The sequence below is a fragment of the Puma concolor genome, chromosome B4 (genome assembly GCF_028749965.1).
Source record: "Puma concolor isolate L17-30 chromosome B4, mPumCon1.1.hap2, whole genome shotgun sequence".
Lineage (NCBI taxonomy): Eukaryota > Metazoa > Chordata > Mammalia > Carnivora > Felidae > Puma > Puma concolor.
In genome coordinates, this window is record NC_141673.1 from 113,421,199 (window position 1) to 113,983,957 (window position 562,759).

A 562,759-nucleotide genomic window follows, 5' to 3' on the forward strand; every position below is an offset into this window, starting at 1 on the left:
ATGATGGCGGTAAAATAGAATTTGAAAAAATATACGCAAAAATAAAGAATATAGTAGAAAAAAATAAAGAAAAATATTTTTAATTAAAATTAAAAATATGATTTTTTCTTTTTCTGTATTTAAGAAGAAAGAAAAGAAATGAAAAAGGAAAAGGATTAAAAAAAGAAAAAAGAAATCATTTGAAAATTTGAAAAAGTGAATACACTATAGTACACTAAAATAAAATGATTGAAGTAAAATAGAATTTGAAAAAATTTACATAAAAGCAAATAACATAGTAATAAAAATTCAATAAAATACTTTAAATAGAAATTTAAAGTAAAAATGAAGTGTTTCTCTTTCTGCATTCAACAAAAGAAACAAAAAGAGAAAAAAGAAAAAGAAGGGAAAAAAAGGAAATTGTTTGAAAATTTGAAAAGATGAATACACTGAAGTAGACTAAAATAAAATGATGGAAGTAAAATAGAATTTTTAAAAAATATACAGAAGTAAAAAATATAGAAAAGAAATAAAGAAAAATATTTTTAATAAAAATTGAAAATAAAAATGAATTTTTCCCTTCTGTGTTCAAGAATAGAAAATAATCGTAAAAGAGAAAAAGAAAAAAAAAGAAATTTGAATAGAATAACCTGCTAACAGATTGAAGTAGGTCTGAAATTGTTTCATTTTCCCCTAGAAGTCAGTGTATGTAGCTCTTTATAGTCCATAAGTTAAGCCTGCAGTGAGACTTGTGTTCTTGAAGAGCAAAGTTGGCCCAGTTGGGCGGGGCTCAGTGTAACAGCTCTGCTCTCCACTAGATGGCACTGCTAGCCTACTGGGGTGGATTGTTGCAGCACTCATAGGTGCATATGCACATGCGTGGGAGCAGTGAAAATGGCGCCACCCAGTGCCACCCAGTCTGTTCTCCCAGATCAGTAATTGTGCACCCGTCCTCTGTCTTCAGCTCTTGTCCACTCCCTGATTTTTCACTCTCTGTGACCAGGCCCCAGGCAGTACCTCTTTCCTGTTTTGTCTCAGATGCGGCTGTTTTCCCTGGCCCCTTACTTCCAAAGGACTGCGGTTTTGACCTGTTCAGCCCCTCTGCAGAGGGTCTCACTGAGCAATGGCCGAATGAGCAATGGCTGAATGAGCAATGGCCAAATATCGGCTACACCCAGGAATGCACTCTGGACCCTGCTGCTGCCAGTGCCCGGAGACTGCAGCCAGGTAGCAGACTGCCTTGAAAAAGTTTAGGAGACAGTGAAGCAGCAGCATGTCAGGGATTATGGAAAATCACAACACACATCTGGCACCAGGATTCACCCTTAGCGACCTTGCCCCAGCACCAGCAAATATGGCCGCCTTCCAGGGTCTGCTGGGACCAGGTGGCTTCAACAATCTGTACCAAATGTCCTTCCAGCAGTGGAACCACTTTTTCCCGTGTGGCCCAAGAACCTCCTGGACCCACTCTGTTCCTGGGGATTCATCCTTTCCACCAGAGCACTGCCAGGTATCGAGCTGTGGAGTTGCAGCCTTTATGCTCCCCTTGTTTACAGTCTTAGTGGAATTTAAACCATCTCCTTTCTCCTTTTTTAGCTCAGTCCCTGTGGCTATTTCCAATTTTCCACTTTCTCTCCAGCTGCTTTGGGGAGGGGTGCTAAGTAGTTCCCTACCTTTTGCGGCTTCTTGCTCCCCAAATTCACCTCTCTGCACCATGTACCTGCTGAATTCTGTGGTTCAGGTTGTGAAGATTGTTGTATTAATCCTCCAATCAGTTTTCTAGGTGTGTAGGATGGTTTAGTGTTGGCCTGGCTGTATTTCATGGATGCGAGACACACACAAAATTTCCATGCTGTTCTGCCATCTTCGCTCCTCCTCTCAAAAATTTTTTAATGTTTATTTACTTTTGAGAGAGAGAGGGAGACACAGAATTGGAAGCAGGCTCCAGGCTCTGAGCTATGAGCTCAGAGCCCTACTCAGGGCTCAAACTCACAGAATGCAAGATCATGACCTGAGCCAAGGTTGAATGCTTAACTGATTGAGTCACCCAGGAGCCCCATATTATTGAAACTTTTTAATATGTAATTTTATCTAGTGTTGCTTCCCAAGCTTTATCCTCTTTTTGTACTCAATTATTTGATACTGAAGTATGTAAGTTCTTTTCAGGATAAATCTAGAATCATGGTCATAAAATGTCATCAATAACAAAAACAACAAATTACTACTGGCATTTTGACTGGAAATAAATTGTTTACAAGTAAGTTTTAGAAGCCTTTCTTTTAGGAGCTTTTAATGCTTCATTATTAATTCATCATAAGAGATCAGCATATTTCCTGATATTTATTTATTATCAGTTATTTTATTATGTCTTTACTTGTTTTAATGCTGTAGTATATAGGAATGTTGTTTCCTGTAACAAATTTTTTTTAGTCAGTTTGCTAAACTTTTCTGTATTGATATTTCAATTTTTATTTGATTATTTTAGGTTTTAAAGGTAGAAATATAATAATCTGTAAATAGCATTCATGTTATATTATCTCTTTCAATATTTATAACAGATTACTTTTCTTATTACATGGGTTAGGCATTTTATAACAATGTTTTATTTAGCAGTAATAGACAGCAATTTTTTAATTGGATATTTTATTTCACCATTAAATATGCCATTGGGATATTGGTTAGAAATAGATTTTCTTCATCATATTAAAAAAGAATTATTTATTTTGTAATTTTTTAAAAACAGCTATAGATCTATAAAAATGAAATTTTTATAAAAATAAATAGGAAAACACATAACTGACATTGTTTTCATCACTTTATCAACACTTCTTGTTACTTAAACATCTGAAACTGAGGAACATACTGTCTTCTATATAATAATCATGGTAATATCAAGTACATGCTGTATACATACAGTAGTTCCCCCTTATCAATGGGGAATATGTTCCAAGACCCCTAGTGGATGTGTGAAATCACAGATAATACCAAACCCTAGGTATACTATGTTTTTTTCTGTACATACGTATCTATGACAAAGTGTAATTTATAAATTAGGTACAGAAGAAATTAACAACAATAAGAATAAAATAGGACAATTGTAACAATATACTGTAATAAAAAGTGAATATGGTTGCTCTCTCAAAATATCTTACTGTACTGTACCCACCTTCTTCTTGTGGTGCTATAATATGACAAAATGCTACATGATGAGATGAAGTGAGGTGAATGATTTAGGTACTGTAACAAGTGTTAGGCAACTACTGACATTCTGTTTAAATTTCAGATGGATGATCACCTAATTTTAGATTGTAGTTTACCTTGGGTAACTGAAACCATGAAAAGTGAAACCCCAAATAATGGGATACTACTGTGATCAATTTTAAGAAATTCTGATAGTAACAGAGAAATTATAGCAAAAGAGAAAGGAAGAACAAAAGAAGGGTTTGCATGAGAGGTTAGAGGAAACAGTTTGTATTACTTTTAAAGAGTACAATCAGATACTTCCAAAATTTTCTCTAGTTCTCTTGGGGTCATAGCAGAGTAAATAGCTAGATTATATGGGTTTGAAGTCCATATTTAATTATGAGTTTTAGGCAAGTTACACCATGTCTTACTGTCCTCATTTCTTAAATGGTAATAATGGTAGTACTTCCCTCATAAAGTTTCTTACATGCATTACTTATTAACTGTTTGATATTAAATGTTTAATAAGTAACAAAATGTTTTCCATTATAAGTCCACATGTAAAAATCATAATTTGTTAGTTTTGTATTTGTAATTACATCCCAAATTAACTTTTCTGAATGTGACTATTTATGCAATTTAAAGTTATTTGTATTAATTTTTATTTTAAGTTATTTTTGATATTGTATACACTAAACACTTCCACTTGGACAATTGTATGTTTCTTAATTTGAGGATGATCTTTTGATTTTGAGTCTACTAGATCTGATATCTGAGACATCTTTACATATACAAAATAGATGTTTGAAATACTTTAAAGAGAAACATACATCTACACACATTTACTCTGAAAGGGTGTTGAAACACAATGATGTATTTATTTTCTCATTTTGTTAAGTTGGTGATTTTCTATATTAAATTGCACAGCTAAATAACCATCAGTTAAATAAACTCTTGTAATTTCTAAGAAAATTAGCATTTGTGAGTAAGTCAGTGAACTAAACACAATTCCTGAGTTTTTACATATATATGTATGTATGTATGTATGGGGAATAAGCTTAGGAATTCCCTGAGTTTGCACCAATGGGTTAACAAGGCATAAAGAATCAGAAAGCCATAGGATGTTCACACCCCAGTTTCGGTAAACAAGATTAGGTAAATAATTAGGGTGGGGCAAAGGCTCCAGTATAGAACAAAGGTATAAGAGGTAAACAAGATTAGGTATTCAGGGTGGAAATGCACTCCCCCCCAACTTAGTACGATAGCAGAAAGCTGCTTTCACAGGAAGGAAGGACCAAATTAGGTAAACAAATAAATAGGGCTATAGACTGCTTTGGGGTGAAGTTGCCCAGAGTGGAGCTAATTAGCAAAAGAAAGGTGCCTTGTTGACCCTGAGGTAGCATGTTCTGTCTTTCTTGTCCCCTAGACCAGTTTAGGTAAACAGAGGTGGTGTCTCACAACCTTCTGCCCAGTGCCAGGATTTTATATTAACCCAAACCCCTAACACCGCATATTTTCAAAACCCCCTTTCCCTCATGCCCATGAGTTAATGTTCACAGTTTTATTGTCTCTTTGTGCACATCCATCACCATGTTTATAAGCCTTCTGATTCTAATAAAAACAGAGCAAGAACCCTTAATCAGGGCTCTTGTCTTCTCCTGGACAGTAGCCATCTCTCACATTTTAATCCTGAATCCCGCTCTCTTGCTGGACAAGACAGAACTTCAGACCTAGAGTCTACAACATGTATGTATGTATCTATTTGTATGTTTGTGTGTGTGTGTGTGTGTGTATATATATATATATATATATATATATATATATATGGTTAAGAACTGGGGCCTGAGATAAAGGTAGATAAAAAATGTGCCAACTCTTTAGGGAAAGTGCAGATATTAAAATACTACAGATTCATATGACTAAAAATATTTAATGCCATTGATACATATTTTGAGGGTCTTTTTAGAGGTTTTAAAAATTTTTTAATGTTTTTACTTATTTATTTTAAGAGAGAAAGAGTGAGAGAGAGAGAGCATGATTGGGGAAGGGGCAGAGAGAGAGAGAGAAGGAGGAAGAGAATCCCAAGCAGGCTCCACACTGCCAGTGCAGAGCCTTATGCAAGGCTCATTCCCACAAACCATGAAATCATGACCTGAGCTGAAATCAAGAGTTGGACACTCAACTGACTGAGCCACTCAGGCATCCCTATTTGGAGGTTTTTAAAAATTGTTAAACATTCCTACTAATAATATTGAGTGGCAAAACAGCTTCATAATCTATTTCTATATTTTGCCCATTTTTATATTAGATTGCTTATTCTTTTTATATATTTACATATTAACTTTTGATATTGTATTATAGTCACACTAAAAGGGAGGGCCTGAGAGACAATGGTAAAGAGAAATCCTTCTGTGGGCAGAACTTGGGCAGTATAGCTAGGGCTTCACTAATGTAGAACTAAAGATTGTCTGAGATTTAGATGTACATTAATTTGGGGATAGAAGATAATGGATTTGGCCAGGTAGTCAGGGACTTGGAAAAACAGAGATTGAAAAAATGATGAGAGTCTTGGCGACATTTATGTCCATGACTCCTTAGAATAGGATTCGAATGCATAAAGATATAAATATCTTTATTTTGTAAATGTGCACAAGGGTATTTATTAAAGTGTAAGTTCTTAGCTTAATGGTCTGCCCTATGAATGGCAGTTAGCCTTACTCCTCTGCTACACTGGTGCTTATCTCATGGCCCTAAAGTACCAAGAAGAAAGCTATGATAGCCATAATGAAGCATCTGCAAAGACTTAATAATAGAGTTTTTCTCACTAAGAATGATCAGGATTCTGGGACTGCTGAGTGCTCAACTTGTCAAGAGCATAGGACAAAACTGAACTCATCAATATAACATCATTTTCCAGAGGGAATATGAAACCATCCAGTGGCAGATTGATTACACTAAAATTTCTATCATAGAGAGGGCAGTGATTTGCCCTTAATGGATTAGATATATATTTGATGTACTTATTTGCTTTCCCTGCCTATATAATTTCTACTAGTATCATTGTTTATTAACTTGCTTTTCCACTGTCATAGTATCATATACAATATCATCTCCAACAAGGGACATGTTTTATGGAAAATGATGTGCCACAATGGGTTTTACCAATGGAATTCACTGGTATTAATAGAAACTCCACCATTTAGAAGCAGCAACTTTTATGAAAGAGTAAAATGGCTGGGTGACATCTCACTTACTATGATATATATGACAACACCCTGAGAGACTGCAGTGTTGATATACATGATGCACTTAGACCAGACTTAGAATAGATGCCAATATCCACCCCATAGCCTAACCCCATATCCCAAACACCTATTAACTCATTTAAATAATTTTCACATCATTTCCCAATGTTCTTCATTAAATGGATTACAGAGGTCCTTGTGCCCAAGGGAAAGAAATCTCCCACTAAAGAAACAGTCATGTGTCCAATTAACTACAAGCTGTGATTGTCATCTTGACATTTGAGGTTCTTATGCCATTAAATGAACAGGTAGACAAAGAGATTACGTACTGGTCACAGGATTGATACCAGTAATCAACACGGAATTGAGTTGGTCCTAATTCGTGAAGGCAAGAAAAACTATATTCAAAACCCAGGGTATTCACTGGGTCACCTTATAATACTCCCTTGCACAAAAGTCATGATCATGGAAAAATGCAGCAGCTTAATAAAAATAAAAACATCAAAGAATCAACTATTATAAGAGTAAAGTTTTGGGTTACCTCACCAGATAAGTCCTGTCTAGCAGGTAGTGGCAAAGATGAGAATATCGAAATGAAATGTGAGAAAGCAGCTATGGTAACTAAGCATCTTCATAGCTAGTTATAGAAGTGGCAACTAAGCACCTTCACAGCTAGTTATAGAAGTGGCAACTGTAGTTATAGAAGTGGCAACATGAGAATGTTTATGCTCATTAATTGTTTTACAACAACACCCCCTTTTTCTCCTCTGCCACTTTATATACAGAATATTGGTGGTGAACAATGTTTTAGGTTACATATGGGAGTAAGACCATATTGATACTATTCTTTAATTAAGTGGATTCTATTTTTTTCTTTCTTCAAATTTTTAAGGTTCTAGTTAGTTAACATACCATGTAATATTAGTTATAGGTATACAATTTAGTGATTCATCATTTATATAACACTCAGTGCTCATCACAAGTGCCCTCCTTAATACCCATCACCTATTTAACCCATATCCCTGCCCACATCCCCTCCAGTAACCCTCAGTTTGTTCTATATAGTTTCTGTTTTTAATTTTATTTATTTTGAGAGAGAGAGAGCGAGCACGTGTAAGCGGGGGAGGGGCAGAGAGAGAGAGAATCTCAAGCTCCACGCTTAGCATGGTCTGACATGGGGCTCAATCTCACAACTGTGAGATCATGACCTGAACTGAAATCAAGAGTTGGATACTTAACCAACTGAGCAACGTAGGTGCCCTATGTTCTCTGTACTTAAGAGTCTGTTTCCTGGTTTGGCTTTCTCTTTTTTTTCCCTGCTATGTTCACTTGTTTTATTTCCTAAATTCCACATATGAGTGGAATCATATAGATTCTAATAGGACCTAATGTCCCTTAAATTGGATACACAAATTTGTCTGGATGAAGAATAAAATGGGGATATTGAGGGGTAAAAGAGGTAGACCAAGAAGACATCTTTAATTTCACGTTTACAATCATTCTTCAACTTTCTCTAGTTAGCTATATGTCCCCCAAATTTAACATACATGGAGTACATCAATTGGTTCCCTTGCACTTTGGCTTCCAGTTGAATCCAGCCAATAAAACCATAACAGGAGATCAGAGGAAGAAAAGACAATGAGTCCAAGGGATGTATTTCCATGGCCTGCATGGTCACAGTAACCTGGCATGTACCTCCCCCGTCTTAGGTCTTGCCAGGCTAACCTCTCCATATAGCTCCAGTAACTATTATTTCTCATTTCCTCCTCAGAACTAGAGGTAGTTAACATTGTCCCACTTTTTTCTACATCTGAGTTGCTACACTTTTTCTTATGATTCCTTAGATATTCCTTCCTCCCTTGTAGACAGTCCTTTTTATTAAAATTGCAAATTACTCAATTTGTGCCATCTCATTTCCAGAGACTTTGACTTATACACCCACCAGTAGCAGACTGGATAAAAGGTAGTACATTCATACAACAGATTGTTTAACAATTAAAATAAACAAAATGTGAGCTACACATGAAAACATAGCATTAAATTTTAAAAAGATAAGAAAGTATATTTAGAGAATTATTTATTTATAAACTTCAAAAACTTTGTGATTTATGGATACATATTAAAACAGCAAAGCTGTTAGGTTTAACCATAAAAACTCGCCATTGTTGTAGGTCAAAAATGGTTGAATATTAGCAATTGCATATAGTTTGATCTAAAATAAAGGGAAATAGGAAAATGATTGCCCAAAAATCTAAATAGTTATTGCCACTGTGGGAGGGAAGAGAATTGTGAAAGATATACTGAAGATTTTATGTGACATCAGTACTCTATTTCTTTACCTCAGGACTGGTTATCCTATTTTTGTTTATATAATTGTTAAAATTTACACACAAGTCTTATGAAATATCCCATAATATAGTTCACAATAAAAGTTGTTTAGAAATAAGTTAAAGATATTTTCAGTATTATTGCTCTTGAATATCTTTTGGCATCTTTATCAGTACTTCGTTCAATTTCTGAACTATAAGAGATTTTAAGTCACTTAAAAACTATATATTAAAAAACTATATATTGATACTACACAGCAATATTTCCTCTTGGTTTTATAATGTAATGAGTATAGGACCACAGTACAGTAGCAGTGAATTACTATAGACTCTGGTTAAAGCATATACATATAAACAGTACTTTTTCTGAGTGCATGTGTGAAAATCTTATTATTTCATAACTATACTTAGTTATTAAACACATTTGAATTTACTATTCAATTTTATTATGGTATACATATTTTAGGGAAAAGTTTAAATTCTTAAATGGTTGAAAAAAATGGAAAGATGAAAAACGTTATCAATCTAAAAGAATGAAAGAAAGAAGAGAAATCAGTGGAGAGTTAAGATGGCAGAGTAGTAGGGGGACCCTAGGCTTGGTTTGTCCCTTGAACACAGCTAGATTAACATCAAATCATTTTGATCACCGAGGAATCATTCTGAGGATTAAGAGAACAATCTCCACATGTAGAATGGGAGAAGGTGGCAGGTATGAGATGTAGAGACATGAATTGGGAGAGAGAAAAGCCATGGTGAAGCAAAGGGGAGGGAGACCTTTTCACAGAGAGAGGAAAGAAAATGAGCCAGAGGGAGAAAATAGCACATCAGGTTTGCACAAGACAAACACTTTCCCAAGGCCACTGACTGGGGAATCAAGAGGAATTAATTATTGCAAGTTTTTATAAGCAGTAGAGCTCAAATACTGAGGTTTTAGAAGTACCCACCATTTGCCAGGGTAAAGCCAGGTGGGACAGTGATGTTCCTGGGAAGAATGAGGGTGGAGGCCTGGGAGGAGACAATGTGGTATGGGGATCCCCTGGGTTGCACTGGGAGAGAACATTCTCCTTCCTGGATTACATTTGAAAGAGGGTATATTGCTTCTCCAGGGACAAAAGATCCATTCATCAGCAAAGGACAGAAGCAGATACAGAGAAGGCAGATAACCTGATCACAGCATTTTGCTGTGCTTCACCATAAAGTCCAAGCAAATGTGTGGCTGTGCCACTGCTTTTCTGGGGCAAAATGGCACTACATACAGCACAGCAAGATGCTCCTCTGGAGCAGGAAGCAGAGGCATTACATGGTGGTTCCATTAAGATTTGGAATTTTGAATTCCAGGCATGCACCAGAAATAAAACACAGAACTGTAGCACCGGGCATGCCATTGGCCTGGACACAGACAGGGTGAGTGCAGGGATCTGATGGAAGCCTGGGACAAAAGAGGGAGATTGTTTGCTTTTCTGTGAGGGCCTCCTGAACAGCGGCAGGCATGAGCTCCCCTCTCTGGGAAGGAGAGAGAGAGGTGACACCATCTCCACCCCCCCACCACCCCCGTACCCCCACCTCCACCCCACCCCCGCCACCAGTATGGTTGGACTTCAGTAAGCAACACAGCACCCCCAGTGGAGGATGGAGCTGCTCACACCAAATCCCACCCCCTGTACCCTGCAAGTATAACTTTACTAGGGAGGTCTGACTATGAGCCAGCACAGCGGGCCTCTTTCCCAGAAGACCAGCATAGGCCCCCCATGTGTACCAAGTCTACTGATCATAGAGTACTTTAAAGCCTCAGTTCAGGGATCAGGTTCCCTGACCTCCCCCCCCCCCAATTTGGAATCAGACTTATAGTTTTTCTTTGTGTGTGTGTGTGTGTGTGTGTGTGTGTTCCTTTATATCTTTGTTCCATTTCCTCTCCCTCTTTCTCTCTCTCTCTCTCTCTCTCTCTCTCTCTCTCTCTGGATAAGGATTTTTTTTTTAATCAGGCTTACTTTAACAAACAATCAAAGCACACCTAGTTAAAGGTCCAAATACTCCCCACTACAAGCAAGAAGGAACCCTGGAAACATTTCCTGAAGTACCAGTCCCGGGAAAGTGTATGACCTTTTTTTAACATAGCATTATTCACAGGAGCAGGAAACATAATAAGCTTTCATAACTCTCAAAAGACTGACCTAGACAAAATGAAGAAGACAGAGGAATTTTCCCCCAAAAGAAAGGTCAAGAAGAAATCACAGCCAGGGATTTATTTAACAGATGTAAGCAATATATTTGAACAATAACTAAAAACAACAGCATTAGACTACTAGCAGGGCTTGAAAGAAGTGCAGAGGACTCCAGAGAAATTCTTACTGCATACAAAAAAAACCATAAAAACTAGTAAGGCTGCGATAAAAAAAAATGCTAATGCTGAGATGCAAAACCAACTGGCTGTAATCACAAAGAGGATGGAAGAAGCAGAGCAATGAATAGGTGATATAGAAGATAAAATTCTGGAAAATAATGAAGTCAAAAAAGAAGAGGGAAAGAAATCTATCAGATCACAAGAGAATTAGGGAACTCCAAGAACCCATGAAGTACAATAATATACCTATCATAGGAGTTCCAGAAGAAGAGTGGAAGAAAGGGGCAGAAGGTTTATTTGAACAAATTTTAGTTGAGAACTTCACTAATCTGGGGAAGGAAATAGGCATTCGAGTCCAAGAGGCACAGAGAACTCCCCTAAAAAAAAAACAAAAAACAAAAAACAGGGCAACACCAAGGCATAGCATAGTGAAATTTGCAAAAAACAAACAAACAAACAAACAAAAACACAAAGATAAAGAGAAAATTCTGAAAGCTGCTAGGGACAAAAGGTCCTTAACCTACAAGAACAGACATGTAAGGTTAACAGACCTGTCAACAGAAACTTTGCAGACTAGAAGGGAGTGGTATGAGATATTCAATGTGCTAAATGGGAAAAACATGCAGCCAAAATACTTTATCCATCAAGGTTGTCATTCAGAATAGAAACAGAAATAAAGAGTTTCCAAGACAAACAAAAACTAAAGGAGTTTGTGAACACTAGGCCAAGTCTACAAGAAATATTAAAGGGTACACTTTGAGTGGGAAAGAAAGCAACAAAGACTAGAAGAGAACAGAGATAATCTACAGGAACAGTGACTTTACAGGTAATTAAATGGCACAAAATTCATATCTATCAATAATTATTCTGAATGTAAATGGACTAAATGCTCCAATCAAAAGAGTGTATCAGAATGGATAAAAAACAAGATCCATTGATATGCTGCTTACAAGAGATTCATTTTAGAACCAAAGACACCTCCAGATTTAAAGTGAGGGTATGGAGAATGATTTATCATGCTAATGGACATCAAAATAAAGCTAGAGTAGCCATACTTATTTGAGACAAACTAGATTTTAAATCAAAGACTGTAATAAGAGAGGAAAAAAGGCACTATATCATGAAAAAGGGGTCTCTCCAACAAGAAGATCTAATAATTGTAAGTATTTATGACCCCAAGTTGGAGGAAGCCAAATATAAAAATCAATTAATAAAAAAACCTAAAGAAACACATCAATAATAATACAATAATATTAGGGGACTTTAACATCCCAGTTACAACAATGGACAGATCATCTAAGCAGATTAACTAGGAAACAATTGCACATGGGAAATTCTACAGAATAGATATATTTAGGTCACAAATAAGGCCTCAACAAATAAAAAAATTGAAATCATACCATGCACCTTTTCTGACCACAACGCTATGTAACTAGAGGTCATCAACCAGAAAAAATTTGGAAATAGCACCAATACATGGAGGTTAAACAACATATTACTAAAAAGGAATGGGTCAACCAGGAAATCAAAGAAATTTTAAAAATACATGGGAAAAAATGAAAATGAGGGCACAAGTTTTCAAAATCTTTGGGTTGCAGTAAAAGCGGTTCTAAGAGGGAAGTATACAGCAATACAGGCCAATCTTAAGAAACAAGTCAACTAAACAACATAACCTTATACCTAAAAGAGCTAGAAAATAAACAACAAATGAAGCCTAAAGCCAGCAGAAGGAAGGAAATAATAAAGATTAGAGCAGAAATAACTGATGTGGAAACAAACAAACAAAAAGTAGAACAGATCAATGAAAGCAGGAGCTTGTTCTGTGAAAAAATTAAAAATACTGATAAATCTCTAGCCAGACTTATCAAAAATAAAACAGAAAGAACCCAAATAAAAACACAAATGAGAGAAGAGAAATAACAACCAACAGCACAGATACACAAAAAAACGTAAAAGACATTATAAAAAAAAAAACCATATGCTGGGTAGCCTGGGTGGCTTAGTTGGTTAAGTGATTGACTTGATTTCAGCTCAGGTTATGATCTCACAGTCATGGGATTGAGCCCTGCAACAGGCTCCTCACGGAGTGTAGAGCCTGCTTTGGATTTTCTCTCTTTGCCCCACCTCTGCTTGCACACACATTCTCTCACTCAAAATAAATAAATAAACTTAAAAAAAAAGCTATATGCCAACATATTGGATAACCTAGAGAAATGGATAAATTCCTAGAAACATATAAACTATCAAACTGAAACAGGAAAAAATAGAAAATGTGACCATGCCTATAGTCAGCAAAGAAATTGAATCACTAACAAATTACCAGAAAGCTCCCAAAAAACAAAAGTCCAAGGCCATATGACTCTACAGGCAAATTCTGTCAAACATTTAAACCAGAGTTAGGGTTGTATGGTTCTTATTCTTTCTTTTATTAATGTGGTGTATCACACTGATTGATTTGTGAATATTGAACCAGCCCTGCAGCCCAGGAATGAATCCCACTTGACATGGTGAATACTTTTTTTAATGCACCATTGAATTCTATTTGCTAGTACCTTGTTGAGAATTTTAGCATCCAGGTTCATCAGGAATATTAGTCTGTAATTCTTCTTATAGTGGGGTCTTTGTCTACTTTTGGAATTGAGGTAATGCTAGCTTCATATGAGTTTGGAAGCTTCCCTTCTGTTTCTATTTTTTGGAACAATTTGAGAAGAATAGGTATTAACTCTGCTTTAATTTTTTTTAATGTTTTTATTTATTTTTGAGACAGAGAGAGACAGAGCATGAGCAGCGGAGGGACAGAGAGAGAGGGAGACACAGAATCTGAAGCAGTCTCCAGGCTCTGAGCTGTCAGCACAGAGCCCGACACAGGGCTCGAACTCACGGACTGTGAGATCATGACCTGAGCTAAAGTCAGACATTTAACCAACTGAGTCACCCAGGCGCCCCAACTCTGCTTTAAATGTCTGGTAGAATTCCCCTGGGAAGTCATCTGGCCCATGACTCTTACTTGTTGGGACATTTTTGATAATTGATTAAATTTCTTTGCTGGTTATGGGCCTGTTCAAATTTTCTTTTTCTTCCTATTTGAGGTTTGGTTGTGTGTGTCTTGGAATTTGTCCATTTCTTCCATATTGTCTAGTTTGTTGGCATATAATTTTTCATACTATTCTCTGATAATCATTTGTATTTCTGTGGTGTTGGCTGTGATCTCTCCTCTTTCATTCATGATTGTATCTATTTGGGTCTGCTCTCTTTTCTTTTTGAGAAGTTTGGCTAGGGATTTATCAATTTTGTTTATTCTTTCCAAAAACCAGCTCTTAGCTTCATTGATATGTTCTGCGGGTTTTTTTTTTTTAATATTCTATGCAGTTTATTTCTGTTCTAATCTTTATTATTTCTTTTCTTCTGCTGGCTCTGGCCTTTTTTTCTGCTTTTTTTCTAGCTCCTTTAGGTATAAGGTTAGGTTGTATATTTGGGAACTTTCTTGCTTCTTGAGATAGGCCTGAATTGCAATGTATTTTCCTCTTAGGGCTGCCTTTGCTGCATCCCAAAGGGTTTGTTTTCATTATCCTAAATCTATAAAGAATTTACTGAAGAAATGGCAGAAGACATGAATAGAAACTTTTCCAAAGAAAACATCCAGATGGCTAACACACACATGAAAAGATGCTCAACATCACTCATAATCAGAGAAATACAAATCAAAACCACAAAGAGATACTACCTAACACCTGTCAGAATGGCTAAAATTAACAACCTAGGAAACAACAAGTGTTGGTGAGGATGCGGAGAAAGGGAAACACTTTTGCACTGTTGGTGGGGATGCAAACTGGTGCTGCCACTCTAGAAAACAGTATGGAGGTTCCTCAAACATTAAAAACAGAACTACCCTACAACCCAGCAATTGCACTACAAGGAATTACAAAGGATACAAAAATGCTTGACTATCAACAATAGGCAAATTATGGAAAGAGCCTAAATGTCCATCAACCGATGAATGGAGAAAGAAGATGTGGGTAATATACATATATATATATATATATATATATATATATATATATATATATACACACACATATATATACACACATATATACATATATATGTATGTATATGTATGTGTATATGTATGTATATATGTATACATACATATATACATACATATACATATATATACATACATACATACATACATACAGGAATGAAAAAGAATGAAATCTTACCATTTGCAACAGTGTGGATGGAACTGGAGGGTATTATGCTAAGCAAAATAAATCAAAGAAAGACTGGTATCATATGACTTAAATCATATGTGGAATTTGAGAAACTCAACAAATGAACATAGGGGAAGGGAAGGAAATATAAAATAAAAACAGAATGGGAGGCAAATCATAAGAGAGTTAAATACAGAGAACAAACTGAGGGCTGGTGGAGGGTTAGGGGGATGTGTTAAATGGGTGAAGGGCATTAAGGAGGGCATTTTTCAGGATGAGCACTGGGTGTCATAAGAGATGAATCACTGGGTTCTACCCTGAAGTCAAGACTACACTGTATGTTAACTAACTTGAATTTAAATTAAAACAAAAAATAAAGAAGAGTCAATACCTATTCTTTTCAAACTATTCCAAAACAATAGAAGAGGAAGAAAAACTTCCAAACTGATATATGAGGCCAGAATTACCTTAATACCAAAACCAGATAAAGATTCCACTAAAAAACAGTACAGGCTCAGTCGGTTGAGTGTCTGACTTCGGCTCAGGTCAGATCTCACAGTTGTGAGTCTGAGCCCCGCTTCAGGCTTTGTGCTAACAGCTCAGAGCCTGGAGCCTGCTTCAGATTCTGTGTCTCCCTCTCTCTCTGCCCCTCCCCCACTCACATTCTGTTTCTGTCTCTGTCTTTCTCTCAAAAATAAATGAACATTTTAAAAAAAGAGCAGAGGCCAATAACCCTAATGAACATGGATGCAAAAATTCTTAATAAAATACTAGCAAACCAAATCCAACAGTACATTAACAGAATCATTCACCATGATTAAATGGGATTTATTCCTGGGCTGCAAGCATGGTTCAATGTTTACAAATCAATCAGTGTGATACACCACATTAACAAAAGAAAGGATAAGAACCATATGATCCTTTCAATAGATGCAGAAAAATCATCTGACAAAGTACAACATCCATTCATGTTAAAAACCCTCAACAAAGTAGGGTTGGAGGGAACCTATCTCAATATAAAAAAGGCCATATATAAAAGACCCACAGCTAACATCATCCTCAATGGGGAAAAACTGAGAGCTTTTCTCCTAAGATCAGGAACAATACTGGGATGTCTACTCTTACCACTGCTATTCAACATAGTACTGGAAATGCTAGCCTCAGCAATCTGACAACAATAACAAATAAAATGTATCCAAAACAGCAAGGAAGAAGAATTTCCCTATTTGCTGATGACATGATACTTTATGTAAAAAGTCTGAAAGACTCCACTAAAAAACTTAGAACTGATACATGAATCATTAAAATCATAAGATTCAAATCAATATACAGAAATCTGTTGAATTTCTATACACCAATATTGAAGAACCAGAAAGAGAAATTAATTATTGAATCCCATTTTCAATTGCACCAAAACATAAGATTATCTAGGAATAAACATAATCAAAGAGGTGATAGACCTGTACTCTGAAAACTATAGAACACTGATGAAAGAAATTGAAGATGACACAAAGAAATTGAAAAACTTTGTATGTTCATGGATTGAAACAACAAATATTGGTTTTTGGAATAACAAATATTGTTCAAATGTCTATATTACAGACAAGCAAAGCTGGAAGCATAACAATTCTAGGCTTCAAGTTATACTACAAAGCTGTAGTGACTAAGTATGGTACAGGCACAGAAACAGACACATAGATCAATGGAACAGAATAGAAAATCTAGAAATGAACCCACAACTCTATGGGGCATTAATCTTTGATAAGCAAGAAAGAATATCCAACGGAAAAAAGAGTCTCTTCAACAAATGGTGATGGGAAAACTGGACAGCAACATACAGGATAATGAAACTGGACCACTTTCTTACACCACACACAAAAATAAATTCAAAATGGATGAAAGACCTAAATGTGAGACATGAAACTATAAAAATCCAGGAGGAACACAGGCACTAATATCCTTGACATTGGCCATAGCAACTTTTTACTAGATATGTGTCCTGAGACAAGGAAACAAAAGCAAAAATAAACTTTGGGACTTCTTCAAAATAAAAAGTTTCTCTACGGTGAAAGTAACAATCAATAAAACTAAAAGGCAACCTACCAAATGGGAGAAGATATTTGCAAATGACATATCTGATAAAGGGTTAGTATCCAAAATCTGTAAAGAATTTATCAAACTCAGCACGCTAAAATTATAATCTGATTAAAAATTGGGCAGAAGACATGAATAGACATTTTTCCAGAGATGACATTCAGATGGCCAACAGATACATGAAAAGGTGCTCAACAGCACTGATCATCAGGGAGACACAAAACTACAATGAGATATCACCTCATACCAGTAAAAATGGCTAAAATTATCAACACAGGAAACAATAGGTGTTGGCAAGGGTGCAGAGAAAGAGGAACCCTCTTACACTGTTTTTGTAATGCAAACTGGTGATGCCTTTTTATATACAATACCAAAAGCACAATCCATGAAAAAAATAAAAATGATAAGTTAAATTAAAAGGAAAACAAACTTCTGATCTCTGAAAGGCACTGTTAAGAGAATAATAATACAAGACACAGACGGAAGAAAATATTTGCAGAACATATATCTGATAAAGAACTGTTATTCATAGTATTTAAGGAATGCTTTAAATCTCAACAATTAGAAAACAAATAACCCAATCACAATATTGGCAAATGATCTGAACAGATACCTTAACAAATAAATCATATAGATGGCACATAAGCATCTGAAAAGAAATTCTACATATGTGTCATCAGGGAATTATAAATTAAAACAATGAGATACTATTACACACCTATTAAAATGGCTAAAATCCAAAACACTGAAAACCACAAATGATGCCAGGGATGTAAATCAATGGGAACTCCAATTCACTGCTGGTTGGAATGCAAAATTCTAGAGGCACTTTGCAGATGGTTTGGCAGTTTCTTATAAAGTTAAATACAGTCTTGCCATATGAGCCAGCAATCACACTGCTAGGTATTTGCCCAAGTTTACTGATAATTTATGTTCCCACAAAAGTTATGTAGATCCCAACAGGTCCTAATTTGGTTTGACACAACCAATTAATAAATATATTGTTGGGTTTTTCTTGTGGGTTAGGATGATTATAAGAAAATACTAAGATGCTATAGGCACCATTAACTTCTGTCTAAAATCTTAAGAAAAAACTGTAAATACTTATCACAAGAAGGCATATAGCTATATTACCAAGAGACAAAATAAACATTAAGGCACAAAAATATTCCTAGAAAGAAAGATTATACTTTTAAAGAGACAAAGGCTCAGTTTATCAGATATAAATAACAAGTACAAATTTGCACACATTTAATAACCGAGTTTCCAAATACATAAAACAAACCGGCAAAACTACCAGGAAACACAGAGAAGTCTGTAACCACAGTGGGAGAATTTAACATAACATCTCTTAGTAATATAGAATAGACAGAACTTCAATTAAAGAAGAATTGAACAACACAATAAATACATTTGAGGTAACAGATGCATACAAAATACATGATTGATTATAAGGACAAAGTTTTGCTGCTTTCTTTAATTAAAAATAAATCAATGATATTGAAAATTGTCATACTTACTACTTAGCGTTTTCATTTTCACAGGTATAAATTTCTTACTTTGAGACTGGCTTATTGACAATGTAACTTTATGCTTGAGTAAAAGATTTTCATCTAACATATCTACTTTCTGAGCTATAAGAAGGATGCTTTTAACCCATTAAGAAGACAATTGTATTCATTAATTTGTAATTCAAATACATACCAATTATCGAGGAATATTTCCTTTCATGTTCTGAAACATAATCAAATACCATATTGTTGAAATAGTGATGTCTACACATTGTTGAGATAGTGATTTACAGAGTGACTATGTGAATTACAGAAATAATGGGAGTACTTTTCAAGAGAATAGTTTTATAAGGTATTCACAATTTAGGATTAAATTCAATATTTTTGTAACAGATAATCGGTGAGGGAATAAAGAAATGGTAAAGAATACATTCAAAATAAATTTAAAAGAATATCAAAAACACATCAGATAAGAAAGACAAAATACAAATCATTTACCCTCAACATATCAATACTTCCATTAAATGTAAATCTATTAAACGTTCCATTTAAAACACAAAGACTGGGGGAGGTCGGAAGATGACGGCATAGGAGGACGCTGGGCTCACCTCACGTCCTGCTGATCACTTAGATTCCACCTACACCTGCCTAAATAATCCAGAAAACCGCCAGAGGATTAGCAGAACGGAGTCTCCAGAGCCAAGCGCAACAAGAGGCCCACGGAAGAGGATAGGAAGGGCAGCGAGGCGGTGCCCGCTCCACGGACTGGCAGGAGGGAGCCGGGCGGAGGGGCGGCTTGCCGGCCAAGCAGAGCCCCCAAGTCTGGCTGGCAAAGCGGAAGGGGCTGGACGGAGTGTGTTCTGACAGCAAGCGCGACTTAGCGTCTGGGAGGTCATAAGTTAACAGCTCTGCTCAGAAAGCGGGAAGGCTGGAGGACAAAGGGAGGGAGAGCTGCTGAGCCCCAGACGACAGAGCTCAGTTTGGTGGGGAACAAAGGCGCTCGCCAGCGCCATCTCCCTCGCCCATCCCCCAGCCAAAATCCCAAAGCGAACCAGTTCCTGCCAGGGAACTTGCTCGCTCCGTGCAAACACCCAACTCTGTGCTTCTGCGGAGCCAAACCTCTGGCAGCAGATCTGACTGCCTCCCGCTGCCACAGGGCCCCTCATGAGGTGGATCACCTAAGGAGAAGCGAGCTAAGCCTGCCCCTCCTGCCCCTGTGCACCTTGCCTACCCACCCCAGCTAATACGCCAGATCCCCAGCATCACAAGCCTGGCAGTGTGCAAGTAGCCCAGACGGCCCCGCCACCCCACAGTGAATCCCGCCCCTAGGAGAGGGGAAGAGAAGGCACACACCAGTCTGACTGTGGCCCCAGCTGTGGGCTGGAGGCAGACATCAGGTCTGAATGCGGCCCCACCCACCAACTCCAGTTATACACCACAGCACAGGGGAAGTGCCCTGCAGGTCCTCACCACTCCAGGGACTATCCAAAATGACCAAACGGAAGAATTCCCCTCAGAAGAATCTCCAGGAAATAACAACAGCTAATGAACTGATCAAAAGGATTTAAATAATATAACAGAAAGTGAATTTAGAATAATAGTCATAAAATTAATCGCTGGGCTTGAAAACAGTATAGAGGACAGCAGACAATCTCTTGCTACAGAGATCAAGGGACTAAGGAACAGTCACGAGGAGCTGAAAAACGCTTTAAACGAAATGCAAAACAAAATGGAAACGACGACAGCTCGGATTGAAGAGGCAGAGGAGAGAATAGGTGAACTAGAGGATAAAGTTATGGAAAAAGAGGAAGCTGAGAGAAAGAGAGATAAAAAAATCCAGGAGTATGAGGGGAAAATTAGAGAACTAAGTGATACACTAAAAAGAAATAATATACGCATAATTGGTATCCCAGAGAAGGAAGAGAGAGGGAAAGGTGCTGAAGGGGTACTTGAAGAAATTATAGCTGAGAACTTCCCTGAACTGGGGAAGGAAAAAGGCATTGAAATCCAAGAGGCACAGAGAACTCCCTTCAGACGTAACTTGAATCGATCTTCTGCACGACATATCATAGTCAAACTGGCAAAATACAAGAATAAAGAGAAAATTCTGAAAGCAGCAAGGGGTAAACGTGCCCTCACATATAAAGGGAGACCTATAAGACTTGTGACGGATCTCTCTTTTGAAACTTGGCAGGCCAGAAAGGATTGGCACGAGATTTTCAGTGTGCTAGACAGAAAAAATATGCAGCCGAGAATCCTTTATCCAGCAAGTCTGTCATTTAGAATAGAAGGAGAGATAAAGGTCTTCCCAAACAAACAAAAACTGAAGGAATTTGTCACCACTAAACCAGCCCTACAAGAGATCCTAAGGGGGATCCTGTGAGACAAAGTACCAGAGACATCACTACAAGCATAAAACATACAGACATCACAATGACTCTAAACCCGTATCTTTCCATAATAACACTGAATATAAATGGATTAAATGCGCCAACCAAAAGACATAGGGTATCAGAATGGATAAAAAAACAAGACCCATCTATTTGCTGTCTACAAGAGACTCATTTTAGACCTGAGGACACCTTTAGATTGAGAGTGAGGGGATGGAGAACTATTTATCATGCTACTGGAAGCCAAAAGAAAGCTGGAGTAGCCATACTTATATCAGACAAACTAGACTTTAAATTAAAGGCTGTAACAAGAGATGAAGAAGGACATTATATAACAATTACAGGGTCTATCCATCAGGAAGAGCTAACAATTATAAATGTCTATGCGCCAAATACAGGAGCCCCCAAACATATAAAACAATTATTCACAAACATAAGCAACCTTATTGATAAGAATGTGGTAATTGCAGAGGACTTTAACACTCCCCTTACAGAAATGGATAGATCATCTAGACACATGGTCAATAAAGAAACAAGGGCCCTGAATGATACATTGCATCAGATGGACTTGACAGATATATTTAGAACTCTGCACCCCAAAGCAACAGAATATACTTTCTTCTCGAGTGCACATGGAACATTCTCCAAGATAGATCATATACTGGGTCACAAAACAGCCCTTCATAATTTTACAAGAATTGAAATTATACCATGCATACTTTCAGACCACAATGCTATGAAGCTTGAAATCAACCACAGGAGAAAGTCTGGAAAACCTCCAAAAGCATGGAGGTTAAAGAACACCCTACTAAAGAATGAGTGGGTCAATCAGGCAATTAGAGAAGAAATTAAAAAATACATAGAAACAAATGAAAATGAAAATACAACAATCCAGACCCTTTGGGACGCAGCGAAGGCAGTCCTGAGAGGAAAATACATTGCAATCCAGGCCTATCTCAAGAAACAAGAAAAATCCCAAATACAAAATCTAACAGCACACCTAAAGGAACTAGAAGCAGAACAGCAAAGGCAGCCTAAACCCAGCAGAAGAAGAGAAATAATAAAGATCAGAGCAGAAATAAACAATATAGAATCTAAAAAAACCGTAGAGCAGATCGATGAAACCAAGAGTTGGTTTTTTGAAAAAATAAATAAAATAGATAAAGCTCTAGCCAGCCTTCTCAAAAAGAAACGGGAGATGACCCAAATAGATAAAATCATGAATGAAAATGGAATTATTACAACCAATACCTCAGAGATACAAACAATTATCAGGGAATACTATGAAAAATTATATGCCAACAAATTGGACAACCTGGAAGAAATGGACAAATTCCTAAACACCCACACGCTTCCAAAACTCAATCAGGAGGAAATAGAAAGCTTGAACAGACCCATAACCAGCGAAGAAACTGAATCGGTTATCAAAAATCTCCCAACAAATAAGAGTCCAGGACCAGATGGCTTCGCAGGGGAGTTCTACCAGACGTTTAAAACAGAGATAATACCTATCCTGCTCAAGCTATTCCAAGAAATAGAAAGGGAAGGAAAACTTCCAGACTCATTCTATGAAGCCAGTATTACTTTGATTCCTAAACCAGACAGAGACCCAGTAAAAAAAGAGAACTACAAGCCAATATCCCTGATGAATATGGATGCAAAAATTCTCAATAAGATACTAGCAAATCGAATTCAACAGCATATAAAAATAATTATTCACCGTGATCAAGTGGGATTCATTACTGGGATGCAGGGCTGGTTCAACATCCGCAAATCAATCAACGTGATACATCACATTAATAAAAAAAAAAGAGAAGAACCATATGATCCTGTCAATCGATGCAGAAAAGGCCTTTGACAAAATCCAGCACCCTTTCTTAATAAAAACCCTTGAGAAAGTCAGGATAGAAGGAACATACTTACACATAATAAAAGCCATTTATGAAAAGCCCACAGCTAACATCATCCTCAATGGGGAAAAACTGAGAGCTTTTTCCCTGAAATCAGGAACACGACAGGGATGCCCACTCTCACCGCTGTTGTTTAACATAGTGCTGGAAGTTCTAGCATCAGCAATCAGACAACAAAAGGAAATCAAAGGCAGCAAAATTGGCAAAGATGAAGTCGAGCTTTCGCTTTTTGCAGAAGACATGATATTATACATGGAAAATCCTATAGACTCCACCAAAAGTCTGCTAGAACTGATGCATGAATTCAGCAAAGTTGCAGGATACAAAATCAATGTACAGAAATCAGTTGCATTCTTATACACTAACAATGAAGCAACAGAAAGACAAATAAAGAAACTGATCCCATTCACAATTGCACCAAGAAGCATAAAATACCTAGGGACAAATCTAACCAAAGATGTAAAAGATCTGTATGCTGAAAACTATAGAAAGCTTATGAAGGAAACTGAAGAAGATACAAAGAAATGGAGAGACATTCCCTGCTCATGGAGTGGAAGAATAAATATTGTCAACATGTCAATACTACCCAAAGCTATCTACACATTCAATGCAATCCCAATCAAAATTGCACCAGCATTCTTCTCGAAACTAGAACAAGCAATCCTAAAATTCATATGGAACCACAAAAGGCCCCAAATAGCCAAAGTAATTTTGAAGAAGAAGACCAAAGCAGGAGGCATCACAATCCCAGACTTTAGCCTCTACTACAAAGCTGTAATCATCCAGACAGCATAGTATTGGCACAAAAACAGACACATAGACCAATGGAATAGAATAGAAACCCCAGAACTAGACCCACAAACGTATGGCCAACTCATCTTTGACAAAGCAGGAAAGAACATCCAATGGAAAAAAAAAGACAGTCTCTTTAACAAATGGTGCTGGGAGAACTGGACAGCAACATGCAGAAGGTTGAAACTAGACCACTTTCTCACACCATTCACAAAAATAAATTCAAAATGGATAAAGGACCTGAATGTGAGACAGGAAACCATCAAAACCTTAGAGGACAACGCAGGAAAAGACCTCTCTGACCTCAGCCGTAGCAATCTCTTACTCGACACATCCCCAAAGGCAAGGGAATTAAAAGCAAAAATGAATTACTGGGACCTTATGAAGATAAAAAGCTTCTGCACAGCAAAGGAAACAACCAACAAAACTAAAAGGCAACCAACGGAATGGGACAAGATATTTGCAAATGACATATCAGACAAAGGGCTAGTATCCAAAATCTATAAAGAGCTCACCAAACTCCACACCCGAAAAGCAAATAACCCAGTGAAGAAATGGGCAGAAAACATGAATAGACACTTCTCTAAAGAAGACATCCGGATGGCCAACAGGCACATGAAAAGATGCTCAATGTCGCTCCTCATCAGGGAAATACAAATCAAAACCACACTCAGATATCACCTCATGCCAGTCAGAGTGGGCAAAATGAACAAATCAGGAGACTATAGATGCTGGCGAGGATGTGGAGAAACGGGAACCCTTTTGCACTGTTGGTGGGAATGCAAATTGGTGCAGCCGCTCTGGAAAGCAGTGTGGAGGTTCCTCAGAAAATTAAAAATAGACCTACCCTATGACCCAGCAATAGCACTGCTAGGAATGTACCCAAGGGATACAGGAGTACTGATGCATAGGGGCACTTGTACCCCAATGTTTAGAGCAGCACTCTCAACAATAGCCAAATTATGGAAAGAGCCTAAATGTCCATCAACTGATGAATGGATAAAGAAATTGTGGTTTATATACACAATGGAATACTACGTGGCAATGAGAAAAAATGAAATATGGCCTTTTGTAGCAACGTGGATGGAACTGGAGAGTGTGATGCTAAGTGAAATAAGCCATACAGAGAAAGACAGATACCATATGGTTTCACTCTTATGTGGATCTTGAGAAACTTAACAGAAACCCATGGGGGAGGGGAAGGAAAAAAAAAAAAGAGGTTAGAGTGGGGGAGAGCCAAAGCATAAGAGACTGTTAAAAACTGAGAACAAACTGAGGGTTGATGGGGGGTAGGAGGGAGGGGAGGGTGGGTTGATGGGTATTGAGGAGGGCACCTTTTGGGATGAGCACTGGGTGTTGTATGGAAACCAATTTCACAATAAATTTCATATATTGAAAAAAATAAAATAAAATTGTATAAAAAATTATTTAAAAATAAATAAATAAATAAATAAATAAATAAATAAATAAATAAAACACAAAGACTGTTACATTGGATTAAAAAATAACCAACCACAATGCCTTTTGTTTTAAAGTTACACAAATAATTCATAGCAATATGAAAAGATTGAAAGTAAAATGATGAAAAAATTATTCTATGCAAATAATTACATTAAGATACTATGTAAATATTAGGTAAAATGAACTAAAAGCACACCAAAAAGTTATTACAAAATGTTCATCATTAAGAATGAAATTTCAGTTCACTAAGAATATATAACATTTTAAAATTTGTGTATTACATACATATGTATATATCTGCATATAATTTATATTTATTATATACAGTAAATAGCCTTAGAAAAATAAAACAAAAATTGGCAGAACTACAAAGAGTAATAGAGAAATAAACAATCACAGGAGTTGAATTTTATATACTTTCCTCACAAATAATAAGGTTAGAATCTCAATGAAATTAAGAAAGCACCAACAACATAATTAATCAACTTGACCAAATGGATAACATACATGCTCACACATTACAGATGTAGCATATATATATGTATATAGCATGCATTTATGATTGAATATATATATTCATGAACTGAAGAAAGAAATATATTAAATATCTTTTAATAATTTTTTTTATTTTAAATAATATTTTTAATAATTATACTTACTAGTAAGTCCCACTTTTCTGGTAGCTCCAAGTGTCTTAATTTGAGATGAGCCTTTTGAGATTAAAACTTCATTATCTTCAGATGAAAGATTTTTACCTGCTTTTTCATCCATTTTCTCAGCTACAAAAATAGAGACTTTTAACTCAATAAAAAGTAAAAGTTAACTCTCTTTATTTTTAATAAAGAACCACTTACAGTTTCTTTCCAGTTTTATAAAATTTAAGCAAATGAACACAATTTAAACAAATGATCAAACACTTCCCCCCCACACACACACAAAACCAAACAAAACCAAAACAAAACAAAACAAAACAAAACAAAATTCTGGTGAATTTTCAAAACAGACTATAAAATTAAATATAAAAATCATCACAGTGCTTTCCTGAAAGTATGTGAAGGTACTTTTGTTACTTTATACACACATTTAGAAAATTATAATTAGACTTTATTGTACTAAGGGCATTTACATTTTTTAAATACTTAAAAATTTTAAAACGTATAGGATTGATGTAAAAGTTAGACTGATTAGAAAGTAATAATTCCAAAATAAGGAAATGAAATAGAAAGAAAGCTAGGTCAGGTAGGAAGAATACAGAGCACTCCAAAATAGAAATAATTAAATCGAAATGTATCAATAAGTACCATAATTATAAATGGATTATATGTTATAGGGATAGACAAAGACAGTCATACTAGATTTATAAATAATTTAATTATAGGTTATTTATAAGTGACACTACTAAATAATAATAATACAGAAAATTGGAAACTAAGTAGGTGAAAAAATGTCATATGTCATGTAAATGTAACCAAAATAAATACGCAATAGTTATGTTACTGTCAGACAAAATAGGATTTTGGTCAAAAGACCTTAATGGAGACAGAATAAAATGGCACCTTTCAGAAAAAGAAATCATTGAATTCATAAGAAATTATCTAACATTTGTATTTTTATGCACCTAACAACAGACAGTATAAGGAAAATTGGCAATATAATGAAAATAGTACTGGAGGAATAAATAGATAATTCCACAATCATAATGCGAAAATTCAATATGCATCTCTCCATAATTGGTAGGACAAACAAAATTCAAGAAAATCAAGAAATAGGAAATTTAAATAACACAATAAAAATCTGACTTAATAGATGTATGTAAGCTTGTAGCAGAATATACATTCATAAACAAAATTCTGTTCAAATCAATTGAAATTTTAAATAATTTAATAATCATAATTATCATATTCACTACTGAGTCTTTTCTTTCTAACAGTTTTAAGTGTCAGGCAAAAGATTTTCATCTGATATCTCATCCATTTTCTGGGCCTCAAGAAGAAAGTCATAAAAGCAGTAAATAGAGAACCGGATCTGTGGTAGAACTTTTGGATTTACAATATATGTTATTTATCCAACAATATGTTATGTCATTTTTTAATGATATAAGCAAATCCTGTCTAGTTGAAATATAAATATCATGTGAATATACTTTCACTTGTGTGTATGTAAGCAGTCTTGCTACTTTTACAGAAGCATTAAATATATTTAATTTAGAAATATTATTATAAACATTATTATATATACTTACATATTTAAAATGATCTTTAGTTTTTTTAGAGTATTCACATTTTAGAATAAAGTCTAAAAATTTTTAATCAGATATGGGTAAGGAAAAACATATAAGGGTAAAAAATACAGAGACTGAAAAAGTGAAAGAAAAGTAGGAAAAATTACCCAAGAAATGGGGTAATTAGAAGTAGAAATAACTAGATTATATATGATTGAGAACTACTTAAAAGACAACGAGCTGCATTTTAAGATATTTACACTTATAAGTTTCTTGCAAGAGATACAGCAAAATCACAAAGATACAAGAAACAGGATAGAAAAAAATGTATGATGCAAATACCAACCAGAGGTTTATGGAGCTACATTAATAGTAGATAAAGTAGTTTTGGGAGAAAATAAATAAAAACTTCCTAATTAAGACAAAATGTTCTGTCCTTGAAAGATATTATAAATCTTAACTTTATATACCATAAATAATAGATTGTCATAAGATATAAATCATAAGCTGCCACAACTGCAAGAAAAAATAAATCCCAAAGTAAGATTTAACACATCTAATTCAGTAATTTTAAAACAAAGAGATAAATTATTAATAAGTATCTAAAGTGTGATGGGAATCATTACCAAAGAGCATATGGTTGAAGACATATTCATAAATCCAAAAGTGTTCTCCTGAATTTAATTAAAAATAATTCATAAGATTTACATTTAATTATTTGCTATCAAGATTCATATTTCTAGTAGTTTCAAGTTTTTTACTTTGAACTTGGTTTCTTAAAAATAAAACTTTCTCCTCAGGAAATTGATTTTCCTGTGACATCATTTCATTGTTTTGCTTTCCAAGAGGAAATGCTAAGGAAAAAAAAAAACATAAATGTTTGAAATGTCTGGATATGCCAAAAAATCATCAAATTTGCTTCCCATGGAAGAAAAAAATCATGTGAATAATTTTCATTAGTGTGCATGGAAGCCATTTACTTAATAATTACTGACCTTGCAAATACTAACCAAACAGTATTATTAATTTTGCTTTTGTATCTATCTTAGGGTATACATGCCTTATCTATTTTTTAATATTTACTTATTTTTTGAGAGAGAGAGAAAGAGAGAGAGTGTGTAAGCATGGACAGGCGAGGGGCAGAGAGAGAGGGAGACACAGAATCTGAAGCAGGTTCCAGGCTCTGAGCTGTCAGCACAGAGCCCGATTCAGAGCTTGAACCCAGGAACCGTGAGATCTGACCAGAGCTGAAGTCAAACACTCAGCTGACTGAGCCACCCAGGTGCCCCAGGATATTCACACTTTAGATCTGAGTGTAAGGTTTCTATAAAATATATGCCCAAAAAACATATTCATGAACCAAATGAAATCTGATGAGGTTAATTTTAAAAAGTTTCCTATAATTTCTATACTTACTTTTACGCCTTTCCTTTCTGGAAGTTATTTTTTTCTTTACTTGCACTTGGGATTTTGATGCTGAATCTTGACTCGCAAACATAAGATTTTCATCAGGTATGCCAAAATAAGCTATAGAAAAAGATAGATTTAGTCTACTAACTGGAAAAACAGATCTATTGTGAAATCCCTAGATTTCAAATTTATAACAAATGCACAGTAGCATTTTCCTTCATTTTTATAAGGTCATAAGTGAATTATTATAATGCTAGAACTGTTATGAAAATGGCTGATTTCAAAACTGTCTCATTATTTCATAAATAAACCTAAGTAACATATACATTTTATGTTGGTCTTCAGGTATCATGGGTGATTTATACTTAGGCTAATACACAATAATAGACCAAGCAATGAAAACTCATATGCACAAGAGTATTCATTACAGCCTTTTTTGTAATTCCAAAATACTTAAAACCATTTAAATGTTAAAGCATGGAGATTGGCCAAATAAACTGATACATATATCTCAACTACAGAACTGGTATAATATGAATACTTCTATAATGGTAGATAATTGTACATATGTATGTATGTATATATGTATATGTAAGATATTCTTTACCCATCTGCACTGATACATTTGATGCCTGTCTGATGTCATTTTATGAAACACTGGTTGAAATACTGGTGGGCTGGTGCCCTTTTATATTTAGACTCTTGTTTATATTATCACAAGTGAATAAAGGCTTAATTGTGACTTTCAAATTAGTTTATTGTCTGAATTAACCAACTTCATAGCTAGCAGCTCTCTCTCAGTAACAAATGATGACAGTGTGGCCCAATTAAACCTCTCACGTTTCTCAATTGGACCTTATGTCAGAATGACACTACTACAGGTCAGAAGTGCCCAATTGTCAAAATCTCCCAAGAACTGTAATCTCACAGATTCAGCTAAAAGATACTTTGAGGTATTACTGGAGGGTTATTGGTGGGCGTTGGTGGATACTTAATGTGTGTCCTATGACTGTGAAATAGTCTTATGATTTCAAATTCCAGCATGAGGGTATTAATGCTTTTACTTTTGTTTTCTAGTTATCTTTGCATATTCACAATTTAGGTTAGAGTGTAAAGTTTCTATAAAACATATGCTCAAAAGTGTCCTCATGAACCAAAGAAAAAAATCTTCTGATGGGTTTAAAATAATTTAAACTTATCCATAATTATTATACTTATTATGGCACCTTTTCTTTCTGTAAGTTATTTGTTTCTCTACTTGCATTTGGGGTTGTGACACTGAATCTTCATTCACAAGCATTAAATTTTCATCTGGTACTCCAAAATGAGCTAAATAAAGAGATGCATTTAGTTCACTAAATGGAAAAGCAGATCTATGAAAACTCCAGATTTAAATTTATAACAAGTGTACAATAGCATTTTCTTTTTATAGCTATAAATAAATTGTCCTAATGGTTGATCTGACATGGAAATGATAAGAAAAGTTTTAATTGATACTACTGAGGCTGTCTCATTATGTCCTAAATATTCTGAGGCAACAAATACATTTCATAACAGTCTCCACTTTTGGGTTATTTATATAGTAGGTTAATTGATAACAATAAACCAACCAACAAAAATGCATATGTACAAGGTCTATTCATTACAATATTGTTTGCAATTGCAAAATATTTAAAACCATCTAAATGTTTAAGAATAGGATATTGGTTGAATAAACTAAGGTATATGTTATAAATTATAGTATAGTATAATCTATGGCATATTACATGGTATAAACTGCTTTATGTATTTGCATAAAATTAATAAATATTTCTATAAACTGACAAAAAGAGCTAATGTTTAAGTGGAAAAACTCTTTAAAAAAGTGTATCTAGTACGCTAATTTTTGGGTCAGAAAGAAGTAATCAGAAACAAATAGAGAAATAGATATTAAATTCACAAAATAGAGGAAAAATAAACATGAAAATAATACAGTTACTTACTTATAAGAAGATGGGATGGGAGAGAAGTCTAAGGAATGCAAAGAGAAGGACATATATCTTTTGCATAATATTTGCTTTTTGAAGCAGGTTAATGCTCTCTATACATTCCAAAAATAAAATTAAATCAACAAGAATAAGAAGAGGAAACTAACACTGAATGCAAGTGAAATGACTCTAGTGAAGGGATAAAAATAACAATACTAATCCAAATAAGTCATCAATACAGTGTTTGAAAAATACCCTCAATCTTAGGCAAGAATATAGGGGGCAGATTGCAAGAAAAATCACTAAATCATTTGAGTAGACTTATTTTTGTACTGGTATGTGCTGAGCAGTTCCTTAATGAAGTTGAAGCATTATAGGATTGAGCAACTACATGCTCAGGCTCTTAGCTCCAATAAAGATTCAAGATTAACACTGGAAGAAAGAATATACACATATGAAATGGAGGAAAGCAAGAATGAGACATGAGAGATTAGAATTGAAGGTGTCCAAGAGTCCTCATGATTTCTAAAACATGTATATGCACAATATGCATGTATATGTTCACATGCACATGTATGCATGAATGTGTGTGTGTGTGTGTCTCAATATATATTAGTATAAGTGTATAAATTATGGAGTGCAGATCCAAGTTAAAATCCTATGTGTAATCTTTCAGGTTCAACCCATAGAAAATTACAAAGTTTTTACCTGGCAGTTATCATATGAAAAAGCTTCCTACTCCACACTAGGCCTAAAACACAGCTGGTGTGCTGATCTTTGCAAGGAAGTACAATCATGTATTCAGGCCTCTCCAGGTCAGCATTCCCTAGACCAGCTGTTCCATTCATAGACTTCAAATGAGGCACTGTACTGTTCAGGTGACTCTGCTTGGGCTACCTTCCTGGGGAAGCCTTGAGGACAACTTTCTCCTTTCTGACTTAGTTTTCAGTACTTTTCCACTCCTAGCCCTCCCCAAGTCCCTCCATATCCTGGCGCCATAAAATGGCAAGAGCCTTTTGTTTGAGGATCCTTCAGCAGTGAGAGACAATCTTCCTCTGCATTTGTGATGAACATCTAACACTCCCCTGGTTCCTTTAATGGGGAAAAATGGAACATTGTTAAAGTTGGCCCTTTCCTGTTTTGACTCTTGCTTATAAAATATCATAGTAATTAGATAAAGTAATTAAATTACTTTCAGTTTGGCTTATTAATTGACCAACTCAACAACTGTCAGGCTTTCTCTGACAAATTGGTGAACTGAGCAGAATGGTTAATAGAGTACACTGACTTTCTATCTAGAAGGCAAACACCCTCAACTTCCCATAGGGCACTTTTGAGAGGTATTAGAGAAATCCATCAGACACTCTCCAGTGACGTTAGTGGGTCATTTTCAAGAGTCTGAGAGTTCCATGGGTACTTCATCAGCCATGCCAATAGAACTCAGAAAATACTAGTGGATCCTGGGGGTGTTTTGGGTAGTGGTAGCAACTGGTTACATAACTTTTTCAGGTATTAGGGGGATCGCTGGTGCTTCCCTTTAGCCTCTAATTCCTTGGTCAAACTCATATGGTGGTCCAAAATACAGATCCAAAAGAGAGACTCTAGGAAAGCTAGAGAAGTAATTCCCTAACTACTGATACAGTCCTTCAGTGATGACAAGAAAATTCATCAGAGACTCTGAATGCTGAGTTGTACCCAGTTACCATTGTTAGGTGTAAATATGGTTCTGGCACCAAAAGACAGCCTACAACACAGCAAGTTTTTGTTAAGATTCATACCTGAAATAAAAAAAGAACAAAGATCTCTTTGGGATCACTTTGTTTAGTAATCTGACGCTCTTAGAGACTTGGATAGTTTGCCTCCTTAATGAAGGGGGTAATCTTGTTAAACTTAGTGAGAGTGGCACCTCGAGGGTATGACATTAAAGACCCCCACTTCCAGAGTACAATAACAGCAGCCACTTTGACTAAGGAAAAACAGGAGGATGGCACTGCGTTGGAAGAATGCAAGCACTCAACACCATCTACATTCTCAGCTGGATAGTATATTGACTCAGAGATTTGGCCCACACATGATGAGGTCTTTGGCACTGAACAACATGGATGAATCATCCTTCCATGGATATAGTTTCCTGTGAGCCACCCTACTGGTCTCTTAGATGTACAAATGAGGTTTGTTCATCCAGTTCTTATGGGTTATTGAACTCAATTAAACCTCCTTAAAGGTCATGTTGATCAGTTTGAGACATAATCCAGATCTTCACTGACAATTATTGAGTTTGTAAAACATGGCTCCTGCCCAGATAGCAAAGACTGACCAGAAGAAAGAGTGATGTAAAAATGGTAAGCCTGTGTCCTCCCCTAGACCATTTAGGGTAGGGTATCCCAAAGAAATCTCTAGATCTGGTTACTCAACAGTAGGTTCCTAAAGAGGAGACTGATAAGCTTTGTTACCAAGGGACTCATGGTCAAGTAGTGGGTGGCCTGTGGCTCCAGCAGGCTGCTCAATTAGAGTCTTCAGGATGATCCTCTTATGATTAATACATGTGCTATTCTTTCTGTGCCTCCCAGAGAATCTAGGGCTGAACTATGGAGCCCTGTCAACTTTAAACAGATGTCTCAGCTTTCAAAAATATGCAAGACTAGGGGTTGGGCCAAGGTCCCAGAATCCCTAGTAGAAAATAATGGTCCTGTACCAAGTTCAGAACTCAATTTATTAGGCCTTCTGGATATTGGTGCATAATTAGCTGTGATCTCCACAATCCTTCACACTATAATGAAGGGGTTATGGGGTAAAACTGTGCCCACTCCTGCCAAAAAGTATAGAATTCCTATCCCCGATTACTTCAGAATGTGACGTTATTTGGAAATAGGGTATTTAAAAAGGTAATCCAGTTAAAATGAGGTCATTATACTAGGCCTTAATCTGATAGAAATGGTATCTTTATAAAAACAAGAAACTTGAGCACAGAGACAGACACATATATAGGGAGAACACCATATGAAGATGAAGGCACAGATCAGGGTGATGCATCTATAAGAGAAGAAATGTCAAATATTGCCAGAAAACCACCAGAAGGTAGGAAAGAGGCATGAAATAGATTTTCAATCAAGGTCTCAGAAGAAAACATCATGACCAACATCTGATTCTGGATTTTTACTTGCTGACTGTATGACAATAGTTTTTTTGTTCTTTAAGCCACTCAGTTTATGGTATTTTGTTATGCCAGTTTAAGCAAACTAACACAGATTTTTGGATCAGGAAGTGGGCTACTGCTGTAACAAGTACAAAAAATGTTGAAATGTCTTTGGAATTGGGTAATGGGTAGGAAACTACAAGAGTTTTGAACAGCATGATAAAAACAAAAAAACTAGGGGTGCCTGGGTGGCTCAGTCAGTTAAGTGTCTGACTCAGTTTCAGCTCAGGTCAGGATCTTAGTTTTGTGAGTCTGAGCCCAACATCAGGGATTCTCTTTGTCTCCCTCTCTCTCCTGCCTTTCCCCAATTTATGTTACCTCTGTCTCTCTCAAATAAATAAACTTAAAAAAAAAACCTAGATTACCTTAAAAAGATTGTTGGAAAAATGGACATTAAAGGTGATTCTGGTGAGGGTTAAGAAAGAAAGGGGGAGAGCTTTACAAAAAGGTTTTATTATCTTAGGCAATACATATATCACCATGAAGAGAATGTTGTTAGAAATACGAATGATAAAAGAAGTTCTAATAACATTAAAAGGGTTATTTACCATATTCAAGTGGCATTTATTCAAGGATGGATCAACATCTGCAAATCAAGCAATGTGACACATCACATTAACAAAATGAAGGATAAAAATCATATGATTACCTCAATAGATGCAGAAAAATCTTTTGACAAAATTCAACATCCATTCATGATAAAAACTGTCAACAGAATGCTTATAGAGGGAATGTATTTCAACATAATAAAGACCATATATGATAATCCCACAGCTAATAAGATCAACAGTGGAAACCTGAAAGGTTTTTCTCTAAGATTAGAAACAAGACAAGGATCTGTACTCCTACAACTCTATCAGAAAGAAAAATTAAGAAAATTCCATTTACAATAGCATTCAAAATAATAAAATACCTTGGAATAAATTTTACTAAGGAGTCAAAAGACCCATACCCTAAAAACTATAAGACATTGATGAAAGAAATTGAAGACAAAAATAAATGGAAAGATATTCCATGCTCATGGATTGAGAGAATTAATATTGTGAAAATATTCACAGGAGCAAAGGGCACTGCAGGTGAGGAGACGGGAGAGAAAAAGCCTATCACACTGGGGAGCCCAAATGGCAAAGACAAATCCCTATAACATTTGGCTCTGAAAACCAGGCGGGCTGAATTTTGTGAGTTCTTGTAAACAGTGGGACTTAAGACGTGAAACTTTAAAAAGTATTGGGCTTGGCTCTCTGGGAGCTGGGAGGGTGAAAGGAAACTGAATCCCTGCCCTAAAAGAGACAGCACAGCACACAGCCCTGCAGAAATACAGCATAGAAACAGCAGTTTGGAAAACACCTGGGCCATTAAGTAGGAATATTTGTTTACTTATCCCAAAGCATGTGCTGGAGGGGCAGAGATCCTTGGGAGACTCTCCAGGAACAAAGGACCTACCCACAGCCATTTCTTTTCCCACCCTCTAGCCTAAACACATGGTCACCTTTGTGAACCAGCACTACCCTAACACTTGATTCCTAAATTGCTAACACCATACATCCTGTCCACAGGCTTCTGCAGATCTTCCGCCTCCAATATACTGTTGACCAGAGCCCATCCAAAGTGATGTCATAAGACTTTAATACATAAGCAGCCCTGATTGGGGCCAGCACCACTCCAGTGACTCTTCTCCCTGAGGAGAGAACAGTACAATCCTGGCAGTGGGTGGGGTAGTCCGCACCCACCAATGAAAGCTTCACAGGAGACAACACAGGGAACACACCCTGAAGTTCAATGATACTGCATCTCTGATAAATGCCAGGTCTAACTCAACTCAAGCCTAAGGCAGCCCCAGACTGGATCACTAACACTACAGGGACCAGACACTGGCCACAACAGGTAAAAATTCATGTAACTTCTCAGCCACAATAGCAGAGCACATGCAACACACATAGGAGATAGCTCTGAAGTGCCAGGTTCAGGTGAACAGAGGACACTGCCCTGCAGGGCACTATAGAAACCCTTCTTCATAAGGCCACTACTTTCAAGTGTAGGAGATATAACTGACTTTCCTAGCACAGAGAAACAGACAAAATGAGGAGACAGAGGAATATGTCTCACATAAAAGAACAGGACAAAATAGGTGAAGATTAAGAGTACACTTATCTTGAGAAGCACTGGTTGATCTATAGAATTATTAAATCACTATATTGTACACCTGAAACAAATATAACAATGTATGCTAACATTACTGAAATCAAAATTCAAATATTTTTTTAAATTCCTATGGCATTTTCATAGAAATAGAACAAATGATCCTAAAATTAAATGGAGCCACAAAAGATCCCAAACATTCAAAGTAATCTTGAGAAAGAACAAAGCTTGAAGCATCACACTTGCATATTTCAAACTATATTACAAAGCTATAGCAATCAAAACAATATAGTATTGTCATAAAAACTGACACATATCAATGGGACAGAATTGGGAGCCCAGAAATAAGCCTGCACATATACAGTCAATTAAACTATGAACAGAGCCAAGAATATACAATGGGGAAACACAGTCTCTTTTTATTTTTAATTAAAATTTTAGTTAATATACAGTGCAATATTGGTCTCAGGAATATAATTCCATATTCACCACTTACATACAACATCCAGTGCTTATCACAAAAAGTGCCTTCCCTGATACCTATTCACCCATCTAGCCCATCTCCCACCACCTTCCCTCCATCAACCCTCAGTTTTGTTCTCTATCGTTAAGAGTCTCTTATGGTTTGTTTCCCTCTCTTCTCCCCCACCCTTCCCATATGTTCACCTGTTTTCTTTCTTAAATTTCACATATAAATAGAAACATATTGTATTTGTCTTTCTTATTTCACTTAGCATAATACATTCTAGCATCATCCACATCATTGGAAATGGCAAGATATCATTCTTTTTGATGACTGAGTATATACACATACATACATATACACTACATCTTCTTTACCCATTCATCAGTAGATAAACATCTGGGCACTCTCCATATTTTGGCTATTGCTGATAGCGCTGCTAAAACATTGGAGTGCATGTACTCTTTCAAATCTGTATTTTTGTACCCTTGGGGAAATACCTAGTAGTGCAACTGCTGGGTTGTAGGGTAGTTCTATTTTTAGTTTTCTGAGGAACCTCCATACTGCTCTCCAGAGTGGCTGCAACAGTTTGCATTCCCACCAACAGTGCAAAAGGTTTCCCCTTTTTCTGCATCCTCACCAACACCTGTTGTTAATTTTAGCCATTCTGACAGGTATGAGGTGGTATCTCATCATGGTTTTGATTTTTATTTCTCAAATGATGATTGATTTTGAGCATTTTTTCATGTGTCTGTTAGCCAGCTGGATGTCTTCTTTGGAAAAGGGTCTATTCATGTCTTCTGTACATTTTTTAACTGGGTTGTTTGATTTTTGTGTGTTGAGGTTGATGTTTTTTATACATTTTAGATACTAACCTTTTATCTGATGTCACTTGCAAATTTCTTCTCCTATTCCGTTGGGAGTTTTGTTGATTGTTTCCTTTAATGTGCAGAAGATTTTTTATCTTGATGAAGTTCTAGTAGTTTATGTTTGCTTTCATTTCCCTTGCCTCAGGTGACCAGTCCAGAAAGAGGTTGCTCCAGATGAGGTCAAAGAGGTTACTGCCTGTGTTCTCCTCTAGGATTTTGATGGTTTTCTGTCTCACATTCAGGTCTTTCATTTATAATTTATTTTTTGGTTGGTGCAAAAAAGTGGTCCAGTTTCATTATTTCGCATGTTGCTTTCCAGTTTTCCCAGTACCATTTGTTTAAGAGACTGTCTTTTTTTCCATTGGATATTCTTTTCTGCTTTGTTGAAGATTAGTTGACCATATAGTTGTGGGCCTATTTCTGGGTTTTCTATTCCATTCGACAAGTCCATTTTTGCCAGTATCATACCTTCTTGATGATTATAGCATTGTAATGTAGCTTGAAATCCAAAATCTTGATACCTCTAGTTTTATCTTTGTCAGGATTGCTTTGGTTATTTGGGGTATTTTGTGGTTCCATACAAATTTTAGGATTGTTTATTCTAGCTCTGTGAAGAATTGTGGTGTTATTTTGATAGGGATTTCATTAAATGTGTAGATTACTTTGGGTAGTATAGACATTTTAACAATATTTTTCTTCCAATCCATGAACATGTAATGTTTTCCCATTTCTTTGTGTCCTCCACTTACTTTCACAAATCTTCTATAGTTTTCAAAGTACAGATCTTTTATCTCTTTAGTTAGGTTTATTCCTAGGTATTTTATTGGTTTTCATGCAATTATAAATTCCTTGATTTCTTTTTCTGCTGCTTCATTATTGGTATATAGAACTGCAACAGATTTCTTCACATTGATTTTATATCCTGAGTCTTTGCTGAATTCATGTATTAGTTCTAGAAATTTTTTGGTGGAGCCTTTCTGGTTTTCTACATAGAGTATCACATCATCTACAAATAGTGAAATTCTGATTTCTTCCTTGCTGATTTGTATGCCCTTTATTTCTTTTTGTTGTCTGATTGCTGAGGCTAAGACTTCTAGGACTATGTAAAATAGCAATGGGGAGAGTGGGCACCCTTTTCTTGTTCCTGACCATGGGGGATAGTCTCTCAGGTTTTCCCCACTGAGGATAATATTAGTTGTGAATATTTCATACATGATCTTTATGATGTTATGTTCCATTTTTCCCTATTTTGTTAAGGGTTTTTTTTTTATCACTAATGGATTCTGACAATGGATTTTGACAATAATGTCAAATGTTTCTTCTGCATGTTGACAGGATCATATGGTTCTTGTCCTTTCTTCTATTAATGTGGTGCCTCATGTTCATTGATTTGTGAATATTGAACCAGCCCTGCAGCCCAGGAAAAGTACCGCTTGATTATGGTGAATAATTTTTTTTTTTTTTTTTTTTTTTTATATATATGAAATTTATTGTCAAATTGGTTTCCATACAACACCCAGTGCTCATCCCAAAAGGTGCCCTCCTCAGTACCCATCACCCACCCTCTCCTCCCTCCCACCCCCCATCAACCCTTAGTTTGTTCTCAGTTCTCAACAGTCTCTTATGCTTTGGCTCTCTCCCACTCTAACCTCTTTTTTTTTTTTTTTTGTTCCCCTCCCCCATGGGTTTCTCTTAAGTTTCTCAGGATCCACACAAGAGTGAAACCATATGGTATCTGTCTTTCTCTGTATGGCTTATTTCACTTAGCATCACACTCTCCAGTTCCATCCACGTTGCTACAAAAGGCCATATTTCATTTTTTCTCATTGCCACGTAGTACTCCATTGTGTATATAAACCACAATTTCTTTATCCATTCATCAGTTGATGGACATTTAGGCTCTTTCCATAATTTGGCTATTGTTGAGAGTGCTGCTATGAACATTGGGGTACAAGTGCCCCTATGCATCAGTACTCCTGTGTCCCTTGGATAAATTCCTAGCAGTGCTATTGCTGGGTCATAGGGTAGGTCTATTTTTAATTTTCTGAGGAACCTCCACACTGCTTTCCAGAGCGGCTGCACCAATTTGCATTCCCACCAACAGTGCAAGAGGGTTCCCGTTTCTCCACATCCTCTCCAGCATCTATAGTCTCCTGATTTGTTCATTTTGGCCACTCTGACTGGCGTGAGGTGATACCTGAGTGTGGTTTTGATTTGTATTTCCCTGATAAGGAGCGACGCTGAACATCTTTTCATGTGCCTGTTGGCCATCCAGATGTCTTCTTTAGAGAAGTGTCTATTCATGTTTTCTGCCCATTTCTTCACTGGATTATTTGTTTTTCGGGTGTGGAGTTTGGTGAGCTCTTTATAGATTTTGGATATTAGCCCTTTGTCCGATATGTCATTTGCAAATATCTTTTCCCATTCCGTTGGTTGCCTTTTAGTTTTGTTGGTTGTTTCCTTTGCTGTGCAGAAGCTTTTTATCTTCATAAGGTCCCAGCAATTCACTTTTGCTTTTAATTCCCTTGCCTTTGGGGATGTGTCGAGTAAGAGATTGCTACGGCTGAGGTCAGAGAGGTCTTTTCCTGCTTTCTCCTCTAAGGTTTTGATGGTTTCCTGTCTCACATTCAGGTCCTTTATCCATTTGGAGTTTATTTTTGTGAATGGTGTGAGAAAGTGGTCTAGTTTCAACCTTCTGCATGTTGCTGTCCAGTTCTCCCAGCACCATTTGTTAAAGAGACTGTCTTTTTTCCATTGGATGTTCTTTCCTGCTTTGTCAAAGATGAGTTGGCCATACGTTTGTGGGTCTAGTTCTGGGGTTTCTATTCTATTCCATTGGTCTATGTGTCTGTTTTTCTGCCAATACCATGCTGTCTTGATGATGACAGCTTTGTAGTAGAGGCTAAAGTCTGGGATTGTGATGCCTCCTGCTTTGGTCTTCTTCTTCAAAATTACTTTGGCTATTCGGGGCCTTTTGTGGTTCCATATGAATTTTAGGATTGCTTGTTCTAGTTTTGAGAAGAATGCTGGTGCAATTTTGATTGGGATTGCATTGAATGTGTAGATAGCTTTGGGTAGTATTGACATTTTGATAATATTTATTCTTCCAATCCATGAGCAGGGAATGTCTTTCCATTTCTTTAAATCTTCTTCAATTACCTTCATAAGCTTTCTATAGTTTTCAGCATACAGATCCTTTACATCTTTGGTTAGATTTATTCCTAGGTATTTTATGCTTCTTGGTGCAATTGTGAATGGGATCAGTTTCTTTATTTGTCTTTCTGTTGCTTCATTGTTAGTGTATAAGAATGCAACTGATTTCTGTACATTGATTTTGTATCCTGCAACTTTGCTGAATTCATGTATCAGTTCTAGCAGACTTTTGGTGGAGTCTATCGGATTTTCCATGTATAATATCATGTCATCTGCAAAAAGCGAAAGCTTGACTTCATCTTTGCCAATTTTGACGCCTTTGATTTCCTTTTGTTGTCTGATTGCTGTTGCTAGAACTTCCAGCACTATGTTAAATAACAGCGGTGAGAGTGGGCATCCCTGTCGTGTTCCTGATCTCAGGGAAAAAGCTCTCAGTTTTTCCCCGTTGAGGATGATGTTAGCTGTGGGCTTTTCATAAATGGCTTTTATGATCTTTAAGTATGTTCCTTCTATCCCGACTTTCTCAAGAGTTTTTATTAAGAAAGGGTGCTGGATTTTGTCGAAGGCCTTTTCTGCATCAATTGACAGGATCATATGGTTTTTCTCCTTTTTTTTGTTAATGTGATGTATCACGTTGATTGATTTGCGAATGTTGAACCAGCCCTGCATCCCAGGAATGAATCCCACTTGATCATGGTGAATAATTCTTTTTATATGCCGTTGAATTCGATTTGCTAGTATCTTATTGAGAATTTTTGCATCCATATTCATCAGGGATATTGGCCTGTAGTTCTCTTTTTTTACTGGGTCTCTGTCTGCTTTAGGAATCAAAGTAATACTGGCTTCATAGAATGAGTCTGGAAGTTTTCCTTCCCTTTCTATTTCTTGGAATAGCTTGAGAAGGATAGGTATTATCTCTGCTTTAAACGTCTGGTAGAACTCCCCTGGGAAGCCATCTGGTCCTGGACTCTTATTTGTTGGGAGATTTTTGATAACCGATTCAATTTCTTCGCTGGTGATGGGTCTGTTCAAGCTTTCTATTTCCTCCTGATTGAGTTTTGGAAGAGTGTGGGTGTTCAGGAATTTGTCCATTTCTTCCAGGTTGTCCAATTTGTTGGCATATAATTTTTCATAGTATTCCCTGATAATTGTTTGTATCTCTGAGGGATTGGTTGTAATAATTCCATTTTCATTCATGATTTTATTTATTTGGGTCATCTCCCTTTTCTTTTTGAGAAGCCTGGCTAGAGGTTTGTCAATTTTGTTTATTTTTTCAAAAAACCAACTCTTGGTTTCGTTGATCTGCTCTACAGTTTTTTTAGATTCTATATTGTTTATTTCTGCTCTGATCTTTATTATTTCTCTTCTTCTGCTGGGTTTAGGCTGCCTTTGCTGTTCTGCTTCTATTTCCTTTAGGTGTGCTGTTAGATTTTGTATTTGGGATTTTTCTTGTTTCTTGAGATAGGCCTGGATTGCAATGTATTTTCCTCTCAGGACTGCCTTCGCTGCATCCCAAAGCGTTTGGATTGTTGTATTTTCATTTTCGTTTGTTTCCATATATTTTTTAATTTCTTCTCTAATTGCCTGGTTGACCCACTCATTCGTTAGTAGGGTGTTCTTTAACCTCCATGCTTTTGGAGGTTTTCCAGACTTTTTTCTGTGGTTGATTTCAAGCTTCATAGCATTGTGGTCTGAAAGGATGCATGGTATGATTTCAATTCTTGTAAACTTATGAAGGGCTGTTTTGTGACCCAGTATATGATCTATCTTGGAGAATGTTCCATGTGCACTCGAGAAGAAAGTATATTCTGTTGCTTTGGGATGCAGAGTTCTAAATATATCTGTCAAGTCCATCTGATCCAATGTCTCATTCAGGGCCCTTGTTTCTTTATTGACCGTGTGTCTAGTTGATCTATCCATTTCTGTAAGTGGGGTGTTAAAGTCCCCTGCAATTACCACATTCTTATCAATAAGGTTGCTTATGTTTATGAGTAATTGTTTTATATATTTGGGCGCTCCGGTATTCGGTGCATAGACATTTATAATTGTTAGCTCTTCCTGATGGATAGACCCTGTCACTATTATATAATGTCCTTCTTCATCTCTTGTTACAGCCTTTAATTTAAAGTCTAGTTTGTCTGATATAAGGATGGCTACTCCAGCTTTCTTTTGGCTTCCAGTAGCATGATAAATAGATCTCCATCCCCTCACTCTCAATCTAAAGGTGTCCTCAGGTCTAAAATGAGTCTCTTGTAGACAGCAAATAGATGGGTCTTGTTTTTTTATCCATTCTGATACCCTAAGTCTTTTGGTTGGCGCATTTAATCCATTTACATTCAGTGTTATTATAGAAAGGTATGGGTTTAGAGTCATTGTGATGTCTGTATGTTTTATGCTTGTAGTGATGTCTCTGGTACTTTGTCTCACAGGGTCCCCCTTAGGATCTCTTGTAGGGCTGGTTTAGTGGTGACAAATTCCTTCAGTTTTTGTTTGTTTGGGAAGACCTTTATCTCTCCTTCGATTCTAAATGACAGACTTGCTGGATAAAGGATTCTCGGCTGCATATTTTTTCTGTCTAGCACACTGAAAATCTCGTGCCAATTCTTTCTGGCCTGCCAAGTTTCAAAAGAGAGATCAGTCACGAGTCTTATAGGTCTCCCTTTATATGTGAGGGCACGTTTACCCCTTGCTGCTTTCAGAATTTTCTCTTTATCCTTGTATTTTGCCAGTTTCACTATGATATGTCGTGCAGAAGATCGATTCAAGTTACGTCTGAAGGGAGTTCTCTGTGCCTCTTGGATTTCAATGCCTTTTTCCTTCCCCAGTTCAGGGAAGTTCTCAGCTATTATTTCTTCAAGTACCCCTTCAGCACCTTTCCCTCTCTCTTCCTCCTCTGGGATACCAATAATGCGTATATTATTTCTTTTTAGTGTATCACTTAGTTCTCTAATTTTCCCCTCGTACTCCTGGATTTTTTTATCTCTCTTTTTCTCAGCTTCCTCTTTTTCCATAACTTTATCTTCTAGTTCACCTATTCTCTCCTCTGCCTCTTCAATCCGAGCTGTGGTGGTTTCCATTTTGTTATGCATTTCGTTTAAAGCGTTTTTCAGCTCCTCGTGACTGTTCCTTAGTCCCTTGATCTCTGTAGCAAGAGATTCTCTGCTGTCAGCTATACTGTTTTCAAGCCCAGCGATTAATTTTATGACTATTATTCTAAATTCACTTTCTGTTATATTATTTAAATCCTTTTTGATCAGCTCATTAGCTGTTGTTATTTCCTGGAGATTCTTCTGAGGGGAATTCTTCCGCTTGGTCATTTTGGATAGTCCCTGGCGTGGTGAGGACCTGCAGGGCACTTCCCCTGTGCTGTGGTGTATAACTGGAGTTCGTGGGCGGAGCTGCAGTCAGACCTGATGTCTGCCCCCAGCCCACCGCTGTGTCCACAGTCAGACTGGTGCGTGCCTTCTCTTCCCCTCTCCTATGGGCGGGATTCACTGTGGGGTGGGGTGGCCTGTCTGGGCTACTTGCAGACTGCCAGGCTTGTGATGCTGGGGATCTGGCGTCTTAGCTGGGGTGGGTAGGCAAGGTGCACAGGGGCAGGAGGGGCAGGCTTAGCTTGCTTCTCCTTAGGTGATCCTCTTCAGGAGGGGCCCTGTGGCAGCAGGAGGGAGTCAGATCCGCTGCCGGAGGTTTGGCTCCGCAGAAGCGCAGAGTTGGGTGTTTGCGCGGAGCGAGCAAGTTCCCTGGCAGGAACTGGTTCTCTTTGGGATTTTGGCTGGGGGATGGGCGGGGGAGATGGCGCTGGCGAGCGCCTTTGTTCCCCACCAAACTGAGCTCTGTCGTCCGGGGGCTCAGCAGCTCTCCTTCCCTTTGTCCTCCAGCCTTCCCGCTTTCTGAGCAGAGCTGTTAACTTATGACCTCCCAGACGCTAAGTCGCGCTTGCTGTCGGAACACAGTCCGTCAGGCCCCTCCGCTTTTTGCAAGCCAGACTCGGGGGCTCTGCTTGGCCGGCGAGCCGCCCCTCCGCCCCGGCTCCCTCCCGCCAGTCCGTGGAGCGCGCACCGCCTCGCCGCCCTTCCTACCCTCTTCCGTGGGCCTCTCGTCTGCGCTTGGCTCCGGCGACTCCGTTCTGCTAATCCTCTGGTGGTTTTCTGGGTTATTTAGGCAGGTGTAGGTGGAATCTAAGTGATCAGCAGGACGCGCGGTGAGCCCAGCGTCCTCCTACGCCGCCATCTTCCCTCTCTCCTCTGAATAATTTTTTAAGGTGTTGTTGAATTTGATTTGCTAGTATCTTATTGAGAATTTCTGCATCCAGTTTCATCAGAGATATTGGTAATTCTTTTTAGTAGGGCCTCTGGCTTTAGAATTAAGGTAACACTAGGTTCATAGAATGAGTTTGGAAGCTTTTATTCCATTTCTATTTTTGGAACAGTTTGAAAAGAATAGGTAATAACTCTTCTCAAAATGTCTGTTAGAATTCTCCTGGGAGGTCATCTGGCCCAGGACTCTCGTTTGTTTGGAGATTGTTGATTACTGATCCAATCTCTTTGCTTGCTATGGGTCTGTTCAAGTTTTTTATTTCTTCTATTTCTTCCTGCTTCAGTTTTGGTGGTTTGTATGTTTTTAGGAATTTGTCCATTTCATCCAGACTGCCCAGTTTGTTGGCATATAATTTTCATAGTATTTTCTTATAATTGTTTGTATTTCTGTAGTGTTGGTTGCGATCTTTCCTCTTTCATTTGTGATTTTATCTATTTGGGTTCCTTTTTTTTATAATGTGGCTAGTTTTATCAATTTTATTCTTTCAGTGAATCAGTTTCATTGATCTTTTCTTCTGCTGATCTCTGCAACAGGGTTCCTCTGGAGTCTTCTGTGTTTCTTTCAAGCCCAGCTAGTATTCTTATGACTGTTGTCATAAATTCTTTTTCAGTTATCTGATCTCAAAACAGCTGTGTTTGAGGGACCAGGAATCTTTAAGGTCCCCCTACTTTTCCACCATCATAAGTCCTTTGTCTCTTTAAAAAACAGTGTTGCACCGCCCCCCCCACCAAATTGCTTCATGACAATGAAGAACATGTAGTTGAAAACTGGAGGAGAGTTAATCCTTGTATAAAGTAGTAGAGAACTTGACTGAACTGTGTTCTGTTGGGTAGAAAGTAGAACTTGTAAGCAATAAATGTGGATATTTAGTTGAATTTTCTAAGCAATGTGTTTAAGGCACAGTTTGATTTCTTTGTTGTTATAGGAAAATGCCAAAGGAAAGAGATAAATTGAAGAAAATATTTTAAGCAAAAAGAACCAGAACATGAAGATTTAGAAAATTCTCAGCCTATTTATATTTAAAGCAAAAAGAAAGAAAGCATGCTTTGAAGTCACAACCCAATTTTCTGGCTATACAACTGTTTTTATAAAGAAATTTTGGATGTGAGTTGTGGATCTAATCAACTATTACAGCAGAAACACTGCCAGCCTGGACCAAAGGGAACAGAGATAGAATAAAATGAAGGAAGGCTGTCAGACTTCTGTAAGACTTTTTAGAGAAAAAAGTGAATTGATAAAGCCATTCTATGATGAAATATGCTATCTACAAGAAAAGGGAAGAATAACTCCAAAGGGTAGTTCAAACATCACTGGAGCTACCACTGCTACCAGAGGCCGAGGGCAAAGGCCAAAAGGTTAGGCTGTTGTCTCTTCTGTTCCAAGGAGTGGGGCTGCCACCCATAGCTAAAGTAGGGCCAAACTCCAGATTTCTAAGGGAATAGTGCATGAAGCTAATAGGAATTATTCTCAAGCCTTAAAATCTAACCTAATCTAATTCTCAAGATTTGAAAACTGGCTTAAGATCTATGGCCTCTTTTTTCCTTCTAATTTCTTCTTTTGGGAATAGAAATGCCTGTTCTATGCCTGTCCCACTATTGTATTATTGGGAGAATATAATTTGATGTTTAGTTTTACAGGTTCTCAGATGGAGAAGAATTTTGCCTCAGGATTAAACATACTCCAAGTATTACCCATAACTGGATGACTTAGATGATGATATTTGGGACTTTGAGTTGATGATATTTAGGTGAGATGCTGGAGTTAAAACTGGGGACCTAGGAATGAGGTGAGTATATTTTGCATGTGGGAAGGACATGGATATTTAGAAGCCAGAGAATAGATTGTTATGGGTTGAACTGTGTTCTCCTCCAACACCAAAAATATGTAGAATTCCTAACCACAAGCAACTCAGAATAAATACCTTGTCTTTATAAAGATAATCAAGTTAAAGTGAGGTCATTAGAGTGGTCCTTAATCCAATATGAATGGTGTCATCAAAACAGGATATTTGGAAAAGGGACATGCACATGGGGAGAACACGATGTGAGGATGAAAGCAGAAATAAGAGCCTCTATAAGGCAAGGAAAACAAAATATTACCAGCAAACTATCAACAGCTAGAACAAAAACATTAAACAGACTCTCAGTAACAATCCCTCAGATGGGACCATCACTGATGACACCTTGATATCCAAATTCCAACCTCTAGAACTTTAAGACAGTAATATTCTGTTGTTTAAGTTATCCAGTTTGTGGTCCTTGGTTATGGAAGCCCTGGGAATCTAATACAAAGGAGAAACAGATAACACTTTCTGTTTTGGTGTCTGAGTCCAAGACCACCAGCACCTTTACCAGATACAACTGTGTGTGAGTCACATTGGACCATTACAGACCTCCATTGTTATGACCTCCACTAATGAATATATATTGGTATAGATGCTTTGTCTAAGGGTATCTCTGACTGAATTCACTCCTAAGCCATCAAGGAAATTACTGCAGTTAGAGCCATTTTATGGGGCATGTGAGGACCATGAACCTATTCTGCTAACAGTGCCTAGAGTGCTAGTGTCTACCCCCAAAAAATCAATTAACTAGGGGAGAAAAGATATAAATACCTTCATTTATGAGCTTCATGAACCCAAAATTTTCTGTGAGACTAGTTCTCCATTCAATAGTTCCGTCTGGCCTGTGTACATGGTCCCAGGTACACAGAGAGTCAATTGATTGTGGCTCAGTGACATAGTACAGCCCTGTGCACTAATAAGTAACTGATGATGGGACTGTCACAGAGGGTATTGCCCAAGATAAAGGAAATCAGTGTACAATAATTGACTTCTCAGACTCCTTTTTAATCCTCACCATCCATATAGATGATCAGAATCATTTTACACTTCTATGGAATGAATCACAATGTACAACTAAAGTCCATAAGTCTACCTATTCCCCCGCTGTCATCAATGGATAGGGCATAACCTAGAAAAAATCCCACTCCTAGAGGGAGCATAAATTTCTACTATGTTGATGATGACATTTTCCTGGTGGGTCCAGACAAGGGCAACATAAAATGACTGCTTCCTTGTTGGCCTACAAGTAGCAACACAACTAGGCCATTACTACAAACAAGGTAGAAAGACTTAAAATCCAGGATATGATCTAGAAAGAGGCACCACATCTTATTCCAGAGGAGGAAATTGCCAAGCCTTTGGTCCACTATATCTCAACATATACAAAGAGTCCCAATGATTTTGGAACTACTCAGCTACTGGTTTATTCATATTTTCCAAACAGGGATCTAATGGCATCCATCTTGGGTTACCAGTAAGGCCACTATTTTTGATTAGTCCCCTAACCAACAGAATGCCTATTTTGACTAGGGAACTCCCAATGAGTAAGTGAGAATAATAGGTGATAAGACTGCTGACCAGAATCATATTTCTAGATTCACTTTTGTTGGTCATGTTGATTATCAGTCTCAATCAAACCTTCTCATAAGATCATGTCAATCCATCTACAACACAATCCATAGCTTAACTGACACATTTCAGGACATGGTAAAAGTGTCTATTGCCTAGAGAAAAAACATTGACCAATGGAGAGAATGTCATGAAAATAGCAACTCTGATGAAAAATCCAGGCAATGGCCTTACAGAAGTCATCTTTGAATCTAGTTGCCAAACAATGGGGTCTCTCAAAGGAACAAATTGGTGGGCTCTCTACCAACAACTCATGGCTAGGTTGTGAGTCATGAGGTTCCCACATAGTAATGGCTACTATGACTAATACAAGTGCTATTCCTTCCAAATATCCCAGTGAACCTTGAGACTTGTGTAGTTTACTTCCTTGATGAAGGGGGTCATCTTTTAAAACTTAGTGAGGGTGACACTTTGTGGGGTCCATCAATACAAACCCTTCCTCCTTTTACCCAGACCTCTAAGCTTTCAGAAATGAACATGACCAGAAGTTAGACGTACTCAAGGCCATTATGTTTCTAGTGGGGACCTGAGGACCTATGCTAAGGTCAGAGTACAAAGTAGAGGTGGTAAAAAATTACATTTCTTGGGCCTTTTGGATACTGGTGAACAAATTACTGTGACTCCACAATCTCTGACACAAGGATGAGGAGGAAACATAATTCTGAGTGGTCTGAGGCCACCAACACCAGGCCTCTTTTCTAGACCCAAGTATGGATGAATTCCTTTGGGCCACCCCCATTATTATGGCTTTTACTGCCTAATACATCATTGGTACTTTCTATACCAACCAGTGCTTGCATTTACCCCTAACCTCTGATCAGATTTTCTGAAGGTAGGTTATTTTAGTGGGGTATATGTAAGATCATCACCTACCAAACTACCGGCACCTAGGACCACTGTCTTCCAAACACAATGCCAAAAGCCTAGAGAAGCCTAAAAAAAGGATAACTTCCCTCACTGTTAAACTTTAAAAAGCCAACCAAATATGCAAATCATTTCTCTATCCAATGGTTCCACTTGGCCTATGTGCAAAACCTCTGAAGTCTAGGCTTTAAATTGATTAGGGCTATGCAATGTGTCAGTGCTGCCTTTGGCACCAGTTGTGACAGTTATAGAGGCTATTGCCCAAAGTGGAGGAACTTACTATACTACAATTAACATCACAAATGCCCTTTTCAGCATTCCCTCTCCACGCAGATGGTCAGGATTAATTTGTTGTATATAGAATGGATTGCATTATACCACAAATGTCCTTCCACAACACTCCCTAAATTCCCTAGTTATCTGTAACCAATGCTTGAAAAAGTCCCTGGAAAAAGTCCCACTCCTGGAGGGAGTGCTAGATTTCCAATCTATTGATCAAATCATCTCAGTAGGCCATTATTATCAACAAAGTACAAGGACCTAAAACCAAAGAAAAATGTCTGGGCATCCCAGAGAAGCCAATTGTCGTGCTTTGGGTCCACTGTTCCCTCCAAATAAAAAATAATCTGATCATTTGTTAGACTATTCAGATACTGCTACACTCTCACAGGGATAAGAGCACCCATCTGTCGGGTTACCATAAAGACCTTTGGCTGGGACTCTACTGGACAGGATCCCCTTGGAGATCCTTCAACTGACTATCTTAGCTTCCCATTTTCTGGGCTCCTCTGATTTCCATTTGCTGTTTCAGTTACAGATCTCAGCAACATCTAATTTTGCCTGCTAGAGCCTATGGAAGAAGTCACAACAGGTCACAGGCACCCCCTTGGACTTTGGGTCTACAAGCTGCCAAAAAAGTGCATATCCTTTATGTGACAATTATTGGTTTTGGTAAAAACTAAGAACATGACTTTGGTTATGTAATAATCTTCTGATAAGAAATTCGAACCAAAACACATTAATATATTTCCTTTTGTTCTCTAGTTATATTAGGGTATTCACACTTTAGGCAAAGTTTAAAGTTTCTATAAAATACATGCTCAAATACATATTAACAAACCAAAGAAAGTTCTCATGCATTTAATTTAAACCAATATAGGGGTGCCTGGGAGGCTCAGTTGGTTAAGCATATGACTTCGGCTTAGGTCATGATCTCAGCTCAGGTCATGATCTCGGAGTTTGTGAGTTTGAGCCCCACATCAGGCTCTGCATCGGGCTCTGTGCTGACAGCTCAGAGCCTAGAGCCTGCCTCGAATTCTGTGTCTTCCCCTCTCTTTGCTCCTCCCCTGGTTGCACTCTGTGTCTCTCTGTCTCTCTCAAAAATAAATAAACATTAAAAAAATTTTTTTAAACAATATAAAGTTACCTGTAATTATTATACTTACTACTGATTCTTTCCTCCGTGGATTTTTTTTGTTTTTTAAATTGTACTTGGGTTTTTGACTCTGAGTCTTGATGTTTAAGGTTAAGATTTTCATCTAGCACTTCATTAAGAGCTACATAAAGAGAAATTAATAAGAAAACATAAAAGAGAAATTAATAATTAATAATAATTAATAAGAAATTAATAAGATCTACTGTAAAATCTCTAGATTTCAAATTTATAACAAGAGAACAGTAACATTTTCTCCCATTTTTATAAATTAATAAATAAATTATCCTAATACTAGATCTAATAGGAAAATTCTGAGAACATTTTTAATGGATGTGTATTGAAGATATTTCTTTATTTTATAAATATTCCAGACACCAAGTATGCTTATATTAGACTCTAATTTTCTTAGGTTATTTATACTTTAGGTTAAAACATTCAGACACCAACCAATAAAAATGCATATGCACAAGATTAGTCAATATGGCCTTATTTGTAATTGCAAAATATTCAAAACCATCTAAGTGTTCAAACAGATTTGTTGAACAAACTGATATATATACCATAAACAATAGTATATGTAAATCAAACTATTATGCTATATACCTTAAACTTATACAATGATGTATGTCAGTTATTTCTCATTAAACTGGAAAATTCATATAGTACCAATTATGATACATTATGGTGTGCATATATGTTTGCATATAAATATATAATATATATGGTATATAGGGAATGTAATGTGGTGCAAATAACTGTACATATAGTGATATATCCCCTTCCCATCTAAGCTAATATATCCAATCCTTGCCTGATATCATTTCATGGGGAAATGAAATATTGGCTGACACACTAGTAGAGCCAGTGCCCTTTTATGTTTAGATTTCTGCTTATATTTTATAATAAGTGAATAAAGCCTTAATTTTTACTTTCAATTTGGCTTGTTGTCTTAAGTTACTTCCTTCACATCTGGCAGCTCTCTCTTCGTGACAAATGGTGACAAGCAAGGTGGCTCAATTAAGCACAGTCTTTCTGGAAAAGTAAAAAGCATGAAGATACTCCAGGACGTTTTGAGATGTTAGAGAAGTCTATGAGATTTCTTGGAGAGTACCAGCTGATTATTTTCTAGAATCTGAGGGTCCAACAATGTACTTTGCCAGCCATATCAACGAATCACGGAATGCTATGGGCCACTCTTGGAGAGCACTAGTAGATTGATTATACACAATTTTTATGTTTGAGAGGTAACAGTGGTGCTTTACTTCAGCTCCAAACTCCATGGCCAAAATGCCTGATGGGCCAAATTAGAGATTCAACAGAGGGGCTCTGGGAAATCTAGGGAATCAATTCCTTTGCTAATGTTACTGTCCGATGATAAGATGAAAAATTGTTACACACTTTAAAAGTTTTAATTTATTTTTAATTATTTTGAGAGAGAGAGAGAGAGAGAGAGAGAGAGAGAGAGAGAGAACACACACACAAGCAAGGGAGGGGCAGATCAAAAGAGGGAGACAAAGAATCCCAAGCAGGTTCTGTGCTGTCAGCGCTAAGCCTGACTCAGGGCTCAAATTCACAAACCATGAGATCATGACCCGAACCAAATCAAGAGTCACATGCTTAACTGACTGAGCTACCCAGGTGCCCCAAGAAGGTAATCTTCTTTAACTTAGGAAGGGACAGTGGCACTTTGTGGGGTTCACCACTATAGTACCCTCCTTCAGAATAGTCTTACCACAGAAAACTTGATAGAGACTGACCCAAGTTGTTTTTCTTCCTCAGCTGGAGCTGTTTGGGCTCTGACAGCTTTGGTCCACTCATGATGGGTTCCCTATGACTAAAATACATGTTTGGACCACAACTGCAGAGGCACTAGCAGCTCTGCAAACTACTGGCGGTCCCTTAGTTCTACAATGAGAGAGTAAGATTAGTGGATGATAAGATTGTTAGCAAGATTCTAAGTTCATTAATGCTACTCCTGCTGGTTATCAAGGTGAATTAAACCTCCTCATAAGGCCAGGTCAATTAGTGAGTGACATAACCCAGATCATAAATGACAAATTTTTGGACAGGGAAAAAGCAACTACTGCCAAAATAACAAGGAGCGACCATCAGATAGAGTGACATAGAAATAAATAATCAGGCATATACTTCTAGAAGATTTGGGTAAGAACTTTCTCAGAGATCTCTGGGTCTTGTTACTAAACAATGGGAGTCAAAAGAAAAGATAAATGGACTCTCCACTGAGAAACTCTTGGTCAAGTAGTGTTCTAATAGGAGACAAACAGCAGTCTCCCTAGAGACTGCCCAGTGATGGTACCTCTGCTAATACAAGTGTCCTTCTCCCGGTGAATTATAAAATGAATCAAAAAGCCCTATAAATTTTTACCCAAACTTTTTGGCTTAAAAAAAAAGACTATAAAATGACAATTTCCTTATGTCCACAGTGAGAAATGGAGGCTGTATGCCAAAGTCAAATTTCAAAGTAGACTGGGGAGAATCACATTTCTTGAGGCTTTTGGATAGTGGTACACAGGTAGGTGACTGTAACCCCCAGAATCCCTGGCATAAAAATGAAGGGGAAATTGATAATACTCACCAGTTTTCTGTCTGAAGCCACCACCACCAATACCCTCACCCAGACTTGACTATGGGCATGGATCCTTTGGGGCTACCACATATCACCATTGTGATGGTGCCCACTCCTGAATGGATTCTTGTTATAGATGTATTGTATTGTTTATGTGCACCCCTGAATGCATTCACACTAAACCCTGAAGGGAATTGCTGCAGTTAGCATCATTTTAATGGGGCATATAGAAGACTATAAACTTACCAGACTACCAGCATCTAGTGCTTTTGTCTCTTAAAAACGATATCAATGGTCTTAGGGATAAAAGGAAATAATTGCTCTTATTGTTGTGCATAAGGAAGCCAAGGTTCACTATCTGGTTTTTGAAAAAGGCCTTGGGTGCCTGAACATAATCAATTATTGGTGGCTCAACTGTGTAGTACAGCCTTTGGCACTGGCACTACCTGACATTATAACTGTCATAGAGGTTAATGCCCCAAGCTGAAGGAAATAAGTATGAGGTATTTTATATTACAAATGTCCTTTTTAGCATCCCTGTCCATACAGATCAGTTTGTCTTATGTGCAATGGGTTGCAATTCACCTTTAAGGCCATTCCACAAGACCATGAGCTGGAAAAAGTCCTATTCTTAGATGGAGCATTACTCTTCCACTATACTGATGACATATTCCTAGTTGGCCCAGGCAAAGGCATAATCCAACAAGGACTGCATATCATGTTGACCACATAGAACAACATGCATGGGTCATTAATACAAATCAAAACCACACTCAGATATCACCTCACGCCAGTCAGAGTGGCCAAAATGAACAAATCAGGAGACAATAGATGCTGGAGAGGATGTGGAGAAACGGGAACCCTCTTGCACTGTTGGTGCGAATGCAAATTGGTGCAGCCACTCTGGAAAGCAGTGTGGAGGTTCCTCAGAAAATTAAAAATAGACCTACCCTATGACCCAGCAATAGCACTGCTAGGAATTTACCCAAGGGATACAGGAGTACTGATGCATAGGGGCACTTGTACCCCAATGTTTAGAGCAGCACTCTCAACAATAGCCAAATTGTGGAAAGAGCCTAAATGTCCATCAACTGATGAATGGATAAAGAAATTGTGGTTTATATACACAATGGAGTACTATGTGGCAATGAGAAAGAATGAAATATGGCCTTTTGTAGCAACGTGGATGGAACTGGAGAGTGTGATGTTAAGTGAAATAAGCCATACAGAGAAAGACAGATACCATATGGTTTCACTCTTATGTGGATCTTGAGAAACTTAACAGAAACCCATGGGGGAGGGGAAGGAAAAAAAAAAGAGGTTAGAGTGGGAGAGAGCTAAAGCATAAGAGACTGTTAAAAACTGAGAACAGGGGCGCCTGGGTGGCGCAGTCGGTTCAGCGTCCGACTTCAGCCAGGTCACGATCTCGCGGTCCGTGAGTTCGAGCCCCGCGTCGGGCTCTGGGCTGATGGCTCGGAGCCTGGAGCCTGTTTCCGATTCTGTGTCTCCCTCTCTCTCTGCCCCTCCCCCGTTCATGCTCTGTCTCTCTCTGTCCCAAAAATAAATAAAAACGTTGAAAAAAAAATTTAAAAAAAAAAACAAAACAAAACAAAAACTGAGAACAAACTGAGGGTTGATGGGGGGTGGGAGGGAGGGGAGGGTGGGTGATGGGTATTGAGGAGGGCACCTTTTGGGATGAGCACTGGGTGTTGTATGGAAACCAATTTGACAATAAATTTCATATATTGAAAAAAAATAAAAATAAAAAATTTAAAGTTGTAGGGGCATCTGGGTGGCACAGTCCATGGAATATCTGACTTTGGCTCAAGTCATGATCTCACAGTTCATGGGTTCAGGTCCCACACTGGGCTCGCTGCTGTCAGCAAAGAGCCTGCTTCAGATACTCTGTCTCCTCTCTCTGACCCTCCCCTGCTTGTACTCTCTCAAAAATAAATAAACATTATTAAAAAATTTAAAGTTATATATAATTATCATACTTTTTATAATTATTATAATCTATAATTATTTAAACAGAGTTGTTTCTGTACTTGCATTTGAAGTTTTGACACTGAATCTTGATGCTTAAGCTTAAGACTTTTGTCTGGTACATCATCATGAGCTACATAAAGAGATTAATTTAGTCTCTTAATAGTAAAAGAAAAAAATAAATCTACTGTGAAATCTCTAGATTTAAAATTTGGAACAAATACAGGTCATTTTAATAACATTATAAGCAAATTACCATAAGACAGATGTGACATGAAAATTGTGAGAATACTTTTATTGGGTATGTGTTGAAGCTGTATCACTAACATCTCCATTATAATGTTTTAAATATAATGTTATACTATATATAGTCTCTAGTTTTCTTGGGTTATTTATACTTTAAATTAATACATACTCATATAACTAAAAGAAACTGTATATGTACATGGTTATTCACTACAGAACACTTGCAATTTGCAAATATTCACAACCACACAAATTTACAAGCAGATTGGTTAAACTAAGGTATACACTACACTCTAATGTATCAATTATGGTAAATAATGTGGTACAAAAACTGTACATACAGCTATAATATGAATGAAACAGATCTCTATAAACTGATTCCACTCAAGTGGATTTCTAGGAATAATGTTATATTAAAAAAACTGAAAAGGGAAAAACTTATGTGCTACCTTGGGTATGGAAGAAGGAAACATAGTAAATATATCTGAAAACAAGGTAATGGTTACCTACAAAATAGCAGGGGAACTGGCATTTGTTTGAGCATACCTTTTGTATATTTTTAACTTCTGAAGTAGGTTTAATGTTCTACATATTTCAACATGAAATGAAATCAATAAGGGTAAGAAGGTGAAATGTAAACTGAAAGCAAATTAAGTCAGATTAAACTGCTGAAGGAAAAATAAAAGCACCAATTCATCAATACAATATTTAACACAAACCCTTACTCTTGTACATGAGATTTGGGATAGGGAGGGGAAAGTCGACCACAAACAAATCATGAAATATTTTTGGCTGGTTTATTTTTCCATTGGTATATGCTAAGCTATTCTGAGACCATTTGAAAAGCATTGCAAGATTGAACAAATGAGTAAATGTGTTGATATTGTTCAGATATCAGCTACCCCAGCCCAGGGATCCATAAAATGGTAGGAGAAATTAGGTTGGGGTTTCTTCAGCTGTGAGACCATCCCCCATCTCAGTATGCACTAATGCATTTGACCCTTCTCTGGTGCTCTTCCATGGCATAAAACAGAACTTTAGTGGAGCTGGTGCTCTCCCTTGTCTAGACTATAGCCATGGCATATGGTAGTAGGTGAATAAAGGTTAATTGTTACTGTAATCTTGTTATCGTAATAGGTCAATTCAAAAACTGCATCTCTGTGTAGCAAATTGCCACAATGAATGTGTGGTCAGTGAAGCAAAATACCTTCCTGGAAGGAACACTTTAGGAGGTGCTATGAGTCTGAAGGATATGATAAGGGGAAGGGTACTACTGGATTATTTGCAAGAGAGCTATGCCAGGACAGCTAGGCAAATGTGTCTCACAAAGTATAAGAAGATACCATGGGGTTCTCTAGAGTGCTACTGTATTGTTCACACAAGCTTTTCAGTTCTGTAGGAGAACAACTGTTTTTTTCTTTAGCCTCTGATTCAGCTACCAAGATGCCCAATGATTCCAATGAGAGACACAGCAGATAGGCTCTAAGAAAACTAAAGAAGCAGTTTTGTGGCTACACATGGGTAAAAAAATATTGGAGACACGGCATACTGAGTTACATTCAGGGATTACTGTTAGCTCTAGAATGCCCCCAGATATAATGGACAACCTAAGATGCAGTGAGTTACAGAGACTCATATATTCATGAAAAAGAATGTAGAGTACAAGGATTGCTTTGCCCAGCAACTTAAAGAGATCTGGAAATTTGGGTAGTTTGCATTCATGAAGAAGAAGGTAAATCTTGTTAAACTTCATGAGGGAGAGGGGCACACTGTAGGGCTTGATATTGTAGAACCCCTTCTTCAGAGAGCCTTAACAATAGTGCCCATATTGCCCAAAGAGAGGAAAAGGGGATTAAAGACATGAACATCTGACACCATTCTCTTTCCTTAGCTGGGTACTATTCTGACATACCATTATGAGTTCCCTGCCACTGAAAAACATATTTGGATCATTTCTTACAGAGGCTCTAATGGCTTTGTGAGGCCCCCTAGTGGTATCTAGGGTAGCAGATGGAGTGAGGACAGTAATGATACGATTTTCAACTAGACTGCAATTTCTAGTTTGGTCCAGGCCATCTTCACTAGTTACCTACTTCAATTAAACTTCCTTAGAAGGCTATGTCATTTGGTTCATGGCACAATCCAGATCTTAACTAACGAGTTTTCAAAAATGGAAAAAGTAGCTACAAACAAGATTTTACTGTTGAGCCAGTGAACAGAGAGACCTAAAAATGGAAATTGGGTACCCACTCCTGAACCATCTGGTAAGGGTTTTTTCTAAAGAAATCCCTAGGTCTAGTTACTCAATAATGGGGTCTCAAGGAAAACACTGATGGACTCTCCACCAAAGATTTCTAGACCAGGTAGTAGGCCATGGCTCCCAATGCACCTCACCACTAAAGTCTAAATTATGATGACCCTTGACCAATACAAGTGTTCTTCCCTTTGCTTCTCCAAGTGATATTGAGAAGAATCAAAGAACTATGTACCACTTTTACTCAGACCTCTTAGCTTTCAAAAAAACAGAAATTAGGGAAGTGTTGGGTGAATATTCTTATGTCACCAGTGGTGATCTGAGGATGTATGCCAAGGTCAGAATTCAAAAGGGGGGTTGGGGAGAAAATTCATGTCTAGGGCCATTAGGATACTGGTATGTAGATGACCATGATCTCCATAACCTCTGAAACCAGAAACTAGGGGAAACAGATAATATTCTCTGATTTCTCATCTGAGGCTATCACCAAGGTGACACTTGGTCAAACACTACTATGAATGTATCCCTTCAGTCTACCATAAAACTGCATTTTTATAGCCCCCACTACTAAATTTATAATACAACAAAAGTATTTTCTATGTGCAACCCCATTCACATTCATCCCCAAGCCCTGATAGGAACTGCTATATTTAGGGCCATTTGAGTGGGGCATGTAGAAGACTGCAAACCTCCAAACTAAATATCACCTAGTACCTGTGTCTCCAAAAATAAACTCCTGGGAAGAAAAAGAAATACTCTCATTCCTGAGCCTAATGAAGCAAAAATTCCCCCATAAGACTATTTCCAATTTTAATAGCTAAGTTGCCCTTTCACATGGCTTTGGGTGCATAGTGACTTGATTAATTTTTTCAGGTAAGTACTATAGTACAGCCCTGAGTACTGGGGGTACCTGAAATTGTAACTGTCATACAGTCTTTTCCAAACTGAAGGAATTTGATATGCAACTAATGACATATCCAATGGCCTCAGCTGTATCCTGCTTCATGCAAATGATCAGTGTCAATTTAACCTTATGTGGAATGAGTTGCAATATACCATTAATGTCCTTCACATGACTACCAAATTGCTCCAATTTCTGTAACCAATGAATAGGTCATGACTTCTTTTTTTTTCAATATATGAAGTTTATTGTCAAATTGGTTTCCATACAACACCCAGTGCTCATCCCAAAAGGTGCCCTCCTTAATACCCATCACCCACCCACCCCTCCTTCCCACCCCCCATCAACCCTCAGTTTGTTCTCAGTTTTTAAGAGTCTCATGCTTTGGCTCTCTCCCACTCTAACCTCTTTTTTTTTTTCCCTTCCCCTCCCCCATGGGTTTCTGTTAAGTTTCTCAGGATCCACATAAGAGTGAAACCATATGGTATCTGTCTTTCTCTGTATGGCTTATTTCACTTAGCATAACACTCTCCAGTTCCATCCACGTTGCTACAAAGGGCCATATTTCCTTCTTTCTCATTGCCACATAGTACTCCATTGTGTATATAAATAGGTCATGACTTGTAAATGTCCTGCTCCAGAGGGAAGACTAGTGTTTTTTAAAATATATTTATTTATTTATGAGAAATAGAGAGAGCACAAGCGCAAGAGAGAGAAGAAGACACAAAATCCAAAGCAGGCTCCAGGCTCCAAGCACAGACCCTGATGCGGGGCTCAAACTCACAAACCGTGAGATCATGACCTGAGCCAAAATCGGAAGCTGAACCGACTGAGCCACCCAGGTGCCCTAAGAGGGAGGACTAGTTTTTAGTTGAATGGCCCCAGATAAGGACGCCACCCAAGAAGTACTAGATGCCCTCTTGACCCACTCGTAGCTCTTGGCTAGACTATTAGTACAGAAAAGGTACATTTACCTGGCACCCTAGTGAAATCCCGGACATGATTTCTAAAGGACATGATCTCTCATTCCTGAGGAAAAGATTGCCAAGTTTTGGCTCACTCAACTCCAATAAATAAAAAGAGGCCCAGCAACTAGTGGGACTCATGACTATTACATTCTCATTTTCCCTGTGTGAAATCCTTGATGATACCATCTTTGAGATTACCAGAAATGTTACTTATTTTTAGTGAGAATACAACAATAGGATGTCCTAAAGGCCCTCCAACAGACCTCCTGGCTCCCCACCCCCAATGCTCTTTTGATCTCTATTTCGTATTTGAATTATAGATCTCAGAAATATCTGTATGCCAATTGGACCCTATGGCAGAAGGCCACTGCTACAGGTCAGAGGCATCCATTGGGCTTTTGTATCCGTAATTACCTGGAGTTGGCTGAAAGGCACATTACTTTGAAGAAATAATTATTCACCTGTTTTGGGGCCCTGGTAAATTATGAGTGCTAGTCTTATGGCTATAAAATGATCGTAAGACTATAGATTCCAACCAAAGGGTATCAATATTTTCACTTTTTTTCTCTAGTTATCTTAGGGTATTCATATTTTAGTCAAAGTGTAACATTTCTATAAAATATATGTCCAAGTATAAATTCATGAGCCAAAATAAAAAGATGTTATAATGAGGTTATTTATTTTTATTGAGAGAGAGGGAGAGGGAGAGGGAGAGGGGGAGAGAGAGAGAGAGAGAGAGAGAGAGAGAGAGAGAGAGAGAGAGGAGAGCGCAAATGCACAAACAGGAGAGGGTCAGAGGGAGACTGAGAGAAAAACTTCAAGCAGGCTCCATGGTCAGTACAGAGCCCAGTGCAGGGCTTGATTCCATGACCCTGGGATCATGACCCAAGCTGAAAATCAAGAATCAGCTGCTTAATCACTGAGCCATCCTGGTGCCCCATCTAATGAGTTTAATTTAAAACAAGATTATTTGTAATATTATACTTACTACTAGGTCTTTCTCCTTTGTGGCTTCTTTGTTTCTCCACTTCAATTTCTGATTCTGACATTGAGTCTTGATGCTCAGGTAAATTATTTTCATCTGGTACTTCATCCTGAACTACATAAAGAATCATTTAGTCAACTAAATGAAAAAAAAGATACAATGTGAAATCCCTAGGTTTTAAATTTATAACAAGTGTGCATCAGCATTATTTCTCATTTTTAGAAAGTTATAATTAAATTTCCATAATGCTAGATTTTAAATGAAAACTGTGCTGTTGAACTGGTTCAATATTCACAAATCAATCAACATGATAAACCACATTAATAAAAGAAAGGATAGGAGCTCCTGGGTGGCTCAGTCGGTTGAGCATCCAACTTCAGCTCAGGTCATGATCTCACAGCTCGTGAGTTTGAGACCTGCGTCAGGCTGTGCTGACAGCTCAGAGCCTGGAGCCTGCTTCAGTTTCTGTGTCTCCCTCTCTCTCTGTCCCTAACCCCCTCACGTTCTGTCTCTGTCTCTCTCAAAAATAAGTAAACATTACAAAAAATTTTTTAAAGAAGGGATAAGAAATATATGAGCCACTCAGTAGATGCAGAAAAAGCATTTGACAAAATACAGCATCCTTTCTGGATAAAAACCCTCAAGAAAGTAGGGATAGAGGGAACATACCTCAACATCATAAAGCTGTATTCCAAAGACCCACAGCAAATATCATCCTCAATGCGGAAAAACTGAGAGCTTTCCCCCTGAGGTCAGGAACATGAGAGGGATGTCCACTCTCACCACTGTTGTTCAACATACTATTTGAAGTCCTAGACTCAGCAATCAGACAACAAAAAGAAATGAAAGGCATACATTGGCAAGCAAGAAGTCAGACTTTCACTCCTGTCAGATGCCATGATACTCTACATGGAAAACCATAAAGACTCCACCAAGAAACTGCTAGAACTGATACATGAATTCAGCAAAGTCAAAGGATATAAAATCAATGTACAGAAATTGATTACATTTCTATATACTGATAATGAAGCAGCAGAAAGAGAAATCAAGGAATCAATCCCATTTACAATTGCACCAAAAACTGTAAGATACCTAGGAATAAACCTAACCAAGATGTAAAAGATATATACTCTGAAAACTATAAAAACTTATGAAAGAAATTGAAGAAGACACAAAAAAATGGAAAAACATTCCATGCTTATGGATTGGAAAAACAAACATTGTTAAAATTTTTATTCTATGCAAATCAATATACACATTCAATGTAATTCCTATCAAAGTAATGACAGCATTCTTCACAGAGCTAGAATAAACAATTCTAAAATTTGTATGAAACTATAAAAGACCCTGAATAGCCAAAGTAATGTCAAAAAAGAAAACTAAAGCTGGAGGCATCACAATTCCTGACTTCAAGTTGTGTCACAAAGCTGTATCATCAATACAGTATGGCACTGACACAAAAACAGACACAAAAATAGATCAGTGGAACAGGATATAAAACCCACAACTGGACACACAGATGTATGGTCAACTAATATTTCCAAAGCAAGAAAGACTATCCAATGGAAAAAAGAAAGTCTCTTCAGCAAATGTTACTGGGAAAACTGGACAGCGACATGCAAAAAGAATGAAAACTGGAACAATTTCTTACACCATAACAAAAATAATTCAAAATGGATTCAAAATGGATGAAAGATCTAAATGTGATATAGGAAACCATCAAAATCTTACAGGAGAAAACAGGTGGTAACCTCTTTGACCTCGGCCACAGCAACTTCTTCCCAGATATGTCTCCGGAGGCAAGGAAAACAAAAGCAAAAATGAACTATTGGGACCTCATCAAGTTAAAAATCTTGTTCACAGCAAAGGAAACAACCAACAAAACTAAAAGGCAACCAACAGAATGTGACAAGATATTGAAAATGACATATTGGATAAAGATTTAGTATCCAAAGTCTAGTCTGTAAAGAACTTATCAAACTGAACACACAAAAAGCAAATAACCCAGTTAAGAAATGTGCAAAAGACATGAATAGACAATTTTCCAAAAAAGACATCCAGATACCTAACGGACACATGAAAAGATATTCAGCATCCCTCAACATCAGGGAAATACAAATCAAAACCACACTGAGGTATCACCTCACACCTGTCAGAATGGCTAAAATTAACAACTCAGGAAACAACAGATGTTGGTGAGGATACGGAGAAAGGGGAACCCTCTTGCACTGTTGGTGGGAATGAAAATTGGTGCAGCCATTCCAGAAAACAGTATAAAGATTCCTCAAAAAATTAAAAAGAGAACTATCCTATGACCCAGTAATTGCACTACTAGGAATTTATTCAAAGGATACAAAATGCTAATTCGAAGGGACAGATACACCCCAATGTTTACAGCAATGCTATCAACAATAGAAGCAATTTTGAAGCAAAATTGAAAATTAAGAAGCAAACGAGTAAATGTGTTATGTTATTCAGAGTCAAGATTTACAAAGCAGAAGAAAGGACACACACATGAAATGGAGGAAGGCAAGACAAAGCCCTGAGGGGATAGATTAGAATTGAAGGTTTCCAAGATTCATCATGAATTCTAAATATGTTTATGCAGGTTTACATGCACATGTATATGTATATAGGCATATGAGTATGAATATATACATGTACATATAAGTATATGTGAATACACCCAAGGAATCTAATTCTAGGCCAGATCTTATGTGTGATGTTTCAGACACAAACATAGATAGTTATAAAGGCATGGGAAAAAGAAGCTTCTCAATCCACAAAAGACTTGATACACAACTAGTCATGGTCTCAACCCCTTCTTCTCCCATGCTCTTGTCAATACATAGTGCATTCTTACTCTAGTGGCTTCTAATTGGAGGCTTCCTTATGGTGCTGGGGAAGAGGGGCTTGACTGAAGTATTGTTTAGGCACTCCCTCTGTGTACACCACCTCACTGAGGGGCACTTGAAGAAATTTTTCTCAGTTCCACTTTAGTCAGGACTTTTCTACTCCTACCCCTGCCACCACTACCTCCCAAGAACACAGGATCCATAAAATAGCAAGAGACTTTTGTTTGGGGATCCTTCAGCTGTGCGTTGATCCTCCCCTATATCTCATAGCAGTTGGACTGATGCATCTAATATTCATCCACTGCTGCTCCAAGAGAGGAAACAGAACACCGGTGTAGCTGGGGCCCTTTCCTGTTTAGACTCTTCTTGATACTATTGCATTAAGTGAATAAAGCCTTTTTATTTGTTACTTTTAATTGTTACTTTCATTTTACTTTTTATTTTAATGGGCCAACTCAAAAACTGGCATATCTCTCAGACAAACTGTAGTGCAGGCAAGGTCAATGAAATCCAATGCCTTTAAGGAAGGCACACTTTGGAAGATGCTAGTGAATTTGTGGGACGTTCTGGGGTGGGGTAGTGGGGTTCTATGAGGTCATTAGAAGAGTCTGAGAGCTGCCTGGGGCATTTTGGCAGTCAGGTCAGTATGTTTTGGACAGTCCTAGCAAACCATGTGGGGTGCTCTAGGAGAATGTGATTTTGGTTTTCACATAAGCTTTACAGTTTTGAGGGGGAACAAAGTTCTCTATTTTTAGACCTTGATTCATTGGCCAAGACACCTGCTGGATAAAATTAGAGATTCACCAGGCAACCTTTTAGAGAACTATGGAAGCAATTTGTGGCTACTGCTTATGATTCACCAATGATGGGACCTAAAGTTACTGGAGACCCTGCATTCTAAGTTGCACCCAATAACTATTGTTAGCTCTAAGCATGCTCCTGGAACAGCATACCACATAGTGAATGATTAAGACTTGTGCTTTAATGAAAAAGAATAAGCGCCATGGTATCACTTTCTCCAGTAACAAAAAAGATCTTAGAGACCTGCTTTCTTTGCCTCCATAGTAAAGGAAATAATCTTGTTAAACTTAGCGAAGGAAAAGGGCATATTTGGGCATCTCACTACAGAATACCATCTTCAGAAAGCCTTGACGGTAGCTGTATTGACTGAAGAGGTGACACTAAATGGAGGATGAAAAGAGAAAACATCTGAGACTAGTTACTGTTTTGGTTCTCAAAGGATGGCCCACCTGTGATGAGCTCCCTGCCACCAAAACAATGTTTGGATCACCATTACATAAGTGACAGTGTCCCTTTAAGCCACACTAGTGGTCCTAATGAAGTGAAGACAGTACATGATAATATTTTTATTTTTTTAATTTTTTAAATTTTTATTTTTTTTGAAGCCGTACTATTTTATATATTTTTTATTATGAAATTTATTGTTAAATTGGTTTCCATACAACACCCAGTGCTCATCCCAAAAGGTGCCCTCCTCAATGACCATCACCCACTTTCCCCTCCCTCCCACCCTCCCCCCCCCCAACCCTCAGTTTATTCTCAGTTTTTAAGAGTCTCTTGTGGTTTGGGTCCCTCTCTCTCTCTTTTTTTTTTCCTTCCCCTCCCCCATGGTCTTCTGTTAAGTTTCTCAAGATCCACATAAGAGTGAAAACATATGGTATCTGTCTTTCTCTCTATGACTTATTTCACTTAGCATAACACTCTCCAGTTCCATCTATGTTGCTACAAAAGGACATATTTCATTCTTTCTCATTGCCACATAGTATTCCATTGTATATATAAACCACAATTTCTTTATCCATTCATAAGTTGATGGACATTTAGGCTCTTTCCATAATTTGGCCATTGTTGAAAGTGCTGCTATAAACATTGGGGTACAAGGTCCCCTATGCATCAGCACTCCTGCATCCCTTGGGTAAATTCCTAGCAGTGCTATTGCTGGGTCATAGGGTAGATCTATTTTTAATTTGGGGGGGGAACCTCCACACTGTTTTCCAGAGTGGCCGTACCAGATTGCATTCCCACCAACAGTGCAAGAGGGTTCACATTTCTCCACATCCTCGGCAGCATCTATAGTCTCCTGATTTGTTCATTTTAGCCACTCTGACTGGCGTGAGGTGATATCTGAATGTGGTTTTGATTTGTATTTCCCTGATGAGGAGTAACGTTGAGCATCTTTTCATTTGCCTGTTGGCCATATGGATGTCTTCTTTAGAGAAGTGTCTATTCATGTCTTCTGCCCATTTCTTCACTGGATTATTTGTTTTTCGGGTGTGGAGTTTGGTGAGTTCTTTATAGATTTTGGATATTAGCCCTTTGTATGATATGTCATTTGCAAATATCTTTTCCCATTCCATCAGTTGCCTTTTAGTTCTGTTGATGGTTTCCTTTTCAGTGCAGAAGCTTTTTACTTTCATGAGGTACCAATAGTTCATTTTTGCTTTTAATTCCCTTGCCTTTGGAAATGTGTCAAGTAAGAAATTGCTGCAGCTGAGGTCAGAGAGATTTTTTTCCCGCTTTTTCCTTTAGGGATTTGATGGTTTTCTGTTTCACATTCAGGTCCTTTATCCATTTTGAGTTTATTTTTGTGAATGGTGTAAGAAAGTGGTCATTCTAGGTTCATTCTTCTGCATGTGCTGTCCAGTCCTCCCAGCAACATTTTTTAAAGACTGTCTTTTTTCCATTGGATATTCTTTCCTGCTTTGTCAAAGATTAGTTGGCCATAATTTTGTGGTTCCAATTCTGGAGTCTCTATTATTCCATTGGTCCATGTGTCTGTTTTTGTGCCAATACCATGCTGTCTTGATGATCACAGCTTTGTAGTAGAGGCTAAAGTCTGGGATTGTGATGTGTCCCACTTTGGTCCCCGCTATTTGGGGTCTTTTGTGGTTCCATATGAATTTTAGGATTGCTTGCTCTAGCTTTGAGAAGAATGTTGGTGCAGTTTTGACTGGGATTGCATTAAATGTGTAGATTGCTTTGGGTAGTATTGACATTTTAACAATATTTATTCTTCCAATCCATGAGCATGAAATGTTTTTCCATTTCTTTGTATCTTCTTCAATTTCCTTCATAAGCTTTCTACAGTTTTCAGCATACAGATCTTTTACATCTTTGGTTAGGTTTATTCCTAGGTATTTTATAATTCTTGATGTAATTGTGAGTGGGATCAGTTTCATTGTCTTCCTGTTGCTACATTATTAGTTTATAAGAATGCAACTGATTTCTGTACTTTAATTTTGTATCCTGTGACTTTGCTGAATTCATGTATCAGTTCTAGCAGACTTTTGGTGGAGTCTATCGGGTTTTCCATGTATAATAACATGGTAAGATTTTTAAATAGACCCAGATTTCTTAATTAACTCATGCCACCCTCACAAAATAGCAAGCTCTATTAAATTTCTTCATAAGATCAGGTCATTGGGTACCATATAATCTGAATATTAAGTGACAAATTATTACATAAAAATAGCAGCTACTGCTAAGGTAGCAATGATTGACCAATAGTGAAAACAATATAAAATGGTAATCAGTCACCCATTTCTGGACAATCCAGGTCAAGTCCTTCTCAAAGAGATCTATGAGTGGATATCCAATAATGGAGTGTCAAGAAAGTAAGTTGATGGATTCTGTACCAAGGCACTAATGGCCTGATACTAGGCAGTGATGTACCCAAAAGGCAAGTGAATTAGGGTCCATATGCTGATGGCCCCTATGACTAATACAAGTTCTACTGCTCAGCTCTTTCCACTGAATCTTGATATGAATCTGAGAGCCTATCAACCTTTATCAAGAACCCTTTGTTTTTAGAAATGAACAAGACTATGCATTAGACCAGGTCCCTCCACCATCAGTGGAAGACCTATGCTATGGTCAGAATTTAATGGGAAGGTAGGAAAGAATGGTGTTTCTTGGGCCTTTGGATACTGATGTTTTTGACTATGATCTTCACAACTCCTGATACCAAGATGTAGGGAAAACACACAATGTTCACTGGGTAAGGGTAAGAGATGTGGGTAACAATACCATTGGGTTTGAGGTCATTGTCAATGGGACCCTTACCTAGATCCAACTATGGATATTTCCCTTTAGATCACTGCAAACTTCCATTGTAATGGTCCAATTAGTATACATATTACTTATAGATGAATTGTCAATGTGAAGTCCCGCTTTGTACCAATTCCTCAGCCCTGATGGAAATTGTTGCAGTTAAGTCCATTTTAGTTAGCATGTGGAAGACTGAACCTATCCAATTACCAGTTTCTAGTGCCTTTGTCTCCCAAAACACCTGCCTGAGGATGAAAAAAAAATATAGCTGCCCTAATTGCTGAGCTGAATGAAATGAAAATTCTCCATGAGACTATTTAACTATCTAATAATTCAGTCAATCTGTGCTCACAACTTTGGGTGTATAGAGACTCAACTGATTTATGCAGAACAACTATGGTATTTACATTGTGACAGTGCTACAGTCTATGTCCAAATTTGAGGGAACTTGGATGCAGCAATTGCTATTATGAATGCCCTTTTTAGCATCCCTTTATTGTGGAAGATCATAATCAGTAGCCTTTGGGGATTGGGTTGTCATATGCCACTACTGTACTTCCAAAAGGCTGTCAAAATTCTCTGAATATCTGCCATCAACACACAAATGATGACATGAAAAAGTCCCACTCTCAGAGAAATCAATAGACTTCCACTCTATTGATGACATCTACCAACACGGACACAACTAAACAAATACTGATTGTCCTGCAGATCCACATATGGCAACTCAGTGAGGTTAGTATTACAGGCAAGGTAAAGTTACCTGGTACCCTAATAGAATTCCTCAACATGCTCTGTAAGGGACATGACATCTCATTTCAGAGAACAGTGCCCAGCTTTGCCCCTCTCTACTTTAACAAATGAAAGCCCAGCAATTGATGGGTCAATTCAGTTACTTACACTCTCATATTCCACATTTAGGGTCTGTGATGGCCTATCTGTGGGATAAGTAGAAGGGCCAGTTCCTTTCAGTAGGGCCATGACCAAGAACATGCCCCAGAGTCCCTCCAACAGGTCACAAGGCTGCCTTTCCACTGAGCCCCTCTAATCTCTATTGGCTCATTGACTTACAGAACTCAGGAAAATCTCTTCTCCCTGAAAGAAGGTAAGGCAGGAGGCCACTGCCATAGGTCAGAAGTACCCCTTTGGTCTTTCAAACTCATATCTCCAGGAGACAGATGAAAGGTACACATTCTTTAAGAGATATTATTGGCCAGTTACAGGGCCTTTGCAGACACTGAGTGGTTGCCTTTGACAAGAAATAACCATAGGACAGGAAATACCAACTGGGGCGCCTGGGTGGCGCAGTCGGTTAAGCGTCCGACTTCAGCCAGGTCACGATCTCGCGGTCCGTGAGTTCGAGCCCCGCGTCAGGCTCTGGGCTGATGGCTCAGAGCCTGGAGCCTGCTTCCGATTCTGTGTCTCCCTCTCTCTGCCCCTCCCCCGTTCATGCTCTGTCTCTCTCTGTCCCAAAAATAAATAAACGTTGAAAAAAAAATTAAAAAAAAATTAAGAACAAAGAATATCAATACTTCTCCCTTTGTTCTATAGTTATCTTAGGGTACTTAACTTTAGTCAATCTTTGATTTCTATAAAAAAAATATGCTGAAACAAATATTCATAAACCAAAGAAAAATTATCTTCCAATGAATTTCATTTAAAGCTATCTATAATTACCATACTTACCATAGAATCTTTCCCCTTTGGAAGCTCTTTGTTTTTTTACTTGCAGTTGAGTTTTTGACATTGAGTCTTTAGGATCATGATTTCCAGGTACTTTATCATGAGCTACATAAAGAGAGGCATTTAGTCCAGTAAATGGAAAAACAAAAATATTGTGAGATTCCAGGCTTTCAAAATATTGACAAATGCACAGCAAAGTTTTCTCTCATTTTTAAAAAGTTATAAGTAAATTATAATTATAGGTCCAATATGAAAATGGTGAGAAGAGTTTTTAATGGATGTATTAAAACTGTCTCATTATTCCATTAACATTCATAGTTCTCAAATATGTCTCAATTGAGTTTTTATTTCTGTTAATACTTTAAATTAAAACATAATTATTGATGAAGGAATGAAAATATATATGCACAATATTATTCATTACAGCATATTTGTTATTGCAAAATATTCAAAACCACATAAATATGCAAACATAGGAGATTGGTTCAAAAACTAAGGTATATACTAGAAACTATAGTAATATCAATTATGGTACATAGTACGATCCAAACAACTGTACATGCAACTCTAAAAGAAATGAAGAAAAGATCCCATCAAACTGATGGAGGAATGTCCAGGATATAATGTTAAGTGGAATAAAAAAACTGGTAGAAAGGGTATCTAGTACATTATCTTTTAGGAAATAACAGAAAGGAAATTTAAAAATAGATATTTACCTTTACAAAATTAAACATGAAAGATAAATCAGGAAAAAAAAGTAGTTTTTTAGTTTTTTCCAAAGTCACTGTGGACGATGTTTGTTGAATTTTACTAAATAACTTTTGATAGTGCTAGGCATGTCCCTCTCACTGAGGAACAGCCTATATTGTAGTATATATTTGAGACTCATTTTAATGAACAAGTATACAAAACCTTCAACATTGCTTTGCTAGTGAGCTGAGGAGAGCATAGAGTATGAGGTAGTTTGCCTCCATCATTAAGGAAGTAACTCATGAAATTTAGTGAGGGGATGCATCACAGCAGACTCACTCATTCAGAGTGCCCTCACAGTGGCCACTTGACCAAGAAAGACAAGGAAAGTGGGGAAGGCAATAATGTAAACCCTAGACACACTTGGTCCTCAGCTCCTTTCTCAGGTTTGGCCCACCAATATTGAGTGTCCTTAGACCAGAAAGGCTGTTTGGATCACTTTTATAGCCACCTGAAAGATGAGCACAATGAGCCACTCTGATGGTCCTTTTGTTGAACAATGGGGGGCAAGCACAGTAAACAGATTAGGAGATTGTTAACTAGACTCAGATTTCCAGGGTCATTTGTACCACCTTTACTGGTTTCTAGCTCAATTAAACCTCCTTATAAGGTGATGTCAATTGGTTCACAAGACAACCTGAATCCTCTTAACTGACAGATTTCAGGGCAAGGAAAAACCAGCTAATGTGAAATAACGATGTTTGACTAGTGAATGGAGTAACATAAAAATGTTAAGCAGGAACCCACTTCTGAACAATCTGATTAAGTGTTTCCCCAAGGAAAGTTCTGAGTCTGGTTACTCGACAATGGGGCCTCAGGGATGACATTAATGGACTCTCCAACAAGGATTCATGGCCAGATAGTGATCCATAGGTCACCCAACACACAGCCCCACTAGAAGCCAAATGGTGATGACATCTAAGACTAACACAAGTGCTCTTCTTTCTGCACTTCTTAGTTTATCTTGGGATAACCAGAGACCTCTCCTCCCCCACGACCTACTTTTACCCAAACTTTGAGCTTTCAGTATAAACAACAATGAGAATTAGGTCAAGATTCCTATATCTCCATCTGGGGATGAGGGTGTATGCCAAGGTCATGGTTCAATGGGAAGATGGGTGAGAATTGCATTTCTAGGCCTCTTGGATACTGGTGCATATATGAATGTGATCCCTATAATTACTGACACTAGGATGAGGGGAAAAGAGATAAGGTCCAATTGTTTTGGGGCTGAGCGTACTAAATGGGACCTTTATCCAAACTCAACTATGGGTGTGTCCTTACAGGCCACTAAAAATCTCCACTGTTATGGCTTCCATTACTGAATGCATTATTTGTTTAAATGTATTTTCTATGTACATCTCACTCACTTTCCTCCCCAAGCCCTACTGGCAACTGATGTAGTTTAGGGCCATTTTAATTTGGTATATGGAAAACTATAAGCCTACCAAACTACCAGTGCCTAGCGCCTTTGCCATCCAAGAACACTACCTAGGGAAAAAAAAAATTGCCTTCATTGCTGAGCTTAATAAAACAAAGTTGTCCATGACATTTTTTTCTCTATTCATAAACCCTTTCAGTCTGTGTGTAAGGCCTTGGGTAGCTAGAGACTCAATTTATTATCATCACTCAACACCATAGTACAGAAATGGATGCTGGTGTCACTTGGAATTGTGACCTTCATAGAAGTTTACTGCCCAAGGTGAGTGAAATAGGTATGCACCAACTGGTATCATAAATGCCCTTTCTAGCATCCCTGTTCAACACCGGTAATTAGGATCATAAGTTTACCTTATGTGTAATGGGTTATAATATACCCTTGATGTCCTTCCATAAGCCCATAACCTGGAAAAAAGCCCTGCCCCCAGATCAAGTACTAACCTTCCACTATATTTATGGCATTCTCCACTGGACCCTGACAAGAGTATTACCCAACAAGGACTGCATACTGTAATAACCCACATGCAGCAACACAGCTATACCATTAATATAAACAAGGCACAAGAACCTAATACTCATACAAAATATGGGGGCAAAATGGAAAGGATTACATTGTCTCACTCCAAGTTCTAAGGGGTAAAGCTTTTTTTTCTCTCTCTACCCAAAAAATACAAAGGAGACCCAGTAATTGGTGGGATTATTTAGCTTCTGGAACTTTCATATTACCTATGCAGACATCTCAATGATACCCATCTATAATATTACCAAAAAGGCCTCTACCTTCAAGTGGGTCCCAGCCAAATGGATGCCTTATGGATCCTCCAACAGGCCTCTCAGGCAACCCTTCTAGTTTGTTCCTTTGATCCACATTTGCCTTTTGAGTTACAGATCTCAACACCTTATCTACCAATTTGAGTTCTATGACAGAAGGACAATGCCACAAGTCAGAGGTGACTGGTGGGTTACTGAACCCAAAATCTTCCTAAAATGTATACACCCCTTGAGATACTACTGGTCGGTCATTGGATCTTAGTGGATACTGAGCACATGACTTGTGGATGTGAAATTGTCTTACAAGCAGAAACCAACAAAAGTTATGAATACTTTGACTTTCTTCTCCAATTAGGATATTCAGATTCAAAATCAAACTATAAATTTTCTACAAAATATATGTTCATCTACATATTCATGAACCAAAGTAAAACAATCTTCTGATATGATTAATTTAAAATATTTATGTATAATTATTATACTTACTAGTGACTCTTTCCTCTTTAGCAATTTTTTGTTTGTTTACTTGAAGTTGGGTTTTTGACATTGACTCTTGAGGCTCAAGCACAGGGTTTTCATCTGTTATGTTGTCATGAGCTACATAAAGAGAGGCTTTTAAATCACCATTTAACAAAACAGAACTATTGTGAAATTCCTAAGTTTCAAACTTAGGAATAGTCTGTAGCAGCATTTTCCTTCACATAAACAATTATAAATACATCACTATAATGTGAAATCTGACATGAATAAGGTGATAAGGGTTTTAATGGGTAATTGTTGGAGCTATCTCCTTAATTCAAGAACATATTTTGCATTAAATATTTATATTAGCCTCTAATTTTCTTGTGTTATTTATACTTTATGTTAATGCATATTAATAAAATAAAAGTGAAAATATATATACATTATCTCTACATTATTTTTCATTGAAAAATATTGAAAATTACATAAATGTTCAAGTATGGGTGACTGAATAAGATATAATTCTATGAACTATGGCATGGTATAAATTCTCATAAGTAATGTGATAAAGATCTTTATAAGCTGACTTATAAGAATTTCCTGGAGATAATAATAAGTGGAAAAAAGAAACCAGAAATGGGGATAATGATTTTAAAAGAAGGAAAATAAAAAAAGAGAGAGCAAAATAGATACCTTTAAAACAGAAAACACAGGAAGCATGTAAGAAAAAATACAAATAATCGACTATAAGATGTGAGGGGAATAATGAGGAAGGAATGGTAATCTCTAAGTATACCTTTTTACTTATTTTCTAATTTAGAAGCACGATCACATTATGCATATTCCAACAATTGAAATAAGGTCAAGTATAAGACAACTAAAATGGAAAGAAACCTTAGACAGAAAAAGTACTAATCTAAGGAATTCAGCAATGTATTATTTAACATAAACCCTCATTCTTCAACAAGAGAGTAGGGGGCAGACTACAAACATATAACAGAATCTTTCAATAGGTTTATTTTTCTAGTAGAATATACTAAGCAATTCTGAAATAATTTCAGAAACGTTGTAGGGATAAGCAAATTAATATGGTTGTTCAGAGTCAGGTTCACACTATAAAAGAACATCTGCATATGAAAAAAAGGAAGGGAAGAACAAGTACTGAGGGGATGGACTGAAATTTAAGATGTCCATGAGAACTCATGATTTCTAAATTAATTTAGAAATTAGTTGCTACTTTCAATTTGGCTTGCTATCTAAATATTTCTCTGCATTTGTATATGCATGTATATGTGCACATATGTGTATGTGTGTATAAATATGTGTATGTGTATATATACATATGTATATATGGGAGTCCAACTCCAGGCCAAAATCCTACATTTGACATTTTGACATTGACTTTGTGATACCCATCTGTCTATAGGCCCAATCATAGACAATTACAAAGTTTCTACCTGGCAGTACTCACAGTGGGGAAAGGGGTTGGAATTTACCACCCACACCAAGTTTAATGTACAGCCTGTGAACGCCAGACACTTGAGGTAGTTGCAGTCAAAGACTAAGACCCATCTTATGCATTCTGTTTCCATGCCAGGTGCCTGCATTAGAGGCCTTCTTGTGAAAAAGTGAGGAGTCAGCTAATACACTGTACTTTTTAGGCACTTCTCAATAGGCCACTTTACTAGGGATATTTAAAGATACCTTTCTCATTTCAACTCAGTATTTAGGACTTCTGTACTCCTAGTCATCCTACATCAATATTTGCAAGGCTCTTGGATTCAAAAACAGACCAGAACCTTTTGTTTGGGGCTTCTTCAGCTATGAGATTATCTTCCCCCAAACTTCACTCCCATCTGTACTGATACATCTGACCCTTTGCTGGTTTGGTTCTGTGGAGTAAATGAAAGACGTTTTCCTATTTAGACTCTTGTTTATACTATTGTAGTAAGTGAATAAAAGCTTAACTGTTACTTTCAGTTGGGTTTGCTATCTAAATTGACGAAGTCAAAATTGGCAGCTTTTTCTCTGACAAATTGGCATAGTCAACAATAAAGTAAAATTCTGGAAGGAGAACTTTGGGAGGTGCTAGTGAGTCTACAAGACTCTTTTGAGGGATACAACTGGATCATTCACAAAAGTCATAGGGTCCTACAGGGCACAGCATCAGACAAGACAATGTATCTCCAGAAGTGCTAGTGGACACTGACGGGGGCTCTCCAGGAGAGTACTATTGTATTATTTACATATACTTTACTTTTAAATTCTGAGCATGAACAATGGTCCTTCTATTTACCTCTCAATTTACTTGCCAAAACACACAGTGAGTGGTCAAATTAGATATTCAACAGATGAACTCTAAGCTAGGGAAGCAATACCTTGGCTACTGCCTTTGGTCCTCTGGTGATAGGACCTAAAGTTATCAGAGATCTAGCATGCTGAGTTGCACTCAATGCTCTTAATTTTAAGAACCCCTCCTTGTCATAGTTAGCCTATGACTCATTAATTTATTGAGATATGTTCTTTAAGGAAAAAAGAATGTAGGGTCTTAGGGTCACTTGATCCAGTGACCTGAAGAGACCTTAGAGACTGGGTAGTTCCCCTCAATAATACAGGAGATAATCTTTTTAAACTTATTGAGGGAGACTAGCATCTGTGGGGCTTGTAAATACAAAACTCCTTGGAGAGACTGGACAACAGCCATGTTGCCCACAGAAGTGGGCATGGAATAGTTCTGTCAAGGTAGCAACTATTGACCAGCAGAAAAAGTGATATAAAATGGTAATTGGGCAGCTAAACCTGGACAAGATAAGCAAAGGTTTTCTAGACGAGATATATAAGTTCAGTTGCCCATCAGTGGGTTCTCAAATGAAGAGACTGAAGGACTCTTTACCAAGGTACTCATGGACAGGTAGTATTCAGGAGCACTCAAGGGTCTGTACCACTGTGGTATACATGGTGACAGTTACTGTGACAAAAACAAGTGTTATCACTCTACTCCTTACAATGTTTTTTTCTCTTCCAAATTTTTATTTAAATTACAGTTAGTTAACATACAGTTAATATCAGTTTCATGTATAGGATTTAGTGATTATCACTTACTTACATACAATACCAAGTGCTCATCACAAATACCCTTAATCATTCATTTAACCCATCTCCCAGCCCACCTCCCCTCCAGCAACCCTAAGTTTGTTCTCTATAGTTAAGAGTCTGATTTATTGTTTGCCCCTCCTTTTTTTTTACATGTTTATCTGTTTCTTAAATTCCACATATGAGTGAAATCATATGGTATTTGTCTTTCTCTGAATAACTTATCTCACTTAGTATAATACTCTCTAGCTCCATTCACAACATCTCAAATGGCAAGATTTCATTCTTTTTTATGGCTGAGTAATATTTCAGTGTGTGTGTGTGTGTGTGTGTGTGTGTGTGTGTGTGTGTGTGTGTATGTGTGTGTTACATTTTTATTCATTCACTAGTCAAGCTGTAGTGATCAAGACAGTATAGGCACTGGTGCAAAAACAAACACATAGATCAATGGAACAGAATAGAAAACTCAGAAATGAACCCACAACTATAAGGTCAATTAATCTTCAACTAAGCAGGAAACAATATCCAATCAGGAAAATAGTCTCTTCAACAAATGGTATTGGGAAAACTGTAGAGCAACATGAAAAAGAGTGAAACTGAACCATTTTCTTACAACACACATAAAAAAATTCAAAATGTATTAAAGATCTAAATGTGAGACATGAAACCATCAAAATCTCAGAGGAGAACACAGGTAGGAACCTCTTTGACATTGGTCATATAAGCTTTCTACTAGATACATCTCCTGAGGCAAGGAAACAAAAGCAAAAATGAACATCAAAATAAAACGTCTCTGCACAGTGAAGGAAACAATTAACAAAGCTAAAAGGAAATCTACAGAATGAGAGAAGATAATTAAAAGTGACATATCCTATAAAGGGTTGGTATCCAAAATATATAAATAAATTATAAATGACAACACCCAAAAATGAAAATCCAGTTAAAAAATGGCCAGAAAACATGAATAGACATTTTCCCAAAGAAGACATCTAGATGGCTAACACATGAAAATATTCTCAACATCATTCATCATCAGGGAAATATAAATCAAAACTACAATGAGATATTGCCTCACCCCATCAGAATGGCTACAATTAACAACACAGGAGACAAAGATGTTGGTAAGTATGCAGAGAAAAAGGAACTCTCTTACACTGCTAGTGGGAATGCAAACTGGTGTAGCCACTCTGAAAAACAGTATGGAGGTTCCCCAAAAAGTTAAAAATAGAACTAACTACTGCTAGGTATTTACCCAAAGAAATAAAAAATACTGATCTGAAGGGATACATACACTTCAGTGTATATAGCAGCATTATCAACAATAGCCAAATTATGTAAAGAGCCCAAATGTCCTCCCAGTGAATCTTGACAGGAGTCAGAAAGCCCAGCCAATTTTTACTCTGAACTTTTGCCTTTCAAAAATGAAAAATACAAGGGTATAGGCCACATCCCAATATACCCAGTGGACACATGAAGACCTCTGCTAAGGAAGAAATTAACTGGGAAATGGTGGACAAGTGCATTTTTAATGTCTTTTGAATAGTGGTACATAAGTGGCTGTAATCACAACTCTTGACATCAGGATGACAGGAACACAAATAATGCTGTCTGGTTTGGGGTCTGAGGCCAACACCAATGGAACTCTTATCCAGACCAGACTATGGATGGGTCCTCTTGGGTCAACAAAAAATTCCATTGTTATGGCCCCAGAAAATAAATGTATTAGAGATATGTGTTAGAGATATATTGTGTATAAGAAACTGCACTCACATTCTTCCAAGCCCTGATGGAAATTGTTGCAGTTAGAGCCATTTTAAGGGAGCATAAGAAAACAGTTAACCTACCTAATTGCCAGCACCTAGCAGCACCTTTGTCTCCCAAAAATATTCCTGGGAAATAAGATGAATAATTTCCCTCTTTGCTGATCTTAAGACAGCAAAATCTCCTGGAAACTATGTCCCCATTCAATAAATCAATTGACTTGTGCATCTGGCCTTGAGTTCATACTAAATTGATTTTGGTCATTCAATACAAAGGACAGCCCTTGGTACTAGCAGTATCTGACACTGACTGATGTAGAAACTATTGTCCACAGTGTGGGAACTTGTTATGCAACAATTGATATTGCAACCCTTTTCAGTATCCCTCTGCCTGGGAATTATTAGTATCAGTTCATTCTTGGGTAGAATGGGTATAACTCATCACTCATATCCTTCCACAAATCTATCTAAATGTTTGATCGGTCACCAATGCATAGATCATAACCTGGAAAATATCCTACTACCAGAGGGAGGAATAGCTTTCTATGTTATTGATAATACCATTATATTGGTTCCAGACAAGGAACTAACCAAAACCAAGGGCTAGACCTTGCTGATGCACAGGTGGTAACTTGATGGACCATTATTACAAAGTTCAAGAACCTAGTACCCAAATGAAATTCCTGGGCATTATTTACAAGAGGTATGGTGTCTCATCCCATTAGAGGAAACTGGCTTTGGCCCTCTATGCTACAACAATTATAAAGGATACCTGATAATTGATGGAACTATTCACTTACTTGCATGCTCAATGCCCCCTATCACTGGGATTATAAGAAAGGTCATTTACTTTTAATGGATCCACAACCAGAAGAATGACCTGGAAGCCCTCACACTGAGGCAACCCTTCCCCTAGGCTCCTCTGATCCATTTTGCTTTTCGAGTTACAGATCTCAACAATGTCTCTCTTTGCCAGTTGGAACTTTAGGAAGAAAAACACTGCTACAGATAAGAGACATCTGTTGGACCTTTGAATCCGTAATCTCTAGCAGTAGCTAGGTGAAAAATATACACCCTTTAAGAAATAATTAGTGGTCTATTATTGAGCTTCAGTGGATACTGACATATGACTCATGACTGTGAAATAGTCTCAATACAAGCAATTCCAACCAGAAGTTATCAATACTTTTGTTTTTGTTCTTTAACTATCTTAGGGTATTCTTACTTTAAATCAAAGTGTAAAAATCTCTTTAAAATATATGTTCAAATACATATTCATGAACCAAAGTAAAGAGATTTGATGAATATAACTTAAAATAATTTAGATTTATCTATAATTATTCTACTTACTAATGAATGACTCACCTTGGGAAGTTTTTTGTTTCTTTACTTGCATTTCTGTTTCTGACTTTGAGTCTTGATGCTTAAGCATAAGGTTTTTATCTGGTACATCATCATTAGCTACATAAAGAGATACATTTAATTCATTAAACAGAAAAACAGTTCTATTTGAAATCTCTAGAGATCAAACTTATAACAAGTATATAGCATTATTTTCTCTCATTTTTATTACCATAATGCTAGACCCAGGATTTTATGATGAGAAGAATTTTAGTATGTGTGTGTTGAAGTAGTCTCATTATTTCATAAACATTTCTTGTCATAAAAATATATTTTATATTAGTTCCTACTTGCTTTGGATTATTTATAGTTTAGGTTAATATATATAGTCATAGCCCAAACAATTCAAATGCACGCATACAAGATTATTCATTACACCATATTTGTAGTTATAAGATACTCAAAAGCACCCAAATATATAAGCATATGAGATTGGTTAAATAACAAAGTAATATCAACTCTGATGTATAATGTGGTACAAAGAGTTACATATGTGGCTCTAAAGTAATTTTAAAAATTACTATATCCCAACTTTAAGGGATTGCTAAGAGGTAAGTTTATTTGGGAAAAAATGCAAATGGAAGCTATCAAGTATGCTTTTAGGAAAAAAAGAATGGGAAATAAAAAGAAAATATATACTTACCTTTAGAAAAAGAAACACAGGAAAGACAAACCAGAAAATAAAGTAGTTTGTCATCAAAAGTTGTGTAGACCCTTCATGTAGATTGCACACAATGACTACTAGATCTAAGCATGTCTCTGGTGCTGATGACAACCTATAATGCAGTGAATTTTTCTCATGTTTAATGAAAAAGAATGTAGGACCCTCAGGATTACTTTGCCCCGGGACCCAAAGAAACCATGAATAATTTGCCTCCAGCATAAAGGAAGTAATCTTATTAAATGTAGTTAGGGACAGTGGCACTTTGTGAAGTGTGTCACTACAGACTCCCTCATTCAGGAAGTCTTTCAGTGGCCACTTTGCCTAAGAAAGATGAAGAAGGGGTCAAGTGGAAGAAACAACATTAATACCTGAGACGCTCTCCTTCCTTAGTTAGCTACTATTTGGTCTTGAACTGGTTTGGTCCAAATAAGGTGAGTTCTCTACAAAAAAAAAAAAAAAATGGACCACTTTTACAACCACCTACAAGGTGCTCTGCAAGCCACCTGATAGTTCCTTGGTTCAACAATTAGGAGCGAGTATAGTAAATGATGAGATTGTTTACCAGACTCCGATCTGATTTCATTCTTGCAACTCTCACTGGTTACCTAGCTCAATTAAACCTCCTTACAAGGTGATGTCAGCTGGTTCATGGAACAATCCAGATCTCAACTTAAAAACTTCCAAGCAAAGAAAAAGCAGCTACTAGCAAGATACCAACTTTTCACTAGCAGCCAGAATGATGTACAAATGATAAGTGAGTACTTACTCCCGGACCACCTGGTTAAAGTCTTTCCCAAAGACATCTATGGGTTTTGTTACTCGACAATGGGTCTCCAGGAAGAGATTAAAAAGCTATCAGATACTTGTGACCAGATAATGGTCACTGGGGCATAACACAGAGCCCCACTAAAGTCCACATAGTGATAACTCCTATGACTATTCCCTCCAGGCCTCCCAGTGAATCTTAAGATGAATCAGAGAACAGCCTCCTACTTTTACTCAGATCTCTCAACTTTAAAAAATAAACAAGACTATGTGTTAGGCCAAGGTCCCTATGACCCCATTGGTAACATGGAGGCATTTGGCAAAGTCACAGTTCATTGGGGAGGTTAGGAGGAATTGTATTTCTTGGGCCTTTTGGACCAAGATGAAGGAGTAACAGATAATACTCTCTGGTGTTGGATTTGAGGCAACCAACTATAGGTATATCCCTTCAGCCACCACCACCCCAAACCCTATTGTTATGGACTCCACTACTGAATGCGTTGTTGATATATATGTTTATATATCTGTGCATGCCCAGCCCCTCTCCTTTATCCCTAAGCTATGACAGGAAATCCTGCAATTGTGACCATTTCAGAGACCTAATGTAGAAAACTCCGAGCCTAACAGATTACTACTGCCTAGCGCCTTTAACTACCAAAGCAACTATTTGGAAGAGAAAAAGAGACAGCTTCCTTATTCTGAGCTTAATGAAGCACAAGTTTTCCATGAGACTATTTCTCCATTCAGTAGCCCTATCTAGCCTGTGGATTAAGCCCCTTGTGTCTGGAGATTCAACTGACTATTAGAGATGCAATGCAATCATGGAGCCCTGTGCAATGATGTTATTCAATATCATTACTGTCATGCAGGTCATTGCGTAAGCAGAGGGAAATATGTATAAAGTAATTGATATTTCAAATGTCCCTTTCAACATTTTTATCCACATGGATGCTCAAGATCAGTTTGCCATATGTGTAGTGAGTTGCAATACACAGGTAATGTCTTTCCACAGGCCATGACCTGGAAAAAGTCCCACTCCCACATGGAACACTAGCTTTCCACTATACACTGATACCCTATACAAATACTGATACCCTCCTTTGAACCTAAACAAGGGTACTATCCAACAAAGACAGAAGGCACATGAATTCACATGTGGTAACAAGACTGGGACATTAATACAAAAAAAAAAAAAAAAAAAAAAGCACAAGGACCTGGTAACCAAGTAAAATCTCTGGGGTTAAACTGGGAAGGGGCAGTGTGTTTCATTCTATAAGAGATAATTGCTAAGCTTTTAGTATCTCTAAGCCCCAATAAATACAAAGGAGGCCCAACAATTGGTAGGACTTTTCAGCTATTAGTGCTTTGGCATTCATCATGTGATCATCTTGATGGAATTCATATATCAGGATACCACAAAGGTCTCTATCCTTGAGTAGGACGTAATCATAGAATGACTCAGAGGCCCTCCAACACACCACTCACTCTGTACCCAGAGTGAGTCTTTGACTCACATTTGTGTTTGGGTTATAGTTCTCAGTAACCTCTCAGTTCAGTGTTTAGAGCCTATGGCAGAAGGATACTGCTAGAAGCCAGAGGTGCCCATTGGCCTTTGGTACCATAATCTTCTGGAGTCAGCTGAAAGGTATAATTCCTTTTTTTTTTAATTCTCAAGTTAGTTAACATATGTGTAGTCTTGACTTCAGGATTAGAATCCAGTGATTTATCACTTACATGTAATACCCCATGCTCATCCCAACAAGTGACCTCCTTAATGCCCGTCACTCATTTTCCCCACTCCCATCAACCCTCAGTTTGTTCTATGTACTTAAGAGTCTTTTTTTTTAATTTTTTTAACGTTTATTTATTTTTGAGACAGAGAGAGACAGAGCATGAACAGGGGAGGGTCAGAGAGAGGGAGACACAGAATCTGAAACAGGCTCCAGGCTCTGAGCTGTCAGCACAAAGCCTGACATGGGGCTCGAACTCATGGATTGCGAGATCGTGACCTGAGCTGAAGTCAGCCGCTCAACCGACTGAGCCACCCAGGCTCCCCATGTACTTAAGAGTCTTATGGTTTCCTCCCTCTCTGTTTTTATCTTATCTTAACTTCCCTTCTCCTATGAAAGGTGCAATACTTTTAAGAGACTATTATTGGCCTGTTATATGGTTTGGCAAATACTGAGTGTATAACCCATGGATATGAAATAGTCTTAAGACTAGAGAAAAAAAACAAAAGTTATTAATAATTTGTCTTTTATTCTGTAGCTATTTTGGAGTACTCACAATTTAGGTTAAAATGTAAAATTGCTATAAAATATAAGCTCAAATACTGATTCATGAATAAAAGAAAACATCTTTTGATGAGTTTAATTTAAAATGATTTAGAGGGTGACATCAGCAAGATGGCAGACTAAGAAGTCTCTGCCCTGAACTCCACTTAACACTGATTTAACAACCATCTATGGATAAAATACATTTATGAGAGCTCCAGAGTTTGGTTGAGAGGTTCCACCACACCAGTGAAGCATAGCATCCTAAAACAGCCATATTAAAAAGGGTAAGAGGAGCACCTGGGTGGCTCAGTTGGCTACGCATTCAACTCTTGATTTTGGCTCAGGTCATGATCTCACAGTTTTGTGAGTTTGACCACAACATTGGGATCTGTGCTGACAGTGCAGAGTCAACTTCAGATTCTCCCTCCCTCCCTCTCTCTCTCTCTCTCTCTGCCCATCTATGTTCATACTCTGTCTCTCTCAAAATAAATAAAGTTAAAAAATAATTTTAAAAAGGGCAAGAAAAATGACTTCACTTTATCTGTATCACTCCTCTACCAAGCCATCACAGCTCTGCACTGAAAGAGATGCCTTCATTCACAATTTCTCCCATGAGGAAAAGAGAGAAGTGAGTTTCAGGCTTCAAAATCCTTTCATGATGATCCCTGAGGCCCACTTCTATCTTTCCTTATCTAGAACACTGAAGGAATCAGCATGGCTTGATTATTTGAAGGCAGCTAAAAGATCAAGCTCTCAAATAAAAACACCTAGCTTTATACTTGGAAGAACTGGAAAGAGAAAAACAAATTATGATCAAAGTTAGCAGACGGAAAGGAATAATAAAAGTTAGGGCATAAATAAATAAAAATAGAAAAACAATAAAAAAATCACTAAACTAAGTGTTGGATTTTTGAAAAGATAAACAAAATTGACAACCAATAACTAGGCTAAGAAAAAAGAGAGGACTCAAATAAATAAAATCACAAATGAGGACTATTACCTCTGATGTCACAGAAATTTTTTAAAAATTATAATGGAATATTATGAACGATTAAACATCAACAAATTGGGCCAGCCTAGAAGAAGTGGGTGAATTCCTAGCAATATACAAAATACTAAGGCTGAATCAAGAAGAAATACAAAGCTTAAATGGGTAAGTAACAAATAAATGTATTGAGAGTTATCAAAAGGCACTCAACAAAGAAAATTCTAGGATCAGATGACTTCATAGGTGAATTTTACCAAAAATGTGTAGAAAAATTAATACCAACCCTTCTTAAACACACACACATAGTGAGAGAGGCAAGCGGTGTGTGTGTGTGTGTGTGTGTGTGTGTGTGTGTGTGTGTGTGTGTAAAGGGAACATTTCTTTTTAAATCCATTTGGGCTGATATAACAAAATACCATGGACTGTGTAGCTTGTAAACAAGATAAATTTATTTCTCATAGTTAAGGAAGCTGGGAGTCTAAGATCAAAGATGCAGCAGGGTTATGTTCTGGTGAGAACTCATTCCTGACTCAGCTTACACCTTCTCACTATTCCTTACATGACAGAAGAGATGAAGGATCTCTGTGGGTCTCTTTTATAAGAACACTAATCCCATTCATGAGGGCGTTACCCCCATGACCCAAGCAATTCTCAAAGCCCTCACTTCTAATGCCATCACATTGGTGATTAGGAGTTCAACTTATAAACACAATTCACTCATAGCAAATTCTGAAATCTCTTTTTATGAGGCCAGCATTACCCTGATACCAAAGCCAAAGACCCCACAAAAAACCCCACAAAACAATAGGCCAATATCCCTGGTGAACATAGATGCAAAAATCTATAGAAAACAGAATTCAATAGCACATTAAAAAGATCATGCATCATGACCAAATGGCATTTATTTTAGGGAGGTAGGGATAGTTCAACATATGCAAATCATTCACTATGATATGCCACATTAAAGAGCAAAGGATAAAAAAAATCACATGATAATCTAAACATGCAGAAAAAGCATTTGACAAAATTTCAACTTTTCATAACAGATTCTCAATAAATTAAGTATAAAAAGAATTCACCTCAACACAACAAAGGCCGTATATAAGAAAAGCTCACAGCTAACATCATACTCAATGATGAAAAGCTGAAAGCTTTTTCTCTAAGATCAGGAACAAGATAAGGACATCCACTCTCACCACTTTTATATAATGTGGTATTGGAAGTCTTAGCCAAAACAATTAAATAAGAAAAAATATACAAAGCATCCAAAACTGGAAAGAAAGAAATAACACTGTTTCTATTTGTAGATAATGTGATATTATATATGGAAAAGCCTGAAGCCTCCACCAAAAATAGTTAAAACTAATAAATTCAATAAAGTAGCAAGATATAAAAACGATATACGAAGTCAGTTGCATTTACACATATTAACAATAGAGTAGCAGAAAGAAGTGAAATTAGGAAAACAATGTCTTTTACAATAGCATCCAAAGGAATAAAGTTCCTAGGAAGAAATGTAACCAAGGGGGTGAAATACCAGTACACTGAAAATTATAAGACATTTATTAAAGAAATAGAACACATAAATAAATGGAATTACAGTCCATGCTCATGGATTATATGAATTAATATTGTTAAAATGCCTATACTACCAAAAGCAATGTAGAGATTGAATGCAATCCTTATCAAACTTCCAATGGTATTTTCACAGAAACAGAACAATCCTAAGATTTATATGGAACCACAAAACCTCAAATATCCAAAGCAATCTCGAGAAAGAACAAAGGTAGAAGCACCACACTTCCTGATTCAAACTATATACAAAGTTATAGTAATCAAAACACTAGTGCTATAAGGACAGACACATAAATCAATGGATCAGAATAGAGTTCCCAGAAATAAACCCATGCAAACATGGTAAATTAATGTATGATGAAGGAACCAAAAATATTCGATGTAGTCTATTCAAAAAATGGTGCTGGGGCGCCTGGGTGGCACAGTCGGTTAAGTGTCCGACTTCAGCCAGGTCACGATCTCGCGGTCCGTGAGTTCGAGCCCCGCGTCAGGCTCTGGGCTGATGGCTCAGAGCCTGGAGCCTGTTTCTGATTCTGTGTCTCCCTCTCTCTCTGCCCCTCCCCCGTTCATGCTCTGTCTCTCTCTGTACCAAAAATAAATAAACGTTGAAAAAAAAAAATGGTGCTGGGAAAACTGGACAGTCATATGCAAAAGAATGAAACTGTGCCACTGTCTTTCACCATACACAAAAATAAAGTCAAAGTGTGTTAAAGACTTGAGTGTAAGACCTGAAACCATAAAACTACTAGAAGTAACCATAGGTGGAAAGCTCCTTGACACAATTCTTGGTGATGATTTTTGAATTTGACACAAAAAGTAAAGGTAACCAAAGGAAAAATGAACAAGTGGGACTAAATCAAGCTCAAAAACTTCTGCTTAACAAAGGAAACCATCAACAAAATGAAAAGGCAATGTATAGAATGGGGAAAAATATTTGTAAGTCATATATCATATGAAGGGTTAATTTCAAAAATACAAAGAACTCATACAACTTAATAGCAAACAATCAAACAACCCAATTAAGAAATGGGCAGAAGATCTGAATAGATATTTTTTTTCCAATAGAAGTAATACAGATGGCCAACAGGTACATAAAAAGGTAATCATCAGGTGAATGCAAATCAAAACTACAAAGAGATATCACTTCACATGTTTTAGAATGGCTATTATAAAAAAGACATGAAATAAGTGTTGGTAAGGATGTGGAGAAAAGGGAACCCTTGCATACTGTTTTGTTTTTTGTTGTTTGTTTTTTGCTTTTTTGTTTGTTTGTCTTTCTGTTCTCAAGTTAGCTAACATACAGTGTAGTCTTGGCTTCAGGCGTAGTTTCCAGTGATTCATCACTTACATATAACACCCAGTGCTCATCTGAACAAGTGCCCTCCTTAATGCCCATAACCCATTTTCCCCACCTTGGACCCCTATCAACCCTAAGTTTGTTCTCTGTATTTAAGAGTCTTTTATAGTTTGCCTCCCTCTCTGTTTTTATCTTATTTTTCCTACCCTTCCCCTATGATCATCTGTTAACTTTCTAAAATTCCACATATGAGTACAATCATATGATATATGTCTTTCTCTGACTGACTTATTTGGCTTAGCACAATACTCTCCAGTTCATCCACATTGGTGCAAATGGCAAGATGTCATTCTTTTTCAAGATGAGTAGTATTCCATTGAATATGTATGCCAATTCTTAATCCATTCATCAGTTGATGGGTATTTGGGTTCTTTTCATGCTTTGGCTATTGTTGATAGTGCTGCTATAAACACTGGGGTAAATGTACCCCTTTGAATCAGCACTCCTGTATCCTTTGGATAAATTCCTAGTAGTACAATTCCTAGTAGTGCAAATCCTAATAGTGAAATTGATGGGTCACAGGGTAATTCTATTTTTAATGTTTTGATACTCCATACTGTTTTCTGGAGTGGCTGCACCAGTTTGCATTCCCACCAACAGTGCAAGAGTATTCCCCTTTCTCCACATCCTCACCAACATCTGTTGTTGCCCGAGCTGTTAATTTTAGCCATTTTGACAGGTGTGAGGTGGTATCTCACTGTGGTTTTGATCTCTATTTCCTTGATGATGAGTGATGTTGAGCATCTTTTCATGTGTCTGTTTGCCATCTAAATGTCTTATTTGGAAAAGTGTTCATTCATTGTTTTTGCCCATTTCTTCACTGGATTATCTGTTTTTTGGGGTGTTGAGTTTGGTAAATTCTTTATAGATGTTTGATACTAACCCTTTATCTCATATGTCATTTACAAATATTTTCTCCCATTCCACCAGTCGCCTTTTAGTTTTGTTGATTGTTTCCTTTGCTTTGCAGAATATTTTTACCTTAATGATGTCCCAATAGTTCATTTTTGCTTTTATTTTCCTTGCCTTCTGAGACATGTCTAGTAAGAAGTTGCTGCAGCCAAGGTCAGAGACGTTGTTGCTTGTTTTCTCCTGTAGTACTTCGGTGGATTCCTGTCTCACATTTAGGTCTTTCATCCATTTTGGACTTATTTTTATGTATGGTGTAAGAAAGTGGTCTAGGTTCATTCTTCCACATGTTGCTGTCCATTTCTCCCAACACCATTTGCTGAAGAGACTATATTTTTCCATTGGATACTCTTTCCTGCTTTGTCAAAGATTAGTTGGCCATATATTTGTGGATCCATTTATGGGTTCTCTATTCTACTCTATTAGTCTATTTGTCTGTTTTTGTGCCAGTACCATACTGCCTTGATGAGTACAGCTTTGTAATACAGGCTAAAGTCCAAGATTGTGATGCCTCCAGCTTTGGTTTTCTTTCTCAACATTACTGTGGTGAATTAGGGTTTTTTTGTGATTCCATACAAATTTTCGGATTGTTTGTTCTAGCTCTGTGAAGAATGCTGCTGCTATTTTGATTGGGATTTCATTAAATGTGTAGATTCCTTAGGGTAGTATGGACATTTTAACAAAATTTGTTCTTCCAATCCATGAGCCTTAAATGTTTTTCCATTTCTTTGTGTCTTCAATTTCTTTCATACGCTTTCTATAGTTTTCATCATACATATCTTTTACCAGTTTAGTTAGGTTAATTCCTAGGTATTGTATGGTTTTTGATGCAATTGTAAATGGGATCAATTTCAAGATATGTCTTTCTCTTGTTTCACTTTTGGTGTATAGCAATGCGACCAATTTCTGTACATTGATTTAATATCCTGCAACTTTGCTGAATTCTTATAACAGCTCTAGAAGTTTTTGGTGGAGTGTTTCAGGTTTTCCATGTAGAATATCATGCTAAGAGTCAAAGTTTGACTCTTTCTTTGCCATTTTGAATGCCCTTTATTTCGTTTTGTTGTATGATTGCTGATGCTAGGACTTAAAATAATGTTAAACAATAATGGTGAGAGTAGATATCCCTCTCGTGTTCCTGATCTCAGGGGGAAAGCTCTCAGTTTTTTCCCATTTGGGATGATATTAGCTGTAGGCCTTTCATATATGGCTTTTAGGATAAAGTATGTTCCTTCTATCCCAACTTCTGAGGGTTTTTATTAAGAAAAGATGCTGTATTTTGTCAAATTCTTTTTCTGCATCTATTGACAGCATCATATGGTTCTTATCCTTTATTCTATCAAAGTGATGTATCATGTTGATTGATTTGTGAAAATTGAAACAACCCTACAGCCCAGAAATTAATCCCACTTGATCATGGTGAATAATTCTTTTAATATACTGTTGAATTCGATTTGCTAGTATCTTGTGGAGAATTTTTGCATCCGTGTTCCTCAGGGACCTTAGCCTGTAATTCTTTTTAGTGGGGTCTTTGTTTTTGGAATCAAGGTAATGCTGGCTTCATAGAATGATGGGGTGCCTGGGTGGCTCAGTCAGTTAAGCATCCAACTTTGGCTCAGGTCATGATCTCATGGTCCGTGAGTTTGAGCCCTGTGTCGGGCTCTGTGCTAACAGCTTAGAGCCTGGAGCCTGCTTCAGATTCTGTGTCTCCCTCTCTCTCTGCCCCTCCCCTGCTTGCACTCTGTCTCTGTCTCTCTCAAGAATAAATATTTTAAAAATTAAAAAAAAAAGAATGAGACTGGAAGCTTTACTTCTGTTTCTGTTTCTATTTTTTTTTTTTTTTGCAACAATTTGAGAATAGGTATTAACTCTGCTTTAAATGTCTTGTAGAATTCCCCTGGGAAGTCATCTGGCCCAGGACTCTTATGTGTTGGGAGATTTTTGATAACTGATTTAATTTCTTTGCTGGGTATGGGTCTGTTCAAACTTTTCCTTTCTTCCTCTTTGAGTTTTGGTAGTGTGTGAATGTTTAGAAATTTGCCCATTTCTTCCAGATTTTCTAGTTTGTTCGCATATAATTTTTCATAGTATTCTCTAATAATTGTATTTCTGTGTTGTTGGCTGTAATCTCTCCTCTATCATGATTTTATCTATTTGGGTCCTCTGTCTTTTCTTTTTGAGAAGTCTGGCTGAGGGTTTATCAATTTTGTTTATTCTTTCAAAAATCAGATCTTAGATGCATTGATCTGTTCTACTATATCTGTTCTAGTATATTCTACTATATTGTTTATTTCTGTTCTAATCTTTATTATTTCTATTCTGCTGGGTTTGTTTGGGCTTTATTTGCAGCTGTCTTTCTAGCTCCTTTAGGTGTAAGCTTAGGTTGTGTATTTGGTACCTTTATTGCTTCTTGAGATAGACCTGAATTGCAATGTATTTTCCTCTTAGGACTGCCTTTGCTACATCCCAAAGGGTTTGCACTATCGTGTTTTCATTTTCATTTGTTTCCATATATTTTAAATTTCTTCTTTAATTTCCCAGTAGACCCATTCCTTCTTAAGTAGGAAGCTCTTTAACCTCCATGTATTTGGGGACTTTCCAAATTTTTTCTTGTGACTGATTTCAAGTTTCATAGTGTTGTTCAGTGTTGTGATCTGAAAATATGCATGGTATGATCTCAATCTTTTTACACTTTCTGAGGGCTGTTTTGTGACCTAATATGTGATCTATTTTGGAGAATGTTCCATGTGCACTAAAGAAGAATGTGTATTCTGTTGCTTTAGAATGAAAATTTCTGAATATATCTATTAAGTCCATCTGGCCCAATGTGTCATTCAGAGCCATTGTTCCCTTACTCTCTGCCTAGATGATCTGTCCATTGTTGTAAGTGGAATATTAAAGTCCCCTATAATCATGATATTATTATCTATACATTTAGTTATGTTTGTGATTGATTTATATATTTTGGTGTTTATGTTGGGGCATAAATTTTTACAATTGTTGGCTCTTCTTGATGAATAGACCCCTTAATTATGATAGAATGCCCTTTTTCATCTCTTGTTAGACTCTTTGTTTTAAAATCTAGTTTGTCTGGGGGCACCTGGGTGGCTCAGTTGGTTAAGTGTCTGACTTCAGCTCAGGTCATGATCTCATAGCTTGTGAGTTTGAGCCCCGCGTCAGGCTCTATGCTGACAGCTCGGAGCCTAGAGCCTGCTTCGGATTCTATCTCTGTCTCTCTGCTCTCCCCAACTTGCTCTCTGTCTCTGTCTCTCTCAAAAACAAATAAAACATTTAAAAATAAATAAAATAAAATCTAGTTTGTCTAATAGAAGCATGGCTACTCCATCTTTCTTTTGATATCTGTTAGCATGACAGATGGTTTTCCATCCCCTCACTTTGAATCTGCAGGTGTCCTGAGGTCTAAAATGAATCTCCTGTAGGCAGCATATAGATGGATCTTGTATTTTTTATTCATTCTGATACCCCATGTCTTTTATTGGGCATTTAGTACATTTACATTCAGAATGATTATTGAAAGATACAGATTTAGTGCCACTGTTATCTGTGGGCTTTGTGTTTGTGGAGATGTCTCTGGTCCTTTGTAGTCTTTGCTGCTTTCCACTCACAGAATCCCCCTTAGAATCTCCTGCAGGGCTGGTTTAGTGGCCATGAACTTCTTTAGCTTTTGTTTATCTGGGAAAGCCATTATTTCTCCTATTCTGAATGACCACCTTGCTGGATGAAGGATTCTTGGATGCATATTTTTCTTATTTAGCACATTGAATATTTCCTGCCACTCCCTTCTGGCCTGCCAAGTTTCAGTGGAGAGGTCTGCTATTCCCCCTTATGTGTCTATCCTTGCAAGTTAAGCCCATTTGTCCCTAGCTACTTTCAGAATTCTCTCTTTATCTTTGTATTTTGCCAGTTTCACTATATGTCATGGTGTTGACCTGTTTTTGCCGATTTTAAAGGGAGTTTTCTGTACCTCTTGGACTTGAACGCCTGATTCCTTCCCCAGATTAGGGAAGTTCTCAGCTATAATTTGTTCAAATAAACCTTCTGCCCCTTTCACTGTCTCTTCTTCTGTAACTCCTATGATACAGATACTATTTCATTTCATGGAATCACTTAGCTCTCTAATTCTCCCTTCATAATCTAGTAATTTCCTTTCCCTCTTTTTTTTCAGCTTCATCATTTTCCATAATTTTATCATCTAGTTCATCTATTCTTTCCTTTGCTTCTTCCATCCTGTCACTGTATCTAGTTTATTTTGTATCTCATTTATAGCATTTCTTAATTCATTGTGGCTATTTCTTAGGTCTTTGATATCTTCAGCAATAGATTCTCTGCTATCTTCTATGCCTTTTTCAAGCCCAGCTATTAGTCTTATGACTGTTATTCTAAGTTCTTAGATATATTGTTTATACCTGTTATGAGCACTTCTCTGGCTGTCATTTCTTCCTGGATTTTCTTTTGAAGAGAATTCTTCCTTTTTGCCATTTTGGATAGGTTTCTGTCTTTTATATATTTTAATAGCTTGTTATGAATCCTGTGCCTGCAAGTACTACTGTATTAAAAAGGGGCTATACACTGTCCATGGCCTGGCACTTCAGGAAGTGTTTTTTGAGTGTGTTGCATGCACTCTGTTGTTACTTTTTGGCTGCTATCTCCCACTTGTCAGTCCTCTGCAAAGCTCCTCTTTGCTTGTAGTGGTGGAGTGTTTGTACCTTCCACCAGGTGTGTTTTGAAGTAAAAGAGGGGGGGAAGCTTGATCACATACAAAGAGAAAAATGAAAGTGGAAAAAAAGAGACCAAGCAGGCAGTAAAACAAACAAACAAACAAACAAACAAACAAATCAGGCTTAAACCAGAGAGAGAGAAAAGAAAATAAAGGAGATACAGAAAAGGTATAAAAAGAATAAAGTAAAAATGACTAATTAAAAAAAAAACAGAAAAAAATATATATGATAAAAATTGATCAAAACCAAATCAGAAACTATAAGCCTGGGGGCGCCTGGGTGGCGCAGTTGGTTAAGCGTCCGACTTCAGCCAGGTCACGATCTCGCGGTCCGTGAGTTCGAGCCCCGCGTCAGGCTCTGGACTGATGGCTCAGAGCCTGGAGCCTGTTTCCGATTCTGAGTCTCCCTCTCTCTCTGCCCCTCTCCCGTTCATGCTCTGTCTCTCTCTGTCCCAAAAATAAATAAACGTTGAAAAAAAAATTAAAATAAAAAAAAAAAGAAAGAAACTATAAGCCTGATTCCAACAGAAAAAAGAAGAAGAGGGTAGAAGGAAAATGAAAAGGAAAGGGAAAGAAGGGAAGGGAGGAAAGGAAAGGAAAGGAAAGGAAAGGAAAGGAAAGGAAAAAGAACAAGAAAAGGAAAGGAAAGAAAACAACAAAAAGAAAGGAAATGAAAGGAAAAGATAAGAAGAAGACAGACTAACAGACAAAAACCAAAACCAATTATCTGTTGCTAACTGGGTCCTGTGGCTGTGCTGGCTGGTGCAGTCTTCCTCCAGTAGATAAACAGTTGCCAGGCACAGAGGAGGGGGGTTTGGTGTAAGTTGGTCCCGCCTCCACTGGGGCCCACTTGTGCTGCTCCCTGAAGTCTCACTGTGTTCCTGTTGAGGAGAAAAATAGCAACACCACAATCTCTCTGCCCCAGACCAGATGTCTCAAACCACACTGTTCAGGCAGCCCTTACAGAGTAGCGCAGGCAGTGGGTTTACCCTGCTCCAACAGTCTCCGTGCCTGCTAAGTCCTCAGTTGGGATTCTAAACCTGATGTCTTAAAGGGCCCTGCACTATGTAGATCCTGTTCTGGTGGTGTAGTGCCCCCCTCTTAGTCCCGCCAATAAAAGGCCTTTGGCTGGCGCCTGCATTGTCTTTTCTCCTTGGGGAGGCAATAAACCTCTTCCCACAGTACTAGAGGAAGGGAACTGTTCTCTCCCCGTGCACTCCTGAGATGGCTGCTGTCTCCCAAGGTTGGCATCCTCCCATCAGGCACAAGCACACGCAGTGGCTTCAGTCTGGAGAGTCATACACTTTTGTCAACTCTGATCTTCAGCTCCTGAGGCTCTTTGCAAAATAGAAACTAGTACTCTCTGATTTCTTCTTCTCTAGTCGATGGTCCAGAGAAGTTTTCCTTACACTAACTCAAAACAGCAATTCCACAACCTCTCTACCTTTGCCTTTGTCTCTCCACAGAATGAGTTTCCTCCCCTCTGTGCCTATTCCATTTTCTCCCCCAATTCACATACATGCACCTCGATCCCACCAAGCTATCTCCCTCCACCTGTGGAGATCCTTCTGCCACCCTGCAGATTGATTTCCTGGGTGTTTCCAAGTGATGTGACCTCAATACAGCTGTGTTTGAGGGATGAGAGAAATCCCATCTCCAGATTCTCCACCATCTTAACTCCTCTCCTTGTATACTGTTCATAGAAATGTAAATTGGTACAACTACTATAGAAAACTTAATGGAGGTTCTTCAAAAAATCAAAAATAGAACTAGCATATGTTCCAACAATTCCACTTCTAGGTATTTTTCCAAAGGAAACAAAATAGTAACTCAAAAAGATATCTGAATTCCCTTGTTCACTGTAGCATTAATTACAATAGTTAAGACATGGAAACAATCTAAGTGGCCATCAATAGGTGAATGGATTTTAAAACTGTGACTTACACATATATAGGAATATTATCCACACATAAAAAGAAGAAAATCCTGCCTTTTGCGACAACCTGCATGCAATAAGGGGTTATGCTAAGTGAAGTAAGTCAGAGAAAAAGACAAATACTATATGATTTCACTTATAGGTAAAGCTAAAAAAAAAAAAAAGAGGAGGAGGAGGAGGAGGGGGAAGAAGAAGAAGAAGGAGAAGAAGGAGAATAAGAAGAAGGAGGAGGAGGAAGAGGAGGAGGAGGAGGAGGAGGAGAAGAAGAAGAAGAAGAGCACCACCACCACCACACAGAACAGACTAGTGGTTGCCAGAACCGGAACAAGGGCAAATGGGTGAAAATGGTCAAAAGGTAAACATGTCCAGTTATAAAATAAATAAGTCCTGGGGATATAATGTACCACATGGTGATTATAGTTAATGATACTATATTATATACAAGAAAGTTGCTAAGAGAGTAGACCTTAAAAGTTCTCAGCATAAGAAATAAATTGTATCTATGTGTGGTGATAGATGTTAATTCTGCATACTGTGGTGATCATTTCACAATATACAGCTAACCCTTCAACAATGTGGGGGTTAGGGGCTCTGACCCCCCCATACAGTCAAAAATCAATGTATAATTTTTGACTCCCCTAAACCTGAACTACTAACACCCTACTGTTTACCAGAAGCCTTGTTGATAGCTAATACAGTTGATTAACAGATACCTTGTATTTTATATGTACTTTCTACTGTACTCTTAAAAAGTATGACAAAGAAAAATGTTATTAAGGAAATCATAAGGTACATTTATAGTACTATATTTGAAAAAAATCTTCATATAAGTGGACCTGCATGAACATAGACCCTTATGTTGTTCAAGAATCAACTGTACACATACATTGAATCATTATGTTGTACTCTTGAAATTAATATAATATCACATGTCAATTATATCTCAATAAAAAGAACCCTAAATCATAAAAGATAAGAATGGGAATTAAAACTGGAACTAAATATAAGTAAATAAACCTACTGGCATAAGTAAGAAAACAATAATGCAAGTAAATCAATAAAGTGTTTGAAATATACACTTACTCCTGCACAAAACAGTGGAGGGGTAAAGTGTAAACAAATCACAAATCTTGTTTAGTAAGCTTATTTTTCTAGTGTTTTCTCTAGTGCTCTGCATTCTGAAACAATTTAAGAAGCACTAAAATATAGATCAAATGATTAAATATATTGATGTTGTGTAGATTGATTCACACTTCAGAAGGCAGGACATACACAAGCGAAATAGAGAAAGGAAAGAACAGGTCTTGAAGGGATAGATTGGACTTGAATATTTCTGTGAGAAATAATGATTTATAAATATTTCTATGAATATGCATATTCATGTATATGTTCACATGTATATGTACGTAAGCATAGGTGAGTATGGCTATGCCTATATATAATATATGTACATGTATGTTGATATGCATATGTGTTTACACTGAAGCATTTTTTAACAGCCAAATTCCCATGTGTGATCTTTTAGGCCCAACCTTAGACAATTGCAAAGGCCTTATCTGGCAGTTGTCATGGGGGGAATCTTCAGATTCCACGCTAGACTTGATTCACAGCCAGTGAAGTGTAGACATTGGCAGTGGTTGCAGTCAAGGACTAAGGCCCATAAAACTGGAAATATCTGCATTACTAATCCATGTGCCTCAATTTTGAGGCATTTTTATGCATGGAGGATTCAGCTAAGATACTGTACTGTTCATATGCTTCTACATAGTTTGGTTTTTCATTATCATTTCATTGTAGACATTTTTATTAGTTTTGATAGCTTTCACTTCTTTTATTCCTTGCCCTCCCACCACTAACTCACTTCAGCCTCCAAGTCTATACAACAGGAAGAGCTTTTTGTTTGAAACTTCTTTGGTTGTAAGATGATCTTCTCACAACCTACCCCTGCCAGCACTGATATTCTGACTCTCCAATGCTGTTCTATGGAGGAAAACGGAAAGCTGATGTAACTGGAAACTTTTCTTGTTTAGACTCTTTCTAATAAATTACAGTAACAGAATAAATGCTTAATTTCACTTTCAATTTGGCTTGCTATCTTAACTAACCAACTTAAAAACAGGTAGCTCTCTCCTTACAAATTAGTGCAGCCAGCAATGTGGTCAATTAAGCACAATTCCCTTCTAGAAGGAACATTAGTGAATCCTCAGGGCTCCATAAAGTGATACTATTGGGTCATGTGCAAGAGTCAGAGGGTCCCATAGGGCACATGACAGTTCAGGTCAGGGTGTCTCAGGATGGGCTAGCGGACTCTGGAGCATGCTTTAAGAGAGTGCTATTTTATTATTTACTTTTAATTTCTGAGAGGGAACAATGGTTCTTCTATTTATTTCCTTTTTTTTTTTTTTTTGGCTAAGATACTCAGTGGGTAGGTAGAATTAAACATCCAATAGAGGAATTTTGATAAAGCTGGAGAAGCAAGACCTTAGCTATTACTTATAGTTTTACCAGCTATGGAACCAAAAATTGAAGACCCTGCATGCTGGTTGTACCCAATGACTATTATTAGTTCTACGGTAGTGTAGTGGGAACTGATGGGCAGTTTATGATGCAGAGATTTACTGAGATTCATGCTTTAAGAAAAGAATGTAGAGTCCTGAGAACCACTTTGTCTGGTGACCTGAAGAAACTTAAGACTTGGATAAATCATCTTCATGTTTAAAGAAGTAATATTTTTAAAGAAGTAATCATGTGGTACTCATTTTTCTCTGACTTATTTTGCTTAGCAAAATGGCAAGATTTCATTCTTTTTGATGGTTGAGTAATATTCCATTGTATGTGTGTATATACATATATATAAATATACATATATATGTATATATATGTGTATAAATTTGTGTATGTGTGTGTACACACACACACACACACACACCATTTTCTTTTCCCATTCATTAGTCTATGGACATTTGAGCTCTTTCTATAGTTTGGCTATTGTTGATAATACTGCTACAATCATCGGGGTGCATGTGCCCCTTTGAATCTATTTTTGTATCCTTTGGGTAATACTTAGTAGTGCAATTGCTGGGTTATAGGGTAGTTTTATTTTTTACTTTTTGAGAAATTTCCATATTATTTTCCAGGTTGTCTACACCAGTTTGCATTCATATGTGGAATTTAAGAAAGAAAACAGATGAACATATGGGACTGGAAAAAAAGAGAAAGGGAAGCAAACCATAAGAGACTCTTAACTATAGAGAGCAAAATGAGGGTTGTAGAGGGAGGTGGGTGGAGGATGGGCTAAATGGGTGATGGGTATTAAGGAGAGCACTTGTTATGATGAGCACTGGATGTTATTGTAAGTGATGAATCACTAAATTCTACTCCTGAAACCAATATTACACTATATATTAACTAACTAGAATTTAAATAAAATTTTGAAAAAAAATAAAGTAGTCAAGTAATATTGTTGGTTTCCTAATACAAAAAAACCCTTTCTCAGAGAGTTTTGACAATGGATACATTGCACAAGGAGATGGAAGAAAGGGGTATGAAAAAAACACAGACGTTCAAGACTCTCTCCTTCCTCAGCTGGGTACTGTTTTGGATTTGACAGATGACTCATTCTTGCCCTTGTAAAACATGTTTTAACTATAACTGAAGAGGCTGTAGTGATTTCATGAACCGCCCATTGTACTTAGGATATACAATAAAGGTATGAGGATAGTAGATGATATTACTTTTTACCAGACTCAAAATTCTGGGTTCATTTGTGCTGCTATTGCTGGACATTAAGCTCAGTTAAACAAAGTTTCAAGGTCAGGGCAATTAGTCTATGATATTATCTGGATCTTAACTGGAAAATTTCTGGACAATAGTGGATACTGCCAAGACAGCAATGATTGACCATAAGAGAGAGTGATATAAAAATGGTAATCTAGGGGCGCCTGGGTGGCGCAGTCGGTTAAGCGTCCGACTTCAGCCAGGTCACGATTTCGCGGTCCGTGAGTTCGAGCCCCGCGTCGGGCTCTGGGCTGATGGCTCAGAGCCTGGAGCCTGTTTCCGATTCTGTGTCTCCCTCTCTCTCTGCCCCTCCCCTGTTCATGCTCTGTCTCTCTCTGTCCCAAAAAATAAATAAATGTTGAAAAAAAAAATTAAAAAAAAAATGGTAATCTAGTAAACACTCCTGGACCATCGAGGCAAAGGTTTTAAAGAGATCAAAGAGTGTGTTTATCCAAAAACAGGCTTAGACTCAATAAGTAGACTAATGGGCTCTTTTCCTAGAACATTATGGCCAGGTAGTGGGATAAGTAGCTCAACAGACCCACTACTTATGGTAATGGATCCTTTGATTAATACAGGTGCTATGCTTCTGTTTTTCCCGGTGATCCTTGCCAAGAATCAGAGTGCTCCACCAACTATTACCAAGACATTATGGCTTTCAAAAATAAATAAGACAATGGGTTTTTTCAGGCCTCATGTACCCACAGTGGGGGAGGCAGGGAGGGAATGTGAAGACTTCTGCTCTCATCATAGTTCAGTGGAGATGTGCAGGAAACTTTCATTTCTGGGCCTTTGAGATACTGGTGCATAGAAAACAATGATCTCCACAACGTTTGACACCAAGATGAGGTGGAAACCAATAATGTTCATTGGCTTGGGGTCCAAAGCCACCACTAATGGGAAACTTACTCAAAATTCCACGATGATGTGTCCACTCAGGCCACCTCAAAACTCTACCCCCACTACTAAATGTATTGTCAGTATAGAAGTATTATCTACATGAATGTCTACTTGATTTCACCCTAACCCTTGGTAGAAATTGCCACTTTAGCAAGACAGGTGGAAGACTGTGAAACTACCCAACTATTAGCATCTAGTACCTTGTTTCTCAAAAACATCCACCAGGGGAAACAAAATAAATAACTGCCCTTATTGATGAGCTTAATGAAGCAAAAATTCTTCCTGTGACTGCTTATCCATTAAATAACTCAATATACCTTAGGTATATGTCCTTGTGTGCATAGAGACTCCAGTGATTATTCATAGCTTGGTGATGTAGTACTGAGGCACTAGTTGCATCCAATATTATGACTGTCATGGAAGTTAATATCCATAGTGAAGGAATTTGGTGTTCTGTAATAGACAGTACAGATACCCTATCCAGAAACTTTGTACACATAGATGATCAAGATAAATTTGTCATATGTGGCTTGGATTGCAACCCACCACTAATATTCTTTCACAAGGCTCCATAAATCCTCCAACTATCTGTGTCAATAAACAGTTATGACCTAGAAATGTTCTAAACTCAGAGAGACCACTAGGCTTCCATTCTATTAATACATCCAAGTGGACCCAGACAAGGGCACAACTTAACAAGGACCAGACATCCTATAGACCTACATGTGGCAACATAGCTGGACCATTAAAACAAACAAGGCACAGTTACCAAGTACCTAATAGAAATTCCTGGGCATAATCTGTAAGCAGCACAATGTCTCAACCCAGAGAACAAGACTACCAATCTTTGGCCCATTCTGCTTCAACGAATGAAAATGAGGCATAACTACTGGCAGAAATATTTGGCTACTTGCACTCTCATATTCTCCATGTGGGGGTTTTGATGACATTCATCTATTAGGTTACCTCAAAGGTCCCTCCTTTTAGTGGGGCCACAGCCAAGAGAATGTATTTGAAGCCTTCCAACAGGACTCATAGGGTGCCTTTCCTCTAGGCTCCTCTGATCATTTGCTATGTGACTCACAGTTCTCAGTAACATCTCTGTTTACCAATTAGAGTTGTGGTAGAAGGCCTCTACCACAGGTCAGAAACATCTACCACATCCTGCTGAAAGGCTTGCATCTTTGCAAGAAAATTACTGGCCCATAATTGGCCTTGGTGTCTGAGTGTAGAACTTGTGATTGTGAAATAATATTACAACCAGAAATACCAATGAAAGTTATGAAAAATTTGACTTTTGTTCTCTAATTATCTTAGGGTATTTACAATTAAGGTCAAAGGAACTACAAATGTCCCATAAAATATGATCTCAAACATATACTCATGAACCAAAGGGAAAAAATATTCTACTGAATTTAATTAAAATAATTTAAAGTTATCTTTAATTGTACTTACTAATGTTTCTTTCCTCTTTGGATGTTCTCTGTTTCTTTACTTGCATTTGTGTTTTTGATATTGAATCTTGGTTTTCATCAAGCACAAGATTTCCATCTGGTACTTCAAACTGAGCTACATAAAGAGACACATTTAGTTGAATAAATATAGAAACAGATCTGTTGTGAAACCCCTAACTTTCAAGTTTATAACAAGTATAAAGCAGAATTTATCCTCATTTCTATAAAGTTATAAATAAATTGCCATAATGTCAGATCTGACATGAAAATAGGAGAATTTTAATATATATGTATTAAAACTATCTCATAACTTCATTAATAATCCTTGGCATCAAATGTACTTTATGTTAATCTCTGTTAGGCATTTTATGCTTAAGTTAAAATTTAATCATAGGACAAGACATCAGCAAGATGGAGGACTAGTAAGGTCCAGGCCTTCATTCCCCGCCAAAAACACTGAGTTAGCAACAGTGTACAAACCAAAACACCTTTTAGAGAACTATAAAAACCAGTTTGAAGCTGCTTTGCCCAAGTGAATTACTTACCAAGAAAAACTACACCAAAAAGAATAACGAGGATTATGGCATTTTGCCCACTTTAGATGCACCCTTTCCCTGGTGCGGCATGCCACAATCACAGGGAAGCCTCCCAATTTCCAGCTTCTCTCTTGGGATGAAAAGAAAAAGGTGGAACTTGTACCTAACTTTGTGGAAAATCTGGGAGCACCTGAGTTACTGGTTTCTATCTTGCCTGACTTGAAACACTGATGGAAACAGCTGCATAGATAAATACCAGGTTGGAAGCTGCTGAAAACAAAGGTGAGTACCATGGCACATTAGAGGTATAGGATGTATGTAATTCTGCACATGACAGAGGAGCAAGAGATTACAGGAAGAAAAATACTACAGGAACCAAAACCAAAAACTCCTGAGAAGAAATAGGGGAGACCCTCTTAGGGAAATTATGAGAGTTAAAAGCAGCCATGAATAAAAGAGCATACATGAGCCCAGAGAATACACATTCCCCAGAAAAGGTTTGAGAAGTCTCAGAACCTCTCTGCAAGGCTGATTTGTCAAAGTATTTCCCTGCATGAAGCCAGTTTGTAAATGCTGAGAGAGATGCTGTGCTTTCAAAATCATAAATCTCAACAAAAAATGACAAGACATACCACAACAAACAAACAACAACAAAAACATGCCTTAATGAAATAAGGAATATGATGCCTGAATAAAATTTAAATAGCAGCATTATCAACAACAGCCAAATTACAGAAAGAGCCCAAATGTCCATCGACTGATGAATGGATAAAGATTATGTGGTATGTGTATATATAATATTCCGTCATATATATATATATATATATATATATATATATATATATTATAATATATATAACATATATATGGAATACACATGTATTATAATGGAATAATAATGGAATATATATGCATATATATAATGCATATATGCATATATATGCATATATATAATGGAATATTACTCAACCATAAAAAAGAATGAAATCTTGCCATTTCAATGACATGGATGGAGGCTAGAGAATATTATGCTAAATGAAATAAGTCAGTCAAAGAAAGACAAATACCATATGATTTCAGTCATATGTAAAATTTAAGAAACACAAAAAATACACATAGGGAATAAAAGAGAGGAAAATCAAGAAACAGAGTCTTAACCATAGAGAACAAACCAGAGGGTTACCAGAGGGGAAGTGAGTAGGGGGAAGATGTATTAAATAGATGATGGGGATTAAGAAGTATATTTGTTGTGATGAGCACCAGGTGTTGTATGTAAATGTTGAATCACTAAATCTACACATAAAACTAATATTACATTTAATGTTAACTAACTAGAATTTAAACAAAAACTTGGAAAAAATATCAACAAAGGTATAGAAACTGTTTTTTAAAATTCTGGAGCTGAGCAATACAGTAACTGAATTGAAAAATTCACTAAAGGTGTTCAATAACAAATTTTCTCAGGAAGAAAAAGAATAGAAACCTGGAAGACAAGTCACTTGAAATTTCTGGAGTAAGGAGAAAAAAAAGGTGAAGAAACCATAGAGGATTTACCAGACACTATCAAGTTGACCAAGATACACAATATAGAAATCCCAGAGTGGAAGAGAGGGAATAAGGAGCAGAGACTTTATTTGAAGAAATAATGACCAAAAAAATCCCAAATTTGAGAAAAGAAATGTATGTACAAATTCAACCAGCTGAATGAACTCTAACTAGGAAAAACCCAAAAGACCAACACTGAAACACATTACAAACTGTTAAAAGACAAACACATGAAAAGATGCTCAACGTCATGCATCATCAGGGAAATACAAATCAAAACCACACTCAGATACCACCTCACGCCAGTCAGAATGACTAAAATGAACAAATCAGGAGACTATAGATGCTGGAGAGGATGTGGAGAAATGGGAACCGTCTTGCACTGTTGGTGGGAATGCAAACTGGTGCAGCCACTCTGGAAAACAGTGTGGAGGTTCCTCAAAAAATTAAAAATAGATCTACCCTATGACCCAGCAATAGCACTGCTAGGAATTTACCCAAGGGATGCAGGAGTGCTGATGCATAGGGGCACTTGTACCCCAATGTTTATAGCAGCACTGTCAACAATGGCCAAATTATGAAAAGAGCCTAAATGTCCATCAACTGATGAATGGATAAAGAAATTGTGGTTTATATACACAATGGAATACTATATGGCAATGAGAAAGAATGAAATATGTAGCAACGTGGATGGAACTGGAGAGTGTTATGCTAAGTGAAATAGGTCATACAGAGAAAGACAGATACCATATGTTTTCACTCTTATGTGGATCCTGAGAAACTTAACAGAATACCATGGGGGAGGGAAAGGAAAAAAAAAGTTAGAGAAGGAGGGAGCCAAAACATAAGAGACTCTTAAAAACTGAGAACAAACTGAGCGTTGATGGGGGATGGGGGATGGGTACTGAGGAGGGCACCTGTTGGGATGAGCACTGGGTGTTGTATGGAAACAAATTTGACATAAATTTCATATAAAAAAAGACAAACACCAAGAGAGAATCTTAAAAGCAGCCAAAGAAAAACAATTTGCTACATACAAGGAAGCCTCTATAACTTTACACCAGTAGATTTCTCAGCAAGAACCTTGTAGGCCAGAAGACATTGGGATAACATATTAAAAGTGCCAAAAGAAAATACTGTCAACCAAGCATACTATATTTGGCAAAACTGTCCTTCAAAAATGAAGGGAAAATTAAGACTTACCCAGATAGCAAAAGCTGAGGAAGTTCCTAGCGCTAGACCTACCCAAACAGAAATGCTAAAGGGAAGTATTTCAAGTTTAAATGAGAGGACATTAAATGGCACCACAAAGGTATATAATAATATATTTTTGTGTTTAAGGTAAATGTATGGACAAATGAAGACACCTATGTTATTTAAATTTGGATGCATAACTTTTAATTCTTATATAGAATTTAGAAAAAAGCATAAAAATAACTATAAATCTATGCTAATGGGCACACAATATTTAAAGATGTTATTTGTGGGGCGCCTGGGTGGCGCAGTCGGTTAAGCATCCGACTTCAGCCAGGTCACGATCTCGCTGTCCGTGAGTTCGAGCCCCGTCAGGCTCTGGGCTGATGGCTCAGAGCCTGGAGCCTGTTTCTGATTCTGTGTCTCCCTCTCTCTCTGCCCCTCCCCTGTTCATGCTCTGTCTCTCTCGGTCCCAAAAATAAATAAACGTTGAAAAAAAAATAAAAAAAAAAAAAGATGTAATTTGTGATATCAATAAATAAAGTCAGGGGAGGAACATTAAAGGAGAACAGTTGTATGACTGAAGTATGTATGTGATTAAAATAAATTGTTTTAACTTTATGATGTTCAATGTAATCCATGGTAACCACAAATAAAACATTTATAGAATATACATGTTATATAATGAATGTTCATATCCTCCCAAACTCAGTGTTGAAGCCCTAACCCCAATGTGATGCTTTGTAGATAGGGCTTAGGAAAGTAATTAAGGTTAGTGATAAGTCAAAGGTAAAGTCTTCATCTAACAGCATTAACATCTTAATACGAAAAGACACCAGAGAGTGTGCACATATGCATGCTTGTGCCCTCTCACTCTTTCCATGTGTGCACAAAGAAAAGATTATATGAGTACACAGAAAATGGTGGACACTCCTGAGCCAAGAGAAGAGGTGAATAAAATCTATCTTACCAGCACCTTGATCTTGGACTTCCTCCTCCAGAACAGTAAGAAATAAGTCACTTTTTTAAGTGACCCTGTCTATGGTATTTAGTTATGGCAGCCTGAACAGACTCATACAGTACACAAAAGGAAATTAGAAAGAAAGCAAAGCCTGTCATTACAAAAAAAAAGTTAATCAGATACAAAGGAAGACAGTAAGATAGGAAAAGAGAAGCAAAAATATGCATGATACAGAAAACAGTTAACAAAATGGCAATAGTGTCTTTCCCTATCCAATTGTATACCATCTAACTGAATAGCCTAAAATAAATGAATTTTTAGAAAAACACAACCTACCAAAGTAAATGGGTTAAACTTCCAAATCGAAAGATACAGAGTAGATGAATGTATAAAAACAAACTAAAACAAACCAAGACTCACATATATGGTGTCCATAAAAGGCTGTAGATCTAAGAGTGAAAGTGAAAGCATGGAAACAGATATTCCATGTAAATGGTAACCAAAAGAGAGCAGAGGTGGCTATACTATTAACAGGCAAATGAGACTTTTAGTCAAAAACTATTACAAAAGAGAGGTGCCTGGGTGGCTCCGTCGGTTGGGCATCCAGGATCAGGATCAGGTCATGATCTCACAGTTCATGGGTTCAAGCCCTGCGTCGGGCTCTGTGCTAACAACTCAGAGCCTGGAGCCTGCTTCAGATTCTGTGTCTCCCTCTCTCTCTGCCCCTCTGCCACTCATTCTCTGTCTGTCTCTCTCTCTCTCAAAAATAAACATTAAAAAAAAACTATTACAAAAGACAAATTAAGACATCTGATAATAAAAAGTTAATTCTTCAAGAATAATAACAATAATAAATATCTATGCACAATACATGAAACTTCTAAATGTATGAAGCAAACATTAATCAGAATGTATAAAAAATAGGAAATAAAACGAAAATTGTAGTACACTTCAATACCCCACTTTCAAATAATGGAAAGAACAATAAGGAAATCAGAGTACTTGAAAAACACTACAGACAAGTTGGACATTACAGATATATGTAGAAATCTCCAACAATAGCAGAATACACACTTTTCTCAAGTGTACAGGGAACATTCTCCAGGATAGACCACGTTGGCCACAGGTAAGTCTTAACAAAATTTGAAAGACTGAAATCATGCAAAGTAACTTTTCTGATCACAATGAAAAGAAACTAAAAATCAACAGTAGCAGAAACACTGAGAAATCCACACATATATTGAAAATTTTAAATACATTCTTAAAAAACCAAGGGGTCAAAAAAAACAAAAACAAAAACAAAAACAAAAAACCAAGGGGTCAAAGCAGAAATCATAAGGAAAATTAGAAAATACCTTGAGATAAATGAAAATGAAAACCTAACATCCAAAATGTATGCAATGTAGTGGAAGTAGTTTCAAAGGCAAATTTATAACTGTGAACACTTACATTAAAAAGTAAGAGGGGAGCCTGGGTAGGTCAGTCAGTTAAGTGTCCAACTCTTGGTGTCACCTCAGGTCATGATCTATCACAGGTGGTGAGTTTGAGCCCCACATCCAGCCCCACATCCAGCCTCGCATCCAGCCCCACATCAGGCTCCTCACTTGTCAGTGCCTGGGATTCTCTCTCTACCTCTCTCTCTGCCTCTCCCCTGCTAGCTCTCTCTGTCTCTCAAAATAAATAAATAAACTTAAAAAAAGGAAGAAACATCCCCGCCAAAAAAACAATCTAGCTTCACACCTCAATGAACTAGCAAAAGAAGAAAAAAACAATCCAGAGCTATCAGAATAAAGGAAATAATAAATATTGGAGCAGAGATAATGAAATGGAGAATAGGAAAACAATAAAGAAAATCAATGAAACCAAGAATTGGTTCGTTGAAAAAATAAAAAAAAAATTGAAACATATAGCTAGATTAGCTAGGATGAAAAGGAACAAGATTCAAATAATTATATAAAAAATGAAAGAAGGTATATTACAACTGATACCACAAGAATAAAAAGGATTATAAGAGAACATTACAAACAATTCCATGCCAAGAACTACACAACATACCATCTGAATCATGAATAAACAGAAAATCCAAAACAAGTAGTATAAGTAGTAAACAGATTAAATCAGTAATCAAAAACCTCCCAACAAATTAAAGACCAGGATCAGATAGCTCCACTGGAGAATTCTACCACGTATTTAAAGATAATTTAGCACCTATCCTCCTCAAACTGATCCAAATAACTGAATGAAAGACAACACTTCCAAACTCATGTTATTAGGCTAGCACTATCTTATACCAAAGTCAGACAAACACACTACATGAAAAGAAACTTACAGGCCAGTATCCCTGATAAACATACATAAAAAATCCTTAACAATATACTAGCAAACAGAATTCAAGAGCTTGTGGAAAGGATTAAACTCAGAGCTAAGTGGGACTTTTTTCCTGAAATGCAAGGATGAATCAATATATGAAAATCAATTAATGTCATGTGCTAATATTAACAGCATTAAAACACACAAACACATGCACACACACACGACCATCTCAACTGAAGCAGAAACAGCATGTGAAAAAATTCAACATCCTCTCATTATTAAAGTAAAAGACCAAACATTTTTCCTCTGAGATAAGAAAAAAGGAAAGATGAACATTCACTATTTCTATTCAACAGTACTAGAAGTCCTAACCATAGAAGTTGAGTGAGTGAGTGAATAAATAAATAAATAAATACATACATACATACATACATAAATAAATAAATAAAATTTATACAGAAAGAAGTAAAATTATTTCTGTTCACAGATAACAGGATCTTTATACATAGAAAATCCTAAAGGGTTATATAAAATGTATTAGAATTAATGAATGAATTCAACAAAAGTTCAGGATACAAAATCACGGTACAAAAACTGTACATTTCTATACCTTATCAATGTAAAATATGAAAAGTAAACTAAAAAGAAAAATAAGCCCATCAACAATAATAAAATAAGTAGGAATAAATTTAACCAAGGAGGCAAAATATATGTACACTGAAAACTATAAAACACTACTGAAAAAATTAAAGACAACACAAATAAATGGAAGACATCTTATGTTTATGGATTAGATAAATTAATATTGTTAAAACATTAGTACTGCCTAAGGCAATCTATAGATACAGTGTAATCCCTAAAAAAATTTTATGTGCATTTTTTGTCGAGATAGAAATTTAAAAATTCATCCTAAAATTTATACAGAATCGCAAAGAAATAATAACAAACTTAGAGGTCTAACATTTCCTAATTTTAAAACTTATTACAAAGCAAAAGTAATCAAAATAGTTTGCTCGTGGCATAAAGATACATAGACAAATAGAATAGAGACAGGAAAATTGTAGCAGAGTAGGAGGACCCTAGGCTCACCTCATCCCATAAATACAACTAGGAAATTATGAAATCATCCTAAGTGCCACATAAATTGGCCTAAGACTAACAGAACAAACTCCAAAACTAGAGGGGTAGAAGAAGCCACATGAAAAGGTAGGAAGTGCAGACATGTGATCTAAGGGCAAAATGGTTCCTAGGGGCTGCTGCAGAAGAGAGATAGCCATGCTTACAGAGAAGGGTTGAGAGAGAGAGAGAGAAGCACACAGGGAAATGCACAAAGAGAACCTGTCCCCATGGCCATTGGGTTGGAAAACAAAAGGCTGAATTTCATGAGTTCTTGCCATCAGGAAGGTTTAAAGTCTGGAGTATTAAAGGTCAGTGGGTTTGCCTGGGATAGACCCTGGAGAGCACTGTGCTGCTCTTAGAGAGAAGGCAGGCAAAAACTGGAAGGCATACAGCATGGATATAGAGATTTGAAGAGTGCCTGGGAGTACCCAGTAGGGAGATTATTTGCTCCTCTCAAAGCATGTCCCTGAGAGGCAGAATTCGCAGAGATACCACTCTAGGAACAAAGGAGCTATGCTGTGCCATTTCCCTCCCCACCGCTCTGGATAAACACAGAGCCACCTGCAGGAAGCAGTGCAATGCAGACAAAATCTGCCTAACTTCCTTACAATAAGCACCATCCTACCACACTTCATTGTAATTGCCCTCTCAGTCATGCTTACCTCAGTCCCCAACAAGACCAGCACAAACCCCTGCCCACTCCATTTCTCCCAACTGCAGAGTTTCACAGGGCCTCAGTTCCAGTGGAGGTAATGACAGGTCTCATTTCACAAACAGACAAGAGCATGCCTGGTTAAAACTCACCACTTTCAGGCCAGGTGCCAAACACTGCCCACAGCAGGCAAGGAGAACCTCTGCAGATAACTTGCCTGAAGGATAGAGCAGCCAAAACACAACACCAGAGAACACACAACATGCACTGTAGGCACTCCCTGAAGTGTGAGGCCCTGGGCACTACATGACCTCTTCTTCATAAGGCCAGTATTTTCAGGAGCAGAAGATATAACTGGCTTTTCCAACACAGAGAACAGGCATAAATTTAGATAAAAATTTAGAGAAAATGAGAAGACATGGGAATTTATACTAAATGAAAGAACAAGATAAGGCCACGTCCAGAGATCTAAGTAAAACAGATATAATAACATGTCTAATGCAGATTTTAGAGCAATTATCATAAAGGGGACACTTGGCTGGCTCAGGCAGTAAAGTATGTGAATCTGATCTCAGGATCATGAGTTTGAATCCCATGTGGAGGGTAGAGATCACTTTAAAAATAAAAAATAGGAGGAGGAGGGGCCAACATGGCAGAGAAGTAGGAGGATCCAAAGTCCCTCCTCTCTAAAAGTAGAGTTGAGGCCAAAGGACTATGAACTCCAAGAGTCTGGGTGGCAAAGTGATGGAGATGCTTCTAGGGACCCACCAGGACAATCTGATGGGCCATAGGTTCATGATTGCAAACTGGGAGGGATAAAATGAACAAAGGGGAGGGATCCCCTTCTGTGGAGAGACAAAGGGGAGATAAAGAGAGGCTGGGGAAATGTAGGATGGTATCTGGACAAGAGAAAAACATGGACTGGGACAGAGAAAGATCCAATCTCTAACTGCAAGGCTCTCTTTGGACTGGGGCTGGCTGTCCTGTTCTCGCACGTGGGGAGAAGGGGCGCCAGCCCCAGGCTCTGTAACTAGTTCAGAGATTCAGTCTGCAGTGGGAGAAAGCAATCCCCTCCCTGGAGTATTGTGGGAAGAAGGCATATATCCACTCAAAGGAGCAGCACTTCCCCAAAACATGGGCAGATAGAGTAAGAACCTTAAAGACATCAGGGTTTAAGTCACAGCCGAGCACCAGGGAGGTGCAGGAGATGGTGGAAAGGGACAATTGCATGCAGGCCACTGTGAGCCAGCAGAATAGCTCTTCCCTGGAACTAGGACAAATGGAGCAGGAATCTTTAAGACATCGGGGATTAAATCCCAGCCAAGTTCCAGGGAGGCATGGGAGTCATGGAGTGGGACAAACCACCTCGTTTGTGACTGTTGCACAGTGAAGATGGCTTGTACAGAGTGGTTGAGGACACCTGGTCCACGGAGAAGAGACTGGAGCATCACCATTTTTCTCCCCATCACCAACAAGGCTGGGCTTCAGGAAATGGATAGGGGGCCCACAGGAGAGGCAGGACCTGCCTACACCAAATCACTCTGCCCCATGCCTGATGACTGTTTATCTACAAGAGCGAGATTGACACTGACAAACCAGATATCCCCTAGTCCAGACCAGCACTGTTGCACTGCCTTATTTAATCCTCAGACAATTCTTATTATATATATGTAGTCAACCCTCCGTTTCTTGTTCTTATCTCTTCTTTCCTCTAGACTGGTTACACTGGTTGTTTGTTTAAGCAGACATATGTAATCTATTCTCTTGATACATGTTCTACACCTCCTTCCTTATTTTCCTTTCTCTCTTTCTGGATTAAGCCCTATAGTTTCTCTGTCTGGTAAATTTTATTTTCTTTTCTTTTCCCCAGCCCCTGTCATTTCTCTCTTTGTATAGGATAAGGCCTCTTCCAGCAGCACTTCCTGAACCCTGTTGTTTACTTGTAGCTGGTGTTTCTGGTTTTTGTTTTGTTTTGTTTTGTTTTTTGTTTATTTGTGCAATTGCTTGTTTTTGTTTTCTGTTTGTTTTTTGTTGTTTGTTTTCCTTTCCAGGGCTTTCAATGAAAAAATCAAAGCACACCTGGGGGAGGGTCCAAAACATGGTAGGGAGATAAAGTAATCAAAGTCACAACAATAGAGAGCAAGTAACACTCTCCAAAAACCACCTCCTGAAGGGCTAGGCCCTGGACAGTGTATCACCTCTCTTTAATATACTAGTGCTCATAGGTGCAGGGCACATAACAAGATTTTAAAACAAATAAGGGACAGAAAACTAGCCAAAATGATGACACAGAAGAATTCTCCTCAAAAGAAATTCCAGAAAGAAATGAGAGATAAAGAATTGATCAAAACACATGTAAACAATATAACTGAAGGAGAATTTAGAATAATAGTCATAAGATTAATCATTGGGCTTGAAAACAGTATAGAAGACAGCAGAGAATCTATTGCTGCAGAGATCAAGGAACTAAATAATAGACATGATGAATTTAAAATGCTGTAAATGAGGTGTAAAATAAACTAGAGGCAGTGACAGTAAGGATTGGGGAGGCAGAGGGGAAATTAAGTGAATGGAAAAAGATGAAGTTAAGAAAAAGAGAGAGAAAAAACACTGAACCACGAGGGGAGAATTAGAGAGCTAAGTGACTCAATGAAACGGGACAATATCCATATCATAGGAGTTCCTGAAGAAGAACAGAAAAGGGCTGAAGGGGTACTTGCACAAATCACATCTGAAACAGACATTGAAATCCAGGAGGCACAGAGAACTCCCTTCAGACATAATTTAAATTGATAGTCTGCACTACATATCATAGTGAAACTGGCAAAATACAAGGGTAAAGAGAGAATTCTGAAAGCAGCTGGGGATAAACAGGACTTAACCTACAAGGGTAGACACGTAAGGGTAGTAGCAGACCCATATACTGAAACTTGGCAGCCCAGAAAGGAGTGACAAAAATTTTCAATGTGCTGAATAAGAAAAACATGCAGCCAAGAATCCTTTATCCAGCAAGCCTGTCATTCAGAATAAAAGGAGAGATAAAGGCTTTCCCCCAAAAAACATAAAAAAAAAAATTAAAAAAAAAACCTGAATGAATTCATTACCACTAAACCAGTCCTACAAGAGATCCTAAAGGGGACTCTGTGAGTGGAATGTTGCAAGGACCACGAAGTAGCAGAGACATCACTACAAGCACGAAACCTACAGACAACACAATGATGCTAAACGCATATCTTTCAATAATAACACTGAATGAAAATGGACTAAATCCTCCATCAAAAGACATAAGGTATCAGAATGGATAAAAAAACAAGACCTATTTGCTGTCTACAAGAGACTCATTTCAGGCCTGAGGACACCTTCAGATTGAAAGTGAGGGGATGGAGAACTATCTATCATGCTACTGGAAGTCAAAAGAAAGCTTGGACTAGCCATACTTATATCAAACAAACTAGACTTTACATTAAAGGCTGTAACAAGAGATGAGGAAGGGCATTATATAATAATTACAGGGTCTACCCATCAGGAAGAGCTAACAATTATAAATGTCTATGTGCTGAATATTGGAGCCCCCAAATATATAAAACAATTAATCACAAACATAAGCAACCTTATTGATAAGAATGTGGTAATTGCAGGGAACATTAATACTCCACTTACCACAATGTACAGATCATCTACACAGAAAATCAATACAGAAACAATGGCCATGAATGATACACTGGACCAGATGGACTTGACAGATATACTAGAACTTTTCATCCAAAAGCAGCAGAATATACATTCTTCTCAAGTGCACACAGAACATTCTCCAAGACAGATCACATACTGGTTCACAAAATAGTCCTCAATAAATACAAAAGAATTGAGATCACACCATGCACACTTTCAGATCTCAATGCTAAGAAACTTAAAATCAACCACAGGAAAAAGTTTGGAAAACCTCTAAATGCATGGAGGTTAAAGAACATCTTAGTAAATAACGAGCTGGTCAACTAGGCAATTAAAAAGAAAAGTCAAAAATATATGCAAACAAATGAAAATGAAACACAACAATCCAACCTTTTGGGATGCAGCAAAGCAGTCCTAAGAGGAAAATACACTTCAATCCAGGCCTGTCTCAAGAAACAAGAAAATCCCAAATACAAAATCTAACAGCACACCTAAAGGAATTAGAAGTAGAATAACAAAGAAACCCCAAACCCAGCAGAAGAAGAGAAATAACGAAGATCAGAGCAGAAATAAACAATATCGAATCCAAGAAAAAGAAAAGATCAATGAAACTAAGAGTTGTTTTTTTGAAAAATTAAACAAAATTGATAAACTCCTACCCCAACTTCTCAAAAAGAGAGAGGACCCAAACAGATAAAATCATGAAAATGGATTTATCACAATCAATCCCTCAGAAATACAAGGAATTACCAGAGAATACTATGAAAAATTATATGCCAACAAACAGGACAATCTGGAAGAAATGCACAAATTCCTAGACACCCACACACTACCAAAACTCAAACAGGAAGAAATAGAAAATTTGAACACACCCATAATTAGTGAAGAAATTGAATCTGTTATCAAAAATCTCCCTACAAACAAGAGTCGTGGACTAGATGGCATCCCTGGGAAATTCTACCAGACATTTAAAGCGGAGTTAATACCTATGCTTCTCAAGCGATTCCAAAAATAGAAATGGAAGAAAAGTTTCTGGACTCATTCTATGAAGCCAGCATACCTTGATTCCCAAACCAGACAGAGACACCACAAAAAAAGGAGAATTATAGGCCAATATCTCTGATGAACATGGATGCAAAAATTCTCTACAGGATACTAGCAAATCGAATACGACAGTATATTAAAAGAATTATTCACCATGATCAAATGGGATTCATTACTGGGCTGTAGGGCTGGTTCAATATTTGCAATTCAATCAATTCATACATCAAATTAATAGAAGAAAGGATAAGAACTATATGATCTGTCAATAGATGCAGAAAAAGCATTTGACAAAATACAGCATCCTTTCTTAATAAAAACCCTCAAGAAAGTTGGGATAGAAGGAACATACCTTAACATCATAAAAGCCATATATCAAAAGCCCACAGCTAATATCATCCTCAATGGGAAAAATCTGAGAACTTTCCCCCTGAGATCAGGAACACAACAGGGATGTTCACTCTCACCACTGTTGTTTAACATAGTGTTGGATGTCCTAACTTCAGCAATAAGACAACAAAATGAAATCAAAGGCAGCAAAATTGGAAAATAAGAAGTAAACTTTTCACTTTTCACAGATGGCATGATAGTCTACATGGAAAATCAAAAAGACTCCACCAAAAGACTCCTAGAACTGATACATGAATTCAGCAAAGTCACAGGGTACAAAATCAATGTACAGAAATAGGTTGCATTTCTACACACCAGTAATGAAGCATTAGAAAGAGAAATAAAGAAACTGATCCATTTACAATTGCACCAGGAACCATAAAATACCTGGGAATAAACCTAACCAAAGAAGTAAAGGCTCTGTATGCTGAAAAACTATAAAAAACTTATGAAGGAAACTGAAGAAAACACAAATAAATGAAAAAAACATTCCATGCTCATGGATTGGAAGAATCAGTATTGTTAAAATGTCAATACTATCCAAAGCAATCTACACATTCCATGCAATCTCAATCAAAATTGCACTGGCATTCTTCTTAAAGGTAGAACAAACAATGCTAAAATTTGTATGGAACCACAAAATACCCCAAACAGCCAAAGTAATATTGAAGAAAACCAAAGCAGGAGGCATCACAATCCCAGACTTCATCATCTACTACAAAGCTGTAATCATCAAGACAGTATGGTGTTGACACAAAAGTATACACATAGATCAATGGAATAGAATAGAGAACCCAGAATTGGATCCACAAATGTATGGCCAATCTTTGTCAATCTTTGAAAAAGCAGGAAATAGCATTCAATGGAAAAAAAGACAGTCTCTTAAGCAAATTGTGCTGGGAGAACTGGACAGCAACATGTAGAAGAATGAACCTAGACCACTTTTTTACACCATACACAAAAATAAATTCAAAATGGATGAAAGACCTAAATGTAAGACAGGAAACCATCAAAACCCAAGAGGAGAAAGCAGGCAAAAACATCTTTGACCTTAGCCACAGCAATTTCTTGCTTGACACATCTCCAAAGGCAAGGCAATTAAAAGCAAAAATGAACTATTGGGACCTCATCAAGATAAAAAACTTCTGAGAGGAGAAGCCAAGATGGCGAATAGCATGAAGGGTTTTTTTGTGTCTCACATCCATGAAATACAGCCAGATCACTGCTAAACCATTCTGCACACCTAGAAAACTAATTCGAGGATTAACGCAACATATATGCACAACCTGAACCACAGAACTCAGCAGGTACATGGTACAGAGAGGTGAACTAGGGGAAAGAAAAGCCACAGAGGGCAGGGAGCTGTTTTTGTGTGAGGAGAGAGAAGGGAGATGGGGTGGGGGGAGAATACAGGAAATGCTCCTCCCTCCCCCAAAAACAGCTAGAGAGAAAGTAGAAAAGTGGTAACAGCCACAGGGACTGAACTAAAAAGGGAGAAAGGAGAAATAAGAGGGTTTCAATTCTATTAAGACTCTATAAACAGGGTGGGGGCGCACAGAATCTGAAATCTGCAGCTTGATATCTGGCAGTGCTCTGGTGAGAAGGGCAAATCCCCAGGAGCAGAGTGAAGTCTGGGGGTCTTCAAGCCACATGAGGAGAGGCAGTTCCCCTGCGGGGAGGACATCTGGTAGAGTCTATGTGGCTTCCTCAAAGGCAAAGGCCCAAGTGGACCCAGGAGAACAACCACATTCACTGATGCTGAACAAGGTCTTTGGGGGTGAAGGCTTGTGCCAGATATGTGTTGTGATTTGCCATAATGCCTGAAACGCTGCTGCTACATGATCCTGTGAACTTTTTCTGGTGTGGGCTGGCACCCAGCCACAGTCTCCAGGCATCAGCAGCAGTATGGTCTGGCAAACATTCCTGGGTTCAGCCAGCACCTGGCCATTGCTCCTTGAGACTCTCCCACAGAGGGGAAAAAGGAATCAAAGCCACAGTCCCTCAGATATAAGGTTTTGGGGAAAACAGCCACACCTGAGATAAAACTCAGCAGGGAGGTGCTGCCTGGGGTTTGGTCACAGACAGTGTCAAAGAGGGGAGTAGAAGCCAAAGACAAAGGACAGGTGCATGGTTGCAGATTGGGGAAAACAGAGTTCCAATACTAGAGACTGGGTAGCTGAGTGATGCCATTTTCAACCCTCCCGCATATGTGTATACACACCTATAAGCGCCACAATTCATACCAGTAAGCTAAGCAGTGCCATCTAGTGCAGAATGGAACCATTACATTAAGCCCAGCCCAACTGGGCCAGCCTCACTCTTCAGGAACACGTCTCTGCAAATGCTTAGTTTATGGACTATAAAGAGCTTCATAGTTTGACTTCTAGGGGAAAACAAAGTAATTTCAAATGTATTTCAGTCTGTTCGCTGGTCCATTTATTCAATTTTTTTTCTTTTTTTCTCTTTTTAATTTCTTTTTTGTTGAATACAGAAAGAGAAAAAAAATATTTTTATTTTCAATTTTTGTTAAAAATATTTTTCATTTTTTCTACTATAATTTTACTTTTTGTAAATTTATTCAAATTCTATTTAACTTCCATCATTTCATTTTATTCTATTTCAGTTTATTCATTTCTTCAAATTTTCAAATGATTTCTTTTTCTTTTCTTTCCCCTTTTTTCTCTAATCAAGCCTCTTTCAACACCCAGACAAAAACACACCTAGGATCTAGCATCATCTTTTTGATTTTTGCGTGTGTGTGTGGTTTTTAATTTTTTTTTTAAATTTTTTTTTCAACGTTTATTTATTTTTGGGACAGAGAGAGACAGAGCATGAACGGGGGAGGAGCAGAGAGAGAGGGAGACACAGAATCGGAAACAGGCTCCAGGCTCTGAGCCATCAGCCCAGAGCCTGATGCGGGGCTCGAACTCACGGACCGCGAGATCGTGACCTGGCTGAAGTCGGACGCTTAACCGACTGCGCCACCCAGGAGCCCCTTTTAATTTTTTAATTTAAAATTTTTTTAATTTTAATTTTTTTTAATTTTTTACCTCCTTAATTCCTTTTCTCCCTTCAAAATGATGAAACGAAGGAATTCACCCCAAAAGAAAGAGCAGGAAGAAACAACAGCCAGGGAATTACCCAACACAGATACAAACAAGATGTCTGAAACAGAATTTAGAATCACGACAATAAGAATATTAGCTGGAGTTGAAAATAGATTAGAATCACTTTCTGCAGAGATAAAAGAAGTAAAAGCTAGTAAGGATGAAATAAAAATGCTATAACTGAGCTGCAATCTCGAAAGGATGCCACAGTGGCAAGGATGGATGAAGCAGAGTGATACAGAGGAAAAACTTATGGAGAACAATGAAGCAGAAAAAAGAGGGAGACTAAGGCAAAAGAGCACGATTTAAGAATTAGAGAAATCAGTGACTCATTAAAAAGGAACAACATCAGAATCATAGGGGTCCCAGAAGATAAAGAGAGAGAGAAAGGGATAGAAGGGTTGTGTGGACAAATCATAGTGGAAAACATTTCTAACCTGGGGAAAGACATAGACATCAAATTCCAGGAAGCACAGAGGACTCCCATTAGGTTCAACAAAATCCAACTATCAACAAGGCATATCATAGTCAAATTCACAAAATACTCAGGCAAGGAGAGAATCATGAAAGCAACAAGGGGAAAAAGTCATTAACCTACAAGGGAAGATACATCCAGTTTGCATCAGATTTATGCACAGAAACTTGGCAGGCCAGAAAAGAGTGGCAGGATATATTCAATGTGTTAAGTCAGAAAAACATGCAGCCAAGAATTCCATATCCAGCAAAGCTGTCATTCAAAATAGAGGGAGAGATTAAATTTTCCCAGACAAAAATTAAAGGAGTTTGTGACCACTAAACCAGCCCTGCAAGAAATTTTAATGGGGACTCTCTGAGGGGAGAAAACATGAAAACAAACAACAAACAAACAAACACCAAAAGCAACAAAGACTAGAAAGGACTAGAGAATACCACCAGAAGCTCCAACTCTACAAGCATCATAATGGCAATAAATTCATATCTTTAATTACTCACTCTAAATGTCAATGGACTAAATGCTCCAATAAAAATACATAGGGTAACAGAATGGATAAGAAAACAAGATCCATCTATATGCTGTTTACAAGAGACCCACTTTAGACCTAAAGACACCTTCAGATTGTAAGTAATGGGGTAGAGAACCATCTATCATGCTAATGTTCAACAAAAGAAAGCCAGGGTAGCCATACTTATCTCAGATAATTTAGACTTTAAAGTAAAGACTGTATCAAGAGATGAAGAAGGGCATTATATCATAATTACAGGGTCTATCCATCAAGAAGACCTAACAATTATAAACATTTATGCTCTGAATGTGGAATAACCAAATATATCAATCAATTAATCACAAACAAAAAGAAACTAATTGATATTAATACTATAATAGTAGGGGACTTCAACACCCCATGTAAAACAATGGACAGATCATCTAATCAGAAAATCAACAAGGAGACAATGGCTTTGAATGACACATTGGACCAGATGGGCCTAACAGATATATTCAGAACATTTCATCCTAAAGCAGCAGAATATACATTCTTCTCCAGTGCACATGGAATGTTCTCCAGAATAACCCACATACTGGGACACAAATCAACCCTCAACAAGTACAAAAAGATCAAGATCATACCATGCCTATTTTCAGACCACAACCCAATGAAAGTCAAAATCAACCAGAAGAAAAAATTTGGAAAGTTAACAAATTCTTGGAGACTAAAGAACATCCTACTAAAGAATGAATGGGCTAACCAGGAAGTTAAAGATGAAATTAAAAAGTACGTGGAAGCCAATTAAAATGATAATACCACAACCCAAAACCTCTGGGACGCAGCAAAGGTTGTCATAAGAAGAAAGTATATAACAATCTAGGACTTCCTAAAGAAGGAAGGTCTCAGATACACAACCTAACCTTACACATTAAAGAGCTGGAAAAAAACAGCAAATAAAACCCAAAACCAGAAGAAGACAGTAAATAACAAAGATTAGAGCAGAAATTAATGCTATTGAAAACAAAACAACAATAACAACAACAACAAAAAAAAAAACACAGTAGAACAGATCAATGAAACCAGGAGCTGGTTCTTTGAAAGAATTAACAAAATTGATAAACCACTAGCCACTTTGATCAAAAAGAAAAAGGAAAGGACCCAAATAAATAAAATCAAGAAGGAAAGTGGAGAAATCACAACCAACACAGCAGAAATAAAAACAATAATAGGAGAATAGTATCAGCAATTATATGCCAATAAAATGGGCAATCTGGAAGAAATGGACAAATTCCCAGAAACATATACAGTACCAAAACTGAAACAGGAAGAAATAGAAAATTTGAACAGACCCATAACCAGTAAAGAAATCGAATTAGAAATTAAAAATTTCCCAAAAAACAAGAGTCCAGAGCCAGATGGCTTTCCAGGGGAATTCTATAACACATTTAAGGAAGACTTAACACCTATTCTCTTAAAGCTGTTCCAAAAAATAGAAATGGAAGGGAAACTTCCAAACTCTTTCTATGAAGCCAGCATTACCTTGATTCCAAAACCAGACAGAGACCACACTAAAAAGGAGAACTATAGGCCAATTTCCCTGATGAACATGAATGCAAAAATCCTCAACAAGATATTAGCCAACTGGATCCAACAATACATTAAAAAAATTATTCACCACGACCAAGTGGGATTTATAACTGGGATGCAGGGCTGGTTCAATATCCATAAAACAATTAACGAGATTCATCACATCAATAAAAGAAAGGACAAGAACCATATGATCCTCTAGATAGACACAGAGAAAGCATTTGACAAAAGACAGCATCCTTTTTTGATAAAAAACCCTCAAGAAAGTAGGGAGAGAAGGATCATACCTTGAGATCATAAAAGCCATATATGAACGACCCCATGCTAATATCATCCTCAATGGGGAAAACATGAGAGCTTTCCCCCTAAGGTCAGGAACAAGACAGGGATGTCCACTCTCACCACTGTTATTCAATATAGTATTGGAAGTCTTAGCCTCTGCAGTCAGACAACACAAAGAAATAAATGACATCCAAATTGGCCAGGAGGAGGTCAAACTTTCACTCTTCACAGATGACATGATACTCTATATGGAAAACCCAAAACATTCCACAAAAAAAACTGATAGAATTGATTCATGAATTCAGCAAAGTTGCAGGATATAAAATAAACTCACAGAAATTGGTTGCATTTCTATACACCAACAATGAAGCGACAGAATGGGAAATCAAGGAATCGATTCCATTCACAGTGGCACAGAAAACCATAAAATACCTAGGAATAAATCTAACCAAAAAACTATAGAAAAAACCATAGAAAGCTTATGAAAGAAATTGAAGAAGACACAAAGAAATGGAAAAAGATTCCATGCTCCTGGAGAGGAAGAACAAATATTGTTAAAATGCCAATACTAACCAAAGCAATCTACATATTTGATGCAATCCCTATCAAAGTAACACCAGCATTCTTCACAGAGCTAGAACAAACAATCCTAAAATTTGTATGGAACCAGAAAAGACCCTGAATAGCCAAAGCATCTTGAAAAAGAAAACCAAAGCAGGAGGCATCACAATCCCAGACTTCAAGATATACTACAAAGCTGTAATCATCAAGCCAGTATGGTACTGCCACAAGAGCAGAAACTCAGGTCAATGGAACAGAATAGAGAACCCAGAAATGGACCCACACATGTATGGCCAACTAATCTTTGACAAAGCAGGAAAGAATATCCAATGGATTAAAGACAGCCTCTTCAGCAAGTGGTGATGGATAGCGTCATGCAGAAGAATGAACCCGGACCATTTTCTTACACCATACACAAAAATAAACTCAAAATGGATGAAAGACCTCAATGTAAGACAGGAAGCCATCAAAATCCTTGAGGAGAAAGCAGGCAAAAACCTCTTTGATCTTGGCCACAGCAACTTCTTAAACACATCTCTGGAGGCAAGGGAAACAAAAGCAAAAATGAACTACTGGGACCTCATAAAAATAAAAATCTTCTGCACAGTGAAGGAAACAATCAACAAAACTAAAAGGCAACTGACATAATGGGAGAAGATATTTGCAAATGACATATCACATAAAGGGTTAGTATCCAAAATCTATAAAGAACTTCTCAAACTCAATACCCACAAAACAAATAATCCAGTGAAGAAACAGGCAAAAGACATGAATAGACACTTCTCCAAAGAAGACATCCAGATGCCAACTGACACATGAAAAAATGCTCCACATCAGGAAAATCAGGGAAATGCAAATCAAAACCACAATGAGATACCACCTTATACCTGTCAAAATGGTTGTGTGTGTGTACACACACACACACACACACACACACACACACACACACACACAATGGAGCATTACTTGGCAACCAAAAGAATGAAATCTTGCCATTTGAAACTACATGGATGATGGGGCGCCTGGGTGGCACAGTCGGTTAAGCGTCCGACTTCAGCCAGGTCACGATCTCGCGGTCCGTGAGTTCGAGCCCCGCGTCAGGCTCTGGGCTGATGGCTCAGAGCCTGGAGCCTGTTTCCGATTCTGTGTCTCCCTCTCTCTCTGCCCCTCCCCCGTTCATGCTCTGTCTCTCTCTGTCCCAAAAATAAATAAACGTTGAAAAAAAAAAAAAAAAAAAAGAAACTACATGGATGGAACTGGAGGGTATTATGCTAAGTGAAATTAGTAAGTCAGAGAAAGACAAAAATCATATGACTTCATTCATATGAGGACTTTAAGAGACAAAACAGATGAACATAAGGGAAAGGAAACAAAAATAATACAAAAACAGGGATGGGGACAAAACAGAAGAGACTCATAAATATGGAGAACAAACTGAGGGTTATGGGAGGGGTTGTGGGGGGGGGTGGGTTAAATGGGTAAGGGGCATTAAGGAATCTACTCCTGAAATCAGTGTTGCACTATATGCTAACTAATTTGGATGTAAATTCAAAAATTAAAAGGAAAGGGAAAAAAAGATAAAATCTTCTGCATCTCAAAGGAAAGAATCAACAATACTAAAAGGCAACTGATGGAATGGGAAAAGATATTAGCAAAGGACATATTGTATGAAGGCTTAGTATCCAAAATCTATAGAGAACTTACCAAACTCAACACCCGAAAAACAAAACTCCAGTGAAGAATTGGGCAGAAGACATGAATAGACACTTTTCCAAAGAAGACATCCAGATGGCCAACCAACAGATGATACATTGCTCAACATCACTCATCATCAGGGAAATAAAAATCAAATCCACATGGAGATACTACCTAACACTGGTCAGAATGGCTAAAATTAACAACTCAGGAAACTACAGGTGCTGGTGAGGATGTGGAGAAATGAAACCCTTTTGTACTATTGGTGGGAATGCAAACTGGTGCAGCTGCTCTGGAAAACTGTGGAGTTTCCTCAAAAAATTAAAAATAGAACTACCCTATGACTCAGAAATAGCACTGCTAGGAATTTATCCAAAGGATTCAGGAGTTCTGATTCATAGGGGCACATGTACTCCAATGTTTATAGCAGCACTTTCAACAATAGCTAAATTATGGAAAGAGCCTAAATGTCCATCAATTTATGAATGGATAAAGAAGATGTGGTTTATATATACAATGAAATACTACTTGGCAATGAGAAAGAATGAAATCATGCCATTTGAAGCAATATGGATGGAACTGGAAGGTATTATGCTGAGTGAAATAACTCAGTCAGAAAAGGACAGATATCATGTTTTCAGTCATATGTGGATCTTGAGAAACTTAACAGAAGACCATGGGGGGAAGGAAGGGGAACAAAATAGTTACAAACAGGGAGGGAGGGAGGCAAATCATAAGAGTCTCTTAAATACAGAGAAAAAACTGAGGGTGGATAGGAGGGTGGGGGAGAGGGGAAAATGAGTGATGGGCATTGAGGAGGGCACTTGCTGGGATGAGCACTGGGTGTTGTATATAAGTGATGAACCATGGGAATCTACCCCAAAAACCAAGAGCACACTTTACACACTGTATGTTAGCCAATTTGACAATAATTCACATTTAAAAAAATAAAAATAAGAAATTAATAAAATCTAAAACAATTGATCTTAATGATATTCACTGATGCTTGAGAAAAGACTGGAAGACATCAGTGAGTCCCTTATCACAGAGATGAAAGACTTAAAAAAAAAAAAGAATTGATCAGAGATGAAGAATGCAATAAATGAGATTGGGAACATGCTTGTTGCAATGAACAGCAGGCTGGAAGAAGCAGAGGAATGAATTAATGACCTAGAAAACAAAGCAACGATAAGCAATGAAGCTGAACAAAAGAGAGAAAGAAGAATTGTGTAATACAAGAATAGACTTAGAGAACCCAATGATCCCATCAAACATAATAACATTTATATTATAAGAGTCCCAGAAGAAAATGGAGAGAAAAGAGGTAAGTATATTTATTTGAAGAAATAATAGTTGAAAACTTCCCTAATCTGAGGAAGGAAGCACAGGAGGCACAGATCCAGGAGGCAGAGAGAACTCCGATCAAATCAACAAAAGCAGGGCAACACCAAGACATATTGTAATTAAATTTGCAAAATATAGTGATAAAGAAAAAAATCTTAAAAGCATCAAGACCAAAGAAGTCATTAACTTGCAAGAAAAAAAACTCATAAGGCTAGCAGGAGATTTTTCAACAGAAATTTGGCAAGCCAGAAGGGAGTGGCATGATATATTCAATGTGATGAATGGGAAAAATCTGAAGGCAAGAATACTCTATCCAGCAAGGGTATCATTCAGAATACATAGATAAAGAATTCCCCAGACAAACAAAAAGTAAAGGAGTTCATGACCACTAAACAAGCCCTCCAAGAAATATTAAAGGGGATTCTTTGAGTAGAAAGGATAGACCAAAGTGATAGTATAAACATAGGAAACACAAAAGCAAGTAAAATGAATATTTCTGTAAACAATCTGTGAAAGAACTCACCAAAAAAGGATATAAAATATTTCCAAAATGTACAGAGCAGAGGAGAAAAGAAGGGGTTTAAACATAAATGACCACCAAATTAATATAGACTGCTATTTGTAGGAGGTTATATACAAACCTACTAGTAACCATATGGAAAACCTCTAATAAATATATAAGAATAAGGAGAAAGAAATCCAAATATATCATTAAAGAAAATCAGCAAAACATGAAAGAGAAAAACAAGAAAGGATCAGAGAAATTCTTCAGAAACAACCACAAATCAAGTAACAAAATGGTAATAAATACATATTTATCAATAATTACATTAAATGTAAATGGACTAATCATTCCAATCAAAAAACATAGGGTGTCAGAATGGATTAATAAAAACAAGACCCCTCTATATGCTGCCTACAAGAGACTCATTTGAAACCTAAAGACAGCTACAGATTGAAAGTGAGGGGAAGAGAAACATTTATCATGCAAATGGATGTCAAAAGATAGCCAGAGTAGCAAGACTTATATTGGACAAACTGGATTTTAAAATAGACTCTATACTATCAGACCCAAATATTCTTAGTCTCTCTGAAATAAAAATTAAAAAATCACAAACCCAAATTCAGTAATTAATGCTTTAGCATTTTATCTCATTTGGAAAAGTGCTAGATGTCCAACAAATTCAATCCCATTTATCACGCAAGCAAAACTTTAGTTTCTGGTTACCAAAGACTTTGAAAGCTATCTTAGTTACTCCTGAAAACTTACAGACAGAATTAAGCATCATTTTAAGCCATCTTTTTGCTAACAAATTGTAACAGATAACATGAGCTTATTTGACCTTCAGCAAACCTAGATAGAATAAGTTTCATATTTGGTGCATGATAAGACATGTCTATCTTAATTAAATGGTAAACATGCTTTGTACTTTATAACTTTCTGAGGTTTTTAAACAAACTTCCCCAAGATTTAAATTATAAATGAAGTCCTTTTGATTAATTAGGCTTGTTTGTTTGGTATGTTAAGTTACTCTGGAAGCACCATTAAACAAATAGTAAGTCTTAGGTTACATTTGGGTAAATGCTTTACTCTAGAGATTATATGCAATTCTTAAAGTTTCAATATTTTCTGCTATAAGGCCATCACTTGATATCCTAATTATTGAAGTGTTATGTGCCACAGAAATAACTGGATTTCCTTGCCAGCTATACTGTAATCTCTTATCAGACCCTTAACTGTGTCCATTTTTGAGTCTTTGTGTCATAGTTTTTGTGACTCTTATTGGAAAAATTGCTGGTCCTCTAATATTTGCTTTTATAGATTAAGGAAACTTCCTCTTAAGAGGTCTGTAATATACAAAAATGTGATAAAGTTTTCACCTATAAAAAAACCAAAGTGTTTAACTTTTTTCTCTACCCAAACCCTCTGAAATTCACAAGCTCAGTGAGGGTTCTTTCTTCCATGGCAATCATACTTATTTGCATAAGTTCAATAAGAATCTTCTTCTTGTACCAGGACACTACTGGAAACATTGGTTATTTTGCCAAGGCTTTGACTGGAATGTCATATTTGAGAGATATGCATAGAATCAGATATGACCATACAGCTTTAAGGAACTAAGGTTGACTTTATGAAGCATGTAGCCAATAAAGTCCCTTGGAAATATTGGCCTGATACCTTACTTACAGAGTTCCCAGCAGCCTTACCAGGTGAAAGAATGTCACTTTCTGGCAGATGCAGGAAGATCAAGATATTTGGGGGACATTGTGAAGAGGAATTTGCCCAAATCAACAGGTATTGCAAGCATATCTGATGGCAAATACTTGGCTTAGCTTCTGGCCTGGAGAGGCTACTAAAAGTTCAATCTAGATTCCTTAGAAAAAGTTCCAGCAAAGCAAATTTTAAAGATCTATATGACCAATCACTATTTTTGCTATGCTTATGTGATTAGGCCAATTATGTTAAAACTGGGTTTGTTTTACAAACAAATTGGTCTTTTTTTTTTAATTTTTTAATGTTTATTTTTGAGAAAGAGAGACAGAGTGCAAGCTGGGGAGGGGCAGAGAGAGGGAGACGCAGAATCTGAACAGGCTTCAGGCTCTGAGCTGTTAGCACAGAGCCCAACATGGGGCTCGAACTCACAAACTGTGAGATCATGACCTGAGCTGAAGTCAAACCTTTAACTGACTGAGCCACCCAGGCACACCAAAAATGAATTAGTCTAGGGGCACCTGGGTGGCTCAGTTGGTTAAGCATCTGACTTCAGCTCAGGTCATGATCTCACAGTTTGTGAGTTTGAGCCCCATGTCGGCCTCTGTGCTGACAGCTCAGAGTCTGGAGACTGTTTTGGATTCTGTGTCTCCCTCTCTCTCTGACCCTCCCCCACTCACACTCTATCTGTCTGTCTGTCTCTCTCTCTCAAAAATAAATAAACATTAAAAAAAAATTTTTTTAAGTGAATTAGTCTTGACTTGACTATCTGGAAATGAGGGTAATTGGAAAAACTATGTTTCAATGACACAATTTTATGGATGTTAAATTCTGGTTCTGATTGTCTTTAGATATTTGTTGTTTGCTTAAACTAGACAACTTGAGATAAACTTCAGAAAACATTGTCAAAATAGCATAGGTATGGACAATCTTCTTGCTTGTTATTCTGTGGGGAAAATAACAGAATCTCATGGGCAGTGACTATTTAAACAATTGGAAAATGGGATCAATTCCTCCAACAATTGTATATAAAAATCCTTTTCTCATTGAAGACCTATCAATAGAAAAAGACTACAGTGCTTTATTAAATTCTTCACTTGAGGCTGGGTTCATTCATAAATCTCTAAATGTTCAAATCATATCCTCCCTAAACCTGATCTAGCAGGTACTAGAAACCTACCCCATATAAACCCAGTAGACCTGGTTTATTTAAAGGATTGGAAGTCTAATATATATCAGGGGATTTAATTAAAAGGTGGAAGGGCCCCTACTGGGTCATATTATGTACTCCCACTGAAGTAAAGTTAAAGGGGCACTCTTAATGGGCTCATATATCTAGAATAAAACCTATACCTCCTTTACAGTGGTGAGGGAGCATGGGGCAAGCTGAGGGCAAAGTACATACCAGCTAATAGTGCACGCGCGTGCACACACACACACACACACACACACACTCCTGCCCACATGGGATATGTGTGATATTCCTTGGACACTCCTCGCTACCCACAAACAAAGGAAAGGGGTTTAAGTGCTTGCTACATTGACATGGAAAGCTAAGGCAAATGAAAAATTAAATTCCCTTACTGCCTACAGCCCATTGACAGTCCTTGAAACAGGCAAAGTGGCCTCCCTCTAGGATCTCAGCTGCCTCGATAATGACACTTTGCCAGGGGCAAAAGGGTACCTTGGCTTAACATTATCCAGACCTCCCAGGGTCCTTTGAGTCTACTTTAGCATATGAAAATTCCTTCAAAACTTCCTTTATCTCAACACCCCAAGATATATGCTGGCAATCATACTCCAAGCTTATGGCCCTATGATATACATCTGCAGGGTCTCATGACTGAGGTTTTCCTAAATGGTAATAAATGTCATTTATCTTACACAGCTAGCTCCTCAAGGTTCTGGAAATATTGCTTCCAAAATACCTTAGAGACTTACTCTATCCCTAACCCCCTCCCAACCTGAGTGTACATAATCAGTTACCTGTCACAACCCCAGTGCAGCTCTTTCTGACCACGGGTCCTGTCCTGTGCTTTAATAAAATCACCTTTTTGCAAGAAAGATGTCTTCAAGAATTCTTTCTTGGCCATCAGCTCCAAACCCCCCATCACCCCAAAACCCAATCAACAGTAAATTAATGAGCAAACTAATGTGCATTCTTATTCCTGTGAACCTGTGGAAGACCTCAAATTCCTCTTCAAATCACAATAAAGGACTGGAGGAAAATTTTAGTTAACTAACACATATTTCTAAATATATCTGTGCATGTATATATACATATACATATATACACACACACTATATATACATATATATACATATTTATTTATATTTATATACACATTATATAAATATATATTGATATGCCTCATAAGAGAAAGCTGCCTTCTCTACATCTGATAGCCAGTGCATTGCAGTCTCTGAAAGGAGTTATTGTCAAGGATTCATGTCCTTCTGGGCTATCCATGTTCTTACATATTTCTGCATTCCTATCCTAGACACCTGCATTCAGAGGGCTACTTATGAGAGGTGAATGGCTTTAGTGGAGACACTTTTCAAGTACCTCTGCCAAAACTGACCTATTAGGGGACCTTGAAGATATTATTTATCCATTCTAATTCAGTATTTGGTTTTTCCCTCCTAGACTTTCTACCTCCTTTCCCTGGTCCCAAGATCCAGAGAACAACAGGACCTTTATATTTGGAACCCCTTCAAAAGTGAAATGATCTCCCTTTCTACACTGATACAACTGTCCCTTTCTTGGTGCCATTCTATGGAAAGAAATGAACACTAGGGAGCCAGTTCCCTTTCCTATTTAATCTTTTAATCTAATCACAGTAAGTGAATAAAGCCTTAATTGTTACATTGAATTTGGCTTATTGTCTTATGTAACTACACAGACATCTGGGAACTCTATCTATGACAAGTTGGCACAGAAAACAGGATAGTCAATTAAGTGCAATGTTATTCTGGAAAAACAAAAATCCAGAAGATTCCATGGAGCCACTTTTGGAAGATAATAGAGAAGTCCACAGACTTCTGGTTTGCAAGACTTTGGAAGTCTGGAGGTACACTTCATCAGCCATGCCACTGGGTCCAATGCAGTTTGGTCTGCAATGCAGTTTGGTCTTGGAAAGTAGTAGCAAATACTTTCTGTAAGCATTTCAGTTCTGAGGGGTACCAACTGTCCTTCTCTTTAGCCCCTGTCTACATGGCCAAGATGCCATGTAGTAGTCAAATTAGAGATTCAACAGAGGTGGCTCTGAGAAAGCTAGGGAAGCAATTTTGGGGCTATAACTTATGATTATCCACTGATGAGATTAAAAGTCATCAGAGTCTGTGAGCAGAGTTGTAGATGCTCTAAGCAAGTCCCTGGCACCAACGAATACCCATGATGCAGCTAGTTATAGAGACTAGTTTTTTAATGAAAAAGAATACAGAACCCTTCAGTACTGCTTTTCCCAGGTGTCTGAAGAGACTTTAGAGGCTGAGTAGCTTGCCTTCACAATGAAGGAGGTAAATCTTATTAAAGGAAGTAAGGGAAAGTGGTACCTTTTGGAGTACCTAACTATAGCATCCCACCTTCAGAATGCCCTGACAGGGACCACTTTGCCCAAGGAAGTAGAAGAAAGGGAATAAATGAGAGGCAAACACCAAAGACCCTCTCTACTCTCAAATGGGTACTATTTAGGTTCCGAAAGATTTGACCCACCTGTAATGAGCTCCCTGTGACTAAAATATGTTTGGACCACTCTTGCAGAGTGCTTTAGCAGTCCCACAAACCATATTGGTGTCACCTTGGTTCTACAAAGAGAGAATGAGAAAAGTCCATGATAAGATTATTAACTATACTCAGACTTCTAGGTCCATTCATGCAACTGTTGCTGATTATCAAGCTCAATTAAACCTCCCTATAAGTTCAGGTCAATTTGTCTATACACAATTTGGATCATAACTAACAAATCTGGGGGCATGTAAAAAACTACTGACAAAATACTAGATATAGACCATCAGAGAGAGTGACATAAAAAGGGTAATCATATACATACTCCTAGACACCCCAAACAATGGTCTTCCTGGAGTGATCTTTGGATCTTGCTACTTAACAATGTTTTCTTAGTTGAGAAGTAGATGGGATGTCTACCAAGGAGCTCAGGACCATAGCATGCCTTTGAGGGTGCAAAATGAAGCCCCTAAAGTCTTCATGGTGATAGCTCTATGATTAATATTAAGTGCTATTTCCTTTGCCTTCCCCAGTAAATCTTGATATGAATGAAAAATCCTGCAAACCTTAAACCAGAACTTTCAGTTTTTAAACATAAACAAAACTATGTATCAGGCCAAAGGCTCTATGTCCTCACCAGGGAAAGAAGGCCCTATACCAAAGTCAGAGTTCAATGGGGACATGGAGAAGAACTGCACTGGGGGTGACCTTTTGGATACTGGCACAAAGGTGTTTCTGATATACACAACCTATGACACCAGAATGAAGGGAAAATAGATAATCCTTTCTGGCTTAGAGTATGAAGCCACTGTCACCAGGACTCCTATCCTGATTTGACTATGGGTAGGACCAGTGGGCCACCACAGACCTCCACTGTTATGGTGCCCACTACATTATATGTATAAATGCATTGTATAAATGCAATGTACAAATGCATTGTCTATGTGAACCTCTGCTTTCCTTGAAAGGAACTGTTTCAGTTAAGACTACTTTAGTGGGATATGTTGAAGGCTGTGTGCCTAACTCACCTACCAGCCCCTAATGCTTTTGTCGCTCAAAAACAAATTCCTGAGGGAAAAAAATACCTGCCCTCATTGTGTGCTTCAGGAAGACAAAGTTTCACCAAATGACCTATGCATGAGATTTGGGGTTTCTGGAATCTCAATTAATTATAGGTAGTTCAACTTGCCTTCGGTGACATGTCTAGTAAAAAGTTGCTTTGGCCAAAGTCAGAGTTTGCTGCCTGTGTTCTTCGGTAGGATTTTGATGGTTTTCTGTCTCACATTTAGGTCTTTAATCCATTTTGAATTTATTTTTGTGCACAGTGAAGAAAGTAGTCCAGTTTTATCCTTCTGCATGTCGCAGTCCAATTTTCCCAACCCCATTTGCTGAATGAGACTGTCTTTTTTCCATTGGATATTCTTTCCTCCTTTGTTAAAGGTTAGTTGGCCATATAGTTGTGGGTCCATTTCTGGGTTTTATATTCTGTTTCATTGATCTATGTGTCTATTTTTGCCAATACTATACTATCTTGATGACTACAGTTTTGTAATATAGCCTGAAGTCTGGAATCATAATGCCTCCAGTTTTGTTTCTAGCGGGATTCCTTTGACTATTTGGGGTCTTTTGTGGTTCCATACAAATTTTAGGATTGCCCTAGCTCTGTGAAGAATGCTAGTGGTATTTGATAGCAACTGTGTTAAATGTGCTAATTGCTTTGGGTAGTATAGACATTTTAACAGTATTTGTTCATTCAGTCCATGACCATGGAATGTTTTTCCTCTTCACTTTCTTTCATAAGTCTTCTATAGTTTTCAGATCTTTTACCTCTTTAGTTAGGTTTATTCCTAAGTATCTCATCGTTTTTGGTGCAATTGTAAATGGGATTTATTCCTTGTTATGCTGCTTCACTATTGGTATATAGTAAATGCATTCTGCATGTTAATTTTATATCCTGTGACTCTCCTGAATTTGTGTATTAGTTCCAGCAATTTTTTGGTGGAGTCTTTTGGGTTTTCTACATACAGTGTTTGGTCATCTGAAAACAGTGAAAAGTTTGACTTCTTCCTTGCTGATTTGTACACCTTTTATTTCTTTTTGTTGTCTGATTGTTGAGGCTGAGTACTATGTTAAATAGTAATGGTAAGAGTGGGCATCCTTGTCTTGTTCCTGACCATAGGGGAAAGGCTCTCACATTTTTCCCAATGAGGATGATGTTAGCTGTGGGTCTTTTGTATATGACCTTTATGTTGTTGAGGTATCTTCCATCTATCCCTACTTTGTTGAGAGTTTTTATCAAGAATGGATGCTGCTTTTTGTCAAATGCTTTACCTGCATCTATTGACAGAATCATATGGTTCTTATCTTTTCTTTTACTAATGAGGTGTATCACATTGATTGATTTGGGTATATTTAACCAGTCCTATAGCTCAGGAATAAATCCCACTTGATCATGGTAAATAATTGTTTTAATATAATGTTGTATTTGATTTGCTAGTATCTTGTTGAGAATTTTTGCATTCATGCTCATCAGGGATATTGGCCTGTAATTTTCCTTTTTAGTGGGATCTTTGTCTGGTTTTGGGATCAAGGTAATGCTGGCCTAAATAGAATGAATCTGGAAGCTTTCCTTCTGTTTCTATTTTTGGAACAATTTGAGAAGAATATGTATTAACTCTGCTTTAAATGTCTGGTAGAATTCCCCTGGGAAGCCATCTGGTCCAGGAATCTTGTTTATTGGGATATTTTTGATTACTGATTCAATTTCTTTGCTGGCTATGAGCCTGTTCAAATTTTCTATGTCTTCCTGTTTCAGTTTTGGTTGTTTGTGAGTTTCTAGGAATTTGCTCATTTCTCCCAGATTGTCTAGTTTGTTGGCATATAATTTCTCATAGTATTCTCTTTTTTAGGTTTGTTTTCTAAAATTTATTTTATTCATTTTGAGAGAGAGAGAGAGAGAGCATGCAGGGGAGGAGCAGAGAGAGAGAGAGAGAGAGAGAGAGAGAGAGAATTCCAAGCAGGCTCCATGCTGTCACTGTGAAGTCCAATGCAGGGCTTGATCTCATGAACTGTGAGATCATGACCTAAGCCAAAATCAAGAGTCAGATGCCTAACTGACTGCTATAAAAGGAATGCAAAAGATCTCTACAAAATGAATTGGGAGGATTTCTAGAAGCTAATGTTAGGTGGAAAAAAACTGTGAAATAGAGAATACCTAGCATGCTACCTTTTGTAAAAGAAAGAAGGTAACATAGAAATAAAGAGAAGGGGAAGACAGGGTTTTTTTAATGAAATATTAAAGAACAAACTAGAAAACAATTTAATTGGATAACTATAAGAGAAGGATGAGGACTGAGTAATGTAAGGAAAGGAAAATACTTTATATATCTCTTTTTGCATATTTATCATTTTTGAAAGTTCATTTTTACATATTCCAAAAAATAACTTTTAAAGATGAGAAGGAAGACTAAAATTGAAAGCAAACTTAATGAACCTAATGATGGAAAAAACAAGGACGTACCCAAGTAATCAATCACCAGTATTTGACATACACCTTCAGTCTTAGGCAAGAGAGTGGGGTATGTAAACATCCACAAAATTTTTAGTAGTTTCGCCTCTTTCTAGTAGCTTTTCTAGCAGCTGTGAAACAATTTTAGAAGTATTATAGGACAAAGCAAAAGTATAAATGTGTTCATGCTGCTCAAAGTTAGAATTCACACTGTGACTACATATATGAAATGGAGGAAGGCAATAATAAGTCCTGAATGAAGTAACTGGAATTGAAAATGTCTGTAAGAACTCGTGATTTCTAAATATGTCTATGTATGTATATGTATATGCATATGTGGTCATTTGTGTTTGTATGTAGGTCTCTTTGTTTATGAATACACACACGTCTGTGTGTATATACCAGTGTTCCAATTCCAGGTCAAAATCCTATATGTGATCTTTCAGCCTTTATCATAGGCAATTACAAAGACTTTACCTGGAAGTCATTATGGGGTAAAGTTTCCTACCTCGCACTCATTGGATGCACAGCAAGTGCACTGAAGGCACTAGAGGTAGTTGCAGTCAATGACTGAAGCTAACACTACCTCCACTTCTGGCTGACCATGATCTTACACATGAGAGATCTACATTCTCACCCAGGCACCTCCATTCAGAGCCTCCTTATAAAGGAGTAATCCTTAGCTGTGACACTGTACTGTTCATGTGTCTATACGCAGACTACCTTAGCAGGTAGACCTGGGGGACACTTTTCTCTGACTCAGTATAACATACTTACTTACTCCAAACTCTGATCCTTCTAACTTTCCGTGGGCCCATGGTCCTTAAAACATCAGGGACCTTTCTGCATCAGGGGATGCAGAGAAATGTTTCCTTTCTCCCTTCCTGTCTATGATGAGATACCTGACCCTTACCCAGTACTGTTCTGTGGGAAATATGAAAGGTTGGTAGAGACTCAGCTCTTTTCTGTTTAGACTCTTGCTTATACTATCACAGTAAGTGGATTGTTATCTTAATTGACCAACCTGACAACTGGCAGCTCTCTCTCACAAATTCGCACAACTGAGCAAAGTGGTCAATGAAACATAATGCCTTTCTGAAAAAGCAAAATTGGCAAAGCACTTTTGGGAGTGTTAAGAAAGACATGGGTCACTCTTGGACCTTGCAAATAGATCATTGAAACGTCTGAGGATCCAATCAAGCACGTTGCCAGGCATACCAATGAGTTTCAGAAAGTGCTGGTAGATGCCACAGAACACTCTCAGAAAGTTCTAATGGATTGCAAAATAATACTTTCAGTTTGAGGGGAACATTTGTCTTTCACTTTAGCCTCCAAAATTCTGGCTAAGTTACCCTGGTGAGTTAAATTAGAGATCTAACAGAGAGACTTTAAAAAAGCTAGAAAAGCAATTCCGTAGCTAATGATTATAAGACCAAAAGTCATCAGACCCTGCAAGCTGAGTTGTACTCTATGGCTATTGTGAACTATGTCCTAACACTGATAGCACAAATCACAGCAAGTTTTTAAGACTCACACCTTTACTGAAAAAGAATGTAAAGGTCTTTGGAATAACTTTGTTCAGTGATCTGACGAGATCTTACAGACTTAAGTAGTTTGCCTGCATAATGAAGGAGGCAATCTTATTAAATATAATAAGTGATAAAGGCATCCTGTGAGGTGCATTACTCCCTACAGACCACCTATTTCAGAGTGTGCTGACAGTAGCCACTTTGCCTAGGGATAAGGAAAAAAATGGAAAGAAATATAAAATGATGCAAAAAACTGAAATCATCTCCATCATCATCTGGGTAGTAGTAATAGACTTATTACTTGTTTGGGTCCACAAGTAATGAGTTTCCATAATGAAAAACATGGATAACTGTCTTCCAGAAAGCCAAGTAGCCTCTTAGGTACATAAAAGAGTGAGAAGAATATATGATCAGATTGTTGACTAGTTTCGTGTTTCTAGATTCGCTTCCTTCAATACTATTGGTCATGGAGAACAAACCTACTCATAATGTGTGTCAATCAGTTGTGACACTCAGATCTTTAATTGACACATTTTGAAAATGCAAAATTTGGCTGTTGCCAAGACAAAGAGTGATGTAAAAATGGTAATAATGCACCGTCTACTGGATGATATAGGCAATGTCCTTGCTTAAGATCATTGGGTCTGATTACCATACAGTGGGGTCTCAAAGGAATAGATTGATTGTCTCTCTACCAGGGTACTCATGGTAAGATTATGGACCATGAAGGATATAACATGTAAACTCACTAGTGTCTACATAATGCCACTATGAATACAAGTGTTATTTCCTCTACTATCACTACAGTGAATCTTGAAATGAAGCAGAGAACCCCATATACATTCACCCTGATCTCAGCTTTCAAAAATAAATAAAACTAGGAGTTATATCAAAGCGTCTATATTCCCAATAGAGATATAAAGTCCTATTCCAAGGACAAAGTTCAATAGACAGGTGGGGCAGGATGACAATTCCATTTCTTGGGTCTTTTGAATATTGCTGTACTGGTAACCATGATCCCCACAAACCCTGGTATCAACATGAGAAAGAAATAGATAATGCTCCCTGGTTTGGAGCTACCCAACACTAAAAACCTTTTCTAGGCCAGACTATGGTGGATTCCATTATTATTGCCTCTACTAATGAATGTATTATTGGTATACATAGATACATTATCTATGTGATCCACCACTCATATTCACTCCCAGGTACTGACAGAATTTTCTGCAGTTAGGGCATTTTAATGGAGCTTATGGAAGATCCTGAGCCACAGAACTACCAGAACCTAGTGCCAATATCTACCAAAAACAGGGCACCTGGGTGGCTTGCTTGATTAAGCATCTGACTTTGGCTCAGGTCATGATCTCACCGTTTGTGGGTTCAAGCTCCGCGTCAGGCTCTGCGCTGACAGCTCAGAGCCTGGAGCCTGCTTTGGATTCTGTGTCTCCCTCTCTCTCTTCCCCTCCCCCACTCATGCTCTGTCTCTCTCTCTCTCTCTCTCTCTCTCTCTCTCTCTAAAAAAATAAACATTAAAAAAAATTTAATATCTACCAAAAACAATACTGACAGCCTGGGTATAAAAAAAAAATAACTGCCCTTGTTACTGAGTTTAAGGAGGCAAACAAATTTTGTAGACTGTTTCTCAATTAAATTGCCTCAGCTAGCCTGTGCACAAAACTTTTGGGTGCCTAGAGACTGATTAAGGCTCTACAAAGCATTTGTACCACTGACATTGTGGTGCTGACACTGGCACAGTCATAGAAGCTATTACTGAAGATGAAGGAACTTGGTATACAGCAACCAACATCTTGAACTCCTTTTATAACATCCTTCTTCATGCTAATGACCAGGATCAATTTACCCTTGTAAAATTGGTTGAAATATGCCACTAATGTCCTTCCACAATCTCCTTAAATTCCCCATCTGTCTGTCACCAATGTATAGGGCAAGATCTGGAAAAAGTCCCATTTGCAGAGGGAATACTAGCCGTTCACTATATTGATGACATCCTTCTGGTGGGCGCAAACAAGGACACTATCCATCAAGGACTGCATATCGTGCTGATCCATATGGGGCAATATGGCTGGGTCATTAATATAAAAAACGTACAAGGACCTAGTATCCAAGTGAAATTCCAGGGAAGGATCTGTATGAGATAAGACATCTTATTCCAAAGAAGATGTTTGTGAATCTTTTGGCCTTCTCTTCCCCAAATTATAACAAGAGTTTGAATATTGGTGGGACTACTTTGACTACTGATACTTTCTACCCAAAGAGGTTTCATAGCACATATTTATGGGGCTAGCAGAAGGGCTGTTACCTTTGATGGAGACCCAGCCAACAAGATGTTATAGAGTACCTCCAATAGGCCACTCAAGCTGCTTTTCCTTGAACTTCTCTGATCCCCATTTGGTTTCTGAGTTACTGATCTCAATAATATATCTGTACACCCACTGAAACCTATTGCAAAAAGACACTGACACAGGTCTGAAGAACCCATTGACCTTTTGGACCGGTAATCTCCCAGGTTTGGCTGAAAGGTACATACCCTTTGTGAGGCAATTATTGGCCTACTATTGCCCTTGGTGGGTACTGAGTACATGACGCATTGCTGTGAAATAGTCTTAATCAGAAATTCCAATCAATAATCTTGTTTTTGATCTCTAATTATCTTAGGGTATTCACACTTTTTAATTAATTAATTGATTAATTCATTCATTCATTCATTCATTTTGAGAGAGAGAGAACATGTGCAAGTATATGAGCGGGGGAGGGGCAGAGAAAGAGGGAGAGAGAAAATTCCAAGCAGGCTCTGCACTGACAGCATGGAGCCTGACATGGGGCTCAATCCCACAAAACTGAGCTGAAATCAAGAGTCAGATGCTTAACTGACTGAGCCACCCAGGCACTCCAGGGAATTCACACTTTATATCAACATGTAACATTTCTACAAAACACATGCTGACCTATATTTTCATGAACCAACGGAAAAAAACCCTCTGATGAGTTTAATTGAAATTAATATGCAGGGTTTTTTTAATACTTACTAGTGAATCTTTTCTTCCAGGAGTTTTTTGTTTCTCTACTTGCATTTGGGTTTTTGGCACTAAATCTTGATGCTCAAGCACAAGCTCTTCATTTGGTAATTCATCATAACCTACAAAAGAAATGCATTTAGGCCATTAAATAGAAAAAAAAAACCATCAGATCCATTATGAAGTACCTAAACTTCAAATTTATACAAGTGTACAGCAGAATTTTCCCTCATTTTGATAAAGCCAAAAATACCATAATGCAAGATATGATATGAAAATGGTGAGAAAAGTTTTGATGAGTATTTTTATACTCTTATTATTTCATAAACATTTATAGAAATTAAACACATCAGTTCCAGTTTCTTAAGCTAATATAAACTTAGCCTAAGATAAAGAGATACCAAACAATAAAACACATACACACAGGTTACTTATAGCTTCACTTGTATCTGCATAATATTCAAAACCACCTAAGTGTTCAAGCATAGATTACTGTTTGAATAACTGAAGGTATATACTATAAACTATGGTATGACATAAACAATGATATATAATATGATACAAACAGCTGTACATACAACTGTATAATGAATAGAAAATTTCTCTAGAATATGACAGGAGAATTTCTTGGAGAGAATGTTAAATGAAAAATAAAGTAAAAAAAAGTAGATATCTAGTTTTTTACCTATCCATGTGAGAAAGAAGAGGAAATAAGGGGAAAAATATAGAGACACTTACTTTTACAAAATGAAACACAAGAATGATAAACCAGAAAACAACTTACTTAAAACAGAAGGGATAAATTGGGGGATGCAAGGGTGTGGTTTCAGGAAAAAAATCTCTCCTTCTTAAATATTTTCATTATTGGAAGTAGGCTAATATTTCTGTATATTCCTAAAACAAATTGTATTAACAAAAATAAGAATAGGGTACTAAAAATGAAGGCAACTTAAGAAATTAGTCAACTTTGGGGTGCCTGGATGGCTCAGTTGGTTAAACGTCCGACTTCGGCTCAGGTCATGATCTCACTGATTTCGAGCCCAGCGTCGGGCTCTGTGCTGACATCTCAGAGCCTGGAGCCTGTTTCAGATTCTGTGTCTCCCTCTCTCTCTAACCCTCCTCCATTCATGTTCTCTCTGTCTCAAAAATAAACGTTAAAAAAAAAACTAAAAAAGAAATTAGTCAACTTGGCGTGCCTGCATGGTTCAGTTGGTTAAGCATCCAACTTTTGCTCAGGTCATGATCTTGCAGTTCATGGATTGGAGCCCAATGCTGTGCACTGATGGTGTGGAGCCTACCTGGGATTCTCCCTCTGTCCCACTCTCTCTGCCCCTCCCCTTTCTCTCTCTCTCTCAAAATAAATAAACTTAAAAAAAAATTTTTTTTTAATGAGCCAACTCAAGAAGGGGAAAAAGGGACTAATTTAGGTACTCATGATATAGTAATATATCCTCAGTCTTGGGTAAGAGAAATAAAATCATAAAATCTTTGGTTTGGTTTGTTTTTCTACTGGTATCAGCTACATAATTCTAAAACAATTTTAGGGTCTTCTAAAATTGAGCAAATGAGTAAATACATTGATGCTATATTTATACACACATATACCTACATATACATGTTCATACATATGTATACATATTCACACACACATATAATTACATACCATAAATGTATAGATAGAAATACAGATATGCACAAACACAGACACACACACACACACACACACACACACACACACACATACATACACCCCAGCACCAATGGACACCATTAGTTTTCAAATGTTGGTTTCTAGTAACATTTCCCATTTAAAAAAAAAAAAACAATCTACTAGGAAAAATGGCTGATTCTACCTATGTGCAGGAAATGTTCAAGATTGGCACATCTTGTCATACTAAATATCAAGGAATTTCTCAATGTCTAGTGTAATAAGTTTATAGTACTTAACTTGAATAAAATCCCACTAGCCAATGCCATAACAATTTTAGAGCTAAAAAAGAATAGTATAAGCTATGAAACCATTGGAAGAATGAGAATCCATGATCTCATTCTAATAATTTTTAAAAAGGGGAAAAAATATGAGTGAGGATAAGCCCTTACTTTCAAGAATGTCAGGTACCAATTGGATAAACATGGATATGGTATTAGAGTTGGGAAATAATCATTTTGGAACCTTCAAACTAGAGACTAGTTCAGCAATGTATTATGAATACATCTTAAATCTAGGAAATTATGATAGAGAAGAGGATATTTGCATGATCTGAATGTATCTTCCTACAGATTACTTATTATCTGCTAAGGAGAAAATAGTAAGATGGAGGAAAACAGTTTGACCCATTTATCATTATTAAAATCACAAATTAATGATAGATGTACACAGTGTAGCTCTGGATGTGATACCCTAAGAACATCAGAAATATCCAAAATGAGGAAACTTTCTTTAAAGATACATTATTCTTCAAAGAATATAATGTCATAAAAGACAAAGAAAACCTAAGGAAATATCCTAGTTTAAAGAAGGATAGCAACATAACAACTACATGAAATACCTAATACTAAACTGGATTCTGCATGAAAGGGGAAAATGTTATAAAGAATAATATTGGGTTAAATGACAAATATTGGATTGTGAATGGTAGATTAGGAGAAAACTAGTATACTGATCTTAAGTTTACTGAAGGTATGAACTGTATTGTCACTACACAGACAACATGCTTAAACGTAGGAAATATATGTTTAAAGGGCTATGACATACCCAACTTACTCTTAAATAGTTCAGAAATAGTCCAACATATGCCTTATAAAAGAGAGCAAAAGATAAAGACAAAAAAGCAAACAAGAAAAATGTTAACAATAGATGATTCTACATGAAGAATATATAGGTGTTCTTTGTACTGTTTTTTAACCTCTTTTTAAATTTAAAATTATTTACAAATTGAAACCTTTTTAAAGTCATTTTTTAAATAATGAAGAAAGATAAAATGAATGTGAGAAAAAGTAACAGATATTAAAAACAGACAAACATATGGATAATAAGAGTCGCTGAAGATAAATCAGGCCCTTGCACCAGGGAGCTCACATGGGGAAGACTAATGCCCTTAAAGTTTGACTTTAAAAACCAGAGGGGTGGAAGAGTGGGAAGATGGCGGTGTAGGAGGACGCTGAGCTTACCAAGTCCTGCGGCTCACTAAGATTCCACCCACACCTGCCTAAATAACCCAGAAAACTGCCAGAGACTAGCAGAATGGATTCTCCAGAGCCAAGCATAGACGAGAGGTCCACAGAAGAGGGTAGGAGGGGCGGAGAGGCAGTGTGCTACACAGACTGACAGGAGGGAGCCGAGGTGGAGGGGCGGCCCGCTGGGCAAGCAGAGCCCCCAAGTCTGGCTTGCAAAAGCTGAGGGGCCAGACAGAGTGTGTTCGGACAGCAAGCGGGACTTAACATCTGGAAGGTTATAAGCTAACAGCTCTGCTCGGAGAGCAGGACGGCTGGATGACAATGGGAGGGAGAGTTGTTGAGCCCCTGACGACAGAGCACAGCTTGGCGGGGAACAAAGGCGCTCGTGGTTGCCATCTCCCTCGCCCATCCCACAGCCAAAATCCCAAAGGGAACCAGTTCCTGCCAGGGAACTTGCTTGCACTGCGCAAACACCAAACGCTGTGCTTCTGCGGATCCATCCCTTCAGTGGGTCTGACTCCCTCACAGTGCCTCAGGGCCCCTCCTGAAGAGGAACTCCCAAGGAAAAGCGAACTGAGCCTGCCCGTCCCACCCCTATGCACCTTGCTGATCCACCCCAGCTAATACGCCAGATCCCCAGCACCACAAGCTTGGCACTGTGCAAGTAGCCCAGATGGGCCTCCCCACCCCACAGTAAATCCCACCCCTAGGAGAGGGAAAGAAGGCACACACCAGTCTGACTGTGGCCACAGCTCTGGGCTTGGGGCAGACATCAGGTCTGACTGTGGCCCCGCCCACCAATGCAAGTTATTCAAGACAGCACAGGGGAAGTGCACCGCAGTTCCACACCACTCCAGTGACTATCCAAAATGACAAAACAGGAGAATTCCCCTCAAAAAAAACGTCCAGGAAATAAAGACAACTAGCGAACTGATAAAAAACGATTTAAACAACATAACAGAAAGTGAATTTAGAATAATAGCCATAAAATTAATAGCTGGGCTTGAAAATTGTATAAAGGACAGCAGAGAATCTATTGCTACAGAGATCAAGGGACTAAGGAACAGCCAGGAGGAGCTAAAAAATGCTATTAATCAGCTGCAAAATAAAATGGAAAAAACCACGGCTCGGATTGAAGAGGCAGAGGAGAGAATAGGTGAACTAGAAGATAAAATTATGGAAAAAGAGGAAGCTGAGAAAAAGAGAGATTAAAAAAATCCAGGAGTATGAGGGGGAAAATTAGAGAACTAAGTGATGCACTAAAGAGAAATAATCTACCCATAATTGGTATTCCAGAGGAGGAAGAGAGAGGGAAAGGTGCTGAAGGGGTACTTGAAGAAATAATAGCTGAGAACTTCCCTGAACTGGGGAAGGAAAAGGCATTGAAATCCAAGAGGCACAGAGAACTACCTTCAGACGTAACTTGAATCGATCTTCTGCACGACATATCATAGTGAAACTGGCAAAATACAAGGATAAAGAGAAAATTCTGAAAGCAGCTAGAGATAAACGTGCTCTAACATATAAAGGGAGACCTATAAGACTCGTGACTGATCTCTCTACTGAAACTTGGCAGGCCAGAAAGGAATGGCAGGAGATCTTCAATGTCATGAAGAGAAAAAATATGCAGCTGAGAATCCTTTATCCAGCAAATCTGTCATTTAGAATAGAAGGAGAGATAAAAGTCTTGCCAAACAAACAAAAACTGAAGGAATTCGTCACCACTAAACGAGCCCTACAAGAGATCCTAAGAGGGATCCTGTGAGACAAAGTACCAGACACATCACTACAAGCATAAAACCTACAGACATCACAATGACTCTAAACCCATATCTTTCTTTTTTTTTTAAATAAAATTACATTTATTTATAAATTTATTTATCAAACAGCAGTCTATTTCAGAATCCATGCCTTTTGCATTTATTTTTTTTTATTTATATATGAAATTTATTGTCAAATTGGTTTCCATACAATACCCAGTGCTCATCCCAAAAGGTGCCCTCCTCAATACCCATCACCCACCCTCTCCTCCCTCCCACCCCCAATCAACCCTTAGTTTGTTCTCAGTTCTCAACAGTCTCTTATGTTTTGGCTCTCTCCCACTCTAACCTCTTTTTTTTTTTTTTTCATTCCCCTCCCCCATGGGTTCCTGTTAAGTTTCTCAGGATCCACATAAGAGTGAAACCATATGGTATCTGTCTTTCTCTGTATGGCTTATTTCACTTAGCATCACACTCTCCAGTTCCATCCACGTTGCTACAAAAGGCCATATTTCATTTTTTCTCATTGCCACGTAGTATTCCATTGTGTATATGAACCACAATTTCTTTATCCATTCATCAGTTGATGGACATTTAGGCTCTTTCCATAATTTGGCTATTGTTGAGAGTGCTGCTATGAACATTGGGGTACAAGTGCCCCTATGCATCAGTACTCCTGTGTCCCTTGGATAAATTCCTAGCAGTGCTATTGCTGGGTCATAGGGTAGGTCTATTTTTAATTTTCTGAGGAACCTCCACACTGCTTTCCAGAGCGGCTGCACCAATTTGCATTCCCACCAACAGTGCAAGAGGGTTCCCGTTTCTCCACATCCTCGCCAGCATCTATAGTCTCCTGATTTGTTCATTTTGGCCACTCTGACTGGCGTGAGGTGATACCTGAGTGTGGTTTTGATTTGTATTTCCCTGATAAGGAGCGACGCTGAACATCTTTTCATGTGCCTGTTGGCCATCCGGATGTCTTCTTTAGAGAAGTGTCTGTTCATGTTTTCTGCCCATTTCTTCACTGGGTTACTTGCTTTTCAGGTGTGGAGTTTGGTGAGCTCTTTATAGATTTTGGATACTGGCCCTTTGTCCGATATGTCATTTGCAAATATCTTTTCCCTTTCCATTGGTTGCCTTTTAGTTTTGTTGGTTGTTTCCTTTGCTGTGCAGAAGCTTTTTATCTTCATGACGTCCCAGTAGTTCATTTTTGCTTTTAATTCCCTTGCCTTTGGGGATGTGTCGAGTAAGAGATTGCTATGGCTGAGGTCAGAGAGGTCTTTTCCTGCTTTCTCCTCTAAGGTTTTGATGGTTTCCTGTCTCACATTCAGGTCCTTTATCCATTTTGAGTTTATTTTTGTGAATGGTGTGAGAAAGTGGTCTAGTTTCAACCTTCTGCATGTTGCTGTCCAGTTCTCCCAGCACCATTTGTTAAAGAGACTGTCTTTTTTCCATTGGATGTTCTTTCCTGCTTTGTCAAAGATGAGTTGGCCATATGTTTGTGGGTCTAGTTCTGGGGTTTCTATTCTATTCCATTGGTCTATGTGTCTGTTTTTGTGCCAATACCATGCTGTCTTGATGACAGCTTTGTAGTAGAGGCTAAAGTCTGGGATTGTGATGCCTCCTGCTTTGGTCTTCTTCTTCAAAATTACTTTGGCTATTCGGGGCCTTTTGTGGTTCCATATGAATTTTAGGATTGCTTGTTCTAGTTTCGAGAAGCATGCTGGTGCAATTTTGATTGGGATTGCATTGAATGTGTAGATAGCTTTGGGTAGTATTGACATTTTGACAATATTTATTCTTCCAACCCATGAGCACGGAATGTCTTTCCATTTCTTTAAATCTTCTTCAATTACCTTCATAAGCTTTCTATAGTTTTCAGCATACAGATCTTTTACATCTTTGGTTAGATTTATTCCTAGGTATTTTATGCTTCTTGGTGCAATTGTGAATGGGATCAGTTTCTTTATTTGTCTTTCTGTTGCTTCATTGTTAGTGTATAAGAATGCAACTGATTTCTGTACATTGATTTTGTATCCTGCAACTTTGCTGAATTCATGTATCAGTTCTAGCAGACTTTTGGTGGAGTCTATCGGATTTTCCATGTATAATATCATGTCATCTGCAAAAAGCGAAAGCTTGACTTCATCTTTGCCAATTTTGCTGCCTTTGATTTCCTTTTGTTGTCTGATTGCTGATGCTAGAACTTCCAGCACTATGTTAAACAACAGAGGTGAGAGTGGGCATCCCTGTCGTGTTCCTGATCTCAGGGAAAAAGCTCTCAGTTTTTCCCCGTTGAGGATGATGTTAGCTGTGGGCTTTTCATAAATGGCTTTTATGATGTTTAAGTATGTTCCTTCTATCCCGACTTTCTCAAGGGTTTTGATTAAGAAAGGGTGCTGGATTTTGTCAAAGGCCTTTTCTGCATCGATTGACAGGATCATATGGTTTTTCGTTTTTTTTTTTGTTAATGTGATGTATCACGTTGATTGATTTGCGAATGTTGAACCAGCCCTGCATCCCAGGAATGAATCCCACTTGATCATGGTGAATAATTCTTTTTATATGCCATTGAATTCGATTTGCTAGTATCTTATTGAGAATTTTTGCATCCATATTCATCAGGGATATTGGCCTGTAGTTCTCTTTTTTTACTGGGTCTCTGTCTGGTTTAGGAATCAAAGTAATATTGGCTTCATAGAATGAGTCTGGAAGTTTTCCTTCCCTTTCTATTTCTTGGAATAGCTTGAGAAGGATAGGTATTATCTCTGCTTTAAACGTCTGGTAGAACTCCCCTGGGAAGCCATCTGGTCCTGGACTCTTATTTGTTGGGAGATTTTTGATAACCGATTCAATTTCTTCGCTGGTTATGGGTCTGTTCAAGCTTTCTATTTCCTCCTGATTGAGTTTTGGAACAGTGTGGGTGTTCAGGAATTTGTCCATTTCTTCCAGGTTGTCCTATTTGTTGGCATATAATTTTTCATAGTATTCCCTGATAATTGTTTGTATCTCTGAGGGATTGGTTGTAATCATTCCATTTTCATTCATGATTTTATCTATTTGGGTCATCTCCCTTTTCTTTTTGAGAAGCCTGGCTAGAGGTTTGTCAATTTTGTTTATTTTTTCAAAAAACCAACTCTTGGTTTCGTTGATCTGCTCTACAGTTTTTTTAGATTCTATATTGTTTATTTCTGCTCTGATCTTTATTATTTCTCTTCTTCTGCTGGGTTTAGGCTGCCTTTGCTGTTCTGCTTCTATTTCCTTTAGGTGTGCTGTTAGATTTTGTATTTGGGATTTTTCTTGTTTCTTGAGATAGGCCTGGATTGCAATGTATTTTCCTCTCAGGACTGCCTTTGCTGCGTCCCAAAGCGTTTGGATTGTTGTATTTTCATTTTCGTTTGTTTCCATATTTTTTTAATTTCTTCTCTAATTGCCTGGTTGACCCACTCATTCGTTAGTAGGGTGTTCTTTAACCTCCATGCTTTTGGGGGTTTTCCAGACTTTTTTCTGTGGTTGATTTCAAGCTTCATAGCATTGTGGTCTGAAAGTATGCATGGTATGATTTCAATTCTTGTAAACTTATGAAGGGCTGTTTTGTGAACCAGTATATGATCTATCTTGGAGAATGTTCCATGTGCACTCGAGAAGAAAGTATATTCTGTTGCTTTGGGATGCAGAGTTCTAAATATATCTGTCAAGTCCATCTGATCCAATGTCTCATTCAGGGCCCTTGTTTCTTTATTGACTGTGTGTCTAGATGATCTATCCATTTCTGTAAGTGGGGTGTTAAAGTCCCTTGCAATTACCACATTCTTATCAATAAGGTTGCTTATGTTTATGAGTAATTGTTTTATATATTTGGGCGCTCCGGTATTCGGCGCATAGACATTTATAATTGTTAGCTCTTCCTGATGGATAGACCCTGTCACTATTATATAATGTCCTTCTTCATCTCTTGTTACAGCCTTTAATTTAAAGTCTAGTTTGTCTAATATAAGTATGGCTACTCCAGCTTTCTTTTGGCTTCCAGTAGCATGATAAATAGTTCTCCGTCCCCTCACTCTCAATCTAAAGGTGTCCTCAGGTCTAAAATGAGTCTCTTGTAGACAGCAAATAGATGGGTCTTGTTTTTTTATCCATTCTGATACCCTATGTCTTTTGGTTGGCACATTTAATCCATTTACATTCAGTGTTATTATAGAAAGATACGGGCTTAGAGTCATTGTGATGTCTGTATGTTTTATGCTTGTAGTGATGTCTCTGGTACTTTGTCTCACAGGGTCCCCCTTAGGATCTCTTGGAGGGCTGGTTTAGTGGTGACAAATTCCTTCAGTTTTTGTTTGTTTGGGAAGACCTTTATCTCTCCTTCTATTCTAAATGACAGACTTGCTGGATAAAGGATTCTCGGCTGCATATTTTTTCTGTCTAGCACACTGAAAATCTCGTGCCAATTCTTTCTGGCCTGCCAAGTTTCAAAAGAGAGATCCGTCACGAGTCTTATAGGTCTCCCTTTATATGTGAGGGCACGTTTACCCCTTGCTGCTTTCAGAATTTTCTCTTTATCCTTGTGTTTTGCCAGTTTGACTATGATATGTCGTGCAGAAGATCGATTCAAGTTACGTCTGAAGGGAGTTCTCTGTGCCTCTTGGATTTCAATGCCTTTTTCCTTCCCCAGTTCAGGGAAGTTCTCAGCTATTATTTCTTCAGGTACCCCTTCAGCACCTTTCCCTCTCTCTTCCTCCTCTGGGATACCAATTATGCGTATATTGTTTCTTTTTAGTGTATCACTTAGTTCTCTAATTTTCCCCTCATACTCCTGGATTTTTTTATCTCTCTTTTTCTCAGCTTCCTCTTTTTCCATAACTTTATCTTCTAGTTCACCTATTCTCTCCTCTGCCTCTTCAATCCGAGCCGTGGTGGTTTCCATTTTGTTATGCATTTCGTTTAAAGTGTTTTTCAGCTCCTCGTGACTGTTCCTTAGTCCCTTGATCTCTGTAGCAAGAGATTCTCTGCTGTCAGCTATACTCTTTTCAAGCCCAGCGATTAATTTTATGACTATTATTCTAAATTCACTTTCTGTTATATTATTTAAATCCTTTTTGATCAGCTCATTAGCTGTTGTTATTTCCTGGAGATTCTTCTGAGGGGAATTCTTCCGCTTGGTCATTTTGGATAGTCCCTGGCATGGTGAGGACCTGCAGGGCACTTCCCCTGTGCTGTGGTGTATAACTGGAGTTGGTGGGCGGAGCCGCAGTCAGACCTGATGTCTGCCCCCAGCCCACTGCTGTGTCCACAGTCAGACTGGTGTGTGCCTTCTCTTCCCCTCTCCTAGGGGCAGGATTCACTGTGGGGTGGGGTGGCCTGTCTGGGCTACTTGCACACTGCCAGGCTTGTGATGCTGGGGATCTGGCGTCTTAGCTGGGGTGGGTAGGCAAGGTGCACGGGGGCAGGAGGGGCAGGCTTAGCTTGCTTCTCCTTAGGTGATCCACTTCAGGAGGGGCCCTGTGGCAGCAGGAGGGAGTCAGATCCGCTGCCGGAGGTTTAGCTCCGCAGAAGCGCAGAGTTGGGTGTTTGCCCGGAGTGAGCAAGTTCCCTGGCAGGAACTGGTTCTCTTTGGGATTTTGGCTGGGGGATGGGCGGGGGAGATGGTGCTGGTGAGCGCCTTTGTTCCCCACCAAACTTAGCTCTGTCGTCAGGGGGCTCAGCAGCTCTCCTTCCCTTTGTCCTCCAGCCTTCCCGCTTTCTGAGAAGAGCTGTTAACTTATGACCTCCCAGACGCTAAGTCGCCCTTCTGTCGGAACACAGTCCGTCAGGCCCCTCCGCTTTTTGCAAGCCAGACTCAGGGGCTCTGCTTGGCCGGTGAGCCGCCTCTCCACCCCGGCTCCCTCCCGCCAGTCCGTGGAGCGCGCACCGCCTCGCTGCCCTTCCTACCCTCTTCTGTGGGCCTCTCGTCTGAGCTTGGCTCCCGCGACTCCATTCTGCTAATCCTCTGGCGGTTTTCTGGGTTATTTAGGCAGGTGTAGGTGGAATCTAAGTGATCAGCAGGACGCGCGGTGAGCCCAGCGTCCTCCTACGCCACCATCTTCCCTCTCCCAAGGCAGTATTACCTTGATTCCTAAGCCAGACAGAGACCCAGTAAAAAAAGAGAACTACAGGCCAATATCCCTGATGAATATGGATGCAAAAATTCTCAATAAGATACTAGCAAATCGAATTCAATGGCATATAAAAAGAAATATTCACCATGATCAAGTGGGATTCATTCCTGGGATGCAGGGCTGGTTCAACATTCGCAAATCAATCAACGTGATACATCACATTAATAAAAGAAAAGACAAGAACCATATGATCCTGTCAATCGATGCAGAAAAGGCATTTGACAAAATTCAGCAACTTTCTTAATAAAAACCCTTGAGAAAGTCGGGATAGAAGGAACATACTTAAACGTCATAAAAGCCATTTATGAAAAGCCCACAGCTAACATCATCCTCAACGGGGAAAAACTGAGAGCTTTTTCCCTGAGATCAGGAACACGACAGGGATGCCCACTCTCACCGCTGTTGTTTAACATAGTGCTGGAAGTGCTAGCATCAGCAATCAGACAACAAAAGGAAATCAAAGGCAGCAAAATTGGCAAAGATGAAGTCGAGCTTTCGCTTTTTGCAGAAGACATGATATTATACATGGAAAATCCGATAGACTCCACCAAAAGTCTGCTAGAACTGATACATGAATTTAGCAACGTTGCAGGATACAAAATCAATGTACAGAAATCAGTTGCATTCTTATACACTAACAATGAAGCAACAGAAAGACAAATAAAGAAACTGATCCCATTCACAATTGCACCAAGAAGCATAAAATACCTAGGTATAAATCTAACCAAAGATGTAAAAGATCTGTATGCTGAAAACTATAGAAAGCTTATGAAGGAAACTGAAGAAGATATAAAGAAATGGAAAAACATTCCGTGCTCATGGGTTGGAAGAATAAATATTGTCAAAATGTCAATACTACCCAAAGCTATCTACACATTCAATGCAATCCCAATCAAAATTGCACCAGCATTCTTCTCAAAACTAGAACAAGCAATCCTAAAATTCATATGGAACCACAAAAGACTCCGAATAGCCAAAGTAATTTTGAAGAAGACGACCAAAGCAGGAGGCATCACAATCCCAGACTTTAGCCTCTACTACAAAGCTGTCATCAAGACAGCATGGTATTGGCACAAAAACAGACACATAGACCAATGGAATAGAATAGAAATCCCAGAACTAGACCCACAAACGTATGGCCAACTCATCTTTGACAAAGCAGGAAAGAACATCCAAAGGAAAAAAGGCAGTCTCTTTAACAAATGGTGCTGGGAGAACTAGACAGCAAAATGCAGAAGATTGAAATAGACCACTTTCTCACACCATTCACAAAAATAAACTCAAAATGGATAAAGGACCTGAATGTGAGACAGGAAACCATCAAAACCTTAGAGGAGAAAGCAGGAAAAGACCTCTCTGACCTCAGCCGTAGCAATTTCTTACTTGACACATCCCCAAAGGCAAGGGAATTAAAAGCAAAAATGAACTACTGGGACGTCATGAAGATAAAAAGCTTCTGCACAGCAAAGGAAACAACCAACAAAACTAAAAGGCAACCAACGGAATGGGACAAGATATTTGCAAATGACATATCGGACAAAGGGCTAGTATCCAAAATCTATAGAAAGCTCACCAAACTCCACACCCGAAGAACAAATAACCCAGTGAAGAAATGGGCAGAAAACATGAATAGACACTTCTCTAAAGAAGACATCTGGGTGGCCAACAGGCACATGAAAAGATGTTCAACGTCGCTCCTCATCAGGGAAATACAAATCAAATCCACACTCAGGTATCACTTCACGCCAGTCAGAGTGGCCAAAATGAACAAATCAGGAGACTATAGATGCTGGCGAGGATGTGGAGAAACGGGAACCCTCTTGCACTGTTGGTGGGAATGCAAATTGGTGCAGCCACTCTGGAAAGCAGTGTGGAGGTTCCTCAAAAAATTAAAAATAGACCTACCCTATGACCCAGCAATAGCACTGCTAGGAATTTACCCAGGGGATACAGGAGTACTGATGCATAGGGGCACTTGTACCCCAATGTTTATAGCAGCACTCTCAACAATAGCCAAATTATGGAAAGAGCCTAAATGTCCATCAACTGATGAATGGATAAAGAAATTGTGGTTTATATACACGATGGAATACTACGTGGCAATGAGAAAGAATGAAATATGGCCCTTTGTAGCAATGTGGATGGAAATGGAGAGCATGATTCTAAGTGAAATAAGCCATACAGAGAAAGACAGATACCATATGGTTTCACTCTTGTGTGGATCCTGAGAAACTTAACAGGAACCCATGGGGGAGGGGAAGGATAAAAAAAGAGGTTAGAGTGGGAGAGAGCCAAAGCATAAGAGATTCTTAAAACCTGAGAACAAACTGAGGGTTGATGGGGAGTGGGAGGGAGGGGAGGGTGGGTGATGGGTATTGAGGACGGCACCTTTTGGGATGAGCACTGGGTGTTGTATGGAAACCAATTTGACAATAAATTTCATATATTGAAATATATATATATAAACATTAAAATAAAAAATAAATACATAAATAAATAAACATTAAAAAAAATAAAAAAAAAAAATTAAAACCAGAGGGGCTGGGACACCTGTGTGGCTCAGTCAGTTAAGCATCCATTCAGCTCAGGTCATTATCTCACAGTTGGCGAGTTCAAGACCTTCATTGCGCTCTGTGCTAACAGCTTAGAGCCTGGAGCCTGCTTTGGCTGGGTCTCCCTCTCTGTCTGCCCCTCCCTGACTCACACACTGTCTCTGTCTCTGTCTCTCTCTCTGTCTGTCTCTCTCAACTAAATAAACATTAAAAAAAAATTTTTTTAAACCAGAGAGGCTGAATTCTGTGAAAAACCAGTCATACATCAAGCCTAGAGCTTTCAAACCTGGATGTATCAGCATTGGGCAAGTGGGGAGGGTGAGCGATGGCTCAGTCACAACACTGAAAGAGACAGAAATCTTCATGGAGAGGCAACATAAAAACAGCAGTTTACACAATGTGGGTGCATGGTGGGGAGCAAGTGAGAGCTAGGTCTCCTCGTACTGATTTCAGAGTATGTTGGGGGACTTCTCCAAAAATGAGGGAGTTAGAAGGCACCATTTTCCTCCCCCAGTACCCAACCCCCAGTATGAAAACACAGCCATCTTAGAGAAGCAGGGCTGCACAGACACCTGCTACTGAATCTACTAGTGGTGTGCTATGCCCATGAGTTCTCCTGAGAACTAGCCCACTCCAAAGCCTGCTAGCCCTGCAGAGTACCTTGCATGTACACTACACATAGCCCTTTGCCTATAGCTACCATTATGTGCCTCACTTAGCTGCACCACTAGCATCATGCACCACGCCTAACTGCCAGGTCACAGCTGCTGCTGTGTGCCATGCCCAGCTGCCAGGCCAGGCCCAGCCACCACACCATGCCCAGCCCTGTGCCCCAGCTACTGATACATGCCAGACCCAGGCACATCCAGCCATTGTTGCACATCATACCCATCCTCAAGCCTCTGGCAGCCCCAGTACACAGCCCCCAAATGCAGGAAAACTTTAGGAGATCCGGCAAAGGACTAGTGACCCAGCACAGATTTTGCTAATACCACCACTCCATTCCAAGTTCCCTGGCAGGCACATCCCCTCAGAGCTGGCCTGCTTGGGGTTCCCCTAACATCACAGAAAGAAAGCACAGCCCAAAACAGGCAGAGAGTCAGAGAGACAATTGCACTAAAAGGAAAAGTGACTCAGACACAACATCAGGGCATAAGCAACACACATAGGATACTATCCTAAGTGCCAGGTTCTGATGAAGGGGAGACATTGCACTGCTGGGCACTCCAGGGCCACTTCGTCATAAAGTCATTACTTTCAAAAGCGGGAGACACAGTTGACTATCTTAACACATAAACAGGCACAGAGAGGCAGACAAAATGAGGAAACAGATAAATTTATCCCAAATGAAAGAACAAGACAGTCTATATTAAGTTGATGATAACAATTAAGTTTGAACCCACTCTTTATCCCCCCCACACATATATTAGGTTTAGGGTGTCATAACTTACATTACTTTATTTCCAGAATCCTTTCACTAATATTTATACATATACTTAATTTTAATGTTTTTTAATTCTACTTTTCTTATTCCTATTTATGGTCTCTCCTTTCCACTCAAAGAGTCCCTTTTAACATTTCCTGTACAGCTTGTTAAGTGGTGATTGATTGCTTTAACTTTTGTTTGTCTAGGAAATTCTTTACCTCTCCTTCTATTCTTAATGATAGTCTTGCTAGATAGAGTATTCTTTCTGCAGATTTTTCTCAGTCAGCACTTTGAATATATCATACCACTCCCTTCTAGCTTGTCAAGTTTCTGTTGAAAAATCTATCTACTGCTGTTCTTAAGGGTTTTCATTGTAAGTTACTGATTTGTGTTGTCTCTATCTCTGTATTTTGCAAATGTAATTACAATATGTCTTGGTGTTGGTGTGTTTTTGTTGATTTTGATCAGAGTTCTCTGGGCCTCCTGGATCAGGATGTTTGTCTCCTTCCCCAGATAAGGGAAGTTTTCAGCTGTTCTTTTCTCAAATAAATTTTCTATCCCCTTTTCTCTCTTCTTCTTCTTCTAGTACTCCTATAAAGAAATGTTATTAGGTTCAGTGGAGTTACTGAGTTGTCTATGTCAATTCTTGGTTCCATAATTATTTCTCCCTTTTGTTCAGCTTCCTTATTTTCTAACATTTTATCCTCTGTTGTCACTAATTCATTACTCTGCTTCTTCCAGCCTCCAGTTCATTGCATCAAGCCTCTTTCTGATATTGTTTTTTATGAATATAATTTATTGTCGAATTGGCTTACATACAACACCCAGTGCTCATCCCAACAATTGCCCTCCTCAATCCCCATCACCCACTTTCCTTCTCTCCCACCCCCATCCACCTTTAGTTTGTTCTCTGTATTTAAGAGTCTCTTGTGGTTGGCCTCCCTCCATCTCTGTTTATATCTATTTTTCCCCTTCCTTTTCCCCATGGTCTTCTGTTCAGTTTCATTCTGAACTGAAACTTCTGTTCAGTTTCATTCAGTTTCTGAGTGAAAACATATATGTTTTCCTTCTCTGACTGACTTATTTCACTCAGCATAATACCTTCCAGTTCTATCCACTTTGCTGCAAATGACAGGATTTCATTCTTTCTCATTGCCAAGTGGTATTCCATTGAATATATAAACCACATCTTCTTTATCCATTCATGTGTTGATGGACATTTATGCTCTTTGCATAATTTGGCTATTGTTGAAAGCACTGCTATAAACATTGGGGTACATGTGCCCCTATGCATCAGCACTTCTGTATCCTTTGGATAAATTCTTAGCAGTGTTATTACTGGGTCTTAGGGTAGCTCTATTTTTAATTTTTTTAGGAACATCCACACTGTTTTCCAGAGTGGCTGCACCAGTTTGCATTCCCATCACCAGTTTCTCCACATCCTTATCAGTATCTGTAGTTTCCTGAGTTGTTCATCTTAGCCACTCTGACTGGTGGGAGGTGACATCTCAGTGTGGCTTTGATTTTTATTTCCCTGATTGTGAGTGACATCGAGCATCTTTTCATGTGTCTGTTGGCATCTGGATGTCTTTTTTGGAAAAGTGTCTATTCATGTCTTCTGCCCATTTCTTCACTGTATTATTTGTTTTTTGAGTGTTGATTTTGGTAAGTTCTTAATAGATTTTGGACACTAACCCTTTATCTGACATATGTCATTTGCAAATATCTTGTCCCATTCCGTTGGTTGCCTTTCAGTTTTGTTGATTGTTTCCTTTGACTTGCAGAAGCCTTTTATCTTAATGAGGTACCAATAGCTCACTTGTGCTTTTAATTCCTTTGCCTTTGGAGACATGTCAAGCAAGAAATTGCTGTGGCTGAGGTCAAAGAGGGTGTTGCCTGATTTCTCCTCTTGGGTTTTGATGGTTTTCTATCTAACATTTAGGTCTTTAAGCTATTTTTTTTTAATTTTTTTTTAACATTTATTTATTTTTGAGACAGAGAGAGACAGAGCATGAACGGGGGAGGGTCAGAGAGAGAGGGAGACACAGAATCCGAAACAGGCTCCAGGCTCTGAGCAGTCAGCACAGAGCCCGACGCGGGGCTCGAACCCATGGACAGTGAGATCGTGACCTGAACCGAAGTCGGACGCCCAACCAACTGAGCCACCCAGGCGCCCCAGGTCTTTAATCTATTTTGAGTTTATTTTTGTGTATGCTGTAAGAAAGTGGTCTAGGTTCATTCTTCTGCATGTTGCTGCCCAGTTCTCCCAGCACCATTTGCTAAAAAGACTGTCTTTTTTCCATTGGATGCTCTTTCCTGCTTTGTCAAAGATTAGCTGGTCATACATTTGTGGGTCCAATTCTACATTCTCTATTCTATTCCATTGATCTATGTGTCTGTTTTTGTGCCAATACCATTCTGTCTTGATGATTACAGTTTTATTATATAGGCTGAAGTCTAGGATTGTGTTGCCTCCCACTTTAGTTTTCTTCTTCAATATTACTTTGGATATTTGGGGTCGTTTGTGGTTCCATACAAATTTTAGGATTGTTTGTTCTAGCTTTGAGAAGAATGCTAGTGCAATTTTGATTGGTATTGCATGGACTGTGTAGATTGCTTTGGGTGATATTGAAATTTTAACAATATTTATTCTTCCAATCCATGACTATGAAACGTTTTTCCATTTCTTTGTGTCTTCTTTAATTTCCTTCATAAACTTTCTATAGTTTTCAGCAGACATGTCTTTTACATCTTTGGTTAGGTTTATTTCTAGGTATTTTATGGTTCTTGGTGCAATTGTAAATGGGATAAGATTCTTTATTTCTCTTTCTGTTGCTTCATTATTGGTGTATAAAAATGCAACCTATTTCTGTATATTGATTTTGTACCCCGTGACTCTGCTGAATTCATGTATCAGTTCTAGGAGTCTTTTGGTGGAGTTGTTCAGGTTTTCCACATAGAGTATCATGTCGTCTGCGAAAAGTGAAAGGTTGACTTCTTTGCCAATTTTGCTGCCTTTGATTTTATTTTCTTGTCTTATTGCTGAGGGTAGGAATTCCAACACATGTTAAACAACAGTGGTGAGAGTGAACATCTCTGTCATGTCCCTATCTCAGGGGGAAAGCTCTCAGTTTTCCCCACTGAGGATAATATTAGCTTTGGGATTTTGATGTATGGCTTTACGATGTTTAAGTATGTTCCTTCTGTCCTAACTTTCTTGAGCGTTTTTATTAAGAAACGATGTTGTATTTTGTCAAATGCTTTTTCTGCATCTATTGATAGGGTCATATGGTTCTCATCCTTTATTAATGTGATGTATCACATTGATTCATTTGTGAATACTGAACCAGCCCTGCAGCCCAGTAATGAATCCCACTTGATCATGGTGAATAATTCTTTTTATATGCTGTTGAATTTGATTTGCTAGTATCCTGTAGAGAATTTTTTCATCTATGTTTATCAGAGATATTGGCCTGTAGTTCTCCTTTTTTGTGGGGTTGGTTTATTAATCAAGGTAATGCTGCCTTCATAGAATGAGTCCAGAAACTTTCCTTCCATTTCTATTTTTTGGAACAGCTTGAGAAGAATAGGTATTAATTCTGCTTTAAATGTCCGGTAGAATTCCCCAGGTAGAATTCCCCATCTAGTCTATGACTCTTGTTTGTAGGGAGATTTTTGATAACTGATTCAATTTCTTCACTAATTATGGGTGTGTTCAAATTTTCTATTTCTTCCTGTTTGAGTTTTGGTAGTGTGTGGTTGTTTAGGAATTTGTCCATTTCTTCCAGGTTGTCCTGTTTGTTGGCATGTAATTTTTCATAATATTCTCTGATAATTGCTTGTATTTCTGAAGGATTTGTTGTGATAAATCCACTTTCATTCATTATTTTATCTATTTGGGTCCTCTCTCTCTTTTCTTTTTGAGAAGTTAGGCTAGGGGGTAATCAATTTTAATTTTTCAAAAAACCAAGTCTTAGTTTCATTGATCTGTTCTACTGTGGGTTTTTTTGGATCCTATATTGTTTATTTCTGCTCTGATCTTTATTCTTTCTTTACTTCTGCTGGTTTTGGGGTGTGTTTGTTGTTCTGCTTCTATTTCCTTTAGGTGTGCTGTTAGATTTTGTATATGGAATTTTTCTTATTTCTTGAGATAGGCCTGGATTGCAATGTATTTTCTTCTTAGGACTGCCTTTGCTGCATCCCAAAAAGTTGGATTGTTGTGTTTTCATCATTTGTTTCCATATATTTTTTAATTTTCCCTTTAATTGCCTGTTGACCAAATCATTCTTTAGATGTTTTTTAAACTCCATGCATTTGGAGGTTTTCCAAACTTTTACTTTTTGATTTTTAAGTTTCATAGCATTGAGGTGTGAAAGTGTGCATGGTATGATCTTAAATCTTTTGTATTCACTGAGGGCTATTTTGTGAACCAGTATGTGATCTATCTAGGAGAATGTTCCATGTGCACTCAAGAAGAATATATATTCTGCTGCTTTTGCATGAAAAGTTCTAAATATACCCGTCAAGTCCATCTGGTCCAGTGTATCATTCAGGGCCATTGTTTATTTATTGATTTTCTGTCTAGATGATTGTTACAAGCGGAGTATTAAAGTCCCCTGCAATTATCACATGCTTACCAATAAGGTTGCTTATGTTTGTGATTGTTTTATATATTTGGGTGCTTCTAAATTCAGTGCATAAACCTTTATAATTGTTAGCTCTTCTTGTTGGATAGACCCCGTAATTATTATATAATGCTCTTCTTAATCTCTTGTTATAGTCTTTAGTTTAAAATCTAGTTTGTCTGATATAAGTATGGCCTCTCCAGCTTTCTTTTGACTCTCAATAGCATGATAGATGTTTCTCCTTCCCCTCACTTTCAATCTGAAAGTGTCCTCAGATCTAAAATGTGTCTCTTGTAGACAGATGGGTCTGGTCTTTTTATCCATCCTGATCCCCTATGTCTTTTGATTGGAGCACTTAGTCTGTTTACATTCAGTGTTATTATTGAAAGATATGGATTTAGAGTCTCTGTGTTATCTGTAGGTTTCATGCTTGTACTGATGTCTCTGGTCCTTTGTGGTCTTCACAATACTCACAGAGTCCCCCTTTGAATCTCTTGTAGGGCTTGTTTAGTGGTGATGAATTCCTTCAGTTTTTTGTTTGTTTGTTTGTTTTTCTGGGAAAGCCTTTATCTCTCCTTCTATTCTGAATGAGAGGTTTGTTGAATAAAGGATTCTTGGCTGTTTATTTTTCCTATTCAGCACATTGAAATTTTTCTGCAACTCCTTTCTGGCCTGCCAAGTGTCAGTATATAGGGTGCTACTAAACTTATGTATCTACCCTTGTAGGTTTAGTCCCATTTATCCCTGGCTGTTTTCAGAATTCTCTCTTTATCCTTGTATTTTGCCAGTTTCACTATGATATGTCATGCAGAAGATTGATTTAAGTCTGAAGGGAGTTCTCTGTGCCTCCTAGATTTCAATGTCTGTTTGTTTCCTTCCCCAGATTGGCGAGGTTCTCAGCTATGATTTGTTCAAGTACACCTTCGACCCCTTTCTCTCTTCTTCTTCTGGAACTCTTGTGATACGGATATTGTTCTGATTCATTGAGACACTTAGTTCTCTAATTCTCCCCTCATGGTCCAGAATTTTTTTATCTTTTTCTCAGCTTCATCTTTTCCCATACTTTTATATTCTATTTCACCTATTCTCCCCTCTACCACTTCAATTCTGGCTGTCACCACCTCTAGTTTATTTTGCACCTCATTTACAGCATTTTTAAATTCATCCTGACTATTTTTAATTCCTTGATCTCTGCAGCAATAGATTCTTTGCTATCTTCTATGCCTTTTATAAGCCCAGCAATTAATCTTATGAGTATTATTCTAAATTATCATTCAGTTATATTTTTTATATCTGTTTGGAGCAATTCTTTAGCTGTCATTTCTTCCAGGAATTTCTTTTGAGGAAAATCTTCTGTATCATCATTTTTGCTAGTTTTCTGTCCCTTATGTGTTTTAAAAGCTTGTTATGTGTCCTGCACCTGTGAGCACTACTGTATTAAAGAAGGGTCATACATTGTCCAGGACCTGGCCCTTCAGGAGGTGCTTTTTAGAGAGTTACTTGCTCTCTGTTGTTGTGACTGTGATTTTTTTTATCTCCTTACTGGTAGTGATGTTTCAGACCCTCCACCAGGTGTCTTTTGATTTGTTCATTGAAGTAGCCCTGGAAAGGAAAACAAACAAACAAAAACAAACAGAAAATAAACACACACACACACACACACACACACACACACAACCAGAAACAGCAGCTACAAGTAAACAACAGGGTGGAGGCTGTGTTGATGAAAGCGGCCTTATCCCATACAAAGAGAGATGGGGGGGGGGGCAGGAGGAAAAAAAGGATAAAAATTGACCAGAGAAACTATATGGCTTAGTCCAGAGAGAGAGAGAAAGGAAAATAAAGAAAGAGGCTGGGAAAAATAAAAGAATATAAAGTTATCCAGACAGAGAAACTATAAGGCTTAATCCAGAGAGAGAGAAAGGAAAATAAAGAAGGAGGTATGGAACATGTATCAAGAGAATGGATTAAATATGTCTGCTTAAACAAAACAACAACCAGAGTAACCTGACTAGAGGAGGGAAGAGATAAGGAGAAAAGGAAGGAAGACTATATCTATATAATAAGAATTGTCCAAGAATTAAACCAGTCAATGCAACAGCACTGGTCTGGAGGAGGGGCTGGCTGGTTCATCATCATCAATCCCACTCCAGTAGATAAGCCATTACCAAGTGGGGAGGGGTATGGTTTGGTGCAGGCGGGTCCTGCCTCTACTGTGGGCCCTTGCTATCCCTTCGCTGAAGTCCCACCTTGTTGGTGATGGGGGAAAAAAATGGTGACACCCCAGTCCCTCCTCCTCAGACCAGGTATCCCAAACCACTCTGTTCGAGCTATCCTCCCTGTGCCATGGGTGCAAATGAGGCAGTTTGTCCCGCTCCGCCAACTCCCATGCCCTGGCGCTTGGCTGAGATTCAAACTCCCACTCAGTGCACCCCAGTACTGGGGAGTAGATCTCCACACTGCCCTCTGGCATGTGCTGCATGCACTCTGCTGTTCTGTTCTGACTGCTCTATCCTTCAGGCAAGCCTTCTTCAGAGGTTCTCCTTGCTTGCTAATGGGCAGTTTTTGGTCCCTGGCCTGAATGTGGTGAGTTTCAACTAGATGTGTTCTGGTCTTCTTGTGAAATGAGACCCGTCACTACCTCCACTGGCACTGAAGCCCTGTAAAATTCTCTGGTCAGGAGACATGGTGTGGGCAGGTGTTTGTGCTGGTCTTGTGGAGGAGAGGCCTGCCACACTGAGATTGAGGTAAGCATGACTGAGGAGCTCCACCAGAGTGCAGGGGAGAGGCTTGGTGTAAGCAAGTTAGGCAGCCAGTGCCTTTACTGTACTGCTTCCCACAGGTGCCTCTGTATTTATGCAGAAGGGTGGGGGAGGGAAGTGGTGCAGGCCAGCTCCTTTGTTGCCAGAGAGATGTCTCTGTGACCTGCCTTTTAGAAACATGCTCTGAGAAAACAATCCTCTTTCTGTGTGCCCCAGGCACTCTTAGACCAGGGTTTCCAAACTGTATGCCCTGCAGTTGTTTGCCTACCTTCTCTCCAGGAGCAGCACAGTGCCCTCCAGGCTCTATTTCTGCTAAACCTACTGACCTTAACAACTCCAGGCTTTAAGCCCTACTGGTTTCAATAATTCAACAAAATTCAGCCCCTCTCATTATCCAAGCCAATGGCTATGGGGAAATATTCCCCTCGTGCATTCTCCAGTGTGCTCTCTCTCTCACCCTTTTCTGCAACCATGGATCCCTCCCCTTCACAGCAGCCAGGATCTGTTTCTCCTCTAAACCATATCTTCGCATTTTCTACTTTCTTTAATGTGGCCCCTTCTTTCTCTTTAGTTGTGGTGTTTATTCTGTCAATCTTCAGGACAGTTTCTTGGGTTTTTAGGATGAGTTGATAGTCATCTAGTTGTAGTAATGGAACAAGGTAAGCCTCGGGTCCTCCTACTCCACCACCATCTTCCTGTCTCCCCATTTTGGCCTATATGGCATTTTAATGATACTAAAATTTCCAACCCATAAACATGAAATATCTGTTTGTTCATGTCCTCTTCAATATCTTTCACCAATGTGGATTTCTGTTTGTTTGTTTTTTGGTTCTTGGTTTTTTGTTTTTGTCTCGGGTGTTTGAGTACAGGTCTTTCACCTCTTTGTTAAGTTTACTTTTAGATATTTTATTATTTTTGGTGCAATTGTAAGTTGTGTTTTCTTAATTTCTCATTCTACTACTTTGTTATTGGTGTATAGAAATGCTGCCAGTTTCTAAGTATTAATTTTGTATCTTGCAACTTTACTGAATTCATAAATCAGTTCTAGTAGATTTTGGTGGAGGCTTTAGAGTTTTCTATGTATACTATGTCATCTGCAAATAGTGAGAGTTTAAATTCTTCTTTACCAATAGGGATGTTTTGCATTTCCTTTCCTTATCTGATTGCTGTGGCTATTTCCAGTACAATGCTGCATAAAAGCTGGAGTGCACATCCTTGTCTTATTCCTGATCTTAGCAGAAAAGCTCTGCTTCTCACCATTATGATATGAGCTTTTTTTCATATATGGCCTTTGTTATGCTAACCAGTGTTCCCTCTAAACTCCCTTTGTTCAGAGCTTTTATCATGAAAGCAGGTTAAATTCTGTCCATTTTTTTCTGCATCTGAGATGATCATATAATTTTTATCTTTCATTTGGTTTGCAAATACTGAACCATCTTTGTATCCCAGAATAAATCCCATTTGGTTGTGGTGAATGAGCTTTTTAATGTGTTATTGTATGTGGTTTGCTAATATTTTGCTGACAATTCTTGCATCTATGTTCATGAGAGATATTGGCCTATAGTTTTTTTTTATGGTCGTAGGCTTTGGTATCATTATAATGCTAGTGTTGTAGAATATATTCGGAAGCTTTCTTTCCTCTTTTATTTTCTGGAATAGTTTGAGAATATGTATTAACTCTCCTTTAAATATTTGTAGAATCCACCTGTCAATCCATCTATCTGGTCTTGGACTTTAATTTTTTGGAATTTTTTTTTATTATGAATTCAATTTCATTACTTGTAATCAGTCTGTTCAGATTTTCTATTTTTTCCTGATTCAGTTTTGGAAGACTGTATATTTCTAGGAATTTATCCATTTCTTCTATGCTGTAAAATTTGTTGGCATATAAGTTTTATAATAATCTCTTGCAATTCTTCCTATTTCTGCGATACCAGTTGTTAATTTCCTCTCTCAGTTCTGATTTTATTTACTTGGGCCTTTTCTCTTTATTTTCTTAATGAGTCTGGCTAAGGGTTTATCAACTTTTTTAATCTTTTCAAAGAGCCAGCTCTTAGTTTTATTGATATTTTTCTGATTGTTTTAGTCTCTATGTCACCTATTTTTACTCTGATATTCACATTTCTTTCTTCTACTTGTTTTGGGTTTTGTTTGTTTCTTTTATAGCTCCTTTAGGTGTAAAGTTAAATTGTTTATTTGAGTTTCAGGGATGACATGATATTTAGAACAATATATTAATTGATTATAAAAGTCTTATGAAAATCTCAGTTGATCTGCAAAGAAAATATTTTTTTCATTCTTAATGAGTAATGAATAAAAGGAAATTTGCATTGGGCAAATATTAAAATCAATATGAAACATTATAAGTATTCCCATTAAAGTTGAAAACAAATAATAGTTCCTCCCCACTAACTATTTATTTAACATTATCCAAGAGATCTTAAGTGATGCAAAATGACCAAAAAAAATGAGGAAATAATATAAGGAGACTAATGATAATTATTTACAATTGATAAGATTTTCCATCTAAATTTTTGAAGATAATCAAATATTAGAATTGATAGAGTTCAGTACAGTAGCAGGATCAGACAAGTAGTCAAATGTCAATTATTCTTCAGATCTGTAATATCCATTTAGAAAATATGATAGAAAATATTACCTTCAAATCACAATAGTGTTTTAAAAACAAGCAATTAGAACTAAAATTACAAAAGTCAAGGCAAAGATTTTTTAAATATAAACTAGAATGATAAATCAATAAAAGTAGTTAAAATCACAATACATTGTTTGGTGGCACTTAAGCTAATTTAAGTTTATTCAAAAGAGTAAATGCACAACGGACAAGAAAAAATAGAAACCTAGGTAAAATTAAGATCAAGGTATTCTACTGACACCAAATTTACCAGAAGTCTCAAATTTGTCCTTTTTGAACCAGGACAAGAATATACAAGTAGGTCAATGTAACTGAATAGTGAATCATGAAATAAATCTACAGATCTATTAAATCAGTTTCCTTTTGTGTCAGTTAAGAAAGTATTCAATAAAGGGTATTAAAATAGTCGGCTAACTATACAGAAGAAGTTAATAATAAATCTTCATCTTACACTATATGAGAATACATGCATAATCCATTACTACTCTCTCCTTTAGTAACAAAGTCCTGATTTTTAGCTTGAGTATATGACAGCCAGCTAAACTAACATATTTCTCAGCCTCCTTTACCCAAAAATATCCACATGACTAATTTTTAATTTAGAAAATGAAATGTAGTTGGAAGTGTATGTAGGAAATTCAAGAACTCTCATTAAAAAAAAACCCACAGTATTCTTTTTAAGTCACTTTTCTCTACCTTGCTAGAATGCAGATATGAGGCAGATGATAAGGTAGAAAAAGTAACAAAATATAGCTTGGCTCCTTATTTACTGTGAAACTACCAAACCTTTGACTACATTGTTTTAGAATTGTTTATGTGGGAAAGAAATTTCCAAATTGTTAAAGCCAGTATTACAAGAATATTTCCTGTTAAATGTAACCAAAACTAACAATAACTGATACAACACACACACACACACACACACACACACACACACACACACACAAGGAATGTAAATAAAGTTTAAAAAAAAACAAATTCTATAAAGAAAAAAGCTCTTAGGGCAACAACAAATTTTAGGATAATTATAATTTGTATACATATGTTTATATATATATATAATCTTGAGTTTGAGATAGCATTTCTAAGTCTATCATGAAACCAAGAAGACAAAAAGAAAAATTAATACACATTCTTCAAAGACAGCATAAAAATAAAAATTTAAATAATAAACTGGGAAAAATTATTTATAACATATACAGAAAGCACAAAGGTCAATATCTACAACAAATAATTAAAAAATAAAAGTTAGTATACATAAATGTTCAAGGACATGAACAAATATGACCCACAAAAATATGTATATATAATCAGTAACTGTACAGTGTTAAGTCCACACTCAGTACCTGACACAAAGTTGTACCCAATATTTCTTAAATATATAGAACTCATTCATGTTTTTCAAGGATAAGTAAAGCAACAAAATTAAATTTGGCTCAAATTTGACAGAAATATTAAAGGTTTATATTATTCAGTGTGGAGAACAGGGATAGAAAAGGGAAAATTAATACATACTAGAGGGGAGGGTCACCTGGGTAGCTCAGTCAGTTAAGTGTCCCACTCTTGACTTTGGCTCAGGTCATGATTTCATGATCCCTGAGATCTAGCCCTGCATTGGGATGTGTGCTGATAGTGTGGAGCCTGCTTGGGATTATCTCTCTCTCTCTCTCAAAATAAATAAATAAACTTTAAAAAATACACGTTTGAGGGGAAAATAAATTGATAAAACCTTTCAGAGGACAACTTGGCGATTTCTATCACTTTTTAATGTGTATACATTAAGACCTAACAATCTTACAAAATCCTACAATACCACTAAGACCAAAAAACAATTAAATATTCACAAGGAACATATATTAATCATTGTTTGTAGTAAGGAAGAAGTAAAACCTATCTATACTTAAAAAAATGAAGTTGATAAATAAATGTCCATTGAAAACCATGATCTATATGTTGTAATGAAATGAAGGGCACAATATTTTGTTAAGCAGAAGAAAAAAGAGTCCCATTTTTTGATTGGGGAAAAAAGCTGTGAGATTGAATGGAGTTTGTATGCAAAAAAAAACACAACAAAACACTTTATGATAGGATACACATTCAATTATCAACATGGGTAATCACTTTGATATGAGTGGGGGGAAAGTAAAGAGAAGAAAGTCTCATTTTTCTTATACATTTTTGTATTGTTTGACTCTATTAGTGAACAAATATTACTATTAAAATTAAACAAAAATATTTTTATTTAAAAATTTGTATCTTTGGGGGTACCTGGGTGGCTCAGTGGATTAAGTGACTCTTGATTTCGGCTCAGGTCATGATCTCAAGGTAAGTGGGATCAAGCTCCATGTCAGGCTCTGCACCGACAGCATGGAGCCTGCTTGGGATTCTCTCCCTCTCTCTCTCTGGCTCTCTCTCTCTCTCTTTCTCAAATAAAGAAACTTTAAAAAAATGTATGTTTATAATCTCTGGAAGGAAGGAAAAATCAAAACAAGTAAGCATTATCCATATAACTACAAGGAATTCTTGAACAGAAAGCAGAAATAATATATATCAACCCTATTTATTTTAATAAACAAATAGCTTAAATACCCTTTTCATAGACAAGTGAACAAAAATATTTAAGAAGGGCACTTGTGATGAAAACTGGGTGCTATATGTAAGTGATGAATCACTAAATTCTACACCTGAAACTCATATTGCACTAGCTGAAATTTAAATACAAACATGGGAGGAAATTTCATATTGGTTTCAAAAGTAAAATCAAACTACATATTGCTTAAGAGAAATGACTCATTGCTTAAGCAAAATGACTGGAGATTTAAAAACATACACAGGAAAATATTTAAAAGGTAACTAGAAATTTTAAAATGATGATAATATTCAGGTCATCCAAAGCAACACTCAAAAAAAAAAACTAAATTCAATGACACATTGATGAAAGCCAAAAATCTACTTTTTAAAATTAATGAGAATACTGGTCAAATAAATCATCACCATCAACACTTTCAGAACTATAAGTTTTATTTTTTTTTAACCTGGGCTTAATATCTTATTTATTTATTTATTTATTTATTTATTTATTTATTTATTTATTTATTTTTATTTAAACTCAAGTTAGTTAACATATAGTGTTGTATTGGTTTCAGGTATAGAATTTAGTGATTCATAACTTACATATAATACCCAGTGTTCATCCCAACAAGTGCCCTCCCACCCTCCTTAATGCCCTTCACCCATTTAGCCTATCCTCCCATACAACTCCTGTTCAGCACCCCAGTTTCATCTCTGTATTTAAGAGTCACTTATGGTTTGCCTGCATCTCTGTTTTTACCTTATTTTTCCTTCCCTTCTCTTATGTTCATCTATCGTGCTTTTTAAATTCAACACGAATGAAATCATATAGGATTTGTCTTTCTCTGATTGACTTACTTTGCTTAGCATTATAAACTCTAGTTCTATCCATGTGGTTGAAAATGGCAAGATTTCATTCTTTTTTATGGCTGAGTAATATTCCATTATAGATGTATACCACATATTCTTCATCCAGTCGTCAGTCAATGGACATTTGGGTTCTTTCCATAATTTGGGTATTGTTGATATCACTGCCATTAAAAACAGGATGCATGTGCCCCACTGAATCAGCATTTTGGTATCCTCTGGACAAACACTTAGTAGTGCAATTGCTGAGATGTAAGGTAGGCTCTATTTTTAATTTTTTGCAGAATCTCCATACTGTTTTCCAGAGCAGCTGCGCCAGTTTGCAATCCCACCACCAGTGCAAGAGTGTTCCCCTTTCTCTGCAGCCTCGTCAACATCTGTTGTTTCCTGAGTTGTTAATTTTAGCCATTCTGATGGGTGTGATGTGATATCTCACTGTGGTTTTGATTTCTATTTCCCTGATGATGAGTGATGTTAAGCACCTTTTCGTGTATCTGGATGTCTTCTTTGGAAAAGTGTCTATTCATGTTTCCTGCCCATTTCTTCACTGGATTATTTAGTTTTTGGTTATTGAGTTTGATAAGGTCTTACAGATTTTGGATACTAATCCTTTATCTGATATGTCATTTGGAAATATCTTCTCCCATTCCATCTGTTGCCTTCTAGTTTTGTTGATTGTTTCCTTCATTGAGGAGAAGCTTTTTATCTTGATGAGTCCCCAATAGTTCATTTTTGCTTTTGTTTCCCTTGCCTCCAGAGACATGTCTAGTAAGAAGTTGCTGTGGCTGAGGTCAAAGAGACTGCTGCCTGTCTTCTCCTCTAGAATATTGATGGTTTCCTGTTTTACCTTTAGGTCTTTCATCCATTTTGAATTTATTTTTGTGGATAATGTAAGAAAGTGGTCCAGGTTCATTCTCCTGCATGCTGCTTTCCAGTTTTCCCAATGCCATTCGCTGAAGAGACATTTTTTTTCCATTGGATACTCTCTCCTGCTTTGTCAATGATTAGTTGGCCATACATTTGTGGGTCCATTTCTGAGTTTTCTATTCTGTTCCATTGATCTATGTGTCTGTTTTTGTGCCAGTACCATACTTTCTTGTTAACTACAGCTTTGTAATACAGTTTGAAGCCTGGAATTGTGATGCTTCCAGCTTTTCTTTCTTTCTTTTTTTTTTTAATGTTTATTTATTTTTCAGAGAGAGAGAGAACGAGAGAGCACAAGTGGGGAAAGGGCAGAGAAAGAGTGAGACACAAAATCTGAAAAAGATTCTAGGTTCCAAGCCATCAGCACAGAGCCTCACATAGGGTCAAACTGTGAGATCAGGACCTGAACTGAAGTCAGATGCTCGACTGATTGAGCCACCCAGATGCCCCCTGGTTTTCTTTTTTGAACATTACTTTGGCTATTCAGGCTCTTTTGTGGTTTCATACAAATTTTAAAATTGTTTGTTCTAGCTCTGTGAAAAATACTGGTGTTATTTTTATAAGGGATTGCATTGAATGTGTCAATTGGTTTGGGTAGTATAGACATTTTAACTATATTGGCTCTTCCAATCCATGAGTATGGAATGTTTTTCTATTTCTTTATATCTTCTTCAATTTCTTTCATAACCTTTGTAAAATTGTCAGCATACTGATCTTTTACCTCTTTGATTAAGTTTCATCCTAGGTGTCTTATGGTTTTTTGTGAAATTGTAAATGGGTTCAATTCCTTGATTTCTCTTTCTGTTGCTTCATTATTGGTGTATAGAAATGCAACTGATTTCTGTACATTGATTTTGTATCTTGCAATTTTGGTGAATTCGTGTATCAGTTCTAGAAGGTTTTTTTGGTGGAGATTTTTGGGTTTTCCACATAGAGTATCATGTCTTCTGCATAGAGTGAAAGAAAGACTCCTTGCAGACTTCTTCCTACCAATTTATATGCATTTTATTTTTTTTGTTTTCTGATTGTTGAGGCTAGGACTTCCAGTAGGAAGCTGATCAATAGTGGTGAGAGTGGACATCCCTGTCGTGTTCCTGACCTTATGGGGAAAGCTCTCAGTTTTTCCTCACTGAGGATGATATTAGCTGTGGGTCTTTCATATATGGCCTCTATGATGTTGAGGTTTCATATATTTCTTCTATCCCTACTTTTTGAGGGATTTTATCAAGAAAAGGTTTTGTATTTTGTCCAATGCTTTTTCTGCATCTATTGAAAGGATCATAGGGTTCTAATCCTTTCTTTTATTAATGTGCTGTATCATAATGATTGATTTGCAAATATTGTACCAGCCCTGTACCCCAGGTGAAGAATTCCTTTAATGTGCTATTTAATTTGATTTGCTAGTATCTTGTTGAGAATTTTTGCATCCAGATTCATCAGGCATATTAGCCTGTAATTCTCCTCTTTAGTGGGCCTTTGCCTGGTTTTGGATTCATAGTAATGCTGGCTTTATAGGATGAGTTTGGAAGCTTTCCTTTCATTTCTATTTTTTGGAACAGTTTGACAAAAATAGGTATTAACTCTTCTTTAAATGTCTGGTAGAATTCCCCTGGGAAGCCATCTGTCCCAGTACTCTTGTTTGCTGGGAGATTTTTGATTACTGATTCAATTTCTTTGCTGGTTTGCATCTGTTCAAATTTTCTATTTATTCATGTTCCAGTGTTTGTCATTTGTATGTTTCCAGGAATTTGACCATTTCTTCCAGATTGCCCAATTTGTTCGCATATAAATTCTCACAGTATTTTCTTACAATTGTTTGTACTTCTGTAGTGTTGGTTTTGACTTCTCTTTCACTTATGATTTTATCTATTTGGGTACTTTCCGTTTTCTTTTTTAAAAATTTTTTTTCAACGTTTTTTTATTTATTTTTGGGACAGAGAGAGACAGAGCATGAACGGGGGAGGGGCAGAGAGAGAGGGAGACACAGAATCGGAAACAGGCTCCAGGCTCTGAACCATCAGCCCAGAGCCTGACACGGGGCTCGAACTCACAGACCGCGAGATCGTGACCTGGCTGAAGTCGGACGCTTAACCGACTGCACCACCCAGGCGCCCCGGTACTTTCCCTTTTCTGATAAGTCTGGCTAGGGGGTTACCAATTTTGTTAATACTTTCAAAGAACCAGCTCTTAGTTTTGGTGATCTGTTCTACTGCTTTTTTTGTTTCTACATCATTTATTTCTGCTCTGGTATTTTTCATTTCCTTTCTTCTGTCTACTTTAGAACTTACATGTTTGGGACCTATCTTGCTTCTGGAGATAGGCCTGAACTGCAATATACTTCCTTCTTAGGACTGCATTTGCTTCATTCCAAAAGGTTTGGACTGTCATGTTTTCATTTTCATTTGTTTCTACGTATCTTTTTTATTTCTTCTTTAATTTTCTGGTTAACTCATTCATTCTTTAGGAGGATGTTCTTTAATCTTCATAAATTTTTTGCCTTTCCAAATTTTTTCTTGTGGTTGACTTCAAGTTTCAGAGCATTGTGATACGAAAATATACATGCTATGATCTCAATCTTCTTGTAAGTGTTGAGGACTGATTTGTGACCAAGTATGTGTCTATTCTGGAGAATGTTCCTTGCGCACTCGAGGAAAATGTGTTCCACTGTTAAGGTGAAATGTTCTGAATATATCTGTTAAGTCCATGTAGTCCAGTGTGTCATTCAAAGCCATTGTTTCCCTGTTGATTTTCTGCTTACATGATCTGTCCATTGTTATAAATGGGGCATTAAAGCCCCTTACTGTTATTTTATTATTATCAATGAGTTTCTTGATGTTTGTTTTAATTGATTTATATGTTTAGGTGCTCCAAGTTGGGGACATAAATATTTACAACTGTTAGATCTTCTTAAAGGATAGGTCCCTTAATTATGATATAATGCCTTTCTTCATCTCTTGTTATGGTCTTTGTTTTAAAATCAGTTTGCCTGATATAATATGGCTACTCTGATTTTCTTTACACATCCATTAACATGATAGATGGTTCTCCATCCCCTCACTTGCAATTTTTAGGTGTCTTTAGATCTAATATGAGTCTTGTATGTAGCATGTAGACAAGCAGAATCTTGTTTGTTATCCATTCTGACACACTGTGCCTTTCGATTGGAGCATTTAGTCCATTTACATTCAGAGTGATTACTGAAGATATGAATTTAGTGCCATTGTGTTACTTGTAGAGTTGGTGATTCTGGTGATGTTCTCTGGTCCTTTGTAGTCTTTGTTGCTTCGGTCTTCCTAGTTTTTCTCTACTCAGAGAGTACCCCTTAACATTTCAGGGCTGGTTTAGTGATCACAAACCCCTTTTTGTGTGTTTTTGTTTGTCTGGTAAACTATTTATCTCTTCTTCTATTCTGAATGCCTTGCTGGATAAAGAATTCTTGGCTGCATATTTTTTCCATTCAGCACATTGAATATTTCCTGCCACTCTCTTCTGGTCTGAAAAGTTTCAGTGGACATTGCTGCTAACCTTCTGTGTCTACCCTTGTAGATTAATGACCTTTGTCCCCTAGCTGCTTTCAGAATTCTCTTTTTACCTTTGTATTTTTGCAAGTTTCACTATGATAGGTCATGATTTTTACCTGTTTTGTTGATTTTGAGGGTAATCTCTGTGCTTCTTGGACTTGAATGCCTGTTTCTTTCCCCAGATTAGCAAGTTCTCAGCTATAATTTGTTCAAATAAACCTTCTTTAAGTTTGTAAGTTGTTTTTTTTTACCACTCTTCTGGCATTCCTATGATATGGGTATTGTTTCATTTTATGGAATCACTAAGTTCCTTAAGTTTCCCCTTGTAATCTAGTAGTTTCCTTTCCCTCTTCTTTTCAGCTTCATTATTTTTGTGTAATTTTATCTTCTGTATCACCTATTCTCTCCTCTGCTTCCTCAATCTTTGTTGTGACTGTATCCAGCCAGTTTTTCATCCCAGTTATAACAATTTTTATTTCAGCCTGACTAGGTTTTAGGTCTTTGATCTCTGCAGCAGAGTTTCTCTGGTGTCTTATATGCTTTTTACAGGACCAGCTATTAGTCTTATGACTGTTGCTCTAAATTCTGTTCAGATATATTGCTTATATCTGTTTTGAGCAAGTCCCTGCCTATGCTTTCTACTTGACCCTTCTTTTGGGGAGAAATCCTCTGTCTTGTCATTTTGGCTAAGTTTCTGTCTTTTGTGTGTTTTAAAAGCTTGTCAGTTTCTCTGCACTGAGAATAATGCTATATTAAAAAGGGGTTATACACCACCCAGGATCTGGCACTTCAGAAAGTGTTTCTGGTGCAGAAAAGTTCCTTGCTTGCAGTCGGGAGTGTTTGGACTTTTAACTAGGTGTGCTTTCATTTGTTTGTCCATAAGCCTGGACCTATTTCCACCAGAAATGCAGGTGTCATTTTGAAGCATTTGATTTTCAGTACAGTTAGTGCACACAAGGTCCTTCCACTGCTGGTCCTCTGGAGGAGAGATCCATGGCATTAGCTCAGAGTCAGTCTTGCCCCAGTAAATAAGTAATAGCCAGGCACAGGGGGACAGGTTTGGTGTAAGTGGGCCCTGCCTCCACTGGGGGCTGCTGTGCTGTTCTCTGAAGTCCCACCATATTGGTGTTGGGGGAAAAATGTCACAACCCCAATCTCTCATCCCCAGACAGGGGATCTCACATCCCCTGCTGTTCAAGCAGCCCTCACAGAGTAGTGAGGGCAGTCAGCTAGCCCTGTGCCACAACTCTCCACTTAGATTCAAAACATAAAGTCTTAAAGGACGTGACACGGTGCTAACTTGACCCCCTCCTCTAGAGTAGAGCCTTTCCACACTGTGTCTGAAGTCCTTTGTCCCAGTAAAACAGTCCCATGCCTACACAGTGCACATAATCTATTGTGCAGCACTGCTAAAAGTAGCAACAATGTTATATTCCCTCTAGGTGCACTTCTATCCCCTGCTGATGAAATACCTCTCACTAGTGCCTAAAGGGTCTTTTGTCCTTGGGCAGGCAATGTATCCTTTTCCAAAAGTACTCCAGGAAGGGGAATGTGCACTTGATACACATGTATATGCACTTGTGGAGTGTATGTAAGGTTGTATTGATATACAGTGATGAACAAAATTCCACTTAATTAAAAACTAATTAAATTAATTAAAAATAATTTTATAATATTAATAATTATAGTTACTACTGAGCCTTTCTAGCAGCTCTAATTGTTAAGCGAAATATTAACTGATATTTCATCAATCCTCTGGCTACAAAAAGAAAAAATTTGGGGGGCGCCTGTGTGGTTCAGTTGGTTAAACATCCAACTTCAGCTTAGGTCATGAGCTGAACCAGGAGGTTGGTGAGTTAGAGCCCCATGTCAGGCTCTGTGCTGAAAGCTCAGAGCCTGGAGCCTACTTCAGATTCTGTGTCTCCCTCTTTCTCTGCTCCTCCCACCCATCCTCCTTCCCTCTGTATCTCTCTCTCAAAAATAAATAAACATTAAAAAAATAAGAAGAAAGATTTTTAAATGCACTAAATAGAAAACCAGATCTGTGGGGGCGCCTGGGTGGCTCAGTTGGTTAAGCGTCCGACTTCGGCTCAGGTCATGGGTCCGTGAGTTTGAGCACCGCCTTGGGCTCTGTGCTGACAGCTCAGAGCCTGGAGCCTGTTTCAGATTCTGTGTCTCCCTCTCTCTCTGACCCTCCCCCGTTCATGCTCTGTCTCTGTCTCAAAAATAAATAAACGTTAAAAAAAAAACATCTCTGATGTGAGGACTAGATTTGTAATATATGTTAATTACCCAACAATATTTTGTCTCATTTGCAACAAATGAGATAATGGTATAAGCAAATCACACTCTGTGTAATAAACTATTGAAAGACACTATTGAAGTATAAACCTATCTGACTAGATCTTTCACTATGCAAGCAGAATCAGTCCTGTCACTTTTCAGATACTCAGATATCAATAACTTTAATAATTTTCATTTAATATTAATATTAATAATTTAAAATATTTTCTAGTTTTCTTGGCAAATACATACTTTAGAATAAAGTTAAAATACTGGATATCAGATATATCTAAGGAAAAATACAATAATATTATAAAAATATAGAGCAAAACAGAGTAAAAGAAACTTATCAGGCATGGGCACCTCAGTAGCTCAGTTTGTTGAGCATCTGACTTCGGCTCAGGTCATGATCCTGCGGTTCATGAGTTCAAGCCCCACAACAGGCTCTCTGCTGTCAGCCCGTCAGTGCAGAGCCTACTTTGGATCATCTGTCCCCCTCTTTCTGCCCCCCAATTGTGTTCTTCCAAAAATACATAAATCTTAAAAAAAAAAGAAACTTATCATGCAGGAAAATAGGAAGCACAAAGAAAATGAAATAATTTAATCTCAAAATATCAAAATTGGACCGAGTGTGATTATGAGTGCTAATGAAAATACATAGATATCAGAATGAATTTGAAAAATATACAACAATAAGTTTCATACAAGAGATAAAGAAAAATAAAGATACAGGAAAGTTAAAACAAAAAAATAGAAAAATAATCTATCATGCATATACCAACCAGAAGATGATGGGAACTACATTAATAGCAAACATGGTAGCTTTTAAGGCAAACAGGAAAACCGAAACCATAAAAATTATAAAATCAGTCCCTTCATTAAAACAAAGGGGTCTGTCCTCTAGGGATATTATAACTTTTAAATTTATATATATATTAATAAAATGTTATAATTTATGAAGCAAAACCTGACACAACATAAGAAATAGAGAAATCCATAATCGTAAAGGGAAATTTAGCACATGTGACTCAGTAATTATGGAATAAATAGAAATTACTAATAAAGACCTGAGAATATGAGTAAAATAATTGTAGATATATTCATGAACTATGGGGGGGAAAACCTTTTGAATTTATTTGAAAATAATTACAATGTTTTAAATTAATTACTATCAGAGTTTTCACTTCTGGTAGGTTTATGACTCTTGAGATAGTCTTTTTAAAATTAAAGCCATATCTTCAGGCAATTGATTTGCAATAGATAATATATCGTTTTGCTGAGTTATAAGAAATGTTAAAAAAAATTAACAAACAGATCTATTATAAAAATTCTGGATATGCCAACTAATCAGCAAAATTTCTTCTCATTTGTGGAAAGGGAAGAGGAATGCAAAACTATAGCAATAAACTTTATTTATTTAAATAACAGTCTTGTTACATAGTAATCATTGACCCACACAAATACCAAGCAAAAGGTATCAAAGCTTTTACTACAGTTGCCTAGTTATCTTAGGGTATTCACACATATCAAAGTGTAAAATATATGTAAAGTATATGCTGTAACAAATACTAGCCTTAAAGCAAATAAAAATGATCTTTTTAAGTGTTTAACTTAAAATAATTTAAAGATATCTGTAATTATACTTTCCATTGTGTCTATTAAGTCTAGAAGTTCTTTGTTTCAACATTTGTATGGGGGTGTTTGACACTGCACCATTCCCAAGCATAATATTTTCATCTGGTCTTGATCATGAGCTACATAAAGAAATGCATTTAGTCTACTAAATGGAAAAACGATTGTAAAATATCTAAATTTCAAGTTTAAAACAAATGAACAGTAGCATTTTCTCTCATTTTTATAAAGTTGTAAGTAAAATATCAAAATGCTAGATCTTAAATAAAAATTGTAATAACAGCTTTAATGAAGCTGTGTTTTAAGCTGTTTCATTATTTCCAGGACATAATGTTAAGGGGGGGGGTGGAGCAGGATGAGAAAAAGGATCTTCAGTATGCTCCCTATTGAGTGAGAACAGAGGGGAAATTACAAAAAAAAAAAAAAAAAGAGAGAAATAAAGAAACACTTTTACAAAATGAAAAACAAGAAAGGTTATTCAGTAAACTATATATTCAGTTACCTTCAAGGGAGTGGATGGTGGCCTGGGCATGCAAAGGGAAGAGATACAGGAGAAATGAAACTTCTGTAAGTATGCTTTTTGCTATTTATACTTTAAGAAGTATATAGGGGCGCCTGGGTGGCGCAGTCGGTTAAGCATCCGGCTTCAGCCAGGTCACGATCTCGCGGTCCGTGAGTTCGAGCCCCGCGTCGGGCTCTGAGCTGATGGCTCGGAGCCTGGAGCCTGTTTCGGATTCTGTGTCTCCCTCTCTCTCTGTCCCTCCCCCATTCATGCTCTGTCTCTCTCTGTCCCAAAAATAAATAAAAACGTTGAAAAAAAAATTTAAAAAAAAAAAAGAAGTATATATTACCCCGCAAAATTAAATGAACATGATAAGGAAAAGAAAATAAAACTAAAAATAAACAAATGAAATTTCTGAAGTAAAAAATAAAGAATTAATCTAAGTAACCTAAGAATACAACTGTGCATATACCCTCAGTCTTAGTGAAGAGAATAAGATGCAAATAAAATCATGAAATCTTTTAGTATACTTGTTTCTAGTGGTATGTGCTAAGCAGTTTCTCAAACAAATGTAAAGCATTAAGGATATATCAAATGAATATAAGTATTGATATACTTCAATCAAGTTTCAAACTGTAAAAGAAAAAATTACACATACAAAACAAAGGAAGTAAAGAATAAAACTTGAGGGAATGGATTGTAACTAAAGACGTCCATGAGGACTTATGGTTTCCAAAGAAGTCTATGTATGTGTATATGCATGTGTGGATGTAAAAGTATATATGTGTATGAATATGTGCCTAGGTGTATGTATATACATTCAGGAGTCCAGTTTCAGGCCAAAATTCTGTGCATTATATTTCATGCCCAACCATAGACGGACAATTACAGATAGATATTTCAATAACAATAAGCACTTCAATACCCCAATTTGAATAATAAAGCACTAAGCACTAGATCAAAAAAGAAATACAGTAATTGAACAACACTGTGAACTAACTAGACCTCTGTAAAAGCTTGCAGATATCTATAGCATACTCTACCCAACAAAAGCTGAATTCATGTTCTTCTCAAATGCATTTAGAACGTTATCCAAGATAAACAATATGCTATACCATAAATCAAGCCTCAATAAACTTAATAGGATTGGCATCATACAAAGTACATCCTCTAACTCCTATGAAATGTACATTAGAAATCAATAACAGAAGGAGATCAAAGAAATTCACAAATGAGTTAAATTTAAACACACTCCTAAATGACCAATGATCCAAAGAAGAAATCACAAGAAAAACCAGAGAATACTCTGAGATACGGAAAAAACAAAGACATACCATGCTAAAATTTATTGGATGCAGTTAAAATGATGCTTAGAGGAAAATTTATAGTTTCCAACAACTACTTGGAAAAAGAGAGACCATAATTAGTGAACAAACTAAATGCAAAGCAAGTAGAAGAAAGCAAATAATAGAGACTAGAGCAGAAATAAAAAAAATAGAGGGGGAAAAGAAAAGAAATTCAATGATCCCTGAAATGCTTGGTTGGTTTCATAAGCAAAAATGAGTCACTCAATGTACTGAGCCATATTATTAGAATAAAAGACAATATGTGATGGGGTTTCTGGCTAGGGCAATTTGGGCAAGAAAAAGAAATAAAAATCAATATTAGAAATAAATAAATAAAACTATCTCTTCTTGCATGTGTACATAAAATATCCATACACACACACACAACCCAAAACCTATTAGAATAAATGAATTCAGCAAAAGTTTTAGGTTACAAGATAAATACACAAAATTCAATTGTATTCTAATACACTAGCAATGAACAATGATAAAATGAAATTAAGAAAATAATTCCATTTATAATGGTATAAAAATAAAATATTCAAGAATGAATTTAACAAAATAAGTTAAGACTTGCACACTCATTTGCTTTGTTTCTTACATTCCACATATGGATGAAGTCATATGGTATTGGTCTTTCTCTGGCTAACTTATCTTGCTTAACATTATACTTTTTAGCTCCCTCCATGTCATTGCAAATGGCAAGATTTCATTCTTTTTATGGCTGAATAATATTCCAGTGTGTGTGTGTGTGTGTGTGTGTGTGTGTGTGTGTGTACATATCTTTACTCATAAACTGTATGTGAAAAGGGAGAAAAACAGAGAGAGAAACCAAGAAACAGACTCTTAATTATAGAAAACTGATGGTTATCAGAAGGGAGAGGGTGGAGGGATGGGTTAAATAGTGATGGGGATTAAGGAGTGCACCTGTTGTGATGAGCACTGGGTGATGTATGGAATTGTTGAGTCACTATATTGTATACTTGAAAACTAATATAACACTGTACGTTAACAGAACTGGAATTAAAATTAAAATGTAAACTAATATCTAAAACTAAGACTTGTACACTGGAAGTATAAAACATCACTGAAAGTAATTAAACAAGGTACAACAAATTGGAAAGCCATCCCCTGGTAGTGGAGTTTTAGACTTAATATTGTTAAAATCACAATATACTACAAATGATCTACAGATTCAGTTTAATCCCTATAAAAACCTCAGATGCCTATTTTATGTAAATTGATAAGGTAGTACTAAAATCCATATGGAAATGTAAGGAACCTATAATATCCTTAAAAAAGTCTTAAGAAGAAAAAAGTTAGAGAACTCCCATTTTCTGCTTTAAAAACTTACTACAATCATAAAGATAATGTAATATTAATAATAAGCACAGGCATACAGATAAATAAAATATAGAGTTCAGAAATAAACCTTACATTTATGATGAATTGATTATTTTATTATTTAAGTATAGTTTACATAAAATGTTACATTAGTTTCTGGTGTACAATGTAGTAATTCAACTTCTCTATATATTAGGTTATGCTCTCCACAGGTATAGCTATTATCTGTCACCAAACAATGCTATTACAGTATCATTGACTATATTTCCTATTCGATGCATTTTATTTCCATGGCTTATTCACTCCATAACTGGAAGCCTGTATCTCCCACTCTTCTTCACTCATTTTGCCCATCCTCCTACCCTTCTCCCCTCTGGTAACCATCACTTCGTTCTCTATTTATAGGTTGCAACAACCTGGGTGGACCTAGAGGGTATTATGTTACATCAAATAAGCCAAACTGAGAAGGACAAAAACCATATGATTTTACTTCCATGTGAACTAGAGGTTTCATCACTCACATGTCTGCCTTAGCTGGGACAGTTGATGGTTTGGGCTTCTTGAGACTGAGCATTCCAAAAGAGCCAGGCAAAAGCCATAGAGCATCACTTACAACTTATTCTACTCATGGAAGCATTGACAAGCCAGCCAGTCCAACAGGAAGGTACATAGACCACCCTCTTGATTAGAAGTGTCAAAGAATTTGGGATTATATTTTTATACTGCCACAATAATATATAAATTATAAAAGTTTATTTAAATTTAAGGTCATTCTGGATCAACATTGAATATCACACATTTGAGATTTAAATACAAGCTGTAATAATATTCATTACATGTGCAGTGACAAAAATTACATTCATCTTATTAAAAGTACTCTATTTGTTTTATATTAATTATATAGGAAGAAGCACAACTTATGAACAAAATTTTAAAGGTGTATATTATAATAGACTTTGATTCAAATGTATACCAAAGTGCAGATTGAAATTTAATAATATAATGTTGGATTAAAAAGATAATTTTGCTTTATGTACTGATATTTCAAGTTCTTTTAAGTGAACATAACAACACCAGATTATTTTTCAATGTTTATGTTTCATTTGTAAATAATGAGGTAAGTGAGTACATTTTATATTGCTATTTTAAAACATTTCTCTTCAACATTCAAAGAATATAAGCTAAGACAGAAACTTAGCCAAAATGACAAGACAGAGGATTTCTCCCCAAAAGAAGGATCAAGTAGAAAGCATAGGCAGGGACTTGCTCAAAACAGATATAATCAATATATCTGAACAGAATTTAGAGCAACAGTCATAAGACTAATAGCTGGTCCTGTAAAAAGCATATAAGACACCAGAGAAACTCTGCTGCAGAGATCAAAGACCTAAAACCTAGTCAGGCTGAAATAAAAATTGTTATAACTGAGATGAAAAACTGGCTGGATACAGTCACAACAAAGATTGAGGAAGCAGAGGAGAGAATAGGTGATACAGAAGATAAAATTACACAAAAATAATGAAGCTGAAAAGAAGAGGGAAAGGAAACTACTAGATTACAAGGGGAAACTTAAAGAACTTAGTGATTCCATAAAGTGAAACAATACCCATAATCTGGATACAAATTTCATTATTCTTCCCCACTCAAACCTTGGTATTTATGTACTAAATAAACTTACAATAAGAAAATTAGCAAAATTACTTTATACCCCACATAGTTTATTGTATAACAGTACTTCCAATTCTTACATTTAACTAAAAGCTATACTGAGAATACAAATCTAACTATGTACAATTGAGAAGAAAAGGACATTTAAGGCTGAAAAATGGGGAAGTGATATCAGTGAGATAGTGGAACAGGAGGTCCTAGTCCTTGTGCCCCACAAAAACAATAATTTAACAGCTATTTGTGACAAAAATTATCACTGGGAGAACTCTAGAGGGCAATTAAGAAGTTGCAGCAGCCCAGTGGATGACAAAAAACAAAGATGGCCACATAGAAAAGTATAGAAAGCATTTTACTTTCATCACCCTATCCCCAGGCTGACATAGCTCAGAGTCCATAGGAATACCCTCAGCTATTATTTTGCCTGTCCCCCACAACTGGGAAAAAGGCAAGAACAACCCTAGCAGCATTCACCACATAGGACCCCAACAACACTTGCCAACACCATCGACCCCCTCACACCCTGTGCTGATGAAGACCCCAGCTGACAGAATTACATAAAGCACAAGCTGCCGCGTTCCCCAATAGCCAGAGCCAATGCTGTAAATCCCATCAGAACCCATACCACTGTGCAAAATTCAGACCAGCACCACTACAAGTCCCCTTAGACTCAGTATTGCCACATAGCCCTTAGATAATTAGATAAAAGAAATCAAAAGCATCCAAATTGAACAGAAAGTAATGTTGGCAGATGACATAATCATATATGTAGAAAACCCTACATATTCAACAAAAAAAAAAACTGTTAGAAATAAAGAACTCAGTAATTTGCAGGATATAAAATCAGCATCAAAAATCAATGGCATTTCTACACACAACCCTGAAAAGGAAATTTAAAAAATATTCCAACTCACAAAACAACAAAAAGAATAAAGTCACTGAAAACTACAAGATATTGACAAAGAAAAATTTCAAAGAAAAAGATAAATGGAAAGATATTTGATGTTCGTAGAAGAATTACTATTATAAAAATATCCATACTACCCAAAATGACTTACAGCCTCAAAGGAAATTCTTCCCAAAACCAAATGGCACCCTTTACAGAAGTAGAAAAATGATCCTAAGATTCACATGAAACCACGAAAGACCCAAATAACCAAAGCAATTTTGAACATGAAGAACAAAGCTAGAGACACCTTCCTCGTGATTTCAAAATATACTATTTTGAAACTAAAGTATTAAAACAGTATGGTACTGGCATAAAAACAGATATATAGGCAAAAGAAATAGAACAGAGAGCCCAAAAATAATCTACACATGTATGGCAAACTGATCTTTGACAAGGGTACCAGGAACACACAATGAGGAAAAGATCAGTCTCTTCAATAAATGCTGTTGGAAATGGATACCTACATGCAGAGGAATGAAATTGGGCCCTATTTGACACTATATACAAAAATCATTTGAAAAGGATTAAATATTTAAATGCAAGACCACAAATCATAAAAATACTAGAAGAAACAAAGAAAAAGTTTCTTGACATTGATCTGGGCAATGATTTAATGGATAGGATGCCAAAAGCACAAGCAACAAAGCAAAAATAGACAAATGAAATTGCATGGAAAAAAAAAACTATTGCACAGCAATGAAAACAACATAGTGAAAGGGCAACCTAAAGAATTGGAGAAAATATTTGCAAACCACACATCTGATAAGTTGTTAATATCTAAAATATGTTATTAGAGGAGCCAAGATGGTGGAACAGCATGGAAGCTTTCTGCGTGTCTCCCATCCATAAAATACAACCAGACCAACACTGAATCATCCTACACACCTAGAAAACTGATTGGAGGATTAATACAACAATCTGCACAACCTGAACTACAGAATTCAGCAGGTACATGGCACGGAGAGCTGAACTTGGGGAGCAAGAAGCCCCAAAAGGTAGGGAACCACTTTTGCAGGCAGAGAGAGGATGGAGACTGGGAAGGGGTGGAGAATACAGGAAAATCATCCCTCCCCAAAAGCAGCTGGAGAGAAAGTGGAAAATTAGAAACAGCCACAGAGAGGGGTGCCTGGGTGGCTCAGTCGGTTGGGCGGCCGACTTCGGCTCAGGTCATGATCTGGCGGTCCGTGAGTTCGAGCCCCGCTTCGGGCTCTGTGCTGACAGCTCAGAGCCTGGAGCCTGTTTCAGATTCTGTGTCTCCCTCTCTCTGACCCTCCCCGTTCATGCTCTGTCTCTCTCTGTCTCAAAAATAAATAAACGTAAAAAAAAAAATTAAAAAAAAGAAACAGCCACAGGCACTAAACTAAAAAGGGAGAAAGGAAAAAGGAGAGGGTTTAAATTCCATTAAGACTATAAACAAGGGAGTGCAAAGGCTGCAATTCCGCAGCTCGATACCTGGTGGTGCTCTGGTGGGAAGGGAGAATCCCCAGGAACAGAGTGGGCTCTGGGAGGTTCTCGGGCCACATGGGGAAAAGCAGTTTCACTGCTGGAAGGACATTTGGTACAGACTGTTGAAGCCAGCTGGTCCCAGAAGACCCTGGAAGGTGGCCACATTCACTGGTGCTGGGGCAAGGTCACTATGGGTGAAGCCTGGTGCCAGATGTGTGTTGTGATTTTCCATAATCCCTGAGATGCTGCTGCTACACTGTCTCACGAACATTCTCTGGGATGGGCTGGCACCCAGCCGCAGTCTCAGGGCACTGGCAGCAGCAGGGTCCATTGGGCATACCTGGGTGCAGCCGATATTTGGCCATTGCTCGGTGAGACCCTCCTGCAGAGGGTCAGAACGGGTCAAAGCTGCAGTCCTTTGGAAGTAGAGGGCTGGGGAAAACAGCCACATCTGATACAAGGCTTGGGAGAGAGGTGCTGCCTGGGGCCTGGTCATGGAGAGTAAAAAAGTGGGGAGTGGATGAGAGCTGAAGACAGAGGATGGGTGCATGACTGCTGATCTAGGAAAATAGACTGGGTAGCTAGGTGGTGTCATTTTCACTGCTCCCGCGCATGTGCATATGCACCTATGAGCCCCCACAACATCCACCCCAGTAGGCTAGCAGCACCACCTAGTGGAGAGCAGAGCTCTTACACTGAGCCTCACCCAACTGGGCCAGCTTTGCTCTTCAAGAACATAAGTCTCACAGCTGACTTAATTCATGGACTATAAAGAGCTACATAGACTGACTTTGAGGGGAAAACGAAGCAATTTCAGTCCTACTTCAATCTGTTAGCAGGTTCATCTATTCAATTTTCTATTCAACTTTTTTTTCTTTTTCCTTTTTCTCTTTTACAATTCTTTTCTTTTTCTTGAATATAGAAAGAGAAAAAATCATTTTTATTTTCAACTTTTATTAAAAATATCTTTAATTTTTATTACTATACTTTTTACTTTTGTGTAAGTTTTTTCAAATTCTATTTTACTTCCATCATTTTATTTTAGTCTACTACAGTATATTCACTTTTTCAAATTTTCAAACGATTTTTTTCTTTTTTTATCTATTTCTCTTTTTCATTTTTTATTTTTTCTTACAGAAAATGAAAAAATTCATATTTATTTTTAATTTTTATTAAAAATATTTTCTTTAATTTTTTCTACTATATTCTTTACTTTTGTGTACATTTTTTCAAATTCTATTTTACCCCCATCCTCTCATTTTACTCCAGTGTATTCATTTTTTCAAATTCTCAAACGATCTCCTTCCCCGCCCCTTTTTTTTTTCTCTAATCGTCACCACTTTCAACACCCAGACCAAAACACATCTAGGATCTAGCATCATCTATTCGATTTTTGTGTGTGTGGTTTTAATTTTTAATTTCAATATTTCTTATTCTTAATTTTTTTATTTCAATTTTACACTTCATTAATTCCTTTTCTCCCTTCAAAATGAGAAAATGAAGGAATTCACCACAAAACAAAGAGCACGAAGAAACAACAGCCAGGGATTTAACCAACACAGATACAAGCAAGATGTCTGAATCAGAATTTAGAATCACAATAATAAGAATACTAACTGGAGTCAAAAATAGATTATAATCCCTTTATGCAGAGATAAAATAAGTAAAAAATATCCAGAATGAAATTGAAAATGCTATAACTGAGTGCAATCATGGATGGATGCAGTGGCGGCAAGGATGGACGAGGCAGAACAGAGAATCAGTGATATAGAGGACAAACTTATGGAGAATAAATATAGCAGAAAAAAAGAGGGAGATTAAGGCAAAAGAACATGATTTAAGAATTAGAGAAATCAGTGACTCATTAAAAGGAACAACATCAGAATAATAGGGGTCCAAGAAAACGAAGACAGAGAAATAGGGGTAGAAGGGTTATGTGAGCAAATCATAGAGGAAAACTTTCCTAACCTGGGGAAAGATACAGACATCAAAATCCAGGAAGCACAGAGGACACCCATTAGATTCGACAAAAACTGACCATCAACAAGGAATATCATAGTCAAATTCACAAAATACTCAGGCAAGGAGAGAATCATGAAAGCAGCACGGGGAAAAAAGTCCCTAACATACAAGGGGAGGTAGATCAGGTTTGTAGCAGACCTATCCACAGAAACTTGGTAGGCCAGAAAAGAGTGGTGGGATATATTCAGTGTGCTGAATCAAAAAAATATGCAGCCAATAATTCTTTATCCAGCAAGGCTGTCATTCAAAATAGAAGGAGAGATAAAAAGTTTCCCAGACAAACAAAAATTAAAGGACTCTGTGACCACTGCAAGAAATGACCCTGCAAGAAATTATATATATATATGAATATATATATGAATATATATGAATATATATATATATATATATATATATATATATATGAATAAATACCAAAAGCAACAAAGATTAGAAAGGACCAGAGAACACCACCAGAATCTCCAACTCTACAAGCATCATGATGGCAATAAATACATATCTTTCAGTACTCACTCTAAACGTCAATGGACTCAGTTCTCCAATCAAGGCATAGGGTAACAGAATGGATAAGAAAACAAGATCCATCTATATGCTGTTTACAAGAGACCCACTTTAGACCTAAAGACACCTTCAGATTGAAAATAAGGGGATGGAGAACCATCTATCATGCTAATGGTCAACAAAAGAAAGCCAGAGTAGCCATACTTATATCAGACAATCTAGACTTTAAAATAAAGACTGTATCAAGGGATGCAGAGGGCATTATATCATAATCAAGGTGTCTATGGACCAAGAAGACCTAACAATTGTAAACATTTATGCGCCTAATGTAATAGCACACAAATATATAAATCCATTAAACACAAACATAAAGAAACTCATCAATAGTAATACCATAATAGTAGGAGACTTCAACACCCCACTCACAGCAATGGACGGATCATCTAATCAAAAACTCAACAAGGAAACAATGGCTTTGAATGACACACTGGACCAGATGGATGTAACAGATATATTCAGAACATTTCATCCTAAAGCAGCAAATACACATTCTTCTCCAATGTACATGGAATGTTCTCCAGAATAGACCATATACTGGGACACAAATCAGCCCTAAGTAAGTACAAAAAGATCGAGATCATACTGTGCATATTTTCAGACCACAACACTATGAAACTCAAAATCAACGACAAGAAAAAATTTGGAAAGGTAACAAATACTTGGAGACTGAATAACATCCTACTAAAGAATAAATGGGCTAACCAATCTGTTAAAGAGGAAATTAAAAAGTATATGGAAGTCAATGAAAATGATAACACCACAGCCCAAAACCTCTGGGATGCAGCAAAGGTGGTCATAAGAGGAAAGTATATAGCAATCCAGGCCTTCCTAAAGAAGGAAGAAAGATCTCAGATACACAACCTAACCTTACACCTTAAGGAGAATGAAAAAGAACAGCAAATAAAACTCAAAACCAGCAGAAGACAGGAAATAATAAAGATCAGAGCAGAAATTAATACTATCAAAACCAAAAAAAAAAAAAACAGTAGAACAGATCAGTGAAACCAGAAGCTTGTTCTTTGAAAGAATTAACAAAATCGATAAACCACTAGCCAGTTTGATCAAGAAGAAAAAGGAAAGAACCCAAATAAATAAAATCAAGAATGAAAGAGGAGAGATCATAACCAACACAACAGAAATAAAAACAATAATAATATTATGAGCAATTATATGCCAATAAAATGGGCAATCTGGAAGAAATGGACAAATTCCTAGAAACATATAGATTACCAAAACTGAAACAGGAAGAAATAGAAAATTTGAACAAACCCATAAGCAGTAAGGAAATCAAATTAGTAACCAAAAATCTGCCAAAAAACAAGAGTCCAAGGCCAGATGGCTTTCCAGGGGAATTCTACCAAACATTTAAGGAAGAGAAAACAACTATTCTCTTGAAACTGTTCCAAAAAATAGAAATTGAAGGAAAACTTCCAAACTCTTTTTATGAAGTCAACATTACCTTGATTCCAAAACCAGACAGAGACCCCACTAAAAAGGAGAACTATAGGCCAATTTCCCTGATGAACATGAATGAAAAAATCCTCAAAAAGATATTAGCCAACTGGATCCAACAATACATTAAAAAAATTATTCACCACGACCAAGTGGGATTTATAACTGGGATGCAGGGCTGGTTCAATATCCACAAAAAAATGAACAAGATTCATCACATCAATAAAAGAAAGGACAAGAACCATATGATTCTCTCAATAGATGCAGAGAAAGCATTTGACAAAAGACAGCATCCTTTTTTGATAAAAACCCTCAAGTAAGTAGGGAGAGAAGGATCATACCTCGAGATCATAAGAGCCATATATGAACGACCCCATGCTAATATCATCCTCAATGGGGAAAACCTGAGAGCTTTCCCCCTACGGTCAGGAACAAGACAGGGATGTCCACTCTCACCACTATTATTCAACATAGTATTAGAAGTCTTAGCCTCTGCAATCAGACAACACAAAGAAATAAAAGGCATCCAAATTGGCCAGGAGGAGGTCAACTTTCACTCTTCACAGATGACATGATACTCTATATGGTAAACCCAAAACATTCCATCAAAAAACTGCTAGAACTGATTCATGAATTCAGCAAGGTCACAGGATATAAAATCAACACACAGAAATCTGCTGCATTTCTATACACCAACAATGAAGCGACAGAAAGAGAAATCAAGGAACAGATCCCATTTACAGTTGCACAAAAAAAACATAAAATACCTAGGAATAAATCTAACCAAAGAGGTGAAAAATCTATACACTGAAAACTATAGAAAGCTTATGAAAGAAATTGAAGAAGACACAAAAAAATGGAAAAAGATTCCATGCTCCTGGGTAGGAAAAACAAATATTGTTAAAATGCCGATACTATCCAAAGCAATCTACATATTCAATGCAATCCCTATCAAAGTAACACCAGCATTCTTCACAGAGCTAGAAAAAACAGTCCTAAAATTTGTATGGAACCAGAAAAGACCCTGATAGCCAAAGCAATCTTGAAAAAGAAAACCAAAGTAGGAGGCATCACAATCCCAGACTTAAAGCTATAGTACAAAGTTGTAATCATCAAGACAGTATGGTACTGCCACAAGAGAACATCAATGGAACAGAATAACGAACCCAGAAATGGACCCACAAACATATGGCCAACTAATCATTGACAAAGCAGGAAAGAATATCCAATGTAATAAAGACAGTCTCTTCACCAAGTGGTGCTGGGAAAACTGGATAGTGACATGCAGAAAAATGAACCTGGACCACTTTCTTACACCACACACAAAAATAAACTCAAAATGGATGAAAGACCTCAATGTAAGACAGGAAGCCATCAAAATCCTTGAGGAGAAAGCAGGCAAAAACCTCTTTGATCTTGGTCACAGCAACTTCTTATTCAACACATCTCTGGAGGCAAGGGAAACAAAAGCAAAAATGAACTACTGGGACCTCATAAAAATAAAAAGCTTCTGCACAGTGAAGGAAACAATCAACAAAACTAAAAGGCAACCAAGAGAATGGGAGAAGATATTTGCAAATGACATATCAGATAAAGGGTTAGTATCCAAAATCTATAAAGAACTTACCAAACTCAACACCCCAAAAACAAGTAATCAGTGAAGAAATAGGCAAAAGACATGAATAGACACTTCTCCAAAGAAGATATCCAGATGCCAACCAACACATGAAAAAATGCTCTACATCACTCATCATCAGGAAAATACAAATCAAAACCACAATGAGATATCACCTCACACCTGTCAGAATGGCTAACATTAACAACTCAGACAACAACAGATGTTGGCGAGATGTGGAGAAAGAGGATCTCTTTTGCCTTATTGGTGGGAATGCAAGCTGGTGCAGCCACTCTGGAAAATAGTATTGAGGTTCCTCAAAAAACTAAAAATAGAACTACCCTATGACCCAGCAATTGCACTACTAGGCATTTATCTAAGGGATACAGGTATGCTGTTTCGAAGGGACACATGCACCCCCAGGTTTATCGCAGCAGTATCAACAATAGCCAAAGTATGGGGGCGCCTGGGTGGCGCAGTCAGTTAAGCATCCGACTTCAGCCAGGTCACGATCTTGCGGTCCGTGAGTTCGAGCCCCGCGTCAGGCTCTGGGCTGATGGCTCGGAGCCTGGAGCCTGTTTCCGATTCTGTGTCTCCCTCTCTCTCTGCCCCTCCCCCGTTCATGCTCTGTCTCTCTCTGTCCCAAAAATAAATAAAAAACGTTGAAAAAAAAATTAAAAAAAAAAACAATAGCCAAAGTATGGAAAGAGCCCAAATGTCCATCGATGGATAAATGGATAAAGAAGATGTGGTATATGTATACAATGGAGTATTACACAGCAATCAAAAAGAATGAAATCTTGCCATTTGCAACTAAATGGATGGAACTGGAGGGTATTATGCTAAGTGAAACTAGTCAGAGAAAGACAAAAATCATATGACTTCCCTCATATGAGGACTTTAAGAGACAAAACAGATGAACATAAGGGAAGGGAAACAAAAATATATAAAAACAGGGAGGGGGACAAAACAGAAGAGACTCATAAATATGGAGAACAAACTTAGGAGGGGTTGTTGGAGGGAAGATGGGCTAAATGGGTAAGGGGAATTAAGGAATCTACTCCTGAAATCAGGGAAATACATCAGGGAAATGCAAATCAAACCACAATGAGATGTCACCTTACACTTTTTAGGTTGGTTATTATTAAAAAAGAATGACAAGTGTTGGTGAAAATGTGGAGGAAAAAAATGGAACATTGTTCACTGTCAGTGAGAATGAAAAATGGTAAGGCCATTATGGAAAACAATATGAATGTTCCTCAAAAAAATTAAAAATAAAACTACCACACAATCTGGCAATCCCACTCCTGGTTATTTATCCAACAGAATTCAACTCAGGATATGAAAAAGATATTTACAGTCCATTGTCACTGCAGCATTATCAACAATAACCAAGATGTAAAAGCAACATTAATGCCCATCAACAGTGAATGGATAAAGAAAATACAAGACACACACACAAAATTGAATGTTATTTTGTCTTTCAAAAGTAAGACATACTATCACTTGCAACAGTGTGGATGACTCTTGAGGGCATCAGGCAAAGTGAAATAAGCCAGTCACAGAAGGACAAATACTCCATGATTCCACTTATATGACGTATCTAAAGTAGTCAAGGTCATAGAAGCAGAAAGTAGATTGTTGGTTGTCATGACTGAGGTTGAGGAAAAAGGTAAGTCTCTGTTCATTAGATATAAAATTTCAAGTTTACAACATAAAAATGTTCTCGAGATCTATTGTACAACGTTTTGCTTGTAGTTAACAATACAGTACTAAACACTTATGAATTTGTTAACAGGATGCATCTCATGTGTGGTTTTTAGCCACAATAAAAAGTCACTGAAGTTCAATTCCAAACATTCAGAAGGTGGAGAGACATAAATATTTGGAGAACAGCACTAATGATATTACATTAATATAAGTGCAAAAATCTAAAATAAATACAATAAAATTAAGTAGTATTTAAAGATGCATCATGTTCAAATAAAATTTAGTACTGATGCATAAATAGCTCCATATTAGTTCACTATATTAGTAATTATTTAAGGAGAAAAATCAGATAAGAATCTGAATCCTAAAAGAGAATTTGATTTTTTCAATCTTAGTGAATAAGGAATAAAAAAGAAACTTGAAAAAGTCTTCCTAAAGTAAATATTACACTTAATATAAAGCAGTAGAATCATTCTCATTAAAGTCAGGAAAAAATAGGAGACACTTCCATAACTGTTATTATTTAATAACTGTTAATATTATTTAATAACTCTTCCATAACTGTTATCATTTAATTATTTGCCTTTCTCTAAAAATTATAGAGAGGTGAACAACAAGTAAATGGAAATATGCTCAACATCAGTAATCATTAGAGAAATTCAAATCAATATCACAATGAGATATCACACCATACCCATTAGAATGATTACTATTCAAAAACATAATAAAAAAATAAGTGCTGATGAGGATGTGGAAAAATTGGAACCCTACCACACTGTTGTGGGAAATGTAAAAGAGTGGAAATGTAAAACTGCTAGAAAACAGTATGGACATTGTTCAAAATATTAAAAAAAGAACTCCCATATATACAGCAATCCTACTTCTGTGTATAGATCCAAAAGAACTGAAAGCAGTGTCTCATAGAGATATTTGCAAACCCATATTCATTGCAGCATGATTCACAAAGGTTGGAAGCAAACCAAATGTCCATCAATGGATGGATAAATGATATGTGGCATATACATACAATGAAATATTACTCTGAATTAAAAATAAAGGAAATAATATCACTACAACACTGATGAACCTTGAGGACATTATACTAAGTGAAATAATATAGTCACAGAAAGATAAACTCTGTATGATTCACTCATATGAGGTATCTAACATAGTCAAATTCACAGAAACAAAAATTAAATGGTGGTTACTATCAGCTGTGGAGAGGAGCAATGGGGAATTATTGTTTAATGGACTTAGAATTTCAGTTTTGAAAGAGAAGAAAGTTCTAGAAATCTGTTACACAGCAAGTTGTACATACTTAAAAACTAACTGTCCACATATGGTAGTAACTGCACACGTAGTTAAATGGTCAATTACATGCTACATGTTTTGCCACAATTAAAAATTAAAAGATTCAGGGTGCCTGGGTGGCTCAGTCAGTTGAGTGTCCAACTTTGGCTCAGGTCATGAACTCACGGATTGTGGGTTTGAGCCCCGCATTGGGCTCTGTGCTGACAGCTCAGAGCCTGGAGCCTGCTTCAGATTCTGTGTCTCTGTCTCTCTGCCCCACTCCAGCTCAACTCTCTCTCTCTCTCTCAAAAGTAAATAAATATTTAAAACAAATTAAAAGATTCAAAAATTAAAAGAGTTTAGCAAAGTACTGGCTAGTTTGCTATGAGAAGTTAAAAGGAGCATAAGATCCCAGATATTCCTGTACTTCTGAGGTTGAAAATGTGGCTATTTATTATCAGATCAAATAAACTGACATTAAAACACACTTCAAGACAGGGGCGCCTGGGTGGCTCAGTCAGTTAAGTGTCTGACTTTGGATCAGGTCATGATCTGTGGTTTGTGAGTTAGAAATTACTTTAGTATTACACTTCTTTACAGTGTGTTCTTTATGGTAGCTTGTGGATTTGGTGTCTGTCTCAAAGTGTATTTTAATGTCTCTTATTTGGTGCAATAATAAACAGCTTCATATTCAACCTCACAAATAAATTAGAACATCCAAGGTCTTTATGTTCCTTTTAACTTCTGATTGTAAACTAGTCAGACTCAGAAAGACAAATCCCATATGATCTGACCCATTTGTGGAATCTAGAAAAAAAATAATGATGAAATAAATTTAAGAAGACAAAAATAAGTGGAAAGCTATCCTTAGTTCTTGGATTGGAAGACTTAATATGATGAAATGTTCATTATCAAACAAAGAAATCTACAGATTCAATGTAAACCTAATCAAAATTCCAGCAGCATTTTTCACAGAAAAAAGAAAAATTGCCCTAGAATTTGATTGGAACCCTAGAATGCCCCCACATAGCCAAAGCAATCTTGAGAAAAAAGAAAAAATTTATAAGCATTACATTTCCTGATTTCAAACAATACTATACCATAGTATAGTATTATACTATACTAAGTAGTTCTACATCAAAATGAAGACCCCTGCTCATTAAAAAAAGACAAATAATCCATGTTAACAAATAGGCAAAGGAGCTGAACAGATATTTTTCCAAATACACACACACACACACACACACACACACACACACACACACACCACAAACGCATAAAGGTAATTGGAGAAGAGGAGAAAGACGGCAACAAAAGGATCCTAAACTCATCTCAAACCCACAAACCCAACTGGATAAATATCAACTACTTCTAAATACCCCAGAAATCAACCTGAAAATGTACAAACACCACAACAAAATGGAGAGAAGAGGCCACATCGAAGAAAGTAGGAAGTGCAGAGACATGGTTTAGGAGAGAAATGGATCAACAGTGCTGTGGAGCCATGGTTGTGGAGAAGGGTGACAGAGAGAGGAGAGAGACAGGAGCACACAGGGGAATGCACAAGAACATTTACCTGAAGCCACTGTCCTGGAAATGAGAGGGGTAGAATTTCATGAGTTCTTGCAACCAGAGGGGCTTAAAGCCTAACAATTTAAAGGTCAGCAGGCTTGGCTGGATAGAGCCCAGAGGACACTGCCCGGTTCCTGGTGAGAAGGCAGGCAAACAACTTGGGGGCAGATATCCTGAAAACAGTAATCTGTGTGTCTGGGGCATACAGGGGAGATTATTCCCTCTTCTCAGAGTGCATCCTGAGAGGCAGCATTCACAGATATGCCTCTCTGAGAGCAAACAAGGAGGTTGGTGCCATGTCCTTCCCCACCATTCAGTATAAACAGAGAACCACCTGTAGGGAGCAGCACAGTGCAAGTATTCATTGCCTAATATGCTTACACAAAGTCCCACCTCCCTTCACTCTAGCAAGACTGCCACTCTCAGTCAAGCCTGCTTCAATCCCAATGCAGTGGGCCCCTCCACCACAAAACTAGCACAAAACCCTGCCCATATCACATCTCCCAACCAGAGAGTTCTGCAGGATCTGAGTTCTCATGGAAGTGGCATCAACCCCATTTCACAAGCACACCAGAGCACACTTAGTTAAAACACCACATTCAGGCCAGAGACCAAAAGCAGCCCATAGCAGGAAAGAAGAGCCTCTGCAGATGACTGGACTAAAGGATAGGGCAGCCAAATCTTGCCTCTCTGATGGGCAGAGAGCATGCAGCACACACCAGAGACACTCTTGAAGTGCCAGGCCCTGGACACTATATTACTTCTTCTTCATAAGCCATTACTTTTAGGAATAGGAGACATGACTGACTTTTCTAACACACAGAGGAAGGCAGATACTTAGACACAATAGAAATACAGAGGAATTTATCCCAGATGAAAGAATAAGACCATGGCCAGAATCTAAGCAAAACAGAAAAAATAACAAGCCAGATGGAGAATTTAAAGCAACAATCATAAGGATGCTCACTGGACTTAAGAAAATAAATAGAAGACATCAGTTAGACCCTTACCACAGAGATAAAAGAGTTAAAAAAGAAACAATCGAGTTGAAAAAAGCAATGAATGAGATTGGAAACAGGCTTGAGGCAATGAATAGCAGGTTGGAAGAAGTACAGGAACAAATTAGTAACATTATAAGATAAAATACTGGAAAATAATGAAGCTGAAAAAAAGAGAGTAAAAAGAATTATGGGATCCAAGAATAGACTTAGGGAACTCAGTGACTCCATCAAACATAGTAACATTCATTACAGGAGTCCCAAAAGAATAGAAAAGGGGGCAGAAAATTTATGTGAGGAAATAATAGTTGAAAACTTCCCTAATCTGGGGAAGGAAACAGACATCCAGATCCAGGAGGCATAGAGAAGTACCATCAAAATTGAAAAAGTCAGGCCAATACCAGGACATATTATAATTAAATTTACAAAATATAGCAATAAAGAAAAAAAATCTTAAAATCAGCAAAAAGGACAAAAGAAGTCCTTACTTACAAGGGAAGACCCATTAGGCTAGCTGCAGATCCCTCAAGAGAAACATGGCAAGCCAGAAGGGAGTGGCATGATATATTCAACATGCTGAGGGGGAAAAATCTGCAACCAAGAATACTTTATCCAGCAAGGCTATCATTCAGAATAAAAGGAGAGATAAAGTTTCCCAGACAAAGAAAAACTAAAGAAGTTCAATGACCCAAAACCAGCCCTTCAAGAAATATCAAAGGGGACATTTTGTGTGGAAAGGAGAGACCAAAAGTGACAAAGACAAGAAAGGATTAGAGACATTTATTAGAGACAAACATTTATAAAACATGTAATAAAATGGCAATAAATACATAACTATCAATAATTACTTAGAATGTAAGAATCAGTACAGCACACCCCTCTGCCAGAAGACCAGGACAAACCTGTTACATGCACCAAATATAATGACCATAGAGTGCTGCAGAGCTTTAGCTCCTGAATAAATTGGAACTTCTCTTTCTTTCTTTCTTTCTTTCTTTCTTTCTTTCTTTCTTTCTTTCTTTCTTTCTTTCTTTCTTTCTTTCTTTCTTCTTCCTTCCTTCCTTCCTTCCTTCCTTCCTTCCTTCCTTCCTTCCTTCCTTCCTTCCTTCTTTTGGACCTCTTCATAATGTAGCCATTACTCTCAGGAACAGGAATATAACAGGATTTACTAACAATCACCCCCCCACACACACACAAACAAACACACACACACAAAACAGTGATCTAGACAAAATGACAAGATGGAGGAATTCACCCCAAAAGAAAGAACAGGAGGAAGTAAAAGACAGGGATTTAATCAATACAGATATTAGTAAAATGTCTGAACCAGAATTTGAAACAATTACAAGGATATTAGCTGGGCTTAAGAAAAGAATAGAAAACACTAGAGACTCCCTTGATGCAGAGATTAAAGAACTAAAAACTAGTTAGACTAAATTAAAAAGGCTATAACTGAAATGCAAACTTGAATGGATGCCATGACAACAAGAATGAACAAAGCAGCAGAGTGAATCAGTGATATAAAAGATAAAATTATGGAAAATAATGAAGCTGAAAGAGGGAAAGAAAGGTGTTTGATCACGAATATATAATTAAGGGAAATCAGTGACTCCATAAAGAGTAATAACATTCGTATCATAGGAATACCAGAAGATGAAGAGTGAGAAAAGGGGGTAGAAGGTTTATTTCAGCAAATTATAGCTGAAAACTTCCCTAATTGGGGGAAGGAAACAGACACTGAAATCCAAGAAGGACAGAGAACTCCCATTAAATTCAACAAAAGCTTACTGTAGTAGGACATATCATGGTCAATTTCACAAAAAATAAATAGATAAGGTAAGATTCCTGAAAGCAGCAAGGGAAAAAACTCCTTAATATACTTGGGAAGACAGATCAGGCTTGTAGCAGATCTGTCCACAGAAACTTGGCAGGCCAGAAGGGAGTGGCATTGATATATTTAACATGCTGAATGGGAAAAATAAGTAGCCAAGAATTCTTTATCCACCAGGGCTGTCATTCAGAATAAAAGGAGAAATAAAGAGTTTCCCAGACAAACAAAAACTAAAGGAGTTTGTTACTACCAAACCAGCCCTGAAGAAATATTAAAAGGGACTCTTTGAATGAGAAAAAAGGCCAAAAGCAACAGACTACAAAGGAACAGAGAAACGTCACATGAAACACCAACTTTACAGGTAACACAATGGCACTAAATTTATATCTACCAATAACAACTCTGAATGTAAATGGGCTAAATGATCTAATCAAAAGACATAGGGTATCCTAATGGATAAAAAAAACAAAACAAGACCTATCTGTACGCTGCCTACAAGAGACTCATTTTAACCTAAAGACACCTGCATATTGAAAGTGAAGATATGGAGAACCATCCTTCATAAAAATGGACAACAAGAGAGCCAGAATAACCATACTTAAATCAGACAAACTAGATTTTAAACTAAAGATGGTAATAAGAGATGAAGAAGGGCATCACATCATTATTAAGGGGTCTATCCATCAAGAAGATCTAACAATTATAAATATTTATGCCCCCAGCTTAGAAGACCCTATATACATAAATCAATTAACAAAAAATATGAAGGAGCTCATTAATACAATAATAGTAGGGGACTTGGAACACCCCACTTATAATAATGGATAGGTCATAGCAGAAAATCAACAAGGAAATAATGACTTTGAATGACTTTGAATGGCTTGGAATGGACTTAACAGATAATTCAGAACATTTTATCCTAAAGTAGCAGAACACATTTCAAGTGCACAAAGAACATTCTCCAAAACAGATCTAATACTGGTTCACAAATAAGCCCTCAACAAGTACAACAAAATATGGATTATACCATGCGTATTTTCAGACCACAATGCTAAGAAACTTTAAGTCAACCACAAGAAAAAATTTGAAAACACCAAAAATACATGAGGGTTAAAGAACATACTACTACTACTACTACTACTACTACTACTAAATAAGGAAATTAAAGAAGAAAAATATACATGGAAGAAAATGAAAATGAAAACACGACAGTCAAAACTTTTGGGATGAAGTAAAGGCCATCCTAAGAGGGAAGTATTTTGCAATACTGGCTTATCTCAATAAGCAAGAAAAGTCTCATACACTTAAACCTAAAGGAGCTATAAAAGGAAAAGCAAATAAAGCCTAAAGACAGCAAGAGAAGGGAAATAATAAAGACCAGAGCAGAAATAAATGATATAGGAACAAAAAGCCAGTAGAACAAATCAGTGAAACTAAGAGCTGGTTCTATGAAACAATAAAACTGATAGCTTCCTAACAAGACTTATCAAAAAGAAAAAAAAAAGATAGAAATGAATAAATTCATGAAGGAAAGAGAAGAAATCATAGCCAACATCACAGAAATACAAACAATCATAAGAAAACATATGAAAAAAATATATGCCAACAAACTGGGCAATCCGGAAGAAATGGAAAAATTCCTAGAAACATACAAACCACCAAACCTGAAACACGAAGAAATAGAAAATTTGAACAGATCCATAGCTAGCAAAGAAATTGAGTTAGTAATCAAAACCCTCCCAACAAATAAAGCCCAGGGCGAGATGGCTTCCCAGGGGAATTCTACCTGACATTTAAGAATAGTTTTACCTATTCTTAAATTGCTCCAAAAAATAGAAATGGAAGGAAAACTTCCAAACTCCTTCTATAAGGCCAGCATTACCTTGATTCCAAAACCAGACAAAGACCCCACTAAAACGGGGAATTACAAGCCAATATCCCTAAAGAACATGGATGCAAAAATTCTCACCATGGTACTAGAAAATTGAATCTAACAGTACATTAAAAGAATTATTAACCATGATCAAGAGGGACTTATTCCTGGGCTGTAGGGTTGGTTCAATATTCACAGATCAATCAGTGTGATACACCACTTAATAAAAGAAAGGATAAGACCCATATGATCCTCTCAATAGATGCAGAAAAATCATTTGATGACATAGGGCATCTATTTTTGATAAAAAAACAAAACCTTTAACAAAGTAGGGATAGATGGAACAGACCTCAACATCTTAAAGGCCATATACAAAAGACCCACAGCTAATATCCCCAATGGAGAAATTCTGAGAGCTTTACTCTATGGTCAGGAATAAGACAGGGATGTCCACTGTAACCATTACTATTTAACATAATACTGGAAGCCTTAGCCTTAGTAATCAGACAGCAAAAAATAAAAATAAAAATATAAACAAACAAATAAATAAATAATAATAAAATAAAAGGTATCCAAACTAGCAAGGAAGAAGTCAAACACTCACTATTTGCAGATGACATGATACTCTATGTAGGAAACCCAAAAGGCTCCACCAAAGAATTGCTACAATACATGAATTCAGCAAAGTCTCAAGATATAATATCAATGAACAGAAATCTGTTGCATTTCTATACACCAATAACGAAGCAGCCAAAAAGGAATTAAGGAATCAATCCCATTTGCAATTGCACCAAATACAATAAGATGCATAGGGATAGATCTAATCAAAACTCTGTACTCTGAAAATTATAGAACACCAAAGAAAGAAATTGAGGAGGACACAAAGAAATGGAAAAACATTCCATGGCCATGAATCAGAACATTGTTAAAATGTCTATACTACCCAAAGCAATCTACACATTTAATGCAATCCCTATTAAAATACCAACAACATTTTTCACAGAGCTAGAACAAGCAATCCTAAAATTTGTATGGAACCACAACGGAATCCAAATAGCTAAATCAATCCCGAGAAAGAAAAGCACAGCTGGAGGCATCACAATTCCAGACCTCAAGCTATATTACAAAGCTGTAGTCATCAAGACAGTATGGTACTGGCACAAAAACAGTATAGGCCGAATATAGTGGAATTATTTTGATTACTTAAGATTTGTGGTATAGGTTTAAGTTTCTATTTTAATTCTAGTTACATAACCTATAGTGTTATATTAGCTTCAGGTGTACAATATAGTGATTCAACACTTCCATACGTCAACGTGTGCTCACATGACAAGTGCACCCCTTAATCCCCATCATCTATTTAACTCATCCTCCCTCCCACCTCCCTCTGAGATTAGACAGACATATAGATAGAGACACACACACACACACACACACACACACACACACACACACACACACCCCACTTATCCATTCATCAATTGATGGATATGTTGGCTGATTCCTATCTGGGCTACTGTAAATAATGCTGCTATAAATAAAGGGGTGCATGTACCCCCTTTGAATTAATGTTCTTGTATTCTTTGGTCAAATACTCAATACTGCAATTGCTGGGTTGTAGATTACTATATTTTTAACTTTTGAAGACAGTTCTACTTTTAACTTTGTTTTGAACTTTTATTTATTTATTTTGAGAGAGAGAGAGAGAGAGAGAGAGAGAGAGAAAGAGATGGAGTGCACCTGAGCAGGGGAGGGCCATAGAGAGAGGGAGAGAGAAAGAATCCCAAGCAGGCTGCACACTGTCAGCCTAGAGCCTGAGGTTCAAACTCACAAACCGTGACATCATGACCTGACCTGAAATCAAGAGTTGGACACTCAACTGAGCCACCCAAGTGCCCCAACTTTCTACATTTTCTATTTTTAACTTTTGTTTTCCAGAGTGGCTGCACCAGTTTGTATTCCCACCAACAGTGCACAATTGTCCTTTTTCTCCACATCCTCACCAACACCTGTTGTTTCTTTTGTTCATTTTAGTCATTCTGGCAGGGGTGAGGTGATATCTTATACTTTTGATTTGCATTTCCCTGATAAGTGATGATTAGCATCTTTTCGTGTGTCTGTTACCCATCTGGATGTCTTCTTTGGATAAATGTATGTTCATGTCTTTTGCCCATTTTTTAATTGGATTATTTGTTTCTTGGGTGTTGAATTGTATAAGTTCTTTATATATTTTAGATACTAATCCTTTATCAAATGTGCCATTTGCAAATACCTTATCCAATGACATAGGTTTTGTCTTTTAGTTTTAATTGATTCCCTCACTGTGCATAGACTTTTTATTTTGATATAGTACCAATAGTTTATTTTTGCTTTTGTTTCTCTTGCCTCAGGAGATGTGTCTAGTAAGAAGTTACTATAGCCAATGCCAAACAGATTACTGCCTATGTTCTCCTCTAGGATTTTGATGGTTTTATGTCTCACATTTAGGTCTTTAATCCATTTTTAATTTATTTTTGTGTATGCTGTACAAAAGTGGTCCAGTTTAAATCTTTGCATTTTACTGTACAGTTTTCACAATACAATTTTTTGAAAAGACTGTCTTTTTTTTTTTTCCATTGGATATTCTTTCTTGCTTTGTCAAAGATTAACTGACCATACAAGTGTGGGTTCACTTATGGGTTTTCTATACTGTTCCATTGATCTATGTGTCTGTTTTTGTCCCAGTACCACATTGTTTTGATCACTACAGCTTTGTAATTTAATTTGAAGTCTAGAATTGCTATGCCTCTAGCTTTCCTTTTCTTTTTCAAGATTGCTTTGGCTATTTGGGGTCTTTTGTGGTTCCATACAAATTTTAGGATTGTTTGTTTTAGTTCTGTGAAAAAAATGCTATAGGTATTTGGATAGATATTGCATTAAATGCATATGTTTGGGGCAGTATAGACTTTTTAACAATATTCGTTCTTCCAACCCACGAGCATGAAATGTCTTTCCATTTCTTGGTGTCAACTTCAGTTTCTTTCACCAGTGTTTTATAGTATTCAGAATACACATCTTTCACCTCTTCAGTTAGGTTTATTCCTAATTATCTTATTATATTTTGATGCAATTATAAATAGGATTGCTTTCTTAATTTCTCTTTCTGCTGTTTAATTATTGCTGTGTAAAAATTCAGTGATTTTTGTATCGTGTGGCTTTACTTAATCCGTGTCTCAGTTCTAGCAATTTTATTGGTGGAGTCTTTCAAGTTTTCTCTATATAGTGTCATGTCATCTGCAAACAGTGAAAGTTTTACTTCCTCCTTATTGATCTAGATGCCTTTCATTTCTTTTTGTTGTCTGATTGCTGTGGCTAGGACTTCCAGTACTGTGTTGAATAAAGTGTTTAGAGTGGACATCCTTGTCTTGTTCTTAACCTTAGGGGAAAAGATCTCAGTTTTTCCCCATTGGGTATAATGTTAGCTGTGTGTTTTTCATATATAGTATTTATTATTTTTAAGTATGTTCCCTCTAAACCTCCCTTTTCGAGGGTTTTTATCATGAACGCCTACTGTACTTTGTCAAATACTTTTTCTGCATCTAATGAAATGATCACATTGTTCTTATCTTCTCTCTTATTCACATCAATGCATCATGCTGATTGATTCACAAATATTGAACCACACTTGTAACCCAAGAATATAACCCACTTGATCATGCTGATTTTTAAATGTATTTTTGAATTCTGTTTGCTAGTATGTTGTTGAGAATTTTTGCATCTGTGTTCATCAGGGATATTTGCCTGTAGCTCTCTTTTTCAATGGTGTCGTTATCTGGTTTAGGTATCAGAGTAATGTTGTCCTCATAAAACGAATTTGGAAGTTTTACTTCCTCTTCTATATTTTGGAATAGTTTGAGAATGGGTATTAACTCTTCTTTAAATATTTGGTAGAATTTGCCTATGAAGCCAGCTGTTTCTGGACTTCTGTTTGTTGTGAGTTTTTTTATTATTGATTCAATTTCTTGGCCGGTTATTGATCTGTTCAAGTTTTCTATTTTGTGTGTGTGTGTGTGTTTCAGTTTTGATAGTTTGTTTCTAGGAATTTATCCATTTCTTCTAGGTTGTCCAATTTTTTGACATATAGTTTTTTTTATATATTTGCTTATGATCATTTGTATTTCTGTGGTGTTGATTATTATATCTTTTTCTGTCATTTGTGATTTTACTTACTGAATCCTCTCTCTTTTATCTTGTTAAGTTTCTCTAGAGTTTTATCAATATTGTTGATTTATTCAAAGAACCAGCTGCTGGTTTCATTGATCTGTTCTAAGGTGTTTGTTTGTTTGTTTGTTTGTTTGTTTGTTTGTTTTTAGTTCTACTTCATTTATTTCTGCTCAAATCTTTATTTCCTTCTTTCTACTGGCTTTAGGCTCCATTCTTTGTTCTTTTTCTAGCTCCTTTAGGTGTAATATTAGGTTAAGATTTTTCTTTCTTCCTGATGTAGGCCTGTATTGTGATATACTTCCTTCCTAGAACCACTTTTGCTGTATCCCAAATGTTTTATTTAGACTGTTTTTTTTTTCATTTTCACTTGATTCCATGTAATTTTTATTCCTTGTTTTATTTGATGGTTCACCCATTTATGGCTCAGTAGCATATTATTTAGTCTCCACATATTTGTGGTCTTTCCAGATTTTTTCTTACAGTTGACTTCTATTTTCATAGCCTTATACTCAACATACACATGGTAGGATTTTGATTTTCTTGAATTTATTGAGATTTGTTTTGTGGGCTAATATGTGAACTATTATGGAGAATATTCCATGTGCAATTGAAAAGAATTCTGATGTTTTAGGGTGGAATGTTCTGAATACATTTGTTAAATCCATCTGTTCAACTGTGTCATTCAAAGCCAATGTTTCGGGGCGCCTGGGTGGCTCAGTCTGTTAAGGGTCTGACTTCAGCTCAGGTCATGACCTCACAGTTCATGGGTTCGTGCCCTGCATCAGGCTCTGTGCTGACCGCTTGCTTAGAAGCTGGAGCCTGCTTCAGATTCTGTGTCTCCTTCTCTCTCTGCCCCTCTCCAGCTCACGCTTTGTCTCACTCTGTTTCTCAAAAATAAATAAATGTAAAAAAAATTAATAAAAAATTTATAAAGCCAATGATTCCTTTTTTATTTTCTGTTTAGATGATCTGTCCGTTGATGTAACTGGGGTGTTAAAGTCCCCTACTATTATTGTGTTATTATCAATATGTTCCTTTATGTTTGTTATTAGCTGTTTTGTGTACTTGGGTTGTTGGATTGTCCCTTTTATGATAATCTAGTATCTGTCTTCTCTCTTGTTACAGTCTTTGTTTTAAAGTGTAGTTTGTCCAACTTCACTTCATGTCACAATCTCATGGTTGGTGGGTTCAAGCCTTGCATCAGGCTCTGGGCTGGCAGCTGAGAGCCTGGAGACTGCTTTAGATTCTGTCTCACTCTCTCTTTGCCCTACCCCTGCTCATGCTCAGTCTCTCTCTCTCTCTCTCTGTCTTTCAAAAATAAATAGACATTTAAAATTTTTCATAAAAAAATAAAGTCTAGTTTGTCCAATATAAGTATTCTTACTCTAGCTTTCTTTTAACATTCATTTGCATGGTAGATGTTTCCCCATCCCCTCACTTTCAATCTGCAGGTGTCTTTAGGTCTAATATTGGTCTCTTTAGGTAGCATATAAACGAGTCTCTTTTTTTATCCATTATGACACCCTATATCTTTTTATTGGAGCATTTAGTCTGTTTACATTCAGAGTAATTATTGATAGATATGTATTTATTGTCATTTTATTACCTGTTTGTGATTTTATTTTCTGAAGATTTTCCCTGATGCTTTCTTGTCTTTCTCACCTTCATGTTTTGCTGATTTTCTTTAGGGATATATTTGGATTTCTTTTTATTCTTTGCATGTTTAGTTTTTTTATATATGGTTACCATTAGGTTTGTATATAAACTTTTTTGCATATAACAGTCTATATTAAGTTGATGGCTGTTTAAGTTTGAACTCATTATTTTCTCCTCTCCTCCCCACATTTTAGTTATGTATTATTATATTTTATACCCTTTTTGGTGTGAGTTCTTTGACTTATTTTTATAGAAATATTCATTTTTACTGCTTTTTTGTTTCCCAACTTTATACTGTCCCTTTTTATCTCTTCTTTCCAGAGTCCCCTTTAATATTTCTTGCAGGAATGGTTTAGTGGTCATGAGCTCCTTTAGATTTTGCTTGTCTGAGAAACTCTTTGTCTTTCCTTCTATTCTGAGTGATAGCCTTGCTGGGAATAGTAGTTGTGGCTGCAGATATTTTCCATGTGGCTTCTTGAATATATCATGCCTTCTGTCTCCCTTCTGACTTGCCAAGATTCTATTGAAAAATTTCCTGCTGAATTTGCAGGAAGATGGCGGCGTAGGAGGACGCTGGACTCACCGCGCGTCCTGCTGATCACTTAGATTCCACCTACACCTGCCTAAATAACCCAGAAAACCACCAGAGGATTAGCAGAACGGAGTCGCCGGAGCCAAGCGCAGACGAGAGGCCCACGGAAGAGGGTAGGAAGGGCGGCGAGGCGGTGCGCGCTCCACGGACTGGCGGGAGGGAGCCGGGGCGGAGGGGCGGCTCGCCGGCCAAGCAGAGCCCCCGAGTCTGGCTTGCAAAAAGCGGAGGGGCCTGACGGACTGTGTTCCGACAGCAAGCGCGACTTAGCGTCTGGGAGGTCATAAGTTAACAGCTCTGCTCAGAAAGCGGGAAGGCTGGAGGACAAAGGGAAGGAGAGCTGCTGAGCCCCCGGACGACAGAGCTCGGTTTGGTGGGGAACAAAGGCGCTCGCCAGCGCCATCTCCCCCGCCCATCCCCCAGCCAAAATCCCAAAGAGAACCAGTTCCTGCCAGGGAACTTGCTTGCTCCTCGCGCAAACACCCAACTCTGCGCTTGTGCGGAGCCAAACCTCCGGCAGCGGATCTGACTCCCTCCTGCTGCCACAGGGCCCCTCCTGAAGAGGATCACCTAAGGAGAAGCAAGCTAAGCCTGCCCCTCCTGCCCCTGTGCACCTTGCCTACCCACCCCAGCTAAGACGCCAGATCCCCAGCATCACAAGCCTGGCAGTCTGCAAGTAGCCCAGACAGGCCACCCCACCCCACAGTGAATCCCGCCCATAGGAGAGGGGAAGAGAAGGCACGCACCAGTCTGACTGTGGCCCCAGCGGTGGGCTGGGGGCAGACATCAGGTCTGACTGCGGCTCCGCCCACGAACTCCAGTTATACACCACAGCACAGGGGAAGTGCCCTGCAGGTCCTCACCACGCCAGGGACTATCCAAAATGACCAAGCGGAAGAATTCCCCTCAGAAGAATCTCCAGGAAATAACAACAGCTAATGAGCTGATCAAAAAGGATTTAAATAATATAACAGAAAGTGAATTTAGAATAATAGTCATAAAATTAATCGCTGGGCTTGAAAACAGTATAGCGGACAGCAGAGAATCTCTTGCTACAGAGATCAAGGGACTAAGGAACAGTCACGAGGAGCTGAAAAACGCTTTAAACGAAATGCATAACAAAATGGAAACCACCACAGCTCGGATTGAAGAGGCAGAGGAGAGAATAGGTGAACTAGAAGATAAAGTTATGGAAAAAGAGGAAGCTGAGAAAAAGAGAGATAAAAAAATCCAGGAGTACGAGGGGAAAATTAGAGAACTAAGTGATACACTAAAAAGAAATAATATACGCATTATTGGTATCCCAGAGGAGGAAGAGAGAGGGAAAGGTGCTGAAGGGGTACTTGAAGAAATAATAGCTGAGAACTTCCCTGAACTGGGGAAGGAAAAAGGCATTGAGATCCAAGAGGCACAGAGAACTCCCTTCAGACGTAACTTGAATCGATCTTCTGCACGACATATCATAGTGAAACTGGCAAAATACAAGGATAAAGAGAAAATTCTGAAAGCAGCAAGGGGTAAAAGTGCCCTCACATATAAAGGGAGACCTATAACACTCGTGACTGATCTCTCTTTTGAAACTTGGCAGGCCAGAAAGAATTGGCACGAGATTTTCAGTGTGCTAGACAGAAAAAATATGCAGCCGAGAATCCTTTATCCAGCAAGTCTGTCATTTAGAATAGAAGGAGAGATAAAGGTCTTCCCAAACAAACAAAAACTGAAGGAATTTGTCACCACTAAACCAGCCCTACAAGAGATCCTAAGGGGGACCCTGTGAGACAAAGTACCAGAGACATCACTACAAGCATAAAACATACAGACATCACAATGACTCTAAACCCATACCTTTCTATAATAACACTGAATGTAAATGGATTAAATGCGCCAACCAAAAGACATAGGGTATCAGAATGGATAAAAAAACAAGACCCATCTATTTGCTGTCTACAAGAGACTCATTTTAGACCTGAGGACACCTTGAGATTGAGAGTGAGGGGATGGAGATCTATTTATCATGCTACTGGAAGCCAAAAGAAAGCTGGAGTAGCCATCCTTATATCAGACAAACTAGACTTTAAATTAAAGGCTGTAACAAGAGATGAAGAAGGACATTATATAATAGTGACAGGGTCTATCCATCAGGAAGAGCTAACAATTATAAATGTCTATGCACCGAATACCGGAGCGCCGAAATATATAAAACAATTACTCATAAACATAAGCAACCTTATTGATAAGAATGTGGTAATTGCAGGCGACTTTAACACCCCACTTACAGAAATGGATAGATCAACTAGACACACGGTCAATAAAGAAACAAGGGCCTTAATGAGACATTGGATCAGATGGACTTGACAGATATATTTAGAACTCTGCATCCCAAAGCAACAGAATATACTTTCTTCTCGAGTGCACATGGAACATTCTCCAAGATAGATCATATACTGGGTCACAAAACAGCCCTTCATAAGTTTACAAGAATTGAAATCATACCATGCATACTTTCAGACCACAATGCTATGAAGCTTGAAATCAACCACAGAAAAAAGTCTGGAAAACCTCCAAAAGCATGGAGGTTAAAGAACACCCTACTAACGAATGAGTGGGTCAACCAGGCAATTAGAGAAGAAATTAAAAAATATATGGAAACAAACGAAAATGAAAATACAACAATCCAAACGCTTTGGGATGCAGCGAAGGCAGTCCTGAGAGGAAAATACATTGCAATCCAGGCCTATCTCAAGAAACAAGAAAAATCCCAAATACAAAATCTAACAGCACACCTAAAGGAAATAGAAGCAGAACAGCAAAGGCAGCCTAAACCCAGCAGAAGAAGAGAAATAATAAAGATCAGAGCAGAAATAAACAATATAGAATCTAAAAAAACTGTAGAGCAGATCAACGAAACCAAGAGTTGGTTTTTTGAAAAAATAAACAAAATTGACAAACCTCTAGCCAGGCTTCTCAAAAAGAAAAGGGAGATGACCCAAATAGATAAAATCATGAATGAAAATGGAATGATTACAACCAATCCCTCAGAGATACAAACAATTATCAGGGAATACTATGAAAAATTATATGCCAACAAATTGGACAACCTGGAAGAAATGGACAAATTCCTGAACACCCACACTCTTCCAAAACTCAATCAGGAGGAAATAGAAAGCTTGAACAGACCCATCACCAGCGAAGAAATTGAATCGGTTATCAAAAATCTCCCAACAAATAAGAGTCCAGGACCAGATGGCTTCCCAGGGGAGTTCTACCAGACGTTTAAAGCAGAGATAATACCTATCCTTCTCAAGCTATTCCAAGAAATAGAAAGGGAAGGAAAACTTCCAGACTCATTCTATGAAGCCAGTATTACTTTGATTCCTAAACCAGACAGAGACCCAGTAAAAAAAGAGAACTACAGGCCAATATCCCTGATGAATATGGATGCAAAAATTCTCAATAAGATACTAGCAAATCGAATTCAACGGCATATAAAAAGAATTATTCACCATGATCAAGTGGGATTCATTCCAGGGATGCAGGGCTGGTTCAACATTCGCAAATCAATCAACGTGATACATCACATTAACAAAAAAAAGGAGAAAAACCATTTGATCCTGTCAATCGATGCAGAAAAGGCCTTCGACAAAATCCAGCACCCTTTCTTAATAAAAACTCTTGAGAAAGTCGGGATAGAAGGAACATACTTAAAGATCATAAAAGCCATTTATGAAAAGCCCACAGCTAACATCATCCTCAACGGGGAAAAACTGAGAGCTTTTTCCCTGAGATCAGGAACACGACAGGGATGCCCACTCTCACCGCTGTTATTTAACATAGTGCTGGAAGTTCTAGCAACAGCAATCAGACAACAAAAGGAAATCAAAGGCGTCAAAATTGGCAAAGATGAAGTCAAGCTTTCGCTCTTTGCAGATGACATGACATTATACATGGAAAATCCGATAGACTCCACCAAAAGTCTGCTAGAACTGATACATGAATTCAGCAAAGTTGCAGGATACAAAATCAATGTACAGAAATCAGTCGCATTCTTATACACTAACAATGAAGCAACAGAAAGACAAATAAAGAAACTGATCCCATTCACAATTGCACCAAGAAGCATAAAATACCTAGGAATAAATCTAACCAAAGATGTAAAGGATCTGTATGCTGAAAACTATAGAAAGCTTATGAAGGTAATTGAAGAAGATTTAAAGAAATGGAAAGACATTCCCTGCTCATGGATTGGAAGAATAAATATTGTCAAAATGTCAATACTACCCAAAGCTATCTACACATTCAATGCAATCCCAATCAAAATTGCACCAGCATTCTTCTCGAAACTAGAACAAGCAATCCTAAAATTCATATGGAACCACAAAAGGCCCCGAATAGCCAAAGTAATTTTGAAGAAGAAGACCAAAGCAGGAGGCATCACAATCCCAGACTTTAGCCTCTACTACAAAGCTGTCATCATCAAGACAGCATGGTATTGGCACAAAAACAGACACATAGACCAATGGAATAGAATAGAAACCCCAGAACTAGACCCACAAACGTATGGCCAACTCATCTTTGACAAAGCAGGAAAGAACATCCAATGGAAAAAAGACAGTCTCTTTAACAAATGGTGCTGGGAGAACTGGACAGCAACATGCAGAAGGTTGAAACTAGACCACTTTCTCACACCATTCACAAAAATAAACTCAAAATGGATAAAGGACCTGAATGTGAGACAGGAAACCATCAAAACCTTAGAGGAGAAAGCAGGAAAAGACCTCTCTGACCTCAGCCGTAGCAATCTCTTACTCGACACATCCCCAAAGGCAAGGGAATTAAAAGCAAAAGTGAATTGCTGGGACCTTATGAAGATAAAAAGCTTCTGCACAGCAAAGGAAACAACCAACAAAACTAAAAGGCAACCAACGGAATGGGAAAAGATATTTGCAAATGACATATCGGACAAAGGGCTAGTATCCAAAATCTATAAAGAGCTCAGCAAACTCCACACCCGAAAAGCAAATAACCCAGTGAAGAAATGGGCAGAAAACATGAATAGACACTTCTCTAAAGAAGACATCCGGATGGCCAACAGGCACATGAAAAGATGTTCAGCGTCGCTCCTTATCAGGGAAATACAAATCAAAACCACACTCAGATATCACCTCACGCCAGTCAGAGTGGCCAAAATGAACAAATCAGGAGACTATAGATGCTGGAGAGGATGTGGAGAAACGGGAACCCTCTTGCACTGTTGGTGGGAATGCAAATTGGTGCAGCCGCTCTGGAAAGCAGTGTGGAGGTTCCTCAGAAAATTAAAAATAGACCTACCCTATGACCCAGCAATAGCACTGCTAGGAATTTATCCAAGGGACACAGGAATACTGATGCATAGGGGCACTTGTACCCCAATGTTCATAGCAGCACTCTCAACAATAGCCAAATTATGGAAAGAGCCTAAATGTCCATCAACTGATGAATGGATAAAGAAATTGTGGTTTATATACACAATGGAGTACTACGTGGCAATGAGAAAAAATGAAATATGGCCTTTTGTAGCAACGTGGATGGAACTGGAGAGTGTGATGCTAAGTGAAATAAGCCATACAGAGAAAGACAGATACCATATGGTTTCACTCTTATGTGGATCCTGAGAAACTTAAGAGAAACCCATGGGGGAGGGGAACAAAAAAAAAAAAAAAAAAAAAAAAGAGGTTAGAGTGGGAGAGAGCCAAAGCATAAGAGACTGTTGAGAACTGAGAACAAACTAAGGGTTGATGGGGGGTGGGAGGGAGGAGAGGGTGGGTGATGGGTACTGAGGAGGGCACCTTTTGGGATGAGCACTGGGTGTTGTATGGAAACCAATTTGACAATAAATTTCATATATAAAAAAAAATAAATAAAATAAAAAAAAAAAAAAAAAAAAAAAAGAAAAATTTCCTGCTATCCTTATGTGTTTTCCCTTGTAAGTTACTGACTTCTTTTGTCTTGTTGCTTTTAAGATTTTTTTCTTTATCTCTGTATTTTGCAAACGTAATTATAATATGTCATGGTGTATTATGCTTTTGTTTATGAGTCCTTTGTGCCTCTTGGATCTGGATATCTGTTTCCTTCCCCAGATTAGGGAAGTTTTTAGCTAGTATTTCTTCAAATAAATTTTCTGCTCCCTTTTCTCTCTTCTTCTGGGACTCCTATATTGCAAATGTTATTATGTTTTAGGGAGTCACTGAGTTTCCTAAGTTTATTCTCATTTGTGTAATTGTCTTTTCTCTCTTCTGTTCAAGTTGAATACTTTCCATTACTCTATCTTCTTGGTCACTAATTCATTTCTCTTCTTCTTCTCTCATCTTGTTCATTCCATCAAGTGTGTTCTTCATTTCATGTATTGAGTCCTTTATCTCTACTATGTTATTCCTTATCTCTGTGTTAAGGGTCTCACTCATGTCTTCCATTCTTTTCTCAAGTCTAGGGAGTATCATTGTGATCATTGTTTTATATTCTCTATTAGCCATGTTACTTATATTTGTTTCACTTAGAACTCTAACTGTGGCTTTGTCCTGTTCTTTAACTTGGGATAAATTTCCCTGTCTCTTCATTTTGTCTACATCTCTAGGTCTGTTTATGTGTGGTAAGTCAGCTGTGACTTCTTCTCTTGAAAGTAATGACTTTATGAATAGGATGTCCTGGAATGCCCTCCAGTACAATGTCCCCAGTTCACCAGAAACTGACACTTCAGGAGACCGTCCTATGTGTGTGGCTTTTTCCCTGTCGCTATGTCTGAGTCACTGTTCTTTTTGATGCAGTCCTCTGCACTGATCCTCTGCCTGTGGGCTGTGCTTGCTCTCTATGTTCTTAGTGGGAATCCAGGCAAGCCAGCTCTGAGGAGCATGCCCACCAAGGAACTTAAGAGCAGGGCAGAAGTGTTAGCAAATTTTGTGTTGGGCCACTAGTCCTATGCCAGATCCCCCAAAGTGCTATGGTGGTTGGGGGATGTGTGCCAGGGCTGCCAGGAATGCATGGCTGGTTGTGGTGTGTAATGATGGCTTGAAGTGGCTTGAGCCAGCATACGATGATGGCTGGGAACATGCTGCATCTGATGTAGCAGCTGGGCCAGTCACATTGCAGCAGCTCTGCACCTGGAAGTTGTCTGGGTGCACACACAGATTTAACAAGATTTGCCCTGAGTCCTGGGTGAAGGCAAAAATATCTGTGCAGTCCCAAATACTACAGGTGGCTCTGTGTTTATGCTGAGGGGTGGGAAGAAAAATGGTGCCTGACAGCACCCTCATTTTCAGTGAAGTCCCCCAACACACTCCAAAATCTGTATGAACAGATCTGTCTCCTGTTTGCCCCCTGATGTTGTGTAAAGTGCTGTTTTTATGTAACCTCTCTGTGTGCAGGCTGCTTGTCTCTTCAAAGACACTGACACAGCTGTCACTTTCCCTCCCATCTCCCAATGCTGATTCAGGTTTTAAAGTTTCAGACTCCAAGTCCCACTTGTTTTACAACAAAAGTTCAGCCCCTCTGGGGCTGGAAGAATAGACTTCCCCATGTGTGCTCCCTGGTGTCAGGGCCCATTTCCCTGCCCTCTCTGCATGTGCAGCTCCCTCTCTCCTGCAGGCAACCTCTCCCTGCTTTTCTGAATTTCCTAACCTTTCAGATGCAGTTTCTTCCCTATATTTAGTTGTGAAGTTTGTTCTGATAGCCTTTGGATCACTCCCTGGTTTTACTAACTTGGATGTGGATGATATGTAATTGTAAATCTGGTACAAGGTGAGGTCAGGGTCCTCCTACTCTGCCATCTTTGTAATTATGGAGGCTGAGAAGTCCCATGGTCTGCCATCTGCAAACTAGGAAACCAAGAAATACAGGGGTGTAATTCAGTTTGAGTCTGAAGGCTTGAGAATTAGAAGGCCAGTGGTATAAATCTCAGTCTGAGTCAGAAGGCCAGAAAACTAGGAGCACCTATGTCAGAAAGATGGATGTCTCAGCTCAAGGAAAGACTTTGTAGTATAGTTTAAAATTAGAAAGCATAATGCCTCTGGCTTTGTTCTTGCTCAAGATTGTTTTGGCCATTAAGGGTCATTTTTGTTTCCTTGAAAAATTTAGAATTATTTGTTCTAGTTCTGTGGAAAATGACATTGAATTTTGATAGGTATTGCATTGAATCTGTAGAATTCTTTGGGTAGTATGGACATTTTAACAATATTGATTCTTAACAATTCATGAGCACAGAATATCTACCCAGTTATTTGTTTCTTCAATTTATTTCCTCAACTTCTTACAGATTTCAGTGTAGAAATCTTTTATCTATTGGTTAAATTTATTCCTAGGTATGTTATTTTTTCTGATGCAATTGTACATAATATTGTATGCTTTTTTCATTTTTTTAATGTTTATTTTTAATTCTGAGAGAGAAAGAAACAGCTTGAGCAAGGGAGGGGCAGAGAGAGAGGAAGACACAGAATTTGAAGAAGGCTCCAGGCTCTAAGCTTTCAGCACCAGAGTCTGACATGGGGCTTGAACTTATGAACCACGAGCTCATGACCTGAGCCAAAGTTGGACACTTAACAGACTGAGCCACCGAGGCACCCCAATAATATCACTTCTTGATTAGTCTTCCTGATATTTCATTATAAGTACAGAGAAACACAACAGATTTCTGTATATTAATTTTGTATCTTGCAAATTTAATAAATTCATTTGTTAGTTCTAATAGTTTTTGGTGGAGTCTTTAGGATTTTCTATACGCAGTATGTCACCTACAAATAGTGACAGTTACTTCTTCCTAATTGGGATGATTTTTATTTATTTTTCTTGCTTAATTGCTATGGCTAAGTCTTCCAATACTATGTTGAATAAAAGTAGGGAGAATGGACATCCTTATCTTGATCCTTACTGATTTTCTGTCTGGATAATCTATTCATTGACATAGTGGAGTGTTCCCTACTATTATTATATTGCTGTCAATTTGTCCCTTTAGGTCTATTTATATTTGCTCTATATATTTTGATGTTTCTGTATTAAATGCATATATATTTATAAATGTTATGCCTTCTTGCTGGATTGGCCCTTTTATTATCATGTATGTCCTCTCTTTGTCTTTTATTACAGCCTTTGTTTTAAAACCTTTTTTGTCTGTTATAGGTACAGTTACAGCATCTTTCTTTGTTTTTCCATCTCTTCATTTTCTGTATGTGTGTGTTTTTACTTCTGAGAAGAGTCTCTTGTAGGCAGTATACAAATGTGTCTCTTTTTTCCCCTATTCATTAACCCTATGTCTTTTATTTGAGAAATTCAGTTAATTTACATTTATAGCAATTATTGACAGGTATGTACTTATTAAGTATGGCTCCTAATCATAGCAACAGTCCACAATAGGATGTAGATGGGATCAGATTCAGTAATTCACAAAACTCCCATTGTCATGCTTCAACACAGCTCAAGTTTTTCTGTGATTTGTTATTACTTCAAATATTAGGACACTAAAATTCTGCAAACCATGTTTATAATTTTGAAAGTTACACAATATCTTATTTAATTTGCACTGCTAAAAGTAGTAATAACAGTGGCTGTAGGCCTCTCCGTCTAAATCATACATGGAAAATTCTCTTCCTGGTATATACAAGACTTTTTTTTTCTCAACCATTTTTAAACAATTTAATTGTATGCACTTAACATGTACAATGTGATCATTCGATATACATATATATTGAAGAATGATTACCAAGATCAAGATAATTATTTTGATCATATCATATACATACTAATGGCAATTCTGGGTTTTTGCTTTTTGTTGGTTTTGATGAGAATGCTTAAGATCTACTCTTAACAACTTCAAGTTTATAATGCCATATTACTGACTATAGTCCCCATTTTGTACATCAGATCCTCAGAACATATTCTTCTTCTAACTGAAATATTGGGCCTTTTGACCTATATCAACCGATTTCTCTCTTCCCCAAGCCCATGTTAACTACAATTCTGTTTCTGTGAAGTTGAGATTTTTGTATTTATTTTTTATATTCCACATAAAAGTGATATTATACAGTGTTTTTTCTCTTTCTGGTTTACTTCACTTAGCACAATGATCTCCAGATTCATCCATGTAGTCATAAATGGAAGAATTTCTTTTTTATGGAAGAATTATATTTCATTGTATATATCTTTATCACATTCTCTTTATCCACTCATCCATGGAAGAATATTTACATTGTTTCCATATCTTGGATATTCTGATTAATGCTGCAATGGACATGAAGGTACAACTTCTTGGGTGTGAAGTACTGATTTAATTTCTTCAGATATATAACCAGGAGGGGGATTGCTGGATCATATCATAAAAATTTAATTTTTAATTTTTTGAGGAGCTTCCGTACTGTTTTCCATAATGGCTGTACTATTTGATATTCCCACCAGTGGTATATAAGGGTTCCCTTGTCTTCACCTCCTTGCCAACATTTGTGATCTCTTTTCTATTTTTTTAATTTTTTTAATGCTTATTTCTGAGAAAGAGAGAGCACACAGTGAGTGAGCAGGGGAGGGGCAGAGAAAGAGAGAGAGAGAGGGAGACAGAATCTGAAGCAGGCTCCAGGCTCTAGCTGTCAGCACAGAGCCTGATGAGGGGCTCAAACTCACAAACTGTGAGATCATGACCTAAGCCGAGGTTGGATGCCCAACTGACTGTGCCACCCAGGTGCCTGTATCTCTTTTCTTTTTTACCATAACCATCCTAACAGGTATGAGGTGACATCTCATCATGGTTTTTCATTTGCATTTCCCTGATGATTAGTGATGTTAAGTACCTTTTCATACCCCTATTGGATATTTGTACATCTCTTTGAGAAATACCTATTCAAATTCATTGCCCGTTTTTAATTTATGTTTTTTTTTACTATTCAGTTATATGAGTTCTTCATAATTTTGAATATTGGCCCTTTATCAGATGTATGGTTTCTGAATATCTTCCCCCATTCTGTAAGCTGTCTTTTCAATTGATTGATTATTTTCCTGTGCACCAAACTTTTAATGTAGTCCTGCTTGTTTATTTTAGAATTTTGTTGCCTGTTCTTTTGATATCATTATGAAAGCCAATATCAAGGTTCTTTTCCCTTAGTTTTCTTCTATAAGTTCTATGGTAAGGTCTTATGTTTAAGTCTTCGATCCATTTCAAGTTAATTTTTGTGAATAATGTAAGATAGGGTCTAGTTTCATGCATTTGCAATATGGATATTCAGTTGTACCAACATCATTATTAAAGAGACTATACTTTCCCCCATTGTGAGTTCTTGGCACCCTTGTCAAAAATTAGTTGGCCATTTTCACATGGGTTTATGTCTGGGCTCTCTATTGTATTCAACTGATCTATGTGCCTGCTTTCATACCAGTACCATGCTGGTTTTATTAATATAGATTTATAATAAAGCTTGAAATATGGTAGTGTGATACTCTCAGCTTTATTCTTTTTCAGGGTTGCTTTGGTCTTGGGGGGGTCTTTGGTGATTATATATAAATTTTAGAAAAATTTTTTCTATTTATATAGATAATGTCATTGGAATATTAATTGGAATTGATTTGAATCTGTAGATCATTTTGGGTAGTATGAATATTTTCATAATATTAATTCTTCAGGTACAATAACATGTGATATCGTGCAACAAGTTTGTGTCTTGCTCATTCTCTTTCACCACTGTCTTACAGTTTTTAGTGTATAGGTCTTTCATCTCCTTGTCAATGTTATTCCTAAGTATTTTTAATGCTATGATAAATGACATTTCTTTCTTAATTTCTCTTTCAGATAACTCATTTCATTGTTGCTGTATAAAAATACCACTCTTCTATATATTGATTTTGTATTCTATAACATTACCAAAGTCATTTATGAGTTCTAACAGTTTCTTGGTGGAGTCTTTAGGGATTTTCTATATGTAAGATCATATAATTTGCAAACAGATAATTTTACTTCTTGCTTTCCAAAACGGATGCCTTTGATTTCTTTTTCTTACAAATTGGTATGGTTATAACTTCCATCACTATGTTCAATAGAAATGGTGAGAGTGGGCATCTGCATCTTATTCTTTTTTTTCTTTTTTTTTTTTTTTTTCAACTTTTTTTTATTTTATTTTTGGGACAGAGAGAGACAGAGCATGAACGGGGGAGGGGCAGAGAGAGAGGGAGACACAGAATCGGAAACAGGCTCCAGGCTCCGAGCCATCAGCCCAGAGCCTGACGCGGGGCTCGAACTCACGGACCGCGAGATCGTGACCTGGCTGAAGTCGGACGCTTAACCGACTGCGCCACCCAGGCGCCCCTCTTATTCTTGATCTTAGAAGAAAGGCTTTTAACTTTTCACCATTGGGTATGACATTAGCTGTGAGCTTGTCATATATAGCTTTTATTACACTGAGGAACATTCCTTCTATACTCAACTCCTTGAGTGCTTTTTATCATGAAAGAATGTTGCATTTTGCCAAATGATTTTTTTTAATCTATTGAGATGATCACATTTTTTTCATTCTATTAATGTGGTGTATCCATTGTTGATTAATCTTTGCATCTTAGGCAGAAAAACCCACTAGATCATAATGAATGATCCTTTTACTGTGCTGTTGAATGTGGTTTGCTAATATTTTCTTGAGAAACTTTATATCTATATCTATCAGGGATTCAGGTCTGTATATTTCTTTGCTTGCAGTGTTTTTGTCTATCTCTGATGTCCAGGTAATGCTGGCCTCCTAAAATGAACTTGGAAGTGTTAACTACTTTTCAATTTTTAAAATGATTTTAAAGTGGATTTGGTTAATTTTTCTTTCTTTATTTTTTTTTTAAAATTTTTTTTCAACGTTTATTTACTTTTGGGACAGAGAGAGACAGAGCATGAATGGGGGAGGGGCAGAGAGAGAGGGAGACACAGAATCGGAAACAGGCTCCAGGCTCCGAGCCATCAACCCAGAGCCTGACGCGGGGCTCGAACCCACGGACCGCGAGATCGTGACCTGGCTGAAGTCTGACGCTTAACCGACTGCGCCACCCAGGTGCCCCGGTTAATTTTTCTTTAAATGTGTAATAGTGAAGCCCTCTGTTCTTACATTTTTCTTAGTTTCAGGATTTATGATTACTTCAGTCTTACTCATTGTTGATTCATTCAGATTTTTTTTTATGATTCATTCTAGATAGTTCCTTATTCGTAGTGTGTCTCTATTTCTACTTTCTGATCAGTTGGTATTTGGTTTATATATTTAGTTGCTCTTATGTTAGGTGCATAAATATTTGAAAATGTTACATCATCTTGATGCAATGACCCCTTTTTATTATATAATGACCTTCTTTGTCTCTTGTCACATTCTTTGGCTTAGGCCTATTTTGTTTAATGTAAATATAGCCACTTCTCTGTTTTGGTTCATATTTCTATGGACTATCTTTTTCCATTGCTTCTCTTTCAAGCCATCTGTTTTATGAAAGCTGAAACAAATCTCTCATAGGAAGCATATACTGGGGTTTTGTTTGTTAGTTTTTACCATTCAGCCATGCATTTTACCATTCAGCCATGCATTACTAGCCATGCAAGGAAAACAAATAACAGGGAACACATTACAAAACACAAATTATAAAAAAGATAGTAACAGACTTCTATGAACAATTATACACCAATAAATTGGATAACCCAGAAGAAATGGATAAATTCCTATAAACATACAACTTTCCAAGAATGATTCATGAAGAAATAGAAAATATGATGAGGGGCGCCTGGGTGGCGCAGTCGGTTAAGCGTCCGACTTCAGCCAGGTCACGATCTCGCGGTCCGTGAGTTCGAGCCCCGCGTCGGGCTCTGGGCTGATGGCTCCGAGTCTGGAGCCTGTTTCCGATTCTGTGTCTCCCTCTCTCTCTGCCCCACCCCCGTTCATGCTCTGTCTCTCTCTGTCCCAAAAATAAATAAACGTTGAAAAAAAAATTAAAAAAAAAAAAAAGAAAATATGATGAGATGAATTACTAGTAAGGAGATGAATTAGTAATCAAAAAACTGCCAAAAAAAGAAAAGTCCAATATCATATGGCTTTACTGGCAAGTTCTACCAAATATTTTAAAAAGAATTTATAGTAATCCTTTTCAAACTCTTTTCAAAAAATGAAGAGAAAGGAATACGTCCAAACTCATTTTTCCAATGCCAACATTACTCTGCTACAAAAACCAGAAAAGGACACTACAAGAAAAGAACATTACATGCCAACATCTCTGATAAACCTAGGTGTGGAAATATTCAAAATATATTCACCAAAGTTAACATTACATTAAAAGGTCATACACCATCACCAAGGGGGATTTAGTCCTAGGATGTTCAACATATGCAAATCAATAAATGTGATATACATTAACAAAATGAAGGATAAAAACCATATGATCCTATCAGTAGATGCATAAAAACATCTGACAAAATTCAATGTTCTTTCATGGTAAAAACTTGCCAACAAAATGACCATACAGGGAATATATACCAACATAATAAAAACTATAAATGACAAGTCCAATGCTAACAGCGTATTTGCCAAAGAGAGCTGAAAGATTTTCCTCTAAGATCAAGAACAAGAAAAGGATGCACATATTTTCTACTTTTATTCAGCTTAGTATTGGAAATTATTGCCATAGCAATTAGGCAAGAAAAAATAAATAAGAGGCATATACATTGGAAAAGAAGAAAAACTGTTACTGTTTGAAGATGATATGATCTTATGTACAGAAAATCCTAGGGACACCTGGGTGGCTCAGTCGGTTAAGCAGCCAACTTCAGCTCAGGTCATGATCTCACCAGTGGTGAATTCGAGCTCCATGTTAGGCACTGTGCTGACAGCTTAGAGCATGGATCCTGCTTCAGATTCTGTGTTTCTCTCTCTCTCTGCCTCTCTCCTGCTCATGCTCTGTCTCCCTCTGTCTCTCAAAACTGAATAAATGGTAAAAAAATTTTAAATAAAAAAAGAAAATCCTAAAGACTCCAACAACAAACTGTTAGAACTAATATAAAAATTCAGTAAAATTTGAGGATACAAACTCAATATACAAAAATCCCAGCATTTCTACGCAAAAAAATGAACTATCTGAAGAAGTATAAATAGCACTGCCATTTCCAGTAGCATCAAAAAGAATAAAATACTTAAGAATAAATTTAACCAAGGAGGGTAAAATCTGTACACTGAAACTACTAAACTTTGATGAAAGAAATTGAAGAACACAAAACATTATTAAAATATTCAATGATTGTTTATTGAGAAAAATCAATATTTTTAAAATGTCTATTGTGACCAAAGTGATCCTCAGTTAATGCATCCCTATCAAAATTCCAATGGTGTTTTTCACAGAAATAGAAACAACAATCCTAGTATTTGTATGGAACCACAAAAGAGCTAGACTAGCCATAGAAATGTTGAGAAAAAAGAATAGAGCTGGAGACATCACACTTCTTGAATTCAAACTACAGATTACACTAGTCCAAACAGTATTATATTGGTATTGAAGTGACACACTGATGAATGGAACAGAACAGAGAGCCCAGAAATAAACCCATGCAATATTATCAATTAATTTTTAACAAAGTGGCCAAGAATATACAATGGACATACAAAGGACAGTCTTCAATAAGTGATGCTTATTAAATATTAAATAACCACAAATTTAAGCATGAAGCCAGGCCCCTATCTTACACCATAAACATTGAATTCAAAATAGATTAAAGGTTTGGATATCAATAACTCAAACTGCAAAACTCAGGAGAAAATGTAGGAGGTTATCTACCTGACATTGGATTTACTTATATTTTGGTTTTGATTTTACACCAAAAGTCAAAATTATAAAAAATAAACAAGTGGGACTGCCCCAAACAAAAAGCTTCTGCACAGTTAAGAAAGTCCACAAAATGAAAAGGCAACAGCATGGGTGAAAGTATTTCCACACACCACTTATCACAGAAGATATTAATATCCAAATATAAAAAAAGTCATGCAATTCAACAACAAAATAATAAATAATACAATTTTTAAAAGGTAAAATAACAGAAATAAACATTTTTCAAAAAAAAAGACATACAAATAACAAACAGGTACAAGAAAAGGTACTCAACATCATCAGAGAAATACAAATCAAATCACAATGAAATATCACCTTGAGAATGCATATTATCAAAAGGATAAGATATAAGTGTTGGCAAAAATGTGGAAAAACAGAACACTTTTACACCACTGGTAGGAATATAAACTGTTATATCCATTATGGAGAATAGTATGCAAGTTCCTCAAAAAATTAAAAATAGAACTACCATGTGGCCTAGCATTCCTACTTCTGGGCATATATCCAAAGGAATAGAAATTAGTATCTCAAAAAGACATTTTCACACCCATATTCACTCCAGCATAGTCACAATAGCCAAGACATGGAAACAATCTCAAGTGTCTATCAGTGGATAAAACAGATGTATTCAGTCATTGGAAAGAAGGATATCTTGTCACTTGTGACAACTTGGATTATTTGGAGTCATAAGTGAAATAAGCCAGACAGATAAATACTGTATGGTTTCACTTACATGTAGACCTTTTAAAAAAAGTCAAACTCATAGGGGTGCCTGGGTGGCTCAGTTGGTTGAGCGTCTGACTTCGATTCAAGTAATGATCTCATAGTTGACTAGTTCAAGCCCCACCTTGGGCTCTTTCCTGACCACTCAGAGCCTAGAGCCTGTATCAGACTCTGTGTCTCCCTCTCTCTCTGCCCCTCCCTGCCCATGCTCTGTCTGTCTCTGTCTCAAAAATTAAAAAAAAAAAAAATAGTCAAACTCATAGAAACAGAGAAGGGAATAGAAGAAAAGATAATGTAGTTACCAGAGGGTGAGGGTGAAACACTTGGGTATCTCAGGTGTGTGGGACACTGCCAAAGAGAATAATAAGTTCTCTCTCACAGCATCCACAGTACTGAAGAAGGAGCTTCATGAAGAGAAGGAAGAGATCACAAGAGTGGCAGAAAGAATTCTGAGAGCACATAAAAGAGATTCAATCCCCACTGGTGCATCATAAATTCCACCTGATAATCCACACATGAGCTTCTGGAAAGCCTCAACTGTGGACCATGAGCACTGCTGGTGACCTGTGTACCTCACCAATACCTTCTCCCACTCTATAGCTGGATTCCCTATGTATGAACCCAAAGGCAGCCATGAAAGCAAGCTTTAGTGGTTGTATAGGATACAATGGCAAAAAGCAGACTAGGGTCTGTAGGTCAGAAAGAAAACACAACATTGGGGGTGCCACCACCATTGAAAAAACAAGAGAAAGTTGTTGGCCTGCTGTGCTGTAGGAGTGAAGACATACAAGCTTAAGAATTATGCCACAAGAGGGAGCAAGAAGCATGAAGCAAGTGTACCCATTCAAGGTCTGAGAAAGCCTCAAATCTCTAGCAGGGCTGACAAAAGTTATTTGTCCCCTGAAAGCAGTTAGTAAAATTGGATGAAGGGGCAGCTACTTCTTATGCAAGTACAGCCATGCAAAACTCCAAGGGACATGAAAATTCAAGGAAACAAGACAGCACCAAAGTATCACAATAATCATCCCTTAACTGAACCTAAAGACTTCAAGATCTATAATCTATCTGATAAAGAAATCAAAATAGTTGTTTTAAGGAAATTCAATGACTTAAAAGAAGACACAAAAAGACAATTAACAAAATCATGAAACAATATTCAAATGACAAATTTAACAAGAGATAGAAATTTAAAAAAAATCTGAAGTTGAAAAATTCAATGAATGAAATGAGACATGCTATAGAGAGCATCAAGATCAGAATAGACCAAACACACAAACAAAAAAAATCCATGTATTAAAAGACAGGAACTTTGAAATTAACCAGTCAGAGAGCAACAACAACAACAAAAAGAATGAAATGGAGTGAAAAAAATCTAATGATCTAGAAGACTCCATCAAAAGAACCAATAGGCAAACTGTGGATCCAGAGGATTAAAAAGAGCATAGGAAGCAGAAAGTTTATTTAAAGAAACAATGGTGGAGGACCTCCCTAATCTGAGTGGAAATGTGGACATCCAAGTTCATGAAAATCACAGGACAACAAACAAAATAACTTAAAGAGATTCTCTCTGGCAAAAATTATAATAAAAGTGTCAAAAATCAAAGAAGAAGAATATTAAAACCAGCAAGAGAAAAGAAGATTGTGACCTACAAGGGTACTCCCATGAGGCTATCAGTTAAATTTCTCTTGGAAACAGGCCAGGAGAGAGTGAAATAAATTCAAAGTGCTAAAAGAAAAAGAAAAAAAGCAAACCAAGAATACTCTATTTGGTAAATATCCTTCATAAATGAAGGATAAATACTTTCCCAGACAAAAAATAGCTGAGAGAATTCATTACCTCTAGACCTGCCTTTCAGGAAATGCTGAAATGAGTTCCTCAAGCTGATAAAAACATTTTAATCAGTAACATGAAAACATATGAACATATGGAACACAGTTGAATGACTATGTTGTACACCTGCAATTAAAATTACACTGTATGTTAACTGAAATTCATATAAAAACTTAAAAAATAAATGTAAGTGACTAAAGTAAATATATATATTATCAAATTCAGAATACTCTAATACTGTAATATGTAATGTAATATTTAATTATAGTAAAAAGGTTAAAAGATAAAAAGAAAAATAACTATAGCTACTATAAGTTGCTAAAGAGTACACAATACAAAAAGAATAAATTGTGACATTAAAAATATAAAAGGAGGTAAAAGGGTAGTCTTTGTATGCAATTAAAGTTGTTATCAGCCTAAAATAGACTGTTATACCTATAAGATATTTTATGTAAGCTTCCTGGTGTTCTAATACAAAAACCAATGGTATATTCACAAAAACTGAAGAGAAGGGAATCAAAGCATGCCTCTATAGATATAACAAATTCACAAAGGAAATCAAAGAAAAGAAGAACAAAGGAGAGACAAAACAACCAGAAAAAATTATGATGAAATTACTAAGTCCTTACTTATGAATAATTACTCTAAGTGTTAATAAATTAAATTATCCAATCAAAAGGCAAGGAGTTGCTGGAGAAATAATAAAACAAGACCCAACACTGCTGCCTAGAAGAGAATCACTTCATCTTTAAAAACATACATAGGCTTTAAGGGAAAAGATGGAAAAAATATTCCATCAGGTGGAAACTATAAGAGAGCATGGGTAGCTATACTCACAACAGAAAAAAAAATAGACTTTATGCCATAATGGTAACAAGAGACAAAGAGGCCACTATATAAAGATTCAGGGGACAATTCATCAAGAATATAAAACAATCATAAATATATACACACACAAAATCAGAGCATTTAATATATTAAGCAAATACGAAGTACTAAGGGAAGAAATTGACAACATAATGATAGGGGACTACAATACTTTCAACAATGGAGAAATCATCCAGATAAAAATCATTTAAGAAATGTTGAAATTCAATTGTATTTTGAAACAAATGGATCTAATAGACATATATAAAACATTTCATCCAAAAGCAGAAAAATACATATTCTTCTCAAGCACACAGAACATTCTGCAAGGTGGATCATATGATATGTCATACAAATAGTCTTAGCAGATTTAAGGAAATTTAAATCACACCATGTATCTTTTCCAACAACAATGGTGTGATACCAGAAATCAATAAGAGAAGGAAAATTGGAAAATTCATGTATAAGAGGAAATTCAATCACAGACTTCTCAAAAACCATGCATCAAAGAAGAAACCAATAGGGAAAAATAACATCTTTAAACAAATGAAAATATAAACACAACAAATCAAATTCTAAAGTAGTTCTAAAAGGAATGTTGATAGCAATAAATACCCATATTAAGACTTATATAAGAGATTAAACTTCCAGGGAAGTGGCAGAAAAGGAGGACCCCAAACTTACTTTATCCCATGGATACAACTAGGTAGCACTCACATCAGTACAAACTACCCAGAAAACTACCCAAAGACTGGTCAAACTCCACAGCTAAATGTTCAGAAGAAGCCACACCAAATGGGTAGGGTGAGGACAAGGTGGGAATCTAAACCCAGGGTGTCTGACTGCTGGAGTGAGGGAACTGTGGGTGTGGAAAGGGGTGAGAAAGAAACTATCCCACTGAGGAGACTACAAGGGGAAGAGGAATCCACATAACATTTGACTTTGAAAATCAGAGGGGCTGAATGTCATGAACTACTACAACTAGTGAAACTTAAAAGCCTGGAATTTTAAAAATCATCAGGCTGAGCTCTGGGAGAGCCTGGAATGCAACAGGAAGCTGAGTTCCCACCTTTAAATAGATAGTACAGCAAATAGCCCATGGAGATACAGCTCGGCGTCAGTAGTTTGGAAGGTGCATGAGCTTACAGGAGAATTAGTTACTGATCTCAAAGTTTCCTGAGGGACTACCCAGAAACAAAGGAGCTGGCAGGTGTCAGTTCCCCCATCTCCCACCCCCAGCATAAACACATAGCCACCTGTGGAAACCAGCACAATGGGCATTCAGTACCTAACTAGTTTACACCAAGCCCCACCCCCTCCAACGAGGCCTGCCTCAATCCTGGGGCTGCAGATACCCTCTCCCAGAAGACCTACACAAATCGTGCCAACACTCCATTTCCTGACCTCCCACAGAGGATGCACACACCCTTTTAAAACTGCACACACCCCCTCCTGCATGCTTAGTGGAGCTACCCTCACTAGACCAGTCTCCACTGCAGCTATGCACATCCCCTATAGAGAAGGACACAGGAACACAGCTTGTAGCACTGTAACTCATTTGTGCACTCTTTGCAGAGCAGCCCTAGTTAGCCCCAGTCTCCACAGCAGCTTATATACCCTTTGGAGGAGGACTGGGGTGCCCACCTTATGGCACTGCTCTCCCACCCATGCCCATGTTGTGGAGTGGCCCCTGCTGGCCCAGTCTCTAACATGGCTGCATGTTCCTGTGGAAGGGAACCTGCACCATCTAGTTAAAAATATATGTTCTACTCACTACTTTCAATAACAAGAAATAGCTGACTTTTCTAAGACACAGAAACAGACACAGAGAGGCAAAATGAGGAGAGAGAAGAATAGATCACAAATGAAAGAACAGGACAAAACCACAGCAAGAGACGTATGCAAAACAGATATAAGTCACATGCCTCATAGAGAATTTAAAATAATGATCTTATAATCACTGAACTTGAGAAAAGAGTGGAGGATATCAGTGAGACCCCTAACACAGAGATGAAAAAGAACCAATCAGGGATGCAGAATACAATAAATGAAATTCAGAATACACTTGATGGAGTAAAAAGCAGACTGGAAGAAGCAGAAGAAGGAATGAATGAAATAGGAGACAAAGTAATGGAAAGTAATCAAGCTGAACAAATGAGAGAAAAAAGAATTATGCAAAGTAAAAATAGACTGAGGAAACTCAGTGACTACATCAAGCATAGTAACAGTGTTTTTCTATCAGTACTGCCTCCACCTTGTTCTTTACTTGTAGCTGGTGTTTCTGGTTTTTTGCTTTTGGATTGTGTGTGCGTGTGTGTGTGTGTGTGTGTGTGTGTTGTCTGTTTGTTTTATTTCTCTGTGTGTTTGCATGTCTTTGTTTCCTTTTTGTCTGTTTGTTTTTCTTTCCAGGGCTACTTCAAGGAACAAACCAAGCACACCTCATGGAGGGTCCAAAACATAACTACAAGAAATAAAATAACCAAAGTCACAACAACAGAGAGCAAGTAACACTCTCTAAAAATCACTTCCTGAAGGGCCAGGCCCTGGACAGTGTATGACCCCCCTTCCCCCTTTATAGCATTGCTCGCAGATGCAGAGTACAGAACAAGCTTTTAAAAATCATAAGGGACAGAAAACTAGCCAAAATGATGAAATGGAAGAATTCTCCTCAAAAGAAATTGCAGGAAGAAGTGACAGCTAAAGAATTGATCAAAACAGATATAAACAATATAACTGAACAAGAATTTAGAATACTAGACATAAGATTAATCTCTGAGCTTGAAAAATTCATAGAAGACAGCAGAGAATATATTACTGCAGAGATCAAGGAACCAACAAATAGTCATGATGAATTAAAAAATGCTATAAATGAGGTGCAAAATAAAATGGAGGTGGCCACATTGAGGATTGAAGAGGCGGAGGGAGAATAGTTGAATTAGAAGATAAAATTATGAAAAAGAGGAAGCTAAGAGAAAGAGAGAGTAAAAAAAAATCCAGGATCAAGAGGGGAGAATTAGAGAACTAAGTGATGCAATCAAACGAAACAATATCCATATCATAGGAATTCCAGAAGAAGACAAAGAGGGGCTGAAGGTGTACTTGAACAAACCATAGCTGAGAACTTCCCCAATATGGGGAAGGAAACAGACATTGAAATCCAAGAGGCACAGAGAACTCTCTTCAGACGTAACTTGAATCAATCTTCTGCACGATATATCATAGTGAAACTGGCAAAATACAAAGATAAAGAGAGGTGCCTGGGTGGCTCAGTTGGCTAAGTGTTCGACTTCAGCTCAGGTCAATCTCTCAGTTTGTGAGTTCAAGCCCTACATCGAGCTCTGTGCTGAGAGCTCAGAGCCTGGATATCCTGCTTCAGATTCTGTGTCTCCCTCTCTCTCTGCTCCTCCCCTACTCATGCTCTCTCTCTCTCAAAAATAAATAAACATAAAAAAAAACAAGGATAGAGACAGAATTCTGAAAGCAGCTAGGGATAAACCAGACTTAACATACAAAGGTAGAAGCATAAGGGTTGTAGCAGACCTATCTACTGAAACTTGGCAGGTCAGAAAGGAATGGCAGGAAATCTTCAATGTGATGAACAGAAAAAATATTCAGCCAAGAATCCTTTATCCAGCAAGCCTGTCATTCAAAATAGGAGAGATAAAGGCTTTTCAAAAAAAACTGAATGAATTCATCAACACTAAACCAGCCCTACAAGAGATCCTAACAGGGACTCTGAGTGTAATGTTGCAAGGACCACAAAGTACCAGAGACATCACTACAGGCATGAAACCTACAGATAACACAATGATGCTAAACCCATATCTTTCAATAACACTGAATGAAAATGGACTAAATGCTCCAATCAAAAGACATAAGGTATCAGAATGGATTAAAAAAAAAAAAAAAAAACAAGATCTGTCTATTTGCTGTCTAGAAGAGACTCATTTCAGACCTGAGGATACCTTCAGATTGAAAGTGAGGGGATGGAGATCTATCATGCTACTAGAAGTCAAAAGAGAGCTTGGACTAGCCATACTTATATCAGACAAACTAGAGTTTAAATTAAAGGCTGTATCAAGAGATGAATAAGGGCATTATATAATAATTACAGGGTCTATTCATCAGGAAGAGCTAACAATTATCAATGTCTATGGACCGAATATGAAAGCCCCCAAATATATAAAACAATTAATCGCAAACATAAGCAACCTTCTTATTGATAAGAATGTGGTAATTGTAGGGGACTCTAATACTCCACTTACAACAATGGATAGATGATCTAGATAGAGAATCAGTAAAGAAACAATGGCCCTGAACAATATACTGGACCAGATGGACTTGACAGATATATTTAGAACTCTGCACCCCAAAGCAGCAGAATATACTTTCTTCTTGAGTGCACATGGAACATTCTTCAAGATAGATCACATACTGGGTAGCAAAACAGCCCTCAATAAATATAAAAGAATTGAGATCATCCATGCACACTTTTAGACCACAATGCTATGAAACTTGAAATCAACCACAGGAAAAGTCTGGAAAACCTCCAAAAGCATGGAGGTTAAAGGACATCTACTAAAGAACGAATTGGTCAACCAGGATTCTTTAATATTCTGCATATTTTAAATTAAAAGAAAACACTAATAGATATGCAAAGAATAAAGAGAAAGGAATCTAAGTATATCACTAAAGTAAACCAACAAACCATGAAAGAGAGAAAGAGAAGAAAGGATCAGAGAAAAACTATATAAACAACCACAAAATAAGCAACAAAATGGCAATAAATACAAATCTATCAATAATGAGGTTGAATGTAAATGGACTAAATGTCCCAATCAAAAGACCCCCAGTGACAGAATGGATAAAAAATAAATAAAAAAGAAAAATGAAAACAAGACCCATCTATACACTGCCTACAAGAGACTCATTTTAGACCTAAAGATACTTGCAGATTGAAAGTGAAGGGATGGGTAAAAAATCTATCATGCAAAGGGATGTCAAAAGAAAGCTGGAGTTGCAATATTTGTATCAGACCAAATAGGATTTAAAACAAAGTCTGTAACAAGAGACAAAGAAGGACACTATGTAATCATAAAGGGGACAATCTGACAAGAAGACATAACAACTTATGTTTCCAACATGGAGGCACTAAAATATATAAAACAATAGCAATCATAAAAGAACAAATCAATAATAATACAATAATAGTAGGGGATTTTAAGCCTCCACTTACATCAATGGACAGATGATATAAACATAAAATCAAAAGGAAACAATGTATTTAACAGATAGCAGCATTTTCTACAATAGCCAAACTATGGAAATAGCCCAAGCGTCCATCAACTGATGAGTAGATAAAGAAAATGAAGCATACATACAATGGAATATTACTTAGCCATAAAAAAGAATGAGATCTTGCTATTTGTGATGACATGGATGGAGCTAGTATTTTTTTAAAAAATATTTATATTTGAGAGAGAGAGGGAGATGAGGAGAGAGAGAGACACAGACTGCAAGCAGGAGAGGGGCAGAGAGAGAGGGAGACACAGAATCTGAAGGAGGCTCCAGGCTCTGAAATGTCAGCACAGGGCTTGACGTGGGGCTCAAACTCACAAGCCATGAAATCATGACCTGACCTGAAGTCAGACACTTAACCAACTGAGTCACCCAGGTGCCCCAGACAGTATTATGCTAAGCAACATAAGTCAGAAAAAGATAAATATCATGATTTCATTCGCATGTGGAATTTAAGAAAGAAAATAAACAAGCAAGGGGAAAAAGAGCGAGAGGAAAACCAAGAAACAGATTTTTAACTATAAAGAACAAACTGATAGTAACCAGAAACTGGGGGGTGGGCAGGTGAGTGAAATAGGGATTAAGGAGAGCACTTGCTGTGATGAGCACTGGATGCTATATGGAAGTGTTGAATCACTATATATATCACCTGAAACTAATACTACACTGCATGTTAACTAATTGGAATTTAAATAAAAACTTTTTTAAAATCATAAGGAAAATGCACTTATGGCACTGTATTGTATTTCTTGAAAGAAAAATCTGCATATAAGTGGACCCATGTAGTTCAAACCTGTGTTGTTCAAGGGCCAACGGTTTAAGAAATTAGAAAGATAGCAAATAAATGATCTAATTTTACACCTCAAAGAACTAGAAAAGAAGAACAAATTAAGCCCAAACATAGCTGAAGTAAGGAAATAATAAAGACAAGAATGAAAAGAGATTAAATAGAGCCCAGAAAAATGATAGAAAAAATCAACAAGTGTAGGGTTTTTTTTCCAAAAGATAAACAAAATTGACAAAGGTTTAGCAAGACTAAGAAAAAAAAAGAATGATAAATAAAACCAGAATGAAAGAGGAGAAATTACTGACAGGACAGAAATTCATAGGATCCTAAGACACTACTATGAACAAATATAAGCCAAGAAATTAGATAATCAGGAGAAAATGAATAAGTTCCTAGAATTATACAACCTACCAGGACTGAAGCAGGAAGATACAGAAAGTCTGAAAGACCAATAACAAGTAAGGATATTATCATGTAATCAAAACCCTCTCAGCATAGAAAACTCCACAACAGGATTGCTTAACTGGTGAATTCTACAAAACATTCAAAGAAAAACTAACGCCAATCATTCTCACACTCTTCCCAAAATTTGAGGAGGAAGGAACACTTCCAAACTCATTGCATGAGTCTAGTATTACCTGATTCCAAATGCCAGATATGGACAATACAAGAAAAGAAAACTACAGGATCATACACTATAACCAAGTGCAACTTAACCTCGGGATACAGGGATATTTCATCATACATAAATCAATAATTGTGATATATCACAATTCATTTAATAGAATGAAAAATAAAAATCATATTATCACTTTAATAGATGTAGAAAAAGCATTTGGCAAAATATAACCTTCATGATAAAAACCCTCAACAGCTTAGGTGTATAAGGTATGTAAGTCAACAGAAGAAAGGCCATATATGACAAACACATAGCTAATATTATACTCAGTGAAGAAAAATGTAAAGCTTTTCCTCTAAGATCAGGCACAAGACAAGTGTACCCATTGTCACCACTCCTATTCAATACAGTACTAGAAGTTCTAGCTGGAACAATCAGGCAAGACAAAGAAATAACAGGTATCTAAATAGGAAAAAAAGAATTAATTTTGTTATATGCAGATGATAAGATTTTGCACAGTTGATTTTTTTTTATATATATGAAATTTATTGTCAAATTGGTTTCCATACAACACCCAGTGCTCATCCCAAAAGGTGCCCTCCTCAATACCCATCACCCACCCTCTCCTCCCTCCCACCCCCCATCAACCCTTAGTTTGTTCTCAGTTCTCAACAGTCTCTTATGCTTTGGCTCTCTCCCACTCTAACCTCTTTTTTTTTTTTTTCCTTCCCCTCCCCCATGGGTTCCTGTTAAGTTTCTCAGGATCCACATAAGAGTGAAACCATATGGTATCTGTCTTTCTCTGTATGGCTTATTTCACTTAGCATCACACTCTCCAGTTCCATCCACGTTGCTACAAAAGGCCATATTTCATTTTTTCTCATTGCCACTTAGTATTCCATTGTGTATATAAACCACAATTTCTTTATCCATTCCTCAGTTGATGGACATTTAGGCTCTTTCCATAATTTGGCTATTGTTGAGAGTGCTGCTATGAACATTGGGGTACAAGTGCCCCTATGCATCAGTACTCCTGTGTCCCTTGGATAAATTCCTAGCAGTGCTATTGCTGGGTCATAGGGTAGGTCTATTTTTAATTTTCTGAGGAACCTCCACACTGCTTTCCAGAGCGGCTGCACCAATTTGCATTCCCACCAACAGTGCAAGAGGGTTCCCGTTTCTCCACATCCTCTCCAGCATCTATAGTCTCCTGATTTGTTCATTTTGGCCACTCTGACTGGCGTGAGGTGATACCTGAGTGTGGTTTTGATTTGTATTTCCCTGATAAGGAGCGACGCTGAACATCTTTTCATGTGCCTGTTGGCCATCCGGATGTCTTCTTTAGAGAAGTGTCTATTCATGTTTTCTGCCCATTTCTTCACTGGGTTATTTGCTTTTCGGGTGTGGAGTTTGGTGAGCTCTTTATAGATTTTGGATACTAGCCCTTTGTCCGATATGTCATTTGCAAATATCGTTTCCCATTCCGTTGGTTGCCTTTTAGTTTTGTTGGTTGTTTCCTTTGCTGTGCAGAAGCTTTTTATCTTCATAAGGTCCCAGTAATTCACTTTTGCTTTTAATTCCCTTGCCTTTGGGGATGTGTCGAGTAAGAGATTGCTACGGCTGAGGTCAGAGAGGTCTTTTCCTGCTTTCTCCTCTAAGGTTTTGATGGTTTCCTGTCTCACATTCAGGTCCTTTATCCATTTTGAGTTTATTTTTCTGAATGGTGTGAAAAAGTGGTCTAGTTTCAACCTTCTGCATGTTGCTGTCCAGTTCTCCCAGCACCATTTGTTAAAGAGACTGTCTTTTTTCCATTGGATGTTCTTTCCTGCTTTGTCAAAGATGAGTTGGCCATACGTTTGTGGGTCTAGTTCTGGGGTTTCTATTCTATTCCATTGGTCTATGTGTCTGTTTTTGTGCCAATACCATGCTGTCTTGATGATGACAGCTTTGTAGTAGAGGCTAAAGTCTGGGATTGTGATGCCTCCTGCTTTGGTCTTCTTCTTCAAAATTACTTTGGCTATTCGGGGCCTTTTGTGGTTCCATATGAATTTTAGGATTGCTTGTTCTAGTTTCGAGAAGAATGCTGGTGCAATTTTGATTGGGATTGCATTGAATGTGTAGATAGCTTTGGGTAGTATTGACATTTTGACAATATTTATTCTTCCAACCCATGAGCACGGAATGTCTTTCCATTTCTTTAAATCTTCTTCAATTACCTTCATAAGCTTTCTATAGTTTTCAGCATACAGATCTTTTACATCTTTGGTTAGATTTGTCCCTAGGTATTTTATGCTTCTTGGTGCAATTGTGAATGGGATCAGTTTCTTTATTTGTCTTTCTGTTGCTTCATTGTTAGTGTATAAGAATGCAACTGATTTCTGTACATTGATTTTGTATCCTGCAACTTCGCTGAATTCATGTATCAGGTCTAGCAGACTTTTGGTGGAGTCTATCGGATTTTCCATGTATAATATCATGTCATCTGCAAAAAGCGAAAGCTTGACTTCATCTTTGCCAATTTTGCTGCCTTTGATTTCCTTTTGTTGTCTGATTGCTGATGCTAGAACTTCCAGCACTATGTTAAACAACAGCGGTGAGAGTGGGCATCCCTGTCGTGTTCCTGATCTCAGGGAAAAAGCTCTCAGTTTTTCCCCATTGAGGATGATGTTAGCTGTGGGCTTTTCATAAATGGCTTTTATAATCTTTAAGTATGTTCCTTCTATCCCGACTTTCTCAAGGGTTTTGATTAAGAAAGGGTGCTGGATTTTGTCAAAGGCCTTTTCTGCATCGATTGACAGGATCATATGGTTTTTCTCTTTTTTTTTGTTAATGTGATGTATCACGTTGATTGATTTGCGAATGTTGAACCAGCCCTGCATCCCAGGAATGAATCCCACTTGATCATGGTGAATAATTCTTTTTATATGCCGTTGAATTCCATTTGCTAGTATCTTATTGAGAATTTTTGCATCCATATTCATCAGGGATATTGGCCTGTAGTTCTCTTTTTTTACTGGGTCTCTGTCTGGTTTAGGAATCAAAGTAATACTGGCTTCATAGAATGAGTCTGGAAGTTTTCCTTCCCTTTCTATTTCTTGGAATAGCTTGAGAAGGATAGGTATTATCTCTGCTCTAAACGTCTGGTAGAACTCCCCTGGGAAGCCATCTGGTCCTGGACTCTTATTTGTTGGGAGATTTTTGATAACCGATTCAATTTCTTCGCTGGTTATGGGTCTGTTCAAGCTTTCTATTTCCTCCTGATTGAGTTTTGGAAGAGTGTGGGTGTTCAGGAATTTGTCCATTTCTTCCAGGTTGTCCAATTTGTTGGCATATAATTTTTCATAGTATTTCCTGATAATTGTTTGTATCTCTGAGGGATTGGTTGTAATCATTCCATTTTCATTCATGATTTTATCTATTTGGGTCATCTCCCTTTTCTTTTTGAGAAGCCTGGCTAGAGGTTTGTCAATTTTGTTTATTTTTTCAAAAAACCAACTCTTGGTTTCGTTGATCTGCTCTACAGTGTTTTTAGATTCTATATTGTTTATTTCTGCTCTGATCTTTATTATTTCTCTTCTTCTGCTGGGTTTAGGCTGCCTTTGCTGTTCTGCTTCTATTTCCTTTAGGTGTGCTGTTAGATTTTGTATTTGGGATTTTGCTTGTTTCTTGAGATAGGCCTGGATTGCAATGTATTTTCCTCTCAGGACTGCCTTCACTGCGTCCCAAAGCGTTTGGATTGTTGTATTTTCATTTTCGTTTGTTTCCATATATTTTTTAATTTCTTCTCTAATTGCCTGGTTGACCCACTCATTCGTTAGTAGGGTGTTCTTTAACCTCCATGCTTTTGGAGGTTTTCCAGACTTTTTTCTGTGGTTGATTTCAAGCTTCATAGCATTGTGGTCTGAAAGGATGCATGGTATGATTTCAATTCTTGTAAACTTATGAAGGGCTGTTTTGTGAACCAGTATATGATCTATCTTGGAGAATGTTCCATGTGCACTCGAGAAGAAAGTATATTCTGTTGCTTTGGGATGCAGAGTTCTAAATATATCTGTCAAGTCCATCTCATCCAATGTCTCATTCAGGGCCCTTGTTTCTTTATTGACCGTGTGTCTAGATGATATGTCCATTTCTGTAAGTGGGGTGTTAAAGTCCCCTGCAATTACCACATTCTTATCAATAAGGTTGCTTATGTTTATGAGTAATTGTTTTATATATTTGGGGGCTCTGGTATTCGGCGCATAGACATTTATAATTGTTAGCTCTTCCTGATGGATAGACCCTGTCACTATTATATAATGTCCTTCTTCATCTCTTGTTACAGCCTTTAATTTAAAGTCTAGTTTGTCTGATATAAGTATGGCTACTCCAGCTTTCTTTTGGCTTCCAGTAGCATGATAAATAGTTCTCCATCCCCTCACTCTCAATCTAAAGGTGTCCTCAGGTCTAAAATGAGTCTCTTGTAGACAGCAAATAGATGGGTCTTGTTTTTTTATCCATTCTGATACCCTATGTCTTTTGGTTGGCACATTTAATCCATTTACATTCAGTGTTATTATAGAAAGATGTGGGTTTAGAGTCATTGTGATGTCTGTATGTTTTATGCTTGTAGTGATGTCTCTGGTACTTTGTCTCACAGGGTCCCCCTTAGGATCTCTTGTAGGGTTGGTTTAGTGGTGACAAATTCCTTCAGTTTTTGTTTGTTTGGGAAGACCTTTATCTCTCCTTCTATTCTAAATGACAGACTTGCTGGATAAAGGATTCTCGGCTGCATATTTTTTCTGTCTAGCACACTGAAAATCTCGTGCCAATTCTTTCTGGCCTGCCAAGTTTCAAAAGAGAGATCAGTCACGAGTGTTATAGGTCTCCCTTTATATGTGAGGGCACGTTTACCCCTTGCTGCTTTCAGAATTTTCTCTTTATCCTTGTATTTTGCCAGTTTCACTATGATATGTCGTGCAGAAGATCGATTCAAGTTCCGTCTGAAGGGAGTTCTCTGTGCCTCTTGGATTTCAATGCCTTTTTCCTTCCCCAGTTCAGGGAAGTTCTCAGCTATAATTTCTTCAAGTACCCCTTCAGCACCTTTCCCTCTCTCTTCCTCCTCTGGGATACCAATGATGCGTATATTATTTCTTTTTAGTGTACCACTTAGTTCTCTAATTTTCCCCTCATACTCCTGGATTTTTTTATCTCTCTTTTTCTCAGCTTCCTCTTTTTCCATAACTTTATCTTCTAGTTCACCTATTCTCTCCTCTGCCTCTTCAAATTGAGCCGTGGTGGTTTCCATTTTGTTATGCATTTCGTTTAAAGCGTTTTTCAGCTCCTCGTGACTGTTCCTTAGTCCCTTGATCTCTGTAGCAAGAGATTCTCTGCTGTCAGCTATACTGTTTTCAAGCCCAGCGATTAATTTTATGACTATTATTCTAAATTCACTTTCTGTTATATTATTTAAATCCTTTTTGATCAGCTCATTAGCTGTTGTTATTTCCTGGAGATTCTTCTGAGGGGAATTCTTCCGCTTGGTCATTTTGGATAGTCCCTGGCATGGTGAGGACCTGCAGGGCACTTCCCCTGTGCTGTGGTGTATAACTGGAGTTGGTGGGCGGAGCCGCAGTCAGACCTGATGTCTGCCCCCAGCCCACCGCTGTGTCCACAATCAGACTGGTGTGTGCCTTCTCTTCCCCTCTCCTAGGGGCGGGATTCACTGTGGGGTGGGGTGGCCTGTCTGGGCTACTTGCACACTGCCAGGCTTGTGATGCTGGGGATCTGGAGTCTTAGCTGGGGTGGGTAGGCAAGGTGCACGGGGGCAGGAGGGGCAGGCTTAGCTTGCTTCTCCTTAGGTGATCCACTTCAGGAGGGGCCCTGTGGCAGCAGGAGGGAGTCAGATCCGCTGCTGGAGGTTTGGCTCCGCAGAAGCACAGAGTTGGGTGTTTGGGAGGAGCTAGCAAGTTCCCTGGCAGGAACTCGTTCTCTTTGGGATTTTGGCTGGGGGATGGGCGGGGGAGATGGCGCTGGTGAGCGCCTTTGCTCCCCACCAAACTGAGCTCTGTCGTCAGGGGGCTCAGCAGCTCTCCTTCCCTTTGTCCTCCAGCCTTCCCGCTTTCTGAGAAGAGCTGTTAACTTATGACCTCCCAGACGCTAAGTCGCGCTTGCTGTCGGAACACAGTCTGTCAGGCCCCTCCGCTTTTTGCAAGCCAGACTCGGGGGCTCTGCTTGGCGGGCCAGCCGCCCCTCAGCCCCGGCTCCCTCCCGCCAGTCCGTGGAGTGCGCACCGCCTGGCGGCCCTTCCTACCCTCTTCTGTGGGCCTCTCGTCTGCGCTTGGCTCCGGCGACTCCGTTCTGCTAATCCTCTGGCGGGTTTCTGGGTTATTTAGGCAGGTGTAGGTGGAATCTAAGTGATCAGCAGGACGCGCGGTGAGTCCAGCGTCCTCCTACGCCGCCATCTTCCCTCTCCCCTCTGCACAGTTGATTCTTGAACAACATGGGTTTGAACTGCATGGGTCCAGTTATATGCAGATTCATTTTGAGAAATGCAGTACAGTACTGTAAATGTAGTTTATCTTTTATGATTTTCTTAACATTTTTTCTCTAGCTCACTTTATTGTAAGAATACAGTACCTAATACATATAACATTTAAAATATGTGTTAATTGTTACATATTATTGGTAAGGTTCTGGTCAACAGTAGGCTATTAATAGTTAAGTTTGGGGGAAGATAAAAGCTATACACATATTTTTGACTGCACAGGGGATGAGCACCCCATCTCTGCATTATTCAAGGGTCACCTGTCTATTGAAAATCCCCAAGACTAAAACCTGTGGAATATGAGCAATGAGTTTAGTAAAAGCTACAGGATGTAAAATCAATACACAGTTTCTCAAAAAGCTAAAATTAGAATTATCATATGATCCAGATATTACACTCCTACCAAAAATATTTGAAAACAGAGACTTAAACAGCTACTGTACACCATGTTCATTGAAGCATTATTCACAATAGCCAAAAGATGGAAGCAACCCAAATGTTTATCAGCAGGTACATGGATAAACAAAAGGTGATATATCCATGCAATGAAATATTATTCAGCCATAAAAAAGGAATAAAGTTCTGATACATGCTATAATATGAAGTTTGAAAACATTATGCTAAGTGAAATAGGCCAAACACAAAAGGACAAATATTATATGATTCCACTTATATGAAATATAATAGGCATGTTCATACAGATAGAAAGTAAATTAGAGGCTACCTGGGGCTCAACAGAGGCAGGAATGGGAGTTATTGCTTAGTGAGTTTCTTTTTGTGGTGATGAAAAGTTGTGGAAATCGATGTAGCAATGGTTGCACAACATCACGAATGTCATTAATGCCACTGAATTGTACACTTAAAGATAATTAATATGGCAAATTTTATGTTATGTATGTTTTACCACAATAAAAAAATTTAGCAGATTGATTAAACTCAGGCCAACAACTGGTTAAAATTTGTAATAAAATTTTATTATTTTATTATTGAAAAAAGAAAACATCATGATCATGAGAATATTTATCTCAGATAACCTGGTAACATAGGTGAAACAGTAGAGATACTCTCATCTCAAAGCACAATAGAAGAGTAACTCTCCTGCCTGCCACATCACAACCATTTAATTTTGTTTTGAAAGTTCAAGCTAATCCAGTAAGATATGGGTCAATTATTAAAGTTATATATGTTGGTTAGGAATAACAAATTTATCATTGTTTTAAAATATATAAAATATATTATATAAAACACCTAAAGAATCTGGCTAAAATATTAATTATTTATACCACAAATCATCTTTTTCTCTGCTATCCCTTGATGAATTTTTGACCTGATATTTTATGTTAAAAATTCGTAATGCCAAATACTGTTATTTGGTTGAGGCAAAGCTATCAGTTCTCTTTTACATAGATCTTAGTTGAAATAAACTCTTTGGGTAATATAATGTTAACTCACCAAATTAATTTTTACAGATTGGTCAATTTATTTATGTATTATGTGATGACTCTCCAAGGAGTTATTTCTATATTTAATAATGTTCTATATTTAAAAATGTCCCTCCATTTATTTATAATTATATCATGGGAAACACAATAAAAAACTCACGAAACAGAAAATCTTTTTACCTTGAAATTCTCATTTCTTGGTAAGTTTGTTTTTCAGTCTTACTTTATAATTTCTCTTCTACAACAGCAACCTTAGTAATAAAAGTTATAATAAGTGATTTCAAATTATATATCTTGGAACTCTGATTACCATCTTCCAGAGCAACAATTTTTACTCATATCTACAATGTTATTGCAGCAATGTTTTACTTTTATATCCTGAATGTAAACATAAAAAACATGAGAACATTAATGGATCTGAAAGGCATTTGAGAACATGTGTGTGGAGGGAACCCAAACTATATTGTGATTCTCATCATAAATAATTCCAAATAAATCATGTTAATAATGATCATGATTCTAGTTTAGTTTTCTATTTTAGTCTGATTCAATCTCTACACTAACTCAACTGGCTTATGAAATTATTTTTAAGGCCACTCTAATAATTTCTATGATAAAAATATACTGTAAATAAATTCATATTGAATATATATAAATAACCCTTTTTATCATTTCTACCCAGGATTTTTGCTCTAAGATTTTCCTAATCAAATACTGTTTTAACAAAAGCAAGTCTAATAATGTTCTAGGGCTTGTTTAAGGTATATAAAATCATTTCAAAACAACTATGCTTTCACAATTACCTTATTGTATAAAAATATTTTTTCTAGATGAAACTGAAATGAAAATTTCCCTGTCTCAGTTAGGAATTGTATATCTTTTATCATTTTAACTCTAAGCCACAACTTCTTTATCGACACACCTTAGAATTTTTTGTTAAAATATTACTATGATTCTCAAATATTAAACATCCTAAATATAAAACAGATTGGGTTAAAAAGGCATACTTTTTATTCCCTTTAAATAAGAACATATTAATGAGTTTTAATTAACATTTACTTAAAATATTAAAGAAGTCTAGCAATTCAAAGTAAACAGCTTTCAAATCATTGTACCTTTCAAATCATCTTACCTTTGAGATGTCACTACCCATCGGCTTCCTTTTAGTCACAGGGGGTTAAATGAATGATTCTGTCACTGTTTCCTTCCCTTGAAGTGATGTACTGACAGACAGTAAATCTTCTATCTCTTTGATAGTAATCTTGTTAATGATTTATCATGGGTCTTTAATGGAGGTATATGGGATAGGTCTTTATCAGCTGAAACTTCATTTGAACTCCTTACAAAGTCTGACCCATCTTGAGAATTTAGGATCTGTGAAAGATCTGAAATAGCAGAGCTAGCTCTTTTCTTCTCTGAGCTTTAGAATTACAAAACATCTGGTATTAGATAATGTGAAGAACATTTTTTATTTGTAATTGAAGAATCATTTTCATAATCTATATGAATATTAAATAAGCAATCCTAATAATTAATTAATGGTAATGCAAATATGAAGTCGCTGCTAGATAGCTAGTTGAAGGTAATATATTTTCTGGGATTTAAAACAGAAGTTACACTTAAAATACTTAACATAAGAGCTATTCGAGGTCATAACAGGCCACAGAACAAAAAATATTTGGTCAAAGTTAAGCACAAGACATTTTGGAGGATGCCCTTAAGTACATTTATTTCAAAGTTGTTTTTCCACAATTTCATTTCAGAATGAAAATAAAAATAAAAATTTCTCTATAGCAGTTTTAATATTAAAAGATCACTGTCTTCCACAAGAGTCAATTTCCAAGCTCTGAGTTAGTTTTCTTCCAGGTAATAATCATTTATTCTTCACCATTTGGCAGGATCAGCTTATTAAGATTCCAGAACTAGGGTAACCATATGCCATCGTTTGCCTGTACAGTCTCAGTTTATGCCTGCCCTAGCTTTCCAGGTTAGATGATAATTTCAATGGTCAAACTACCTGTGTTCTATAGAATTTAACATAGCTTTTCTATCCCTACCAAATACAACAGAGTTTGATGGCTCTTCATTTTATACAGCTATTACTCCAGTTAATATGATTTGCCTAAGATGGATTGCAATGTCTAAAAATAATTTACATTTTAGTCACACAGATGCAAAACTTTACAATGTTAACTATTGCTGCCCATCTTAATCTGTTCACTTAGGATGAATTTCAAACACCAGAGTTTGGATTATAAAAAAGACAGGTATGGAGGACAATTCTGAGACCAAAACGGTAAGATAATTAATGATTAAAAAGAAATATAATAGAGGCGCCTGGGTGGCTCAGTCAGTTAAGCATCTGACTTCGGCTCAGGTCATGATCTCATGGTCTGTGAGTTCGAGCTCCGCATCGGGCTCTGTGCTGACAGCTCAGAGCCTGGAGCCTGCTTCGGATTCTGTGTCTCCCTCTCTCTCTCTGACCCTCCCCCATTCATGCTGTCTCTCTCTGTCTCAAAAATAAATAAACATTAAAAATTTTTTTTAAAGAAATATAATCTGACAAACAGATTTTTGTGTTATTTTTTAAATTTTTTTTGTGAGTGTGTTATAAAATGAATTCCAATATTGAAGTAAAGAGAATAGGTGGCTGCCTGTCCTAAATTAAGGGTGATATCTCAAACTCAAACATGATTTAATACTTTTATTAGGTATTGCATTTTAAATGACTGGTTAGAAAATAGTCTAACACTCTTCTGGAAACTATTTTTGAAGATATGTCCTATAGGACTGTTGTCATTAGGCCACTGAAGCATAACAATTGTTCAAGCACATGATATAAATTGATGTTTTACAAACATACTGAAGCTATACACAAATCACTACTCCTGTCACTAATATTACCACACAGCTATAAGCAGAAAGCAAAATATTTTTAAAGATTTTGAAATGTTTATTAGGGGATATCATTAGTCACTTGATTCTACACAGATAAATGATCCTATTATAACAATAGAGACAAAGTGTGGCAATCTCAAGAACAAGGCCTTAAATACAATACAAAGAATATAATACAAAGTTTATTTATAACCATACTTCCACATACAAGCATTCCCCACTTATACTGGCTCCCAAAATCATAAAGAACTATTGAATAACACCATAATAATTCTGCTGAGGGGAAACAAGAATGAAAAATACTATAAAGGCATGTAAGCAGTACTGTGTTCAAGCTCACATCAGCCAAACAGATAGCTCTAAGAAGTGGAGACAGGCATACCTTCAAGCCCTGATGTTTGTTTGGATTATAAAAGAAAAGAAGAGGAAAGGGAAGAAGAAGAGGAGGAGGAGGAGGGGAAAAGAAGAGGAGAAGAAAGGAGGAAGAGGATAGATAGTCTATGGAAGGCAGCCTATATTCACATAGAATATAATAATGATTTGCCCTATCCCTGTTCTTTGGTAAATTATCAAAAAAATATATATTATGTCTTGCTAATTTTGCATAATTAAGATTTTTTCTAGTTATTATCACTCCATGATAAAACACTACAATATAATAGTATATGTATGAGCATGTATTTCAACAGATATGATGTAAGCAGGTTGACAGTATTCTGCATTACAGTCTTCAACATTACTGAAGTAATATAAAGAATAAAACTCTTGGGGCACCTGGGTGGCTCAGTCAGTTGAACGTCTGACTCTTGATTTTGGCTTAGGTCACGATCTCACGATTCGTGAGATTGAGCCCCACATCCGGCTCTGCACTGACAGCAGGGAGCCTGCTTCAGGTTCTGTCTCTCTCTTTGCCCCTTCCCTGCTTTCCCTCTCTCTTTCTCTCTCTCAAAATAAATAAACATTTAAAGAAAAGAATAAATCTCCTCTTGCTTGCTAAAACATCTGTTAATTCTGAAGATCTGAGCATTGCATCCTTTTCTCACCAAGCAAATAGATGTATAAAATCATAATCTGTTATGCATGTCATCATAGACACCCTTTTAACACACTGTCATCCAGGCAAAATTAAAGATTTCCATTGAATTACTGCCCAAGTAAGATATTTTGTCTGTTTCTGTTCCAAGTCCTTCTTTTTTTCAGCTTTCCTTATTAACTCCATCCATTTTCTAAACTGTCAACACAATCCCCAAGGCATTTCCCTCCTTCCTTAGGAAAAAAAAAATTCTCTTGTAAGTATTGATATATACACTGAACTTTTAATTATCAATGGAAATATAGAGGAGGATGCATTTGATATTTTTATCTTCAATAACAGAAGATGTGGAATGCATTCCTATATCCAAGGAAAACAAAAGATCTAGGATTCAAAGTATGTAGTACAATCTTAAATGATTCTAAAAATTAACTTTATAGGAAAATTTCAATATAGCAAATGTAAAATTAACATTCAAAAATTATCAAATTTTTATAAAAAATTATAATTATCATTGGTCAAATTCTTCATTGTAATTAGGTTCAGCTAGAAGGAACTAGAAAGGAACTCAAAAATTAGAAAAGATTCAGTAAAAACAAATAATTAAATACCTGGAAAAATTAAATGTTAAAATACTAGAATTATTTCACCTGGAGAAAATAAGGCTGGTGGACTACTTAGAAATAGTTAGTAAATGCGTAAATATACCTTACACTGAAAATGTTGACTAGCTACAAATAACAACTATTGTTAATACTGAAATAATTAAAAATAGGACTTAAACTATAAAATAAGGAAATTATATGAAACAAAAAAGGGAAACTATTCTAACACTAGAAAAAACAAATGGTTGGCTAATAAGGATGATAAACATATTTTCTTTTGCATGGCCCTGGTAGATATTTCCCTTTCCCTAGTTGGTAACTTGGCAGAGATTCTCAAAATCTTTCACTGATACCTATAATGTTGGACGGTGAACTCCCTCCAGATGCTCTTTTATTGACATGTCTACTTTCCCTTCCTCAGGGAGTTTCATAGTTACAGAATCATCTATTTTTCTCTGCACCCCTCTCAACTTCTCTATAAATATATAAACTAGAATGTGAATAGGATCCTTTCCCTAGAGTACTCTTATCTGTCAAGTTATCTCTAGCCCAAACATTCCTTGTGAAAAATGAGTTTGGAATATTGCATGTATTCTGCTTCTACTCTGCTTGTAAAGTTTTTTTTTTCTGATAAATACTATTATATTGTAAAAACATACATTGTGTACTAAGTTGTATATGACTTATCTGGATATTATAGCTTTTGAAAACAGAAATAGTTTGATTGGGCCACCACTGAGGTGGGAAATAAACTCACTGGAAGCCTTACATCAAACTGTTGAGTTAGAATGGCCAATATCTCAGTGGCCATATTATATATAGTCACTAAAGCCTCAGAGAGGAAAATTACTTTGCCAAACTAGAATGGCTAGAGCCCACATAGCCACAGAGATATGAGACACCATAACCTTGAAGTAGGTAGGACAGCCACATAGTCCATAGACTACTGAAGCCCAGAAATGGGGGAAGATTTCTTAGAAATCCTGGAGCCAATTTGCTATAAAAGAAAAATCTGGAGCAATAAACTTAGAAGTAGGTGGCTACAGCACCTTCTTTACTAAGGTAAAATCAAAGAGGCTAGGTCAACAAAGCCAATACTGAAAGTTAACAGGCCAATACTAAAGCCTGAAAGGGACTTACAAAAATTGGATGGATAAGCTACTTTGTTGTTGGCCTCTCTTGAAACTGAAGGGAGAAAAACTATCGGGCTGATACAAAATTTGGAATGAACAGTTAACACATATAGGACAAACTGAGATGGTGCCCTGACCTTTCTGGCTCTCCAGAGAGTGAGTCTCAAGCATTCCTAAACTGGCTATATACTGAATCTTACATGTTGTGTAGAAAGGAATTAACATAGCAGGGCTGAGACTTTTATCCTTAAATAGGCCTATTTATAAGATTGGCTCATGGCTGGCATCTAGGAAGTTGCCAGGGTTCCCACTATTCCCAGTACTGATAAGAGTGGCTTACTGTGCCCAAACTGTACAAAACAATGTGCTTTATCCTGAACACCTGCTTTCCTTCTGGGAGTATGTATTTCTAGTATATTGTAGGCACAGGGTATCTATATGGCAAGCTACCAGTAAAAAAAACCTGGGTACTGAGTCTCTAATGAGCTTACCTGGTAGACAACATTTCATGTGTCACAATTTGTTGCTGGAGTAATTAAGCATGTCCTATGTGACTCCACTAAGAGAGGACTTTTGGATGCTTATACCTGGTATCTTCCAAACTTTGCCCCATATACCTTTTATACATACATATTTATATATATTTAAATATAATATTCAAATATTATATTTTATATATAAACATATTTGTTATATATAAATAATATATTAAAATATATATAGATAATTTATTGTCAAGTTAGCTAACATACAGTGTATACAGTGTGCTCTTGGCTTCGTGATTCATCACTTACATAAAACATCCAGTGCTCATCCCAACAAGTACCCTCCTCAATGCCCATCACCCACTTACCCCACTCCCCTTCCCAACCCCATTCCTTTCCATCCTCAGTTTGTTGTCTGCATTTAAAAGCCCCATATACTTTTCACCTTTGATGATTTTGCTTTGTATCCTTTTGCTATAATATCATGATAATGACTATCTGCTGAGCCATGTAAGTCCCCCTAGTAAATCACTGTACCTAGGGATGGTCTTGTAGACCCCCAACACAGTTGGTATTAGGAGTGGTATTCACTAGAATGGCCTGCAGATGCACTAAAATACGAAGAAAGCATTGTTTGGGAAAAGAAATTATGAAAGGTTGGGATGGAATATGATTAATTTTAGGTGGCTATGAAGTCATCTATGGTATGAAGTAGCAGCTGAGAGGTAAAAGTTTACCTGCAGAATTTGAAAATAATACATCCAACTCCAGGAGAATTGGCTTGCTGGACCCCCTGGCTACTTTTCTGGTGAAATTAAGGGAAAAGATGCAGCCTGGGTGAAGTCTTTGGTGTTTGTTCTCTCCACCAAGTGGGAGGATAAAGGGCCTAAACATACCCAAAGGTGGGCTTTGGATATGCCAAGGGCTGTAAAAACCAATTTGTAGTCACTTTTTCCTTCAGATGGAAGAGAAAAAGTTTAAATCAGCTCCTAGTGCTGAAGCAAAGCTTTAAAAAGACCAAAGGGGAAAAAAGTGGAGGTGGGGGATAGGGTTGGGGTGGGGGGGTGGTCTCTAGTCTTTTCTTCAACCCAACACTGTTAGTGCTGTAGCATTATGCCCTTCCCCTTGCATTCCAGCTTAGATCTCTAATGTTAGCCCTGTAAATGCTAAATGTATTGCTAGTATACATTTGAAATGAGTAAAAAGGACAATATTTTAAAATGTTTATGTATTTATTTTTGGGAGAGAGAGAGAGTGGGGGAGGGGCAGAGAGAGAGATGGAGGGGGACAGAGAATCCCAAGCAGACTTCGTGCTGTCAGGGCAGAGCCTGATGGGGGGGTGGGGGTGGGGGTGGGGACTCGGACTCATGACCTGAGATCATGTGAGATCATGACCTGAGCTGAAATCAAGAGTTAGATGCTTAACCGAATGAGCCACCCAGATGCCCCCAAAAAGGAGAATATTTTAATGGCTTTGTATTTTGTAACTACTGCATTGGTATATGATAAAAATTGATGTGAAATGCTATATTTTTTAATTTCATAAATGCTAGAAGAATCATCCTGATGAGGGAAATCTGCAAAGAAAATGTACTAATGAAATTCTGTTGCCAAGGGTAGCTTGGAATTTAAATTATTTAGATATTGAATATAGGTTAATATTCCATAATTCATGATTTTTGCCAATTGAAAGCTCTGGAAAAGGAAAGGCAACAGGGGCAAGAGAGGCAATCCCTAAATGAAAATACACTTTTGGAGTTTTAAATGGAAGCTTCTGGTTGCCAATAGGGTCTTGTAAAATCAGACATTTGACTCTTAAAGCATGATAATTTTCTGACCTGATGTGCATATTTTTGAGTGAGTCAGTTTGGGTTGTAAGACTGACAAGGAAGGTTTGGTAATGCCTTGATTGCCATTTGGACTTGTAATAGGGCTCTCTGTCTCTATAGCATCTCAGCTTTGCTACTAATAAAAATAAAAATTAATTAAAGAAAAAAAGCTAGGGGCGCCTGGGTGGCGCAGTCGGTTAAGCGTCCGACTTCAGCCAGGTCACGATCTCGCGGTCCGTGAGTTCGAGCCCCGCGTCGGGCTCTGGGCTGATGGCTCAGAGCCTGGAGCCTGTTTCCGATTCTGTGTCTCCCTCTCTCTCTGCCCCTCCCCCGTTCATGCTCTGTCTCTCTCTGTCCCAAAAATAAATAAACGTTGAAAAAAAAATTTAAAAAAAAAGAAAAAAAGCTAATTTGAAGATCCTGATTGCCTGGACCTGAAACCTGATACTGTCTGCTATAGGCTGTTCCAGCCTCAGCATGGGTTGTTCTAAAGAATGAAAAGCATACATGGGCTTAATCAGACTCTGGGACACTTACAGATTTAGGACACCTGTCTTTTGAGTTCCTAAACTCTCAAAACATCATGTATGTAGACTGGACCATCTGGATCACATACAAATATCCACAGAAAAGAGCTTGTTCTCTGATGAAACCATCTTAAATTCAGCTGCTTATCTACTCTGTGTACAGAGACTAACTGCCTCCCTTACTTTCCCTGCTGAAAGTTGCAAGTTGGGAGAGGTACATCTCAAAGGACTGTGGCCACTGCATGCTCTTAATAGATCAAACTGTCACCTCCCTCTATCAATGTTGATTATTGTGTTTGACTTGCTAGATTAGTTGCAGTTTGCAACAATGGACTGATACTCTGACTCCACTTCTCTCACCTGTCTCCTCACCTGTGGTATACACACCTTAGTAAGTTGGTTTGACTATTGAAACAGTTGTTAACACCGAGGGATTGATTGTTTTTTCTAGGCTGCTCACTGGATAAGTGATCAGAACATCAGAGATGGGAGGTTATAGCAAATCCATTTTGAAATTTTTGAAAATTCAGAATTTGCCCTAATTTCCAAACATGTTGTATCTTTCTGGTTAGCACACATAAAAATGCTTTTCTGAAAAAATGCTTTTGTCCTTCTTGAATACAACTCTCCTTATCAAAAAATATGGATGAAAGTAGAACATGATTTGGGGAAAAATGTAAAGTTTTGATTACTAAATGAAAACACTGATTTTTGTAACACCTGACAAAAAACAAAACCCCAGCATCTTAGGAGGCACTAGAGAGGGGGAGGGTACTAATAACCTTTGTTTTTCAGAACTATTCCAGAAGTTTTCCCCTCTTTCTGAAGGAAAATGCCCCGTGCTACCTTTCCACAGTGCTGAGAGCACTCTGAATTCAAACTGACTGCTGAGACCTAAGATCACACTTGACAGTGCTGATTATGAGATAGCAGGGGGTGGCCCAAATTCTGCACTTCCCATGCAGAACAGCTTCAAGTGTCATCTACACCTTCTAGGTAGATTAACTGGTGTCATTCACAAGAAAGAGTGTTTGGAACGGACTGCTTTTGAGCAGTCCTTTTAAAACAGAAGGACTCAACTAAATCAATCCTAAGGTGGGAAGCCACCTGGGAGCCCTGTTCACCTCTACTGCCTAAACTAATGTACGTGCATTTGGGGTGCTCTAACAATTATCAAGTCTTTGTTTCCAGAGGTACCATGTGTCTGGGATTTTATATTTCTTGTATGAGTGCCCTGACTGTCATGATAAAGTCTCAGTCCCAGAAAGCCTTCTTTCTTTCTGTCAGCTTCAACTTACTGGCCAGAGTTGGACAGTTCCTGAATTAGTGCTATAGGTAAGGTGAAGAAAAGATCAATATAGAAAATGCCACTTGGCATTCTAAGATGGGATTTGTTTTACTAACAGAGGCCAGGACTCCTAAAGGTTATAACTGAGACTAATAATACAGGCTAGTCTCACCCTAGAGGATGGGAACTCACTGATAACAATTTTACTGTAAAAATGTGTTGGCCACAGGGGTGTACTGCACAAAAAAAAGAGTGAGCCCAGCAGGATTAAGACTACTTAGAATTACCTGATTTCAAGGTTGAGTCTTGGCCAGCGTTTAGGAACTTGGATTTGGTGAGGGTTCCTACAATTCCAAGAACTGATAAGAGTGGCTCACTGTGTCAGACCTGTTTGTACAAATATTGTGATTCATGAGAATACCTGCTTTCCTTCTGATAGCCTGGAATTTTAGTAACTGGCAGGTGGAGGGTGCTACATGATTAGCCTCAATAAAAACCCTGGGCACCGAGTCTCTAATGAGCTTGACATTTCATATGTATTGCCATAATTCATTGCTAAAAGAATTAGGAGCATCCTGTGTGACTCTGCTGGAAGAGGCCTCTTGGAAGTTTGCACCTGGTTTATTCCAGATTTTCTCTCATGAAACTTTTTCCTTTACTGATTTTGCTTTGCAACCTTTTGCTATAACAAATTATAGCCATGATAATGACTCTAGATTGAGTCCTATGAGTTCTGCCCCTGATGGGAATGCCCCTGACACACAGGGCTACTATTTTTGTACTGTATATTACAAACAATTTTGCTGCTTCTCTTAGATTATATAACTGACATGGAAGTTCTGAAATACTAAACCGAGAATAGATACACAGCCATGCTGTTTGGATAACTACCCTCTTGGTCAAGTACCTGAACTTGGGATGAACTGTGCAAACCTACCATTCAATAATATTCCATATAAAAAAAGTAAGCATAAATTACTCTCAAAACAAAATTTGACGCATGCAGGGATGCTATGGAATGCCAATATGTCTGGTTAAAAAAACATTGGGTACCATAGTTGACTATTGAAGCTTCAACAATGAAAAAAACAACTGTACCCCCTACTCAAGTCTTTGTCATTACACCAGCTACTGAATACATTGCCACCACTACAGATACATGTTGTAGCAAAACATGCAACATACCTTTACTATTCCTTCTTGGGAATATTTGAATTCCTGACATACATTTTTAATAGCTGGAATAAAACTAGCACAATGCTAACTGGTAGCAATTTCAAGACATTCTATTACATAGAGGACAGTGGCCCAACACTAAAGAAGTACTGCTTGTTTTCTAGGCATATCTGATTAAAGATAATTTTAAATGAAAACACAAGCCAGGTCCTGTCATTCAAATGAATTTTGGGGAGGGGATCATTATTTGGACAGTACCAAGAAGACAAATTTATTGGCCCTGCAGCCCCCAGCCACAAAGGACTTTCTTCTTTAGGTACTGATCACATCACATTCTACACGTAGTAACTCTTCAAAGTATCTGTATCACAGTAACTAATTTTAAATGGAAGCTCCCACATTAAGAAGTTATGGAAGAGTTTCAGGCATCACAAAAACAAGTTTTAACTTTATATATGCCATATTCTTCAGACTCATGGGATTACAGATACATGACGTAAGCTAACTTTTACTGACCGGAGCTTTTGGCAACAATACTTCAAATTATTTGTCAGCTCCTGGGTCTCTGAACTCAATTACTTCTTCCCACTGCTAAATATCACATGCCTTTGGCCTATTACTGGGCCTTAATGTGGCACATTTTCTCACTTTTCAACCAAACATTCCTATTCCATGATGGATCTTCTCTAAAATCTCATAAGGTGGTACAAGTCTGGGAAAATTCTATTAAAAAGGCAACTGACTTAGCACATTCAATCAAGGGCCAATCCTAGTCCTTAAGACCTTGGCCAAATTAACAAAATATGTCCACACACTCACTAGACACAGAGATACTCCCCTGCTGTTTTAACCAAATCACTGACTTAGACCTCTGCTTACAAGATTTGCCACCAGACAAGAAAATGATTCACTGATCCAACAGCCTCTCTCAAAGATCCTAAAATCTAATGAAGTGCTGCATTTGTCCACCACAATAACGGTAAGTTGTTAAAATCCCATGGAATTGTACATTCTTCAAAACTAGGTGAATTTCAGGCATCGTTCATAGCCACGGAGTACACTCTTAGATTGAATTATACTTTCATTGCTAATGGTCTAGTTGCATGGGTCATTAGGCCACCCAGGACAAAACTATTAAATACACATACTTTCCCTACATTTTCCCTGAGACATTCCCTACACAAGGAAATAGGTAGAACAACTTAAGTAACAAACCCAATCCTTATTTTTTATGTGTACATTGCCCACGAGAAGGAACTAAATCTAAAGGAAAATATCTGAAATGAAAAAGCCAATCAAGAATGTATGACCATCATGTCTACTATGGACTTGGGGCCATCTTCAAATCTATACTGCCATGAAGGAATAAGATGTTTAATAGGGAATTTATCTAGAAGACAGAGAAGCCACTGTTGCCCATCAACCCCATTCTATTTGCCATCTAACTCACTTTCTTTAAAAACAACCTCTGTAGCACTTGTCAATCCAGCTTCCCCTTGTTTACAAGTTATAGGTTGCCATACCCTGTAAGGGCCTCTCTGCAATGGTTGAACTCCACTGCACTTTGGAAATAAAGAGTGAAAGAAAATATTGTTTCAAGATAAATAATATATTCCCCTTCTTTTTTTCACTCTTGCTATGATCTCAGTGGAATGGACAAAGCACACTGTTCATTTAAAAGATGGACATTGTGTTTGCATCATATTCTTCTGCAAGCATCCTCTTTTAACCCTGCAGGTGACTTCTGAGGGAAAATAGTAACTTTGGGGTCCCTGCTGAATTTATCATTGCATAACAATGACAACCTCATCTCTAGGAAGGAATAACAGATCTCAGTTTGTCAGGTGTGAACATACCTGACCTTGGGAAATGGTTGGAGAGGGGATATCAAGGGAGATAATGAATAAATTTCTCTCTTACTGCAGATATTATATAGATATTCCAAAAGGGCCATTTTTGACCATTCAGGAAGTAAAGCTTATAATGACTCTGTGTGTTTGTGTGTGTGTATGTGTGTACACATGTGTGCATGTATGTGTTTATGCATCCATGCTGGTTTTGCACCCAAACCTAACCCACCGTGGACCTTACTGGCATCTTTCTCCCAAGCAATACTGTGGAAATCGTTGTAAGAACCCGGTGTCAGCCAGACCTAATGAAAAGACGTATTAGTAAGACCCCAAGACCAAGAAGCGGACAGAGGAAAGACAAATCTCTGTTAGGGGATGGCCCTGGCGGCTCTCTCCATTCTCCCTTTTGGTTGTTTGGCAGAACTGGCTCACCAGGACTGTTGAATGGAAAAACAACTCTCACTGATACCAGTTATGTTAATATACAAATGCTTACTCCTCCAGGAGTTACCTTTTTCTAACAAGACCATTGCCCTAAGCAGTCCTAAACACTGTAACACGATTGACTAGATGTTCTCTATCCCCTCCCAACTCCTCTATAGTTTTGTAGTGTTATGTGAGGAGGAAATCCCTCTCAGGAGCACTTCCTATGGAGAATTCAATGTGCTTTTCCAGGGAATAATGATAGTTTAGGAGATATTGTACCCCTCACTATTTCTTCATTTGTAAGATTTCCTCTATAAAATCTACCTTACACCTACAATTGGGGCCACTAGTAATATGTTTCTTGCACAACCATTAACTGAGGAAATTATAAAGTCTCCTTTAGAGTTTTTAAAAAGGTAAAAAGGGAGGTAAAAAAAGGTAAAAGGTAAAAAGGTAAAAAAGGTCTCTATTTTTAGTTTATTCTGGTAAAAATTGGAAAGGGGCAAAATATTTATTTCTTAATTAGATAATCTCTTTTCTTGATGCATAATACCTTCCTTGATCACCCAATCTAAATTATCCTCCCTTGTGACTCTATCAGAAAGGGAGTTTTATTATCTTCATTTATTATTCTTTAAAGTTATCTTGTTCATGTATTTCCACTTGTTTATTGCCTCTCTTTCCCACTATAATGTAAACATCACAAGAGAAGAGAGCTTATTTGTGTTATTTATCCGTAAAATCCAATGTTCAAAAGAGTACCTGACATATGAAGGTGACAAAAATATTTGTTGAATGATTAAGTTTAGTGAATAAATGAATGAGTAAATTTAATAGCTACTCATCTAATCTATGAAGGAAAAAATGGACACATATTAATACCCTTTCTCTTTTGTATTTATGTTTTTGTGTGTAATAATAAATTTAATTAGTATTGGGGAAGAAAGTTGTAAAAAAACATTTAGAAAAAAGTTGGATGTGTAACTCTTAAAAATAAAACACCAAGAAATAGTTAACATTTTCATATCCAAAAAGTGTAAATTTCAATGCCATAAAACATTTAAGAAAAGCTAACACCACATATGATATGAAACATAATTACTAACATCTATTGTGTTGATTAAACATTTGCCATTAACTCATTCTCTAAACCAAAATGAACGGCTCAATGCTGTAAAGTGCAAAAAAAAAATGTACTTTTTATTGTAATCAATACCATATGTCTGTTCAGGTGGGATCTCCTTGCTTCACTCGCATCCACTCTCTGAAGGTTTGGGAGACTTTTCCAAAGAATTTCAGAAATTCTATTAGGATCTAAGAAGTAACCCAAAATGAAGTTTGATGAATAATATTATGTCATGGGCTTAACAGTTTGAATTTTTATTATATTTAGCAATATTCAACCTACAGCTGTTAAGGGAAATACTATAAAACCTATCAAGCTAAAGCAACCTATTTCATGTCCTATCTCCCATTTTCTACTCAGTTTAAACTTAAAAAAAAAATTACTGGTCTTTCCCTGGCACACTGTATAGATTCTAAACACCCTTGTCTTTGCTTCAACTGTTCAGTCCACACATAACACCTTTTCTTCATATTTCCCTGTTAAAATCTAACCCAGCTATCTTTCTTAAATTAAATGCTGTTACTCTCAATACAGCCAGAAACAACTTTTTCTTCTTTTTGGTGCATCTCTTGGTAACTTTTTATTGAAGGCATCTTCTGCATTATAATGTACTTATTTATGTACATGTCTTGTCTGTCTTACTAGAATATTAATGCATTGAGGGCAAAGATGATACAGTTGTCATCTTTGTATTATATATATACAGAATACCTAGCTCAGTGCTTTGCACAGCATGGACACTCAGTCCACATTTCCCTGTTTGAACTAAATTTAATGGAAATAATCTTCCTCATGAAGTTAGGGAATACTGTATGAATTAACATTAATAGGGGAAAAAGCCATTTAAAAGGAATTTTTTGATATTCATTCTATGGCCTTTTTCTGTTCTTAATGTCCTATATTCCCTATCATCCTCAGTCCACTATTCCCCATACAACCCTTCTTTCATTCTTCCACTTCATATTACTCTTAATTGTGACTTATTGGCCAATAAGTCTGGGCTGGCCAGAATAGTAACTCAAAGTAACACTATCATAACCCTTCTTCAAGATTTTTCCAAAAGCTCATACACAGTATCTGAGACTGCCTTTACTATGCCTTCATAGAAAGTAGAAATTCTATTTAAAATGATTTCATTTAAGCCAATATTTCTACATTCTGAGATTCACCAAATGTATAGTCTATCAAATTCAGCAACAGCAACTAAACATTCAATATTAAAAAAAAAACTTACATGAAAAGTTATCACTTCATGTTCTTCAGGGTGACAAATTATTAGCTTTCCAACATTTTCAAATCCTATACTTCACCATGTGTCCACAGAAAAACTACAGTAGTATGCCATACTCTACCATAATCTTAACATAAATATAAGAGTATCATGCTTTATTTGTTTCTATTCCTACAGTTCATAAGCTGGTTAAGTTCCAATTAAAGTTGAAGACAATTATTAATAATTTTTCTTATACCTTATCACATAGTCATAATACTGACCATGTATAATCATAATGTGAAGTAATAAATGACAAGAACTCTACCCATAAGTTTATAAAGCAACAAATAAATGTATAATCTTCTCCTGAGGTATCAAAAAAATACTTTTAAAATTTAGTCACTTCAGACATTAAACTGGACCTTTTCAAAACTTCTGGCCATTAATCATTAAATTTATTACCTAATTCTTGCTAATTCATCTGGGTCTGTAATCTAGAAACATTAAAAATAGTAATGAAGCAGAGAAATGCACACTACTAGATAATACTTTCCTCTTTTCTGTATGGCAGCCAAGGTCAAAATTAATAATTCAAGTCAATGACTGAAAAGAAATATTGACATAGTTTATTCTCATTGAATAGCTACCTAACTTATTGACAGAATTTGCTGTTTCACTAATCTATGTGGTTCAGGATTTCTGTTTCTTGACTGGTTTGTGAATAGGTCTGTGAATCATAACATATTAATCAAACAGACTCACTCACTAGTGAAAACTGTAAGATTAATTGGATACATCAACCAACTCAATTATTTATGTGCATGCAATAATGAATGATTAAGCAAAAATGAAATGCAAAAAAAAATTTTAAGTGAGTTGTTTCATGTACAGAGGTCATGATTCTGAATGAGGTAAGTAATCCCACTCATAAGTGTTTTTCCCAAGATAAAAAAAAATGTTTTTACACAAAAAATCATTTTTTTAAAAAGGGTCATGTTCAGTTTCTATATGAAAATTTAATTGTTGTTGGGGAAGGGGCATGAGGGAAAATGGCTTTGTACATCAGATCTGGTCCTTAGTGTACACTTTTCACTTAAAAATTTGTATTTTCACAGTATCCAAAATTGTCAATCTTTGACAACATCTACAGTTTAGACATTAGTTTCAAAGAGTACAATATTGTAAGCAAAGATATAAATCAATGAGTTTTATGATACTGAATTTAGAATGGATATTTTGCCATTTAGGCACATAAACTGGCAAAGATTAAAGAATATTTTTAAATGTTTTACCTTTTGTCAGCTGGGCTTCCATTTGTGAAAATTGAGATCTGTAATAAAGAATACTAAACTTAAATACACTAAATATGCACAGCAAATGTTTACATTAAATTATTCAGAAAAATATCATTCAAAGCAGGTTTTAAAATATGACAATTTGTAAGATTAACGTGTCAAAAAAGCTAAGAAATTACCATAGTTGGCATTGGAAGAAATATTTTAGAAGATGAACTACTACCAAAATTATATTTCTAAATGAAAGCAAAGAGGGCTTTATATTTATAGTAAATAAAAACTATTTAAACATATCCATTACATAATTAAATATATCCATCACATAATTGTTCAATCTTTTTAATATTCTTTTGAAATATTTATACTTCAAATGCCAATAGTATACTAACATGGTGGTACTAACACATAGTATACTAATATGATAGTGCTTTTTTATAATTTAAAAAATTTGTAGGGGTACCAGGATGGCTCAGTTGGTTAAGCAACCAACTCTTAGTTTTGGCTCAAGTCATGATCTCACAGTTCATTCCTGAGATGGAGCCCTGCACTGGGCTCTGTGATGACAGTACAGAGCCTGCTCTCTCTTCCTCTCTTTCTCTGTCCTACTCCCCCCACCCCCCACCAAAATAAACGAATAAACTTTCAAAAAGTAAATAACTTGTAAAAGTATATTGAGAATCCATGCTCAAATCTGGATGGAACTGGAGAGTGTGATGCTAAGTGAAATAAGTCATACAGAGAAAGACAGATACCATATGTTTTCACGCTTATGTGGATCCTGAGAAACTTAGCAGAAATCCATGGGGGAGGGGAAGGAGAAAAAAAAAAGAGGTTAGAGTGTGAGAGAGCCAAAGCATAAGAGACTCTTAAAAACTGAGAACAATCTGAGGGTTGATGGGGGGTGGGAGGGAGGGGAGAGTGGGTGATGGGTATTGAGGAGGGCACCTTTTGGGATGAGCACTGGGTGTTGTATGGAAACCAATTTGACAATAAATTTCATATATTGAAAAAAAAATGAAGTCTAAGACAAAAAAAAAGAAAAAAAAAGAGAATCCATGCTCAAAATATGCTTATCAAGGTGTTTGATCAAAAATGTAGGAATCTAGGACCTCAAGAGTGTGATTTTATTAATAGATTACCTCTTGGGAAGAGAACATGTTTTCCTGTAGCATAATGGGGATACTAGATTTTATCCCAGGCCTGAATTTTACCTAACTCAGTTTCTTTCATACAGAGATTAGCTAGCTTTATCCTTACCCACCTGTGGCAAAGAGTTCTGGTGTTCAACAAACTAATTTTCTTTTCTTAAGGCACATTACTAGTCTACATTTCTAAGTCCCTCCTGCAATTAAAGGTGGTAAATTAATTATGAGAGAAAATGATGTGCACCCCCTTCCAGCCTGGTCAGTGTAAATGACTCATGTCTGGTCTTTCATCTTCTTTTCTAGTAGCTGGATGTCTATGCCCAATATGGCCCAGCAAGCCAATGTAAGATGTCAAAACCTCCATATACCAGGATACCTGAATCAACCTATAGAGCACGACTCCCTAACACAAACACACCTGAACTTCCCAGAAGTATTTACATGAGGAAATAAGTTTCTATTGTATGTGAGTCATTGCCTATATGTGACAAGAGTTGGCCTATATACTAAGTAATATACCACCGTGGGTTTTCATATGGCCTATGTAGATAACTAGACGGAAATAAATGATAATAAAGGCTAACATTCACATAGTCCTTCATGATATACAAAAGCATTTCATAAACATTATCCCATTTTATGCTAACATTCTTATACAGTATTATCATCCTCCAGCAACTAAGAGTTTTATAGAAAAATATGTTTTGGGGCGCCTGGGTGGCTCAGTCGGTTAAGCATCCGACTTCAGCTCAGGTCACGATCTCACGGTCCATGAGTTGGAGCCCTGCATCGGGCTCTGGGCTGATGGCTCAGAGCCTGGAGCCTGCTTCGGATTCTGTGTCTCCCTCTCTCTCTGCCCCTCCCCCGTTCATGCTGTCTCTTTCTGTCTCAAAAATAAATAAACAAAAAAAAATTTTTTTTAAAAAGAAAAATATGTTTATATCCTGATACATAGAAATGATAATAGGTCTTACCCTAACCTCTGCTTTAAAAAAGACTACTACTGGGGCGCCTGGGTGGCGCAGTCGGTTAAGCGTCCGACTTCAGCCAGGTCAAGATCTCACGGTCCGTGAGTTCGAGCCCCGCGTCAGGCTCTGGGCTGATGGCTCGGAGCCTGGAGCCTGTTTCCGATTCTGTGTCTCCCTCTCTCTCTGCCCCTCCCCCGTTCATGCTCTGTCTCTGTCTGTCCCATAAATAAATAAAAACGTTGAAAAAAAAATTAAAAAAAAAAAGACTACTACTACAATAAGCAGCTTTAAAAATAGTTATGAAAACAAAGAGGAACTACTTCTGACATATATCATTAAGATGTAAATATGACAGGCCTTTTATGTATGTAATCTAATGTTCAGTAGTAGGAGTTCTAAATATTTTTCTTTCACTCCTTTTAGATTTTAAGTTTCTGTCACTAGTGGCACAGAGTGATAGGCTGGGAGATTCTGGCACACATACACATAAACTCTCATTTTGAAAACAACAAGGAAGAACACTAAAGAATATGAAATACTATTAAAGAAATGAGAGACCTGACAATAGCTATACTGCCACAACAAGGACAAGCAAAATTGTCTTCTCTACAACTTTGCTTTCTTTTCTTGAACTCTTCCCATTATTTACCAATAAAGTTGCTTCTGTGTAGACTGTTTTACTCTTCTAAGGCATGAATCTATTCTGAATCTATTATATTGATAAATCTATTGATCTACTATGAATCCACTACACAGCAGAAGCAAAAATAAATTCTTCTTCAAGAGTTTTTTCTCCACAGATAATAGCTGTACTTGCAGTGAGCAAAGCATAACACATCTACTTAACAAATCATTATGTTGTATACATGAAACTAATACATTGTGTGTCAACTGTACTTCAGTAAAAAGATAAATGTGAAGAGAGCTTTTCCCCATAGTTTTGCATTTATATTTAATTTTATTAACTTATAGCAAATTCTCTTTAGTCTATGAACTCCTATTTTTTTCTGGCTCTCAAATCACAGGTGTTTATTAAATGATCATTCAAAACTAATACATATCTAATTTATAAATTTGTATTCGAGATAATGAATTGTGATAACCAAATGTAAAAGGCAAAAAGTCCAAGCCAAAACAAACAAACAAAAAAACAGGGCACAGGATTTTTGTAAAAAACATATACAAATGGAGTAAACAAAAATATAAAAGACAAACTTCTTACAGCACATATTACCATTTTTCTTTCTTGTACTGTTTCCTCTATTTTGGTAAATTCCTTACCTGTGAATGTTCTTGGATTTTTGCATTTGTCTTTTGTCTACCTGAAGCTGTAACTAATGCTTCCCTTGTCTCTTTTTCCAATGGTATATGTTTTGAATCTTCAACTTTTATTTTGCTAATACCCATTTCTATTGTTGTCTCCGTCTTCTCTTCACTATTAAGTAATTCTTTCTCTTGATTTAGGAAATAGTCAAGTTGATGCTTAGCGCTTTCAGCTTCCTGTTTGTAAAAAAGTAACCATTTATCAAGCATTTATTTGTGACATTTTTCTGACAATATTACAACTTTCAATAATCTCACTATATTCACGTCCACATTATTTTTCAACTTTATTTGTACTAAGCTGGAGGAAGCTAAATTAAACCATGGCTATAATCCACAGTTTAATCCATAATTAAAATTAAAAACTGTGAAAACATCTTCCACTTTGAGGACTATTATTTTTTTTAAATACCTATTATTTTTTTAAAGCTCTAATTATTACAGAGGCATAATAAAGAATAAAAGGTATATATTATAAAATGTGATAGACTGTAACCAGGATAATTAATACCTATAATATCAAATAAAAGAAAATGTGGAAAATAATTTTTTCTAGAATATAATTTTTCTTTAAAAATGCCACTTTTAATAATTTTTTAGTTACTTAGATCAACAAAAATAAAGTTCACAAATAATCTCACCATAAACAGAAAACTCACTGTTAACATTTGATATATCTTTTTCCATTGTTTCTAAATGTAACTAATACATATATGTATTTTTAAAATTTTTATCTATACTGGATTCTACTATACATATACAATATGTTTTCTATTAAATAATGTTATAGATATGTTTCAATGACAATAAATAAACATCTAAATTAGAATAGCTAATGAAAGTACATTTAATAGTATACTTTTATTTAGCAATATTTTTTATGAGTGGACACAGTGGTAAATTTTTGCTCACAAAATTTTTTATATTATACTTACTTAAACAAAATCACTTTACACTCTTTTCTTCTTTATGATAAATTTTTATAAGTGCAATGATTCAATGAAAGGCCTATGTCATCCTCAAACTTTTGCTGTGTATTTTTTTACAGAAAAGTATTAATTCATAATAATAGAGTAACATAAAAGATTACTCATTTCAACATACATCCACAAATACTAGACATTTCTGTTCCTAAGATTTTTACCGAAATGGTAGATAAAAAAATTCTACCCACTATTATTTTAATTTTCATTTATTTGATAACTAGTGAGGTTGAATATATTCATATGCATTTACTACCCTTTTGTGTTTCTAAATTACCACCTGCCTAATTGTGTCCTTTGTCTATGTAGGGGAAGGGCTACTCATAATTTTCATATATTTGTAAAAGATATTCATATAAAACATTTTCTAAAGAATTGCATTTCTCTTTATATCTCCTGATTTTTTACCATATAAAAGTTTTAAATTTATAGTAGCCAAATACACTAACATATTCCTTTGTTAGTAACATAATGCTTAGAAAACCTTGCTCTAGCCAAGACCATCTAACTGCTTCCCAGTATTCCTTCTAAGATCTTCATACATCATTTATTAATTTTGATTCTTAAATCAATCTACAATTTATTTTGGTGTATCTCATGATACATGAGAATTATTTTTTCATAGTGGTTTACTTTTTGTGACTATTTTACCTTTCTATGAAAAATTTTCTTTTTATTTTTTTAATATGAAATTTATTGTCAAATTGGTTTCCATAAATACCCAGTGCTCATCTCAACAGGTGCCCTCCTCAATGCCCATCACCGACCCTCTGCCACTTCCACCTCCCATCAACCCTCAGTTTGTTCTCAGTTTTTAACAGTCTCTTATGCTTTGGCTCTCTCCCTAACATTTTTTTCCTTCCCCTCCCCCATGGTCTTCTGTTAAGTTTCTCAGGATCCACATAAGAGTGAAAACATATGGTATCTGTCTTTCTCTGTATGACTTATTTCACTTAGCATCACACTCTCCAGTTCCATCCACGTTGCTACAAAAGGCCAGATTTCATTCTTTCTCATTGCCACGTAGTACTCCATTGTGTATATAAACCAAAATTTCTTTATCCATTCATCAGTTGATGGACATTTAGGCTCTTTCCATAATTTGGCTATTGTTGAAAGTGCTGCTAAAAACATTGGGGTATATATGCCCCTATACATCAGCAGTCCTGTATCCCTTGGGTAAATTCCTAGCAGTGCTATTGCTGGGTCATAGGGTAGGTCTATTTTTAACTTTTTGAGGAATCTCCACACTGTTTTCCAGAGCGGCTGCACCAATTTGCATTCCCACCAACAGTGCAAGAGGGTTCCCATTTCTCCACATCCTCTCCAGTATCTACGGTCTCCTGATTTGTTCACTTTAGTCACTCTGACTGGTGGGAGGTGGTATCCCAGTGTGGTTTTGATTTGTATTTCCCTGATAAGGAGTGACGTTGAACATCTTTTCATGTGCCTGTTGACCATCTGGATGTCTTCTTTAGAGAAGTGTCTATTCATGTCTTCTGCCCATTTCTTCACTGGATTATTTGTTTTTCAGGTGTGGAGTTTGGTGACTTCTTTATAGATTTTGGATACTAGCCTTTTGTCTGATATGTCATTTGCAAATATCTTTTCCCATTCCGTTGGTTGCCTATTAGTTTTGTTGATTGTTTCCTTTGCAGTGCAGAAGCTTTTTATCTTCATGAGGTCCCAATAGTTCATTTTTGCTTTTAATTCCTTTGCCTTTGGGGATGTGTCAAGTAGGGAATTGCTACAGCTGAGGTCAGAGAGGTTTTCTTTCCTGCTTTCTCCTCTAGGGTATTGATGGTTTCCTGTCTCACACTCAGGTCCTTTATCCATTTTGAGTTTGTTTTTGTGAATGGTGTAAGAAAGTGGTCTAATTTCATTATTCTGCATGTTGCTGTCCAGTTCTCCCAGCAACATTTGTTAAAGATTGTCTTTTTTCCATTGGATATTCTTTCCTGCTTTGTCAAAGATTAGTTGGCCATAATTTTGTGGGTCTTATTCTGGAGTCTCTATTCTATTCCATTGGTCTATGTGTCTGTTTTTGTGCCTATGCCATGCTGTCTTGATGCTTACAGCTTTGTACTAGAGGCTAAAGTCTGGGATTGTGATGTTTCTCGCTTTGGTCTTCTTCAATATTACTTTGGCTATTCAGGGTCTTTTGTGGTTCCATAAATTTTAGGATTGCTTGTTCTAGCTTCAAGAAGAATGCTGGTGCAATTTTGATTGGGATTGCATTGAATGTGTAGATTGCTTTGGGTAGTATTGATATTTTAACAATATTTATTCTTCCAACCCATGAGCACGGAATGTTTTTCCATTTCTTTGTATCTTCTTCAATTTCCTTCATAAGCTTTCTATAGTTTTCAGCATGCAGATCATTTACATCTTTGGTTAGGTTTATTCCTAGGTATTTTATGATTCTTGGTGCAATTATGAACGGGATCGGTTTATTTGTCTTTCTGTTGCTTCATTATTAGTGTATAAGAATGTAACTGATTTCTGTACATTGATTTTGTATCCTGCAACTTTGCTGAATTCATGTATCAGTTCTAGCAGACTGTCAGGTTTTCCATGTATAATATCATGTCATCTGCAAAAAGTGAAAGCTTAACTTCATATTTGCCAATTTTGATGCCTTTGATTTCCTTTTGTTGTCTGATTGCTGATGCTAGGACTTCCAACACTATATTAAACAACAGTGGTGAGAGTGGATATCCCTGTAGTATTCCTGATCAGGGGGAAAGCTCTCAGTTTTTCCCCATTGAGGATGATATTAGCTGTGGGATTTTCATAAATAGCTTATAATGTTTAAGTATGTTCCTTCTATCCCGACTTTCTCAAGGGTTTTTTATTAACAAAGAATCCTGAATTTTGTCAAATGGTTTTCCTGCATTGATTGACAGGATCATATGGTTTCTTTTCTTTTCTTTTCTTTTCTTTTTTTTCTTTTCTTTTCTTTTCTTTTCTTTTCTTTTCTTTTCTTTTCTTTTCTTTTCTTTTCTTTTCTTTTCTTTTCTTTTCTTTTCTTTTCTTTTCTTTTCTTTTCTTTTCTTTTCTTTTCTTTTCAATGTGATGTATCACATTGATTGATTTGCAAATGTTGAACCAGTCCTGCAGCTCAGGAATAAATCCTACTTGATCATGGTGAATAATTCTTTTTATATGCTGTTGTATACGATTTGCTAGTATCTTGTTGAGAATTTTTGCTTCCATATTCATCAGAGATATTGGCCTGTAGTTCTCTTTTTTTGCCGGGTCTCTGTCTGGTTTAAGAATCAAAGTAATACTGGCTTCATACAATGAGTCTGGAAGTTTTCCTTCCCTTTATATTTTTTGGAACAGCTTGGGAAGGATAGGTATTATCTCTGCTTTAAATGTGTGGTAGAATTCCCCAGGGAAGCCATCTGGTCCTGGACTCCTATTTTTTGGGAGATTTTTGATAACTGATTGAATTTCTTCGCTGGCTATGGGTCTGTTCAAGTTTTCTATTTCTTCCTGTTTGAGTTTTGGAAGTGTATGGGTGCATAGGAATTTCTCCATTTCTTCCAGGTTGTCCAGGTTATTGGCATATAATTTTTCATAGTATTCCCTGATAATTGCTTGTATTTCTGAGGGATTGGTTGTAATAATTCCATTTTCATTTGCGATTTTATCTATTTGGGTCCTCTCTCTTTTCTTTTTGAGAAGTCTGGCTAGACTTCAACTTTGTTTATTTTTTCAAAAAACCAACTCTTGGTTTCAATAATCTGCTCTACTGTTTTTTTAGATTCTATATTATTTATTTCTGCCCTGATCTTTATTATTTCTCTTCTTCTTCTGGGTTTGGGGTTTCTTTGCTGTTATGCTTCTATATCCTTTAGGTGTTCTGTTAGATTTTGTATTTGGGATTTTTCTTGTTTCTTGAGATAGGCCTGGATTGCAATGTATTTTCCTGTCAGGACTGCCTTTGCTGCATCCCAAAGCATTTGGATTGTTGTATTTTCATTTTCGTTTGTTTCCATATATTTTTTAATTTCTTCTCTAATTGCCTGGTTGACCCATTCATTCTTTAATAGGGTGTTCTTTAACCTCCATGCTTTTGGAGGTTTTCCAGACTTTTTCCTGTGGTTGATTTCAAGCTTCATAGCATTGTGGTCTGAAGTGTGCATGGTATGATCTCAATTCTTGTATACTTATGAAGGGCTGTTTTGTGACCCAGTATGTGATCTATCTTGGAGAATGTTCCATGTGCACTCAAGAAGAAAGTATATTCTGTTGCTTTGGGATGCAGAGTTCTAAATATATTCTGTCAAGTCCATCTGATCCAGTGTATCATTCAGGACCCATGTTTCTTTATTGATCCTGTGTCCAGATGATCTACCCATTGTTGTAAGTGTGGTATTAAAGTCCCCTGCAATTACCACATTCTTATCAATAAGGTTGCTTATGTTTCTGATTGTTTTATATATTTGGGGGCTCCCGTATTCGGTGCATAGACATTGATAATTGTTAGCTCTTCCTAATGGATAGTCCCTGTAATTATTATATAATACCTTTCCTCATCTCTTGTTACAACCTTTAATTTAAAGTCTAGTTGGTCTGATATAAGTATGGCTACTCCAGCTTTCTTTTGACTTCCAGTAGCATGATAGATAGTTCTCCATCCCCTCACTTTCAATCTGAAGGTGTCCTCAGGTCTGAAATGAGTCTCTTGTAGATAGCAAATAGATGAGTCTTGTTTTTTATCCATTCTGATACCCTATGTCTTTTGATTGGAGCATTTAGTCCATTTACATTCAGTGGTATTATCGAACGATATGGGTTTAGGGTTTCTGTGTTATCTGTAGGTTTCATGCTTGTAGTGATGTCTCTGGTACTTTGTGGTCCTTGCAACATTCCACTCAGAGTCCCCCTTAGGACCTCTCGTAGGGCTGGTTTAGTGGTGATGAATTCCTTCAGTTTTTGTTTGTTTGAAGACCTTTATCTCTCCTTCTATTCTGAATGACAGACTTCCTGGATAAAGGATTCTCAGCTGCATATTTTTTCTGTTCATCACATTGAAGATAATCTGCCATTCCTTTCTGACCTGTCAAGTTTCAGTAGATCGGTCTGCCACTACTCTTATGTGTCTACCTTTGTAAGTTAGAGCCTGTTTATCCCTAGCTTCTTTCAGAATTTTCTCTTTATTCTTGTATTTTGCCAGTTTCACTATGATATGTCGTGCAGAAGATCGATTCAAGTTATGTCTGAAGGGAGTTCTCTGTGCCTCTAGGATTTCTTAAATTTTTTTTTTTCAACATTTATTTATTTTTGGGACAGAGAGAGACAGAGCATGAACAGGGGAGGGGCAGAGAGAGAGAGGGAGACACAGAATCGGAAACAGGCTCCAGGCTCTGAGCCATCAGCCCAGAGCCTGATGCGGGGCTCGAACTCACGGACCGCGAGATCGTGACCTGGCTGAAGTCGGACGCTTAACCGACTGCGCCACCCAGGCGCCCTGCCTCTAGGATTTCAATGCCTTTTTCCTTCCCCAGATCAAGGAAGTTCTCAGCTATGATTTATTCAAGTATACCTTCAGCCCCTTTCTCTCTCTCTTCTTCTTCTTCTGGAATTCCTATGACATGGATATTTTCCTGTTTGATTGCATCACTTAGTTCTCTAATTCTCCCCTCATACTCTTGGATTTATTTCTTTCTCAGCTTCCTCTTTTTCCATAATTTTATCTTCTAATTCACCTATTCTCTCCTCTGCCTCTTCAACCCGTGCTATGGCCACCTCCATTTTATTTTGCACCTCATTTATAGCATTTTTTAGCTCCTCATGACTATTTCTTAGTCCCTTGATCTCTGTAACAATAGATTCTCTGCTGACCTCTATGCTTTTTTCAAACCCAGCGATGAATTTTATGAATATTGTTCTAAATTCTTGTTCCATTATACTGCTTAAATTGTTTTTGATCAATTCGTTAGCTGTCACTACTTCTTGGAGTTTCTTTTGAGGAGAATTCTTCCGTTTCATCATTTTGTGTAGTCCCTGGGGTGGCTCCAAACTGCAGGGCACTTCCCCTGTGCTGCCCGGAGTAACTCGTGTTGGTGGGCAGGGCTGCAGTCAGACCCGTTGTCTGCCCCTAGCTCACTGGTGGGGCCACAGTCAGACTGGTGTGTACCTTATCTTCCTTTCTCCCAGGAACAGGACTCACTGTGGAGTGGTGTGGCCCCTGTCTGGGCTACTTGTACACTGCCAGGCTTGTGGTGCTGCTTTGATGGGATCTGGTGGATTAACCAAGGTGGATCTATAAGATGCACAGGGGCAGGAAGGGCAGGCTTAGCTCTCTTTGTGGTCTGTGGTCCCCTGTGGGAGGGGCCCTGCAGCACCGGGAGGGAGGCAGACTGTTGGAGGGATGGATCCCCCAGAAGCACAGTGTTGAGCATTTGCATGGTGCCAGCAAGTTTCGGTGATGGGAACTGGTTCCCTTTGGAAATTCAGCTGGGGAATGGGAGAGGGAAATGGCACTTTCCAGCACCTTGGCTTCCCCGCCAAGCTGAGCTCTGTCTTCTGGGATACCTATCTGGTGTCCTCTTGCCATCCCCGCTCTCTGAGAGCAGAGCTGCTGACTTTTAATATTCCAGACGTTAAGTCCGGCTGGCTGTCAGAACTCACAGAGTCAGGCCCCTCTGCCTTTGCAAGCCAGACTTTGGGGGGCTCTGCCTTTCCAGGTGGGCTGCCCCTCCACCACCCCGGCTCCCTCCCACCAGTCTGTGTAGCACACACCGCCTCTCCACCCTTCCTTCCCTCTTCCATGTTCCTCTTGTCTATGCTTGGCTCTGCAGAGTCCGTTCTGCTAGTCTTCTGGCAGTTTTCTGGGTTATTTAAGCAGATGTGGGTGGAATCTAAGCAATGAGCAGGATGAGGTGAGACCAGCGTCTTCCTACACCACCATCTTCCCCTCTGAGTCTCAAGTCAGAGCTATAAAAAAATTTTTTCAAGGGCACCTGGTGGCTCAGTCAGTTGAGTCTGTGACTTGACTTAAACTCGGGTCATGATCCTGGGGTCATGGGATCCAGCCCTGCATTGGACTCCCCACTAAGCATGTAGCCTGCTTGGGATTCTGTCTGTCTGTCTCTCTCTCCCTCTGCCCCTCTGCCTCTCTCTCTAACTTAGAAAAACTTTAACTAAAATTATAAAATAATAAATTATTACATTCATTTGAATCTGTTTCTGGATTTTTCATTCAGTACCAAATCCAGTACCACATTGACTTAGTTATAGTGTTACATTACATATTGATTTTTGAATAACTAAATTCTTATTATTCTTTTGTATAATCACCAGTTTCATTTCTCAATATATCCTATAATAATTCTGTTAAGCTCAAAAATAATTCCACTTATACCTAGAAATAAATTGCTTTAAATATATATATCACTTTGGAAAAAATGGAACATTGAAATATTTATAATATTGAACCTTCGAAACCAAATATAAATTTCTATTTCTTCACTGTTCATCTATATCTCTCAGTAAAGTATATTTTTCTTCATATAAAACTGTATTTTTGTTAAATATGCTACTGTAATATTATAAATAGAATTATCTCTATTATAGTCTCTAAATGGTTGTTTTGGATAAAAATAAAAATCTATTTTTTTTCTTTTGCTTTCTTTAGATTTTAATTCCAGTGTAGTTAATGTACAGTATTATAATAGTTTCAGGCATATAAAATGGTGATTCAGCAGTTCCACGTATAACTCAGTGCTCATCCAGATTAGTGTACTCTTGATCCCCTCCAATATTTCACCCATCCTTCCACCTACCTCCTTCTGGTAACCATCCGTTTGTTCTCTATAGTTAAGAGCCTGTTTTTTGGTTTGTCTCCCTCTTTTTTTTTTTCTTTGTTTTGTCTCTTAAATTCCACATATAAGTGAAATCATATGGTAACTGTCTTTCTCTTATTTTACTTAGCATCATACTTTAGCTCTATCCATGCTGTTGCAAATGACAAGATTTCATTCTTTTTTATGGTTGAGTAATATTGCATTATATATACACACGTATGTGTGTTATATTTAACATCTTTATCCATTAATCTATCAATAGACATTTGAGGTGCTTTCATAGTTTGGCTATTGTAAATAATGCTGCAGTAAACATAGAGATGCATATATGCCTTTGAATTGTTTTTCTTTTAATTTAGTGTTTTGTATTCTTTGGGTAAAATACCCAGTGTACTAGATCATAAAGTAGTTCTATTTTTAATATTTTGAGGAACCACCATACTGTCTTCCACAGTGGCTGCACCAGTTTGTATTCCCAGCTACAGTGTCCTAGGGTTCCTTTTTCTACACATCTTCACTGACACTTGATGTGTCTTGAGGATTTGATTTTAACCAATCTGACAGGGATGAGGTAATATCTCACTGTGGTTTTGATTTGCACTTCCCTGATGATGAGTGATGTTGAGTATATTTTCATGCATCTGTTAGCAATCTAGAAGTCTTATTTTGAGAAATGTCTGTTCATATATTCTGCCCATTTTTTAATTGGATAATGTGTTTTTTGAGTGCTGAGTTGTGTCAGTTCTTTATATATCTTTCATACTAACCCTTTATCAGATATGTCATTTGCAAATATCTTCTCCCATTCATAGGCAGCCTCTTAGTTTTGTTGTTTCTTCAATGTGTAAATGCTTCTTATTCTGATGTAGTCCCAATAGACTATTTTTGCTTTTGTTTCCCTTGCCACAGGAGACCTATCTAGAAACATGTTGCCATGGCAGATGTCAGAGAAATTATTGCCTTTGCACTCTCTTCTAGGATTTTTATGATGTCAGGTCTCACATTTAAATCTTTAATCCATTTTGAACTTACTTTTGTGTATGCTATGAGAAAATAGTTCAGTTTCATTTTTTTGCACGCAGCTGTCCAGTTTTCTCAGCACTATTTGTTGAAGAAACTTTTCCCCATTGCATATTCTCTCCTCCTTTTTCAAAGTTTAATTGACAATATAATTGTGGGTTTACTTCTGGGTTTTGTATTCTGTGCCATTGATCTAGGTGTCTATTTTTGTGCCAATACCATACTGTTTTTATTACTACAACTCTAAAATATAACTTGAAGTCGGGAACTGTGATACCTCCAGTTTTGTTTTTCTCTTCAAGATTTCTTTGGCTATTCAGGGTCTATTATGGTTCCCTACAAATATGTTTGCTGTACCTGTGAAAATGCTATCGGTATTTTGATAGAGATTGCATTAAATCTGTAGATTGCTTTGGGTAGTACAGAAATTTTAAAAATATTTGTTCTTCCAATACATGAGCACGGAATGTCTTTCCATGTCTTTGTGTCATCATCAATTTCTTTCATCAATGTTTTATACTTTTCACTGTACAACTGTTTCCCTTCTTCGGTTAGGTTTATTCCTAGGTATTTTATTATTTTTGGCACAATTCTAAATGGGATTATTTTCTTAATAGTTTTTTCTGCTGCTTCATTATTGGTGTATAGAAATGCAACAGATTTTTGTACATCAATTTTGTATACTGTGACTTTATTGAATTCATTTATCAGTTCTAGCAGGGTTTTTTTTTTTTTTTTTTGGTGGAATCTTCCATGTTTTCAGTATCATGTCATCTGTAAACAGTGAAAGTTTTACTTTTTCCTTGAAATTTTGGATGCCTTTTATTTCTTTTTGTCCTCTGATTGCTGTGGCTAGGACTTCCACTACTATGTTGAATAAAAGTGGTGAGAGTGGACATCCTTGTCTTGTCCTGACCATAGAGGAAAAGCTCTCAGTTTTTCCCTATTTAGGATATAAAGTGTGGGTTTTTCATATAAAACTTGGTTCCTTGTTGATTTTCTGTTTATATGATCTATTCATTGATGTAAGTAGGGTGTTAAAGTTCCCTACTATTATTGTATTACTATCAACTAGTTCCTTTATGTTTGTTATTTTATGTATTTAGGTACTCCCATGCCAGGTGCATAAATACTTAAAATTGTTGTATCTTCTTGTTGGATTTCCCTCTTTATTATTATATAGTGTCTTTCTTTGTCTCTTAATACAGTCTTTGTTTTAAGGTCTATTTTGTCTGATATAAGTATTGCTCCTCTGGCTTTTTTTTTTTTTTTTTTGACATACATTTGCATGATAAATATTTCTCCATCCACTTATTTTCAAACTGCAGGTGTCTTTAGGTCTAAATGGGTCTCTGGTAGGCAGCATATAGATGCATCTTGTTTTTATACCCATTCTAACATCCTATATCTTTGATTGGAGTGCTTAATCCATTTACATTCAAATTAGTCCATTTACATTCAAAGTAATTATTGATGGCTATGTATTTATGCAATTTTATTACTTATTTTGTAGTTGTTTCTGAAGACTTTTCTCTGATTCTTTCTTGTCTTTCTTTCATGGTTTCCTGATTTTCTTTAGTGGTATATTTGGATTTCTTTTCTTTATTCTTTGCATGTTTATTAGTGTTTTTTGATATGTGGTAACCTTTAGGTTTGTATATAACCTCTCCTGCAAATAGCAGTCTATATTAAGTTGATGTTTAATTTCAAACCCATTCTTTTCTCCTTTCCTCCCCACATTTCAGGTATATGTGTTATATTTTAGATTCTTTTTCTGTGAATTACTTGACTGATTTCTTATAGAAATATTCATTTTTACTCTTTTTTATGTTTTCTGTCTTTATACTATCACTTGTGGTCCCTCCTTTCCACTCAACAACTCCCCTTTAATACTTCTTGCAGAGCTGGTTTAGTGGTCACACACTCCTTTAGTTTTTACTTGCCTGGAAAACTCTATTTCTCCTTCTATTCTGAATTATAGCCTTGCTAGATAGAGTATTCTTGGCTGCATATTTTACCCTTCAGCACTTTGAATATATCATGCCACTCCCTTCTGGTCTGCCAAGTTTCTGTTGAAAAATCTATTAGCCTAGTTGGTTTTCCTTTGTTGGTTAATGACTTCTTTCTTATCACTACTTTTAAGATATTTTTCTTTATCACTATATTTTGCAAATTTAATTACAATATGTCTTGGGGTAAGCCTGCTTTTGTTGATTCTGATGGGAGTTCCCTATGCCTCCTGGATCTGGATGTCTGTTTCCTTCCCTAGATTAGGGAAGATTTAGCAATGCCCCCCTTCCTCTCTCTTCTTCTGGGACTCCTATAATATGAATATTATTACCTTTGATGGAGTCAGTAAGTTCCCTAAGTCTATTATCACTTTGTATAATTCTTTCACTCTTTTGTTCAGCTTCATAGCTTTCTATTATTTTGTCTTCTAGGTCATTAATTCATTCTTCTGCTTCTTTCAGCCTGCTGTTCATTGCATCAAGTATCTTTCTAATCTCACTTATTGTACTTTTCACCTCTGATTGATACTTCAACTGTCTTATTTCTGTGGTAAGGATCTCACTGATTGATGTCTTCCATTCTTTTCTCAAGCCCAGTGAGTATCTTTATCATTGTTGCTTTAAATTCTCCATCAGGCATGTTACTTATATCTGTTTCACTTAGATCTCTAACCATGGACTTATCTTCTTTTGTTTGGGATAAATTCCTCCATCTCTGCATTTGGTCTAAGTCTCTACCTTCTTCTGTGTGCTAGAAAAGCCACTTATGTCTCCAGCTCTTGAAAGTATTGGCTTTATGAAGAAGAGGTCATGTAGTGTCCAGGGCCTCATGCTTCAGGGAGGGTCTCTGGTGTGTGCTGCACGCACTCTGCTGTTCTGTTCTGGCTGCTCTATCCTTCAGGCAAGTCATCTACAGAGGCTCTCCTTGCTTGCTACAGGCAGTGTTTGATCCTTGACCTGAATGTGGTGAGTTTTAATTAAGTGTGCTCTGGTTTCCTTGTGAAATGAGAACTGTCTCCACCTCACTGGAACTGAGAAACCTGTTTGGTTGAGAGACGTGATGTGGGCAGGAATTTGTGCTGGTCTTCTGGGAGAGGGGCCAACTGTAATGGGACTGAGGTAAGTGTGACTGGGAAGGGCAGTTGCACTGGAATACAGGGGAATGGGGCTTAAGGTAAGCAAATTTAGATTTCTAGTGTCCACACTGCACTACTTCCCATGGGTAGCTCTGTGTTTATGCTAAGGGGTAGGTCAGAGAAATGATGGCTAGCTCCTTTGTCCCACAGAGAGGTGTCTCTATGAATGCTTCCTCTCATTATTGCTCTAAGAAGAGCAATAATCTTCCCACTGTGTACCCCAGGTGCTCTTTAGATCACTGGTTCCACACTGTATGTCTCCAATTTGTTTGTCTGCCTTCTCTCCAGGAACAGTACACTGCCCTCTGGGCTCTATCCCAGCTAAGCCTGCTAACTTTTAAAACTCCAGGCTTTAAGCTCTGCTCATTGTAAGAATTCATTAAATTCAGCCCCTCTTGTTTTCCAAGCCACTGGGCTTTGGGGAGACATTCTTCTGTGCATTTCCTTGCATATCCTTCTCTCCCTCACCCTTCTTCATGACCACAGCTACTTCCCTTCTACTACAGTCAGGATCTGTTTCTCCCCTAAACCACATTTTTGCACTTTCTATTATCTTTGATGTAGCTTCTATCTTTAGTTGTGGAGTTTGTTCTGTCAGTTTTCAGGTCAATTTCTGGGGCATTTAAGAGTGATTCCATAGTTATCTAGCTACATTTTTGAGACAAAGTGAGTCTAGGGTCCTCCTGTTCTGCCACGATCTCCCTGTCTCCTCTCTTGCTGCTTTAAAAAAATGTTTCTGTATCACTACTTTTTGCCATTTTGATTACCATGTGTTCAATCCAGATCCAGGAGAATCTAGATATCTATTTCCTTCCTCAGATTAGGGAAGTTTTCAGCTATTATTTTTTCAAATAAATTTTCTGCCCCCTTTTGTCTCTCCTTCTTCTTGGATCCCATACTGAAAATATTATGCTTGATCAAGTCACTGAATTCCTTAACTCTATTCTCATTTTGCATAATTTCTTTTTCTCTTAACTTGCTCAGCTTGATTGCTTTCCATTACTCCATGACTCTTCCAGGTCATTAATTTGTTCCTCTGCTTCCTCTAGTCTGCTATTTTGTCCATCATGAGGTTTTTTTCTTTTTTTTTTTTTGTAATGTTTATTTATTTTTGAGAGAGAGAGAGAAGGAGGGAGGGAGCAAGGGAAGGACAGAGAGAAGGGGAGACACAGAATCCAAAGCAGGCGCCAGGCTCTGAGCTATCCGCACAGAGCCCAACATGAGGCTCAAATCCACAAACCATGAGATCATGACCTGGGCCAAAGTCAGCCACTTAACTGACTGAGCCACTCAGGCACCCCGCCATGTGTATTTTTAATTTCAATTAGCATGCTCTTGGGTCTCTGCTTGGTTCTTTTTTATCTCTTTCTTAAGAGTCTCACTCATGTCTTCTACTCTTTTCTCAAGTCGAATGAGTATCATTATAATCATTACTTTAAGTTCTCTATCAGGCATAACACTTATATCTGTCTCACTTAGGTCTCCTGCTATGATTTTTGTCCTATTCTTTCATTTGGGATATATTCCTCTGTCTCCTCATTTCACCTAACTCTGTGTGTCTGCTTCTGTATTTTAGGAAAGTCAGCTACATCTCCTGCTCTGAAAAGTGGCCTTATGAAGAAGAGGTCCTGTAGTGCCCCAATGTAGTGTCCCCTGTCCCAAGAAACTGGTTCTCAGGGGGTATCTCCTATGTGTGTTGTATATACCTTCCTGTTGTGTCCTAGCCACTTTTTCCTTCACTCCAGTTATCTGCAGAGGTTCCCTTTGCCTGCTGTTGGCAGTGTTTGGTCCCTGGCCATGGAGGAGCACATTTTACAAGATGCACAGCAGTCTGCTTGTGAAATAAGACCTGCCAGCATTGCCAGGACCAGTGCTGTATGGGTGGGGTGCACAATTTTAACAAGGTTACACCTTGGGCTTCCACAGACCTGCCACCACTGCCAGGACCAATGCCCCACAAAACAAGCAGGCCAAGAGACAAGGTGTTGGTGATGGTTGCATGAGTCTTCTGGGGAAAGGGACCCACAGCACCAGGACTGAGGTAAATGTGATGACGAAGGTTGAGTCTGGTGAAGGGTGAGGGGTTGAGGCTTGGTGTAAGCAAGTTAGATAGTGAATGTTGGCACCATACTGGTTCCAGCAGGTGGCTCTGTGTTTATGCTGGAGGGTAAATAACTCTCCTTCCCATGTACTCCAGGCATTTTTCAAACTGTGCTCTTTCTACAGGTTATTTGTTGTGCTGTCTCTTTAAGGGCAGGACTCAGCTTCCTAATGCCCTCTGGGTTCTCCCAGAGCCAGCCCGCTAATTTTTAAATTTCTAGGCCATAAGTCCTGCTACTTGTAAGAACTCATGAAATTTGGAGCCTCTTGTTTTCAAAACCAAATGTTATAAAAATTCATCTTTCCCATGTGGACTCCCCAGTGTGACAATCTGTTTCTCTTCCTTCTCTTCATCCATTGCATCCCTCCCTTCTGGGGACATGTCCTCACTCTTACCCTCTTCGATGTGGCCTCTGTTCTACCTTTACTCATGGAGTTTGTTCTGCCAGGCTTCACATTGTTTTCTGGATTATTTATGCTGATATAAGTGTTATCTAGCTGTATCTGGAGTGAAGTATGCTTACAGTCCTCCTATTCCACCATTTTCCCAGCCTTCTTCTATTGCTTTTTTATATCTATTTTGCCCTCAGCCAGCTTTTTGAATTATATCATTAATAAATTTGTGTATTATCTTGCATTTTTCCAAAGGAAAATTAATATACAAATAATTATACTTTTGTCTATCCACTTATGAAAATGTTTGTAGCTTTTTCCTTTCTTTGATCGTTTAACACAAATTTCAAAGAGTGGTAAAAAACCAGCATCCTAGTTTAATTGAGTTTAGTTGGAATGCCTGCAGGATTTCACATATAACAGTGTCTCAGCTTGAAATAGATTTATTTGATTAAGCAAGTTTACTTTTCTTTCTATCTAGTTTACCATTTTTAATAAGAATGAGTATTAAATTTTATTAATATATCCTAGTACATAAAATGAATATACTTTAACCTGGCAAAAAAGTACAACACATAAACCTATTCATTTTCAAGGTCAAAATCATTCATTTAGAAGTTGTTTACAGATATTTCCTTCATTTGTTAACAATTTTAAAAGAACCTATATCATTTACCTGTAAAGCCTGTTTCAATTGTTCCTGAAGGACTTTGTTCTCAACTTCCAGAGCAAATGCTACTTTCTGTGATATAATATAAAGGAAAAATATATTCATTTCAGTAGCTCTGTTTCTATAAATTAATTGTTACAATTATCATCTGTCTATAATCCACAGATAGCCAAGATGATGATTTGAGCATACACATTTATTCACATATTTCTGTGGCATAATGGTGTATAATTTCTGCAGCTGTAGCTTCCTATTGATTTTGTATAGGAAAAATGACCTTGAATCTGGTAAATTATAACTACAATAAGCTAAATATTTCATATCTCTGCTTCTCTAGACCTGATATATTTAAATATAAACATTCAAATTTTATGAAAAAAAGCAACTCTACTCTTAACAGAAAATAAACACAGTTCTGAGTTTGTGTGAATGAATGGACTCTGTTACACATGAAATGTATCAAGAATTCTCCATGAGATGGGAGACAGTTTGAGGAACCATATCTAAGATCCCCTGTTCTGCTTCTGGTACAGCAGAGAAAGTTGCTAGTGAACAGACCCTGCCACACATAAAAACTACAAACTCAAAACAAAAACAAATATGAACACTGAAGAGAAACCAAAAATAAGTAGATTCTTGAGAGAAGGTAACACTTGGAAGAAGAAAAGAGTCCTAGGTAAAATTCTTATTTCCTGGCTTGTAATCTGAAGTCAAGCGCTACATGAGCCAGACAGGGCACCTAATAGCTGATAGAAAACAATTTTTTAGACCTTATAAACCAAAGGAAGGAAATCACTGCAAAACTTAGGGCAAGTCATACAAAGAAGAGAGCTTGATTGAGATAAGGAGCCCCAAACTCTGTATAAACCCTGCCCAAATCTCACTCAAGCCCAAATCACATATGCATAGGGAAGACTCTAAGAAGCCTATCAAAAGCTAAAAGAACTGAATGCAATTTGAGCTCCTCCTAAACACAGAATTTTCGTTTTGCATCCAAAAACATTATTTATATATTAAAACAAGACAAAAGTAGGACTAACCGTACTAGAAGAATATAGTAGAATCCAGAGCTTAAAGATGATATTCCCAATATTCAATAATTTATAATTACTTGACATTTGAAGAAACAGCAAAATGAGACTTACTCAAAAGATAAAAATAATCTACAGAGAGTGATCCCAAGACAGATTCTACTTTAAAGTTAGTGTAGAAGAATTTTAAATCAACTATTATTACAAAACCCAAAATAAGAGAAAATATGTTCATAATGAATGAAATAATAAAAATCTTAGTAGATTAATACAAACTATAAAAATATCCAATGTAAATTAAAGTAGAGAAAAATACAGCAACTGAATTTTTTAAAAATGTAATTGATGAGCCTAGGTAGGAGCAAATAGGATAAGACAGTGAGGAAAGTCAGGCCATTTGAAGATACATCAGTAGAAAATACCTATCTAAAGACAAAGAGAACAAAGATTTTTAAAATGAAGAGGGACTGAGGAACATAAGGGATACTATCAAAAATATAACATGTAATTTTATTCCCATAAGGAAAAGAGAGAAAGTGATAGAAAAAGTAATGAAATAATACCTGAAATTTTCCCAAATTTTCATCAGAGTGAAATGCTGAAAACCAAGTAAAATGAGAAAAATCTTAAAAGTAGACAAAGACAATGCCAAATTACACACAGAGAAATGATTATTTGAATGACTGTCTCTCATCAGAAAAATATGATCTCCAAATGAAAACAGAAAACCATCTTTAAAATAGAGAACAAGGGGCGCCTGGGTGGCGCAGTCGGTTAAGCGTCCGACTTCAGCCAGGTCACGATCTCGCGGTCCGTGAGTTCGAGCCCGCGTCGGGCTCTGGGCTGACGGCTCGGAGCCTGGAGCCTGTTTCCGATTCTGTGTCTCCCTCTCTCTCTGCCCCTCGCCCGTTCATGCTCTGTCTCTCTCTGTCCCAAAAATAAATAAATGTTGAAAAAAAAATTTTAAAATAGAGAACAAATGTTTCTCTTCTGAAAAAATTATTTTTAGAAACTAAAAAATGTTTAAAAAAATTTTTTTTCAACGTTTATTTTTGGGACAGAGAGAGACAGAGCATGAACAGGGGAGGGGCAGAGAGAGAGAGAGACACAGAATCGGAAACAGGCTCCAGGCTCTGAGCTATCAGCCCAGAGCCTGACACGAGGCTCGAACTCACGGACCGCGAGATCGTGACCTGGCTGAAGTCGGATGCTTAACCGACTGCGCCACCCAGGCGCCCCCTAAAAAATGTTTTAAATCTACATTTTTATTCTCATTGAAATCTAAGAGGACACAGTATCTATAAAAATAGAAACAGTAATAATGAAGACAAAACAACTCTTCTAGCTACTGCTCAAGAGCTCTCTACATATGATTTATGTGTTGAAAAACTCACATTCATAAACAGGCATAGAAATATAATAAGCCATCTAATGGGAGTAAGCAACTTCAGAGAGGGAGACCAAGCTGAACAATCCAAGGAGGCATCTCCATTAAGGCAGCTCTAAAGGGACAGACAGAAAATAACTACAAAAAAAAATTAGAACTCAGAGAGCTCTGATGGATGCAATTATTTTTTTAAACATGTTTTTAACTTAAAATGTCAAGAGGAAAGACTCTGTTGGGCTTCCTGGGAAGATGACAGAGTAGGAGGACCCTAAACTTACCTCATCCCACAGATACAACTAGATAACACACCAGTGCAAATAACCCAGACAAAGACCCAAAGACTAGAAGCAAAAATCCACAACTAAATGTAGACAAAAGGCTAGTACATCAAAGAGGGTAGAAAGGGCAGAGATGCTGTAAGGGCCTAAATGGACAGCAGACCACCCATGGGAGGGAAGGATCTGTGGGTGCATAGAGTGGTAAGAAACAGACTGTCAACACAGAGAGCCTGAATGGGGAAGTTGAATTCCCGTAGCATTTGGCCTTGAAAATCAGAGGAGCCTGGGGCACCCAGATGGCTCAGTGGTTTGAGTGTCGGACTTCAGCTCAGGTCATGATCTCACAGTGCATGAGTTCAAGCCCTACATACGGTTCCTGCTGTCAGCACAGAGCCACTTCAGATCCTCTGTTGCCCTCTCTCTCTGCCCCTCTCCAGCTGGTGCTATCTCTCTCAAAATCAATAAATAATTTTTTAAAAAAAAATATGAAAATCAGGGGGGCTGGATTTCATGAGTTCTTACAACCATCAGGACTTAAACCCTAGAACTTTCAAAAATCAGTACTTCCACTCTGGCAGAGTCTGGAGGGCATGCATTAGGAAACTGAGTCCCCAGTCTTAAAGAGACAGTGAAACATCTGGGAAGATATACAGCTTAGAAGCAGCAGTTGCAAAAATACCTGGGGCATGTAGGAGGGAGAGTTAGTAATCTCAGAGTTCACTGATGGACTTCTCCAGGAAAAAAAGGAGCTGGCAGGTGATATTTCCCTCCCTCTCCCACAGTATAGTCACACAGCCACCTGCAGGAACCAGCCAGGCACTGGCATTCACTACCTAACCTCCCTATACCATGCTTTGCCCCCTCCAGCTGAGTCTACCTCATTCCTAAAACTACAGGTCCCCTCCCCAGAAAACTGGTGCAAACCTTGTCAATTGCATCTCCCAACCTCGCACAGAGGATGAATGCACCTCATTAAAACGGTAGCTCCTGAGCAGCCTTGGCTGGCACAGTCTCAGAAGGGGCTGCAAACCCCTTGTGGAAGGTGACAGAGACAGCCTTGTTAAAACAGTGTCCCACCACTACTTTCAAGAGGAAGAGTTGTAGCTGAGTTTCCTAAAACACAGAAACAGACACACAGAGGTAGGCAAAATGAGGAGACAGAAGAATATGTCCCAAATGAAAGAACAGGTCAAAATTACAGCAAGAGACCTAAGTAAAAAAGGTGTAACTATTATGCCTGATAGAGAATTAAAAATAATGATTATAAGGATACCCACCGGACTTGAGAAGAAGAGTGGAAGACATCAGTAAGACCCTTAACAAAGAGATAAAAAAAGAACCAAGCAGAGACCCCAGAACACACTATTTAAAATTAAAAATAGGGATCCTGAGGGGAAGATGGCGGCGTAGGAGGACGCTGGGCTCACCGCGCGTCCTGCTGATCACTTAGATTCCACCTACACCTGCCTAAATAACCCAGAAAACCGCCAGAGGATTAGCAGAATGGAGTCTCTGGAGACAAGCGCAGACGAGAGGCCCACGGAAGAGGGTAGGAAGGGCGGCGAGGCGGTGCGCGCTCCACGGACTGGCGGGAGGGAGCCGGGGCGGAGGGGCGGCTGGCCCGCCAAGCAGAGCCCCCGAGTCTGGCTTGCAAAAGTGAAGGGGCCTGACGGACTGTGTTCCGACAGCAAGCACGACTTAGCATCTGGGAGGTCATAAGTTAACAGCTCTGCTCGGAAAGCAGGAAGGCTGGAGGACAAAGGGAGGGAGAGCTGCTGAGCCCCCGGACGACAGAGCTCAGTTTGGTGGGGAACAAAGGCACTCGCCAGCGCCATCTCCCCCGCCCATCCCCCAGCCAAAATCCCAAAGAGAACCAGTTCCTGTCAGGGAACTTGCTCGCTCCGCACAAACACCCAACTCTGTGCTTCTGCAGAGCCAAACCTCCAGCAGCGGATCTGACTCCCTCCTACTGCCACAGGGCCCCTCCTGAAGTGGATCACCTAAGGAGAAGCGAGCTAAGCCTGCCCCTCCTGCCCCCGTACACCTTGCCTACCCACCCCAGCTAATACGCCAGATCCCCAGCATCACAAGCCTGGCAGTGTGCAAGTAGCCCAGACGGGCCACGCCACCCCACAGTGAATCCTGCCCCTAGGAGAGGGGAAGAGAAGGCACACACCAGTCTGACTGTGGCCCCAGCGGTGGGCTGGGGGCAGACATCAGGTCTGACTGCGGCCCCACCCACCAACTCCAGTTATACACCACAGCACAGGGGAAGTGCCCTGCAGGTCCTCACCACGCCAGGGACTATCCAAAATGACCAAGCAGAAGAATTCCCCTCAGAAGAATCTCCAGGAAATAACAACAGCTAATGAACTGATCAAAAAGGATTTAAATAATATAACAGAAAGTGAATTTAGAATAAAAGTCATAAAATTAATCGCTGGGGTTGAAAACAGTATAGAGGACAGCAGAGAATCTCTTGCTACAGAGATCAAGGGACTAAGGAACAGTCATGAGGAGCTGAAAAGCGCTTTAAACGAAATACAAAACAAAATGGAAACGACGACAGCTCGGATTGAAGAGGCAGAGGAGAGAATAGGTGAACTAGAAGATAAAGTTATGGAAAAAGAGGAAGCTGAGAGAAAGAGAGATAAAAAAAATCCAGGAGTATGAGGGGAAAATTAGAGAACTAAGTGATACACTAAAAAGAAATAATATACGCATCATTGGTATCCCAGAGGAGGAAGAGAGAGGGAAAGGTGCTGAAGGGGTACTTGAAGAAATTATAGCTGAGAACTTCCCTGAACTGGGGAAGGAAAAAGGCATTGAAATCCAAGAGGCACAGAGAACTCCCTTCAGACGGAACTTGAATCGATCTTCTGCACGACATATCATAGTGAAACTGGCAAAATACAAGGATAAAGAGAAAATTATGAAAGCAGCAAGGGGTAAACGTGCCCTCACATATAAAGGGAGACCTATAACACTCGTGACTGATCTCTCTTTTGAAACTTGGCAGGCCAGAAAGAATTGGCACGAGATTTTCAGTGTGCTAGACAGAAAAAATATGCAGCCGAGAATCCTTTATCCAGCAAGTCTGTCATTTAGAATAGAAGGAGAGATAAAGGTCTTCCCAAACAAACAAAAACTGAAGGAATTTGTCACCACTAAACCAGCCCTACAAGAGATCCTAAGGGGGACCCTGTGAGACAAAGTACCAGAGACATCACTACAAGCATAAAACATACAGACATCACAATGACTCTAAACCCACATCTTTCTATAATAACACTGAATGTAAATGGATTAAATGCGCCAACCAAAAGACATAGGGTATCAGAATGGATAAAAAACCAAGACCCATCTAATTGCTATCTACAAGAGACTCATTTTAGACCTGAGGACACCTTTAGATTGAGAGTGAGGGGAGGGAGAACTATTTATCATGCTACTGGAAGCCAAAAGAAAGCTGGAGTAGCCATACTTATATCAGACAAACTAGACTTTAAATTAAAGGCTGTAACAAGAGATGAAGAAGGGCATTATATAATAATTACAGGGTCTATCCATCAGGAAGAGCTAACAATTATAAATGTCTATGTGCCGAATACCGGACCCCCCAAATATATAAAACAATTACTCATAAACATAAGCAACTTTACTGATAAGAATGTGGTAATTGCAGGGGACTTTAACACCCCACTTACAGAAATGGACATATCATCTAGACACACGGTCAATAAAGAAACAAGGGCCCTGAATGAGACATTGGATCAGATGGACTTGACAGATATATTTAGAACTCTGCACCCCAAAGCAACAGAATATACTTTCTTCTCGAGTGCACATGGAACATTCTCCAAGATAGATCATATACTGGGTCACAAAACAGCCCTTCATAAGTTTACAAGAATTGAAATTATACCATGCATACTTTCAGACCACAATGCTATGAAGCTTGAAATCAACCACAGGAAAAAGTCTGGAAAACCTCCAAAAGCATGGAGGTTAAAGAACACCCTACTAAAGAATGATTGGGTCAACCAGGCAATTAGAGAAGAAATTAAAAAATATATGGAAACAAACGAAAATGAACATACAACAATCCAAACGCTTTGGGATGCAGCGAAGGCAGTCCTGAGAGGAAAATACATTGCAATCCAGGCCTATCTCAAGAAACAAGCAAAATCCCAAATACAAAATCTAACAGCACACCTAAAGGAAATAGAAGCAGAACAGCAAAGGCAGCCTAAACCCAGCAGAAGAAGAGAAATAATAAAGATCAGAGCAGAAATAAACAATATAGAATCTAAAAACACTGTAGAGCAGATCAACGAAACCAAGAGTTGGTTTTTTGAAAAAATAAACAAAATTGACAAACCTCTAGCCAGGCTTCTCAAAAAGAAAAGGGAGATGACCCAAATAGATAAAATCATGAATGAAAATGGAATGATTACAACCAATCCCTCAGAGATACAAACAATTATCAGGGAATACTATGAAAATTATATGCCAACAAATTGGACAACCTGGAAGAAATGGACAAATTCCTAAACACACACACGCTTCCAAAACTCAATCAGGAGGAAATAGAAAGCTTGAACAGACCCATAACCAGCGAAGAAATTGAATCGGTTATCAAAAACCTCCCAACAAATAAGAGTCCAGGACCAGATGGCTTCCCAGGGGAGTTCTACCAGACGTTTAAAGCAGAGATAATACCTATCCTTCTCAAGCTATTCCAAGAAATAGAAAGGGAAGGAAAACTTCCAGACACATTCTATGAAGCCAGTATTACTTTGATTCCTAAACCAGACAGAGACCCAGTAAAAAAAGAGAAGTACAGGCCAATATCCCTGATGAATATGGATGCAAAAATTCTCAATAAGATACTAGTAAATCGAATTCAACGGCATATAAAAAGAATTATTCACCATGATCAAGTGGGATTCATTCCTGGGATGCAGGGCTGGTTCAACATTCGCAAATCAATCAACGTGATACATCACATTAACAAAAAAAAAGAGAAGAACCATATGATCCTGTCAATCGATGCAGAAAAGGCCTTTGACAAAATCCAGCACCCTTTCTTAATAAAAACCCTTGAGAAAGTCGGGATAGAAGGAACATACTTAAAGATCATAAAAGCCATTTATGAAAAGCCCACAGCTAACATCATCCTCAACGGGGAAAAACTGAGAGCTTTTTCCCTGAGATCAGGAACACGACAGGGATGCCCACTCTCACCGCTGTTGTTTAACATAGTGCTGGAAGTGCTAGCATCAGCAATCAGACAACAAAAGGAAATCAAAGGCAGCAAAATTGGCAAAGATGAAGTCAAGCTTTCGCTTTTTGTATATGACATGATATTATACATGGAAAATCCGATAGACTCCACCAAAAGTCTGCTAGAACTGATACATGAATTCAGCAAAGTTGCAGGATACAAAATCAATGTACAGAAATCAGTTGCATTCTTATACACTAACAATGAAGCAACAGAAAGACAAATAAAGAAACTGATCCCATTCACAATTGCACCAAGAAGCATAAAATACCTAGGAATAAATCTAACCAAAGATGTAAAAGATCTGTATGCTGAAAACTATAGAAAGCTTATGAAGGTAATTGAAGAAGATTTAAAGAAATGGAAAGACATTCCCTGCTCATGGATTGGAAGAATGAATATTGTCAAAACGTCAATACTACCCAAAGCTATCTACACATTCAGTGCAATCCCAATCAAAATTGCACCAGCATTCTTCTCGAAACTAGAACAAGCAATCCTAAAATTCATATGGAACCACAAAAGGCTCCGAATAGCCAGAGTAATTTTGAAGAAGAAGACCAAAGCAGGAGGCATCACAATCTTAGACTTTAGCCTCTACTACAAAGCTGTCATCATCAAGACAGCATGGTATTGGCACAAAAACAGACACATAGACCAATGGAATAGAATAGAAACCCCAGAACTAGACCCACAAACGTATGGCCAACTCATCTTTGACAAAGCAGGAAAGAACATCCAATGGAAAAAAGACAGTCTCTTTAACAAATGGTGCTGGGAGAACTGGACAGCAACATGCAGAAGGTTGAAACTAGACCACTTTTTCACACCATTCAGAAAAATAAACTCAAAATGGATAAAGGACCTGAATGTGAGACAGGAAACCATCAAAACCTTAGAGGAGAAAGCAGGAAAAGACCTCTCTGACCTCAGCCGTAGCAATCTCTTACTCGACACATCCCCAAAGGCAAGGGAATTAAAAGCAAAAGTGAATTACTGGGACCTTATGAAGATAAAAAGCTTCTGCACAGCAAAGGAAACAACCAACAAAACTAAAAGGCAACCAACGGAATGGGAAACGATATTTGCAAATGACATATCGGACAAAGGGCTAGTATCCAAAATCTATAAAGAGCTCACCAAACTCCACACCCGAAAAGCAAATAACCCAGTGAAGAAATGGGCAGAAAACATGAATAGACACTTCTCTAAAGAAGACATCCGGATGGCCAACAGGCACATGGAAAGATGTTCAACGTCGCTCCTTATCAGGGAAATACAAATCAAAACCACACTCAGGTATCACCTCATGCCAGTCAGAGTGGCCAAAATGAACAAATCAGGAGACTATAGATGCTGGAGAGGATGTGGAGAAGTGGGAACCCTCTTGCACTGTTGGTGGGAATGCAAATTGGTGCAGCCGCTCTGGAAAGCAGTGTGGAGGTTCCTCAGAAAATTAAAAATAGACCTACCCTATGACCCAGCAGTAGCACTGCTAGGAATTTATCCAAGGGATACAGGAGTACTGATGCATAGGGGCACTTGTACCCCAATGTTTATAGCAGCACTTTGAACAATAGCCAAATTATGGAAAGAGCCAAATGTCCATCAACTGATGAATGGATAAAGAAATTGTGGTTTATATACACAATGGAATACAACGTGGCAATGAGAAAGAATGAAATATGGCCTTTTGTAGCAACGTGGATGGAACTGGAGAGTGTGATGCTAAGTGAAATAAGCCATACAGAGAAAGACAGATACCATATGGTTTCACTCTTATGTGGATCCTGAGAAACTTAACAGAAACCCATGGGGGAGGGGAAGGAAAAAAAAAAGGGAGAGGTTAGAGTGGGAGAGAGCCAAAGCATAAGAGACTGTTAAAAACTGAGAACAAACTGAGGGTTGATGGGGGGTGGGAGGGAGGGGATGGTGGGTGATGGGTATTGAGGAGGGCACCTTTTGGGATGAGCACTGGGTTTTGTATGGAAACCAATTTGACAATAAATTTCATATATTAAAAAAAAATAAAAAATAAAATTAAAAATAGACATGATGGAATAAATAGCAGGCTAGAGGAAGCAGAGGAACAAATTAATGGCCTAGAAGACAGAGTAATGGAAAGTAATCAACTTAAGCAAGTGAGAGAAAAAAATAAACAAAATGAGAATAGATTTAGGAAACTCAATGACTTCATCAAGCACAATATTTGCAGTATAGGGATCCCAGAAGAAATAGAGACAAAAGGGGGCAGAAAATTTGTTTGAAGAAATTATAGCTGAAAACTTCCCTAATCTGGGGAATGAAACAGATATCTAAATCCAGAAGGGACAGAAATGCCTCAACAAAATCAACCCAAGGAGGTCCACACCAAGACACATGCTAATCAAACTGTTGTGACAAAGAAAAAAAAAATTTTAAAGCAACAAGAAAAAAGAAGACAGTTACATGCAAGGGAAACCCTGGAAGGCTATCAGCAGGTTTTTCAGCAGAAACTTCACAGGACAGAAAGGAGTAGCGTGATATATTAAAAGTGCTAAAGGGAGAAATCCACAGCCAATAATTCCCTATTCAGTAAGGCTATGATTTAGAATAGAAGGAGAGTTAGTGAGTTTCTCAGACAAATAAAAACTAAAGGAGTTCATGCCCACTAGAACAGCTCTAAGAAATATTAAAGGGGACTCTTAGAGTGGAAAGGAAAGACCGTAAGTAAGAATATGAATAGTGAAAAACACAAAAGAAGTAAAAATAAGTATATATCTGTTCAAGGGATATATTTGTTCAAGGGATTCACAAAATAATTTAAAATATGACATTACACACCTTAAATGGGGGTGGAAGAGTAAAGAATGGGTTCCAATTTAAGTGACCATCAACATAATACAGACTGTTACATGCAGAAGATGTTATACACAAACGTAATAGTAATCACAAACCAAAAATGAGTAATAAATATGCAAGGAATAAAAAGAATGGAATCCAAGTACATCACTAAAGAAAGACAGCAAATGATTAAAAACAGCAAGGGATAAAAGAATCAGAGAAAACCTGCAGAAACAACCACAAAACATGTAACAAAATGGTTGAGTGTAAATGGACTAAATGCTTGAATCAAATGACACAGAGACAGAGAGAACTAAAAAACCAAGATTCATTCATATGCTTCCTACAAGACACTAATTTCAGACCTAAAGACACCAGTAGATTGAAAGTGAAGGAATGGAGAAACATCATGCAAATGGATGTAAAAAGAAAGCTTAAGTAGCAATATTTATGTCAGACAAAATAGACTTCAAAAAAGAGTTTAACAAGAGATAAAGAATAATACTATATAAATAATAAAAGTGGACAATCCAACAGAAGATACAACAATTTTGTGTATATTGTACAATGTTGTAAATATTTATGCACTTAACATGGAAGCACTGAAATATGCAAAAGTTAATAACAAAAATAAAGGAACTAATCAGTAGTAATATAATAATAGAAGAGGGCTTTAACATCCCACTTACATTTATGAACAGATCATCCAAACATAAAATCCACAAGGGAAACAATGGCTTTGAATGACATGTTGGACCAGATGGACCTGACAGATATATTCAGAACACTCCATCATATAACAGTAGAATACACATTCTTTTCAAGTAAACATGGAAAATTCTCCATAGTTGATTACATATTAGGCCACAAACAAATTCAAGAAATTCCAAGATATCATGGTCATACCATGCAACTTTTCTGACCACAATGCTATGAAACTAGAAATCAACCACAAGAAAAATATGGAAACACCACTAATATATGGAGGTTAAATAACATGCTACTAAACAATTAATGGGTCAGCCATGAAATCAAAGAAAACATTAAAAATTACATGAGACAAATGAAATGAAAATATAATAGTACAAAATTTTGGGATCCAGCAAAGGTAGTTCTAACAGAAAAGTTTATAGCAAAATATACCTACCTCAAAAAGAAAGAAAAATCTCAAACAACCTAACCTTACACCTAAAGGAGTTAAAAAAGAAGAACAAACAAAACCCCAAAACAGCAGAAGGAAGAAAATAATAAAGATTAGAGCAGAAATAAATGATATAGAATCTAAAAAATAAGAGAACAAATCAATGAAACCAGGAGCTGGCTCTTTGAAGAGAGGGACAAAATTGGTAAACCTGTAGACAGACTCATAAAAAAAGAGGCGGTACTCTAATAAAACTTTAAATCACAATCGAAAGAGAAGAAACAACAATCAGCACCACAGTAATACAAAAAATATAAGGTAATATTATGAAAAATTATATTCCAACAAATTGGACAACATGGAAGAAATGGATAAATTCCTAGAAACATATAACCTACCAAAACTGAATCAAGAAGAAAGAGCAAATTTGAACAGACTGATTACCAACAAAGAAATTGAATCACTAATCAAAAAAATCACAACAAAGAAAAGTCCAGGACCAGAGGGCTTCACAGGTTAATTCTACAAAACATCTAAAGAAGAGTTAATACATATTTTTCTCAACAAATAAAAGACAAAGAAAAACTTCCAAATTCATAAGGCCAGCATTACCACAAAAAAGAGAACTATCATCCTAATATCTCTGATGAACACAAATGCAAAAATCCTCAACAAAACACTAGCAAACCAAATCCAACAATACATTAAAAACATCATTCACCACAATCAAGTGGGATTTATTACTGTGATGCAAGGTTGGTTCAATATTCACATGCTATATAACATCAATAAGAGAAAGGATAAAAACCATATGATCATTTCAATAAATGCAAAAAAAGCATTTGATAAAGTATAACATCCATTCATGATAAAAGCCCTAAACCAAGTAGTTTAGCAGGAACATACCTCAAGTTAATAAAGACCTTATATGAAAAATCCACAGCAAACATCATACTCAATGGTGAATAACTGAGAGCTTTTCCCCTAAAGTCAGAAACAACACCAGGATGTCCACTCACATCACTTTTGTTCAATATAATACTGGAAGTCCTAGCCACAGCAATCAGACAACAAAAAGAAATGAAAGGCATCCAAATTTGTAAGGAAGAAGTAAAACTTTCACTATTTGCAGATGACATGATGACATAGAAAATCTGAAAGACTCCACAAAAAACAACCAGAACTGATTGATTTAGTAAAGTCATGGAATACTAAATATACAAAAATCTGTTTAATTTCTATACACTAATAATGCAGTAGCAGAAAGAGAATTTCAGAAAATAATCCCATTTATAATTGTATCAAAATCAAAAGATACCTAGGAATAAACTTAACCAAAGAGGTGAAAGACCTGTACTCTGAAAAGTATAAAACATTTATGAAAGAAATTGACAATGACACAAAGAAATGGGAAGACATAGCACACTCAAGGTTTGGAGGAACAAATATTGTTTAATGTCTATAGTACATAAAGCAACCTACACATTTAATGCAATCCCTATCAAAATACTAACAGTATTTTTCACAAAACTATAACAATCCTAAAATTTGCATGGAACCACAAAAGACCTAAAATAGCCAAAGAAATATTGAAATTGAAAAGGCAAAGCTGGAGGTATCACAATTCCAGACTTCATGTTCCATTACAAAGCCACAGTAATCAACACAGTAAGGTACTGACACAAAAACAGACAAATAGATCAATGGAACAGAATAGAAGACACAGAAACACAATTATAATGGTCAATTAAACCTTGACAAAGGAAGAAACAATATGCAAAGAAAGACACATTTTCTCCAAAAAATAGGGTGAGAAAACTAGACAGCAACATAAAAAAGAATGAAATTGGACCACTTTCTCATAGCATACACAAAAATAAACTCACAATGGATTAAACACCTAAGTATGAGACAAGACCATAAAAATCCCAGAAGAGAGCACAGGGTTTAATTTCTCTGACATTGGCGATAGCAATGTGTTTCTAGATATGTCTCCCAAGGCAAGGGAAACAAAAGCAAAAATAAACTATTGGGACTTCATCAAAATAAAAATCCTCTTCACAGTGAAGGAAACAATCAACAAAAGTAAAATGCAACCTATGGAATGGGAGAAGACATTTGCAAATAACATATCTGATAAAGCGTTGGTATCCAACATAAATAAAGACCTGATACAACTCAACACCCAAAAACCAAATAATCCAATTTAAAAATGGAGAAAAGATATGAACAGATATTTCTCCAAAGAAGATATCCAGATGGCCACCAGATACATGAAAAGATGCTCAACACCACTCATCATGAGGGAAATGCAAATTAAAGCTACATTGAGGTATCACCTCACACCTGTCAGAATGACTAAAATCAATAACACAAGAAACAACAGGTGCTGTCAAGGATGGGGAGAAAAAGAAACCCTGGTGTACTTTTGGTGGGAATGCAAACTGGTGCAGCCCTTGTGGAAAAAAGCATGGAGGTTCTTCAAAAAGTTAAAATTAGAACTATCTTATGATCCAATAATCCCACTACTGGGTATTTATCAAAAACTACAAAAACACTAATTCAAAGAGATACATGCACCTCTATGTGTATTTCAGCATCATTTACAATAGCCACATTATTGAAGCAGCTCAAATGTCCATCAATAGGTGAATGGATTTAGAAGATGTGTATATATATATGATGGTATATTATTCAGCCATAAAAAAAGAACAGAATCTTGCCATTTGTAACAACATGGATGGTTCTAGAGAGTATAATGCTAAGCGTAGTAAGTCAGTCAGAGAATGACAAATACCATATGATTTCACTTATGCGTAGAGTGTAAGAAAAAAAAACCAAATGAATAAATGTGAAAAGAAAGAGCAAGAGAGGCAAATCAAGAAACAGACTCAACTACAGAGAACTATAGGTGGAGTCGGGTGAGGTGATGTGTAAAATAGGTGATGAGGTTTAAAGAGTACACTTACCATGATAAGCATTAAGTTATGTATAGAATTGTTCAGTCACTATATTGTACACCTAAAACTAATATAACACTGTGTGATAACTATATTAGAATTAAAATTAATAGCAATTTTAAAAAGTCAAGAAGAAATAAAAAGGAGAAAGGCTACTTTTGAAAATTGATTTAAAACTATGGAAAGAAAACAAAATAAATATTTCATAGCACACACCTATACACACAAACATACGAATAGAAGCCAAGACCAAAAATATAGAAAACCTAAAGATTAGATCCAGGAATCATAATATTTAAATATTAGTCTCATAAGGGTAAAATAAAAAATATCAATAATAATGAAATAAGTATGACAATAAAACTTCCTTGATTAAATAAAAAAATTTAAGATCTGGTGAAATTTCTATACTTCAATGAGAAATAAAGGCAAGAAGAAGACTGGGTCCCAAACAACATGCAACTACTATACCTACCTGAAACTCTTTACCCAAACCTTCCATGAGAAAAAATAATATTCTATCATGTTTAAGATATTGAATTGTATGGGGTCTCTTTATATAGCAGCCTAATATATTTACTAATAAAGATACAGAGAGTTATATAACATAAATCTAGATACCATTGAATTTTATAGAGAGAGAAAGGGTGGGAAGAGAAAGGGAAAGAAAACATGTACTCCATATGGTAGAATACAATGGCCATAAATTGTAGTAGCTCCCCTCAAAAGATGGAGTCTATTTTTTCAACTCCTTAAAAGTGGGCTGGCCTGTGACTTGCATCGGCCAATAGGATACAATGCAAAAGACAGTATCTGAGGTTTTTTAGATACTGGCCAAAAGAAGTCTTTCCAGCTTTGTTGTGCTCTTACTATTGGAAATCCTTCTGTAAACCACCCAGGGCTAGCCTTTTAGAGGATATGAGACTAGGAAGAGGTCCCATCTGTCACAGATGTCCCACCTGGGACTGCATACATGTGGATAAAGCTAAAACCATCCAACCCAAGCCAAGCCTTCCCAGAGAACACTTAACCAGTCACTCTGAGAAATAATGACGATCTACTGTATTTCTTTTATTCTCGAGTTAGTTAACATACAGTGTAGTCTTGGCTTCAGCAGTAGAATCCAGTGTTCATCTCAACAAGTGTCCTCCTCAATGCCCATCACCCGTTTTCTCCACCCCCATCAACCCTCAGTTTGTTCTCTGTTTAGAGTCTCTTATGGTTTGCTCCCCTTGCTGTTTTTATCTTATTTTTCCTTCCCTTCCCCTACGTTCATCTGTTGAGTTTCTCAAATTCCACATTTGAGTGAAATCATGTTATATATGTGTTTCTCTGATGGACTTATTTCACTTACCATAGTACCCTCCAGTTCCATCCATGTTGGCGCAAATGGTAAGATTGCATTCTTTTTCATCACTGAGTAGTATTCCAGTGTGTGTGTGTGTGTGTGTGTGTGTGTGTGTGTGTGTGTGTGTGTGTGTGACATATATTCTTTATCCATTCATCAGTTGATGTACATTTGGGCTCTTTGCATAATTTGGCTATTGTTGATAGTGCTTTTAAACATTGGGGTACATGTGCCACTATGAATTGGCACTCCTGTATCCTTTGGATAAATTCCTAGTAGTGCTATTCCTGGGTAATAAGGTAAATGGGCATCTGGGTGGCTCAGTCATTAAGCATCTGACTTTGGCTCAGGTCATGATCTCACCGTTCATGAGTTTGAGTCCCACATCGGGTGAGCTTGAGCCCTGCTTCCAGTGATTCCTGCCTCTCTTTCTCTCGTTCCTTCTGCCCCTCCTGGATTCCCTCTCTCTCTCTCTCTCTCTGTCCCTTGCTCACTTATACCCATTCTCTGAATTAATTAAAATAATTAAAAAATATATATACCACATCTTCTTAACCCATTCATCAGTGGATGGACATTTAGGCTCTTTCCATAATTTGGCTATTGTTGATTTAGCACTGTGATAAACATTGGGGTATATGTGCCCCTATGAATCAGCATTCCTGTATTCCTTGGATAAATTCCTAGTAGTGTAATTGATGGGTCACAGGGTAATTCTAATTTTTTTAAGGAACCTCCACATTGTTTTCCAGAGTGGCTGCACTAGTTTGCATTCCCACCAGCAGTGCAAAAGAGATCCTCTTTCTCCACATCCTCACCAACATCTGTTGTTTCCTGAGTTGTTAAGTTTAGCCACTCTATTATGAGGTGGTATCTCATTGTGGTTTTGATTTGTATTTCCCTGAAGATGAGTGATGCTGAGCACCTCTTCACATGTCTGTTAGCCATCTGGATGTCTTCTTTGGAAAAGTGTCTATTCATGTCTTCTTCCCATTTCTTCAGTAGATTATTTGTTTTTTAAGTGCTGAGTTGGGTAAATTCTTTATAGATTTTTGATACTAAAACTTTATTCAATATGTCATTTACAAATATCGTCTCCCATTCCATCAGTTGCCTTTTAGTTTTGTTGATTGTTTCCTTTGCTCTGAAGAACCTTTTTATCTTGGTGAGGTCCCAATAGTTCATTTTTGCTTTTATTTCGCTTGTTTTCAGAGACATGTCAAGTAAGATGCTGCTTGGCCAAGGTCAAAGAGATTGCTGCCTATTTTCTCCTCGAGGATTTTGATGGTTTCCTGTCACATTTAGGTCTTTCATCCATTTTGAAATCATTTTTGTGGATGGTGTAAGAAAGTGGTCCATTTCTCCCAGCACTGTTTGCTGAAGAGACTGTCTTTTTTCCATTGGATACTGTTTCCTGATTTGTCAAAGATTAGTTGGCCATATATCTGTGGGTCCATTCCTGGGTTCTGTGTTCTCTTCCCTTGATCTATGTGTCTGTTTTTGTGCCAGTAGCATACTGTCTTGATGGTTACAGCTTTGTAATACACGTAAAAGTCTGGGATTGTGATTTCTCCAGGATTGATTTTCTTTTTCAACATTACTTTGGATATTCAGGGTCTTTTGTGGTTCCATATACAATTTAAGATTACTTGTTCCAGGTCCATGAAGAATGTTGGTGTGATTTTGATTGGGATTGCATTGGTTTTCTGCCTATATGATCTGTCCATTGTTGTAAGTGGAGTATTAAAACCCCTAAATCCCAGTATTATCTATACATTTATATATGTTTGTGATTAATTGATTTATATATTTGGGGATTTCCACATTTGGGAACAATTTCCACAATTTTTAGCTCTTCTTAATGGATAGACCCCTTAATTATGATATAATGCCCTTCTTCATCTCTTGTTACAGCCTTTGTTTTAAAATCTAATTTGTCTGATAGAAGTATGGCTATTCCAGCTTTGTTTTGAATTCCAGTAGCATGATGGTTCTCCATCCCCTCACTTTCAATCTGCAGGTGTCCTCAGGTCTAAAATGAGTCTCTTGTAGGCAGCATATAGATGGATCTTATTTTTTCAATCCATTCTGATACCCTATGTCTTTTGATTGGGACATTTAGTCCATTTACATTCAGAGTGATTACTGAAAGATATGGATTTAGTGCCATTGTGTTATCTGTAGGTTTTGTGATAGCTCTGGTCCTTTGTAGTCTGCTACTTTCCACTCACAGAATCCCCCTTCAGATCTCCTGCAGGACTAGTTTAGTGGTCATGAACTCCTTTAGTTTTTATTTGGGAAAGCTTTCTGTCTCCCTTCTATTCTGAATGACAGGCTTGCTGGATAAAGGATTCTTGGCTGCTTATTTTTCCTATTAAGCACATTGAATATTTCCTGCCACTCCCTTTTGGCCTGCCAAGTTTCAGTGGATAGGTCTGCTACTACCCTTATGTGTCTACCCTTGTAGATTAAGGCCCATTTGTCCCTAGCTGCTTTCAGCATTCTCTCTTTATCTTTGTATTTTGCCAGTTTCACTATGTCATGGTGTTGACCTGTTTTTGTTGATTTTGAAGGGAGTTCTCTGTGCCTCTTGGCCCTGGGTGCCTGTTCCCTCCCCTAGATTAGGGAAGTTCTCAGCTATAATTTGTTCAAATAAACCTTCTGCCCCTTTCTCTCTCTTCTTCTTCTTCTGGAACTTCTATGAAATGGATATTGTTTCATTTCATGGAATCATTTAGCTAATTCTCCCTTTGTGGTCTAGTAATTAAATTTCACCCCCCCTTTTTTTTTAGCTTCATCATTTTCCATAATTTTATCATCTATTTCACCTATTCTTCCCTCTGCTTCTTCCATCCTCACTCTCACTGTATCTAGTTTATTTTGCATCTCATTTACAACATTTCTTAATTCATTGTGACTACTTCTTAGGTTTTTGACCTCAGCAACAATAGATTCTCTGTTGTTTTCTATGCTTTTTCAAGCTATTACTCTTATGACTGTGATTCTAAGTTCTTGTTCAGATATATTGTTTATATCTGTTGTGAGAAATTATCTGGCTATCATTTCTTCCTGAATTTTCTTTTGAGGAGAGTTCTTCCATCATTTTGGCTGGTTTCTGTCTTTTGTATGTTTTAGTAGCTTGTTATGTGTCCTGCACCTGCAAGTACTACTATATTAAAAAGGGGTCATACACTGTCCAGGACTGGCACTTCAGGAAGTATTTTTGGAGTGTGGTGCATGCACTCTGTTGTGCTTTGGCTGCTCTATTCTACTAGTCAATCCTCTGTAAAGCTCATCCTTGCTTGTAGTGATTTGGACTTTGAGTGTTTGGACTTTCAACCAGGTGTGCTTTGATTTGTTCACTCAAGTAACCATGGAAAAAAAGGAAAAGGTGGGGAATCCTTATCCCATATAAAGAGAAAAATGAAAGGGAAAAAGAAAAAAAAATCAGAGGGTCAAAAGAACTATAAGACTTAATCCAGAGAGAAAGTAAAATAAAAAGAAGTTATAAGAATTGATCAAAAAAAAAAAAAATCAGAAACTATGAGCCTGATTCCAAAAGAAAAAAAGAAGAGGGTAGAAATAAAAAGAAAAGGGAAGAACAAACAAATAGAAGATAGAAACAAAAGCCAGTTGTTTGTTGGTGCCTGAGACCAGTGGGTGTATTAGTCTGGAGGAGAGGCTGGCTCTGTTGGCTCAGTCTTCCCCCAGTTGATAAGCAGTTGCCAGTCACAGAGGAGGGGGGCTTAGTGTTAGTGGGTCCTTCCTTTACTGGAGACTGCTGTGCTGCTCCCTGAAGCTCCACTGTGGTGGTATTCGGTAGAAAAATGGCAACACCCAATTTCTCCTCCCCAGACCAGGTATCTCATACCACACTGTTCAGGCAGCCCTCACAGAATAGCATGCGCAGTTGGCTTGCCCTGCTCCAGTTTCCCATGCCCTCTAGGTGCGTGGCTGGAATTCTGATGTCTTAAAGGGCCCTGCACCACATGGGACCATGTGCCCCTCAGCCCTGCTGATAAAGGGCCTTTCATCCTTGGGGAGTCAATAAATCCTCTTCCCACAGTACTTGAGAAAGGGGACTGTTCTCTCCCAGTGTGCCCCTGAGATCGCTACAGCACCCTGGAGCTGGCTCCTTCCCTCTCAGGTGCGCCCACACAGCCAGTTCTGGTCCAGAGAAAGTCACACACTTTCGTACCTTCAAGTTTTAGCTCCTAAGGCTGTTTGCAAAATAGAAACTGGCACTCTCCATTTTTCTCATTCCTGAGTCCATGGTCCAGAGAGGTTTTCCTCTTGTGCTAACAAGATAGTAAAGCCCTCTCATTTTCTCTCCCTTTTGTCTCTCCACAGAAGAGGTTCCTTCCCCTCCATGCCTATGCCATTTTATCTCCCCCAATTCATATGCACGTACCTCATACCTCGATCCTGCCAAACTGTCTCCCTCCACCTGTGGAGATCCTTCTGCCACGCTACAGATTGATTTCCTGGATGTTCCAAGTGATCTGTCCTCCATGCAGCTGTGTTTGAGGGATGAGGGAAATCCTGGTCCCCCTACTTCCCCACCATCTTTACTCCTCCCTGAATAACTATTGTTTTAAATCACCAAGTTTTGGAGTACTTTTGTCATTTAAGAAAAGTTCACAAGCATACTTTGCAATAGAAAATATGCATTATTTTATGTCATTAGAACATTTACAAAAATTTGATACTGTGTTTGATTATTTCCATAATTGGCTACCAACAATTTCTCCTACTCTATGCCTTGTGAATATTGACTAGCCTTATGAATTCCTTACAGAATGTGATGGAAAACTACAAAAGCTTTCAATTCCAGTCTCTAACAAGCCTTATGGGTTTTGCTCTTGCCAATCTGGAAAATTGATATTGGAAGCTGAAAAATAGGGGAGAGGCTCTGTTATATAGTTATAGAACAATAAACAAAATTCAGGCTTAGAGTAACTTGCAGGGTTAAAACCATACCCAATAAACTTGTGGATCTGGCTAAGGAAATTTCCAGCCAGAATACTTAAAACACTATTTGGCTTATACTGCTGATATGCAATAAATTTATTGCAAGAGAAATAAACTAAAGAAAGAACTGTTCAATTTTAAAGCAGAAATCAGAAAACATATAGAGAATCTGGGACTGCCCACAAAAGAAATTCTCAAAGTAAGAAATCACTAGGGCAAAGATCAAAGCCATAGTACTGACAGTAAAATGTAGTTTCAGAATCAAAGTCAAATCAAGGGTGTGACTATAAGGCTCCCTGTTAAGACCTCAGAAAAACTTAAATATTCTTTGTGGATCCTAGTAAGACAAAAGTGCTTTAATAATTAAAGGTATTGTCCTGCAGAAGGCTGGCATACTTTAAGTAAGACGTTTATTATGGATGTAGCTTTGGGGTAAAAGAAGGAATCACATTAACATACAAAGAAAACAAAGTTTTAAGAGAAACATCATCATATTACACTTAAAATGACAGACATTTCAAAATGAAAAGAGATCTCTAGGTCCCCAATAAGTTATGAGAAGGAAGCATGCTGAGTGAGCTATTCAGTTACAAACATGAGCCATTTCTTATGGAAAAGGAATGATGATTCAGAGAGGAAAATCTACATGCCACACTGCAAAATAAGGACTACTTTATTTTTGGATTAGGGAATCATTCCTGGGGAGCAAAACTAGACTTCAATCAAAGTACATACCCTACCCTGAAAGTCAGGAGAACTGGTGACGTGTGTCTGCTTGGATTTCATAGCAGATTTCTCAACTATGTGCTTTCTGTTTCCCCCCTATTTGAATAATAGTTTCTATTGCAATTATCCTATCCTTTTCTCAGTAGTATGTGTTAAGTATGTGTTGGGAGGAGTGGGGTACAGATAACTCAACTTTTTAGATAACAGATTTCCAGATTAAAAACAGCTGTGCCAAGAACCCACATCTAGACCTGGTACAGATGATAAGATTTCCCTCCCTTTAAGTCTTGGCTGGCCCCTAACCAATAAAATGTAATGGGAATTATGTTCTCAGGTTTCTGAGCCCAGGTCATAAGAGGACTTGCAGCTACTACTTTTGACCTATTAGATTCCAGCTGTCATGTAAGGATGCTTAGGTTTTACTACTAAATGATGAGTAATGACATGAGAGAGAAAAATTCAGCCCTTAGTCATTGCACCAACCACCAGACTTCTGAGGAAGCCATCTTGAACAGTCCACAGCTGAATGAAGCCACATGAGTAACACAGCTGATAAAACATGAAGCATAGGAATCATCCCACTGGGCCCAGCCAACCCCAAAATCAATTAGAAATAATTATTGATGTATTAAGCCTCTAAATGTTGGTGTAGCTTGCTACAGAATAATAGAAAAATGAAGCAAAAATATGCATTTGACCACAAAAAAAAACCTTTAAAACATCCAGAAAGTAGAGAATTTGTACATCTTATTGTCTGCTGTTAATTTTATAAAAAGGTAAACCAACAATAAAAAAGTAAACTACACTTTTTGAAACAAAGGAAACTTAGAACACCTATAGAATTCAATATTCAGTGAAAAATGTATAGCTTGAATAGTGTTTATTGTCATAAAATGAGTGCAAAAATAAATAAATTACATATAACAACTAATGCAGATTTGAAAATGAATTAAAAATAAAGAAAAAAGATCAAATAAATTAACAAAGATGAAGATTAAAGTAATTAAATAGAAAACATTAACAGCAACAAGAAATAAAATAGTAAAACAGTTAAATGGAACATAAAATCAGTTAGTTGAAAGCACTTATAATATACAATCTCCTAGCAAATCTGATTGAAAGGAAAAGAAACAAAAAGAGATACTTTTATAAATGAAAAATAAATGGGAAAAGATGTAGAAACAGACATGCAAAAAAACAATAAAAAGAACACTAAGCATAATGTAAAATTATAAGCAATTTAAAAACCATTAAAAATGGATGAATCTATATTAAAATATAAACTACCCAAATACACACACCAATAATCTAAAAAGGAATTGGAAAAGTGGTCAAAGAAGTACCATTTTTGTTTAAAAAGGCTCCTAGATGATTTTGTAGTTAAGTTCTATATAATCTTCCAATTATGTCTCCCTTATTAAAAAAAAAAAAAGTCCTTTTTAAATTCTGATTAGAAATGCATTATTACCTTTGTTATATTAATTTGAAAGGATCAATATTTTTATAAATTTAAATCTTTCCATTTGGCAACACTGAAGTTTACATTACAATATCATTTACAACTCCATCTTAATAAATTCATATAGCATAATTAACTAGTTTATCACTGAGTTAAATTACTCCCAAAATTCTCTAATTATTCTTCCTGACTGCAAAATCCAATCTCTATCCCAAAATTCATCTTTCATAAAACTGGAAGAGTAATCTTAATTAAAAATACCAAATGGGGGGGCGCCTGGGTGGCTCAGTTGGTTAGGCGACCGACTTCGGCTCAGGTCATGATCTTGCAGTTTGTGAGTTCAAGCCCCACGTCTGGCTCTGTGCTGACAGCTCAGAACCTGGAGCCTGCTTCAGATTTTGTGTCTCTGCTTCTCTCTACCCCTCCCCTGCTCACGCTCTGTGTCTCTCTGTATCTCAATAGTAAATAAACGTTTAAAAAATTAAAAAAAAAATTAAAAATACCAAATGGATCATTCTTAATATTCTTCAATAAGTCCCCATTTCTTATTCAAAATACAAATTATTATGCCATTTATAAATGGCCTCTATCAGGCATCCTACTACTCTTCTCCTCAATCCAAAAATCCTATCATACTCAAGAACTGGAATTTCTCTGAATAGTCTTTGTTCCCTCAAGCCTTTGTCTCTACACATTCTATAGAGATCTTTCCTGTTTTCTAACCCCATATTCTCAATTACTATATCATAATTCCCATTTTATAGTACATTATTGTTGGAATAGGGACATTATGTCTCAACTATGTGTTAAAAATTTCAGCTTTGAAATTAATGTTATATGTCAATTATATCTCAATTTCTTAACAAAAAATTAGAAGCCTTAGATTTAAAAAAAATTCAATATTTTTTGTCAAGTCTGTCCCTCCTACATTACATTATATTATGATATATGCAAGAAATTTATTCAATTTATTCAAGTACAGATGGAATGTAATTATAATTAGTGTTTATATTTGTATTAAGGACTTAATATCCTTAATACTTAAAAGTATGTAATTTTAACAGAAAGAATTCATGACACTATACATAGAAAAAACTAAGTGAAGTTTCTATAAATTTTAAGAGTTGATGATCCTTGAAAAGAAACAGTAAATGGGAGATCACACTTGAATTTACACTTTTTAGCCCCACTGACAGGATCACTGGGCTATCCAGTCCAACCAGAGTGCATCTTAGAACTCTGCAAATCTGGTCAAGTTATTTAATATCTCAGCGTTTCCTTTTCTAAAAATTGAATACAGTAGTCTCCCCTTATCCACAGTTTTGCTTTCTTCAGTCTCAGTTACCTATGGTCAACCATACTCTTGACTATAGTCACAAGATCAATAGTAGCCTACTATGTTACAATGCCTACGTAATTTCACCTCACTTTATTTCATCATGTGTGCATTTTATCATCTCATCACAAAAACGATGAGTACAGTACAATAAGATTTTGAGAGAAATCACATTCATATAACTTTTACTGCAGTAATTGTTGTAATTGTTTTCTTTTATTAGTAGTAATTGTTGTTAATCTCTTACTTCACCTAAGTTATAAATTAAGCTTTATCATAGATATGTATGCATGTACAAGAAAAAATATAGGATATACAGGATTTGGTATCATCCATGGTTTCAGGCATCCCCTGACAGTCTTGGAATGTATCCCTCTGGATAAGGGAGGACTACTGTAATAATTACTGCTAAGCATAACAAAATATGCTGTATGTGATTTGACTCACAAAACATTCAAATATGTAAAATATTTCTATTTTCTAAAAAATATGTTTGTCCTCATCCATATGATTAACCTGCCAATTGCCCACTTAGTAGATAGTTGCCTAGAGTAAATACAATCTATTTTTCTAACAAATAAAATGAAAATCACGTTAATAGAATAACAAAATATTTTTATCACTTCATCTAAACATGATTTTTTTTTAAGTACAACTCTGGCTACTGACTGCTAGTCTATATGATGTCTTTGATGAAAAAGGACCCTTTGTTCAGGCAAATGCAACTATTCAAGGGTATGCACTTGGCAAACCATGGGTTAGATTTCAACACCCACTTGTACCTTAACCCACTCCCTTGTTTAAGGCATAATTTGTACAAAGTAAGGGCAACCTTGGGTCCAAATGGATTATTTTATCTACGTCCTTGAAATACGTTAGAATAATTATTGGAATAATGATCCTCTAAAAGGTACACAACAAACAACAAAAAGCTAGCTCACTTAAAAACTAAAAGTTTTATATGACTTGTAAAACACTTTAAAAGCATTATAATTACTTGAACAGATGGATAATAATACCAACTGATTCTATTATCCATGCTGCCTGAGGAAGCAAAACCAAATGTATTTTCACTAACTGCAAATGCCAAGTAGGGTTCAGAGAGCCATATTTGCAGTTCAGATTTCACTACTAATTTATTCTCTAACCCCAAGTTAGTCACTTTTTAGCTTCTATTGATCTCTGTAAAATGGCCTAGATCAGTGATAGTACAGAAAGGCATTTTGGAGAAAGAAGATAAATTCCTTTAAAATTCTCATTAAATCCATAGACCTTATCCAGAAAAAAAAATACACTTACATAGAAAATTTTGACCTTAAATTCAGAAAAGAATAATTTTAAATGACATTAGCTGCTACAGACTAAATGTTTGTGTCCCCCCGCAAAATTCATGTGTTATAACCTAATCTCCAATGTGATGGCATTTGGAAGTAGGGCCTTTGGGAAGTGATTAAGGCATGAAGGTAATACCCTCATGAATGGTTTAGTGGCCTTATAAAAGAGGCTCCAGACACCTCCCTTGCCCTTTCTGCCATGTGAAGACACAGCAAGAAAATGGCCTTCTATGAACCAGGAATTGGGCTCTCACCAGACAACAAGTCTGCTGGTGCTTTGATCTTAGACTTCCCAGCCTCCAGAACTGTGTGAAATAAATGTTTGTTATTTAAGTCACCCATTCTTTGTTATAGAAGCCTAGTATGGTCTGAATTTTTGTGTCTCGCTTCCCTCCTCCCCCAACCTGCAAATTCACATGTTGAAATCCTAATGCCCAATGTGCTGGTATTAGGATGGGGGCCCTCATGAATGAGATTAATGTCCATACAAAGGAGGACTGAGAGAATGCCTTTGCCTTTCCTGTCATATGAGAAAGAACATGAAGTCTGCAGCCCAGAAGAGAGCCCTCACCCCACCATGCTGACACCCTGATCTTGAACTTCCAGACCCAAGAACTGAGAAACAAATTTCTGTTTTTTATAAACTACCCATTCCCTGATATTTTGTTAAAGCAGTCCAAATGGAATAAAACACAACCCAAATGAACTAAAACACTAACTTAAAAACTTCAAATATTAACTATATAATGGGATTATAATAATTTTAAATACACAAATAAATATACTGTTAAATATACTGTTCCGTATAAAATAAAATGTTAAGTATGGTAGGCAGAATTCTAATATGGCCAGCATGATCTCCATACTTGTGGTTATGCTCTGAATAATCCACTCCTTTTGACTATGGGTGGGACCTGTGACTTGTTTCTAGCCAATAGAATATAGCAAAGTGATGAGATACCACTCCTTTTATTAGACTGCATTATATAGCTAACATGACAAGATATCATTCTCATGATCATGTTACATTATATAAGACTGTCAGCAAAATAGAGAAACCGGCCTTGAGGAAAAAGCAAGCTGCTGTGATGTCAACTGCCTATGGAAAGGTCTCATGGCTGAGTGCCTCAGTCCTAGGAAGGAAATGAAGTTTGCCACATCCAGTTGAGCTTGGAAGAGTAACTCAACTTACAGAATAGAATAGACCCTAGCCATTACCTTGATTGCAGTTTAGTGAGACCTTGAGCATAACCCTAGCCATTACCTTGATTGCAGTTTAGTGAGACCTTGAGCATAAGACACAGCTAAGCCTGCTCAGCCTCCTAACCCATTCAAACTGTGAGATAATACAAGTTATTTTAATAACTGAAAAATTTATGGTAACTTGTTATGCAGGAATAGAAAACAAATACCATAAAGTTGAACATTTTATATTCAACATCTCAAGTGGCTCTCTCATTTTCTTCCCAAATTTATGTTACTTGATTCTTGAACTATTCACATACACTTGTGGGACACAACTCCAGCCACTCACTAAAATGAGTGGTGTGATCCTCTGACAGTTATTATAAAAAATAAAAAAAAAAGTGAACTTGTAGCAAAAAAAAAAAAAAAAAAAAAAGTATTCCAAAGCCAAGATGAAATAAAGGTTACTTACCTTTCATTCGATCACATAAAAAAGAGTGGACTCTATAAGTCACAATTACTGAAGAGCTTTTTCTTATTTGATTCTTACACCTCATATGCCTTTTTAAGATAAACAGATACCGTTTGACCCATTTTAGTAATCAAAAATATAAAGCTCAAGTAGGTTAAATGAACTTCCATTGTCACAGAACTAGTAAATCACTGTTATGACTCTCAAGATGACCTTTCCTCCATGATATTGTCTATAATTGAATAAACCATGGTAATTTTCATAACCTTGACTTGACAGTAAACATGCTTGGATTTACCATTTTATTTTCTGAAAAAAACTTACTGAGAAAGTCAACCAACAAGAAATATCTTAGAAATAACGTTAATACAAACATACACACAAATGTACACACAAACACATATATCCCCATGTTCACATACATACTAATGTTATCTACATATATAATTATCAGAGTGACTATTAATTAAATTTAGATGCATAGAGTATGTGTGTTACCTGAACTTGAAGCAAATCTTCTTTTACTTTAAGCTCTTTTACTAGAAACTTCTTCCTGTTATTAAAAAAGGTTTTTAAATTTATCATAATATTTTAAATTGCATGACTACTTTGCTTTCTTATTAGTACTTAAACCATTTTTAAAGAAATAAAATTTCTCAAAACAGTCATATTTTTAAGAGACATAAAATCCATATAAGTGATAAATAATTGAAAAACATTTCTCAAGCTAACTTCACATTGGTATGATTAAAATATGCAAGGGAGATGAGGCAAGGATTGTCAAAGTACACTGGTTATTTTTTTCCCCTCTGGTCATCTTTTCTTAAGTTTTTATTTAAAGTCCAGTTAGTTGGGGCACCTGGGTGGCTCAGTCGGTTAAGCAGCTGACTTCAGGTCAACAGGATCTCACGGTTAGTGGGTCCGAGCCCCGCATGGGACTCTCCTGACAGCTCAGACCCTGGAGCTTGCTTTGGGTTCTATGTTTCCCTCTCTCCCTCCCCCTCCCCTGCTTACATTCTGTCTCTCTCTCTCACATATAAATTAACATTAAAATTTTTTTAATACATAAAGTCCAGTTAGTTAACATAGAGTTATATTAGTTTCAGACGTACAATACAGTGATTCAATACTTCCATATAACACCCAGTGCTCATCACAAATGTACTCCTTAATCCCCATCGCTTATTTAACCCATCCCCCCACCCACCTCCCCTCTGGTAACCACCAGTTTGTTCTCGATAGTTAAGAGTCTGTTTCTTGCTTTGCCAACAACACAAGAAACAACACATGTTGGCAAGGATGTGGAGAAAGGGGAACCCTCTTGCACTGTTGATGGGAATGCATACTGGTACAGCCATTCTGGAAAACAGTATAATGGTCCCTCAAAAAGTTAAAAATAGAACTACCCTATGATCTAGCAATGGCATTACTAGGTATTTACAATGAGAGTACAGAAATACTAATCCAAAGGGATACATGGATTATCTACAATAGCTAAATTATAGAAACAGCCCGAGTGTCCATCAACTGATGAGTGGATAAAGATGATGTGATACCCCACCACCACCACATACACACATACACACACACTGGAATAATACCCAGCCATTTAAAGAATGAAATCTTTGGGAATACAAGCTGGTGCAGCCACTCTAGAAAATAATATGGACGTTCCTCAAAAAATTGAAAATAGAACTACCCTACAACCCAGCAATTGCACTACTAGGTATTTATCCAGGGGATACCGGTATGCTGTTATAGAAGGGACACATGCACCCCAATGATTATAGCATCACTATCAACAATAGCCAAAGTATGGAAAGAGCCCAAATGTCCATCGATGGATGAATGGATAAAGAAGATGTGGTGTGTGTGTGTGTGTGTGTGTGTGTGTGTATAAAATGGAGTATTACTCGGCAACCAAAAAGAATGAAATCTTGCCATTTGCAACTATGTGGATGGAACTGGAGGATATTATGCTAAGTGAAGTTAGTCAGAGAAGGACAAAAATCATACGACTTCACTCATATGAGAACTTTAAGAGACAAAACAGATGAACATAAGGGAAGGGAAACAAAAATAATATAAAAACAGGGAGGGGGGCAAAGCATAAGAGACTTATAAATATGCAGAACAAACAGAAGGATACTAGAGGGGGTGTGGGAGGAGCGTTGGGCATTAAGGTAAGGAGCATTAAAGAATCTACTCCTGAAATCATTATTACACTATATGCTAACTAATTTGGATGTAAAGTTTAAAAAATAATATTAAGTATTAGGTTAAAAAAAAACCTGATAGTGGCACCAGGAGATAACCAGAAAACTAGAGGATCAAACATCTCAGAGGAATACAGCAGAGAGAGAGCTCAATCTATAACATGACACCTGTTTTCAATGCCATGATATTAGACAAGTACCTGTACATTTAGATGCAATCAAGGAAGGATGGAGGTAGGGCTGGGGAAATCTTAAATTGATGGGATTTAAATTAGAAACAACCAGGAAAATCTTGAAACATATCCATTTCAAATCTTGTAATGTCTAATTCTATGGAATTAGCTAGATTAGATTTTTTGGAGGTTACAAATAGAAACAAAGAGGTTATAATTTTGTATTCATGAGTCAGAGGATTGGAAATGCTATATCTTTGTTCCCACAACTTTTTCTAAATAGACTCAACATGTTGATTTTCCACGAGAAGTTAGCTTTAGGGGCTGGCTAGCCTGGACCATAACTGCAACCTGACAATTGCCTTTGGGAAATTATTTTTTTTAATGTTTATTTATTTTTGAGAGAGAGAGAGTGTGTGAGCAGGGGAGGGGATGAGAGAGAGAGGGAGACAAAGGATCCAAAGCAGGCTCTGTGCTGACAGCGGGGCTCAAATTCACAAAGTAGTTTGAGACCATGACTTGAGCTGAAGTTGATTGCCTAACCGACTGAGCCACCCAGGCACCCTGCCTTTTGGGAATTTAAACCGGACCTCAGAGTATCAAGAGGGGATTTTTCCTTTTTGATATGGAAAGTTAGTCATTAAAATCATGGCAATGTTCTATTGTTTAAGAAGATGAAAAAAGTGATATTTTGGTAACTAATATATCCCAGCACCTACAGCAGTGCTTCCACAAAACAAGCTCTCAATAAATCTATGTTGAATAAATTAAAAAAAAAAAAAGGAATGAAATCTTGCCATTTGCAACAATGTGGGTGGAGCTTAGTATAATGCTAAGTGAACTAAGCCATTCAGAGAAAGACAAATACCATATGATTTTACTCATATGTGGAATTAAAGAAACAAAACAAATGAGCAAAAGAAAAAAAAGAAAGAAAGTAGTCATCTTTTCCTCTCTGAGACAAAGGTCAAGGTTACTTATCCAATGAATTTCTTTTCAGAATTTATAGAACTCTATAAAGATTGAATTCACAGTTTCTTTTAAAATTATGTATTTATATTAGGGGTTTTTAAATGTTTATTTATTTTTGAGAGAGAAAGAGAGACAGAGCATGAGTGAGGGAGGGGCAGAGAGAGAGGGAGACACCAAATATGAAGCAGGCTCCAGGCTCTCAGTTGTCAACACAGAATTCGATGCAGAGCTCAAACTCATGAACCGTGAGATCATGACCTGAGCGGAAGTGGGACACTTAACCAACTGAGCCACCCAGGCACCCCGTATTAGGGTTTGACTAAAGCAAATTCAAAATGCAAAAAAAAATTTATATTACTAAAGAGATATTCACTTAAAAAGGCCACTTTACAATAATCCACATGCATAAAAAATAGATGATTCCTTTCACAAAATAAGTATAATCAAAAAAAAAAAAAAAAAAGAATAGCCCAGACTGAGGAGTTAATATACAAATCACAAATCACTAGCTAAACCATCAAGGAAATAATGTAAATCCTCTGTCCCTAAAATGATTTACAGATTTAATTCTGTTTACTTATTCCTGACTATTTGGTTCATTCTCCTAACCTACTTTTATTCTTTGTTCTTCCTTTCCCAGCTCTCTTCCTCCATCATATCCTGGTCTGCTTATAAAACTATGGTATTACGTAGTGTTACATTTTTTAGAAACCTGTTAAAAGTTATGTTTATATGATCTCAAATTGTTTGTATAAAATGAAAATGTAAATTAACAAGGAAAAAATATAAACATGTAGCTTTATATCTTACTCTTCTGTATCCTCAGATTTTCTTTTGTCTTTTTTCTTCTCCATTTTTATAGTTTTCTTTGTTCGATCATATGTAGACTTTGCTTTCTGTGCAATTTTATATAAGCCAGAAACAAACAGTTAATGAGACAATAATTAGAGGGAAGTAAAAGATAATATGCATTACTAAGATTTCCATTTTACTTTGAGAATCACTATACTATGTTTCAAGAAAAATTATCTAAAAAGAAGCACAACAAAATTAAGGATACAATCAGAATGCTTGTTATGGTACTCTACTGAATGTAAGTTATATATAAGTTAATACATATCAAAAGAAGTAAATTCCCCTGACAAATTACAGCCAGGTCTTCTCTAATATATACATATCTTCCTGAAAATCATCTATGAAAACTCATGCACTAAAAACTGCAGGATATATGAGAGAAATGAGGTAAGGTGCCCAGCATGCAACAAACATTGTCAATGATACATTTTTTAAAAATAGAAACCTAATAAAAACAGTTCCATTTTACAAAGTTAGATGATTTGAGAAACACATAGTATGAGAAATATAGTTCTTTATTTTGAGAAAGACATGAGGTGTGTTTGTGGAAGTGATCATCGAATAGGTTGCAAATTGTTATCGTGTAGTTTGGGAAGAAGGATTATCTGAAATCACATAAAAAGTTGTAGTGACAGATGTGGACTGGTGTGGTACACTACAAACATGGTTAACGAATACAGTGTGCAGAGTCTGCTTTCTCCTTTTACCTAGTACTTTTAGCAGATGAATTTGTGCATAAACACATGTAAAATTCATATTATGTTCAAATTGTTTGTTAGAACAAATTTGCATTTCAAAACAAATATTACAGCAGAACCAACCACATATTTTAAAGTATTATTGAATGACTATGTAGTACTAGATTATTTTATACAAGAAAGTTGAGAAAAAAATTAACAATTAGATTACTGAAATTTGTAGATGAGCTTAATAATAGAGACCTATTAAGGCATTAGGTGTTTATTTCCTGTTTTATACAACAACTCCCAAAAGATACAACTTCACTATAGTGGCAAAGTTCTCACAAGTTAAACACAAAGTGTAATAATCCTCATAAAATATGAAAAAACCAGTATAATAATGAATTGCAATGGAATTCTTAAGGTCTCCAGGTAACTTTCTAGTTTAAATATGAGTTTTGGGATGTATTTCTTATACAGAAAAATCTAATATACATTGGCCATCAAAAATACTTTAAAAATGAAAGGAAAAAAGACTAAAAGTAATGAACAGATCATCAGTTAGTTGTGAGAAAACTTCAAGTGGACAAATATACTTGTAATTTCAGTACATAATGGAGAGAAGAAGTGAGCAAAGAAAATAAATATTTGAAGAAACAATGGACAAATTTGACTTTCAAATTTGACAAAACTTTATGCTCACAAACCCACAAAAAATATAAGGAAAACTAGTTCTAAGACATATGATAATAAAATTATAAGCAATGATGAGGATAAAATCTTAAAAGCAGAGGAGGAAAGTAGATTCTATATAAAATAAAGTGGACAGCAGACTTTTCAGAAACAATGCAAGCCAGAAGATAAAAAAGAAACTCTTTAAAGTACTAGAAGAAAAGAACCAGCCAACCTAGAATTCTTTGTCCAGAGAAAATATGTTTTAAAACTGAATAAAAAAAAAAAAAGTTTTTTCAGAAATCAAAAAGTTGAAAGAATGAATCAGCTGCAGACCTGAACAACAATAACAAAAATTATGAAGAATCCTTTAAGCACAAGAAAAATGACACTAGACAGAAATAAGGAAATATACAAATTAAAGACCAACATAAATGATAATTAAATGAGTAAATAAATATAAAGACTGTTTTCCTTATTATTTAAATCTCTTTAAAAGGTAATAGTTTACAGCTAAACTAATAACAATGTGTTGTGCAGCTTATACCATAGATAGTAAAATGTATGAAAATAGTGGTACTCAGGCTGGAAAAGGACAAAGCACATTATCTTAAGGTTCTTAAGTACAGTCTTAAAGGTTCTTAAGTAAAGTTTTAAAACAAGACTGTAAACCCTTTACTATAAAGCAAGCAATTGAGCAGCAAATTAAAAAGTAATAAAGATTTTGTTACCTGGAAGTGTGGTGCTATTGTAACATATAACTAAAAATGTAGAAGTGGTTTCAGAATTGGGAAGTAGGCAGAGGCTGAAAGAATTTTATAGAGCATGAAAAAAATATTTAGCAAATTATGAAAAGAAGAAAAATATTTTAACCTGATAAACAATATTGAAAGAGAAAGAAAGAGCAGGCTGAATGACCATAGAAACAAGAATATTTCCTTTTAAAATCAGGAACAAATGGAAAAATACCTACTCTCATCATGTCTATTCAATATCATTCTAGAGGTCTTTGCTAGTTTAGCCAGGCAAGAAAAAGAAACAGTATTACAATTGGAAAGCAAGAAAATTTAGGCTATTATTAGTCACATATACTTTGGATACAAAATTAAGTAAACAAAATTTATTACACTTCTCTAATGACAGTTTAAAAATATTTTTTAATGGATAGCAATTAAAATAGCATAAAAATCTGAAACATTTATACTTTATACAGCAAGGCTGTCATTCAGAATAAAAGGAGAGATAAAGATTTTCCAAGACAAGCAAAAACTAAAGGAGTTTTGTGAACGCTAAACCAGCTCTACATGAAATGTTAAAAGGGACTCTTTGAGTAGGAAAGAGAGACCAAAAGCAACAAAGACTAGAAAGGAACAGAGACAATCTATAGGAATACTGACTTTACAATGGCACTAAATTCATACCTACCAATAATGACTGAATGCAAATGGACTAAATGCTCCAATCAAAGACATAAGGTATAAGAATGGATACAAAAATAATACCTATCAATATGCTGCTTACAAGAGACTCATTTTAGAACCAAAGACATTTCCAGATTGAAAGTGAGGGTACAGAGAACCATTTTTCTTGCTAATGGATTTCAAAAGAAAGGTGGAGTAGCCATACTTATATCAAACTCAATTTTAAACCAAAGACTGTAATAAGAGATGAAGAAGGGCACTACATTATAATAAAGGAGTCTATCCAACAAAAAGATATACCAATTTTAAATATTTATGCTCCCAACTTGAAATCAGCCAAGTATATTAGTAAAAAAACACTTAAAGAAACTCATTGATAATAATACAAGAATAGTAGGGGACTTTAACAACACACCTACAACAATAGACAGATCATGTAAGCAGAATACCAACAAGGAAACAATGGCTTTGAATGGCATACTGGACAAGATAGACTTAAAAGATATATTCAGAGTATTTCATCCTAAAGCAGAAGAATACAAATTCTTTTAAAGTGTACACAGAACATTCTCCAGAATTGATCACATACTGGGTCACATGTCAGCCCTCAACCAGTAGAAAATTTTGAGATCCTACCATGGGTATCTTCAGACTGCACAATGCTATGAAACTTGATATCAACCACAGGAAAAATTTTGGAAAGACCACAAACACATGGAGGTTGAAGAACATTCTACTAAAGAATGAATGGGCTAACCAGGAAATTAAAGAAGAAATAGGGGTGCCAGGAGGCTCAGTCAGTTAAGCACCCAACTTCAGCTCAGGACATGATCTTATGGTTCATGAGTTTGAGACCTACATCAGGCTCTCTGCTGTCAGTCAGCACAGAGCCCACTTCAAATATTCTGCCCCATCTCTCTCTGCCCCTCCCCTGCTCCAGCTCGCTCACTACCTCCCTATCTATCTCTCTCTCAAATAAAAAAATAAAACATTAAAGAAGAAATTAAAAAATGCATGGAAGGGGCGCCTGGGTGGCGCAGTCGGTTAAGCGTCCGACTTCAGCCAGGTCACGATCTCGCGGTCCGTGAGTTCAAGCCCCGCGTCAGGCTTTGGGCTGATGGCTCGGAGCCTGGAGCCTGTTTCCGATTCTGTGTCTCCCTCTCTCTCTGCCCCTCCCCCGTTCATGCTCTGTCTCTCTCTGTCCCAAAAATAAATAAACATTGAAAAAAAAAATTAAAAAAAAAAAATGCATGGAAGCAATGGAAATGAAAACACAACAGTCCAAAACCTCCAGGATGCAGCAAAGGTGGTCATTAACAGGGGAGAATATAGCAATACAGCTCTTACCCAAAAAGCAAGAAAAGTCTCAAATACACAATCTAACCTTACACCTAAAGGAGCTGGAAAAAGAGCAGCAAATAAAGCCTAAAACAAACAGAAAAAGGTAAATAATAAAGATTAGAGCAGAAATAAATGAAATAGAAATTAAAAAAAAAAACATTAGAACAGATCAACAAAACTGGGAGCTAGTTCTTTGAAAGAATTAACAAAATCAATAAATCCCTAGGCAGACTTATTAAAAAGCGAGAGAGAGAGAGAGGGAGGGGGGGAGAAAGGACCCAAATAAATAAAACCTCAAAAGAAAGAGACATCATGACCAAACACCACAGAAGTACAAACAATTAAAAGAGATTATGAAAAATTATATGCCAACAAATTAGGCAATCTGGAAGAAAATGGATAAAATTCCTAGAAACATATAAACTACCAAAACTGAAACAGGAAGAAATATAAAATTTGAAAAGACCCATAACAAGCAAAGAAATTGAATTAGTAATCAAAAATCTCCCAATGAACAAGAGTCCAGGGCCAGATGGCTTCCCAGGGGAATTCTATCAAACAGTTAAAGAGTTAATGCCTATTTTTCTCAAACTGTTCCAAAAAATAGAAACGGAAGGCAAACTTCCAAACTCATTATATTAGGCAGGCACTACCTTCATTCCAAAACCATGCAAAGACCCCACTGAAAAGGAGAATTACAGGCCAATATCCCTGCTGAACACAGATGCAAAAATTCTCAAAAAGATACTAGTAAATCAAATACAACAGCACATACAAAGCATCATTCACCATGATCAAGTGGGATTTATTCCAGGGCTGCAGGGCTGGTTCAATATTTGTAAATCACTCAACATGATACATCACATTAATAACAGAAAGGATAAGAACCATATAATCTTCTCAATAGATGCAGAAAAAGCATTTGACAAAATAAAGAATCTATTCTTGATAAAAGCCCTCAAGAAAGTAGGGATAGAAGGAACATACTTCAACATCATAAAGGCCATATATGAAAGACCCACCACTAATATCATCTCAATGGGGAAAAACTGAGAGATTTCCCCCTAAGTTCAGTAACATGACAGGGATGTCCACTCTCAACACTGTTCAACATAGTACTGGATGTCCTCGCCTCATTTTCATAAAGAAGAAAAGACATCCGAATTGGCTAGGAAGAAGTCAAACTTCCACTCTTAGCAGATGACACGATACTCTATGCAGAAAACCTGAAAGACTCCACCAAAAAATTGCTAGAACTAATACATGAATTCAGCAAAGTTGCAGGATACAAAATCAATGTACAGAAATCAGTTGCATTTCTGTACACCAGTAATGAAGCAACAGAAACAGAAATCGAGAAATTGATCCCATTTACAATTGCACCAAAACCCATAAGATACCCATTAATAAACCTAAGCAAAGAAGCAAAAGATCTGTACTCTGAAAATTAAGGAACACTTGTGAAAGAAACTGAAGACACAAAGAAATGAAAAAATATTCCATGCTCATGCACTGGAAGAACAAACATTGTTAAAATGTCCATACTATCCAAAGCAATCTACACATTTAATGCAATCCCTATCAAAGTACCAACAACATTTTTCACAGTGCTAAAACAAACAATTCTAAAACTTGTATGGAACCGCAAAAGACCCCAACCATCCAAAGTAATGTTGCAAAGAGAAAAAAAAGAAAAGAAAGAAAGAAAAAGCAAAGTGGGAGGCATCACAATTCCAGACTTAAAGCTGTACTACAAAGCTGTAATCATCAAGACATTATGGTACTGGCACAAAAACAGACACATAGGTCAATGGAACAGAATAGAAAACCCACAATGGACCCACAACTGTATGGTCAACTAATCTTTGACAAAGCAGAAAAGAATAATCAATGGGAAAAAAGATAGTCTCTTCAGCAAATGGTGCTGTAAGAATGGACCACTTTCTAACACCATACACAAAAATAAATTGAAAATGGATGAAAGACCTAAATGTGAGACAGGAAACCATTAAAATCCTAGAGGAGAAAACAAATGGTGTTGGGAAAACTGGACAGTGACATGCAGAAGAATGAAACTGGATCACATTCTTACACTATACACAAAAATTCAAAATGGATGAAAGATCTAAATATGAGAAAGGAAACAAAGTCTTGGAGGAGACACAAGCAGGACCCTCCTTGACCTCACCCGTAGCAAGGTCTTAGTACACACATCACCTGAGACAACAGAAACAAAAACAAAAATAAACTACTGGGCCTTCATCAAGATAAAAAGCTTCTGCACAGTGATGGAGACAATCAACAAAACTAAAAGGCAATTTACAGAATGGAACAAAATATTTGCAAATGATATACCTGATAAAGGCTTAGTAGCCAAAATGTATAAAGAACTTATAAAACTCAATAGCCAAAATAAATAATCCAGTTAAAATATGGGCAGAAGACATAGACATTTTCCAAAGAAGACATCCAGATGGCCAGCAGACACATGAAAAGATGCTCAACATCCCTCATCATCAGGGAAATAGAAATCAAAATTACAATGAGGTACCACCTCATATCTGTCAGAATGGCTAAAATTAACAACATAAGAAACAACAGGTGTTGGTGAGGATGCAGAGAAAGGAGAACCCTCTTGCATTGTTGGTGGGAATGCAAACTGGTGCAGCCACTCTGGAAAACAGCATGGAGGTTCCTCAAAAGTTAAAAATAAAACTACCCTATGATCCACTATTTACACTACTAGATATTTATCCAGAGAATATGAAAATAGGAATTCAAAGGGATACATGCACCTCTATCATCAACCAAGAGCCAAATTATGGAAAGAGCCCAAATGTCCACTGACTGATGAATGAATAAGGAAGATATGGGGTGTGTGTGTGTGTGTGTGTGTGTGCATATATATATATATATATATATATATATATATACACATATATATACATATACATATGCATACACATATATATACATATATATATACACACACACCCCATATCTATATATAGCATATCTATATGTATATGTATATCTATATCTAGATAGATATAGATATAGATGATGATATAGATGATGATATAGATATAGATAGATATAGATATATAGATATAGATATAGATATAGATATAGATATAGAGATATAGATATATAGATATATACAGTGCAATATTACTCAGCCATTAAAAAAGAATGAATTCTTGCCATTTGCAACAAGACAGTATTATGCTAAGCAAAATAAGTCAGTCAGAGAAAGAAAAATACCATAGGATTTCACTCATATGTGGAACTTAAGAAACAAAACAAAGGATCATGGGTTAAAACAGAGAGAGGAAAACTAAGAAACAGACTCTTAACTATAAAGAACAAATTGATGGTTACCAAAGAGGAGGTGCGTACAGGACAAGTTAAATAGGTGATGAGGACTGAGCGCACTTGTGATCAGCACCAGGTGTTGCATGTAAGGGTTAAATCACTAAATTGTACATCTTAACTAATATACTTTATGTTAAATAACTAGAATTTTTAAAAACCTTTAAAAAATAAAATATATTTGAAAAATCTAATTTGTTGATATTTTAATAAATAAATATTTGGCCTAGAAATGTCTTGTGGAATGTTTAAATTTTATGTCTGTTTTTCATAGTATCTGGTTTTAATAGCTAATATGGTAATTTAGAAAATAGCGTTATTTTACTTTCACAGCATAGCTATTATCTATAATTAATATCAAAAATGTGTTATAAAACATTTAAATATATCTTTGACGTCTGTCCTACAATAATAAGGCTTTTTAGGTATTCTTCCATTTTCAGACACTAAAATTGAACTAACCTCTGTAGTCTTCAACTTTTGTAGTTCATTTTCCAGCACCAATTTCTCCTCTAATAACACTTGGAAATTACTTTGCATTTCTTTGTATTTCTAAAAACAAAGAATATAATTTTAGTAATAATGAAAATCATACAGGGGCACCTGGGTGGCTCAGTAGGTTGAGTGCCAGACTTCAGCTCAGGTCATGATCTCACTGTTCCTGAGTTCGAGCCCCATGTTGGACTCTGTGCTGACAATGCAGAGCCTGCTTTGGACTCTCTGTCTCTCTCTCTCTCTCCAAATGACAATGACTCTCTCTCTCTCTCCCCCTCCCTCTCAAAAATAAATAAATATTTTTTAAAAAGAAAATCATATGTTTCATCACAGAGAAGCTATTTGGGCACTTAATTATTAAAGTAAGAAAGTCTCCATGAACTCATGAAATAATGAACCATTGGGGCGCCTGGGTGGCGCAGTCGGTTAAGCGTCCGACTTCAGCCAGGTCACGATCTCGAGGTCCGTGAGTTCGAGCCCCGCGTCAGGCTCTGGGCTGATGGCTCGGAGCCTGAAGCCTGTTTCCGATTCTGTGTCTCCCTCTCTCTCTGCCCCTCCCCCGTTCATGCTCTGTCTCTCTCTGTCCCAAAAATAAATAAACGTTGAAAAAAAAAATTTTAAGAAAAAAAAATAATGAACCATTGATATTAATCTGCATAATGAACTACAATTGGGGCTGAAAGAGGCAAAGGAGCTAGAAGTAACAATAAATGGAAATGTAGAAGAACATGGGGTATTATAGTTCAATATTTTAGAAGTGAAGTGTTTTTGAGTGACAATAAAGTCTAGTAAAATAAAAAAAGACAAAGCTTTCCAGCTCACATATACATAGAAATTTCTTGAATAAACTTAGGAAGCACTAAACCTTTATTGAAGATTATGCATCCTGACAATTTCTAGACTCTACTAATATTTTCACAGGCAGAGTGCAATTTCAAACTGAGAGTGCTATACTTACATCCTCTAACAAACCTTGATCATTCACAGCTCTGAAAAACAAACCAAAAATATCTGTAATGTATTATCATTTTATATTCATATTTTTATTTATGTAACATACTTATATATTTTCTTTGAAAAAATTTAAAATAATGTAAATAATGTTAGAATACACTTTGACCATTATTCCAAAAATCCAGTGCTCTCTCTAGAGATATTATTAGATTGCTGTGTATCTTTTCAGAACCTGTTCAATACATTTATATAATACTACATATATCTATTTGATTCTATAATTTTTGTTAGTAGGTTGGGTGACTGCCTTGTTTTCTTTTTCATGTAAATTACAGCAATGTATATATTGTCCTAAACTTATTATTTTCACTTCACACAATGTCTGAGATCTATTTATATTGGTAAACATAGATGTATCTCACTCCTTCTAAGTACCACTTCTTATTCCATAGCAGGATTTAGCAAACTTTTTCTATAAAGAGCCAGATAGTAAATATTTTAGACTTTACAGGCCAGATGAACTGTCACCACTGCCCAACTCTGCAAAACCAGGCATAAATGATAGGTAAATGAAAGGACTTGGCTAGATTTGACTCATGGGCTGAAGTTTGCCAAAAACTGTTCCAAGGTATGGGTAAACTATAGATTTTTATTTTGGACAAATGAGTTACTTATTATAATCCAAATTTTTTAAAGCTTTAAGATATAATTAACATAACATACAATTCACTCATTTAAAGTATACAACTCAATGGTTTTTCATATATTCACCAAGTTGAGCAACTATTACCACTATTTAATTTTAGAACATTTTGATTACCTCAAAAAGAAACCCTGTACCAATTAGCAGTCACTCCCTATTCTTCCCAACACTGTCCCCAAACCTGGCAGGCACTAATCTAATTTCCTATATCTATAGATTTGTCTATTCTGGATATTTCATACAAATAAAATTATATGTGGTCTTTTGAAACTGGTTTATTACACTTACTGTACTGTTTTCAAGATTCATCCATGTTGTAGCATATATCAGTACTATGTTCCTTGGTATTGCCAAATATTATTCCATTGTACACATTTGATTTATCCATAATCCATATAGGCATTTAGATTATTTCCACTTTGGGGCTATTATGAATAATGCTACTATGAACATCCATGTACAAGTTTTTGCTTGTACATATGTTTTCCATCTCTCAGGTATAAACCTAGGAACAGAATTGCTGGGTCATATATTGACATTGTATTTAACATTTTAAGGAACTGACAAACTGGTTTCCATAGCAGACACACCACTTCAATTCCCACCAGCAACGTATAAGGGTCCCAATTTCTCTAAATCCTTGCCAACAATTGTTATTGTCATCTTTTTTTATTACAGCCATCCTAATCGATGTGAAGTGGTATATCATTGTAATTTTTATTTGAAATTCCCTAAAGGCTAATGATGTTCAGCATCACTTCATGTGCTTATCAGCCATTAGTATATCTTGCTTCATAAAATGTCTTTTCAGATTATTTGTCCATTTTTAAATTGTGTTATTTATCTTCTTATTATGCAGGTATAAGAATTCTTTATATACTCTGGATACAAGTTCCTTATCAAATATATGATTTGCGAATAGTTTTCACATTCTAGGTGTTGTCTTTTCATATGCTTAATGTATCATTTGCAGTACAAAGGTTTTTAATTTTATGAAAGTCAACTTACCTATTTTCTTCTCATTTTTTGGTTGTACTTTTGGTGTCCTATTTAAAAAACCATTACATTACTCAACGTCACAAAGATTTATTCCTGTGTTTCTTCTAAAAGGCTCTTTTGCATATAGATATCCAGTTGCCCAAGTACCAATTATTAAAAAGACTATCCTTTCCACAAATGATATATCCAATAAAGGATTAATATTCAAAACATATAAAGAACTTATACAAGTCAACACCAAAAAATATATAATCTGATTTTAAAATGGGCAAAGTACATGAATGACATTTTTCCAAAGACATAAGCATAGAAAACTGACACATGAAAAGATGTTCAACATCACTAATCATCAGGGAAATGGAAATCAAAACCACGATTAGATATCACCTCACATCTGTTAGAATGGCTAAAATCAAAACCACAAGAAATAACAAGTGCTGATGAGGATGTAGAGAAAAAAAAAACCCTTGTGTACTTTTGGTGGAATGCAAGCTGATGTAGCCACTGTGGAAAACAGTATGGAGATTCCTCAAAAAATTAAAAATAGAGCTATCTTACAATCCAGTAATTACACTACTGGGTATTTAACCAAAGAATACACAAATACTAATTTGAATAGTAGATGCACCCCTATATTTATTGCAGCATTATTTACAATAGCCAAACTATGAAAGTAGCAAAGTCTCTATCAATAGATAAATTGATAAAGAAGACATTTGTATATGTACATATACACACATACAGTGGATTATTCAGCCATATAAAGAATGAAATCCTGCCATTTGCAACAACATGGATCTAGAAGGTACAGTGTTAAGTGAAAGTCAAAGACAGATACCATATGATTTTACTCATGTGGAATTTAAGAAACAAAATAAATAAACAAAGGGAAAAAAGAGAAAGAAACAAACCAAGAAACAAACCCCTAAATATAGAGAATAAACTGGTGGTTACCAGAGAGGAGGTGGGTGGGTAAATGGCTGAAATAAAGGGGATTAAGAGTACCCCGAGTAATGTATAGAATTACTGAATCATTATATTGTACACCTGAAACTAATATAACACTGTATTTTTATTATACTTGAATAAAAAAATAAAATTAAAATATTTTTAAAAGACTATTAAAAAATTAATTGACCATAAATGTAAGGGTTTATTTCTGGACATTCAAGTTTATTCCATTGATGTATGTAGATATAACTTTATGCCAGTACCACATTGTCTTGATTACTACAGCCCTGTATTAAGTTTTAAAATTAGTTAAATGTGAATCCTTCAACTTTGTTCTTCTTAAGATTTCTTTGGTTCTTCTGGATTCCTTGTATTTCCACATGAATTTTAGGATCAGCTTGTCAGTTCATGCAATAAGAAAGCTGGCATTTTGAAAGAGATTGCATTGAATCTCTAGATCAGTTTGGGGAACACTGCCATTTTAAGATTATTAAGTCTAACAGTCCATGAAAATGGAATGTCTATCCATTTAACTAGGTCTTCTTTAAGTTCTTTCAATGATGTTTTGTAGTTTTCAGTGCACAAGTCTTACACTTCTTTTGTTAAATTCAGTCTTGTTGTCTTTGGTGGTATTTTAAATGGATTTTTTTTTAATTTCACTTTTGGAATGTTCATCTTTAGTGTATTACATTGATTCCTGGGGCTGCTGTAACAAAGTATCACAATCTGGGTAACTTAAAACTACAAATATTTTATGCTCTCACAGTTCTGGAGACTACAAATCTAAAATTCAGTTCTTAGGGCCATGCTCCTTCTAGAACCTCTAGAGGAGAATCCTTGTTTGCCTCTTTCAACTCCTAGTAGTGCCTGGTATTCTCCGGATCGTAGTAGCACAAATCCAATCTCTGCCTCCGTAACTTCTTCCCTCTTTCTATACTGTCTTCTCCAATTATTACAAGGATACCAGTCATATTGGATTAAGGGCCCATCCTACCCCAGTATGACCTCATCTTAACTAATTATGTCTACAATGACCCTATTTAAAAATAAGTTCAGGGGTACCCTGGTGGCTCAGTCAGTTGAGCATCCTACTCTTGGTTTCAGCTCAGGTCATGATCTCACAGTTGGTGAGTTTCAACTCCACGTCAGGTTCTGTGCTGATAGTGTGGAGCCTGCTTGGGATTCTCTCTCTCCCTCTCTCTGACCCTCCCCTGCTAACTCTCTCTGTCTCTCTCTCAAAACTAAATAAACTTTAAAAATTAATTAATTAATTAATTAAATCAATATGAGGTGCTGGGAGTTAGAGCTTCAACATAATTTTGGCGGGGGGAGCAATTCAACCCATAACAGTTAGTATATAGATATACAATTGATTTTTATTTATGAATCTGGTGTAATGCAAAAGATGAATTCATTTGTTTCTTCAAATCGTTTTTAGCAGATCCCTTAAGATTTTCTATACACAAGATCATGACATCTACAAAAAGGAGTTTTACTTCTTCCTTCCCGATATGAACACCTTTCACTCCTTGTCTTCTCTAATTGCCCTGGATAGAACTTGTACTACAATGATGAATAGATGTGGTGAGATGTCCTGTCTTGTTCCTGATCTTAGAATTTATTAAGTTCTTCACCATTAAGTATAGTGTTAGCTATGGGTTTTGGTAGTAGTTAGCCTAGATCAGATTAAGGAAGCACTCTTCTGTTCCTAGTTTGTGAAGTATTCCTATCATGAAATGCTTGGATTTTGTCAAATGCTTTTACTTTGTCTAGTAAGCTGATCATGTGATCTTTTTTCTCCTTCATCCAATCAGTATTCGGTATTACATTAATTGATATTGGCATTTAAAACCAACTTTACATTCCTGGGATAAATTCTACTTGCTTGTGGTGTGTAATCCATTTTATATAATACTGGATTCAATTTGCTAGTGTTTTGCTGAGAACTTTGGCATTCATATTCACAACATATTGGTCTACAGTTTTATTTTCTTGTGATAGTATTGTCTGATTTTGATGTTACAGTAATACTCTAGTAATTAGAATATAATAACATTCTTGTCTCACAAAATAAGTTAAGTGTTAACTCCTCTTCTACTTTTTGGAAAAGCTTGTGAAGGGATGGTATTAATTCTTCTTTAAATATTTGCTAGTATTCACCACTGAAGCCCTTTGGCTTGAGCATTTCTTGGTGGAAACTAAATTAAGTACTAATTAATTCTTTTCACTTGTTAAAGTTCCATTCAGATTTTCAAGTTCTTCTTGAATCAATTTAGTTTGTGTCCTTCTAGAAATTTGTCCATATCATGTAAGTTATTTAATTTGTTGTCATACAGTTGTTTATAGTATTCTCATATAATCCTTTTATCATAGATTATTGGGCCATACTCCTACTAACAAAAATTGGAATTCTATTTTTTTGCTATTGTCACAAGCATATGATAAGTTCCTTTTTACATATGTCTCCTTGAACATATTCCTTTATCTAAGATAGATTTAAAACTCTATTTTTTAAGTAAATTTTGCTAAATTGTCCTGGAAAATGGGCAATTCCTATTGTACTGATTTTTTAAAAGTATTCATTGTACTACATCTCCATCAAGATTTGCTATAGGAAAATGTTTACTTGTTGTTAAACCAATGGCAAAAAAAATACATCACTGCTGTTTTGCTTTGTATTTCATTAATCACAAGTCAGACTGAGTATCCCCTAAAACATTTATTGGCCACTTTTTTTTTGTTTGTTTCTTCCTTAAATTATCTATAAGCTTTGCCTATTTTTTTTAAGGTTATTTATTTTGAGAGAAAGAGAGAGACACCATGAGTGGGGGAGGGGCAGAGACACAGGGAGAGAGAGAAAATCCCAAGCAAGTTCCACACCATCAACACAGAGTCCAATGTGGGGCTCGAACCCATGAAACCATGAGCAGAAACCAGAGTCCAAGGCTTAACGACTGAGCCACCCCAGGTGCCCCTGCTTTGCCTATTTTTTAGGGTTTTTTGCCTTTTTTAAGAATTATATATTCCTATTATCACTCCACTCTATTGTACATGCACAAATATTTTCTCACAGTTCACTGCTTATCTTTTAACTTTGATTCCTTTTGAATAAGATGTTTTTAATTTTGATAGAGTAAAATGCCTTCCCTATATGTACGGTTTTGTTTTCTTACATTTAGGGCTGTAATCAACATTAGATTCAGTTTTTTGAAGGTGTGAAGAAAAAAGCTGTCATTATGTTTGGGCCAAATGGATACTTTTACCTTGCCAGTGCTCTGCCTGGACACTATGACTCCTCCTCCTTTGATATAACTACAACTACCTGTGATACATGTACGGGGCTACAGCTTGAAAAGCAAGACAGGCTACTACCCTTACTTCTGACCCCTATGTCTCATTAGAAAGAAAACCTCATGATGGATTTCTTAATGGGCCTATTTGCCTTCAGGACCACACATGATCTTGGCGATGGGCAATGTTCTCACCAATGTTGACATCCGCAACACTGGACACCAGCTCTCAGCACTCTGTTCACCAAAGAGGTATTATGCCTTCACAAACCGTCCTATTATCCAATCTCTAATTGGAATCCCAATTTTTCCCATAATTGAAGAAAGAACTTTTCAAGGTCCACTGGGTCTATGCTTGCTTTTCCCCTTCCCAATATCCACAGACCAACACCTAGATAGTGAAGTGACCAGACCCTGAAGAATAAGTCTATTAGCTTCCCAAAAGACCAGGATAATTGCCCTGTCATGCTAGTGTATAATTCACACACAATAATGAAGTACACTCCTTTTTCCTATGTTATCCTATATTAACATGCTCATCACTGAGCACCTCAGTAGCCCCCGCCTCTGTTTTCTGGGAACTACCAGAATCAATATACCCCTCTGAATCAATATAATTTCTGAGAGAGCTCATAGGACCATAAGTCTTTAGCTACAGTTGATTGGTCAGTTCAGAAATAGGAACCTGTCTCCAAGTTGCACCAATGATTTTCTCACCTAGGACTTTTAGATTTGGAAAATCCAAATACTATCTTTCAGAGTGACTGAAAGACTAAACCTTAGGAATTGCCAGCAATCATGGATTCCCACCTATAGGCAAAAAATAAACAAAAAAGAAAATAGAAAGAAACAAGAGATATGCACTAGAAGAAAATGAAGCTCATGTTAAGAGGAAAAAACAGTATCTTCAAAGTGTTCACGGTCTGGTTTATAACTGTTTCTGAGATTGAGCCATAGTGCTGTTGTGAGGTTCAGTAAGTCTTTTGCTCTGAGTAGGGATTTTGTCCCAAGCACTCAGTCACATGGTAGAAGTTCAACAGAGAATGTTCTAAAAGTTTTAGTATAGTTTTAGCTTCAATGATCTCAGAAATATAAATGCTACAGACTTACAAAAAAAATTAAACCTTTGAAAGTTTAATTATTTCCATTTCTTTAATATACTTAGTTTTGTGAACTTTGAACAATAAATTAATTTGTTGCAGTCCCTCTGAATATGGAAAATGCGGACCTAAACAAAAAAATTTAACTGAAAAAAAAAGTTTATTATTCAGAATTTTTAAATAAGTGTGAAAGAAACATATATAATCAAATTTCAAAATGTTTTTTGAACAATTGTATCATTATAGTTCTGAAGTTATTAAAATTTAAAACTATGCTAAGACTTTTGCCACACCCTATATTTAACAGAATTTTCAAGGATGTGACTGTAACAAGTTGTTAAAGGAAGCATTTACAGAGATCCTAAACTCCCAGTAATAGTAATAGGTGAGGCAGATGACCATTTGCACTTTAAAAAAGTTGGCAGCCAAGAAAGTACACTAAAACCTTTCACTGATGTAGACAATATAAAAGGGTTAGGAAAGAAGATTTAGAAAGGGTATTTCTCTGCAGGTAGCTATTGGGTGTCTTGAGCCATATCCAAACCCTTGAGAGGAGAATATGTTTGCCCTGATCTCAAGCCTAGTGAGAGGCACTATAAGAAGAATGCTTAGAAAATTTGGTATGTGTTATCTGTAATTATGGCAAAAGAAGGCAGTGACAGTCAAGTAAGACTTTTCCTGTATACGTTACCTTTATTTCCTCTCTTCCCAAACACATGGAGAACAGAAACTGTAATTAGTTAGTCAGAAAGGAGGTAATGAAAAAGAAAAGCTAATCATAACCTCAAGGAGGCACCAGCTGGGATACTGGGTGAGGGGAAAGGGAGAAAAGTCTTAACTTTGAATAAAAATTAAAATATTGACTGTAATATTTGACATAGAATTTTAATTTCCCAATTTGTACAGTGTTTCTAAATTAAATTTAAATTAATTATTAGTTAAAAGTGATCAAAAAAGTCATGGTCCTACCTCAGTTTTTGTCCTGGAGCAGGAGGAAAATGAGCCCCAATTAGCAAATATAAATGAACCCAAAGTGTCCAAATAAAAATTCCTTTGTGGGGCGCCTGGGTGGCGCAGTCGGTTAAGCGTCCGTGAGTTCGAGCCCCGTGTCGGGCTCTGGGCTGATGGCTCAGAGCCTGGAGCCTGTTTGGATTCTGTGTCTCCCTCTCTCTCTGCCCCTCCCCCGTTCATGCTCTGTCTCTCTCTGTCCCAAAAAATAAATAAAGGTTGAAAAAAAAAATTCCTTTGTGATTTCATTCTACAAGACATGCTTTTTCAACATACCAATTTTGTAACTAATATAATCTTAGCCACCTGAAAGAACTATAGGTAATCCACAGTGACTATTCCTGGTTCCTCATATACGTGAAATCATGTAACTTTGCCTTGTTGTGACTGGGTTATTTTACTAAGTATAATGTCCTCAAGGTTCATTCATGTACCATATGTCAGAATTTCTTTCTTTTTAAGACTAAAAAATATCCCATTGTATGTATATATCACATTTTATTTATCTATTTACCTGTTGGACACTTGGGTTGCTTCCACCCTTTGCTATTGTAAATAATGCTACAGTAAACATGGGTGTATAAATATCTTTGAGACCCTGATTTCAATTTTGCAGGGCATATATCTAGAAATGAAATTACTGGATCATAGGGTAATTGTACTTTAATTTTTTTTTAGAAACTGACATACTGTTTTCTATTGTGGCTATACAATTTGAAATTCTACATGATTATAATTAAAAATTTTTAAATTATACATATCATAAAAGTTTATATAAGAACACCAAACTTTTTTAACAATCTTGTTTCCAATTTTTTAAAATAAATGTATACTCATTTTCATAATTAGGAAAAGGAGTTATTTTAAAAGCTTACCTCTCCAACATATGTGACTGTTTTTCAAACATTTTCAACATGACATTCAATCGGTTAGTCAGTGAACAAGCAGTTTCTATTGTGAAAAAAAGGGAAAACATTCAAAGGTATTACAAATGGCTGAATTTATACCTCTACGCTGATATAAATCACTGCTATATGTGTGAGAACTAGACAAACATGAAGACACAGCAAAGTCACAAGTGTATCCAAAGAACAAAATGCTTATGATAAAAATAGTTTCCATTTTATTAAATACCCAATATGTCACTTTGCTACTTTACATTCTTTTAATCTTCAAAATAACCAAAAAAGAAGATATTCTTACCATTTTCAAATAAATAAATTGAGCCTCAGAGAGGTTAAAGCTATGATCAAAACTATGCATCTATTAAGTGACAAAATTGGATTGAGGTCAATGTGTGTGTGAACTCCTTATAACATTGCATATAAGAGGACTCTAAGATTCTAAGAAAAAACTGCTTTGGATGATGCCACTAAATCAATAAGGTCTATGGGAAGACCCTAACAAGCTTGTTAAGTTTTCCACCTGAATCAAATAACTGAAAAGTTTAACTAAAATGCTACTTAAAAAGAAACCAGCATAATGAGAATCCATATAATCAATGAACTCTCAGGGTAATAATACAAGATTCTTCAATCTTGTGACAAAAAGCATATGAGAGAGGACAGTCCCTTCATTAAGTGTGCTGCTAGATAAACCAAACATAAAATAAATATACACGGATAATGTTAAATAATATGGAAGCATTCCACAGTTCCTAAGTATCAGTTATATTTATTTCTATTCCACACGTCAAAATAGTGGTATAGAGAAATATAATAAATGTTTAGGAGCTGAGAAGAGAAAGGAGAAGGATAGAGATCAGCTGAGTCTTAAGGAAGGGACAGACCTTAATTAGTAGGAAGACAAGCAAACATCAGAAGTAAAGATAGGAAAGGTAGAAATGTGCAACATATATCATGGGAACCAACTAAGTCAAATATACAAAGAAAACAAGTAAATCAGAAACTGCTTTAGGAGGATCAATACTCCTTAAATATTCAAAGGGTATACTGAAAGAAGTTAACTTTTGAAGAATCAAATTTAGAATTTTTTATAGGCAAGGGAGAATAACATAAAATGTTTCCATAAAATATTATACCATATCACCTTTTTTAACTTTATTTGAGAGAGACAGCGTGCAAGCAGGGGAAGAGCAGAGAGAAAGGGAGAGAGAATCCCAAGCAGGCTCCACACTGTCAGCACAGAGCTCGACACGGGACTGAAACCCATGAACTGTGAGATCATGACCTGAGCCAAAATCAAGAGTTGGATGCTCAACTGACTGAGCCACACAGGTGCCCCTACCATATGACTTTTTAAGGTTAATTTGCTAATAGCATAGGGTGTGATGTAAAATTATGCCCTGGATATAGTAAAGGATTATAAAGAACACAAACTGTTATTTCCATCACACTTCACAAGAGGGAGAATAGGCCCTGCTATGGGCCAATATTCATCTGTTCAAACTCTAATCTCCAATATGATGACACTTGGAGGTGGGGCCTCTGAGAGGTAATTAAATCAGTAGGCATATGAGATATAAGAGACAACAGAGTCTGCTTACTTTCTCTACTTTTCCATCATTTGAGGATACAGCAAGAAAAGAGCCATCTGCAAACCAGGAAGAAGGCTTTCACCAGAACTCAACCATACTGGAACACTGATCTCAGACTTCTCAGCCTTCAGAATCGTGAGAAATAAATTTCTGTTGTTTATTCCACTCAATCTGTAGTATTTTGTTAGAGCAGTCCAAACTAAGACAGGCCCCCATCTATGACTCTACTAATTTCTACCCAGGAATTTCTACCCAGTATCATAGAATCTATGGATGGTAATAGTATGTTTCCATTACCAGGTGGAATAGCTTGAGTAATCAACCAATTGTTATTCTTCAAGTTCTTATTATGAATAATTTGAAAACCAAAAAAAAAAAAAAAAATCAGGAAACCCATTTCTTTTATTTTTTAGATTTTTTTTATTTTTAATAATAATAATCTCTACACCCAAATGTGGGGCTTAGACTCACAACCCCAAGATCAGGAGTTGCATGCTCTACTGACTAAGCCAGCCAGTCACCTCCATTTCTAAGTCTTACTGACATGTTCCAGTGAAGATCCTCTTCCTGAGAAGAGTACCCTGGTTAACAAGGTGGCCTGTGAGGTAAGTTTGAGGTAGTTAAAATGGTAACAGGAGATTTAGCTGCATATTGTGGAGGAAGGGGGACTCCTTTTATCTCTTTTATAAAAGCTGTTGTATCTTATTAATGAATTGATAAAAATTATTAATATTTAATGAATATCACTTATCAATGGATAGTTTTTTTCCTCTTTGGACGAGTTCTAAGAGATAGCATCTAGGATTCATATACATAGCTGGATTATAAAAATGGGGTAAAATATAAATTAAAATGCTTTTATCTTGTATCCCCTTAAATCTCAAGGAAAATGTCTCTAAGAGTTTATGTAAAGCTATTCTTTTTAAATGCTATTCTATTTTTTAAAGTTTTAAAAAATATTTATTTTTAAAAAAGTTTTTCTATTTAAAAGCCATTGCTATGAATGGACCATAATTCATTTAGCCAGTCCTAAAAATGCATGTTGTTTCCATGTTTATGTTTATACAAATATGCTAACAGGAGTTACTCCCCATAGAAACAGAAATATAGGAATTACCTATATGAACATCTATGGGAGAATTATAAATTAATACATAACCATAAAATAGAATGCTATAGTGCTGGTGGGAAAGCAAACTGGTGCAGCCACTGTGGAAAACAGCATAGAGCTTCCTCAAAAAGTTAAAAATAGATCTACCCTATGACCTAGCAATTGCACTACTATGTATTTATCCTAAGGATACAAAATTTCTGATGTAAGGGGCACATGCACCCCAATGTTTATAGCAGCACTATTGGCAATAGACAAAGTATGGAAAGAACCTAAATGTCCATCAACTGATGAATGGATAAAGAAATTGTGGTTTATATACACAATGGAGTACTGCTTGGCCATGAGAAGAATGAAATATGGCCTTTTGTAGCAATGTGGATGGAACTGGAGACTGTTATGCTAAGTGAAATAAGTCATACAGAGAAAGACAGATACCATATGTTTTCACTCCTATGTGGATCCTGAGAAACTTAACAGAAGACCATGGGGGAGGGGAAGGAAAAAAAAAAAGAGGTTAGAGAGGGAGGGAACAAAAACATAAGAGACTCTTAAAAACTGAGAACAAACTGAGGGTTGGTGGGGGGTGGGAGGGGGGGGTGGGTGATGGGTATTGAGGAGAGCACCTGTTGGGATGAGCACTGGGTGTTGTATGGAAATCAATTTGACAATAAATTTCATATTTAAAAAAAAGAAATTAATCCCCTTAGTATTATTTTATATTTTATAATCATGCTTACTGAATCATACATAAAAATATATTTACATTTTAATGAATAATTACAAAGCAAGCATCCACCAAACCACCACTCAAGATCAACAACTGGATACCTGGGATTGCCAATATCCTAGAAGCTCTTTATGTGTCCCTCCCTATTCACAACGCTTTCCTTCAACTTACTATCCTGTTTTTTTTTTTTTTCATCTTTATATCTTTTCTATATTTTTTAATATCCTTAACCAACATATTTTCCCAGATTTTAATTTATAACAAATGAAAGCACTCCCTGTGTTTATGACTTGCTTCTTTCAATCAATATCACATTTCAAAAGTTAATGGTATTCTGAGTAGCTATTTTAAATTTTTCATTATGGTAAGATTTTCCACTCCACAAATAAACCACAATTTGTTTATCCACCCTACTCTACAAATATTTAGGATCTTCAATTTGGGGGCTGTTACAAAAAAAAAAAAACAAAAAACTTGGTATGAAAATTCTTTCACATGTATCAAATGGCAGAGTAGGAGACCCAGCTTCCATGCTTCCACAAAGATCAACCATTAAAACGTTTTCCATGAATGAAAACAACTCAGGGAGAGTTCCAGAGTCCACTTAAAAAACTTTAGCCACACACTGAAACAAAAAAACTTGAGAAAAATTAACTGCTTTAAAATGAGAGGAATAAAAGCTTCTTTTTGCCTACATCATCCTATCCCCCAAGCCTTACTTAGCACCAAACTGTTACTTAGCACCAAACTGGGACTTCCCAGATAGAAAGAATTCCCCTGGCATGTAAAAAGAGAGTTGGGTTAGCATTTCCTCCACTCCATAAAGGATCTGCTTAGGTTTCACCCCACCCAGAGACAGATAAAGCTGGGACATATAAATACAGCTAGAAATAAGGAAAAAGAGCAGGTCCTACCAATATAAGCACACAGATGTGAATGACTGTAGTTCCATGACCTGCTCCACAGATGACCACAGCAGCTTTCATCACTGAAGAAACCAATGGCCAGCACAGCCACTGAGAACACCCCGCAAATTTCAATGGATTTTGTCCCACAGGTATTTGCAATGGCTAATGTCTCCCCTCAGTCCCCACCACACACACCTACTACCACCACCACTGGAGCCCAAGAACCACACAAGCAGCAAACCTATGACTGTGTGGCTATGGGAGTGCAAAATACCAGCCTAGATCCCCGTGGCCAACATCCACCACCATACGCTCATTCAGGGCTAGCCCCTCCATTCGTACATCTGCATGCTTCCAACTCAACCCATCACCAGCCTCTACTGCCATGCACATGCCCAGAAGGAGACTATGCAGTCATAGAAGAGCACTGCCAATAGCCAAATCTTCACAGCTGTTTGCAGGCCTCTGTAGAGGAGGCTCTGTCTTCTGTCACTGTCCTGCACCACTGCATTCACCTGTAGCTAAACCCTCCAACTATTTATCCACAGACCCCTAGCCTATTACCAGCCTCCACTGCTGTATGGCTATAAAAAACCCAGAAGCCATAGTAGTGCACACAGACAGTCAGGTTCCCCAAGCTATCTGTGTGCCCACAACTGGCTTAGCCCTGGATGTCTTCCCTGGCCCCCACTGCTACCTATGTTTTTACAACTGGCCACTGCCACTACACACACACCTGCTGAGGCCCTTGGCCAAGATTGTGTATACCACCAGCTCTGGCCAAATCACTGATTGCTCTGGTCCCTTCCAGTTGACCCTAGAAACAATGCTAAGGACCTCAAGAGCCTCTGAAGTCTCTGCAGACCCCTGTAATATTTGCCAAAGACCATGAAATTGTTGATGCTGTGGGCTGAAATGGCTTGAGCTGGCAAATCACAATACTTGAGACCTGGTTCTGCCACATGCCCCCTCATTTGCCCCACACCATTAGACATGGGTCATGACACTCTTCAGCATCCCCCCACCTGCAGTTGAAGATCTTTCCTTACTGAACTCAGTCCATGAAATCTAAAACAGCTAACTGCTTCTTCAAATGTGTAGACAACTATGCAAGAATACAGGAACCACAAAGAATCAGGAAAACATGACTCCACCAAAGGAATATAGTAAATCCCCAGTAATTGGCCCCAAAGAAATAAAGATATAGGACTTGCCCAACAAAGAACTCAAAATAATTTTTCTGAAGATGCTCATAGAGCTACAAGAGAACACATATAAGCAATTTCATGATATAGATAAAATAATACAAGAGAAAAATGAGACAGTCAACAAACATATAAGTCATTTAAAAAATAGAAATTTTGGAGTTGAAAAATATCGTGAAATAAATAAACAAGAAAAAGTGGGACTACATCAAACTAAAAAGTTCCTGCACAGCAAAGGAAAACATCAACAAAATGAAAAGGCATGCTATAGGAAGGGAAAAATGTTTGCAAACCATATATCTGGTAAGAAGTTAATATCCAAAATATATTTTTTTAATCCAATAAAAAATGGACAGAATACCTGGATGGACATTTTTCCAAAGGCATACAAATGGTAACAGGTACTTGAAAATGTGCTCAACAACATTAACCATCAGGGAAATGTAAATCAAAACAACAGTAAGATATCATCTCACACCTGTCAGAATGTCTATTATCTAAAAGACAAGAGGTAACAGTTGTTGGTGAGGTGTGCAGAAAAAGGAACACTGTGTACTGTTGGTGGGAATGTGAACTGGCATAGCCACAATGGAAGACAGTATGGAGGTCCCTCAAAAAATTAAAAATAGAACTACTGTATAATCCAGCCATCCTACTACTTCTAGGTATATATCCAAATAAAATTAAATCACTGTCTCAAAGAGACATCTGCTCTCCCACACCCACTGCAGCATTATTTACAATAGCCAACACGTGGAAACAATCTAGAAGTCCATAGACAGATGAATGAATGAAGAAAATGTGAGGGGTGTGTGTGTGTGTGTACATACACATATACGTTCAATGGAAGATTATTCAGCCATAAAAAAGGAAATTATGCCCTTTGTGACAACACAGATGGACCCTGAGGACATTATGCTAACTGAAATAATTCAGAAAGAGAAAAACAAATACTATATGATCTCTCTTACATGTGGAATATAAAATATTGAAAAAGAAACAGAATAGAATGGTGGTTTCCAGGAGTTGTGGCATGGGGGAAATGGGGAGATGTTGGTCAAAGGGTACACACTTTCAATTATAATATGAATAAGTTCTGAGAATCAAATATACAACATGCTGACAGGAGTTAATACTGTATTGTATCCTTGAAAGCTGCAATGAGAGTAGAGTTTTAATGTTCTCACCAAAACAACACCAACAACAAAATGGTAATTATAAGACATACAGGATAAATAAACTACCCATATTGCAGTAAGCATTTTGCAATATATGTGTATCAAATCATTTTGATTACCTTAAACTTATACAATGTTATATGCAATTATATATCAATAAGGCTATGAAAAAAGAGTCTAAGGGTATGCACATCTGCAACTTAATTAAAGAAAAGCTATTTTTCAAAGTTATGCGTATGAAGAGTTCCTGTTGGTATATACCCTTGTTAACACTTAACATTGTTACACTTTTTAATTTTTGACAATTTGAGAGGTATGAAACAGTTTCCCATTGTGGTTAGTTTGCAATTCCTTGATTATTCGGTCTTAGATATCTGGATTTATTATTTGGTTAAATTCCTATTTATCCAAAAGATAATTGTCATTTTTTCTGGATTTATAACAATTCCTTATGTCTTCTGTATGCTAATCATTCAACAGTTTCAGGTAATCAAAATCTCTTTTTCCACTACAATTTATTTCAAATTTTCCTGATGGTATCTCTTGACAAACAAATTTTTAATTTTAACATAGTCAATTTTATCAAATTTATCCCTTATGACTGGTACTTTTATGTCTAGTATTAAAAGCCATTCTCTTACCACACAGTAATGAGGATATTCTTGTAAATAATCCAAGAAAATATGTAAACTTTTGCCTTTCATATGTAGGTGTTTAATGACATGGAGTTAATTTTCAAATATGCTATGAGGGAGTGCTCCAACTTTATTTTCCCCATATACATATCAATTATCATAATACCACTTATTGAAAACCCCATGTTTTCTCAACTTATCTGTAATGCCACCTTTGTTACATATCACATACCTAAATGCATTATGTCTGATTTGGGGCTTCAATGCTATTCAGTTGGCTTACTTGTCTTTCTTTCCCTATCTTAACTATTACAGATATATAATAAGTCTTCCAACTTGGAAAAATATTTTTTTAATTTCATTTTCACTAGTATCCAAAAAATGAAGCTCCTACAGATAAATTTAATGAAACACTACAAGAACTTTTCTCTAAAAACTATAAAACATTGCAAAAAACCAAGACCTAAAAATGGAGATATAAACTATTTTCATGTAATGTAAATATTGAGTTAAAAAACCAAACGTTCAATTTTGAATTTGGTTTTATGTTGTGAGAAAGTGGTCCAGTTTAATTCTTTGTGTGTTGCTGTCCAGTTTTCCCAACACCACTTGTTGAAGAGAATTTTTTTTCCATTGGATATTCTTTCTTGCTTTGTTGAAGATCAGTTGACCATATAGTTGTGGACTCATTTCTGGGTTTTCTATTCTGTTCCACTGACCTAGTTTTGTGCCAGTACCATCCTGCCTTGATCACTATAGCTTTCTAATATAACTTGAAGCCTAGAATTGTGACGCCTCCAACTTTGCTTTTCTTTTTCAAGATTATTTTAGCTATTCAAGGTCTTTTGTGGTTCCATACAAATATGTTCATCTGTTAAGTTTCTTAAATTCCACATATAAGTGAAATCATATGATATCCATCTTTCTCTGACTTATTTCCCTTAGCATAATACCCACCAGTTCCATCCACATTGTTGAAAATGGCAAGATTTCATTCTTTTTCATCACTGAGTAGTATTCCATTGTGTATATATACCACATCTTCTTAATCCATTCATCAGTTGATAAACATTTGGGCTCTTTCCATACTTTGGCTATTGTTGATAGAGCTGCTATAAACATTGGGGTGCATGTGCCCCTATGAATCAGCACTCCTGTATCCTTTGGATAAATTCCTAGTACTGCAATTGCTGGGTCATAAGGTAGTTAGTTCTATTTTTAATTTTTTGAGTAACCTCTACTCTGTTTTCCAGAGCAGCTGCACCAGTTTGCATTCCCACCAACAGTGCAAGAGGGTTCTCCTTTCTCCACATCCTTGCCAACACCTGTTGTTTCTTGCATTTTTTATGTTAGCCACTCTGACTGGTGTGAGGACAGAACTAGAGTATATTATGCTAAGTGAAATAAATCAGGCAGAGAAAGACAATTTTTATGATTTCATATTTGGAATTTAACACAACAGATGAACACAGGGAAAGGGTAGGAAAAACAAGATAAAAACAGAGGGAGGCAAACCATAGGAGACTCTTAAATACAGAGAACAAACTGAGGGTTTTTGGAGAGGAGATGGGTGGGGAACAGGCTAAATAAGTAATGGGTATAAAGGAGGGCACTTGTTGGTATGAGCACTGGGTGTTATACGTAAGTGATGAATCACTGGGTTCTACTCCTGAAACCAACACTACGCTGTATGTTAACTTGAATTTATTTTTTTTAATATGAAATTTATTATCAAATTGGTTTCCATATAACACCCAGTGCTCATCCCAGCAGGTGCCCTCCTCAACGCCCATCACCCACTTTCCCCTCCCTCCCACCCCCCATCAACCCTCAGTTTATTCTTTTTTTAAGAGTCTCTTATTGGGGCGCCTGGGTGGCTCAGTTGGTTAAGCGTCCGACTTCGGCTCAGGTCACGATCTCGCGGTCTGTGAGTTCGAGCCCCGCTTCGGGCTCTGGACTGATGGCTCAGAGCCTGGAGCCTGCTTCCGATTCTGTGTCTCCCTCTCTTTCTGCCCCTCCCCCATTCATGCTCTGTCTCTCTCTGTCTCAAAAATAATAAAATAAACATTAAAAAAAATTTTTTTTTTTAAAAGAGTCTTATGGTTTGGCTCCCTCCCTCTCTTTTTTTTCCCTTCCCCTCCCCCATGGTCTTCTGTTAAGTTTCTCAGGACCCACATAAGAGTGAAATTAACTTGAATTTAAATAAATAAATTTTAGGGGTGCCTGGGTGGCTCAGTCAGTTCAGCGTCCAACTTGAGCTCTGGTCATGATCTTGCAGTTTCTTGAGTTTGAGCCCTGCTTTGGGCTCTGCACTGATAGTGTGGAGCCTGCTTGGGATTCTCTCTCTCTCCCTCTCTCTCTGCCCCTCCACTAGTCACACTGTCTCTGCATCTCTCAAAATAAATAAATAAACTTTAATAAATAAATAATAAATAAATTTTTAAAATTAGTAAAAGATCTGAACAAATGCCTCACCAAAGATGGCAAAAAAAAGTATGAAAAAAATCTCAACATCAGATATTACAAATTAGAGCAATGAGACACCACTAAAAACTTTTAGAATGGCTAAAATCCAAAATTCTGATAACACCAAATGTTGACAAAGATATAGGTCAATAGGAATTCTTATTCTCATTGATGGTGGGGATACAAAATGATACAGTCCCTTTGCAAGATGGTTTAGCAGTTTCTTAAAAAACTAAACATACATTTACTATATGATCCAGCAATTGCACTCCTTGGTATTCACCCCAATGAGCTGAAAAACATGCACACACACACACACACAAAATAATCTTTTAGCAGCTTTTCTTTAATTGCAAAAACTCAGAAGCAACCAAGTTGTCCTTCAGTAGATGAATGGATTAAACAAACTATGGTACATCCATATAATGGATTATTATTCATTAATAAAAATAAATCAACTATAAAACCACAAAAATCATTAAGAAGGAAATTTAAATGCATACTGCTAAGTAAAGGAAAGACTTTATGAGTCCAAATATATGACATACTTGGAAGGGCAATACTACAGAGACATCAAAAAGATTAATGATTGCCAAGGACTCAGGTAGATGGAAGGAGAAATAAATAGGTAGAACATGTGATGCAAGGCAGTGAAACCTGTCTGTATGATATTGTAATGGTGGATACATGACATTATACATTTGTCAAAACCTATAGAACTCTGTAGCACAAAGATTGAACCCAATGTAAGCTTGGAATTTAATTAATAATATTGCATTAATATTGTATTGTATTGGTTCATCAATTTTAACAAATGTAGCACACTAATGAAAAATGTTAATAAAACTGTGCAGAGAGTAGGCAGCAGAGAACGGGTATATGGGAACTCTGTACTTTCTGCTCAAGTTTTCCATAAACCTAAAACTGCTGTAAAGAAATAAATTTCATTAATTATGAAATGAAGCAATATTAAAGTTAAATAGTATAAACACAGAGTGGAATACAAAGATAACTTGTGCCTTGTTGGTTAGGCTATGATATCAAATTTAGAGAATGGGAAGAGAATAAAGTTTGGCCAGAGAATATGAAAAGGGTACACTTAGCAGAAAAAGAGAGCATATACAAGTAAATCTGAATAATACTGAGAGAAAGCATATTTATACTAAAGGAGCCCAGGGACTGAGGCAGCTGTCATGGAAAAAGATAGCTCATAGATACACAGAACATATATGTGTGTTGAACATGTATATATGTGTGTTGAATGGGGGGTGGAGGTGGGGTGGGAAAAATGGGTGAAAGAGGTCAAAAGGTACAAACTTCCAGTTATGAAATAAGTAAGTTATGGGATATAATGTACAGATGGTGTCTATAGTTAGTAATACTGTATTGCATATTTGAAAGTTGTTAAGAGAGTAGATTTTGAAAGTTCTCATCACAAGAACAAAAAATTCTTGTAATCGAACTAGATTTATTGTGATGATCATCTTGCAAATTATACAAATATCACACACTTGACGCTAATGTAATGTATGTCAATTATACCTCAATTAAATAAATGAATGAAGAGACAGAGACAGACAAAAGGAGAAAATTTTTAAGTAATCAGTAACACTTCTATTATATTTAATTCTTTTGGTTTTGTGGTTAGAGGATGTGTTCCAATCAGCCTATATGGGGGCATAGAGACTTCTGTTTTTGTCCATGAAGGAGCATCAGGGACTAGAATTATTCTTTCACCTTAAGCCAATTAAAATCTTGGGGGAAAATATGTAAAACAGCAATATTCAGACATTGGAAAACAAGCAGAAGGAAAAGAAAGGAACAGAGCCCTTTGATAACCCCATCTTACTTCCTGAAGTTTCCAGGCCACAGCATAAGGAAGGGGGACCCAGAGTCTACTGCTCTCCTGGGGTTCAGAGACAAAGTTTAGATTTTTGGAAGCCCAAAGCAGCTAGAATTCACAGGACACAGTATTAGAGAGAAGACAGCTGCACAGATTCAGAAAGACAGCCCTAGAGATGTGCAGAGAGTTTTCCTGGATGTAAAAAGAAACTTTCACTACCCACTCCAAAGCTCTAGATAGCTTTCTACTCATGTAGTCAGTCAGGACTTTTGGATCAAAGGTCTCTACAGAATTTGGGAGCACTGTAGAATCAAGCTGTAGAATTAATCACTGTTGAATTAAAGCCTTTGGTTTAAATATGGCAACACTAGGGTTTAAAGCCGAAGTGGAAAGAGAACAGGATTCCTGTCAACCTTTTCTACGCAAGTTTTATTTTCTAGCTTATAATATAAATTGTACTCTACAGCATATATTACATCATTGTTTCAAAATTCTTTCTACTATCTTGACATAAGCAAGGTAATTTCTCCTTTCTGTTGATAAGTAGTCAGCAGTTCAACAGAGCAGTTCTAGAAGCTCTTTATATTCATGAACCAATTGGTACTCAGCTGTTATCAAAGAATTAGTGCATATGAGTTGATCTATAATTCACAGAAACAAAATCTACAAATGACCTTTTAAGTTTATTGCTGTTCCATCTCAAAGGCTTGGCACGCCTGAAACATTTCAGCAGCATACTCTAATCACAACCACAACTCCTCCATCCCTTGGGGTGCCTGAGTGGCTCAGTCGGTTAAGTGCTTGACTTCGGTTCAGGACATGATCTCAAGGTTCATGAGTTTGAGCCCTGTGTCTGACTCTGTGCTGACAGCTCAGAGCCTGGAGCCTGCTTTGGATTCTGTGTTTCCCTCTCTCTGCCCTTCCCCTGCTAATGCTCTTTCTCTCAAAAATAAACATAAAAAAAAATTGTTTTTAAATCCTCCGTCCTCAAAAATGAGTCTATTTTTTGTAGCATGTAGCCTTAATTAGGAATTTCAATACTTGCTTGATAGTCAGTTCAACTGTATGGCTCCAAACTCCAGGGACTCTATGTTATTACTTTAATAATAACTTTAAATTATAGAAAACTATAGAAATTAATGCACTTGACACAAGTTGTTAACACAATAATGTTTAAATGAGTGGAAACTTACGTGGATCAGTTGCAGAAACATCTATAAATTCTTTAGTTGGGTGGGTTTTTATGAATTCTGAAATAATAGTAAATTTGTCATATGTTTAATATATCAATTATACATATTGAGTTTAAAGAAAACTCTAAGAAAAACAATAGAGCTCCCAACAGTGGAAAGCCTCCCAATCAGGCACCAAATGGTAATATCTGAATGAATGTATATAACAATTGAGTAATATAAACTCATCATTTTCTCAACAACACTTGTTCCTCTTACATTCTTTTAATTAATGTTACCATGATTTAATCTCCCTTCCTTTCATATCTAATCACCAAGTTTTCCCAATTTTACCAGTAAATTTTCTCAAATCTACCCCGATTCTTGTTTATTTATGCTCTCATATAAGAACTTATCACACATCTAAAACACAGCAATAACTTCCCTTCCCTATACCTAGTCCCCAAATATAGCTTCTACAATGTGGCCAGAATAATCTGTCTACAATTAAATCCAACAATGTCACTTTCTTACAAAAAGTCTTCAGTGATTCCCTAGTATATACGAGGAAAAAAAAGTTCCCCAGCACAGCATCCGATCCCTCTGACTAGGCTCTCTCTTACCTTATCCCTACCTTCTAGCTCCAAATTCTAATACCATTCCACTTGCAATTCCCTATTCATGCTCTTTGCTCATACTAGGTCTTCTTCGTAAAAAACCAGATATCTCCCTTCTTCATTTGACTAGATCCTATTATGTAAAGGACAAAGGATCCTTTGTCCTTTACAGTTGCATAAAATCTTTCCAACTCCCTCAGGTTGAACAAACTGGCTCTCTGTGGATTCACTGAAAATTACACATAACCTTTATCATGCATTCTCATGTATTACACTATATTAAAATGATACATAATGTGCTTGTGTCCTTACTGCATTGTGTATTTTATGGTGGTAACAACCAAGGTTTATTCGTTTTGTACAACTCCCAGAATCTGAAACATAATAACTTTTATTGAAAATATCAAACTCACTATTGAATATATCTTTAAATTTACTATTATATAATTTTATGGATATAAATTTTTAAACTAAGTCTCAAATGTTAATGTAATATAGAAAAACTTATAATGCTAAACATGCATAAAATATTATCACCTTCAATTATCTGCTGTATGGTTTCATAACTTTGTAATGCTCCTGGTAAATTTTCACTATGCCTGTTTAAATTTCAATAAATACAACATGTATTTATTATCAAAGAATAAGAGTTTAAATTACACTTAATAAATAGAATATATGCTCTAGATATTATACAGTTTGTAAAATAAAATTTAACATATTTTTTAACTTTTATTCACAGACAGTAAGGTAAATTAATTAGTACCAAGCAAATAAGTATAAAAGTCACATTATGTAATTCTAAAAATTCTATGTATTCCATGAATATAATTAGGTATATCAACAACAATCTTAATAAAAATAGCAAAAGTAAATTGAATAAAAATAGGATATTTCTTTTAATGGTGAAATTGTTAAGAGCACAAGTTCTAGAGACAAGCTGCTTGGCTCAAAACTTGTCTTTCCCACTTACTAATTATATGACCTTGGGTAAGTTATTTAATGCCTCTGACTTTTAGTTTCTTCATCTATTAAAATTGGGATATTAGAGTACATATCTCAGAACGTAGCGCTCTTCAGATCACTGTTTCCACGCTGTATGTCCACAGGCTGTTTGCCCTGCCTTCTTGCCAAGAGCAACCCCAGTGCCCTCTGATTTCACTCATATGTAGAATTTAAGAAACAAAACAGGGACCCCTGGGTGACTCAGTCAGTTAAGAGACTGACTTTTGATTTCAGCTCAGTTCATGATCTCCCAATTGGTAAGACTGAGCCCCACATCAGGCTCCCCACTGACATCATGGAGCCCCTTGGGATCCTCTCTCCCTCTCTGCCCCTCCCCCACTCACATTCTCTTTCAAAATAAACTTTAAAAAAAAGAAACAAAGAAATGGGAAAAAGGGGGGGAAGCTAGAAAGACAAATTAAAAAGCAGACTTTTAATTATAGAGAACAAACTGATGGTTGTAAGAGGGGAAGTGAGAGGAGGGATGGGTAAAATAGGTGATGGGGATTAAGGAGTGCATCTGTCATGATAAGCACCAGTATGGAACTGTTAAATCACTATTTTGTACACCTGAAACTAATATAATGATGTATGTTAACTATACTGGAATTAAAACAAAAAATAAAATAACAAAATAACAAAAGTTGAATATGTCAGACATCTAATGTATAGCATGCTGTTTACAGTTAACAATATTAATGTATACTTCATATTTCATATTTGCTAAGAGTGAATCTTAAAGTGTTTTCACCACACACAAAAAAAGTAACTATGTGAGGTGGGAAAAAAAAGTCCTAAAAGGTATTCCATGATAATAATTTAGTCATCTATTAAATTCAAGACAGATAAACCTCAAATATCAAAAGTCAGATAATAGGAGTATCATTGTAATCATTTGAATCTTTCTCCCATCTGTCAAAAAAAAAAGGCTTTCCACAACTAGAAAGTAGAGAATTTTTCTTTAGAACACATCCCTGTCCCTATGAAATTTTTAATGATGCTGTTCATAAATAACTTTATCTTAGTTTCCTATTTACTATAGAAGCTACATAATCAAACTGAGAGAATATTTTAAAAGCCAGATATTTAAGCCAGCCATTCCAACAGAACTTTCTAGCAACAGCCACATGTGGCTACTAAGCATTTGAAATATGGGTAGTATGAATGCAGAATTGACTTTTTAATAAAATTGAACTGAATTTCAATTTTAGTAGCTAGATGTGACTACTGACTACTGATTTTCCGGTGCCACTTCAAACTGTCAAAAATTTCAAATAGGAGCAAGCTGAGTATACTATTTGATATGATTTAGAAACTACATACAGCACAATATCTGAACCATTACATGTGTTACTACTTTATACCCACTCTTACTGTTTTGAATTCTATTAACTCTTATATTTTACTTACTTGGGTTTAGACAACAAGGCTTTCAAGGAGTATAAAGACTCTTGTTTAAGACGATTTTTCAGTTCTTCTAGTTTTTGCACCTGCTTTACTACTTGTGCAAGGCTTAAAGTGACTGTTTTGTCAGGTGCTGGAAACTCTGTTTCTAAAAAATTTTGATCTTTACTTATCTAAAACATAAAATTAGCCAGTTACTTAAGAAATACCCATTTTGCAACTATATCTCAAAGAAATGTCATCATTTTATTTACAACTTACATAATTTTTATATTTTATCTATAACTACAATGAAATAATAATATTTTATAAATATAATTTAAGAGTAATTATCTAGCAACAGAATTGTAGTTAAGTATTGACTTTTACATGTCAAAACTCAAATCCTTAATATAGGAGAATTTTAAGCAAGTTCAATAACAATTGTAGCAGAATAATTAACGGTAATTCAAAATATTTACAAGAGAATTCTAAAATAATTGATTTCCCAAAATCCTTTTTTTTTTTTTTAATTTTTTTTTTCAACGTTTATTTATTTTTGGGACAGAGAGAGACAGAGCATGAACGGGGGAGGAGCAGAGAGAGAGGGAGACACAGAATCGGAAACAGGCTCCAGGCTCTGAGCCATCAGCCCAGAGCCTGATGCGGGGCTCGAACTCATGGACCGCGAGATCGTGACCTGGCTGAAGTCGGACGCTTAACCGACTGCGCCACCCAGGCGCCCCCCCAAAATCCTTTTTAAGAATACTCTTACCTGTGATAAATATGGAAATACAGTAATTTGCTCTCAAAAGCAATACTTTCTACTACTAACTCCCAGAAGTTAATATATAAGTCCATGAAACTGGCATTCTTCCATCTGTATGTGGAAAACTGAGACCCATTTGGATGTCTCAAGACTTTTTGAACAGACCAAGCTACAGAATAATGAGCAGTCAGGAAAATCAATAGGATCCATAGAATAAGATGATAGACCATAACTGGTATTCTAGACAATAAGTCTATTTAAAGAAAGTTCATCAAGATGAATGCCCCCCCATCCAAAAAAACAAAACAAACAAAAATAAAAAATAAAAAAAATGAAAGAAATATCAAACAGCTAACATGTGGAGACATAAGCAATCAGAGTAGCAATGGAGGTAAAAAAAAAAAATTCAGAATAGCAGAGATCCACACACATATATACCTCTGACCCTTATGATGTGAGGGAAAGCTAAAACGAAAAAAGTAGTAGTAGTCAAGGCATAGTCCTAAAACCTAGCAAAGAGAAATTCTAGCAATGGGAATTTAAAAGAGACATTTTAGTAATGGCTACTTGAAATGGAATTAGGATATAACAGCAAGAAGTAAACACTGGGCAATGTTCTGGAAGTCTGAAACTGGGGGATACAGGACAACTGGAAGAGATGTATGGAAACTCTATGGACAAAGGCACGATCCCAAAGAGAGGACATAATTTGGTATATAAGATACATTGCCAAATCATAAATGGAATCTAAAACCATCATAAATGGATCTAAAAAGTGATGTAGCAATCAGCCACAGTTATCAATTTATTAACTCTCATCTAAAAATTCATTCTTACTATGAAAAATTATATGCCAACAAACTGGACAACCCAGAAAATGGACAAAGTCCTAGACATCCGCACACTGCCAAAACTCAAACAGGAAGAAAGAAAATCTGAACAGACCCATAACCAGCAAAGAAATTGAATCGGTTATCAAAAATCCCCAATAAATAAGAGTCCTGAGCCAGATGGCTTCCCAGGGGAATTCTACCAGACATTTAAAGCAGAGTTAATACCTATCCTTTTCAAGCTGTTCCAAAAAATTGAAATGGAAGGAAAGCTTCTGGATTCATTCTATGAAGCCAGCATTACCTTGATTCCCAAACCAGACAGAGACCCCACAAAAAAGGAGAATTACAGGCCAATATGTCTGATGAAAATGGATGTAAAATTTCTCAACAAGACACTAGCAAATTGCATTCAACAGTGTATTAAAAAGAATTATTCACCACGATCAAGTGGGATTCATTCCTGGGCTACAGGGCTGGTTCAATATTTTCAAATCAATCAATGTGATACATCACATTAATAGAAGAAAGGATAAGAACGATATGATCCTGTCAATAGACGCAGAAAAAACATTTGACAAAATACAGCATCCTTTCTTTATAAAAACCCCCAAAAGGTTGGGATAGAAGGAACATACCTTAACATCATAAAAGCCATATATGAAAAGCCCACAGCTAATATCATCCTCAATGGGGAAAAATTGAGAGCTTTCTCCCTGAGGTCAGGAAAATGACAGGGATGTCCACTCTCACCAATGTTGTTTTTTTTTTAATTTTTTTTACATTTATTTATTTTTTGAGAGACATAGAGAGAGCACAAGTTGGGGAGGGGCAGAGAGAGAAGGAGACACAGAATCTGAAGCAGGCTCCAGGCTCTGAGCTGTCAGCACAGAGCCTGACTCAGGGCTTGAACTCACAAACCATGAGATCATGACCTGAGCTGAAGTCAGACACTTAACCGACTGAGCCACCCAGGCACCCCTCACCAATGTTGTTTAACACAGTGTTGGAAGTCCTAGCTACAACTGACAACAAAATGAAATAAAAGGCATCCAAATTGGTAAAGAAGAAGTCAACCTTTCACTTTTTGCAGATGACATGATACTTTACATGGAAAACCCAAAAGACTCCACCAAAAAGCTGCTAGAACTGGTATGTGAATTCAGCAAACTTGCAGGATATAAAATCAATGTACAGAAATAGGTCTCATTTCTATACGCCAATAATGAAGCATTGGAAAGAGAAATAAAGAAACTGATCTATTTACAATTGCACCAGGAACCATAAAATACCTGGGAATAAACCTAACCAAAGAAGTAAAGGATCTGTATTCTGAAAATTAAGGAATACTTGTGAAAGAAATTGAAGACACAAAGAAATGGAAAAATATTCCCTGCTCATGGATTGCAAGAACAAACATTGTTAAAGTGTCCATACTACCCAGAGCAATTTACACATTCAATACACAATCAAAATAGCACCAGCATTCTTCTCAGAGCTAGAACAATCCTAAAATTTGTATGCAACCAGAAAAGACCCTAAAAAGCCAAAGTAATGTTGAAAAAGAAAAAACATAGGGGGAGGCATCACAATCCCAGACCTTAGCCTGTTACTACAAAGCTGTAGTCATCAAGACAGTATGGTATTGGCACAAAAACAGACACATAGACCAATAGAATACAACAGAAAACCCAGAACTGGACCCACAAATGTATGGCCAACTAATCTTCGACAAAGCAGGAAAGGGTATCCAATGGAAAAAAGATAGTCTCTTTAGCAAGATTCTGAGAGAACTGGACAGCAACATGCAGAAGGATGAAACTGGAACATTCTCTTCCACAATACACAAAAATAAATTCAAATGGATGAAAGACCTAAACGTGAGACAGGAAATCATCAAAACCCCTAGAGGAGAAAACAGGCAACAACCTCTTTGACCGCGGCCACAGCAACATCTTATTTGACATGTCTCTGAGGGCAAGGGAAATAAAGGCAAAAATGAACTATTGGTATCTCATCAATAAAAAAAAAAAAAAAAGCTTCTGCACAGCAAAGGAAAGAATCAACAAAACTAAAAGGCAACCAGTGGAATGGGAGAAGATATTTGCAAATGACACATCAGATAAAGGGTTAGTATCCAAAATCTTTAAATAATTTACCAAACTCAACATCCAAAAACAAATAATCCAGTGAAGAAGGATGAAACTTATTCCAGGGAAGAAGACGTGAATAGACACTTTCCGAAGAAGACTTCCAGATGGCTAGCAGACACATGAAAAGATGTCCAACATCACTAATAATCAGGGAAATATATATCAAAACTACACCAATCAGAGTGGCTAAAATTAACAACTCAGGAAACAACACATGTTGGCAAGAATGTGGAGAAACGGGAACCCTCTTGCACTGTTGGTGGGAATGCAAACTGGAAAACAGTGTGAAGATTACTCAAAAAATTAAAAATAGAACTACCCTATGACCCAGCAATTGCACTACTGGGAATTTATCCAAAGGATAGAGGAGTGCTGATTCACAGGGGCACATGTACCCCAACGTTTACCACAGGACTATCAACAATAGCATATTATGGAAAGAGCCCAAATGTCCATAAACTGATGAATGGAAAAAGAAGACGTGGTGTACATATACAATGGACTACTACTCAGCAATGAAGAAGAATGAAATCTTGCCATTCACAACAACATGGATGGAACTGGAGGGTATTATGCTAAGTGAAATAAGTCAGTCAGGAGAAAGATGGATACCATGTTTTCACTCATATGTGGAATCTGAGAAACTTAATAGAAGACCATGGGAGAAAGGAAAGAAAAAAAAAAAATAGTTACGGGGGGGGAACCATAAGACTCTTAAATACAGAAAACAAACTGAGGGTTGATGGGGGTGGGGGGGGTCAGGTGGGTGAGAAAAATGGGTGATGAGCATTGAGGAAGGCACTTGTTGGGATGAGCACTGGGTGTTGTATGTAAGTGATGAATTATAGGAATCTCCCCCTGAGGTCAGGAGCACACTGTATACACTGTGTGTTAGCTAACTTGACAATAAATTATATATAAAGAATGGCCAAATAAGATAAGAACACTTTATATAAATAAATTTTAAAAAAATAAATTGAAAAAATAAAGAATTCATAAAATTTAAATAAACATTTTTTAAAAAGAGGATTCTTACATATCTTCATAAGCTTGACTGTCCAGTTTTGCTGTCTCCACTGAATAGGCTGGTAAAACAAGGGCTTCATAATAATTTAATAAAATATATTGTACTAAAAAATAATAAAAAATAAAATAAAATAAAAATCCATTCTTGGGGCACCTGGGTGGTTCAGTCAGTTTAAGCATCCGACTTCATCTCAGGTCATGATCTCACAGTTCATGGGTTTGAACCCCATGTTGAGTTCTGTGCTGACAGCTCAGAGCCTAGAGCCTGGAGCCTGCCTTGGAGTCTGTCTCCCTCTCTCTCTGCCCCTCCCCCACTCACACTCTGTCTCTCTCAAAAACAAATAAACATTAAAAAAAATTAGGGATGCCTGGGTGGCTCAGTCGGTTAAATAACTAGCTCTTGATTTCAGCTCAGGTCATGATCTTGCAGTTCATGGGTTTGAGCCCCACATCGGGTTCTGCACTGATGGTGTGGAGCCTGCTTGGGATTCTCTATCTCCCTCTCTCTCTGCCCTTCCCCTGCTCATTCTCTCATTCTCTCCCTCTCTCTCTCTCTCTTTCTCAAAATAAATAAACTTAAAAAAAATTAAAAATCGGGGCACCTGGGTGGCTCAGTTGGTTAAGCATCTGACTTCAGCTCAAGTCATGATCTTGCGGTTTGTGGGTTTGAAGCCCACATCAGGCTCTGTGCTAACAGCTCAGAGCCTAGAGCCTGTTTAGGATTCTGTGTCTCCTCCTCTCTCTGCCCCTCCCCTGCTCATGCTCTGTCTCTCTCTGTCTCTCAATAATAAATAAACGTTAAAAAAAATTTTTTAATTAAAAATCCATTCTTCATTGCTGTGCTTACAATAGTGGAACATTTCTGACAGGTAGCATGTTAACCTTTATCAATGGAGAGTGGAGAGTTCTAGACACTACAAAAAGAAGCAGGTTTCTTCCTAGTTCTGTCATCTCTCTCTGCTTAATCCTAGGGCACTGCATAGTATACCTAGTAGAGCTCACCTCCAAAAAGTTACAATAGGACCACCCCATAGGTGTCTTCCTCACAAGGTCCCTGGCATGGCTCATTCCCTCAGGTAGCTTCTCCTAGAACTTCTTACAAAATCTACCAGTGCAGAAACCCCTTCAGAAATCTTTCCAGCATACCACCCTTGGAGACAGCAAAAGGAACAGCACCTCTCCAGAAGATGGCTTTCCCCAGTACCAGAGAGGATGGCTTCCCAATGTATCACCCTTATGACCAACTTCCCAGTAAGTCCTGGTTCCACCAGTATGGCACCCCAGAAAATTCAGTGATGACAGCTGCTCCTTCTTCACAAGTTCTGGACCTTAGCCCTGGGTTAGGGACAGGGTAAGGATGGGGGTATTAAGATTCGTTCCTTCTTTAAGTACTTTGCTTCCATCCTATCAATAGAGGCTGTTCCTTGTATCTTCTATCCCTATATTCTTTAGAGTTGCCTTTACCTCTTGGTAGGGATTCTCCTATATTAGTAATTCTTTATGTTGAACTTTCCCTATTCAAATTACAGTGTAGTTTTTATCTTTTGATTAGACCCTAACTGATACATTGCATTTCCTGTTAAGAATTCAATTTAAACATGAGTCCTTTCTGGGAGAAGAGATGATATCACAGAACTAAAGGAATATGGAATAGACAATGAGATTATCAGCTACAAGATTTCACCAAAGACACCTACTTGGCACAGGTTCCAGCAGAACAGCTCTGAAACACATAGCCTATGTGCTAATCCTACATTTCTCTAGTGCAGCTCACCACACATTCTGAAGGCTTCAACATGTATCTCTGTTGATGTAACATGACCGCAGGCATTAGCCTCACCAGCATGTACTATCAATAAAATGTGTCAGCAATAAAAACAAGATTATTCCAAGATTCTCAAATGCTAGTATACATAATAATCCTCTAAGAAATCCTATTAAGGGGCACCTGGGTTGCTCAGTCAGTTGAGCATCCAACTTTGGCTCAGGTCATGATCTTGTGGTTTATGAGTTCGAGCCCCATGTCAGGCTCTGTGCTGACAGCTCAGAGCCTGGATCCCGCTTTGGATTCTGTGTCTCCCTCTCTCTGTTCCTCCCCCACTCGCACTCTGTCTCACTGTCTCTCTCTCAAAAATAAAGAAAGAATAAAAAAATTTTTTAAAGAATTCCTATTAAAAAGGCATATTGCTAACCTATACACATACAAAAAGAACTTTAATTCAGGAACTCTGACGTGGAGTTCTGAAATGGGCATTTGGAACAGGTATCCTGGGTAATATTTAAACACGATCCATCAAACATATTTAAGAAACCATTCATCAAAAGTCATAAGATAATACAAACACATTGGCAATGTATCTAATACACACCAAATTTAGTAGTTATTCATAATAATTAATTATGGATTTAAAAACTGAAAAATTTGGAATTCCTGACCAGAAGTTTAGTTCTATACTAAAGGTTCCTCCTTGTGAATACGAATGCATACACCAGGATTTCAGAAATACTGGAAATGATGGTAACTGGCACTAAAGTGTAAATAGTAGATACAGAGAAAGATCAACATATATGAAAGCTATTTAGGACATAAAATCAAAAGGACTCAGGAATGTATTGAATATTAAGAAATCAAGTTGTCAAGGTTAATCGCCACACTTCTGTTTTACCCAACTGGATAGATATTAGTACCATTCACTGAGACAGGGAACACTGGAAGAAGTGTAAGTTTAAGGGTAAAAAAATTCTTGGTTTTGATCCATTGGGTGTGAGGTGAAATAGTCTAGTAGGTAATTATATACCCATCTGGAGTTCAGAGGATGATTTTGAGCAAGAAGTGTACGTTTCTAAATTACCAGTATAAATGTAACACTTAAATTGAAAACCCGGTTGTGGTTGCCTAGGGGGTAAGTTTAAAGTAAAGAAAAAAAAAGGAGGATATAGAATGAAATCTCAAGGTGCTCAAATATTTATTGATTATAAAATAAAGGTGGTTCTAAAAAGGAAACAGCTAAAGAGGTAAAACAGTGGCCAAGAAAGCATAATTCACAAAAGTCAAAGAAATAGTGTTTTAAAAATGACAAAATGATTGACAATGTCAAGTATAGCTAAGGTAAAGAAAATTCCTATTGAATTTGACAATATAAAAGTTTCGTAGAACCAAACAGAATGTTTTCTTTATTATGGAGAGAGAATCTAATCAGGGTAGGCTGAGAAATGCTTTGGAAGAAAAGAGTATATATAATAAATTGATGCCAAAAAAATGAGCTCTGAAGTTTCAAAGTATGGCCCTCAGCTAAACTGTTAAGTTTTTATAGAAAATCCACAAAAACTCCAATTATTTTTGATAGCCCTAGTTGGCTCTTTCAAGGAGAGAATATCCAGATTAACCTCTTCACTAGATGCCAATTTATCAGCTAATAATTTTTTTTATAAAAGACTCAACTAGTTTTATTGTTCCTCAACTATCTTCAAGGCTTTTTCTCTCCTCTCTTTTATAAATCTTTGATTTTGCCTTTATTTAAAAAAAAACAATAATTTTTTTAATGTTTATTTATTCTTGAGAGAGAGAGAGAGAGAGAGAGAGAGAGACAGAGCGTGAGCAGGGAAGGGGCAGAGAGAGGGAGACACAGAACCCAAAGCAGGCTCCAGGCTCTGAGCTGTCAGCACAGAGCCCAACGTGGGGCTCAAACCCATGAACCATGAGATCATGACCTGAGCCAAAGTCAGATGCTTAACCAACTGAGTCACCCAACAGTAATGTAATAACTATTTCCCTTATGAGTAAATTTGCATACAATTTTTTTTAAAGATTGGTTATGAAGGGCAAAAAAGAAATAGGCCAGTAATTGGAGGGAATGTGGCATCAAATTAGAGAGACATTAGTATATTTAAAATCTGAAAGGAAGAACACAATTGGTTAGGAAAAGTTTAATATGTGAGAATGATTAATCAATTTCTTAAGATAAGATCCAAAACAAGTAAAAGAATGAATCTTATGTAAGAAGAGGAACAATATTTGTTTAATAAGAAGAAAGGAGGAGTGAATGAGCATGGATTTAAATAAACTGTTTGGTAATTTAGGAGTTCTAACCGGTGGCTTATATATCAGCATTTCAAGTGACTCGTTGAGAGTGTAAATGAAAATGGGACTGAGGGAATATAGGTTTGAGATGATGGCTGAAAAGGATTGAAATTCATTTCAGAAATGCAATAGAATTGCCAGGCAATATTCGAAATAATTATGTCTGAATAATCATGTCACTTTCTTCATCATTGTTTTACAACTAAGCTAAAGGCCCAAAAAGTAAATATTTGCACTTATTCAAGTTTAAGTTTTGTTAGATAAATGCAATGAAAAGAGAAAGAGGTAAACAATATTAGGAAGTTAAGAAATTCACTGTGATTAAGTACCTACTGTCTAAGCTAAAAAGAAAAATAAGTAAAAAATACTGCAGGAAGGTAAAGGAATGAATGAACCAGTAGTCTTGATGAAGTCAAAGAATGGCCAGAATAGTATTTAAAGCAATAATTGAGAAGTCAGAAATTTTTAGTTCAAGAATGAGTTGCCTGGGGGTGCCTGAGTGGCTCAATCGGTTAAGCATGCAACTTCAGCTCAAGTCATGATCTGACAGTTCGTGTTGAAGCCCCACGTCTGGCTCTGCACTGACAGTGTGGAGCCTGCTTGGGATTCTCTCTCTTCCTCTCTCTCTCTCTCTCTTCCTCTCCTCCACTCATGCTCCCTCTCTCTCTTTCAAAATAAATAAATAAACTTAAAAAAAACAGCATAAAGTCTTTCCTAAAATGGAATTAAAAACCCTTAAGGTTAGAGACCGATAGTTTTCAAAATGGTCATAAAACATCTGAAAATCTAAAGTATAAAAAAAATCATGAAAATAACATTAAATTTAAATAAAACCAATATAAAATTTTATAAGTAAGCATATTATAATATCATACATGTTTTTTAAATACAGGAGAAAGGTTTTAGCTGATATAAGTTTTTCCTTGTCACTGACTCTTTTACATAAATTAGGAAAGAATGATAATTAAATTTCCATTATTTATTTTTAAGAGAAACAATGTGTCAAACTCAGAGCATCTCAGATACATGCAGGAATGTAGTGTGTAATCAAGGAGAAACATTTTATTCTAACCTTTAGTTCCTTCTCTACCTAAGTCAAAAGATTATAAACAATAGTTATTCAAAAAATCTTAACTAATTTCAAATTGATTTTCAAATGAGACAAAATATCAATTTAATTCACAATTAAGAAATGTTATACTTACCTCCTCCATCTGATTGACCTGTAGCTGAAACCACTTAAAAAAAAAGAAAGAAAGAAAGAAATACTTATTGACAAGTTATTCAAACATGTGGGTGGGTACAGGTATGTGTGTGTGTGTGTGTGTGTGTGTGTGTACTTCATCTACCAAATATTAGTCATGAACCAAACATCATTTATCCTAGGGTTCAGAATGGGGCTAATGCAACATACAACTGGAATATAACATTTTAAAATTTATATAGTTGCAAGTTTGGGAGTTCTTTTTACTTCCTCAAAACTTAGAAACCTCTTCTTCATTAGTGTGTATTTCTGTATTATAATTTCAGTAGGCTTAAACTGTAATATATTGAACATACCTTAAAAAGAGATTCCAAAATCTGGAAAATAAAGTTTTAATTAAAACATTTAAATATAAAATTATTCACTATGTTATGATATGATAAACTATTTAATTCTCTATAATTTTCAATAAGAAAAATATACAAATTATTAAAATAAAACTATAAATCTACAATCCAAGATAACATTTTTATAATTACAGATATAGTTTTTAGTACATCATGCATAGACAACTCAGTTCTAGAAAACTGTCCACCATTATATAGTATGATACCCAAAAATAATGTACATTTTTTATTTCATATATTAGTTAATATAAATAAGGAATAAAATTAAGATTCCTCTTGGAAGAGATTTTTTTCATAAAGCATAGAGTATTTTTTTCATAAAGCATAGAGTATAATAATGAAAAGCATTATCATAAGAACATTATGTCTTCAGTAAAACTTGCTCTGTTGAAGGGCCTAAAAATTGAGATACAAAATATTATACTACTACTTGATATTTTTAATAGGAAATGCATACAACTGGTTTGGGAAACTGTGACAGAAACTGAATATCCAAAATGAATCACACAATCCTAAATACCAATATTTACCACTTAGAAAATATAATGTTTAAATGATTACATTTGAAACACACACACAAAAGCCCATTCTATCACATCCAGATAAAAGTTCTGAATTACATTGTTAAAAAAAAATTACTACATTCATTAGGGCAGGAAAAAAAAGTTACTTAAGTGAAAAATCAGACTAGTCTAAAAATTTTTTTTGCCATACTAACACTAAATCAAGAGTTCAAAAAGTATAGTCCCCAAACCAAGAGCATCAGCATCACCTAAACAATCATATTTGTTAGTAATGTAAATTCTTAGGCCGCATCCCAGCCAACTGAATCAAAAACTCTGGGAGTAGGGCCAGCAATTTTTGTTTTAACTGGCCCTCCAATTGATTCCATTGCATGCTAAAGTTTGAGAATCACTGTGCTAAATAATAAGAAATCAAAAATCTAAGCAAAAAGGGCTGAGATCCTCAACAAAAAATACCAAAGTAAATAAATATCCATGTCTGAAAAGAAATATTTTTAGTTGCATAAGGATTTAGAAACTAATGTTCACTGAGGCACACTACCTTGGAATAAACTCATTCTTTCCACTATCAAGAGATTCCAAGGTTCTCAAAACCTCCTTTCCTATCTCAGAAGATGATAGGAAACCATTATATATCAATTCACTCATTCATTATAGCCAGAGTTCAACAATTATTTAAACCACTAAAAGCCCAGAGAACAAAGGCTTTCTCAACTACTGAGGAAACCTACATCTTCAGTTCTAGTAATGCTGAACCTAGAACACTACTGATAAAAGTGGAGAATGAAAACTGACCAGAAGTGAGGAAAATCAATTTTACACAAACACTAAACAGAAAATGAAAATTCTATGAAAATGTAGAGGAATGTATATAAAGTTCCCAGGAAAAATATTAAACTTATATTCTAATTTTATTTATCATTTAAATGTGAAGCCAAAATGAAACTGTTTTCAGAAATTCAAAGGCTCCCAAACGATTTCACCACACATTCTAACCTAACAACAACAAAATTTATTCTTAGAAAAGTAAATGTAAGAAAAAACTATAGGCAAGGTAATCAGTATATACCTTACTCTTTTGTTTGTTCAAGTTTTTATTTAATTTCCAGTTAGTTAACATATAGTGCAATATTAGTTTCAGGAGTAGATTTAGTGATTCATCACTTACATGTAACACTCAGTGCTCATCACAAGTGTCCTCCTTAATACCCATCATCCATTTAACCCATCATCACCGCACCCACGTCCTCTCCAGCAACCCTCAGTTTGCTCTCAATAGTTAGGAGTCTGGGATGCCTGGTTGGCTCAGTTGGTTAAAGTGAACAACCTTTGATTTTGGCTCAGGTCATGATCACACAGCTCATGAGACTGAGCCCAGTGTCAGGCTCTGCACTGGCAGCATAGATCCTGCCTGGGATTCTCATTCTCCCTCTCTCTCTGCCCATGCTCACTCTCACTCTTTCTCTCTTTCTCTTAAAATTAATAAACTTAAAAAAATTATAATTGACTCTGTTTTATGGTTTGCCTCTTTCTCCCCCCATGTTCATCTGTTTTGTTTCTGAAATTCCACATGACTGAAATCATATGGCATTCGCCTTTCTCTGACATTTCATTTAGCATAATACTCTCTAGCTCCATCCATGTCATTGCCAATGGCAAGATTTCATTTTTTTGATGGCTAATATCCCTGTGTGTGTGTGTGTGTGTGTGTGTGTGTGTGTGTGTACCACAAATTCTTTATCCATTCATCAGTTAATGGACACTTGGGCTCTTTCCATAATTTGGCTAGTATTGATATATTGCTGCTATAACATAAATATCAGGGTGCATGTATCCCATTGAATTAGTATTTTCATAGTCTTTGGGTGAATACCTAGTAGTTCAATCACTAGATCTTGGGGTAGTTCTATGTTTAACTTTTTGAGGGACCTCTATACTGTTTCCAGAGTGGCTACATCAGTTTGCATTCCCACCAACAGTGTAGGAGGGTTTTCCTTTCTCTGCATCTTTGCCAACGTCTGTTGTTTCCTGTGTTATTAAATTTTAGTCATTCTGATAGGTGTATCTCATAGTTTTGATTCATATTTCTCTGATGATGACTTATAGTGAGTACCTTTTCATGTGTCTGTTAGCCATCAGAGTAAATACCCTACTCAAAAAACTATTAATGGGGCTGGCTCTCAATGCCACTGTAATAAAAAGCTTCCTAATGAAAAGATGGCACAATATTTTTAAGTGAAATAATAAGCTGTAACTAACATTCAGATAGGCATAGTGTGTCACTGAAACCAAGAGAAGAACATTTCAAGAAGAACAAAATGTTCAACAGAGTTTTATTTGCAGAGTTGTCAAGAGTCATGAACAATGAATTTAACACCATGGAGTTAGGGGGAAGCAGTCATTACTATCATTACAGGACTAGTTCAAGGGACTTTGGGGGCAGAAGTCAAACTGAAGTATAAATGAAGGGGAGAAAAATTAATATAAGTATTAACAAGAGGACTATTTGGGAAAAGGTAGAGCAATATAGGAAAGCACTAGAAAAAAATGTACACTCAACGGAAGGGTTTTATAAAACTTTAAAAGCCAACAAACATTTTATTTTTTCCTATGACATTAACATACCAAAACAACATTCCCTAGTTGCTAAAATTTTCTAAAAGGGTAGAATATATTTTGATATATTTATAGGCTATTTGTATTTCCTTCTGTGTGAAATGCCTTTTTATTTCCTTGAGCATTTTCTACTGATTTATCTTATACTTATTATAAATAAATGTTATTTATATATTCTGGATAATCCCTTGTCACTTATATGTTATCTAAGCACTTTCCCCTATTTGAACCTTCTCTTGTACATCTCTTTATGAATCTTTATACAATAGAGGTTTTAATTTTAATATAGTTGGATTTATCCAACTTTCCTTTTATGACATATTTAATCTTGTAATTATTCATTTCTCTAGGTCATAAAGACAGTCTCTAAATATTGTTTCTAAATATTTTTGGTTTTTTCTTCTACATTTAGGTCTTTAATTCATCACAAAATGGTTTTTTTATATATACTATAAAGTAGGGATCAACTTTTGTCTTTTCGTTATCCCAGAGCCATTTATTATACAGTAATCCTCTCCTTGCCTACAGTTTCACTTTCCAGTTTCAGTTACCTTTGGTCAACCACTGTCCAGAAGCAGATATCCCTGCTTCTGACATATCATCAGAAAGTCAACAGTAGTCTTACAGTATGTCATAATGCCTATATCATTCACCTCACTGCATCTCATTAAGTAGATATTTTATTATCTCAATTATAAGAGAAAGGGTTAAGTACAGTATAATAAGATATTTTTAGAGACCTCATTCACATAATTGTTATTGTTATGTGCCCTAATTTATTAATAGTTGTTGTTACTCTCTTACTGTTCCTAATTTATAAATTTAACTTTATCATAGGTATGCATGTATAGCATAACACACAGCATGTATGTGTGGATGTATGTATATGTGTATGTGTGTGTGTGTGTGTGTGTGTGTGTGTGTGTGTGTGTGTGTGTACTATCCATGTAGGCATCCCACTGGGGATCTGAGAACATATCCTCCACAAATCCACAGATAAGGGGGATTATGTACTGTACTAGAGGTCATTAGTAACATATTCCATATATGAAAGGATCTATTTCTGAGTTTTTATTCAATTCCATTGGTCTATCTAGTCTTGCACCAAAAGTACACAATTATAATAAATATAGCTTTATAACAAGTTTTGATATCTGCTAGGGCAAATTGTCTCATTTTGTTCTTTTTCCTCAGACCTCATTTGTCTATTCTTGATCCATTGAACTTCTATATAAAATCCAGAATCAGTTGTAAATTTGCATCAAATAAGACCTATTTTGGGTATTTAGAGAGTGATGACAGCAAAAATGGTAGAATAGGGAACTCAAAGGGCCTATCCTACAAGGAAACATGAAAACATGAGCAAAAACTGTCATGACCAAGTTTTCAGAACTCTGAAAAATTGTCAAGGCTTTACAGGAACCAAGTAATGCTGAATAAATAAAAATGTGACTTAAACACTGTAGGAGAACTTTGTGACATTTCAACAGTCTTGCCCTCCCCTAGTACAATGGTAGTCGTAAAGTTGACAACCTCCATTTCTGATTTGGGTATGTGGTTCTAGAGGAAACAAAGATCTATTGCCAAGGAACTGTGTTTGTCTGTTTTGACCTTTCTGAGGGTTCTCTGAAGGACTTGCAGCTTTTGCCTTTGTTTCATCTAGCTCAGAACTCTCTCATGGCAAAAAACAAACAAACAGCTGAGTGGAGGGAATTACTCAAAAACACTGAAAGGAAAATGAACAAGCCACTGCTCCCTGTAGAAAAAGATTGCAGTTGTGGCAAATAATATACATGTCAAAAGCCTAGAAGAAAAAGCTATAGCAACAGTAACTTTGGAAAATAAGGATTTTGAAAAGATCCCATATATAAGAGGAATCTAGTGAGCCACATACTTACACTGGCCAGGATTCATGCTCACAAAATATCTGAGTGACACTAAACTTTCACCTCCGGCTTATCTTTAGCTCAACGCAAACAAAAAATGAAGGCTAACTCAAGATTTGTAAACAGCTTAGCTAAGTTTTGAAGGAGTGTCCCAACACAGATCTAATCTTAAAGGAGCAGGAAAAATGTTTTTCTCCTTTTATTTTTTGTGGCTCAAGGCATGTAAGAAAATCTTTGTCAAATATACTACCTGACCACAAGCTAAAGGCACAGAAACTTGAGAGATGAAATATATCAAAGAATACAGATCTTCAAGGTAGTTTATTTTTATTGTTTTGTTTATTTTAGAGGGAGAGAGAGAGAGAACGAGCGGGAGAGAGGGGCAGAGGAGCTTGACATGACCCTGCAATCATGACCTGAGGTGAGTTGGACACTCAACCAACTGATCCACCCAGGCACCCCTCAAATAAATAGTTCAAATTTCTGATTTCCAATCTGGATTGCAAGGAGTCAGATCAATCACTCTGTCCTAACAATAAAAGCTGAATGAACTGAAAATCAACAATTCATCTTATGTCCATCACAAAATTGAGGTCACAGAGCAAATCACAGCACCAAAAATGGAAGAGACAGACAGGTGATACTGAGAATCATAAATTCCCAGAGCAGAAATCCCTAAGAACAAATCTCCCCAAATTTGACATGTAAGTAGGGATTTATATGAAGTAAAATGACCAAGAGATCTTTAATAAGATTAACAACTGTTTTCTTCTCAGAAACTATGGACATCAGAAGGTAGCGTGATGGCATATTTTAAATGCAATTAAGAAAAGAATACTATATGCCAAGTGTTATATACCTGGCAAGATTATACTTCAAAAATGAAGGAGAACTTAAGAAAAGATAATGCCATAATTAAGTGTAAGAAAATTATGGATAAAAAATTTAAAATATGACATCATATACATAAACTGCAAAGGAGGGAGTAAAAAAGAACAAAAAGAAGTTTTTTAGAATGTGTTTGACTTAAATGACTGGCCACTTAATACAGACTGTTATGTACTTAAGATGTTATATATGAATTTCATGCTAACCACAAACCCAAAATCTATAAAAGATACAGAAAAAAAAAGAGAAAGAAACCAAATATAACACTAGAGAAACTCATAAATCACAAAGAAAGAAAGAGAAGAAAGAACGAAGCAGAGAACTACAAAAAAATTAAATAAATTTTTTAAATTAAATAAAGAAATTTAATTAATTAATTAATTAAATGACAATAAGTACATACCTATCAATAATTACTTTATTTTTTTTTTCAACGTTTATTTATTTTTGGGACAGAGAGAGACAGAGCATGAACGGGGGAGGGGCAGAGAGAGAGGGAGACACAGAATCGGAAACAGGCTCCAGGCTCCGAGCCATCAGCCCAGAGCCTGACGCGGGGCTCGAACCCACGGACCGCGAGATCGTGACCTGGCTGAAGTCGGAGGCTTAACCGACTGCGCCACCCAGGCGCCCCTCAATAATTACTTTAAATATAAATGTCCTAACTTGTACCCCAATGTTTATAGCAGCACTCTCAACAATAGCCAAATTATGGAAAGAGCCTAAATGTCCATCAACTGATGAATGGATAAAGAAATTGTGGTTTATATACACAATGGAATACTACATGGCAATGACAAAGAATGAAATATGGCCTTTTGTAGCAACGTGGATGGAACTGGAGAGTGTGATGCTAAGTGAAATAAGCCATACAGAGAAAGACAGATACCATATGGTTTCACTCTTATGTGGATCTTGAGAAACTTAACAGAAACCCATGGGGTAGGGAAAGAAAAAAAAAAAGAGGTTAGAGTGGGAGAGCCAAAGCATAAGAGACTGTTAATAAACTGAGAACAAACTGAGGGTTGATGGGGGGTGGGAGGGAGGGGAGGGTGGGTGATGGGTATTGAGGAGGGCACCTTTTGGGATGAGTACTGGGTGTTGTATGGAAACCAATTTGACAATAAATTTCATATATTGAAAAAAAAAAAAAAAATAAAATAAATATAAATGGCCTAATTCTTCAACCAAAGACATAGGGTGGCATAATGGATTAAAAAATATATAAGAACCATCTACATGTTGCCTATAAAAGACTCAACTCAGACCCAAAGACACATGCAGACTAAAAGTGAAGTGATGGAAAAATATTAACCATACAAATGGAAGCAAAAAAAAAAGAAGTAATATTTACATCAGGTAAAATAGTTTTAAACAAAGACTAATAAAATACAAAAAGGGCATTACATAATAATAAAATAAAGAGAACAATCAAACAAGAGAATATAACAATTATAAATATGAATGCACCCAAATTAGAGCACCTAAATATGTAAAGCAAATATTGACAGACATAAAGGGAGAAACTGGTTATAATACATTAATAGGAGGAGACTTTAACATCTCACTTACATCAATGGATAGATCATTCAGGTAGAAAATCAATAAGGAAACAGAATCTCTGAATGACACATTAGACTAGTTGGACATAACACATATATAAAGAACATTCCATCCAAAATAACAAAATATATATTCTTCTCAAGTGCACATGGAACATTCTCCAGAAGACATCATATTAACATATGACACAAAACAAGTCTGAATAATTTTAAAATACTGAAATCATACCATGCATCTTTTTCAACCACAGTGGTATGAAACTAGAAATCAATCATAAGACAATGAAAAGAACACAAACATGTAAAGGCTAAACAACAGGCTACTAAACAACCAATGAGTCAATGAAGAAATCAAAGAAAAATGTAGAAATATATGGAGACAAATGAAAACACAATAGCCCAAAATCTTTGGGACACAGCAAAATCAGTATTAAGAGGGAGATAGTTAGCAACACAGGCCTACCTCAAGAAACAAGAAAAAGCTCAAAAGCAATCTAACCTTACATTAAAATGAACTAGGAAAAGAACAAACAAAGCCCAAAGAGATTAAAAGTAAGAAAATAATAAGATCAGAGTACAAATAAATAACATAAGACTTCTTAAAAAGGAAAAGATCAATGAATGAAACCAAGAGCCGGTTTGTTAAAAAGATAAACAAAATTGATAAGCCCTTAGCCAGACTCATCAAGGAAAAAAAAAAAAAGAAAAGAAAAACTCAAATAAAATCAGAAACAAAAGAGAATAAACAGCTTACACCACAGAAATACAATGCAATATAAGAGAAAACGATGAAAAAGTATACACCAGCAAATTGGACAACCTAAAAGAAATAAATAAATTCTTAGAAATTGAATCAGGAAGATAGAAAAATCTGAAGGCCAATTACTAGTATACTAGTAATGAAATTGAATCAGTAATCAAAAACTTGCCAAAAAAATAAAAGTCTAGGACTAGACAGATTCATAGGTGAATTCTGCCAAGCACTTAAAGAATAGTACTTATTCTCATACTATTTCAAAAAATAGAAAAAAAAAAGGAAAGTTCCCAAATTCACTTTATAAGGCCAACATTATTCTAATATCAAAATCAGACAAGGACACCACAAATAAAAAAAACTATAGGTCAATATCTCTGATGAACATAGATGGAAAAATCCTCAGCAAAATACAGGCAAACCACATTCAACAATACATTAAAAGGATCATTCACTGTGATCAAGAGGAATTTATTCTGGGGGTGCAAGAATGGTTCAATATTTGCAAATCAATGTGAAACTTCATATCAAAAGAGAAGGATTAAAATCCATATGATCATCCCAATAGGTGCAGGAAAAGCATCTGACAAAAATCAACAGCCATTAATGATAAACTCTCAATAAAGTGGGTTTAGAAGAAACATACATCAACATAACAAAGGCCATATAGTTAAAAAAAAAGGAAAAAGAAAAGGGAAAAAAAAACAGGGCCGGGGAACCTGAGTGGCTCAGTCAGTCAAGCAACCAACTCTTGATTTTGGCTCAGATCATGACCTCACAGTTTGTGAGATTGAGCCCCGCATCAGGCATGGAGCCTGTTTGGGATTCTCTCTCTCCTCTCTGCCCCTCCCCACTCTCAAAATAAATAGATATTAAAATTTTTTTAAATGGCTAACATCATACTCAATGAGGAAAAATTTGGAGCTTTTCCCTTAAGGTCAGGAACAAAACAGGATGTCTACTCTCACCACTATTATTCAACATAGAAAGAAGTGTTAGCTATAGCAATCAGGCAAGAAAAAAAAAATTCAAGGCATTCATTTTGGTAAGGAAGAAGTTAAACTGTCATTATTTCCATATGGCATAATAATACACACAGAAAACTCTAAACTATTAGAACTATTAGAAATAAGAATTTAATTCAGTAACATTGTAGTGTATAAAAATAATACTCAGAAATCTGTTTCATTTCTATAAACTTATAGAAATTAGCAGAAGGAGAAGTTAAGAGAACTTACAATTATACCAAAACAAAAACTAAATACCTAGGAATAAATTTAACAAAGGTGGTGAAAGACATGTACTATGAAAACTATAAAACACTTATGAAAGAAATGGAAGATGACACAAACAAATGTAAAGATATTCCATGCTAATGGATTGAAAGATTTAATATTCTTAAAATGTCCATACTACCCAAAGCAATCTGCAGAGTCAACGCAATCCCTATCAAAATACTAACATACTAGCATTTTCACAAAACTAGAATAAGTAATCCCAAAATTTATATAGAACCACAAAGACTGCAAATAGCCAATGCAATCTTGAAAAAGAAAAACAAAGCTGGAGGTATCAGAAGTCCAGATTTCATGATACACTACAAAGTGGGGCAGCTGGGTAGCTCAGTTGGTTGACCATCTAACTTAATTTCTGCTCAAACTCTTAATTTCTGCTCAGTGATGATCTCAGTGTTGTGGGATCGAGTCCCACATCAGAATCCATGCTGAGCATGGAACCTGCTTGAGATTCTCTCTCTCTCTCTCTCTCTCTCTCTCTCTCTCTTCCCCCCCCCGCCCCCACCGTGTCCTTCTCACTGCTTGCATTCTCTCTCTCTCTCTAAAAAAAAACAACAAAAAAAGATACACTACAGAGCTGTAGTAATGAAAACAGTATGATACTGGCACAAAAATAGACTCATAGATCAATGGAACAAAATAGAAAATCCACAAATAAACCCTGCTTATATGGTCAAATAATCCACAACAAAGAAGGCAAGAATATACAATAGGGAAAGACACTCTCTTCAATAAATGGTGCTAGGAAGACTAGAGAGCTATATGCAAAAGAATGAAACTGAATTTTGCACAGCTAGAAAATTGATCTGAGGACTAACACAACAATCTGCATAACTTGAGCCACAGAATTCAATAGGTACACAGCAGAGAGGTGAACTGGGGGAGAGAGAAGCCACAGAAGATAGGGAGCTGTTTTTGCAGATAGAGGAAACAGAAAGGGGGGGAGAGTGCAGGAAAAGCACTCCCCCAAAAGTAGCTGCAGAGAAAGAGAAAGAGTGGAAATACCCACAAGTGACCGGACAAGAAAGGGAGAAAGGAAAAAGGAGACGGTTTCAATACCATTAGCACTCTATAAACAGAGGAGCACAGAGTCTGGAAAAAACTCCACAGCTCAATACCTGATGGAGCTCTGGTGGGAAGGGTGAATCCTCAGGAGCAGACAGTGAGGTCCGAGGGGTCTACAGCCCACATGGGAAGAAGTGGTTCCCCTGCCAGGAGGGAATTTGGTAGAAGCCACAGAGCCTCCCTACAGGCAAAGGTCCCAGTGGACCCCAGAGAACAGCCATGTTTGCTGGTATTGGAACAAAGACACCAGGGTGCTTCAGATGAAACCTGGCACTGGCTGTGTGTTGCGTTTGCCATAATCTCTGAACCTCTGCTGCCATGCAATCACAGGAACTTTTTCTGGGGCAAGTAGGCACCATCCACAATCTCTGAACCACTGCAAAAGCACGACCACACAAAAGTTCCCAGGGGCAAGCCGGCAGCCAGCCATTGCCCAGCAAGGGCGTCCCCTAGAGGGTCAGAGTGGATGCTGCAGGGCTCTCAGAAGTGAGGGGTATGGAAACACAGCCCCATATGAGATATAATTCATGAGGAAGGTGCCACCTGGCAGGCTGACAGTTTGGATATGTACAGTGTAGAAACAGGAAGTGGATGGAAGCTGGAGACAAAGGAGGGGTACTTGATGACTGGTTGTTGAGAACACAGAGTTCTGACACCAGAGACTGGGAAGCTGGGTGACATCAATTAAACCTCTCCCATGCATGCATGCCACACCAATCCACCCCAGTCACCTAAGCAGAGCCACATAGTGGGAGAACAGAGCCATTACACCAAGCCTCATCCAACTGTGCCAACCAAGCTCAGACCCTAGAGCACAAGTCTGTCTGCCTGCTTAGTGTACGAACTATAAAGTGCTTCATAGTTAGACTTCTAGGGGAAACTGGATGTAATTTTATTGGGATTTCATTCTGTTTGCTGCTCCATCTATTCATTACTTCTTTATTCTGTTTTCTTTTTTGTTGTTGTTGTTTCATTTATTTTTCTTTTCTTATTCTTGGATACAGAAAAAGAAAAAATTTATTCTTATTTTCTGTTTTTTAATTTTTTTAATTTTTACTATATTTTTTTATTTTTGGAAATGTTTTATTCTATTTTACTTCTTCATTTCATTTTATTCTATTTTATTATATACTTTTTCAAAATTTTTAAGCATATCCTTACTTTTCTTTCTTTCCCTTTTTCCTCTATTCTATCAAGCTTCTTTCAATAACCAGATGAAGACACACCAGGATCTAGCTTCCTTTATTTAACTTTTTATGTTCTTTTTAATTTTTTAATTTTAATTTTTTTATTTTATTAATTCTTTTTCTTCCTCCAAAAATGACCAAATGAAGGAATTCATCCCAAAAGAAAAAACAGGAAGAAAGGACAGCCAGGGACTTAATCAACACAGATATAAGGAAGATGTCTGAACTAGAATTTAGAATCACAATAATAAGAATACTAGCTGGGGTTGAAAAAGCATAGAATCCCTTTCTGCAGAGGAAAAGGGGTAAAATCTAGTCAGGACGAAATTAAAAATAGTAAAACTGAGATGCAATCTTGAATGGATGTCATGGCAGCAAGGATGGATGAAACAGAGCCATGAATCACCAATATAGAAGGTGAAATTATGGAGAACAATGAAGCAGAAAAAAAGAGGAAAACTAAGGCAAAACAGCACGACATAAGAATTAGAGAACCCAGTGACTCATTAAAAAGGAATAACATCCAAATCATAGGAGTCCCAGAAGATACAGAGAGAGAAAAAGGGGTACAAGGTCTATGTGAGCAAATCACAGTGGAAACCATTTCTAACTAACCTAGGGAAGGACACAGACATCAAAACCAAGAAGCACAGAGAACTCCTGTGCTTCAACAGAAACTGACCATAAACAAGGCATATCATAATCAAATTCACAAAACACATAGAAAAGGAAAGATTTATGAAAGCAGCAATGGAAAAAAAGTACTTAACCTATAAGGGAAGACAGACCAGGTTCATAACAGACCCATCCACAGAAACTTGGCAGGCCAGAAAGGCGTGGCAGGATATATTCAACATGCTGAACTGGAAAAATATACAGCCAAGAATTCTGTATCCAGCTAGGCTGTCATTAAAATATTGCTAAAATGTCAATACTACCCAAAGCAATCTACACGTTCAATGCAATCCCTATCAAAATTGCACCAGCATTCTTCTCAAAGCTAGAATGAACAATGCTAAAATTTGTATGAAACTAAAAAAGACCCCAAAAAGCCAAAGTAATGTTGAAAAAGAAAACCAAAGTGGAAGGCATCACAATCCCAGACTTTACTCTGTACTACAAAGCTGTAAGAATCAAGACAGGATGATATTGGCACAAAAACAGACACATAGACCAAAGGAATAGAATAGAGAACCCAGAAATGGATGCACAAATGTATGGCCAACTAATTTGTGATAAAGCAGGAAAGAATACTCAATGGAATAAAGATAGTCTTTTCAGCAAATGGTGTTGGGAAAACTGGACAGCTACATGCAGAAGGTTGAACCTAGACTACTTTCTTACACCATACACAAAAATAAACTCAAAATGGATGAAAGACCTAAACATAAGTCAGGAAGCCATCAAAATCCTAGGGGATAAAGCAGGCAAAAACTTCTTTGACTTCAGCCACAGCAACTTCTTACTCAACATGTCTCTAGAGGCAAGGGAAACAAAAGCAAAAATGAACAATTGGGACCTCATCAAAATAAAAATCTTCTGCATGGAGAAGGAAACAATCAGAAAAACTAAAAGGCAACTGATGAAATGAGAGAAGATATTTGCAAAGACTTATCAGATAAAGGGTTAGTATCCAAAATCTATAAAGAACTTATCAAACTTAACAGCCAGAAAACAATCCAGTGAAGAAAAAGCTAAAAGACACGAATAGACACTTTTCCAAAGAAGACATCCAGATGGCCAACAAACATATGAAAAAATTCTCAATGTCACTCATTATCAGGGAAATACAAATCAAAACCACAATGAGATACCACCTCATACCTGTCAGAATGGCTAACATTAACAACTCAGTCAACAACAGATGTTGGCAAGGTTGCAGAGAAAGAGGAACCCTTTTTCACTGCTGGTGGGGATGCAAACTGGTGCAGTCACTCTGGAGAACAGTATGGAGGTTCCTCAGAAAACTAGAAATAGAACTACCCTACAACACAGCAATTGCACTACTAGGTATTTATCCAAAGGATACAGGTATGTTGTTTCAAAGGGGCACATGGACCCCAATGTTTATAGAAGTGCTATTGACAATAGCCAAAGTATATGGAAAGAGCCCAAATGTCAATTGACGGATGAAGGGATAAAGGATAAAGAAGGTGTGGTGTGTATGTGTGTGTGTGTGTATACATACATACATACATATATGTATGAAAGAGATTTAGACACACACACATACACACAATGGCAGTATTATTGGCAATCAAAAAGAATGAAATCTTGCCATTTGCAATAATGTGGATGAAGCTAGAGTGTATTATGCTAAGCAAAATTAGTCAGAGAAAGACAAATATCATATGACTTCACTCACATGTGGAATTTAAGATACAAAACAGATGAACATAAGGGAATGGAAGCAAAAATAATATAAAAGCAGGGAGGGAGACAAAACATAAGATGCTCTTAATTTAGAGAACAAACTGAGAGCTGCCGGATGGGTTGTGTGTAGGGGGATGGGCTAAATGGGGAAGGGGCATTAAGGAGGACACCTGTTGGGATGAGCACTGGGTGTTATATGTAGGGGATGAATCAATGGATTCCACTCCTGAAGTCACTATTGTACTATATGCTAACTAACTTGGATGTAAATTAAAACAAATGAATGGATGAATGAAACTGGATCAATTTATTACATAATACATGCAAATAAGCCAAAATGAATTAAAGACCTAAATGTGAGACCTGAAACCATAAAAATCCTAGAAGGGAATGCAGACAGTAATTTTTTTTTTATTTTTTTGACACCAATAATAGCAACACTTTTCTAGCTAGGTCTGCTAAGGAAAGGGAAATGAAAGCAAAAATAAACTATTAAGATCACAACCAAATAAAAAGCTTTTTCACAGCAAATGAACCGTCTAAAAACAAACAGAGAATCTACTGAATGGGAGAATACATTTGCAAATGATATATCTGATAAGGGGTTAATATCCAAAATATACAAAGAATTTATACAACTCAAAACCAAAAAGAAGAAGGAAGAGGAGGAGAAGCTGTGAAGGGGGAGGAGGGGAGGAGAAACAGGAGAAAAAGAAGGAGAAGGAGTAGGAAGTAAAGGAGGAGGAGGAGGAAGTAGAGGAGGAAGAAGAGGAGGAGGAGAAAAACACAATCCAATTTAAAAAATGGGCAGACTGAATAGACATTTTTCCAAAGACGACACACAGATAGCCAATAGACACATGAAAAGATGCTCAATATCACTAATTATCAGGGAAATGCAAATCAAAACCACAACAATAACTTCACAGATGTCAGAATGACTAGTATAAAAAAGAGAAAGAAATAACGAATGTTGGAAAGGATATGAAGAAAAGAAAACTCTTGTGCACTGTTGGTGGTATTATAAGTTGGTGAAACTATTGTAGAAAACAGTATAGAGACTCCTGAAACAAGTTAAAAATAGAAATGCCAATCTGATTTTTGAATGCAGAATTTAATCTATATTTAATGTAACTACCTACCCAGAAGGATTTATTTCTGTCGGTTTGCTATTTTTCTGTGTATCATACTTTTTAAGAAACTCAGTTCCTCTATTAATTCCTTTTGTTTAGTTTAATTTTTTTGTAATATACTGTTTTGGTTCCTTTCTCATTTGCCTTTTTTGTATATTTTAAAATTATTTATTAGTAGTTACCTTAGGGTTACAATGAATATCATAAACTTTTATAGTGTGAATTAGTGCTAACTTAAATTTAAAATTATACATCTCTGTTCCTATACAGCTTCACCCTCCCCTTTTATTGTCATGAAGTAGGCTTTTACACATTGTGTGCTCATTAACATAGATTTATAAATGATTTATGTTTTTTGTCTTTTATATTATATGAAAAAAGAGGATTCAAAAACCAAAAATGTGTTATTTTTTGTATTTTATATTTAATTACATAGTTACTTTCTTTTTAATTTGAGTATATTTGACACACAATGTTATATTAGTATCAGGTATACATAGTTATTCAACAACTCTGTAAGTTATGCTACACAAATGTAGCTACCATCTATCACCATGCAATACTATTACAATACCACTGATTATATTCCCTATGTTGTACCTTTAATTCCCATGATTTTATTGATTCCATAATTAGAAGCCTATATCTCCTACTCCCTTTCACCCATCTTGCCCATCCTCTACCTCCTCCCCTCTGGCAATCAGTTTGTTCTCCGTATTTATAGATCCGATTCTGCTGTTTCTTTATTTGGTTTTTCAGATTCCACATATAGTGAAATCATATGACATTTGTCTTTCTCTGTATGACTTATTTTACTTAACACAGTATCTTCTAGGTCTATCTGTATTGCCAAAAAATGGCAAGATCTCACTCTTTTTTATGGCTAAGTAATATTCCACTGTGTACATACTACATCATCTTTACCAATTCATCTATTGATGGACACTTGGGACTGCTTTGATACCTTGGTGATTGTAAATAATGCTGCAATAAACATACGATTGCAGATATATTTTCAACTTAGTATTTTCATTTTCTTTAGTAGAATATTGAATAAACACAGAATAAATATTCTGTAGTAGAATTATTGGATCAAATGGTATTTCTAACTTTTTGAGGAACCTCCATACTATTTTCCATTGTGGTTGTTAAAGTATAACGAATCTGAACTAATTAAAAATAATTTAGACATACCTTTTTATTCTTTTAAGTTGGGAGATATATTTGTATATTCTTGGTATTTAAGGACCATTTAAAATTAGAATGTCGGGGCGCCTGGGTGGCGCAGTCGGTTAAGCGTCCGACTTCAGCCAGGTCACGATCTCGCGGTCCGTGAGTTCGAGCCCCGCGTCAGGCTCTGGGCTGATGGCTCGGAGCCTGGAGCCTGTTTCCGATTCTGTGCCTCCCTCTCTCTCTGCCCCTCCCCCGTTCATGCTCTGTCTCTCTCTGTCCCAAAAATAAATAAACGTTGAAAAAGAAAAATTTTAAAATTAGAATGTCATAAAAAGAAATTTAACATTTTAGAATATGAGATTTAAGTATATAAAAAGAAATCACATTTTTTATTCCATTATAGTAATTGCAATTTTCATGTTACATGTTACACAAAACTACCTGGCAAAAAAAAAAAAAAAAAAAAAGACAAACTTTCTACTGTTTATTTCTAACATATTAATTTAAAAATTTGTTTGATAAAATGAGATTATAGATAATAAACCAGTAGTGGAGACAAAATGATATACTAAAAAATGATTCAAGTAAATTAAGTCAGGGCAAGATGTGGGAACAGATCCCCCCAAAAATGGCAATCTTATACCCAAACTTGTTAATTATTATACTAAATGCATACATTCAAAACACTCCAACTAAAGGCAGTTATCACCAGACTGAAAATTAAAAAAAAAAAAGGTTTGTCTATATGAAACACATTTCAAATAGAAAGATATAAATAGGTTAAGTAGAAGAGATACTATGACAACACTAATCATAAGAAAACTAGAGTAGCTATATCAATATCAGACAAAGCAGACTACAGGATGAGAAATATTACCACAGACATGAACTACTATTTCATAATACCAAATGGTCAATTCATCAAAAGGGCGTAATAAATTATTGGATTCACCCAGTGCTCATCCCAACAAGTGCCCTCCTCAATGCCCAACACCCATTTTCTCCCCTCCCCTGCCCCTCCATCAATGTGGTTTGTTCTCTGTATTTAAGAGTCTCTTATGGTTTGCCTTCCTCTCTGTTTGAAACTATTTTTCCCCTTCCCTTTTTCCCATGGTCTTCTGTTAAGTTTCTCAAGTTCTACATATGAGTGAAAATATACGGTATCTGTCTTTGTCTGACTGGCTTAATTCACTTAGCATAATACCCTCCAGTTCCATCCACATTGCTGCAAGTGTCAGGATTTCATTATTTCTCATTGCAAAGTAGTATTTCATTTTACATATAAACCACATCTTCTTTATCAATTCATCAGTTTCCATAATTTGGCTATTGTTGAAAATGCTGCTTTAAACATTGGGGTACATGTGTCCCTATGCATCAGCACTCCTGTATCCTCTGGATAAATTCCTAGTAGTGGATTGCTGGGTTGTAGGGTAGTTCTATTTTTAATTTTTTTGAGGAACCTCCACACTATTTTCCAGAGCGGCTGCACCAGTTTGTATTCCCACCAACATTGCAAGAGGGTTCCCATTTCTCCACATCCTCACCAGTATGTGTTGTTTCCTGAGTTGCTAATTTTAGCCACTCTGACCGGTGTGAGATTGTATCTCAGTGTGATTTTGATTTGTATTTCCCTGATGATGAATGATGTTGAGCATCTTTTCATGTGTCTGTTGGCCATCTGGATGTCTTCTTTGGAAAAGTGTCTATTCATGTCTTCTGCCCATTTATTCACTGGATTATTTGTTTTTCAGGTGTTGGGTTGGTAAGTTCTTTATAGATTTTAGATACTAACCCTTTATTCGATGTGTCATTTGCAAATATCTTCTCCCATTCCGTTGGTTGCCTTTTAGTTTTGTTGATTGTTTCCTTTACAATGCAGAAGGTTTTATCTTCATAAGGTCCCAATAGCTCATTTTGCTTTTATTTCCCTTGCCTTTAGAGACGTGTCAAGCAAGAAATTCCTGTGGCTGAGGTCAAAGAGGCTGTTGCCTGTTTTCTCCTCAAGGGTTTGGATGGTTTCCTGACTCACATTTAGTTCTTTCATCCATTTTAGTTTATTTTTGTGTATGGTGTAAGAAAGTGGTCTAGTTTCATTCTTCTGCATGTTGCTGTCCAGTTCTCCCAGCATCATTTGCTAGCGAAACTGTCTTTTTCCCATTGGATACCCTTTCCTGCTTTGTCAAAGATGAGTTGGCCATATATTTGTGGGTCCATTTCTGGATTCTCTATTCTATTCCTGTGGTCTATGTGTCTGTTTTTGTGCTAATACCATACTGTCTTGATGCTTACAGCTTTGTAGTACAGACTAAAGTCTGGGATTATGATGCCTCCCGCTTTTTCTTTTTCAACATTACTTTGGCTTTTTGGGGTCTTTTCTGGTTCCATACTAATTTTAGGATTTTGGTTCTGGCTTTGAGAAGAATGCTGGTGCAATTTTGATAGGGATTGCATTGAATGTGTAGATTGCTTTGGGTAGTATTGACATTTTAGCAATATTTGTTCTTCCAATCCATGAGCATGGAATGTTTTTCCATTTCTTTGTGTCTTCTTCAATTTCTTTCATAGGTTTTCTACAGTTTTCAGCATACAGATCTTTTACCTCTTTGGTTAGGTTTATTTCTAGGTATTTTATGGTTCTTGGTGAAATTGTAAATGGGATCGATTTCTTGATTTCTCTTTCAGTTGCTTCATTATTGGTGTATAAAAATACAACCTATTTCTGTACATTGATTTTATATCTTGCAACTTTGCTGAATTCATGTATGAGTCCTAGCAGATTTTTCATGGAGTTTTTTGCATTCCCCATGTAGAGCATCATGTCATCTGCCAAAAGTGAAAATTTGACTTCTTTTTGCCAATTTGGATGTCTTTTATTTTAATTTGTTGTCTGATTGCTGAGGTTAGGACTTCCAACACTATGTTAAACAACAGTGGTGAGACTGGACATCCCTGTCATGTTCCTGATCTCTGGGAGAAAGCTCTCAGTTTTTCCCCATTGAGGATGATATTAGGTGTGGGCTTTTCATACATGACTTTTATGATGTTAAGGTATGTTCCTTCTATCCCAACTTTTTGAGGGTTTTTATAAAGAAAGGATGTTGTATTTTGTCAAATGTTTTTTCTGCATCTATTGATAGGATCATTTGGTTCTTATCCTTTCTTCTATTAATGTGATGTATCACATTGATTGATTTGCAAATATTGAACCAGCCCTGCAGCCCAGGAATGAATCCCATTTGATTGTGGTGAATAATTCTTTTAATATACTGTTGAAAACGATTTGCTAGTATCTTGTTGAGAATTTTTGCATCCATGTTCATCAGGGATATTGGCCTGTAATTCTCCTTTCAGTGGAGTCTCTGGTTTGGGAATCAAGGTAATCATAGAATGAGTCTGGAAGCTTTCCTTCCATTTCTATTTTTCGGAACAGCTTGAAAAGCAAAGGTATTAACTCTGCTTTAAATGTCTGGTAGAATTCCGGGAAGCCATCTGGCTCAGGGCTCTTATTTGTCGGGAGATTTTTGATAACTGATTCAATTTCTTTGCTGGTTAAGGGTCTGTTCAAATTTTGTCTTCCTGTTTGAGTTCCGGTAGTGTGTGTGGGTCTAGGAATTTGTCCATTTCTTCCAGGTTGTCCAGTTTATAGGTATATAATCTTTCATAGTATTCCGATAATTATTTGTATTTCTGTGTTGTTGGTTGTCATCTGTCCTTTGTCATTCATGATTTTATCTGTTTGGGATCTCTCTCTATTCTTTTTGAGAAGCTGGCTAGGGGGTTATCAATTTTGTTTATTTTTTCAAAAAAAAAACAGCTCTTGGATTCATCAATCTGTTCTACTGTTTTTTTAGATTCTATATTGTGTATTTCTGCTCTAATCTTTATTATTTATCTTCTTCTGCTGGCATTGGGGTTTCTTTGCTGCTCTGCTTCTAGTTCCTTTAGGTGTGCTGTCAGATTTTGTATTTGGGACTTTTCTTGTTTCTTGAGATAGGCTGGATTGCAATGTATTTTCCTCTTAGGAGTGCCTTTGTTGCATCCCAAAGGGTTTGGACTGTTGTATTTTCATTTTCATCTGCTTCTATATATTTTTTGATTTCTTCTTTAATTGCCTGTTTGACACATTCATTCTTTAGTAGGATGTTCTTTAACCTCCATGCATTTGGAGGTTTTCCAAACTTTTCTTCTGGTTTTCAAATTTCATAGCACTGTATCTGAAAATATGCATGGTATGATCTCAATTCTGTTGTATTTACTAAGGTTTGTTTTGTGACCCAGTATGTGATCTATCTTGGAGAATGTTCCATGTGCACTCGAGAAGAATGTGTATTCTGCTGCTTTTGGGTGAAAAGTCCTAAATATATTGTCAAGTCCATCTGGTCCAGTGTATCATTCAGGGCCATTGTTTCTTCATTGATTTTCTGCCTAAATGATCTGTCCATTGCTTTAAGTGGAGTATTAAAGTCAACTGCAATTACCATATTCTTATCAATAAGATTGTTTGTTATTGATTTATATACTTGGGTTCCTCCAAATTGGGTGCATAAACATTTATAATTGTTAACTCTTTTTGATGGATAGACCCCGTAATTATGATATAAGGCCCTTCTTCATCTCTGGTTACAACCTTTAGTTTAAAATCTAGTTTGATATAAATATGGCTACTCCAGCTTTCTTTTGACTTCTAGTAGCATGATAGATTATTCTCCATCCCCTTGCTTTCAATCTGAAGGTGTCCTCAGGTCTAAAATTGGTCTCTTGTAGACAGCATGTAGATGGATCTTGGATTTTTATCCATTCTGATACCCTGTTTTTTAAATTTTTTTTATCTTTATTTATTCTTGAGAAACAGAGTGTTGGTGTGTGAACAGGGGAGGGACAGAGAGAGTGGGAGACAGAATCTGAAGCAGGCTCTAGGCTCTGAGCTGTCAGAACAGAGCCCAACGTGGGGCTCAAACTCATGAACCCATGAGATCATGACCAGAACCAAAGTAAACACTTAACTGACTGAGCCACCAAGGTGCCCTAGATACCCTATGTCTTTTGATTAGAGCATTTAATCCATTTACATTCAGTGTTATTATTGAAAGATATGGGTTTAGTGCCACTGTGTTATCTCTAGGTTTCATGCTTGTGGTGATGTCTCTGGTCCTTTGTAGTCTTTACAACATTCCACTCACCGAGTCCTCCCTAGGAACTCTTGCAGGGCTGGTTTAGTGATGATAAACTCCTTCAATTATTGTCTGTCTGGGAAAGCCATTATCTCTCCTTCTATTCTGAATGACAGCCTTGCTGGATAAAGGATTCTTGACTGCATACTTTTCCTATTCAACACATTGAATATTTCCTGCTACTCCCTTCTGGCCTGCAAAGTTTCAGTGGATAGGTCTGCTACTATCCTTATGTATTTACCCTTGTAGGTTAAGGCCCATTTGTCCCTACATGCTTTCAGAATTCTCTCTTTATCTTTGTATTTTGTCAGTTTCACTATGATATGCCATGGAGAAGACCTAGTCCTGTTATATCTGAAGGGAGTTCTCTGTGCCTCCTGGATTTGGATGTCTGTTCCTTCCCCTGATTAGGGAAGTTCTCAACTATAATTTGTTCAAGTAAACTTTCTGCCCCTTTCTCTCTCTCTTCTTCTTCTTCTGGAACTCCTATGATATGGATATTATTACATTTCATTGAATCACTTAGTTCTCTAATTCTCCCCCCATGGTCCAGTATTTTTTTATCTCACTTTTTCTCAACTTCATCATTTTCCATAATTTTATCTTCTATTTCACTTAGTCTCCCCTCTGCCTCGCCTCTTCTATCCTGTTACTGCATCTAGTTTATTTTGCACCTCATTTACAACATTTCTTAATTTGTCATGACTATTTTTTAGTTCCTTGATCTCTGCAGCAATAGATTCTCTACTGTCTTCTATGCTTTTCTCAAGCCCAGTGATTAATCTTATAAGTATTATTCTAAATTCTTGATCAGATAGATTGTTTTATCTATTTTGAGCAATTCTTTAGCTGTCATTTCTTCCTGGAATTTCTTTTGAGAATAATGCTTCTGTTTCATCATTTTGGCTAGTTTTTTCTCCCTTATGTGTCTTAATAGCTTGTTTTGTGTCCTGCACCTGTGAGCAACTATATTAAAAAGGGGTCATATGCTGTCTAGGCCCTGACCTTCAGGAGATGTTTTTGGAGTGTGTTATGTGCTCTCTGTTGTTTTGACTCTGGTTGCTTTATCTCCTTACTCATAGTGGTGGTTTGGACCTTCCATCAGGTGTGCTTTGATTTGTTCATTGAAGTAATCCTGGAAAAAAAAAAAAACTAAAAAAAGGAGGAGCTGGTGGTGGAAGAAGCCTTATCCCTTACAAAGAGAGAAATGACAGGGGCAAGGAAAAAGAAAATAAAACTGACCAGGCAGAGAAACTATATGGCTTACTCCAGAGAGAGAGAGGAAAATAAAGGAGGAGACACAAAAGAGAATATGTCTGCCTAAACAAACCAACAACCAGAATAACCAGACTAGAGAAGAAATGAGAAAGAAAAAGAACAGGAAAAAATACACATACACACACACACACACATATATATATATATATATATATATATATATACACACTTATAAATATATATACACACACACATATATATACATACATATATATGTGTGTGTGTGTTTATATGTATATATATGTGTTTGTATATATATGCATATATATATATATGTGTGTGTGTGTGTGTGTGTATATCAAGAACTGACCAAGAATTAAATCAGAAAATGCAAAACTGCTGGGTGCCTTGGATGCCTTGAAACCAGTGTCTGGGCTGGTCTGGAGGAGGGGCTGTCTGGTTGATAAGTATCAATCTTGCTCTGGTAGATACATAGTTACCAGGCACCAAGGGGCGTGGTTTGGTGTAGGCACATCCACTGTAGGCACCTCCACTGTGGGCCCCTTGTCCTTTCCCTGAAGCCCCACATCATTGGTGATGGGGAGAAAAATGGTGACATGCCAGTCTCTCCTCCCTGGATGGGTTGTCCCAAGCCACTTTGTTTAGGCCATCTTCACAGTGCTTTCAGGGGCATGAGTAAGCCAGTTTTTTTCACTCCAGTCTCCCGCACCTCCCAGGTCATCAGATGAGGTTCAAACCTCAATGACTTAAAGGATCCCACTCCTCACTCCCTGGTTCAGGGAAAGTGCCACTCCACCCCACCCACAAAGGGCATCTGGCTTCTCACAATGCTGTGCCAGCACAAGCAAGGTGGTTTGTCCTGATCCACAGTCTCTGGTGCCTCCTAGGTGCTCAGCTGAGATTTGAACCCCCATGTCTTAAGGGATCCTGTACTGTGTGCTCCAGTTCCAGGGTAGAGCCACTCCACCTAGCTGATAAAGGGCCTCTGGCTGGCGGACACAAGCAGGGTCCTTGTCCTTGGAATGGCTCTTGTCCTTCTCCCCACAGCACTCAAGGGAGGGGATTATACTCTCCAACTGCAGACTGTACCTCTGAGCTAGTTACTGAGCCCAGGGCTGGCTCCCCTGCCCCCCCACCCCCCCGCCCCAGGTGTGTGAACAGAGCAGCTTGCCCCAGTCTGGAGAAAGTCCCACAGTTAGAAATTGGAACTATCTCCATTTTTTCCAATCCCTGGTCCATGGTTTTTCTCTTGTCCAAATACAATCCTACACTTGTACAACTTCTCTTTCTCTTCCTTTTGTCTCTCCGCAGAAGGGGATCCCTCCCCTCTGTGCCTATGCCACTCTTTTGTCTCTTCCCATTCACAATCGCACACCTATGAACTGCCAAGTTGTCCAATGGGCCCCTGGAGATGTCTCTGTCACTTTGCAGCCCAGACTCTTGGAATTCCAAGTCCTCTGGCCTCAACACTGCTGTGGTTGAGGGACGAGGGAACTTCAGGCCCTCCTAGTTCTCTGCCATGTTGACCACCAATCCTGTTAGCTTGTCTTTTTGATGATAGTCATTCTAACAAGTATGAGGTGATATCTTACTGTGGTTTTGATTTACATTACTGTAATGATTAGTGATGTTGAGCACTTTTCCATGTACATATTGACCATTTGAATGTCTTCTTTGGAAAAAATGTTTCCCTGCCCATTTTCTAATCGGACTGTTTGGGTTTTCCCCCCAATATATATAGAAGTTCTATATATACTTTGGATATTAACACCTTATCAGATATGTGCTTTACAAACATTTTCACCCATTCTTTAGGTTGTCTTTTCATTTTGTTGATGGTTTCCTTCACTGTGCAGAAGATTTTTAGTTTGATACAGTCTTATTTGTTTACTTTTGCTTTGTTACCTTTGTTTTTGATATCACATGCAAAAGAATCATTGTCAAGACTGACTGACTTCAAGGAGCTTATCCCAAGTTTTCATCTGGGAGCTTTATTGTTTTAAGTCTTATATTCAAGTCTTTAATCCATATTGAGTTGATTTTTGTGCATGGTGTAAGACAAGGGTCCAGTTTTCCCAAAAAAAATTTATTGAAGAGACTATCCTTTCTCCACTGTATATTCCTGGCTCCTGTGTCATATATTAATTGACCATATATGTATGGGCTTATTTCTGGGCTCTCTACTCTTTCCCATCAATCTATGTGCTTTTATGCCAATGCCATGCCATTTTGATAACTATAGCTTTGTAATATAGTTCGAAATAGAAGACTGATGCCTCCCGCTTTGTTCTTATTCTCAAGATTGCTTTGGCTGTTTGGGGTCTTTTGTCACTTCTTACAAATTTTAGGATTTTTTTCTATTTCTGTGAGAAAATATCATTGGAATCTTAATATGGGTTGCACTGAATCTGCAGGCTGTTTGGAGTAGCATGGACATTTTAACAATATTATTCTTCCAAATCATGAACACCAAATATATCCCCATTTATTTCTTTCTTCAATTTTTTTCATCAATATCTTATAGTTCTTAGTGTACAGATATCTCATATCCTTGGTTAAACCTTTCCCTAAGTATTCTGTTCTTTAATTCTTCACTTTCAACCCTTCTGTATTTTTTTTAATTTTTTTTAAATGTTTTTATTTATTCTTGAGACAGAGAGTGACAGAGCATGAGTGGGGAAGGGGCAGAGAGAGAGGGAGACACAGAATCTGAAGCAGGCTCCAGGCTCTGAGCTGTCAGCACAGAGCCCGACACGGGGCTCGAACTCACAGACTGTAAGATCGTGACCTGAGCCAAAGTCAGACACTTAACCAACTGAGCCACCCAGGTGCCCCAACACTTCTGTATTTTTATGCTTTAATATATTTCTAGTAAACATATAGTTTAAATTCATTTTTAACCAAATTTTTTCCTTTAATTGGTATATTTACTGACATATTTAGATTTATTTCCATTATCTACTCTCTAATTATTTTTTTCTCTCTTTTTTTAGAATCTTTTGGATTTTTTTTTTTTTTGTCATTCAATTTTCCTCTACTAGGATAAAAATTCGACACATAACATATGTTTTTTAAAAAGAAATTTTAATAGGAATACCTAACTTATTAAAGTCATTATTATTCTCCCAAACAAGGACCTTAGATTATATTTCAATTGCAATTAATTCCAAGTCTAAGTTCTCTCCTGATGTACGTGATAATTATCATGCATTTTTATTCTATCATATTTTCTAATCCATAAGATTTGATTATTAATATATATTTATATTACATGCATATACATATATACACTTATTCAATATTTACTACATTTATCATGTAGGTTGCTCTACTTGTTACTCAGACCTTTCCTCTGGATTATTTTTCTCTCTCCAAAAAAACATCTCATAGTATTTCTGTTTTTATCAAAGTATAATTGACACATGTTACATTAGTTTCAGACATACAACATAGTGATTTGACAACTTTATATATTATGCTATGTTCACCACAAGTGTAGCTATCATCTGTCACCATACAACATGATTACAGTACCATTTCCTATGCTTTAACTTTCATCCCTCTGACTTATTCATTACATAACTTAAAGCTGTAGGGGCGCCTGGGTGGCGCAGTCGGTTAAGCGTCCGACTTCAACCAGGTCACGATCTCACGGTCCGTGAGTTCGAGCCCCGCGTCGGGCTCTGGGCTGATGGCTCAGAGCCTGGAGCCTGTTTCCGATTCTGTGTCTCCCTCTCTCTCTGCCCCTCGCCCGTTCATGCTCTGTCTCTCTCTGTCCCAAAAATAAATAAACGTTGAAAAAAAAAATTAAAAAAAAAAAAAGCTGGAAACTCCCACTCCCCTTTACTCCTTTTTGTCTAGTCCCATCATCTCTAGCAGCCATCTGTTTGTTTTCCATATTTATGGCTGTTTCTGTTTTTTCTTTGTTTGTTGATTTGTTTTGTTCTCTAGATTCCACATATAAGTGAAATCATATGGCATTTGTCTTTCTCTAACTTATTTCACTTAGCATAAAACACTCAAAGTCCATTCATGTTGTCACAAATGGCAAGGTCTCATTCTTTTTATGGCTGAGTAATCTTCCATTGCATATAGATACCACATCTTCTTTATCTATTCGTCTATTGATGTACACTGGGTTGCTTCTATATCTTAGCTGTTGTAAATAATGCTGCAATGAACATGAGGGTATATACATATATTTTTGAGTTAGAGTTTTTGCCTTCAAATAGGTAAAACTCGTAAGGAAAAAGAAAAAAGAACTAATCCAAGTAACTCATGAATACAGAATTTAACATACACCTTATACTCAGTCTTGGGAAAGAGTACTGCCAAGGGATGAGGTAGGGGGATAGTATAAAAGAAATCATGAAATCTCTTTAGATTTGTTTTTATAGTGATATAACAAGAAATCCTTAAACAATCTTGTAAGTATTATAAGGTTGAGCAAAAGAATAAATATGTTGATGTTAAGAGTTAGGATTCTCACTATGGAAAGAAGGAGTATACATATGAAATTGAGGAAGGCAAGAACAAGCCCTGAGGTGAGAAACTAGAATTAAAGGTGTCTCTGAGATTTTGAGATTTCTAAATGTGTCTGTTCATGTGTGTGTGTGTGTGTGTGTGTGTGTACATGTGCACTTTATTTTTATGTAGAAATATGAGCACGTGAACTATGTATATGGTATGTGTGCATACCTGTATACATTTCGTAGTTCTGTCTGCTGAAACAGCATAAAAGCAAAGACACTCCAGAATCACTGGGCATTTTTAATATCATTCCTCATTAAAGAAATAAGACTTTGTCAGCAAGATAGTGAATATGAAGCCTGAAACCCTCCTTCCCCCACAAAGACAGGGATTTTACATCAAACAAACCAAATGCCTCTGAGAAGTCCAAAAACCAGTTAAACTTTAACGTTTCCTGTACCTTAGGCAAGGACAAGACCAACCACATCAACATGAAACACCACTTAAAAAAAAAAAACAAAAAACATATACTCTCAACATTAACTTGCCAGAGCCTCTCCCTATCCTGACACTGTAGCACAATTGGGAAGAAATCCCCAACTCTTGTCTTCCCCTTGGGGATTGAAAGGAGTAGAACACATATTCAACACTCTGATTTGGGAGCCAGGAGGTTGCCCAAATGGCCAGTTTCCCTCTTGCCTCTATCCAAGAATTGACTGCAATAGGGTGCCAGAATCTCTGAGAACTAAGACCATCAACCATTCACCAGAGTACATGAAGCACCAGAGATTGCAGTACCAAAAATAGACACTAGGTGGGGTTCCTTACTGAAATTTATAACAGCACCACTGGGAGTACCTGCCTCAAAGATTACACACATAAACCCAGAGGGAATGCCTACCCAAAAAGGGCCTAAGAAGCCTCCAGTATCTAGGCAGGCTGAATGGAGAAAGTCTTCCCTATAGGAAATCAGACCACAAAGTCTGGAAGAGATGCCAAAATTCTAACAACAAAAAGTAACAAGACATAGAAAGAGGGAACCATGGCACATTCAAACAAACAAATTAAATCTCCACAAACTAATCATTTTTTTTAAGTTTATTTATTTTTGAGAGACAGAAAGAGCACAAATGGGGGAGGGGCAAAGAGAGAGGGAGACAGAGAATCCAAAGCAGGCTCCAGGTTCTGAGCTGTCAGCACAGAGCCCTACATGGGGCCCAAACCCACAGACCATGAGATCATGACCTAAGCCAAAGTGAGATGCTCAACCAACTGAGCCACCTAGGTGCCCCTCCAGAAACTAACTTTAAAGAAACAGAAATGTATGAATTATGAAGAATTCAAAATTGTCATCATGAAGATACTTAATGAGCTAAAAGAGAGCACAACCAAAGGAAATGAGAAAAACCATACATAAACATGAGAATATCAAGAAAAAAAAATAAAAACTATGAAGAAAAACCATACAGAAATTCTGGAACTAAAGAATACAATAATTGAATTGAAAAATCCATTACAGGAATGCAACAGCTGACTTGACCAATTAGAAGAAAGAATCAGAAAACTATAAGACAAGATCTTCAAAATAATCAAGACAGAAAAGGAAAAAAAAGGAAAGAATGAAGAAAAATAAAGAGAGCCTAAAGGACATATGGGATACCATGGAATGGTACAAAATATGAATTATGGGAACTGAAGAAGGAAGAAAAAAGAAACAGGCATGGAACTTATTTGAAGAAATGATAAAAATTTCCCAAATCTGAAAAGAAAATAGACATACAAATTCAAATAGCTTAAATATCTCCAATTAGGAAAATATCAAAAGAAATCTATACTGAGATACATCATACTAAACTGTCAAAAGTCACAGAGATAGAATCTTGTCAACAGCAAGAAAAATAGAACACATTACATATAAGAAAGTTTATACCAGATCATCAGCAAATTTTTAACCATTAGATTATGGGCTACTAGGGAGCACTGAAAGAAAACTGCCAAACAAAAATACTATATCTTGCAAAACTATCCTTCAAATATAAGGGAGAAATCAGGACTTTCCCAGATAAAAAGAACTGCTGAAAAGAATTCATTACCACTAGACCTTCCTTATAAGAAACCCTGAAGGAGTCCTAAAAGTTGAAGAGAAATAACAATAAACATCAACACAAAACCATACAAAAATATAAAATTCCCTTACAAATATAAACGTATCAACAAATATCCTGTAGTATTCTTAAGCAGGCAAATAAATCACTTATAAATTTGGTACAGAATTTTTTAAGATGAAAACTAATTATAAACTTAAGTTAATGGGCATACAATGTAAAAAGAGGTAATTTATGTCATGAATAACATAAAGTAGGAGAGGCAGGAATGTAAATAGTAGAGTTTTTATATGTAATTGAAGTTGTTATCCGTTTAAAATAGATTGTTGTAACTTTAATAAGTTTTATATAATTGCAATGGTAACCACAAAGTAAATAACTATAGAATATAAACAAGGGGAAACAAGAAGGGAATCAAAATACATCACTACAAAAAAATCAACAAAACACAAAAGAAGATACCAAGAGAGAAAAAGAGGAACCAAAAGCTACCAAACAGAAAGCATAAACAACATGGCAATAGTAAGCATCTCCTACAAGTACTATATGCTGCCCCTAAGAGACTGTCTTTAAATCTGAGAACTCACACAGGCTCAAAGCAAAAGGCCAGAAGAAGATATTCCATAGAAACAGGAACTTAAAGAGAGCAAGGGTGGCCATTCTTAGACAAAATAGAGATTAAGACAAAACTGTCAAAAAATAAAGAAAAAAGAAAGATATATATAATGATAAAAGGGCCAGTTCACTAGAAATATGTAACAATTATAAATATATATGCAACTAATATTAAAGCACCCAAATATGTGAAGCAAACACTAACAGAACTAAAGGGAGAAACAGACAGCAACACAATAATATTAGGACATTTCAATATCCCCACTTTCAGTTATGGCAAGAACAATCAGACAGAATATCAATAAGAAATGAAGGACTAGAGGCGCCTGGGTGGCTCAGTCGGTTGAGCATCTGACTTCAGCTCAGGTCATGATCTCGTGGTTCGTGAGTTCAAGCTCCACGTCGGGTTCTGTGCTGACAGCTCAGAGCCTGGAGCCTGCTTCAGATTCTGTGTCCCTCTCTCTCTCCGCCCCACCCCTGCTTGTACTCTGTCTCTCTCTTTCAAAAATGAATAAACATAAAAAAAAATTTTTAAGAAATGAAGGACTAAACAATACTGTAAAATAGATATACATAACAAACATATACAGAACACTCCACCTAACAACAGCAAAATACATGTTCTTCTCAAGCACTCATGGAACATTCTCCAAGACAGACTACATGTTAAGGACACAAAACAAGTTTTAACAAATTTTAAGATCAAAATCACACAAAGCATCTTTTTAAACACAGTGGTATAAAATTAGAAATCAATAGTAGAAAGAAAACAAAAAAATCCACAAATATGTGAAAATTAAACAACATGCTCTTGAACAATCCATGGATCAAAGAAAAAATCATAATGGAATTTAGAAAATATCTGAAGATAAATGAAAACAAAACACAAAATACCAAAACTATGAGATTTGGCAAAAATCAGTACTAAAAGTTTATGGTGGTAAGTGTTTACATTTAAAAAGATCACAAACTGAGACACTTGGGTTGTTCAGTTGGTTAAGCATCCAACTTTTGATTTCAGCTCAGGTCATGATCTCATGGTTCCTGAGGTGAAGCCCTACATCAGACTTTGCACTAACAGTGCTGAGACTGCTTGGGATTCTCTATTCCCTTCTCTCTGTCTCTCTCTCTTTCTCTCTCTCAAAAATAAATAAGTATTCAAAAAATAAATTAAATAAATAAAAAGATCACAAACAATAGCCTTTTATCTAAAGGAACAAAAAAAATTTTGTTTAAAGCCAGAGTTTGCAAAAGAAAGGAAATAATAAATATTAGAGCAGAGATAAATGAAATAGAGATAGGAAACAAAAATGATACCAAGAGTGGTTTTTAAAAAGATTAACAAGGGGACGCCTGGGTGGCTAAGTCAGTTAAGCCTCTGATTCTTGATTTCAGCTTAGGTCATGATCTCATAGTTCGTGAATTCAAGCACATCAGGCTCTGCCTGACAATGTGGAGCCTGCTTGGGTTTCTCTCTCTGTCCCTCCCCTGCTCACATTGTCTGTCTGTCTCTCCCTCTCTCTCAAAATAAATAAACTTAAAAAAAAAAAAAAAGACTAACAAAAGTAACAAGCTTTAGCTAGATTAACTATGAAAAAAAGAGAATATTCAAATAATTAAAATTAGAAATGAAAGAGGATATATTACAATGATGTCCACTTTGCTCAAAGACAAAAGATCATAAAAGACTACTATACACAATTATATGCCAAAATATTGGATAACCTGGAAGAAATGGATAAATTCCTAGAAACATATAACCTACTGAGGCCAACCCATGAAAAAATTTAAAAATCTGAACAGATCTATAACTAGTGAGGAAACTGAAGCAGTAATCAAAAACCTCCCAACAAAGAAAAATCCAGAACGAGATGGCTTCACTGGAGCATTCTATCATTTAAAACACCAACCCTTCTCAAACTCTCCCAAAGAATCAAAAAGGAGGAATTCTCCAAACCTATTCCATGAGGCCTGCATTATCCTGATATCAAAACGAGACAAAGACACAAGAAAACTACAGACCAATATCCCTGATTAATAATGATGCAAAAATCTTAAACAAAATACTAGCAAACAGAATTCAAAAGCAAATTAAAAGGTAAAAACAAGTAGGAGTTATGTCTAGAACATAAGCCTGGCTCACTATTTGTAATAACATGAAACAATGTAATACACCACATAAACAAATGAAGGACAAGAACCACATGATCATCTCAATAGATTCAAGAAAAGGTTTTGATAAAATTCCACTCCTTGATGGTTAAAAAAAAAAAAAAAACCTCAATAAACTAAGAATAGAAGAAAACTAATTCAGCATAAAAATCCTTATGTAAACAGGCCACAACAAATTTTTGTTTTCTTCATGCATGTCTTTTTTAAAATTTTCATTAATTATGACATATTGCCTTTGTAATATAATTTACCTTATTAAAAACACTAAAATAAAAATACTATTAATACTATATTTTCATCTGTAAATATGAAAATACCAATGACTCTATCAATGCTGTACTTAAAGGAAAATTCACAGATCTAAGTGCCTATGTTAAGAATAAAAAAAAATAATACTTTCTAATGCCTATTGTAACTCATTAAGGCATTGTATCTAGACTAATATTGCTACATGATATTACATCTAAATTCAAACAACCAACATAGCTTTAAAATATTTTACCACTATAATTATTTTAATAGCAATTTTTTTTAATTTTTTTTTTCAACGTTTATTTATTTTGGGGACAGAGAGAGACAGAGCATGAACGGGTGAGGGGCAGAGAGAGAGGGAGACACAGAATCGGAAACAGGCTCCAGGCTCCGAGCCATCAGCCCAGAGCCTGACACGGGGCTCGAACTCATGGACCGCGAGATCGTGACCTGGCTGAAGTCGAGGCTTAACCGACTGCGCCACCCAGGCGCCCCAAGAGCAATTTTTAATAAATATAAAATGTATTAGTATAAAATTTATTAACAGTACCAATAATTTAAATTAAAACAATAAATGATATTTTAGATTCGATAATTTATGCAGAATACATACATGACGTTCTTCCTTAGCTGCTTCTTCTAACTGAGCTGCAAATTGTGAACAACATATCAAGAATGAATTCAGATCATCCCCAGCCTTTTGAAAAGAATAAAACAAAGTTACTTTTAATTTCAGAACCCATATGCATACCCATCTATATTTTAGTACATTTGCTTTTAAAAATAATTTTTGTCTAGGGGCGCCTGGATGGCGCAGTCGGTTAAGCGTCCGACTTCAGCCAGGTCACGATCTCACGGTCCGTGAGTTCGAGCCCCGCGTCGGGCTCTGGGAGGATGGCTCAGAGCCTGGAGCCTGTTTCCGATTCTGTATCTCCCTCTCTCTCTGCCCCTCCCCCGTTCATGCTCTGTCTCTCTCTGTCCCAAAAATAAATAAACATTGAAAAAAAAAATTAAAAAAAAAAAATAAATAAAAATAATTTTTGTCTATAATTTATGTCCCTTCAAACATATAAGACAAGAAATTGTGCTCCAAATGCTATACTAGCAAATTCTCCCAGAAAGTGGAAGAGAGTACATTCTGGGGAGTGGCCCATGAATGACATACCCAACTATGCATCTCTTCTCATTCTCCTCTACATAGTTGTAGAAAATCAAGCATCCCAGATTTAGACTCCTGAAATTTATGAGCAGCCAAAAAAAGGTAGCAATTCTGTATATACCTTATAAATATCTCTTTGTGTTAGAAAATTAACGCTAATTATAACTTCTGAATATAAGTATACTTATCAAGAGCTATAGTCTTTCACCCTCAATAAGCAAATGAAGACTTTGAGGAAAAAATAGTGACAGATTAAAATGTTACAATGACTTAAAAAAAAAGTCACAATGACTAAATCTTTTATAGTAGAGCGGTGATTTGTAAATCAGAGATAACCTATGATAAACAAATCTAGATGCTTATATACAGTTAGGATTCTCATAGAGTGTTCTCCATGAGGAATATGTTATTCACCGTCACATTTTAAAACATACTCATACGCTCATATATTTTTTTTGTCATGGTAAAGATCAATACCCATATAGAAGAGTGGGAAAACTGAATTAGTCATTCAGGAAAGCAGGAAAATGAATGAACTAGAGTTACTAATCATAAATATGAGACTATACACATGCTTGAGGACCATCTTCTATTCAGATTTAGAAGCCACAAATATAGGGATTGATTTGATCAGGGTTGCAGTTTAACAAAATAAAATCAATAAAGCATGACAAGGCAAGAGAGTTAAGTACCTATGTGTGGGAGCAATAATAATAAGGGAACATGGAATTTAAGCTAGGTAAGTAAGAATAGAAGAAGTATTTGGGACAGTAAAATGTAATAGGACCAATGGATTATAGTTCCTAATGGAATCAAAGGACTTTTGGAGTCAGAATATTAGACAGACTAAGTGGGAAAGATAAGAGGTAGTGACCAGAAATTAAGATGATTGAAACTTAAATTATGGAAAAGTAACAGTGATTGGTTACGACAAAGACTAAAGGATATCATCTTGTTGGTTAGTGGCTGACATAGAAGATAAGATCATTAGAGTGAATGATCATTCAGTGAACTAAGAGACCACATTATTTGGAAAGATCTTCTACATGGATATTAAAATCATCAAAAATTATGACAACAGTGCTGTAAGACAAGTAAAATACCAGTATAATACAGACTGTTAGTCACCTACAAATTATTATGTTTTTCCTTGAGGATGTTGAAAAGGAGAGGACATAAGGAAAACGTGATGAATTGAATTCCACAGAACACTGCAGATGAGCAAAGAACCAAAGCCATATCCATACCTAAAGGGAGCATGGTGGAGAAAGAAGAGCACTTGGCCTAGTTGTGCCTAGTGTGCCAAGTCAGCCACGTCAAAAAGCAGGCCTACCATTGACAAACAGAATTGAGAGTATGAAGAAAAACCAGCTGAGCCTTTGACAGCCATTTAAGCTGGTAGATAGACTAGAATGAGAAAAGCTCCTAAGGCAAATCACTGAACCCAAACATTTTTCTTCTACCAAACTCCTCCCCATCTCAATTTTGCCATAAAGATGGCAGAAAAGTGAGGCCTACGTACCCATTAGGAATGGTCAGAATTAAAAAGACTGACAATACCAATTCTGGTAAAAATGTGCAGCCACCAGAACTCTCATAGAGAGCTGGTAGGAACATACAATTATTCCGCCATGTTGGGAAACAGTTTATGAGTAATCGCTCATAAAGTTAAACACGTATTTATAACTCACCAATCCTATTCCAAAGAAACTATCCACGATGAATAAAAACATATATCCTCACAAAGACTTGTACACAATGTCCACAGAAGCTTCACTCATAAAAGTTACATGCAAAATAGTTACTGCATCCAACCACCTAAATGTTTATTAACTGGTGAATGGATTACAAACTGTGGGATAGTCATACAATGGAATACTCTTCACACCAAAGAAACAAACTACTGATATACAGAACAACATGGATGAATCTCAAATACATGATGAAGTGGGGAAGGCCATATATATATATATATGACTACATATTATATGATTTTATTTACATGACATTCTAGAGAAGGTAAAAGCATAGTGACAGATCAGTGTTTGTCTAGAGCCAGGGTGGGAGGAAAGAACTGACTGTAAGTGGGATACAAGGAAGCTTTTGGGGATAACAAAATGTTTTATAGTTTGGCAATTACACAATAATAAAAAGGAGGAACTAAAAACCAGAGGAATCTCATACTGCATGTTCTTGTGGTAATTGTATTTGAAGTTCTACCAGGAATGAACCAAAATGTGAACCAAAACTATTTAAAATCAGAGTTCAAACTCTTCCCTGCTAAAATACTTGCAAGATCAAATAAATCACCCATGAGGGGAAGCAGCAATATGTACGATTATGGGTTAGACAAATCATACAATAACTCAACTTAATTAAAATATGGATCAGTTCCTGCTCAAATCAGTTCTTAGAAGAATGCGAATGATTAGATTTTCATGCTAAATGTCAGAAAGGAAACAGTAAGGATTCTCTAGAAAATAAAACATTGTAGGAGAGAGGGAAGATGGCGGCGTAGGAGGACGCTGGGCTCATCACTTAGATTCCACCTACACCTGCCTAAATAACCCAGAAAACCGCCAGAGGATTAGCAGAACGGAGTCTCTGGAGACAAGCGCAGACGAGAGGCCCACAGAAGAGAGTAGGAAGGGCGAGGCGGTGCACGCTCCATGAACTGGCGGGAAGGAGCCGGGGCGGAGGGGCGGCTCGCCGGCCAAGCAGAGCCCCCGAGTCTGGCTGGCAAAAGCGGAGGGGCCTGATGGACTGTGTTCCGACAGCAAGCACAACTTAGCGTCTGGGAGGTCATAAGTTAACAGCTCTGCTCGGAAAGCGGGAAGGCCGGAGGACAAAGGGAGGGAGAGCTGCTGAGCCCCCGGATGACAGAGCTCAGTTTGGTGGGGAACAAAGGCGCTCGCCAGCGCCATCTCCCCCGCCCATCCCCCATCCAAAATCCCAAAGGGAACCAGTTCCTGCCAGGGAACTTGCTCGCTCCACGCAAACACCCAACTCTGTGCTTCTACGGAGCCAAACCTCCGGCAGAGGATCTGACTCCCTCCTGCTGCCACAGGGCCCCTCCTGAAGTGATCACCTAAGGAGAAGCTAGCTAAGCCTGCCCCTCCTGCCCCCGAGCACCTTGCCTACCCACCCCAGCTAATACGCCAGATCCCCAGCATCACAAGCCTGGCAGTGTGCAAGTAGCCCAGACAGGCCACCCCACCCCACAGTGAATCCTGCCCCTAGGAGAGAAGAGAACGCACACACCAGTCTGACTGTGGCCCCAGCGGTGGGCTGGGGGCAGACATCAGGTCGGACTGCGGCCCTGCCCACCAACTCCAGTTATACACCACAGCACAGGGGAAGTGCCCTGCAGGTCCTCACCACTCCAGGGACTATCCAAAATGACCAAGCAGAAGAATTCCCCTCAGAAGAATCTCCAGGAAATAACAACAACTAATGAACTGATCAAAAAGGATTTAAATAATATAACAGAAAGTGAATTTAGAATAATAGTCATAAAATGAATCGCTGGGCTTGAAAACAGTATAGAGGACAGCAGAGAATCTCTTGCTACAGAGACCAAGGGACTAAGGAACAGTCACGAGGAGCTGAAAAGTGCTTAAACAAAATGCAAAACAAAATGGAAACAACGACAGCTCGGATTGAAGAGGCAGAGGAGAGAATAGGTGAACTAGAAGATAAAGTTATGGAAAAAGAGGAAGCTGAGAGAAAGAGAGATAAAAAAAATCCAGGAGTATGAGGGGAAATTAGAGAATTAAGTGATACACTAAAAAGAAATAATATACGCATAATTGGTATCCCAGAGGAGGAAGAGAGAGGGAAAGGTGCTGAAGGGGTACTTGAAGAAATTATAGCTGAGAACTTCCCTGAACTGGGGAAGGAAAAAGGCATTGAAATCCAAGAGGCACAGAGAACTCCCTTCAGACGTAACTTGAATCGATCTTCTGCACGACATATCATAGTCAAACTGGCAAAATACAAGGATAAAGAGAAAATTCTGAAAGCAGCAAGGGATAAACGTGCCCTCACATATAAAGGGAGACCTATAAGACTCGTGACTGATCTCTCTTTTGAAACTTGGCAGGCTAGAAAGAATTGGCACGATATCTTCAGTGTGCTAAACAGAAAAAATATGCAGCCAAGAATCCTTTATCCAGCAAGTCTGTCATTTAGAATAGAAGGAAAGATAAAGGTCTTCCCAAACAAACAAAAACTGAAGGAATTTGTCACCACTAAACCAGCCCTACAAGAGATCCTAAGGGGGACCCTGTGAGACAAAGTACCAGAGACATCACTACAAGCATAAAACATACAGACATCACAATGACTCTAAGCCCGTATCTTTCTATAATAACACTGAATGTAAATGGATTAAATGCACCAACCAAAAGACATAGGGTATCAGAATGGATAAAAAAACAAGACCCATCTATTTGCTGTCTACAAGAGACTCATTTTAGACCTGAGGACACCTTTAGATTGAGAGTGAGGGGATGGAGAACTATTTATCATGCTACTGGAAGCCAAAAGAAGCTGGAGTAGCCATACTTATATCAGACAAACTAGACTTTAAATTAAAGGCTGTAACAAGAGATGAAGAAGGGCATTATATAATAATTACAGGGTCTATCCATCAGGAAGAGCTAACAATTATAAATGTCTATGTGCCGAATACGGGAGCCCCCAAATATATAAAACAATTACTCATAAACAGAAGCAACCTTATTGATAAGAATGTGGTAATTGCAGGGGACTTGAACACCCCACTTACAGAAATGGATAGATCATCTAGACACACGGTCAATAAAGAAACAAGGGCCCTGAATGATACATTGGATCAGAGGGACTCAACAGATATATTTAGAACTCTGCAGCCCAAAGCAACAGAATATACTTTCTTCTCGAGTGCACATGGAACATTCTCCAAGATAGATCATATACTGGGTCACAAAACAGCCCTTCATAAGTTTACAAGAATTGAAATTATACCATGCATACTTTCAGACCACAATGCTATGAAACTTGAAATCAACCACAGGAAAAAGTCTGGAAAACCTCCAAAACCATGGAAGTTAAAGAACACCCTACTAAAGAATGAGTGGCAATTAGAGAAGAAATTTAAAAATATATGGAAACAAACCAAAATGAAAATACAACAATCCAAACACTTTGGGATGCAGTGAAGGCAGTCCTGAGAGGAAAATACATTGCAATCCAGGCCTATCTCAAGAAACAAGAAAAATCCCAAATACAAAATCTAACAGCACACCTAAAGGAAATAGAAGCAGAACAGCACAGACACCCTAAACCCAGAAGAGGAAGAGAAATAATAAAGATCAGAGCAGAAATAAACAATATAGAATCTAAAAACACTGTAGAGCAGATCAACGAAACCAAGAGTTGGTTTTTTGAAAAAATAAACAAAATTGACAAACCTCTAGCCAGACTTCTCAAAAAGAAAAGGGAGATGACCCAAATAGATAAAATCATGAATGAAAATGGAATTATTACAATCAATCCCTCAGAGATACAAACAATTATCAGGGAATACTATGAAAAATTATATGCCAACAAATTGGACAACCTGGAAGAAATGGACAAATTCCTAAACACCCACACTCTTCCGAAACTCAATCAGGAGGAAATAGAAAACTTGAACAGACCCATAACCAGCGAAGAAATTGAATCTTTTATCAAAAATCTCCCAACAAATAAGAGTCCAGGACCAGATGGCTTCCCAGGGGAGTTCTACCAGACGTTTAAAGCAGAGATAATACCTATCCTTCTCAAGCTATTCCAAGAAATAGAAAGGGAAGGAAAACTTCCAGACTCATTCTATGAAGCCAGTATTACTTTGATTCCTAAACCAGACAGAGACCCAGTAAAAAAAGAGAAGTACAGGCCAATATCCCTGATGAATATGGATGCAAAAATTCTCAATAAGATACTAGCAAATGGAATTCAACGGCATATAAAAAGAATTATTCACCATGATCAAGTGGGATTCATTCCTGGGATGCAGGGCTGGTTCAACATTCGCAAATCAATCAACGTGATACATCACACAAACAAAAAAAAAAAAGAGAAGAACCATATGATCCTGTCAATCGATGCAGAAAAGGCCTTTGACAAAATCCAGCACCCTTTCTTAATAAAAACCCTTGAGAAAGTCGGGATAGAAGGAACATACTTACACATCATAAAAGCCATTTATGAAAAGTCCACAGCTAACATCATCCTCAACGGGGAAAAACTGAGAGCTTTTTCCCTGAGATCAGGAACACGACAGGGATGCCCACTCTCACCGCTGTTGTTTAACATAGTGCTGGAAGTTCTAGCATCAGCAATCAGACAACAAAAGGAAATCAAAGGCATCAAAATTGGCAAAGATGAAGTCAAGCTTTCGCTTTTTGCAGATGACATGATATTAAACATGGAAAATCCGATAGACTCCACCAAAAGTCTGCTAGAACTGATACATGAATTCAGCAAAGTTGCAGGATACAAACTCAATGTACAGAAATCAGTTGCATTCTTATACACTAACAATGAAGCAACAGAAAGACAAATAAAGAAACTGATCCCATTCACAATTGCACCAAGAAGCATAAAATACCCAGGAATAAATCTAACCAAAGATGTAAAAGATCTGTATGCTGAAAACTATAGAAAGCTTATGAAGGTAATTGAAGAAGATTTAAAGAAATGGAAAGACATTCCCTGCTCATGGATTGGAAGAATAAATATTGTCAAAATGTCAATACTACCCAAAGCTATCTACACATTCAGTGCAATCCCAATCAAAATTGCACCAGCATTCTTCTCGAAACTAGAACAAGCAATCCTAAAATTCATATGGAACCACAAAAGGCCCCGAATAGCCAAAGTAATTTTGAAGAAGAAGACCAAAGCAGGAGGCATCACAATCCCAGACTTTAGCCTCTACTACAAAGCTGTCATCATCAAGACAGCATGGTATTGGCACAAAAACAGACACATAGACCAATGGAATAGAATAGAAACCCCAGAACTAGACCCACAAACGTATGGCCAACTCATCTTTGACAAAGCAGGAAAGAACATCCAATAGAAAAAAGACAGTCTCTTTAACAAATGGTGCTGGGAGAACTGGACAGCAACATGTAGAAGGTTGAAACTAGACCACTCTCTGACACCATTCACAAAAATAAACTCAAAATGGATAAAGGACCTGAATGTGAGACAGGAAACCATCAAAACCTTAGAGGAGAAAGTAGGAAAAGACTTCTCTGACCTCAGCCGTAGCAATCTCTTACTCGACACATCCCCAAAGGCAAGGGAATTAAAAGCAAAAGTGAATTACTGGGACCTTATGAAGATAAAAAGCTTCTGCACTGCAAAGGAAACAACCAACAAAACTAAAAGGCAACCAACGGAATGGGAAAAGATATTTGCAAATGACATATCGGACAAAGGGCTAGTATCCAAAATCTATAAAGAGCTCACCAAACTCCACACCCAAAAAGCAAATAACCCAGTGAAGAAATGGGCAGAAAACATGAATAGACACTTCTCTAAAGAAGACATCCGGATGGCCAACAGGCACATGAAAAAATGTTCAACGTCGCTCCTTATCAGGGAAATACAAATCAAAACCACACTCAGATATCACCTCACGCCAGTCAGAGTGGCCAGAATGAACAAATCAGGAGACTATAGATGCTGGAGAGGATGTGGAGAAACGGGAACCCTCTTGCACTGTTGGTGCGAATGCAAATTGGTGCAGCCACTCTGGAAAGCAGTGTGGAGTTTCCTCAGAAAATTAAAAATAGACCTACCCTATGACCCAGCAATAGCACTGCTAGGAATTTATCCAAGGGACACAGGAGTACTGATGCATAGGGGCACTTGTACCCCAATGTTTATAGCAGCACTCTCAACAATAGCCAAATTATGGAAAGAGCCTAAATGTCCATCAACTAATGAATGGATAAAGAAATTGTGGTTTATATACACAATGGAATACTACGTGGCAATGAGAAAAAATGAAATATGGCCTTTTGTAGCAACATGGATGGAACTGGAGAGTGTGATGCTAAGTGAAATAAGCCATACAGAGAAAGACAGATACCATATGGTTTCACTCTTATGTGGATCCTGAGAAACTTAACAGAAACCCATGGGGGAGGGGAAGGAAAAAAAAAAAAAGAGGTTAGAGTGGGAGAGAGCCAAAGCATAAGAGACCGTTAAAAACTGACAACAGGGGCGCCTGGGTGGCGCAGTCGGTTGGCGTCTGACTTCAGCCAGGTCACGATCTCGCGGTCCGTTAGTTCGAGCCCCGCGTCGGGCTCTGGGCTGATGGCTCAGAGCCGGGAGCCTGTTTCCGATTCTGTGTCTCCCTCTCTCTCTGCCCCTCCCCCGTTCATGCTCTGTCTCTCTCTGTCCCAAAAATAAATAAACGTTGAAAAGAAAATTAAAAAAAAAAAAAAACTGACAACAAACTGAGGGTTGATGGGGGGTGAGAGGGAGGGGAGGGTGGGTGATGGGTATTGAGGAGGGCGCCTTTTGGGATGAGCACTGGGTGTTTAATGGAAACCAATTTGACAATAAATTTCATATTAAAAATAAAATAAAATAAAAAAAAAGAAAATAAAACATTGTACCACAGTTTCCAATATTTTTCTAAATATAATGCTTGGGATCCAACTAAAAAAAATTATAAAACATATGAATAACCAGGAAAATACAATCCACAATCAAAAGGAAAAATAGAAGAAGTAAATACACTGATGATCCAGATACTGAAAATTAGCAAAGATTTTAAAACTCTGTTACTGATAAAAGAATTTGCAGAAAAATATTGGTAGACAGGTAAAGAGATAGATAATAGCAGGAGAAATATAAAACTCCCTAAAAAATAACCAAAAGATAATCTTAAATGTGAAAATTATGATATTTGAAATAAAAATTTCATTGGATAGAGTTTAACAGCAGATCAGACACCACACAAAGGATCGGTGAGTTTGAATATAGAATAACATATATTGCCCAAACTGAATCAAAGAAAGAGAAAAAATTGAAATGAATGAACAGAGAGTAACTGCTTACACAGTAACAAGCATTCTAATATATGTGTAATTAGAGTCTCATAAAAAAGGATCAGAGAGGCAGTAAAATATGTAAAGAAATAATGAATGAAAATTTCCAAATTTGATGAAAACATCAACCCACAAACTCAGCTTGATGGACTGCAAATAGAATAAATATACATAAAAAATAATTTTGGACTTTCACTTCTGCTCATCATGGACTAGGCCCATTCCTCTAATCACCCCTCCTACAGTTAAAATCCATAGACAATACAACAAACTAACACAGGCAAATTCTGAAAGGAAGAAAGAGAAAGGCAGAGATCTCAAAACTTGAGGAATACATGAATTCTTTAGGTTTTCTTTTTACCTACATATAAAATGGATGGGACACTGGAAAAGCCTGACTCATGGAACTTCCAATAAGCACAGACTAAAAAAAAAAAAAAAAAAAAGCACAACAACTAAGAAAAGCCAAAGGACTGTAAAAAGGGGGTCTCTAGGGGCGCCTGGGTGGCGCAGTGGGTTAAGCGTCCGACTTCAGCCAGGTCGCGATCTCGCGGTCCGTGAGTTCGAGCCCCGCGTCGGGCTCTGGGCTGATGGCTCAGAGCCTGGAGCCTGTTTCCGATTCTGTGTCTCCCTCTCTCTCTGCCCCTCCCCCATTCATGCTCTGTCTCTCTCTGTCCCAAAAATAAATAAACGTTGAAAAAAAAAAAAAAAAGGGGGGTCTCTAGCATAACCAAAACCTTTTTGACAATGCCTATCCTACTTGAGCCAAACACCAAGAATAAGCTGCACCCACTATCCATGTGTCGATAGGACTAAAAAATAATGTGGCAGTGAAAATTAGCCATCCAATTCCCCCACCAGAGTGATGATGTTGAGACCAACCAGGGAACTGAACTTCCACTCTTGTCTGAAATTAGCAGTCATAATGAGTCAAGGATATCTGCTCTCATCACTATTATTAAATATAATACTTGAAGCCAGAGCCAGCACAAGAGAAGGAAATAAAAAGCATTCAGACTGGATAGAAAGAAGTAAAATTGTCTCTATATGAAGATGACATAATTGTCCATGTAGAAAATCCAAAAAATCTATAGAAAAACTAGAATGAAAAAATACATTGAACAAGGTTGTTTAAGATACAAGATCAACATACAAAAATCAATCATTATTTCTATCTACTACTTACAAAATGTGGAAACTAAAATTTAATACAATGCCATTAAAAAGTGTTCCAAAAAACATGAAATATTAAGGCATAAAATCTAACAAACCATGTACAGGATCTGTATGATGAAAATTACAAAATGGTGATGAAAGAAATCAAACAAGACCGAAACAAATGGAGAGTCATACAATGTTCATGAATTGAAAGACTCAACATAGGTGTTTTATTACATGGAGCCAAACTCAATCCCTAACTAACAAAAATAATTATAAAATAGAAAAATAATACTCTACAAGTATATTAAAGTACAGTTGAATATTATGAAACATGTAAAATAATTCATCTCATCAATAGGTTAAAGGAGAACCACATACTTAATCACCTTAAGAGTTACATAATTTATATATACCAGATATTTGTTAAAATTCAATAAATTCTTGGGTTTTTTTATTTAGCAAAATACAAATAGAAGGACACTTTCTTAACATGATAAAGAATATACATCTAAAACCAACAAGTAACCAAATGTTTAAGAATTAAACAGAACAGGCACTAGCAATAAAAATACGTTTAAAATACAGATAGGTCTTAATTAAACTTTAAGATAAGTGTTAGCAGAGGATAGAAAAATCAATACTCTACTTTCAAGTTCCCTAACCAGGTCATTTTCATGGATGGGAATTCATTCTGAGAACATAAATGGACTCCAAAAGAAAATCTTAACCCTTTTCAGTGTTAAATGTTTCTACATTAGGATTATATACACTTACAGATAAAGTTAATTCTTCATGTTCAGGCTTCACAACTGATTTTTCTCTATCTACAATGCTAAATCCATAGGCTTCCTCCAAAGTAGAAACAACCTATGAGTAAATCAAAGCAAATTTTTATTTTAATAATTTTATGTAAATTATATGTAAATTTATTAAGTGTTAAAAAAAAACACTTAATCAAACATGTCAGGACCTTCTTAGCAATAAGACTTCTTTCTACCAGTGCCATAAACTTAAACTTTCCATCTCACATCCCATCTCATATCACCCTGAAGAAATAATAAGAAACAGTCCTCAACTCTACTCTGTAAGAAAGTCCCTATGACTCCCATTTCTGTGTTCATAGGCATGTAAAAGGCGATCTATGAATAGTTGAAGCATCAACTCCACTTATCACCAAAGTATTTCCTCAAAATCTGAGGGACTCAAATTTCTTCTTTGAAAAGAAGCGGACAAAATAGAAATGTAAACTAGACAGCAATAAATTTTTTAAGGAAATTCTCTGAGCTAACCCTTCAAACTTTGAACAAACTTGTATTTTGGAAATTTCACAAAACTATATTCTTTTTATATTTGTGCTACCTCCCTCATTGGTCTCATTTGGTATGTGGTACATTCATAATTCAATTCGGGATCACTGTGCAAAGAGAAACTCAGAAAAAAAGGAGATTTTTTTTTTTTCCCAACACTAAGAGCTAAAGTTTCTAAAGTGCTGAGAAGAGTTAACATAGCAGGAATGAGCCAGAAAGGACTATCATTAGAAAGATCTGCTTTCAAGGTTGGCCTTAGACTGCTGCCTCAGAACTTGGATTTCATGAGTGTTCCCATCATTCACTGATTACAGTGGCTCATTGTCCTTAAACTGTTTGTACAAACAATGTGGTTTATGCTAAACATCTGCTTTCCTTCAATGTGGTTTATGCTAAACATCTAACTCCCTCTCCTTCAGGGAGTGTGGAATTTTGGTACATGCTAAGCAAAATACCTAGATGAGCAACCCCCAATAAAACCCTGGGCACTGAGTCTCTAATGAGCTTCTCCAAAAGACATTTCACATGTGCTGCCATAATTTGTTGTTGGAGTAATTAAGCACATCCTGTGTGACTTTAAAGTAAGAGGAATCTTGGACCTAGTTTCCTCCAGACTTCACTCCAAAAGCCTTTTCCTTTTGCTGATTTTGCTTTGTATCTTTTCACTGTACTAGATCTTAGCCATCAGTAGGTCTATATTTTGAGTCTAGTGCACCTTCCTAGCAAATCTCTAAGCCTAGGGATGGTCATAGAAACCCTAAACACAGGGACCAACAAGTGTCTTACCATATTTAGATGTTTGGTAATTTTCCTGATCAATTCATCTTCTGCTATTAACTCCTTTGTCTTACTCGATGCAATGGGCAAAGCATATCTTACGATGGATTCCCCTGCTGGTGGAGATCCTAAGACCATTGGTTCAAGTTTATCATGTACTAATTTTGCACTATGTTTTTCCTTTGGTTTAGGTGACAACGGTGAAGTAAATATTCCTTTTTTGTAAGTTAAATCTGGAACATTTGCCAATTTATTACTAGAGGCTGACAGATGTTTTGCGGACTTCATTTTGTTATTTTACTTCACTTCCAAATTATAGGTGAAAAAATTGTATTCCTCCCTGTAAATAAAACATTAAGATTTCAGATTAAAAATTAGGGCAGGATTACCAATTGCAGTGAAGATGGTGAATACCAAAACCAGCACTGCAGAAATCACAAAATGGAGAGGAAACCATTCCTAACAACAAATAACAACAAAAAAATTTTAAAAAAAGAAAAAGAAAAAAAAGCCTGTGAGAAATCCTTAAAGGTGACTGAAGGCTGATTTATGTATGAGTATTTAGGATGGGGAGTTTTATATCTATCATTACTTGCATAGGAATAATAGCCTAGACCCAGGGTAACAACAGAGTAATATCAAGGCAGCACCAAAATCATGCTGGGTCCCCCCAAAAAATATATTCAAGTTCTAACCCCTGGCACCTGTGAATATGACCATATTTGAAAATACCATTTTTGTAGATGTAACCAAGTTAAGATGAGGTTATACTAGATTAGAGTGGGCCCTAAATCCAATGACTGGTATCATTATAAGAAAGCCAAATGAAGACAAAGATACACAGATGTATAGAGAAAAAGGTCATGTAATGACAGAGACAGAGACTGGAGTAAATCAGCTACAAGCCAAGGAACGTTAAATTTTCCCAGCATCCTTGCTAGGAAAAAGCAAGGGAAATTCTTCTTTCGAAACTTTAGAAGGAGCATTGCACTGCAAACACTTTAATTTCAGACTCTTAGACTCTGGAACTGTAAGAGAATAAATTACTATTGTTTCAAGCAACCTAGTTTGTGGTATTTTGTTATGGCAGCCCTAGGAAACAAATACACACAAAAAAATTTCCCTAAATTTGATGGGAGGGACATAAACTGTGGCCTGTTTTTTTATCATTTCATAATAACAGATTACTAGACAAGAGTAGCTGACACTCCCAAAGACATATGAGTTCACAGGCAAAAATAACTTGACACCTGAAAAATACAAGCTTTGCAAAGGAAAAGAAAGAAAAAAAGAAAGAAAGAAAGGAAGAAAGAAACAAAGAAAACTAAAAGAAAAGGTCCAGAGGCACCTGGCTAGCTCAGTCCGAAGAGCATGAGACTCTTGATCTCGGGGTTGTAAGATCAGGCCCCATGTTGGGTGTAGAAATTATATAAATACATACATATATGCATATATACATACATATATACATGCTTTTTAAAAAAAGTTTTAAAAAAAAGACAAACCAAAAATATACAAATACACACAAACAGAATATTAGCAACACAAAACAGGTACATGAGTATTTTTTTAAAGACTGAAGTAGAAATACTACAAACGAAAAATGTAATAAACATAACTGATCACAGAATAATACTGCTGAAGAATAAATTAGGCAAATGAAGATCAGAGTGAGATATTCTGCCAGAAAGCAGCAGAAAACGATAAAGAGATAGAAATGAAAAAGAAAATAAGAGATACATAGAAGAATTATACAAATATCAAAAACCAGATAAAAGAAGATCCAGTGAGGAAAAAAAATATGAAATGGACAGGAGGAAATATTTGAATAAATAATAAAGATAAATTTCTCAGACTTAAGGATAGTGGAAAGACAGATCAAAAGTGTTCACAAAATACCAAAAAGGAAACAGATAAACAACAAAACATAATTAATGAAATAAATATAAAAGCCTCAAAAAGAAAAATTTGAAAGTTTTCAGAAGGAAAGAGCATATAACCTAAAAAAGAGGAAGAATTCAATTGCCACCAAGTTTTAAATAAAATTTCTTCTTAAAGGAATCTATATTTTGTCTAAATTGCAAGCTCTTTGGATGCAGAGTCTAGCTGAAGAATAAAAATGGATGCAAAGATTAGCAGCATTTATCACATATTCTCAAACATGAATAAAGTAAAATACACATCATCAGTAAGTATTAAAAATTAATATATTTTAAAGAATTTAAATTCCCAATCCTATGAAAATTGGGAAAATATAGGCCTGCATTTGTTGACAATATATAAACATGATTAAATTTTTGGAGAAGTAGTACCTAGTATAGAGAGGGTCATCTAATAAATTTTAATAGACTAATAATAGATATTTTTTTATTTGGCATAGAAAAAGTCAATGGCATCCTGTTAGCACATTTATGCAAAATAAAATATCAACACCAAATAATAGACTATTTTAGGAAGTAAAATAAAAACCAAAAAATAAATATTATATGATACATTATAAATGAAATCAGTTACAATAACATTTTTACAAGCTAATTATTTCTCAATTATTTCGGACACAATCCCTAAGGTTAAACCACAGAAAGCACATAAAAATTATTGATATAATTGTGGATTTCCAAAATGCAAATATTTCTATATGTGAACATGTATTAGGATTTTAACCAAGAGATGACACAGCTGGAGAAGAATCTACTGTTTAGATTACTTACAAAAAAAAATTAAAAAATATATATATCACATTATATATATATATATATACACATATATATAACAGCAATACAATGCCTCAAATACATATGAGAAAAAACAAACAGAAAATACTCAAAAATGAAAAATCCGTAATATTTTGCACAATTCATCAAGACTTTTTTTTTAACTTGGTAGTGAATGATAGAGCAAAAATATCTTCTGACAACACTGAAAATTTTTCATTCTCAAACTGTACAACTGCTTTATTGTTGTAATGAAACACTACATAGTTAATTGAAAACGTTGTCAAACATAATTTTTATATCATAGTCAAATAAATATTGGGAAAGATTATTTGATGTCATGTCACTCAAAATTCATTTGAAGAATGCAATGGTTTTGGAAACTGTTGACAATAATAAATATATACATTGTAGAACATAAGCCAAAGTCCCCAGTTGGAAAATATATCCATTTATATTTTTCTAATATTAATAGTGGCATAATATTTTAAATAAAGGTAATATAATAAGTGATACAGAAACTAAAATTTAATTTACAAAATTGAAAAGCATCAAAAGAATTTCAAAGAAATTATATTGCCAAAGACAATGCATCAAAAGCATCAGGTCTGAGAGAAAAGGACCAGCAAAAAAGACTTAAGAATGATTGATCAATGAGCCAGAAGGTAAAACCAGGGGAGGATGTATTGAAAATAAAGTGAAAAAAAAAAAAACAAAAAAAAACTTACGACTAAATGATGAACTGCGTTAAATGTTGGGCAGGTAAAATGAGGACTAAGAATTAACCACCGGATTTAGCGACAAGGAAGTAGGTCATTTGTGACCTAAAGGATAGCAACAGTTTTAAGAATGACGGAGGTGAATGCCTGAAATATGGGCAAAAGGAAGATTTTTTAAGAGAAAAGTAACATGTTTGTATGCTGTTGTAGGTTGAATTATGCCCTCTCCCCCCCAAAAATATGTTCAAGTCCTAACCCCAGAACCTGTGAATGTGACCTTATTTGTTAATAAGATCTTTGTAGATGGAACCAAGACGAATTCAAACTGGACTGGAGTGGGCCCCAATCCCAATGGTGTGCTTCCTGGAAGAAACTCAGACCTACAGGCGCATGGGGAGACCACCGTGTGAAGACAGAGGCAAAGATGAGAGCAAGGAGTCTAAGGGACACCAACTGGCAGCGGCCACCAGAAGCTGGGAGGAAACACGGAACAAATCCTCCCCGAGAGCCTCCAGGAGGAACCAGCACTGCCACACTCTTCAGACTTCAGCGTCCAGAAATAGAGGATAAATTTTTGTTGTTTTAAGCCACCCAGTTTGTTGTACTTGTTTAGGCAACCCTGGGAAATTAATACATATGCTGATGGAAATGACCCAGTAGAAAGCAAAATGTATTGATTGGTATGGAGGGAAACTGCTGGAATGATATCCTTGAGTAAACAAGGGGAAATAGGTTTTAATGCATAAATGCTCCCGTGCACTTAAGGCAGGACCAGGGAAACTTCTGCGGTGACAGACAGGAAGGCAGAGACGCCCGCTACTTCAGGAAACCAATTGAGAAAAAGACGGGCCGCGCACCAGGTGCAACCAAACAACCTAATAAATGGACCCATGAGGTTCACACGCGTATAAAAATAAAGGTTACATGGACTAAACGCTTGTATTTACAAGAAATATTTAGGGATTTTACGTATTTTCTTCATTTAATCCTAACTATCCTAGGAGGAGTAGATCACCACAAATTTGCCCAAGTTTATCAGTCACCTTCTACCACAAAGAAAACGTTTTCTGGTCTCCCTTCAAGGATTCATCTCAAACGCTTTAATGATACAGTACACAACGAAATGGGGGAGGGGGCGACATAGGGCAGAGAAGAAGCTAGGATTATCGTCTTATATTTCGCATCAACAGAGGCACAGCTGCCGCTTTTGCCAGAGAACACAACAGAAACCCTCACACTCCGCGGAGGGAAGGACCGCAGGCGCCTCCCCTCCCAGTGGCTAGAATACCTGCTGAGGCCGCTGGAAGCCAGGTTACTGGGCGGTTTTGCCTTGGCCAAGCGGGCTCTAAGGTGAAAGAGTTGGAAATGCCGAACCTCCCAGACTTCCTTCAAGGCGGAAGCCTGCAAACCCTTCAGACTCCAGCGTTGCTATTTTACAAACTGACATTTGGGCGGAAAGGCCGGGCCTCTGCGCCCCGAGGCGGCGGCAACGACCGGCCGGGCGTTAAGCCGCGAGGTGGGCGGTTGACGCCGCGTCACCGACGCCCCCGCCGCGCGCCCCCGCCCCGAGAGACCCGCGCCGCGCGCCCCCGCCGCGCGCGATCCGCCACCGCTCTAGGAGCCAAAGCCTGAACCGACCGAGTCTTTCCCGGAACTGAAGGCTAGAGGATTTTCGGCAACTGTGGAGCCCTACGAAGTAATACAGTCCAGACTGCGCTTTCTGTGTTTCTTGCTCCCTGGGCTGTGTACTTCCCTCCAGGACGCTGCACAAGTGAGATTCTTTTAGGCATTTGGCCTAAAGAAATAAAACAGGGGCCTCTTTGGTGCTTGGAGAACTTGGGCTTCATCACCAGCAAAACCTGAGCCCCAGGCCCTTAAAGTCTGCAGTTGTCTAAAGTTCTTTACAATCCGGGGTTTGGTAGAGTCCCTTACCAGACTTTAAGCTCCCAGGGAATTGTGCAGCAGCTTCGTATTTTAAAAATAAAATGTACCAGAGAGGCATCTGGGTGGCTTAGCCCCTTAAGCTTTTTGAGTCTTGATTTCTGCTGAAGTCATGCCCTCACAGCTCCAGACACCAAATCCTGCTTCAGGGTCCATCCTATTAGCACCGAGCCTGCTTGGGGTCCTCTCTCTCTCTCTCTCTCTTTCTCCCCTCTTCTCTGCCCATCCCCTGCTTGTACTCTCTCTCAAAATAAATAAATAAACTTAAAAAATAATTAAAAAGTAAAATGGACTAGAAAGTTGCATCATGCCACACAACAGTCTGTTGCCATCAGTTTGCATACTACTTGCAAAAGATGTAATTTTCCAAGGTAGAGTTTTTTTGATAGTTTGACTTCAAGAAATGAATTTTTTCTTTTAAAAAATGAAACCTATTGATTTAAAACACTCTCCAAATAAAGTTTTGTTGCCCAAAGTACAATGTTTTAATATTTAAAAATACTAACTTGAGGGGCGCCTGGGTGGCGCAGTCGGTTAAGCGTCCGACTTCAGCCAGGTCACGATCTCGCGGTCTGTGAGTTCGAGCCCCGGGTCAGGCTCTGGGCTGATGGCTCGGAGCCTGGAGCCTGTTTCCGATTCTGTGTCTCCCTCTCTCTCTGCCCCTCCCCCGTTCATGCTCTGTCTCTGTCCCAAAAATAAATAAAAAACGTTGAAAAAAAAATTAAAAAAAAAATACTAACTTGATATAATTTAATTTTTTAATAATGGCTTGTTTGGTTTGCTATAGGAATATTCAAATAAATAGTTCTAGGGCACCTGGGTGGCTCAGTTGGTTAAGCGTCTGACTTCTCAGGTCATGATCTTGCAATTCACAGGTTCGAACCCCACATTGGGCTCTATGCTGACAGCTCAGAGCCTGGAGCCTGCTTCAGATTCTGTGTCTCCCTCTTTTTCTGACCCTCCCTGCTTGTTCTCTCTCTCTCTCTCTCTCTCTCTCTCTCTCTCTCAAAAATAAATAAAAACATTTTTAGAAACATAGCCCAGAACAAAATCTGAAACAAGAAGTACAAAAATGGAAGAGGGCTCCAAATTGAGACACAGAAGGATCCTGAACTCACCTCCTCCCCCAAACACAAGAAATTTCCAGCTACATATGGAAAAATTCCCTCTGCAAAGGACTTTGGAAGCTAAGTGAACAGCACTTCTGCAACATAGGAGAAAAGGGCCACATTGAGACAGGTAGGAGAGGTAAAGACCAAGTCTTGCAAGAAACCTCTCCAAATCCCAGCAGACCCACAATTAGGAGAGATCTCATAACATAAGAGCTTGTCCCTGAGGACAAAGGCTCCCCAACTCTTAGGATCTGCACCAGAGAAACAAGCCACAGAATGTCTGGCCTTGAAAAACAAGGCTTACTTCCAGGAGAACCATGTGGCTTTAATAATGGAACATCCACTCTTAAAGGGCTTGTGCCTAGACTCATTCACCACCCTTACCCTCCAGAGCCAAAGCAACAGTTTAAAAAGCACCTACATCATATGCAAAGGAGACTCATTTGCTAATCTTAAAAATATTTCAATTTATATTCAATTGATAATGTGGTCATTTCAAGGATCTGGGACAATTTAAATTCTTACCAAAAAAAGTGGAATTTCCTACTGACTCATTTTCTAATTTTCAGAGTTATATAGAAGGTATGTGATACAGTGATATATTTATTCATATATATATATATAAACTAACATGCTTATATGCAACATAAACTTTCTATATATTGAGATATACACATTTAAAAGACAGAAAATATTTGTGTTTTATCCTTTCCTAGATATCAGCATACAATAAATGCTTGTTAAGTAAATGTTACAACTTTTTTTCAAAAGTGCAAAAATGTAAGAGATCCATGGAAAATTGTATCCCAATAGATGGAAAAAGAGATACTGAAAGGGCGGGCCTATGCCAGCCGACTCCATCTTGTTTTGTGTCCTTCACCTTGACTATACCTCTTTTTCTTGAGTAACCCCCCCTCACCTGCCTAACAGGACTCAGACCCTTCCCCAAGACCCTTTTCTAGCCAATCGGCTGAGGCCATAGCCATTACCTCACCAACTGCCCCTAGGCCCCAATAAAACCTTTGTCCTTTTAAAACTCGCTCTCTTTCCCTGGTATCTCACCGCTGCGTCGGTGCAGGTAGGGGATTGAGCTCGAGCTAGCTCGAATAAAGGCTCTTTGCTTTTGCATCGGACTCGGCTCCCTAGTGGTCTTTGGGGATCACGAATTCTGGGCATAACATTTGGGGGCTCGTCCGGGATCCCCAAGAACCCCGAGGGACCCCCGACCCGGAGAGTCTGACTGGCCACGGTTAGTGTCTGTTTGTTCTGTCTTTTCTGTGTAAGCTCATTTCTAGAATTCTGGTAGTGCCCGACACAGTCTAAGTGGACGCACTGGAGGACCACGGGCCGGGAGTTTTGGAAGACGTTCCGATTCTCCCTTCTGGAGAGACCTGGAATCCCCTCAAAGGTCTGAGACGAGGCGGGTCGCTCCCGCTGGTCGGCGTGAGGCCGTCATCTTTGGAGGGACGTGGAATCCCCTCATCGGTTTTGGAGGGACATGGAATCCACTCAAAGGTCTAAGCTAGCTTGCAGTTTTGCTTCCATAGAGTTAGAAGACTTTCTAGGGGCCCTCTGTTTGTCTGTTTTTGTGTTTCTCTGTTTTGTTCTGTAGACTTACTAGACAGACGTTATGGGACAGACTCAGACTACTCTTCTAAGTATTATGATTGATCACTTTAAGGATGTGAGGAGAAGAGCTAACAACCTCAGTGTAGAAGTCTGAAAGGGTCGGTTGCAGTTTTTTTGTTCTAGCGAGTGGCCAACTTTCAATGTCGGATGGCCACCAGAGGGGACCTTCGACCTCCCTACCATCCACCGAGTCAAGAGTATCATCTCTCAGCCTAAGGCGGCCATCTTGATCAGCTCCCTTACATTATCACTTGGCAAGACCTTGTAGAAGACCCACCCTCTTGGCTTAAGCCCTTCCTAACCCTGCTCCCTCCGGAGCCAAAACCCATTCTTGCTTTGCAGGAGACAGAGAAGAAGAAAAGTCTTACCCAGCCTTCAGCACCCCTCTACCCTGTCCTACAGGGGGGTACTGAAGAAAAATTAATTTTTCCTCCTCCGTATAACCCCTCTAGGATGCCGGAAGAACACCATCCTCCCCCTCCGGGGGAGGCAGACGCTGTTCCGAGAGCGGGAGGCGGAAACGCTCCAGGGGGAAGCCCGCCCTTTACCAGACAAAGGGCTCAGAGGGGGCAATCCGCCTCCACCGCCGACTCCACTATTCTGCCCCTGTGAGCCACCGGACCCCCAGACGCGGAGGGAAATCAGCCCCATCACTATTGGCCTTTCGCCACTAGTGACCTCTACAATTAGAAAGCTCAGAATCCTAAGTTTTCCGAGAAACCGGCAGGGCTTATTGATTTATTAGACTCTGTTCTTTTTACCCATCAGCCCACGTGGGATGATTGCCAGCAGCTTTTACAGGTCCTGTTCACGACTGAAGAAAAAAAAAAAATCCTCAGTGGGGCCCGAAAACTAGTTCCAGGCGCAGACGGAAATCCCACCACCAACCAGGCTCAGATAGATGCCTCCTTCCCCTTAACTTGGCCCCAGTGGGATTTCAACACGGCAGAAGGTAAAGAGAGGCTCCGGGTCTACCGCCAGACTCTAATAGGGGGTCTCCGAATGGCTGCTAGAAAGCCAACCAATTTGGCCAAGGTAAGAAATGTACAACAGAAAAAAGATGAATCTCCGGCTGCCTTTTTAGAACGGATCATAGAGACATTCCTTACCTATACCCCCATGGATCCAGAGGCTCCGGAAAACAAGACAGCTGTTATCATGGCCTTTGTAAACCAATCGGCCATAGACATTAAAAAAAAATTACAAAAAATAAATAGACTAGAAAAAAAAAGTCTACAAGACTTACTGGTGGTAGCCAAAAAGGTATATAATAACCGAGAGCCTCCTGAAGACAAGCAGGCTCGCGCCATGGTGGCTGCCAGCAGTAAGCAGACTCGAGACCTGGCCAGAATACTACTATCTACCACTGCTGACTTCCCCGAGGAACGAGACCGCCGTCTCTGGCAGCTGGCAGACGACACAAAAAAAGGTAAAAGCACCAAGGGGGGGAAGCAGAGGCTGCAGAAAGATCAGTGCGCATACTACAAAGAGATAGGGCATTGGGCCCAAGATTGTCCAAAAAGAGCTGGCGGGAAGGGAAACAAGACTAATCGAGTAAAAGTCCTAGAGCTAAATAAACTAAGTGATTAAGAGAGTCAGGGTTCAGACCCTCTCCCCGAACCCAAGGTAACTCTTAAAGTAGAAGAGACCCCTATTGACTTCCTTGTCGACACCAGAGCACAACATTCGGTCCTCCGCACCCCACAAAGAAAACTAGCTAACAAGAAGTCCTGGGTACAAGGGGCAACTGGTATAAGCCAGTATTCATGGACTACCCAAAGAACAGTAGATTTGAGAACGGGCCGGGTATCCCACTCCTTTATGGTAATACCAGAATGCCCCTACCCGCTGTTAAGACGAGACTTACTGACCAAGATTAAAACTCAGATAACTTTCAGACAAGGGGGGCCTCAGGTCACCGATGGCAAGGGCCACCCCATCCAGGTCCTGACCATGAAACTAAAAGATAAATACCTCCTCCACCAGGAGGCGCTCCCGAAAAAAAATAATATAGACAGATGGCTACGAGAATTCCCCTCGGTTTGGGCAGAGACAGGGGGGATGAGACTAGCCGCTCACAAGACCCCAGTCCTGGTAGAGCTCAAGCCAAGAGAGAGTCCGGTAAAGATCAAACAATACCCCATGTCTCAGGAGGCCCAGAAGGGGATCCAGCCACACATCCGGAGACTACGAAGCCTAGGGGTACTAGTTCCTTGCCAGTCTGCCTGGAACACCCCCTTACTGCCGGTCAAAAAGCCTCACACAAATGACTACTGACTGGTACAAGACCTCCGAAAAGTAAATAAGAGGGTCGTGGACATACACCCAACTGTTCCCAACCCATATACTCTCTTGAGCTCCTTGGCGCCCTCCAGGGTCTGGTATACTGTACTAGATTTAAAAGACGCCTTCTTCAGTCTGCCGTTGGCACCCCAGAGCCAGCCCTTGTTCGCCTTCGAGTGGCATGATCCGGAGGAGGGCTACAATGGGCAACTCACCTGGACACGGCTACCTCAGGGATTCAAAAATTCACCCACCATCTTCGATGAGGCACTACACAAAGACCTGGTATTTACAGACACCTTCTCTGGCTGGGTAGAGGCATACCCAACCAAGCATGAAACGGCTCAGACGGTGGCTAAAAAGCTACTAAAAGACATCTTACTCAGGTATGGTTTTCCTGCCATGGTAAGATCAGACACTAGACCAGCTTTTATCTCACAGGTAACAGGCAGTAGCCAAGGCGGTGGGGGCAAACTAAAAATTACATTGTGCTTATAGGCCCCAGAGCTCAAGACAGGTAAAAAAAATAAATAGAACCCTAAAAAAGACCCTTACCAAATTAACCATGGAGACTGGCGGGGACTGGGTGACTCTCCTACCGTACGCCCTTTACCGGGTTAAAAACACTCCTTACACTCTGAGTTTTACTCCCTACGAGATCATGTTTGGCAGGCCACCCCCTGTTACTCCCAGCCTTCAAGCTAAACTTATTGCTGAGTTTAAAGATCAAAAACTTTTTCTTTCCTTGAGTGGGCTCCAGAGGGCGCACGAAGACATTTGGCCGCGCCTCCGTGCCATCTACGAGGCTGGCCCGATCGCGACACCTCATCAGTACAGGCCGGGAGACTGGGTCTACGTCAAGAGGCACCACCGAGAGACTCTCGAGCCGTGCTGAAAGGGACCCTACATCGTGGTGTTGACAACCCCCACCGCTCTCAAGGTAGACGGCATCACGACCTGGGTCCATCACACCCATGCTCAGCCAGCAGACCCCTCCTCGATCCGGAAAGACGTTGTCACGCGATGGGCCATCAGTCGGGACCAACACAACCCGCTCAAGCTCAAGCTACAGCGCATTTGACCTACCTAATATTGGTAACTCTGTTAACTCTGCTTGTCATTGCTCATGCTGCTGGGAGTCCCCACGCCCCCCAAAACATCACCTGGCAGATCATAGACACCAGCTCGGGGACAATACTTAATCAGACATCCCAGAGCCACCCCAGAGACACTTGGTTCCCAAAACTTTGTGTAAACCTCCAAACTCTGTTCCCCTTGTCACCATAAATGCAGCCGGTCCCATGATTAGGTCCCTAAGCTACATGACAAGGGGGGAATGAAAGGGCGGGCCTACGCCAACCGACTCCATCTTGTTCTGTGTCCTTCACCTTGACCACACCTCCTCCCCTTGAGTAACCCCCCCTCACCTGCCTAACAGGACTCAGACCCTTCCCCAAGACCCTTCCCCAGCCAATCGGCTGAGGCCATAGCCATTACCTCACCAACTGCCCCCAGGCCCCAATAAAACCTTTGTCCTTTTAAAACTCGCTCTCTTTCCCTGGTATCTCACCGCTGCGTCGGTGCAGGTAGGGGATTGAGCTCGAGCTAGCTCGAATAAAGGCTCTTTGCTTTTGCATCGGACTCGGCTCCCTAGTGGTCTTTAGAGATCACGAATTCTGGGCAAAACAATACCATGCTAACATTACTCAAAAGAAAGCTGTAGTTTTAATATCAATTACAGAAAAACTGGATTTTTGAGTAAAGATGATTACCAGGGATAAAATGGGTTATTACATAATGATAAATAAGTCATTCATTAAGAAGACATAACAATCCTAAACATTTATGAAACTAACAAGAGAGGATCAAAATACACAAAACAAAAGCTGATAGGACTCCAAGAAGAATAGACAAACCTACAATTAAAATCTACAATTAAAGTCAGAGATTTCATCATATCTCCCTGCATAAAATATGTAGACAGAAAATCAGTTAGGATATAGAAACTTGAATACCGCTTTCAATACTAACAACATTATCAACCAAATAGTAATTCATGTGTCAAAGAAATAGTCAAAATAGAAATTATTTTGAACTGAATGAAAATAAAAACAAATCATATCAAAATGTGCAGGATGCTGCTAAAGTAGCATATAAAGGTAAATTTCTACACACCTGTCATAGAAAAGAAGAAAGTTCTCAAATAAATGACTTCAAATTAGAAAGGAAAGGCACTAAAAAAAGAAGAGTAAATGAAACACAAAGGAATAAAGGAAATGGTTAAGAACAGAAATCAATCAATAAAAAATATAAACTCATCAGTATAAACTCTACAGATGTCAACAAGATAGTAAGGGACTTATGAACAACTTTATGCCTATAAATTCAAAATCTTGGACAAAACGGATAAATTTTCTGAAAGACAGAAATGACCAAAGCTTATTCAAGAAATTGATATCATGAGTACTATTATATGTACTAAAGAAATTGAATTTGTAGTTAAAAAATCAAGAAAAGTTTTCCACCAAAAGAACCCTAAGCCCAGATGGCATCATTGGTGAATAATACAAAACATTAAAGAATAAGCAGTAAAAATTTTATATAAATGAGGTCCAGAAAATTGCAGAGAAAATTGCAGCAATACTTCCCAACTCATTTTGTGAGGCAGCATTACCCTAACACTGACATCAAAAACATTATAAGAAAAGAAAACTACAGGTCAATATCCCACATGAACATATATGCAATAATTGTCAATGAAATTTTAGCAAATTGAACCAAACAATATATTAAAAAATAGTAGTCATGACCAGCTGGGGTTTGTTCCAGGGATGCAAGTTTGCAATAACATATGAGAATCAATGCAGGGCGCCTGGGTGGCTCAGTAGGTTAAGCGTCCATCTTCGCCCTAGGTCATGATCTCGCTGTTCCAGAGTTCAAGGCCCCTGTCAGGCTTTGTGCTGACAGCTCAGAGCCTGGAGCCTGTTTCAGATTCTGTGTCTCCCTCTCTCTCTGCCTCTCTTTCTCTCTCTCTCTCTCTCTCTCTCTTTCTCTCTCAAAGATAAATAAATGTTAAAAAAAGTTTTTATAAAGGGGCACCTGGGTGGTTCAGTTGGTTGAGTGTCCAACTTTGGCTGAGGTCATGGTCTTACAGTTCATGAGTTCAAGCCCCACATCACGCTCTGTGCTGACAGTGAGGAGCCTGGAGCCTGCTTCCGATTCTGTGTCTCCCTCTCTGCCCCTACCTTGCTTGCACTCTGTCTCCCCATCTCTCTCAAAAATAAACATTAAAAATTTTTTTCCTTTTAATTTCATAGTTACAAACAGAGTGGGGGGGAGGCAAACCATGGGAGACTCTTAAATACAGAGAACAAACTTGAGGGTTGATAGAGGTGGGGGAGAGGAGAAAGTGGGTAATAAGCATTGAGAAGGGCATTTGTTGGGATGAGCACTGGATGTTGTATGTAAGCCAATTTGACAATAAATTATATTAAAAATTTTTTAAAAGCATGATAATCAATGTAATTCATCATATTTACAGGCTAAACACACACACATATGCACACAGATGATTATCTAAAGAGGGGCTGAAAAAAATAATTGAAAAAATCCAACATCCATTCCAGATTTTTCATAATCTGAAAACTTGAATTAGAAATTTTCTCAGCCTTATAAAACACATCAGTGAAAACCTATAGCTAATATCATACTTAATGGTAAAGATTGACCGCTTTCTCCCTATGATAAGGAACAGGACAAGGATGTCTGTTCTCATTACTTCTTTTCAACAATGTACTTAATGGAAGTCCTAACCAATGTGAAAGTCCAGGAAAAAGAAATGAAGGCATTCAAACTGCAAAGGAAGAAAAATGAAATTTTGATAAAGAGACAAAATGATCTATGTAGAAAATCTGATGAAATCTTCAAAAATTAACTAATAAGCATAACATGGTTGCAGGATACAAGACCAAAATACAAAAACCAATTGTGTTTCTGTATGCTCTTGATAAACAATGAGAAAGTAAAATACAACAAACACCACTTACCATGGCATCAAATACATGAAATATTTATGCATACTGCTGAAAAAAATGTGCAAAACCTCTACACTGAAAATTATAAAAACTTGCTGAGAGAAAATAAAGATCTAAATAAATGCCGATATACTGGGCTCATGAATTAGAAGATTTAATAATGTTAAGATGCCAGTTCTCCCCTACTTGATCTATAAATTCAATATAATCCCAATCAAAATACCAACAGGTCTTTTCAAAGAAATGGTACTAAAATTCCTTTCAAAATGCAAAGGACATGCAATAAGCAAAACAACTTTGAAAAAGAATAAAGTTGGAGGATTTCAAACAAAAAGTATAGTCCTAGAGGAATCCCTGGTGTCCCCGGGAATAAAGTCTTATTGACCATTTTTGAGCAACACTCCCGTCCCCCAAGTGGCACCTATTGCTCTCATAAGTGCACATGTTGACAGTGGTTCCAACATGGCCTCCCAGCCACTGATACACCTTAGGTTTCTTACTCCTGTTCAACTAATTGAGAGTCCTTGTTTTTGGAGGGACTGTACGATGGCAGTCAGTCCAATCTGTCCTGTTTGTTTATAATAACAGTTGGGCGGGATTTGTCCATCACATGAAATGCCTGAATAACAGGTATGAGAATGTCTGTGAAAAAGACAACAAATATTTCGACAAGGTTTTGCATAGGAGGTGAAGAAGCTGGGGCCATTTGCTGCTACTTCCAATACTGAGAAGCAAGATTAAGAAAACAGCAATCAAATTGTAATCAAAGCCATACGGCAGAGAGCAACTCAGAAGTCAGTTACATTCAAAAAATATGATTTGCAAGACAAAAATAGATGGTGGCTGCACTATAGCCATTGTTTGGGATGATCTTGAATGACAGTGTTGAAGCAAATTTTTCCTAATGAGAGAAGTTGTGAGCAGTGCCTCTGTTTATCCACTTTGCAGGGAAGAAGTGGCTCAACATAAGAATATATATGGACTCATGGATGGTGGAAAATTGCTTGGCCTACTGATCAAGGGCATAGAAGGAAATAGACTGACAGGTCAGAGACAAGATCCTACGTAGAGGCATGTGGACAGACACATGGAATTTTCCATATCACATATAACTGCCTACTTAGAAGGCATCCACTGCAGAAGAAGCACTGAACAACTTAGTGGACAAAATCATTCAGCTAATTGATATTAGCCAACCTCTGTCTTCAGGCATACTGAACCTGGCACATTGGGCACATGAAAAAGTGGTCACAGTAGGAGAGATGGAGGCTACACATCAGTCCAAAACCATGAAGTTCCTCTTACTGAGGCCAGTCAAGCTACTTAATATCCACCATGACAGCAACAGAGGCCAATAACCTAGTGTGACACCATTCCTTGAGGAGGCCACCGGGTCATTTGGGGGCAAGTTGATTAATTTGTGCCCATTCCATCCTGGAAGAACCAGTGAAATACATGGGTCTGGAAGCATAGGGATGGAAGCAGGAGATATCCCAGTTAGCATCATTCCCAATAACCACTAAAGAACTCTGTGCTTTTCTTCCTGCAGCTCTGGACTTTGGAAACTTAAAAATCTAGGTCCCCAAAGGGAACAGCAAGTCTCCTCTTGAACTACAAGCTACAGTTTCCACAGCTGCCACAGCTGCCACCTAGACACCCTGGGATCCTTGTATCCAGGAACCAGGAGGCTGGAAGAGGACTGACCACTTGGCAGGCATAAATGATACTGATCAACAGGGTAAACTAGAACTAATGTTACACAGTGGTAGCAGGGAGGAATACATGTGTAATTCAGGTGACCCACCTGAGTGTCTCTTAGTACTCTCTTTCCCAGTTACAACTGTGAATGAGCAAATGCAGCAAACCTAGCCTAAGAACTGTGTGGGCCCTGGGGATCAGATCAGTCAGGAGTTTGGTCACACCACCAGGTAAGCTGGGTAAGTAAGTTGGGTCATGACCAACACAGGGAATAGCTGAAGACAAGGAAATTTAGAACGGATGGTGGAGAAAGGACATGATAAGTGTGAGTTTCAGCCCCCAAATTAACTGCAGCAGTGGAGACTGTAGTGCAGCCCATAGACCTCCCTATTTTAAGTTTATTCTCAGAAAGAGAGGTCCACAGGAGAAACGTGTAAGAAGAAATACGTGCAAAGCAGAGTGTGAACTGTGACAACCATGAAGATCTCACTGTGATGATCACATCTCCCTTCAAGAAAAAAACCTGAAGCAAAGAGTATAGGTTGCTGAAAGCCTCTGGCTATGGATGCCATCAGGCTGTGTTTCAGCCTTTGAGATAAGTCCACTTGCCTCTTGGGCATTCCCCAGCTGATGACTAAGCAAACAGCGATATAAAGATTTGCTATTTCTGGGGGCGCCTGGGTGGCGCAGTCGGTTGAGCGTCCGACTTCAGCCAGGTCACGATCTCGCGGTCCGTGAGTTCGAGCCCCGCGTCAGGCTCTGGGCTGATGGCTCAGAGCCTGGAGCCTGTTTCCGATTCTGTGTCTCCCTCTCTCTCTGCCCCTCCCCCGTTCATGCTCTGTCTCTCTCTGTCCCAAAAATAAATAAACGTTGAAAAAAAAAAAAAAAAGATTTGCTATTTCTGGCCACTGTGAACTCCTCCATGAGCATTCTCTGTACTTGAGATCCCAACAGGGCTTTCCGAGACTTTCTCACCTATGCCATGGTCTGATCCTCTTTCATTCTCCCTCTCCTTTCACAGGTACCAGCTCAGCATCATTGTCTGAAAGCTTCCTCTGCCACTCCTGCTCCTTCTTCCCTTTAACTTTTACAGTGGTAACCCCTAATAAATCTCTTTCATTTATAACTTCACCTTAGCACCTGCTTCTTGGAGGACCCAAATCAACAAAGAACTAAATGTAAAAACAAAAACCATAAATCTAAAAGAAAACATGAGAGAATGTATTCATGACCTTGGTATGGGTCTTAGACAAGACACAACTATAGCATCAGTTGACTAGTACTTAGTCAAGTACTAACTGTAAAAAAGGAAATTGATAAACTGGACTTCTTTCACAGTTAAAATGAATTATCTTTCAACAGATGAATACATAAACTATGATGTGTCATTACAATGTAATACTGTTCAGCAATAAATAGAAGGGAACTATTGATACACAAAACAATTTGGATGAATCTGGAAAGGCATTATGCTAAGTGAAAAGTACCCAATCTCAAAAAGTTACATACTGTATCATTCCATTTATATGACATTCTCAAAAAGACAAAACTGTAATAATGGAGAGCAGATTAGTATTTTCCAGGGGTTAGAGGTAGGGGAGTGTGTGATTATAAAAGGGTAGCATAAGGGAGTGTTTTAGCATTACAAAACTATTCTGTATCTATATTCACAACGGTTACATCCATTCATGTGTTAAAATTCACAGCAATGTACACCAAAGAAGTCAATTTTACTATATGTAATTTTTTAAATAAAAAAAAACAAAAATAATCACCCACATATTGATGCTTTGCTTAAAATTATTCAATGAATGAATGTTTGGGGCTGAAGTTGCTGCGGCATATGGTAGATGTGTGTTTAATTTTGTCACAAGATGCCAGGCTTTTTTCCAGGGTGTTTGTTCTATATCTTGATTGGGGTATGCACTTGTGTCAAAACTCATCAAACTGAGCACTTACAATGGCTGCAATTTATTTTATGTTTAATATACTTCAATAAAGCTGATTAAAAGGAAAATGCTTTAAATTATCCTTACATATCAATAATAAAAGGATTTGAACAGACATTTCACAAATGAATACATAGCATCAATTATTCATTGATGAGCAACATTATTTCTCATTAAGATAATGCAGATTAAAAGCACAATGAGATACCACTACATAGCCACTAGAATGGCTAAATATCACTGAACACCAACTGTTCCAAGAATATAGAACTACTGGAATTCTCATACATTTCTCATGAGTGTGTGAAATGGTACTCAATTTTCAAAAACATTTTGGTCATTTCTTATAAGGTAACCATAATCTTACCCTCTGACTAAGCAATTCCATTCCATATGTACACAAAAATACATGGACATGGAACATTTGATTATAATAGTACAAAACTTAAACCATATAAATGTCCATTAAAAGGACTACGAGTAACCAAACTGTGTCATACTCATATAATAGAATACTAATCAGTAACATGAGTAATAATCACTGCCACACACATTGTCATAAATAAATCTCACAGACATTATAAGCAAAAGAAGATAAATACAACAGTCTATATACTGTATGATTCCATTTATATGAATTTCAAAAAAAGTAAAACTAATATATATAGTGATATATGTTTGTCAGCCTCCAAGATGCCGTCAATGATCTTTGCCTCCTGGTTTTCATATCCTTGTGTAGTCCCTTCCTACACTGAATCATGTCTGGCCACATGACCACTACAATATTGTAGAAGTGACAGTGCATGACTTCCAGAGTTAAGTCATAAAATACATTGCAGTTTCTGCCTCAGCCTCACTTGGATTGTTGACTCTGGGAAGCCAGCCACCATAGCACAAGGACACTTAAGCAGACTTGCATAAGGCTCATGTGAGGAAGAACTTGCTGGCCCTGTGAATAAGCCACCATTCAAACATTCAGATGACTACAATCCTGGGCCTTGCTGACATGTGACACAATCTCAAGAAAGGCTCTAGTGAAACCATCTAAACAATGGAGTCCCAAATTCCTGACCCACAAAACTTACAAAATGTAATAAGTATTGCTTAGTATTTTAAGCCACAAAGTTTTGGATAATATTTATGCAGCAATAGATACCTAAGACATGATAAAAATCAAAACAATATTTGTGGGAAGGGGCATATTGACTGAAAAGCACAGGGTAACTTTTAGGGGTAATAGAAATGTTCTATATCTTAATCCTGATGATGTTTATATGGATGTATTCATATGTCAAACTTTTGAACTAAATGCTTATAATCTATGCATTTTATTGCATTTAATACATATGAATAAAAATTAAACAAACAATAAAGAAAACAAGATTCAGGAAAGAAAAAGTTCATTCATAATAGTAACTACACCATAAAATATCTAGAAACAAACATTAAAAATGTGCAAATTCATGGGCGCCTGGGTGGCTCAGTGGGTTAAGTGTCTGACTTGATTTCAGCTCAAGTCATGATCTCATGGTTTGGTTCCTGAAATGGAGCCCTGTGTCAGGCTCTGCATTGACAGCATGGAGCCTGCTTGGGATTAACTCTCTTGCTCCCTTGCCCTCTCTCTCAAAATAAGTAAATAAACATTTTTTTTTTTAAATTTTTTTTTTCAACGTTTATTTATTTTTGGGACAGAGAGAGACAGAGCATGAACGGGGGAGGGACAGAGAGAGAGGGAGACACAGAATCGGAAACAGGCTCCAGGCTCTGAGCCATCAGCCCAGAGCCTGACGTGGGGCTCGAACTCACGGACCGCGAGATCGTGACCTGGCTGAAGTCGGACGCTGAACCGACTGCGCCACCCAGGCGCCCCAATAAACATTTTTTAAATATGCAAATTCTATACAAAAAAAAAAAAGACTAACTCCTTGGAGAATAATATCAAGGGGGATAAAGACCTGAATAAAAAGAGAGACAGACCATGTTCATAATAATAAAGGTAATTAAAACGACTAACATTTGTTGAGTGCTTTTAATGTAGCAGACTCTGGTTCAAGCACTGCACATGGATTATATCATATTATACCTTAAAATAACACATGAAGTTATTTCTATTTCATAGACAATGAAACAAATTGAGAGGTTAAGTCAATATTGTCAATATGTCTATTCTGCAGATAGCAATCCTTAAATTCAGTGTTATACCAAGCAAAAACTCCAACACCATTTTTATGAAATTTGGAGGACTAATTCCACAATATATATATATGGAAGAGAAAAAGAACAGTGACAGGGGGTTATGCTTTATCAAATCATGCAAAGTATGCAAAATAAATAGTGACTTAAACGGACAAATTTGGAAAAGAAAAACATTAACAAATAAGTAGGGAAACTGAATATAAAGCCCAGAAATAGATCCATAGATACAAAAATTTCTAGTTGTAAAAATACGATATTTCGAATCACTGGTGAAAGAATATGCAATTCAGTAAAATGGTTTGGATATATATCTACCGTCTGGGAAATAACTTACATTGAGTTCCAACTTCATACCATATAAAAAGTTCTAAATCAATTAAAATATTAAATGCTAAGTAGCTACAAAGTATTAGAAAGAAAAGAAATGTAGGGGCACCTGGGTGGCAGAGTCGGTTAACTGTCCAACTCTTGGTTTGAGTCAGGTCATGATTTCATGGTTTGTGAGTTCAAGCCCCATGTCACTCTCTGAGCTGTCAGCTTGGGACTCTGTCTCCCTCTCTCTCTGCCCCGCCTCCACTCATGCTTGAGCACTTTCCCTTTCTAGGAAGAAAGAAAAGAAAGAAAGAAAGAAAGAAAGAAAGAAAGAAAGAAAGAAAGAAAGAAAGAAAGAAAGAAAGAAAGAAAGAAAGAAAGAAAGTAATGTAAAATTTTATAAGCTTGGGATAGGAATAGGCTTACACTCAAAGCTCAAAACCCAGCAAGGAAAAAATGAAAAGATTTGATTACATGATTTTAAAATTTCTATTTATTGCATGATATCATGAGCAAAACTTAAAAGACATATTTGCAACATATGTAACTAACAAAGAATAAATAAAGACCCTCTAAAAAGACACCTAGGCACTTCTAAAAGGAGCACCTGCATGGCTCAGTCAGCTAAGTGTCCAACTCTTGATCTCAGCTCAGGTCTTGATCTCACTTGAGTTTAAGCCCCGTGTTGGGCTCCATGCTGAGTGTGGAGCCTACTTAAAATTTAAAAAAATAATAAATAAATAAACAGACAACTCAATAGAAAAATGAACTTTAAATATATAGTTCATGCATTTTGAACTAAATTCAAAAATTTGAAATTCACGTAGGCAAAAAAGCATAAGAAAATATGTTCAGGGCACCTGGGTGGCTCAGTTGGTTAAGTGTCTGACTTCAGCTCAGGTCACAATCTCACGATTTGTGACTTTGAGACCCACGTTGGGCTCTGTGGCTAACAGTTCAGAACCTGGAGCCTGCTTTGGATCCTATGTCTCCCTCTCTCTCTGCCCCTCCCCTACTTGCACACTGTCTCTCTCAAGAATAAATAAACATTTTTAAAAAATTTTTTAAAGAAAATATGTTCAAATTTTCTAGTAATTGTGAAAATGAAACCTAACATAATGAGATGTCACCTTATACCATCAAAATGGCAAAAATTAAAATAGTGATTATATCCACAGTTCACAAGGATTTGGGGAAAGGAACAATCTTATGCATACTTCATGAGAAAACCAATTAACAAAATCCTTTTGTAAAACAATTCAATATTATTTTTCAAGGTTAAAATTTTACATATTCTTTGACAGAATAATTTTACAACCATGAATCTATCTTATAGAAATGTCCAGGGGCGCCTGGGTGGCGCAGTCGGTTAAGTGTCCGACTTCACCCAGGTCACGATCTCACGGTCCGTGAGTTCGAGCCCCGCGTCGGGCTCTGGGCTGATGGCTCAGAGCCTGGAGCCTGTTTCCGATTCTGTGTCTCCCTCTCTCTCTGCCCCTCCCCCGTTCATGCTCTGTCTCTCTCTGTCCCAAAAATAAATAAACGTTGAAAAAAAAAAAAAAAAAAAGAAATGTCCAAATACGGGCACAAAAATATTTTAACAAGAATGTTTATTATAGCATTATTTATGATAGTGAAAATTCTTAAATAATAGAAATGTCTGTCAAAACAGAGGTCACTTTAATAAATTGGGATATATCCAAAATATTTTGTAATGATATGCAGCTATTAAGAATAGGAACTTTGTATATCACTATGGAATAACCACTAAGACATGTCCATTGAAAATTGTATAATTATGCATAAATTATTATTTTATTTGTTTAAATAACCTGTATGTACTACTGTAGATATATGTGTATAAACATATTAATGCAGCGAGAAAAATCTCAAGGGATACATATCAAAACATTTAAATTCAAGTTAGTTAACATGCAGTGTAGTATTGGCTTCAGGAGTAGAACCCAATGTTTCATCACTTACATATAACACCCAGTGCTCTTCCCAACAAGTGCCCTCCTTAATGCCCATCACCAGTTTAGCCCATCTCCCCAACCACCTCCCCTTCAGCAACCCTCAGTTTGTTCTCTGTATTTAAGAGTCTATTATGGTTGCCTCCCTCTCTATTTTTGTCTTATTTTTCATTCCCTTCCCCTCTGTTCATCTGCTTTGTTTCTTAAATTCTACATGTGAGTGAAATCATATAATAGAATATGTATATGTAAGGTGGAAAATGAAGATGAACTTTATTGCTCTATGTGTTCATGCACATCTGAGGCTTTCATAAAAATACAGTAATTTATTTCTATTACCTGTACAACAAAAAGTACAGAGAAATATAATCATCAAAAATCCATTCCATTTACAATGTACAGTTTATTCAATATAAGACTCTGTGATACTTTGGTAGGTATTATTGCCAACCTTTTTTATAATTTTCAACGTCAATTTTTACATTTTATTCAACAAATATTTATTTAAGGGCACTAAGCAACAAGCACTGTGTTGGGTACTTAGACGTAGTAGCCAGAGAAAACACAGTCAACTGCCCTTATAGAGTTCACAGTCTATTTGGAAGTAGAAAAAATTAATAAGTAGTTAAGTAAAATGCAATGAATGTTCAAACTAAGGAAATACAGGGTACAAGGAAGAGGAAATAATAAGAAAACCTGATTTAATCTAATCTAAAACTAAATCAAAGAGCACAGAAAGCTCTAAGAAAGGAGATACACCCTCCAGAAGAGATGATGACATTAAAACTGAAATGTAGGCTTGGAGTAGACAGGCAGAGTAGGAGGGAATGCTAGGGAAGGAGGGAAAAAGACCAAAATGAGAACATTCAGGGCAGAAGGAATTATCATATGCAAGGTAGGTATGGTTGGAACATAGCCGGTGAGGGTTGAGTGGCGAGAGGTTAATTTGGAGAGACAGCCCAGGACCTGTCTGTCAAGTTTCTGATTAGCCCTGGTAAGAAAGAAAGAACTTTATCTAAAAGCTAATGGGAAGTCTGATGTGGAAACAAAGGCAAAAGAAAAAAAATTAAATTCCCTTTCAGTATACAGCCCATTGACAAGTCCTTGAAACAGACACAATGACCTTCCTCTAGGACTCAGCTATCTCAGATGTTAACACTTTGCTAAGGGCAAAAGGCAATATTAGCTTAATATTATCCCTCCCCCAACCCCAGGACCCTGTAAGTCTACCTCAACATACAAAAATTACTTTGGAAATGTCCTTTATCTCTAACCCCCCAAGATCTATGTTAACAATCATCGTCCAAGCATATGGCTCACTGATATACATCTGAAGGGTCTCATGACTAAGGTTTTACTAGACAGTAGTAAATGACCTTTTCCTAACAATAACTAGTTCCTCAAGGTGCTGGAAACCTTACTTCCAAAATTCCTTAGAGACTTACACTAAACTTCACCTCCCTCCCAACTTGAAGGTATATAATCAGTCACCTGGCACAACCCCAGGACAGCTCTTTCTCCCCAAGAGTCCTGTCCCCATGCTTTAATATTTTTCTTTCTTTCTTTTATTTTAGAGAGAAAGAGAGAATGCCAGCAGGGGAGAACAGCAGAGGGAAAGAGAGAGAATCCCAAGCAGTTTCCTTGCTCAGTCTGGAGCCCAAAGCGGGGCTCAAACTCACCATCCAGAGACCATGACCTAGACAAAATCAAAAGTCAGAGGCTTAACCCACTGAGCCACCCAAGCACCCCTGTCCTGGTGCTTTAATTAAACCACCTTTTTACACCTAAGACAGCTCAAGAATTCTTTCTTGCCTATTGGCTCCAAGTCCCAACATTTCCACATCAAAGTCACTTAACAGTTTAATGCAGGAGCCTAACAGGCTTAGGTTTATAGCACATTTTTGAAAGACCACATCAGATGATTGTGGAGAAAGGACTCCAATGGTACAAAAATGGAGACAGAAAAATCCATCAGAATGCAGTTTCAGTAAGCCAGATAATAAAGACAGAGATGTGGGTAGATTTGAAAGATATTCAACCCAAGTAATTCAGTGGGACCTAGCAACTAGGTGGATGTGTGAGGACAGGGAGAGGAAAGAATAAAGCATACATTCCACCAAGGGGGCTGGGCGGGGGGCCAGGCAGGGGAATAAGGCTGCAGGAATTGGTGGCAGCAATGAGGCAGGATGCGCTGGAGGCAAAGGTCGTCCTGGAGGCAAAGGTCGTCCTGGAGGCACTAGTCTAGAAGAACATGAGGGAGCAGCCACTGGCCAGAGCAAGGAGGACTTGGTTGAGGTTTGTGGGCGGGAAGGAAAGGGACACAGAAAAGGGAGTGGACCGACTCCTGGGCCTGGGCAGCTGCAGTAGCTCCGGAGGCCGAGTGACGTCATTCCGAAAAGACAAGGAGGCCGCCAAACTGGGGCTCTGAGTGTTTGCGCAAGGTATGCATGCAGCCTTTAGAAGCTGGAAATGACAATAAACAGATTCTCCACTAGAGCCTACAAAAGGAACACAGCCATGACAGTTCCATTTTGGACTTCTGACCTGCAGACTACAAAATACTAAACTTGTATTGTCTGAAGCTGCTAAATCTGTGGTAATTTGTAATGGCAGCAATAATACAGGTGTTCTTTAAAACGGCATATCAACCTGGATTCTCCCATAGACAACAGGTGATTTTGCCTCAACTTCCAGATAAGACAGAGGCAATTATTCTTTGATTTCTTGAATCCAGAGCTCTCATACACCTACAAACTTTGTGTACATGCATAACCTCCTTTTCATCAAACTAAGAAAAGACTTTGTTCTTTCTGAAACCTTATTCTCTTCACCTGTCTCTATCTTCTAAAAACTCATTTTCACTGGGTCTTGCTCTATCAGTGATCTCTATCTTGTATCTTTACTCACTCCCTCTCAACAGAGTCTACACATCAATCAGTCTATAAACAGGCTCAAATAATAACCGTATTTATTGAGACCTTTTCTATATACCAGACATTAGGCTGTGGTCTACTTCATTATAGCACTGAATCCTCTGAGACTGATGTGATGAGTAGTGGCAGATTTACAGTGAGGCCTTAAACTTAAACCTTAAACCTCAAACCTCAAAACATTCAACTGCACAAGTCATATCCAAAGCATATCTAATTTTATATTTTAAGTTTTATTTATTTATTTATTTTATTTCTTTATTATTTTGAGAGAGAGAGAGCGCGCACATGCGAGCAAGAGCACAAGCAGGGGATGGACAGAGAGAGGGAGAGACAGAATCCCAAGCAGGCTCCACATACATCAGCACAGAGCCTGACTTGGAGTTCGAACTCACGAGCTATGAGATCATGACCTGAGCAGAGATCCAGGGTCAGACACTTACTGACTACACCACCTAGGTGCCCCTTGTATTCCTCTTCTTGAAAAGGCCCCCAAACTGTATGAACTTCAAAATTCCACAAAACCATGATCTATACCTGTCTATGTTATTATTGTCCCCATCTTACAAATAAGAAAACTGCCATAGTGAGGTTTCACAATTCACCTAAGATTATATAAACAGTAAGGGACATAGCAATATTTCTAGCTAATTATTTCTGACTCTCAAGTCTAGAGATTGCTAATTTGCCTATTAAATTAATCTGTTTCTTCAGGGAACTTCTTACTTTAATATATCCCTTCCTTTGGAACTTGTTTTCCTCTAGTTAGTATTTTATCTGTCTTGTTCATTTCATAATCCAAAGAGTAATCTAAATTTACCAGCTCTATTTCCTTATCTCCCATTTACTTTTAACTCACTATAATCCAGTTTCTGTCTACCCCCACTAAAATTCTTACTGTCTCCAACTGCACCATACTCAAACCATTCCTTCCCTCCTGAAGTTTTCTTTTTCCTTAGTTACTAAGACATACTTTACTCTTTCTCCCTCTTCTTCTATGACTGTGCCTTCTTTTATTTATTGTGCTTCTATATGTCCCACCTCCTCATCCCACTCTTTTTTTTATCCCCCCTTTAAATATCAAATTTAAAATTTCTTGTATTTTTTATTGCACCCTCTTCTCTCTCATTTCATTTCCTTACAGTGATCTCATTTTCACACATCCTACAGCTTTAACTAGACTCCAATAGTCACAAATCTATACCTCTATCTTAGCCATGTATCATGAATTAAAGACCTATTAATACAATTGCCCACTGGACATCTCCATCTAGATAAACTGCTTCCAATTTAACAGATCTAAATCCAAATTTAGATCTAAATCAACTCTTCCTTCTACTTAATCTATCTAGTCAATTAAGCCAAACCCTAGGAATGATACTTGAATCTTCCCATTTCCTCATATCCTATATGTAATCTTAAGCAAGTCATCGTGGTTCTACATTTTATTTCTCTTCTTCAACCCCACTGGGATTACTTCAGCTCAGACTATCACTATATATGACATCTTTTATCATAAAAATACTTATAATTTGTCTTACTAATCTGCATTTAACCCCCTCTACACACACATACATGTACATACACACACATGCACATACATACACACACACACAAACACACTCCTAAATAGTCACTTCCTCCAGGGTGCTTTTTTCTAAAATGCAAATCAAATCACATTACTTCTCCTGTTTAAAGCCATTCTCATCTTCCTATTGCAGACGTAATCACATTTTAATGTGTTGTAGGGCCATTATCTGTCCCTAATTACATTTGACCTTAACTTCCAAGGTTTCTGCCTCAAATCTGTACTTGAACCATTGTGAACTTTTTGTAGGAATTAAACCATGTTGTTCCACACTTCTTTCACACACCTGTAATTCTCTCTGGCAAGCTTCCATTTCTATTGTCCTCCATAAAAGCTCTACAAATTCCTTAGGACTCAATATATGTTGAAGCCTGAAGCCTTCCTTTCCCCCTCATCAGGTAAAATTGACTACCTCTTCACATTGTGCTTTGTTATTTCACTTTGTATACTTCTGTACAATATTTAATAATATGCAAAGATATAATCTACAATATCTAAAATGAAAAACATACTGTATTGATTAATAATAAATTAGACATTGTAGTAGAATAGGTTAGGGAACTTGAAGACCTAGAAAAGGACACTATTCAAAACACAGAGAGAAAAAACTGAAAAAAAATTACAGAGTATCATTGAGCTGTGGGACAATTTCAAAAAACCTAGTATTGTGGTACTGAAGATGCCAATAGTGGTTGGGAGAAGGGAGGAATTTGAAGACATAATGGCCAAAAAACCTAAATTTGATGAAAACCCACAGATGCAGGAATTTCAATGAACAACACACACACACACACACACACACACACACACACACACACAGGAAACCTATACCAATACACACCATAATCAAATTAGTTAAAACCAGGGAATAAAAGAAAATCTTGAAAGCAACTAGAAGAATAAGACATTACTGACAAAAGAACAAAGGTGAGGATGACAGCAGACTTTTTGTCAAAAACTAGGCAAACCAAAAAACAGGAAACCAACATCTTCAAAAGTACTGAAAGAAAAAATTGCCAATCTAGTACTTTTACTCAGTAAGATAATGAATCAACATCTTCTCAGTGAGATTATTTTTTAAAACAAAACAAAATAAAAATTTTTCAGAGATTCATATTCATCAGATAGTGACATAAATCATTCCTGACTTCAGTCCCCTCACAAGACTTCCTATCCATAGACAAGACAACATTATGAAAATTCCAAAGCCCAGAGAATGAGACTGCAGCACCACTCTGGACCACAGAGACTAAGAAGAAACACATTAGAAGGGTAAGAAGAGTGACTACATCCTGACTGCATCAGGCTAGCACAATCCTGCACTGACAGGGTCTCCATGGGCCTACAGTTTTTCCGGTGAGAAAAGAGAGCCCAAGGTGGACATCCAGCTCACCCTGTGTTGCAGAACACTCCCTGAGAGATCCCTCAGGTGTTGCTTCATGGTTGCTGCAGGGTTCAACCACTGGGGATCAGATTGAGATGGAGAATGGGGGCAAAGCCTACAGCAACCAGTGCTAAGATCTTGGTGGGCAGCATTCCTACTTACAGCAGCAACAGAGCAGAGAACTCTCATCTGCAAAACCAAGCTGGAGGCCCCATCTGGCCAGAATGCTTGGTGTGCAGTTCTGTCTGATTTGGATCCCAAACCAACAAGCAGAACTGACCGTGGAGTCTGTTCTACAACCCCACCTTGCCAGGAAATAAGTTCACAGCCCTGCCTAACTACTGAATGTAACTTTCAATCATGCCCGGCAGAAAGCCTGGCCAGTTAACTTAGGCAAACACAGACACCATCCTAGAGCCCTACTTCTAGAAAGAGCCAAGACAGCAGCCCTGCATAACTGTTAATTATAGCCACTGGTCCCACATAACCAGGGAACCTAAACAGTGACCCTGAGCATCCTCAGAGATCAACCTATGGTATCACCCAGGCAAGAAGCCCAGCCTACAGCCCTGCCTAAAAACAGAGCCCAGCCTATGGTTCTGATTGATGAGCACAGCCCAAGGCCTGGTGCAGACAGAAAGCTCAGTCAGTGACCCTGCCTAATCATAGAGCATACCCTGAGGCCTTACCCAATGAGTGAGCACAGACAGCAACTCCACCTGACCATGAAGCACAGTGTCTAGCCCCAACCAGCTATGGGATACAGGTGGAGGCCCCCTCCCAATCAGGCACCGGCCAGAGACCTTATCCAAAAGCAGAACACAGTGAACAGCCTACCTGATTGCAAGCTCGGGCTGAGGCCCCATCTAACCATAAAGCTCTGCCTACAGAACCACATGAATACAGAGTCCAAAATCTATCCTGTTTTATATGGAACCACAGGGGACCCAGATTAGCCAAAAGAGTCCTGAGAAAGAAGAAAAAAACTAAAGACACCACATTCTTGATTTCAAACTGTATTATATATACTATAATCAAAACAATGTGGTACTGCATAAGAATAGACATATAAACCAATGCAACAGAATGGAGAGCTCAGAAAAACAAACCCATACCTAGTCAACTAATATTTGACAAGCAACCCAAGAATACTCAAGGGAAAGAATAGTCTCTTCAATAAATGGTGCTGAGAAAACTGGATAATCACATGACATGCAAAACAAATTAAGTTGGAACTTTATCTTACACCACTCACAAAAATTAACTTGAAATGGATTATAAACTTAAATGTAAATCCTGAAACTGTTCCCAAGAGAAAACATTAGGAAAAAGCTCCTTGACATTGGTCACAGCAATGATTTTTGGATGATACCAAAAGCACAAGCAATAAAAGAAAAATAAGTAGGACTATGTCAAACTGAGAAGTTTCTACAATGCAAAAGAAATGACCAACAAAATGACAAACTATGAAATGGGAGAAAACATTTGCAAACCACACGTCTGATAAAGGGTTAATATCCAAAATACTTAAAGAACTCATACAAATCCATAGCAAAAAAAATAATCTAATTTTAAAAATGGGCGAAGACCTGAATAGACATTTTTCCAAAGAAGACATACAAATACCCAACTAGTACATGAAAAGATGCTCCACATCAGTAATAATCAGGGAAACACAAATCAAAACCACAATGGATATCATCAAAAAGACAAGAGATAAAAAGTCCTGGCAAGGATGTAGAGTAAAGTAACTCTTATACAGTATTGGTGGGAATGTAAATTTGTACAACCACTATGGAAAACTCTCTGAAGTTTCCTCAGAAAATTAAAAATAGAACTACCATGTGATCCAGCAATCTCACTTCTTGGTATATATCTGAAGGAAAAGAAATCACTATCTCAAGGAGATATATATACCTCACGTTCATTAAAGCATTATTTACAATAGTTAAGACATGAAAATAATATAAATGACCATAAATATGAGTCAATAAAGAAAATGTGATATATATACATATATACACATATACATACGTGACTTTCTGTGCCACAGAACAAGTCCCAATAAATTTACAAAAATTTGAGTCATGTGAAATTGTTCTCAGACCTCAATTGAATAATATTGGGAAAATCCCCAAATACCTGGAAAAAAGTAATGCAAATCTAGAAACAAAAAGGTGGGGGTGGTGAAGGAAACAAAGAGGAAATTATAAAGTACTTTAAGTTGATAGAAAATACATATATAAAATTTTTTGAGGTACAAGAAAATCAGGGAAAAATAAAACTAACTAGATATATGAGAAAAGAAAATAAGTCAAATCAATGTCCTCAGTTTACATCTTAAAAAAAAATGAAGACCAAAATTAAAACTTAACAAAAGAAAGAAAATAATGACAGACAGGAATCAATGAACTAACAAACCAACATATAGAAGATATTAGTAAAACAAAAAGCTTGTTCTCTGGGAGGATAACAAAATAGATAAATATTTAGCCATGCTGATCAGGAAGAAAAGAGAGAAGACATAAATTACTAAATCAGGAATGAGAGACATGACATCACTATGGATTAGAGGGGAAATAAAATAATTATAAGGGAAAGGTATAACTATCTTTTTTTTAAAGTTTATTTATTTTGAGAGAGAGAGAGCACAAGCAGGAGAGGGGCAGAGAAAGAGAGACAGAATCCCAAGCAGGCTCCACACTGCCAGCACAGAGCCCAGCTCAGGGTCTTGAACCCACTAACTGTGAGATCATGACCTGAGCCAAAACCAGGAGTCAGACGCTTAACCAACTGAGTTACCCAGGCACCCCAGTATAATTATCTTTATATCCAAAATTCAATGATTTGGATGAATAGATAAATTCTTTGAAAAGTACAAACTACCAAAACTCAAGTCAAGAAGAGAAAAAAAAATTCTTTACAAACTTACCTAGAAAATATATCTTAACTCATTCTTTCAGCCAGCATTACTCTTTAACCAAAACCAGATAAAGATACTATAATAAAACAAACATACAGACTAATATCCCTTATGAATATAAGTTAAATTTAACAGTATAGTAAGAGAATAATTCATCATGAACAAATGGGATTTATCCCAGGAATGTGAAGTTGATTTAATATTCAAAATCAATCAGTGCAATTCACAACATAAAAAAAAAAACCATATCATAATATCAATTTCTGTGGAAAAAGAATTGCCAAGATCCAGCATCCACTCCTATTTTTTTTTTAATTCTTGACAATCCAGGAATAAAATGGGACTTTCTTAACCTGATAAAAGGCATTAATGAGAAAACTATCTTAATTTAAAGAATATCATTTGCAATAGCATCAAAAATATGAAGTGCTTAAGGATAAATCTGACAACAGGTGTGCAATACATGCACACTAAAAACTATAAACTACTGCTGAAATCAATTAAAGACTATGTTAGTCTACTTGGACTGATATAACAAAATGCCACAGACTGGGTTACCTATAAACAACAAACATTTATTTCTCACACTTATGGAGGCTAGAGACGCCAACATCAGTGCTGCATTAGCAGTGGACCACTTTCTCCAAGAGATTTTGGTCAAAATTGGTTTTATCAAATGTTTGAAGAGGCAATTCAGAAACAGGGCATGATTGGCTAGAAGTCCAGGATTTCCTAATAAGGCTGGCAGGTCGAGGGTAAAATAAGCTACCTAAAGCTGAGTTGGTGGATTATGACTAGCATATGCTAAGTTTTCTTGACAGGTATTTCCTGTAAGTGCAAGCTGATGTAGGTTTAGATTTGTGATGTAAGTCAGGCCACTAAGGCGGCCTCCATTTTGTGGATCTTGATATATGATTTAACTTCATCAGATTTCATACAGAAAGGAAGACTATATTATTGGGCAATGGAGGAGGAGTGACCCTTGTCATAAAGTGGCAAAGAACTTGGTTGAATTGTGTTAGTGTCCTATTCTTTTGTGGAAGATACAACTTGTGAGTGTTGAAATTAGATTATTTGGCAGAGGAAACATGCAAGCAAAGTGTGGAAGTTTGTGTCTTGGTTTCTATTGACTTCTTATAGTAAAATGCAAGGAGAAATGACAATTGCTAATCAAACTGGAAGCAGAACTTTAAAATTTGGGAAAATTTTATTCATGTTGGGAAAAACAAGAAATCCTGTTAGGGAGAGAACAAAAAGTACACGGTCAAATTAGATAAAGAGATTATTTTGGATTATTATGGATAAGCTATCTCAACAGAAGCTAGGAGCTATTCATCAAGACAATGGGGAGATTAGTCAGCCATCTAAGTACAAGTCAGGATCTGTAGTCAAAAACCCCATAGAGATTTTGGAGCTGCCTTCCCATCACAGGTCCAGAGTGGACAGGATCGTAGAGAAACCCCATTAAGGCAATACCCAACAGAGCCTTGGAAGTAGGGTCACCCCCATAAACCCAGAGTAGTAGAGCCACCACCTGACTCCAGCTTCAGGGAGATTCAAGTGCTGTTGACCCAGGCACAAAGCTATCATGGAGGTGGAATCACTGCAGAGAATAGCTGCGGGGACAGGCCCAGGGACGCAGGTGCTCCCGGGCTGGCCACCCAGAGCCTACAAGGCAGGGCTATCCAGACACATGAAAAGATGCTCAACATCACTCCTCATAAGGGAAATACAAATCAAAACCACAGTGAGATTCCACCTCACACCAGTCAGAGTGGCTAAAATGAACAAATCAGGAGACTATAGATGCTGGCGAGGATGTGGAGAAATGGGATCTCTCTTGCACTGTTGGTGGGAATGCAAATTGGTGCAGCCACTCTGGAAAGCAGTGTGGAGTTTCCTCAAAAAATTAAAAATAGAACTACCCTATGACCCAGCAATAACACTGCTAGGAATTTACCCAAGGGATACAGGAGCGCTGATGCATAGGGGCACATGTACCCCAATGTTTATAGTAGCATTTTCAACAATAGCCAAATTATGGAAAGAACCTAAATGTCCATCAACTGACAAATGGATAAAGAAGATGTGGTTTATATATACAATGGAATACTACTTGGCAATGAGAAAGAATGAAATCTGGCCATTTGCAGTAACATGGAGGGAATAATGCTAAGCGAAATAACTCAGTCAGAGAAAGACAGATACCATGTTTTCACTCATATGTGGATCTTGAGAAACTTAACAGAAGACCATGGGGAAGGGGAAGGGGGGAATAAAACATTACAGAGAGGGAGGGAGGCAAACCATAAATACTGAGAACAAACTGAGGGTTGATGGGGAGAGGAAAGTGGGTGATGGGCATTGAGGAGGGCACATGTTGGGATGAGCACCAGTGTTGTATGTAAACCAATCTGACAATAAATTATATCAAAAATAAATAAATAAATAAATAAATAAATAAATAAATAAATATTTAATAAATAAATAAAAATTAAAAACAAAAACAAACAAAACAAAGAAGTTCCTCTTAAGAAGGTAACAGACACCACCTATTCCCCTTCTGGTTTCCCTCAAGAATTTGACAAAAGACCTAACTAAAAACAAGTAGTAGACCATAAAACAGTACGACTCACAAAGATCGGTATGGCCATAGACCACCCCTCTTACAATGGAAAGGAGCCAATGAAAAAGGAATGACCAAGCATTTAGAGTTACCTAGCCAATAAGGGTAGAACCTGAGAAGAAACAAGGGAAAAGGAGCCCACCAAAACCCTATATAACAAAGTCCCTTGCCTATTGTCACAGACATTTATTTTCAAATGCCCCTTCTCTTCAAAGAGAGATTTCATACTATTCTTACTTTCTAATCTTATACTTTAATAAACTTTTGCCTGCTGCTCATTTTATTCTTTGTCTACCTCTTCATTCTTCAAAGCAATGAAACAACAAACCCAGGTATTGAGGTAAAGAATCCTGCCTACAACACAAGAGCAGAATGCTATGATCTGAATATTTCTCTCCCCCTAAAACTCATATGTTGCAATTTGATGAGGGACCATAAGACAAGCTGAGGACAAAGCACAAGCTAGCATACTTCCACACCCCAGGTGGGGTATGTGTGATCTTCCTAAGGCACTTCTTGCTGTCCAAGAACAAAGGAAAGGACAACAAAGGATGAGAGTCTCTATCAGTTTACAAATATCTTAGTACAATTACAAAAAAAAGGGGGGGGGGGCAATCTTATCAATAGTCTAAAGCCCAGGAAATCCCTACCATCTTAATGTTAATACTTTGCTAGAGGGAAAAACAACCTTAGCTTGACAATAGCTAGGCCTCCAGTAATCTAGGAGTCTTCTTAAGCACACGGAAATCCCTTTAAGAAACATCCTCTGGGGTTGCCTGGGTGGCTCAGTCGGTTAAGCGGCGACTTCGGCTCAGGTCATGATCTCGTGGTCCGTGAGTTTAAGCCTGGCGTCGGGCTCTGTGCTGACCGCTCAGAGCCTGGAGCCTGTTTCAGATTCTGTGTCTCCCTCTCTCTCTGACCCTCCCTCGTTCATGCTCTGTCTCTGTCTCAAAAATAAATAAACGTTAAAAAAATTTTTTTAAAAAGAAACTTCCTCTTGACTTTACCTCCCCCAACTCCATAGTGTATGTAGTATATAACCAGTTACTCTTCACAATACCAGTGCAGCCCTTTCTGCCTACGGGCCCTGTCCCCGTGCTTTAAAAAAAATCACTTTTTTGCACCAAAGACATCTTCAAGAATTCTTTCTTGGCCATCAGTTCTGAACCCCACCACCACCACAAAATCCCTCCAAAACCTACTCCTCAAAGTGACGGTATCAGGAGGTAGGGTCTTTGGGAGATGATTAGGTCATGAGGGCACAACAGAACTGTGAGAAATCAGTATTTGTTGCTTATAAGTGACCAAGTCTATGGTAGCCTGAACAGACTAAAACATGGACCCACATATATAGGGTCCCTTGATTTTCAACGAAGTTGCAAAAGGAGCTTCTTTCAATAAAGCTGCAAAAGCAACTCAAATTATGCTGTAAAATTGAACATTCATATGCAAAAAAAGAACCTTGGAGAACTTTGGCCCATACCACCATCATATCAAAATAACTTAAAGTGGATCATAAAGCAAAAATGTAAAACTTAAAACTATAAAACTTAATGAATCAAGGAAGAAAAGCCTATGTAACTTTGGGTTGGGCAAAGATTTCTCAATACTATTCCAAAAGCATGATCCATAAAATAGAAAATTAGTAAACTAGACTTCATCAAAATTTAGACCTGCTTTCGGAAAAATACTGTCCAAAAATTAAAAACTAAACCACAGACCAAGAAAAAATATTTGCAAATCACATACCTGATGAAGGACTTACATCCAAAATAGACTAAAATACTCAGACCTTAATAATGAGAAATGAGCAATCCACTAAAAAATGAGTAAAAGATTTGAACAGACGCTTCACCAAAGAAGATATATGGATGACTAGTAAGCACCTGTTTAACATCATCAGTCATTAAGAAAATGCAAATTAAAACCATACATTAGAATATCTAAAACTAAAAAGATTGACTATACCAAGTGTGGGTATGGATGCAGAAGAACTGGAAAGTTCATATAATGCCAGTAGGGAAGTATACCCAGTTTTTGGAAGTTTCTTAAAAAGTTAAACCTACAAGGGTGCCTGGGTGGCTCAGTCAGTTAAGCGTCTGGCTCTTGATTTTGACTCAGGTTATCTTCTCACAGTTCTGAGCTGACTGCACAAAGCCTGCTTGGGATTCTCTCTTCTCTCTCTCTCTCTCTGCCTCTCCCCTCATGTGCTCTCTCTCTCTCTCTCTCTCTCTCAAAATAAGTAAATATACATTTTTTAAAAAGTTAAACATATGTATCATATATAATCTAGCCATTCCACTCATATATACTCAAGAGAAATGAATGCTTGTTCATGAATATTCACAGTAACTTTATTTTAAAATGCTGTGTGAAACAAGCAACACTAAAGATGGCACATACTGTATGATTCCATTTACATAAACTTCTAGGAAATGCAAAACCTCCCGTTCCAGAAAGCAGATAAGTTATTTCCTGGGATGAAGGAAAGGGCAGAGAGGAGAGGAATGTACTATTCCAAAGGGGCACAGAATATTTTTTGAGTAATGATTTTATTCTTACTCTTAATTGTGGTGATAGTCTTATGGATATATAATTGATATGCCTGTGTGTGTTTGTGTGAAAAAAACAATTATATTCTTTCTGGCACCCTATTGTATATCAATTATATCTCAATAAAGATGTTTTAAAAAAAGAAATAAAAATAAACCTCTAGTCCCAAATCATAATTTTAAATCTAAATAAATGAACTATTATCAAAATTTTATGAAATTATTCACCCACTATAGGCCAAGCACTATGCCAGTTGCTTTAGAGGAACAAAAGAAAAATAGTAGAGTCCTTGCGCTTAATCACATATCATAACCAAAATATTTGCAAGGTAGCATATATCAAGAGTATTGAATAGTTTTTGACTTTAAGGAATATGGCAGAGTAGGAGGATCCTAAGTTAATCTCTGTCCTACAAACACACCTAGATAAGAGCCAACCCAGAAAATGACTCAAAGTTGGGCAGACAGACTTTCCAAAGTTAATGGTAGAGAGGAGGCCACATCAAAAAGGGTAGGAAAGGTGGAGACACCATTGAGAACAAAACACTTACTAAAACTAACCACAAACAGGAGGGACACCACAAGTACAAAGAAGGGAAAAGAGCAAATCCCACACCAGGCACTCCAACATGGGAAACCTGCACAGAGAAGATGAATCCGCATGACATCTGGCTTTGAAACACAATGGGACTTAACTTGGAGAACTTTTACAGCCAGCAGTGCTTACTTATGTCTGGGTACTTTAAAAAGCAGCAAACTTAGCTCTAGGAGAGCCAGAGGCAATAGCACACTGAGTCCCTGCTCTTACAGAGACAGCATAATGAACAACACCCCCTTCCCCAAGATAGAGCATAGAAGGAGCAGTTTGAAAAACACTTAAGGAAATATGTGAAAATTTATTTACTAATCTCAGAACCAGTGCTGAAAGGTTAGAGATGTTTAGAAGATTTCTCTAAGAACAAAAGAGCTGGAAGATTCCATTTCTTCCCCTATACCCATCCTCCCACCCCTAGCCTAGCTAGCTTGGATATTTGCAGGAATCAACACAAACACTCTTAACTACTTTGCTAACACTGTGTGCCCCATCCCCACATTTTACAGAGGATGTGTCCCATCCAATCCACCCCACTTGGCAGGAATCCCTCCAAAGTGGCTCCTGCCATGTTTCATCCTACAGGCAGCCCTGGCAAGGACCAGAGCCACTCCAAGTGACTCCTGCCCTGTGGGGAGGGGAAGATAACTACATACACCAGGTCAACTGCAGACCCAGGAAATGAAGTTTATAACTGGCAGTCCATAAAGAGTGCCCTGCCAACCAGTGCATGTCCAGCCTTGGCAATATCTGATCTAACTTCTGGCACTGCTCACCAACAAAAACCTCTCAGGGGGCAACACCTGAATAGACATTTTTCCAAGGGCAACAGACACATGAAAAGATGCTCAACATCACTACTTATCAGGGAAATGCAAATTTCCTGTCAGAATGGCTAAAATCAAAAACACAAGAAATAACTAGTGTTGGTAATGATTGGCAATACAGGAACATTTGTGCACCATTGAGAATATAAATTGGTGCAGTCACTGTAGAAAACAAGAGGTTCCTTAAAAAATTAAAAGTATAATTACCCTATGATCCAATAATTCCACTACTCAGTATTTACTCAAAGAAAATGAAAACACTAATTTGAAAAGATATATGCACACCCCTGTTTGTTGCAGCATGATATAAAATAACCAAGGTATGGAAGCAACCCAAGTGTCCATCCATAGATGAACTGATGAAGAAGATGTGGTATACACACACACACACACACACACACACACACACACACACACACTGGAGTATTATTTAGCCATAAAAAAAGAATGAGACCTTGCCCTTTGCAACAACATGGATGGACCTAGAAGGGTTATGCTATGTGAAATAAGTCACAGAAAGACAAATATCATATGATTTTACTCTTGTGGAATTTAAGAGACAAAACAAAGAAAAAATGAGACAAACAAAAAATCATACTGTTCATGTAAAACCAAAAAGCAAACTTGAGACAACTGGGAAAATTTATAAACTGACAAAATATTTGAATAGAAGAAAGACATATTTTAATTTTATTCCATTGGAATAGAATCCAAATTGTTTATAAGTGAATATATGGGATTTTTTTTCCAAACTCTCCTTTGCTGAGTTTGGAAATTTTAAGAAAATTTTTAATATAAATGGTATCCTCAGTTTAATGTTTATATTGCAATTCCTCAAAATAATTAAACATTACAGATATGAATGGGGAAAAAAACCCATACTCTTAATACAAAGAAGAAACTGGTGGGTACCAGAGGGGAGGTGGGTGGAAAGAAGGACAAAATAGATAAAGGGGATTAAGAGTACACTTATCTTGGGGTGTTTGGGTGGCTCAGTCACTTAAGCATCCGACTCTTGATTTCAGCACAGGTAATGATTCTTAGTTCGTGAGATAGGCCCTCCATTGGGCTCTGCACCGGCAGCGTGGATCCTCCCCTCCCTCTCTCTCTGCCCCTCTACTGCTTGAGCTCTATCTCTCTCTCTCTCAAAATAAATAAATAAATAACCACTTAAATTTTTTTTTTAAAAAAAGAGTACACTTACCTTGAAGGATATTGAAAAATGTATAGCATTGTTGAATCATTATACTGTACACCTAAAATTAATATAACACTGAATGTTAATTATACTTGACTATGTGTATGTATATATACATCTATATTTAAGGTATATATACATAGGCAAACATTCTTACACAATAGAGAAATTAAAAGGGTAATTATTCCCATTGTAGAGTAATATACTAGAGTTCTTTTAAAAGTACAGAACTTGTGGGGCACCTGGGTGGCTCAGTTGGTTAAGCGTCCAACTGTAGCTCAGGTCATGAGCTCACAGTTCTTGAGTTCAAGCCCTGTGTTGGGCTCTGTGCTGACAACTCAGGGCCTGGAGCCTGCTTTGGCTTCTGTGTCTCCCTCTCTCTCTGTTCCTCCCCTACTTGCACTTTCCCTCTCTCTGTCTCTCTCAAAAATAAATAAAGAGTAAAAAAAAAATTTTTACAAAATAAAAGTACAGAGCTTGCCTTTGCATTAAAATATTGTATCTATAATTTGCAAGTCTTTCAGGAATTGATCTCATATAAATTATAATGTACCTCCATTTAAATAGATTACTATAGAGAGCAGCTCCTTTTAATCAGGGGGAAGAGCCCTGAAACAGGTAAGTTTTAGGTGAGTTTCAAAGGACATGGTATTAAGGACATGGTATTAAAGGACATTTAGGAAATGGTAGATGGGGACTTGGGTATATTATTCCAGGTGAGGAAAATACCCTTAGTGGCAAGCTTAAAAGACAAATGAATTCAAAGAAAATGGAAACTGGGGAAACAGTAGAGAGCCAGGCTTGAAGGTCATTAATAAAAAGGGTTTTTGAAAATAAATTAGCTTTTAAAACTGGTGCATGTTACACAGAGAAGCTATGGGTCTGAGAAAGTATGGAAATGGATAAGTGTCATTGGGTATATTTCCATAAGTAATGTCAACCCCTTTTGGGAATTTTCTGCATATGGATCATCCTCCTCCCCTCCTAATTCAAAATGGATAAAAGAGGGGCTTCTGGGTGGCTCAGTTTGTTAAGCATCCGACTTCAGCTCAGGTCATAATCTCACAGTTCGTGGGTTGGAGCCCCACATTGGGCTCTGTGCTGATAGTTCAGCCTGGAGCTTGCTTTGGATTCTGTGCCTCCCTCTCTCTCTGCTCCTCCCCTGCTCACACGTTCTCTCTCTCTCAAAAATAAATAAATTTTTAAAAATGGAGGGGCGCCTGGGTGGCGCAGTCGGTTAAGCGTCCGACTTCAGCCAGGTCACGATCTCGCGGTCCGTGAGTTCGAGCCCCGCGTCAGGCTCTGGGCTGATGGCTCGGAGCCTGGAGCCTGTTTCCGATTCTGTGTCTCCCTCTCTCTCTGCCCCTGCCCCGTTCATGCTCTGTCTCTCTCTGTCCCAAAAATAAATAAAAAAAAGTTGAAAAAAAAATTAAAAAAAAAAAATGGATAAAAGACTTAAATGTAAGGTACGAAATTATAAAATTCCTAGAATAAAACATGGGGGTTAGCTCCTTGACATCAGTCTTGGCAATGATTTTTTTTTACATATGACACAAAAAGCAAAAGCAACAAAAGAAAAAATAAACTAGTGGAACTACATTAAACTAAAAAGGTTCTGTACAGCAGAGGAAACATCAGCAACATTAAAAGGCAACTTATAGAATGGGAGAAAATATTTGAAAATCATGTATTTGATAAGAAGTTAATATCCAAAATATATATAAGGAACTCTTACGACTCCATAACAAAACAAAACAAAACACCTGATTAAAAACTGAATAGACATTTTTCTGAAGAAGGCACACAAATGACCAACATGTACATGAAAAGGTACCCAACATCACTAATATTCATGTTGACACAAATCAAAACCACAATGAGCTATCACCTCACAGCTGCTAGAACAACTATCCTGGAAAGTACAAGAGATAACAAGTGTTGGTGAGGAAGCAGAGAAAAAGGAACCCTCATGCACTGTTGGCAGGAATGTACATTGGTACAGCAACTATGAAAAACAGTATGGAGGTTCTTCAAAAAATTAAAACTAGAAGTACCGTATGATTCAGCAATCCCACTTCTGGGTATAATCCGAAGTAAACAAAATCACTATCTGGAAGAGATACATGCACACTATGTTCATTGCACCATGGCTCACAATAGCTAAGACATGGAAATAGCCTAAGTATACATCAAGAGATGAATAGGTAGGGGCACCTGGGTGGTTCAGTCGGGTTAAGCGTCTGCCTTCAGCTCAGGTCATGACCTCACAGTTCATGAGTTCCAGCCCCACATCTGGCTCTGCACTGTCAGATTGTCTCTCTCTCCCCTCTCTCTCTGCCCCTACCTTGCGTGTGCTCTCTCTCTCTCTCAAAATAAATAAACTTTTAAAAAAATTCTTAAAAAGAGATGAATAGGTAAATAAAATATGGTTTTTATATATATATGTACACACACACACACACACACACACACACACACACACAATGGAGTATTATTCAGCCATTTAAAATGAAGGAAATCCTGCCAGGGGTGGGAAGTGGGTGAAAGTGGTCAAAAGGTACAAACGTCCAGTTATAAGATAAATGACTTCTGGGGATGTAATGTACAGCGTGGTGATTATAGTTAACAATACTGCTGTATATTTGAAAGTTGATAAGAGAGAAGATCTTAAAAGTTCTCATCCCAGGAAGAAAAGAAATTGTAACTATGTGAGATGATGGATGGTAACTAAACTTATGTGATGACCATTTTTTATTTATACATATTTCAAGTTATTATATTGAACACCTTAAGCTAATACAATATTATATATCAATTATATCTTAATAAAACAAGTAGGGGGGAGAAATGTTGATCCCATTTATAGAATTCTCCACAGCTAGATCACCCTCTTCCATCACCCCTACACACACACACACACACACACACACACAGACACACACACACACACTTCTTCCTGAAGCAGAGAGAGAAAAGGAATAGTTCCAACAGCTACAAAGGATAAATAATAATTGTACTAGTTTGAATCAGAGAAAGTATTTTCTACTAAACACCAAGACTTCCTTCTGCCTGTTTCCAAGGGGCCAGCTATGGGGAAGTTAGCAGTGCATCTGCATTCAATGAAGGTCTTGGAAGAGACCCAAATCACCACATTCGGAAGAGTTCCAAGAACTCTGCGAGGCTGTATGTTCCAAACAGAGAGAAAGAACACAGAAAGCAAGGTTTGAAGTGGAGCCCAGAAAGGAATCTAGTAACAGGAAGCAGGAGTGTGGAAAATGAGCATTTTAAATTAAAGTTGCTCAGGGATTCTCAGAATCAATAGACAATATACATGCTTAATGTTTGAAATATGCTTTTTTACAGCATTCCTTTTTGTTCACTAAACTTCTTCATATGATTTTGAACAAGTGTGCTGACAGAGAACAAACAGCCCATGGAAGAGAACACTGGCTGATTCTGGGTAATAAATATTCCCATGTGTACATATACCAAAGAAAGGAGCATATTAGTGATGAGAGGATGCTTTCTAAGAACATATTTCACTTTTTAGGTCCACAATAATAATATGCAGTGTTGGGGCATCATATCCTTCAACACATGGAGAAACGTATATTAAATGAAATCTAAGAATCTGGGCAAGTATCTTAGAAAATTCATTTTTTGGGGTAAAAAAAAATGCCACCCCCCCGGTGGAGTGTCTGGCTAGCTCAGTCGGTGGAGCCTGCGACTCTTGATCTGAGGTTGTGACTTCATGTCCCCTGTTGGGCATGGTGATTATGTTAAAAAAAAAAAAAGTAAGTCCACCCAAAAAAATTCTGTCACAAGCTGCAACATGGATGAACCTTGAGGACATTATGTTAAGTGAAATAAGCCAGTCACAAAAAGACAAACATTATGGGGTGCCTGGGTGGCTCAGTCAGTTAAGGGTTCAACTTTAGCTCAGGTCATGATCTTGCAGTTCATGAGTTTGAGTCCTACGTGGGGTTCTGTGCTGTGTCTGCCTCTCTCTGCCCCTCCACCACTTGTGCTCTGTCTCTCAAAAATGAATAAACATTAAAAAAAAATTTTTTTTTAATTTTTTTTTTCAACGTTCATTTATTTTTGGGACAGAGAGAGACAGAGCATGAACGGGGGAGGGGCAGAGAGAGAGGGAGACACAGAATCGGAAGCAGGCTCCAGGCTCTGAGCCACCAGCCCAGAGCCGGACGCGGGGCTCGAACTCACGGACCGCGAGATCGTGACCTGGCTGAAGTCGGACGCTTAACCGACTGCACCACCCAGGCGCCCCTAAAAAAATTTTTTTAATAAAAAAATTTTTTAAAAAGACATTCTGTGATCCACTCATACTAAGTTATCTATCTAGTCAAATCTACAGAAACAAAGTCAAATGGTGGTTGCCAGGAGCTGAGAAAGAAGTATATGAAAAATTGTTATTTAATGGATATACAGTTTTAGTTTTGCAAGATGAAAAAGTTCTGGCATTGGATGCACAACAATAAGAATATATTTTACAATACTGAACCATACACTTAAAAATGTTTAAGATGGGATATTTTACCTTATGCATGTTTTACAAAAGCTAAAAAAAATTTTTTTAAACAAGGGAAAAGAGTCAGTCCACCAGTACACAGGCTTTCTGAGAAGCAGTTGCAGAAGGACTGAACAAACATTTGAAGTACATACAATGTAATATTTTTAAGTATGCAGTTGGAAGAAAGAATAAAGTAAAAGAGCATTTACTGGGTCTCAGTGCAGGCTCATCAATATTAGATCCTTCACATATGTTGTATTAAATTCTTACAATAATCCTGGAAGTAGATATTCTGGTCCAGATGCTGATATGCTAGTCCTGAAAAAATTGGGGTTTAGAAAGGACAAATATCTTGCCCAAGTTTCTGCAGCTAATAAGCAGCCTAGGGGAATAAGGTTGCCCATTACTGGAAGATAAGAGGGTCATTACAGTGAAAGTTTAGAGAATTAAGAGAATTAGTTTTCTACCTGTCCCACTTTATTTTCACTTTTCTTTCCCACTTACTGAATCCAGAGAAGAAATTTAAAAGCTAAGTTAGTCTAGCATTTATGGAGGAAATTGCAGGGAAAAGCCTTGAGAGTTTCTTAACTTAATTACCATAAAATTTTGAAACTGGAAGTTGTATCAAGTTACCTGACAGAAAACAGTGCCTGGGGAAAGGATTCACAAGCCTAATCCTGTGAAGTGAGCCTCCAGGGGGAAAACAAAATATGGTTAGCAGCCATGCACATTTTTCACATATATATGTTTAAGTTTCTCTTGATATAAAGTGTGTCAGTCAGAATACCAGAAAAAATTGAACTTCTCCACCACTTAATAAATACCTTTTGTAAAAGTGAACCAAGGACTTTGTATCAGTCAAGGTCACATCAGGAAACAGATGGCACACACAAACTCTGCAATTTGAGGAAAGTTTAATGAGGAGCTATTCATGAAGGTGTGGGCAGGATACAAGGAAACCACAAGGGATAGCGCAGTACCTTGGGGCTAGTGACTTCAGGGCTTATCCTCCCCTCTCCAAGGCCATCATGGACTAAGGGAGTGTGCTATTCCTGAAACACAGAGAGAGAGCTGCATGGTTGATGCTGTCTTTTGGCCACAGGATGCAACCAGTTTGCAGTGACCCAGCAGCGAGAAACTCCAGAAATTAAATCTCTCTATTCCCACTCTCCTCTATTCCTGTTTCTGATCTTCTGTCAATGCTCTCCATTGGCTGCACCTTATTTAGGCCTTTTAAGGCACAGAGTAAGGTGGAAAAGAATGAAGAGTGCATTTGGAGAGGCAAACAAAAGGTATCCAGCAGAGACTGACTAATATTTTATAGGTCATGTGTGAAAATAAGTTAAGGAAGAACTAACAACAAGAACAAGTCCTCTGGGGTTTGTTTGTTTGCTTGTTTTAATAAAATATATTAGAAAACTTACCACTAAGTCTGAGAAATGTGTTAGTTAGGTTTTGCTATAACAATGCAGCATCACAAACAACTCCCAAATCTCAGTAGATTACAATAATAAACATTTATCTTTTACTTTCAGGTCTACAAGTCAGTTCTGGTTCAATTACATTTGGCTAAGTTAACTGGACATATCTCCTGGCTGAAGGTTGAGATCAGTTGTGCTTCACGTATCTTCTCATTCTAGAATTCAGGCTAAATGGCCAATGATTACTTAGAGCATGGCGGCTGGTAGGCACACAAAGGGAAAAACAGAAACCATAACATCTGTTAAATCTGTATTTTTTACTGGCATGCTTATCATTTCCACCATATTGAATCTGCCAATGGAAGACTTTTGACCAAGCCCAATGTCAATGGAGTGGGAACATCAATGTATAGAGAAGGGTAGAGTGAATATTTTCTAAACAATAATTAATCTACTATACTTAGTAAAACTGCCTCTGAAAATATACCTTATATAGAAACACCCAGGCTTTATGACTACAAATAGATTTTTATCCCATTAACTGTTTTTTATGTATATACTTTTCTTCTTATTAAAAGTATCCTCTGGCTGTGATTATGCATTCCCTGCCAATCACATTTACCTTCTATGTTACTGAAAGAAACTGTCTAGGTAAACACTGTTAACAGAAATGTTAGCCTAAAAGCACATTTATGCACCTTCACGTATAGGTATAGGTGTAGGTCTCTGTGTAATGCACCTAGAAAAAGATAAAAAGCACTAAAAGTTTATACATCACACCCTAGTAACTTATTCAAATTTCGAAGCTACTCATAGCCCTTCCTAAATCAGCAGAATTTTTAAAACATATTAAAGCTGATTTTTAAAGATTTATATGTTCGGTGTTTCCTTGCTGCCCATCTACAGTTACAATGTTTTTTTTCCAGCTTTATTGGGATGTGATTGGCATACAGCATTGTGTAAGTTTAAGGTGTACAAATTGTTGAATTAATACACTTATTACTACTGTAGCCTTAGCTCATACTTTTATCACATTATATAACTGCCATTTCATTTTTGTGGTGAAAAATTTAACATTACTCTCTTAAAAACTTTCAAGTATGTAATACAGTATTAACTAAACTCACAATGCTATACATTAGATCCCCAGAACTTATATCTTCTAACTGGAAGTCTGTATTATTTGTCCAACATTTCTCCATTTCTCTCATCCCCATGGTAACCACCATTCTACTCTGTTTCTACTCGTTCACTTTTTTTAGATTCTGCATGTAAGTGATATCATACAGAATTTGTCTTTCCTTGTCTGACTTATTTCACATAGCATAATGCTCTCAAGGTCCACTTGTGTTGCTGCAAATGGCAAGATCTTCTTTCTCGTGGCTGAATAATATTCCATTACATGTATATCACCACATTTTTCTACCCATTCATCCATTAACAGACACTTGGTTATTTCCCTATCTTGGCCATTGTGAATAATGCTGCAATAAACATGGACATGCAGATATCTCATCAAAATCTTGTTTTTGTTTTTGCATCTATATTTTTCAGGGATATTGATCTGTGGTTTTCTTGAAGTGTCTGTCTGGCTTTTGGTATCAGAGTAATTCTAGGCTTGTAATTTTGTAATTTTGGAAATGTTCCCTCCTCCTCAATTTTTGGAAGTGTTTGATTTTAATTTTTCTTTAAATATTTGATAGAATTTACCAGGGAAACCATCTGGTCCTGGATTTTTCTTTGTTGGGAGATTTTTGATTACTGATTAATGTTCCTACTCATTATTGGTATGTTCATATTTTCTATTTCTTCATGATTCAGTCTGATAAGTTGTATGTTTCTAGGAATTTATCCATTCTTCTAGGTTATCCAATTTGTCGGTGTATAATTATATATACTAATTTCTTATGATTTCTGTGTATTTCAGTTGCAATACCTCTTCTTTCACTTCTGATTTTAAGTCTTCTGTCTTGCTTAGTCTAGCTAAAGGTTTTCAATTTTGCTTATCTTTTTAAAAACAGCTCTTAGTTTTGTGATCTCTTCTATTATTTTTCTGATCTCTATTTCATTTATTTCCGCTCTGATCTTTGTTATTTCCTTCCATCTGCTAACTTTAGGCTTAGTTTGTTCTTCTTTTTCTAGTTCCTTGAGGTGTAAAATTAGGTTATTTCCAAAGATAAAGAGAAGGAATCAGAACATACTACCACAGAAAATCACCAATTAGCAAGGGCAGAAAGAGAAGGAAAAAGAAACAAGGAAACTACCAAAAAAAGCCAAAAGATGATTAGTAAGATGACATTAATAAGTCTTTACATATCAATAATTTCTCTAAACAGAATGAATTCTTCAATCACAAAACACATTGTGGCTGGCTGGATTAATAAAAGCAAGACCCAACTATATTTTGCCTACAGAAAACTCATTTCAGCTTTAAGGAAAACATGGGCTCAAAGTGAAAGGATGAAAAAAAGACATTCTATGCAAGTGGAAACCAAAAGACAACAAGGATCACTATACCTACATCAGACAAAGGAGACTTTATGCCAGAAATGGTTAACAAGAGACAAAGAAGATCATTATATAAGATAAATGGGTCTATGTGTCAACTATACGTCAAAAAAGTTAATTTCTTTTAATTAAAAAAAATAAAATTAAAAATTTTTTTAAAAAGATAAATAGGTCGACTCATTAAGAGGATGTAATCATCATAAAGGCACCCAACATGGAACCACCTAAGTATATTAAGCAAATACTAACAGGTCTGAAGGACAAAATAGATAACAATACAATAATGGTAGGGTACTGCACTTGCATCAATGGGTAGATCATTCAGACAGAAAATCAGCAAGGAAACAATGGACTTTAACCATGCTCTAGACCAAATGGACCTAATGGACCTATAAAGAACAGTCTACCAATAGCCTCAGAATATACATCCTTCTCAAGCACACACAGAACACCATCTAGGATAGATCCTATGATAGGTCACATAACAAGTCTTATCAAATTAAAGAAGACTGAAATTATACCAAGTATCCTTCCAGCTACAACGGTATGTAACTAGAAATTAACAACAATAGGAAAGCTGGAAAATTCACAAAAGTGGAAATTAAATAACACACCCTTGAAAAACCAATGCATAAAGAAGAAATAAAAAGGGAAACCAAAAATTATCTCAAAACAAATGAAAATGGAGACACAATCTACAAAAATTTATAGGATGCAGCAGAAGCAGTTCTAAGAGGGAAATGTAGAGAAATAAATGCATAAAGTAAGAACAAAAGAAAGATCTCAAATAAACAACCTGACTTTACACCTCAAGGAACCATGATTTTTTTTAATCTACTAATTTATGTATTACGCATGAAAGAAGGAAAATCACAAAAACCTCAAAAAGGATTTAAGCAGTTATACAGGTAAACTTATGATCCTGTTTAGGATTTTTTTTCCCCTGTGTGCCTGACAAAGGGTTGTGCCACCTTTGATTAAATAGTTCTGGTGACAGACAGTCACCATCTAATGTGGTAGTCTTCTGGACACTCTCCTTTTGTTTTTTAATATTTTTAAAAATATTTATTTATTTTTGAGAGAGACAGAGACAGAGTGTGAGTGGGGGTGGGGCAGAGAGAGGGAGACACAGAATCTGAGCTGTCAGCAAAGAGCCAGACACAGGGCTCGAACTCACAAACCGTGAAATCATGACCTGAGCAGAAGTCAGACGCTTAACCGACTGAGCCACCCCAGGTGCCCCTTCGACACTCTCTTTGATGGAATGTTATAGTTTACTCATTTTTTTTTAGTAAATTCTACACCAAAATGGGGCCTAAACTCATGATCCCAAGATCAAGAGTTGCATGCTCCTCCAACTGAGCGAGCCAGGTCCCCCATTTGTTTTGTTTTTTTAATTGGTCCCAAATCTTCCTTTCTTCAGCTTCCTCTCAATTGTTCCTAGGTTTGTCCTTGAGAGTAAAGCAAATGCATCCCCTCTTCTGTTAGGATAGTTGCTCCATATTTGGAAACAGCTAGAATGCGTGCTACCACCCTCCCTGTCCCCCACCTCCCACTCCACCAGAGCTCTAGTCTCTTAAGACAAGGGCTCTTTCCAAAAGTCTTCATATATCAGTGTCTCCAGAACTCTTCTCACCCTGTTTGCACTCTTTTAGATTACACTAAGAAAAACAAATATTCAGGGAGATTTAATTTTATATTTTAAATATTAAGTATTTATGGGTTGTCTGGGTGGCTCAATCAGTTGAGCGTCCAACTCTTGATTTTGGCTCAGGTCACAATCCCATGGTTTGTGAGATCAAGCCACCTGTGGGGCTCTGTGCTGACAGCACGGAGCCTGCTTGGGATTCTCTCTCTCTCTCTCTCTCTCTCTCTCTCTCTCTTTCTCTCTGTCCCTCCCCTGCTCTCACTCTCTCTCTCCCTCAAAAAAAAAAAAAAATTAAATAAATAAATAATAAATAAATAATAAATAAATAAATAAATAAATAAATAAATAAATAAATATTACATATTCACATTCACTATGCCTTCCCCAAGCATCCAACCTAAAATAACTTTCATTATATTCTTTCAGGGTATCTTGTTCTATTCCTTTATAGTACTTATCATATATAAGTGATACTTACAAATCTAATTAATCAAAATACCTAATTTAGATAACACTTTAAATTATTAAATGTTCATTTAATAATTTAATTATATCTATAATAATATCTGTCTCTTCCACTGGTCTGTAAGTTCTCTGAGAGCAGGAACTATATTTATTTTGCTCACCATCTTATTTCTTGTTTTCAGCATAATCCATGCTAGACAGTATATATTAATAAGTATTTATTGACTGATTCTCAGCTGTTGAATAAAATGAAATTCACATTGTGAACATAATTAAAGAAAACAGAGTGTCATTGTCTTCCTACATAGGAAAAATATCCTGGAAGAAATTAAGAAAAAGTGAATTTTGAAGAAGACAAGGGTCCTGGATTGATGGAGAAAGCAGGAGAAAACACTCCAGCATGTAGCGCTTTATCTAATGTAGTAGAGAATGGTAACTGTTTACTAAAGTCCATATTCCCTTCTTCCTGGACATATGGTTAGGTTACATTTCTAAGCCTCCCTTCCTGTTAGACAACTCCTTTGGTGGTGACTAATTTATGTTCATGCTGGAACATGAACATAAGTGAGGGCTACTGCTTTTGCATTTCTGTTTTAGAAGTGTCTCCTTGCCCTTTTGTCTCTTCCCAGCCTCATCAATGCAGATAACAACAAGGCCACAAGTGGTTTATTCTCCTTTTGGGGTGGAGCCACAAGTTGGAAGGAGCCTGGGTCCATTTTGGACTCCTCAGAGCAGAGCTGTCCCACTCACTTGGATTGTACATTCTATTACTGCATAGAAGAGACATAAACTTCTTTGCTCTTTAGGCTACATTATCAGTGGGTCTCTTCTTATAACAAGTTACCTTTGTGGGACACCTGGATGGCTCAGTAGGTTAAGCGTCCCACTCTTGATTTCGGCTCTGGTCAGGATCTCACAGTTCATGAGACCAAGCCCCACATTGGGCTCTGTGCTAACAGCGCAGAGCCTGCTTGGGATTCTCTCTCCCCCTGCTCCTACCCCGCTCACATGCACAAACACACCCTCTTTCTCTCTCAAAATAAATAAATAAACTTAAAACAAAATTTTACCCTTTGCCCTAAGACATCTGTCATTTAGAAAATGTTTGATCAATATTGCTTGAATTCACAGTATAGAGAATGACATGTGTGGCATAGTCTAAAAGAATCTAATCACAAACAGAGGAGATGAATATGCTTCAGACAAGAAGCTAATGAAGAGTAGTGAGAAATCGCTAACCAATTGTGGGAAATATTGGGGGTTATTATAAGCATATATTAAAAATATTTTTAAATAATATAAATTGTATTATTAAACTCTCATGTACCACTCCCTCAAAATGAATAAATGTCAGCATTTTTGGAACTCAGTTCAGATTTTTTTCATTTTTTTAAAGAAATAGTACCTTATAGCGGGAACTTGGGTGGCTCAGTCGGTTAAGAGTCTGACTTCAGCTCAGGTCATGATCTCACAGCTTGTGAGTTCAAGCCCCACTTAGGGCTCTATGCTGACAGCTCAGAGCCTGGGGCCTGCTTCAGATTCTGTGTCTCCCTCTCTCTCTGCACCTCTCCTGCTCGCATTCTGTCTCTCTCTCTGTCTCTCAAAAATAAGTAAACATTAAAAAAAAAAAGAAAGAAAGAAAATAGTACCTTATAAAAAATTACTGTCCCCTATAATTATCCTGCCTGGAGGAGGTTTTTCAACATTCCTCCCAAAGTCTGGTACCTACAGTTGAAACCCAAATAAGGACTAATCATGAGAGTACAGAGTCTATTACTCACTGGGATTGGAACGGTAAAGTTCTAATAGCAAAGACCAAGATTGCATTTCTTACTTAACAACTGCTTAACACTATTTGCTTATGTTAAAGTGGAAATTTACTAACACTGCCTCGCCATCTTTCACATTAACTACTACCACCTGTTCTCCCCTTCCTAGGCTAACAAAACTTGTGACATTGACTTCTGACATAAGTGCACCACCCGACATTTACTACTTGTAATTGTTCTCCTGGTATTCTGGTCTATTGGTGACGGGGCATGACTTTTATTCAGGAGAATTTTTTGGCATCTACTTGCAGACATTGCCCATTTATGAGAACTAAAAACTCCTAGGTGGATCCTAGCATTTCCAATACTTTATAATAAGTTTATCACTTGGTTCCTTTCCCAAAACCGGTCAATATATCAGGCAGATACAGGTGCCTAGTAAAAGCAGGGTCCTATTTTAGTATTTCTGTTTTGTTTTGTTTTGCTTTGAATCTGAAGAGATTTCATCTAAAAGTTGCTAGACATTTTCTGCCACAAGGAGTAGCGACATCAATTATTCCTTAGAACAGACTTCCTTTGTTTTGAAAAAACTACATGAAGGAGCCATTTAATTATATTTCCCCCAATTGTTCTGTGGATTGTTCTGTGGTGGCATGGAAAGTTGTTTGCTTACAAGGGCAGACTGGGTGAAATTAGCCCAAGAGATTTCCAGATATTATTATTGAGCAAGAAAAGTAAGATGCACAGAGATGTGTATGATTCCATTTATGTAAAACAAATGAAACAAAAATGTGAACGTGTATAAATATGTTTTTAAGTGGCTACATGATCATAGAAAAAGTCCATTAGGCTACATACACCAGACTGTGAACATGGGATGGTTTTGTGGTACAAGGAAAAGCAAAAACAGGGAAGACAAGTAACAAAATAAATAAATAAAAATAAACTTTAAAAAAGATATTTTTAGAAAAGAACACTAAAAAGTAACAGTACCATGTAATATAAGTGAAAGATTGGACTTTGCTAAACTAGTTGAAGTCATCATTTTTTCAAATATAAAAGCAATGTGGTAACAGATTTGTAAGGGTTTAGGGACATATGTGTTTTAAGATGAATATCAAAACACAAAACAATAACAACAACAACAACAAACCCTTATGTACACTAGTAGAAAGATGATAGTAAAACCCTCTATGACAAAAGCAAGTGCAAATTATCTCAAGTGTTTCTGTTAACAGATTTTAAAAATGCAGTTTGAGGTTACAGTTAATAGCATCTTAAGTACAAGGAAAAGAAATGCCAAATAAAGCAGATTTGATTCCAGATCATGGAATAAAATAGGCAGGCTATAATGGCTTCTTTCAGTTATGACTTAAGATCCCTCCACCAGTGGAGCATCTAGGTGGCTCAGTCAATTAGGTATCTGACTCTTGATTTCAACTCACATAATGATCTCACGATTCAGGAGATAAAGCCCTGTGTCAGGCTCTGTACTGACAGCATGGAGCCTGCTTCAGGTTCTCTCTCTCTGCCCCTACCCCTCTCGTTCTCTCTCTCTCTCTCTCTCTCTCTCTCTCTCTGTCTCTCTCTCTCAGTAGATAAATAAGCTTTTTTTTTTTTTTTTTTTTTAAAAAAAGGCTCCTCCACCACAGGTATTAATGTAACCATTTTACAGATGATGAAACTGAGTCTTTGAAAGTTTTGGCAGCTTTCCTAAGATTACTCTACTTGAATTTGAGCCCATTTCACATAATTCCAAAACCCACGTACTACTCACTATCATAATAATTGTCTCACTATAGAATGACATACTATAGATTTAAAATTCATTTAGGAGCATGACATACATATCCTGTATTTGCCATGGCAGGCTATATTGTATTCCAGAGTGGTGCCACCGAGTTCTTCTCTTCTTTTGTATCAACCCAAATGTTCTCTGTGTTTCCATGCCCCAATATATATATCCCTAATTAGATCTGTATAGGCTCACAAACCTATATGATCTTCACACACCTCCATCTCACTGACTTCTTCTGTCTTACTCCACTCCAGCCACTCTGGCCTCCTTGTTGTTCCTCAAACACAATAAGCATGTTCCTGCCTCAGTGCCTTTGTACTTGCTATTTCCTCTACCCGGAATAGTCTTCCTTCACTTCCTTCAGATGTCTACTTGATTCACTCTCCTCCTTCAGAATGAACCTTTTCCAGATCAACTTACTTAAAATTAGAATCTTTGTGGCCAATCTGACTCTTGCTAAATGGTATCTCCTGTTTTATTTTTTCTATCACATTCATTATCATTTAATAAGTTTTATATTTATTTACTTTGTTTGATCCCTACCACAAAAATGTAAACCTCACAGGGCATTGATTTTCTCTCTTTTTTTTTTTTTACTGGCATGTCACAAGCATCTAAAATAGTACCTGGAACACAATAGGTTCTCAATGTGTGGAACAAATGAATAAGTGCATTGCTGTTCTCCTTTCCAATATTCAGATCTGATAGTATGATGTTCATTAGATATGTCTTTTAAGTACCACATTCTGGTCATGCATCTCATGCTATAAATGTCTACAATTTCTAGATGCCTGTGATTTCTAGAGATAAAAACAGGACTGAGGGGTCAGTGGTGAGACAAGTGAGTCAATAATATTGTTGAAGAAATTGTGATTGTATAATATGAAAATATAATTTTTATCTATGCCTATACTTTACACAAAAATGAATCTAGGTAGATTATATACATATTTTTAAGTGGTTCAAAGCTACAGAAATTCAAATTTTATGTTGTCATTAGAAGGGTAATAAACAGGGGCACTGGGTGGCTCAGTAGGTTAAGCGTCAGACGGCGGCTCAGGTCATGATCTCATGGCTCATTAGTTCAAGCCCTGCATCAGGCTCTGTGCTGACAGCTCAGAGCCTGGAGCCTGCTTCGGATTCTATGTCTCCCTCTCTCTCTCTGCCCCTCCTCTGCTCATGCTCTGTCTCTCTCTGTCTCTCAAAAATGAATAAACGTTAAAAAAATTTTAAAAGAAGGGTAATAAGCAATGTCAATATTGCAAAAAGGAATCAAACAAATTTATAAGAAAAAAGTTAAGGTTTTAGTGGCTAAAAGGGCAAGGTGTAAATAATTTATATAATGAATACACAATTTGTAAACAAACATGGAAAAACCTTCAATGAGTTAACAACAAATGCAAATGAAAACTATAATATGGTATCATCTGACATTTAGAAAGCAATGTGGTTAAATGGCTATGACAATGTTAAATGAAAAAGGCAGAATTCAAAATTGTATCTGTCATGGTTATAATTATGTATATGGACATGGACAGGAAGGGAACCCAAAAGCTAGATGTAACTTGGTCTGCTAGTTTTATGAGCATACTGAAATTTAAAGTTTATTTTCATCCCTTCCTTACCCGACCCTATCCTATGTTTTGGTATGTTGACATTTGAGGTCAATCCTCACCTGGCCAGTTTTGGTTTTATTGTTGTTGCAGTTTTAAACTGAGAAATACTAATTTTCTATCTCTGTCACACCATATTTTTTCCCAGAGCATTAGGCTTTGTAGTTTTGAGAGCCAGAATAGTACAGAGGTTACAAGCACAGACTCTAGAGCCAGACTGCCCTAGTTTGAATCCTACTTTTTACTTGACCTTGGGCAAGTTACTCCAATGGCTCAATTACTTCACCTTTAAAATGAACATAATAATAATCCCTCACTTGTGTGGTTTTTGCAAGGATTAAAAAAGTTCATGCATGTAAAGCACTTAGGACAGCACGTAGCACTAGATAATAGTGACTATTATTATTATTTTAATTAATTAGTTAAATAATTGATTATTTTCTCTCTGTCTCTCAATATTCTCAATATTCTTGATTAGATTGAAACTCTTGTCAAGCAAGCTCGACAACCTTAAGAATCATAGGGTGGGAATGCAAACTGGTGCAGCCACTCTGGAAAACAGTGTGGAGGTTCCTCAAAAAATTAAAAATAGATCTACCCAATGACCCAGGAATAGCACTGCTAGGAACTTACCCAAGGGATACAGGAGTGCTGATGCATAGGAGCACTTTACCCCAATGTTTATAGCAGCCAAACAATAGCCAAATTATGGAAGGAGCCTAAATGTCCATCAACTGATGAATGGATAAAGAAATTGTGGTTTATATACACAATGGAATACTACATGGCAATGAGAAAGAATGAAATATGGCCTTTTGTAGCAACATGGATGGAACTGGAGAGTGTTATGCTAAGTGAAATAAGTCATACAGAGAAAGACAGATAGCATATGTTTTCACTCTTACGTGGATCCTGAGAAACTTAACAGAAGACCATGGGGGAGGGGAAGGAAAAAAAAAGGTTAGAGAGGGAGGGAGCCAAAACACAAAAGACTCTTAAAAACTGAGAACAAACTGAGGGTTGATGGGCGTTGGGAGGGAGCAGAGGGTGGGTGATGGGTGTTGAGGAGGGCACCTGTTGGGATGAGCACTGGGTGTTGTATGGAAACCAATTTGACAATAAATTTCATATTAAAAAAAAAAGAATCATAGGGTTCTTTGCCAGGAGTCTGTTGTTTTCAAACTATAATTAATGGTTCAGGTAATGACAAATCTGATCTCTAATGCCATCTTTGTACTATCTAACCACAGAACACAGTCAGGCAAGTTACAGTTTCTCCAGGTGGCAGAACAGACTCAAAAGGGTTGGGATCTGGAGCTAAACCACCAACCATGTGGGACAGACAGAGGAAGAACAGATCCCTCCCTAGGTACTAGGAAATTAAGTCTAAACATTTGCTGAAATACGTGTCATGTTCCAGTTATTGTGCTAAGTCTAAAAGCAGAGTAGTCGGTAAGAAAAGCCATTGCTTTCATAGAGGGTAAAGACAAAGAGAAACATCAAATAATCACAAGTGCAATAGGTGCCACTCAGAGATCCAGGATTCTAGGGGAGCTTACAGTCTGACAAGCGGATATTACAACCACATGATCACAGTCAACAGAACACAGGTTGATCCAGCATAGGCTGCTGTCAAAGTGAGTGGCAGTAGCTGGCAATAAGGAATACATAGCAATTATTACTCAAAACTACAGGAGGCATGCTGGGACTCTTTATTCTGGAAGTTCCTGCCACCAGGCAACATCAAGGAGAGAACTCAGATACTCAGAAGATTAAAACAGATTGGCACATCCTGAAAGGAGGTGAAAAGAATGTACCATATTCTAGAACTCCAAGTAATTCAGTATGGCTGGAGCCCAGACAGGAGGAGCGCTGGGAAGGGAGGCAGGAGCAGCAAGCAGGGACTAGATCTTGAGAGCATTTTCATACCACATGGTGGACATCTGCCAAAAACCTGCAGCCTGCTGGCTGGGGAGTACTATCAGGCTCAGTTCTCCTGCTCCTTTCCACCTAACAACAGCACCACACTGAGCCTCTGCCAGTGTGGAGAGAGGCGTTTTCTAGCTGCCGCATTAACCCAAATGGTCCAAACCCACATTCAGAAGGACTTGTAACTAATATGGGCTGTACAGTTGCACCTGAGAGCACAAACAAGAGGTAAGGCTCTCTTTTCCTTCTCTTTCTTCCTCCCTCCCTTTCTCTCTCTCTCTCTCTCTCTCTCTCTCTCTCTCTCTCTCTCTTTTTCTCTCTCCTGCTTTTTTAGGTTAAAGTCCAACAACTTCTTTTCTAATGAATAAATAGCTCAATGTTTATTTTGCCTTTTCCCCCCTATGTCCAAGGGAAATGATAATATAGCCCTTAATTTTTCTTGCTTTGAATGGGGTTTGCGGAAAGGGGGTACTAGTGTCAGTAGGTGGCAGCATGGAAGGAAGCTCTGCTGGGAATTCTCCATCCAAAGGGAAGAAACACCCACATGCCTACAGAAAAATAAAATAGGCCTTTTTATCTCATCTGTGAATTCTTTCTCTGTGATCGTTTTTCTTGGAATCATGCTGATATTCACTTTGTTATTATTTTAAAACTATATAATTTTGGAACTATATTTGTGTTATAAACACTACATACTTGTACCACATAGATTACCTTTATGAAATAACTTCACATTTATAGAAGAATTGGCATTCTACTCTAAGAAAAACTTTCTCTCCTGCTTGTCTGCTTATCTCTGTATGGACTTGTGTATTCCTATTTTGTTCAATGCGTTGTAGTCTGTTACTGTCCTTACTTACTTTTATGTGCAAAATGAACCAGACTTGGCCAGTGGGGATCCCTTCATATGTCCTTCAAAGGACATAGCTTCTATGTCCTTTGACAAGTGTTTATAATTGTTTGAGCATTTCCTTACTCTCTTGAACAACAGGTGATCCTAAATCATCTTGCATTTTCTTTGCCTCAGCTCTGGTACCAACCATTTACAACAAATACTGGTTCCTTTTAGCAAATATCAATATTTAGAAACCAAGATCTAGGCACTCACCATGTTCATTTCTACTGAGCTGTCATTGCTTCTAAGCTCTCTCAGAGAACAGAGCTAGGAAATATATGCATGTATACACATAGACATACAAACACACACACATTTATATTTATCTCTATATGTATCCATGTATGTATATTTTTTAAACTCATTAGTTTACATACCAATACTTTTAATTCCAATTCAGCACTTCAGGTTCTCTCCGGCCTTCCTCTTTCCATATCTGTAAACTCTTTCTCCAACAGTGAGAAACCTGACTCACATGATCCTCAGTGTGTTTATTTATTTGTTCAATCTACCTGTATGTAATTGATCTATCTACCATGTTGGCTGTCTGCTTAGCCCCAGGCACTGCCATTTCCACAGCAACTGCCTCTTTCAGAGGAGGAGAATGGATAGAAAGAGTGGCTTAATGAGAGGAAAAGAAAAATGGAAGGAGGGAAGGAAGGAAGGAAGCAAGGAAGGAAGGAAGGAAGGAAGGAAGGAAGGGCCCGTTCCATCTTAAAGCTTCCCACCTACAGATTGTTCAAAAAACCAAGGGCTTACTCAAAGGCAAGGGTTCAATAGTGTTTCCAAATGCCAAATAGGGAAAGAAACAGAGAGTCTGATCAGCATTCAACTGTCTGTGCTTTCTGATCAGCATTCAACTGTCTATGCTTCTTGCAGTAACTCAAAGTTTCTGTCAATAATAATCTCAGAGAGTCCTACAGAGGCTTTTCTACAGACACTGTGATTATGGTTGAGGGTATTGCTGCCATTGCCATAGTAGTGTCCCTATTTGGGCTCCACAGTTATATTAATTCTAATTTATACTCACACACCTGTCCGTGATTAACCACCATGTCATAATATCTGTGTTAAAAGGACCCTACACACAGTGCTGAGACCAACCCTTCCCCATGGAAGCTTTTATATTGAAAGCTAAAGCTCTTAGAGACCAAATACAAAGACCCAAATACTTCTATGAGGAGTTATCAGGCCTTTATCCTCCCTAGAAAGATCTTGATATTCTTTTTAGATAAAAACAGTGATAATTTCTGGCTTTTTCAGGATAGTGATGGTGCATAACAGGATCTGCAATTTACAAAATCCCGGGGCACACATACTTTTATTTAAGAAAAGGTAGGAAATTACCTTAGAGACATATGTGAAATATGAATATTTTATCACACTTAGAAGACCTCAGCAAAATTCCAATATATGAATAATATTCTTCACTTCCTCTTAGAGAACTTGTGGCACCCTCTGATGATAAATCTGAATCCCTCCTTAGATAATAATTTATCCCCTTTACAGAAATCTCTAGTCCAGGTAGTAGTAAGCTTTCCTCGACAACATCACATTCAAGCCAACTTTAGAAATGCTCCTTTAAAGTCCAGAAGCTTAATTTCTGGGCCAAATCTGGCCAGAATGGATCAGAATAGTACCCAACTGTCCACCAACCATAGACATGAGAAATAAATGATAGTATATTCAAAAGCAAAATATTACACAGCAGTGAGTGTACTACAACTATGCAGCAGCACTGCATCTCACGAACATAACCAAATGTGAAAGTAGGCATCGTGTATGATTCTGTTCCTACACGATGTCTACTTTCATGTTCAAATATAGACAAAACCAGTTCATGGTGCTACAAGTCAGAATTGTAGTCACTTGTGGGGGAATAGCTAGAAGAGGGCACAAAGGGGGTTTCCAGAATTCTAACACTATTCTGTTTCTTGATCTGGGTCCTATCCATTCTGTAAAATTTCATCAAGCTATACACTTAAAATTTATATATTTTTACTGTGTATATTAAATTCAATCAATATATATTTATGCCTCAAAAGGCTCCTTGAGTGAAACACCATTGATCCTTAAGGAAGGATCCAGAAATTTTCAGGGAAAAAAGACCATTCTTAGGTCACTTTCTAACATCTTCAGAAAAGGTCAGGATTGTTTTAAGTCCCCTGGTTATGACAGTAGGCTTCTCTTCTGTCTCCACACCTGCTTACTCTGACTGACCTTAGCCCCATATATTTGAATCAGACCATGTGGGTACCATTTTGTGACTAGAGGATTTTTGGAGGTGAGTGAAACTCCATGTTTATACCTATATTTTGAGAAGGCTGACTCTCCCCAAGTCAAATTTGCCAAAATTTTTTTAATGTTTATTTACTTTTGAGAGAGAGAGAGAGAGAGAGAGAGAGAGAGAGAGAATGAGCGGGGGAAGGGCAGAAAGAAAGGGAGACAGAATCCAAAGCAGGCTCCAGGGTCTGAGCTGTCAGCACAGAGCCCAATGAGGGGCTCGAACCCACAAACTGTGAGACTGTGACCTGAGCCAAAGTTAGACGCTTAACCTACCGAGCCACCCAGGTGCCCCAAATTTGCCAAAATTTAATTGAGAGCCTACTGAACATCAAGTCACATTCAAGGCCTGGAGACTACTCATGCTGAGGTGGGGAAATCCAGTCATGACAGGTAAACATCTCTAGAAAGTAGGAAAATTTAATGATCTTCTTTAAAATGTTGAATTTAAGATTTCAAAGATCCAGAACCAGAAATCTTGAGCTGATATCCCATTTTTCAGTCTTAAGTAGCAGATAGTTTTGAAAGCTCCCCATACCCAGAGTGGTTCTTTGCCCTTCAAAATGATGTGAGCCTGTAACCACATTTAGAGCTATGGGACTTAAATTGGTAGGGGAAATTGGATTTTTGTTGCTTTGGAGAAGAGAGAAAAAGACAAATAAAATGTGTGTCTTTATGACTTACTTTTCCATAGGATTCAAAAGATGTTAATCCATAAATTTGTGAACTCCCCATTTGGCTCTCTGGGATGCAATCTAATCTTAAGGTAACATATATGTAACTATTCCCTATGCACAATGAAGATATGCAGCTATTGAATATATTCCCAGCAGCATGTCCCTGGAATAGTTTCAGGTTGATGTCTGGCTCTACTTATTCTTACCGTTATTATCAGCACACCTATTCATACCCCAAATGTTGCTCAACTGATTAAAAGACACTTTCTAACTTTTTTTCATTGCTTCTACGTCATCTTTGCAGTTTTTTTCCTTTTTTAATTATTTGTGAACACTCCTTAGTCTCAGCCCAATTCCTAAAACTGCCACAATATCCAACTAGCAATTTTCATTTTTTCCTCATATATTTTTTCCAAAAAACATCATAACAAGTTATCCAAGACTTTAACCAAGTTATATTCTTGCATTCTTGGCAACTGAATCACTGAAAGAATGAGTCTGATAATCATCCCCAATGACATTTTTATCAGGGCTTTCATAAAATAATCCCTATATTGGAGCAATAAATAGTTTATTTGAATTTTTCTTGAAAAACAAATTATATTTAGAATGGTTCTGTAATCTGTGTACTTTTCCTAAGAGACTCCTTCTAGGTCTTTCTTTGTTCATCTCGTGACCAATAATATCCACAAATATAACTACCACCTAAGCAACTCAGGTATTTTATAAGCCCATAAAAAGGTAAAAGGACCTTCAGGATGTGTGTATATTTTCAAAGTCATTAGATTAATATAGAAGTATCATCTGAAGCAGAATTTTGTTTAGGAATCGGGATGTGTAATTTTTAACACCGAGAACATATGCTCTCCTTTTTTCTTCCCCTCTTTATTTCTCCACTACTGTGATTCTTCCCTTCATTTGAACAGCTTCTAAGCTCTTCATTCTAAGATTGCACCCTGTTTTTGCTTTTCTTTATTAATCTTACTACTCAAAATCTGAAAGTAGGGTTCAGTAAACTTTCTAGGTGAAACCAAAGGGGACGTTTGTCAAACTTGGCACCCTCTGGTTTAAGGTCTGTATCATGCCGCTGATACTTATAGTTTCCAACCTCTGTTGGCTCCTTTACAATCTAATGCCCTGTAGTCTCTACTTACTTTCTGGCACAGGAAATCTCTCCTCTTTCCTCACAGATAACATGGTAAATGGTTTTGAAGCTTTTTCAAATGAGGAAAGTGATGGCACTAAAAGTTGCATCGATCGTATACTATTTTATAGTTTATGAGATAGTTTACGGAATTGTTAGAAATAAATGACAGGCCTCCTAATTCCCAATCCCTATGTCTGGAAAGAATTTAACACTATTGTCTTACTCTCATTTTACTTAGTTTTAAGATTATCATCTATTAATAATAAGTGTAACTGTTCTCCCATTAATGATGGCAATATAAAGTCTTCCTTCCAAATAATTTATTTAAGTAAAAATGCCATTACATTAAAGAAACTTTAAATAAATAATAGCAAAGGTGATATGAGGATATGGCAAAAATCGTGAAAATCAAATGACTAAAGTTTGGGAACCATCACTATTTGGAAAACTATAAAGACTGATGTAGAATGATGGCAGGGCAACTGAAAGTCAAATGTCATTTACTCTGTTCTCTAGATGGTACTTAATGATTCCCGTGCTCCCTTATGACATCAGTTGAGGTCATAATGGCAAGAGACAATCCCAGGCTTTCCGCTTGCCTGACTCCAGCCAATAGCTGACTGGCAATTAGAGAAGCAATCCTATCACACGTTTGGAATAGTCAGAAAATGTGCTGATAGGAGCCAATCAGAGCGACAATCTTCAAGTCCTATAAAAAACATAAAACTGACCCAAGAAAAGAAATAGGTAAGTTGGCCAGTATCAGGGAGCACAGATTTGCATGCTACCTCACCCCTGAGGCACCAGTCTCTGATTTTTTTTTTTTTTTTTTTTTTTTTTTTGGCTCTTTCTAAAAACTAGATGTGAATCCTGGGCAAGTGTACAACAGTGACAGAAAGAGCACTATGCTCTGGGTAACCCTAAAAGTTTACTAAGGACACTGTAAAGTGGGAACCATCTTTGCTTGGTATTTATGGTATTTCTATTATAGCAAATATTTTTAGCTAAAAAATGATAAACATCTTGTTTAAGTGGCAAGTAGTTGGGATGGAAGTTTTGTTTTTGGCAAAGCCATAAGTGGGGGGACAGGGCTAGGGGGACTGACACAAAGATCTTGCCCTAAACCCTTACAGGGGGACAGAAGTTAGGAGAGGAAGCTCATGCTTTTGTTTAAGAACAATTTATAGGAACAAAAATTATAACAATATTTATTAACTTTAGGATATTTTTAAAACTTTTATAAACTTCAATGTCTTCATCTGAAAATAAAGAGAGCAATAACATACCTCACACTAATTATTGTGCAGATTACATGAGATAATGAATATAAATCACCAGGTCACACTAATGCTCCATAAATGTGACTTCGCCATGAAGGCAAAAGAACTGAGGACAAGATCTGAATCGTACCAGTTATGTAACCATGGGTCAGTTTATTTATTTATGACTCAAAATTTTCCAAAATGTATATGAGACAGATTATAAAAATTCCAAATAACAAAATAGTATACATAAAATTTCAGAATCAGGGAAAATATAAATTGGAATGGAAAACCAAGTGAAAAGAAAAAATATAACATATATGTTCAGACCATTAAGTCTTTTCACAAGTACTAATGTGTACTAAAGTATAAAATTAGCTCTGGGCTTCCTAGCAACCCGAAAGAAGATGGGAAAATGTTTGAACAAAATATCCCTTCATTCTCCATGGGGAAGAAAAATATCAAATGCTCATGACAAACGTGTTTTCGAAGCTTTAGTCTCCTCATCATTAAAATGATAAAAAATATTATCTAGCTTTCAGGTTAGATGTTGAAGACTAAGTGGAATAATGTATATGAAAAAGTACTTTTAAACTTAATGTGCTATATAAATGTTACTTATTAGTCCATATACTTTATCTAATAGAGCAGGCTTCTCACACTTTGGGATCTTCTGTTAAGTTACTGAGCTAAATTACTTTTACCATAGGAATATCTAGCATCTCCAGGTACTATTCTAATTATTTACATGTATTCAATTCCCCTTGACAATAATAGTAGCTGATATTTTATTATCCCAAATCAGATGAAGAAATTGGGGCACAGAGAGGTTAAGTAACATTCCCAAGATTACTCTGCTAGTATGTGGCAGTGGTAACATGAATACCCAGGAAATTTGGCCTCTCAACACATGCTTTTAACCATACTTGTACACAGTTACAACTAGGTATAAATTCCTTATACTCACAGGGCTTATGTAACTATAAAGAATACCCATCTATAAACTGAATATAAACCAACCAATAAAACCAATAAGTTTTAAATTAAAGGTCTTAATGTGATGTGACAGAAGATAATTGTTTTCCCCATAACTACTGGTAGCATGAATTTGATGAATTTGGTCAGGTTAAAACCAGGTAGTGCGGGGCGCCTGGGTGGCGCAGTCGGTTGAGCGTCCGACTTCAGCCAGGTCACGATCTCGCGGTCCGTGAGTTCGAGCCCCGCGTCAGGCTCTGGGCTGATGGCTCAGAGCCTGGAGCCTGTTTCCGATTCTGTGTCTCCCTCTCTCTCTGCCCCTCCCCCGTTCATGCTCTGTCTCTCTCTGTCCCAAAAAAATAAATAAACGTTGAAAAAAAAATTTTTTTAAATAAAAAAAAAAAACCAGGTAGTGCAAGACTACATTACCTCATCACTGTTTTTCATCCAAATTACTGTAAACCATTGTTCATATAGCTTATATTGATATTATGCCTTTACTTGATATAAACACATCATTTACATATTAAGTCTGCTTTGGTTCTTTTCTCATTAGTTCCCTGATTAAAGTAGAATTGCTTGGTGCTAACTCAATTATAAAAACAGACTAAAATTGCAGAGTAGCACTTGGCCATAGGGAGGTCATTCAGATGATGCACAATATGCTTCTTACTTTTAAATTATTGTTTAAATGAAAATTAAAATTTTTTTAGTTTTCACAGAGAGCTCAGAGATACCAGTTTGAGAAATCCCACGAGAGACTATTCTTTAAAAAGCAGGTGACCAGATGATCTCTTCGTAATTTGATGTGCAACCCTATCCCACTCTGTTGCCAGAGAGGAAGAACTGAGCACCACCTCCTGCCAGTAAGAGAAGAAAGTCTCTAAGCAATGTCTATACTCCTCAACTTCTTTCTATCATGTACCCAGGGCTCCTTGGGGCATCTTGAGGTGGCGAGTCCAGCTAGTCTGAGTCCTATCAGAAAAGAGGGAGACTTTAGGGAGATTTGGCTACAATAAACCTGTTCTGATGGTACCAAGTGCCACATGCTAGCCCTAGTGGCCTCAGACTGACAAGGGGCTCTTTCGGGATTCTTTCAGCAATAGCCAAGTCCCAAGACCATGCTCAACTTGAATTCCAAGCCGAAAGGGTCTCAGTTCTCAATGAACAGTTCAGGCCCAGGGTGAAAGCAGATCCAGAAGCACTGCTTCAGGATCAGTTCAAAATAGATAGGAATTTAGCCTTGTTTCCTATTGTAAGTATTCTTCAAATTATGTTTTGCAGGGGCGCCTGGGTGGCGCAGTCGGTTAAGCGTCCGACTTCAGCCAGGTCACGATCTCGCGGTCTGTGAGTTCGAGCCCCGCGTCGGGCTCTGGGCTGATGGCTCAGAGCCTGGAGCCTGTTTCTGATTCTGTGTCTCCCTCTCTCTCTGCCCCTCCCCCGTTCATGCTCTGTCTCTCTCTGTCCCAAAAATAAATAAACGTTGAAAAAAAAATTTTTTTTTAAAAATTATGTTTTGCAAACTGAGGTTTGATGTATTGGTTTCCAAATATGCACAGTGGACACAGCATACTGATGTGAAGATGCAAATAGTTTTAAGATGTCTGTTACTGAGGATTGCATATTAAAGACTTCTTTGAAGACAGCAAAAATGTTGCAATAATCTCTACAGAGAAGCAAAGACAAGAGTCCAGCATGCCAGTGTCTGGCTTAAAATTACCATGAAATAAAGAGCCAATAGCACAGATCCTTACTAGCAGTTCTGAGAATGAAGCCTGGACCCTAAAATAGAGTGACTAACTCAATCTCATGATGACTGAAACCTGATCTTGGCCTCATCAACATTTTACACTAACTCCTGGATAAGCAATCTCTTTAAAGAACCCCCAGTAAGGATAAATAACACCCATCTGGCATTTTCTTTTGCTAGGTGAAAAATGATAAGAGGTATATGATAAATGATAGTAAGTCTGAAATTAAGGAAGGTCATATCAACAACTTATCATATATAGAATAAAGGTAGCAAACAGTTGGCTGCCACCAGGGCTGTAGGCTTATTTATAAACAGTTGATCTAAAATGACCATATTTTCTGATTTTCCCTGTATAATCCAGGCTGTTGTACCAGTAGTTATTAATAGCGCCATTTTCACTCTTGAAAATTTCTCAATTTTACTACAAATTATCTAGTCACCCTAGTCACCCTATCTATGACACCATCCCATGTTATTTTATACTCCACCTCCCCTTCTGATCCTCTTCTCCCTCATCCCCTAGGAATCCCTTATCATCTTCTTTACTCATTGACCATCTTTCCCTGTTTTCCAAGTGTTTCATGCTCCAAAGTTACCCCTCTATTCAGTATTCACTCCCATGTAACCCAAATTCATTCAACTCAAATGATCCTGGGAAATGATTAGAAAGCAAGCAATGTGGTTATTACATGGAAAGGAGTTTGTGCTATCTGTGATTTTACAAATAATTTAGAACTATAGAATGGGGGGACAGTTTTCTAATGCCTCTTGAAAATCTCTGCCATTTGTCAAAGTAGGGTACAATTGTGTTAATTATGTAATCACTTCTGTCTGAGTTATTTTTGTGACTGCTATTATATATACACTTGTTCAGTTATATAATAGGGATCGCTGACTTGGCACCCTTTATTCTGAAAGTTTGCCAACACAAAAAGAAGTACAAGGAAAGACATTGGAAAGATATCCAGAGAAGCAGGATTATATTCTTTATTACACATTTCCATATTTTCCAAGTGGCTTGAATTAAGTTTATATTACTTTTCACCATCTGGAAGGAAAAATGAATTTAATAGAAGAGAATAATATGTAAGACAAGAGTAAAGATCACTTAGACCACTACTTATTCTTATCAACAAGAAAATATGAAAGCTAGCTTTGACATTGGATAATTGTCAGCTGGTTACAAACACATGTGTTTATATCACATATAAAATAAAGCTTCTTTCAGTGGTCAAAAAGTTAAAGTGAATCATCACACCAGCAATCCAGCTTTGCAAGAACTGCCTCTCTTTTATTAGTTACCCTTAACTGGCAAGATAAAGCCCCGCCCACCCCCCTCCCCCCCCCCCCCCCCCCACTGCTTCCCACTGTGTGCCACAGCAAGGTGTTAACCAAGACAGACAGGAATAAGTCTTGTAAAAGCACATTTTTAAGGGGTGCTATTTCTTTGCACCACCTACTTTGAGCACCAGAATTTTTACTGCAATTGTCAGTTGAGGGCTATTCAAATTCCCAAATTCTAAATTATAACAATGCCTAAAGTGTTCTTTTAATGCAGAACAAATTCATTACAAATAACTGACCTAAATATTAAAATACAGTAACCACCTATGCAGATTCCTTCATTAAAATCAACCCCCATTCCCCCCACCCTAAGGAATTATAAGAAGCCTTAGCTAGATATAGCTAGGAAAATTATTTACAATTTGATCCTGTTAAACTCTTCTTCCTTTGTCATCCCAGGCCTGAATTATTTACTGACTTTTTCTTCCCAATAATAATTCATGTTCTATAACAGTAAATGATCTTTCTTGTATGGAAGCTTTAATTATTTCTCACAGAAAATTTTCATCTCTTTTTCTATAACTATTCAATCTCATACTTTAAGCAAGAGTCTTTACCAAACTCTGTTTGCTGTGCTTCTGTTGCTGTGGTTCTGTTGCTGTGATTATTCCAATTCCTCTTTGACCTCAAATCTACACAAGGGTTAAATTTTAAATAGGATAGTCTCTGTCAGTATACGATTTTTTCATCACCAATTTGCAGGTGGGAGTGGTGGGAGTCATGGAGGGAAATATGTTCTTTTTTTTTTTTAATAGCACAAAGAATAACTTTCATTATGAATACTAGAAGAAAAATTCCTCTTTGTCGTATTTTTACTATGATACTTCCCATAGCATACTACAATACAAGAAAACTCCAACTAGGGTCTAGGCTTACTGTTTTAACCATTTCGTGTCCACAGGTCCATAACAGGTCAGTTACCACAGAGTCTTGAATTCTGATAAGCCATAGAGGAATGAGACGTTTGAGTAATAGCTGAGGTCACCCAAGATTTAGGGTTCAGAGGATGAAAATGGCTGCTGCTGGTGGAGGCATGCATATAGCTGTCAAGAATATAAGAAAAAGAATGTTGAGAGAGTGAATAGTGTTGGAATATGCAGTTCTAGAATACTTGCCAGCAACATGATTAAAGGAAAACATAAATATAGGAGAACCATTTTTTAATAAGAGAAATGAGTAGTTGTCTTAGGCGCTTAGAACAGAGGTTATTGAATATTTTTTAAAGAATTATATCTTTCATCTTGTTCCTCACCATGTCTATTGCAAATTATCAGATCCCATCACTCTGTAATAATTAAAATAGCTTTCTTTTATTAAGAAATAACATGCATACAATATAATAGATTTAATGTACTAATCAAAGTATAGCTCAAGAATTTTTGCATATATGTGTACACATATGACATACATATATACATACAAATATGCATATCTTATATCTATGTAACCACATGTAACCAAAACCCAGATTATAAAGTCCCCTTCTCAGCCTAGAATTATACAGCAATTAAAAAGTAACTGATTGGGGCGCCTGGGTGGCTCAGTCGGTTGAGCATCCGACTTCGGCTCAGGTCACGATCTCACGGTCCGTGAGTTCGAGCCCCGCGTCAGGCTCTGGGCTGATGGCTCAGAGCCTGGAGCCTGCTTCCGATTCTGTGTCTCCCTCTCTCTCTGCCCCTCCCCCGTTCATGCTCTGTCTCTCTCTGTCCCAAAAATAAATAAACGTTAAAAAAAAGTAACTGATTTCGGGGCGCCTGGGTGGCGCAGTCGGTTAAGCGTCGACTTCAGCCAGGTCACGATCTCGCGGTCCGTGAGTTCGAGCCCCGCGTCGGGCTCTGGGCTGATGGCTCAGAGCCTGGAGCCTGTTTCCGATTCTGTGTCTCCCTCTCTCTCTGCCCCTCCCCCATTCATGCTCTGTCTCTCTCTGTCCCAAAAATAAATAAACGTTGAAAAAAAAAATAAAAAGTAACTGATTTTAACAGAGAAAATAATTTGAAGATCACTCACACTGATTGTACTAGAAAATGCATTAGTTATGAAGAAGAGACCCCATAAAACAGTGCTTTTAGACAAATTAGTGGTTTTCTATTTCCCTTATGTGAAAAAAGAAAATCCAGATGGAATGAAGGCTCCACAGAACCTAATGTTCTCCTTCTATGCAGCTACCCCTAGCCATGAGCCATCCTCTTGGCTGTCACAGAGCTCCTGACTCCACCTAGGTGTGGTGACCACATTCCAAGCAGGAAGAAAGGTGAAGGTGAAGAGCAAAGGGCCCTGCCTGCTGAGTCAGGCCCCTATCAATGCTTTCTCAGAAACTCCACCAAATCACTTCTGCCTAAATCTCACTGTTTAAAACTGTGTGGCAAATAGTTTGGGGGGGTAGCAAACCCAAAACAAAATTAGATTTTATTAGTAAGAAAGAAAGAGGGGCTGGATACTGGCTAGCCAACAGTCCCAGCCACACCAATGGTCACAAACTCCTCCCATGAATGACCTTTCTTGAAAATGCCACTGTGCTTAGATAAATGCAATCTAAAATCATCCCACAATGGGTAATGAGTTCTGAAGTAAAACTCCTATAATCTCTGCCACAGATATAAAATTAAAACATTTGGAAAAGAAAAGACTGGTGAGGTACTGCTTCAAAATATGTTTCCTAGAAAAGCATCATAACATTTCACTATTCTTAAGAAGGAAAATACAGGAAAAATATTAAAGGGTAAAATTAAAAGAATTTGTTTAAGACCACACAAATAACTAAAGAAATTTGATAACATGGTGTACATTAATTCATTATGGTCCACAAATGGAAGTTTGGCCATTTCCAAATTGTAACTCTTTTCATGATCATTTGGATTATGAGCTTTGATTTAAACTAAGAATGTTTTTTTTTTAAAGAAACTGAATGGACTAGCATCTCCAGATGCACAGTCTCTTAACCACAATTATGAATTCCCAAAATTTGAAAACTAAAAACTTTTTTGCAAGTTGCAGTATCTGTTTGGTGACAAAAGCTGACTTGACTGATATGGGGCTACTTATAGTCTTTATTTACCCCCATTTAGTGTGATTGGTCATATATTTTATTATTATATTTGGTTATGGAATGCTGCATCGTATTACTGCTTTAAAATTACGGTAGTTCCTTCTTACCCATGGGGGATACGTTCCAAGACCCGTAACGGATGCCCAAAACCTCAAACAGTACCAAACCCTATGTATACTGTTTTTTTCCTACACATAAATACCTTTGATAAAATCTAATTTGTAATTTAGGTACAGTAAGAGATTGACAATAACTAATAGTAAAATTATAACAATATACTATAATAAAAGTTATGCAAATTTTGTGTCTCTCTCAAAACATCTTACTCTACTGTACTCACCCTTCTTGTTGTGGTGATGTGAGCTGATAAAATGCTACATCATGAGATGAAGTGAGGGGCACGATGCCGGCATTGTGACAGAGCATCAGCCAACTATTGACCTTCTTACAACTTGTCAGGAGGATCATCTGGTTCCTGTGGAGGGTTGGCCATGGGTAACTGAAACTGCAAAAAGCAAAACTGTGGATAAGTGGGACTACTATGGTTTAAAACTCTGAATTCCAAACCATGTTTTCCTTCACCTCACAGTTTTAAGAGGTAAAGGTCTTAAAAACTGCATTACTTAATTGGTTCACAATTTGATTTGTTTAGAGATTCTTATTACTATCAAAGCTCATTCGAGGAATTACACATCATTGCTTTTAAATATTTTCTAAGTCTTGGAATCTAAGAAATCGAACACATTTATTTCTGCCCAAGTGTACATAGCATTTTGGTTCAGTAACAAACAGTAAATTCAAAAAGGGTAACTATTTTTATTACTATTGTATTAGTTAAATTCTAGCTTTATAATAATGCTTTGGCTCATTTGTTTAATGTTTGTTTATTTTTGAGAGAGAGACAGAGACAGAGTGTAAGCAGGGAAGGGGCAGAGAGAGAGGGAGACACAGAATCTGAAGCAGGCTCCAGGCTCTGAGCTGTCAGCACAGAGCCCAACATGGGTTGAACCATGAGACCATGATCTGAGCTGAAGTCGGACACTTAACCAACTGAGCCACCCAGGCACCCCTAGCTCATTTGTTTAAAAAAAAATGTGTTAATTGAGCTTTGTGCAACTGATAAGAAACATAAGGTTTTTTGAATAAAAATATACCAAAATCAAACTTGAAAAGAAGCAGAAAATGAGGCAAATGGTTGCCTGAATTCTTCCTTTTCATTTTACTGGTAATATGTATGATCTTAGACATTTGTTTCTTATTCATATTTATTTATGAACTGAGTCATGGTCAATGGCTATAGTGATGCAGGCAAAATGTAGATTTTTAAAATATAATACCAAAACACTGTGATGCAGCTGTGTAAATTCACAATTTGCATGGTGTTTAGGTTTTTTCTTCCACTTCACCACAGCTTCTCTGGATCTCATCATCACTAAAACTTCCAAAATCTCAAATTCCAACCTTCTACTCTCCGGATATAATTCACTTAGATATGGAACTCATTTCTGTAGCTTACAAACCTCTGCAGAGACTAATTTCTGACCTCATCTGATGTCATTTTCCCTTTCTCTCAATAGGCTGCACAGACATTGGCCTCATTTTACTTCCTGGAATACTTCAAGCTCCATTCTGCCTCAGGGCATTAGCACATGTTGTAACCTCCTTCTGGTCTGCTATTTCTCATGTATTTTTCAAGTTTGGCTCCTTCTCATCCTTTAAGTCTAGTTTCAATGTCACCTTCTTAGAAACAATGTCTTTTAACACCTTATCTGTGTGTTTCCCTCCCTGTTACTAAGACTGCACTCTATGTCTTTAATAGCACTTACAATTTACAATTACATATTTATTTGCTTGCTTTCTTCTCTGTCTCCCCACTAGACTATGAACTCTTTGAAGGAGATGGTAAACTGTCTCTTGTTCATTAATATATATGTAGCACCAAGCATCACGTCTGGCACATTCCAAGCTCTGAAAAACTATTTGAATAAACAACATGAGAATTATTTATCCTATGTCTTTCAGTAATTTTTTCTAAACATCTCACTCTACATTTTACCTTTGCCCAAGCAAAAGATGTCCAAATCTTGTGTATCATGAATATTGGCTCAAAAACTCTGAAGAAAATTCTCCCATAAGAAAATATATAATTAGAAATATTAGAAGATTCTAATTTATAGATAATAAAGTATATACACACATGCACATCTACATATGTATATATGAATGTACATATATAATTATATATGTGGATGTGTATGCATATAAAGGAGTGGTGGAAAGGATGGGAGAGAAAAGAACTGGACTAGGATCGTGGAGAGACAAAAGGACACAGTGAAAACGGCCTCTAGAAATTTTTTCTGTTGGAAAGAAAAGTGCTTAAAAATTACTCAAGAATTTTAGTCTACTCTGTTCATTAGATAGCTTTTTAAGGATGTTTTCCTGATTATAATCAAATAAATATCACAGAATTTTACTCTCATCAGGTCACTATTGATGAGATTACAAAATAATCTCTTTACCGCAGTTGTTCATTAAATATATTTGCATCCAAGTCTTTTGTCATCTACTCCAGTTGACAGGAGAGCAGGGACAATAGACATAGCCCAGAGAAGGGATCTAGTTAGGTTCTATCTAAATTGGCCTAGGACCCATGCCTGTAGGTGTCCGTCTGGCAAAAGCAAATGAATGCATGGTAAGCCGTACCTCCTGGTTTACCGTGGACAGTCCCTGTTTATTCCAATCATCATATAGTTAATAATATGTCCCCTTTCACTCTCAAGTGTCCCGATTAAAATGATGAATTATATAGTCACCTTAGCTATAGCTCCTTAAGAATGTTACCTATTAAATGCCAGGCAGGGAAAAGGATGCCAGACCAACAGGTCTGCACAGGGGGAAAGGGATCCTGAAGAACTAGGCAATTCCTCACCCCTTTTCTTCATCCAGTTCCTTTAAACATTGCTCTATCCTTGGCTCATTAGAAGTTTAGCTGGCGAAGAATTTTGAATGTGTTCAATTAACAAATATGCAGTATTAGACACATTTCGATATTGCTGGCTTTTTGACTTTACATTTACAATCATCGTGTTGCATTCATTTTGTATTAATTTTTTTTTAAGTCTCAGACTTCATTTTTATTTAAAAGCCCAATTGGAACCACCAAATACCTGACTCAGCTCACAACTAGAGACAGAGCATCAAATTTCCCAGCCCACTTAATTTGAAAGCTTGCCAAGATAGGTGAAAGACCTTATAAATATGTAAAGCAGGAAGTTCAAATTACAGTCAAGTAAATCTCTAGTGATTGATGTTCTTTTCAAAACAATTAAAAAAAAAAAAACTCATAAAAGCAGCACATTTCTAAGACCCCCTTACCAGAGGTTTCACCAGAGTTCAGACTGGACAATGTACTTTTAGTACTCTATTTATTTTGGATTTTTACCACTTCCTGGAGGCCGGGAGGAGGCACAGTGGGAGGATCCAAAAAAACTCAGTACCACAGCCATTTTGTTTGTAAGGCAGAGTGGTAGAATTCTGTCAGCCAGTAAAGGTTTTTGAAACAGAATTTTTAAGGAGGAAAAAAAAAGTATGTCTATTGTTTTAAATTTAACCACTAAAATCGTTTTATTTTTATTCTTTGCACAAATGGTAGTTATTGCAGCTAACGAGTTCTATTTTTACAAGGAATTAAATCTCTCTGAGCTACAGGAGTCGTGAATTTTGTTCAAGGAGGACTGTCTTCTTTAGGTACCTATGATGTCAAATCAACAATGTTTTGATGGAAATAGTTTTTTTTTTTAATGGCCATATTTGTATCCAAATTACATATCCACGTTTGCGAAGTGATCAACGATTTGCTTAAGAAATGCATTATATTCCGTTAAAACCCCCATACAGGAAATAAGAGGGTTCCTTAAGACGTTGAAAGGGCATTTTCCTGAGCTTACAGGCAGTCGTGGGTGCTATTGTTTTGCAGTGTCACTTAATAGCGAGCTTAGACTTTTGTCGTTTGGGTGGCTGTGCTTTTAAAAGCCCAGTGTAAAATGGCACACACACTGCATTTTTTTCCGAGCTGCAGGAGGCGGGGGGAGCGGGGGATAGTGCAGACTGTAGGGACACTGCCCTCCTAACCAATCAGAGCACGCCTGCTTGCCATCGCAAAGTTGTTAACCCCAGAGTCTTCTGGCTGCCGCTGCCTCCTCTGCTTTTAATCTTCCGTGGATATTTCTCCGATTTTTTCCAAACGCCCACAGATCCTGGGGGAAGCCACCCTATTCAGCCACTGATCATGGAAGAAAGTGTTACTTTTTATTTACCAAATATTTTAAAGATGTTTGAAGATCCATATGCTGCCTGGAGGCTGTTGTTTCTAGGGACACAAGTATCCAGCCTATATTGTTACAATTATTTTTCAAGAACTGGCTTCTTCTTTGCCTACACTAATGGTAAGTTTGTAATTTTTAACATTTATTTCATTAAATCTTTGAATGAGCCACCAGATAAAGAGGATTTTCATTGTGTTTCTTCTAACAAAACCAATCTTTGTATTTTTCTTTAGCTTTGATCTCTGCATATTCCACCTAATCTTGTCTGGTTAATTTTTACTAAAAGAAAGAAAGATAGTTTTTTTGTTTTCATTATTAAAGCTAAATGTTTATAATATAAATTATACTTTAATTACTGTGAACTACAGGAGAACTCAGCTATTTCAAGATGGACTTGTTTTGTGCCAGCAATGTTGGTAATGCCAAATATGTGCATATCCCCTTTATAAAAATTATGTATTACCTAATTTGTCCAGGACTAAATTATCAGCAGGCAAACTATGGATGTAGTTTTTGTTTCTTTCTTTCTTTCTTTCTTTTTTTAACTGGCCTATTGTGGTTTTCTTGATGGATTACTTGGATACAAACTACCGAAAAGCTGCCCTTGGTATAATGAAGGTGGAGATTGACATAACCGGGTTTATATTAAGTTATGGCTGTTACTAAATAGTGGGTCTTTTATTTGCTGATCAGATCTAAACTTGTATTCCATAATATTAATTCTTTGAGGCTCTTCATTAGATAATCTTTGCAGATCTAGCTTGTTTTTCTCCAAAAAGGTATCTTTGGGAGACATTTTGTAATTTTTGGCATTTTTCTAATTTTTTTTCTTTTTGCACACGGTGGGAGATCTTTTTTGTTTTGCATTGATCTGTGTTGGTGGCGCTGTCGTGCTCCTCAACAATTTATGTCAGTTTCACTAAAAGAAAAAAGGAGGAAAAAAAAAGAGGTGGGGCAAGATTTGATCTATTATTTTATCCCTTTATTTCCTTAAAGAAAGTTCAATTTGGTCAGAGGAATTATTCAGTTGTATGATTGAAATGTTTTTTTTGTGTGTGCACTGTGAACTGTGGGTGAGAGCAGACATGTCGTCACAACCAGTCCAGGGAGCATCAGAGACAAGCATGCAGTTTGCAGTTGTGTTTTATCTGATCTGATTATCTCTAGATCAGAATTTTTCAGTAATAAGCTGTTGGTTTACCCTCTCTTTCCTCGGTAACATTTCGCATTTTCTTTATATCACAATACCATACGTATTCATGTTTTTTCAATGTAACAAAACATTTGAGTTTTAGTTCACTCAATGTTGTAAAAGTTTAATTTCGTTTTGAACCTAGGGATTTCTTAAATAACTATTCTAAGTTTCTCCTGGGAATTTTCTACTAGTGTGACATACAATAATGCCTACATTATTATTTTGAAATGATACTTCAATTAGATTTATGTATATTCTTGTTTTGAAAAAAGCAAATATTTTGGAATAACATAATTTTTTGAGAATATGTACACAACTGCTTCTAACTTTAAAAATACTGGTATTCATGTATCTAAATGTAGGTAAATGTTTTTCATCTTTGTTCTTATTGAGAATTATCTGATTAGAGAATATGGGGTTTAGGCCCAAAGCCTCCCAAGAACAAAATGTATACTATGATATGACATAGGTTATACCCGTCTCTGTGGACATTTTAGTTGTTTATGAAGAGTGTAAGTATGTCCTTCATTTACAAAGAAAGTGGGAGGGATCAATAATTGTACCTAAAAACATATTTTGCCAAATAAAGTAAAAACAACTGAAATATTACCCTAGACTACCTTACCATATGATTGAATAATTTCTTGAGAGAGTGAAAATTTCTGGACATATTGTCTTTATTCACTTGGAAATATGTAAATGCTCATTTCACTGATCATTTAAAATTCTGAAGTAAAAACATGTGTGAAAATGACTAGGAATAGTATTTCTGATTTTTGTGTCCCTATAATTTACCTGTATAGGACTCTTTCCTTGAACTTCACAAATAATTATGTATTATGTCTATATTTTGCTTATACAATGCTACAAAAATTTGAAATTGTCCCCTGTAACATTTTATTTCTTTATAAAATGTAAATGCCCCCAGCAAGACTAGTTTTGACATTATAGATTATTTATAGAATGAAATACTGCAGGTGTAAATATATTATCTAACCCTCTGGTTATTCTGGAGAGTTTAGTTCTCTGAAGTTGATCTACTGAATAAAATAGACTTCCCAATATGTTTGTTGCTAAAATATTCTGTTATTCAGCTGGTGATATATTTTATTTTAATCTGTAAAAACTAAAAAGGTTTATATATTGTAGCCCCCCTTTTAAAAACAAACTGATGCTACGAAGTCCATATGTAGCTATGCAATGCTCTTTGTTCTCCTATATCATTGACTATTACATCATTGATTATGAAGTAACCATTATAGTTAAATTTTCACTTTTTAAAAAAAACCACATTATATTTATATTAAAGATATTCTTTTATGTATGACTCTTATATCACTATGTAGGTAAGGAGGTTTAAATCTAGGAGGCAAAAACAATTTATTATTTTATATTATTCTCCATTTTTAAATCCACCTTGTACCTCATTTTAGCTCTGGATTCTATTGACATTAATTCTTTTTTTAATTGACAACATTTTTGTGGGCATTTAGTTCATGAGTTTGGTGTGATTTAGATTAGAATTATTATAAACTATAATGTTTCTCTCATGAAAAAAAAATCTTTATTTATTAAATGAAGTCTAGAGAGAACTCAGTTTTCCATAGTAACAGTTGCCAGATCACGAGCAATGAGAAAATAATTTTTTTAATCCTGAAATGTCATTTTAGTTAATAATATACATTTATTTCTTTTTTGCATACCATTTTCTCAGAGATAGGAGGAAATAACAAAATTGACTATATTAAAATGGCATATCATATTTTTTACCCTGCTCATCCCTCTCATGGAGGGGAGGGGTCAATGAGTAGTGAAATAGCCAAAAACAGGTTGCAGAAAAAAATGAATAAATGATGCCAAAGACACGGAGAATCTGTAAATCAGATTCTAAACAATAAACCTCAGAAAAATGAACTTGAAATTATGGAGTTCAGTCAATAACAGAAATAATCTGAAAATTTTATTAAGACTTAATGTAATGAACCAACACAATGTCCTAATTTATTAACTCGTATTCATTAGTATTGCTAAAGTTTGAGGAAATTTTCAGGTTAGCCATACCTATTAGGAAAAGTGAAATAACAAAAGGAAGAGATATTAAGACAACCTAACATAAAATGCAAAAAATATTAGCCAAAACCAATCTAATATTCCTTGGAATGAACTTATGGAGAAGAAGGAAATATAGCTAAAAATTTAGCTCTTAGAAAACCAAATTCAGTACAGGCCTGAAATCGCACATTTCCAACTCCACCTACTTCTTGTGCATATTGACCTCTGCTGTTTCTTGGACATATCATTACTTTCCATAAGACCATACAGATTCACTACTGTCCTCAGCATTTTTGTGCAAGGAAAGGGAGGGGGAAAGTAACAGACAAAATGGGTGTTTGTGGTATAACTTTTTTTTATCTCTCCAAAAAGATTCTTAAATGGAGAGTCTAAAGAGAAAGTAAAACAAAGAAATTATTTGTTTATGAAAAAGATGAAAGGGTTGTACTTTATACATGATTTGTTCAACATTTTTAAATTTTATTTTATTTTTAATGTTTATTTTTGAGAGAGAGAGAGAGAGAGAGAGAGAGAGCGCGCGCGCGCGCGCTTGTGGGGGAGGGGCAGAGAGAGAGAAGGAGACACAGAATCCCAAGCAGGCTCCAGGCTCTGAGCTGTCAGCACAGAGCCTGACTCAGGGCTTGAACTCATGAACTGTGCGACCATGACCTGAACTGAAGTCAGGCACTTAACTGACTGAGCCACCCGGGCACCCCAATTTGTTCAACATTTATTTTTATTTGGGGATTTATTTGTTCTAGATTTTCCTACATATTATGTGCCAGTGTGCTAAGATGCTGGGTATAATATTAAGAAGAGGCATGCATCCCTGCTCTCATGGAGTTTATAGTCCAAGAAGGTTCAAAGTTCTAATCTAAGGTGTTAGATATTGGTAGGGTGGGAGAAGTCCCATTTGGGAATAAAGGCCAAATAAGATTTCTGGAGTAAAAAAAAAAATTTTTTTTTAATTTAAATATGTTCTTATGGGGATTTAACAAGTGTCCTTCTATTGAAGAATCATTATTTGGGCACCAAATATTCACACACTGAGGGGAAAATAGCCCTTAGATTTTAGATACAGCCCAAATAGATGCTATATAAATAGACAGTTAACTAATCCAGATTTCTCTTGCAAAGTGAGAAATAAAACATAAACTTATTTTCTTGAAAAGAGAGATGGAGAAGATCACTCTGGTAGTACGAATTTGGGGTGTGTCCTTGTGAGGTCCATTTAACGAAAACTTTTAAATGTGGTAGAGCCCGATTTTGTACATTTTGTACATTTTATTCACATTGTCATGAAATAAATGTCTGAATTTAATATAAACTGTGAAATGAAGCAGGGAAATACAATTACAGTGTTAAAGGATTATATCAAAATTAAAATATTTATTTTTATTTTAAAATATGTAATAGTTTTAGTGGTATATATAACAGAAACTTTTTAAATAAAAACAAATATTTTAATCTACAAAAGTAACATGATTACACATTTGGCTAATAGTTAATTAGTTAAGCACATCAGATATGGAGCAGGAAATTAAGACCACTGTTATGGGGCACCTGGGTGGCTCAGTCGGTTAAGCGCCTAACTCTTGACTTCGGCTCAGGTCATGATCTTGTGGTTCATGAGACTGAGCCCCACATGGGACTCTGCAGTGACAGTGTGGAGCCTACTTGGGATTCTCTCCCTCTCTCTCTCTGCTCCTCCTCCTCTCTCTCTCTCAAAATAATTAAATAAAATGTAAAAAAAAAAAAGTTGTTTAGAAAAAGACTGTTGTTATATGCAGATGATATTGAGCAGAAGGCTCTTCATTAAGGATTCTCTATATATGGTTTAAGATGACCTCAAGAATAAAGTAATAAAATTATTTTGCTATAGAGCCAATTAATCCACACTAGCTAGATGTATTATGCCATTTAGTTTGCTTTTGTACTAACATAGAACCTTACTGACAGTGGCATAAAAAATATGGACATTTATTATTTCAACTAAATCATTAACAGGAAGCAAGCCTGTTCTAGGTTTGGTTCAATAGCTTAACAATGTTACCAAGCTCCTTAGCAGTTTACATTTTTTTATATTGCCACAATGTCAGCAATGTCTTTCCTCATAGGCACATTATGACTGCTGCAGCTCCAAGCATCATAGCCTGATATTACAATTTCCAAAGGGAAGAGAGTTTCTCTTAATGCATCTTTTTATAAGGGAAGAAATTCTTTCCCAGAGGCTCACAGCACCATGCTTCTTACAGCTCATTGACTAGGTTTGTAGGATGTGTTCATACCTTACCCAGTCATGATAAAGAGATGAAATTTCTCATGATTGGTTTGGCTAGGCAAGAGCTCTTAGAAGAATGAATGAATACCTTCTCAGTATCCAGTGCTCAATATGGTTAGCTTCTATTTGCTTTGTATCAATTTTAACTGCTTTGTGTGAACTTCTTGAATGATAAAACTTAAATATCTGTTTTCACAGAGACCAGACTGGGCACAAAGGCAGCTAATTAAAACACACACACACACACACACACACACACACACACACACACACACACACACACAGAAAACAAACATTTAATCAGAGCCTACTTTGCTCCAGCTTCTATCTAAATTCTACTTTTTTGTTATATCCTTAAATTCTCACACAAACTTTGGAAATAGGACAATTGTTATACCCATTTTCCAGAAGAAGAACCTGAGGCTTAGAGATTTGGCTCAGGTTACCTAGTAAATGAAAAAGTTGGAGTTTGAACCTGGGAAGTTTGAAATCAGAGGCTGTGTACTTACCTATTCTTCTATACTATCACATTAGACATTTGTAAAATTTATGTTATGTAAATGGACATCTTTTAAAAGCACTATATGATGTCACTGTTTAAATAAATCTAGTAACATTTTCGTTAAAACAGTAATTGGCCACCTAACTTACCAGCTGTGTATATATCTGATTTTTGTACGTTGAGTTTGCTGAAGGCACACTTGTACCACATCTTGTCTCTTCAGGAATATCTCATGAAATTCTGTTAGAAGTTGGGTTTTTATAGGGAAGAAAAAGATCAAAGCCTAGAGATTCCGTGAGGCTTAGTTGAAGTGGGTAAATACATCATTCATAGCACTATGTCCCAATAGAATTTTGGCATCTATTTCACAACTTCCAAGTTCAGTTTTATGTACAGAATGTTTCAGTCTTAGCCACGTTGGGGATGTATGGAAGTTTACCCCCTGGGATATTTTGGGGGGATTCACTGTACTCTAGATCAGTGGATCTCAAACTTTAGTGTGCCCAGAATCACTGAAAACACAGATTGCTAGACCCCACACCTAGGGTTCTTGACTCGATTGGTGGAGGTGGAGCCTGAGAAGCTATATTTTTGGCAACCTCCCAGATGCTGCTGGTGCTGCTGATGCTGTTGGTCCCCAGGGACCACCCTTTGAGACCCTGCTCTAGAGAGTTGGATGGTACCTGCCATGATAAATAGTTTGCCTTTGAAATATGCCAAACTTAAGAGGATGTCATTTAATATTTGGCAAATACATGAATAAACACACATTGAAATATTCAATAGGGTTGTCAAGATAGCCTCACTGAAAGGGTGAGAATTGAGCAATGACCTAAAGGGAGGAGTCTTCTTATGCCTCAGCATGAATATCACATTTCAGATTTATTTGCCAACAAATCATATATGTGTGTATTTTTAGCCTTTTTTAAGTAGCAATCTACAATTTACAAATTATTTTTAAAAGTAGGTAAAAATAGAACTTAGTTGTGCTCAATAGCAACTTACATCTGAGAAAGACTTCTATATCCATGGCATTTTTCTGTTTTTTCTCAAGATTTTATCCCACCAGCCATTAATGCCCCACATTCATTAATAGGACATGGTTTCGATGAGACTGAGAAAGAGGCTGCCATGCCAATGACCTATATTTAGCTTTGAAACTCAGGCTGCTGCCCCAATCCACTGGAAACTCTCCAACCTCCAAGACAAAGGTCACAACCTCTAGTTGAAAAACACTATCACATGCCAAGGAGCAAAGAGGACCTTTGCAAAGAGTTTAATTGCTCCAGTGCTTTGACACTTAAGAAATTTTTATTTCTGAAGGCCTTTGCTCGTTTTTCATTAAAATAGAAAGTCCAAGAAACAAACTGCCAACATAAATGAGTAAAAGGCAGATTCAATGTCCTTAACATTCCCAGAAGCCGATGTAAACTTTGAGCTATCCTTTCTAACCACTAGAGGCTTCATCAGGAAGCTAATGTGAAGTACCCTGAAGAGACAAGAGTAGTAAGGGTGGACTGGTGTGGTCCACTATCAAAAAAGAGTCATTCAGCATCCATATGATGATAAACTTAGAGCATTTTAAATGGTCTGAACCTGACAAACTGTGCTGTCCAACACAGTAGTCAAGAGCCTCCTGTAACTATATAAGTTTAAATTAGAATTAAAATTAAAAATTTGGTAGCTACACCTGGCTGGTGGCTACCATATTGAGCAACAGATTCATGGAACGTTTCTATCTTAGTCTGTTCAGGCTGCTATTACAATACCATAGCATGGGTAGGTTATAAACAAGCAAACAAAAACATTCATTGCTCATAGCTACAGAGCCTGGAAGTCCAAGATCAAGGTGCTGGCTGATTCAAGTGTCCAGTGAGGGTCATAATGTCCTGGTCCATAGATGGCTGTCTTTTTGCCTTCTGTGTCCTCACGCAGCAGAAGAGGTAAGGGAGCTCTTTGGGGTTTGTTTTACAGAGGCACAAATCCAATTCATGACATTTCTACCCTCATGACCTAATCACCTCCCAAAGACCCCACTTCCAAACACCATCACATCAGGATTTAGTATTTCAATATATGAATTTGGGGGGACATAAGCATTCAATCTATAGCAGTTTCCACGATTGCAGACAATTCCGTTGGACAGCACTGGTTCTTCAGACTATGGCAGGCTCACACTGTTGCACCAGTGCTTCTCAACTCCTCCTGTAGTTAGAATCATCCAGAAACTTAAAAACAAAATGCCTGCACCACATCCCCAGAGATTCTAGTTGGTCTAAGATCAGATCTAGGCATAAGCATTTTCCAAAAGTGACTCACAGGATTCTGATACACAGCTGGGGTTGAGAATTGCTAAGTTACTCACTCTACTGAAGTAAGCCCTAAACCAAAAATTTAAGAGATTAGTAGATTTAGAACTGCTACATCTCATCTTAATATTTCAAAAGCTACAATCCATCTCCTGTAAAGTGAGGAAGGTTCAAACCAAATTAAAGAATAACTGGGCAGTCAGGCCAATTCTGTGGGATAAAGCATTGACTGCCTAATGAACACAACATCAGCTGGAAGAAAAACGGCCCAATAGCCACTGTTAGTCTTGCATACTAAAAAACTATTCTGAAATTAATTTGAGTTTTTAAAAAATAATGTGAAGTTTATTAAAGTTAATATCCAAGGAAGCTCTTCCTTATGTTTTAAATTTAATTTACAAATCTTATCATATTTATAAATCTTGCAAGTTTTAGAAATCATGGTCCTTTAAATTTTGGTCTTATTTATAGTATTACTTAAATGCTTTCCAACTCTTTATTCCCCTTTATACTGCACTTATAAACTTACTGCATAAACATTTTCAAGAAGTTAAGAAAGTCTTACATATCTAATAAATTTAACTTCTAAGTATGGTGACTAAGTTCTCTTTAATGTTTCAACACACATATAACTTTGTAGGAATTATACTTAAAAGTCTAATAGGCTGAGCTCTTACAAAACACTTTTGTACTTATTCTACATCTTTCTGGAGTTGAAAGAGTCTTACCTACTAAGAATGTCTTACCTACTAAGAATATTTTAACCCCAGAAAGATTTAGAATGAGTCTAACAAACCAATTATGTCCTACCAAAAAATTTTGGAGTGATGCCTTCCCAAGTGAAAATTTTTATCTGCCTTCTCAGCTTATTGTGGTGTCTAGATGAGAAGAGGTTTTGGCTGCAGCACACTGTATCTGTGTCTGAGACACTAATGTAATATGCTGAGCCTTATTTATATTCATTGTGTCAAAAAAAAGTAAAATTATTTGCTCAAGATATTGAGTCATACCTTTCTGGACCTTTTTCCAAGTCAGGTTAGGATCTTTGATCCACACACACACAAGTGGCTACAACAATGAACAAATATTTATAGGTTGTGCATTTCTTAATCCTTTAGAATATATCCTTTAGATATAAAGGGTTTTATCTAAAGGTTTTGTCTATATTTATATCTAAATCTAGACACCTTTGAACTTGGCAGAATCCTTCACATACTGTAGTATAGGACAATCAACTCTTGGATATACTAAGAGTTACTTAATTGACACAATCTCTTTCATGGCTTTGTCTGAATATATGATCACAATTTCCAAGCATATTCTACTCACAAGGTTGTTTTTTTTTTTTTTTAACCCTCACAAGAGCTGACAAGAGGCTTCTTCATACACATTTCTATTGAAGACATATGAGACCAATTTAAGTACACAGCTTTTCCTGATCTGTTTGAGTCCTAGCTCTGCCCTTGACTACATGTATAACCTTGGGCCAGTTACTTAATTGTGCAGACCCTCAGTTTCCTCTTCTATGAAACAAGGTAATATCACCTACCTCACCTGGTTTTGTGAGACTACAATGAGGGAAAGCACTTAAAGCACCAAGTATAGCACCTGACATGTCTAAGCACTCAGTATATGCTCTAAGTTCATTTTTTCATAGACCACCCCCCTTGATGTCAGTGATCAAAATAGGCTTTGTGCAGTGTGTTGGGAATTAAAAAGATAACCCCATTCAGGTTTATGGATATCGCAGTATTAAGGAGGCTCTCATTATCCTCCGCAGCTACTCTTAAAAGTCAGTAAATCCCAGTAAAATGTCAGTAAAGTCAGAGATCCTTTTCAATGTAATGATTAAGGTTCCTTTGTTACCTGCATTTTGTTCACTAAATATATCTCAATAAATTTATTGAGTTTCTACTGTATTAAAAACAACAGCAACAAGATTGTGCTGAGCCTTAGAGGATTAGGGAGAAGAGAAAAGCCAATGAGAATTGGGGTAGACTTCATGGAGAAAGATACTTTTGACTAGGGCCTTGAAAGACAGTAGGCTTTAACATGTAGAAACTGAGAAAAGACATTCCAGGTAAAGAAAGCCATGTGAGCACAGGCAAGGAGGAGAGAAAACACATGGCATTTGGAGATGCCAGCTAGAAGTCCAGTGTAGGTACAAAGTAAGCTATAATTGGGGGGGGGGGTGCAGAAACTGGGAGAAATGGACCTGTGATGATAGCTTGGAGCCATCACAAGGAGGATTCGGAATCCCAAGCTAGGGAATCTGGATGTCCGTTATTGCCAATAGAATACCAATTCAAGTGTTTGTAATTAGCCAAAAAATGGTGATGGAATAAATAGGAGGAAACTGCTTCTTTCTTACATCACTGTTTGCCTATTAGCCTGAGTAGAAGAAAACTTCAATGGTCTAGATGTCTGGCCAGGTAAGTTTTGATGGGGGGAATGAAGAGGAATAGAAAAGGTTGAAAAATGTGGGACAGTTTTCAGTAAGTGTGGACACTGGGCAGCAGGGGGCAGCATGAGGGCACTGAAAAGTTAAAAGAATGTGTAGGGCATTTGCTTCTGTAATATTTCTTGACAATTATGAATTTGCATCTATAAGGCTACTTATATTAATAATAACTTAGTGTTCTTTTCCCAGAAATGAATAAATTAAAAGAGAAAAGAAGAAAAGTAACAGGCTGGCTGGTGGCAGAATAACATCACTGTTTATTTAAGAGCATAGAAATAAACAGTTGTCTATGTATTATTTCCTTTCAGAGTTCATATAGATTTGAAAATGTCTAAATTTCAATTTGAAAGCAATTGGTTTTCGTTTGAAAAACCTTTATGACTCTTAACTATTTTGCATTTTTTCAAAGTACCCTTGTTCAGCTACACTGTGTCTAAAGGAACTAGTAAAAAAAAAAAAAAAAAATGAGAAAACACCTGAAAATAAAATTTTAGTTAAATAATGAATACAAATTTTAATATACATTCTATTTTACACACAAATATATGGAATTTTAAGTTTTGGCCTTTTATGACTATGATATTTTGGTACTTTCAAATGGAATTTTTCTTTCTATATAAAATTTGAGACTATCCTAAATTTCATATTTTTCTGGTGAAATTCACCTTTTTACTAACCTTTTTAGAAGTTTGGATGGTTCGTGATAGGAAGAATAGAAAATTAGAAGTTTCCCTTTAGATTTTTTTTTTTTAGCTCTGGAATTTACCATTGTGAATGCTCCAGAAAATCTCTCTCTCTTCCGTTGTATGAGGAAGATGGTATAATACTGTTCATATACCACACACTTACAGAGAAACTTTCTTTGTTCCTTCAAGATTCTCTCAGTGCCCATCACACATGTTTAGGAGGCTGTGATCTCTGCATGGATTGCCCTTCATGTCCTGCTTTTTATTGCCTCATTTCATCTTTATGTATGCTTCTTTCCTTGTATTAACATAATACGTTATACTTGTCACTTGAAGAAAATTTTTAAAAATTTTTTAATGTCTATTTGTTTTTTTTTTGGGGGGGGGGGAAGGAACAGACAGAGAGGGAGACACAGAATGTGAAGCAGGTTCCAGGCTCAGCTGTCAGCATAGAGCCTGATGCGGGGCTCAAACTCACGAAGCGGGGCTGAAGTCTAATGCCCAACCGACTGAGCCACCAAGGCACAATAAAATTTTTTTTAATGTTTATTTATTTTTGAGAGAGAGAGAGAGAGACAGAGCATGAGCGGGGGATAGGAAAAGAGAGGGAGACACAGAATCCAAAGCAGGCTCCAGGCTCTGAGCTGTCAGCACAGAGCAGTGAGATCATGACCTGAGCCGAAGTTGGACGCTTAATCAACTGAGCCGCTCTGGCACTCCTATACTTGTCACTTTAAATGGCCACATAAACTGGGGGCTGACTATTCCATAATTATTGAATATTGATTTCCACCTTCATTAAGGAAAATTTGAAATGATGAATAAATGTTCGGTTCTTAAATAACATGAAAGGAGATAAAAACAAATAGCTTCATAAGTTTATGAACCATTTTCTGGATATTTCATTTCAATCATTTGTAAATTTAAAAATATAAAAATAGAAAATTTTTAACATTACCTTTCAAACCAGGATACACCAGTATGTACACACAGGACATACCCTGTTTGTTTTTACAGGAACTAAGTCCATTAAAGGAAATAACATCTTTTTCTTTTGTATCTCCCATGGTTCATAATACAATGCTTGCACAGAGGCAGGGGCCAATAATTAAAACATTAGGAAAATTTATTAAAGTGTATGAAATAATCTAGTTTTTTGATGTAAAGATTTAAATGTACTCTTTATACTTCTTAAATTGTTAAACTGGTTAAATTGTTACTATTATTGTTCTGGTTGTTTCTATTTGGTATTTTTCTTAGTGGCAGGATAATAGCATTGGGTTATTTTCTTGATTTATTACATAGAAATTCCCTGTACTTTTCCAGTGAGAATATCAGACTAATTGCAGCTCTATTACTAGATTTAATTATTTTGATCATTTCTGCTTCAGCTTTTATTTTGAACCGTGTCTCTTTCTTTAGATAATAATTCTCAATCCTTATTTTCCAGTTTTAATGATATCTTTATAAGCTACATGGATTTCTCAGATCACATTTGACCATAGTTATGGCAAAGCTACTTCTACTAAGCATCCTTTTGTTTAAGCATTGAGTGTTACTAATTACCAACTAGCAGAGCATTACATCTTTGACTCACTCAGTGAAATCACTCGCCCTCTAGGGCATAGCTTTCACTTTATTTGCTCTTACACTCTTCGTAAGGGTTTTCTATACTATGTAAACATATAGCCAAGAAATACGAAAGGCATAATTACTATGAAAATCATATATCTCAATTTTAATTATCTTTTCTTAGACTTTTACATTTAAAAAATTTCACATATCCTCATTTTTTTTCTACCAACTATAGAAAAGGCAAGATGTTCATACAGTTTGACAGTCGGAAAGTTGGGAGGGATCAAGTCTTAGTGCTTTTTTTCAAAGTCCATTTTTTTCAAATGGCCCAAGGACATTAAGATCAAGGTTACACAGCTAGTTGGTGTTAAGAAGCAGGATTAGAACTTACATCTTTTAACATAAAATGTTCGTGAATAACTATTTAATACAGATGAGATAGCCAAGCATGAGTTATTTTTTAATTCATTGATGACTCAATTATAAAATGTAACATGGCTTAAAAACCTTTTCTTTCTTTCTAAAAATAGTCTTAAAAACCCACATAACAGAGGCACTGCTATTATTATAAAGTTAGATTCTTGGGGCGCCTGGGTGGCTCAGTCGGTTAAGCGGCCGACTTCGGCTCAGGTCATGATCTCACGGTCCATGAGTTCGAGCCCCGCATCGGGCTCTGTGCTGACAGCTCAGAGCCTGGAGCCTGTTTCAGATTCTGTGTCTCCCTCTCTCTGACCCTCCCCCGTTCATGCTCTGTCTCTCTCTGTCTCAAAAATAAATAAACGTTAAAAAAAATTTTTTAAGTTAGATTCTTTTCTCTAAAAATTGTTTTGTTTTTTATTCCCACTGAGAATTGAGAAAACAGAATTTTAAGAAAGACCATTAGACAGAATGTAGTTCAAAATTACTCCTGAAGAACGTTAATTTTCAAGTAGACCATGAAAATGTATTTGAAGAAGCACAGATTCTGGAACAACCCAAGAAAATAAAGACAGAGAGTTCTGCTAAGATGGAAGAACAGAACACACACAGTAGTGTCTGCTACAAACCTGATATAAGGGTGTGTGTGTGCGCGCACGCACTAGCATTTTTGTGACTAGAAGGACAAAAGATAGGGTTTAAAAAATTGGGGGAGAAGGAACGCTTTTTTATTCAGATAACATTTCCTTCTTTTTAAGGTTTGGGCTTTGAGTATTTCTGTTTGAAGAAAATAAGGACCGAACAGCTAGTGTATACCCCGTTTAGTATTTATATTAAAATGAAGGTAATTAGGACCTGGTTCAGCCTCTCCAAGGCAACCAACTTTCCAACCTATACTGGAAACTATTCCTTATCTGTTTTTAAGAAAAATGCTCAGCTTTTTTGGTGAAATAGTATTATCTAATAATTCTTATTGGAATCTTACTATAATAACAGGCACAGAAACTATATTGTAAAATTTTGTAGGGATTAAATGAGATAGTGCAGGGGAACCTGGGTGGCTCAGTCACTTGGGCATCTGGCTTCAGCTCAGTTCATGATCTCATGGTTTGGAGTTTGAGCCCCACGTCGGGCTCTGTGCTGACATTTTTTTTTTTTACAAATTAATAAAAAATTTTAATAAGAATGCATGTAAAGCAGCCAGCCACAGTAAGAACTCAGTAAATTTGGTTACGTGGTTTCTATACCAAACAATATTTGGAGGCATGAACTATGTCCATGTTACAGAGGAGAAAATTGCAACTCAAAGAAGTAATAATTTAAGTTTACAGAGCTAGGAAAAAGCAGAGTTGAGAATCAAACCCAAATCACCTCTGATTCTGGCGTTAGTATTTTAACCACTACATATTAGCCATTTGTTTTATTGGTGTATCATCTGCTAGAAACCTTAAATGCTGCTTTTTAAATGGGGGAAATTGGGCTGCCTGGGTGGATTAGTCAGTTAAGCCTCTGACTTCAGCTCAGGTCATGGTCTCACAGCTCATGAGTTTGAGCCCCACGTTGGGCTCTGTGCTGACAGCTCAGAGCCTGGAGACTGCTTTGGATTCTGTGTCTCCCTCTCTCTCTGCCCGTCTCCTGCTTGTGCTCTGTCTCTCTCTCTCTCTCTCTCTCTCTCTCTCTCTCAAAAATAAACAAATATTTAAAAAATGCTTTTAAATTAAAAATAATAAATTGTGGGAAATTAGTGAGCAGAGAAAATTCAGAGAAAAACATTTTTATTAATTTTCTGTTCTAAATGGAGTGATGATGAGAAAGAGGAATTTTTGAGAAAAATATATTAAAATGATAAAAATTTATAATTGTAAGAATTAGAATACAGGTACATTTCTTAGAATAATTCAAACTTATAGGTTTTAAGGGGCAAAAAAAGATTATTGAAAAATAAATGAAATGGGTGAATTTGGTATTGTGTTGAAGATTTTCCATTTAAGGAAATGTCCAAAGCCCCCTCAGTCTGCCAACAATCTTCTGTGATCAACTGCATGATTTGGACAGGTCATGGATTTTCTGTTCCAATATGCTATTTTGGGGCAAGGGTATGTGTATGCCCTTCCTAACCACTACAGTGAAATTGAAATAATAAATTCTTCCTTAATATTTGTTTAGTACTTTGTAGCTGTCAAAAATTTTTCGGGGCGCCTGGGTGGCTCAGTCGGCTGGGCGTCCGACTTCAGCTCAGGTCACGATCTCGCGGTCCGTGAGTTCGAGCCCCGCGTCGGGCTCTGGGCTGATGGCTCAGAGCCTGGAGCCTGCTTCCCATTCTGTGTCTCCCTCTCTCTCTGCCCCTCCCCTGTTCATGCTCTGTCTCTCTCTGTCTCAAAAATAAATAAACGTTAAAAAAAAAAAATTAAAAAAAAATTTTTTTCACTACATTACCTCATTTGTTCTTCATAATGGCCTAAAAGAGAGGAAAACAAGTATTCTTTAAACTAAGTATATGAGATACTTAAGGCTTAGAAACTAAATCATTTCTATGGGATCATACTGCTGGGAACTGGTAGATATTAGATTAGCATCCAGAGCTTTAAACATGGATGCCAGTATTCCTTTCAGCACATGATGCCTGGACTTACTTACTGTACCATGTTGCTACTCGGAGTCCAAAATGTTACTTATCCTTTGACTGTTTTTACACAAAGCACTCAGCCTAAGGGAAACAGTAGCAGCTTGTACAGAGAGGCTCTGACCCCCTGGGGAGCTTGCTTGACCAGATTTGGAGATTGAGTAGTCACTGAGTTCAATGAGTCATTTGTCAATGGGGGGGGGGGAAAGGTGCACCAAAGCTCCTTGTAGATTTAAACCTAGGAATGATACAAAGTTACTAAAGGGAAACAAAAAAACAATCTAATTTTTTTTTTTGAGGTTTTATTTATTCTTAAGAGAGAGAGACAGAGACAGAGACAAAGCACGAGTGGGGGAGGGGCAGAGCAAGAGAGGGACACAGAATCTGAAGCAGGCTCCAGGCTCTGAGCTCTCAGCGCAGAGCCCAACGTGGGGCTGGAAGTCACAAGCGGTGATATCATGACCTGAGCCAAAGTCTGACGCTTTACGGACTGAGCCATCCAGGCACCCCAAAACAAACAAACAAAAAATCTACAAGATGAATGTAATGTTTTATCTAAATTAGTTGTGTGTGTGTGTGTGTGTGTGTGTGTATCTTGTTGGACTTTGGTTTCATGTGAGGACTTTTTTAGCTTGGTTTTGTTTTGTGTCCTTAGGTAAGAATTTTGAAAGTCTTTACAATTCATGTTGTTTTATACTGTATATATAGAAAAAAAAAAAGCTCTGAAAAATAAAATGACCTATGGGATAAAATAGAATTAAAATGTCCTTTAAAAATGGCTCATGGTTATTGAGCATTACTTTTGTGTCAGGTTCCTGATAAACTCTTTGCATTAATGATTCCATTGAATCAATGTATCAACCTACATGGTAGATTCTGTTGATTACTATTTCACTGATGGAGAAACTGCAGCTCCAAGAGTTTTAAGTTAGAATAGAAATCTCTGAATCAAAGTGGTTCACCATGTTCTTTTTAACAGAGAAACTTCTAGACAGAAACATAGCTAAATATTTTGGTTTATTTGGTATTAAATACCCAATATATTGTCAAAGTATAGCAATCTGCTAAATTCTGTGTCAGAATTCTGTTCATTTTTATACTTAAATGTCTTATTTTACACTGGTTTTAGCAGGATAAAAATCTTAACTGATAATAAGGATAATACTTTACATTTATAAGATCGTTATGCTTTTTTCAAAGTTCACATGTTCAGACTTCTCAAGTAATTAAAGGAATAACTTGATCAGAAAAAAACTTTTATTTCCTTGAATTACCTAGATTAGAATTTCCCAAAGTGTGTGTTTATAGAACTAAAGGTAATAATTGATAGTACATAGTAAGGGGTTGCATGGTCAGATAAATTTAGAAAATACTGTAATAAGCATTTGTAAAAGATTTCTTTTCTGCAGGAGTTGTCCTGATCCTTTGCCTTATGAGCCCATACATTTTAAAAAAATATACATAATAGTATTTTTATAACTTACTGCTTTTTTTTTAATGTTTATTTATTTTGATGGGAGTGCACAGAGAGAGAAGGAGAGAGAGAGAATCCCAAGCAGACTGTAGGCTGTCAGTGCAGAGCCCAATGCAGGGCTCAAATTCATGAACCACGAGATCATGACCTGAGCTGAAATCAAGAGTCGGACAGTTAACTGAGCCACCCAGGTGCTGCATATGTGCTACCACAGTGTACCTGTGTTTAATTTTTGGCTTATGAGTCTAGTGTTTGGGAAACTTAATTCAGAAGAAATCTTAAGATCTGGATATGACTTATGTCCTTATTAGTTACTCATTTAAGCAAATTGGGTTGGTTTTTTGTTTACTAGTTTCTGCAACTTTAAAGATGGAAGATAAGTTTTACTTCCTCCTGTAACTAGGATTTTGTAAAGACTTGTGAAATAATGGAATGTATTCTCTTTTAATGTCTAATGTGGGAGGTGTTGATGATGTTAGCCACACTGTGTCCCTGGCTCTGTCCTGAAGCTAGGCTGATTTTTGGCCTTGAGGTGCTCTCACTCCTGTGGGCAAGTAACAAGAAAACTATCACAGAGAAAGTATTGGGAAATCACTTCAAAATTTTACTTGGCTTTGGCTCGCCTGGTAAATGATTAATTAACATGCTTCAGGCACCACTCAGCCTATGACTCCTCCAGTTCACATCTCAACTCACCAGAGTATGTTTTCTGCCCACAGTGTCCTATAGAAATCTTGCTGGCTATGATCTCCAGTGACGGCCTCATTCTTTTTGGTCTTCCTCATTAATCTTTTTGGTCCTCCTTGAAACATTTACCTCACCCAGCTTCTCTCTGTGCTTCTCCCAGCCTCTTGTCTCTCCTTCTCTGTTCTTTTCCTGGCTCTTGTCCCTTTGCTGTCTCCTCGATGTTCGTATCTCTCCGGCTCTGTTCTCCATGCCCTTCTCCTCCTCCATGAATCATTCTTCACACCTATAATCTCAGTCCTTGCGGTTGAAATCGTCACTTTCCCTTCCCTACTCCGGAAGAGAGGAGAAACTGGATTTAGAGTATTTATCTAACTAATCGGCACAACAGTTGCTCAACGTATCATAAAGAATACAGTGAAAGTAAAACTTTAATTTCACTAATACTAACTTATTAGATGATAGAGAAGATAATTCTGTGCCCCATGTTTCAAAAGGAAAATGATTTCCTGCCTTGAGTCATAAAAGCAATAATAGCAACTCAAAAAGTCTCTCTCTCTTGAAAGCCCTCTTCCCAATCTTTTTTGTTTTTTGTCTACCACCCACTAATAAATTTGATATAAACCTTCCAGTATGAATTTCTACTTCATGAACAGTTTTTCGCTTTTCTCCAAGTTTCATTTCTTCACCCTATGTACCATTTATACCATACTGATTTGTTTATGTTGCTTAGTAAAACTAAAGCTCAACTATAGGATGTTTTATGTGCTCAGACTGTAAGACACCTAAAAGGTTACTACATTCCCTTTCCCTCCCTCCCTTTTCCTCCTCCTCCCCCGGCCCGCTCCTCTCTTCTCTCCTAACTTGCTCATTTTTGTCTTTGCTCCTTACAACCTTTGCTCCTAACACCTGGGCTGTACACAGTAGTCTTGTCAGTAAATTCCACTCACTGCATTAAATGAGTTAACACTAATTTAACAAAATTCAGTTTAGATAAATGCTACCAAATATGATATATATGTTTTAGTTCTTCAATTTCCTTGTTTTCTAAGGCGGACTTTTATTCTTCTGGCAAATTAATTGTTGGAATGTGTGACATTCCTCTAAAGTACTAAATTGTTATTCAAGTTTCAAATGATTTCCTGTTTATAACTCCCACTTATGCATCCAACTGCATCCAGTAGTCTAGTGTTATCCTCACTAAAATAATGCCACAGAATTCTCATCAACTGCCTACTAGGACTGGGGAAGAAAAGCTCAGATCATGTGTTGGACCTGGGAATTAAGGAAGCCCAGTCCTCAAAATGGTTAAACTTACCTAATCACCTTTTTTCTTTCCAGAGAAAATTTAGACCATTTTGGCAAAATCCTTGCTGGGTTCATAATAGATTTTCTACAAATTTAGGATTTTATATTTCACAACAAGATGTATTATTTTTTTAATTTTTAAATTTCAATACTGCTGGCACCATTTTGTGGATTTTTAAAAATATTCTAATTCATTCTCAGGCCCAATTTGTTTGAGTTGTGTTTCTTTTTCTTTTCTTTTTTTTTTTTTTTTCCAGTTAAAATTTGTATTGGAGATAAAGGTAAACTGAAATAACTTTGAGTCCATCCTGCTACAGTTTGCTAAGATTAATATTTTCCCTTTATTCTTTTAAGGTAGAGATAGATTATTTCTGGATACATTCTGAATATTTTATCTCAAATATAGATCTTAAATATTCCATACAGAATTCCATGTATAAATCAACTCTGTAGAAGAATCAGTTCAGATATTATTTCTTTGACACCCTATTAAATACACTGCAAAACAATTGCAATATTTACTTTCCAATATTTCCTTGAGGGGGAAAAACACATCATGAAAGCATTTCCAGTTTTTATTTTCCTAAATGTTATGTTGGAAGAATTATTTGATGCCATTGCTTTATATAGCTTATCATGAAACTAAGAAGCAGAAAGTTAGGAAAAATAACTTTAAGTGAAAATTTAGTGCTTTTGCACAATGCTCCCTTATAGCCCTATTATCATTTTCTCATGTTGAGATCATTATTATACATTCACACATTTTAAAGAAATTAATTTCACTTTTTCTCAACTAAATGTAAAAGCAATATCTCACTTTATTATTAACTCTATGAGGCTATAGGGATCATGTCTTGTTTATCATTGTTCTGCAGCACAAACTGCTTCACCTAGTTCTTAGTAAACATCCAATCAAAATTTGTTGAATGCTTGAAGGAATGAAGAATCTAGACTCCTGCTAGCAAAACTGGCATCATGGTTTTTTAAATCTTATTGTTTAATCAAAGACAGTGTAACTTCTTTGCATCACCATCCATTTTTGCCCTTTCCTTCCTGCCTCAGAAGACAGTTCTAACATTAATCAATTTATACGATTCTTTGTTTTCGGTGTACAAACATGCCCACATCTCTCCCACTTTCAAAAACAACACAATCTGTGACCCAAATAGCTACCCCTTTGTCTCTGCCTCTCCTCCTTTCATTGCCAAGCCTCTTGAAAGGGAAGGCTACATTCAACATCTCTTTTTTCTGACTTGTAGTTCACTCCATGCTTCACTTTATAACCTGGATATGGGGGCTTCACTCTGGAATCAGACACTAGGGATTTCAATCTCAGCATTGCCCATCACCAGCTTTGTGACCATAGGTAGGTTCTGCAACCTTTATAACAGGACAGATCTCAGAGGACTCTCATGAAAATTAAATGAGATAATACATTTAAAATGTACTTCCGCATTGCCTGGCACATAGTAAATGGTAGGTATTATTCTTACTGATTGGAAGTGTAATGGGAGTTCAGAGATGAGAAACAATGGTGCAGACTTAAGAAGAATTATTTTGAATTCACATAACCACTCACTCATTCTTCATATTAGGAAATTAGAACCCAGAGAGATTAAGTAGTCACAATTTCGTGGAGGGCATGATATTTGATTTGGATTTTGAGGGATAATAACAATAGTTTATAATTACTGAATGTTTACTGTGGGCTAGAGACCATTCTAAATATTTACATGGAATGTTTTATTGAATCTTCAAAACATTCCTGTGAGGTCGTATTTCGCATTTCGTTAGCTAGAAATATACTGTCCGTCAGGGAGAACTGAGAAAAAGGAATGAATAAAAATCTGGAGGCAGGAAAGACATGCTGATTTTTAAAGATGGTTATGAGACATACCAGCCAGAGTGAAGAGCTTGTCTTAGGCAATAATGAGAAACGATGTTGGACAGAGTTAGGCAAAGTTATGAGGCCTTAACAACCGTACGAAAAAAAAAAAAATTTTTTGGCTTTATCTAATGGGCAAAATAAAGAGCAGATATAAATAAGTGACTTGGGGAAGGGAGGATACCCACGGAATGGGGATTTAGGCACACTGGTTGGGTGGCATGAACTATGAAGCCCTGAAGGGCAGTTTGTCCTTCATATACCCAGGGAACCTCTACCAGCTACTATTAGTTACCACTAGCCACTAAGAGAGTACCTGCAGATTCCTGTTAGGTAGGTGGTTAATAACGGTTTCTTGAAGGAATGAATGAATATAATTATGAATTCCCACTTTCCAGTTGGGAAGTGATGAGAGCTGGCACTATGGTTAAGGCAATGGGAATGGAAATAAGGAGACAAATCCTAGATACAGTTTCAAAGAATAAATAATAAGACTTGGGCACATATTGGACATGAACTAAAATTTAGAACCATACTTCAGGTTTATTATGTATAGCAAACTGCAGTGTTAGAGCAGTTGCATTTCACACATTCTTGGTTGTGTTTTCAGCAGAATTTCTGTATTTGGTGTAAATTGAAATGAAGCACATTTCAGCATGATGATATGAGTAATTATTATTACCATTAAAACTTCTATCTCTTTACTTTCTACTCCTACTCCCTCAACCCAAGAGCTTACCAGTTTTACCACACACCTGGTTTGTTTTTGGAGTCTTCTACTGAACTCTGGCCAAATAAACCTCACCTTCACACACTTGGCAGTTGCCTTCTCTCACTGGTTTGTTCATACAGTTGCTTTCTCCCATGAATACCTTTTCTTCTACCAGTTCATTGCCATTACCAACTGGAATATTAGTCATCTTTCAGAACCAAATCACATGCTATCTTTATCTTCTCCATGATGTCTGATCAGCCCAGGTGAAACTGACTTTTCCTTCTGAACTCCCATAGCAATGCACTTCACCATACTGCCTAGTACTCATCATTTGGTTTACTGGGTATCCCCTTATCAGAATCTTACTTGTATTCCCTACATTTAAGCCTGAACCTTTATTTCTGCACTCCTGGCCCTTAGGAGAGAGGAAACTGAATTGAGTATGAAGCTTGAGACTCCAGTCTTTGGGTCCTTGAAAACCCAGTAGGACCTGGGAGTCAGAAATCCAGGTCATTGAGCTGGATGGAGAGTTGCTGCAAAAAGAAAACGTCACTTAGCAGGCATATTATCTGCGAAAAGGCAAGCTTAATTTGTAAGCATATCTCTGAACCTGCCATGGAGGATGATTCTAGAATTTCTAGAGAACAAGGAACTGATTTGTACAGTATCCATAAGGGATGTAGAAAATGTTATCCATAAGCTGTTATTTTCATGAAGTTTAAAAATACATATATTTGTTTCCGTGGTGGTTCATTCATAACTTAAGATCCTATTTTGTTCTATAAAGTCTGTAAAGACTTTGTGCTATGAAGTCTTCTATAAAATCAATGGATTTCTACTTGTGGGATTTTCAGAAATCTAATATTGTAGGTTGCAGAGGACTACTAGGCTAATATTGAACCAGAACTCTTAAACTTGGCTAAATAGGTGTCTATTTCACAGTGTGGTTGGCAATTCTTGAGGCTCCCAGAATATGATATGGGCTCTCGTGGCTAATTCTTTGCACATGCTGCTTCTCTTGCCTAATATACTTCTCTTCATTTTTTTTTTTTTGTTTTGTTTTTTTTTGGCAAGGTTAACTCATACTTATCCTACACAATTTTGACTCAGATATCATCTCCTCCAAAAAAACCTTCCCTGAATGCTTTCATTAGAGCCACTGCCTATGGATTGGGTGCCACTCCTGCCTGTTCCCACAATAGCCTGTGCTTTCATTATAACACTTACTTCAGGTGTGGCAGTTTTCATCTACAGGTCCGTCTGCTCGAGCTCTGAGATCTGCCAGTGATAAGTCATCAGCAGCATACTTAGAAGGCCACGAGGGCTCATAAATGTTTGCTCATTGAATAAATGCACAGTATTAGTATAGAAAATGTGGATGAAAGTCCCTCTGCCTCCCAGAGGTAAGTTGTCAGTATGAGAATTTTAGGGTAATTTTTGAGAACTGGAGTCTGTGTGTTCCTTTTCTTCTCCCCACCTGGTAGAGTGTAGCTAAACCAGCCTGGAAGATAGCAGTTTCCTATGTGCCTTAAGCAAGTTAACAGTTCCCATCCAACCCAGTATTTAAGAATTGTGATTATTTTTACTGTGTAGCCCCAGGGAGAAAAGCAGACTTATAAAACATTTTTCTATCTCAGTGAACGTTTGAAATTTTGCTGCCAAACCTACTAAACCCACCCTAACAGTCTTTCTGGTTTTTGTTTAATATGCCACCGGAAGGAGCTCTCTGGATACCTAGTTTCATGTATAATATAAACCAAAAATTAATATATCAGTTCTTCCCCTTTTTCTCTGTTTTAATTTGGCAGGAGCACTACAGGCTTTATATGATTCAATCTTATAAAGTTTTTCAGAGAACAAATGATAAGTGTGAACCCATGACTATGTCATAGAAGCAGCTTTTTCCTTCAGTGCAAACAAAATCATGAGCTACATATAATGAATTGGCTGTGCAATCCTGAAGTAGGTCGTTTAAAATTTTTTTTTCCCTTAAGGTCACAGTGCCCGATAAGAATTCCTTTTGCTTCAATTACAATAAAAGTGTGAATATGGGTACATAAAATGCAAGATTAAAAAAAGACCTATTTTGGAGCGGAGAAGGATGCGTACCGTTTATACTGAGTTCAGTGGATGGGAACTGACCAAAGATTTGCTGCGGAGCCTGTCAAATATTATAATCCAGAATTTCATTAGACGAAAAATAATCGCTGGTAAAAGTTCACCCAAAGTATTATTTTGCCCCTAATTTCGTTTGCATTTTTGTTTTAAAGACCTAAAAAGCCGCGATAACTAAGACATGCATTCACCCACTGAATTTGCCATCGGTGCGCAGCGCCGTCTGGAGCGCCCCTCCTAACCCCCACCGAGGGCGGCTTTGGCCCCCCAGAGTCGCCCCCGCCCCTTGCGCTGGCCGCTGGCGGGGGTGACAGGTGCCGAGCCCGCCCACCCCCCGAGTAATAGCACCACCCCGCAATTCTCCCGCCGTTGCCTTTCGCTAAGCCGGCTTGCGGCTGGGTAGTTTGCCTGCACCTCTGCCTGTCAGAAAACGGCGCGGGGAGGGAGCGAGCGTGAGAATGTGAGCGTGTGCGCTATAAGGAGGAACAGGAGGATCGAGGCGTCGGCTCCCGGCGTCCGAGCGCCCAGTCTGCCCCGTCCCGCCCGTCCGCCTCCAGGCCTGCGGAGGGTGGGGGCCGCGAGCAGCGAGGCCGGCGGGCGCCGGGGTTGGCGGGACGCGCGCTCCGTGCCGGCGCCCGGCCTCGAGCCCGCGCTCCCCCCCCCCCCCCCCGCGTGCCCGCGCCGCTGCGCGATGCAGTGTGGGGAATGGCTGGGGTTGGCTGAAGAGCGCACAGTGGAGTTTTAATGTCCGCCATGTTGGCCATGGCGTATTGAAGAGAGCGAGCGAGAGAGGAGCGGAGCGGCACAGCCTCCCACCCTCCCGGCTGGTGTTAGTGCCCGGACGGCGGGCTCTGCGCTCCGCCCCTCAAGTCCCCGGCAGCGGTAGGCGAGTGGGGACCGAACCCCCGGTTCTCCATGATCCCGCTGGCCGGGGCCGTTTCCCCAGAGCGGAGAGGTATCTGCTGCGCCTGAGATGAGTAAACTGTCGTTTCGGGCGCGGGCGCTAGACGCCTCGAAGCCGCTGCCGGTTTTCCGCTGTGAGGATCTGCCCGACCTGCACGAATACGCCTCGATAAACCGGGCCGTGCCGCAGATGCCCACCGGAATGGAGAAGGAAGAGGAGTCGGTACGTGTTAACTCCCCTGTCCGACCCAGCGCCAGGCCCCGCTCCCTCTGCTGCCTGCGGCGGCGGCGGAGCAGCATACCCACACAAAATGGCCGCCATCTTCTCTTCGCCGCCGACCCTCAGTCGCCGGCCGGGCCTTTACCCCGCCTCCCCCGGCCTCGACCCCCGGCCGCCGCGGCCCGGCGGGGCCCCCTCTAAGGCCACCCGCCGACCCCGGCCACTTGTACCCGGGTCCCGCGGAGTTCGGGAGCCCGAAAGGCACAAAGGGGTCACGTGACGAAGCTGCCGGCAGCCATTTTGTGGTCTTAGTTCTTGGGTTGGGCCTTGTGCATCCGGAGAGGGGAACGGGCTTGGGTGGCGGTGGGGGTGCGGCGAGCCGGGAGCCGCGGAGGACCCGCCTGCAGCCCTCCCGGCAGGCCGCTGGGTGGCGTTCTAGGGCCACCTCGGCCTTCGCGCGCTGCGGGCGCTGGGGAGCGCAGGTTCCGTGCACAGTGGGGGAATTTCGCTTCCCGATGGCCTGGAAAGGTGGCTGGGCTCTGTGCGGCCCCCACGGGGAGCCTCACTGGGGCATGTAATGTTGACAGCAGGTCTGTGAGGCTTGTATTCCTTTTACCCCCTGCAACAGAGTGTTGAGAGTACTGCGTGTTTGCTCGGATGACTTTTATAGAAGATAAGATTCATTTTCTGTATCTTTGGGACTTTTGCATTCATTCCTCCCCAATTCTAATTAGTCGGAGGGTAATAAACTACTGTCTATCCCTGACTTTTTCTTTGATCTTTGAGACTATGTTGCAGACTTATTTTGGAGTACGTAGCTTTTCTAAAGCCTGTAACTTTATTAATAGCTTTTTTTTTTTTTTAAGTGTAAGTCTGCCTTCTTTCTGGTTTCTCAACATAGGGGAAGAAACGACCCAATTTAAGAAGATGTTTTATAGATCTAGATTTCGAAAGAGGGTCCTTACTTATCGATAACCGAACTAAAGTTAAGTGAGTTCATTTTACAGAAATCTTCACATTCAGATGTTTTATATCGGGTGGGTTTCAGTATTTAACTATTTACAGCAAATAGACATTTTATCATAGCTATGGCTTTACCTTGTTGTGGAAACTGGGTTGAGACACAAGGATAATAGAATCTTCCTCTCATTTTCCCCAGATTCTTGACAGTATAGCTTGATGACTTCTAATCTTAAGGAATTGCATACTTTGGTTTTCAGGTACAGCCATTTAAACAGGGTGCAGCGTATTGACAGTTCAAGGAAATCAAGGAGTCGCAAGATTTGTGTGCTGCAATTTTGTTGTGGAAAATTGTACTGTAATACTTCTATTTGGTACTGTAAGAATTTTAAATGTAGAAATTATGCTCTGTAATGTTGATTTTGAAAATAAAGCTCTTCAAATTGTTTGGGTTATTTAACCTTTTAAAGTAAAATGGTTCTGACAGTTGAATGTTATTTTTGAGAGTAGTGTTTTAAGTCTAACTTTACAGATAAGCTAAGTGATAAGTGCATGTAGTAGTTGAGATTGTCTGGTGTAGCACTGACTTTCAGCACTTATCAGACAGAACCTCTCAATTTATTTTACTTGTGTCAACTTTAGAGTAGATTGGTGCCATTTATTTTTTAATAAGTGATTTGTTTTTAAAAATTAAAGTGCTTGTGACTGCAGAATCTTGTCTTTTGGTTTTATTTTTGTTTCTAAGTTTTACAGATCATACTTTCAAGTTGGGGTGTTGGTGTTATACTGCCTTGGAATTTAATTTGTAGTTCTTGTTTTGCAGCCAGGGAAGGTGGGGAGATGCTTTATAAAAGCAAGGTAGCACTACAGTACGTGTTAGACATTTAGTTAAGTCTTGCTTCTGAGTATTTTGGACAGTCTCGAGCTACAACCTGAACTCCGAGCTGAACTCAACTAAAGTATCAATGTTTGTTAAACTTTATAGATAATTTTGTTCACGGAAATAATTTTGACGTCTTATAGTGCAATGGATATCATTAGTAACATGTGCAGTCTCTCTGAGGAGCGTGAGGGATTTTTATTTTCCTTTAAGCTACCTTTTTCCATCATCTGTTTAGAATTTGTTTCAATTTACATCCAGCCAAAACTATGATCAGTGAAGCATAGACATCAAGAATAGATACTGAATTTAATAAAAGGATGTAAGCACTACCAAGTAAATTGCTGCGGTACAGTCCTGGTTCATGTTGTCAGTAGTAGTAGGCCATATAAGTCACAATATTGAAAATAGCATGCTACACAATATTGAAAATGTAGGCTAAACATAGAAATAATTGAATTCTGAGTTAACTTTAGAAAAACAAAAATATTTTGATAATTTGTTGAAGCATGATGTACTTGTAAAGGTGAATGGTTAAAACAAACTTTTGCCTTGGACATTGAGGGTCTAGCTAAAAAAAGTATAATGGTATGTTGATCATTAAAGATGGGGCAGATTTAGATGACAGTTTTGTATATACCCCCTGATTAAGAAAGCATTTCATGATCAAAATGTATCTGCAGTATTGTCATGTGAACTGTCTGGTAATTGTTACCATATTTTGTTTCTGTGGTGAAGGACAGACAAATTCTAGGTCTTACCACTGAGAAAATAAAACTTATTAATGTACTCCTATTTAACCAATTTTAATAATATAAGCTGAACACAATTGGGCATGCCTCTTAATTTTTAAGAAACAATTTTAAGTAGAAATCCTCCCCCCACCCCCGTGACTTTACTCAATTTTAGAATTTAGTTGTTATTTATTAGTGTAGTTGGATTGAAAAATAATTCCAAATTGTAATAAATTGAAGAACTTGACTGAGTCTTAGATGTTTAGGGATTAAATGTTTGAATTGGTACACTGTCATACATTGTAGCTTGCTAAGTCAAAAAACAACATTTGATGAGGTCTTGGAGTTGATGAATTACAGAAGTAATTTTTTTTTTTTTTCAACGTTTATTTATTTTTGGGACAGAGAGAGACAGAGCATGAACAGGGGAGGGGCAGAGAGAGGGAGACATAGAATCGGAAACAGGCTCCAGGCTCTGAGCCATCAGCCCAGAGCCTGACGCGGGGCTCGAACTCACGGACCGCGAGATCGTGACCTGGCTGAAGTCGGACACTTAACCGACTGCGCCACCCAGGCGCCCCTACAGAAGTAATTTTCAAATAGGAAGTCAATAGACTGTCAGTTCTAAAATGAGATAAATGAGTCCCTTTGGGTTTAAAAAAGAAAAATTTGGATAAGTTGAGAGGGCAGATGTTTGTGCCATTATAATATTTTAACATTTTTGTTAAGATTATAATCTTAAATTTGAGATCTTAACTTTGAAGTTAGGAATGTTGAAATACTAAGTCTAGTGCCACGGCTTCTCTTTTAATTGAAGGGATAACTTTGCAAGATGTTGGTACTATTGGTGTGTTTTTAATAAAATTGATTTATGTTGGTTAGAATTGGAGCTTTACATTAAAGTATAATTCTGCTAGGAAAGACATTCTGAAAACATTGGTTTTAAAGTGATAATTAATAAATTGGAACTACCTGGTTCCTATAGTGTAACTTTTTCATTGGGATGTCCAGGGTGTTGTGGCTCTATTGTGAGTGGAGAGTTAACCTTTCTACTCCTATTACCTAGTCTGATTTGGGTAGAATAGGTGATGTAATTGATACTACCCTACACAGCTATCTTTGAGACTGTTGAAGTAGGGTCTAGCCATTATAATCCAGCACCTTGTTTTAATTGGGTTCTATCTGGACAAAATGGTCTCATACACCTGCCTTTCTCTCCTCGTAGAACTACCATCCATTATTAGGTCCTGTATATAATGTTATTAGATCCAAGTTAAGGACTAGTTATAAAGTGGATGGGTTTTTTGTTTGTTTTTAATTAGGGATAAATTGGAAATATGTATATATCTCTGAAATGAGGAAAAATAAGTGTTACATTTTCAAAAATTGATAAAAGTCTAGTTTTTGTACTTTAAATGATCAATTTAAATGTTTTCTCATTTTTTGAAATAAACCAAAAATCTTTTTTTTCCCTTTAAAATTTTATGAACTAAGATTTTTTTAGTCCTTGTATTTGGAGCTGTAAAATTAGATTTCTTCCTTCTTTCTTGGAAGTGAAGAAAAATATGTGAAATCTCAGTTACAGTAGAAGCAAAGTTTAATTTTTACAAATAGTTTGAATTAGAAAGGACTCGAGAATTTTTTTTTGCATTAAGTAGCCAATAACTAGTCTATTTAAAATCAAAGATAATTGAGAAGCAATAGTAAAATTTAGTGTCCAATTTCTACTTGAAGATATTTTTATAATTTATTTTTTTAGGTAAGCTATATGGCCAGCATGGGGCTTGAACTCATGAACCTAAGATCAAGACCCACATGCTCTACTGCCTGAGCCAATCAGCCCCCCCCCCCCAACCAAGATATTTTTGAGAAATTTCTAAGTTCTAAGGACTGCATGGAAATTATTCTGGAAGTAGTGAATTCCCATGATATGCATATAAAATTTTGTGATGGTATATTTTTCTAGGGGAAAAGTTCATATTTGTCCATCAGTTTCTCAAAGCATTGGTAACAAATTGGAGCAGAAAGCTCAAGATTAAGGGCTACTAACTCTCCTAGAAATTTCAAGTGAAGTCATTTTGGTTTTATTAGTATGACAATTCTATAGACTTATTAGAAGAAGGATAATTCTATCCTTAGCTATAGGCAACTCAGGAAGAGACGACTCTTTTCCACCCCCCCCCCCTTTCTTTCTTAATTGGCTTAAGGAAGAGACTACTCTTAACTACAAAAGGAACCTCTTGAAAACTGTGGTTCCTAGGTGCCTAAAGAGCTCTTGTTTCAGTGTACTACCTGATATTTAAAATTTTGGATTAATACCATTTGAACTTAGAGTTCATTTTCTTATAAAACAATGGTAATGAAAACTGACAGGCTTACGTATTTACCATGTTTTGTAGAGGCTTTGTGATCTGTAATGGAGTTTGTGCTGAACTACCATTTCTTTCTTTTAATCAACAGTACTTAATTAAAAATACTGTCTAAATGTAAGGTAGCTAAATTTTGTAAACGAGGAATAATCTGTACTCACAGGTTCATGAATTTGTGGCTAGATTTAAGTATTAAACCCACAGTCCTAAAAACTAGGTTTTAGTTTTATATTTTGCATACTACTACATCACGGTAGTAAAAACAGATGAAAGATAGAAAGATTTGGAATCTACTATATATGATTCAGTTTTCCTAAAAAGTTAAGGGTATTTCTTATCAGCAGTTGGTTAAACAGCAGTTTTAAAGCAAAAGCTAGCATTTAAATGTATATTTATTTGATAGAGAGCACATGTGCATGCTCATGCTTTTGAGCAGGGGAGGGGCAGAGAGAATTTCTAGCAGGCTTGACATTGCCCTGCGCAGAGCCTGATGCAGGGCTCCTACTGACCATGAGATCATGACTTGAGCCAAGATCTCAGTTGGCTTAACCAACTGAGCCACCCAGGCACCCCCAAAAGATAGCATTTTAAAAGTAACAGTAATACCATGGGATGAAGACATAGTTTGTAATTCTGCTTCTTAAAATAACCAGCAAGGAAAAGAGAATTTTATATTGTAATTTGGGAGTGAAATGAGTTGTGAGCTTCTAAGTGCAAAGTGGTATGAAAATATGAAATACAAAGACAGGAGTAGAGTATGTCTTTTACTTTTTAAAGTAAATTTTTGAACCCTCAAAGTGTGATTTACATTAGTGTTTTGTAAATTTTTTGTAAGAATATATCAATTTATTGGGAAATCGATGAGAAATGATTCAAACATTTTAAATAAGTTGCTAGAACTACTTTCAATGAGTTGCTTGAAGCTTTGTCGTCTGCAACACATTTGTAAATTTTGGCAGGTCTTGATCAAGTTTATGTAACTTAAAGCCTGCGATTATAGGGAACGATTTTGAGTTATTGAGTGTTTCAAACATAGTGGATACCCAACTTTATACCTTTAAATATATATGAAGTGAATTTCATCCACTAACCCCAGTGTAGTAGGTAGATGAAAAACAAAAACATGTAGTTAAATCTATTATGACCCATTATTTGAGTTGTAGCTTTGATGAATGGGGATATAATCAGTTCTTTGAAAGGTTTGGGTCAGCTTCTGTTAATGCATGGTGACAAGTTTGCTGAATTTTGTTAACAGATTATTAAAGCAGATCATTTTGGTTGAATTCACTTCAATATAGAGTTCTGGCTGAAATGACATGGCCTTAGAGTGAATCCAGGGGTAAAGATAATGTGAGATTTAAAACATCCCATCAATGATTTAATAGTTTCAATTTTTTTTATATATTGGGATGAATTATTTTCAGTATTTTAGAACCACAAGTAGCAGTTGTATATTCTCTGAGAAAATGTATTTTGACTTTTGTGGCTTACTTACATTTACACAATCCCTTGTATTTGGGATTATCCCATATGAATGTGTTAGATATGTTCTTTGTCCTTGTAGCATTGTATGTAGTTGCAAAAAGTGTGTCTTTAAATTTGGGTAATAATTTGAGAAAGACAATTTTATTTTTATATTTTTAAAAATATTTATCTTTGAGAGAGAGAGAGAGGGAGACACAGAATCTGAAATAGGCTCCAGGCTCTGAGCTGTCAGCACAGAGCCCGACGCAGGGCTCGAACCAACGAACCATGACATCATGACCTGAGCCGAAGTCAGCCACTTAACCAAGCTGCCCAGGTGCCCCAGGAAAACCAATTTTAGACTCAAGGCCTCGTGCAGCTTCCGACAGTTGAGTGTATGCACACCTGCTTCCACTCACCCAGGTTTTCTTAACTGCAAAGTGAAGTAAGGCTATAGTAATTTCCTGTTGTAATGAGTATATTATGGTCTGTTTCCAGAAGTATTTTATGTGTTTACAGAATAGTCATTCAATCTTGAATTAGTTAATAATTTCATTTGCATATTATATAAACATAATTTACATGGAAATAAAGGTAGTCTGGGTGCAGGGATAATTGGTTCCAGTTTAGTCCAGAAAGACTCACAAGTTCTAAAGGATTTAAACATAAACGGGTGCTGTAGTCACAAAGCTTTTATTGTTATGAGAATTTGAAATTAGAGCCAGAATTGTGTAGTTGTGGTTGCAAATTTGTGTTTCACCTGTAAGAGTCTAAAGGGAAACAATATAAATATGGCTGTTTTGAAGTCTGAAACAAGAATTTGATCATTATTCTAATAGATAGGTGGAGATATTTGAGATGAGGTATGTTGTACAGACTGAGAAAATGTAGATTAGCCCATTTTCAATCACTTTTGTGGCAAATACTTGTGCATTTGCTTTGAGGCAAGGATTGTTATAGTTCCCGTGGTTACAACACTGAACAAACAGGGTTCCTTTTTTCATGGATCTTACATTCTAGAATATAGGCTGTATTAGGGCAGGAATTTTTGTCTTGCTTTATTTCACTGATGTGTTTTCAGCACCCAAAAGAGTGCCTGGCATGTAGTAAGTGTTCAATATTTGCTTCATTGAATGAATTCTGTAATGGGGAAACACAAAAAGGGCAAATGAAAGTAAAAACTATAACTCTTATTTGGCAGTGGAACAAGTTAATTTCAGATGGAAGGAGGAAGATAGAGTTTTCTTGGCATAGATGGTCAAGGAACGTTGGATCTGAACCTGGAATGGTGGGAATGAGCCAACCCTTTGAAAATCTGGGTGAAGAACATTCCAGGCAGAGAGACCCACAGATGCAGAGAATATGAGGTAGGAATAGAAGGCAAATATGACTAGGGCAAAATGAAAAAAGGTCCTCTGACTGAGGACCCAACGATAATCAGGAGTCTATATCTGGTAAGGTATTATAGGCTACTACAAGGAGTTTGGATTGTTCAGAAATGAAGTAAGCCATTAGAGAATTTCAGGCAAAGGAGTGCCATGATCTGAAGTCATGTTTTTCAAGATTATTCTTGCTATCATATGGGAGAATGAGGCATATTGAGCAAGAATGAGAGTTGGTGACTTTAACTAGGGTGGTGGTAGTGGAGATAAAGAGAAATGGATGGATTTGAGGTATATTTTGAAGGTAGAACCAGCAGAAGTTGCTGGTGGATCTGAATGTATTAGATGGAGAGAAAGAATCAAGGATTAACTCTTGATTTTTACCTTGAGCACCTGGATGGTAGGGTGATTAGGCCACTTACTGAAATAGGGACAGAGAAGGGAGGATACAGAAAGAATGGATGTGTTTGAAGTGCCTCTTGTCCATATTTAACTGGATATGTAAGAGTGTAGTGAATTAGAACAGTCTGCACTGGAAGTGTATGTAATATTTTAAAGTCATGGGTTGGTGCTATAAATTGGCAAGTCTTTGGGAGATGGCTTTTAAAGCTGTGCCTTGTGGCTCAGCTAAAGGAGGAGCTATTAAAGAAGTAGGAAGAAAATTATCAAAGTGTTTCAAGAAAGGAAATTGGTTAACTGTGTCCACTGAGAAGATGAGTAGGGGAAAGTGATTGTTTAATTTGATTACATGTGTGCCATTGGCCTATTTTGGTGGAGTAAGTAGGAAGGAAAGCCCAGTGAGGAATAGAAGAAATAATGAGAGATAAAAGAATCATGGCAGTTGTAGACGATGCTTTGCAATAGTTCTGCTATGAAAAGGAACAGAAAAAACAGGACAGTGGCTGAAGTAGGCTGGGAGATCAACAAATGATTTCTTTTAAAAATGAGTTACGTTGGGTGTAAATGTAATTAATTTAAAAAATAAAATGAGTTACAAAGTTTCAGCAGACACAAAGGGAAGGTAGGAAATAAATGAGGGAAGCAAAGCTAGTCCTCAGTTTCCCCATCTCTACCCACCTAGTTTCCAGGCTTCGAGCATATGTGGAGGAGATCCCAAATAGACCCTGACTGACAGCCTCCTTGAGTTGGAAGAGAGAAAATTCAGAGTTTGGGGAAGCTGAAGTGGCTTCAGGTCAGGGTATCAGACACGCACAGAGAGCTCCAGAGATTCCCTTGAGGGTGCCTGAAAACTGATCTGAGCCTGTCTGAGGAAACTTTGAAGGCTGAGGCAAAAGCAACTGTAAAGAAGTAGGAGGGACAGTCCTGGGAGCTCACACAGGACTAGGAATGTGTTGTGTTCTCACTAGCCAGAGTGGAAAGACATCCTAATAACATGGGGCATCAGGTAAGATTTCTCAGAAGAGTTATTTCCTTAGTTTTAGGGCCAAATTAGCTCTAAAGACTGTTCAGGATACAGCCTAACAGAGATTAAACACTATTCTCAAAAGGATCAGACTAATTACAGGTAACTTAACTGTGTCCCAGAATAATGCTGAAAAATATTCAAAAGAATACTAAAAGATCCTACAACATAAAACTTAGTGTTTAGCATCCAATAAAAAAATTACCAGGTATGCAAAGAAGCTGGAACATACAACTAACGACTAAGGAAAAAATACGGAAGACACAGAAGTAACCCAGGTAATAGAATTAGTAGACCAAAATGTTAAAAGAGTCATTATAAATAGTAGACTTAGTGTAATAGTTGGAATGATGTTGTTAAAAAGGATAAAATAATCCTATCCCCTCTTCCACTGGGGACTTTGTTCCTAAAAACTATTTCCTTAAAACTGTCTCTCCTGGATCAATTTCATAGAGGGGGTTGGTCGCTAATTAGAGCAGAAATACTTCTTCCTCTTTAAAAGTAAGAAAAAAGGCAGATGTGAGAAAAAAACTCAGTTCAGTTGTTAGAATTGACAGTGGGAGAATGAGGTAATTTATTCTATGATTCTATTTTCTCTGTGAAGTATGAGGTGAGGTCATCACCTCAGAGGGGGGTGGGACCTTAAGACAGATGAAGGTATGTGTGGGAAAGCTGACTTACTAGAGAAATGTGGTATGATTGATGGATGAGCGGAGGGCTCAATATTTGTGATCATTTAAAGTGAGACCTGTCAGCTCACTTCAGCAGTTGAATGCAAGCATTAAAATTGAGTTCAAGCACCAAGTAGGTATATGATAGGGGTTTTGGGGCGTTAATGTTTGCCCAACAAGTACAAAGGAAGAAGAGAGGGATGAGAAGATTAGTGAGGTAGATTGTCATGATAGACCATGGAATCTAAACTGGGTGAGCAGGGAAAGGAGATATCAAGAAGCTGATGAATAGTGGAGAAGTGGTAGGAATCATTGGCATAAAAGGTTTTGTGGGAGGCAACTGCTGGAATAGGTGAAACTAAATCATGAGGGTGGTGGTTAAAAAGTGAGACGCTTGATTTTGGATGTCAGAGGTGGCACAGTTACTAGTGAAGGCAAGAGCTAGAATATAATCACAGGAATGGTGGCTAAGGTGGAACACAGAAAAAGATCAATGTGGGTGAGAAGGTCATGATGGCAGAAGTGTAGTTAGTAGTAGTTGAGAACAAGACTGGAAGCTCTGTGACTCGACCAAGAGAGTGTGTATGACAGCTTTGGGGAGAATGATGTTCTGAATTTCTGAGGGGGTTATGATTTTTGAAAGGAGAACAAAGAAATGGTATGGGATTGGTGGTGGAAAGCAAGGAGAATGAATACTTAACCCACCTCTAAGTAAGTTGGACATGGGAAAATAAATAGCTTCTTCTTAAAAGGGCTATAGGGAGCACTATTTCAGGAAGACACCGTCAGGGCAAGAAGTTGAGGGAACAATGAAAGAAATTTGAGACTTTTATGAAGAGGATATCTCTATTCTAGATAACTGAGTGGAAGAGTTTGGGAAAACAAGGAAGTGTGGAAGATTGGGTCACATTAGGTGATGGTGAGGTCAGAGTGATGATAAGAGCCAGGGAAATGCTATTAAGTTTTGGACTCTGTTGGCAAAGAAGTTTATCCAGCCAACTTCAGATGCACAAACGGTTCAGGATACCTTCCTAGTAGATACTCTGATCTATATGAGCCATTCCTGCAGCTACATATGGTGTGATAGCCTGAAGGATGTGCATCCCCACTAGGTAGAAACTGGCTGCTTGAGGAACTCCAAGGAATATCTATCACTCCTGCTGCAGTTATATACAGGCATACCTCAAAGATACTGTGGGTTCAGTTCCAGGTCTTGCATAACGTGAATACTGGAACAAGGCGAATCAAGTGAATTTTTTGGTTTCCCAGTGCATTTAAAGTTAGGTTTACACTATACTGGAGTCTATTTTTAAAAATTTTTTTTTCAACATTTATTTATTTTTGGGAAAGAGAGAGACAGAGCATGAACGGGGGAGGGGCAGAGAGAGAGGGAGACACAGAATCGGAAACAGGCTCCAGGCTCTGAGCCATCAGCCCAGAGCCTGACGCGGGGCTCGAACTCATGGACCACGAGATTGTGACCTGGCTGAAGTCGGACACTTAACCGACTGCGCCACCCAGGCGCCCCAATACTGGAGTCTATTAAGTGTGTAATAAGATGTCAAAAAAAAAGTATATACCTTAATTAAAAAATACCTTATTGCTAAAAAACGTTAACTATCATTTGAGCTTTCATTGAGTCATAATCATTGATCACAGATCACCATAACAAATACAATAATGAAAAAATTTTTGAAATATTGTGAGAATTACCAGACTGTGACACAAAGATAGTAGTAAGCACATGCAGTTGAAAAAATGAGGCCTATACACTTGGCTCTGTGCAGAGTTGCCACAAACCTTCAATTTATAAAAAGCACACTACCTGTGAAGTTCAATAAAATGAGGTATGCCTGTAAATATCTTTACAATAAAGGATTTGGGTACAGTATGCTTGTTTCAGGATCCAGCAAGTGGATATTTGAGGTTATTGAGTATCTGAGAACTCTCCTTTCTCTGCGTGGTTCTCCACCGGGACTATACTATTCTCTCATCTTCAGGATATCCTGGAAAATTGTGGAAATGCTTTTGATTGTCACAATTTTGGGGAGATGGTCTTGGGGTCAGGAACAGTATGAGTTCCATCATGCAAAGAGTAGTCCTGCAACGCAAAGAATTGCCCATGGGACTTTTGACTATCCCACAGAACATCCTAGTAGGTGAAATTTCCACTTGTAAATTTTCTGAGTCTAGGACCTAAATGTAAAGTGTTTTTGTACAGTTTTTATATATACTAACATTTCTAGGATTGCTACTAGTATATAAAATAAGGGAATATTATACTGTGTTTTGTTTAGAACTTTTGTAGTGAGTTGTTACCATTTTGGAAATAACTTCATCAACATCATTTGTAGTATTTGAATCAACAGACCTAAAGCATAAACTCTGTTTTTTTTTTAACTGTCACATTCACAGTGATTCTTTGTAGACATGTAGCATCTGTGATTGCTTCATTTTGTCTTCCTAGGTACATACCCCAAGAATTTACATGTTGAAATACATATTTGATTGTAAATTACTTTCCTTTTATTTCTACTTTGTTTTGCAGTAGGTTCTTGGATTGAATATTTGAAAAATGTGTAAAGCAGAATAGTGAAGGAATTTGAAAAGAAGGAGCATTGGATCTGATAGGATTGAAAATAGCTACTCTACTGGGCTCAAAACATGAGCAGTGGAGTTAGGTTTTATTTCAAGTTCTGGTTGTCCTACTTAACCCCAAGTCTGGTATAATTGAGATCTTGTGTAAAGTTTTTAGCATGGTGCCTTATTATGCAGTAACTGCACAGATCTTTTTAGTTTACTGTTTTAGTTTCATTTTTAATCCTTGAAGGATAGAAATGTGTTTTTTAGGTTGGTTTTAAAATTTTCAGCAAATTTCCATTATATAACAAGTGATTTTTGTTATAGAGTGTTTTGATAGTACTAATTTTGATACACATATAGTTGTATTCATGATAGAATGTGAGATACTAAGCAAGGTGTCAAAGAACATGGCCTTAAGTAGACAAGTATATCGACCAAATGGATTGTTTTCTCTCCTTAAATACAGGCTTGGTTTCCCAGTGGATGCTAAGATGTATACAATATGTTTTGAAGAATTCATCAGCTGAAAAAAAAAAAGGTTTCTGCACTTTTTTACAGGTTCTGTACACTTTAATGATTTTCAGTTTTTAAGGCTGCTCCTTCACGTAAACCTACGCATTTCAATCTAAGAATTCCTTAAAAAGATTAGTCTGCCTTATTCTGAAAGGTTTATAATTGCTTCTTAATTGGTCTCACTATGGTTTTCAAATTTATAACCCCCTCAAAATTGTCAGCATACTCTTTAAAATTTGAATATGGCTGTTGCTTTGATATCTAAAATCCTTTAAATTCTTCCTTTTTCTGATAGAGTAGAATGCAACAACTCTTCAGTGGAGTTTATTGGGTTCTGATGATCTGACTTATCTCTATTTTCAGTCTCTTCCCTGCTTAAATTCTGTATTAGTTATTAATTGCTGCACAGTAAATCACTCCCAAACTTAGCAGCATAGAGCAGTAAATACTTAATATCTCACACAGTTCTTGAGGGCTAGGAATCTAGGAGCAGCTTTTCTGAACAATCCTGGCCGAGGGTCTTTCATAAGGTCCCAGTAAAGCTCTTGGTTAGGGCTGCAGTCTTCTAAAGGTTTGACTGACTCTGGAGAATTTCACTTCTACACTCCCTCACATAGTTGTTAGCAAGCTTCAATTCCTTGCTGACTGGAGGCCTCATGAACTTCTCCATTGCTGCCTCATTGTCCTAATGGTATAGCAGCAGGCTTACCCCAAATATAGTGATCCAAAAGAAAAAGAGCACAAGTAAGAGAGCACAAAAGACCAGAATAGTAGTCTTTTATGACTTACTTTGGAAGTTACATATATGGTCACACAAACCAAGCCAGGTAAATGTAGGAGGAACTACACAAGGTTGTGAATGCCAGGAGATGGGGACCATTGGAAGCTGACTACCACAGTAGCCACATGCAGAATAAATGCTCTCCCTTTCAAAGCTGCTACAGGTCTCATCCCATTATAGTATCAGCTCGTAATCCAGAATCCCATCCAAATTGGTTTCAGATACCTGTTGTTGCTTCTCAGACGTTCCTTAAGTACAGCTACTCCAATTTCTCTCAGCGTGTTAAGCTAAAGGGGAGTATCCACCCCCTCCCTCACATACCCAGTATACAGTACAGGGTAAGGCTTAGGAAAATCCTTTAAACCATTCCCATTCAGAGCAGGAGGCAGAGGGTAGACAGTAGTAGACACAAGACGGTTGGTTCCTGGTCCAAAGCATATCTGAAATCCAGTCACACAAATTATGATAGTTCCTTGGTTGAATGTCAGTTCATGAGTATAATTCACCCAAGGCTCTCAACTTTGTCTTTTGGGCATTTGGTTCTGCTCTCTGCACACCCTTTCTTTTTCATGAAAGGTAGAACATGTTTGTTATTGAGTTTTCTTAGCTTTCTTCCTGCCAACATTTTAGGATTCTGAAGACCTTTTTTCATTTTGTATGGTTTCTTGTCTCATTAGTTCAAGCTGGCAGTGTTTCAGAATATGTAATTCCTAAAAAAAAAAAAAAAAACAAAAAAACTTGTAGGTCTTCTATGTACTTTATGGGGTCTATTTCATTAAATGCCGCACCGTAAATATATTTAAGAGAAGCCTTTTACTACCGAGAGCTGCTGCTGAGATGCCACACCCTTAAGCTTCCTAAAAGCCTTATTATTTGAGAGAATCTGAAGAGAGTTGTTCTCTTTACTAGGCCTTTTGTCTGGCACTGTCTTTGATCTTTCTGAGGTTTTAACAAAAGATTTTATACTCCCTCCCTCAGCTTAGTTTTAGACCACGTTTTTTCCATTGGTGCCCTGGATTTGGTATTGGCTCAGAGACCATTTCTAAATTTTAGTGTTGTTTGCATCCTGGAGAAACTGCACATTTTCAAAACCCTCACTCAAGTCCCAGCTCTTCTTTAACAGTTCTTCATTTAGTTTGTTTTTGTCTTTGTCTTTTCTTTTTTTTCTTTTCTTTTCTTTTTTTTTTTTTTTTACCATATAAAGCCAAAAAACAAGGCAGCACTTTTCAACTCTCTGGTTTAAAAATCTCCTTAGCTAAATCACCCAGGTTATTAGGTAACATTTTCTACTTTTCACATAACTAAAGGTAACAGTGTTCTTGAACTTTCTGTACCCTTCCTAACAGGGATACCCTTCCTGTAACATCTACCTCACTTTTCTGCCCTCATTGCAGCCTTATAAAATGCCATGAAGCTTTTAGTAACAGTTTCTTCACTAATACTGTCCTTAGAGGCCATGGTCTAGTTCCAAAGCCATTCCAGCATTTTAGGTTTTTGTTACACCATGAGGCCTCTCGGTACCAATATATGTGTTAGTTATCCCTTGCTGCATCACTACTTATCCAAACCCTAGCAGCTTAAAACAATCTGACCTACCTTTTCTCAGGATCAGGAATCTGGGAGTTGTTTTACTGGGTGATTGTGGCTCCGTATCTGCAGAAAGCTGTTCAGGGTTGCAGTCACTTCAACTGGAAAGTGTGCTTCCAGGCTCAGTTATGTTGGCTAGAGGTTTCTGTTCCTCATCACACGGGACTCTTCATTTACTACCTATATGTCCTCCTCACAACCAGAGAGCTGGCTTTCCCCAAGCAAATGATCCAATAGAAAGAGTGTGCTCAACTAAGAGAGTGCCTAAGACAGAAGCTGCAGTCTTTTGTAACTTAATCTTGGAGGTGATTGAGACACCATCATTCCTGCTGTATGCTACCGCAAGCCCTTTGCTCAATAAACTGAACTACTTATTGCACTTAATATTCTTTTAATTGCTCACCTCTGCCTTTCCTTACACTATCCCCTTTTACCCCAAAAGCCTTTTCTTTCTTTCCACAGGGTCACTCAACAAACTCCGGTTTGCTGTCAACTTTTATGAAGCCTTTATTGACATACCTTCCCAAGCCCTGTCATATATAACCTGAACTTGTAGAAAATAAACTCGTTTATGTGATTATTTCCTAGTATCTAAAAGCCCTTTGAAGGCAGAAATAGTGTTCTATCTTAACCACTTAATATTGTTCTGGCATCAATGTTTCTTTAATTAATGATTAAATAATTCTGAGAAAATCTAGGTACTTCATGATTTTTTTGTTATCTAAAATGGTAATCAGATACTTGTTTTAAATGCCTGTTAGCTTTTGGAGTGAAACTAATAAAGTAGGACTTAAGCTATAATTTTTATGTGTTTTTGTAAGATTAGGAAGAACATGAGACATTCTAATGATTATGCCAAAATTTTAAGCCAGAAAAAATGTCATGACCTTTCTAAAAATACATTTTGTGAAACACTGTGCTAAAAGTACTTATTTTATATTGTGTAGATTTATCAAATATGAGTAAGCTTATACTTACAAAGTGTAATGATAAATATTATGGGGTCTGTAGACATGTCTTTTCCTTCAAAGGGTTCATAATTCATATGATAAATAAACTATAATCAGAGGCAGTCTTTTTTAGTCCCTGTTGTAACGATCAGGAATACCTATTTTTACTTTGGGTAGTTTATCACTCGGAATATAATAAGGGGAGCCTGGGTGGCTCAGTCAGTTAAGCACTGGACTCTTGATCTCAGGGTCATGAATTCAAGCCCTACGCTGGGCTCTCTGGACTTGGTATGAAGCCTGCTTAAAAAAAAAAAAAGTCTAGTAAAACCTCGCAAACCAACTTCTAACGTCAAGTCCTGAAAAGTCATCTTTTTTGCTCCATTTGAAGTAAATAAAGTAAAAATCATGCAAGATCAAAATCAGTTATTTTACTCTAAAGTGTTTATATTAAAATACCTTTTCTCTGATGTGAAAGAGTTTTTGAAAACCAAGATTTTGGTTGCAAATACCACTTTATTTGCAAGTTTCCTTTTCCTCTACCATAGTGACATCTTGACACTGTTTATGAGAATTCTGTATTGAATGCTTTTCCCTTGGTTAATTTTTCCTTTGCAGTGCAGTACCAATAAAATAAGAACAGTTTGTTTTGTTTTGTTCATTTTGCATATCAGTAAATGTAGAATCCACTCCACAAAAATACATTATTTTGTTTTTGAGATTTTCCATGCACTATCGAAAAACATTTATTGAATTCTGTTTATTTTTTTGTCTGAACTTTTGTGTTGTGATTTAGTAAAATACACTTGAGAAATTTCTAACTTTTGTAATAATGAAACATCCTCTTGGTTTTTTTTTTTTTTTTTTTTTGAAGATGGGATAGAGTAAAGAAACGTTTGAGAGGATTAACGTTTCCCCCTGGTCTTTGTATTTTTTAGGATTGGGTATTTTCGTATAAAATTTCTCAGTTGAACCTTAGTTCTTGTTCATATGTAGAACTCTTGTTTCTCAAGGATTCCTAATAATTTGTATCACTGGCAAGAAACCAATTAAACTACTGTAATGCCCCTTTATTTCTGCCCAGCTACCTTAAATCCTTCCTGGAATAAATCTTCAGTGTGAATAAAAACCATCTGTAATTTCTAAGATTTGGATCTAGAAAGCCTTATCAGTTGGGAAATAATGGAATATAATCTAATGTTTACTGTATAAATGGCATGAAATAAGATGACCACTCATTCCTAATAGCTGTGTATCTTCTACAAGTATGGGGGTGGGGGGGAGCTGTTGGAAAGGCATCCTTTTGATATAAATATGTTATGCTACCCATAACATCTTGGTGTTATGCTGTCCTTTCAGTTTAATGCATTCAGATTTATTATGAATTACAGTGGAGAAATTAGAGAATCAAGAGGAAAGTTCAGGTAGGGTAGCAAGAACTTAAAATACCCTGAATAAAAATTCCTAAATAATTCAGATGTTGTCTCCATTGCCACTTCCCTAATTCAAAGTACTATCATACTCTTGCCTAGACTTAAGTATTTTCCTAAGAAGTCTTCCCAAGACTGCAATTACTGCCTTCCCCAGTATTAGCAAAACCAGTGGTCCATTGAATACTGTGAAATCTCATTGTGTCGCTTCCTGATAAAAACCTCTAAAGAGCTCCCATTGCTCTTAAAGTGGCTTATATATTAGGCCTTATGTAACCTGGCCCCTACCTTCGTTTACTTCCTCCAAATCCTTTGAGGTCCCTCCATCCACAGGAGGATCATTTATTGCCATGTGCTGATACATTATTTCTCTACAGGTTAGTTTAGTAATCTCAGATCTCAGCTCCAGGTCACCTCCTTCGGTATCTATCCGTTAGGATAGGTCTGTTACATTCTCCCATAACATAACTTTTTAGCAATTACTGTTACAAACTTCCATCTCCTTTATTTATTTGCTTAGTCTTTACCATGTGATTCTTGGGTCCAAGTACCTTTGGCATTTGAGCTTAATTTCTTATTTGTTGAATAAATGGGTACATTATTGGCCTGTTAATTTATTCCTGTATCTCTTCAGTGTATACCGAGTTGTGTTTAAAGATTAAGAGCATAAATCCCATTATAATTTAGAGTTACAGGACAATAGTGGTATTTCCATCAAATTTTTTTACCATGTGGTTACATGTGATTAGACACGTCACTTAACTACTAGACCTCACTTTTGTCATTTGTAGAAGGAACTAGTTGATATGTAAGCTTGCCTCTGACTCAGATGTTCAGTGGTGTTAATGGTTTCCCTTCATCAGATGGGACAAAGATTGATTTCTAGCTTCATTGTCCATTAGGTTGATTTGGAGGTTCTGTTCCACATGACTCCAACTCTGGGATTCAGCTGAAAGAGCAGCCTCCATCCTCAATTTGGCTGGACGCTGTGATAGAGGAAAGAGCTCTGGAAGATCTCTTATCTTGGATCTTAATGCTCTGGCTGGAAATTACATGTCACATAGGCTCACAGCTCATTGGCCAGAAGGAACCACATGGTTCCACCTAACTATAAAAGGACCAGTACGTACAGCCCTACCATATGACCAGAAGGCAAAGAAAAAAATATCCGGCAAACAACACTAATGACAGATCTACCCTTCTCATCAACCAAAGATTTGAATCACTGTCTTTAAAGCAAAATATACTCTTTTCCTCTCCCAGTGAACCCACCCAAAAGTCCTAGCTAAACTGCGTCAAGCTTGAAGTCTTAGGATTTCCAGGTGATGTACATAATTCTCTGCATCCAGTTTGGATGTGTTTTTTTTCTTGATCTGGAAACGTGTGAATGAAAATACTATCTCCGTCACTGCCTGCTACCACCCCCCCCCCCCCCCCCCCGCTGTAAATACACCCAGTATACATCAGAATAACAGGGGTATGATAACCACAATAAACACTCCCATTTGGATAATGAGAGGAAAACATAGCACTCCCTAATCCAAAGCAACTCAAAAATCTCACCAGGCTGACTTTTAAAAGGGTCCCTTTCCTCTGGATATGGGGAATATTCTTATTCGGGTACTAAATCTGCTCTTCTGGAAGGTCTCCCCAGTCCATTGTTTGTTGTGGCTCTTGGTATTCTTTAATTCTCCATCATCTTCCCTAGCCTCATCTGAAGTAGGTATTAGAAAATATTAGGGGAGGTAATGCAAGTATACGTCTAAATCAGATTTTAATATGGGCTTTTGATTTTTGTTAATTGGCAGCACAACTTTGTAGTAGGCTTCTAATGTGTTTTCATTTAAACTCAGTATGCTAGTAGCCTGTATTCATAGTTCTTTATCAGATGCCAGTCTCCTAATTGCTAGTAGCATAAACCTATTAACTTTTGCTGGAAAAGCTACACCCTTAATGTCCTTTCTTTTTCCTCAGAGCTGTTTTGTTCAACTGAAAGCATTAACACAGTTTTAATTGGGTCTCTGCTTTTGAGACTGTAATCAGTTCAAGTGTTTTACTCTGATCTGAAACTTACCCTCAAGGTCTGCTGCTCTTCCTTTGTTAGTCAATAGCCTTCTTAATTTTTACTTATGACTCAGATTGAGAAACATTCTTCAAATACTACAAGTCCCTGTCATTCTTGTTTTACAAACTAATCCGTTTTTTAAATTTGTTACTTACAATACTGAACACAGAGCAACCAGAACACCATTTTGGTGTTGTTTTTTAAACCTCTTCTCCTAAAACTACAGCTTTATTAAGTACATTATTTGCTTTTCAAACTATAACTGCCTTTTATTTCAAATAATTTGTACTCCCTAATACGGATTATCATCCTTCCATCCTCTGAGAAGTGTCCTTCCTGCCTAGCCCCCAAACTAATGGAATATATTTTAGTCTTTGTGTTACAACAGTATCCCATTTCTGGAACCAATTTATATCAGGATCAACTAGGTTCTGATGTGATAAGCAACTTCAAAAGTTTATTTCTTGTTTTATGTAACATTTTTTCATGGATCAGGTGGGGAACTAGGCAGATGCAGCAGTCAACATCTCAAGTATGGTGACAGAAGGAGATTTCGAGTGTTTCACCAGCAGCAAAATACTCTGGCCTAGATGCAGTAAGTCACTTTGATTCACAACTCATTGGCCAGAATTAGCCACCTAGTCCCACCAGCCACAGGAGAGCCAGAAAGCACAATATTACTGTGTGCCTGGGAGGCAGCCAGGAATAATTTGATGAACAGAACTAAGGGCTATCCATTACACTTTCCGTATTTCTCTTTGTGTGTTGGGAAAAGAGGATGAAGAAAGGAGGGTATTTGAAGACATTTGTGAAGACATAAAAGGTATACCTTCAGTAAGCTATGTTCTGAACCTAAGGTTTTTAACCTGTCCTCCTTTAGTCCATTTAAATCATAAGTTTTGCATTCTTACCATGGTTTGGTGAGATTATAATATAAATATCTCACTTACTAGAAGGTATACTTTGGTTGGCATCATCAGATTGAGATAAGTGTAAATTTCTAATTAAGTACAGGTGTTTAACATCAGCCCTTTGGTGGCATTTATTACTGGAAAATTCGCCTTTATGGGGTTAAAAAAAATTGGCAGTGTCTGCCATAGTTTCCTTCTTTAAAATGGGATCATGAAAGTATATTACTTTTGTTTAGGTATAGAAGAGTCAGAGTTTTATTCTGACCAAATTTAATGCAGCTTCTAAGATAAAACTTACAAGCATGATTTAATGCTTTTGTAGGAAACTTGTCTTAAATATTATCTCGAAGCTTTATTTAGTTATTTCATCTCTTTCTGCTATGAAATAAGAGAATTCATGTAATGTTTATATAAGCCTAAAGACCTTTGCAAGAAAGAATATAATTTCCCTTCTCTTATGAATATAAATACCAACTAAATAGAGAATAATTCAAATGTGAAGATTAAATCTAAAACTGCTGTAGGTATGTTGTTCAAGTTTTGCAACCATTTGCCCTTCCCAAATAAAAGTTACGCATTTTTCTCTTTATAGGAAAGAGGAAACCAAATTTATTTCAGGTAGCATAAATTAGTTTTAAAATGTTCCAGTGAGTTATCTCATATCCATTGTAGGATAAGATGTGTGGTGAAAATAATCTTTGAAGTGAATTACTGCCATGAATTTAACTTGATCAGGAAAGCTGAGAGAACAGGGCTTCCTTATGACTGCAGTGCAGGTTTTTTTTTTTTCTTTTGTACTTTAGAGTGTATAGAGTTCTCGTTCTTTTGTAAAAGCTGAAAAAATGAGTGGAGTTACTATAGTAATGTGCCTGAGTTTGTCATATAAAGTTCTTGAAGTTTACAGTGAGTGAGATTTGACAGTCTTTGGAGGTTAGGATTGTTTTTAACAATGACAGACTGCCAATAAAAATTAAGAGGTTTAAAATGTCCTTATTTATGGGATTAGTTAGGAGAAAGGACATCATTTAAGAAAACAGGTAAATTTGAACTTAGTCTTATCAACTTATTGATTCACATATAGCTACAGTAAAACAATGTCTATTAATAACTTAGCCATTTATTGAAATTTTCTGTTACAATAATACACCAGTTTTATAGACACAATTTCACTTAATCCTCAATGCAGTTTTTATAAATTAGGTAGCATTTTCTGCCCTTTAATGATAAGGAAAAAAAGGTTAAGTTGGTATCATTATTTATATCATTAGAAGCTAGTAAGTATGTGCTAGGTGCTATGCTAAAAGGTTACCTGCATTTCTTTCCTCATTTTATCTTTATAATGGCAGTTACCTCATTTTACTAAAAAGAAAATTTAGGGCTAAAGAAGTTAAGTCACAGTTAGTTTAAGTGACACAATTGGAATTCCAATCCAGGTTTCTGACATCAAAGTGTGTGCTTTTAAATAGTATACCTTGTAAATGTTTTCCTATTTGATAAAGGGTATTCTAATAAAAAATTAATATTAAAATCAAATTTTATTTCCATACAATATGTTTTGTCATTTATAAGAAGATAATTTATGACACAAAATAACATTAAATTAAAATAATTTGGGATTAAAAATACTTATTTTCATCCACCACTGTGTTTAAATAAAGGGGGAGTGAGTTTGAGTAAGTAAAGGAAACAGACATATAATTTAAAAAGAAAGTTTTGAGACTATCAGAGCACATTTTATTTTTTAGCTACTACAAGACACAGCTTTCAGAAATTATCACACTGGGAGTTTAATGGTTTTGGTGAAACCAAGGGACTTGGTATTAGTTAAGAAAAGAAAATTTGTGAGATTAGTTTTAGTGTATGAACTTCCTATACTTTCTTTGTATACTAGCCACGTTATAGTGTTTTCCACAGTTACCTTAAACATGCACAAAACTTATTAGCATTCATACAAACCCTGAAAGTTTATACTTTTGATAGGTAAAACAAAATATTAATAAGAACAATATAACAGCAGCTAAGTCTTGCTACATTGACTTGCAGAAAAATACAAGAGATAAATCTGTTATTTTTGATGGAAGAACAAGTTTCTAACGAGTCTGTTTCATCCTTCTTAGATCCTTATCTCTCTAGGGTGGTAAATCACTTATTATCCTCTTGACTTTTATGGTAGGTTATATAATAATACCTAAATAAAATACTTTAAAGCCAAAATGAACTCCTTCCCAATTAGCTGTTAATTCAAAGCTTATTCTCTTTTTGGAGGAAATCTCATATTACTATTTATTTCTGTAAAGAAATTACTTTGTTTCCACATTTGGTAAATGTGGTATCAGAGATATAATAAAGTGTCCAGTATAGTAAAAACTTTAGTGTAAAATAAGTATAAATTTTAATGTATTTCTATTGTCTATTTAGCAAGGTAAAACAATGCTTATTAAAAGAAAACATACTTTATACTTTACTGTGGACCTGTATGTATGTAGGGATGATAGATGATTAAGAGTAGTTACACAGGAAACATAACGTACCTGGTCTTGGTTCTCCTAGGACTTAATCTTGCTCTGCTCCATCCTTCCTATCCATGGTGCCTGGGTACTACCAGCAGTTAAGCTTTTTGAGCATTAATTTAGTAAAACACCTCAAAGAGAATCCTGTAAGAGAAGTTGGGGAATTGCTGTTATTTCCTTATCTGGTTGTAGCTTTCCATTGATCCTTGTAGCCATGATGCTGTTGTTCATCTCTTCATCTGTTTAAAGTCCTTTCTGCTTCTCTCTTAGTATTCTGAGTCCTCCCCTGAGTACCAGCCAGAACGCAACCGTACATGGGGAAGGCAAAAGAAGACAAGAAGGAGGAATTAAGGCACAGTAGAAAGACCATGGGGTTCTGGAGTCAGACCTTAATCCAAATCCTTCTTCCACCACTTCGGGCAAGTGACTTAATCTTACTGAGTTTCACTTTCCCTGTAAAATAGGTATAGTACTACATTTTAAGAATGAAGGTTAAGTATCTAATATAGGGTCTAAACATAGAGATAAAATTTTACTTAATAAACTTAACTTCCCCCTTCTTACTGTCATTTTCACCATGTAAATAGGGCATGCTTTCGTGTCTGTCAGTGATCCACCTTACCACAACCAGACTGCTAAATCTTCAAAAGTAAACAGTGTAAATAACTATACCAATATTAAGAGTCTCCAAATTTTATAAGAGTCAGATAGTAAATATTTTAGGCTTTGCAGTTCTTACAGTCTGTCACAACTACTCAGCTCTGCTATTGTAGGGCACAAGCAGCATGGGCAATATGTAAATGAATGAGTATGGCTATGTTCTACTAAAACTGTTTACAAAAACAGATGGTGAGCCAGATTTGCGCCCCCCCCCCCCCCCAGGCTATAGTTTGCCAACTGCTAGTCTGTACTACTGTCCATAAAAGGGAGTTCTATTGTCAGAGATTTCATTGTCTAAAAACAGCCCCCCCCTTTTTAAAAACAGTGAAAAATACCTCAGTATGAGTTAACAGTGAAGTCATAAGGTTATGTTTCCCGAAATTGATAGACTTTCTTATTGTAGAAGAGAATGGTTTTTATATGCCACAGTTTAACATATAACTTTAATGCTTACCATACTTTTTAATATGATAATGCTTACCATACTTTTTAATACTGAAAATTAAAGGTTTGGTCCCACCAAACATTTAGATGAATTACACTAAATGGTCAGTAATAATTAGGATATATTGACTTCTGTATTACTCATTTGGAAAATCATAGTGCATTTTAGTATATGTAAAACCTGTGAAGATTCTTCTGTACAGAAACTGTTCAACATTATTTATCCCTGTCCATGCATTTCTCAAAATGAATCACACAACTCTTCACATAACACTTAATGCTGTCTCTAGAACTATTCAGAAGACAGTATTCTGATAATATCTAGTTTAGGTAAGGAAATTAAAGAGCCAGAAAACTTTCACTGACATGTGATCAGAGATAGTGCAGTTACTTGGCAGTAATTCTGGAAGAAGTACTTGTACCTCTTCCTCTGGATTTCGAGGAGTCTTGTTTTTCTCTTTCTTTTTACTCTTTTTTTTTTTTTAAGCTATTACTGGGAAATAATTTCAAGTTTACAAAAAAGTTGTAAGAGTAGTACACCCATACATACCAATTGTTAACATTTTGCCCAATTTGCTTTATTGTTTGCTTTTTCATATGCTATCATGTGTTGTATGTGTTTGTATAACACATGCACATACATAATATATTTTTCCAAACCATGTGAGACCAAATTGTCTACGTCATGGTCCTTTATTCCTAAATATTTCAGTGGGTATTTAATCTTTTATGATACAGATAGTTTTTGAAGATTACAGTCTCTTTAATTTTTTTTTATTTTTAACAGAGGATCCCATTTTGAGTTTGATGTTTTCTCAATTAGATTCAGGTTTTGCACTCCCAGGTAGAATATTACATAAAGGATGTCATATTCTCATGGTATCACATCTGGAGGCACGTATACCTGTCTGCCTCTCATTGATAATGTTAGTTTTGATCACCTAGTCAAGGTGTGGACCAGTCTCTCCACTGTATAGTTACATCTTGCATCTAATAAGCAACTGCATCTAATAAGCAATCTGAGGGGAATCTACATCTTTTGGGGAATTAATATAATGAAGTTGTTAAGAGTTCATACTAGAGTCACAGCTGGGTTTGAATCCAGCTAATTGAATGAACTTAGGCAAGTTTACTGATACGTGAAATAGGGATGATAGTTGCCACATCTTTTTCTGTGTGTGTATATAACATACATTGTTATGAGCTTTAAATGAAATAAGATATACGAAGGCCTGGCATGTAATAAATGTTCAGTACATGTTGGCTATCACTATTTTAGTTCTGGAAAGATGAATTAATAGACACAGTAATAAATTCTAAGGCTTTATACCCAAAGTTATAAAGGATTTCACGAAGTTGTTTCTTCCGAGTAGATTAACATTTTATCTGGGGCACCTAGGTGGCTCAGTCAGTTGAGTGTCCAGCTGTTAGCTCAGGTCTTAGTCTCAAAGGTCGTGAGTTCAAGCCCCACATTGGGCATCATGCTGGGCGTGAGCCTACTTTAAAAAAAAGATTAATATTTTATCCAAGATGAATGACTTTTTAAAAATATCTTATTATTGAGCTTGTTCTAATTCTTGGTATTCTTCCCTACCTATTGTGCTCTGTGCCTTCTGGTATGTGTGAGGCAGGTAGTTTAAGGGTGAAACCCCTATCAGGAAGTTTTTTTTTTTTAATTTTTTTTTTTTCTTTTTTTCAACGTTTATTTTTGGGACAGAGAGAGACAGAGCATGAACGGGGGAGGGGCAGAGAGAGAGGGAGACACAGAATCGGAAGCAGGCTCCAGGCTCTGAGCCATCAGCCCAGAGCCCGACACGGGGCTCGAACTCACGGACCGCGAGATCGTGACCTGGTTGAAGTCGGACACTTAACCGACTGCGCCACCCAGGCGCCCCAGGAAGTTTTTTTTCTGAATTCTTACTTGCTTAGTTTTCAATTTCATGAAGATTTTAATTGAATTTTTATGAAATAGACATTTTAAAAATCACCTGTACCTATTTTCTATTCTACCACTATGAAAGTGTCATATAATAGCTGTAAGAGACTTTCTGAAAGAGGTAGATATCCTAGTAGAATTATAAGGAGTAGAGAGAGGTTTAGATGGACTTAAAGACAGGGAATATCACATAGGTATCACTAACAAGTTCTTTTAGGTGTTCCCTGTGGTTGGAGTGTGAAAATCGGTAAAAAGTAATAAAGTGTTAGACTGGAAGAATTAGCTAGAGCTAGATCATGAAGGACCCTGTTCGCCATGCCAAGAAGTTTGAATTTCCTCATGAAGGCAGTAGACAGCCAAGGGTTAAATGTCAGAATGATGGGATCTAACTTTTAGAAAGGCCCCTGGCAGTAGCGTTAGAAGGGAATTAGAGGATAGCGATACTAGAAGTAAGAAGGCTAGTTGCTGCCTGTACTGTAACAATAGGATTAAAAAAAGCTGAATAATTTCTAGACATAAAATGAATGAGAAATCTATAGGATCTGATGGCCTTATTTGGAAATGGGGAAGTAGGAAGCAAGAGAGAGATGGAAAAATCAAGTCTCCTGACTTGCGTGACTAGATACATGATGGTGCAATTCACTGAATTAGGTATTACGAGAGCAAGAACAGATTTGGAGAGTCAGCAGGTGGGGATGTTCGTGTTCGTGTTCTGTGAGGTATGTCTGTGGAACGTATAGTAAGAGGTCTTTATACATGTGCCTAGAGTTTAGCAGAAATCTGGGCTAGAAATTAAGGTTTCGAATCATGTCATCAGCATACAAATGGCAGTTAACACCATGATCATGGATGAAATTGCAAGAGTGAATATGTACAAGGGCTAAGGACTAAATCTTGGCATAGCTTTTGTTTGTATTAGATTATATAAACACGTTTAGTTTTAGACAAGTTTAAATTTGATTATTCAATACTGTTGATTTAGGGTAGTAACCTCCCAAAATGAGAAACACCGTTTGTATTTTATTTGACTTTGTGAGTTAAAAGGTATTAAATAATGAGAGATGACTAGCTAGCTCTCCAGGATATGTCAGAGGCTTAGAAGTCATCAGCATAGATTATAACCAGAAACAAGAGCTTTTTGAGCCTTTTTACATTTAATTTTTAGGGAAGCATTCCAATTAGAGTGTCACTTCTGTGGGACGCCTGGCTGGCTCAGTTGGTTGGGCGACCGACTTTGGCTCAGGTCATGATCTTGCAGTTTGAGTTCGAGCCCCGTGTCAGCTCTGTGCTGACAGCTCAGAGCCTGGAGCCTACTTCAGATTCTGTGTCACCCCCTCCCCCGCGCCCCCTCTCATGCTCTGTGTCTCTTTGTCTCTCTATAATAAATAAACATTAAAAAAAAATTTAGATTATCACTTCTGTGAGAGTAGAAAGAAACTAATTTCAGTCCCTTCCCCTTCACATGCCAGTCAGCACATTGGGCATGCAGGCTCTTAGTAAATACAGCACAAGCCAAGTCTAAAGGGATGTAAGGGGTACAAAAAGGAATGAGAAGGCAAGCATCAAAATTGAGCTTAGTTTTGTCTGGGGCTACCTTTGACCATGTTACGTAATACTTTATGTCCTGAATATTTTGTAAGAAATGGACTAAGTTGACACTATTTTACACCGCAGAGAAGAAACAACACTGGACTATTTTACATGTACCTTAGCAAAGGTCTCATTTTACTGTTTTATACTCTAGAAATAAAGTAATTTCAGAGTATCGATCTCTAAGTGGGAGAAGGGGTAGAGGGCTATAGTTTTATGTTCTTTTACCATTTATTCCTTGTAGAAAATGGTAAGAATTGAATTGTTCTTTTTCATCCCAAATAATCCATATCTTCAACTATTTTAACTATTCACATGAGTATTTTAAATACAAAAGCCAAATGTGTTTAAGCCTTAATTTGTTTCTTTGCTTTTATGAAATTTAATCTTAGTTTTTTTATGAAGTCTGTTCCAAACCAGAACAGTTTGTGGACCTTAAATAATTGGCGCAATTCACTGGCTCATTTATTCAATAAATATTTCTTCGGTATTTGTGTTAGGCACAGTTCTAGACCTGTGGCAGAGCTAAGCAAAAAACAAATTCCTACCTTCATGGATCTTATATTTTAAGGAGAAGGAGATAAGACAACAAATAAAACAATAAGTAAATTCAGTAGTCTGCAAGGAGCTAAGTACTATAGAGGAAAACAAGAGGGTGGGATAAAGTGTTCTAGAGTTAAGAGATGAGAGAGATTTCATATTTTTTGCAACATTTTATTGTGAAAATTTTCAAACATATACAGTGAAGTTTCAAGAATTTACAGTGGCGACCTGTATACCCACTAGCTAGTTTCTACTGTTAACATTTTACTCTACTCTGTCTCCTATCCATCCATCTCCCCATCCATTTTTTGATGTATTTCAAAGGAAATTGCAGACATCAGTGCATGTTTTCCTAAATATTTCAACATACATGTCATTAACTACAGTTCAGTATTTATTGTTGTTTTCTTTTGAGGTAAAATTCACATACAAAGAAATTCACAAATAGTATATGCTAGCTGAATTTTGACAACTCATATACTTTCATAACCCAACCCTCATCAAGATATGGAGCATTGTTACCATCATCCCTCAAAGTGTCTTCATTCCCCTTCCCAATTAATCCTTGCCCCCACTCCCCAGAAACAAGTACTGTTTTGATTTTTTTTCACCGTAGATTAATTTTGGCTGTTTTAAAATTTCACATAAATGGACTCAAAGAATGTGGACTCTGTTTTATAAAGCTATTTTTACTCACCTCGGTGTTTTGGGGATTTACTCATATTGTTGCATGTATAAGTAGTTCCTTTTTGTTGCTGAGTATTATTCCACTACATTACTATACCGTGGTTTGTTCATCTGTCCTATTGATGGACATCTGGGTTGTGTCCACTTTGGAACTACTATGAATAAAACCATATGAATAGTCTTATTCACGTCTTGTTGTGGGCTTGTGTAAATTTAACCTATGAGTGAGATTACTGGGCATGTGGAATGCGTATGTTTGGTAAGATCTTCCATACCTTTTTCTCAGTGACACCGTATATTAGAGTTCTAGTTATTCCACATCCTCACCATCATTTGGTATTGTCAGCCTCAAGTTTAGCCATTCTGGTAGATGTATAGTGGGAGGCTGGCAAAGAATGATCTTTGTGCAAAGATGACTTTTGAACAAAGACTTGAAGGTGAGGGGGCAAGCTATTTAAGTTTGAAAAAAGCAAATAATCTAGTATGGAAAAGCAAAGTGAGTGAAGAGGAAATAGTGAATGATGCCAGAAAAGGGGGAATACAAATCATTTGGGACCTTGTAAGCAGTTTTAAGAACTTTGGCTTTTATTCTGAATGAGGTAAGAAATAACTGGAATATTTTAAATGGAACAATGGCATGACTTGCCTTGCATATTAACAGATTGGCTATTCTATGAAGAATGGTAAAAAATGGAAGCAGGGAAACCAGTCAAAAAGTTCTTATAATGAGCCAATCGTGAGTTGGGTGTTGGATGTAGAAAACTACACAGTCCTTGCTGAAGCCATATTCCTGAATAGGCACTGATGTTTAGTTCTTAGAAATGTCATCAGAGAATAGAAGAGAAAGTAATGCAGCTCAGCCTTTGTGTTCAGGTAGCAGTGGAGTCTAGTTCTACATGCGTAAATAATCAGGGGTTAAATTTCTCAAGTGGCTTTTTATAAATTAGTAATCACTTATTTCCCCATAAGGAATTTCATATATTGTTGCTTATAATAACGTGTTTTAATTTCTTAACCCAGAGGGTCTAAATGTGGTCCTAATTGTTACGTCGAAGTGTTAAGGTCATTATTTGCTTAAACAAAAACTTAATAAGTGAATATAATTTAATCTTTATTTAGGAATTTGTACAACATGACCTTAAATAGCTCTTTTCGGTTTGCTAATATTTATTAGATATTATAAAACAAAGTATTGAGTGTCTGCAGTAAAGCAAAATATAGTACTAGATGCTGAACAGGTTATAAAGATAATTGTATTTAGTCTTCATCCTTAAAAAAAATTTAGAGTCCCCAAATAATACAAGAGAATACATCTTTTAAAGGAAAAAAATTGAAGGTTAATTAAACATAGTGTCCACATTTTAGAGATCAGTATATAGACAATTACAACACAATTTCTAAATAGAGAATGTAGTACTATAGAAGCACAAACTGGGGAGCATTTGTGCTAAGACGAGGCAGAGGAAAGATAATTTTAAAATAGACCTAGAAGGGGCGCCTGGGTGGCGCAGTCGGTTAAGCGTCCGACTTCAGCCAGGTCACGATCTCGCGGTCTGTGAGTTCGAGCCCCGCGTCAGGCTCTGGGCTGATGGCTCAGAGCCTGGAGCTTGTTTCCGATTCTGTGTCTCCCTCTCTCTCTGCCCCTCCCCCATTCATGCTCTGTCTCTCTCTGTCCCAAAAATAAATAAACGTTGAAAAAAAAAATATTTAAAATAGACCTAGAAGAACAAGTGGGAATTTTCCATGGAGGAGCGGGGGCATGGTGAATGGTAATGTCAGCAGAGGTAGCCATTCATCCATGTGAGCAAAAGCACAGAGCATATGCTTAAGAGACCTTTGCAATACTGTCCCTTCAGATAATTTTTATCTACTCATAGCTAATGTCACTCTCATTTAATCAATAAAAATGGTATTTTCTGACTTCTCAAATGTAAGTGACATGCCCTGTTTAGAACCAGTTAACCCTTTCACATTAACTACCAATGCATTTAACAAAGAGACCATAAAAAAGCACCCGAAAGGGCAACCTTTTTCTAGGGATAAGCAAAAATAACAAAGAGGAGAGTAAAGAAAAAAGCATTAACTGCGTGAGAGACGAGAGGGCAAGTTGGGTAAGGGGGAAAAAAAACCAAAATAATACAAATAGGTAGCAAAGTGACTTGCTGGACTTGGAGTCTATGAGGAAGCTAGGATTCTTACGTATTCTTATGTATTCTTACTCTGTCTGTAAAACCCATGCTCTTCTGTGTACTAGGCGGGCTGAAGTAACATGAGTGAATACTTATGGAGCTTAGTGTCATGATAGCAAGTTTCATGGACACATGACAATGTGCCTCTGAACTTTCTAAAGATTATTGTTCAGTCTTTTCAGATCTTTTTTATTGTTTTTTGCAGTACAAGAAGCTTTTTAAGTTATTTGCTTAATTACTTGCAGTACAAGAAGCTTTTTAAGTTTGCTTAATCATAAGTTATAGTTAACCTAACTCCGTTTTATGTGGGATCAAATATTAAAGAATTCTTTAGATCATTTAATTTTATTTACTTTGTTCCTTGTAAAACCAAACTTGAGAATTTATGCCTCTATTATTTTATGAAAAATTATAATTGTTCTTGGTACTTTGGTGATTAATTTTTAATTGCAACTGTGCTTAATATAAATACAATATAAATTTTACCTCCCCACTGTGTCAAATGTATAAGTGGTCTTCAAACATAGTTATTCCCTTTTTTTTTAAACAGTCTTTTAAGTAACTCCCATTACTGCATATGTTAGCTTAAATGTCCCATTACTGCAGATGTTAGCTTTGCACTAGTGAAAATGATACTGTCCTTGAAATCCTTTTCCTGTTTATGTTTACAATAACACACTGTACTTTTTCTTCATAGCACTTACCACACTGTACAATTTATTTTTAACACTATTAGTATCTGCTCTCTAGTAGAGTGTAAGCTCTACAATGTTAGGAACTGTGTGTATTTTATTTACAACATTGTGTTCCCAGTGCCAGGCACATGGTTGGCACTCAATAAATATGGACTAAGTTAATGAACAAATTTAATCCTAGATGTTCTGCTCTGTATCTCTAGTTTTTGTTCTCTACCAGCATTTCCCAAACTATTACAAAAGTTCTCCATGAGCTAGTAACAGATATTTTCTGAAAAAAAAATGATTCTGTGGTCATAAGTTTGGAAGGACTGCATCCCCGTTCTTGAACAACCACAATTTCCATTAGTATGTTAAGACCTCTCAGAAGTCCTAAAGTTCAAAAAAAAAAATCTAAGGTTAGAATCCAGCATTTTGTCTTTTTTAACTGTCATACTCTTTACTGGACTATTTGAAATTATTGGAACACAGCTGACCTACTTAATGCTGCAAGTAGATGTATTCAAAAATTTCATTGACAGATCTTATCTTCAGTGAATATCTAACTTTCTATATAAATTGTAATTGAAAATTGGATTATCTGTCTTAGGTATTTAGTCCAGGCATTCAATAACTTATTGAATTGAATTCAGAACTCATTCTCATTTATTCATTTGTTACTTGGTTTCACGATTCTACATCTTCCTACTCAAATTAAAAATCTCATTTTCACTTATAATGTGATGTTACTGTAATGTAATTTGTTCTGTTTCCTAGAAATAGATGTATATAGTTTTGGGTTTTAAAAATACTTTCTTTACCTAGAAAGCTACAAGTATATTTTACTCTTGAACTAAACTAACTTAAATGGGGAAGGTTTTACTGAACCAAATAAATTACGTCTTTTAGAAATCAACAGTGTTTTATAAAATCATTTAGTGAAATGTACTCAAATATTTTTTTGTCCAAAAGTATTATAGTTACATTTTAGAAAATATAGGAAACAAAGTACAAAAGAGCATTTCAAAATTGTACCACTTAGAGATAATCTGTTAACTCTTTGGTGTCTATACTTTGAAACTTTATGTGTGTGTGCACGTGCATACATGTGTGTGCATATGTGTATATGTGTATACACATACATACATACATACATATATACATACATACATATATACATATGTATTCAGCAAATATTTAAGCACTATGCTTTGTGCCCAGCTCTTGTTTTAGGGTGGCTGTTTAACAGTGACCAGAATAGACAAAAATCCCTGTCTTCACGCTGCTTAGATTGGGGTGGCAGAGGAGGGTGGGGAGAAAGGGGTGACAATAGTAAACAGGTATATGAGATGTCAGAGGATGGTAAGTGCTGTGAAAAAATAAAGCAGGGAAAGGAATAAAAGAATATAGAGATTTGTTTTATATATATATGCTCATCTACTTTTAGACTTTTTTCTGAATGTGCTTATGTTCAATTATATCTTTTTATTTTAAAAAAGATTAATTACTACAAATATCCTGAACATACAGTTTTTACATCTTTTTAAAAGATGTAAAAAGATTTTACAACTTTTTAATAAGTTGTTTTTTTTCCATATTAAATATTATTCTGAGCCATTTAAAGGCTGCACATATTCCATTTTATAGAAGATGGTTTATTATCTATGTAGCAACCAAGGTGATCTTTTAAAACCTTTCAGCCACTATTGCCCTTAGTAAAAGGACAGATCCTTAACATGACCAATGACTGTGCATGATTTGGTGCTAATCCCCCGAGCAGACAGCATCTGTTATTCTCCTCGCTCACTCACCATGCTCCAGCCACAGTGGCCTGTGTTTGGTCCCCTTCCTGTCTTAAAGTCCTCATACATACATGGGGAAAGGGAAAATAGGGATATATAAAGTTCTAGCTATATCCCAGTTGTTGAGGAATGCTTTGAAAGACTTAGAACTTAACCATAAGTCTTTTATACTCTACACACTTAGGGTCCTTCATACCCTATTCTTCATCTAACTTTTTATTATAAAAATTTTCAAACTTAGAGAAAAGCTGAACAACCTAGATTCCAAACTTGTTAGTTTTGCAGTATTATTTTTTACTCTATAATAAAATGTATCTATAATCGAACCATTCAAAAGTATTTTGCACACATTATGACACTACCCCTGTAAGCCATGTATTAGGGGGAAAATAGTTTCTTGACTGTTAAAGATAGGAGGAAATTGTGGGAAGTATTTTATTAAAAAAAAAAAAAAGGTTTTTTAGGGCAGGAAGTATTCACTCTAATATTAATAAATAAAAATTTGGTTTCATAGTTATGGAAAATAGATAAAACCATAAGGAAAAATCTACAGGACACTGTTCAAGCTACAGAGACTATAAATGGTAACTGTTAAGCATATAGAACATTCTTTAGTTTTTCTAATAATGAAAGATACATATTTGCTACCATATGTTGAATAGTTAGTATGTTTCATGCATTTTAATCACAATTCCATAAGGTAAGTGCACAATGTACACACTTAGAGATAATAAAACATGGTGGGATAAATATCTTGTCTCAAGTCCTAAAGACCTAGAGCTAGTAAACCATGGAGCCAACATTCAGATCCAGAGTACTCTTGGTTGCCAAAGTCCATGTTCTTAACCAGCATACTATATATTGCCTATAAAAGTCAAAACATTTTAAGGGTTCTTTTTCACACCTGGAAAGTAATTTTCTTTATGGTTCATCTAGAAAAATAAATGAGATAGCCAGGAATATTCTGAAAAAGGAATTATGAGGGAGGAGTTGCCTTACTAGATAATGAAATGTAGTATGAAGCTACACTATTTAAAATCAGTTAAATCTGGCATAAGGGACAATTGGATAGAGTAGGAAAAAAGTTTAGGAATACTCCCAAGTGCAAGGGAAATTTATTCTAGGATACAGGCACTTTTTTTTAAGTTTATTTATTTATTTTGAGAGAGAGAGGGGTGTGTGTGGAGAAGAGTGGCAGAGAGAGGGAGAGGGCGAGAGAATCCCAAACAGGCTCCTACTGTCAGTGTGGTGCTGGATGCTGGCCTTGATCCCACAAACCATGAGGTCATGACCTGAGCTGAAACCAAGAGTCACATGTTGAGCTACCCAGGCATCCCAATACTGGCACATTTTTAATCATTAAAGGGAATAGATGATTTTATGCATGACATTAGGAAAAGTGGCTTGCCATCGTCTGTCCTTATACAAAAAAAGAAAAAGACCATATGTCTCATGTTCACCTCCACAATAACAGATTAACTGTTCTAAATTAGGAACAAAATGCAATTAAGAGTAATGTGCCTTGCTTCCCCACTCCCTTCTTGAGTTTGGTATAAGTATGCAGGGCAGAGGTCAAAGAAAATTTTTCTCAACATTTAAGGGAATCTGAGAATAGAAAAAGTATACATGTGACTGACTTCCCAGCTGGAGCTTACAGAAGCACCCTGTGTCAATAGATAAGGGCCAGTAGATATGACAACAAACTATACTAAAGTATAAGAAGATACAATTAGCCAGTAGGGAACCTAAATCAAAGATCAAATTGAATTATAAAAAAGAATTTGTGTACACTCTGGTTTGTGACTATACAATTTATACCTCTTATTAAACATGACAAAACCATAAAGGAAAAAGATTAATAAATTTAACAGAACATTCTTGCATGGAAAAAATAAAAACAGAAGTCAAATTTAAGGAAAATACTTGGAAAATTTATTACCTGGGGCCAATTTCCTTAATATTAGAAAAGAAATAATCTATTTAAATGTCGAGAAAGAAAAGCACTTTTGAAAATGAGCAAACAGCAGCAAAATTTAAGAAAAACTTAATCATCCTTATAAAGAAATTAACCTAAAATAACTAGATGGATGATTTTAAAATTTAAAAGAGTCATTAAGATGCTGCAAGCAGTATTTTGTTGGAACCCCATGTGTCCTTTGAGGACTTTCATTTGCAGTTTTCCTACAGATGCTTTCACCAAGCCACAAAGCTGTCTTGTATGTAACAGTACAGGAGTGATTTTTGTAGCATTCAGGGACAAAGGTAGGCACTTAGGTTGTTTCCAGGGTTTTGTTTTGTTTTGTTTTGTAATGTTTTTTTCCCTATCAATTAGTGTCTGGTAAAATAAGTCAGGTGCATCCATATAGTAGGACACAAGGCAGCTTTTGCAAAATTGTAGTAGAAGTGTCTTTGTGGAAAGATCTCCAGGATATATCAAGTGAACCAGCGCCCTAGAAATAAAGCTCTGTGTGTTGCATAGGAGAATCCTATCTGAATTTTAAATCTTACCTGAATATGAGGACTGGAATTCTCTGTTTTCAGACTATTGGAATTTTTTTTGTCCTTAAACTTGTATTTTATATATTTTTTTAAAAATCAGTTTCATGAAACATTTACCAAAATTCAGTGATGATACATGGGCTGGGTGAGAACAGGTATTTTTATGGCGCTGGTGGTATCACAAACTGGTAAAATCTTTCTGTGTGGTGACTAAATCAAAGTTTATTTTGAGTACCTGTTATATGCTATATGCCACACATTATACTAAACATTTCAGGCACACTTATGTTACTTAAACCTCCAACCAACTCTATAAAGTAGATTATTTTTCTCTTTCTGTAGGAAACAGATTTAGAAAACTAAAGTATCTTTCCAGGAGTCACAGACTCTGAAGCCTATGCTTTCAACCCCTGTCCTCACTCCACTATGATTCAAAAGGGATCTGGAAATTCATAAGGGGTTATAGAGACAAAAGACCAGGTTTGAATGTGTCCATTTCATAAACTAAAAATGGAGATAATCTGTCTTTCTTTTAAAAGATATTAGTTGATGTATATGAAGGTATTTTTCCACATTTATGAAGCATTCTATGAAAAAGGAGATTAGAATAATTTTTTATCCATATCTTTTTTCATACAAATTTAAATGTTTTAACCCTTTTTCTTTGAATTTCATCTATAAAATGCAAACTTTAACAATTTAGTCAATTTTTTGGAATCTTTTGTATAATTTAACTCAATTTCAGTGTAATACCTTTCTTAAATTGAGAAAGTATACAGTGTATTTAACAAAACCTTGTTTCTTCTTAATATGTTTTTACCACTAACTGTATTGTCAACATCCTTTCAAGGCTATTAAAATCCTTCTTTTTATTTTTCTTTAATTTTTTTAATGTTTGTTTTTGAGAGAGAGCACGAGTGGGGGAGGGCAGAGAGAGAGGGAGACAGAATCTGAAGCAGGCTCTAGGCTCTGAGCTGTCAGCACAGAGCCCAATGTGGGGCTTGAACTCATAAACCATGAGATCATGACCTGAGCCGAAGTCTGACACTTAACCAGCTGAGCCACCCATATGCCCCTAAAGTCCTTCTATTTTTAAAATAAAAACCTCTTCATAAAGTATATGTTCTGTTGGCTATTTTAAAATACATAGACTTACCTATTTTTTCCTCTTTTAGGAACACCATCTTCAGCGGGCTATTTCAGCACAGCAGGTGTATGGCGAGAAGAGGGATAATATGGTCATACCAGTCCCAGAGGCAGAAAGTAATATTGCTTACTATGAGTCTATATATCCTGGGGAATTTAAGATGCCAAAGCAGCTCATTCACATACAGCGTAAGTAATTACTCTTTTAATAATTATATTTCCTATATTATCTGCTTAACTTGACATGTTTTTACTTTTACCTGTTCAAAGCCTTCTTAGGTATCCATTTCATTGGCATCAGCTTAAAGAGTTACTAGAGCCCATTTTCAACTTGTTTGTTTGTTTGTTTGTTTGTTTGAGAGAGAAGGCACAAGTAAGAGGGGCAGAGAGAGAGAGAAAATCCCATGGGCAGAGGGAGAGAAGTGGTGTTCACCCAGGGCTCGTGCTCTCCCAATGCAGAGCTTGAACTCACAAACTGTGAGATCATGACCTGAGCCGAAGTCAGATGCTTAACGACTGGAACCCCATTTTCAACTTTTAAAATTGAGATTTCTACCTGACAAAAAAAGATGGCATTTTCATCCTACGTTTTTAGTTTCATCTCAACATATGATCTTATGCTACTTTCAGATAATGAATATACCTAAGATGTGGAAATGGTTTTCTTACTATTGAGAAATAGTAATATGAGTAGCCTTAAAGAACTTCTTAGTATAAGTCAGGAATCACCAAACTTTTTCTGTAAAGGGTCAGATAGTATATATCTTAGCCTTTTAGAGTCATTCAGTCTGTCACAACTGTTCAGCTCTACTGTTGAAAGGCAAAATCAACAATAGACAATACATAAACAAATGGGCATAGCTGTGTTTCAATAAAACTTGATTGACAAAAACAGATGGCAACCCAGTATTGGCCCTTGGACCATAGTTTGCCAACCTCTGATCTGTAATTCTATTTACTTTTTAAAATTCGGTGGATTTTGGGGGGTTGTTGTTTTAATTTGAGACAGCTCACGAGCTGGGGAGAGTGGCCCAGGGGGAAGGACAGAGACAGAGAGAGGGAATCGTAATCGACCTCAGCGCTGAGCAAGCTCGATCCCACAATCCTGGGATCTACCTGAGCCAAAATCAGGAGTCCCATGCTCAAATGACTGAGCCACCCAGGCATCCCTAAATTTAGTGTTCTAATTGGTAACTTGTTTCACTTGATAGTGATAAGTTCTTCATTAGCAATAATCCTTTGATAGTTATCACATTTGATGATGAACAGCTGAGAGCTTGTAAACTTAAGAGACTTAAATTTCATTTACTCCATCCTCAAGTAGTTGACAACTTAAAAACATAGTTGAAAGTTTACTTAGGTAAAATTTGTACAGCTTTCATTGTTATGTTGTTGACCTTTATGATTAAGAGATTTTTCCAGCAGAATGTCCAAACTTTTTTTTTCTGTCTAAGCCTTTTTTCAGGACCATATAAATCTGTGTTGTTTTTAGAATAATTATTTAAAATTAATTTTATTTTCCTCATTTAACCTTTCCTCTGTCTGATCTAGTTTCTGTCCTAAATTCTAAACATTTATTTTACTTTTTCTTAAATGTGAAAAAAAAAACACACATAGTGTCTGTATTGGCTCTTAATCAGTACTATATTGGCATTTGATATTTTTTTTTAATTTTTCTTAATGTTTCTTTATTTTTGAGAGAGAGAGAGACCACGTGAGTGGGGAGGGGTAGAGAGAAGGAGACACAGGATCTGAAGCAGGCTCCAGGCTCTGAGCTGCCAGCACAGAGACTGATTAGGGGCTCAAACCCATGAACCGTGAGATCATGACTTGAGCTGAAGTCAAATACTTAATTGATTGAGCCACGCCGGTGCCTTTTAACTTGATGTTAATTCTAACTTGTATGTAACCTTCTTCATTTGCTTTAGGAAAAATAAATATATATTTTTTCCAATTTACTAAAGGTTACTTTGAACCAAATAAGTGGCATGTGCTTTCTTGCCCACTCACATGTTTAGTTATATTTATGGCACAGACATTTTAAACAAATTTGATCAGTATTAGAACCTAAAAATTAGTTCTCTGAAAAATCATGGGAGTTTGAAAGTTATAGATCATCATCAGATCTATATATGTTAACTGGGGCCACATTGTATTCCACAGCCACAGGTAATGTTCATATGAATGTATGTGTTTGGGTTAAAGCAGGATTAAGTAAAATAAAATTATATTAATCAATTTACATAAACATTACTATCAGAAAAAAATTTGGAATGCATGTTTTACAAATAGACAGCTCATTGATGACCAAAACCCACAGAACACATTTTAGTGGTAACTAGTGGATTAAATTACGGTCAGAAGAGTCAAAAGGTGCAATATTTATAAAGGAATTGACCTTGCTGTTGTTGTAATCAAATAATAGTAATAAAATGGCAGCAGAATTGTAGCTTATTTGGGAAGAAACTTTTTTAGTACAAATTTGAAGTATGTTGTCTCTGGAAAGCTGTATACATTGGAATATTAATCAAGACAGTCTGCTAATTGGTGTTAGCTGCCATTGAATTTCTTTCAACATTTTATTTTGGCTAATTGTAAATTCACAGGATAATACATTAGTGTTAGATACTTCAGTCAAGATACTCAACTATATGGGAATGCAAGCTGCTGCAGCCACTCTGGAAAACAGTATGGAGGTTCCTCAAAAAACTAAAAATAGAACTACCCTACGACTCAGCAGTTTCACTTCTAGGCATTTATCCACGGGATACAGGTGTGCTGTTTCGAAGGGACACATGCACCCTCAGGTTTATCACAGCACTATCAACAATAGCCAAAGTATGGAAAGAGCCCAAATGCCCATCGATGGATGAAAGGATGAAGAAGATGTGGTATATATATATATATATATATATATATATATATATATACAATGGAGTATTACTCGGCAATCAAAAAGAATGCAATCTTGCCATCCAACTACGTGGATGGAACTAGAGGGTATTATGCTAAGTGAAACTAGTCAGAGAAAGACAAAAATCATATGACTTCACTCATATGAGGACTTTAAGAGACAAAACAGATGACCATAAGGGAAGGGAAACAAAAATAATATAAAAACAGGCAGGAGGACAAAACGGAAGAGATTCATAAATGTGGAGAACAAACTGAAGGTTACTGGAGGGGTTGTGGGAGGGGGGATGGGCTAAATGGGTAAGGGGCACTAAGGAATCTACTCCTGAAATCATTGTTGCACTATATGCTAACTAATTTGGATGTAAATTTAAAAAAATAAAAAAACAAGTTAATTAAAAAAAAAGATACTCAACTATATCATCCCCACAGGATTCCATGTTGTTACTCCTTTATAGCCAAACCTAGTCCCTGGCAACTGCTAATGTGTTCTCCATCTCTGTAATCATGTTAGTTCATGAATGTAACATAAACAGAATCATGCACTGTGTGTCCAAACTTTAGAGATTGGCTTTTTTCACTTAGCATATATCCTTGGAGTTCATCCAACTTGTTTCATGTATTATAGTTCTTCCTTCTTATTGGCAAGCAGCAGTCCATAATATGTATGTACCACAATTTGTGTAGCCACTGACCCAATGAAAGACATTTAGGTAGTTTTCTTTTTTTTTTTTTTTTTAATTTTTTTTTTTAATGTTTATTTATTTTTGAGACAGAGAAAGACAGAGCATGAAGGGGGGAGGGTCAGAGAGAGGGAGACACAGAATCTGAAACAGGCTCCAGGCTCTGAGCTGTCAGCACAGAGCCTGACGCGGGGCTCGAACTCACAGGCCGCAAGATCATGACCTGAGCTGAAGTCGGCCGCTCAACTGACTGAGCCACCCAGGCGCCCCCCCTTTTTTTTTTTTAATTTTTTTTTTAACGTTTATTTATAGTTTTCAGGTTTTGACTATTATAAATAAAGCTGCTGTGAACATTCATCTGCAGGTTTTTGTGTGAACTCCTGGGATAAATACCTATGAGTGCAGTTGCTGGGTCCATTTTTAGTTTGACAAGAACTTCCACAGTATTGCCCAGAGTATCTGTACCATGTTACATTATCAGCAGCAGTGTATGTGTGATCCAGTTTCTCCTGTATTCTTGTCAGCATTTGGGGTTATCACTTTTTTATTTTAACCATTCTAATAGGTATGCATTGATAGACCTCAATATACTTTAAATTTGTATTTCACTAAATAGCTAATATGTTAAATACCTTTTCATGTGTTTATTTGCCTTCTATGTATCCTCTTTGATGAAATGATTGTGCTTGTGTTTGCCTGTTTTCTAAGTAGATTGTTTTAACATTGAGTTTGAGGATTGTTTTATTTATATATTCTAGACACAAAGTCTTTGTCATATATGTGATTTAGACATATTTTCTCTCAGTATATGATGTCTTTTCATTCTCTTAACTGAGTCTTGTCACAGAACAAAAGTTTTTAATTTTGATGAGATCAAATTTATCAGTTACATATAAGTATATGATCAGTTTTGAGTGTGTGAGGTTTAGGTCAAGGGTTTTTTTGTTTGTTTGTTTGTGCTTTGTTTTGGTTTTATTTCTGGATGTACAATTGCTCCAGCATCATTTATTGAAGAAACCCTCCCTCCTCCATTGAATTGCTTTTGCTTCTTGGCCAAAAATTAAGCATATTGATTTGGATCTGTTTCTGGGTTCTATATTCTATTCCACTGATTTCCATTTATTTCAAGATGGTACCACTGTTTAGATTACTGCAGCTCTGTGATAACCTTTGATATCAGGAAGGGTCATTCCTTCTTTTTTTTTCTTTTTCAAAATTATTTTGGGTATTCTAGGGCCTTCAATAAGCTTGTCTGTATCCACAAAGAAACTTGATAAGATTAGATTAAACCTATAGATCACTATGGGGAGAATTGACATCTTTAATATGTTGAGTCTTCAGTCCATGACCACAGTGTGACTCTGCAAGTATTTAGTTCTTCTTTAATTTCTTTCATTGACACTTCATAATTTTCATTATACAGATCCTGTACACATTTCTTTATTATTTAAAAATAATTAATGTTTATCTACTTATTTTGAGAGAGAGAGAGAGAGAGCATGAGCTGGGAAGGGGCAGAGAAAGAATCCCAAGCAGGCTCCATGCTACCAGCACAGAGACTGACATGGGACTCAAACTCATGAACCGTGAGATCATGACCTGAGCCAAAATCAAGAGTCGATGCTTAACTGAGCCACCCAGGCACCCCAGATCCTGTACACATTTCTTTAGATTTATACCTGAGTGTTTTATTTTCTGTGGAGCAATTGAAAATGGTATAGCATTTTTGATTGGTTTCCACTTGTTCATTGTCAGTATACAGACATGCAGGTAAAATTGTTTGTCTTATGTACTGTGGCCTTAATTGAAATTGCTTGTTCTAGGAAATGTTTGCAGATTCTTTGGAATTTTCTACATAGAAAATCACACTATAGTCTGCAAATAGAGACAGTTTTATTTTTCCTTTTCAATCTGTCTTATTTCTCTTGCATTAGTATAGTGTCTAAAACTTCAATACTGTGTTAAACTATGTGGTGAGAGCAGGCATCCTTGCCTTGTTCCTGATCTTAGAAGGAAATATTTAAGTCTTTCACCATTAAGTATTACGTTACCTACAAGTGTTTTTGTAGTTGCCTTTTATGAGATTGTCATATATGTGATTTGGAAATATTTTTTCTCAGTATATATAATGTGACTTTTCATCCTTTTAACAGAGTCTTCCAAAGAGCAAAAGGTATTTTTCTGAGATCCAGTTTATTAGTTTTACTCTTATGGATCGTGATTTTTACTCCTAGTGTACTGAGAGTTTTTATCATGAATCAGTGTTGAATTTTGTCAAATACTTTTTCTACACCAATGGATAGCATCATTTGATTTTTCTTCTTTAGCCTGTTGATGTGATAAGTTATTGATTTTCAGATATTGAACCATACCTGGAATAAATCCCACTTGGCTGTAGTGTATTTTTTTTATACCTTGTTGGGTAGAATTTGCTAAAATTTAATTGGGGAGTTTTGCTTCTACGTTCATGAGAGATAATGTTTGACTGTGTATGTGTGTGTGTGCCACGTGCACGTGCTCTGCCTTGTTTCTCTTTTTTTTAATCTTTTTTTTTTTTTACTGTTTATTCATTTTTGAGAGAGAGAGCACGTAAGTGGGAGGAGGGGCAGAGAGTGGACTGGAGACAGGATCCAAAGGGGTCTCTGCCTGACAGCAGTGAGCCTGGTGCCGGGCTCGAACTCACAAACTGTGAGATCATAACTTAAGCTGAAGTCGCACACTCAAACAACTGAGCCACCCAGGCACCCCTGCCTTGTTTGGTTTTGGTATCAGAGTAATAGTGGCTTCATAAAACAGGTTGGAAAGTATTCTCTCTGTTTTCTGGAAGAAATTGTGTAAGATTTATGTTAATTCTTTAAAACTTGGTATTGGCTTTTAATATAATACAATAAAAATCATTATGGTGTAAATTTCTGCAAAGTTAAAATTGGATTTTGACTACAAGGTGGTCTAGTAAATTACTTATGAAGGGTACATTACCTTGAACTATATATATGGACTGGTTCATTGTAGTTCCCCTAATTCCTGTTTTGTAAAGCTCTTAAGCTAATGTTACACAAATTCTTCTTGGGAGTTTTTTTTTTTTTAATTTTTTTTGTTTATTTTTGAGTGAACGAGCACAAGCGGGGGAGGGGCAGAGAGAGAGAGGGAGACACAGAATTCAGAAGCAGGCTCCAGGCTCTGAGCTCTCAGCGCAGAGCCCGACGCAGGGCTCAAACTCACAGACTGCAAGATCATGACCTGAGCCGAAGTTGGACACTTAACCAACTGAGGCACCCAGGTGCCCCACTTCTTGGGAGTTTTTCAGGTGATAGATAATTAGTATTCCCTAAAAAAAAGCAATGGTCAAACATGTTTGAGAATGATTACATATTGTATTCCCCTATCATAATGTATAGTATCATTTTTATAGGCTCTGGGAGTCTTGTGGCTAAAAAAAAAAAAAGCTTCTTTTAACGCACCATTTTCCAATTGTGTGTTTGTTACATGTTCTGTTAACATTTCTTTGAACTTTAGTTTGGAAAAGTTCATCTCTTTCCTTGTCTTTGACTGGCTTAGGGAAGAAATCAGAATTTTCTCCCTTTTTTCCTAGTGGGAGCTCTGAAGGAAAAAAACCCATGCTAAAACCATTGTCCCCTTCAGACTTTAGGTACTCTGTAAGGTATTTCACTGAGTGTTGGCTACTTAGCATCTCTTGATCCAAATATCATGTAATGTTGTTTCTCTTTTGATTAGTGACCTGTAAAGTTTCTGGATTACACAGCTAGGGCTTCGTTCCTATTTATACTGGAAGAAAGGACAAAACAGTTCTGACCAGAATGAATAGACAGGAACAACTCTCTCTCCCCCTTCCTTTTGCACTTGGGTCTTAAGACTCTCCTGTTAATCCTGAAAGGAAACTTTTTTTTTTTTAACCTTATTTTAGAGAGCACAAGTGTAAGCAGGGAGAGGGTCAAAGGGGGAGAGGGATGGGGGAATCTTAAAACAGGCTCCCTGCTCAGGGCAGAGCCCAATGCAGGGCTTGATCTTACTATCCTGGGATCATAACCTGAGCCGAAATCAAGAGTTGGCTACTCAACCAACTGAGCCACCCAGGCACCCCAAGGAAACCTCTTTTTAAAGAGCAATCTTAATGTACATTTATATAAGTATATATGTGTGTATTTAGGTATATATATTTATAGCTCTGTCCACTGGAAAAACCAAGAAGCAAGATTAAAGCAATAGAAAAATTAAGAATAACATGAATTATAAAGCATTGAAAAATGTAGGAATTCGTGAATCCATACTGATGATAAAAAATGGTGAAGACGGGGCGCCTGGGTGGCGCAGTCGGTTAAGCGTCCGACTTCAGCCAGGTCACGATCTCGCGGTCCGTGAGTTCGAGCCCCGCGTCGGGCTCTGGGCTGATGGCTCAGAGCCTGGAGCCTGTTTCCGATTCTGTGTCTCCCTCTCTCTCTGCCCCTCGCCCGTTCATGCTCTGTCTCTCTCTGTCCCAAAAATAAATAAACGTTGAAAAAAAAAATTAAAAAAAAAAAATGGTGAAGAGTCGTCTCCTGCTTTTGTAATATAAAGCCAAAAGCTGAATGGTACACTGTGAAGAGAGTGCTAGAGTTACAAAGTCATTTTGCAGTTAATCATGATCAAGATTGAATCATGTAAGAATCATCAGTGTGTTCTCAATAGAAGAGGAAATTTTGAAAAGGAGCAGAATATTTGCATGGTCTTAAGCTCTCCCTACAAATTGCTTATTACTTACAAGAGGGGGGAAAAAACAAACAGTAGTTATGCAGTGGAATAATTGGGTAATTTCTTGACTGATGAAAATTATCATCACTTATGAGGAACAGATGAACATTGTGTACCTCTAGATGTGATACACTGAGAAGGACTAAGACAGTTGAGTATTGCAGTATGCCATCAGAGTGCATAATCTAATCACAATGGGAATAATAAGAAGAAAGGTTCTGGGGAGAGGTGTGTATTCTCAAAAATATTAGTGTGTAAAAGACAAAGACTATGGAAATGTTCCAGATTAAAGGAAGCCAAAGAGACAGTAACAAAAATAATACCTGATCCTAGACTGGTCCTGTGCTGGATCAGTTGGAATATAGGCAGGAAATTAAATTGTTGTATGAGTGTAAATTTATGAGGTTGATGACTATACTGTGATTATATAAAAGAATCTAAGGAAATACACTCTGAAGTGTTTAGCAGTAAAGAGCAATTGTGAATGTTATTTACCCTCCAGTGTCCCCCAAAATAAAGTTATGTATGTATACATCGATATAAAATAGAGAATGCATGCAAATGATAATAAAATTTAACAGGTGAATCTGGGAAAGGATATGCAGGTATCCCTTATAACTCTTTTCATTTTGCAATTTTTATAGGTGTGAATTTCTATATGAAAAGGTTTTTTTATTTATTTATTTTTTTTAATTTTTTTTTTCAACATTTATTTATTTTTGGGACAGAGAGAGACAGAGCATGAACGGGGGAGGGGCAGAGAGAGAGGGAGACACAGAATCGGAAACAGGCTCCAGGCTCTGAGCCATCAACCCAGAGCCTGACGCGGGGCTCGAACTCCCGGACCGCGAGATCGTGACCTGGCTGAAGTCGGACGCTTAACCGACTGCGCCACCCAGGCACCCCTGAAAAGGTTTTTTTAAAATAGATCTTTGTTGAACCTTTCTAAAGTACCTCAGCATGGATGTATCCTGTCTTTATGCCCTGATTCTGAAAGATTGCATTTTCTCCTTCCTTTGCCTACCTCCCCATCTCCCTGCAACACTCCATCTTCCCCCATTATTCTTCTGATACTATGTTCTAACATATAAAATCCATAAAATCAACCACAGAACTTTATCAAAAAGGATTTTGTATCTGTGATTTAAATCTTTCAAATCGGGGATTCTCTATTCATTCTCCTCAAGTACATTCTGGAAGTGACTCTAAGCTCTGTTTACTTAGAAATATAAAGAAGTTGAAGACTTTGATGATCTAGCTAGCCAATGATAGCTTTGTCTTCATAGGTCTAAGGCAAAGATGTCAAATACTACCACATCATAGTAAATATCACTATTAACAATATTTTCTGCTGCTCAGCATTTATTTCAAGAACTTTGCAAGTTGATATTACCAATCATTGAGGGTTAGTGCTTGAGTTGAAACCCATTTACCATTCCTGGTCTGACAAATGTCTCCTGAACCTTGGATGGTGTGCCTTCTTTTCAATCAGGGATTACATTCTGTTTCTAATCCACAATTTGTGCCATTTGATGGACCCAAATATCCTTTCACTATTTGCCTCTTGTAGTTTTATTCTTTTATTACTATTTTTTTTTTTAAGTTTATTTCTTTGGAGAGAGAGAAAGCGAATGGGCGTGCACATGCAAACGGGAGAGGAGCAGAGACAGAGAGAGAGAGAGGGAGAGAATCCCAAGCAGGCTGTACACCCATCGTGGAGCCCAACGCAGGGCTCAATTCCACAACCATGATATCATGACCTGAGCTGAAATTAAGAGTTGGACACTTAAACCAACTGAGCCACCCAGGCGCCCCTGCCTCTTATATTTTTAAAATGCTGTTTAGTGTTATGGTCTGAGCTATATATGCCCTTTGTTATATAAACATTTATATACATTTCATCTCTATTACTTGACTCTAAGCGTGAGACTGTGGTTTGTACTACTTTGTATTTCCTTTAAAAATAATCAATTTATATGTACTATTATGTTCTTCTTGCTTAGATTTCTTTACTGCGTTTTCTCCTCCATCTGTGTATTTTGTTTAACCATATACATATCTGGGTTTATCCCTATCAAAATATTTTAAAAGGAGTCAGCCTCTACAATATGGCTCCTATTTTTAAGCAATTACTGGCTAGCTAGGTCTCGTTTTAATTGACAACTTAATTACAAGATGCAATCCATTTGCCTGTTTCTCTATAGACCCTATTTTCTATTTTGAACAAACTCAGTAACATGGCCCAGAAAGTTTGAAGATACTCCTCTATTTTTAGAACCATGATAAATACATTATATCTTTATCAGCTGCAGTTGAGCTATCATTTGGAAGGGACAGGTTTGGCTGAAGCCAAATTACACGTTAAACATTGGCTTTGGTTTTTTTCGTCAAATGAAATCCTAAAGTGAATTTTTACATGTTAGCATTTTTCTAGGGTATTAATATTTTTATATCTGAACAAGATTTGGTTCTCCTTATATTTTAAGATCTTACATGTGTTTGCACCAACTATAAAAGGAAAGTTTCTTGCAGAGGCAAGAGCAGTCTGACCATCAGATACTTGTTAACTTCTGTAAAAGGCAGGAGCGCTCCTGGTATAGGGATCTTCCTTTCCAGTCTTGATTGCCTTCTTCCATATGTTAGATGAGACTTGTCATTCATGATACAATGTATGTCAAATATATTTTGGTAAGGCAATAATAAGGTGATAGTAGATGGGTTTGTTTAATTTTTGTGAATAAGTTTGGTAAGTGTGATTTGATCTGAAAAATTATTTTATAGGAGAGGATGCCAAAGTAATATATAAATGAGACCCTAAAAATACATAAAAATACCCTTAAGAAGCAGAACATTGCTGGTTGGTCTGTATCAGTTTGGCTCTTTGTATTATCAGGATCACCACTTTTTAATAGAACTTTCAGTGATGATGGAAATATTTTATAATCTGTGCTTTCAGGTATAGCACTAGCCACATGTAGCTATTTAATACTTGAAATGTGGTTAATGTGACTAAGGTACTAGGTTTTTAATTTAATCTTATTAATTTAAATTGGCTAGTGACTGTCATGTTGAACAATACAGCTATGGATTGTTTTGGTTAGGGACCCAAGATAACAAGTATTTTTAATCTAACAGTGTTTAATTTTAATCTACTTCAGAATCTCCAAAAATTCTGTTTACATAGCAATAACAAACAAATAGATCATGGAAAGTCATTGGAGGGCCAAGGGTTATAAGAAACATGGGTGCTGAGATGATAACATATAGAGTTGTTGTTGTTTTTTAATTTTTTAGAGAGTACTCTGAGCAAGGGAGGGGCAGAGAGAGAGGGAGTGAGAGAATCCCAAGCAGGCTTCAGGCTCAGTAGGGAGCCCAACGCAAGGCTCAATCTCAAAAACCATGAGATCATGACCTGAGCCTAAATCAAGAGTCTGACAGTGAACCAACTGAGCCACCCAGGCACCTCAGTATACAGACATATTTAATGAAGGAGTCTAAATATTTTAATTAGGAATGTTACAGAAGTGTAATGTAGGTCAAAACAGAAAATGAACAATGCTATGTAATATGTTCAATTCTACAAATATTTATTGGATTCCTATAGGCCAGGTACTATTTTAAACTTGAAGCAAGGATGTAGATTTCAGGTAGCCAAAGGACCCCCTCTTGTACTTATCACGGATATCACTAATGGATGACTGCATACTTTTTCAGGGTTTTTTTCCCCACTTGAATAGAGGCAGTATCAGTATGTTTTTCAGTAGGGTACAGCAAACAGTTGTTATACAAGATGAACATGTTTACTGTCTCTGCACTAGAGGTACAAAGATAAATAAGTCACAATGCCTCCTTTCAAGGAAATCAGTCATATTCTAATACTTATCAGGTAGATTATAAAGTGTGTATAGAAAATAGTACAAAAGAAGGGCATTGATCTAGAACAGGAATTTTTAAGCTTGGTACCACAGCTTTTAGGGATATTTGAATTGCTGGTGGTTTATGCAGAGTGTTATATGTTCACACAGTCTTTTTTCTGGGGAGAGGGTTCATAACTTCTAAAAAAGCAAAAAGTGACAAGGACCATTTACTAGTTGGGGGGCAGTCAAGAAGGAATTCCACAGGACTTGATGTCAGGTTGGATTTTGAAAAGATTAGTCGTTTGCAGTCATTTGCTAGGTGGGCAAGCAGAAAATAGCTAATATAAAGACATGAAATAGCATGCTGTATGAAATACATAAAATTTGAGAGGCATCTGGCTGGCTCACTCAGTAGAGTACACAATTCTTGATCTCAGAGTTGTGAGTTCAGGCCCCACATCAGGTGTAGAGATTACTTAAAAAAGAAATACATGATATTTGCTACGGCAAAAAGTACTGATGAGATTGGAGAGACTCGGTCAAAAAGGACCTCAAACAGTCCTAGGGATTTGGATTCTGAGATGATGGGAAGTTAAGGAAGGGAAAGTTGTGAGACATTTTGATATCAAGCTATTTGATATTTTATTTATATTGTCAACCTAGTTTAATATTGGGAAGTATTGAAGGACATTTGATAATATAGTATAGAGCAGTGGTTCTTGGCCTTTTTTTTCTAATCCTAACAAATATAGAAATACATCACATTTCTATCACCATGACAGTGATTGTCATAAGGAAACAAACCTTAGCAGATGTGCATTCATTGAGTGAAAGCTATTACTGTTATTGGCAGTGGCTGCTAACACTTCAGCTTTAAATACCACTCCCTAAGCATTTGGTAAAGTAGTTAAATAATTTATTAGGTAGGACTTAAATATTCTAGAAACAATCTTATTTAAAGACCTTGTCCTTTTATATTATGTCAAACCATATGAAATTGCCGATATTACATCACTTTTAAGCTATAAGATTTTCATATAGTACAATACATTTGATAATCTCTTTCTGTTCTTAATGGCTTCTAGTTTATTTGCTTTTGAGGTGGGAAGAAGGGTTCACATCCATTGTCTTTTATGACTCATGTCTCTATTAACAGTAAGGATAGTCTCCTTTCTTAAACTTTAAATGTGGGAAACATACATTTCTTATTTTGTTAGAAAATCTAGCTCTTGTTTTTATCCAGACATCTGTGAGAGGTTTTTGTCAGTGGATTCACATAGTAAATGATTGCTTATGGTTTCTTCTGTCAGCTTTTAGTTTGGATGCTGAACAGCCTGATTATGATTTGGATTCTGAAGATGAAGTATTTGTGAATAAACTGAAAAAGAAAATGGACATCTGCCCATTGCAGTTTGAGGAGATGATTGACCGTCTAGAAAAAGGCAGTGGTCAGCAGGTACAACTTCATTGTATATATAATAAGTGTGTGTTTCCATACCTATATGGAAATAGGATAATGTTGAGGTTAAGATAAGTGAGCAGACTCTGGAGTTAACAAGCATGAATTCATATCCCATATCTGCCCAGTACTAACGTGCATAATCTTGAGTGATACGTTTAAATTTCTCCATGCCTCATTTTCCCCCTCTGTAAAATAGAGATGATAAACATGATAAGATTGTTGTGAAAATTAACTAAAATAAAGCATCAGTGGCTGACATGTATAAGGCACTCCACATTTGCTGTTATTAATTATTGCTGTTTTGATTGTCATTAAAGTTGGAAGTACTTTTGAACCTTATTCTATGAAAATGACATAATGATTTTACATTTAGCCAGTCAGTCTGCAGGAAGCCAAGCTACTGCTAAAAGAAGATGATGAATTAATTAGAGAAGTTTATGAATACTGGATTAAAAAGAGAAAAAACTGTCGGGGGCCATCTCTTATCCCATCAGTAAAACAAGAGAAGCGAGATGGTTCCAGCACAAATGATCCTTATGTGGCTTTTAGAAGACGTACTGAAAAAATGCAGACTCGAAAAGTAAGCGAATTTGGAAAACTTCTTTCGTAATTTTTTTTTGATATAAGAAAAATTATTTATACTTACAAATATCTCAGTATCTGAAGGGTGGTATTTTAATTTGTGTTTAAATAGACTTTCTATACAAAATAATGAAAAGTATTAATTTAAAGTGAATCAACCTTAGGATTCATTACATAGCTATTAATGATATATTTTAATGTTAAACTATTTAAAAATCCTATATATAATTGATCCTGGTGGTCCATATTCCCTTTCAGTATCTTTAAAATTCTAACTGACCTATCAAATATATCTATTCTTATATGTTAGTAGTGGTGTTCAGAATGCCACTAGTTAGAAATGTTATTGACATTCAAAAAGCAACTCCATATTTGCAGAATCGCAAAAATGATGAAGCCTCTTATGAAAAAATGCTTAAGCTGCGTCGAGATCTGAGTCGGGCTGTTACTATCCTAGAGATGATAAAAAGAAGAGAAAAGAGTAAAAGGGAGCTATTGCACTTAACACTGGAAATTATGGAAAAGAGGTAAAGTATACTTTAATAGGAATACTTCAATAGGAAGTATGGTACCATTAGCATTTTATATATTGAAGTGTGATACCTAAGCAGTTAACCCCAGAAATACCTTCTATTAATAAGTAGAGACTATATAAATGTGTGATATGGTATACTTTGTTTAATTTTACATGTGTTCCTCTATTTTCTTTAAAAGTGACTGGGTTCAGTAAAATTAAAATATGCCAAGTATAAGCTTATTCTTTTGTCCTTAGTTGAGTGCAAGGCTGGGAGGGAGAGAACATTTGTCAGTCCTACAGCTTTTAATTTACTCACTAGATGGTACTGATTTTTTTTTTTTTTAAACACATACTGGGTTTTTGTTTTTTTTTTTTTTACAGACAAGTGTAAAGAAGGGAGGGGAAAAGGCCCATAATCTCAACATTCAATCATTCAAGAAAGTACACAATGAAAACTTTAAGCCTCACTCCCCTATTTCTCAGTCAGTATCTCCAAAGAAAACCACTATTCAATTTCTTATAATTTGTTTCAGGAAAATTAGTTTTATAGTAAAGCACAAAGCAATTCAAATTAGCAGAAAGTTCCTCAACACCATTTTAGGCATTAATTTCAACATCTCCACCAAATCTTTCACCAAAATTGGTAAGTTATAGTTTGAGCCTTTTTTTTTTTTCCAACAGTCATCTACTTATGGTGCCAAGATAAAGCTTTAAGCCAAAAACTAAACAGAAGAAACAAAAGGAATTATGTAATCTTTAATTTTAATAAGCATTCAGCAAATAGTCAAAGTTTAATTGTAATCTTAAGTCTAGTCAGTGTTTATAATTATGTATCAGGTATTAAGAACTAACTTTAACTTTCTAAGCTTTTTTTAATTTTGTTTTATAATTTCAGGTATAATTTGGGTGACTACAATGGAGAGATCATGTCTGAGGTCATGGCACAGAGACAACCAATGAAACCTACCTATGCCATCCCCATCATCCCTATTACTAATAGCAGTCAATTTAAACATCAGGAAGCAATGGATGTGAAGGAGTTTAAAGCAAATAAGGTAGGGGCACCTGGGTGGCTCAGTCAGTTAAGCATCCAACTTCGGCTCAGGTCGTGATCTCACAGCTCATGAGTTCAAGCCCTGTGTCAGTCTGCGCTGACAGCTCAGAACTTGGAGCCTGCTTTGGATTCTGTGTCTCCTCTCTGCCTTTCCCCCACTCACCCTCTGTCTCTCTGTCCTTCAAAAATAAACATTTTAAAAAATGCAAAAAAAGAAAAAGCAAATAAGGTGATAAAAATTTTTGTGATAACAATAGCTGATAATGGAATGGTATTTTATCATTAGAGTGAAGAAAGAAAACCCATATAAATCTTACTGTGAAATATGCCACAAAGTCAGGTTGTGATTCAAGGCTAGCCTGTCGATGCAGCAGGAGGAATTGTAAAGAGAGATACCATATAGATTAACTTTTTAACAATTAACTTTTCCAAAAAAAATTGTAATTGAAACTTGATATAAATATTTAGCATATGTACATAACCATGCTACTTGTCATGACTTTTTCTTTCCAACAAGGATTATTTTTTGCCTCTAACCTTTCTTGCCTATTGAATACTTCATACTTCTAGCCTTTGCTGTTACCTGCCATACATATTTCTAAAATCACTCAGTGCATCAGCTCATTCACTCTTGCTTTTGTATTTTATCCTGCGTTTCCTCTGTTTAATGATTTCATCTCTTTATCATCTAAAACTGCTCAAATTCGCCACTCCACATAGCCTTTATTGTTCAGCTCTCAAATCCTTACTACTCTATTTTTGTGACACCTCCACATTATAACTTTATGTTCCAGTATGGTAATAGTTATCTGAGGTTTGCTTTGTGTATCTGTAAAATTATTTTCATTATTATTTTCCCAAAATTGATTTGTTAATTCTTTAAAATAAAGACTAGATCCCCCTTTTTTAATTCTCTTCTGGATTTTTCGTAGAAAATTAAGAAAAAGGTACAGGAGCCAATGGTGAATACTAACTGCAGGATTTCAGAAGCTCAAGAATTTCTATTCTGTTTTAACTGAAACAAAATATTTTATGAAGTTGTGTTTAGGTTGTAGGAACATACCCATGTGTCACAGAGACCAACCTCTAAGATTTTACAGTAAAAGATGACAAAACAAAGTCTTCTATCTCTTCTGAGTATGAATGATTTCATTATAGCTATAAATTTCTTTTTAAAACTTACCCAAACTGTACGTTTGATGAACATGGTTTCTAGAGTTTGATTAATATATGACTTTATTGCAGCAAGATAAAGCTGATCTTATCCGACCTAAACGTAAATATGAGAAGAAGCCCAAAGTCTTACCATCGTCTGCTGCTGCTACTCCTCAACAGACGAGTCCTGCCGCACTGCCAGTCTTTAATGCTAAAGATTTAAATCAGTATGACTTTCCCAGCTCAGATGAAGAACCTCTCTCCCAGGTAAATATGAGAAACTCTCTATGAATATAGAGGAGGGATGTAAGAAGTCACGTGTTTTGACTCACTTCATTTTATTTAAAGGTTTTGTCTGGCTCTTCAGAAGCTGAAGAAGAAAATGATCCTGATGGTCCTTTTGCTTTCCGTAGGAAAGCAGGCTGTCAGTACTATGCTGTAAGTTTCAGGTTCTCTTTTTCAATAATAAACTGTTCACCTTTAATTGACAAAATGAAATAATTTAGATTTTTTTTTTAAGCCTCACTTAGACCAAACTGGCAACTGGCCTTGGACTAGTCCTAAAGATGGAGGATTAGGGGATGTACGATATAGATACTGCTTAACTACCCTCACCGTACCCCAAAGGTGTATTGGATTTGCACGAAGACGGGTTGGGCGCGGTGGAAGGTAAGGCATTTCTGTACTCCTAGCATAGGGATATTTTAGACAGTAGGGAGTCAGATCTAGGGCTGAAAATGAGGTAATCCTTCTCAGTAGTTCATTTGTTCCCATTTGCTGTTCTTAACTGATGTTTTTACTAAAATCCTTATAGAAACTGCAAAAAGTTATTTCAGAAGTTCTGGGAGATATTAGGAGAAAGCATTGAATAGGCTAAGAATGTCATAAAACTTGGGGCACTTGGCTGGCCCAGCCAGTTAAGCATTCAACCCTTGATTTTGGCTAAGGTCATGATCCCAGGGTTATGAGATCAAGCCCCACATAGGGCTCCATGCTGAGAGTGGAGCCTGCTTAAAATTCTCTCTCTCCCTCTGCCGTTCTCTCCTGCTCACACTTTCTCTCTCTAAAATAAAATAATTAAAAATCAAACAACAACAAGAAGAAGAAATGTCATAGAACTAGTATACTAAGTCGTTTAACTCATTAGTGAAAAGGATCCAGGATCAATGCATAACCTGACCCTGACATCCCAGTTTTTCTGGATCTAATCGCTCTTCTTTTGTTTAAACGTGATGGAACCAACCCATGTATATTCTAGATGCCTTTATGTAAGACTTTGTGTATTTGTGCAGGAGGCAAGAAGGAATTACAGAGCACATAAAAGTGCAGAAAAAGAAAATTATTCCTATGTTGGTGAAAAAAAATATATAAGGCAGAACATAAGGTGCTTTTGGGAAAAAAATCTAATGATGTAATTTATAGTGAATTATTGCTTATATGTGTGTTTCTTTCATTTTTGAATCTTAATTTCAGTTTTTAATCACTTAAAACATAAGTTTAGAGTTGTCTGAGCACCAAAATATATTTTATTTAGTGCTTTTCTTCCCATTATTGTGTTGATATCAATAGTAGTCAAAATTCTCTATGTTGGCTGTATTTTGTTCTGTACTAGCATTTATCAGTGGTAGCATTTTAAGATAGAATCATTTTTATAAAGTTTATATAAATAACATAAAAGTATATCCTCTAGAGTAGTGGGTATCAAATACTTTGTCTATAAGAAATTTTAATGAGGGGTGCCTAGGTGGCTCAGTTTGTTGAGCTTCTAACTCTACTTTGGCTCAGATCATGATCCCAAGGTTGTGGGATTGAGCCCCACAGGCTCTGCACTGAGTGTGGAGCCTACTTAAGATTTTCTTCCCCTCTCTCCCTCTCTCCCTCCCTCTCACTCGCTTTCTCTCTCTTCCTCCCTTATTCCCTCTCCCCTTCCCCCCTGCTTGCATGCACTCTCTCTCTCTCTCAAAAACATAAAGACAAATAATTTTTAAATAAAGAAATCTTAATGATGTAAAATATCTGAAAGATCACATACATTTTATTGCCCTTCTACCTCTCCCCTACCCCTGTCAAAAAAAAATGAAGTGTTTGCTTAATAGAGAACAGGTATTTTATAACGTATTTTGGTGCTTTGTAATGGAAATAAAAATCTTTGGTTGAAAAGCAATTTGAAAAGAAAAATATTCTCATGTTTTATCAGTAACTTACACTAGTAGACCAACTCCTAGAACTGTTGACTCTTACTGATGTAAAATGAATAGTATACGTTATTCTTTAAGGTGGAGTACTCTCTTTAATCAGATAATTATAAAGTAAAAGAACTTTTATCAGAAGTTGGGAATTTTTTAAAAAAAGAAAAGAAATTGGGAGTTTAGCCTATAGGAGCCAAATACTGAAATAATCAAATTCATAGCTTTTAAACATTTAGTCTGAGATGGCTTTGGGGGAATTGAGTGGGTCTTTTTAATATAATTTTTGAATAGCTATTTTACATATATGTTCCCTGCCTTATTTTTAATAGGGTCTTACTGGACAGAGCTCACTCAGACTATGACAGTATGTTTCGCCATCTGGATTTGGAAATGCTTTCCTCTCCACAACATTCTCCAGTCAATCAGTTTGCCAATACCTCAGAAACAAATACCTCGGACAAATCTTTCTCTAAAGACCTCAGTCAGATACTAGTCAATATCAAATCATGTAGATGGCGGCATTTTAGGCCTCGGACACCATCCCTACATGACAGTGACAATGATGAACTCTCCTGTAGAAAATTATATAGGAGTATAAATCGAACAGGAACAGCACAACCTGGGACCCAGACATGCAGTACCTCCACGCAAAGTAAAAGTAGCAGTGGTTCAGCACATTTTGGTATGTGTTTTTGTTATGATGTACATTTCTATAGAAATGTCAGGTTCATTAATTTTTTGAGTATGTGGTCTATTTAAGTTTAAAAGTCCTTTTCCCTCAAAATAATGAGAGAAAAAAAGGACTCGGTAAAGTATTCATTTGAATTCTGTTTGTACATGTGTTCTCATTTAAATAAACCCACATTACAAAGGTGAATTATTACTATTTAATATATGATATTTGTTTCCTGGGTACACTCTGTGAACCACAATTCCTGATTCAGCAATTATATTTTCAAATAATAAGAAAATGGGCTGTTAATTGTTACTATTTTATACTTGGACACTTCTCTAGTCTTTTTTTTAAACTGTAAAAGTAGACCAGCAAGTCAGTAGATATGCAAAAGCCTTACCTAATGATAGTAATGCAGAACAATTTATAAGAGGGAAAATAATTTTTCAGAAAACAATATTTAAATATTTAAAGGATTATTTTAATTTTATAGGATTGTAATTTTGGAAACATCTCTAGATAATATCTGCTTTAGCATTATGGCTATATTGTGAAATGTGTCTAAAATAAATGCTGTCTTAAAATATTCCTAAGATTTTAGCTTTCTATTTTAAAGCATAAATCTGTGTTATACGAAGCATGTAGATTATAGAAATTCACTGTTAAAATTATGTTACCACAGATTTTTGTAAAGATAATTTAAATACACATTTTGAAGGGACTGTAAAGATATTTATTGCATCGCCCCAATTATCTGGTAAGGTACAGCCAAACCTTCTAACAAATACGAGAACGTGCTGCTTATTGTTAAAGATCTCCAGAAAAGGTTCTATAAACCAATTTACTTTGTGTCTAGAAAACAAGTACTTCTGTGAAATGGAAATCCTTATTTCATAAGAAAAATAATCACATTTCAGAAATCAGCTAGATCATCTAAATTATTCTGAGGCCTAACAGAGTAGTATAGTTCCATTAATTTCAGAGTGTATATATATCATGGAAAGTTAATCTTCTCTGCTATTACAGTCTTAAAAATCAAAATAACTTTTCAATATGAAGGAAACATATTCTTGTAGAATATTGTAGAAAATTGGCATGTTGTGTCAATCCCCATCTTCTCAGTCCTTAAATACAGAAGTTGAGGGAGTGCCTGGTGAGCTCAGTTGGTAGAGCATGAGACTCTTGATCTCTGGGTTGTTTGAGCCCCACATTGGGTGTAGAGATTACTTAGAAAAATAAAATCTTTAATAAAAAAGAATAGAGGAGTTGAATTTTATAACTATCCTAAGGATCTTTTAATGATCTTTTTTTATGTAAATTGTTTTGCTATACTACGTAAGTAAGCATTGATATTATGAAACTTACCTGATTTGTGTTTGCCAAAGAATATTAAAAGGTGAACTTTGAACAGTAGTAGTATTACCAAAAGTTTAGCTGAAAAAAAATTTTAGTAACTGAGATTTTCTTTTTAATCATTTCCTTGCCCATATATACAACTTTTAGAAAATGGGTTTATCAGTTTTTTGTCATTGCACTTAATTGTTTTCAATTTTCCCTTAATTTTTACTAGATCTTTTGTATACTTAGAGAATAGTTGCCTACAGATTGCTATAGGGAAATGCTTTATTTTTTGCTATTTGTGAATACTCAAGAAACTTAAAGCTCTTCTCTTTATGCTCTATAAAGTATATTATAGTAGAATCATATCATAAGTACATTTAACTTAAAAAATTCAACTATAGGCCCCTGGAGAAAAAATAAAATTTTAACAGTTCAAAAAGTATATAGGATTATGAATACAATTCTACTGAAAGAATATAGTCTCCAGAATTGGCCACTCTGGCAATGGCAGAAGTGAATCTGTTGTTTCTCACAGAGTGTCAGTGCCTCCTGAGGTGCCACCTTCATTCATAGGTGAAGCATCTCACCTCCATCAGTGTAATTATAATTTTAAAGATAAACTTTTTCATATAGCATGGCCCCCAGATACAAGCCAAACTATTTAATCTGGTACTCAACCACAAAAATTGATCTCATCTGATGCAAGAGGAAAAACTGCTGAGCTTATTGAAAGAGATAACATCCATCATGGCACACTCTAAAAGAATTTTCAAGGCTTAATTTTTACCATACTGACTTTGGAACTTAACTATTAGATAAGATAGGAGTCAATTGATATATACTTACTTGCCTACTGCTTAAGCCAAGTATTTTGATTTAGCCATTTTTTTCTGTCATTGTTTTAAATACCAATATTTATTCATATGTTGTGGCATAGTGATATACCCTCTGAATTGATTGTCGTTTTCCTAAATAATCACCTACAAGAGCCTATTTCTTCTCATTTTCAAATAGGAAATTCTAAATGAGGATATCAAGAGTCCATTATTTTTAGTAAAAGGTATGAGCTTTATTTAACACACCAACTTTTATAGTTTCTGGTGCTCAGAATTTTTTTGCTTGCTTCCCAGTCTTGGCCATTTTGCATAGTTGTGTGGCCAGATGGGTAACCTGGTTAGTCTGGCATTAGGTAGTCTGGTTAGTCAGGTACCAGAGTGCTTGGTCCACTGGATAACACACAGCAGAATGACACAGTGCTGAGGAACTTGGGAAGACTTAACTATATGCCTATTTAGAATTTCTAGGACTAGATTTTAGTATGTATGGCTAAATTGTGTATCTTAATCTTCAGTTAATATGTGATTTGGACAGTTTCCAAGTACAGTATTTTTTTTTTTTTTAATCTGTAAAAGTACCTTTGAAAATTTAATGTTTGTTCAGTGACTAAGTATTCATTTGCATGCGTTTGAGTTTCGGGGATACGAGATATCAGAACTAACACCTTTTTTTCATAATTAGAAAGGACTATATAATTTTGAAAGACTGTAAGTAGAAAAGTGGTTTGTAAACCACCATTCTATGTTCAGGATTTGAATTCCTAGTTCCCACTGAAATTTCATCAGCATTCTACAGATTAGGCTTATTTTCATAAGTTACTAGGATATATGTAGCTGGAATGATGTTCTAAGTCTCAGGATCTGTAGCTTACTTAAATTAGTGCAATTTACTTCATAAAAACTGTAACATAAAGTTTTAAAAGGAACTCTAGTTTGACCTTAAATATTTTTATGGTTAGATTTTATAAAATTGTAGGACCTTAATCCTTATCCAAGTGTGTTTCACAGTTCAGAATTACATCCTCAGCAGGGTCTGGAGTAGCACCCATAGTAAAATTAATAGCTCTCTCTATGCTGAAGTACAAGAATATTCACAATAAGGGGAAGCTTGGGCCACAGATAATCTCATGTGCAAGTAATTTGTGGCCCAATGAATTCAGGTTCAGTCATGTTTGGCCATCTATGGCAATATACCATGTTTTTTTTTTTCAGGTTGGATTTCTGGGTGGCTGACAAATGCTTAGGAACCGCAAAACTTTCGTTCAAGCTTGCTGACTTAGGGGATCATACTTTAATACTTTCTAAAGTCATTTCATTTTATATTTATTTATTTAAAGTTACCTTTTCCTGTATTGAAATAATTTTCTGACTACTGCTAAAAGAAATTTCTAATTGAGGATTCTCTTTTAAAATAGGTGTTTGGGTTTGTTGGTGGTGGGTTTTTTTGTTTTTTGGTTTTTTGTCTTTGTTTTCACAAACAAAACGACATACATTTTAGTAATCTTAAATCTATCTTCTCAAACTGAATTTTCAAATTATTAACTTTTTTCTAAGTACCTGTCATACTCACTACTCCCACTTCGGATCATTTCAGTTGATCTGCTCCAGCTGCAGGAATGTGACTTAAAGAGCAACAGGTTGAGCTATAGGCTATTCCAGGTGCTGGGTTACCACATAATAGTTTCTTTGTCCAAGTAGACTGGTAACATTTTAGATTATTTCATCTAAATTCCTACCCCAGAGAATTATTAGCAGCTACCAAAACAACAGTGGTCATTGTAGACCTTTGCCCAAACACCTCTAGGGAGGGCACATTCAGCAGTTTTCAGGTTATTCTAGAGTTCGGAATCTTATTTAGAAAGTTCGTCCATATATTGAACAAAAGCTGCCTCCTTAAATTTAAATCTACAGATTCCTCTTTTACCCTTAGAAGCATGCTGAATAAGTTTTCTTGCTTTCCAACATCATAGTATCCTTCAAATATCTGAAGTCTTACCATGCTTCTTCCCTCTTCTCAGCTTTTAGTCATGTCCCTCGCGTGACTCCTCTCCCATACCTAGACTCCTGTCAGGTGTTCTATATATGAGGCTGTTTGCTTTTTTAAAGCACTTGAGTCACACTGTTGGGTATATAAAAAGTTTGATTATTTTTTGTAGATAGTATTAAATCTAAAACTTTTATCTATTTCTTTTCATATTTAAAATCTCGTTGGTTTGGGGATGGATTTCCCCCTTCCACTGTTAACTATCTTTGTGACCTCAGATGAAAGTTTCTTCATCTTTAGTGTGAAGTGGTAGGAGGAAATCACCAAGGATGCCTCCTAATCTCAAAATTTGGAGTTCTGTGAAACGCTTCTGATTCTAAGTTTGGTCATCTGTTCATGAAACCATCTTGTCCATCCTTAAGTAAATTGCAAACTTGACTACCACGCCCTGTCTGGAGGTAGACATACAACCTTAACACCTTCTACCTTGATAGGGATTGTGGTCATTTTTATTTATTTACACTTAGCATTTGGTTAAACTTTGAATTAGAATGCCATCTGAAGTCTTCTCAGTTTTCTGTATAAATAACAATATAAAACCCAATTTATTTTGTATTTGCCCAAATTTACTACCTTACCTTTGTCCAGGCTTTTCCTACTTGTTCATATAGCCTTTAGAAGGATTAGAAATTTATTTCTCAGAAGAAATATAAAATCCTTACATCGCATGGCTGAAAAAGGCTTTAGTGATCACCTAACTTAATATTTTGGATGAACATACTGAGCCCTAAAAGTTCGGTTACTTGCCTAGGTATACTCAGATAGTTACAATAGAACCAAGAGCTGGAAAAAAAAAAAAAAAATCAAGGTTTCTTGGCCCCTACACCTATGGTTTTTATTACCTTCACTTACAGCTTATATGTTGCTCAACATATGCATGTCTTTTATATCATTTATTTAAAATGTCTGGGGAAAATTTCGTAACTGTTCCAGAGGTGTAATAATATCTAAGCAATAGATTGACAATACTGATCTAAAGTCATGATGAGTGTTAGGTGCATTTTTATTCCTAAATCTGTGTTAGGAAGAAGTTAACAGTTGTTTAAAAGTGAAATTCAGAGACCAGGATTAAAATGTTAACTTACATTACCGCAAAAATATTTGGAACCTTTATTCAAATGAATTTTCCAATTTATTATTGCTAAATTTTTTATTAAAGTGTACACAAATACAAGCAGAGTTCTGCAAAAGAATATATTCATTCATATAAATGGAGTTTTTTATATACAGGTCTCCAGTGAATGCTAAATTACTGTTTTTCTAGATATGTAATGACCTGACCTTGCAGAAATGATCCTTTCTTAAAATACTTATTGAGCATCCCCTACTAGGGAATTCAAGACTTAGGCAACTCAATCAAATTTAGGAAATTAAAACATAAATCTCAAAAACATACTAGCAAAACTAATAAATTAAGTTGCTTTTTACGGATTTTTTTAAACCTAAAGATAAATGTTACAGTAATTATAAACCATCTTTCAGGGCAGCATTAATTTTTATAAGTTTTCTTCAAGTTTTGATTCAACACATTTCTATTGTATGGAAATGAACATTTTGACACAAAGTTACTTTGTGTCCGTATTTACAGGTTATCCTATTACCAGTAAAAGTCTTCCCTGTAGTATTCAGATCTGAGAAATACAACATAGTAGGAAAAGAAACTTATCAAGGGACAGATATCAATGAAAGTTTTTTTACAAGAAATTATGTTTTTGCTCTTGTAGCCTAAGTAAGCACTTAGTTCAATTCAAGTGTAAATAAAGCCTATGTAGACACTAATAACTTCTGAGGTTTTCCTAAATATTATTTCATAATTTCCTGATCCATTGAAAATATGGTAGAATTTCTACCTGAACATTTTGTAGTGGTACTAGGCAGAAAGGCTGTATCCTGGAAGATAAAGTTTCTTTATGAGTTACGAGTGAAAATTATAAAACTTGATAAAGTGAAACTGTCTTCAACTAAATTACTAAAATGCAATTAAAGACAACAGGAAATTTGGTGGACAGTGTTTTGAAAACATTAAACTTTAGATTGAGGAAATTTGCATTGCATGATTTATAGATTCCCTGGTATTCAGGGATGCATGATAACCTTTTTTGTGTTTTGAAATAATTTCTTACCCAAACACCACAGGCTTCTTAAAGAAGCCTTTAAAGTCAGATGTTGTGATTGTATGTACCCTTTTTTTTTTCCTTTTTTTTAATTGGCAAAAAATAAGAAAAAGAAAAAGGTTTCCTTTTTAAAAACTGCACACACTTTTTTGGGGGGTAATAAATGAACATTTTTTTGTTTGTTTTTTTTAGAACTGAGCTCTCCATAGACAAACATAAGTAGCATAACACAGTGTCTTTCCTCAGACATCATTCTGTACAGTAAATCAACATAAACAACTCCGTTCTTATTGACTGGATTTTTTCCAGGTGGGTTAATTGGGTGGGGAAAATTAATTAACCTTAACATTTGGAGCCTCTTGTCTTCCTGCTAAAGGATGAGTTCTTTAAAAAATAAAATAAAAAAAGGTAATAAACCAACAACCTTATATTCCATATAGAGGGAATGTTTGTAATGGCTAAAATTAGAAAATATGTAGAACAATTAGTATTTATACACAGAACTGTTAGGGATCATCTGAATGCATTGGGACAGTGATATGAGTAAACTAGAAACCAAATGGTAATTACCAGATTTCTTCTCAAGCTCCATGCCAAGTTGAATTCTAAATATGTAGATTTAAAAAGCTGGATTACCTTTTTACACTGTCTAGCACAAGTGTCACAGCTTATAAAAATAATGGTTCTGAAACTTGAGAAGTGAGCATTTCTCTTTCCTATGTTGTTATAACTCAGGAAGTTTATAATTTTGTTTTTCTTTAAACTCCAGCCACTCCTGATAAATGTGGTTGTAAAAATGCTGAATTTTTCATATGGAAGTGATCTTTAGCAGGATCATCAGCCTTTGTCAAATGCTTTAATTTACACAAAAATTTTCTTAATGCTGAAATTTGTTTTAGTATTGTAAGATATGTGTGGTATCTGTGTGTTTTTATAAAGTATTTCCTCGTTTTATGTTCAGCATTTACAGCCGAACAATACCAGCAACATCAACAGCAACTGGCACTAATGCAGAAACAGCAGCTTGCACAAATTCAGCAACAGCAAGCAAATAGTAATTCCTCCACCACCACTTCACAGGTGAGGGATTTGTCTGTCTTATGATTATCCCTCATTGTTTCCCACCAGAGTTCATCTCTAATTACCAACTGTTGTCATAGAACCTTGCATCTAACCAGCAGAAAAGTGGCTTTCGCCTGAATCTACATCATAGCCATTCTATACAGGGTTTAGAAAGAACATTACAGGTGAGTATGGAAGCTGTTGCCTCTGCTCCCTATTTTAAAAAGTAAAGCTAAAAACCATAGTTAAATGCGATCAAGACACTGTCTTCCAAGTCTGTCCTATAGTCTGTGAATTTTCCTTGTTAGTATATGATCTCACCCAGCTCATTTTCTTCGTTATTTTAATTATTATTAAAATTTATCTTAAATTACATACTAAACCTCTTTTACTATTAAATGAAATCACTTTTAAACCTAAAGGATGATAAATGTTTGCCATTGAAACACATTTAAAGCTTGAAGGCTGAAATTTGAATCTAAGCATCTTGGAGGAAAATTCATTTAAAAAAATTCAAAGGGCCTCTTAATTTCTAGGCCAAGTTATGATGTGATGTTTTGTTACTTCTGTTCTAAAAGGATAGTTATCTTCCTGTCCCAAAGATACCTTTGGGGGCTGTGTGTGTGTGTGTGTGTGTGTGTGTGTGTGTGTGTGTGTAAGTGTGTAAGTTAGGTAAAAGAAGCTTACATACTCATTTTTCATTATATGTATTTGCAAATCACTGAAATGTTTTACTAGCATATTTCTTGTCTGACACTTTGTGTTGGAGGTTTACTGTTTCCACATTCTAGAAGGTTTATTTTTGTAGTTGATTTGTCCATATTACATACTGTCACATGTGAAGATCAAAATTCATAATCCCTGCGTTCTTATATTGTTTGAACACTCTTCAAATTTATGACTGTCAAAAGAGATGAAGATATTTCAGTGGTTTGCCACTTTGGTTTATATTCAAACTGATTTTGGTATACCTGTGTAACTTTAATGTTGATTTGAGACTAAGTGATGCTGATTAGATTTGTTTTGTATTTTCTTTTTAGGGTTTTGTTTCCAAGACTTTGGATTCTGCTAGTGCTCAATTTGCTGCTTCTGCTTTGGTGACATCAGAACAACTGATGGGATTCAAGATGAAGGATGATGTGGTGCTTGGAATTGGGGTGAATGGCGTCCTTCCAGCCTCAGGTAAGGATAAAGACATTTAAATTGTTCTGATATTTGTAACCTATATCTCTAATAAACAGCAAAGTCGTACATTGTTTAGATGCTTCTTTCTTTTTCTCTAGGAGTATACAAGGGCTTACACCTCAGTAGTACTACACCAACAGCACTTGTACATACGAGTCCATCAACGGCAGGTTCAACTTTGTTACAGCCTTCAAACATGACACAGACTTCAAGTTCCCACAGTGCACTGAGTCATCAAGTAACCGCTGCCAATTCTGCAACAACTCAGGTTCTGATTGGGAACAACATTCGATTAACTGTACCTTCATCAGTTGCCACTGTAAACTCTATTGCCCCCATAAATGCACGACATATACCTAGGACTTTAAGTGCTGTTCCATCGTCTGCCTTAAAGCTGGCTGCCGCAGCAAACTGTCAAGTTTCCAAGGTTCCATCTTCATCTTCTGTAGATTCAGTTCCAAGGTCAGTAGTTATTTTAAGCCTAAAATGTTTGAAAAATATGAGCCCTAACTTAAATCCTCTAGCAGTGCTCTCTACTTACTGGTGTTTTTTGCTCTTTCCTTATATACATTAAAAATGTATAGGGGCATCTGGGTCTCTCAGTCGGTTTAGCGTCTAAACTCTTGATAGTGGCTCAGGTCATGATCTTGAGGTCGTGGGATCCAGCCCCACATAAGGCTCTGCACTGACAGTACGGAGCCTGCTTGGGATTCTCTGCCCCTCCCCAGCACGCACACACACACATATGCGCGCGCTCTCTCTCTCCCTCTCTCTCAAAATAAACTTAAAAAAATGTATAGATGAGAATTCCTTATTTAGTCAAGACTTAAACAGATGATTTTTATAATTCAGTACTGTTAACAATTTGAACTAAATGGTATACTGAGTATTGCATATATGCTTTGGATGTCACTTCCTTAGTATAATAATAGCTTATAATGTTCTTGTTTTTCTACCTTTGCATGGAGGGAGTTCTCTTTAGAATGTTTCTTTTGTTTTCTTCCGCAGCTTCTTGTGTAAAGAATTGATAGAACCCACTGTGGCTTGTATGCTAAGCTGCTGTTAATAATGTAAATAATGTAAAGGCTTACAGTATTAATGCCAGGTCAACTTTTATTCAAACCATTATTTTTTATGCTAATTTGTCATCTTGGGTTTCAGTAGATTGTTTAGAATGTTTGTTCAGGTTCTTTTCTGTTTTAAATATTAATGGTAATTAGAATCTTACTATTTACAAAGTACTCTGGGGGAAACAAGAGAAAGACCAGGGGTTTTCAGTTTAGTTAAAAGGCAAGCGTAAAAGTGTAAAAATTAAATGCTGTTAATTGTGAGTAATAGGTGGAAGTCATTCTTGTATCACAAAGCATTATAGCCTTGTCAGATTAATTGTGTAAATTATGACTATAATTTCAATATAAGGAGTGATCTTTTCACACCAGGGGTATTCTGGGAGAGTTCTA

The 562,759-nt window shown here is 37.0% G+C and overlaps 3 protein-coding genes and 1 long non-coding RNA gene across 10 annotated transcripts in view; 1 reads left to right on the top strand and 3 right to left on the bottom strand.

Annotated features, from left to right (window-relative positions):
* Positions 1-18,642: 18,642 nt before the first annotated feature.
* On the bottom strand, positions 18,643-29,189 carry LOC147579428 (uncharacterized). Its single transcript, XR_015253928.1, has 3 exons — positions 29,085-29,189; positions 26,107-26,226; positions 18,643-19,117 (listed from the first exon to the last, which is right to left on the bottom strand). It is a non-coding gene; the product is annotated as an uncharacterized LOC147579428 (long non-coding RNA).
* A 1,084-nt stretch (positions 29,190-30,273) lies between these two features.
* On the bottom strand, positions 30,274-238,437 carry LOC112867579 (uncharacterized). Its single transcript, XM_086715140.1, has 12 exons — positions 238,072-238,437; positions 237,120-237,190; positions 236,222-236,355; positions 100,507-100,620; positions 79,116-79,226; positions 72,937-73,047; positions 72,460-72,597; positions 69,493-69,594; positions 62,615-62,674; positions 60,887-60,997; positions 50,967-51,077; positions 30,274-30,407 (listed from the first exon to the last, which is right to left on the bottom strand). The coding sequence occupies exons 4-12, from the start codon at positions 100,550-100,552 to the stop codon at positions 30,274-30,276; spliced, it is 924 nt and encodes a 307-aa protein (XP_086571266.1). The 5' UTR covers positions 100,553-100,620; positions 236,222-236,355; positions 237,120-237,190; positions 238,072-238,437.
* Positions 238,438-251,361: 12,924 nt separating this feature from the next.
* LOC112867942 (coiled-coil domain-containing protein 7) lies at positions 251,362-400,483 on the bottom strand. 4 transcript variants are annotated; one of them, XM_086714616.1, is made up of 19 exons: positions 400,251-400,483; positions 398,972-399,067; positions 395,539-395,869; positions 394,220-394,312; positions 382,644-382,727; positions 349,497-349,517; positions 349,142-349,174; positions 339,105-339,271; positions 337,227-337,288; positions 336,094-336,150; positions 323,203-323,278; positions 314,281-314,311; positions 313,290-313,379; positions 305,297-305,382; positions 301,624-301,678; positions 273,394-273,459; positions 257,218-257,436; positions 253,821-253,858; positions 251,362-251,503 (listed from the first exon to the last, which is right to left on the bottom strand). In XM_086714616.1, the coding sequence occupies exons 3-19, from the start codon at positions 395,815-395,817 to the stop codon at positions 251,497-251,499; spliced, it is 1,464 nt and encodes a 487-aa protein (XP_086570742.1). In that variant the 5' UTR covers positions 395,818-395,869; positions 398,972-399,067; positions 400,251-400,483; the 3' UTR covers positions 251,362-251,496. The 4 variants fall into 4 exon arrangements, with proteins under 4 accessions (XP_086570742.1, XP_086570741.1, XP_086570740.1 ...); XM_086714615.1 differs by having other exon boundaries at positions 398,972-399,109; XM_086714614.1 differs by lacking the exon at positions 398,972-399,067.
* Positions 400,484-458,020: 57,537 nt separating this feature from the next.
* The window catches only part of EPC1 (enhancer of polycomb 1), a 107,121-nt gene continuing 2,382 nt past the window's right edge, over positions 458,021-562,759 (top strand). Inside the window, exons 1-15 of one of the 4 annotated variants that reach the window (XM_086714620.1) lie at positions 458,021-458,140; positions 470,027-470,218; positions 532,913-533,072; positions 546,396-546,541; positions 546,921-547,127; positions 547,508-547,656; positions 548,542-548,701; positions 549,946-550,122; positions 550,204-550,293; positions 550,376-550,524; positions 552,374-552,726; positions 560,014-560,132; positions 560,213-560,299; positions 561,155-561,296; positions 561,398-561,761. In XM_086714620.1, coding sequence (XP_086570746.1) covers positions 470,216-470,218; positions 532,913-533,072; positions 546,396-546,541; positions 546,921-547,127; positions 547,508-547,656; positions 548,542-548,701; positions 549,946-550,122; positions 550,204-550,293; positions 550,376-550,524; positions 552,374-552,726; positions 560,014-560,132; positions 560,213-560,299; positions 561,155-561,296; positions 561,398-561,761 — 2,306 coding nt within the window. In that variant the 5' untranslated portion in view covers positions 458,021-458,140; positions 470,027-470,215. Of the gene's footprint in view, positions 458,141-469,928; positions 470,219-494,749; positions 495,507-532,912; positions 533,073-546,395; positions 546,542-546,920; positions 547,128-547,507; positions 547,657-548,541; positions 548,702-549,945; positions 550,123-550,203; positions 550,294-550,375; positions 550,525-552,373; positions 552,727-560,013; positions 560,133-560,212; positions 560,300-561,154; positions 561,297-561,397; positions 561,762-562,759 lie in introns of those variants that run through there. The other 3 variants (XM_086714619.1, XM_025930357.2, XM_025930358.2) reach the window with 3 other exon arrangements.

Bases quoted from the DNA above. Each gene is read 5' to 3' on its own strand.
- LOC112867579 (XM_086715140.1), bottom strand. From the start codon at position 100,552: ATGCAAGTAAAGAAACAGAGAACATCCAAAGAGGAAAGAAACATTA. The intron at 69,595-72,459 runs GTAGAGGCCTTT...CTCTTTATGTAG, and splicing joins TGGCTGGGACCCACTTGAAG to CTCATGATAAAGTACCTGGA. The intron at 62,675-69,492 runs GTAAGTATGGTA...TTGCCTCCGGAG, and splicing joins CAAAGGGGAAAGATTCTATG to ACATATCTGGGAAGAAGTTG.
- LOC112867942 (XM_086714614.1), bottom strand. From the start codon at position 395,817: ATGAAGTCCGCAAAACATCTGTCAGCCTCTAGTAATAAATTGGCAAAT. The intron at 349,518-382,643 runs GTATGTATTCTG...TTTATTTTCCAG, and splicing joins CAGCTAAGGAAGAACGTCAT to ATTTTGGAATCTCTTTTTAA. The intron at 257,437-273,393 runs GTAAATGATATA...TTTTACAAACAG, and splicing joins AATTGAAACAGGCTTTACAG to GAAGCTGAAAGCGCTAAGCA.